Source organism: Xiphias gladius, chromosome 11 (genome assembly GCF_016859285.1).
Source record: "Xiphias gladius isolate SHS-SW01 ecotype Sanya breed wild chromosome 11, ASM1685928v1, whole genome shotgun sequence".
NCBI lineage: Eukaryota > Metazoa > Chordata > Actinopteri > Istiophoriformes > Xiphiidae > Xiphias > Xiphias gladius.
The window spans coordinates 9360137-9838057 of NC_053410.1; the positions used below are offsets into that span (position 1 = coordinate 9360137).

Here is a 477921-nt window from a genome sequence, read left to right on the forward strand (position 1 = left end):
TAGGGACTTACAGGAGTAACATAACAAGAGAAAGTGCTTGATGGCGCACAGCAAAAAAAAAAAAAAAAAAAAATCCCTGGCCGCTCAGACTTGTATCAGGCAGTTTCTTATCTTAGATATTATTATCTCAGAGGTATGTTAGGTCCCCAGCCCTCCGAGGTGCCTGCCTGTAACTTATCCTGCCATGTTTAACTACCGGAACACATTTATTTTCACAGTAGATAGTAGATAATAGGGTACGGCACGGTTCCAGTTTTTCTTCAGTGGAAGATTATTTCTGTCTACTATAGCTATTTTCCAAAAAAAAGTGCTGCAGTGATTTAGCGTTGGGCTTCTGTAAATTCGGGGAGTCACAGGACACAAATTTTTTTTTAAGACTAATAGTAAAAAAAATCGATGCGGCAGAGGTATCCTGACCTTTTTTATCCCTATGGATCTAGCTCCAAAAACACAGGCCGCCGCACTTAACATAATGCAAGCAGAGACGACTCAGGACTTGACGAATCTCCTCTCGGACCCAGTGACCCTGCTAAATGTCAGTTACAAAGCTGTTTAGCCCACTTCCGGGTGGGATGACGGGACAGCGACTGAGTAAGGAAGTAAGGAAGTGAGCTATTTGCTCCACAGATGCCTTTCTCATAAGTGTCTGCAAACAGTTCATCTTTTGTAAGTATCTCTTGTCCCCCCCTCATACTGTAACATACTGGGTGACACGTTTACTCGTTGTAAGTGACGCTGTTCAGAAAACCCGTTGTGGCAGCCCTGACGCTGTGAGGCCCGTCGGTCGTTGCAGCTGCCTACGGCAATGAAGTAATGGCAGACAGATCGAGAAGAAGGTCCTTTTCACGGAGCGGGCGTTAGTCTAAATTCTGGTGCCTGTGCCGGGGGGGGGGGCTAGTTCAGCGCCAACGGCACGGTTAACCGGTTTTTATTGCTTCGCCGGTGACTACGTGCCACAGGCCCTGCCTGCTTTGAACTGATGAGGTGTTAGGCTAATTGCCAGCGAAGCCAGGTTAGCAGCTTGTCGATCGCCTTCTTACTGAGTGAAAAGTCAATTTTATGTTAAATTTTTTTTTTGCAAAAAACTCTCATTTAATTGAGAAAGGCTATCTGTCTGCAATACTCACGTTTCACACCTTTACTTTGCTTCTCTTTCCTTGACCTTTTTTTTGCACTATTTCTTCCATCTCGCTCTCTCTCTCTCTCTGACTGTCTCTCTCTCTCTCTCTCTGACTCTCTGTCTCTGACTCTCTCTCTCTCTCTCTGACTCTCTCTCTCTCTCTGACTCTATCTCTCTCTCTCTCTCTCTGACTCTCTCTCTCTCTCTCTGACTCTCTGTCTCTGACTCTCTCTCTCTCTCTCTGACTCTCTCTCTCTCTGACTCTCTCTCTCTCTCTCTCTCTCTCTGACTCTCTCTCTCTCTCTCTCTCTGTCTCTGACTCTCTCTCTCTCTCTCTCTCTGACTCTCTCTCTCTCTGACTCTCTCTCTCTCTCTCTCTCTCTGTCTCTGACTCTCTCTCTCTCTCTCCCCCCCCCACTTTTCTCTCTCACGTCCTTTCCTCTCTCCTATGTATTCCCCTTCTCACTTGGCCCCGGCCGGAGATCTGTGTGATCAACGGCCCCCGTGAAGCATTTGAGGGCATGCCGGCCCAACTAGCAGAGACCCCTGTGGCTTCTGGAAAAGAAACCAAAGCATCAGCAGCACAAGCGTCTAAACGGAGTTTGAAGATTTTTTTTTTTCCCCCTGATCTAATGGTCTATGTGATGCTGCTTCCCCCGGAGGCTGGCGTTCGGCTGGGCGCAGCACTTGAGAGCACGGGGAGACGGCAAGGCGAACGGGGCTTTCGATAATGAAGCCGCGTTGGGCATGGCAGGGTTTTAGTTGTATTGCATGTTAGCAGTGGCAGTATCTCCCAGATGTGAACACCCTTACTCACAGATATTTCCCAAACACGGAGAGAAAGCTTGCTCACTAAAGGTGTACGTGAGTGGACAGAAAATAGCTGTGTCAGACAGTTGGCACACCAATTGGCAGATTGATTTATTTATTTTTGTCATTTGTTAGTTTTGTGGCAAGTAAAACAGATCCGAAAGATTTTCTCTTTGCCTTATCTTGCATAATTGAGTCTCCGAGTAATTCGCAAGGAATTAGTATTAATCCCCCTCCGTGGCAGGGTGCCCTGTGAGGCTGTAGCGCCAGGGGGGGGGGGACACAGAGACTCGCTGGGGAGAGCAAGCCAAGATGCGCCTCACGTAAAAGATTCAGCTTCATAGGGAAGTCGGCTAAACGGTGATTTGCAAGCTTTGACTTAAGAGTCCTCGAGAGCCTGGGCCTCGCGAGGGGGAGGCGTGATAAAGCGGAACGTCACACCATTCCTCCAGATCCAGGGCGTCGTCAGGTTACGTTCACACACTGGACTGTTTGAGAGCAGCTCCGAAAAAAAAAAAACAGCAGCGGAAAGTCTAAGTTTCCACGTGACAGGGAAACATGCGTGCTATGAAATGTAGGCTACGGATTTTGTCGAGGTTATCACCTGAAGTAGAGCCGATTTTGTGAACACTACACTCCCGCAATATTCCGCTAGCACTTTGCACTATGGTCTGCAGAGGCAACAAGAATTTCTGGAGGATTTGCTGAATCCTTTCAAAGTAAAATATGCAAATGAAATGATACAGGCCTGTGGGCTTGGGCCACAAAAAGTCGTTTTTCTTTTTTTCATATCAGTTGATAAATCTTTTTAGGCAACACTATTTAGCCCTTCTAAGCAGTATATAAACACTTACTAAATTGTTTATGACACTTTAATGTAGTTGTACTCAGATATAAGGGCATTTCTAAGTATTTATTAATAATTTTTGTCAACAATTATAAATTGTTCCCGGAAAGCATCCATAACTTAGTTAATGAAGGTTTGAAGTCCTTACAGTTAGTCACTGTTTACACACATTTGCAAATCATTATCAGGCTGTTTTAAACTGTTTATAGATGTGTTTAAAACTTACTAAGACATATTGAGCTTTAAGGTTCACTCTTGACCGGGAATAGTTTTATGACAAAGGAGTTTGAGTCAGGGTCACTTTAAGATACTTTAATGAGGTACTTACAAATAAATATATCAATGAAGAACTATACTTCAGATTTCATATATGAAAATGTGCGAGTGTGTTATGTCTTCAGTCATTCATTAACTGTTAATACACCAGTTAAAGATGCTTTCGCAGGAAGAACGACAGTAGTCGACAAATTTCACATCTTGCAGACACAGATCAACCTTATCATTCATTTGAAGTTGTGTCCCTGGCCACCTGAAGAATGTAAGTCCAACATTCACTCTCTCTCAGCTTTGTTTTGGTCCCCCAACAACTCCGGAGGGAAATATCTGGCTATTTAGCCGCTAAATGCTTCACCGTTGTTCACAGCACAGTCAATAAATTTATCCGTCTGCCGTTTGGTACCGAGCAGGAATTGTACTGTTGGATTTTACAGTGATTTAGCTGAACACAGCCCGCATGCAACGGCTAAAAATGAGGTTGCTGAGAGAGGAGAGAGTGGACCGAAAACAGTAAAGTTGCAGTTGGACAGTTAAAACAGCGAGTTGAAGGGTGCTCGAAAGAGGAGGAACTACAGAGTCGGGTGATAATTCTCAGTGGATTCACATACGTGTAGTTACGTGATCCATCGTTAATAAAAAGATATATTGATTATAGCTGCTTGATACATGTCCACATATGTATGTTTGTATAAAACCACATTATAGTGTGTCACAATGTGTTATAACAATTTTTTTATATAATGCTTTCACATGCTAAACAGAGTGGGGTAAAATAAAGTTTTATGGGTTTGCAAATAACTTGCATGGATAATGATGGACTAATGGTAAATGCAGAGGTACACCGAGAGAATACAACGGCTGGTTGCCAATCATTTGTAATTTCTTAATGTTATGAAAAACAGGCAAGGCTCTCCTTTGGAAATACAGGAAGACAACAATACTCCTGATATGCCTCTTTTTCTGATACAAAGGTAGAAAAAGCAATCAGAAGGTGGGAAATAAGGTAAAAAAAAAAAACCTCAAACTTCTAAAATTTAAAAATAATAAAATAAATAACAACAGTTTAGTCCCCCAGGGGTGAGGAAAAGTTTGTGGTTATGCTTTTAACAAAGGCGAGCATTGATCTGGGAGTGTTTTTTCTCCTCTGTCGCTAAGTGGAATGTGTTTTGCATTTTATTTTGCCTGAATGGATTCGCTGCTGGACTGCTTAGGATTTTCTTAACACACTCAACTGAACTAACCTGCAAAGAGCTTTTACTCCGAGAAACTTTTTCTTACAGGACCTCGCTTTTAGATTTTGGATTTCCTTTTAAGCTGGTGACACTTTCACACAAGCAGTTAATTCCCTGTGGGAGTGTTGACAGTTTAGAGCAAGGCAAAATTGCAGGCCGGTATCTCTCAAGTGTCGTCTTCGGCTTCTTGCCTTACTGATTACAACTTCCTGCCGCATGAAAACAATAGAACTCACTCTGATTTCTACAGTATGTGAGTATTTCAAAAGCCAGTCGTTATTGCCCCATTTCGAGTCCTGCAAACAATTTTTATTTCTTTGCAATCACACATAGAAACTTGTATAAAATAAAAGATTGGTATGTTCACCGGAGCCTGAATGAAGAGTGAGGAGAAATGAACAACCTCTAGGCATGTTACACTCCTCAGTTCAGCATTATTACCTTCTGTATCTTCAGGTAACTCATTTTCCAGTCTTTGCTGCATGGTCAGGAGCACATTTTGCAGAGATTTGAAATTCAATGTTTGAGGGAGAGAGCTCTCCCAACATCAAAATTAAAGCACAGGTTCCTTATAAGTAGGAATGACTCATGTTTATTTTTTGACCGCAGGCAGCTGTAATTCATATCTGTAAAGATGACTGGATTTCCTCACGCCTACAAATGAAAGATTCAAGATGTTAATCTGTGATGTAATTTACAGTTACCAAGAGACAAAATCAGGAATATCCTCAATTCATGAAATAATACAGTCGCTGTTTTTTTTTTTTTTTGGAGGTCTATGTTTTAACACCCAACTATTTATATTTTCAAGCCACGGTAGTATAAACAAATGGCACAACATGTGTACTTACAGAAGCTCGCCATTACGGTAAAAACAAATTTTTCTGAGTCCATTTTTACCGTGTTTTAACTTGATTTTGAATATGAGACATTTTGTTTGCAGCGATAGTACTGACGACAGAGCATGTTCAGTCATCTAAAGCAACATAATCATGCGTTTTTAGGGTTATTTGAGCGCAATTGTCTTTTTGGACAGTTTGCGTCGAAAGTCAACAATCATGCAGGGAGAAATCTATCATAAGCACAGCCTGTATATGATAGAGCATAGCAGAAGCAGAGATGCCAGTTTGTCCCCCAGCAGCAGCACCTTAATAGATCATGAGAAGACACGCAGTGTTTGAGTAAAATGAGTCTCTGTCACTGTCTTGGTCTCATTGTAGCATTGCTGTAACTGTCAGTATCACTGGTTCTCTCAAAGCTAAATTCACGGCTAAATTCAACAATTTCGCAGTTTCTTTCTACAAGTTCTTGAATGTCATTCCAGGGAATGTGGGAAGACGCTTTCTGAAGTAAATGTAGACAAGAAAATTTTTAGGGAAAGCGTGAAAAAAGTAAAGTACATCGCATCACAAATTCGTGGCATGTGGTACTTTCTTCTCGGCTGTCTTCCTCCGTGGTGGGGAGAGATGATTAAAATAATGTTCACAGTAAACCAAAAAATGTAAGAGCTGCTGCGGATGGTTGAGGAGAAGACTGACATTTTGGATGAGTGAAAGTACAAACTTGGCGAGAAACTTGTTATTTCCAGTTTGTTCACTGTTCTGACCACACTTCATCGGTATCACAAGTATCTTATCAAGTATAAGTGGCAAATCCAACCGTAGTAAATGTGCTGATTTCTGTGCTCTTTTGATACTCCACCACACACACAAATAAATATGGACCAAAAACAGGCACCAGCTTAAACAAGATCCGAGGGTTGGCTTCTTCTTGAATGTTTGTAATGCATAGTGCAGTAGATACTAGACTAACAATTTGCTTGTGACTTCTGTCCAACCAGAGACATAAAAAAACATTTCTCTCACACAGAGGCAGACTGAAAATATGCAGTCAAGAGTCTACAAGCTAACAGCTCTGTGAGACTGTGCACAGCTTTGAGCTGAATGCAAACTTTGACATGCTAACATGCTCACAACCTCAACAATAACATGCTGATGTCAAGCAGGTATAATGTTTACATTGTTGCCATCTTTTATTAGCATGTTAGTATGCTTACATTTGCTATTTAGCACCAAAGGCAGTGTACAACTTAGGCTGATGGGGAGTGTCATTATGTCATTGGTAATGGTACTGGAGGAAAAGTTATAGCAATTCCTCCTGAGAATAGAAATCCACTGTCAAGATATTCAATTCACGCAAATCCACAACTGTGAACTTCATGGTGACACCAGAGGAAAAGTCAGGGAATCGTCAGAGTCTTTGGAATAAATTGTCAAGGAGTGAGAAATTTCTGTAGAAAACTTCATGGCAATACATCCACTAGTTGTTGAAATATTTCAGACTGGACCAAAGCGGTGGACGGGCTGAAAGACCAACACTGCCGTCCGTCGAGCCATGCTAAAAAAAAAAAGTTTTTTTCTGGTCAAAGCCAATAGTTTAGAAGTGACCTTTATGCTTGCTGGCCTGCATGCCATCATCAGCTGATGAACGATCATATGAAATAACCACGGCCTGGTCAACTGGTCAAAACATTTGAATGATGAAGAGTCCACTCTCTGAACACATATCACATGGTTTTTATGATGCAGAGCAGCAGGCTTAGAAACAAATGTGCGAGGAAAATATGACAAATGCTGAGGGCTGAAGCCCATTTGTTTTTGTTTGCTGCTGTGCATATCACAGGTACGGAGTGATGGATAACCAAACGACTTCAGCGGTGTCATGTACTGTCCTATCTTGTGAAACTGCAATGCACGCGTGTTCTTTTCTACCACATTTACATTCTTTTTATGTGTTCTTTAACAAATGACATTAATAAGAAGCCTGGCAAACTGGATGTGACTACCATTTCAGCTTGGAGAGTTTCTGTTCACCTTAGAGCAAGAAATTAACATGGAAAATATTAACTTGCTCTGCTCCACTGTTATGACACTCCATACAGATGACAGCTCTGTGGATATTGAACTTTCGAATTAAATGTAATAATTGATGTGAATTGGGACTGAGCCTTAAGACCTCGAGGGGCAAAAGGAATGACAAATAAGTCTATCATATCTATCCATAAAAATACCGGAAAAAAACGTTACCTTCGGTGAGCCAGGAGGTCATTAGTGTGGAGGCAAACATAAATATGTAACCGAAACTCTCATTTATTCCCTTCACACAATGAATATCCAGCAGGAGGTCTGTTCTGCTTGTGAAGGTAGCCCTATCCATCTGTCTTCAGAGTGTTTCCATTATTGATCAACTCCGGGCAACATAATCATTGCTGACACCCACTTCTGCCGTACCTTTTTTAAGAGTCGAGGTGAGTCTGCCAGCCATGAAAACCATTTAAAGTGAGGTTGCCAGTGTTAAAGTGGCTTTGTTGTTCTTAATCCGTGCGTGACTAAAAACATTTGCATGGTAAATCTAGAACAACAATGTGTGCCTCCTTTGCTCTCCCTAAGCTCCTGCTTGTGTTGGGTGAGCCTGGTAGACTTTGCAAAGTTCATTTAGAGTTTCTGTATCTCTGCTCTGACCATCCTGTCTAGGCAGAGCTACACCTGAACCAAAAAAAAAAATCTGTCCTGAAGAGGAAGTAATGCACCAGGAAAAGAATGCATATCCATTTTTTTTTAACCTCATAGCTCTCTTCTGTCTCTCTACCTCTGCTTTCCTCTTTCTGACTCCCTTACCCACTCTTATTCATTTTCACAATCACACTGTCCGCAGTGGTTCCAATCTCTTTTCTCATATTCTGTGCTTGCTCAGACTCTGACAGCTCACAGACAGAAAAAGCATTGCCATAGGCTGCTGAAACGAGAACCCATCTAACATGTTGGGCAGAGAAAATGGCTGCTAACACTTGCTTTTGCACATACACATATACGCTATTATTACCTACTGCACATGCGTTTACCCATCGCCCTTTTTATGTGAGCTGCTTTTGTTATGTGTGTCATTTCTGTTTTTCCTTTGTTTTCATATGAACGCACCGTGTCTCCAATTGTGCACGGTTCAGTATAGGTGTTTCTGTATCTCATCGCTTATTTGTTGTAGCCATGGAAGCAGCGACAGCGTTAATGTAAGATGAATCCTCCTGTATGTTCCTCTGACTGACCTCCCCGACCTGTCATTCACGTGTGTGGTTTATGAAGCCTTTTTTCAGTGTTCATGAAGTCAGATGGAGCTGGACAGAGAGGACAAACATGTCGCACATGTGACCCAGATCCACGTTACCCTCCTGCCATCCTTTAAGCTCTCCACACGCACATTGTCTCATGTACTATTAATGCTCTCATCTCTTTTAATTACCCTCTCCATTACAGCTTCAGCTCAGCAATCAGCCAGGGGGACCATGTGCCTCTGGGGATCACCCGGTGCGGCTTCCTGCGGGGACGCTGCAACTAATTTCAGGCCCGCCAGGCTGCTCGGTTGTTGGGGCACAACGTTGATGACTGCGCACTGTGCATGGACTCACACTGTGGCGAGGGTTCAGGGACAGCGATAATGACAGCGACGCTGTTGAACAATGGACGGTTCTGTGAGCCTTGCAAATCAGATTTCAAAGATTCCGCCTTGGCGTGAAGGGCAAAAAGTGATTTGTATTTTGAATACGGGGGTAACACCTGCAGAGGATATGCATGAGTCCTCCGGTTCAGTGCAGCAGTCGATTCATTATGCTTTTTAACGAGGCAGAAACAGAATGTACGCCGCGCTACGTGAAAGCACTAATCAAACAAGTAATTTTATTAAGGTTGCCTCAGGAATATCATAATCAAGCCCCGCGAATTAAAAAAAAATTAGATCAGATTTACTCCACTCAAATGTGAGCACTGATGGACTGATGGAATAGAGATTTACATCTTTGCAAAGCTTTTCAGGGTGTTCAAAACACTTTGCAGGTTTAACTTCCCTACAAAACCAATGTGGAGGCCAGCCTCAATCAATAGACCCCCATGCATTCTTGATGTAGCAGACTGCATAAACATTTCCTCTGAGAGACACTCTTTTTTTCTTTAAAGGCGTTTTTCAGGATGTGGTGCTGAACCGCCCTAAAGATAGGTATGTAACACAGTCTGCAGTTTGATGGAACTGCAGACAGATTGCAGTTAACAATATACCAAGGATAGCAGAAGGTTTACCATATAGCAGAAGGATTGGTCATTGTTATTATAAGGTGCAAGACTCGGGAACAGAGCAGATAAGAATAAAATGAGGTTTATTTGGTTAAAATTCAAAGCAAAGTTCAACATCAGGCAGACAGTCAACAAAGGCAGGCAAATCCATAAAGGGAACAGACAAGCAGGCAAACAAGAACGGAAGCTGGACCACTATGGCTAGAGTGGCAAAATAGAAAATCTGGCAAGGGACAAGTGTTTGTGAGCAGGAATATGTACGAGAGAGTTGGTGAGGGAATTGGGAGCAGGTGAGTTGAATGGCTGAGCACTGCTCGTGAAAAGGCAGGGAACGGCCGATCTTGAAATGAAAGGAAACTTTAGAAGCTGAGAGGAATGGAAAAGGGACAGAAAAGAGAGAACAACAGTGGACATTTCTAGCCGACAGAATCGTACATTTTCAAAATCAGACTAAACCAAACACCTCTTTTAGGAATAAAAAAAGGGAATAATCTCGATATCCGCAATGGTTTCCTCTTGCCTGCAGGTGTGACTATGAGTGTGAATGGTTCTCTGTCTGTATGTGTCAGTCCTGTAATGAAACGGCCACCTGTCCAGGGCGAACCCCGCTTCTCACCCTGTGCGAGTGGAGATTAGAGTCCAACCCACCGTCACTCGATACAGGATGAATGGGTGTGGATAATACATGGAGGGCTGGATGGTTGAATTAACCAACCTGGCACAGCAGACATTTATTGAACAGTGTTTTTATCGATACAAGACAGCGCTGCACATATTGACACATGACATAATATAAATATGCTTAAATCCATCTTGGGTCTGACTTTCATATTAATGTAACCCTCAGTGTACCTCAAAGCAGCATTAAATTATTACTTTTTTTACCTCTTGGAGAAGCAGAACAAGCTGTAAACACAACACTATCATATCATCACCTTGTAAAGTCAATACGCCAAACATGTTAACATACAGTTGACTATTTACACATTCAGCAGACGTGGAGCAGCATTAGCATTCATTTGGAGTAGTGTACAATAGATTTTCAGAGCTTCTTCACAGAAGAAGGCTGCCTTACAGATGCCGCCTGTAAAACCAAAACCACGAGTTGAAAGACCCTAAAACAGAACTGTAGACTTGGATGTTAATTCTCTCTGCCACTGCAAGCAGCATGTTTCGCTTTACACATAGTCATTCGATCGATATTTCACATTGCTTATTGTAGCTTTAAGGCCTCAATTTGTCATCTCAACCTGAAGCAGTAAGATATAAAACATTTTGCTGGTTCATGAATAAATGCCGTCTATGATTTGGATGTCTAAAGTAGATAAGATTGTGACTTCCTTATTCTGCACATACAAATTCTATTTTTGTGCGTCATCAAATAAAGTAAGGCATCATGCTGAGTTTTCACTGAATGCATCATTACTTTTTGGTCACCTCACCATTACTAAGCATTTATGTGTCCCCTCAGCAGTGCATCACCCTACCAAAACTGACAGATTAGTTCCTGATTGGTTTGTCTTTGTTGTGACAACTGTTTACTTTGTTGTAAAGTTTTACCAAACCTCTCTTGTAGAGCTCAGTACTTATCAACAACTCACCACTATCAAGTTGGATTGTTGGATTTGACTGTGTGATTGTTATTTTTGGCTACATGCCTTTTTTTCTCTCATGTTTATGATTTAATTTTAAACCTCTCCTTCATTTCCTTTTCATCCCACCTTCTTGCTCGCTCTCTGTCTCCCCCTGCTTTATTGGCGTGCTGTCACTTAGTATGTCGATCACAAAACCACTCAGTGAGTCTGGGCCTCACCTGAAGTCATTGCGCACTAAGGCCAAAACTCTCAGGGTCTCTGAAATATATTGTGCTCGCAGAAAAAAAAATCCAGATGCCGTCAGTGATTGAAAAAAAATAAAATCAGCTTTCATGTCGATGCTTCATAAGCAGTGATGATAATTTCCACCCTGCGGTAAACTGGGATTTGACTGAGGAGAGAGAGAGAGAGAGAGAAAAAAACCCCCATGTACTTCATGCTGAAGTGGAGAATCAGGTTTCGGGGGTCATGCATTGATTAAGAAGCCTTAGGATGTTCAATCAAACACACCAACTCAACTCTGATGAAATTATCATGAAATTGACCTGGATATGTGGGATGCTTTGAACCCGTGATAGCATAGTTAAACACAAGCACTCACCTCACTGCTTTGTGAACCCCGACTTTTTTTTTTAGATAAATTAGGGGTTAAACTGTCCTGCTTATGTTTCAGTAGAACAATAAAGATGACCAAAGGTCATGAAACGGTATTGAAAATAATTTTAATTTTGTGGTCTGTCCATAATCTAAGCTTAATTGCCGTCTACTACTGTACTATTGACTACTTATTAATACATTTTGAAGATATTGACGCATTGTATCCATTATTTTGTTAATTATGTGGTATAACAGTTACAGCTCTTACGAGGCTTTGAGATCTCTCCTGAGGCTAAGACTCATTGTGGTTGTTGTTGTCGAACGCTACCAAAATAATCACTTTTATTAAAATAATGAGCCATTCAAATTGTATGACCAGTGTAGCAGTAGATACCCTTTCATCTTAGAAAACCCTTACTAAAATAAAATTAAACTTCTCAAAATTTGTAAAATAATTGGGGTCAAATGATATTCTAGGAGTGGACAGTTAATTGTTTACAACAGCAGAGGTTATCTTTTAATGCAGTGAGTACTAGAGCTGCAACAATTAGTTGATTAATTTATCGGTCGATTGACAGAAAATTATTTGGCAACTATTTTAATAACCGAGTAATCGTTTTAGTCATTTTTTAAGAAAAAAATGCCAAAAATGTTCTGGATTCAGCTTCTCAGATGTGAGGATTTGATGCTTTTCTTTGTCTTAAATGATTATAATCTGATTATCTTTGACTTTTAGTCTCTTGGTTGGACAAAACAAGAAATTTGAAGAAGTAGGCTTGGAATGTGGGAAATTATCGCTGGCAGTGTCTACTATTTTCTGATCAAAAAAGTAATCAGCCAATTAATCGATAATGAAAATAATCATTAGCTGCAGCCCCAGTGAGTACTAGCTGCTGTGTAACCATGAGTTCCTTACAGAGTGTGCCTGTCTCTATAAGAGTGTTGTATTATGGGTTGTTTGTTGCTTTAATGTGGCTAGGCTAGCAATTTTTCTGTCCATAAGTTTACAGTGTGTGTCTGCTGGAGTAAGTGAGCCAAAAAATACTTCTTTACCATCTCTTAACCATGGAAATGTCCATGTTAGAGGATGTTAAAAGACATGCTTAAAAGGCTAATAGTCAGAGAAAATCTGGTGTAAAGGTGGGACTAACACTACCTCCACAAGCAAACTCGGATTTGTATTTTGTAAACATTATGTCTAACTTTTACAAGACAAGAGACTTGAACAAATTAGCAATAGCTAGGTGAAAGTATCCTGAATAAACAAGCGGTCACCCTAAACACTGTTGGCTGAAAGCTTTCAAAAAACAAAACAAAAGACAAACTGCTGACTACCCTAGTTAATAATGCATAGTTAAAATGGAAGTAGTAGAAAATTCATAGAAAATCCCCAAACAAACCCTTTTCTAAGAGCTTGAATGTGTGAATAAATGACTTAAAGACAGAATGGAGGCTCAATTATATCCTCACTCCAGAACAAGTGTGGACAAACTACGCAAAGGTGAGATTTATACTTTATCCATTATTAGTGTTTTATTGAGCAAACAAACAAACGAAAAAAAAAACAAAAGAGCTGAATCCACGAATCAATACTGATTTTCGGAGAAAAAAAGATCAATTTTTGCCTGTTTAATTTTGATTTATTTCCTGTGTTTTTATTCAATTCTGTCAGTACATTTAGACTTTTTGCACATTCACACAGGTGTTTGGCCGATTGGACTTCTGCTCGGGTTAAATGCAAACACCTATGTGGTCATACCATGGATGTGCCATGGCTTTTAAAGACAGCAAATGTGGAACTTCATGTGTGCTTAACTTGCTTCATTCAAAGTGTTTCTTATCTTTAAAAAGTCTCCATCCAAAAGGGAAGGGGCATCATGTGCAACATGTGGCCGAGGTGTTTCATGCAGGTACTCTCCCTACCAGTCAGAGCTCATCTGTTGAACCGAGATTCAAACTATCCAAAGGTTACACATCTTTATCTGTCACTTGGACAGCACTGCAACTGCAGTGTTGCTGGCGCCAACAGAGTGTCTTAGCTGCATTGACTAAACTCACTCTGCAGTTTTTCTCAACAGAGTGTTTCCTCAAACACTGGTTTTGATGTGGCCGGCTAGGTGGTCTCTAGCTTGTCTCCCAACATCCCTGGGAACCCACTTACCAACACTCCCATGCATGATTTGCAAGTATGATGTGGAGAAGGCCTACACTGCCTGTGTGAATTTCAAATTGGTACAAACAGAAACAACCTTATTTCAGTCTCACATTGTATTACAAATACATTTTTAGCCATGGCTGACAGGCGAGAGGGTACAGCATGTTGCTCTAATACTGTGCTGTGTTGCTGCTAATGTTGAATACACATTAGGGGCAAGCACGAAGAAGAAGCAGCCAGCCGTGTCTTCCACTAAAACGTCTGTTTCTTTTACTTCTCATTCCAAGGCACTGTGGCTTCGCCCCTCCACTCTCACTGTCAGATCCCCAGCTCCCAAAGTGGAAGAGGCACAGCAATCTCTGGGCTCATTGACTGCGGGGGCCTTTGGGGCTTTGTGGTAAAAGTCTTGGCACGTATTAGCTCTGCAGAGCTGGCTGACCCAGACTGGTCCCTGGCCACATAACCACCGTCTCATGCCTACTCAAAGGGCTCCTGTGTTGGAATGTGTCGGCACGGAGCCTTGTCCCTCTGGAACATCATCCGTGGGATATGCAGAGCTGGCAGGTTGACAGGCAGGTACGTAGGCACAAGGTGGCTGGAACGTGGCCCTGCTGCCTTCTCGGCTCACGCTGAAGAGGTCTGTGTGTGGGGTTTTATTCCCCTCCATCATTCCCTCAATGCAGGTTCACTGTTGAATATGTGCAAATTTCTCAGTCAAATCTCCTTTTGTGCAAATCTATCCATGTACAAATCTACATGTACTTCTGGTTTCTTTCTGTGCGTCTGCCCCACTCCACTTCTCCTCATATCTCTCTGACTCCCTCCCTGGATGCTATTCCTTTGACTCTCTGGTTGCTGTTGCGTTATAATTAATTGATCAATTCCCAGTCTTCCTGTCATCTTCCGCTGTTTTTACCTTCCGTCTTCCCCCTCTTCCTACCTCTCTCCTTTATTTACTTCCTCTCTCCTCATTCCCCAATCAGCCCCCTCCTCCACACTTCCCCCACTATCCTCTGTCTCATCCTGTCTCCTACTCGCAGTGTTGTGCTGTTTCCCCACCTAATTAGAAATCCCCTGTAGGTTTTGGTTACAAAGCAGAATATTTACTGTGAGCAGTTCAGTCATGGGTTTCTGGGTCATGTAAGGCAAAAGAGAGACTGATCAGCCTGAAGACTGGGGCTTAACATGACTAATTCATTACTAAATAACACATTAGTGTGTGAATAAATTACTCCTCTTAGTAATAAAGTAGTGTAATGCCTTATTGTTTCATTTTTTGTGATCATATTAAAAATATTGGACTAGTGAAATGGACTTGCCTTACAAATAGAATTTCAACATTACTATTCCGCGATGTTTAATTTTATTGCTGTTTCATTGACCACTGAATACCGTTTTGATATAAAACTTCATATGCAAATGCAGGTGTGAACTGTTACCTAGCAACAGTTGCTGTAAGTGGGTGAAGACAGCGCCGGGAGGACAGACACTGGAGCTAGGAAATTTAAGAATGGCAGGTGAGATTGGATGCTTCCAGTTGTGGAGCGATACCCTTTATTTCCAACTGGCGTTCGAGAAAGAAAGGAATTTCAGCAGGAAGTTGTACAATGTAAGTTATTTCCAGTCAGAAGCACGTGTCCTGATTTCTCGTGGTGGTTCTCAGACATGAACTCTGTTATATTGCATACTTAATATTCATTTAATTGATTTATGTCTCAGTTTGAGACAATTTTTGACGGTTTTTGTTTCGTACAAGGCTGACTTTCCACTTCCTGAGAGGGTTATTTTCATTTTGATACATATTTCAGGGTCTGCGCCTCAAACTTTATTCTTTACTTTGGAAACAACAGTTCTTAATCAGCAAGTGGAGTTTGCACAGTTTGCATGGAATTGTAGATGTTCAAATTTTTCATTGTTTCTGAGCACTTTAAGGACTTTTCGTCCAGCCCTGAAGTAAATGCTCTGAGCAAAACCTTTTTTCTCTTTGTCAATGACTTCTTGACCAAGTTGGCTTAAAAGTTTTCTTGTGGGTTTTAGACAACACTGTTTTTCCCTTTGTAAGGAAAGGCATTTTCTTTATATAGCACGTTCTAGACGTAGTGCTTTACAAACTGCATAATAGAATAATTAAGACAGGAAGAAAACTTGATTCAGCTTGATGTAATTCAACTGAGTATTCACATTAGATGCAAACCTCGTAACCAAGTTGTTTTGATTGATAAGACTCAATTATGTACATATTGACTATGTATTCATGTACATGTTCTCAAGTGATCACTATCCCTCTGTCGAGGGAAACGCACAAACTCATTGCATACATACCGATGAGAGTGCAGCAAATAACAATAAATTGTTATTGAAAATCATTAATGCTGGCCTCTCGCACCCAGCGAGAGTTCCTCTGCTGGCATTCCTCATTCCTCATTACTTGCAGTGTTTAATCAGATGAGCGACAGCTGCCAGAGGTTTTAGCACAGCAAATTTGATTGACACAAATGGAAAGAAACACTCATCTTCCCGAAAGGGGATCGGAGTGTGTCATGAACGCCGAGTGATGCAGTGAAAGGATTCCCAGTGAAGGACTGGGGTGACTTTACAGGAACCGCTTCAGGAGCAGCAACTCAAAGTAAATGGAAGTAAAAGCAACTCATTTTCATGACATGCGTGTCGTCTAGCATGTCTGTCATACCTGAAAATAACCTTTAGTCTTTGGATTTCTTTTGGATTTTTATTTGGCCTGTGTGTCATCGTAGCAACTTACTGAATATAAGAAATAAAGACAGAGCTCAGAGCAACACTTAGGTAGTGTCCTCACATGGATTTCGTGTACTGTTGGATGCTGACAGGCGGTGATGACTGGATACCTCTCCACTGATGACCTATTTTAATTAAAAATAAGTTTATTGTTGTTGGGGGCCATGGTAGGGAGTGATGAGGAATAATGCAGCACAGGTAGAATGTGTTCAAGTTCAGTTCAAGGTAATTACCACAAAAACAACCTTTAATAAAAGTTACATAAGTATTATTAAGCTTTTTTTGTAAAAGCATATAATTAACTTGTTGCTCCTAGAATATTTTCCCAAAGTCCAAAGCTTCAAATTGTCTATCTTGTCTGACCAACGGCCCAAAAGCATCAAATCCTCACATTTAAGAAGCCGTGAATCTTTGGCATTTTTGATTGATAAATGACTGGTGATTTATCAAAGCCGGTGACCATTTTCTGTCGATCCGCCATCAGTTCATCGCCTGAAGCAGGATTTATGGTTAATACGTGGTGGGAGCCCCACTGTAGGATTTAAAGTTCAGCATTGGCATCAGCAGAAGGTTTGCAGTGGCGATGTCTTTGATAGATGTGCGTTACTTAAAAGGAGAGGATGCCTGCTTCGTGTGCTCTTCTAGCAGCATCACAAACTTGCTGACCAAGAGGATCAGTCACAGGCCTTGCAGTCCTTACCTAGTATCTCTGTAGCCACTACTACTTTGTAGCTTCTCTGTACTTGATGTGGACGTACAAATGAAGTTGTAAGGCCAGGGTAGGCTTGAAACAAAGTAGTCTGTATAAAGTGCTGCCACGTAAAGGTTGTGTTCATAAAAGTGTTTATACCCGTTCCAAATAGCCCCACTTGAAGGCAGCGGGAAAAGCTTGCCAAGTTGGGAAGGATGAGACGTGATAACTGTACAGATGGGCACATTCTTTCCTCAAAGGCAGTCATGGTGTTCGACTCCTTTGTACAAAACAAAAAGTGACAGAAGTCGTTTTATGGAAAATGCAAAAAGGGGTCTTGAGAGGGTTCAAATCCTGCATAGTTTCTCACATCCCCTCACCTGGTCAGTCGCTGCACCAAGTGATTGGCTTACTAACGCTCTAAATGTTTCAGTAATAATAAACCCTTTTCACTTTGAACACAGTATCTGTCACAGTGTATTCGAATTTCTCCAATGGTCTTGTTGTGTCCCCTGATGCAGCATGCGTAGTATTTGGTTTTTTTTGCAGAGGGTCTTGCAAATGTGATTTATTCTGGATATACGAGAGACACCCCTCCTTTCACATCTGTATTGAGAGCGCTGGCATTGTGTTTGGTGTGTAGTAGTGTATAGATTTTTTAAATTTGTTCCCTGCCAATACACGCTGCCTTTCTTTCACAATCCATTGCCATTTATCATGTCAGTACAAAAACTGCCATGCTGACTAAAAGAAAAAAAGGAGGAATATTGAAAGTAAGATGAAAAGATCCTGTCATTTCCTATACATCCTACACATCCTATACATCCTATACATCCTGTACATCCCTGAATGTATCTGATTATACACAGCACGCATTCTTTTCTATGGGCTTTCACCTCTCAACACAATGGGCTGTTCTGTTCTGTGCGCTGAAAAACAAGTATTTAACTGATTTCAATATCCATGTGTTAATGCCGTGAACATTCGCACAGGACTTTCTTTCACACATGAATACGTGCCCATAGAAAACAGAGCACGCTTTCTTTAGGGCAGTCAGACCTGAGGGATAGGTGTGTCATGTCAGATTTATACCTTGTCTTTCAGGGATGGGAGGGTGTTTTTATGCTCTTCACCAAAACCCACAGCAGACTATCTAGTGAATAATGCAGTGCCTTAGTGGGAATACAGCCTTGAGCATTTTTTCCCTTGCAGTATGAGTACCTAGGGAATTTGCATATCAACCAGTTATTTTCATGTGGGTTGTGAGTAATAATACAAATTGGGGTACTCCAGTGTGCTTTCTTTTTTATATATTAAGCAAATTATTCTTACAATGCAGAAATGAATAGTGATGGCAAAGTGAGACATTCGAGGAGACATGTTTCAGCAGCTGGAACGCAGGCGCCCAGAGACGAACATCAGTCAGGGCAAGAGAGCTCTTAGCCCTGTGTAAAAGGCATCAGCCCTGTCATAAATGCTTCAATCAGAAGTCCCACAATGAGAGACTGGATTCAAACCAAAGGACCTTGAAGTCCTCTCCTCTCTTGTGTACTGGCCAGCTGTATCTGAGCCTGCATCCTCCTGTTCTGATGAAGTGAAGAACATGCCTTCAGCGCTTCCTCAGAATTCAGAGGAGATTTCCGCTGAGTAGCTCGACCTCACAGCCTAATCACCAGATCTAAAACTCCAGCAGAGCTCCAGGCTGCATGGAGAGGCATAAAACCCCCTGCTGCAGTTGCTTCCCCTGGCCCCACATGCCAGGACACAATTAATTCATGCTTCTAGCAGCCTTGGACCGTCCCAATAGTACAACTCTCATCCACTGCGCTTATTCTCTGTCCGTATTTGCATAATATCAGTTTGGTTTGTAATAGCCTATTGGGCAACACAGTCTGCAAGTTTGCATAAATGAGAGGAAAAAAAAGCATATGCCTATTTCAAGTGATGTTTATGGTCAAAGCACACAGCCACAACGTCTGCTATTATAGTGAAAGAGATGAGGGAACAAATGCTTAAATAGGCCAAGTGTAGACTTTCACTGAACTTTGTGCACAGGAAGTGTCTGCATGCAAAGCTTTCTCTAACAGAGAGACAGACCTCTGATGGCATGTCTCTGGGGAGAATCATGTGTCTGTGTGTGTGGAGGAAGGGGAGGGCGCTGATGAATTTAATCACAGATAGGCAAACTGGCTGTGGGCTGAGTGAGTGAGTAAGTGGAAAAAGCTCTCTGCCTTTCCCTGGATGGATAATCATACACTCCTGCCGCACTCCTCCTCCGCTGGCTGCTTCTGAGGAGCACTCGAGGAAAAGCGAGGAAGTCACAGTCAGAGAAACAGAAAGATAGACAGACAGGAAGACAGAGATGAAGAGAAATAGAGCAAAAATGATGAGATGGGAAGAAACGGTGCAGGGAAGATTAGGTGGGGGGGCTCGCCACATCTAGAAAGCAATCCCTAGGCAGGCACTTACAGTGGCCCCAGAATCTGTATTAACAATCCTTGTAGGGATGAGTACTGATAGGATCATAGTAAATCAAATGACTAAATATAAATCAGCAGCTCTCTTCAAACGTAATTCATACCAATAGGAGACAGACAAGAGGAAGTGGGACAAAAAGAGACATGTTTGATTCTCAATACTCAATTTTCCTTCTCCTTTTTAAAAGCCAGAAATCGAGCATTTGTGCGCCAAGTCAAGTGAGTGGAGGTGTGGATGGTGTGCGTGGATCATGATATAACCGATCCGCCTCAGGACTCTCCTCGCAGGCAGAATAATAAAGCGAGTGGTATGTGACTAATGTGTGCTCCAATGCAGAGCACATTTACAGACATTACCTTGGGACGGTGTGTGTTTCTGCTATTGTTGACAACCTAAAGGCAGAAACCTTTGTCCACTTGTCCCCTCCTCCACGAGGAGGTCAGGGATCAACTGGCTTCAGAGAATCATCCCTACAGCTTGGAGAAATTCAGTTTGTTGTGCCCAGACACTTTGGATTTGTAGTGTTTACTCACATTTCTTTACTCACTAGGTCACTGGTTTCCAACCTTTGTCGTCTGTCATACCCTCACAACCCCATCAACAGCGGAAAACATATGAAATATGTTGCCACTAAACATTTTACTGAGAGACGCGTGCAGAGACATTAAATAACAACATATCCTTATTATGTTAATAGAAAAGTCTATCCAGTCAGCATTACATTTCTTTCAAAACCTATCTGCTGTTGGAAATTAGATTATTATAAGATGAATTTCTAACAGATGGTAATATGGCATGATGTTGTGCTCTTTATCAATACGCTTAAAATTAACAATCATTCTCATTATCAATTGATCTACAGATTATTTGCTTGAATTGATCGGTTAGACTATGTAATGTCAAAAAATTGTAAAAAAAAAATCCACAATTTCTCGGAGCCCAATTTACTTTTGGCGCAATGTAAATCTTTACAAATATTCAGTATCGAAGAAAAGCAGCAAATCCTCACATTTTACAAACTGGGACTGTGATGAAGGTTTGGCATTTCCTCTTGAAGAATGACTAATATGAAGTTGCAGATTAATTTTATTTCAAATGAGTAACTGGTTAATGGAATGGTTGTTGAGGACAACTGACTCAGGTTTGTGGGAGGTGCGTTATGATTAAAAACAGAGTTTCTATTTTATCAGATTAGATGAGCTGCTTCACAGTCTTTCCAGGTCTCCCCTGGCAACTGCAGAAGTACCCACTGGTGTACAAGTACCCCCCAGTTAGGAATCACTGCACTAGGTCACCCTCTGATCCACTTTACCTCTCACTGTTTGCCTGTAGGTGTGCTATTGCATTGTTGCAGTTGTTTGACCTCAAAGTTGAATGAGTATTTGTAACTTTTCCATTATGCTGTAGGATAAGCTCCCTCAAATCCTCCTTATATGTTTGACAGTGGACTCTAATATCCTAATCAAACATTTGTAGCAGCTCACTAATGCAGTTACAGAAAGATCAGATGAAGGCTTTGCTTGCATATTCTAATTATGTAAATAAGAACAGTATGGTGGTGCATTTTAATATGAGAGTTTGCCTGTGCTAGTTCAATTACTCCAATGTATGCACTGGCAATATACTGTATGATGAATAAATTAATTCAAAGCATTCATAAAATATAATTTTTTTATTTTAAAGACTTATTGATTGAAATTTTTAAATTATTAAAAAAAATAAAAATTAAAAAACCTTTTTTGTTTAAATTTTGCTGAAAGACGATCAACATTATAGTCCAGACAAAATGTGCACAAATCAGTACATCGCTACATGTTTTACCAAAATTCACCTACAGGTTTGTTTCCTGTTGTTTAGAGTTTAACATTTCATTGTATCTTAATTTTCAGAAAACAATGGTATTTGGTAAGGTTTCACATGATGGAATCAGTTGTTCAGCAGTGTGTGTGTGTGTGTTTGTGCTACTAACAAATTACACTTGAATACCAAAGTCCTACATTCAAGGTCACAAATTAAGAAAAAAAGTTGTTCAAAGCTGTTTTCTGCTTTCTGAGTTATGTGGCAAACTGCTGCTTGTAAACCCGATTTGTGGAATCTTTTGAACTGTCAAAACAAAAATAAAAATAGGGTCCTGTTGGAGATCAGAAGGTAAAAACTTATATTTTCACAGACTGAAAATATGAATTAATGAAACGCAACACATAAAAGTAGGTCTGTGGGAGACTAAGGTGTCAAGAGAAGAAAAATGTAGAAGACATAAAGTTCATCAAAATAAAACTCCAGATATTATGATAATGTCTTTGTAATGTTTTTTGTAATAAGCAGACTATTTCATACCAATACATTTTAAAAATATATGTAAAACAAGATTTATGAAACACATCTAATGTTTTATCTTGCTTCAGTGAGATGCAATGTCTGTAACCATGCTACCGGCATGGTTGGCAACATCCGTCTGTGGCCCAGACCGAAATATCTCTTTAACTATTTGACGGATTGTCCTTAAATTTTTGTGCAGACATTCATGGTTCCAATAAAAGTCCTGACTTTGTAATCCCCTGGCTTTTCACCTTGTACCACCATGAGGTTGAACGTTTTCCTTTTAGCGAAGTGTCTCCAGTTATGGGATGTATTGCTATGATATGGGGTACAGCATACCTATGTAGTAGTATGTCAGTATGCGGATATCAATACAGGCCCTAGACTCTTTTTTTCTTGTTACAGTTTGCATCACTACAAAATATGAGTGAAGAAACTAGAGGGCCTCCAAACATATTTTGGCTTTCAAGGTTAAGACGCTGCCCAGATTACAACTCTGCAATGGCCTTTAACTCCCCACACCTCTGTCGCCAATTAGCAACAGTGGAACGCTACATGTAACCGTGCTACCGCTGCACCAACAGGGGCAACTGTGTGACATTGCCTGAGTTGCCTCCAGAGTCACTGTATCACACCCTGCTGAGCTTCCTTTAGTGAGGAATACTGTTAGACATAGAACCCCGCAACCTCTCCTACACACACACACACACACACACACACACACACACACACACACACACACACACACACACACACACACACACACACAGCAAAGCCTTCACTGTTTTATTCAGTGCACATTTCTGTCCCCTGGCACCTCTTTTGTCAAATCCTCCTGTTGTGCTCTTTGAAGATCTCATTTCTAACCAGGAGTGATGATGATGTTAATAATAACCCATGTAGGGTTATCATAACCCTGAATAGAGTACTTCGGGCCACAGACTCCCTCTCCTGCTGTGCTATTTCGTTGGTGTTTTTAAGCAATTTGCTACTGGGACTTGGCAAGGCAGCACACTGGAGAAGACAGGCGACAAAATGGGCATAATGACCGGCCTTAGGGGGAGACAGAGACAAAAGAGTGGCAAAGCTAGTTTTAACCTGATCAACAGCGAGGCCACATCTGCGGACAACGAGGTGACTTGCAGACTGATTGAAAGATAAATATTACTAAACAACTTCTGTCCCAAGTGAAACTGGACTTTGTAGACAAAAAAAAAAAAAGGGGGGGGGGGTATTGCTTAGTGGAGATAAGGACAGTATCTTGGTGCAGATGGTGTAGTCACCTCTGTACTAATTTGATTACAGTTGGAAATACTGCAGCCATCCCCTACACACCCACACCCTCAGGTTTATTGCTCTGCACCATCATGGCCTTTTTGATAAACTACTTATTTAAACTAACTGAAACTTAATGCTGAACCAAGTTGTAACCGTAGCTCTAAATCTAACCATAACCTCCCAGATAATTCAGAATTAACCTGCAAAGACAAACAAACACAAGTGTTCCCGCTTTGGAGGCTTTTCCCTCGCTGACTTATTGTTGTGCGGTCCCCCCGGTTCTCATAAAGATAGAAGTAAAAGAACACACACTCACTCACACACACACACACGCACACACACACGCTCACACATGCTCGCTCACAGATGCACATCTATACAGAGACACATGCTATATAAGTCCAGGTAAATCTGTTTTATTGTGCTATTATTCTGCTCTTGCTTTTTGCACCTTCTAACCCATCTGGGAAATCTATATGACACATACATGCAATTAAATCTTTCTGGCATTTATATGCTTGAAAGCACGCCGATATGTACTGGACATGCAGATAAATATGCAACTGCTTTCAGGTAATAAGTTGCTATTGGAAATGGTCTGCTGTGCAAACATAAAGGGAGGCGATTACTACAATTTCTCTATACTGCTTGAGCTCAAAATAAAGGTTAAGGTACCATAGATGAAGTGACTGAATGGCTTTCACTTTGGTCAGTTAGTGATGTTTTCAACACGTACTCCCACACTCCAAAACAAATGGGCACGTACAGTAAATATACAGCAGTACCTGGAAGAAGATGCAACGGATGTACTCACACGTTTATGCATAAATAAATATGAATAAATAAATGCGTGATTGCATAATGTATTCACATGTAGACAGACATTCTGACAGACAAACGGCACGCATGCACACACTATGTATTATGTGCATTCACTCACTAATCTATGCACACAATGCTCCACACACACACACCACACACACACACACACACACACACACACACACACACACACACACGTGCCTGTGCAGAAAAATCCGAGAGTGGAGATAAGATGTGACAGTGTGGCCTCTGGATTCAAAGCATCAGCTTAAAAGGCCAAAGGCAGCAGATTGCAGTGAGCGATGACAGGGAGGAACAGGGCATCATAGCCACACACTTCTTCTTCTCACAGTTCCATCTACCTGCACTTTTAACTTCACACGTCCACTTGTTTAACCCATAAATAACCAGTGGCGATACAGTCATTTTCACTTCTGTCTATTATAAGGGTTTTTTGTAGAGATGCACAAAAGAAGGTGTAGATCTTCTAATTAGATGAAGTCGGAGTATCTGGTGGAAGGATGAGAGCAAGATTAAAGAGTCTGCAGCCAAAACAGCAGCTCCCTGAGGCTGTAATGTTCAAAACGCGTCAGAATTCGATTGTGGGAAGGATGAAGGATGGAGACTTCATTGTAATATCAAAAATGCAAAAATGTGAAGTTTGGCCCAAGGAAGACACCGGGAAGGCCAGAATTGTTACTGGAATCAAAAGAGTTAGTCATCTGTAAGGCTGCTTGATACACTTGCTTTTAAGTACGCGTTCAGTCCGGTGGTCGTGCACGTCCTCGGGAACGAACGCTACGCGTCTGTGAGATGCAACTCAGCACATTACTGTTGTGAGCAGCATGAGAAAGTAAGGTCGGCAGCAAAGTTGAATCACCACAACAACGGTGGAAAGTTTTGTCCACCTGACATATAGTATCATCTACGATGTCGCTGCTGCCGCTTTCTCCGTCGTGATCTCAACACCAACAATTGTAACCTCCTTGAGTCTTGCCCTGGTTTCTGTTCACATGGCGCATAGGCAGAAGTTCACAGGGAATATATTACGTTTTGGCCAGGGACGATTGGGCCCAAATCTGCCCCCGAGTGGTTATACCTTTTCAATCCTCCAGATACAAAGTATCAGCTCAACATGTTGGCGCTTGGCTTGGCTAAAATAAGATGAGACTGATTTCAAGCATAACTTCAGTCTCAGCTGAATGTAAATATCAGCATGTTAACTTATTATTGTATGTTCTGCTGATATTGTATAGATGTGACCTTTAGCATATTACCATGTTAACATGCTGACTATGAAGATGTTAATATGTTTGTTAAACAGGCACCCTCCCAGTTTTACATATCAAGATCAGTCTACTCAGCTGGTGAAAAAAGTTAGAAAATGTCTTCTGTCTCTCCACATCACATCTGGATCATCGTGTCGTATGATTTGAGAAAGCGTGTTTTTGAAAGGAAAGCTTGTGTTGGAGCTGGGCACAAAAGTGCTCCCCACGAAAGACGCAATTAAAAGGACACTTTAACCTCCTGGAAAAAGGTGAATCGTAACCTCATCCTTTAAAATCCTCCACATAGGGGCTTTAACAATTTAAAGAAACAGCAGATAAGAGAGCAGTTATTTCTACACTATAAGCTACACTTTCCAATAACCTCTTTTATTTTGTCCTGAAAGACCCATAGATACTGAGTTAGTGGATATTTATTATCCCAAGGCTGCCGTTCACAATAATGTGACCAAATAAACTAACTGGCATCTGAACAATATGTTCCGGTCCTGCAAAATATACTGTAAGCCCAGTGCAGATGGGAATAGCTAATGGGACCTCTTTGTTGAACAAAGGGGGAAAATGAAGGTTATTGGCTCTAACTCCTGTCTTTAGTTATAGTAGCAATAAATATAACCTAAGCAGATATATTACATGAGCAAGAGTAGCTCAATAACTCTGGCTGGCCTCTGGAGGGGCATTGTCTTAGCCAGGACTTGCTTGAGGCTCTGTATCAGGCATAGGAAAAGGGAAACATATCCACAGTCTGGCACCCATCATTAGACTCCCCCACACCGCTTTCCCTGTGGCAGCGTACATCTGGCAGAGATGGATAACATTTTCTAGATTATGCTGGTGTTCAGATCAAGGATCAATTATTCAAATAAACATTGTTTTCTCATTAAAACATTGAGAGTGCTGCACTTTGACAAACTGCTAAAATAGATTTAGATTTTAACTCACCATTAAATGGATTAAGGTAAAACTTGACCAATGCTACATTTTTGAGGTCGATACAGATATTTTACAGTTCTAGAAAAGACAGTACATTTAATTATTGCTAGCTCGCAACGGCAAATACATTTTGAGACAAATGTAATGCCATCCAGATTGCATTTTTAATCAATATAAGATAAGATATAAGATAATTCAAATTGTTCACTTTGTATAATCAACCAAATACTCACTGCCAATGTATTTTGTTTGTTTTCCTACAATATCTTGCAATTAAAGCAGAGATAAAACTTTTTTCAGCTTGTGTTTAGGCACTCACTGCACTTGAGGTTATGTAAAGATCATGGTTTTAGTTTAATATTGAGAAAATCCCTTGAGAGTGACTTGATGTATGAGACACAACATGTATACTTCATTAACCAATTAACCACTTCCTTTCCCTAACTTGGAAGCTGCTGTTGTCAAATGACAATGTGAAAGGAGTCTCTTGATCAGTGTTTCCAGCTCTCAACTTTACAGCGTTGGTTCAATCTCACCACTATCAGAGCAACAGGTCTGGTTGCAGCAGGCAGCAGTTTTCAGCCAAAATTCTCTAAAATCCCACCGTAGACTACCAGCTCGACAGCGAACAGCATACAGGCACAGTTAACAACTAGCTGGTGAAGACTGTGAAGCGGATCGATATAGAAGCTAAAGTGCCAGATATTTTTCCTCAGGAGACCAAATAACAGAGCTAAGAGAGACTGAATATATGACCTATATTTGTTGGGTGGCCAGAAACACTACTCAAAGGTAATGTTGGTCCATAACTGCAGGATGTGTAAATGAGCACATAAATGAGGGACACAGATACATCTGTCGTCTGTGACAGTAACCAGTAGAAGGTTGTAACCATTGGGCTCTGGACATCACAGCAATCTCTGCTATGTTGATTCATCGCTGTATTTGACCTGACAGAAAATAATTGTTCATTACCTCGTCCTCAAAGACGGATGTGAAAAGATCTTAACTCTGCAGCGAGCTTTTCTTCACGGATGAGTGTGTCAGAGAAGCCGTAAATTCACACTGTCACAGGAAAGAGTGACGTGCTACGTTGGGTGAGTGCTTTATCAATAACTTTTGGGTTCATATCATTACCTAAACAGAGATCACAAAACATGTAACTTTTCTAGCTCTGGTAGTTTTTCTACTCAACAGGAAGTAAAACATTTTGCATGGCGTTGTAGACATGATGTATTAATAGATGATTCTCAGTCATCTATTAATAGTACTCTGAGCACTGTGTCAGTCAGTTTGTTGGCTTTGCTATTTTTAAACTCGTTTTCAAACAGAAAAGTGTAGCAGAGATGATATTGGGTCTACTTGGATGAGTTTAAGTTCAAACTGAAAATAGATCTGAATTAAAGATTATCTTTTCCTCTCTCTCTCTCTCTCTCTCTCTCCCACACTCACACACACACACACAAACGCTTAAACAGAAAGATAAACAACAGATTATGGATGTAAAATCAATAAACCTGCAACCTAATCTGTTCACTGGTCACACACATGATCGTGAAACATAAACGGAGGTAGTTTTCAATTATTTATTTTTTTAGAAAAGTCTTTTAGTTTGTGTTTTATATTTGAAAAAATTGATGTGTCGATAATTTAATGACCCTGGTATTATACACTGCAAAAGAATTCACTGTCTCAATGAAATACTTTTTATTGGACACTACATTTCAGCCTGACAGAAAATCCATAGGATATTAGTCTTTATGTGGCGCGGCAACCTAAAATATTTAACTGTGCATTTATATGATTGTGTAAAAGTCTTTTAAACGCAGAACGCATTAATCCACAAAGTGACTCACTCACCCTAAGTTTTACTTGACTTGACTTGAATGTTGACGTGTAGCTGAGCTTACAACAGGCCATTTAATGAGCCTGTTGTAAGCCCCCCTTCCCTCCAGCGAGTAACAGTAAGCATTTGTGGCTGTAATTAATTCCAGTGTTCTCAGATTACACTGCGCCCTTTTTGAATACATGCGTCAGTAATTTGGTGCACGCTCCCCCTCCCTCTTCTTCATCGCCGTGGATGTTGTCGTGGAGACTGGTTGCGACGGTTCAACCATCCAGTAGACCCCCATTAGAAAAAAAAGCCATGCCTAAGCCATGTCATATTGTGCAGGGCAAAAGCACAACATCCTGCTGGGAACTGAGTAAAAATATCTGTACAATCTGTACAAATGCCATCATAAATAAACTCTGAAATGCATGCAAATGCCTGATGTACTGTATAATAGAAAGGGAGAAGGTTAATTAATAGTCCATGAATCGGCTTAATAAAATAAAATATGTGTGAAGCCTGCTGGACTTGTGTTAGCAGCAGTGATAGTAGATGTAGATATAGGTTTGTTATGTGAATGAAATTGGGGAGATAAATTTATGACGTGGGGATGAAATTACTTCTTGTTTATGTTTTGATCCTGCACCAAGCTTCATTTAACAGAGCCCGGGAAGGGGCATGGAGGAGAAAAAAAATCGAAGGTTAAATGAAAAAATACTTATGTGACATCTCGAGTAACTTTTGCGAAATCTCACAAAAGTTTTTCAGTTAGGTCAGTGTACTTAATCCGGCACCATGCAAATAACAACGGAACGGACACACCCGTGGGAGAGGTTCTTAGAATTTTATTTTGAGATTGGCCTCAAAAATAGAGACATAAAGTAGTTTTTTTCAGTAGGCACGGTTTTCACATAAGTGAGAGACATCTGAAGTGAATACTTAGCACAAGGGGACACTCGTCACAAAGTGTACTCTGACCTGGGGGAACTCATTAGCAACCAACTGCAGTACTCTGGACAGCTTCACGGGTACCAGTGGATATATGCTAAATGCGGAGATCAGGAGCTACGTGGGGTTGGTGTTGAAGGAGCTGGATCCCAGAGGAGTGTCTTTAAGTCAAGCAAGACGTCTGAGACGACGGACCTACTTCTCATAGGGGCATAACTTCATCTGGCACCTGGACTCACATGATAAACTGAAGCCACATGGCATTTGTGTCAGTGGAAGTATTGACGGTTTTTTCAAGTAAGCTAATCTGGTTTAAGGCCTACACAACAAGCAGTGGCCCAAAGTTGATCCGAGGGTATTACATAGAAGCAGTGCAGTGTGTAGGGGGCTGCCCTAAACACTGACAACACTAGAGTTGTGAGAGGCAATCTTGGAAATGAAAATGGCTGTGTCAGAGGCTTGGAGGGAGCCAGCAACGCCAATCAAAGAACTGAATATTGGGTTTTCTTCGCAGCCAGTGCGTGGAGTTCTAGCTATCCTCGTTCGCAGGGATCAGAGACAACGGGTTCTCGGATGGCGGGTTTCTGGACAAATCGACCGACAGTTTTGTTGCATGGGACTCATCTAGGTGAGTTAATGAATTATGATGTTTTCATGTGTGTGTGTGCCTGGGTATGTGAGTGACAGAGGAGGGGTGGAGACAGAACGAACAGAGGAAGAGAGACAGAGGGAGGGGGGCTGAGTGAGGGAAGAGAGAGAGAGAGCCACAGAGAGGAAGAGGGGGCAGAGAGCAATACAGAGGGAGAGGAAGGGAGGGGGAGAGAAACACAGAGGAGTGGAGGGGGAGAGAGGGAAGGCAGAGAGAGAGAGAGACAAAGGAGGGCAGGGGGTGCTGCAGTGAAATAAAAACTATGCGTGAATGCTATGATTTAGTGCTCTATTTAAGGTGATGTGTATGTACAGTTCTTTCTAAATATATCTGTATATTCTTATTAACAGGATGAGCTGGACGACACTGCACAAGTTTGGAACGCACCCACCATCAGGCCAACGAAAAACTGGAATGTCCCCAGGAGTCGGCCCAGTGCGATTCCATCGTGGTTCCAGCTCCTGAATGTGAATATTTTCTCAGTTTTTCTCAGTCTTTTCTGATAGTAGAATATCTTTGGGTTTTGAACCATTGATTAAACAAAACAAACAGAAACATGGATGATATCTGTTGGGCTCTGGGAACTTCTGATAAGCAATTTTCGTTGCAGCCCTATTCAAAACCCAATTACTTAGGAACAAACATGCTGCCTTGGTTACTGAATTCATCTGGAACTGACATAGAATCTCAAAGTAAACTTATGTAAGCTGTTTGAATGTTTTGTAGTTTCTGCCAGTCCTGTTGAGGTTTTATGAACCTGTGAGATGACACAAATACTACTTAGTTGACATCGCTCCTCATTTTTGTGAGCATGTGATGGCATGTGTCTTAGAATTGGGACAAAAAAGTCATCTCTGTGAAAAATTAGCAAGATTTCTACAACTTCTAGAACCAGATAGTACAAACACCAAGTGACATATACTTTACAGAAAAGCACAGTGAAGATATCTGTGCATAAACAACCTTTGTCACCCAGCGCTGTAATATCAGAGAGGGGTAGATAATAACAGCACATAAGAGCATGATCTTTTTATTAACAGTGTGGAAATATTTTTATTAATAAGAACTTTGGATTGTTATCCAGTGTAAAAATCCTGGCCTGCAACCTTGATCAAATTTAAAATTTGCCCAATCAATTTGGTTTGTTAATTATTTAAGACCAACTGAGAACTTTAAATTATTAAAAAATTCCACATTATCTCTGGGTCACTTCATGGTAAAGTGCACACACATTCTATTTCTAAAAATAACCTGTGATGGCATCAAGTTATAAAGTGGTGCTGAGATAGGAAAGTGGTAAATGACAGTAATATGTTGGAAATATAACATATACATTCTGAAGTCCAATTGAACGTATTGGGGCTTATAGTTAAAACAGGTAGGATCTCACAAATGTATCGTCAACATTAACTTTAAAAAAGTATTTTTTCCCTGAATAATCAAAAAGGAGTGACTCTTTAACACCTTAACATCAACAATTAACAATTCTACCTGTGATGGACAACTGTAAAATTTGTTATTAGCCACAAAAACACACATTAACCTCAGCCTCGAAGCTGGGTTAGGTTTGAACCAACAAACGAGAGCTGTAGTCATTTTCAAAGCATATTAAAAAATAAACTCATCCTTGTGAAAGCTGTGGTGTTGCACTATTGCACCAACAGAAAATGGAATGCAGACTGCTCACCACAAGGTGCAGTGCATCAGATGTTTCAACGACAAAACAAACGACGAAAACAAACAAAATGATGCACATTTGTAGTACGCCTGATAACGACTGCTCTCAAGTTCAAAAGGATGTCCATTTAAAGTAGCTGCTGGACAGGATGTTGTCAAACTCAGTGCGAAATTCAGGGCAACAACTGTGAATATACGGTACTTCCAGGGTGGCTCCACAGGTATGAGCAACTGGCTTCCTGTTGAGCCCAGTTTCAGCGTTAAATCACCCCATAATTCTGTCAAAACATAAGACAGAAGAACCGGTGAAGAAATGCAGGATCTATTCAGCTTTGGTTTGATCAGCATTTTTTCACATAACATTGGAGATGGTTAAAGGTTGTCTGTTCTCTCTGAGACAGCTTTGCTGTTTTTTCAAACAGTTGCAACACTCTTCTGCCTGTGGCCTTCTTTGACTCATTAGAGACAACACACTTTCCTTGTCTGACAATTTCAGCTGTACAAGCACCATGGGTGTGGAGAAGAATGGCTTTATGAGCCATTGTTTTGATGGCAGGCTCAGTGTTGTTCTATGGAGGTAGGAAATGGGAACCCATCCTTGAAAAAAGTCCTTCTCAACAGCTGATCTCCCAACAGGAGGGAGGTAGTTGGTTTTTTTTAAGGTTTTATAAATCCCTTTATTAAACCATTACCAGGAGAAACCAGATCATTGAAAAATTAGGTCATCAGAATATCTACATCAACTGAGTCAAGTCCAACAATGCCGGCTAAAATGAAAGCCTTTGATAGCCTCACCAGCGTGAGACCATAATTTAGTAATCTTTTCACCCAGATCCGTCCAACTGCTTGCCATTCAACCTCACAGTAATTTTGCCTCAGCCTTGGAACTCACTGTTTTTCCACTTCACACTGTTTCAAGTAATTGCTCCCAGAATGCAGTGTAAACCTCCCTTGACACTCTAGTATCATCAATGGCGTTTTCATTTACAAAGTCCATCTTAAGTTTCATATTCATTATACCCCTGTGCATAAATACAGCCAACAGAGCTTTAACAACCTTGATCCTGCGAATTGATGCATGTCGTGGGCTCTCTGGATTTCCTGAGTTGCCAGCTGAGGTTGATGGGAAAAGTTGCCTGCTTGAGTGTAAAGGCAAATCTTATGGTAAGAAATTCAGTCCACTGTCCTACTAGAATAAGGAAAAAAAAAAAACATACACATAACGGAAACTAGAATGGCACTCAGAGAGCGCAGACTTCCGCCAAGGCCAATGTCAAAGAAACATAAACCAGACTTCAGAGAAAAAAACTCAAATTCGTAGTAAATGATCTGGATCTGCCCCAAAATTTAATGGGTTCTTCCCTGGCCCTTGCCCCATCCCTCCACCAAGTTCAGTGCAAAATCAAGCTCAGTACTTTTTGCGTAATCCTGCTGACAAATAAACAAACATAACCTCCTTGGCGGAGGGAAAAGATTGTTAAATATGAATCAATTGGATCCCATGTTTCCCATAATGTAGCCTAAAGGTATCTCTTCATGAGACCATCTTTCAAACTCCACAATTCCATTTCATAATAAAGGCTCTCTATTCAAAATTTGTTGTCTCCAAATCCCAAACCAAGTTAACTCTGACGACTTCAGTCTGTCATCATCTGAGTTACGTTTTCAGACCTGACAGAGCTGCTCCAGGTCCTCGTAGGACATTATACAAAGATTTTTACAGGCTGAGTACTGGAGTACCAGATGACTAACTTTTATGTGCAGAACTATGGGAGTTCCCCTTTAAAAGATCACAATGACATGCCTTGGTTAGGTAATCCATCACATCGAATAAATGAGGAATATAATCATATAAAATTTCTTGTAATAATGCAGCAAAAAGCATAGACTGCTTTGAAATGTGTTAAAGAGTGGTGTATTCAGGGTTTTCCTGGATGTTCTTTTTTTTCTCCTTGCCTTGCATCTAAAGTCAGTGACTATAGTTTCTGTCAGGTGGTGTTAAATTCAGATTACCACTATATCAAATTCAAGTGAATGGTGTTTCAAAATAGCGGTATTGGTCTATTTAAAATCAACAGCAGTATTGGTTTTCTGTACCTCCGTTCTGAGTTTGCCCCTGTGAGCGTCCATGTCGAATATCATGAGAGCCGTAATGTACATTTGGCAGCCTCTACCAGTGCATCATCCATAATCAGCCATTACCTATGAAAGAGTATTCCTCCCCAAATTGGCACTCTAACCGGCAGTGTCATAAAAAGCAGCTTTGACGCAGTAATTGTGACCTGATGTTCACTGTGCCGAGTTGCCTCAGCGAAGTATGCCACTGCAACTAGACTTTCATACTAAACCAAAATCTTAGCATTTCACAGAAAACTGTAGGCGGTTATGTTAAGTAAATACTATCTGTGTTTAATTGGTTAAAATGCACCACATCACTGATGGGCTCCATAATACATTGCCTTGAAGGATAGGTTCACATTTTTTTCTTATCAGCGTTAAAGCAATACTCATATTTGCTCTGAAACGACTGTTGGTGGCTGTCATTGCTCCTCATGTCCATGTCTGTTGTAAAGGATCTTCCTATGGCAACCCCAAACTCACCTTCAAAAGTCAGCATTAGAAAAATCTATTGGAATATTCCAAAGTAACAGTTTTTTAGAATAAAATTCATGAATGCATTTCATTGGGTTTTCATGAACAGAGATTATTTACTGAGCTGCAGTGGAGGAATAGTGACAGAGAGAGGAAATTCTGAATTAAAATGAATTTGGAAGATAACATTTTGATTTGATTAACTTAAACTGCTGACTCCTCATATTAGCTTTAGCTGAACTTCACTATACATTTTTCCACAAAACTATAACTGGATTTTGTCTGCCATCTCATAGCGTACATTTGACTTGCATTAGGAACAAATCTCTTCACAGCGAGTACGAATAGTTACAGTTACCAAAAAATGTACGTTTAAATATGGGCACGTGAATATCTTTTGAAGACTGATTTGAAAAACTGTGACCCAACTGTTTAACCTGACCTACATATTTTTAGACATGAAGCTCTACTGACAACTGAAAATAGCTTTTTAATACCATCTTCAAAAAAATGGTAAGCTAAATACTGTAGCTCCAATATAACATATCTTTACAATTATGGAGACTCATACAGTAGTTTAAACAATGTGTACAGGGTTCGTTGCAGTGACACATTCGGCCTGGCACTCTGAAGGATCAGTTAAGCATGCGGCATTAACAGACGCTTTGAACCTGCAAGCCTAAGATGTGTTGGCAGACTGTAATTTATAAGTCTTTCTAAACAAGTCTTCTGCAGCAGCCTATTTTCTATTTAAAACCAGAATTACTTGCGAGATTAGATTTTGAGAAATGGAAAAGAAGAAAAACCCATACATTTCAGAGACAGACCGACAGTTTATAAAGTCACAAATCAGTGTTTATTAAAACGGCTCCAAAATCCCATGAATAAAGTCAAAAGGACTCTTTTATAAGAGTTGTGCATGACTTTGCTATAGCACTATACACTAGAAATGGAAGTTAATTTTATTTATTTTGATAAAGCTATGTTGATATAGAAAGGAAGAATTGTGTAGTTGTGAGAGCCAACATGTCTGGCTTAAGAGGGTAAAATGATATCTTACAGTGGAATTCCACAGGTTTTCATCTTGATTGATTATTTGCCATTTAAAAGGTTCTAAAGGAGCATATGCAATGACATGTTAATCAACTACTGCAATATGAAGCTATAAATAAACAAGGGGTGAAGTAATATTACAGTAAGTACAGTACGTGCTTCACAGCACTGTAGGCTAATTCATTCATATGCCCACAGAATAAAGGGGGAACATTTGCCATAAATCATATAGAACATGGTTAGCTCTTTTCAAAGTAGGAATGCACAATTGAGTTTTGAATTCATAGAATCAAATTTACTGACCAAAGTACTTGTATGTACTTTATTGAATTGAATTTATTGAATTTGGCAGTACAGTTTTGGCTGGACTGCACCATCGAGGCCACACCTAGAGGGGTGAATGTCCAGGACTGATTACGTGATAGTCTGTGATTCACTGTAACAGTTTCTAATACGTCATTGGGGGCCGTTTACAGGCAGTGTTGCCAACTTAACGCCTTTGTTGCTCGATTTACCGGGTTTAACTCCAGGTGTAGAGAGGATTTATTGTTTGAAATGATATAATCATTATTCAGAAATCACCAAATGCAATTGTCTGTTAGTTTTGTGTGGATCCCTGCTCATATTGGAATTGATGGTAATGAGAAGGTGGATAAAGCAGCAAAAAGGGCTTTGAAGAGTGGTAGTAGTCACATTAACGCAAACATTAGTAAGTTAGAAGCTAAATTGGTGAGAAGGGACTAATAATAATGAATGAAACAAAGAGAGTAAAGGAAGTTACCATATTAACCACTTTTGACGGACATAAAAGACACTCACAACAACATCTATAACCCTAACATAGTATGGTTGTTGGACTAGGTTAGCTTAGAGCGGCAAAGCGATGAGCACTAATATTAGCTACAGCTAGTGTAACATTTATGCTAGCTCCAGCATGGAGGCTCTGTGTTGTTAATGTTAGTTCCTGAACAATAATTTTTCTGCCCACCTTGTCTCTTTCCAAGTGCATGACGTCCTCTTTTGGGACCTCTCTTGACTGACTTAAGTTTTACAACTTTTGTGAGATCTCACAAAAGTGTCTTCAGTTTCTTCTCGCAACTGATTTTTTTTGCCCACCCAAGGCAGCTGAAACAAGTTGTGAACACAACATTGACATATAATCTTTTAAACTAATATGATGAACTAGTTAGAAAACAGTTGCTTTTTTAGTCATTCAGCAGTTACGGAGCAACATTATTATTCATTTGGAGTTTTGTTTCTGGCCACCTGGGAATCCTGAGACTCTCTTTTAGCGCTTCTTTTTATTCTCCAAATCCTTAGGAAAATATCTTGGTCTTTAGCTGCTACACGCTCCACTATGTTCACCGGCTAGTCTCTAACTGTGTCTGCCGTTTGGTTCTGCTCAGGTAGTGTACAGTGGGTTTTTAGAACTTTTTCCACTGAATACAGCTGCCTGCTGCAGCCAAAAACAATGCCATGAGAGTGGAGAGAGTGAACCAACACAGTAAAGTTGCTGGCTGGACAACACATTTCGGCCGGAATTCAGGAAGGATTGCCATGCTGTCAGAGTGCTGAAATCACTGACGTGATTTTAATATTAAAGATAATCAGTTAAATAGTCTAAGTTGAAATACCCTGTCAGAACAATGCTTAAAACTAGAAAATACGCTGAACCCTTAATTTTATTAATTTACAACAAATGCTCCTTTTTTATGCACTGTGGGAAAATAGAGATAACACATTGAACAGTTGGGTTTAAAGAAGTCCAGACTTGTCATCATTACAGACCAATAGTGTGGGTGTGGATGGGTGTTTACACAGCCTGAGCTGAGGTGAAGGCTGAGGTTGACCTGGGGTCCCCTTGTTCAGCCTGATAACAATCATATCAAACTGTTTTGTCTAAATTCCCCATTTGGCCAGCTTGCTTCTTACTGGCAATCTTTCTTATTGCGCATGATCTCCCTCAGCAGTTTGTTCTAGTTTTCTCCCAGTCTACCAAAATGTAGAAAATTACCACTTGTCAAATATTTGCCACTAAGACCAAGTCTTGTGGGATTTCTGTGAAATAATTACATACTTCAGTCTAAAGTGTTTTACCATGAGAGCAGTGTCAAGTGTCTTTTATGGACTTTAATTATGTGTTACATGTGTAAATACTATATGTTTAAGGTAGACGCATAGTTGAAATGCTGAGAATGAAACATAGCTTATTATCTCTTGTGGGGGTGTTGTGTGCACAATTTCTCCGACTGATGAAGACCAAGCCCATCGTATTTGATCTGAGGATAGACTTTGTAGTATAAAAAGCCTCGGGCATCACTTTTAAGAAGAACAGTTCTCCTACTCTCTTTCTTTCCATATCTATCTAACACACACACACACACACACACACACACACACACACACACACACACACACGCATATATATATAAATTTTTTTTCCTTCCATGAAGGACCATTCTTCAAAGGTTCAGAGTTTATTACAGACAGTGTTTGATCGCATTTTGATCTACCTCATGAAAATAGGATAAGGGAACACATAATTTTCACTTCATTTGCTTTGACTGCAGAAGTTAAAAGCTTCAACAAGTCAACAGGAGACAAAAGTAAGTTTATTTCATATTTCCACCACAGAGCAGTAATGCAGTGATGGTTTCTAATCTGAGAGAGTGCTTTGATAAATATGGTAAGACTGTCAGTCGGCTGGCTTTGGCATGATTGCCGGGGTGATGCAAACCTACCACATGTTTCTGGGTTTAATTAAGTGTTTTACCAGGGAGAATGTCTCTTCATTACAGTGACTGAATGGCAGCCAATAATGACTGGATAAATAAGAGAAGCCTAAAATTTCTTTGCTATGTGGCTGGGGTTGAGAGTCTTCATACTTACAGATGTTAAAAATGAATTCGCTTAAGAAAGGATGATAATAATTCATGCAGTAGTTTAAGGGATTTATGCAGTTTTCAAACTAGGTAGCCAATAAGGTAGCTCATTTGCATTTTCTAACAGTGAATGCATCAGTAAATGCCTCAGGGTCCTCCTTCTTCCTGCGGCAGATTCAGTCTCCTCTGCCCTAGCAATCACAGCGAGGTACATCGGTATCCATGAGGACTACCTTGTACTACTATACAGGTGGATATGCTTACAGTATACTGCAGAGGTACAGCGACCATTATAGTCACACAAATCAAAGGGGCATTAAACGATTTTACTATTGATTTTTCACTGGGTGGGGTTCTTCAGCCTCTAAAATATCCAAGGCGACCACGGGCCTAACATCGGTTGATTAATTCAGTTAGCTATCTAAACAAAGGAAAATCAAACCTATCACAAAACATGAATGTCGATATTTTTTTGTAAAAAGCCCAAATATCGTACAATGCCAACGTTTTGAAAATTCTACTCTTTTTTTTTTTTTTTTTACAATATCTGTGCATAGCAGCTACAGTATGGTTACGGTTTGGGACAGATCTTCATTGTGACAAATAAACTAAAGTTAGGCAACTAAAACACTGGTTGATGAGAAACTGTATTCATTAAATATAAAGTTGGGAAAGCGTGGGGCGAGAGGGTTTCTGAAGTAAATTGACCATCTGACAAGCACTTCTGTTGAAGCATACTGGCCTCTTGACACACTACACGCTCAACCACCACCCACATTGTTTTACACCCTCACTTTCCACCTCACCACACAGAGGGCACACTATTCCTTGCACTGGCACTGAACTGAAAAGTGCATTGAGCATTCTGTTTTGAGCACTGAAGTCATGCTTACATCAGTGGATCAACATCAGCTGCTTTATTCATCCTTCACCATTGGCCTTTTTTTCTCTGAGGACATTTTGACACAGTAATAAAAAAAAAAACGGTGGCTGAATTCCGTTCGACTTCAAGTTCAGTATCCTGGTATTGCGCGTGCTGGCTCACTGGGACACTTGAACAAGACGGTGAAATTTTTAATTCTACTAGTAACTCCTGCGCTTTGCCTACTATGACAAGTCGAAATGACTGAGGTGAAAAGGGCCTGTCAGTGGCTCATTCATAAGCTGAAACTTAAGTATACAAAAGTGGGGGTTGTCTTATATTTCAGGACAAAACAATTGCTTGTCATTACAACAGATACCCTTTTTGCACGGAGAGAGTACCAGTTTAACTACAGTCTTTTACATAGTGTTGCATTATGGGTTATTTGTAACCTTATTATGTTGCTAGGCTAGTGAGTGTTTTTGAGTCCATCTGTAGTGAGTCTTTCAGAGTTAATCAGCCCTAAAAGTGTTTCGTTAGTCCAATTTAACCCGCAGGAGTTTCTGAAGGCTGGTGTAATGTGTTCTGCTGCCAAAGAGGAAATAAATTAATTACGAGTGAAAAAAACCAACGTCTTTACTGCAGAAATAAACCAGGGAGAAAATCTGATTCTGAATCACGTCTGTCACAGATGATGAGCTCAAAAGGACAGTCAAAAAAATTTTAACCGTCAAAGAAAATCATTTTTGTGAGGATTGAGAGTGAGAGAGGAAGCAACTCGCTACAGTAACTCGGTCAGCTGATTAGTGGCCACTAGGAAAGTGACATCTACAGATGTCCAACCAAACAAAAATTTTGGTCAGCAGCCAAATGCTGTTACATCGTCAGATGGCTATGCAGTTTAAACCCATTCGCTATAAGTCTAGTTTTACCATTGTTACCCCACACAAAAATGTGAAAGGTTACTTCAGGACACAGCGCTCACTTCATCAGTGAGCGTGTATTTGTTTCGCTCCTCTTATCGCTAATGTCTGAGTAACTGTGAAAAACAACGACCTGCGTTGTGTTTCTGAAGTATTGTAATGATAATGGTCAAAAATTATGGGGAAAAGACCGGACCGAAAAATTATGTGGAAAGAGACCCCCAGCTCCCCGGCAAACCAGAGTTGCTGAGCCCCTCCAGAAACCAGGGGAAATCCCTGCTTAATCTGCTGTTTGCCGCTGCAGCTCCCTTCACCACCCCAGCCTCCTTCTTATGTGCTGTGCATTTGGTAGTGTTGATTTAACTCAGATCAAATGTTCACGTTTGTGTTTGTCAAAGGGGGACTCCACCAACTTTACACATCAAAGTATGCTTACAGGTCTTGGGGAGTACTACCACATGTTTGAAAAACATATAAAGCGTTTCATGGCTCCAGAGGGACCTGCATGAAATCTGATAAATTGCCTCAAGTAAGTCAGCCTCGGCTAGGGCTAAAGACTACCAATTTGAAAATGACAAAAAATCAGGGGATGTTTAGTTTTTAAGGAGTGAGCTTACCAGACCTCTGTAGCCTAATCCGCATCTCTGCCCGAGGCTACTGGCTCGAGGCTACATTTGCCACTGTTACCATAATGCACCTAGAAACCTCGCCTGAACTGTCAAATGTCAAGTTGCATTGTGGGTAATGTAGGCACTAGGTCTTGACGAAGAAGAAGAACGCATGGAATAAAAAAACATGATATTTCAGTTTCTGCTGTGTCAATTTTAATCCTTTTTTTTTTTTTTTAAATGCCCATTGTGAGTCCAACAATGTTACAGTTTTGGAGTGGAATGCTAAAGTTACAGAGTTCTCTTTTATGGGAAGATTAGTTCTCCCAGCCAAAACCTCATTGCCTCTCATTGCAGAGCCTTTTCTTCTGCCATTGACTTTGGAAATGTCTCTGACTGAAACCTGAAACATCTTCACCCTATAGTTCCTTGTCCCTCTTCAGAGATTTACATTTTGACAACGCCACACCAGCGTTCACTCTTTGTTTCTGTTGTCCCTGGTCTCCAAACTTCGTCTTCCTTCTCATTTTAGGATCCAGGGTTTCAGTCTAACCTGTTTTGTGTGCTGGTATAGTATAACCTTTTTTTCTAAATTGAACTCGCCGGCAACTAACACTACAGGCCAAGCACCAAAGTGTTTTTTTTTTTGTCCTAAACTGGTTAGCTCTGTTGTCTTACATCAATAAGGTCCTGGGTCATGAAAGGTGTTTTCAAATTCATACAGCATTTTGGAACAAGATTTTTTTTCAGTAGTCAATACCAACTTAATGTGGATGGAAGGGCAAACTGTACAGTACGCTAAGACCAAGTCTTGTGGGATGTTAAATAATTAGATATTTCAATATAATGTGTTTTATCATGAGAGCAGTGTAAAGTGTCTGTTATGGACTTTAATTATTTGTTACATGTGAAATTACTGCATGTTTAAAGTAGATAAATACAGTTTGAGACGAGTCTGAGACCACTCTTTCCATGACCTCAGACTTCTGGACCCCACTCAAGATGAAATGCAAAATATGTACAAATATACCTTATTATCTCTTGTGGGGGTCTTGTGAGCACAATTTCTCTGACTGAATAAGACCTAACCCATTGTATTTGATCGGAGGATAGACTTTTTTAGTGTAAAAATCCTCGGGCATCACTCTTAAGAAGAAGAGTTCTCCCAGTCTCTTTCTTTCCATATCTATCTCACGCACACACACACAAACACACACACACACACACACATATATATACGTATATAGATGTATATACATATGTATATATTTCCTCCCATGAAGGACCATTCTTCTGATGTTCAGAGTTTATTACAGACATTGTTTGATCACATTTTGATCTGCCTCATGAAAATAGGATAAGGGAACACATAACTTTTCACTTCATTTGGTTTAACTGCAGAATGTAAAAGCTTCAAACAGTCCACAGGAGACATAGGTAAGTTTATTTCATATATCCGCTACAGAGCCTATATTTTTATTGAGGTTTAAAGTTGTAAAATACTAAAGTTTATAAGTAAACTATTAACTTGTTTATATATTTAATATCGCCAGGCATTATCAGGGAATCCCAGAATGTTTGATTACGGATCGTTAATCTGCGGTGAAGCAAATGCATTGCTAAAATTGCATGTGAAACCTTTTAACCTTTGGACAATTTATTCCCTTTGCAGTAATGACTCGTAATCTAGAGAGTGTCCTTTAATAAACACGTAAGACTGTCAGTCGGCTGGCTTTGGCCTGATTGCCGGGGTGATGCAAACCTAACAAACACCACATGTTTCTGTGTTTAATTAAGTGTTTTACCAGGGAAAATGTCTCTTCATTACAATGACTGAATGACAGCCAATAATGACTGGATAAATAGGAGAGAGGTGTGAAATTTCTTTACCATGTGGGTGGGGGTGAGTGTTTTCACACTTACAGACATTATAAATTAATGCACTTGTTGATAATTCGTGCAGTAGTATAACGTTTTATGGAGTTATTAATACTGGACAGCCAATAAGGTAGCTAATTTGCATTTGCTAACAGTAAATGCATTAGTGAATGCCTTAGGGTCCTCCTTCAAAGGTGAAAAAATGGAAAAAAAAATCATTGAAGGCCATCACTGTCCTTCACCCATACCCCCTCCTGCCACAGGTTCAGTCTCCTCTGCCCTGGCAAACACATTGAGGTACCATCAGTATCCATGAGAACTCAGACATGTTGATATGCATACCGTAAACTGCACAGGTACAGCAATAATTATAGTCACACAAATCCACCGCTCGGTTGGGGGCCTTTCTGTGTGGAGTTTTCATGTTCTCTTGTGTCTGTATGGGTTCACCCACACGCTTCAGTTTCCATCCACAGTCCACCCAAGACATTCAGGTTAGGTGAATTCGTGACTAGAGATTGCCCATAGGTGTAAATGTGAGAGTGAACGTTTGTCTGCCTATATATGTGAGTGTGAGAAAAGACCCGGTTTTGCCCTCTCAACCAGTGTGTGCTGGGAGATGCTGCAGCCCTTTAAGCACTTATAGATAATAGATGGATGGATGATCTAAGTCTCTCAATCAGCACGGACTCTGTAAACAACAGCCACTTTAGCTCGTGAGCACAAGACTCCTGTACTTCTACTGCAAGTATGTGTCTTAACATGGGCGTTGACATGATGGTCAAATATCATATATCTCTTATTTGAGACATACATACGTACACAAGACAAAACACACAGTCATGCAGGCCTGCAAGTCTGTCCAACCAGCCGAAGACCAGGGTGCTGGGCCCAGGGCTGCGCAGCAGAGATAGCAGGGCTCACACACACACACATGCAGACAAACAAACAAAGGCATACATACAGATCCCACAGCATGGTTGTCCTCAGTTGAGTCCCTGACTGAACTTGAATGTTCGACTGGACTGAGGTTAAAGTGCGATTTTTTTTTTTTCCCTTTCCCCGGTAAAGACAGCTCAGCCTGTATTTGTGCACATAACAGAGACATAAAGTGAAAAATGCAAAAACAGATTAAACTCGCTAAGGTGTGGCATCCGACGAAAATTTCTGGAGGGACTTTTTCCTCAGTGGCGGTCAAACGTTTTCTGTCATACTGTCCTCTGGAAGCGTCATACTTTTTGTTAGCCATTATCATCAGCATCAGCTGTAAAAATCAGCAAAAGAATATTATTTATTGATAAAAAATTATCATGAATGATGCAAGTCAAACTCTGCCTGAACTGCCAGAATTTTTAGACTTAAAAGACATAAGGCTCTCTCCATTGACCATAACCATAAGAGGAAGATAGATTTCATCGTACTTTCTTGACTTCAGTTTTGAAAAACATGTTCACTTGTCTTCCTTTTCTTACCTGACAAAATTCTGTCCATTGTACTTAACATTTCATGTCTAAAAAACGGTCTTGGTGACCTAAATTTTTGATCACCTTGCTGCTGTGAAAACACTCTTACTTCTTTATTTTTCCCCACATGAAGTAGATTCATTCAACTTTAGCTCTGCATTCACCCCAGAACCACTAATTCAGATACAGTGACTACACCTGTGAGTCTCACAGTGATATAGGGACATTTAATCACAATAAGCACTTGTCACCAATCTATGAATCTTCAAAATTGGCTCCATCTTTATTGTCAGCCGAGCAGCTCCAGATTTTGTATCTTGTGGGATTTGATTAAAATAAACTAGTGCCCATGTTACCCAGTGCAACAATGTAATTTACTGATTTTTTTTTTTTTTTTTTTTTGACTACAAAATAACTAAGCTATATCAGGCTTTGGCTTTCCAGGTAAAAATTGTAAGAAGGATCAATTTATTTTTGGTTTCGGTCTCTCTATGGAATTTGTTGACAGTGAGAAAAACATTTTAATTCTGACTGAGCTGGACTGATGGATGCTAAATCTGTTTTGGATTTCCACTTAAACCATGAAATAGATATGGAAGATACAACACGGTATTCCAACTGAGACAGTGGACCCACTGAAGAACGGTTAAATACTGTAGGCTATACAGAATTTCTATAATGCATTATTGATCCCTCCAAGATATGTACAGTATGTACACGTGATGTTGTCGACTGTGCTGCTTCAGTGTCATGCAGCACTACTGATGACTAGCCAGCGATCCATTTTTATTTAATGTTTTATTGCTATTATATATCAAAGTTATATTTTTACATATTTGTAGTGATCTCAGGGGAAGGGAGAGCAAACTGAAGCTTAGCTTGGCTGTGAAAATGTCCCCCCAGTGAAAGGCAGATCTTATTTCTCCCCCATGATTCAATGACAGTGAAAGGTTTGCGCTCTGTTCATAGCCTTTAATCTCCGCTCCCAAGACAGATATCAAGCAGCAGATGGTGAAATCAAAATGAAAACACCGCTCATTTCATCCACTGACTTCACATTTTGCCACAAGTCTGATATTCAAGCAAGCATGTCATGAACTGCGCAGCATCAGTTGAATCCCTGTTCTCTGCAGAGACATTTTGGAAACATCGCAGCGTGACGCTTGTGCACATTTCCAGCGTGTTCAAAGGGTGTTTTCCGTCACCTCAGGGGGCAATGTGTAAGACTTTGCCAACTGTCGAATTCATAATCCAAAAAAATAGGTGGCAGCATATTACCAGAAAATTGGGGTGTCCACCCCTATCATAAGAAACAAGGAAGTGCACTCTGTGGTCCTTCCTCCCCCCATTCCTTTCCCCTGTGCCATAGTCGGACTGGCTATCGGGAAGCTGCCTCGGTGGGCCAGTGGACCATCAAAAAATCCATAAAGTTTTTACCGGCCCTCTCTGTGTGCCCGTCATTCGGGGTGCACATGAGCGTGTGCTGCGTGCCTGTTCCAGGCACTGTGGCTCACTGGCCGATCACAAACAAGTTTTAACCCTCACCCTGACGTCGAGCTAACGTTGAATAAATCTAACCTCAGCATAGGGTAGCTGCTGACATGTTGCCAAACCTACATATAGAGAGGATATAGTGCTGGCAGGATCAGAGGATGAGCCATAAGAGGTCGAGGAGCGCAAGGGAGAGCAGGTAGAGCAGCAGCGTGAAGAGCTGAGCTTGAGGAAAGAGTGGAAGAATGTCACTGAAAGAGGACATGGCTGCAATACAGGTTTATGGCCTACTTGCAGATACCACCACCTCCTCCTCTCATGTCGGACTGAGGGCAGAGGGGACGCTACAGTGTCTCACTATTGCCTCTTTTGGGTACAAAGTGGTATTGTGAGACAGGACGGGGCTTGCTGGTGTGGCTGGTGTACTCTAGTATGCCAACTTTAGTAGATATCAATGCAACGCAATACATAGACGTCTTTGACATAACGTCAAAGCTGTTATGTCTTCAAATTCTGTTGATAATCTTAGTTCATTTTCGGAATGTTTTAAAACTAAAATACTTACATAATGACCCTTAAGCTAGTGGACACAGTTTTTGGCAATGTCTTTTCAGAATACAGAGTGAGGTATGTAAGTCCTAGGGAGATGTTTTCTTCTCAACCTTTCACCATAAATGACTGCTGTCATCTTTACTCCTGCATGACCTCTTTTCTCGCTGCCTCAGCAGAATCCGCTGACTTTGCATTTGTCATTGCCTCTGGGCCGTGCCCTCCAGAGTCGCAGGCTCCAGTCAAAATGTGAATGAGGGATTGATGTTTAGCTGTTGACTCAGAGGTGAGCCCCTAGACTCCTTTCACCCCAGCAAGTCATGTTGCTTTCACCTCATTGCTGTTATCTGGCATTACTCTATCGATTTCTTACCTTCATGTAATTGTAAGGACCTCAGCGATTCAGTGGTATACTACGAGCATGGCAAACGCAGCTTCACACACAGCGAAACTGAGGATCATTAAGGTTGATATTGGAAGTGTGTTTTGAGAACTGATTTGAAACTAATTTTCTCTTTTCCTCTTTCTCTCCTTACTCCCACTTCCTTGGTTTTAACTCATGAAGAAAGTCCCAATCACTCAGTTTTAATCTAAACTCGATTCTTCTAAAAAATGTTTGTGTGAGGCATTTGTTTGTCTGTTTGCTTGAATAATATAAAATCATCTCAATTACACCTCATTACAATATATTTAAGCAATGTTTACTGTAACAGAGTGGTCTTATCACATTTATTTCCAACAACAACAACAACAATAATGATAATACAACTGTTGCTGATATGCAGGTCAACTTTAAAAAGATTACAAGTAAACATTAACAGATGTCTTTCCAATCACTGCCTTAATAATAGACATAATGGGTCAGATCCTAAGAGATACATATGAGCAAGTCAGGATATACTCATTAATTGCCTGCTGAAATTTGTTATAAGTGTTACATTTCGTATGAATATCCAATAGTTTTAGACTCATTCAAATAAATGTATTGAAGATAAAAATTCATTACATCATCATCTGCTTTCGACATGAAAAGGAAAGCGATAAGAGCTAAGGGAGAAATAATACTTCCTGTCAATTTTGCAGAATGACACTTTCCAACCTGTGAATAATGTGCAATCATGTGCAGTCTTATCAAAGATTGGATTTATTTTAGGAACATCAAACATTGTGTTAAGAAAATTAGTGGTCAATTAAAGTATATATTACAAATGACAGATTATTCAGTTTTTGAAGGTTGCTAGGTTCAGGTGAATACAAGTTCAGGAGAAGGCATAGCAAGCATGCAATGAGAAGGTACATATAAAACATGCACAGCACCACACGTCTAATATTTACTCTTGCGACACACTGGTCAAAGACTGCAGGAAATTTAGTGATGAACACTGATAGAAAATACGTAAGATGAATGTGTATTGATTGTTTCGCTTCTACATTAAAAGAGATTGCTTCTGGACGAACAGAGGTACGCACAGCAGATCGTTTGCTCCATTAGACAAGTCGTACAGCAGCAGTTATTGAAACATGAGCGTATTGCTTATTTTAGCCTTTGTAACTCAGATAGGGATGAAAAGGTTAACTGCATATATACCAAGACAGTATCGAGACTGTGGCAGATGGTGAAGGTTGTGTGTTTGTGGGTGTGGGTGTGTGGTTGTGACTGGTAAGGTTACTGTGTGCTTTTGCAATTTCTGCCAGTTTCTGCACATAATAGCGCTAACAGTATGACTAATCAGTGATGACAGAAACCAGATAGTTGGGAGTTGGGCGTGTGTAAGCCAATTTCTGTGTCCATTCTTTTCTCAACCCTAAAACATATAAAAAGTGCATAATTAAAAACTAATATTGAGTTAATAATTCATGAACTACCACAAGGTTATTCATACTTTTATTAGCCATTTAATTAGCAGTCCAACACTTAAGTCCAGACTTAAATATCACAGCCGCTATTGGATGGATTGATTTGAAATTTTATACAGACATTCATGGTGTCAAGAGGATGAATCCTACTGACATTGGTGATTCCCCTGAGTTTTCTTCTAGAGCCACCATGAGGTTGACATTTGTGGTTTTTTTAAGTTTCATGTCTCAACAACTATTTGATGGATTGTTTTGAAATCTGGTACACCCGTTCTGGCCCCTCTCAGGATGAATTGAAATCCCTTGGTCATCCCTTGACTTTTCATCTAGCGTCATCAAAATGTTATTTTGTCCGGGAACTAAATGGGAAGGTGGGGAATAAAGGGACAACAATCTTGGAATTTAAACAATTTTTTTTTCTTACGTATCAGGTAACTATTCTGTACGGGATACAGAAAGACAATTACTGAGCAAAAAAGCTGGCATGTGGGAGGAAAGTATTTTTAACTACTGGGTACCTAATATTACCATAATAATATTTAGTTAATATTGCAGTCATTGCATGAGCGTGAGCATCATTGAGAGCCACACACTGGTGCTAAAGGAGCGTCCACCATCGGCGTTTTCTCAGGCTTCTGGAGGCCAAATGCCAGACTGTTTCTCAGTAACTGTCTCAGAAACTGTCAAAAAGTTTCAAGGGTCTGCAAGTGTAATTATACAGGGATTAACAGTGTGCAATCTTGTGGAAATTATGTACTAGTACTGTAAGACGTGTATGTGTCTGTACATATGTATGCAGACAGACATGTTAATGAGGATATGGCCATTCCATATGGCTTTTTGTGTGTGTGTATTCATGCATTTGTGTATGATGGGGGTGCATGTGCATGATGGGTTGACGGTAGCAGAATAATTTCTTGCCCTCTGCATAACCTCTAAAGCCATGAAATCCCGCTTTATGATGACATATCAGGGGCTGTTGGGGGTTGGGGGTGTCAGTGGTTATGGTTTGTTGTGGCCTGAAGTCTTCTAGAGAAAGTCAGCGTACAGTAGCTGTCTCCTCTAAGGACTGAAACAGCAATGGGTTGTGCAGAATATACATGAGTTCTCTAATAATCTGTCGTGCCTGTTGTTAGCAGGGCGAGGCCGTGCTTATCTCCTCCATGTTTGCTGCCCACAAGACACCTGGTACCCGATTTGTTACTGCCAGGATGGCCTTGACAAGGGAAGTGGGATTTTAAATGGATGTAGCATTAATCATGGGGTCTGACAGCACTTTATGTTGTCATTTCTGTGGGTTTTTTTTTCTAATTTGCCATGCAGAGCGAAATCTCCCTCTGGAAAATTACAAATGCAGCACACATTGTATCTATCTGCAGTGAATGGACTTATCTTAATGTGGTATAAGTCTGGTAGATGCTGAAACCGTGGATTTTAAATGTCTGTAAAACTTTACAGGATGTATAATCTGCTTAGTGATCTCCCTCCAATCAGGGCTCAATGTAAAACTTCTAGTCAGAATGATCTTGGGGATAATGTCTCAAGTTGTAGAATGACAAATCTCCTCAACACTGTAATTTCTAAAGGTTTATGAAGTATGGAATATTGAATGTAATGATTTAACGTATCTAAATAAAGAGAGGTCGTTAAATGCCAAACTAGCTTGTAAACGGTTATTGGCCAGCGATGGGAATGTTGTAAAGAAAGCCTCTGTCACAGGTAATGTGTTGCTACTTAACATCTCGGTGTTGTCACTAAGTGGTGATACTTGTAATTAATAAGGTAAGTTGTATTCGAAAAATGTCACCTTTAAAGGCCTCTCTAAGTGGTCCTAAGCATGTTGCAGGAAATTTTCTGAGAATAATTGACTTTTCTGTTTAGGGCTGGTCTGTTAGACACCAGCCCTTTGGGTCTTTCCTCTAATGTCCCGTCATTCAAGAGCTCTAAAAACACCAGACACGCTCGGCTGCACTGAATGATCACTTCTAAAGGAAAAATCAATGAGCTTTGTCTCGTTTGTCACTTCTTCTCCGTCCGCCTCACACTTACCACGGCATCCTCTCCCCCTCTCCCCATTTACCTCTTTCTCGTCTAATGGAGTGATGATTTGGAAAGTATTATGAGGCTCAAAATCGTCTCAGTGAGCTGCACATGACTGTGTAGCCAGCTCTTTGATGGATATCCCTGTTCTGATTGCCTGAGCTCAGGCCATATAAAGAATCTCTAAGCTGTGCCCCTTAAGAGTCTGAGAGACTGATGCTGAGATCAGGCTGTCTGGCTACTGCGGGGGATCAGCAACTGGATAATGAAACTCTCCTGCACACAGACGTGCATGCTCACAAGAAAGCACTGGCTTTTCGGAAAGATACACACAGACGCAGACACAACTGTTCCATGACTGATCAGCTTTTCTCTCTCAATTGCCAGGTCTGGAAGTGGCGACGGTAGTTGTGCTGTGCTGGAGGGGAGAGTGAAATAGTGAAATAGGAGCGAGTGAGAAGGAGTAATTTTACCGCTGGTTTATCAAAAACCTCCACAGTCAATCTCACCAGCCTCATCACTGCATGGAGAAACTCCTCTCTATCAGTTCCCGCTTCATCTTCTTTCTAATGGGCTGCTGGATTTCATGTGTTGTGGCCACAATTTTACAGAACATCTGTTATACCGTACATGGTGTCATCTTGATACTGCTTTATTTTGCTTAAAAAGGAATTCTTAGAAAACATCTAATGCTGGATTTTTACATTTTCACTATGTGCAAATGAGTTCTGTAGTAAGCAAATAATGTCAAGCCAGAGGTTTTTAGGCATTTTAGTCATTGAGAAAATAACATTTTCTAATTACTGGAACTCATTGCACAGTTCATCAGTGAATAAATTCAGAGCCAAAAATGTTACTCATTTGAGATAATGGCACAAAGGGCAACTGTTATATTAGATTTTATTTCGGATCAATGTGCTTGAAACTGATCTCATCTCACACAAATTTAAAATCTAGATGAAAAGTGAGATTTTGTTATATTTGACTTACTTCACGCAGTTGCATTAAGCCAGAGATACTGCACAGAGATTTTCTCTTAATTAAATATCACGCTTTCATGCAAGTTCAAATATGCAGCATGTCAGAATGTAGTGGTCATGCTAATTGCTTTCGCGCCATTCACTTGGGGAGCTCGTCTCGGCTACCTCACAGCAGCTCAGCAGAGTGGCTGTTAGCTGTCTGAACACAGAATATTATGATTGCTGAAAAGGTAGCTCATTTGCATTATATCCAAGGGGGGGGGGGGGCAAAGAGCACTGGTTGAAAGCAAACACACTCCCACCCACACAGCAACACTCACACACGCAAACCACCCCATGCCACACCTACATCTACAACAAATTGAGCAATCACAGAAAATGAATTGGCATTCTTGTTAGTTATCTGTACTTTTGGACCTCTTCAAACTCTCTTTTTTTTTTTCAGCAAGACTTAACAACTCCACTCGCAGCTGGGTAGTGACAGACAAGAGTTTGTCCTTTTTCTTTGCTGTTGTAGTGGCTCAGAGGGTATTTTTCTTTGTCTTCAGAAATCAGACAAAGAACCGCAACCAGGCTTCAATCGTACTGTAAATCATTTAGCACACTGATGCACACCAGCTGTTTGAGGAATCAACTTTTTGCCAGCTTTTACTTACTTTACTTTTACCGGTACAGACCAGTGCAAACTTCGATGCAAGTCCATCAGAATTAATTGGAACAACTCCTCTCATGTACACTATAGACTATTCAACAGATTTTTTCAGGCATTTATTGTGGTGTTTTGACTTTTTGCCTGTTCACAAGCTTTCATTTAAAAGGTTCACACAATCCATATATATCTAAAAAGGAAGCATTAGATAATGGGTAACATCCTGAAGTCCTAAAAGTTGCCATGAAGAACACAAAGATGCTTTGTGGCACCGTAGACATCACTAAATCATGTCTACCCTTTACAATCCATTCATCCATCCATTTTTTGGCGCTTATCCAGGACCAGTTGACAGTGGCAGGAGGCTGAGCAAGGTAGCCCAGACGTCCCTCTCTCTAGCATCACCCTTCATCTCCTCCTCTTCTCCATATCCTTTTTTTTGACGCGAAGGAGCAGCAGCTCTGCTCCAGGCTCCCTTCAGCTGTTTGAGCTACCCTTTCTCTAAGGTTGAGCCCAGCCATCCTATAGAGGAAACACATTTCGGCCACCTGTATCTGCAGTCTCGTTCATTTGGCCACTATCCAAAGCTAGTGGCCGTAGCTAAGGGTCGGAACATACAATGACTGTTAAACTGAGAGATATACCCAGAGATACGTACTTGAACTCCTTCGCTTAGGGCAAAAACTCCCTCCCAACTTGGATGCAGCACTCCATCATTTTCTGGCAGAGAACCATGGCCTCAGAACTGGAAGTGCTGACTCTGATCCAGACTCCAAACAGCCACAGCCCATGCTGGAGGTCACAGCCTGAAGAACAACATTATCCGCAAAGAGCAGAGAACTGATTCTGAGGTGTTCAAAATGGACAGTTTCCTCTCCCCAGCTGCGCCTTGAGGTCCTGTCCATGAAAATCACAAACAGGATCGGAGACAAAGGGGTGACCCTGGAAGAGCCCAACACCCACTGAAAACATTCTTTACTTCCTGCAATACAATACAGACACATTTCTCACTCCGGTTTTATACAATGACGTCCCTCTAGACACATCAGGGGACACGGTTTTGAGCCTTCTCAAAATGATGATGATGATAATGATTACAGAGTCCACTGTCTGTAGACTGGGCAAGTATGTTTTTGCAATATCCGGTTTAATTAGAATTGAATTAAATGAACATAGAAGACATTTTAAAGATAAAATACGTCTTACATAACGTATATTCCGCATGTTTTTTGCCTTTGTGTATGTGAAGATTACATGCTAGTCATGTTGTGTTTGGTCTGAATGTTTGTGGAAACCTTGAGATTAGATGTGGAATTTTCAGGAAGGAATTTTCAAGTTCCTTTCAGTTTTCATTGTTTAACCCCTTCGGGTGGTTAAAACCTTTCAACTGTAACATCAAAAATTACTGAAATTGGAGTCAGAGGGTTGCCACATGCAATGGTATAAGCAAACTAGCCTACATTTAGTTGTCATAAAAACCACCTTTAACCCTCAGTGTACCAGTTAAACAGAACAAGGTGTGTACGTCTGCACGTTCAAGATTCTTCCAGCAATTTACCTGTTTTTTATTATGGGAGACGGTCACTGTCTGGAACGTGTGTGTGTGCATGTGAAACTGCCCGGGTTCAGACTGGTGCCTTCTCTCACATGCACACACAAGCAAAATCTGAACCAGCTGGGGTCAGTTCTAGAGAATAAACTCAGAAGCGTTGAAGCACTGAAGCACGACATGACAGTACTGAGCTGGTTAAAGATGCTGCAACCCTCTCTCTCTCTCTCTCTCTCTCTCTCTCTCCCTCCTACACACACACACACACACACACACACACACACACACACACACACACACACACACACAACCTGTTACCATCCCAAACAGAAATGCAGGTGGAGGCTCTCAAACAGCAACAAGTAAGGGTTAAAAACTTGGCGAGGGGTTGGGAAAGAAAGACCCTTCGGACCATTTCTCTTGCTGCTTAGCAACATCCACACATACACACCACTTTCTTCAAACTACTAAATAATGAAATAACGCTGCCTTGCTGAGATATTTTGCACACAAATAAATAACTGCATTTAGCAAGAATTCATATTAGGTATAATCTAGAGACTAATGATTACAGTGTCCAGTTTACATTGAAATATGATGAATAAATCTTTCAGTCAGTTGTTTCAGGAGCCTTTGGGTTAGGCTTAGACTAATTCTGCCTTTTCAAACTAAATTGAAAACCCATTTATGTTGTTGTTTATGTGCCACTGCGTGGTTTAAATTGAATTCTCAGATCTCATCAAAGTATTTCCTCAGCATGATGATCAAACAGTTGTCACAGCACAGTTAAACCGTGCTTTAAACAAATTTAATCGACAACACAGAAGCCTTTTAGATTCAAATATTCCCCCAGGCAAAAGTGTAAATGAAAAATCCACGAGCCTGCACACACACAAGCACATACATTTTTCCTGACCATACACACACAATTTCCCTTTCACATTCATTATGAATTAATGCTGCTATCTGTCGGCAAGACGTTGGATGCCTGCATCTAAGGTAAAGGTTATCCTCCCACAAAAAGCCTGGGGCAGGCCTAAAACACAAGACATCCACGGTCACACACAATGTTTATATCGGTTTTATTAAGAGCTATATATTAACAATCGTGCCCATATCTCTGCTTTTCTGCACGCAGACCATTGTCTGGAAAGTGTGTCATGACAAACTGATCGAGAGACAGGTTAAGCAATTAGGATGTGTTATTGCCAATAATGCCAACTTGTCATACAGAATACTGCTCAGCCTGTGAGCAAGATAATAAGAGCTATATACATACACAAGTCTTGCACTACAAGTGCTTACGGGTCTTTATTATTTGAGTTTTTTTGGGGTTTTTTTGTTTTTGTTTTTGTTTTTAAGAATAAGACATATGTAAGTGCTAGCATGGGGTGTCTGGGTTTTCAACCTGCAGCGGAAGATTGGCACTGATTCTGCTGTCAGTAGTGTTCCTCTACTGCAAGGCCATAACAAATTAGAGTCTGGACTGAGATGAGTGACCACAGAATTCTCAGAGTGACCGTGTATTCAGTTGCCCAAAGACAGAGTCGTGCTGTGGTTGGGCTGGAGTCTAGTGTGATCATGGCCTGGAGGGAGAAATGAACATTTCTCTTCACTGCCCTGCGGGCCAGCACCGGAGTCTTTAATTGGATGCAAGCTGCAACATGGAGCCAGAGTAGTGAGTAGAGGATGAGAATGATGTGGAAAAATGTGGTCTTAGCCCCAGGCGGGGAACATTATTCTGGACTGCCCACACAGGTTTGGTGGCAGGGGCTTTTGTGAGGAGGGAGTTGCAGTCGAACAAGGGGGAGAGGACAAGCATCTGGACTGGCACCTGAGCCATTTCTGTAGTGAGGGAGGGACTTATCCTCCTGATGTTGCACAAGAGGAATTTACCGGAGCAGGGTACTGCTGCCATGTTTGCTGAGAACAACAGCAATAGAGAATGACAGGGCTCAGATGAATGGTCTTTCCCCTGAGGGAATACAAGCTCAGTACTGCCCAGGTTGAGCTTTGTGATGTCATCAGGGTTTCGGGTTTTCTCAACTTGTGCATGGAGACCACAAATTTAAAACCGAAATCCTGCATAAGAGGGGGTGTGAAGTTTGAAGAACATGGGCATTTACCAGGCAGGGAGAGTCTATTGAAAGATGCTGTTAAGTAGTAGTGTGGGAAGTGTTGGATCTACTGTAGCATTTTCAGGACTATATATTATGGACTTGTAGTCTTTGTAGTCTTTGTAGTCCTTGAGGTCCAGGTCAAGGAGATTGTTGTCCAAAGCAAATGCCCAAAATCTACATGCTGTAGGTTTACATTCAAGCGACAAAGCCTTCTACACTTACTTCACAGAAAAGTAAGCCTGTTCTGTAAAGTAAGTATTTTCTGAAGGGAACAAACCACTAAGTCCGCAATGACAAACATTGAATTTTGTTGTTTAGTGTTGGGAACTGCTTTGATTTTGACTTCTCTTTTTTGATCAGCGTTTGTAAGTTTCCCGACTTTATGGAAGTGCATTACTAAACTTCTGGAATGCCCATTTAAATGTGTCACGGCCAAAGCAGCTCTACCCGCCAGTGCTCTCGTTCTCTCATTCACTGATACTCATGATCAAAGAAGACAGAAGATAATTGTACCAGATGAAAGGAGCGAGCGCAGGGCTACTGTACTGTACTGAATCTCCTCTGAGAGAATGGTCACTCCTGTCTGCAGCGGAGCCTCTTTCATTCTTAATGACAGCTGCATCAGGTAATATACATTTATTGGACTATTCATGACTTTGTCGTTACTTTTAAGTCTTAGCAGTTATATTTAAAATGATCTAAGGCCTCCCTGAGCGGGATAATGTCCTATTCCAATCATGTTTGTGTCACTGAATGGATCGCTTGGCAACTTGTCATCAAATGCAGTGTGACAGTTAACGTAATAGGCCCACCACACTAGACTATATCATCTGCCAATTAATTAATCCAATACAGCCTGGCTAGGCTGTATTGAATCCCATTCTAATTAATCAGATGTCACCAGGATAGTCTGTCACTTACACCAAATTTGAGGAATAATTACCCAAATAGAAACCAGTATCATAACTGCAGGGTTTTTTTTAAAAATAATATCTGTTTTTAAATAGGGAAATGAAGCATGTTCCTGCACATTTTTAGTATAGAACTGAAAGATTTATAGGGGTGTTAATAAATCTTGGCTGTGAGCGATAACCAGCTGCAGAGGGACATTTCTGCATCTGAACTCTGGTAACTGAGTTTCAAGATGAGCTTCCCAAGTAGTGGAGTGGAAAGCATAAATTTCGACACCACTGCAGGGAAATTCAATTTGTGTTTCATAACACTAACGTTTATTGTGTTAGTTTTTGTCACTAGGCCCAAGGCTTTAACTTCTTAAAAGTAGGCTTGGGGGCCAAAGGGTAGGGAGGATCCCCCCCCCCCCGGAGTTAAAAAGGACCAGGAAGTGAGCTGAATACTAAGACTTTTGTCATCTCTACCTCTCATGCACAGTGTGAGACAGAGAGAAAGATCTTTCAATCAGGTCTGTGAAAGTGGCAGTGAGAGGACTAGAAAGGAAAAGAGTGAGATTGGGACAGCATGAGAGAGAGTGAAAATGGAGAGGGGAAAACGGCATAGAGAGACCAATAGACTCTTTGTTAGTTCTCTACACAGGGCCAACTTTACAAAGCGCTGAATCCTTGACTTCATTATAAATAGATTAAAAACTGTGAGCTTGTTTGGGACTGTGCTGTCTGTCTGGTTTTCCTCTCTCCTTTTGCACTGTAATATCTGTGTAATAATTCATGTTTTGTACACATTGACAATGAACAGAAGTACAGGCTATCATCTATGGAGCTTGCCTCTTCACCTCCTCTGTGTGGAATTACCTGCAATATAGTGAATTGTAAATGATGATATTTTATATGTACATCTGCTAAACCTCAGCCTGCTGCTGTAAAAGCCATTTGCATGTTGCCTGTAGATTCTTTTGTTTTGCATAATGGCCACAGAAATGGAAAACTTTCATAAGCATTTTGTCTGCAAACGTTATTTTGAGATTTTTTTCTATGATACTAGCTCCAAAATGTGGATAATTGGAATAATAGATGTTTACCAAGCAGCAGCAGCAGAGCTTTTTACTTGTGTGTTCTCTGGTTACCTTTGGTAGTTTTTTTTTAATACTAAATTTAATAATGAATCAGAGTTACCTGCTCTCGAAAACTGAAATACTCAAAGGATTTTGTTTTTGCCCTCATTTGCAAAGCATATCTCTTTGCAGGTAGATTTCTAAGTGGGCTTCCTCTAATTGGCTCCCCTTTAAACAACCTCATTCACTAATGACTGTCTTGCAGGCACAGCTGGAGTGAAATGTACTGTAGCTGACACTGGCACTGGATTCAATAGCGCTGCTGAGGGCACCCGAAACAAATGGCTGAACAGTAGCTATTATGTGTATAAATTGTAAACATCTCTGCAGGCAAAATTACTGTTTGGAAGATTCTGCTAATTCTGGATAATAAGGAAGCTGTGTTGGCTACAACAGCAAGGTTTTAATTTCATTCTAAATTCATGTGCAGATTTTCCAGATGAATACCATTATTTAAAACAACAGGAACTTTCAAATTCTTGGAACTGTAGGTGGCTTAGTTTTTTTTTAATATGGTGAGATATTTGGTCAGACAGATAAACGGACAGACGGGCGGGCAGATAGGTAAACATACCGTCTATTTCATGTATGCCCCAACCCCCTCCCCCAGCCTAGTATAAACAATGAATTGTGGACATAAAAATCAGAAAACATTGACCACATCTGATATCTGTGCCCGTCCTCTTTTAGTTTTAAGAGTAAAGAGAAACCACAATTCAATCCCAGTTGGATACTGACATGATGATGAGGCATATGGCTAGGCAGCAGGGAAAAAAAGGAAAAATAATGGAATAGAACAAAATTAATCAAGCAAGAACAACTTCTTTTGCATTTTTTCAAACCACAATTGGTCATAAAACCTGTAGGATGTGTAGTGCATATATTTTGTTTTCAAAACTCCTTTTTCCAACATTTGTTCATTGTGGGAACAGAATAGAGTGAGATATAAATATAAATCTATACTGTATGAGCCGTGGAAAGGTTCGGACACAATCTGGCTCTGAAAAAAGAGGTCTTTCCCAGACTAACATAAACTATAGGTCACATCCATAACTGGCCTTGACTCCGTGTGGAGCTACTACATTACAGAAGCAGCACCATATCATAACAAGCCTGCCATCCACGAGCAAGACCAGGTTTCAAGGTTGCATACCTGAATAGGACTGAATACAGAGTTATGTCTCTGGCCGGCGAACTTCCAAAACCTCTGAGCTGGCAGCTGTCAAACTTCTTTGCTCCAGGGTGACCCAGATAGACCTCCATAGACCTACATTCCCTACTGTTTCAGAGCTTCTGTCCATATATGCTTTTTTCCCCATATATGTAAACATATATATATTTATTACCTAGTACATATTTCACCAAGGTTCAGTATGGTGTGATGTTGAAATATATAATGATGCGGGCAGTCAACAATTCACTCATTGAAATTCAGTCTGTGATGGAGGTTGTGCTTACTCTCCCATAACATGATTAATCTATAATGTTACCTCAGGCTGTGTATTTGGAAGAGAGAGTCTTGCTTATTCACCTCTAGTACTGCAGAAACTGATTGCTATTCCCTGCACATTGCTTCTAGACATGAATGGATTTTCAACTTGTCTGAGATTTAACCCTTGTCCAAATTGCTGCAGGGGTTTAGTATAACTATAACCAGGACCACAATGGTATGGACGGGGCCATCGGCACGACGACGGACTCTTCAGTCAAATCATAATATTAAAGCGTCATCTCTTGCTATTCTGCAGCGAATTTAGCAAACCAGCCACTTTATGCTAACACACTTGTATCATTGTGGAGCACCAGCGCTGCTCTCAGTGCTTTCTTCAGTGGTAATACTAAGTAACATACTGTATGTATGCCAACAACTGCTGCAGTAGCTGGCCTAATTATGATGACTTACAGTACATTTGACTGCATGCTGTTGGCTCTGTCAAGTTCTTTCTGTAGACCAGGGATATGTTAAGCTAAAGGCTAATGAAGTAATTAAATCAGACTTATTCTATATAACATCACTTGTTATCAAATCAAGGCTCTGTGTGCAAGGATACAGGCAAGCACTATAGCCACTGTTAACAATTACCCATTGCTGTGTAAGAATTACTGTGTTTAAATGGAAAATTATTGAATACGTTTTCTTCTCTCGGAGTCAAAAGCAGATGCAGTTAATATACAGTACAATATCACAGTACGACTAATCAATGAAGACAAAGACCAGCTACACAAGAGCTAGGCATGTGTACCACACTGCAAACAGAAATCATTTCACAGGCAGCGGTGTGCACTGCCCCAAGCCATGCATAAGAAAATAATCTGAGATTAAACTGATAGATGGAACTCATCAGAGATGGAACTGAGGACCCAGAAAACGAAGACGATATTCTATAGAAACAATTTATCATGGCGAGACTTGTGCCATGGGCTTTTGGCTAAAAAAGCGTATTTTTTGAGAGGAAGGAAAAATGAGTTTATCAAAGAGTAGGCCATTAGTAAAAGGTCACTGTGTAGCAGTTATACTTATCTATTCATGCTTAACTGCAGTTTTTTTTTTTTTTTTCTTTTTTTTTTTTTTCCTTTGGCTTTTTATACCACTGCATGTGACAGCCCCTCTTCATCTAAATTCATTTTTTGGCCTTGTTCCAAAAAGGAGGAGAAAAAACTCCTGTCTTCCCTTTTCACTTCATCGCTCATAGCCATAAACATTATGACTCAGGTTTGTGTGACAGTGAAATTTCACCTTCATTGCTGAGAGCAGGCGTGACCTACCCGCCAATGTCTCGGTGACTGTTTGCAGCCCTTATGAGACTAACTTATGTTGACACCCATGGAGGTTCATGAGGCGCACTCCACAACTGGAGCTGACGGAACAAAACACTGACAGGTGGCCATGATTGTTAAAAATTGGAGTTAATAATTAAGGCCCATTTTTGGACCAAAAACAGAGCGGGTGTGAATCAACTGCATAAGGAACCCCAAAAATAAGTGATTATCCATTGGATTGCGTAGTTTCCATGGAAAGGTATTCTCACTATCATATTAAATCTACTTACCAATGCATGGAACTTGCCTACTCACAGCACAAAACACACAACGCTATTCATTCAAATATCTCAATAATACCTCTCTATATGCAGAGAATAAATATTATAGGACATGCATTATTTTCAACATGTTTGTCTCATATATGGTAATGGCTATCGTAGGATAATATAGCAAGAATGACCACTTATACTTACATATTCCCACTTCATGTAGCTTATGCTTGTTCTATCACAGCCAACCTGTGAACCAGAAGCAAAACTGTCACTCAATACCGCATGTATTTCACATATTGAACCATACAATACCAATATTGTGATTAGTGTCACATACAATGTATAGTCTGTTTTGTTATGAATCGCATCGATTTTGAACACACAAATGTATTTCTTTTTAAATTATTGGATATATTAAGTGCATAAAACACATTGTTCGGCTTCTTTGCAGCTTATAGATGTTAGTCAAATGGGACAGATTTTTATTATTCTTATGCAGATTTTGTACAAGTTGCACAACACGTGTTACTCCCCCAAACAGACGAAGAAGAAGAAGAGGAGGAGGAGGAGAGGGAGAGGGAGAGACAGGGAGGAATGTCAGAGGTGCATCATGTGCAGTTATAATAACATAAAGAAAACACAAAGAATGAAGCAGTTTTAAGACCTGTGTGAAATGGCAGTTAAGCCACCAGTTAAAATGAATAATTTATTGATGAGATCTCAGCAACATATTGCTTCATCGCTCAAAGAAATTAAGAGATTTATTCTTCTGCTGGGATGTGATGAATTTTTTATGCTATTTTGAATGTCTGTACGCTTAGCACCCAAATCTCAAGGCTAATATCTCTGTTTTCATCCTCTTGGAATGGGCCTAGATTGATCTACTGTGTTAAGGGAGCTGTAATTGGGATCAAAGGACAATAATTCTTATAGTATGTTCCTTTTCTTCAGTTGCCAGACTATTGCTATATATAAACTCTGATACGTGGCACTGATATGTTGGCTGGCGTTTACCAAATATTCAGACCTAAGCTATAGATCTACTGTCGTGTTCCACTTTTTAGATATCACAGTGTTTTTGGTACACAGTTTGTTCTTAAAAGCAGTGTGCTGTAAACACCCTCCTCAGCTCCCCCTTTGGCCTGTTTTTATGTAAATGACACAGAGATTGATGGGGCAATCTGGGCTCGACATCACAAAAGAAACACATCAAAAGAAAAAGAATATGCATCGTTATGAAAAAAAAAAAAAAAAAGATGGAGATGTTTTGCGCAACCACAGCTGCAGTACCCACAGGTGGCCGGTAGGGGTAGTGTGTGATTTACAGCAACTTTGGAGGTTTGGATGTTCACTCCTCGGCCGCAACGAAAACCAGATGGTTACCATGATACAGAACATGACTTTGACATGAAAGTGATATGGATTTATTTCGTGTTGTACAAGTGGGCTGCAGGGTGGGTAAATCGTTATTTTCCTGGTGACGGATCTCTACCGAGATTTATAGAACCAAACAAATAAACAAACAGAGAGATATTCAGTGGGCAGTGAGATGGCTGACTCGGTTTGCTCTACAGGTGCTTTTTTTTCTTTTTTTTTTTTCTTATGCATTTTAGTGAAGGAGCTGTCCACTGCCGGTGGGTGCTGAAAGTTTGTGATCTGCGCCTCTGACAGACTTAACCAAACAATTAAGAGATATTTCCGTTTTTATTGCAGTCACGAGAAATATCCTTTAATTGTAAGATTATGCCGATCTAGAAACCCCCTCTCTTGCACGACTTTTTCCTCTTCTTCTTCTTCTTCTTCTTCTTCGTCTTCTTCTTCTTTACAGCTCTCCACATGTCAGGCATTGCTCAAGCATTGTGAGATATGGAACTGGGACCCAATGAGAATTACTGGCATGTTCACGGGAAAAAAGAAAAAAAAAAAAAAAAAAAAAAAGCCTGTCCTTAAAATTAGCCAACACCGTAACGTAATCCCGCGATAAAAAACAACGAGGGCGTCGATTTTGCTAAAGGAACAATCAATAAGGATGTGGCAAAACACTGAGCTACTTTGTGTTTGTTCAGCAAAAGGCTCCTCCGTTAACTCCGGTCCAGCTGTTCCTCCGGCGTGGCTCCTGTCACGTCCCTGTCCCTCATCCGTCAGCCCTCGCCGAGGAGCATGGCGCGTGCAAAATCCTTCTCTCTGCCCACACCAGCCGAGGTCCGTCGCTACCGAGGCGCGCCGAGAATGTGTCTCGGTCTCCCTGCCCTCTCACACCTTCCCTGAGAACGCCAACTTCCCCAAAAAGTACACACCGCCGTCGAGTTCTCACCTCTCGAGCCGGTCTCGTGTGTCGGCTTTTGACTTGCGAGCGCTTTGGCGCGCACGTGTCCTTCTGGCCAGTGTGGCACAAAAGGCTGACAGAGTTTACGCTTCGCCTGTCGTAACCTCCGGTCATACGTTTCAGCTAGTACCGGCTCTCCAAGCGTCTTCCCCCGGCCGGTCCAAATCATTTCTACCCGGCGTGTCGGGACAGCAGCCGAGTCGTGAAGTCTCTGCAGTCACGTGATCGAGACAGTACTGAAGAGTGCGGGTTTTTTTTTTTCCCTTCTTCCCATCCCTCGGAGTGTGTATGTGAGCGTCTCTCCGTGTGTAGTTAGAGGGGTGTCCCTCCTCCGCAGTTTTTTTTTTTTTGCTGCTTGCCATGCTTTAGACGCAGGAGCGCAGGGAGAGAGGCGAGAGTGAGAGAGGTACCGCCGGTCTCTCTCACCGGGGCTACCTGTCTCTTCAGTTTTTACCTCGGGTCCCCGTCGGTTCCTCCTCGTCTTTTTTTTGAGCCCACCTTCCCGTGGCCGGCTTGTTTTTGTTGGTTTTAAAAAAATAATAATAATAATAAAACGAGAGAAAAGAAAAAGAAAAGAAAAGGGAAAAAAAACAGTGGTGATTTCTTTCATGTGGGTTTGGTCTGCCAGAAGGAGGACCGGGGTTCTGTTTTGCACTGGGTTTTGATCATCTTCTTTTTTTTTTTTTTTTTTTTTTTTTTCTTCCTTCCTTGTGGTGCTCCATTTGGACGGTATAGGACGGCGGAGCAGAGCTTGGATGAGCCGCCGCGCTGAAATCCCGAGATGGAGTTGCTGCTGATCTGCCTTTCCCTGTGGATATTGCAATGCAATTCGGCCAGGGCGGACTCCATCATACATATCGGTAAGCGTCCGACGACACCGCATGCCGTTCGGGTGAGACGGGTGTCGAGGCAGGGCGTGCGGGAATAAAGCCCAGCCAGCGCAGACTGCGTTGATCACAGAATTTCGGTGGGAGGGCGGGATAAACAGTCGATTCCGCTCGCATCCCGTGTTTAAGCGACACCTCGACACTCAAGCGAGTTGAAAAGTTGCCGTTTTGTGAATGCCACTGCACTCTGACCTTTATTGCCAGGGCTGTTTTCTTATCTTTACCACTAGTTATGCATTAGCATATATATATATATATTTTTGCAGACATTCACTTTTCGACGGCAGATCACTGCATTCATGTGGGCTTCAGGTCGAAACCTGACCACTGTCGGCCCGTCAACCGCATTTCGATATTCCCCGAACCGCGGATCACAGTGAGCCCGAATGAGGCTGAGGCTTTTTTTTTCTTCTTCCTTCCTTGTGGTGCTCCATTTGGACGGTATAGGACGGCGGAGCAGAGCTTGGATGAGCCGCCGCGCTGAAATCCCGAGATGGAGTTGCTGCTGATCTGCCTTTCCCTGTGGATATTGCAATGCAATTCGGCCAGGGCGGACTCCATCATACATATCGGTAAGCGTCCGACGACACCGCATGCCGTTCGGGTGAGACGGGTGTCGAGGCAGGGCGTGCGGGAATAAAGCCCAGCCAGCGCAGACTGCGTTGATCACAGAATTTCGGTGGGAGGGCGGGATAAACAGTCGATTCCGCTCGCATCCCGTGTTTAAGCGACACCTCGACACTCAAGCGAGTTGAAAAGTTGCCGTTTTGTGAATGCCACTGCACTCTGACCTTTATTGCCAGGGCTGTTTTCTTATCTTTACCACTAGTTATGCATTAGCATATATATATATATATTTTTTGCAGACATTCACTTTTCGACGGCAGATCACTGCATTCATGTGGGCTTCAGGTCGAAACCTGACCACTGTCGGCCCGTCAACCGCATTTCGATATTCCCCGAACCGCGGATCACAGTGAGCCCGAATGAGGCTGAGGCTTTTTTTTTTTTTCTGACCAAGCTACCGCTTGTCTGCGCCCGACAAGCCTCAACTTTCACCGGAACGTGACTGCAATGTCAATAACAGGACAGAGGGAATGTCAGTGGACTTTCGTTTTAGAGATGCAAAACGCATAGAGCCTCTTTGTACCCAAACTTCAAACCAGAGCTGCCGTTTTGTTTTTTTTCAGAGATCGGGGAGGCTTTAAACTCATCGTGACATTCGGGTGGTTCTGCTCTGGTGTTTGTCCTTAAACATCGCACTACATTTCATTTTCTTCTTTTTGAAATACACACTTGACCTCCCCTCTCCACACGCACATACACTGAATAATTGCCCGGTTTGTTGTCCTTTCTCATGCACGCACAGTCTCGGAGCCACTTACAACGAGTGGCTTTGTAATCTCGAATAAAAATGTCAATGTCACTGTGAGCAAATCTCGTCTCGGTGCTCCTCTGTTGCTGCTGTTGCTGATGCTGCTGCTGCTGCTGATGCTGCTCACAGTTTACTGCAACAGTCTGGCGAGCAGCAGGTGCTCAGTCACTGGCTTAATACAGCGGTGGGACTCCATCCAGATAATATTGGCCGAGGCCCCCGCATAGCGTTTGGGCACCCCAGTTATACTTCTGGTTTCCCTGAAACCCCTTCCCGTGATATATGTGCGCCTCCCAATAGCAGCCGATGCCATTTTGATAAACAGAGGAAGAAAGCGAGAGGGGGGGAGACAGTTGAGCATCAGTGTGCCACCCACACAAGGCCTAAAATGCTTCTTGGTTATGATGGCATTGATCTAGTGGACGTGACAGCCATTTATTTTCCGAGTTTGGCTACTCAATGCGTCAAACGATGCCGTGTTTACGAGGCCCTGTCGCTCTCCATGGTGCTGAAATCTTCCCGGGGCGCGCTGGAGACGCACATGTTGCACAACTTCAAGGTTAAATAAACCACAACACGAAACGACTACATGCCACGTACAAACTTTCACTTATCCATCACCGTGGCATGTTCTGGACAATCGCAGTGAAAAGCTACTATATAGTCTGTAACAGCGATGGTCCAACAATGAGGGTGCAGCTCATTCACTTCTCCTCCACCTCAGACTCTACTGTGCTATCACACTTCACTCGCTCGAGTTCTTCTAACTCTCCAAAAAACATGTGATTGTTGTATTCAACAGGTGCCATATTCGAGGAAAACGCTGTGAGAGATGACGAGATTTTCCAACTTGCCATCTCCGACCTGAGTCTGAACGACGACATTCTGCAGAGCGAGAAAATCACCCACTCTGTGAAACTTATCGAGCCTAACAACCCTTTCCAGGCTGTGCAGGAAGGTTAGTGCGATTCCCCTGGATCATTTCTGCAATAAACTGCTGGTGTTGCTCATTCACATGTTGATCAGTCACTGCCGTGGCCAGTGGAGCAGGCTATGGTGATGATCTTTGTGTCTCTGTGAGTGAGGAAAATGGCTGTGTGTGTGTCTGTGTCTGTGTGTGTGTGTGCGTCGCCACCTGCAAAGCGCTGTGCCAAATCAAGGTGTCTTCTATGCTTAAAAAGCTAGGTGGAAGCATTGCGTTAGAGCACAGCAGCTAAGGATAACATGCTATGTGAGGGAAAAAATAATTTGAAGATGATCAAATGTAATTCCAGCACCGATGCTCTACTCATGTAATCGCAGGAGAGAAAAAAATATTTCTGGCTTGTATGTCTCTTTGAAGGATGAGCACCGCAATCTTGTTCATGCACATTTCTCAGCCTTCAGCGTTTTCCTTGAAATGTTTTGTCTGCCTCATTTGGATTCCCCATAATTGTCTGTACACACCTCCACGAAACAGCCAGGAAATCAGCAATGAAATTATTTTAGTCAAGGTTATTTCTCTCAGTCATTGAAAGGTGGACCCATACACTGTTGACTGCAAAAGTGATTAAAGATTCTTCTGCTAAAATGAATCATTAAGGGTTTAACAGGTTCCTAGGGACCTTCAAAGGCTCTTTATATCCCCTGCACTTAGTTACCATATTGTGCTTTCGTCCCAGGTTGAACAAAGGCCTTGATGACTCGTTGCTATTCATAGTAGCCCTGACAGGCACAGAAAGATTATAACATGTCCTGCCTTTTGCTATAATTAGCCCCTGTTATTTAGCCGTGGTGCTTAACAGTGTCACAGATATCTAGTATTCCAATTCACACTGCTTTTGTGAACTTAAATCCTGATGAGGTTCACGTGAAGCTGGCAGGTTCTTTAAATAGACTGAAGTACACAGAAGAGATATCCCAGCTTGCTGCTGCAGTGATAAGATAAAAAAACGTATTACACACATGTGTGACTTGGCTAATTTATCATTTGCTGTTGTTTGAGATGCAAAAGTGTAGTAATTAAACAGACTCGCCAGCAGATCATTTGCCATTTGTGCAGTACTCTAATTAGTTCAGTAGTATAGTCAAAGATGGAGTCATACTTTCCCAATGTAGACCTACGCAGCGTGGAGAATGTACACACTGAACTCACTTTATATATCTAAGTTGTTTTCTTTTGACGATCCCCTACACAATACACTTTTAGTAACACAATTTCATGTCTGTACAAAGCTTAAGGGCATACAGAAGTTGTTGATGATGCTGTAAAAAGAAAAAAATTGTGAAAATGTGAAGAGACTTTGTCACTGCAGCGCTTGTTATTACATACGGAATAAGATTCAGAGCTTATTTCTTACGATTTAACTGCCTTTTGTTGGTCTTGAGTGGGTGTCAATTAACATGCTTAATTATTGTTTATGGTTTGGCTCCTGACGGTAGAATATTCTCAGAGGTGGGCGATTAGGGGGCATTCAGTTTCTGGGGACAGTGGGGAATAATGTGCAGTCAAGGGCGTGAGGATCGATGGGTGACCCCGGATTCGTGCACAAGACACAAGGCAGGGTGGCGAGTGTTAAGTGACAACTTGGTTAAGCTGACCTTTTGCTTTGCTCTTTTGTTCACTGCCATCCCACTGTGAGTGGCAGTCAGGACCTTGCCATTACATGGCAAAGAGGGAGGGGAGCAGAGGGTGGGCACAAACACGGAGGGGATGGCGGCGAGTGAGTGGAATGAGGATGAGATGATAGCAGAGGAGGGTGAGAAGGTTGGGAAGAGCAACGGGGATAAGAATAACCAAGAGTACCAGCAAAGGTGGGGAAAAATGAAAAAAAAGAAGAAAGAGAGTTATGATCAAGACCTGAATAAACATGAGTGGATAAAAGAAGTGCAGGAGGTGAGTGAAAGGAGTAGTTGCAACGTCATGTTTGTCCCTATTTGGCTGGCACTGTCCTTGCACTGGTGGAACATATATTAACAAGGATGCCACACAGACACCGTGCACACAGAAAACCTCAACTATTCAGTCTTCCCATCCTCTTATTGTTTAAAGATGACAGCTCAAGGCTGGCTGGATATACCGCCTGATCACACAACTGGCAGATGCTGCCCTATTTATAGGCTGGAACAACTGGAGAGATTGAATAGGGCGATTTCAACACCGGGAGCGAAAACTCAGAAGAATATCTATCTCTCGCATACAGATGTCTGTCATGAGAATTATGGTTTTTGGATGCCATCAACTTGTGATACAATCGCAGGAACAAAACAAAACAAAAAATGTTGTCAGTGCAACCCCCCCCCCCTTTTCCCCTTCACTCCTTAGACTTTATACAGATCAAGGTGAGGCACTGGAAAGACTGATAAAAGGGGCAAAATCCTCTTTTTATTTAAATTGTATATAATTCCTTGGAAGGGAAGGTTGACGTGACTCCAATGACTTGGCTACATGCACACGTTCTGCCATTCTGATCAATTTTAACATCAGGTGTGGTGCACTGCCATATCATAAATAGTAAGCTACCACTACACACTTTACATCTTGGACAATGCAATTCCAATGTCTCCATCCTGAATGTCTCAAGAATAGAATATATCTGATAAATGATAAAAATAAACCAGGCTGTGGTGACTTTTAAAAGATAAGGAAATCCATTTTAACTGGTTTCTCACACATCCTGAGATTTGAACCCCTGATTTCCTTCCCACCTTCACTTAAAAATAGAAATGTGTCCTCTAGGACTGATAAGTATACATAAAAAACAAAGCTCCATCACCTTTTATGTCTCGCATTTTATTCAGAGGAAATGGCAGAAAGGGGACAGCAAAGCTGCCACCTTGCTGTTTGATTATGTGACTCCAAACCTATGCATATTTCAAGAAAACTTTTCCCTGTAAGGTGGATTTTTTTTTCTTGCTGGAATTGCTCAAGAGGACATGAGCACAAACCTCTTCAGACATATTATCAAATGTGAGGAGGCCCCTATTGCACCAGCAGTGACTTACTCCATCCCTCAGAGCAGGGGCGAGGGAATATGAACCATATAGTGTTTGTGCAACTTTTGGGATTTTTCCTGCCATCCAAGCATTGAAGGGATAGACCAAATAATTTAAACACCTCATAAAAAGTGACACTAATGCACCATAAGACAACTAACAGAGAGCCGAAAAGGTCAAATTGCCATTGCTCCAGGTGCATGGACAAACACAGCAAGTTAAAACAAGAATTTGCATCCATACTGGCAGCTCTGTGAGGCTGTACTTTGGCACAGCAATGTTTTGAGCTAAATGTCAACATGCTAATATTTTAACAGTGACAATGCTAACAAGCTGATGTTTAGCAGGTATAATGTTTACCATGTTTATCAACTTAGTTTAGCATGTTAGCATTTTAACACTTGCTGATTAGCACTAAACACGAAGTGTTGATGACGGGAATGTTGTTATTTTTGCAGGTATTTGGTCAAAGTATTGGGCGTGAATTTAAACCATAATCTGACGATTATGCTAGATGAAAAGTCAGAGAATCAACAAAGTCATTAGAATTTATCGTCTCGGAATCTCGAATATCTTTTATTTCACTGCAATCAACCCAAAGGTTGTCAAGATATTTCACACAAATCAAAAGTTTTTGAGGAATATCAGTGTGGACCAAATAACATGGCTAAAAACAGGACAACAGTCATCACAACCTGTGACAAACATAGATAAACTAAAAAGACAAATATAAATCCCAATCTCAAACTAATCTATATTGATATGTTGGACATAAACAGTAAATAGGGGTTTACAATCTCTGCTAATTGGCTTCCAATCTACCTTCCGCTATAGCAGGGATTTTAAAGTACTTTTTTATGAGGTGTCGATATTATTTTGTCAAAATCCTGCGGGTTCCCAATGCATTTTAAAGCAAACATTTAGAACAAATCAGGTAGAAAACACAGCCATCTGGCCACAGTTAGCGGAAGCAGTTTCCTGTACCATAATGTGCAGTAATTTGTTGAGTGTTCTGTCCCACTGAGTCCTCTTCATACACCGCACCACAAGTGACCCCCCATTTTCATCTAACCCCTGCCAAGGTAACATCAAGGAGAATTAAATTCTTTGCCCTTTCTGTCCCTTTAAGCTAACAGACTTTGAGTAAATTGCATTGCAATTCTTTTTTTGTCTTTTTCCTTTGCTCAAACTATAATGACAAAAGTCAAAATATTGGTTCCTTTGAAGTGTTGGCATGGGTAATGTATAATCCTCCATCTGATCCTCTGCTTATGACAACTCATTACTTGCGGTGCTCTAAACGTGATGGAATGCAGCCCTTTCACTATTATTGTCCCCATGAATTTAATAATGCTGCATAAATCTTGGTAATGGATTTGTTTGTGTTTTTATGTCTTTTTTTCCAGCTCTACACAGAGGAAGGATGATCAGGCCATTTTACCGACCCCTGTTAATTACCCAGCGGTTGTTTTAATCTGTCATGAGTTCCTCAGTGGGCTGTATAAAGGCCTGCTGGTACCTTAATCAGCTAAGTGATGTTGCGGCAGAATTATACATTTTACCATTTAATCCCTCCACAATGTGAGGCCAACTACTCAGCATCAGTGTAGGGTTAACCTATAGTTGGTTGCTTGAGTTTGCACAGTAGTGCACAAAATCTACACAGGTGGTCCAGTTCATGGTAAAAGAAAAAAAAAGGTTTAATTACTATTTAGAAGAGCAATAGATTAGAAAGGCAGAGTATTACTCATTTCAGCCATTTTAAAATAATAATAATAATAATAAACCAGTGATTCCCAAGTAGGAGAGCTACTTCTGCAGATGCCAGAGGACACCTGGAGAGATTGTGAAATGCCTCATCCTGTTTGAAAAAATAAAAAAGATGATATGGTTAAAAAATATACAGTACTGTGCAGACGTTATAGGCACAATAATTAAAGTGAGGATGCTTTCAAAAATGATGCCCTGAATAGTTTTTATTTTTCACTTAACTTCATACAAAGTGCAGTAAACAGAAAAAATCTAAATCAAATCAATATTTGGTGTGACCACTCTTTTTCTCTAAAACAGCACCAATGCTCAGCGGTACACTTGTGCACAGTTTTCCAAGGTACTTGGCAGGTAGGTTGTTCCAGGAAAACTTGGAGAGCTTGCCTCAGTTCTGTCATGGATTTAGGCTGTTTCAGTGTCTTCTGTCTCTTCATGTAATCCCAGACTGACTCCAAGATGTTGAGATCAGGGCTCTGTGGGGGCCACACCATGTGCTGCAGGACTCCTTGTTCTTTTTGTTACTGAAAATAGTTCTTTATTACTCTGACTGTAAATTTGGGGACACTGTCCCACTGAATGAATGAATTTGGAACTGATCAGATATCTCCCAGATGGTGTTGCTGGGTGGACATTGTAGGCTAAAGTGCCTACAATGTTTGCACAGTACTGTATATGCATAGTATACATCCTCATATGTGTGTTTAAGAGGAAATGAACACACAAATGGAACTGCAAACCCTTGTGAAGCTGATCTTCAATTTTGCTCAGCGTCACATCAACCAAAAAACTGTTTCAGGCTGACTCCCCAGGACTGACAAAGACCTAAAAACTAATTAGCATGCAAGGAGAAAAAAAACAAAACAAAACACAAAAAAAAACATGGAAAAGTGATGCAAAATGGTTGAAACTTCGGGCTTCTGCCATTCCAAGCGGTACAGTAGCAGCACAAATGCAAACTTGGCCTAACCAAATAAACAACTGCAGGATCACTAGGTATTCTGCCACAAGCAGTTGGTTTCAGGTTAACATTTTGTTGATAGTAGCAACCACTACTGGGGCAGTGTCCAGGCAAATATTGAGGGGAATCTTTTATCTTCTCTCCAGATTCTCTTATTGGAACATTATCTTCAGGTGATTGTAGATTTGTGATTTAGTAGAATTTAGTTTTTCTGTGATCAGCTTACTGCTAACCAAGCTAGCCACTTTATTAGCTGTCTGCTGATGTATTGCTATATTGCTGAATTAAGCTAATGTTGGGATAACTGTTTTACTACTTTCTATGAGAATTTGTTGTTGATCTTTCACTGGTGACAATTTGTGTCTTCCTGACATGACACAAACAGTAACTAACGTGACAGCTAGTGGCCGACGCTTTTGTGAATCCAGTTACCATGTTAGTGTATGAACTACTTTTTACAATACCTTTGGTCTAATCCTCCTTTATGGAGTCTCATTGCTTTCTGATTTGCAATTACTATCATTGAATTTGTTGTTAAATACTGTTAAACACACTAAAAACGTCAAAGGAAATCCAGTGTTAAGTGGTGTACAGGTACTTGGGCTCATCTAATAGGGCTGTGAGGATACGTCAGGTTTATAAGGTTGGGAAGCACTGTAATAACCAATAAATACAAATAAATCATAACCTGCCCACCAATTAAAGCTATATACACACACACTGAACAATTCCCCTTTGGTATTGCTAGTGCTTTGTCTTATCTTCTAAATCCAAAATAAAGCAGATAGGATTTTGTTCACATTTTGGTTATGAATGCTGAGACACACACCCACTTGAAATGGATGTCCTGTCTCCTGATACTGACCTGACAAGTTGTAGCTTGAAGTCCTGCCATCCTGCTGGGTTTGAGGTTATGATAAAACAGCGAGAGATCCCCGCAGTGCAACTGAGCTCGTGTGGACTTTGCATAATTGAGGGCAGTTTCTGCATTAGTTGTTTAACGGTGCAATGAACAATGGTTGATTAACAGTGTATCAGAGATCTTGGATGTGTTGAGGCTTTATTTGATGTTTCGATGCAACTGCCCTGTTATGTGTGTTATGGATATTATCACAGTATGTTCAATTCTGTGATGTTTTGTTCCTTGCTTTCTGCACCCATTCTTTCCTCTGTCTGCTTCCATACAACTCATTTTATCTCCTGGAAGAGATTTCAAAGGCAAAATACTACTTCTCTTTGTTACACAGCTCCTTTTTTTTGTGACATTACGCCTGTTATGGAACTGACAGTGCAGTTCTGTGGATTATATAAACCTCTACTTGCTCTTCTGTACCTGTGCCATTCACACCATACAGTGTGGATGGCATAGGGGATGCCCTATGGGACTTGTAGTCTTCTGTGGGCTTTTAGACACACTGAAGAATATGTATTCTGCAGGCTTTTCTTCAGAAAAGCTAGAGTCAGCAATGTCTGGCAACTGCTGGCCAACACATGCCACAGAGGGAGCAGAGACAGAGAGCAGAATATAGTAGGGGAGAGAGAGAGAGAGAGGTTAAGGCTGTTAAATGCTGGATTTGCTTAGCAAGCCTACAGGTTTTGTCCTCTGTGCTGTACAGGAACAGCCGGTCAGTATTCCTCTCCTGCAGTGGGATACCTCTTTGTCACATAGTCTCGACATCTGTACAAGATGTCTCTTTTGGCAGTTCTCAGACTACTCTCGAAAGGAGCACAGGGACATTTCCGAGTATCCATTTATTTAAAAAAAACAAACAAAAAAACCCCTGAAAACTTTCAGTGTTATTTCGGAGTCAGAAGCCTTGGTCTGCCGATTAACTTCAAGAAAAACGTCTGCCACGTCTGATCTATATTCAAAAGGAATTATCGTCAGCATGCCAAATGTCACCATGAGCGTGGATTTTAGTAATCTTTTAATTTGAATAAACAGGGCCAGCCTTGTTGTGAGGCATGGAAAGAAGTTCCACAAGCAAATAAAGATATAAAATTGAGAAAGCAATCCACTGCTTTGATGGCTGTAGTCTTTCAAGGGATTATTTACAGATTTTTAAGGAAACAAGAAAGTTATGTTTGGTCTTTAATGTAAACAGTATTGCGCTAATTAGAGACGGTTGGAGTCACACTGGATCTTTGTGCGTTTATGTATTCATCACATTCACACACACCATGCTGCCACACTGGCGTAATGTGTGTGCGGGATTCCTAAATTTGGCATCAGAGAATATTATTTGGGTCATTTAGCACTGTCAGACAATGACATCAAACTAGCAGGCAACCAAACTTATCCTGACCTGGTTCTGTAATCGTTATTTGAAGACATCAAGCACATGTATTGATTTTCCGATATGACATCAGCATCTGATGCCCGATGGATGGCTAAAAGAGGAAAAAATTTATCAGAACACCTGCATGCATGCCACACATAACTCATCGAGCTGCCTGTTATACCTACACATGAACACACAACATATGTTTTCCCTATCACAGGTCTCCTTGCCGCATGTCTTATTCATGTTCCTGTCTTGTCTGGTGTGACAGATTTATAACGAGCTGTAGAGAACACTGTGACAGATGTTAGTGCTTTGCCACGACCCCAAACAGCCCCCAACCACCGCTGGGGATTGGCCATCAATACTACTCTACCTGTTAGAGAGAGACTGAGTGAGACTGAGACACACACGCGGAGGGAGAGAGAGAGAGAGAGAGAGAGAGAGAGAGAGAGAGAGAGAGCGAGAGAGAGAGAGAGAAAGAGAGGTTGCCCAGAGATGTTCTGTCCAATCAGATTGATTCTGATGAGGCCCTCGGCGTTGTAATAAATCGCAGTCCCACGTTACTAGCATCATTTCTCTTTGTACGCACTGTTATGATTCAACTTTATTGAGCTGCCTAAAGTGTACTGAGATGGCAGGGATGTGGATTGTTGTGGAGGTAGAGTGGGAGTATGAATGGTAGGAGAGGATTTGTTTGTCTCTGCATCATGGCATGAATATTTGCCTTTATGTGTGTGGTTGCATGCTGTGATGTATGCGAGCGTTTGTGGTAGTTTTATAGAGGCTGTGTTTGTGGATTTCTTTGAAAAGTGGTGCTGTGGTTTGGTGAGAGGTGGTGTTGGTCATGATAATAGTTTGGAGATGGGAGGGTGTAACTCCCTCTTTCACTCACTTCTGTTGCTGACTAGCTCAGAGGGAAGTGTGTATAATTTACTACCCGCCACCTGCACCATTGGCGGCAAGAAGACTTCATTCCAGGATGGAAGACAAGGAAAATCAGCCCCCAAGTAAATCCTATTAGAGGCTAAACAGGAGTCAGCCAAAGAAATGCTGTGCGGCAATCTCCGACTTCACACTCTTTTCAGAGAGGGGGGAGTGAGGCGAAGGGGTGAGGGGTGGAATAGGAGTCTTACTGAGAGTGAAGGGTGAAGCAGAGTGAACTGGGGAGCAGGTATGATGACAAGAGAGAAAGTGGGGTGATGTTGATGGCAGAAGGCAAGGGGTAAGATAATGCGGGGAGACAAGGAGCAGAGGCTGTGAAATCTTGGGCCTTACGGAAGACAAGAGGGGCCAAGTCTTTTGAAACTGCAGATTGGGCTCACTAGCCTCATTGATGAAGAGATGCCAAAATGTATTTGGGAGCCATTGTTTGCATTACTGCCCACAGACAGGGATGCCGAGTGAGACCATCTGTCACAAGAATCCCTCCTCGGTCTTCCTCGCTGTGTTTCTGACTCTCTGTCTCTCTCTCTCACTGCCATGGGTCCTCCACCATGCCCAGGCAACATGGATTTTATCCAGAGATGAAGCTAAGCTAGTGTGTAAGCTCTCTCTGAGTGAAATCAAAACCCAGCTTAAACCTCATGACTGAAAGCCTAAAAGAGTGTAGACGGTGAAACATACAGGCATCACTGAAAACTGGGTCGAATATGCATACTAATATAAATGTACCTCAAACAGTTTGGCTGATGAAAAAGTCTTTTACTTTATTCTACAGTAAAAATCATCACAAGCCATTGCGTGATTACTCTTGATACACTGATTTATCTTTGACTCGTTTCTGTGCTCATTCATCAACTGTTATCCCTTTTAACAGTAATCGATGCAACACATCACAGCTGAGAGACAGCTGTTACTCTCTTTCACATGGGGTGTTTAACATGTTAATGTCACTAAATGGAGAAATGCATTTCTGCAACCAATTGGAAGGAGGAGAAAAAAAAAAAAACACCACAACACTAACAGTGAGTCTGTCTTATTCACAGATCGTCTCACCTGAGGATAAAGAGCTAAGTCTAAGATAAATAATATATTTTTTTATTGTTATTGATTCTAAATTGCACTGAGTAAGAATTTAAGTATAAGCAGGCCACCATTTGTCATGTTTTCTAATCCACCGCATTACTGCATCGAGGCAAATCATTCTGGGAGCACTCGTGGGATTTGTAGGCCTAATTTCTGTTATACTAACCCATTACAAGTACATGAGTTCTCTGTAGGTCATATCAAAGAAAGTTGTCATGGCTGGTTTTTAATGATCTCTAGAACAAGCTTTTGAAATCCTGTGCCACAGGATTCTTTGAATCCCTCTTTTTCCCTTAGTTATCTCAATATAAAGAGGTTCTAATTAGGTGGCCTCATTCAACAGAAACACCCAACACCTCACCTACATGACCAACATACCCAAACAAAGAGTAAGAAGCACTGTTTGATGTTATTTGTAAAGCCGTCTTTCTGCAATAGCTAGGGGCTGAAATTGTTAGTGACCAACTGATGACGAGCATCTTTCTCTACAGAAATGGTTCCCAAACTCTGAAAAACCATGGCGTCCATTCGTAGTGATCTTTGCCCAAATGTACATACACATGTGTACTTAACTGTAGGTTAAAAATCACACCATTAAATGTGAATATTGCAAATGACTGGTCTGCGGTCCATTGCGATGGCCCCTCCTGCTGTCAGCTGAAGCCACAAAGGCACTCCACAGTGTACTGACATAGTAGCACTGACCTAGTGCGACCAAGACTCTTATGTTCCTTGACAGTGTCATTTCATAGCCATGAGGTGACAATAAAAGTACTTAACTGTGATCCTCTTCAGTTAAACGTGCGACTCGACAGATAGTTCATGGCAATCCATCCAATATTTGTTGAGATATTTCACTAAAAACCTCAATTTTTAACCTCTGTTCCACTAGAGAAATGTCAGGGGATCTCCAAAATAATTAGGGTTCATCCTGTGAGCAACATGCATATCTGCACAAAATGTCAGACGAATATTGCCATCCATACAGCCACACCGCTAGTATGTGTAATAGATACCGCTAGTAAGATTAATAGATAACAAATAAATAGAGGTTAGAAATATAGTTCTCAAAGTATCTATCCAGTTTAAAACGGGCAGATGTTTGATTGGTAGTTTTGTGTATTTTGTGGGAAGGAAAGTGTGCCCACAAAATACTCAGTGAAAGAGGTGATAAAGAGAGCGCTGTTAATGTACTGTTTGCGACTTCAAGCCTTTCAAACCCAAGACAACGTGAATGATTCATTATTTCACTTGGCCAAGACAGGGCAGGGTCATCGTCGCGCATTATCATGTCACTCTGAGACATACAGCCATTTTGTTTGCCTCAGACATGTTTCCAAAGCATTTTGCAGCTACAGTTTTCTGCTGTCACTTCAATCACTGCATGTTTACTTTTCTTGCAAAGGACTGAAAAGCGCATTAGTACTGTGTAAATAATTACAGTGTACATGTCATGTCTTTTACCTGTCATGCAGGTTTGGCACATCTTTGTGTGCCTTGCCGTGAATGTTGACACGCTGTATTTCGTCTGTTTTTGTGTGTTACTGTGCTTCTTAAAATCTGCAACACCACTGCTGTGACCCAGGTTTAACTCTCAGTAGTCATACTTCCAGCTTGGTGCCGTGCTCCGGCAAACATTTGCTCCAATGGTTTAGAAGTCAGGATAGACACACACAGAGTTATAGCAAATCTGAAAAACTTAATCTGCCCCCTTCTTTTTTTTCTTTTGGAGTTGTTTCAGGGGTCATCTTCTTTGTTATGAGCACAAGGATGGAGAGTCAGTAAGAGGAGCAGCTTTGTATTTAACTGGTTTTTAGCCATGACACTTTGTACAGACGTTTATGGTCAGCAGAAAATGAATCATAATGACATTTATGATCCCCAGAGTCACCACGAGGTTGATATTTTTGGTTTTAAGTGAAATGTCTCCACAACTTTTGGATGGATTGTCATGAAATTTTGACACTCATGCCTCCCAAAGGATGAACTGTAATAACTTTGGTGTCTTTTCATCTAGTGCCACCATCTGGTCAACATTTCAGTTTGTCCAGTACTTTTGTTTATGACTAGATACCTGCAAAACTAACTACATTAAGATCAGCCTCAGTCGTACTTTGTGTGTAGTGATAGTGATAATTAACACGTGTTACCATGCTTTAACACTAAACTAAGATGGCAAGCATCGGTAACATTACACCTGCTTAACATCAGCATGTTAGCATTGTCATTGTGAGCACGTTAGGATTTAACTCGAAGCACCACAGCCTCACAGGGACATTAGCATGGCTGTAGACGCTTAGTCCTGTTTGGAACCAAATAACTGGTTTAAATTGTATGTGGTAGACAGTAAATGGTAGATATTATTACAAAACTAGATGTTGTTCCCAACTGACTTTTGTGACAAAGCCATGCCACAAGGTTTTCATACCAGTTCTGTTGAAGTATCGTCTTTGAAAGACCATAGCAAATTTGGCTTTGTTTCGAAAATTCAAACTTTATCAACTGTTTCATTGTCTCTACCCACACTTAATTTAAACTAAAATTGATCATGGTTGTCCTCAGGACCGATCCTGCTAGACTTGTAGATAACTGACCCCGTGCTGGTCTAAACTAAACTCAATGATAGATACCATGCAGAGCAAAGAGCTTTCTTGAGAATGTCCACAGAGGGGATCCAGTCATCAGAAGCGGGCAACTTTAAGTGATTGGCTGCTCAGGGTTAGTGATCCGGATAACTGCATACATTTAATATATACACTCAGGATGTGAAGGCACATGACAAGTGGCTTTAAATATCATAAGCATATGCTGAAACTCCCACATTAGGGAATTACATAATGCATTTTCTCATCTAGATGAATTCCGTGTATATATTTGAGCCTTCACAGTGTCCCAATTTTCTGTATGGTTCCTGGAAACGTGTAATATACCAAGCGTCATGCCTCCGGATAATTTTTTGCATAAATCAACCTTTAAACGATCAGTTGGATCATATCTTCTGTTCAAACAGCAGCAGATTTTTCCTTTGCAAATATTCGAATGCAGTCAGATTGCAGATAACAGAACAGAGCGCAATAACATTTTCACACTAGAAACAGCAACACCCACCCACTAACTTCCAAACGATGATGTGGTTGGCCCTTAGGTATGGTGCACGTAGTAACAGGTTGTCTAAGACTCCATCCAGGTAGAAATTGGATAAAGGTACACACACTCTTACACACACAGCAAAACAAATAACCAACCCACCCCTGGGCAAAAATAAGATTGGCTCCAGTGATTTTCAGCCACTTACGGCCTTAGTTATCAGTGCCTTCACCACTGGCACAGAAGCAGATACTGTGTCCTGGGCAACAACAGAAAAAAAAATAATGAAATGCTTAGAAGAGTTACATTTTCATAAGGTCATACACAGGGAACACAACAAAAACTTTCAGTATGTAGAGGCTTAACTTTTCTATAAAAGAGCAGTATCACAATCAGAAAAAGATGCCTCAAAAGCGCCATGACAATATACAAAAGAGATGAGTAGGAAGAGAAGAGAAGCAGATCGCCTCGAGGGGAGAAGGAGAGGAGGAGCGGTGGAGGAGGATGTGGCAGCATTTCAGATCATCTCTCCATCTTTCCCTTTTCTCTTGGACAGCAGGAGGATGTCTGTCAAGGCAATGTCATCATTTCTGGCAGTTCCAGCTTCCTCCTAGCAACACCCTGGCAGGCTGTGCACCCAGGAAGAGAGGCTGGAAAAATGAAGCATCTCCCCACTGAATAGTTGTCCCTCACTGACTCACCACATGGCCACTCACTGACATAACAAAGAATCCTTTTAACAGCACAAAAATGGAAATTCTGGATACAATCAAATGCACATTCGTAGTGTGTGTCCTTTTGTCAGAGCCTTGTATGTGGTTAGTGAAAGTTCACTGAGTGTGTGTGTGTGTGTGTGTGTGTGTGTGTGTATGTAGAGGATGAGGATGTGAATGTAAAAGAAACTTGCTTGTTCATTATTCTTGCTGTGGCATGTTAATGAAGTGCAATTCTTCAAAACCCGCATAACAAGATGTCAAGATAACACTATGCTGTATGGTCATGATTCACCTTAAACCATGTGTCTTATTCCAGTTTGCATTTGAAGGGAGGAATCGAATGCCTTGATCCAGTCCATGGGTTGATATGGCAACGGCTCCCTTCTTGAGAGAGCAAATTTTCCCTGTCCACCTGTTGACGAGGGAGAAACAGACTGAGAGACGTGAGAACTGAAATGGTTTGCGCTTGCTAGCAGGATAAAAATCAAGCCACATGCCGGAGCGTGACAGTGGCCTTATCGTTAAAAATATCTGTCATAGGAGCAATGATTTTTTTTTTTTCCCTCTTGATAACTCAGTAACCACATGATAAAATCAGTCTCTTGAGAGAGATGTTTGGAGCATTTTTTTTTTTTTCACTGATGCCCACTCAAGAGGGAATTCCTATTATGTTAGTGATGATGGATGTGTGCCGAGCAGTGCCCTCTCTTCCTTCAAATTAGCCACTCTCTTTTCACGGATGCCTGATATAATGTGATTCTGTGTAGTGTATAACACAGAGATGGTATCAGGGATTAGCGTCAGGAATATTCAGCTTCATTCGGTGTCATGAAAAAGAAAGCGAGCGAGCAGTAATGACCACGTTCTATTGTTTTCCCCTCTGAGCCCAGAGGAGAGAAAATACATCAGCCTGAAAGTCAAAGTTGGTGGTTGAGGCTGCTGGGATTTTCCTTCACTTTTGTTGGTTCTCTGTGATAAACGGTGATGAAATCGTTGCAATGTGCCTATGTGCTGTCTTTCCATTTCGATATTTCAAGGGCTGGCCGCCATTGGTTTTGTTTTTCATTTGTTTTGCATGAAATATCTGTTGAGGCCACACATCTGTTTTAGTTTTCTGGTCAGTTAAGTGGAATTAAGTACTTAAGCTAAATTTGCTGGTAGTTTCTGCGCTTTGTATGAACAACATTAATGTGATTTAACCAGGATCAGAGTTGACATTAACCACACTAGCCAATAGTCTTTTCCCCTCTGAACCCACTTTCCAAATTCAACACATTATCCGCGTTTAATAGTTCTCAGGCAAGATTGTGATAATTTGTTGTTTGGCTCTGTTTGCTTTACCTTCAGAGAACACTGAGACAAGCTCCTCCCACTACTTTAAGTGCATTTGGAAGGGATTTTCATTTTCATTCTTTTTTTAGGTTGAAAATCCCTGCCTGGAATCAAGACCAACTGTTAAGGAGCTAATAGCAGCTTTTGTTATGAGCCAGATCAGGATCATACCACTGTTTGTGTTCATTAATGTGTTTGCAAATCTTAATACATATACCTGGCTGTATGTGTTGGTTTGGGCATGTATGCTTTGCAGAGGATCAGTGTCATCCCCCGCAGTGAGGAACAGACGCACAGCTATTAGGATTTTGCCTTAAACAGTGTAAATCTCAGATTATGTGTTCCTCTATCAGAGAGCAAGGTCTCCAAAGACTTTTGGAATGTATCTTCAGTAATCTCAATAGCCCTGTAATGCCTTTAAGTCCTCAAATTTCAGTGCACTCAATGCCATTTTAGCTTTTGCTGTCCCTTTAAACTAACCCATTCCATAGCTGATCTCACCCTTTCTAATCCAACACAGCCTATCTCAGCTTTTTTACGGCTCCTTAATGTCTCCCTTTTGCAGTATTTCTGACTGTATGTGCAGCAGGAACAGAGTTTATCCTACTGCTGTGCTGCTGAAGGAAGGAAAAGGCTTTAAAAACTTTGTACCTGCTGCTCTCAGCAGAAATGGATTACACTTGGCACTGGTTTTGGTGAGGATCAATGATGGACTTTAAATAGGAAGAATAAAAATACAGTACCAGGGATGCGTTTGTTTCCTTTGATGCTTTCTTAACCCTGGACAAGCTGCGCAAAGCTGATTATTGATCAGGGTTGATTATTACTTGCCCACAGACCTCAATCTGAAGAGGGGTGTGTACTTAATATAAACTGACCTCAATAAATGTGGGGCTGGGAGAAATATAGCTCAATAAATAACAGAATGTGCAATGTTTGCTTTGGATACATGCCACAATTTTACATAAACGTCTATATTATGGTTTTTCAATTTTGGAGCACATTTATTACTATTAGGGCTGGACAGTAATTTACTTTTATCAACAGTCGAGTTTTAGGGGAATCATATGATGATCTTTTCATCTTTTCATGTTATCATTCCACAGATTTCTGTTGTCCAAATTAATGATTCGTAGTAAGCTATCCTTTTTTATCACTAGCCCTATGATGATGATACAGTAGCATATTTAGCTACTTTATTGATTCTTGTACTCGCAACGGTGAAGCAGTGGTGTTTTGTTAGGCTGTGACACAACCTTATAAAACATAAGCAGACATACAACCGGGTCAGTTCTTTTGGATTCATCTTCTTTTGGTTGGCGATGGAAACTGCAGCATTTCTGACAGGAACAATCCACTTTCATTTGGGGTCTATGTCCACCACACTCGGAATTAAGCCACAAAATGTGGTTTAGTTTGATTGTTAGCGCAGCTGCAAACTAAGCCCATGTTGTTTGTTTCTACAATCCGAGGCCACGTCTTCAGGTCTTCCTCCCATCCCTCTGTTGTAGAAGGCAGACATATGACCACATTATCATATTTATGGTGTGACATGCTGTTTTCCCACATCATATATTTACCAAAAGCTCTAAAAAAAAAAAGAGGACATCTGTAGCATAACACTAACTCTTGCAGATGCTGGTTCAGTGAAGGAATAACCAGAAGTCTTACGCATAAATCAAATAAGGTATTATGGCACTGGGAATAAATTGGATAATAAAAAAGTAACAAAATTCGGCAGTAAAGTTTTTCTTTTACATTTTGAAATGTTCGGTCTCATGTAATGCATTGCTGTGGAACATAGCTCGTTGCTTTGAACAACAGTTTGATTTTTGCATTTTGCCATAAACAACAAACAAAATGCATTGTTTTTAACTGCCCTCCAGAGTGACAAATATAGGCATTTTTGATCTGGCGGAAATGTTAATTAATGTTGTGATAATGATTACAGTCTGGTCCTAATTTCCACTGACAGTTGAACAAACATGCGCTTTTTCAACAAACTGCTCTTTCAATGTTGCAATTAGATAAATTCATTCATGCTGCTGGACAGTAAGGCTTAAAAATGGATATATCTTTTTTATACCGTAACAAACAGTTACCATACAGTATGTTTCTGTGTGGGCGAGAGTTACCATATATTTGTGTGTGGGTCTGATAATCCGGCAGATACTACCTGTCTTATTTTTAGCCAAAATGCTAAAAGACATATAAGCAGCCAGTGCTGAGTGAAAGAGGTCCACTTTCATCTACTTTCTCTGCCTGAGGATTGTATCTTATGAGCTTACTCTTTGGACCTTGAGGCTACCACTGACTCTCTAATGATGTGTGCATTTGCTCTTTGTAGAGAGAGTAGGTTAAGACGCAGGTCTCTGTACACAGAGGTCCAACGGAGCCTCTAGGGGAGTTGGTGCCTAGAGGGAATAAAGATCTGCTCATCTTTCCCTGCCGCCGTTTCATCCTCATCAGGATGTGGCATCAATTCTGGGCTCATTCCTGAACTCATCATAGGCTCACAGTGTAACGATCCTGTGATTAAGTCTGCTCAGCAGTGTTTGAGCAACAGTGTTTGACCATGCTGTCTGAATTGATGATTCCCTCGTAAGTTCCCCGTGAGGATCGAGCTTCTAAATGACCTCACCTCCCTCCCCTAAAGGCTGTAATGATCAAAGAAAGAGAAGCCTTTTTATCCACTCAGCAGAAATCATTGGAGTCCAAAGTTCAGGCCACACAATTAATAAAGAACCTTTGAAGTTCCCTTTTACTACATATAGCATACGTCAGGATGAGATTCTAGACTACTATCTACATGATTTCACAGTACATGCCAGGTATTGTAACAGAGTAGAAAACATTCACATTGGATAGGACTGTGCTGCAATTAAGTGCTTTTTAGGAAACCATTATTATTACTGTAATAGTAATTAATTAAGCTTTACAGCTGCCACTGTGATCTTTAAAAAGAGGGTTTAAAGTCAGTAACTTTTATTTGCTGTAGTTACAGTGTTTCTGTTCGTAGACCATCAGGTAAGATTCATTTCATAAGGCTAGTGGATGCATCATCATCATATATCCTTAGATCTTTATTCTTTGAACCCATCAACGTATGTATATATCAATACAGTAACTTTGCTGTCTTGTGTCTGTATTTTTTCCTGTATACTTGTTCTTGGGTTGCAGTGTGGAAGTACATTGAAGGCTTCTCCAACAAGAGTCAAATTAACTGTGTTTGTGAACATACTTGGCAAATAACGTTCATTCTGAGGTAGAAAAAAAAACAACAACAAAAAAAGGCTCCTCCATTCACATTGATGCACAGCATCTTGCCGCATCCAATCATCACATTCAGTCAATGGAAATACAGCCTATTTGGTATTTACCTCACATGCGCCATTCAAATGACAGGATATAACCTGATGAATGTGAACACCGTTGACCCTGCTGAGAACAGAGAGAGATTGTGTTTCACTTTTCTCGTTGCTGATTTTTTCATGTTTATTTTGCCCATGTTAAGTCTCAAGAGGCAATCTCATTATAGACTAAATGTTAAGATCCAGTTCTAGTTGTTTTCTCATTTCTTTTGTATATCTCTCTCTCTCGTTTGCACTCTTTTCTTCTATCTTTGTTTCTGCATTTTCTATCATGATGTAACGCCGTACTCATATGGATTAGTCCTGCAGTCGATTTTCCCAGAGGTTTGCTGGAAATGCTAAAGCCTTTCAGAGGTCTTACCTGGATACTAGCTCTGCCTGTATCAGAGAGATCACAAAATTGAGTTGAATGCTAATTAATTTCACACTGTTTTACTCTGTGCATGAACTGCCTCTGCTTCATGGGATCCTGCCAGTTTTCGCTCTGTCTGTTGCGGATATACAGGCTGCGTAAGTACCTAAAACCCCGTCTGCTTATGAGTAAAAATAAAGTCCTGGTGTTGTGCCATAAGCTTTTCTGATGTGATTAGGCCTTCATTAAGTGATATATACACCCGGAATTGCACAGTTTATGCCAAACAAATCTGTTCACTTTACCAATCCCAGCTCCTGTATATGTTTGCCACATAGACAAACACACATACACGTGCAGTAACTTAAATACACACGCTTTTACACACATTCAAATGCTTTTAAAGTACTGAATACATTGTACGAGTTTTCATAGAGCAGTTTAACAAGGCTTCACCCTCCAACTTGGCCCCTCTCCTGTATTCATTATTGTGTTGTTTGAAGCCAAGCTAATATTTGCCCAGGGTTATTAACCTCATTGTAACATTCATGAGGTCTCAACCTTGCCATGTTTGTTCCAGTTTGCAGCCCCTTAGCAGACTTTGAAGGTGTATAATCACACAGAAAAAAAAGAATGAATTTGTACAGAAAACAAAATAAAGCAAACAACATTTTTTTTTACAGACTTATTGTGATTGTTGTGAGATAATCCAATCTAGCTCACACACGGGTTAAAAAATCTGATTGTTCTTGGAGAAATGTAGCCAAAGGGTAAAACTGTGTCCTTTAGGGTGGGAAATGAGTTGTGATTTATCTACAGATCATGCAGCCATTTGGTATGGGCTATTATCCTGCATATGATTATCATTATTCTCTTTTGCCGGTTAATCATGGCAATCTTCCAGGGTGTGTTGGCAAGGTGATCACATTTAATCTAGCTGTGTAAAGACCACTCCACAGAGGTTGTTTTATCACTTAGGAGAGGAGGCTTGCATTATCCAAAAGAAAAACAAGCTGGAGAAGAGGCTTATTTGTCACAGGCTGATTAGACCTCTCTCTGGCACTGCTCTTTGCTCCAACAGGAGGTCTTCAAGGGCACAGTCAGACACATAAGGGCCCTAAAAAGCACAGAACCACTGTTTATTTCTACTTATAAGCAGGCAGACTGAAAATCCTCCACCACTTACTGATGCCTTTATTTCCTTTATTGTTACATATTCAAAATAGAAGAACAGCACGCAACCTCTCGAAGTACACAATAGTGTTGTATCAGTATTATTTTGTCACCATTAACTAAGGTATTCATTTGAGATGAATAATTATTTTTGTAGATGTTTTTGAATGAACAACTTGGAGGGAGAAGACAAAATTATACAATGAACAGCACAGTGGGTGTCAAAACAATAGGAGCAGAACAAATGACGAGCAAGAATGTAAGGAAACATCCATTCTTACTCACATATTTATGGATTGTACAGAGCTGTCAACACAGTCATGTTGTTCATTCACAATGAGAAAATCAAAACTATTGTCATGGCACAGCCTTTTATGAAGGTTTTATAGAAACATGACCCCATAGATTTCCTTTGTTTTATAACGGATATGGAGAAATGTGACAATGTATGATTCAATGCTCGCGTTCATACGTTTGTGTGTGTGTTTTTTCAGATTAGCTCGCAATGAGGGATTGAAGCATGGTCGCACAATAAAACAGGATAAATTACCAGGTTGCATACTGCATAATAAGGCCCCTCTGTCTTCTTTTCCCAGGGGGGCCAGACGCTTGTATAGTCCATTGAATATATCATACGTTACGTCTTTGCCCTGAAGCAATCACAAACTCAGCCTCGCTAATTACTCCTCACCCTTCTCCCATATCATCAGCCAACAGGTAGTGGTGGAAGTTGCCACTGCCCCAATTCTTCCCAGTCTCTTCTACAAAGTGGCTTTTTGGAGACTGAGCAGTGGCAAAGGTAGCGAGGAAACCACTCTTTCTCTAGAGGTCTCTGGTTGATGCCCTCGTGATAGCAGACATCTGCAGCTCTTCTGCTAAAGCTAAACCTTGCACCGGTCAACAAGTTTCTGCAAGTTCTACCAGAGCTGGACTGTAGGCTGATGGGCACACAAACACTCCAACTTGGAGGATTTATTAAGTATCATCTAATAATTATTCAAAGATCCTGTTCACATAACAAGTTCCTAAAGCATTTGGCTTACAGTCTGTAACATGAGATAAAGCAAATATTGGGAAACCCTCATGACATATGTGGAAGATTTGGCCATTGCAGCAAAATAATAAATGAGAACAAAACAATTTAGAAACATGCACCTTGCAATTTAAACACTAGAATATTTCAGTCAACTCATGTGAAGGTTATTGTAATATGAAATTGATCAACAACAAGCATTTTGGATTTATTGTTGCTGTCTTTTGGCTGCTCCCATTAGTGGTGGCCACAGCAGATCATCATCCGCATGTGTACTTTGGCATAGGTTTTGCGCCAGATGCCCTTCCTGATGAGACCTGGCTTTCGAATCACCAACCCAGGAATCAGTTGCCACCCTTCTCTACCACCTGAACCACGGCCCCCCCCTGTAAGATGCGATTTGGACTAATGGAAATAAATAGACAAAATTATTTCGAATAATAACAATAATTAATTATTATTGCTTACAGCCCTAGTAAAGAGTTGATATTTGGCATCTAGGCTGTGACCTACATAACCATACATTGACCTCTGCAGAGAATGGGGAATGGCGATAATAACCTGCCCCTGGGGGAAATTTGGATTTTGGAGGATACGGGTCAATGCCGGGGTGGATGAGGGAGCTTATGAAATCCTTTATGCAGCATCTCCAGGAGCGCTTTCAGATGAGCAGTGAAGCAGCAGGCATGGCAGAGCTAAAGAATGAGCAGAGCGCTGAGGTCCTAAATACACTGCACTATTGCAACTGGTGAGCTAGATGCACTGTATGTTGCAGTGAGTAGAGCATGTTTAGTTATAGCATTAGACTCAATCTTATCTGCCTGACCTGCCTCATAAGCTTCTCAGCACGTATGTGAACTAGACTAGTATGTGAACACGCGAATGTCTTGTTAAACGGTGTAGGTAAGGAGTTCAGGTAACAAAATGATATCATAATGGTAGATTTCTGGAAAATGCTTAGCAGTCCCACTAACGAGTAATCCTCTCTACATTCCCAGACGGTTTCATTTAAATAACCTTATGAGGCCCAAAGTGGTAAAATTATCTATTATTTCACTAGAAAGGCAAATATTTAAGAAAAGTCCAAAGAACAAATACAGATTTTTTCTTCTTTCCTACCAGATTAATATTCTTACACCCCCCTCAGATCTATCTCGTGGTCCTTGTGGAGGGGCCAGAGCCCTTGGCTGGCAAACATTTCAATGTAAAACTGTAAATAAAGAATTTAAAACTAGCTCCACCTCAACCAGTTACTGTACCGGTGAAACAGTAAAATACTGCTTACACTTTGATGCATCAGTATTAACAGTCTAATCATGTTATACATAATAATCAGTCTTACAGGTCATTTGTTTGCAGGAAGTGCTTTAACAGTACTTTAAGTACATTTTGCTGCTAACAAAATTATTTTATAATGCATTGCTGTATTGTTAGTTTGACTTAACTAAATAATCTGATTACTTCTCCCACCGCTGGTATTTATTATCACTTCATCTTTTTCATAATTTGTCATTTAATCAACACAGGAATTTATCATTACAGAGCAAACTGTAGTGCCTGGTAGGATAGAAAGCAACAGTTGGACATTAATAAATGTAAAGGTGAGGGTTTGATCGCATGAGGGCATGACAGCACAGTAAAACAAAACAAAATGATAAGTGGCGTGAACGGTGGAGAGATCATGGAACATAATTCTCACCGTGTATCAAGCAGTGAGGAAGGCAGGGCAGTAGCTTTGATCCTTGGTGTGATGGGCACTCAGGCGAGTTTGAGTATACGGTGGGCTGGTAGTAGGTGGTAAGAGAGAGAGTTGACCAGGGGATTCCTTTGCCAGAAGTTGATGTTTCGCTCATTTGCTGTGCCCTGATTCTGCCCCACTGTTTTCATCCCACTCCCCAAGTCATGCTGTTTTTCTGCAGTTTGTCTCACAGTAGGTGTTCTTTCCAGCATTAATTCTGCTAGTCAGCTCCTTCTACCTTTCCCCAGCAGACCACTTCTTCCTATTAAGAAGAAGTGGGCTTTTATTTTTGGGTTAAATGTTCACATAACAGCTAACCATTTTCATTCACACATTTAATGTAAATGTACTTTCTACACAAAAATTAACATTCAGTAGTCCATTGCCCTTTGGAGGAGTGCTTATACTCATGTAGAGCCATACACCGGTCAGCCACATCATGAAAATCAATTACCGGTTTTCATGTTGTGGCTGAATGGTGTGTGTGTATGTAAGTACACACACACACACACACACACACACACACACACACACACACACACACACATACACATACAATTTTTGTTTTGTACAATTTAAGGGGTGAAAAAAGGAAAGGAGCAACATACAGTAGTTCAGGCACCCCAAGAGATTTGAGTTCTCAGATAACCTTAACCTACTTTAACATTAATCAGCTTGTTAGGGCTATGGCTTGTTCACAATCATCATACGGAAAGGCCAAGTGATGCAAATTTCAAAGCTTTATAAATACTCCGACTCCCCAAACCTGGTCCCAACAATCAGCAGCCATGGACTCCTCTAAGCAGCTGCCTAGCACTCTGAAAATTAAAATAATTGATGCCCATAAAGCAGGAGAAGGCTATAAGAAGATAGTAAAGTGTTTTCAGGAAGCTGTTTCCTCAGTGCATAATGTAATTAAGAAATGGCAGTTAACAGGAACGGTGGAGGTCAAGTTGAGGTCTGGAAGACCATGAAAACTTTCCGAGAGAACTGCTTGTAGGATTTCTAGAAAGGTAAATCAAAACAAATATGTATGTGTATTTATGTATGTATGTATGTATGCATATGGACACATAGATAGATAGATAGATAGATAGTTTGGTTGGTTTAAGAGTAATTCACACAGCCTTTTACCTCTAAAAGTAGCTCTCTACCTTTAACTTGATGACAGGTGAGTTAATCAGGATTCAGTCAGCTCACCAGCAGATCAAAGCAATCCAGTAACACCAGAGGTGATGGTTTGTACAACTCTCCACTACTGTGACTGTGTGGAAAAATAGCCAATAGTTCAGACCCCAGTTGGTTTGACAGTTCATTAAGTGTACACGAAATAATCACCAATGTAGGCTAATTAAATAAATAAATAAATCAGATTTCATGGCCATCCCTTGATTACCTGGTTAAACTGACATTATATGTAGAATTATCTCATCAAAGGACAGTTTGACAACAGTTGCTTAATCAACTGGAAAAAATATCACTGTATCAAGGTGGTCTTTGATGCCAGATACAGTCAATAACTTAATTTGTTACATGTATAAAATCTTTGAAACAGTTGATTGAATATCCAAATGATTTTAAATCCACCCAGCAACCTATCTGTAATTAGTAATCTGGTCAAAATCAATTTAATTTGATTCCATTTGAGCCCTAAATTCCTCTATATGGATAAACAGTTTTTTCTACAATCACTGGCAAAGTCAATCTCTCCACCAATCAATGTAGACGAGTAAGTTCATTCATGAACATGATGAATTCCGTAGTGAAATACTTGCACCCCGCCCCTTTTCCTACTCAAGAGCTCTTTCAGTAAATGTTGGTCTCAGCAGATTTGTGAAAACTCCTGATGGTAAGATATCCTTGAGTATGGAATCAGGTTGCTGCATGAAATAATCAGTGTCTTTGTTTTCCATTTCACATATTGAATTAAACTTGACTAAGAGGAGCTGAACATGTGGTTTAAGTCTCCAGGGGCTACCATGAAAGCGCTAGGATATTGTGAATTGTCAGACTAGTACTGTGTGTATACCATAAAAGCTGTGATTTCACAAAATCTTAGTTTATGCATAGGTGGCAGGTGCTTTAAAAGCCCTGAAGAGATAAGAGCTGGTAGAGCAGGGACAACAGCTATGTGGCCACACGTGTCAAAGCCATTAGTCGGCTTATCACCTCTGCACTCCTGTGATTAGCCTAGTCGCTCCTCCACCATCTCCTCTGAAAACCTTCAAAAACACTTCTAGCCATGTACTCTGCTCAAGTTTGTTGCTTACTATCTGTTCTTCCCTGAGAGTGGTCTAAGAGTGAAAGCTGCAAAAGGTTGCTGGTTAGATAGTGGGAGTCGTTTGGCACCATGTGGGCCGAAGAACTTACTCGAGGGGAAATTTTGAACTTAAATGGGATGTAAAGATGTGATGGTAGATGTAGGCTGGAGGTGATCCGACTCCACTTACTGATGCTTTGGTTCTAATCGTCGATGCTGGTTGGAGAGTGACGGTTCACGTGGGTTGCACATGGACCATTTCTGTCTTACATGGGTCTGCTTAGACTGGTTCATAGAACCATAGTCTGGTTCATAGAGTTTATTGAGGCTCTCCAGCTGTGCCTGTTCACTTTGTTACAACATGTACAAACAGTTAAAATAGGGTAAGGCAAGGAAAGGGAAAGGTTATCATTTGCTCTTTTTCTCTCTCACACACACATATATAGATTATGCATGAATACATAAAGTATTTGTACAATATCCATGTTCATATAATGACCTTCCCTTTGCACATTGAACATGCAACTTGTGGTGGAAATTCTGTAAAGACTCTGGGCACAGACACAAATAAAGCACAGGCACTGATGGATTTGAATATTAATGTGATTATTATTGATCAGTAATAGAAGACAGCAACTTACACAGTCTCTCCTAACAGAAAGCAAACCTAATATTTTATAGTTTTCTAGAGAACAAAGAAACTCATTCTGGCTGGTCAGTACATATCAATATATATGTTCCATCCAATGGTCAATTTTCCAAACATACATTCACATGCATATGTATAGGAAATAGGAAACCAAGAGCCCAACAACTTAACTTTGTTAATCAACAGTAGTCCAGTACAGTATTACCATCTTTGGTCATGAAGGGACTGAATCCTTGCTCTTCTGTTTACACTACATGTTGCATAAGACACAGACTATCTGCTTGAGCTTTAAGTTGAATTCTTCTTTAAAAATTATATTTAAATGATAAACCCACTTACTTTTCTCATTTTCTATCACAAACTAGCTGCCCCCTATCAGCTGATAGGGGACAGATAATTTTAGTTACATTCAGCTTAGAGAGACAACATGAGCAGGTGAAAAAAGACAATCTATGGTAGCTATTTGTCAGGCCGTGTCTGCTGTTATATAGCGTAGAGGTCATGTACTCATCACTCTACTGAGATTTCATTATATTATTTATATGTTTGTTATTGTACACGATAACGATAAAGAATAACTGCTAATGATGCATCTCATATACACATGCTCAATTTTAAAAAATACTGAGGAAACTAATATCATAATGAACAGGCCGTGGCAGGCAGGCCATGAATAACAGATATGGATTATAATGAAAATTGTACATTTAGATACATCTGGCCCCAAGTGCATATGCTGGGATGCTGAGCAGATACGATAATGAGTGATTGTGTATAGTAAGCATTTGTGTGCATGCCAAAGATTCACTTAAATTTGTGCATACATCTTTGCGTGTGTGTCTGTGATGGACATCTGCTTCAGTCTACCGTATGTGTATGTGTATGTGTATGTGTGTGTTGCTGACCGCGTGTTTATGTCCCTAAATAAGGTACTGACCACTTTAAAGCGCGGGACTGTGAATGAGCAATTGGCTCCTCCCCGGACACCGTGATCAGGCAGGCTGTTTGCTCTTCAGAAATTAAAAACGCCGCAGTCCCCTTTGCCCATTTCTTCGTCAGCTCCACCCTGTTCACTGGAGTTCGCTGTGACATAAGCTGAAAGCAGCCGAGATCTGAGGAGCTGGCAGGCCATTGCACATCCCTCGCTTTATCTCTGTATTGATCACTTTGCTGCATGAAACCCCTAATCATCTAGATGGCTGGATTTATTGGGATTAACCTGATGACAGCCAATCTTAGCAGTGCACAGGCAGGAATGTGGACATTCACACACACAGATGCATGTGCACACATAGACATACACCTTCTGCTGCAAGTGCAGCAGCACAAAGGACAGCGCCTTTCACGGCACGTATCCATATAAATTTCAGTTTCATTTTAGCTTCTCTCTACTGGGACATTAGAACAGAGCTGGAGGTAGAGGTTCTCGTAGGTGGATATCGTTACCTTTGGGCAGAGCTGAGCTAGCTGTTTCCCTTTGTTTCCAGTCATTATGCTAAGCTATGTTAACTGTGTCCTGGCTCCACAGTAACATCAGTAACATTAAAGGGCCTGAGCCCTCACAGAGGGGTTTTCAGTTATTCCGCTTCATCAGCTCGATGAAGGTAGGGGGAGCTATGATAAGAATTACGTGAGGTCACCTAAGTCTGTATTAATAATAATGATAAAGGTGTAATTTGTCCCGCTCTGACAGGTGGAACAAAGCTGACAGGAGAGTGAGGGCGATGTCAATCAGTCACAGTCCTGGGAAGGAGTCTAAGCCAACATAAGTGAAAACACCTTTGTGGGTTCAGCATGGGTGTGCAGGGCCTTTATCTGAAATTTCCATAGTTACTCAACACATTTAATCAACAGATTGTTTAAATATAACACTTCTTCTCTAAAGTTTGATGTTTAACCATCTGATTTTTCATCTGTGGTTAGGGGAAACAAGATGAACTCCATATCAGAGAACATTGATACGAAACATTTTTTTTATCCCGTTTTTGTTGCCAGTGTCTAAGACTGAAGCTGTTTTTCCTGTTTAAGGGCTTTTTACAAGGCTGGCGTTCAGGTCACAGGTTCCGTGAGTGACTCATTAAAAGGTTAAAGTGATGGAAATTGGAAATTTTTAGAGAAAATGCCATGGGGGCTACATGAATTGTTTTCCCTGTAGGAAAGTTCCAAGGAGTTGTGTCATGCTGATCCCAATCTCCGAAGGAAAGTGCCAAAATGGGATTAAAAATGTTTCCATACGGAAAACACACACACACACACACACACACACACACACACACACACACACACACACACACACACACACACACACACACACACACAGAGGATGTTGTACTACGTCACAAATGTCGGAGATGATGATGATGATGATGATGATGGCGATGGTCACAAATGGTTACGGTGGTGGTGACAGAATGATCATTGTTTTGTTTGTCTACATTGCTTTTATCTGCTGTATTTGCTGTTCAACAACAGAATTTATTTTTAAATTTTTCGAGCTGTTATTGAATCATAGCTTTAAGGTTATGATCCTGCAGATATTCTCACTGTCATAAACCATGTGTTTTACTGCATATTATTTTGTTGTGTGCTTATTGTTTTATATTGTATTGCTTACGCCTATTGCTTTGCATTCTTCTTGCGCACTTTTGTCTAAATAAAATACCATCCAGGGACAGATCAAGCTAAAGCAGACACAAATAATTCAACACTTAATATGTACGCCAGCACAAATGTTATAGGCCACTCCAGTGGAAGAATGATCCATCAGTTGAATCCTTGTTCATTTATAATGTTTGTTACTGCAAAGCTATTGTAACTTAGTGGGGAAATAATGAGTCATGCGTTAATAGCATCCAACACCATGCAGACATTTATTAAAATTAAAGCACAGAAATGAACCAAAATATTGAGCTAACAGTTTTAGGAATTATCTGTCTATCTATCTATCTATCTATCTATCTATCTATCTATCTATCTATCTATCTATCTATCTATCTATCTATCTATACTCTACTACTGTTTCTGTCTTTCTTCCCCCCATTCCTCTCTGTCTTTTCCTTCATCCTTTCTGTCTCTTCTTCAACCAACTTCTCTTGAGCTGTCTGCTTCTGTCTGGCACAGAGTCAAGCCTTTAGGTACTGCATCACCCACAGTCAGTGTGGGTGGGGGGCTGAGATCAATCACTGTGCTTCTAATGCAGTGCTTTGAGGTTGATACAGTCCATAGGGAAATCATGTGATGCACTATTTATACAATAGTTACCTGTAGCTGGTGTTCTCAGCCATCATTTTATGTAACCTATCTCTTATGATAACTTTTATGGCCGGTATAGTATTATTTTTATCAGACATTATGCACTCAACTCAGCCACAGAAATAAAAGCCAGAGTTTTAAATGTGTTTATTATTATCTGTTGATGGCCAATGGTTCTAAAGCAGCAGGGGGTAGCTCTTAAAAAAACTAACATGCCATAAGTCAATATCTGTCTTGTGTTTATTCCTGATGTCTGGGCAACTCCCTTGGATTCACCGCAGATGACATTTATCTTAGTTCTGACCTTTCTCAAGATGGCCGGTGAATCAGATCATTACACCTTAAATCTCTGGCTCCTCCACACTGATAAATTACTCACTCAAAATGAAATTGTCATCCTCCCCAATGCCCCTGTGTTTCTTTTGCATAAGACTGTCAAAGAAACTGAATGAGACACGCCATATGCTGTTCCTCAGGGATTTCCGGCCTAAGAGTAATAAGGCAGTCTAACCAGGAGAAATGAATGGTGTTCTCTTGCGGAGGGAGGACGTTATCTGGCCTTTCAGACTGTTTTCACTCATGATGGAACTGGGAGATTTAGTATGTTTGGTGTTCCCATCTTACGTATGCCAGGCCCACATTGCCTATAGGCCCCTCTGGCAGGATGAACTTCTAACCTGCCAATTATACAGAGGGTTGGGTAGAAGCCTGTCTATTCTCTATAGATTTCCTGCTGCTGTGTGGGGCTTAGATTGATCACATCCAGCAGTTACTTGGAAACGGAAGCTGGAACAGAGATGCTGACAGGCAGACAGCATTTAACAAACAAACATGCACACCTATACAAATACCCCGGCATGCACGAACACAAACACAACCACAACCACAGTGTAAGTCCACTTCTCCTCACATAGCCATGATTAATCCTGTATCTTTTTGCCCCACCCTCAATCCGGCGAACCATTAATTCCTACTGCCCCTCAGGCATCCCTTCGAATGACAGCCCCAACCTTGTCATGCTCTGCAGGTATCTACAAATGGCTTGTGTTTAGAGAAGATATGTCTTAGAGTGACTATCATCTGTGCACTGGTCCATTGACCGTATGCATGTATGGGCTGCATATGTGTTGATAATCCTAACTGTTTTGCAATTATGCTGTTATACACACAGTAAAAGGCAGGGCATCCAGATCATTTTAATCCAATGCATCACGAGCATGAGTATCATTAAGTCATTGAGCTTTCATTACCATGTGCGAATGTTGCAGTTTTTCTTAATTGCTGAAGCATCTTTCTGAAAAACGCTGTTGCAGTTCTCAAAATATTATGCACAATATCCACATCATTTTATACTGTGTAGAACATCACTTTATTTTTGCTGCAAATAGCCATAATGCACTGAAAGCATTTAACTATTAGTGATTACTCATCTACACGGGGAAGACAGTAAAATAGGCAAACAAAACGTTAGTGGACTCAAATGATACTTTAAAGTCTTGACTTCAAAATTGGGATCAAATTTTTTTTGCAGAGATAAACTGATTGAGGAACTGATTTAGTTGGATGACATCCATCAGAACATTTCAGAACATTGTTTTCTCAAAATGTCTACTTTCACAAGTTTCCCACTGTCAGTGTTCACCTTTCATCTCCTTTCAAAGTAGCCGCCTTACACTATCAGTAATGTACAATATAACACAAATAAATGACAGGTGATATAATATTGTACAGTAACAACAACACTGAGACTCATGTCAGATATTGTAGAAATGCATGCCTCATTTCTAAAATTTCTACGGCATGCCTCTTTTTAGGAGCGCTCCATTTGGCATCGGTGGCATTTAGTAAAGGATGAAAATTCAGCATAACATCTTGAGCACGTTTACTTATGTGTTTGTATGGGCCTGTGTTTCCAGATTACAAATTTGTTGAGCAAGCTGAGGCTCACCTGCACATACTTCCTTTCTCAAGGTGGCTTTAACCAAAGTAGTTACCACCTCTTTGGCAGTGTGTTAGTCTAGATTTGTTTCCCCTTTGAAGTCAGTTGAGTTTCTTGCTATCCCCCTTAGCCTAACATGGCTTCTCCCTGCATCAGCCTGCATCTAATGAAAAGGCTAAGCTGTAGTGGATAAGACCGCAGCTACACCCAGCTGAGCTCCCTCTGACACAGACACGGAGAGAGAAAACAGAGGGAGAAGTTTAATCACCCTCTCCAAAGTCCTTTCTCTTTTATTCAGTCTGGTATGACTAATGTGGGATGCAGGTGGGCAGTTATGCTGAGTCACATCTACATTAGGAACATGGAAAAAACAAACAAAAATGATTTCAAATAAATAGATTTATTTTAAATGTTGTGAAATGAAAAACATACCAAGTGATCAAAACAACAAAATATTTCATACCTTAACTGCCTAATTAAAACAGAGCTGATTTATAACTAGACCTCAGAATTGAAGTTGATGTTAATTATGCAATTTGAAACTGAAACGTTTGTTAATGGTTTACGTAAATGACGAGCCTTGACAGTAATATGCAAATTCAGTAAGGGTTGGGTTTAAAGGTTAATGAAAGAAAAAGAAGTATTTAATTCTTGATGGTAGCACCTGACTTGGCTCCATGAAATCAACTGTTCCTGCATTTCTGTTCTAGTAATTTGATTCTTTGACATCAAGATCAATGAAGCCAATCAGTAAAGGGGAGAGGTTTTAATGACACAGGCTTACTAACCGGTCACAAACTCTCCTCAGCAAACGAGAGGGCCCTCACTTTAGTCAGTCTGAGGTGGAGATTATTTCCAAATGATACAGTCTTGGTGACGGACAGATGGACCAATATACCAGGCTATACTTGCTCCTCATTGCAGTTAAAAATGGTTTTAAAAATTGCAAGAATACTACTTCTCTGTTGGAGAGAGACTGCTGAGAGACAGATACTCTGCTATAACATAGCAGATAGGTATTTAAAAAAAATCATGCTACTCTTCCCTACAAACAATATCATGTAACAGTATTGTTCTACTCCTTTTATTTTTTGAGATATTTGAGTTCTACATCACAACCGTGCCATCAGATTGAACTTTATACAGTTTTGACAAGGTGACTTTTGGCTTATGTAGCATATGAGCTTATGTCTTAAGTTACCAAAATAAATAAAATATCTAATACCAGAAAATACATATTTTTCACGGAGCAGATCAACAAAAAATTATATGTCAGCAGGTCCTGTGATTTTGTAATTGCTTTTAGGGTTCTGCTGTTGGAGACTGTGTGTGTGTGTGTCTCTGCGTGTGTGTGTGTATGTGTGTGTGTGTGTGTGTGTGTGTGTGTGTGTGTGTGTGTGTGTGTGCGTGCGTGCATTACAGAGCAACAAACTGGAGGTACAGTGAATTGGGTGACAGTGACAACAAATATTCATCATAATCATTCATTTTTAATGAAATCAAAGAAAAATAAGGCTGAAATTGAAACCAGATTTATTTGTTGAGATACATTTTTTGACATACTGGCAGCTTATTGCAGGACATAAATAAATCAAATATCCATAAAAGAGTTTGATAACAAAGAAAAATGTTGATCAAAAGACACACTCAACTAGCAAAAACAATACTATTTCCTTTTTTGCATGAAAAAAAGGAAATAGTATTTAATTGAATGAATTGTCAGGAATGTCCATATACTGTTGAGACATACATTTTCAAAGCCTTCATAAATCCTGTCCATTTAATACACTTTCATTTGTTTTCTCCAAAAGCCCAAGAAGAAATTAATTTGAAAAACAGAAATGTTTGACTAATTAAACTAATGAAGGGTCCATATTTAAGAACCGACTGCAACAAAAGTCCGTACACCCTTGATTAGTGAGATTTCATTCTTTTCATTTTTCCTTTTTTTATATTTTGCATGTCCACCTTAATTTTGATGACAGATTTGCTCTTCCTGGGCATGGATATACCAGTCTTGAATCTGTGGAGAGATTTTCTGCCGTTCTTTACAAATGATTCTTTTCAGCTGCTCTTTGCTGGAGGACTTTTGTTGCTCTACCTTCCACTTTAAAATACTCTAAAGGTGTTTTATTGGATTCAGATTTGGGATACATACTTGGCCGGTTATACTTTTCACATCTTTGTTTTCTTAAAACTCTTGTGACATTTTTGCAGTATGTTTGGGATCATTGAAATGTGGGAGAATTTCTTTCTCGCCAATCTTTTTGTGTACAAAGTGTTGTACAAGTGTACAAACTTGAAACTTCATAGTGCCATCTATAAATATAATCTCCCCTTTACTTTTTGCACTCATGCAGCCCCATATCAGAACACTCAAACCCCCATGTATCATGGTCGGCACTATTCCGTAAATGTGGTCGTGCTGGCCAGGTCAACACTACCCATGCAGGACCCCATCTGATCCAAACAAATATATTTTGATTTCATTTGACCAAAGAATGTGCTGCCAATATTGATCAGGCCTCTTTCATGTTCTTTGGCAAAGTTTAATCTTGCAGTTTTGGGAAAAATTATTTTCTTCTTGGATGCCATCTATAGAGGTTAACTTCATGCAATGTCTTTCTCACTGTCCGATCAGTTACTGAAACACCAATTTCCAAAGATGATCCTTGTGCCGAGTCAGAAGCACTTACGTGTCCAATGCTAGGTTGCGTAAATAGTGAATTGTTCGTGGTTCTGTTATTGGTAGTGTGGCTTTTTCTAAACCTCCTAACCACTTCTGAAACTGTGTTTCAGCTTATGTTGGATACGTAACCTTTTTCATGCAATTAGACTTAACTGGAAATTACAGGTGCAATCACAGGCAAACTGAGTTTTGTGGCAGTGGTCACAGGTTTACTCACTTTAGTTGCATTGAGTTTGTACTTTGGGGCTCATATTTTCAATGTAGTCTATCTAAGTTGTTTGTTTTTCATCATACATAAGATGAAATACCAAACACTGCAACTTAAAAATAATAAAATTATTTAATAATGGTAGAAAGTTGAATAATTTAACATTTTAGTGATACTTACCAGGAGTGTACTCAGTTTTGTTGTATTCTGTAGTTCTGCTTAGTGTCCTCCACTGAATATATGCATCTAAGGCAGTCCTCAGCTCTGTTTTGCTGGGGCAGCGCTGATTTGCCAGGGAGTAGGACTGGGCGTGTAGCAGCTGCCTCTGCGTTTCATTGACCTACACCTGTAATTACAGTGTGACAATATCAGCTGTCCTCTCACGTAAATGTCGTCCCGGAGTGAGCAAATTTTAATCGAAACAGAAGCCCTTGCCTGATCTGACACAGAGGTTATGAATGCTGATGGGATGGGTGGGGAATATATCCACTTCTTTTTATGCTCCTATCGCTGAAAAAATGGAGATATGTCTGCATTGAAACACTATTTATGTGGATTGTGACCAAACCAAATTTTCAAAATAATCCCAGGAATATCGTGTTATTCCTGCATTTACAGGTGGTGCAAAGCTAACAGCTTATTTACTAGGATGTCACTTTACACAGAAATCCAGAAGCTTCTGCACATTATTGTGAATGGTAAGCTACAGTATTGAATGTGTCGACAGTATAAATAAAATGCTTTCATGCTGCTACATGTGGCCAAGCTCTCAAAGTGAGATGTGGAAAACAAATTGCTTGCCAAAATTGCATAGGAAGGCTCGATGTAATACATCAAATGGGATGTCATGGCAAAATATACACTTAGAGGCATTTACAACATGTAGATATATCACACTGGGAGATATTTTTCATTGACATAGTCTCATAATATAAAATGGCAAAAATGTTAATAAAGAAATTTGACAGTCCAGAAAAAAGCAAAACAAGCCCTCACTTGTGAAGTTCAGCCAGTGATCTTTTTCCTGTATAGGTAGAGTACATCTTCCAATGATATTCCAGCTGCTGTAAATAGATGTAACAATGAGTAGTTGTTTATGCCTGGAAACCTTCACCCCCTACATGATGTACAGTAACTGACAATTTTTTTCATCTACATTAGCTCCCAGGAAAATGAAGTCCAAAACAAGACAATGTGTTATGTAGCTTGCTTGTCTGACCAACATTTCGTACAGTTATCACAAGCTACAGAGAGAATACAGTAAAATAAATATACTCTAGTGTCTGCTGAATCCATCGAAGACAAGTATTTTATGTCTCGGTTCTCTCTCGTCTCTTTCTTATTTTTTTTAAGCTTGTTCACAGATTTTTTTGTAGAGATTCTCATGCATATCAATGGTATCACCATTTGAAATGTTGGATCAACAGAGTATCCGTCATTGTTTGAATTTGCCTCAGCAAATGTCACCTATCTCACTGTGCATCCTTGCGCAAAGAGCACGGGGCTTAGTTATAGAATAGTTGGAGCCCCAAATTCTTCTCTGGTCCTTTGTGTGTGAGTTTGTGTAAGTGAGCTCTGACTAATCTTGGTTGTGAGGTAACATTGTAGGCTGTAGGAATCAAAGCACAATGATAAAAAAAAATCTACCCAACAAGGAAATCACAGCTTCCACTATCTCAAAAACAACCTTCATCCCCAGATGCTCCACTGAATACATTGAAATGCTTCTACTAATATAACTGTAGGACATCTGATGCACTCAGGGAAGAAGGTGCTGAATGTAAAATGAGAAAAATATCAGCTATTGTATGGGAGCCATCACAGGAACTGATTAACTTAAATACGGAAGCATTAGTTACAGCTGCAGCCATGCTCAGTGTGTGATGGAAATCTTCATCCCTCAGACAGCGTATGCTTATTGATAATGTACCATCATGCTTCAGTGCTTCCCACAGAAACACCCAATTAATTCCTCAAACCAGCTCCACGGCATCTTGAACACTGCATTTCCTCAATACGTTCTAATCTATTGCTGCTGTAACCTGTTGTGTCCTTACATTTCAGCAAAAATAGCCAGTCAGTTACACTGTGTATGGATGTTGGTAATATCAGCTATCTATTCTGTGTACAGAAATGCAGGGCAGAGAAGGAAAAAAATATCAGTGACATCAGGCACCTCGGACTCCATCTTTTATATCTCTACATCCAAACCTCACTTCCATTATTGTTAGATCCTTTCATTTCTCTCTCTTTTCCTCTCTCTGTCTCTCTCCCTTCATCACTCCATTATCAGTCTCTCCTTCCACTTTACTTCCAGGGAAGCATGGCCTCACCTGGGGCTGTGATACACAAGGCACAGTCATAAACGGCTGCAGAGTGAGGAGGGAACTCAGTAATGGTCAAGTGGTTAGCTAGAGAAAATGCAGCAGTGTGTGTCGACTGCCAAAGGGGCCAGTGAAGGTCTTATTGGCTGATTTCACTCAAGCCTGACCTTTCTCATGAGGGAGCGGGGACAACCAAGTGTCTGCTAACCAACTAACATACCTAAGCCCCAAGACCCACAAACACCATCCAGAGAAGGAAAGAGTCACATAAAACATCGGTCACATAAAAAGTGTCTCATGCTGGGCTAATTCGGGCAAATCCACACATCTGTGTGTCCTCCCAGATACTGTATCTGTTGCTTATACAAACACTGCACAAGTTCTGGATACTAAGTTGCAGCGCATTTTGCACAATCCGAATTTCACATGTCTCATCCATTTTTGGGAATTATCCCAGTTTATCTGCCAATTTAAAAAGCCATATTCACTGTGTCCTGCAGTCCTTCTATGACACATGGTGTTGACAGATGCTTTTTCTCACCTCATGCGCCCCCACCAACCAGTACGAGTCAGTAGTTCGGTGACAAGGATGAGAACCCCTCGGTGGTTTCTGGGAATAGAAACCCGTGTCTTGGCAGTGGTGGATAGGAGCTTTAACCCTGCACCACCCACATGCCCCTTAAAGCCATTTCTGATTGATCTGCCTCAGTCAGACTTGTTGTCCAGTACAACCTGTTTACAGGGTGACACCAACAGGTCTTTGAACCTTGGTAATAAAGTCGGTTTTTTGTTGTGCCTTCCAACATGTCCCATATGTCCATCCTCAAATATCTCATTGGAGCTTCCACTTCTATGTTTAAGACTATTAGAGCTTGATGTTATGCAAAAAACAATCACCAGTCTTTAAGTGACACACTTTATACAATCGATCATCAAATGACAGTCTCCAGGCATTCATCAATCCAGACTCCTGGGGTTGCACTGGAGAGACTCTGGCTGTGAGCTAACTACCTACACTGTGTGTGTGGAGTTTGCCTCCGTGGGTTGACAGCTCAGCCTCAGCGTCTGACTGATCTCATAACTTACCAAGAACTTCAGTTTGTTGTTTTTTGTAATATATCAGAGTTATCAAGGTAAATATTTGCCACTCGGACAGATCTGTATCTGCACCAGTTTGTGCTTGCCAGTCTGAAGTCGCAGCCACTTGAACCTTTGCATTGACCTTATATGGAATCACCCTACGTTCTCTTCATGTCCAGTATGAACACAACTTCATACGTTTGTCTGGCAGTGATACATCATCATCGTCAGTGGCCATATGTCACCTAAACAACTGATCAGTGCAATTGCTTTCTTCTGAAGAAGATAGTCTAGGTAAAATATGTGTAGAGTAGGTTTCCACATATTTTTCATGATTAATGAGTAAAAGCTTACAAATAAGTGAGTGCATGCCTTGTACATTCACACACAACTTTTATACATTAAATATGTGCATAAAAGTATTAAGACAATAGTGTAAATACACAGACACTTCCACACACACCATCTCCCATGTATATTGTATAAAGTCTCAGTGGCGCTACTGTAAGTTAAACATGTAGGATATTAGCTGTAAAGTAAAAGCTCAGTGATGATTTGTAAAATGAAATGATGAGAGCTAGACAGACAAACGAAGAGAAAGAGAGAAGAGAGAACCACGGAGGCATGAAAAATGTGGGATTCAATTCCTCTCCCATAACAAGACTCAGCCTCTGCCTAATGCAGTTTGCTGAACCACCTCTCTCCTATGAACTCTCTGTAAGAGGAGGATGGAGGTGTCTATTGTGTACATGGCTTTAAATAGAATAATGACAGGTGGAGGTCTTTTGTTGTATATGTGTTTTTGTCTGTGTAATAGTGTGATATTCTGATAATAAGGTCTTTTTTCATATACACTTACTGTAGGAAAGTTAACATGGAGCTGCATCCGTGGTCCTCGTTCTTTTTCTCCTTTTTCCATTTTCCTTTCCTTTTTTGTTTCCGTTCCCTTTTCCTTCTCTTCTCTTCTCTTCTCTTCTCTTCTCTTCTCTTCTCTTCTCTTCTCTTCTCTTCCCTTCTCTCCCCTTCTCTTCTCTTCTCTACTCTACTCTTCTCTTCCCTCTGCTTTCAGTCACAGCTTTGGCTCCTGTTGAAGACAGATAACAGGAACTTGAGGTTTATATTTGCTTTATTGAGCGTTAGATTCACAAGTGTGTGTTCAGCGTTGATGGATGTTCCTTATGAGCTGTGCCCATTGTGAGTGGGAATGAGTCTCTGTGTGCATGTGTGTCTAAACAAGAGTTTGTGTGTGTGCATGTGTGTGATGTAATGTGTGTAGGGTGTTAAAAGTGATCTGCATGCAGTGTAGAAAGCTGAGGGTGAAAGAAAATAAAGGCAACTGGGAATATGTTAGTGTTTGCTATACGTAGGCAAATGGGTTCACACAGTATGCAAATATAGTATATGAAAGACAGAAAACTGGCTTGACTGTGAGGGTTGTGTAACACGAAGATAACAATAACACCATGCTGCAAAAATCAAATTACTCTTTTATCCCATTTCACTCTTCTCACCAAAGTGTCACCGGGCTTGTCATTTTCATCTCATAGCAGCTCAGTTTTCTGAGGTTAGATAATAGATCATTTTCCATCTAATTTCTCCTTACAGCATGATATTAACGGAGGTTGCCTTTTACCAGATATTCCTCCTTTCATTTCAGATTTCACTCCCCCCCTCGAGGAGCTTTGCCAGGGAATTATTATTGAATTGGGAGGAAGCTATTCAATGATTTTGTTTTTTCTCTTTGACCTTTTTCTGTAAGCAGTAAATGTCTTCCAATATACTGACCATACCATTCCTCTCCATCACCAAAATGAAGCCTTAATTAAACCATCTATTTCCCTTTGAGTTTAATTTGAAAATTTCTCTTACCATTGTGGCTGATCTGACATTGTAAGTCATGTGCAGTCGGCCATACCACAAATCATGACTGCCATCTGCTTAGACATGCCTGTGTGTTATAGTGGCTCTCCAGAGAGGGTACCCTCACTCTGCGTGGCATTGGTCCTTAGTGGTGATGTGTAAGCGCCTATACGGTGATAAAATATGTAGGCCATATTCGATAACATAAGATCAACAAGTAAAGAGCATGGGCGAGTCTGTTCAGGGCTACACATAATTTGCACACTTCATGTAACACCTAGAGAACAGCTAAATATACAGTACGTAATAAGGATGCATAAATAGCAGCGGTGGAAGAATTACTCATATCCTTTACTTAAGTAAAAGTACTAATACCACAATGTACAAATAGTCCATTACAAGTAAAAGTCCTGCATTTAAAAATACAACTTAAGTAAAAGTGCATAATGTTATCAGGAAAATAAACTTAAAGTTTCAAAACTAAAATAAGACATTCTGAAGAAAACCCAGGTCCCCTCCAAAGGGTCACAAGATAAATCTTGGTGGTCCTGAGATGATTCCTGGGGCAGGAAAGAGGAAAAAGTGAATAAATTCAGCTACAATAATCTGTATTCATTTTTGGACTATTCTCTAGTCTTTGCTCTTTTTAGTAAATATTGGATCATTTCACTTCTTTTGGCCCCAATAGTTTTTTTTAATTAAAACACCTGAGAAGTGTAGAAGGCGAATCTTTGTCTGGTGGAACTGCTAATAACTCACCGACATATGAACTCACAGACTCTGATTTCTTTGTAAGGGGTCCCAAGCCACGACTGGTTGGGAACGAAAAAAAGTAAAAAGTAAAGTATAAAGTAGTTGGAAGTACTCAAGTAAACTTGATCACTAAATTTGTACTTAAATACAGTATTGAGTAAATGTATTTAGTCAGTTTCTTCAACTGACAAAGACCATTTGTTTGGTAGATTCAGTGACTGACAATGTACAAGAAAATCCTTGAATAAGATAAGATCAGATAAGATGAGATAAATAGGGAGTGACAAACAAAAGGACTTGTTCCATGCTCTCACTGGCACCGCTGGCAAAATGTCCTAAGCCATAAGTTTAGCTCCATCCATATTTAATTAGCAGTCTCTTTTGTGCTTTTAGGCCCTTGTTAGATGTGTGAGGCACTAAACTCCAAGGGCGCTGCTCACCCCCAGTCACTTTGGATGAGCCTGTGCAAGTGTGAAGCGCTGGAGATAAACACTGCACTGGGGAAAACGAGACAAAAGAGAAAAGCACACAAATACTTTTTGATTGGAGCTGACACACACTTTGTGTCACTCCTCTACTCTGTGTCACCACGAATTGTAGGCTGTAAATCCAATTGTTCTTCTAACAGTGTTTTTCTAAATTTGTGTTTGATGATACTTTGTTGCCTGCATGCGTTTTTGGAGAGGGTGTGTGTGTGTGTGTGTGTGTGTGTGTGTGTGTGTGTGTGTGTGTGTGTGTGTGTGTGTGTGTGTGTGTGTGTGTGTGTGTGTGTGTGTATGTTTGTGTTTGTGTAGATGTTCAGTAATGTTGGCAAGAAGAGAGAGAAATGACAAGACAATGGATCAAAAGATGTAGAGGCCATTGTAATCCAACTTTGTGAATCTGTTTCAGTCTCTGGTGATTTTCTCAGGGCTAATCTGTTAATAATTACCGTGACAGAGATGCTAAGATCTCAAAGGACCACACACAAACACATTTCCCTTCCTCCTCCGCCTCTAATTTCTGTATTGCTTACATGCAGGCATAGACGCATACTGTAAAGTAACGCATGCACACACAAACTCAAATGCACAAACACCGCACCCCAAGTGTGTTACAGCCTCCTGCTTTCAACTTTTAAATCCCTTTCATTTCCTCCTTATCTGCTGGTAATACAGAAAGGTCAAAGGGCACCTGCCGCTGTTAATACTGCTGCTGTTTCTATTTATAAAGAGATGGCATCACTGATCAGTGTTGGGTGATGCAGTACCAATTGCTAATCACGATCCTAAATTTCTGATGACGTTACTCTGTTCAGTTTATTATAGGATTATTTGTACTTTGTCATTTTTTTCTAAGTCATACAAACCCTTACCTGTCATTGGTATCCTGGTGAGATTTTGACTATGAGCCTAAGACAAATTCAATGATACATTGACAAGCTGGTGCTATTGGTCACCATTCAAACACTGAGTGCAAGGACACTTTCTGAATTGAGAGATTGTGACACGTTCGCTGCTTTTGCCAGTTTCCACTCTGCTCTTCTCCATTGGTAATCAATTGTTAGAGCCCTGCTCACTCGCTAGCAGGGCTAACCATGTCCTCTATGTTTGTTTTCCTCAAACCTGGTGCAAAACTCATGATCTTAAAAATACAATGAAGTCGGTGAATCATTGTTTTTTTTTGTTTTTGTTTTTGTCTCAGTGTTTTTTGCGATAAGTATCATAGCTTCTGTTGTTTTACATTACCCAGTGATAACTTTCTTGGGAAATCCCTGGACTAACCTCCAAATAAACAAGTATGGGCTGCCATGCTAAGACTATTAGATTGACAGCAAATTAAAGACCTCCAGTCACAGAGAGTGACCTTGGCTACTGAGATATTAATAGGTAAAATACAGTATATGGACACAGCAAACATATTCCATGAGGATAAAAAAACATATAATGTCAAAACATAGTAACATCATTCACTAAAGCCAACCAGAGAGAAAAGTCCAGCAGTTCACGACCCACATTTGAATTATTCCTCTGGCTTTTTGAGAGCTTTTTATCTTTGAAAGTCAGCGCCAATGTTCACTCTATGTTTGGGCCAGAGACAGATGCTTTCCATTTTAAGCACACCGGCCATCTTTTTCCATGAAGTTTATGTTGATGCTTTGAAATGGTGTGATCCCCTTTTCTCTGTTTTTCTTTCTTCTTTTCTTTTTTCATTTTAGTTTTTACTCTGCTAATTGGTGATGATAAAACAACTAACGTCTTCTACTTACTCCTGATTAATCACTGTGGTTACACTGAATACGAACAAATTACGAAACATATTTCATTGTATTGCATTTTATACAATTATGTCCACTTAAGCATAGATAATTATACATTTTATTTGCACATATTACCATAGCAACATATAGTTGTTTCAAGGTTGCGTTAGGTTAATGGCACACGCACAGAGTGGTAGTTTTGTCCTGCAATATACCACAATAAGCTCACACATTTGTACTGGATGCTACACATGCAGAGTGAGAGACAATAAACAGGGGATATGAAGAAGAAGTAAGAGTTCAAACAACTAAAAGTGTTTTAGCAAGAAAAGCATGAAGGCCAGCGCCAGAATCTGAAGAAACTTCACCATGTCCTGCACGCCAGCCTGTACTCACCACACGAGATGTTGCTAGGGTTACACAACAGGGATTTGCCACCCACTGATGCCGTCTAAATATTTTCTTTCCTTAAGTGCCACCTTTTATGCCGTGATCCTTCAAGTATAAATAAAAACAGAGTGGAGCTGTTTCCGATGCATAGCGTCCGAAGTGGGCACTGCGACAAAGCGTCATTTGGCCATGGCAGTGCCCTTTTCCCCTTTTCCATGGAACAGACTCTCCGAACCGCATAGAAACCACTCAATGTCCACCCAAGCCGGATTCAAGTGGATACAGGTGAAGTTTGTTATTGTAACATGCACAGACGTTGGCATGCAGCCCAATCTCATCTGATAAACAGGATGGAAGTAAGAGGTCACAGTAATCCCCTTTTCTTCACCAAATGTACCCCAACAATTTACCTCTTTAATAATTCATAAGACTTTTATCTCACAAACTGAATGTAATGCTGGCCACTGTTATGGAGAATTCATTTTACTTTCTAGGATAACTCACCTCTCAATCTCCTAAAAGCATGTCCATAATTTTGTTTTCTATCACTTAAAAGTCATGGCTGTTTGAACAACCACTTGAACATTTCAGAGGTTAATTACTGTAACGCTGTCTTCCTCTCTCTCTCTCTCTCTCTCTGTGAAATAAATAAATATAGCCAAGAACCACACTTTTCCAAGTATTTCAGTGGCTCGCATGTGGTTTATCCTTACTACATGTAATGTATTTCCTTTAATGTGACAATTATACCCAATATTGTAATGAAAACAGAAGATGGCTAATTGCTATTATGTATCCAATTTGTGAGTCAAGATTGTTCACTTGTTTTGATCTTTTTCTTTCGATTCCTCCGATTTTAGTCTGAGAAATGGCTGCAGCAGTCGAAAACTCCAAACTGTAACTAAACCAAATCTCCGTGGACTTGTGGAGGGAAACCTGCGAAAGTTGCAGGGAATGCATTTTTGGCCCTATGGACAGGCATCTACCGTTAATACACTGACGGCAGTGATCCATTTTGTGGCTCGTTTCTCAGGGAGGGAAGAAAAGTTCTGCTTTTGTTTTCAATACACTTGATCTGCCAAATTACAAGTAGACTAGAAATTTCACTCTTTTGATGAGACATTTACAATAGTTGTTTTGGTTTTATCTCTCTATTTTTATATTAAGGTCATAATAGCATTTGGTCAAACAAAAGTGGTCGGCACTCACTGATAATAGATGCGATGTCATGTTCCAACTTAGATAATAAATAATCTTGAGCAGAACGACCATGAAATTTAAACCATGTATGAGAGCAGTGTTGCACTTCGTAGTGTGGTAGTGTAACATTCACACTGCTAGAATAATGACCTCTACAACACAATACATACAGTAACTTTCTATTGTGTGACTTTGCCAAGTGGACGATCGGAGTGGAACTGAGGTGAACAATGACAAGTGGCGTGTCCGGCCGGAGATCACACCTTAACAGGAAACGTGTTTGAGGATTTATCAGTCGCACAGGCTTCAACTGACGTGACTGGTGTAGCAAGTCTTTTTAGAGAGACATCAGGCATAGCAACGCCATCCTCACCCTCCACCTACTGCTCTCTGACTTTCTTCTGGACCTCTTGCTCTGTCCCACTCATCTCTCATCTCTTCCTCTCTCTAAGCTGGCAATATTTGCTGGTAAACTTCCTACCAGCATAATGTCTATCCATAACACACAGGCTGATCCATTTGGCTGAAAAAGTTAATTTATCAAGAGCAACCTCTACATATATTTTCCGTAAAAGCCTCTTTTTTACATGACTGAATGGAAAATGTGATCCAAATAATGGAGTTTCCAGGTTACTAATGGTGAGTAAAATTATATTTTTTAATGTGGTCCTGCTCTAAAATAGACTGCACCTCCTGCTGTCTTTACTGTTTATACACAGAAATATAATAAGGACGATAGTTTACACTTTGGACATTTTTTGTGCATGAGGAAATGGAATTCACTAAATGAGTAAATGAACCAGTTTGAAGGTACAGGATAGACATTTCCTTATTAATGGACTCAGCTCCCCCAGCTGATTGCTCAGGAAAATGAAGTCAGCTTGAGTCAATTTTATTTATTTATAGCCAAATCATAAATTTGCCTCAAATGGCTGTACAATCGGAACGATAAAACATCCTCTAGTCTTAGACTGTCAGTGTGGATAATGAAGGGTGCCCCCGCAATGGATGTGAATGTTGAGCCGAAGCTTTATTCATCTAAAATAACGTTATATTACTCTGTGACAAAGTGGATGATATCACTATCTTATGGCTGGCCCTTGGAAAGCTCGTTATTTTTAATTAGCCCAACCTTGTCCATTATCACTAGCTTTACAGAGTCTGCATGTGTTTCAACAGCCGCTTGTGCTGCCAATGACATTTAGCACTTCCTACCCCAGTGGCTGTCCCCTGTTTGAGTTGCCCCATCACCACAGGTCTGCAGCGTCTGTTGCTGCAGCAAAGCTCTGCTCTTAACTTTTGGAGTGTTTGATTTTTAATCCCTTCATAGGTGCAACCAATGTCCATTTTTAGCACCTTTATTACCCCACACAGTATGAGAAAGCCTGATTGATGTGCGTGAATGTGAGTGTTTGGTGTGATTGGCATTAAGCTTCCTTCACCACAGAAACTCTTCTGTGGTCCATTTGGGCCTGACAGATGCTGATTGGGTTCAAGTGCTCCTTGACTGCAGATGCCATTTGAAGATTGTTTTCATCCCCCCTTGAAACACAGGGACAGATAAGAAAAAAGACTTTTTTTTCTCTGGGGATTCAAAACGTTCCCTATGAAACAGACACAAATACATGTACACGGCACAACTTTTCCGCTTACGTTTTCACCTTCTTTCTTGTTCCTTCTGCCAGACAGGTATGCATGCGCACACGCACCTAGAGAGAAAATACTGTGAATTGTATTTGTTTGTTCCAAGCCAATTCACTTCAAAAAAGAAAAAGATGTGGAGAGCGATTGGTCCAGAAAACCCCCTCTAACCCCCCAGTCTTCCACCACTCCTCCATGCCATCTTATCTTCCCTATACAGCATGCTAATCAAACGCAGCCGCACCCTGCTATCTCTCAGTACAATCAGCAGCTTTGTCTAAGTCCTTGCCCTGAATGTCTTAAAAGCATCACCTTTTAAATTAGTGCAGGTGTTGCGTTGGCTTTCAACCCCATGTAACACACATCAAAAGATGAACAAAACTGCCCTGACAGTCATGAAAGTGACATAACAAATCCTTTTTCAAGGTGTAGGAATGGTGACCTTTATGCTGAACAGATTGCTTCCTGTCGAGTTTTTATCTCCATGTACGACGTGCCTCTGTCAAGGGTATTCAGTGAGCTGAAAATGTAATTGTAATAGAAATCACATGCTATAAGCTTCTTCTACATTGGGATGTTTCATAAAGAAGGCTCAGAAAGAGAGTGATTGAGTGATTCCGAGAAGCCAGGGGCTCTTAATGTACAATAAGTAAAACTTACATTTTTGGAGAGAAAACTGAAGAAAGAAATATCCACGGCTACTGAGCAGTACATGTGGAGTAATATGAATTTTCTCTGTATCATAAGTGCTGAAAATTAACATACATGTGTAAAATGCAACATGACATTAAGCTGTAAAAATCAAATAAGTGCCCAGTCAGATAATGTATTTTAGATCAAGATAATAAGATAATTAATATTCTCTGTAGACTAAAGTTCTTTATCAGTTGGGTTACAGTATACTACTTTCCAATTGACATAACTGTTATAACATCTTTCAGCTTGGCACTTTAGTAATTTCAATGAAGGCATATTTGGTTGTATGTTTCTTTTATTTAATTTCTTAACATTTCAAATGATGCTACACTTTCAGTTAGTGTACCCAAGTAGCCTAAAGCAAATTTCCCCCAGTGCACTTAAAACCAAATACAGTATGTGCACATACTTTATGTTAAAAAAAGAGATGAGCTCTCAGTTTAACATAAGCTTGACTTATGTTCACACAGCATCAGTAGAGGGAAACTACTGGGGAGGAGCTTTAAGGGAAACCACAATGTAGCAGAAGTTAAGCCCGAAAAGTAGTCATACCAGGCTTGTCTGGAGGATTAAGTTTCCATGGGTATGACAGATAGATGAGCCTTTTTTAAACCTGCATTATAATCCATAAAATGAGCCTGATTTACAGAAGTTAGCCTGGGTTAAATGGTAATCTTGTTGCACAAAGCACTGGTCTGTCTTGGTTTTCAGTAAATCCTGAGTGAAGTGAAGATAATAGAAGTTATTTGTCTTTTAGTGAAGCCCAATGAAAGCCCACACTTTAGCCCACACTATAGCTGCTACTTGCGATCACACTGTAAAAGCAAATAAATGTTGTTCCACTTTAAATCCATCTCAATGCCTGGTTCTTTTGAACACTGCTATCTTTTGAAGAAGCACCACTTCCCTCTTCTTGTGTAGACCGTAATAGAAAACTTTACACCCTCTACAACTTTGAAACCCTGCAAAGTACTGAGAGTAGATGCTCGTCAAAGGGGAGCAGACTACTCATGATACTCTCGGGATTTGTGGATGAACACAGAACAAGCCGTTGGCAGGTGCTGGAGCACAGTGTGCACATCACACTAGTAATATTACTAAAATCTGATTTTTTTTTTCGGGCAACTCTCAGCATTTCCTTCCACTGAAGACTCAAAGCAATAAAAATCTCCACAGGTGGGTATGCGGTGATGGTGGATAACACACACCGGTTCGGTGGAAAAGAGACATCTAACTACTGTGCAACTTGAATTAACAGCGTTTTGAGGGGATTTGAAAGTAGCCACTTTCACAACAGCGGCTTTTCGTGCCGTATGAGTCTATGATAATGCAGACTTTTTGTGGGTTTACAGGCAGCAAAGCCTGATAATGGCTGAGATGTAAGGAGTGGGTTGTTGAGGGATTTGCTGACTGGGTTTCAGAACTTCTGTCCCTTCAGGAGTCAGGTAGTCATGATGAATTGATTTCTTATCAGCAGCCTCCAACATTTTCTCCTTGCTCTCTCTGTGTATTTCTATCTTGTCTCTCCGTTTTCTGTGTTTCTCTGGTTTTCCATTGTTAATATGCACATCTTGAATTTCCTTTATCTCATTGTCTCATTCTATTTTCTTCGTCCATCCCTTTCTACAGTATGTCTTGTGTTTCTTTGCCACCCTCTAGCTCTCATCTGTCTCTCAGTTTCTTCGCTGCCATCATAACCAGTTATTTATGCTTCTTACTTTTGCACTCCATTATCCCATCATTCCTCCTTACAGGCCCATCTCTGCCTTTCCCGCCTCTTTTATCTTCCCTTTCTCTTTGTAATAACCCCCTGGACATCAGCTGCCTCTTATGGCTATCGTTCTCCATTTCTCGCTCTAGCTTTATTTTATTTACTTATTTTTTTTGTTTTTTTTTGTGTCCACCCATGCCCTATCCGGCCATTAATAAGGATTTATACTACTGCTGGGAGCAGGCAGGAGGAGGGCACAGGAGATACCTGCAAGAAGTAGAGAGAAGTGTAAGAGGAAATCAGAGTGACCATCAGATGAAGTGCAAGAATGTTAGGATGAATAGTAAACACGAGAGAGCTCCAAAGGCTGGACTAATTGAATTCCGCTCTTCCCTCTGAGTTGGGTTAGCAGCAGCATTCATAAGGAAAATATGACTGAGATGTAAAGAAAACAGGAAAAAAAGAAAGAGAATTGGGAGAATAGCAAGAGAGCAAGTTTGAGAAGGTCCAAGAGACTGGATAACAAACATAAGAGACAAGAAGAGAGAGAGAGATAGCTCCTCTGGCCAGACTAATTGAATTCCGATTTTCCCTCTGAGATTGGTTAGTAGCAGCAGGCAGGCAGACAGGCTGCCCCCAGCATGGATCAGCTCTGTCCAACCAATCACACTAATACAGTGTTTATGTCCAATCCAGTGCAGCCCGGTCAATAGCTCCTTCTCAAGTGCAAGGCCAAGAGGGGGTTTACTGGGTCCAGAGCCAACTTAAAAAATGATACATGATTGAAAAGCACTACAGTATATGGCGGCTGACGCTACAGTCCAACCTGCAAATCATCTTCTTTGAAAGCGAGGTGTGGGGGGAATTACAGGTTTATTCATTTTTTGTGTGAGAATACTTAAATATCAAGCAGTGGTTAGGTTCAGCACTGTACACCACGGCGAGAGTGTGAAATGTGATATCAAGGCCAATATTGGTACTGCTTTCTCTCTGGAGGCGGTGGCCAAAAGGAATCCAATTTGGGGAAAACCTACACTAAACCAATTTTCTTCATCCTTGAAGGATAACGCTGGTGAGATTCTAAATTTTTCTTATTGTCAACAAATCCCACGAAAAGACCAACACTGAGTTGATCATACCAACAGTTAATACCTGTGTAGCCAAAGCCTATTCCTCAGTGCCTTATAGCTCCACTGTTGTCCAGAAACCATAACAGTCATATGAATGAGCCACACTGCTGCACTGCCTGATGTGTTTCTTTATACCCATAAACATGGACACTGGAGTCTATTCTGAGTCGATGCTGCCCACACTGTCCTCACCACCTCACCAAATGTGTGTATTTATTTGGGACTGAAAATAGTGCCAAACAAATGCTCTATTTACTCCTGTTTTTATGAAATAGCTGAGCATTTTTTTAAATTAAACTACAGGCACATATGTGGCCCGTATTTAGAGAATTACGTCTTCCGTAGGAATCCCAGGGCTCAGAACAGGAACACACCTCTGTAGAGAAGTTGGAAAGTATTGAAACACATTTGTTGACACTGAGTAAAATATAGAAATGCAGCTTTTAAATACTAGTAATTTAGTCAAGATGAAACTTGCACATGTACAGTGTTAACTAATCATTTTCTGTGTCTAAGTGTGTGCAAGTTGGCCTGCATGTGTGTTCACGTGTGTTTGCGTCTCCATAATTGCAAATTTGTATTTGTGAGTTTGTGTCTGGCGTCTTGGCTGCCTGTGTGCCTCCAGCTGTGTCGTAAAGCATGGGGTTGGCTCTCTCTGTGCTCATTATTCGCCTCTCTCTCCCCAGTCTCCTCTATCTCCCTTGATGCTCTACGTCACTACCCATCACCACACAGCCTTTATGAATATTTAACCAGTCCTCAAGCTCCTCTGCTCTCTTTTCATGCTCCTCCTTTTATTCCGTTGCCTCCTCTTATCCTCTGTCATACCTTTTTGTCGCTGCTGCGCACATTTGTCTGTCTCTGTCTTTCCTTGAAACTCCTGTAAGTCGTTCCTTCCTCTCTCTCTCTTTATCTCTTACCATCTGTGTCTCTCCTTATCTCAGTTTTAGGACATCATTTGCTGTTTCCTACAGTGGGGGAGGAAGATACAGCTACACACCCTGGCACTTAACGCCCAATCGTTGTTTCTTATTTAATCTGTTCCGCTTTATTGAATGTAATTATTTCTAAATTATTAACTCAGAGTTTGGAAGGGGGTCTCAGGAGGTGTGTCTGTGTGTGTGTGTGTGTGTGTATGTGTGTGTGTGTCTGTGGGGGGGGGGGGGGGGCAGAAGGACATATGTTGTGAGATGGGGTAGGAGGGCCACTGGAAGAAATATAGTGGGGATCGTAGCTTTTTGTTTTGGAGCCAGGCAGAGTAAATAGCCTGGTATGCACACTCATCAGTCTTTGATGCCATTACTGCAGCATGCCTGCAAATGCATGCTTCACTCCCACCCGCCAGCTCTCCTCAACTTCAAACATACCAATCACAATCGCAATATTTACTGGAATATTTACACTTGGGTGTGTGCGTGTTCCTGAGAGAGAGAAAAAGTGGATTTGCATTTTTTGGAAATATCATACCACGTGTCTGAGTAGCTACAGGTGCCAAATCAGTCTATTTTTCAGGGTCTCTCCATGTGTGTGTGTACGTTTGCGCTCGTGTGCGCGCGCGCGGTTTGTATGGGATAGGTGTGTGTTTTCTGCATGACAGTTGTAAAGGAGCAGCAGGTACTGTTTATTTCACATTGCTGTACCTCAAAAAGAGCTATTCATTAGAGTGCCAGAAGGCACTGAAAGCATAGCTGTAATGATGTCTAATAGACTGTCAGCTCTTTATATGAAAATGCAACTGGTGGAGAAAAGAAAAAACTAGAATAATGGCCTTTTTAAATGCCGCAGTACCCCTCCAATCACAGTGGAAATACTCACCAAGACTTGCATCAAGCATACATAAAACAGAGAAATGGAGCTGTATAAATGCAAACACACGCTTGTAGGCACTTGTCTCTGCATGGCAAACAACACAACTATCTCTGAAATGAGTGTTTCAGATTTCAACACATTACAAATCAACAAATTAAGTTTTTGTGAGATGGGTGGTTGGTTCATCTTGGATATGTTTTTTTTTTTCCACTCAGGTCCTCATAAGCACAGAGGTGAGTGATAGGTGACGAGCAGCGGACGTGTTGGTCAGACAAGACATCTGAGGATGTCGCCTTGGTCTGTGGGAAATCACAACAGGCATTTTAAAAAAAATATATATATATAAATATATACAAAATGTTCTGGCATCTTGTAGACAAAATGATTTATCAAAAATAATAAGCAGATTAATTGATAATTAAAATAGTCATTAGTTGCAGCCCTTCTTGGAACAACAGACCAAGTACCTTGAAAAACAGTGTGCAAGTGTACCCAGGAGATTTAGTGCTGTTTTAAAGGCAAAGAGTGGTCACATCAAGTACTGATTTAATTTAGGTTTTTTTGTGTTTATTGCGCTTTGTGTATGGTTAATTGATAAGTAAAAACTATTCATGGTCTTATCTTTTGAAAGCCTCCTCACTTTATAGCATTTCTTCCCACCTTTTCACACTTGCTTTACCCTACCTCTTATTTATCGCACCGCCCGGTGAAGTTTTGTGCGTTAAGTTTGCTTTTGATCGTATTCAGTTACGCGACCCCCGTCGTGGTGTCCGTAGCTTCATGGCTTCATCGTGTGGAAACGGTCTGTTTGTTGAATGACGCGAGTTTGTGTTGATCCGTTTTTAAGGCTTCGTGAGGAAGGTAGTTGTTTCTGTTCGACACCCTGTGCATTCCCTCCATGGAAATGGCTTCTTTTTTTAAATTTTTTTTTTGTTTGATATTTTATCGCGCCATTTTCACCAAGCGGAACCACGTTCTTGGCGTTGACTGCAGTGGTGTTGGTCCGATGTGGATTCGAGGCGTGAGGGGGCAGGGGCTCCAGGTGCACTCCAGGTGCGCTCCAGGTCTAGCTAATTCTGGTAATGAGGTGGTTTGTGATTGGTTCGCACGTGGGCGAGAGAAGGAGCAGGGATACTTTGAGCTTACTGGACAGGATGGCGAAGCGTGACGGAACTCGCTGTAAAATGTTTAAGTTTGAGAAGATGATAGATGTTTTTTTTATGGTTTTGCAATAATTTAAATTACTACTTAAGTCTACACTTGGTTAAGGAGGGATGGCATTAAAAAGAGAAGGATTTGGCTTGCGGTGTTTTTTCTTTTTTTTAATCAAAATAGATCAGTTCATGTCTTGATGACGAGAATCGATTATCAAATTGTGTAACTTTGTAAAGAGTCATTAAATACTAACGGAAGTGTTTAATTGGCTAAGTAGAATATATAAAGTTGTTGTAGCCCTATAACCGTAGTCGCCTTTATCCTCCTTACACTGCTCGCATATGTCAGATCTCAGTTGGGATGAATGTAAAGTAATGGTCAGTTTACAGTCTTTAACCTCAGCACAGTTTAAGAGAACACATACCACTTTGCGGAAGAGAAAAACCAGTGTGTCCTCTTTACCGGGGCAACTATCTCTATGAAAGCCTCAGTATAGTACAATGCAGTGAGTTTGTCTGTGAGAGTTTAATTTTACAGCACAATACACATATAAAAAACATTAATTATTAGCAGAAAGATCTGAGGCAGCCGGCTGACCGTACAGCGAGGACGTAGTGAGACTTACAGTCAGGGTGCTGCACAAATCAAGTGTTGACACTCACCCAGTGCAGCAAAGCTTGTGTACCATTAGCTGAGAAGGCGAGAGCTGGTTGTATATAAAAAGCTTTGCAACCGCTAACATGGCTCAGATTTCCCTGCTTGCTGACCTTCTTGTTGTTGTCTAAATGTAGTTTAGTTTGTGTTTTTGAGTGTAAATTAATATGAAGAAGCTGAACGTGATAGAACGGACAGATTGAAAATGAGAAGAAATATTTGTTGCTACACCATCTAATGGTGAGCTGTTCTCTTTAATGATTCCGCCATACTGCTTGACAGACTTAAATTCTAAAATGATATATGCATGCAAAGGTTTGCAGCCACTTACTTGAATTATCATACCCCCCCCACACACACACACACATTAATGCAAACTGATTAGGTGGAATTGATGGCCTGTCAAGAGGACAGAAGAAAATCAGGTTTATGGCTTGTCAGTGCATGATGTTTTTGTGTCTGTTGGATGATCCCAGCAGGTTGTTTACACACTTCTGTTTGTGCTGAGGCACAGTGTGAAAGAGTACCAGTACCTGGGAGAGTTTCAGACAGGTTGAAGGGCAGATGAGGTACAGGAGGTGGGAGATTATAGGCGCCAAGTCAACTGTGTGTGTGGTTTACATTCCGGAGCAGGAAGCAGAGAGGTCAGTGTCTCTGGGTGAAATTAACTAGCTAATGAGTGTAGTGTTTATCTTATCTTTCTCTCTCCTTCTTATGAAGTAAACAATGAAATGTAGGTATTGATGCTTTTTCTGGAGGAAATTACTGGTGTTTGTGTCAGTGCATACATATCTAAGAGGATTGCTGACATGCATACACACACATTATAAAAACAGCACATACACTACACAAATCAAGCTCACTAACCTGAAAACTTTGTGTACAGAACATGTCTTCGTACAGTAAATGAATATGAATATTGTGAATTTTAATTTATTTTTCTGTGTCTTATTTAAATCTACAGGGAAGGAGTTGGGGCATGGGGGGCTTCACTCTCCCCTTGTATTGAACTGTTGGGCAGCTACATAATGCTCCTCTGTTACTGTAGATTCTTTGTAGATTCTAAAATTGATGAACAGATTCTTCTCGGATATGAATAACTTAGTTGCGATGATCTTTGTTGTATTTGTTATTTTGTCAGCAAACACTGATTTATCTTCATCTGTAGTTGTGGTACGAGGTAGACATATTTGTAAATAAATACATATGAGAAACCTAGTGAGAATCAGTAAATTTCCCCCCTTTGGATGATAACCCCCTTGTGAGAACTCGGTGTCTCCACAAAACCCTATCCATAATGGGTTGTTATGAAGCTGAAGATCATTTTTCACCTGGGATGACAAAGTAGGGATTTCTCAAAAGCTCGGTGTGATTGCTCAGTGTGACTTGGCTATCGCATTTCATAAGAAACCGAGGCTTAAAATCAGTTTAGAGCTGTACTATCCAAAGGACTCGAGATGGGAGAACCTATTAAACCAAGGAGGTTTGAGGAATGATGAGTCACTTATGATAGTGCTCAGTTGAAAGGGGAACACTTAGGATGTTTAGTGTGTTTTGCTGTGAACTTACACTGTTAGACGATACAGCCTCCTGAGGGCTCTGTGTTTGCAGATATATCCACCGGCAAGCTAGAGTAAACTTAAAGACCCCATGGCACACAGTGTACCTCTTTCATGCAGTTTCCTCTCTGACCATCGCTGCTTTTAATCTCCATGCTTGATGAAAAATAAAATTCAGGAACATGTAGTTAATCACCACTGCAGGTCCAACGTGTACTCCTCTCGCCAAGCCTGCTTATTGACTCAGCCAGCACCAACAATCAGCCTACTAAGCTTTTAATCTAAAACACAATTACCAACTATGACTCGATGGTTCCAGGCAATAATGTTTTATGTTACTCCATGGGAACAGCTGCTATAGCCCTAATTTGCACAATCCATTGGTCAGTTAGGCCAATAAACTGAAAGGCTGGACAAATATTTATTTTCCTATCAATTATTTGTGCATGTAAACATATGAAAAAAGCACTCCTTTTAGAAGCAGCACTATTATGATTATGCACTATAAAAACACAATCATCATAGATAATAGACATTATACAATCAATTGCCAGTGAACAATATAATGCCATACAATTGTAGTTCACAACAGAATGGTTTTAGTTTGAACTGTCATTCACAATTACAATGATCTTGTAATCAGCAATAGTAACTAAACAAATACTGATGCTTGTGTTTGGGAAAGAACCCCACAAAAAACAAACAAACAAAAAAAACCCATCATAAGAGTGTGAATTATAATTTCACTGTGTTTTTATCACTCCAGTGGGGTTTGTACTTGTTGCTGCAATGACAGGAGTGTTTATAGAGGTCCCTAGGTCTGTTATCATCTGTGCAAAGTTGCAGAGCAGATTGGAAGTTAGATACAGGTACCTCCTCAATCCTCCCTGCATTTTACTCTCTTATCTTTATGGAACTGGCCCCTACCTCATCTGTCTTTACATTGTTTTGTTCAGAGTGAGACCTCATCATATAGTGGCTGTTCAAGCATTTGCACTGGGGACAAAAGGAACATGGTTGGCAGAATGCATCTCTATCTCTATTAATCTGGCGAGCCCCTCTAGACACAGAAACCTATCACAGTGCAGCGGAAAATAACATGAAATTTATAGCATATGAATATATGTGTGTGAATGTGTTTGTATGCGTGTGTATCATATCTTCAGAGAAGGCACAATCCAAGAACATAATTTAATACACTAAAATTTACATCATGTTTAAAAAAAAACTACTACTACTACTACTACTAAAATGAACTGCCTGTTTTAGCAACATCTTCAGGGAAATTTGATAAGGTCCTGCCCTTTTTAGATTTACTGACTAGACCATTTGAATGGGGTTAGTGAGGTTTCCAACATGTTTTATCTTGAGAAAATAAAACATAGCAGCTTTCTCACAGACAACAATTGTACAGTTCTTTTTTTTTGAATATTTTAACAGCCATTTTCTTTCAGACCTCAGTGTTGATTTCCCTTTGCTCAATATTGATCACATATATGCCTTTCACACGATATTTAGCTAGTTGACTGACTGTTCTGTTTTTTTCTTAAAGCATCAAAAGAAAAGAAAAACATTTGTTACACTTGATTTCAAAGCCACATTCAGACTGCTGGTTAAAGTGGCCCAATTCATTTTGTTGTTATCATTATTTTCTTTATATTTCTAATTTTTGGTCAGACAAGACTGCAGATGTCATGGGCCCGGAGAGATTGTGATGGGCAATTTTTACTATTTACTATTACCGACTAATCAAGATAATACTTGGTAGATTATTTGAGAATGAAAATAAATGAAATTTGAACCCCCTTCAGTAATAAATGTAATCTTTGGAATCAGATTATGATTTAAGTTTAGCTGTAGACCATTACAGCTATTAAAAATCACACCAGCAGTTAACTAAACGGACATGGAAATGGATGGCAGAGCATACAGATTGGGCGGCCATAGCACCCTCAAATTTCGCTACATTTTACTAAAAAATTTGACATTTTTTCGCCTTTACTACCGAAGCACGTATTACTTATGATTACTTATGGCAGGAATACACTCATCAATGTTGGAAAAGGACGTGCAGGGATTGGATTAAATGCAGCAGACCTTCAGACTATCTCTGCCCTCATTATCCTCCGATCAGCCAGCCAGAGCAGCTGGACCAAGTGTCACCGCAAGCGCTGCGATCAACCCAGAACGAGAGGGAAGAGAGCCGGGATAAAAGTCAAGCTAAGTCAGCTTGGACCTAAACCTGTTCCTCTACCCAACCTATTTCTGGCTGATGTCTGGTCAGGGGAAAATGGAATGAAGGAGGTGGGACTCAGGCTCACTCAGCAACAGGAGATGGGAGACTGTTGTGCCCACATCGCTGCAGAGACCTGGCTCTGTTGTAACATCCTGGATCGAGCTGTTGCGCTCGATTGGCGGACTATGTTCTGCGCTGACGAAACACAGGACTCTGGTGGGACGAAGGGAGGCAGACTCTGTGTCTACATCGATGATGCTCGGGGCTCAAATGTAGTCAAGGCGGATGGACAGTGTTTACCAGATGATCTTTTTATTGTTAAGATGTTCACCATATTATCTGCCCGGAGAATTCCCCAGCGTGTTTGTTACTGCTGTTTACATTCCCTGAGATGCAAATAAAAAACAAAACACTACAAGAATTTTTTTGAGGTCATCAGTAGTCACATGAGTGGTATTTATCTTTATTATTATTATTATTATTATTATTATTATTTTATTTTATTTTTTGTTTTATTTTGTGAGTAACATAGAGGAACTACATCTGTAATTTTGTTATACAATCTTGTGTTGTATAATGATAATTAAATTGAATCTTGAATCTAAAGTAGAAGTGGAGTAGAAGCCTTTTCTAACCATTTTAATGCCCTATAGTTCTGAACAGTCTATTGTAGCATGAATAATAGTTTCCATCGAAGCAATGTGATGGTGCATACAGTGGAAGCTATTGTACAGTATGTTTCCAAATGGCACAATCTAACAGTAAGAAATCAACAAATTAACAATTTAAATACACACTTTGCAGTCTTTGTAGGTTCACTGAGGTTGTTGTGGGGTGTAGAACCATAGTTGTTAAAGCTCAACAAGAACAAAGTTATTTTTGACAGTTCGATAAACATGAGTAGGAGCCTAATTTACTCCCAGTTGATAATAACAACTGTGTTGTGTATTTGTACAGCTCTTACCTAGAAACAGCCTTACTTTGCTTAAAAGTAAGGCATTTAAAACAAAACATAGAATGGCACTCAGTCAATGCATATTTCCACCAAGGCCAAACAATCCTACATGTCTGTCTAGCTCTTAATAGAGAGAAATACAAGGAAAAATGAAGTAGTTTGATAACAGAAATTATTAATTTGTCATTAAACATAGCAAGTACAACAGATGTGGATTATTATCTGGACCTGGACCAAATTGAACAAATTCATACATCTCAATAGCATTAATTTATCATACTTTTCACATCAACATCCCTACATTATTTCCTGAGAAACTGGAAATGTTGAAAAATTCCCTATTTCAAAATGTTAAGGAAAGTGATAAATAATTCCTAGATCCACCCCTTTAACTGGATCTGCACCAAACTTCAAAGGTTTCTTCCCTGGCCCGTGCCCCATTCCCTCCACCAAGTTTGGTGCTTATCGCTTCAGCACTTTCTGCTTTATCCTGCTGACAAATAAAGAAACAAACCAACAAACAGACACAGGTGAAAACACGACCTCCTTGGCAGAGGTTATAAAAAATGCTGAAGGAAAATGGCACCCACCCCTTTGTACAAGGAATATCTCGCATGGATACCTCAAACGGATAACTCAAACAACACTTGGAATAAGGAAGAGCCAGGGACAATAAAGGATGCAGCCTAACTGCAGTCACAACCTGAAACAAAAAGCAACGCAGGCACGCACACACACAAATCTTTGTGTGTGTGTGTGGCAACAAATCTTTCTGAAAGGCACACTGTTTTCTCTCCTTGAGACGTTGGGCAGCTGTTTGGGGTTATTTGGGGAAGACAGAGCCATTCTGATAAAAGTGAAGCAGCATTGCTGTAGTAGCCAAGGTCAAAGGAGGTGGCTGTTTTCGCCTGCCATAGGTCTGGGTCTGCCAGAATCCATGGGCATAGCCAGATAACAGTGGCTCCAGACCAGGATGCACTGGTGTTTTACTAAAGGCTACATGCAACGTGATCTGAACTAACACGGGTAAAAACATTTCCCTGTTTACAGAATAGCGAACCAATGGACTAACTCCACATACTGTGGAGGCATTGAGCTTAACCATTTCTGGGCGTAAAGTATTTGCAGCATAATCTGTAAAGGTTAAAAGACTGTGCACAGGGGACCGAACTTCAGAATGGAGACAGCATCATGCGCCTAAACTTTTATTGATAATTTCTCCATTCTCCTTGGGCAAGCCTCAATAAGTATTTTCAGCATAAGACATCTTGGGCTCCTGAACACTTTCTTCACTGACGAGTTGACCAATAATCAGCAAAATCTCCACAACACACACACACACACACACACACACACACACAAGTCCTTCACTTACTCCCACCTTGAATATCAGACTAACACCAGCATCAGTATGAAGGTGCACATGCACCAAGACAAAATTATAGAATCTAGACCGGTGACTACAAGTATTGTTATAGGTTTCAAATTCTTTAAGAGTAAGTACAAAACAGCTGTTCAACAATATGTCCACAGGTTTGGGTCCATACAAATTGATACTAATATAAAAGTAAGAAAATAAAATGGAAAAAGAAGCTGTCTGTTTGTCATATATACAAGTGATGTAAATTATACTTTAGCCTTCATATCAACATATTCAGACAGTTGGAAATATCCCTATTGGTCCAAAGTAATCTAACAAGAACACTGGAAAGACTAGATTCTAAAGTGGAAACTCCAAACAAGTTCTGAAAACAGTGTATCATGAACATGCTGTAGTATGAATTTTTTATCACCAAAGCCTATCAAGAGAACGTTCTGCCTCTCTCAATTAGGAGAAGACACAATCTTGGAAAATAACAATAAAAATGTCCATTATCCTGTCGAAAAAATGTATTAATACATGATGAGACAGGCAGCGAGGAGAATAGACTAGAGTATATGTACCTGTAGAGATAAAAGGAAAACTGTCATTTTCAACAGTGATCTGATGTGCTATCGCTATTTATCTCCTATCATATTTGCAGGTACATATTTTTTCCTCATTGTAGTGAAAGAACTGCTGAATTAATCAAAGATAGTGGAGATAGAATCGCTGACTTTTTGAATACAGTAATCACAGATAAATGGCCGTAGCAGGCAATAGGTGTAGTGCGTAGGCTATTTGATACTGGCACATCATCTGGTAAAGGCAGCGGTTAGAATCTGAGCACTCCAATTCAGGCTCAACGCCAAAAAATGACTTCTGACATTGAATCAACAAAACATTGAGCTTCACAGATGTATAAAATGTAATTTAACAAATATAGTACTTCTTAAAAAGAATAATGGATTGCATCTTGTTGTAGAATAATTCATGCTATTGTGTCTGCCTTCTGTAAATCCCATTAAATGTCCTTCTAATTTGACTTTTAAGGGTTACTGTGACAAATGGCTACTTTAAAGACGATTGTAGAAATCTACCCTCATTCTCAATGTATGAGTCAATTTGCCTTATGCCAATATTGCAATTTCTCTACATTGTGGAAAACACTTGCTGCTGTCTATTAATAGATAAATCTGTGAAGACTTATTTGAAGCCTTTGCTTTTGAGACTAAGCATTACAATTAACGTTCATAAGGTGATTTAGGCCATTTGGGCTGAAGCCTTTTTGCCCATGATGAGTCAGTGAGTTTCAGCTTAGCCCCAGAGGGCTGTTGCTTTGAGCCCTAATGAAGAGCAGTATGTCACTGGCCATATGGCAGGAGTCGTGGTGTTAGTACAGCCGCTCAGTGCCAGCTGAGTGTTAAGATGGCAACTGTGTGTTTGTGCATGTGTGTTTGTGTGTGTGTCTGTATACTCCCATCTATATGTACAGTATTTGCACACATGCAACAATAATTTTGCTACAGTGCCTGCATGTGCACTGTTTGTGTACAGTCTAAGTGTGCTCATGAGTGTGTATTTGTGGGTGGCAGTGGGTTGCACCATGTGCCAACAAGCCTGGCTTGAGAAACATAACAGACGGCCCGGTTTTTCATCAGTGCGGGTCAGTGGCCGAAAGAAAGGCCTGAGAGGACCTGCTGGGTAGACAGACTGTCAGCCACATCAAGTAGACAAATGGGACTGTCCAGGGCCTGGGGGCATCCAGCAAGGTCAAGGGTCATTAGCAGCACATAAATGCACATGACAATAGTCAGTGGCTCTGACAGGAGCAGCCCTTGTCAATATGTTTGTATTTCTTTATATAGGTAGTAGGGCTGAAATGAACGATTATTTCATTATCGATTAGTCTGCAAATTAATTTCTTGTTTAATCTGTTGGTCTATAAAATGTCAGGGAAAAAAAGAGATGTTTAGTTTTTGTTCTGTGGGTGAAAGTTGTCTGATCATTAAAAAAAACAAACAAAAAAAACAAAAACAAACTTGCTTTTAGAATATGCAGAAGAATTCATCTTCATTCCTTTTTAGTAGGTAGTAAGTTTAGTAGTGGGTTTAGTAGGCTTGAGGTAGTCTCCAGCCAAGAGTAGTTGCATTACTTCCTGCAAAGTCATCAGTGTTAAATTTACACCAATGAGCAAAAACATTATGACCACTCACAGATGAAATGAATAACATGAAGTAATCTTGTAACAACATGTCAAGGTCTGGGATATAGCCTATTAGAACATAAGGGAACAGCCGGTTCTTGTAGTCAACATGTTGGACACGGGAAAAACGGTCAGGTGTAAAGATCTGAGTGACTTTGAAAAGGGCCAAATCATTATGGCCATATGACTGGTTTGGAGCGTCTCCAAAACAGCAAGGCTTAGGAGGTGCTCCCCATCAGCAGTGGTGGGTAACTACAGACAGATGTCCAAGGAGGGACAAACCATGAACTGGCGAAAGGGTGTTGGGGGATGTCTAGGAACAAGTCCAATCACTGGCAGCTCCACCTCCCAACTTACAGGACTTCAAGACTTAAAGGATCTGCTGCTAATGTCTTGTTGCCAGATACCAGAGGGCACCTTCAGAGGTCTTGTAGAGTCCACGTCTCAGTGGGTTGGAGCTGTTTTTGCGGCACCCGAAGGACCAACAGCAAATCAGGCAGGTGGTTATAATGTTTTGTCTCATTAGGGTAAAAGTAAGACAATAAAATGGAGAATCTGTCTCACTGTTATATACTCAAGTGATGCATATTATACTTTAGCCTCTGTGCTCTAATCCAGGCATAGCCTGGGTGTATGCAAGACGTAACAAACAGACTGTGATGCCCTCTACCTGTCTCTCCCCTCCACCTTCTATTACTCTCTCTATCATTTTCTCTTCAGTGCTGCGATTCAGCTCACAGTTTGATTCACAGTCGCTTATCATGCATACATCATCCCGGCAAGATGTGTCTTCATCAGGGAGAACACACTTACAAGCATAAACACACACAAACGGACAACAATAGCAACAGACACATTTATCTTTAAACACCTTTTGAGATTTGAGGACGGGTGCGAACGTACTGCAGTAAATTAGTACAAAACTGAGTAGAACTAATTAGACACTGTTTTGCAGAGGGAGGTTGGAAGGGAAAGAGCGTGAGGGATGAGACGTGTTAAACAGATGATCTATACGCAGGGTGCTTCGCAGTGATAACCCCCACTGAGGGAAATTATTGCAGTAAACAGAAGCTTGCATCTCATAAATGCATCTGCATTCATTTGACTTGACGGCAGGCCTCAGAGTACCATCTTTGGCAGGAGGCAATATCTCTCTCAGCAAGAATAGCATTGACTGCCGTCCATAGTAAAACTGAGAAAAATGAGCGTCGAGAAGAGAAGAAAGAGGTGAGACAGGGCATGCCATCTGGTGTGAAGCCAGATAGGAGCAGCACCTCCATGAACTCAGTGTCCACATCCATTAATTTGTCCAAAATGCTGTGTCACCTACAATACAGCTGTAGAGAAACCGAGGGAAGAAATGACCCTAACGTTGATGCCGGGCTCCCAGTAATTATGATCTGTCCTGTGAGAGTAATTCCTCTTTATGTTCCTTTCTTCTCTGCTCAAGGATAGAGTAGCTAACCATTTGCTGAGGTCTAAAGTTGGTTTCCTATCGAGTGCTTCTCTGTTGTTAGTCTTTAAAGTTGGGGTATTGATCATACACAGTGTATGTATTATCAACAATTCACCTGCCATTATGGCAAATCGGCCTTGAGGGTACAATAGATGATAGGTCACTGCATACCACTGAAGTTAGCTGGTAATGTTAGAGGTGGTTATTTGTGTGTTTAATATATTTATCTTACAATCTGTTATTGAGTGTCCTTGTTTCATCATTAATCATCGTGCCTATTTGTATAGCAAAATAAGAAATGAGTAGATGCGAATATATGTTTTAGATATATTCACAACAGAGCAATGTTATCAAGCACCAAGGGATTACTATGGCAACCACAAATGATTACCTGTTAACCATGATTAACAACAGACTTACATTTGACTTAAATAGACATGCAATGAAAGAAAGTAAACAATGCCCTTTCTTGCCTGCGGAAACCCCATTAAGGCGCACTACCGCTTCTGTTCTATAGAGCTTAAATTGAGTATATTACCACGTCTACATATAGATTGTTTGCTAGCAGAGCAACCTGGGCTTCAGGGTAAAGAGTGATCACACAAATATGAAAGTGGTAATATGATAGTTGGAGCACAGTTTTGTAGTTGCAGGGGATTAACAAACACACCATTATATGTTTGGAGTTAAAATCCCTCTCGCTAGTCTCTGGTTTAGTTCTGTCATCCACAGTAAACTGCCCATGACAGTGGTGATGAAAGTGATGCTATGGATAATACTTGCAAAGAGAAAAGGATTATGAAGCAAAATGTCTTATTACAGTGTAAAGTGTGTTATCTTGAGTGAACCATCATTCTTTGTACCTGAGCTTGGACCTCACCATGAGCTGCGCACTTACGGGCCATTGCTTTCAGTCTAACGTTTATTCACAGTATTCATCCATCCATTAGCTATACTGCTTATCCTTATTCTACGTGACTGACGTTGGGCGAGAGGCGGGGTACACCCGGGACAGGTTGCCAGTCTATCACAGAGCTGACATACAGAGACAAACAACCATTCACGCTCATATTCACACCTATGGGCAAGTCACCAATTAACCTGCATGCCTTTGGACTGTGGGAGGAAGCCGGAATAACCCGGAGGAAACCCACGCAGGCACGGGGAGAAGATGTAAACCCGGCCGAACTGGACCGAACCCAGAAGCTTCTTGCTGTGAGGCGATAGCACTAACCACCGCAGCTTTTGCTGTCTTACCTTGAGAGAATATGAAAGGGAGAGTCAAATCTTAGCGTACAGAAGTTACTATTTTGGTCATTCACAACAGTACATCACTTTAAGTAACATAATACATTATTTATGACCAAACTAAGCAATATAGTTTAATAGCTCTAAGGTATTATAACAGGGCATTGAGAAAGAATGGTGTGTTAGTAGTCAAAATCTAAGCCAAAATGATATTAGTTACATATTTTTTTATAATGTTTGTCTCTTACAGTTAGCAAACAGAATAATCATAATAAGATTTCTCCTTTCTGCTTGTTGCAGTTAAACACATTACAAAAATTGCTAGAGGCATTTAACACACAGCCTGATTTAACTGGCTCCCTCAGATTACAATGTGTATTTATTCTACTTTGCAAGTCTTTATAATATTTTCAGTGTTATTGAAGCTGTATAGTTTAGTATCAAACAGCAAAATAAGCAAAAAGCCCAGATTAACCCTGACACTTAAAGATTGAAGCTGACATTTCTTCATTACTTTACAAGTTATTCATAAGTTTGACTGAATTACATATATTTAGATTAGTGCAATACCATATGTATCCAGTTAATGACATCATCATTATTTTTTGCATGACTCAGACTGTATTAGCTACTTCACTAAAGCTTGGACATTTCTTTTGAAAACTGTTTAATCTGTCTTTAGTCTGTAAATTATCAAAGCTCTCTATATAAATGCATCCCTGAGCATCAGCTGATATGGTATACTACGCTGCATAGAAAAACAACGCAGCAACGCAGATTACTAACAATACCATAACTGCCCATGTCATCCCAAAAATTTTCCTGACTCGGTCCTTTTTTTTTACTCCCCAGGGGAATGTTGAAATTTTGATTGAATCAAACTCTAATTAAATGATCACAGAAAGATCCTCAGGGGGGCTTTTATAAATATTAACATTCATTCATATTTACTACACAGTGCAGGAAGTGTTCATGGCCTTACCTCATGGTTTTAAGACCCAAGCATATTTAGGAAATTAGTCTTGGGAATTGCTCTTGCAGAAAATGAGCTGTTGGTGGACTCCATTTGAAATTCATCCTTTGCAGATGTGCCTGTAAAAGCTTTAATCTTTGTATTTATTTGCCTGTAATTTTATATACTGACCACTAACGATCTATCGTAGCATTTTAAAGCCTCCACGTTACTGCCAAGTACTTCAATTTTTCTGCTTTTTTACTCTGTTTTAGTTGTTTATACTGACTATACTGACTTATTTAACCGGGTACTGGATGCAGGGTACAATAAATTGTGGCTACTTTTAAGCTTTTAGACTAAGCCTAAATCAGGTTTTAAAACTATGGAGCCCAAATGGTCGAACACAAACAGAAAGATGCCAGTGCTTGCTTATTAGCAACAGCACACAGAAAAGCTCATGGTATGATAATCATTTTTACTACAGCGCTTGTGGAAATCCGTATTTTATTTTCCAACATTACTGATATTAACAAAACTTTTTACAGCGTAAGACTTTAGATTTAGCCGTTATATAATTTATAATTCTTGTTAATTTATGTGAAATAGTGAGTGCATTTGGAATTTCTTTAGGTTAAATTTAACACCAAGGTTTCATCTCTGAAGAATTTGTCATACCTTATATAAACACACTTGACAGCCTGTAGCCATAATCTAATCTTTAATTATACATTTTCATTGTAAATCCTATTTCTTTTGTAAAGCTCTCCTTGAAACTGTAGCGTATGATCCTAGTGACACACTGAAAAATGGAATAGAAAAATTAATATCCAAAGATCTCACAAGCTGACACATTCAAGCAACCTTTCACAGTGAAGCTTCAAAAAGTTTAATTTCGAACTACTGCGAGGAGTACTCTGACAGTCAGCAAGATTGTTAAAAATGAGCAAAAGCAGATGTGTGGGGAACCATCTGTCCCAAAGAGATTCACTCCTCCCACCTCTGAACATAAACATATGTACGAAGAGCAAAGAAGGTCTTCCTAAGTATCTTTACCCTATTAACAAACAGCTGTCCTGCAGTGGAGGCACTGAGAGCCCATACACTAAACTATTAGAAAAGATAAATTCATCCTGAAACTATGATACCACAGTTCAGAGTCCATGATAATCGTGAAGTGAATTTTAAAACTTGTAGCCGAAACATACTGCTATAATTCAGTAAAATAAAAGCAGACCTACCATGATAATGACTCATAATTTCCAGTGAAAGTAGGTATGATGGCTCAGTTAACCATTAATTCAGTAGTATCACAACAATTACAGACTATAGCAGAAAACTAAAGATAAGCATCTGTGTAATTTTTACTTCTTTTTTTTAAAATCACTACTAGTGCCTTTAATTCTAAACCCACTGATATATTTGCCACAAGCTATTCCTGTCTCTGCAAGTTAGCTTTATTTAACAGAGGTCATGGTTTCCCATTGTTTAAAAAAAACCCATCATAAACAGTCTGCATAGGCATACTGCTGCCTTGACTAACCTAATACATCATTTTAAATGAGATGATTATGGTAATTTTTTTCTAACATGACTTGCAGATATATCAAAACAAAATCAACTATGCTTGAATTGAATATGAGAAGATAATTGTCTCTGCATAGACTTTGCCCACCACTCTGTTAAGTTTTGTTTTGCAGCTTAACTGCCACCAGAGGACTGTAACGGTGTGCTCTAATGGAAAAAGTGGACATTTTCACATTAAAAGTGGTAATGAGATGCAAAGCACAATCATGTCAGGAGAAATAATCACAACTGTCAAGACTTATTGTGATATTGTTGCATTGTGGTGGTAATAAATAGGTAATTGGGTTTGAAGAGAGGGATTGTTTGAATATGAATAGTGTCTGGCATTAGACTTTATTATGAAAATTATTTCAGGTGTGGCTGCTGAGCTTCCTTTGTTCAGGTAGGATATTCATCGTGTACATGCACTGCATGCTGTGTGTGCTCAAATGTGTCCAAGGGCAAGTGACGGGGCTAAATGTTTTGTGGTACTTTATTCTACATGATTGACAGTCTTTTTAAACTGGCTAATGCAAAGGGGACTGTACGGTGCAGTCTGGGAGTGGAACAATACACTTAGATTGGGACATTGTGTATGTATGTTTATGAACATTTTCTGTGTATATGCGATCTTTATATATTTATTTTATTTTATTTTTTGTGTACATGTATTTGTGTGTATGTGATTGTGTTCGCATTCTTGTGAATGTGCAGAGATGCATATTTTTTGCATCTATGCAGGTGGCTCCATGTGTGTGTTTGAGATTAATCTATTGGTGGGAAATTCAATCAGGCCCTGCTGTTGAATCCACCCTGTGAAGATCCATCAGCAAAGCGGGGGACATTTACACAGCAGCAGTGAGGGGACATTCTTTACAGAACAGACAAAGGGGAGGAGGAACATGCTGGCACTCTGGACTCATTTCAGAAGCTCCCATTTGTGTAGGTGTGGTGCCATGAGTGGAGAGAGCAAAAAAAAAAAAAAAAAAGACAAAGTTAACAAAAACAGTGAAAGTCAAAGTAGATCCATGTGAAATAATGCATGTCATTTATTCATAGTGTTTCCCAGCTTTTGTCATGCTTTGGTCCTGGCAAATTAAATAGACCTCCCATGTGCTGTCATGTGGCATTTTCTCCTCGAGTGTCTGGTGTTTTCTTTCGCCTCATCTTCTGCTCTCCCATCTGTGGGAATTGGATAGTCCAGTAAAGAAAGAAAGAGGTTAAGGTAGAAGCAGTCATGAGAGCTATAATTCTATCACTCTTCACGAAGCTGAATTGATTATTGAATTAAGCTTCATATTATCTCAGATACTTCTCTGCTATCGATTAAGTTTGCTCGGCATAATAGAACTCACTCAACCAACAAAACAGTTTATGGGCAGGATATCCAATCCTTCTGTGCTTGCAATCAACTCAATTTGAGCAGAAATATGTCACTGATGCGAGAAAGTGATGAAGAAATTTTGTTTTGTCTTAATTTCAACTAACGGAGTATTGTTTCATTTCATTTATGTGTGCGCAGTTCAGAGACACTATTATTTTGCCCAACTACGGTGTATATAGCCCACATTTAAACATTGGAACATGTTTTTGTAAGTCTAAAACAAAAAACTTTCTTGACAAGATGATACTGTCACAACTGTGATTCAGTATTGAGATCATGTTTTACAGACTCTGTTCAAAGCATCAGTACCACAAACAAGTTAAGTATTTATCGTTCTTCACTCTGCCTCACAGTGCTTTACTTTTCTTTATTTTTCTTTACTTCTTAAGATACACAACAAAGCTCCTTAGTTTTTCCTGGGCAAGTCCCAGGCACTAATTAGCTTGCTTGTCAAGTGGACGCAACTAGATGAACAAGCATCTACTTCCAAATGAAATGGAAGTGTAGCCATGGATATATCTCTATGAAATTAACATCTCAGCCAATCAGTCTGCCCTGCCTTTTTGTGACTGCTGGGATAGGCTGCACTCCACTGAGAGATAGCCCGCCGGGTTTCATGCTAGCCGGAATACAAGAGCCACAATTAAATCCCTGTGTCACTGCCATTAATGATGCTAATCTATTCATCTATCTGGAGATCTTCCGGCCTTGTCTCATTGAGGGTTAGTCACTGCTTTGATCAGGCTGAGATACTGAGGGCTCTGCACATGAAGACAGCATAAGTCAAAAGGCTTTGCAAAGGGATGTTGCTGTTAGATTGGGTAAGCATATCTAAACAGTAAAAGAAATATAATAGAATGAACTTTGGATATCATTTTACTTTAGGCCACCGTGCTATGGAACAGTTTAGGATGCATTAAATTATTGTCTTTCTAAAAGGAGCAGAGTCACTTTTAGTACTTATTTCTCAGAAAATAGTATGATTTTTTTTCCCAGCCAATTTTAAGAAATGGAAACAAATCCAAAGATTCAGTCACGGCATCTAATGCCCTGAGTGGAATCCAGCTTGTGGTTATGTAAATGTATCCTTCCTCTGCTATAGGATTATTCAAATGAGGTTGTCGAAGACCTTTCTTCCTTTGTCTAAGCTATTGTACGAGTCAGGGAGAAAAATAATAGAATTAAAAGTGTAGGGATCATGAAGCTATCAAGCAGACAGTATCATACCATTCTAGCATGTACTGTCAATCAATATGTGGGAGGCAGGCACAACTGAGCTGAGAGGTGGAAATAGGTGAAGTGAAACTCTATGAAACCATGAGTAGCACCTGGGTCCCATTTATGTCCCTGCACCCGTCTCCTCGTGTTTTCTTTCAGTAGGTGGTGAACTCTGGGGAAGAAACGCTGGAGCAGAGAGAGACTGAGAAAGGCAAAGAGACAGACATAGGGAAGATGATGTGGAGTAGGTACCACTTGTATTGTTGGACTTCCACTTACCTCTTTCCACCTCCTTATGAATGCTCAACTCGGTCTGAGTTTGGGCCAGTTTTACAAAACATCGTTGCCAGGCATGACAGACGCAACTTAATTGCATTTGCTTTAATTTGCCTCTACTGAAAGCGGTGTCATTTTGCTCTCCAACCTGTTGTTGGTAGATGTCATAAAAAGACAGCACATCTCAGTCACAGTGCCTTCTAGGTGCTCTGGACAGCCCGCAAAGTCTCTACCTGCCTAGGGAAACTCCATTCCTCTCCCAGGTGAGACACAAGGCTTTGAGTAACAGTCTGACAACACTTTGATTAAGGAACCTGTTTAATCAGGGATCTCCAAATAAAGGAAGAGGTGAAGAGAGGCATTGTGGATTGGCCATCAGTAGCTAAAGAAAGCTGGCAGAAAAATAAATGTAAACTGGAAAAGTTTTCACTGTAAACTGGTGGTGCAGATACATGCGTCTTGTTGCAGAGACCCATTTTAAATTTGCGAACATATTTACGTTGACATATTTGACTCTAGTGGGCATTTCAGTTGTTTAGCTTCATGATGTAGACTGGTATCATATTAAATACAGTCAGTTTCCATGTTATTAGGAACACCTAGATGGAACTAATGTAGTCTAATACAACAGCCTCACATTAAATTCTACCATCAAAATTGTAATTTTGGTTTTGGTTGAAACTGTTTTGGAGAGGTGTTGTTTCAAATGTGTGGTCATTTTTGAGGGAGCAGTTTTTGGTGCTGTTTAAATTATATTGTTATACATGGAATTGTTTCTTGTATTTTGATTATCCTATTTTGGATAGGCAGGGTGCATATATAGATTTTTTTTGTTAATATGCACGTGTAAAAAGTATTACTATTATGAAGCAAACACCAATGGAACATGAATGTTGATTAATTAACAGTTTATTATGTTGCTGAGAGTGTTGGGATGATGTCTCAGGGCTGATAGCAGGGCTAGTTGTTCGTACCGCCCCCCCCCTGCTAATGTGCTACAAGCTCCCCTCCTGTGAGGCAGCTAAAAGTGTTTATCAGATTGGCAGTCACATATTTTCAAAGAGTCAGTTCTCACACAGAGGCAGGATGAGTGTTGAAATCATGTTTTTGGAACATTACATGCTGTCTCTATATTTATTTATTTCTCCCTATTTATGTCTTTACTTCTGTCTCTCAGTACAGTGGTCATAATGAGTTGTTCTCTAACTGATTATTTTCTGTGAGGGCTGATATCTTTTACACTGGTAATACTGTGGTAAGTATGTCCAACAACTGTGAGGTTTAAATCAACTGGTAACATGTGTAGTCTATGATAATGTTGAATCTTATAATGAATGTTATAGTTACACCTGGTATTATGTGCATTCTTTTTTTCTCTATTGGGATCAGATCATGTTTTTGCACACACAATAGAAAGTAGGCTGGAGGAGGGGAGATGGTATTGTCAGGAACAACAATAATGTCAGGCGTGGGGTCGTTATACATGACACTGAACCGACTGCATTTACAGCATTTTTCATTTGACATTTAAAGGGGCGTCTTTTTATAACTCTTTAAGGAGGCATCAAATAATGACAAGTAATTGTTGCAGTCTTTGTATTAGCCAGCTTTACAGCTGCTGTGTGTCCTGCGATGCATGATGTTACTTTTTAATTGCCTCTGGAAATACAAATGCACTGGGAAGATTTCGTCTACACCTGGTTGAGAGTCAGTTGGAATGTACGCTGCATCTGGTCACATTTCAATTATAATCGGTGCTGTTTGTGTTTACACTTTGCATTTTTTCTTCTCTTAAATGGGAAACATTTTTTTTCTTTGCTCATCAGTTTTTGACAGTCAATTTCTCTGTTAAGGCTTTATAGTTCTCTTCATTAGACAGCCTAAAACAGAGGCAGTTTTCCTTTTGAGTTATCTAAGTAAGTGTCCATTGAAGGTCAAAGCACCATTTCATCTTATCCTTCCTCTGCAGCCTTTCTTCAGAGCACAAGGCTGCTTGTCATTGCTGAACCAGGCTCACTGAGTAGAATGGAGCCACTGCGTACCGGAATGTGCATTCACCTGTATGCATGTGTGTGCATTTGAGGTTTATATACATGCCAAGGTCAGTCTGACTCCCATGTGTGCAGGGGTCAGTCCAGGGTTGAGGTTCGTCTTTAATGCCCCATCACAGTGGGTTGTGCTCAACTCACATGGTCCAAAGTCACAATTTTCCCTGTGATTGCTGAATGCCCTGCAGATGTTTCGACATTAGCTATTGAATATATTCATATCGTGCCTCCTATTCATGCTGTTTCCTCTGATATTCACAAGCTCACTCACGAGATTTTTTGAGACCGCAATTGTGCAGACATATCAGTGCAGCTCTTAATGGTGGTGGCACAGATTATGATTACTTCATCTACTCTAAAACATTTATCACATTACATAAACCCGAGGTGGCTTAATACCATGTCAGTTTGAAAGAAAAACTCCATTTTGTTCATTCATGCAAAAACAAAGACAATAAGAGGGAAATTAAGTACAGATTTTCTCCCGAACTCCATTATTCTGAAAGAAAGAAATGCTGCCCCTGAAGACCATGTCATCATTGCTTGGTGAACAGGAGATTGGCAGCCTTTCTCAATTATTTTAAAATTATCTGCAGGAGAAGTGACAGCAATAGCATTAGAAGAAATTATAATAAAAATACTTATATTTTCCCAGAGGAGCACTTCGTAACGTTTTTTTATTATTATTTTTTTTTTAAGAAACGCTATTTAACGACGTGACCCCACTTATTATCTTCGCCAAGGAGGTTATGTAATCAACCATGTGAGCTTTTTAAGCTTCAAAGGTAAAAACTGTTTTTATATTATATGTGGTACACAAATTTTAAGCTTTTTATTTCCTTTAAGCTTGTCAACCACATAACACATGGAATCAAACAGAAAGCACAACAGCTTTGCAATTGTGTCCTGCCTCCAGAATGATGTGAACAAATATTGAAAAGCATGATAATCAATTCTCATTCTTATTCTTTAATTTGCATGACAACCCAGCTAGGCAAGTCTTGAGGAGTTTTTGAAGGTACAAAGTGCCTGGAAGAGCACAAGCACTATTTATTTCCCTGGATGTGGAGGGGATTTTTAACTGCTTTTAGATGTCAACCCATTAGCCTACAGAGCTGTGACACTGGAGATCTCATGGCACATTCCCAGGAATGTAGTGCTGGTTGCCACATGCACTCCCACATATCTCTGTGTGACAGCCTACGTAAAATTTGCAACATGCAGCTTCTTCAGCTCCATGTGTATGCACACCATATGCTACCTGCTGAAGTGTCATTGATGAGACAGAGATATGGGCAAGTTGCTGGTGGCCAGAACTAGACTTGCAGGGAGGTGGCATGTTTTTAGTTTTCTTGGATAACCTTGCAGGCAGTGAATGAACTGAAACCTTGATTGCAGAGTGTGTAGAGTGATGTGATAATGCACTGCACATGCCAGTATTCTCACGGTAAAAGTAGGAAGGTTGTTCACTTCAGAGTTCCTCTTAGAAGGAAATTGTTTATGTTGTTTATAGTTAATGTTGGCTGAATGTTATGAAATAAGACGGAGACATGGAGAATTATTACCTCTGCCAAAGTTATGTTTTCACCCTTGTCTGTTGGTTTGTTTGTTGATTTGTTTATTTGTCAGCTGGATTACACAAAAAGCACTGAACTGATTTGCACAACACTTGGTTGAGGAATGGGGCATTGGTCAGGGAAGAACCCATTAAATTTTAACTCATTAAATTTGGATGCGGTCCCAGTCAAAGGGGTGAACCAGGGATTTTTTTGTCCCTTTCCCTTAACATTGCAAGACAGCACTACTGTACTGACGTATTTTCAATTTGTGGCCAGCTGCATCCCAACAAGATTGCAGGATTTCTCCATCAGCTATGTCACAGCATGGCAGTCAGCCAAAACTGAAGGGAATCTGCTCCTTTATTTCCCTTGTTCATTTGCTTGTTCATGCCCTTTTCCCCTCTGTTCTGGGCTAATCTGGCCTGACAGAGTGGGTGTAACATTACATAAACCCTAGAGCCATCCTGCCGCTTGCTAATTAACTCTGCTCATCAACCATTGCTGTTTGTAGAGCTGCATATATAAAACACTGTATAGTAAGCCCATGGGGATCTGTTCATTGTGTAGACAGTGAGGGGACTTTACATGGATCAACACTGGATCAACATTCATAGTTACTTCATTCATACTTGGATATATTGTAACATAAAACTGTCACAGGTTGCTACTATTTACTTACCTATTATTGTGAATGACAGTGAGGCGGTACAGTAAATGCACCATTTTAAATTTAATTTTGTATTCCAATATGCTCATATTTGCACTGTGGTGTCTCTCTTTGGCAGTCGAGCTTCAAACAGCTGTATTTCTTCAGCGTAGAGCTCTACCTCCTTCCAGAGGGGTTTGAGTAGGTGGATTATGAGAGCAAGAAAACAAACTTCAAAACAGCCCTTCCTGTCACAGACTTTTCCCTCACCCTGTACCTCCTGCTGTTTTAGAATCCATTTACATTAGAAACAAAAAAAAAGAAAAAAAAAACACATTCAACCCCATGGCACTGCAGTGAGGAGTTGTTTAATAGCTGATGAACAGTGCTATTGTTGTCCACCAACTTCTTCGTTAAAGAGAATATTCACAGCAGTGCCAGTAGATTTTGATAACCTGGAGCAGCATCTCAGAAGCACATCATAATTAGTGAGAGGACTGTGGAGGTGTTAGTTTGCTGTAATTTGCATGTGTTTTGTAGGGCCAGGTGGCTCACTGGTAGTACTCACACCAAGGAAGTCCTGGGTTTCAACCTTTGCCTCGGTACATTTTTGGAGGATTAATGAGCAGAGCTGCAATGATTGTTTCACTAATTGATTAGCTGATCGACAGAAAATTAATCAACTAATGCAACTATTTTGATAATTTACTAATTGTTTTTCACAAAAATCACAAAAAATGTATAGTTCCAGATTCCCAAATGTGAGCTGCCTTTCTTGGACTTATGTTGTAATAAATTGAATATCATTGGGTTGTGGACTGTTGATTGGACAGAACAAGACATTTCCTTGGGCTCAAGGATATTGTGATGGGCATTTTCTACTGTTATCTAATCTTTTATAGACCAAATGATAAATTGAATAATCGAGAAAGTAGTCACTATATTAGTCTACAACAAAATTAATAATTAGTTGCAGTTCTATTCCACATTCCACAAAAGGAAAACTCCAAGTTGCCCATGGATACGTGTTTTCTGTCAGCACATTTATGCACTGTTATTTGTGATCACTGTGATTAGCCAGATTAAGGTTCACATGGTTAACCATATTTTCCAACCAGATTTTAGTCCAGGATGTTCCAGGTAGGGAAAGGTATTTGGTGTGTAGTTTTTGTCATGTCATTGGGTGAATTTATGTTATTTATTAGTTGTAACATTAAGACTTTTTGATGTTGTCCCCAAGTCCTATTCATCTGAACTGTTTGTGTTCAGAACGAACACCATTGGTGTCTGTCACTTCTTGGCCTTCCTACCACATGCCTAAAATCCCCCAAAATGATCTGACTAAAGACTGCTGAACAATTGCTTAGCCAGGTAAATTAATTTTATTAAGTTTACTCCAAATTCGATTTTCATTCAGCTACAACTACTCAATGGACGGCTTTAACCAGAAGTTGTGAAATGTGATCAAAACACCGCCTCATGGCTTTTATAACATCATCATTAGCATTTGAACACACCGTTTGTATATGTATGCCTGGGATGTTACCTCCTTTTTGCCCGAAATGCTTGCTATGCTTGGTGAGCTGATTCACAGTGATGACAACAACCTCATTAAACAAGGCATTGCAAAAGCCCCAGCAACACAGCCACAGCTCCATAGAACAGACAGCAGTGAACATGTGCTTGCACTGTATGGGCTGAGTCAGCACAGTGACTGCAGTGAGTGTTAGCTGCTGTCTTAGTGCTTCAGCTGACGTTGCTCCTCAGGTAAAAAGTGGCGAAAGCTGCCATGCCTGTGTGTCCATCTCCTCGGAAACACTCAGGGAGAGAGTGACTCAAACAGCTGCAACTTGACCCGCACAGACAGCTACCCACAGGCTCAATCTCTCTCCTTCACACATTGGCAGATTCTAAGGGACTACTATCTGCGGTAAACACTGGTATATGGTCAAAGGTTTCATGTCAAGTTTTCATTCTGTTGTGACAGTAATGCCTCATAAAGGTCAGAGAGATAGAATTACAGCTATTAGTATTCTTGTCTTTCATGTTTGGCTGTGCTTTAGTAAAAAAGAAAAAATATATATATTTGAAAGATTTTTAAAACAGTTGCAGACAGGTGACAGCTGGGAGTTTCCCTGGAATAGATGGTAAAAGAAATCACCCATGCAATTAGGTATTTCAGTGTGTCACAAAAGTTTTGTCACAGTACTTAATAAATAACAGTGGACTGGAGGGAACTTTCTGTATAGTAAGTTCATCCATTGTTTTTGAGAAGTGAGGAGTAGGGTTTGTGAACGTTGTGATCTTGCCTGGAACATGGAACAGCTTTTTTAAAGTAAGAGGAACCATATTACTAAAGCTTTAAAGCTATTAAAGCTTCCAACATGGGAGATGAGGCAGCTTATAAATAATGAGCTGTGTGAAATTTAAAATGTTGAATATACTGTATGTTCTTTCACATTTATTGCCTCCGGTTTCTGCTTTTGGCTGCATGTATCCAGGGTATTTGGTTCAATACAGTTCATACTATTATGACCAGTAAGAAAGAGCAGATCACTGAGTAAAGGGTGACCTAAAGATTGTAAATAAAGAATAAAAATAGCAGTATCTTCGAGGAACCCAAGGGCATTAAAGATTGCCTCATGCTTCCTTAATAAAAACTAATTCAGACAATATTGTTCACTTTAAAAGTTGACATATGGTAGAGTTGACATTAATGTGCCAGTGTGTGTGGCATCAGTAAAAAACAAAACAAAAGAAGATAGTGCACAGTTTGTAGTCTACTGTACAGATGTTACACATTATCTCATCATGATATGCCTTCAGTAGCTGTGTTTACTCTATGCTGACATCGTAATTTCCATCATAATTTGATTAAGGCAATAATGCAAGTAGGACAGAGCCCACAGAACCACCATACTCTGATTATGATAATATGATTAAGCTCAAAAGTTAAGAATCATTTTCACAGTAACATGGAGTATTTCGATTGCAATCACATCAGTCAAGATATGTATACAATTTAGTGACAATTTTGGAAAGGTGTAACTTTTGCATTTTTCCCCAGCTAGTCATGACTTAACTTTTTCCAAGTTAACCATACTATACTATTATCTAAAGACCAAACAATTTGCCAACCACTCAGAACAGATTACTCACACATACTAGAAAGTATCACAAATTTGGAAGCGTAAATTGACCATTCCTACAATTGTCAGAGTAAGATAGCAGTTACCTCCAGTATACCTCGAGATAACCCATCCAACATAAACAAAAGAAGATATCATTTACAGGCACAGTTTACAGATCACCAAAATTGTCAGCATCCTAGCATTTGTCAATCATTTGTCAGTTCTTGTCAGTTGGCACAAAGAAATGAACCCTGCTCCAACCTTGGATTTATCCACAACTACACTGCAGCCAAAAAAAAAAACATGAAAGGCTCCATTTTAGACATTCAAAAAAGAGGCCCAGAGGACAATCTCATCTCTGGTAACCCTGAGCACCCATCTGACAGTCCCAAGACACTGATCAAAGACTTGATAAAAAGCCGAGCTCAAACTCCCACTGGACACTGTCAACCAAATCATTTTCTAGCTACATTCAGTCTTGGATCAGGTTTGAACACATCACCCAAACCCATCATTGCCAGGTTCAGCCACTTCAAACACAACGTACTATTCAAAGGGAAACAAGAGAAAATGGAAGGCACAGACTCAACGCCAAATGCCCACATTAAATCAGGGAATCACGCAAAGTGCACACAAAAAGCATATGTAGAAGTCTGACAGTGGACAAAATTTACACTGTAGGACAGATTTACTGTGATTCCAGCACTCCTCCTCTTTCAGAACCATGCCACCTAATCAATAGCGGCAGCTGTCTTCATCTGCATAATACTATGACTTAAACTGCTTGTTTGAACCTTTTCAACCTCCCTCTACAAAAAAAAATCGTTCATACTCTTTGATTACAATAATAAATCTGGAAAATGTCTTGCAAATTGCTCTCAACAGCAGAAAGAAAGAAAGAAAGAAAGACAAATCCTTTCACTTCTAAGATCTCGGCAGAGATGACTTTCCACTCATCAGACAACATAACAAACAATGAACTAGACCTGGATGATATTATCGCTATTCCTAAAATCTAGTGCCTAGATGGGTTTTCTTTTTTTTCCTTTTTTGTTTCCCCCCATAACCACACTCAATCACAGTGAATGTAAGAACGATTTTTGACTGAGGAAAAGAAAAAAATAAGAATGTCCACTTGGCTTATGACTCAGTATTATTGTTGCCACAAGTTTTTGATATAACAACTTGTTGTGTCTTGATGGCTCTACTTAATTCTCAAATAACAGATAAAATCTGTGTACAAACACACCTGCAAACACTTGGTAGTGTTATAAAGAAACATACCGCCCTTTACCATCTTCCTTATGTACTCCCCCGTTCAGAATAATGAAACTTGATCTTCCCAGGCATGATTGTGCTGACTCTTGTCATGTTGACAGGGGCCATTGCGGATTGGCATTGGGGAGATGGGTCCGCACACAATCCTTCGCAAGATAACCCAAATTAAGATAAATGAGCATAATCTTGGAAACCTGCATTGGACAGGCTCCCGACCCAAGGGCCAAAGTGCTGTTTAACAAGCTGGACTTGTTTGGTTCAACCCCTACCCAAGAGTGGAGGACTAGCCAAATAGGGACAAGTACAAGCACTTACTGAAAGGGGTTGCAAGGGAAGAGAAAAATGCTAACCCTGACAGTCCTGCGCTGTGTCCTCCAGTGCTGCTGGGAGTATTCATGTAAACTGCTTCATCAGACTGATGCCTTAACTGCAGAATCAAACCACCTTGAAAATGTATATGTAGGCAATGAATGCAGCTTTGTGCTAGGCAATGTTTAAATAGTTACATAGTATTTCTATAGGGAAAGACCAAGTCTTTGAATAATGACTGACATTGCTCTGGTTACTGTAATTGGATAAGTCTTGTTCTAATACTTCTCCTAGGTGTAATTGTGCTTCTTGATTAATCTTTACCAAATGCTCAATTAATACAGGGGGCACCCTATAGAGATTACAGCCTATAATCATTCATACATAATGGTTTAACTGATGTTTTCTTGATTATAAAAATAATTTTAGCACCAATAAAATTTCACATTTCTTCTAAACCATATTAAAAGTTTGTTAGGTTTCAGTCAGATGTAACTCATTTATCCTGCTCTCACCCATGGACTATTTAGATTTGCAGCTCACATAACATTTAGCATGCTGGTGAAAAAAAGTGGGGGATGATCTACAGTGAAGCCCCCGCTGACACATCTATAAATTGTCAGGTCGTGTCAACAAATGTTTCAGAGTGAATCTATGTTCTCAGTTCCTCAGAACTAAAAGGAAAATCCTTCATTCAAGATTCACCATGTTGCACCACTTGTAGTGGAGCAAAGCTAAGCCACTGTCTGTAACTGTGTCCCTGAAGTGCAAAACATGACTGTATTCGTACATGTGAGAGGATGCGCAACAGAAGTTGTCTGAAAGGGTCTTTTATCCCTGTTATTTTGTCTTGTCAACTATTGCCATTTACAGCATGTTCATTTTACATTAGTATGATTATTTGTCATATTATTATGATACAATGCAGTGTCCACAGGCTGTAGAATGTGAATCCCACTGGTCTGTTTTAGAGCTACAAGAGGTTAGACTCTTCTAGGGCTTTATCAGACTCTCCTTTTGCGCAGCAGCAATAAGGCTGAAAATGACCTGCTTGATACATTTCCACTATCTATTGATGGTAGGCTGCAATTTGAAGAGATAAAAGACAAAAGAAAGGTAATTGGCAGTCGCATACATCAGGTATTCACAGCTGCCTAAATGTGTTGCTTCTATCAGCCAGGTCTAACATATACATACACTGGCATTTCTTCAGCCAAGAGCCCCTGTGATCAGTTTATTAGTCCTTCAAAGACTTCCTGCTTGCAGTCATCTGAAAACATACTCAGATGATTACACATAACAGCCGGATGATTGCAAACAGGAAGGCAGACACCTGTGAATCTGATGGCACTTGTATCTGTTTAGATCGCATTTGTCTATTTATATCTATACATTTGATATATAGTTTGATCTCCACTCTCATTATTGTTGCCCCTTGTTTTTGGTCTTTTCTCCTTTTGAAGAAATCCAGTGGCTGGATGCAAAGTTTAAAAGTCATTTGGGGGAAATAAACGAAGAAGTAGATAAAGGCAGGTTGAAAGAAATTAGATATAATGTGAATTGTATCATGTCCTCTTGAATATCAGAAGGTGGCATTTCCCTTTTGACCTTCACCGTAAGTACATTTTAAATTTGGGTTGCCCTTTACTTTTATGTATAACAGGTCAACTTCCAATACATATTTTATTCTACTATAGTAGAATACTCTGTCATTTTTTCCAGACCTGTTGAATTGTGCAGTGTCCCAACCTGGTATCTGAAATGGCATTTTCCTGCAAGGCTTTTCCGGCAGTTAGTGTAAAGTAAAGCTGTGGGATGGATTTGCCTTTTGAATTTCTTGACTGGATTGCTTTTTTTCCCCTGAATGCCAAGTCTGCTAGCCCGTATGGTATATGAATCTCACTGAGAGGAAAATTCAATAACTTTATTCATACCCAGTGGGGAAATTAAGTTGAGTACAGAGACAAATCAACATAGCCTAATACTTATAGACTGCACAGTATTAGAGTTCAGTCTGCCATGATTCTTACTTAACCTTTGCTGCAACCCCTCAACAAATGTCTCCTACCACCAAAACCTGTCCCTCTTACAGATCTTACAGATCATATCAGGAAGTGTTGTTATCCCCATTTTCCACACATCTAGTTACATGTTGCCACCATCGAGTATTATATGTGACCATCCCATTGTGGCTTGAATTAGTGGATGTCTAGAGGGGATTTTGTTGCTTTATTGCTGCTCATAAATGTAGAGAAAGGCAAGACAGAAGAACATTTTTCTCACTATTTTCCTTTGTTTCCTGTTCTTTGTCTGTGGTACTGTATATACCTCTATTTCAATGTGGTTGCATTCAGTGTAGACAATATTGTAAAGTAGCATCGTTGCAGTAGGCCTAGGTGGCCTGTTTCTTCTGCGCTGATGTGTGTTGAATTTGTGTCACTTTGATTATGATGAAGGAGGCACCACAGATGAGCAAGCAGCCCACAATTACAAACATCTAATAATAGCTGTCCTTGGGTGATGTTTTGTCCCCCTGTGGTCCCATGCTATCCATTTAAATGAGCACATTGCATTGATTGATTCTGACTATGATCACATACTTTACCCAAAAACTGCTGTCCATACAAAGTCCTAATAGCAATAGTGTCCCAAGTACCCTAGCAGTGTGACCATTTCTACTAAGCATGTTTTATACGGTTTAAATGTAGCATTTCCTATATTGTCACCATTAGTCATTTCACAGAGTAATGTAAATATGCAGTATATTTACCCTGTATTTCGGATTTCAACCTAAGCCTTACATTGTGTGTGTCATCTGATGTTCTGTGATAAGTTTGCTTTATTCTGCAGGGCTTTTGAAAGTCTTTAGAAGTGTCTCCACTCTGTTTAAACCAGTGTAGAAAGATTGATGTTTTTGCAGTAATGATCACACTGAGGTTGGAGCAGAGGTTCAGAGGTTGAAGCAGTCACAGAACACAAACAGACTGAAATGCTGACAGGCACTAGGAACCACACAATGCCTACGCTTATACTCATGCACAAACACAGATGCTCACACGTTATTAGCACATAATTGCGCGGTAATTGTGATTAATCAGGTATGCATTTAGAAGTGCGAACATGTACACCTGTGTGTGCGTGTGCATGTTTATGTGTGTATGTATTTGTGCACGTGTGTGTGTGTGTGTGTGTGTGTGTGTGTGTGTTGCTTCATTTCCTCAGGCTAGACAGCCAATAGGGAAGGTCACAGTCAAGGTGTTTAGAAGGGCCAGAAGAGAAGGCTAAAAGGGACTGGATCTGGGGCACGCAGGGCCTAACTGAACGCTGCAATGACAGGGCCAGTGAGGAGAGAAGAGAGCAAGGAGCTCTCGTTTACTCTCAGGCCAGCCATTTTAAAAGCAGTGTGATCGGACTTGCTGACAAGGGCAAACCGAATAGTCTGGCCCAAATAGGCAGTGCATCTTATCACCACTCTGAGGGAAGGGATGAGAAAGAGACAGAGAAAGGGGAACGAATCCAGGGTGTAATTGTGCTTCTTGATTAATCTTTACCAAATTAATACAGGGGGCACCCTATAGAGATTACAGCCTATAATCATTCATACATAATGGTTTAACTGATGTTTTCTTGATTATAAAACTAATTCTAGAGAGAGGGGAATGAATCCAGTTGAGGCCATTTTAAAAAAAATTATCCACAGAAGGAAATTTGGCTTTCCAAAGGTGTCTACAATGAAAGCACCCAACAAATTATGCACTAAACAAACATAAAGCACATCGATTAAAACAGTAGCTCCAAAGAGGTCAATACCTTAAAGGTACATTAGCAGTATTGTTCACATTTCGACCAATAGTAATGTGAAAGAGCTGTGTACTTATCCAATTGAGAATCAGTACCCCACTTCGCAGCTCTGTGCAACTCTCAGCTGTTTTAAGGTTGCTGTCTGTTTTGACAGAACAAACTGACCAAAAAAACACTCAGCCCACAAGCTCATACAGTCCCACTGTATGCTACCTACCCGAGTGGAGAAATTAACATAAATTAGTGACTTTGGAATATAATCCAACACTGTTGGTGGACTAAACTTGTCTCTGACTCCCTTCTTCCACACTGTCTGTAGTTACCTGTTGTTTCAGAGGAGAGACCTGCTGTCGTTTTTGATATTTGCTCTAGTTTACTGCTTTTGTGAGACATGCTACTTACTGGTCGTAATAGCATTAAAGAGTAGGCAAAACAGTGGTGTACTCCTTTAATACAGTTCAGACAAGGTATGGTGCAAAACAGAGGCAAGCAAGATGCATCACTTCATGCGTAAAATAAAGCAATATAATTGCACTTTCAATGAGGGGAGCACCTCGTTATTTACTCATATCCTCTTGAGTTATTCAAAGTGAAGCAGCAAACAGGGGTCATGCCAGCTGAGGCTGCACGATTTACTTTGATGTGTGCCTCATTCCAAATATATTCTGCATCTAAAGGCATAGGCCTACCTGTCATTTATTAAAGTGGCAATAGACAAAAGTTTTTGCTTTAACTTACCATTATGAAGTAAATGTTGATTGCACGATGTAATGGCCATAGAATAATGACACCAATGGAATTTAGATTGGTTCCCTATAAGCCTTGCTTTCACTATGCATTTCTCTCTGCTATTGCAAACCAAAGTAAAAGAGCTTTGAGAAGCTTTTGGTTATCATTAGTCTATTGCTACTTTAAACAGGTGCACTGGAATGGAAATGCCATTTACCTGCCATCTTTAGAAACTTGCAAATAATAATCGGTGAAGGCCCCCCTTTTATGCATATTCATTTGAATGATCGCTCTGTAGAAAAAGTTCAACACAAATTTACACTGTGCTTTAATGCACTGAACAGAAATCTAGCCCTATGTATGTAACTATGGCAGTCAGAAATGCTTTCTACAGAGTTTAGTGTGTTGGAGCTGAGTCAACACATTGACCTTACAGGGTATTTTTACTAATCTTTCAACTCACCATTGGTTTCACCACTCAAGCTCAGGTTGCCAGACCAGGCTGCAGTACCTGTTCACAGTACCTGCAGGTTCAATTAAATCAAAGTAATCAAAGAGTTCTCTTTGGAAAAGCAAATTCAGCTTTATTGTTCAGAGCAAACCTCTGCTTCAAAGCATTGATTTCCATTAACAGAAGTTTAATTTTCCTTTATTTGATTAGTTATGGAATGTTCTGGGTTTCTAAAAGGCTGTACCTTGTTCTTAATTTTCAGGTAATAGCCAATACATGTCATCACAAAATCATCAATGGCATTTGTAGTTTTTCTTGCAAAATCGTTCAGAAAACTTGTTCAGTGTCTGTATTATGCCAGTCATAAAAAGTACAAAATGGCCCACAATGCGGTTTAAAGGCTTGAACTAATTCCATATCTAACACAAGCTTTTCTTAGTCATCTTAATACTTTATTGTGTACAAGGCTGGAGAAAACTCTGTGTGTTTGTTCCTTTTACAGTAGAGTGGGAGAAGCAGAAAAAGTGAGAGACTGTTAAACAAATTAAGCTGTGTTAATTTCTTCACTTCACTGTACCTCAATTAGAGTATTTGGACTAATGGTGTAATAATAATTCATTTATTTGGTTGATGGCACATATAAGAAAAGGTTTGTCACACATATAGACATGGACAGAATTTAAATATTGTGTGAAGGTGGCCAGAAGACAAAAATTGTTCTAAAGCCGTTACGTTTTAAAAGCATGGCCCTTAAACTATGAAGGCTCCTCAGTTCCCCTCTGAATGCAGGACTGCAAGGCTGTGTAAAATCAGTTAAAAAAAAACCCTGTAAATCTTCTCGCTTATCATTCTGTAAAGTTAATTTTCTGAGACAATAAGCCTGAAGCATTTTAGCTCACTGTGGAGTGCCTAGGATTCAGATTTCTTCAAGGATATCTACACTCTCTGGCCTAGTAAAATGTATGCTGAATTGTTTCATCATGTGCAGACACCACTTAGCCAAGGTCCATGTTTCTTGGCCATTCACTGAACAAATATGCAATAGTCAACATAGATCTTTTTCATGGTAAATAGGAAATAATAATCTTGAAATATTCATCTGGTCTTTCTTCACAAGGAAGTTGCATAGGGAGTACAACACAGACCTGCAGAAATCACAGGAAGACTCTCATTTTAGCTGAAAACACAAATTAGTCTAAGCCAACATAAATGAAAATCATAGCTATGGCTGACCCTGAGGTGAATGGTTAAGTGAGGGTTTTCACAAAAGTTGTCTGGCAGTATGAGATTATGCTGAGTTTTTCTTTTCTTTTTTTTGAGTTCCACCTAGGTGTCCATGCCAATTATAATCAAGGCCTGGGGATAGCATGTGCCATTATGGCCCACATCAGTCCAGACTCTGTGATTAATGACTGTTCAAATATGGACGTGAGAACAATGACATTGATAGATGTCACCTTTCCAATGATGCTTTTAACTCACTCCTAAATGGATTTGGTACGGTGCATGACTAACTGTGTGTCTCTGTTTTCTCTCCCTCTTTCTCTCTTTCTCTCCTTAACCTGTCTGTTTCTTTTTCACTCTTGCTTCTGAATTAATGCTGCCATTCCTCTGCACCAGGTAAGATAAGTTTTTAATGTTTTCCGCACAAATTCACACACTCAGTATGAAACCGCAGTCAACATGGTCTAAAAAGAAAAGCATCAGTTTGTCAGCACTACTGCAGAAAAAGACATCATGTACATACTTTTGGACCTTTGGCTCCAGCTGGGCTGAAAAAATCCACACACTCATCACAACAGCACTGTTGTCTTCCTTGCTAATGTGGCTTTGAATTCATTGGCTCAATTTGTCATAATCCCACACTAAGCCACGACACTGGGGGGCTCAAGGCTCTGCCCATATGTGCAAATAATTACATTTTTTGAATGCCTAAAATGCAGTGCTGGTTGTTTCTCTGTTTATAATGAGATGCACAGCCTTAGAGCAGGAGGGGATTGGAAAACAGATGCCTCTGTACCTTTATAGAGATTTGAAAACACACGAACATGAGTGAACGTTGGCTGGTCTCCTTGGGTTTACCCACTATGGTAAAGCAGGCAGCTGCCTATCTGCTTTTGATTTTGGACCACATGTCATGCAGTTCAGTAAGACCCAAATGAGTAAGAAAAAAAAATAAGGCACAAAGGATTTCTGATCCAATACACAGACTATAGACTAATTTGTAGACTCTTTGCACAAGGTCATCAAGAAGTGGATGTATTTCACTTGATCACACAGCAGCAGTTTACTCCAGTTGGGACAGAGTTTGAGCCCATATTATGAGGAACATATTCAGGGGTAAAAGTGTTCATGTTACTCCTCATTACTGATTAAGGGCTCACTGATCGAGCCATGGACTCTTAATTGAGATGGCAAAGCTAGAAGGACTCCTGAATCTTGCTTAAGCTAACAAACATTTAGAGATAGTGGGTAAGAAGGAAATGAGGTGACTGACGGAGATGGGGCAGTAAGCAGGGTAATGTGGAGGGTAGAAGAATCGGAGAGGGATTAGATAAAGTGGTATTTACTGGAGGGGATACTGACCAGGGAGAGAAACACGGATTGTGGGAGCTAAGCTTTTGGAGTGTGCATGAATCAAATATAAAAATGATAGAGAGAGCCTGAAATAGGAAGGGATAGATCAGGACTAGAGCGAAGAGCACGACAGCGAGGTGGAGGGAGGTTTGGGGAGCAGATAGAGAGATAGGAGCTAGTGGAGTGTGAAGACTGTGGATTTCTCTATCAGTATTCTGTCTCTGTGACTGAGCTCAACGGGCTTCAAGCAGCCATGTTTTCTGTTCTGCTCAATCTCTCTTATACATACACGTGCATACACACATGCACATAAGTATGCAGACAAACACAAATTGAATCATATACACCACCCCCCTATGGGCTGCACACATCCTCAAAACACAAGGTGAATACACACTTTGTCCTTTCTTTTCCTCAGAGTTCAACACCACAATATAAATTCTCTAACTACTTTCTTTACCCATTGTATGTAAACCAGAACTTCACCTTGGTGAAATGTTCATGGATTATGCCAAAGCATGGGGGCTAGCGGATATCATAAATAATCTCATGGATGAAGACATAGTGCTGGCTGTTTGGGCCTCATGGATTATAATGGAAATCGGTTTTTGTGTTAGCGTGGATGATATTGTGAAAGTCTTCACCATATGGCCCCATTGTACCTAACTTTTCAGAATACCTAGGATCAGAAATGGAAATCATGTCAAAAATTCTCAATTTGTTTCATGTTTTCTTTTGCAGCAAAAGAGGAATATAGACAGAGGATCTGGCTACAGCACTTTTGATTTGAGTTTGATTAATGTGGTAGTAATACCAAACATTTATAATTAATGTTGAACAATTTGGAGTTGGAGTTTATTACTGTAAGTAAATCTCTAAAAAAAGTCTCTTCAAGTGATAAAATGTTTTGGGAAATATTCAATAAGGAGTTGAGTATACTTTGGTCAAACATGATTTACAGTCTTGTTCCCTGATCCAATTAACTTAAATATTATGTGATCCTTTTTGTACATATTGTTTGTCATATGTTCAGAAATCCATAGTTGTTCATTAAAGCCCTTCTGTTGCAGTGCCCATTTTTAAGACTTAGGTCTTGGTGAGGAACTTGTGCATGTTTAGTTGTTTATAAGAGTGAGTGTTGTGAGAACAGCATCCATCTGCTTCACAAAACTCCTCCACCTGATTCTCTTCAACTTATGCTCAAACTGTTTGGTCGATATGCTCAGTCCGACCACATACTCATTGGTCGGATAATTGCTGGTTTTTCTTGCATAAGGAGAAAAGCGCTACATCAATAGCCTTCCAAGATTAATCCATTATTTAGAGTGACAGCGGGAGAGACAGGCTACCTGTGAAAACGGGGGAGTGTTATGAAAACATCCCCCCGTTATCACAACGTTAAACACGTATTTAAGGTGTTTTGAGCATTTACTCAGAGTTGGCCCCAAACAAATTTACACAATGTCAAAGAAGTCGTTGATGTGGCTGCATTTTGGTTTAAAATGGATGACCAAATAGCTGAGTGTAAACTTTGCAAACAGCAGTTTGCGTATCAAAGCTCAACAAAAAACATGGCATATCATCTAAAAGCGGTAGGCTAACTTGTCTGCGTAAGGATGCTGTCAACTTTTGTGATTAACACTTGAGACTTGAGTGTATATTCCTCAATAGTTATTGTGCTGGGATCACCAGTTGATATGAGTCTGTTCTTGGACACCATATGAATATTGATACATATCTATCAAATAAGATATGAGAGACGGCAGTTATGATGGATATTTTTTATTATCTCCCACCAGTTCCCCTTTATACAGTGAGTATTATTCTGGCCCTGAGTTGAGTGTACAATTGGTTCTAACACCAGTGCCTTGTTTTTTAAGAGAATCCCTGTCTGTAAGCTTCTGGGTCAGCATATAGAAAATTTGCACAAAGTGCGAAAGTGCTCAATGAAGACAATCAGATTTGATTGTTTAAGTTAAGTCAGTTCATTTATAGCTTGCATTTAAAAACAGCAAAGATTGACCAAAGATGGCGTACAATTAGATAATTAAAATGAAAATAACTCTATAAATTTGTAAATAGTTGTAATAGACAAATAAAAGCAATTATTATTATTAAACAATTAACATAAAGAGTTTACACGTGAAGTGAAATGGAATGACTGGAAAAGCAGGAGCACCTCAAAATCTACTTACTGCTGAAATAGTTTATACATTTTTATTGTACTTGCTTGAGGACTGCTCAAGCTGTTGGTTGATAGCCTCTAGACCACGCCTACAGGAGCACTAGAGTTTTTTTGTATGCCTCCATATCAGATTGATTTGAAGGCACAGATTATTGGCCTGAGTTTGCCTGAAAAGAACTCAGAATTATGTCGTTGCAGGGAAAGAAGACGAAGAAAAGCTAAACATAACATTGAGGTGCTTGTACTCAGCCTCGCTAATCCTTTACACATCTCACGGCTGTTACCAATAGCTCTGCCATAACAATCCATCAGTGGCAGAATCTGGAACAAGCAACCCCATACCCTGGCATACCTACATTCGAAAACCACCTTGCTAGGAACAATGTATTAATACTGGGTAGGGCCTCCCTTTGCTCTCACAACAGCCTCTGTTCTTTATGGCTAGGATTACAGAAGATGTTGGAAACTTTCCCTATGAGATTCTGGTCCATGTTGACATAATTGCATCCCATATTTTCTGCAAATTGTCAGCTGCACGTTCATGCTGCCAGTCTCCCGTTCTATTTCATCCCAAAGGTGTTCTACTGGACTCAAATCTGGTGACTGGGGAGGTAACTGAAGCACAGTGAACTCATTGTCATGTTCGTTAAACCTGTTGGGGATAACTTTTGCTTTGTGACATTGTGCATTCTCATGCTGGAGGTAGCCATGAGAAGATGGTAAATTGTGGCCATGGAGGGATGCACATGCTCAGCAACACTACACAGAAAGGCTGTGTCATTCAAACCATGAATGATTGGTTGTAAGGGGCCCAAAGGGTGCAAAGAATATATATCCCCACACCTTTACACTACCACCGGCAGCCTGGACTGTTGACACAAGGCAGGGTGGGTCCATGGATTCATGCTGTTGACGCCAAATTATAAAACCCTACCATCTGCGTGCCTCTGCAGAAACCTCGATTCTCCAGACCAGGCTAAATTTTTCCAGTCTTTCACTGTGCAGTTTCTGTGAGCTTGATTTCTGTTCTGGGCTGACAGGAGTTGAGCCTGACATGGTCTTCTGCTGTTGTAGCCCATCTGCCTCACGGTTCGACGTGTTTTGCATTCGGAGATGCTTTTCTGCTCACCACAGTTGTAAAGAGTGGTTATCCAAGTTACCTTAGCCTTTCTGTCAGCTCCAACCTGTCATTCTCAGCCCATTCTCCTCTGTCCTCTCTCATTAACAAGGCATATCCGTACGAAGAGCTGCAATTCACTGGGATGTTTTTTGTTTCTCATACTATTCTGAGTAAACTCTATGAAACTGCTGTGTGTCCCAGGAGATTGGCAGTTTCAATACTTAAACCATCCCGTCTGGCACCAACAATCATGCCACGGTCAAAGTCACTGAGATCACATTTTTCCCCATTCTGATGTTTAACTTGAAAATAAACTGAAGCTCCTAACCTGTATCTGTATTATTTTATGCATTGTACTGCTGCTACATGATTGGCTGATTGGCTAATTGCATTAATAAGCATCTGTATAGGTGTTCCTAATGAAGTGTTTGATGAGTGTACATGCCAGATCGTTTTTAAACAAGCTGTAAAGTTGATTTAGTAAAATAACATTTTGAAAACACATCAAAATCACATCGAAATCCTTGAAATCCACTTGATTTATATGAATGGAATGTGGATTTAGTATATTGTCGTTTGTATGTAGGTGTACTTTGCTGTGTTTTAATTTTCTTTGCTAAATTAAAGCTTAGTGTAAAAGGAATGATAGGAAGAAGAGATAAAAAGACAGAGGTTTCCTGATCATGCTTCTTATTATTCCACAAATTAACCAAAGACCTAATGCACCCCAATTTGTAACAAAAAGGAGATGCTAGAAATATGAATACCCACTGACCCACCTTTGAACCTACGTTTGACATATCTCACACTCCATCAACTTCTACTACTAGTTAACTGGAGTGTGAAAGTTCCTGGCCTATCCATGGTTATTTACATGATTGTTACTTTGACATATCAGTGTGTGTTAATAAAATCAGGTGTGTTAGTCAATGACCTACCAATATGTTCACTCATTCAAAGCAGATCTTAGGGGGAATGAAACAGAATATAAGCGTTTAGATAGAGCCATTTCGATTTTGCCATGCGTGTAAATGACCTCTCCCTCTCTGTTTCTTACTCTCTCTCGTGCTCTTGCCTTTTTTCTCACTTTCTATTTTTCTTAATGCCAAATTTAATGAAAACTCCTGACATTACTGGGTAAAATTTATGTAATTAGAATATTTTACACATTCAACTTAGTCTTTGCACATCCAAATGAATTAATTTGTTGTGAATGGTTAATAGAAATCAAAATCAGCCATAAACAGCTTGATGTTAGCCTAATGTTAAATGAAATATATATTTTTTAATTTTACTTTTGCAACACAGTTTTACTAAATATTGTAAACGCACAACCAATGTTATCCTTTCCATATAATTTCTATTACACACTTCAGTGCTGCATAGATTTGATTCCTTGTTTGTACATCCTGATTTCATTTCCATCCATCACACCAGATTTAACCTCTTGCGAGGATGCATTTTAGAGGCAGTAACATATTTCCCAGAGAGTTCTCTGTTTGGCTTTGTGGAGGACAGTGTATGATTGCTGAGCCTGCAGCCTCTGGTGGCCTTATTGCAGTCATAGGAGTCATAGGTCTGTCGAGTTATTTGCCCTGGTATGGGTTTGGGCCAAATCTAACGGCAGTTCCTTACTGTAACAGCCATCCATGGCAGAGGTTGTCACATGCTTTGATGATTAATTTCTTACTCATAACCCTCCCCTCATGAGACCAAGCCAAAATGTTTTCACAGGTCAGAGGAGAGAGTAAAAGAACGTAATGGATTCCTGCTTGATCTCCAAATAGCCTCCTTCTATTATGAACAAAACAACTAGAGTGAGAAAGAAAATGAATGAAGAAAAAATAGTCACTGATATTGAAGAAGTAGATTATCTGGTCTGGTGTAGGTTGTTATTAAGTTGGAGAATAGAGTATTTTTCATGAAACACAAATCTTTATCTGGTTTCCTATTATCTCTTGTCATTTGCCTTCTTAGAGGTTATTCTGTTCCTGTTTTACAAACTCTCTATATTTTGTAGGGGACATTTAATTTAATTATTACCTATATAATATCTTTTCTTTTTCTTATACAATATTTAGGATCTTTTTATACACTGACAGAGAAATAAATAGGAACACATCTAAACTACTAAACAGGCAGACTGCATTCCCAGCTGCAGCAGTAGGTTGCATGTAAATATTCATGGTGTCGATTTTGTTTCTGACACCCGTCCTGTCTCGGGAAGTGAGGCATGGAGAAGGGGGTGTTGCTAGCTTGCTGCTGTCTTACCCTCGCTGATGATGGTTTAATGAACATCAGGCAGCAAACTGTCTGTATATGAGTTTTTGTATGCATGTTTTCTTGTTTACCGAACCCCCTGTGTAGTCCAGGGTGACAGTTTTTGAAGCAGCCTACCACTGCCCCTTTCTACGCACTTCATTTGAAGAGATCCCTTGTCTCATTTAAAAAGCAGGAGGGTCAATTAGCACAGCATGATCCAGCCCTGTCACCGCAAAGCTAGCTGGACACATCTGATGGCTAGGCGTGGAGATGTACAGATATTTGAGTGTATGTGTACAAACAGGAAGGACTGTTTTCACTCTTCAGCGGCTCCTTGTTATGTTTGAGGTGTTTACAAAATACCTGACTGACTCATAATACAGCTTTTTGCTTTGGAAGATAATGCAGAATTCAGAAATGGCTGTTGACTTTGGCAAATTAGGGCGCTTTTTCACTCTGACCTACACAAGATGGACATGTGACTAATCTTCTGACATGTAGCTAGTTAAACTTTCTCCTTGGCTGGATTGGTTTTTTAATGGTGGTGTACAGTTTGTCTATAGGGAAGGCCTTATTGCTAAACCAGACTACCAAGAGTTTGGCATGTGTAAGTTGCCCGCCTTGTGGCTCACTATCTCCGGGCTTTGAATAAAACCAAATTCATACTGGCGACGCCGGATGGTGGGAGAAGTATATTTTTGTTTTTGTTTTGACTCTTTGACTTTATATTTCTCTACTGTCAATCATGTCTGTAAATTGGTGGTTTAAAGCACATTTTTCAGTTTCTCTTTTTGTGTCGTCACTTTGTCAGTGCCTTTGTCAGTGTTGACATTAAAGTTCTCTTTTTTTATGTCAGACTAAATCACAACATTAACAGTACATGTTGTCGACTGAACATAGTTAATTTTCCAGATGTCAGTGTGATGCCACAAACATTGAGCACTACTCTCAAGGACCCAAGACGGTAACTCATAAACTGACAGTCCAGTGGCGCTGTTTACAGTTGATTTAAAAAAAAAAAAAAAAAAAAGTGTCTTTCTGCATGTTACAATAATAATAATAAACTGACTGAATCATTGAGTGGATGAGCCATATATATAAGACATGTAGATTTTATTGTAATTTTATTTTTTTTATATAATACGAAAATAAACAATAAAATGTCTTTATTATTGTTATTTCAGTCTGACTGTGTGATGATGTCCTTTTCTGCTGTTGATTTTTAAATGTTTTTTATTTTATTTTTTTCAATGAAACCCTGAAATGGCATCAGTGACTTTTTTGATTCTGAACATTTAATGCAACCTCACTTTACTTTGACATAAGCCATCGACATCAACCTCCTTCATCCTCCGTACATGAGTACTTACTCGGAGAAGCTGAGCCCCACAATACAGCTCATTCTTTCAATTGCTGTGGGGTTCTCTCTGATGTGCAGTATGTGCCTGACATGTAGATTATGGCAATAAAACAAGAAAACAGAGTACTCTTCTAAAAGCTCACTCAGCCTCCCTTCCTCCCCACCTGTCTTAAATATACAGCATTGCTTGCCTTACTAAGTGAAAATGCCTTTATCATGGGTCTGCAGGTCTGCCCCAGCAGTTAAATTTGGATCAAATATCTCAGTAAGAGCTGGTTTCAAGTTGTTGACAGTGTTTAATGGAGATTTTCTGCATCACTTTACCCTCATCGCACATGTTCTGACCTTTTTAATCCATACACATTTAGTTTAGTCAACCTGTGTTTTCTGTGTCCTCAGAGGCCTTTCTTCTTTTGTGTAATGAATAGCATGAAGAGTTGCTGTATGCAACTGCTGGTTGGAAAATCCATCATTTGAAAAACCATCAGTCTGAAACAATCAACTTTTGCAGACGGTCTTTTTTGTTACTGAGGCTGAAACATTGGCAGAAAATAACTGCATCATTATTACCATATCCGCTAATTCTTTTTTGCCAAAGTCTCGCAATAACAAACATTTAACTTCAAACAATTCAATTTAATCATTGATGGCAAAAGCAACACGGTCAGGGATTAAAAGCCGTTAATGAATTTCTTTTAAGGTTATTAATTTTCCTTCCTCTCAAACATTTTTAGAATTGTTCTTTGCTACTTTGCTCATTCCCAAAATATAAAATATACTGAAATTATACACTGGTAATGACAACAATATTTGATAAGGGTGGAACAAAAAATTGTTTCTAATCTTTTTTCTTTTTTTTTCACTTCGGATAGTCTTGGTCACTTTTCTTCTTCCCAGTGTTTGCGTTACTCTGAATGTGAGATGCCACAATCAGCTGTTGCCTCCTTTTCAGCGCCTCGTCATTGGCTTTCCCCAAGGAGGCTGAATTCTGTGAAACCTCAAAACACCCTCAAGCCTTTCTTTTTTTTTTTGAAATGGGTACTGCTATCCATGGGTTGGGCTATCCAAGGGCACTCACAGTGAAGAGATTTGTCAGTTACAAGAGCAGAACAATATCCAAAGGTTTTCAAATACACCGGTCAGTTCTCCTCTATTCTTAGTGTCTTGTCATTGAGGATCTTGCTTACTACCCTGGTCCACTGTCAAGGAGATGGCCTCTCACCCTCCTTTTTTCTTCAGCAGCTGAGTGGTGCCCTACCTTCCCTTGCTGAGTTACTGAATAGTTTTTCGTTAACTCTTTCATGCTATCCAAAAGTCGCCTTCCAAACTCAGAAGTTGTGGCTAACACTGCTGGAGCTTTCCAAAGCCAGTGGTAACTCTTCATTGTCAGGGATTACCCCAACAATGAAGATTGGAAAACCTCCCTTGTCTTTCTTAATAATGTTGTCAAGCAGCAGGTTTTTGATTTGATGCCATGGCAAGAACTGACCACCTTAAAGCCACAGATTCTTGCTGCTGTACTGATGAAAGTTTTGACTATGACCCATCGCAACTGCATTACCAAAACCTCCAGATAAATTAGACCAAACAGCAGATTGTGAGCAAATGATAGCTCAGCCTTTTTTTTCTTTTTTTTTTTTTCCCCAGTTACATATCCTAAACATCTGGCAACAGGACTGACAAAACCGTTGTGCATTTTTCAAGGAAAGCAGCTAATTTCACCGCTGCCACAGATATTTTCTGAGCCAGTTAGCCTGAAACTTGTCATCGGACTGCTGCTTCACTTTAGTAACGTTACCTTTCTGAGGGTGTTGAGGATTATCGTTAACATTGACATCACTTGCACTGCCATTTGTGCTAGTTCTTGCGGGGCTCTGGTGTTTTTCATAAGTTCATATCACTGAAACCTGTCTGTACGTGCTAGCGAGAGATGCTGTATCACTAGAAGGGGCTTCTAGTCCCGTTCTTTGGCCTTGTACAGAGAGAGAGAGAGAGAGAGAGCACGCCAAGTGTTTTGTCCAGGGCGGAAGTTGATCCAGGTGATGCAGCGCTTCTGGTTAGTTGGCCAACAAACCGCACCGGTGCAAACGTAGGCTGGACATTGTTAGACATCACTGTAAATATGTGTGGGAATTTCCTACATGATCTATGAAATTATGACCATTACCTGCGATCCCGCACTGAAATTATGACCTGCAAAATTCATGCCTGCATGGGTTCAGGATTAGGCCCTGATGTCCCTATTCAGAGCAAGGTTGATCTTCCTCTTGTTGGATCAGTCAAAGGGATCTTTTTGAGTCTTGGTTTTGTATCAGGAATCCAGGCTCCTGTGTGATCGTTCTACTACAGTAAAGCGCCCGTTGGACATTATTAACATAACAGGGGACGGCGGGGAGTAAGATATTCACTGTGCTCCTCATAATTCCACCCATCATTACAGACGACATTTTAACCATTGAAAAATTACAGGATGTGGTCCCTAGTGGTAGGATGTGATCCCCTATAAGACATGGACACTTAGCAGGACTAGCCAAAAGAGAATACCAGTAAGTACCTGTAGCTGACACTACAACAGCCCATTTGATGAGCTCTTGCTCTCCTGATGGATTTAATTTTTTCCCTTGTAGAACTGGTTTCCAAACAGGCCTATATGTTGGTGTTTACATGTTACTGTCAATTAGATAAGCTAAAAACAATCTTGACTCCCTACATTTTCACACAGAAGTCAAATTTTACACTGAGTTGATTTAGAAAAACAAAAGAAAAGAAAAGAAAAAAAAATTGTAGAAGAAAAAGCATCTCTTCTGCAGAAAAAACTAAGAGATTCACTTTCAGCTACAAGAACGTCACTCTGGAACGCAATTCAAATTACATGAGGACTAACAAGGTCATATAAACACAGGAAAATAAAACAGAGAATGGGGGCATTGAGATGGGGGTACAGCCTATCCCAGAATGCACTGGGAGAAGAAAACAACTCGGACAGACCACTGGGTCATCACAGGGCATTCTTTTGGTTGAAAAAAACCCCAAAGAAAAATACTAAAAAATGGGCAAAAATCACATCTAATAAATTAGAGATATAGCCCATAAAAATGAATTTGCTCATATGTAGGCCTATAAACAAATGAATAAATAAACTGTATCTTATGCCAACATATAAAATAATAGACCTGGTTTTGTTGAGAGCAGTAACTAACAGAATAAACTGGCTTCTGTATACAAACGAAAATGGCCACAAAATGTGCAATAGTCACATCAAATAAATTACAGCCATAGTTCATAAAAAAACAACATCAGGGATAGAGAATAAAAGTCAAAATTTGTCTAACCTACCTGGAGCTTTGACATGGGCCTCCTACTGCTCAATCCACTTTAGGTTGTGTGACAGGAAAACAAATGTGTCCAGACGCTTGGCTTCTTCAACAGATTGCTAGCTTAGTTGTAACTTGTAAGCCTGTCACTTGGTCACATGTCACTGTCCCAGTGTCAGTGCTGGTAATGTTAAATGAGAGCTGTGATGCACAAAACCATCACTAAGATTAAATATCTTTGTCTGAGGATAACTAATAACAGTTAATGATGATGCATAATGAATATGTTGGATTACGGTTTCTTATTTCATGAGCTATTTGGAATTTTTGTGGTAATGCATTTATAATAAAAAAAAAAAAAAAATGAAGCGTTTGACATATACTGATTTGGATGCCAATCACCGTGGCAACAAAGAAGCTTTGACGCCTTGAGGCATTCTGGTAAGCCCTATCAGCAGCACAACTTGAACAAAGTGACATTAAGAAACTAGACAGAGGACTGTGATACTTCAAGGTGACTGTTAGGTGAGGTGAATGGAAATGTAACTTTGCCACAGGTAGTGATCCTGAGTATAAACTTGCACCTCAAGAAATTCTCGCCCCTGTTTAAATGCACTTAAATAACTTAACTTTTCCTTGTCTTTCACACTGTGCAGTGAACACAGGCCTGTGCTGGCAAGTTGCTATGGGTTTACTCTTCACTGCTTCTGGTGGGCAGCCCTCCACATGCAGGATTTTTCACAAACAAGGCTGACGCTGCCTCAACACGCGTCTGTTCATCTTTGCTAATTAAGTCGGACAACATGTTAATCACAGTTATACTGACTATCAATCACACAGGCAGATCATGAAACTGGAAGGCACATGGAAAGACACATGATGAATATTCAGTTCTGGGTGTCTCTTGCTTGGTCGTATTATTTGTGCCTGTATCCACTGGCTGTGTTGTATGCAGTTACGCGTTGTACGTATTAGTGCTGTGAGAAATATTGCCATATTATGAAATAGTTGCACACTTGGTTTTCCTGGTTGCTCTTTTGAGATTGGATACAGATAAGGTATAAAAGGATTGCCGTTTTTGTATGCTTATAGGTTTGACATCACAATAATGAAATTCTAGAAATTATGACATTCCTAGTTCTGTAAATTAGAACCAAAAATATAAGGGACTGTTGAATACTGTACATTACACTGTGCTGTCACAGAGTTAGACTGCTGTCTACAAGGTTTATCTGTGCCCCAACCCATTTTAGGCCCATCCTTAACCCTTCAGATAAACCTTCTTATTTAACCTTATTTATTGACAATTTCCTCCTTTTTTCTGGGTGAAAGTATCCTCTGTACTTGAGTAATGGTCACTGGTAAAAGAGGCAACTGTCAAATAGTCCTTTTTGATTTTTATCTCAAAGCAGTACACAGTGCATAGACAAAGAATCTGTCAGACAAAATAAAGGACACATTCATCTCTGTGTTCAAAGTGGTGAAAGCGCCAAGATCTGCTTTTGTAATAAGAAAATAAAAGTTTTAAAGTCCACCTCATCCTTTTCAAACAACTGAAAGGACTATAAAAAAATCCTGTTTTTATTTGTTGTTGAAGTAGCTGTTCTTTGCCCTGAGGAATATTTTTATTTTCACTACAATCTATTCGGCTTTGCAAAAGGGTGTTATTGATATGATTACTGTAGCTTTTCTGGGATACCCTCCTCACATTTATCAAAGTGGTCTCTTTTATGCAGTACTAATAAGTGTGGAGTAAAAATAAGTGTAACCCAAAGATTTATCTGATTGTAAAAATGGACTCCCTTAGCTTTTATGCTCTAAATATCTCTAACAAACCTGCTATGTGTGGTTTCACCTGTTTCTCCACGCATTCTAAATATTGTTCAAAAATCTTCTCAGGTTTCATCCAAAAGACATAATAATAAGGAAATTTACATATTGTTGATATAACCTCAATTTCACATATTTACATTAACTTTCCTGTAAAGTAACTTCATTAAGTTTACTAGACCCTATTGCATCATTACCATCAGTGTACCAAGCATCTAAATCTAGACATGATTATGTAAATTAGGTGTAAGATTTTCTTTGTCCAATGGATTAACTACATTGAATTTAATATTAGATAGAAATAAAATATTAGGGCATCCTTAGTTACAGCCCTTTTTTTGCAAGATCGACACCAAGTTCTCTTAAGAGTTCAAATCTTTCTAAAACTCAACTCCTTCTCAGAAACTACATTACTTTTTCTGTGATTAGTTGTCATTTACAATTGACAATAACATCACCTGGATTCATGTAATCTGTGATCTATTAGTAAATAATAGCGAGTCTACTGATATTTGAATATGATTAGGAAAAATGTTAAGGTTCAATAAAAAAAATAAAAAAAGATAATGCTGACTACTAAAATTAAATGTAGCACAAACCCAAAAAGCAAGTGTTCAAGGGAAATGTTTATACGACAACCAACCATTTAGCGCTGATAGAACAATCCACCACCACCACATAGACCTCCCAATCCTTAGTTTTAGTTGCACTATACGTATGAATGCACTTTACTTTCTGCATTGGTGGTCAATGTTGCACTATATGTTGCACAGAATAGTTGCATATAAGTGAAATATCCAAGAAGAGTTGAAGTGGGGTCAAATGGACTTGATTGTAGATACTCGAAGACGTTTCACCTCTCATCCAAGCGGCTTCTTCAGTTCTTACTGGCTGGTTGGGAGTCCCAGGTATTTAACCTCTGTGGCGTTGTTATCTAGGCCATTGATGTCACTTGGTTTGTTAGTGCTGCTGGCTGTTGTAGCCATGACCTGGACGACTGAGAATCTTCACCGAAATAAGTGAAATATGTTGGAGAGGTGATGGAGAGGTGTGGTGATGTTGCATTAGATTGCATTATTGTATAGAGATTTCTGTTTGTCTTTTGACTGAGTGCCTATCACCTCTGATTAGTGCTTATATTCAGGATTCAGCTCTTGTGCTACTCAGTCCTGTTGCACGATGTTTTTCTCCCTTTGTCAACAGAGATGTGTGATGTTTTGCCTGTTTGCCCAGTAAACACAGTCTCAGAGTACAGTACAGCCCTAATGGTTCAGTTGGCTCAGAGCTTCAACAGTGTGGAGGAGCACAGCTCTGATGTGAAAGCACAGAAGTTATGCATTTTCCATGAAGCATTACAGAAAAGCTGCAGGTGCTTTTCTCTCTGAACTACTGCACATCCTCTCATCACAACTGTTGTGCTTCTTCCAGTATAGAAAGTTAGTGGAAGAGGCTGCAAAGAGAATACCTGTCAACAGTTGGTGCATCCTTTGGAGTACAGGATGGCTGGTTTTGTCTTTGATAGGCACATGCAAACCTGCATAAACATGTGGCAATATGGAGACATGGACAAAATCAATCAGGTACAACAGCAAAAGGGATTTACTGTTGGTTTTGACAGCATTCACCTGAAGTAGTTTAATGATTTCTTCCATGACGTTTGTAAACCAAAGGTTTCTCCTCCTTTAATGGTCATACTGTGTACTTCATCTATAGTATGGTACAAGGTACTGTTCCTAATGGGATTATATATTTTTTAGTTATCACATTTAACACCTGCATACTTTTCAGATTAAGTACGGAATACTTGAGTAAAGTCCTACTGAACACTAGACAAGGATGAAAGTGTCAGTGTGCATCAGTACTTCTAGACAGTAAGAGGTTGCTCTTGTTATTCATACCAGTGTACTCAATCTGGATGTAGGTGGTATAGGTGAATTAGCTGGTAAAATTAAGGAGCAAAGGTATGTGACTGCAGTTGGTCCTATGCTCTACAATTACCAGAGACTTGCAGAAAATCATCCAACTAATAACATATATATGATTCAGCCAATATCAGTTATTTGATAGCTAAAGAATGCTAGTTTTGCTTGTATATTTTAGAACAGCAGTCATTCATTTACCATCCATGTGTGTTGTTTTTGTGTCAGCACCTTTCTTGGCTGCCAAGTTGGAACAGGCCAAGCCGCTCACTCTGTGTTATTACCCGTTTTACTATTGAGGTTGGATACTGTCTAACCAATGTATGGCAGCTGAAAAAAACTCTGACACAAACTCATTTGTTCATTTTTGTATATAAACGAGATGTTATCTGAAGAAGAACATTATTAGTACATGGCAGGCAGGGGAGGGGGCTAGAAAAATATAAATAAATACAGTTAAGAGAACTATAAATATGTCTGTAAGCTGCAACGAGTTTCATAGGATATATAGCGTCAGTTTCCGTCAGACATCAGACCTCACGGTGTACTCCAGCAGAAATTGAGAGAAGGGATAATTACTTCTATCCAATGGTGCTAAAAGGGGGCCATTATCACCATGTCACAGAAAGAGGGCATGCAGGAAGTCAAGTGTCCTCCCTACGTTATTTCTTCGGTCTCTAAGTCTTGCTTTCATTTTTATGCCACTTCCTTTTCTTCCATCTAAGCAGCGATCTATCTTGCCAAATCAGCTCAAGGTCAACCCATCAACTCAGTGCAGAGAGACAAAAGGGAGGGAGACACAGAACAGTAAGAGAAACAGAAATAGGGAGAGAGATTGTTTTTCTTTCTTCCTCAGTTCAAAGATATATACACATGCAGGAGAGTGCAATGGGCCCAAAAAGTGATAATATTAACACAGAGATAAAAGAGGTGAATCTGCATTGAAACAACAAGACAATGACATCAACTGGGACTCTGATGACACTTATTCTTTGTATCTTTGAAAGTGAGATCAGCATGATACCACATCATGGATAGATGCTTCCTTTTTGGTCTGAGTGGTACGAGATGGACCCTCACTAATGTTGCTTCATCTTTCAAATTTGACCACAGGCCATCTGATACTCCCACTCCCTTCACTTCTCCTCTCAGTGGGTCAATGAGGGCAGGTCACTGTTGTGACCTCACTATAGGACAGGTCCATACCATCAATCAAACCTAAAGTGCCTATGAGAGGCCTTTAATATTTTACTAATTAAGATTGCTGAGTGCTCAACCATCATTCACTCCCGCTAAAGTGGGTTGGGTTCACTGGAAAGTGTTAAGTGACATTGATTGCCCTACTGTAGTGTACAGTCCATGATGGGTTTCAGGAGATGTGCCCTTCTTCTTGCCTGCCCTGCTGTGGTTGATAAGAAGATACATTGTAGTCTGCTGAATATGTAATGGACGTAGTTTGTTTCCAATCTCCTCCCATTTGACTCTGACCTTTGCCCTTACAGTACAGCAAGGATGGATAGTGTCCTTTTGCTGGTCACTTCTGAAGCAGCATTATTTCCATTATCCATTGGGTAATTGATTTTGAATAGCCTCAGTTGATACTCACGGTTTTTCTCTGGGGCTGTTAATTTTGAATTCGCCAAGTCCTGTGTTTGCGTCACAGCACAATCCAGTCTCCTCTGTGGTGAGTAAGCACTTTCTAATGCTGAAGCCTCCCTTGGAAAGAGTAGAAATGTGATCACCCATTGAAAGCACTAAGCCAGCTTGGCTCAGCTAAGCACGGCCTTTTTTTCAGAGGATCTGCAGTTCACACACTCTCCAGTTTTTTGCGCTCCAATCCTCGGCTTAGTTTTCACATCTCAGCATTGACACAAATAATAGGACAAGCCAAGATAATGCAGATTTTTAGCCAGATGTGGAGTCGGCTGAGGCAAGTGGATGACAAACCAGCGATATGCATAATTAAGAGTGACTCCATATTCATGATATTTCAGACTGAAGGGGAAACAAAGGCTTATTTCAGTGTCCAGCCGTCTTTGTGTTTTACTTCTTCTGTTAAGGCTGGCTGAATTTCAACTGTCAATTCAAAAAGTATGTCAAACTCATGCTGATTACTCATAGCTTGCAGCAGAGTAAAGCCATTTATGTGTCTAATTATTAAGACAACTTAGAGTCTGGCAGCTGCAAACGATCGCTAGTGCATGATTCTGAAATTCTAATAACTGATCTTGCCTTTAGAATATCAAACTTGAAGTAATGATTACTGATGTCTATATCAGATATCATATCAACTCTCTGACTGTTTTCAGCCAAAACATTACACACAACAAGGCGAGGAGATTTGTGTTTGTGTGTGGGGTGCGGGGGGGGATTATTTAACATACAGTACATGTATATTAATTAGTATTGGTCGGTTGCTTGTGGTGTTGGTTCATATCATCATTATTATTATATTTTATCTCATTCCCTCCCCTGCACATAGTGTCGGTTCGGCCCAGTCGACCCACTCCATACTCCAGTACAGTACATGACTCTGATGTTTTACCTAGAACCCCAGTCATCAGATCTGAATGCAAAAGAACACCTTTGGGATGTGGCAGAACTGCAGATTTGCATCATGAATGTGCAGCTGACAAAAATCTTCGGAAATGATGCGGTGCAATAATGTCAACATGGACCAGAATCTCAAAGAAATGTTTCTAACATCTTGTGGAATCCAGGCCACGAAGAACTGAGGCTGTTTGGACAGGAAAGGGAGGACCCACCCAGTATTAGTATGCTGTTGCTAATAAAGTGCTTGACTGGAATAAGTGTGCATGACTACTCATTTAGTTTGGTACATAACATAAAATGTATTCCATGGCCTATATCATTGGGCAGTGAAAGTAATAAAAATACATGCTTTCCATTCAGAACAACCTAAGGGATTATACATTTACTCATCATGTTTTCCGTTCATATTTCTAAAAAAGCCTATTTGCAAAAAAATCTCTATGTGTAAGAACAATTGTTTTTCAGTTAATAGGAGACACAATAAGAATATTTGAATGGGCTTTTTAGCTGTGGATTAATGAAGGGGTCTATTCCTGGCAAGCCCGGCAGCAGAACCACTGGATTTACTTTATGTCCCCTGAGCACTGTTGCAGAGGATTTGTATCAATGATACAAGTCTGTCAGCATGTTTGTGCAGTTTAGGAGGGAAAAAAATTAAAAAGGTGGATCATTATTTCTCTGAATTCAAAAATAGAAAAATAGGTATAGGAGAAATTGTTCATCACTTCTTTTCAAGCACAGAAGACTAATTAAAACAGAGTCATTGGAAGGAGTTGATATCTGTAATAAGTAGAACTTTGATTCTCCTCTAATGTCTCTATCTTTGTAATTGGAATTGCAGATAACCACCAGGCTCCTGTTTCCTTATTGGCCTGGATAACTGGCTATAGAGGGTTGAGCGGGCTGACAGAGAGAGAGAAGATAGTAAAGAAAGAGAGTTGAGATGAAAATGTAAAAAATGGAGATTAATTGTCTGTTGTCCTAAGATTGGCTATCAGCTTCCAGCTCCTGTTGCGCATTTTTACGAGGGGGAGATGAAAAGGAGGCCTTTGTGTCCCACATTCCCCTGCTGATGAAAATTAGGTCCAAAAGAAAAAGATGCGGATACACACAGTGAGAGTCAGATAGAGAAGGATGGAGGCTTACCGTAGAGAACCATGAGAAAGTGAAGCAAATCTGAAACAAAGCTGGAGTGATGGAAATTAAAAGGATTAGAAAATGGACAAGATAAAAGACAGGGGTTTTATAACTACGCTCTCTACATTAGTCAGTCCCCACTTGACCTGTTCAGTGAACAAGAAAAAAGTATTTTCTAATCATACTATTAGTTTTTGGATGATAGTTTGTAAACCTTCACCACTAATCCTTTTTAGCCAAATGCAAATACACCTTTTGCTGTTTTCAATTACTGTAATCCTGCTGGTGAAGGGGTATGTGGGGATAATGCAGTGTCTGATATTTGACATTCCGTTGGAGGTTTTCTTTCATTGTGTAATGTTGAAATTACTATTGAAATGACAGAAATACTTGAGTTAGAACCAGGTTACAAAACCATGCCGTCCCTCTTAAGTCCTGTTCGGATTAATCCCCACTAAGTGCACCGGTCCAATCAGCCTGTCTAGTTTTTAGTGTTACTCAAATATTTCCTGGACAGCTCTCATTCAAGTATACGCAGGGAGAGCACTCTCATGTTTTTATATCACATTTCGGTTTTTTTCCACCCTAAAGCCATAGATATCTTTCTTTCTGGACTGATCGTTTATCTAAATAAAACCAGATTTGCTTTAGTTATAAATGTAATATTACAGATCAGGTGGCTACTTGAACCATTTGTCTTACCTCTGCGTTGACAAGAGAGAGAGACTTGTAATGATTCCTGAAGGCGACATGCATTAACACATTGGAGATCCCTTAATGTTCTTGCTACTGTCTCTCCTTGAGGGCATTATTCAAATGAAGTCATCAAGAGACGAGAGGAATTGGTGATAGATAGATTTGTCCCCTCAGAAAGAAATGCAGTGTGATGCAACATGTGTGTGTGCGTGTCTGTGTGCATTAATTTGTGAATGTGGGCTATTTTCCTTTTCATTCTCTTATCATTTAATGTTCCAGGCAAATTTAGCACTGAATCTTCAAGCCTACTGCCACCATAGAAACACCTCAAGAATGCCTCATCTCCAAATCCCTTCACACATGCATGCACAGCCATAATTGAATTCCTCCTATTTTTCAGAGTAATCGGCAAGAGGCCCTCACCTCTGGCTATTTTTATGTTCGTGTCGCTGCCATTCAAAGTTTGAATGACAATGGCATTCTGATGAGGTGCCTTTATGACCACCCCCCACCACACACACACACACACACACACACACAGACACAGAGTTTACTTCCAAGTATGAATCTTTAGGCCCTGTAATAGCATTGTAAACCGCTGTCCGATTCAACCTTCAGAAACAATCTTAATTCTTTTTTTTGTTTACTAAATTGCAATACTCCGATTAAAGGTTGGCGATTAATACTTCCTGTATTTTGAGTGTTATTTTAATAACTGCTGAGAATTTCAGACTCATTTGTGAGGGAGGAGCTGAATAGTGATAAAGTAGTAAGTGTCTTTTACATGGAATCCTTTTCATTGATTTTGAGAAAGACAGCAGTAGTTCCCTTTTTGCTAATAGCCTGCTGATGTGTGTAATCAGGGACTGAGTGACCTTTACAAGAGACACCCTACTTCCTTCCCCCCTACACAGCTACAGCTCCCCACATACACACACACCCACACACACACACACACACACACACACACACACACACACACACACACACACACACACACACACACACACACACACACACACACACACACACACACACACACAAGACAAGGTCTATTAATCTGGTGAGTTAGCACGCAATCACCAGTCCATATGCCATTTTACCTGTCATCTTCAAGTGAAATTGACAGGTAATAGGGCACGAATTATTCCGTTCTATTCAATTTCAGAGCCATCATTTTAATGGAACATTTTATCTGTGATCAGAACAAAAACATTAAAGTATCATAAGTACGTCGTAATCTTGTACATTTTCATCCCTCTTCCGAGACAAACCCGCTGACAGAGAGAAAGTGAGACTCGCAGGACTCATAAAACTTTGGAGAATCACAAGCTTTGTACCAAAAGTCAAGAAATCAATTTCAATCTTTTAATAAATCAGCATCGCATTGTGAATATGGCTCATGCTCGCAGGTCATCTGAATCAGTGTGCAGGGTGTGTAACTGTGTGATCTGATCAGACTGTAATTGTATTGAAATGAAATAACCTCACCTAATTCTAGTTGGCTAGGGCTTTTACAGCCGAGTGAATATTCACAATGACTTAGTCCCAGAGTAAAACTGCTTAATGAAAGTGTGAATGGCTTTCACACATTGAGTCTTGCTTCATGCAGAATTAACTGAATGTCCATGAGCTTGCTTGAAAAAAGGCAAATGGCCCCTTGTGTCAATCTTGCTAAACGGTGGACATTCTTATGCTCATTTGTGCCTCTGTAACATTTTTCCTTAATGCTTTAATAATTAACTCAACTTTGATACCTCCGACATTATTATTAGAATGTAGTGCTTCAATTAGAGCAGGTTCTGCACTTTGAAAGAGCTACTTTCCAGGTGCACACAGCCAATTCAGTAAGAAAATCATCTGCTTGGGGCTACATTTTGTGGAGTTTTGGTGAAAATACAGGTTTAAATCTGTATTTTTCTGTAGTAGCTGGAGTGGAGTGGAGTTGTGGAGTTTAGTACTCCTACAAAAGAACATGCTGTAGAATGTTTTTATATATAACTTTTTTCTTGTTAATAGCAAGCTTCTTATGAACATTAAGGGGACAACCTGTCTATTTTTTTTTAAAACTTTTGTTAGGGTTGTTACTTTTGTACACTTTCTCTTAGAAATGTTTGCGTCTGTTTACTTGACTCGCAGCTGACTCCTGTGTGTCAGATAACCTCATGGCTCAGCTCAGTAACAAAGTTTGTTCTCACTTGTTGGTTATTTCAAATGGCTTCTGCCTGCAGCTGCAAAGACACTTCATGTGTGAACTTCTGTGCTCCCTTAAAGAACAAAACTGACTTTGAATTAAGTCTCGCTCTGTCTGTATTCTTTTGAGTTAGAGCCTCTTTTGCACCCATACGATCCCTTTGCTTCGCCACTTTGTGTCCATAGTTGTTTCTTTTAGGGATGTGCCTAACGACTAATTTTCCTAAAAAGAAATTTAAATTTAGATTATTCGACTAATCGGGGCAGACGGTAAAGAGGCTGACAGGGACAAGACTGTTTTTTTTTTTTGACAGCCCACCAGCCCACTGATGCAGGGAGATTTCTCCTGGTGCTCCCAGTGCCCAGTCTGACTATGACAGACGGGTCCATTGGCAATGTGTGAGTGAGTGAGCGAGTTAGTCAGTGAGTCAGAGAGACTGCCAATTAATTCTGACACAGCCTACATAAAACCTTATTTTCATTTTCCTGATCAAATTCTGCACCAATGTGCTGGGTTTATGGGTTTACGAGATTTAATCTGTCCCACATTTCATCTTGCTGGTTTACAACATCCGGGCATTTTGGGGGGGCGCGGAGGGCGCGGGGGGGGGGGGGGGGCGTCTGCCGTCTGCTGGGGCTGCAGCCCCGGCTAGTGGTGGGCAGCTGCGTAACAGCTTAGATGCAACAGTTACCCGGCGTTGTACATTAATAAAATATTAATAACGAGTTTAACCAACTAGTACTTGTGGTGGAGACTAGCGAAGGCAGCAACGTTTAATCGTTTAGTTGACTAATCATGCCCATCCCTAGTTTCTGTATAGTTAGAACCATATCTGCGCAATTGCATGCATACACGCACACACATACAAATCTACATATGAACACATTACTGGGCTCTGTCACTGCCTTCCTTGCCTGGATGGCTGTGTAATTGAGTTTTGGGTATGCAGGCTGGCACTTCCTCCTTGTGTGCAGGCTCCCCTCATTACAGAAGCCTAATTGGGATTAGTGCAGCATTTTGTTCTGGCATTGTTAACGAGGCCTGTGGTCAATGCCAATATCTGGCTCGGTCTTCTCCCCAATTCCACGACAAGGAGCCCTTTGTGTGTGCGTGTACGCGTGCGTGCGTTTGTGCGTGCGTGTGTGTGTGTGTGTCTGTGGACACTGGACATTGGTGTAGGCCAGGGAATCTTGTGGAAGTCAACGTGTGCCAGTACAGAGGTCTCCCCACAGAATGGAGCAATAGCACTACGCAATCATACAATATGTAAACGCCATCATAATAGTTTAAAAAATCTTTACAAACAAAAATCCGTTGTGCATAATGGCAAGGATGCAAGCGAGCAGATTATACCAGTATAATCATCACAACCAGTGTAAGTTCATACCAATATAATCCTGCCCGGTTGATAGCTAACACTTAAAGGGGGGTAGATTACTGAATAAGAAAATCAGCCTGAAAAAGATGGAGGCCGGACATGAGGCTGGAGGAAAGTGCTGTCTGTTTCACACAGCGAAATGACAGAGGCTCATGTAGCCTAGTAACTAAACTGATCACAAAAGATGAGATGCCATCAGAACATGGCTGAGGTGGGAATGTGTTCACTTGCTTCCTCCATCATACTCATCCCCAATCTTGGGGAAAGCGCTGCATGTCCTCTCTTCACTTGTCATTTTAATAAAAGGCCTGTCATGTTTGGAACATTGCTTTACTTAGCCTACTTAACTTGGTTGTCTTTTCTTAACCTGAACAGATAATAGAAAGTTCAAAATATTTAATTGACCTTGTCATGCATGAATGTAAGATGTCACAGATTGAATGAATTACTTCCTTGTTAATTCTTATTGAAGAATGTTCATTCAGGAAAGGATATCCATCATTCTATTAGTTTCTAATCTATAGCGTAGAACCCCATGTATACATTAAGGCATGCACTGTAATGAAAGAAATGGCTTTTTCACCTACTAAGTAAGTACTATAGACTCTTCTTAATGAGCTCGTGTCCAGTGTTTCCCTTTGCTCTTACTTTAGGGCAACATAGGTTCATTTTATCAATCCTTTCACCCAGCCATCAGTCCAATCCTATAACCACCAGCGGAATTACAGTGGTGTGGGTCTCGTCGCTGCCAATCCATCAAGGTGAAAGTGAACTTTTTTTTTTTTTTTCTTCTATTGCCTGTCTGTATGCCCCCTGTGCATGGATGGATGGCTGGATAGAGCAGGTGGAGCTTGTTTTTGCATTACTCAGATCTGTCACTGCAGGAGGATTGTTGCTTTCCAGCTAAAACTCCACGGTTGACACAAATCGTTGCTGAAAGAAGATATTCACTGTCAAAATAAACTTAATCTGTACATTTTATGAGATCATGGCTTTTTCTCTAAAAGATGAGCATTTATATTTTCGTTAAACAACGGTTTATACAGAGAGAATGAACATGGCTGAGGGATCAAATGTAGAATTTGCAAGATCTGGAGGAATCAGGTGCAGATATTTGCACATAGACAATAGAAGCAGACAAAATATTTGGGCTAGCGTACTGTGCATGCTGAAGTCCTCAAACGAGCAAACAAAAGTAAACATGGCACTGCTCAGTTGGATATGTGGCCTCTCAGCCAAATCGCTAACACACACACGCACGCACGCACGCGCGCGCGCACATGCATACATACACACTGGCAAGCAGCAGATTTTGTGTCAAGCTGAAACTATTAAAGAATAAACAAATCTGTTAAGATAATGGAGCTTGACAGACAACAATTCTGTCAATAACTCCTTGTCAATTATAACCACTTGGATCATTTATTGGATTTCTGAAGATGATTAGGATGTTCCTAGCTCCACTGTTACCCCTGAGTTATGTCTTCTGGGCAGAGATCAGCAGTAGTTAGCCGTTTGAGGATTTGATGAGGATCAATTTGAAAAACAATTTGAACGGATCAAACACTTTTTTTTTTAATTGCAAGTGACAGTCCAGCCTGCTGACATCTGTCATCTGCAAGAAATAGGCACAGCAAGGTGTGGAAATGAGCAAAAGCACAAAGATTAAAAGAAAGTGTAATCTCTTCAGTACTTTCTCTTTATGAATTTCTAATTCTGTCTACACTGATCTTTTGATGAGGCTTTGTGTTTGGGTGTTATCAGTTCTAGTTTTTACAGTTTTCATCCTCGGCAAAAAAGACAGGGATTTTTTTTCCCCCTGTCTTTCTCCTTTTTATTTCTGAAAATGACACACTGAGAGCTTACCTTTCTCTGCACCTCCACGACTTGTCAGCCTGAGCCAAGCAAGGTTTTTAAAGCTCACTGATGAGAGAATGAAAACCCTTGAACCTACTCATTACTGAAGAATCTCACCAACCAGGGCAGTCATCAAAGAGTTCTCCAAATTGACTCCTTAATACCTCTGAATCAACACCAGCACTTCCTAGCTTACTCCATCAAAATATTTACATCACCTTGAAATAAGACGAGAACTCCCTCTGCAGATCTGCAGATGTGTTGATGGTCATGTGGTACTTGACTGATATGAAAGTGCCAGTCAGATTTCCCATTAATCCTGTAATCTTGTTGGAACTCTATTTATTTTCATATTTTCCTTATAAAATGCCTGTGTGATGTTTTTGGCTTTTCATTTACGTGTGTATATGATATCTAGACTGGGTTTCATGGAAATGTCCCAAAAGTGTCACTTAAGATAGAATAATTGCAGATAAGTTAAAAACCACTTCTGTTGTGTACTCTGGGAAGTTTGAGCACTTCTCTGCTGAAGAGCTATTTACAGCACAGTTACTCTGGCATGAATTCTGAAATAACTGAATTTGTCATCAAGAAGACAACGTAGCATCACAGTTGTCAGTCGGTGCATTTTTGTTACAAAGCACATGGATAAACATTTTGCTGTTAAAGGACAGATTTCAAAGCTCTTATATGCACATAATTTTCCAGCATTTCATTGTGCAAACTCACAGTGTTTTCATTGATTCCTACATGCAGTATATAAAACCAAACTGAGTACACTCCACGGTTTTATTTTTAAGAGTTTCGTCTGTGTTTGGCCAAAGCCCAAGAAAAATGAACCCAATTAATTTGAAAAACAGAAATTATAGAATTACAGGAACTATAATGAGAGGACCATATTAAAGAAACAACTGCAACAAAAGTCAGTACACCCTTCATTAGTGAGATCTCATCCATTCCCCCCCCTTTTTTTTATATTTTGTATGTTCACCTTATTATTGATGACAGATCTGCTCCTCCTGGGCATGGAGGATACCAGTCTTGCACAAATCTGTGGAGAGATGTTCTGCCATTGTTCACAGAAGATTCTTTTCAGCTGCTCTATAGGTGTTTTATTGGTTTCGAGTTAGGGGACATACTTGGCCAGGTCAAAGTTTTCACTTTTTTCTTTTCTTAAAATTCGTGCATGATTTTTGCAGTGTGTTTGTGATCATTGACATTGGAAAATTTGTCTTGTGCCAAGCGTTTTTGAGATTGGGAGTCGTTTTTTCATTCATGCCATCTATAAATGTCATCTCCCCTCCACCTTTTGCACTTATGTAGCCCCATATAGGCACACCCCCACCCCTTGTTTTAACCATGTACCCTCTTCTGATGGTCTTGTAGCCTCTCCCATCTTTTTGAAGTTTCACAATTCGGTTTCTTACTTTTTCAGGCAGTTCCTTAGCATGTGGCACCATGTTGCATTAGACACAACCCAGGCCAAAACTGAGGAAGCTGTGGTGTTCACAGGTTATTCTGTAATCTTGTTCATGCCATTAGCTTTAACTGGAAATCACAGGTGTAATCACTTTTGTTGTAGTGATCAAAGGTGTGTACTTTGGGGCCCTTATTTTCAGTGAAATCTCTCTAACCTGTTTATATTGCTGGATTATATTACTGTTTACAATTATATTATATTATAAATGCCTTTACATTTCAACTTTAAAAATAATACAATCATTGTAAGATGGTACAGTTTTGGAACGTTTAACATTTTAGGGATATTTACCAGTGTACTCAGCTTTGTTTTATACTTTTACTAGTCGCACAGGATGGTAACACAGAGACTACAAAATGTTTGACAATGTTCTCATTCAACAATTTCATATTCAGACCGCCATGAGAGTCAAACTCACGTGTTAGAACAGAACAGCACCATTTGGGAGACCATTGCATGGGGGATTTTGTGGTGAACATTTCAGGTTTCTGAATCGCTTACACAAGTAACATTGCTCATTTCAAGCAGGCGGACAATATGAAAATGGTTTTGTAGTTGTTTTGTAAGAGATTATTCAGGTACACCAGGGGACAGATATTATTCAGCTGGGCTACCTGTGACTCAGCGTAGTATTTGAAGAGGATAACATCAAAGAGGAATTTTAGGTGACTTTGTATTTGAAGTTTTAATCTTTCCAGTACATCGTGTTAAGGGTGGTGCTGTAACTCTAGGTCTGAGCAGTTTTGTGATGTTAGCACATGTAGGTGTACTATGAGAATGATTAACATGATTTTGTCATTCTAGTAAAAGTGAATATAGTTTACATATTTACCTTAATCATACATAATTTTAAAATATCAGGTTATTGCTTATTTGTGATGAGCCAGTTACTTTGGCTATAATGGGCTTCGTAGTGGTGTGTTCAACGACATTGCCAGACAAAATTAAAACTAAGTTCTGGCCCATGGTGTTGATTTGTATTTACTTTACATGTTTTTCTCTTCTACATACAGGGATAAGGATTACCTTACACTATAAATTGGGTAAATACAACACTACTACAAACTATGGCCTTAAGAACACTCCATCAGCCTCAACAAAAAATATTCAAGCATATATTGCCAGGTTATTATACCAGTGCAGTAATGCAATGCATCATGTTGTACAGTCGTATGGGAGGATGATGAGGGATATGGATGAAAGGATTTACAGATACTTGAGTGTTCGGGGCACGAATGTGCATGGATTGTAACAAGTTGTCAGTATTGAGTTATGGCTAATTGTGGCACTGATGAATAAAGCTCATGTACTTCTTTACAGTCACTAAAATCGCTGATTAATATTAAGTAACCGAAAAAAATTCCCTCTTGTAAATCTGACAACAGACTGAGTAGCCTACTGTATGTGTACTTTTATACTTGTACATAGACATGCATTTAAAGGAAGAGTTAGACATTTTTGGAAATATTCTTATTTGCTTTTCTGCCAAGAGTTAGATGAGAAGATTGATACCAGTCTCGTTATCTGTCCATTGAATACGAAGCTAGAGCATGGAGACAGTTAGCTTAGCTTACAGTAAAGACAGGAAATGGGGAAACAGCTTGCCTGCCCCGTCAAAACGTCAAGGTGCCAAAACCAAAGCGTCAAAATCACAACTTGTTGTTTTACAGGGAGTTGCATGCTGGAACATAATTGTTTTTACATTTCAGTTTTTGTACGGATTAAACAAACAAGATATAGTGTGTTAGTGAGCTTTATAAATGCTTGTAGTCTGATTTGTTTTTATTTTGTGATTTTTAACCTTTATATAAAGCCAGACTAGCTCCCCCTCCTTATGGTATGTTAAGTTAACAGTCTCTTGGCTGTAGCTTCATATTAAAGGACAAATATGAGTGTGATATCGATGTTTTCATCTACTCTCAGCAAAGTAAATACATACATTTCCCAAAATGTCAAACTATTCCTCTAATCTTTCATCTGAATTGAGTGTAATACATCAGGCCCCTGTAAATAGTACGTACTATATAATACTAATAATGACACAAATTATATGATACATTCTCTTCTTTAGTTGATGAAAGTTTTTTTTTTTTCTTTTTTTTTTTGGTTCAGGACCCATTAGAAAATGACGACTATAAGAAGCTCCAGCAGATTGATGTGCTCTGAATGGGTGTAAGCATTCCTTCTGCAAGTGCACTACTCAAGATCCCATTAGGTTTTCTTGGGCCAGAGTCCTGAAGCATTTGTTTTGACCTAGAAAATTAAAATGTCTGTTCTTATCAATGCTCTTTGGGCTAGAGGGGAGGAGAGAGATGTTGCTGTCTGTCCTTGTCAGGTTGCCATCACTTGAGTATCCACAAACCTGCTGTTAGACAAAAGGGTATTTCTGCCCTTAGTGTGTGTGTGTGTGTGTGTGTGTGTGTGTGTGTGTGTGTGTGTGTTTGTGTGAGTGAATGAGTTGAGAGAGGGAGAGGACATTGTTTATGATGGAAAATCCCTTTTCTGTGCAAGTAAAAGCTTGGTTTTTCTTACAACTGTCATAAAATAATAATTAAATAATGAAAATCTGGACATTTCCTATTTTCAGCAACACATTAAAGACTAGGGACAACACTTAAAGATGTTTTTCGGGCATGAGATCTTTCTCTGAAGAGGCGACTTCTGTGTAATATTTTAGTTTCAATATATGCTGGCACACACTGCATTATTTTTAGATCTATTCTTGTGTTTTGCTCACTTGCGTGCACTTCTGCTGCCAGCAAACTGGCTGCCATTGTGCAAGCGACTCCTCCCAACATTTTGTGTGTGGTTCAGCTGATGTACTGTATGTTTGGGACAGCAGCAGGGTTCCTAATGAGGATGCATGGCCGTCGATGCAGACTGCCATGCAGCTGCCCCGCTGCAGAAATGCATATGATTTAAGTTCTCAGTATCTTTCTCTTGTTACCCCCAGTTCCCTCTGCCACCTCTCTGCAGAGTCTCACTTGTTTTCTAGACTTTTCTGTCCATCCATCTGTCCTTCCTCTTCTGGGTCTTGATTCTTTCACCTTGGTTTAGTCTCACTTTTTCCTCTCTCTCTCTCTCACATACACACACACACACACACACACACACACACACACACACACACACACACACACACACACACACACACACACACACACACACACACACACAGAAAAGTGTGACATTCCCCCATTGTTAGCATGTTCCTTGGTAGTCTGTGCATTTGGGTTGAAACGGTGTCAGGGGGTGGTCAAAGGAAAATCATACATGTTACATATTAATGGGTCGGCTACTGCTGTCTTCACCACCACTGCTCGGCTCAGAAAAGCAACACTTACTTGTTCGTCATCTATCTCTTCCATTCAGCTTATTCCATTTCTCTTTTTTCCACATCCTTTATCACATCATTTCATCTTTTCCTTTCACATACCAGCCATCTGTTGTGGAAGGAGATCTCCCTCGCTACTTCAGTCTCATTTCCACTATCCGTCATTTTATTTTTTTATTTCTCTGGTCTGTCAGCCCAAACCTGTCTCCTCGCTCCTTAGCATTGCACTCTAACTAACTTCCTGGTTTGGTACTATTGCTCTCCCACTCATCCTTGCTCTCTTGCTCTCGTTCTTTCTTTATGTGTCTCACAGGATCGATTTAACAAAATGCAGAGCTCTGCTATTACCCTACAGGGACAGGCATTTGACAGATCCAGTTCCTAGCAGCATGAGCCAGCAAACACAATGGGGCATGGATGAAGGTAGATAGTCACTGACAGCTAACAAATAAGCCCACGGGACTCAACAGGATAAGATAACCAAGTTCTACACACATTAAACGCCTGATCTCCACACTGATAGTGAATGAACCGTAGTGGCAGTGAATGAAACAGATATGAGCCAGAGAAAGGCAGCTGATGTGTGCAATTAAGGATGACCAGATGTACATGGAATATTTCCTGACACAAATCAAAAGTGTTTTTTTTAATATATATATATATTTAGACAGTCCTTTTTTTACTGCATTGGCATTCAACAAGAGAACTGATTCTGAGCCCGCCAGAAGAAAGCCTAGAGCAATCACTTTTTGGAACAGACAGGCGAAATGTGAGTTAAGAAGTAAAATGAAACCTTAGGCAACAGATGAGGATTTGGAATAAACCTAAATGTAAATCTCAGAAGGCCTACACTAGATATATGCAAACAGGACATGAACAGTTGAAAAACATAAGCAGCAGACACAGGGTGAAAAGATAACTTTCCTGTACTTTAATGAATTTAGAGGTATTGTGGATGTTGCTGGATCAGAGCATTGCATTGTGTGTACACCAGCATTTAGGTAAAGTACAAATATTCTGTTTTATATAAATGTTTTTTTCCTTCCGTTTTCAGAGAAAATTCCAATCTTTTGCAAATATTGTCAAAACCCAAAAGATTCAGCTAAAAGTAACTTCACTGTTAAATCTTTTATTCACTACTATTATCCATGAAAGCATTTCATTTGTCTTTTTATTCCCTACAGAATATATGGCTTAAGCAAATAGCGGAGATGAAATGACATTGCAGTCTTAAACAGTTGCTAGGTACAGAGAGGTAGATTTAATTTAGCAGTAATCAGCCACATTTTTGCTGCTAAATTTCCTAGACAGGTAATACCATCAGGTGTCAGATTTCAGAGCTGGCTTTTACTCCTTATCCTTTAACACAGATGGGCTGTGGTGGTTATTGAAGAAGGTTGTCTCTCCCTCAAAGGGAGCTTTAATTTTCACTCATCAGTCATGGTTGAGAGGTACACCAACAGGTGCTCAGCAAGAAGGGGTCTGGATGGAAATGGGCAGTCTGGGTGAAATTGCTGACAGGCATGGTCTACGCAATCATTCGCTATCCATTGATGCTGCGGATAGAGCCCTGATCTTGCTCAGTGTGTAATCAGCCCCTTTCTAACCCACTCTGCCACCTCCACCATGGCATCAAGAGCTAATGTGTTGTTTTATCTACTTTCAGATGTAGCAGATGACAAGTTCAAAGCTGAGAAATGGCAGTATTGTATTCATATACACAGGTGCAATAAATTACACTACATTTTTTTACACCGGGGATATTGTGCCAAATAAGAATGAGATGTGTTCCTGGGGTTCGTAGAGTCTTGCAATTCTGTTGAGAGTTTAGTTCTCGGGTGAAATGCATTACCTGCTGCATAAGCTGTACAATATGCCACTGGGGGTTTGAGGCTACTTAACCATTCAAAGGGTTAAGTAGGTGAGGCAGGAGCCTTGTCAAGGTCTCGCACTGCCTGCAGGAAGTTCTTAGTAGAGCAGGAGTGTGGGATTTGCCAATTAGCAACACAGGCCCCATATAAAGACTTTGCTAGAGGCTCGCAAATTTAATAAAGTGAACAGACAAGTAGGCGAAGGAGAATAAGCAGGAGGGCATCTGCTTATTAGCTGTTATAATGGGTCTGAAGAATGGGTTTTTTTGTGGGCATAATCCAGGTGATCTTTACACTTATACTTGTTAGCATCTGAATTCTGTAGTAGACAGATCAGTAGCCAGGTGAATTAAAGGTAAAATCATATTCTCTATGAAAGCACAGGTGCATCTACAGTACAGTACCATTGAAATACAGTATGAAGGGATATTCAAAAGCAGCTTTACCAACAACAATAACACATTTGTGGATCAAATCTTATTATCAATATCAAAACATCATGTTGGGAATCAACATGATTCTTACCCTTAAAGCAATGAGCCAGACTGGTTTTTGAATTTTAGATCTACTAATACAGGTTTCATATCTCTAATGATCAATAACTTCTCAAAGAAAATGGGTTAATTGTTTAAATTGAAGAAGACACAGAGCAGCAGAAATTGCTGAATTTTTGAATTTCCGTGAAAATCTAGGACAATGAATTGTTTGACATTTTTGGAAATTTGCTTATTTTCCTTCTACAGAGAGAATGACGAGACACCACTCTTATATCTCTGAAGCTACAGCCAGGTGATGGTTAGCTTAGTTTATGCATAAAGACTCAGAACAGGGAGAAACAGCTTTGATCTGTCAAAGATAAATCTGGAGTTTTTTGTTTTTTTTTGGTCAGAAGCAGGGAATCCAGAAAGTGACTGCACCCGGCAAAGAAATTGTCCTGCATGTAACCCCCAATAAAACCACAACTTTGCCAATTTTACCATTTCAGTTTTTGTACCCCCAAAATAAAGCAAGTAAATCTGTTTCTCAAAATGTTGACCTTTTACTCTAATGATGTAGTTTTCATTTATATGATTATACGTAACAAGAGCTTGAAAAAAATATATGATAATCATATGAGCTGTCATCTCCCATGAGAATGGACAAATAAAGTAGCTGATCTTGGGCTGCGTGGTTCACTCTGCTCTCACGTCCTCCTCAGGGCTTAACAACTGCAGAGCCATTGGGAAACCGAATGCTTGCCTACTTGTTGCACTCATTTTAGAGGGGGAGAGATGGAGAAAAAAGAGGGAGAGAGAGAAAAAGAGAGAGAACCAAGGAGCAAAATGGACTCTGAGATGAGGCCAAGGCCTGGAGGGTTAAGTATAGTCAGAGATAGCATAAGTAAGAGATGATGTGAGTGGTAGAGCTCCTGGGGAGATTAAGAGAGGGGCAGTGAAAAATTGGGTAAAAGAGAGGCAATAAAAGAAAGGATAGACATTTGCAAAGCAACAGCTGTCTGGTTAGAGCTAAAATAGTGTGTGTTGGAGATCTGAATGGACTCAGAACCAAGAGAAATATATCCCATATCTTCTGACAGACTCTTGTTTACTGGATTTATTTAAATAACTGAATTTAAAAATTGAATTAGCTTGTAATGTATTTGTTTTATTTGAAATTTTTACTCATATGGGACAGTATATATAAAATATGTTAAATCAGCCTACCTTGTTTGATTCAATGCTTCATATCTTTAAATTTTCAACATTTAAAAGCAGGTGTTGCAAATGGGGTGGTCATCTCATAGGCATGTCTTATATTAGGGCCAATAAGGTAAGCCTTGAGAAATGTAAAATCAAGAAGTCCTGCAGGGATAGTGTATTATTCAAGCTACTCACTACTTCTACCTATGTAGATTTAGAGAGTCTCTGTGGTACTGTCTGCATACATTTAATTATATGCAGGCAGAGAATCATGAGGCTGACTAGAGACCTTGATTAATTCCCAGTTAGGCCTTGAATACTGTAATGATACCGCTGTGTGCTCAGGTGATACAGCTCCTATATGGGGGACAGCGGATGTAGCAATGGATAGCATTTACAAGTTTTCCAAGTATGTTTGCAGATCTGATTATCGATGATTAATCTGCTACACTGCATTGTGGGTAGAAACTACTGAAGCACTGCAAACAATTGCGACTGTAGATCAAATTGTAACAGGAATAAATGAGGGACAGGAATGCTCTCTAGAGAGAAGATAGGTGGGAATGCAGGCAAACAGACAAAAAGATTGGGGTTTAGAAACATCACACGCAGAACTGTTTAAGATCTGAGAGACCGAGACAAGACAGCAGGAGTCATCTGACAGATGGCAGCTCGGGTCTGCTGGGTCATTCAGATCGGTGATCACTGAAGCACAGTACAGAAGAGAGTGATTCAGCAGTAGGCCACCTGTGTCTAATACCAAATAAAGAACAAAATTGTACCACATGGGGGGAAGAGGTTGATAATTACAAACATAACTGGTACATAAATTATTAGTCATTAAAATTTAGCAGTAAAACAAATATGTGCAAATATGCCCCTATTACATACCCCTTTTATGATGGAACTTAGTTTTGTTTGGTTTCAGTTTCAATCAGTGTTTATCTGAGTTCACTTTTTAATGTTAATGCCAGACAGTTAACCTAGCCTAACCTAACCAGTTAATCAAGGACTTATCCCCTATTTTCCATAGTTTTTTCATTGCCCAGTGTCTCTGTGTACCGTGATCCCTGTTACTGTAAACCCCACTGGTTTTCCCAAAAGCAAGAAGAGTTAACGGGAGAGTTTAATACAAATGTGGATTCATGTAGTCTCCCCATCAGTGGCCCCCTAAACCTGAAAAATGTCACTTTGCCCACCAACTAGAAACTGGAATTCTTAGGTGATGAGAAGATGCAAAATCAAAGACTTTTCAGACAAAACTCAGTGGCTATATAACGCTTGACATTTGACAAATCTTGAAATAAAGGCTAAATTACACAGGACATACAATCGAAATTCTAACTTTTGAGAAAACCGAAATGCAAGATTTGCCATGGGACAGAGCATGTCATTGCACCAAAAACTGCAGCCTACGTATGTTAAGGAAAGTATTACTATTGGGAAAAAACAGCTGATCAAATGTAACTGCAGACTTTCAATGGCATTGAAACAGGAGTAGTTTCTCTCAAAGGGCAACATTAAAATATAAAATCCAGTTAAAAACAAAAGACACTCTTCCCTGGTTTTGCTACTGCTAGTGCCTCTGTCAGTCTGCTGCAAGGAAATTTCTTTGTAATATATATCTAGCAGTTAAACTGCTCTCATTAACTGCATTACATTATATTCTCCTCACTTATCTTAACGGACAGTATTGGGGGAAATCTCATGGGGACTACAGTGTGCATTGCTGTCTGCCTTAGTGTTTGTCATACTACCAAAAGTTTCAAACCTATTATAAAGAGTTTTTTTAGGAGCTCTGTTCATACGTTGGGTTTTACAGACATAATGCGATGCTAACAAATCACAGAGGCTTAATTTAGACTGACAGGTGATCGTAAATATCCAGTCAAACTTCACTTTTAAAGCATCTGACATAGCTACAGTCAGGTGCTGACCTTAACCCAGTGACCAGAACCAAGCTACCAGAAACACCACTTGTGACGTTTCTGCCAGTAGACACAACACTCTCTGTCACACATGGCAAAAGCGAAAACACCTGGGGCGATATTAAATAAATCTAATTGCTGTAGGAGCCAGTGGAATGATTGGTGTATGGGAGAATGGCTGGTTTGTGATTTTAATCTAAACAGAAACCCTGTGGCTGAGGAGACAAGAGAGCAGCCTTGCAGGACCAGGTATTAGCTCACCCCATACTGACACTTCAAATTGATGTTATCAACATGGTAATAGACCTACTTTTGCCAGCTCCCTTCATGCGTTATCGGGGATGACAGCTTACTTAGGGACTATATAAACTAAATCATATTTCCACTAGATTCTCTGTCTGCTCACATTTACCTCAGTATCTACAAGCAGATGGCCTGGCCTGTGTGTCTTCCATGCTGCCTGTTGAATTGGCACACCGAAAAATATGTGCCATTGTGTCCCTTTGAGCCATACCCAGAGATGCATGTAGTGCATTAAGGTTTATCTCGGATTAGATGACACTTTATTGATACCCTTGGAGATGGTCTTGTTACAGCAGCAACATAACGAGATTTAACAGAGACTACATCAAACAGGGCGCAAGCACACTGATATAATAATTAATAAGATGCAATGTTGCATGATTAAATTTTGTCCGGAGCTGATACTAGTTCAATTTGTAATGTTCATATTCATTTTTTTAACCGAACCATTGTTGATACCTACCACATGGTATTGTCAACTTTCCCAATGTTAATGATTGACTACAGTATGAGTGGAGTTCTGTAGTAAAAGCAATGTTAGTTCTATATTGTCAGACCTATTGATTTGCTGTCCAAACACAACAATGATCCCATTTTATAAAGCTCCAGAATGGAGATCCCATATGAGCTATACATTCTTCTCTGTTCATAGAATCGTGGTAATTAAAGGGACTGCATTTATTACACTGAGATATGGTGTACGAAGAGATGTCAAACACTGCATTCCCTTTTGTTCAAGGTGCAGAGAATGTGAAAACCTTTGCAGCAAATAATACTGTACGTACAAGACATACAGACAAGTGGCAAGTCAGTGAAAAAAAACTGAATTAATACAAGAAACAACAAATGCAGATTTGCCACTCAATGGTATGATGGGTATTAAAATGATGTAAATTTGTATGCAATAACCTGTACAACCATCAGATCTCAATGAAATTGAACCCATACATACAATATATAAGTGTCGTCTATTCAAGAGTTTAGTCATTTCAATAGTTGACATTATCAATTAGAATGTATTCAAAGAAAAGTTGGGACAGAAGGATTATTTCAGAGGTTGTGGCACTATCATGTACTGTAGGAATATAAATTAAAATAATATTGTCACATTTGACAAAAACATCATCCTCTCACAAAAATCCCATCTGCATCCATGTGTAAGTAGGCTGTGGTAGTGTTACTACGGCTGTGGTGTCTATTCAAATATACTGTCAAGTAATACTTGTGGTAATTTTAGGCATCGATCAACCTGACTTTTCTCATAACGTAAGAAGTGCAACATTGAAAAACAATTCCCATAATTACCTTCTGCATCCCATGACATTTAAAAATAGCACAGAAATGTTGATCTCAGTTTTTTGTTTTTTAGTTTTGTTAAAGTTAGTGTACCACCCTGCTACCACCCCCAGCCATTGTGCATATGCTGGCAAACACGCACCCAACTACAAGCATACAAATATGGTTTGTATGCTAACATCATGAATGGGCCTGTTACCAGGGAAACGGTTGTCAAGTGGTTGCCAGCCACCCACATGTTATAGACATGGAAGTATACACACCAATGTAAAGTTGAAGAGGACAAATATAGAAGATCTGTGCTTTGGAAGCCGATCCAACCAGGAGTGGTAAAAGACAATAAGTGACTGGATTGAATGCAGGCCTTTACCTGTAGAGGATACATCAGTGTCAGCCCCTACAGGAGGGCAAAGCTCTCTTTCATTTCATGCATGAGGGACCTCTCTTCCGCATTTTTTTGTTTCTCTGCTCACTACCCATCTCCCAAAAGAGGAAATTGAACACAACAAAGAACAAAGAGAAGGGCGGACGATGAGGAAATTGGATCCTAATTCACGAAATGATTAGTGGTTTTCTATTTGGTATTTGAGACAATAAGAACGCCTCGAATCAAACAGTTGCTTGGGCTATATCCGAAGGTAACATTTCTTGTTAGTTTTACGTAGTTTTGGTGCCTCCCACATGCCAAATTTATCACGGCATTAGTGATATTACAACAAAAAATGACATGTAACTCTCAATTCATTCACATTTATTGTGCCTTTTGGCAAATATATCATCTTCTAGATCAAACATCTATAACTCAGTTAGCATGCTCATCTACTTTGTTTGAAGTTTTTGTAAATTAGGTTCAGGAAACAGCCCATACCAGTAAGAATAGATCATTGAAAAAAAATACTAGTACTGGTTAAAGCTATTTTTTTTTTTTAATTATTTTTTTGTAATATGGTCCAAAATGTATCTTAATGAGGTCAAGACGTGAACGCGCCTCTGCTCTGCCACTCCTGCACCGAGGCTTCAAGGTAGTGTTAGCTGCTGAAAGACATCACTATAGCTGACTCACAGACCAGCAAGCTCCCAGTTCCTGCAGTAGCTGAGACGGCGCACGTGACGGGGATGTAGGTGAAGTGCTGGGCGGAGCATAACGGAGCATGGAGAGGGAGGGGTGGGAGGAGTGGAGTCTTATTCTAGCACTAGCTTGATTACCATAACTTTAATCTCGTAGCTTTAAATGACTTTTAGATTGATATTTAGCACTGTGAAGGATGATGCTATCTATGTATGAGTGCTGGATAAACTGGATAGAGTAAAAAAGCACACTAATTGTAGATAAATTGTTACGTTACCTACTGTATTTTTTTCATGCAAATAAAATTTCAAATCATTAGAGTCAGGGATATCATGGATATGCTTGAACGCTCATACACACTCAAAGACCTATTCACAAAAACATGTTTTGGCACACATCTGTAGATATTTAACGAATTCAGGAATGTGTGTTGTTGGTTGCACAATGCACATTGCGTCACCTTGGCATTTATCTACAGATGCTCATTTTGGACCTTGAAATCCTGGGGTGTTTTTTTTTTTTTTTTGCTCATTGAGAAAGAGTGTGGTGCCTTAATGGACCTGATAATGGGGATCTGTCTTGTGACAGCCATTACTGCCCGAGTTTAATGTGCACTCTCAAGGTAGTATGTTGACATTTTCAGCTTGGCACATCCAAAGCTTGGCTCGTCACGCATGCTGCTCCTATGTGCCCAGCGTCCCAAGGATAATGAGCTAATTTGTTTTTCAGCAGGACAGTGCTAACATTAAGAAGAGAGCAGGTTGCTTGGGAAAAGTCAGTTCTTCTTCAAAAGAAAGAACCATCAGCTTTATGTGATGGAGAATTGTTCTGAATGACACATTTTCAATCTTAAACCCAGTTTGATTTCAGTTATTTGGGCTTTAGCTCTCGATTCGGATCTTGAAAGCACAGGCTCATTATTTAGTTAAGGTAATATGTGCAAGATGGCAGTAAAATCATAACAGCCTTTTACAATCAAACGCCTAACATGTTTGTTAGACAGTGAGAAGCAAAAACGGACTATCTGTTTTCATATCATTTTACAAAACATTTAAAATACTTGGGCTTTACTGTAAAAAAAACGTCTAGATTTATGAATATTTTCCTTTTTAAAATAGGATCTAGTTATTGACAAGTTAAAGACAGACATTCCTAATTATAGAGTATGCACTGTGAATAGCAAATGGATAGATAAGCTGCTGGCTGTTGATCTTATTAAAACCTTTTTTTCTTGTACAACCAGTGCATGTAAATTTCAGATAATAACAAAAGCTTGTTGAAACCTGGAAGATTCTGGTGCTCTGAATTAAAAACTTTACTGACAACAGGAACTGAATATTGATTGTAATTTTTTTCCAGAGTGAAGAAGAGAGAATCTTTGCATCATCTGCATTAATATACTGGCCAGTGCACCGTTTACTTAAATAATTCCAAATGATTTATATAAGCTGACCCCCTCAGGAGAAAACCATTTCTTAGAATGGAGAACAGGCTGAATAAATAGTCTTCCATCTGCCTCACTGCTGTTTGTTTACTTTTGCCCACACCATTACCTCATCTAAAGACCTTACTAGTGTTAATTGAAATTTCAGGAATGTTTACCTCTTTTAAAATGTGGTGACTGCCTGTACAGGTCACATCACTCATGAAGAAAAAATAAAAATGATAACAATCAACTGAGCAGATTCATAGTGTGAAGGCTGACACTTAATCACACACTTGTGATATCAGCTTTCATCGTAGCCTTTGCATTTTTAAAATCAGATAGCTGACAGCACCTCTTCAGGTCTTTTGTTTTACTGATTTACTCTATATTTACTTAAATGTGATTTATACATTTTAAAGATGTAAAATATGGTATAGCTGCCTACCTTGTTTTATTTAAAGTATTTTTTTTTTTCGAGAAATCAAGTAGGGTTCTATTTACGATTGGGACTGTCTAGTTGTCTTTTATATAGGTCAATAGTAAATAGGCCAATTGTTTTTACGTGTTTTTTTTTTTCATTTTTTCTTTTGTTTTATTAGCACTAGAGGGTAGTAAAACTATTTCAGGGTATATAATTCTTATGGCTAACATGATTGCAAACATTTGCCTTATGTCACAATGCAACAGACCGAAACAGAACATGCAATACTGGCGTGTCGTTACGGTCACCACACCACAGTTTCTCACCACATGTTGACACATGTCCAGTATTCCCTTATGCTCGGCCCTGGTTTTGTCCCTCAACTCTTCTGAATGTATGGGATCTTTAGCTTGCCACATACCAACCTACTCATCAGATAAAACACCTATATATTATGCATTATACAGTGTTTTACATTTGTTGGGTCGTTGAAAACAAGAGCAGCTCAATTGTATGAGTTGGCAAACTAAAATTATAAGGTTAAGGTTGCTGAAAGCTGCACAGTTGCAGACTCTGGTTGGCAGTAGGACTGAAACAATTCCTCTAAGAACACAAGTCATTTTAATATTAAAAATCATTAAAAATCAAATTTTGTCTCCAACCTTTGCAAGGCTGAAATAACGGAAGCACATCCACATGTCACATCTGGATACTATATCTAAAGCGCCTGTCAGTACTTTGGTTCTATGCAGTGTTACCCTTGGGTGGCCTACAAGGAAGTTCCTTACTCTCCAGTACCAGTGCCAGAAGCTACATTACACAGGTCCTGTGCCTTGGCATTGCATTGATATATTGCTGAACTCAGCAGACTGAATCAGCAACAGAAGATCAATCCATCAAGCTGATTTAAAACTTATGAAAATGGCTGTTCCTTACTATTAGTCGGGTTAATGGTAGTGGTGGATCTAGGATAGTTACTCTGCAAAATAGGTGAACATCTATCTGATATCAGGCTTGCATATGAACACATGTCCGGCTTGGTTCAAGCTGTAGGAACAGGTGGCTCTGGTCGTGTGTGCCAACATGAGCCTCAGCTGGTTAGTGTTTGCAGTATAATGGCCAACATACTGTAGAGGCTACAGTCTGACTTCCAACAATGCAGCGGATCACCAGTGGACATTGGACATTGCTATATGCAATGTCCTTGCAGTGGAGGATAGCACTGGTACTTTCTAAGCAGCTAAGACAGTTTCTCTACAGTGAAGTGACTAAAACTTAAATTTAAATTTAAGTGGAAAAAAAGGGATATAAGTGATGCAAAGACGGTCTTGTGTGTCGCGCACATTGTGGTTTTTTTAAAATTAATTTTTTTTTTTTTTTTTTTTTTTGGTGAAGCCCCAGTCGAGACAGTACTGAAATTTACTGAGAAGTTTTTCTCAGTAAATAACCCAATATCACTGTGACATGGGGTTATTTACTGAGAAAAACTTAACTTTGAGAGAATGTGCAGGGGAATGCCCAGTAAATTCACAATGATCACTGAACTGGGGCTTGTGTGGTGGTGACTGATGTACAGACAGTTCCAGTGCTGCAGATTGTCAAAACATTACTAGACATCCTGAAGTAAATACATTTCTATATAGTTTTACTTTTATGCCTAACAAGCAATGTTCCTTGTCCCTGTGGTTTTATGTTGCCATTGTTTGATTGTAGTATGTATGGTTTACTGTATTATGTTTTATGTCTCTTTCCCTTCTCTCTCAACAAAGTTCCAGCAGAAAGTATTGTCGTCCTCCTTCAAAATATCTAACTTTTCTCTTGCTAAATCAAGACATCACTCAGCTTAACTTAGCCTTTGGTTTCTCTGGTAAAAATGCACACAGCTGCCAAAATATAAACAAACAATTGCGTGACAATTTCTGCCTGCCAGTACTTAGTCACATGACACTTTTTCACTTTAGTACAAGTGAGTTGTAGCCCTCTGAAGTGTGTTCTATCCACTTTGAACCAACAACCAGCTGTGGCCCCACTCTGACAGTGGTAGCCTCTTCTTGACATCCCAATACCAATGAGTCACGTCTTAAGAAAGATGTTAAAGCCACATCGCAGTGTAGCATCTTCTGAGTCAACGTATAAAGTGAACTCAGGGTTACCAAAAGAAATTAAAAACTTGTATCTGATAGATGCCAGAGGAAAACTATAAATCACTCAGACATTCAGGGGTTATACTCCCTCAACTACCCCTTTACTCTGTTATCACATAAACTACATGTTAGCTCTGTCAGGGAAATGATAGAATAAGAGGCTTTGCAGGATAGTTGGGAATTCATACTGGCTCTACATTACATTTTCCATTTGGCTCTGATTTTCATGCAAAAGGCATAAGCTTGCTCTATGATAACTTTTTATCAGAAGCCGTTGATTTTTTTTTTTTTTTTTTGGTGACTTGGTTTCATTTTAAGTCCTCTAATGAGCTGCCAGATGACTTGACCACTGACATTGAATTGTGGATTTTTTAAAATCTGCTTGTGGTAGGAACAAGATCTTATAAAAGATTATTAAAATCATTTTATTTAATCTGCCAAAACTGTATTCTCCTTCTACAACTGTGGCACAAAGGAAGAGAGCATCCCTCACTGAACTCAAGGTAATTCATTATTTATTAAGGATGGGAATCTATTGGCCTTAATACAAATTGTCTGAACCATCTGAATCCTCTGAGTTTTTTAAATCCTTTTATTGATGCCCGCATGGTTTCCTGACAGTTGCCCATTGCAAAGCAATAACATCAAACTTGTGCGTCTAAGCCACTGGAAACTTGCAATGAACGGTTCATGGCGTAAGTAACAGTCCAAAGCGAGCCTTCATTTCATGAAGAAATGTGACAACAGGGCTAGTTGATAAAATTGCTCGGTTTCAACTGAGGTAAATCTTGCATTACAACGTCTTATTTCACTCTTTTCAAACTAATTTTTGGCCACACACATGTCTGAGTTGTGTGCTCTGCAGTAACTGAGTGGGGGCTAGAGGCTTCTCTGTGCACAGCCTAACTAGTGTCTACCAATAGCCTGCATGTGAGGCATTTATTAAACGTCGCCAAGTTGTAGCTTCTACCGATAGTCTCCATGTGAGGCGTACAGGGGACATCTGTAAATTGTAGCTCCAGCAAATAACCTGTGTAACACTCTCCCCCTCTCAGCTGCATGAGTCTCTGCATGCACTTTGGTCACACGCCAAATCACCCACCGCCACGAGTAAATTCACAACAAGAACAACTCCATTTTTCCAGCTGTCACTGAAATTTACATAATTCAGTGTCTCAGTTAGAACAAATAAACAATTGGAGATTTTAAAAACAAAGAATCATGGAATCTTCTGTGATTGTGTTGCACTAGTAGAGTGCCTTGCTTTTTACCTTCTCTCTGGATGATTCCAAACCTGGGGTTTAAGTCTCAAGGCTGTGCTGGTCTTTCAGCATTTGAAGCCACCGTCTAGTTCTTTTCTTCTAATGTTTTGGGTCATAATCTTGCTGTAGGATGAACCCCTGACCTACCACTCTGTATTCCTTTTTTACTTACTTTTACTCGCCAGCAATATACAGTATTACCCTGCATTACAGTATTGTCCTAATAATGCATCAGACGGTGTAGTAACACAGACGGAAGGGTTGTAAGTCATCAACAAATGTTGTGGCACCTGTGGGAATTGTTTGCACCAACTTTCAAGGCTTCATTTGCTTCCGCTGCTGTAGGAAAGATGTAAGTTAACCAAAATTTCAAAAATTTAAATTTCAAAAATTGGAAAAATAGGGTTGAGTAGTATATGTGGACAGGAAAAAAGAGAATAGAAGCCTACAGACAAAGAAAGATAAGAGATAATAACAGAGCAGATGACACATTACCAATAGAAAGCATGAGATGTTTCTTAATTACAGCAGACAAGCAAACACCCAGCCTGTCCCTGTCTCACTGGTGAATGAGTCATTATTATCCTCTGACAATGCTAACCAATCTTTCTCAATAACACCATCAAAATCAGTCATCACAAAACCCAAAAGTGCATTTGCCATGTAAAAACTATGGTCCAGAACCACCTGTTTCAACACTCAGCACAGTGCTGCCAGTGGAGCACCTTGTCCCAACAGGCACTGCTGCATGCCAATTGTAAGAGGGCTAATCAGCCCAGTTCAAGTAAAAACAAAAAGGAAAAACCAAACAAACACATCATTGCATATGCAAAGGACCATGTTATGCACATAAGACTGATGATATTTGCCCTGGAATGAAAAGTAGTTGTGCTAACTTGATGAGAGAACAAGTGACAGTCGAACACACACTGGCAATGGACAAAGGGAGTGGAGAGATAACAGGGAAACACACAGGTGGAGATTCATTTAAATGGCTTAATATAAATACAATTCAAGAATAATATTTGTATCCTTGTTTGAACAGAAACATAAGGACCATCTTAGATGTAAAACCATAATCCTTTATGTTATAGGCTGAGACTCCTAACTCATGTCTGCTCTGTGAAGTACACAAAAGCTCAGCGCTTCAGGGAAAAAGGTTAAGTCACTACCAATTGTTCAAGAGTTGAAACTGATGCCACAAGACATGGCAGCTAGCTGTATCACATGTTGGTGTTGTTGTTTATATAATTGTCTGATGGCATAGGTTTCAGTGTCAGAATAGCCGTAGTGACTCAACACTTTCTGAGAACTGTGGATTGGGTGTATCTCCACAGTGTAACAATTAATTTCTGTTTTTGCTTGATGTTCTTGGTGTTGGTGGTGTTGGTTTGTATGTGTGTGTGTGTGTGTGTGTGTGTGTGTGTGTGTGTGTGTGTGTGTGTGTGTGTGTGTGTGTGTGTGTGTGTGTGTGTGTACGTGTGTTTGTGTGTGTGTGCGTGTGTGTTTGTTTGTTTGTTTTTATAAAAAAATTGTTTACTAAATGTATAAGGAGTAGAATCTGTACTATTAGGTCATGCTCTCCCCCCAGACTGCAGAGATTTAGACTGCAAGCCTTTTTCTGTCACGTCCCTCGGGTACCAGCAGTCGAAAAATATCCCCAAGCATAAATTTCACAGGGCACAGAAGCTATCTTCTTTTGTCAGCTCTGATGTCAGAACTAATAAGAACCAGCTCTCAAAAGTATATTTAACATAGGGACCCAGGCGAGGAGACATGAAAGCCCCACGGAACAAACTGGGTCTCATTGTCAAACTACAATTTTGATGTTCAATATGCAATATATTTTTTGATTGATTGCAGCTTCTGCAGCAAATAACACAAAGCAGCAGCTGTAACACAAAGTCTCAGACAAAAAGAGGGACGGAAATCCGCAACACACTGTCTACACCTTTGCAAGCTACAAAGCTTTTACTGTAAATCACTGTTATATACAATGGTTCATTAGATTTCACACAGAAGAAAGCAGCCAGTTCCTTTGTGAGCAACTAAGGCCAGTCTGTCCACGGTGCAGGTCAGATAACATTATACATCTCTGTAATGGGTTCTTTTATACACACACAGTGAGAATTTATGTTATTAAAGTACATTAAGTGTTAAAAAGGCCATGCAAGACTGCTTTCAATGCATTGACTTGGATGTTTTTCTCAGGCCAAATAGTGAGGAAATAGATGGACAGGAAGACTGACTGAGTACATAAACTTCTGTGTGGACACCTCTGCCCCGGTCAAAACTGTCCGATGTTTTTCAAACAACAAGCCCTGGGTTACCTAGGCCATCAAATTACAGCTGGCCAAAAAGAAGAGGTTCTTTTATTCGTTCCTAAGGGGCAGGGAACAGGGAGGAAGGAAAAAGGGTCCGGAAACAGCTGTCAGTGAATATCAGAGAAGGATATGACGCCTAAAGGAGGCTGGAGCAGAAGCTGCGTCAGAATGACACCAGGGAGGTCTGGAGAGGCATGAGGACCATCACTGGTTACAAGCCAAACATTAGGATGGTAGATGGGAACATTGACAGAGCCAACCAGCCAGCTAGTTCGGTTCTTCAGTAGATTCGACATGCAGCCTCCCCTTCACCATTTTGATCATTAGCCACCCAGCAACAATGACACCTCCAACCCAATGACCATCTCTGCTGATCAGGTCAGGAGGTTGCTGAGAAGACTTTGCCCGGCAAAAGCAGCTGGTCCCGATGCTCAAGGATGCTCAAGCCCAAGGATGCTCAAGGCCTATGGCCCCCAGCTGTGTGTCGTACTCCAGCACCTCTTTAACCTCAGCTTACATCTGGAGATGGTCCCTGTGTTGTGGAAAACATCTGTCTGGTTCCTGTACGGAAGAAGGCCTGTCCCAGTGCCTGAGTGACTACAGGCCGGTAGTGTTGACCTCATGAAGGCTTTCGAAAGAATGGTCCTGGATTCCCGTTGGCCTTTGGTCAAGCCTTCATTGGACTCCTTCCAGTTCGCCTACCAACTGGATGTCAGAGTGGACAATGCCATCATATACCTGCTCGGGGTGTGGCCAGAATCATGTTCTTTGATTTCTCCAGTGCCTTTAACGCCTGCCCTGCTGGGGAAGAAGATAACTGCTATGCAGGTTGATGCCTCATATTTGTTCTGCAACACTGTCACCATCACAGAGAATTATTCAAAGCTTGGTGGAGCCATCTTAGCCATCTCAGAAATTCATAAAGTGCTTAAGTCAACAATAAGTGGCTATGCTGTGAGAGTCAAGAGTCATTGACTTTTGAGTTCTTGCTCTAGGGGAAAAGTTGATTTGATTTTGGAGATCAGAGAATAGAAATGTTGATGTTAGTTCAGTTGCACTATTAAGATCATTAAAAATAGATCGTGTTGGATCAATCAATTTTGTATGTGTAACATTCATTATTCACATATTTATCAATTGAGAATCACCACCAGTTTTTTAATGCCTATTCGCCAGTGACACCTGTGGCCTGAAACTAATGATTATTTTCATTATCGATTAATATGATGATTATTTCCTCAATTAATTGTATGTGCCATAAAATGTCAGAAAATAATGGAAAAAATGCCCTCAAGATTTCCTAAAGCCCAATCTGATGTATTTTTAAGTGCTTGCTTTGTCCAACCAACAGTCCCAAACTCGGGTTGTCTATCTGTCTGTCTGTGGACGTGATATCTCAGGAACACCTTGAGGGAATTTCTTCAATTTTGGCCTTCACTTGGACTCATGGGTGAACGATTTAAATTTTGGTGGTCAAAGGTCTAATTCACTGTGACCCCATGTCCGAACCTTTCTTGTGAACAACATATATCAGGAACACCTGGAGGGAATTTCATTACATCTGGCACAAATGTCCACTTGGACTCAAGGATGAACTGATCAGAATTTGGTTATCAAAGCTCAAACGTTATGGTCACTGTGTCCTCACAAAACACTTTTTTGGCCATAAGTCAATAATTCATAAAATAATTATTACAAAATTTCACACAAATGTCTAATAGGATAAAATGATGACGTGAGGATATTTTATATCCAAAAGGTCGAAGGCCAGCTTCACTGTGAAATCATTATGTTCTACACAAACACTTTTCTGGCAATTATTCAATGCCATAACTCAGGAACAGAAGGGGAGAATTTGACCATATTTCACAGTTGGTCGGATACTGAATTGTTGACACTAATCTTGGATACCCACCTTCAAAATACACTTGAAACATTTATTAAATTCCTTCAAAGTCCTCATTACATACAGTATATTATGAGTCCGGACAGACATTTATGTAAACTGCAACTTGACTGGATGGCAGAGGCACACAACCGCAAGGCAGGAGATATAGTTTTTCTAAATATCTTGCTTCTGTCAGATCTATCCAAGTGTCTACAACATACAGGGGTATATACAGTAACATGAACAATGTGGTGCAATACCATTTTACATTTTTACATCAATGTAATTCTTAGGGATTTCTTCCCTTTATTAACCAGATGACAGTATGGAGTTGACAAGAAATGATGGGAGAGAGATGCCATGCTACAAATGTCCACAGCTGGACATAAACCAGGGATGCTGCTATTACATTGTCAGCATCTTAACCCCAAGGCAAATAGGATGCCTCTGTATTGTCTTTACAATCCAAAAGACCAGCAATGAATACAACCTTTGAGAGGCTTAAAAGGTTACATTTTTGTTGAGACTGTTTAAGTATTACCATAGCAGCTTATTTCAGAGACTGTAGGACATGGTGGTTTTGTATTGAATTGCAATATATTGTGAGGTGTTCCTGACCACGCCTGTGGACAAAACAGAACATTCAAATTTGACAAAAATAATACTGTAGGGCTAGCACACTGGGTTGTGCTGCACTGTACATGTCTTGTTGTTTTTGTATAGAAACAGCAACTACTGCGCTAAGTCTATATCTACCTGTGAGTTGTCTGCAAGGAGTAATTTACAGTGGTGAAATACTCCATCACAGTTCAGATGACATGGGCAGTCTTAGCATCAATAGTATTGGTGGGGATATACACCCTTATCTTAGTTTTACAGCAGGAGTGCAAGCATGGGGAAAGGGCCATGGATGTTTATCTACCAAAAAGATGAGAGCATGAAGAGATTGAGTTAGTGAGTGAGAGAGAATGATGGAAAGAAAATTCATTTTTACTGGAGGTGCAATGTTGCCTTACACTTAAAAAAAAAATGCATTACGTGCCAATTTTTCCTTGCTGAATACGTAAAACCCATCAACGACTAATTTAGCAGTTGGGTATCTCAATCTTAGCATTTCATGATGTAATCAGTAAATTGTGCTGAAAAAAAGGAGGAACATAATACAGCATCGATACACTGACAGTCCACATAGGTATGTATGTAAATATATGGTAGATTCTTATTTTCTTTGAATTGTATTCTTAGCTCTAACATTGGAACAGTTTAAGTACAAAGTCAACAGTATATCAAATATTCGCTTTGCAGTAGTTTCTTTGTGGGAAAGGTTAAAATCATGTTTAATCGATGATTAGAATAAGTAGTTTCCCTAAACTGTTTTGATTTGATCCCCTCTAATTTAATTTATGAGGTATAACATATTCTTTGTCATAATTTCAAATTTAGATTGATAAGTATGTGCTTATCCTAAAAATAACGAGATAACACAGTCAGATTAAAACAAAATATATTTTTGTGTGCCTCTGAAACTTCACGTGATTAACACAAAACAGACATTTCAGTCCAAAGCACATATTACAAGCTGTCTCAATTAGATCAGATTTACACCATTGTGATTTCAAAGTAGAGTGTTGTTGACAACATTGGAGAATTTATCCAAAAGAATTTATGCAGTACTCACTATGGCACTGGTGTGATGGTTCATCTTATCCCTTAATTCTACACTGGTAAAATGAGGGCAGGATACTGATGACATCCCTTTTTCATGGGAAAACAGATTGTGTGGCAAGAACTTGTAATGTGTTCTTTTCAGCCTGGCGTCTTGGTGATAATTCTCCCTACACCATAACTGTACTGGTCTGATGAGGTGAGGACAGGCATCTTTTTGCTGTTCAGACCTAATCTGCATGGCAGATGTACTTTCTAACAGTTTCAATTATAAGTGTGGGGACATGAAAATTACTGCTTACTCTCTCAGCCCCTTTGCTGATTTGGTTACTGAATTTGGTGACAAATTTGCAAAATTGCATGATGTCAAGGTGATGGTATTTGTATCAGGGTTTTAAGTGCAGTGTTGAATAGACGTGTTTAAAGATTAATTCACCAGTACTGAGTTCAGCATCCATCAATGAACCATACCATTACTGAGAAGAAATTGGGTGTTTCTCCACAATGGGGGTGATACATTAGTAAATCTCTGTTTTCTAAAGACAGCAGCCGCTGCTTGCATCTCCCTGTTGTAACTCCTTTCAATTACAGTAGACTTGTTGACTCTTTTAAAGTCCTTCCATCCATCCATTTCCATCCATAGACACAGCCTATTCATTAATTGAAATTAGTCCAAATACATAGAATTATAATAAATCATTGGTTGTAGGATGCTTCATATGCGTTATCCTAGCAAAGTTTTTCATTTGAGGTGTATGTATAAGACTGCTGTTACATGCTGACATTAGATGTCAGATAGCTAGCATGAAATGAGTGATAGCCCCTGTCCACTTCGGGGGGAACATTTAAGTGTCATTATTCTACCATTATCATCCGTGCCAATGACTGTGGAGCCCTCCTCCCTCCTGTCAGTGGGCTGTCTGCTGTATAATGGGCCCAGGGTGTCCGTTAGGAAGCCAAAATGGCTGCAGTCGCACTCTAGCCACAGTATACTAAAAATGGCTGAGGGGCGGGGAGTATCAATCTACGTATCAGAAAGAGGAAAAAAAAAAAAAGGAGTTTTCTTGTATGAACCACTGCTCTTTCCGTACAAATTAAGGTAAAGATTTTCTTGCAATGGTAGATGGTGGGACAAGTGAAATAAATGATAAATGTGTTGCTTCAGTAATTTTGGATACACTAAAAATAAAGGCTGACAATCATTTCACAATTAATTTGATCTTGATATATTTTAGGGCTTCAGCTATTGATTATATTGCTGTAATGTTGGCATGGCTTGGCTTTTACATCAATATAAATGCCAAGCCATGTGAAGTCTATAGTCTGTAGGCTGCATTTGAGAAAACCCGTTAACAGGGAACCAGCTCTTAGGAACAAAAGAGCACGCACACACACAAACATTAACACACTTCCTTCTCTGGAGAAGCAAATTGTCTTTCTTACACTCTCCTGAGAAATCATTCAAAAAGCTGCAAATATTCCCTGTACTTCTCTTGCACTCTTTTCCTTGTTGCTTCTCATTCTGCACTCCTTCTTGTTCTACTTCAACTACAACAACTAAAGTGCATCTCCCTCTGCCTGACTGTCTGACATTCCTACTTTCCCTGCTCCTCCTCAGTTATTTAGTTGACCCGTACTCATGATTTACAGTGCCTTAATGTAGTCCTGTGCTTGCAGTCAGCAGATGAAATTGTCATTTGTCACATTAATAGTCCTCCCCCTCTGCCATACATTCACACGCACATTCACACACATACCAGCCTTTTCCACTAATGCCTTCTCTCTGCAACCACTATCCTTTTCCTTCTCCTCCCCCTTCACACCCCCTCTGATATCATTTTGAATTTAACTTCATGGTATCTTACCTGTATATGTTTATGATATGCTCATATTGTGCAGTCCCTGTGCTTCTTATAGTGCTCAATAGCAAGAGTTTGTATGATATTATATGGTCTTAGACTGCAGTGCTGTTGGTTTGTTCTAAATTCTGCATTGGCATTGAAGTAGATTATATAATTATGTGGTATGAAATGCAGCAAGAGAACATTTAATTGCTGTTTTGTCAATATGCTTAGCTGTTTATGCTGAAATTATAAGAGTCCTGCTGTGTGAGAAAAACCGACTGGAATTCAAAAGGAAGGAATTTTGTTGTTACCAGTCTCATGTCACATGCCTAATTAGACTTTAGATTGTAACCCGGTAAGTGATGATTTTGTAGCACATAACAGATGTTAAAATTAAACGTGAATATCATTTTATTTTCCTCATTTAAACTGTTTTTGTTTTTTTTGGATTTACAACAGTTTCTCTTTCCTGCTAATTGCCTATGTCTGTGTCGTGCATCTTGTAACCTGAGGAGGATGTAAATATGTAAGGTTAAATAATCAACAATTATGAATGTGTATTTTTGCTCTAAGAAACACGAGAACAAAATATGTGGTTTCAACTCAGAAAGTAATATTGGTTTAAAATACATTTTGTATCTTGTAAAAATTTCCTGATTTGATGCACAGTCAGTTTTAGTCTGTCTTAAAACTAACGGTGTGAAATTAGGATCGCTATCTGTTTTCTGCAAATGAATTTTTGAAAGCACCTGAAAACCTCTTTTATTTAAACTCTTTTATTTGACTTAGTTAAAACAAAAAGGCTTATGAACTGTATTTTATCTTCACACTACACCTAACTCTATTAAAGATAGAACTATGAAATTATTTTTGCAAATAAAATTTGATTAAGATGTGTTATATAGTACAACTGTACAGTGATAGAAAAATAAACTCAGCTATGCTTAGTATACACTAAAAATATTGTCATTGAGGTTGAATGAGTCATCTTTTTAGGTTACTCATCAACTGTCAGATACTTTGAACAGCTAAACAACAAATAACTAATAGTACAGATCACTACAACCTCAAGTCTATCTATTGTTATTAAACATTTACCACCACTGAGACAGAAAAGCTTTTCTCGTCAATGTCGGATGTATTAATAATGTCAAAGATAGCGTTTTCATCTTTTAAAAGATATTTGGCATTTTGTCCCAGCGGACATGCTGACCTACCTTAAGAGGATCTATAACCCGATGTTGCCCAAATTACATGTGTAAACAAAAATGTAGGGACCTCAAGACCCAACATAGACGCTACAAGCACGTGTCTGCAGTCTTAATCTGTGCTGGTTTACAGATTTTCACCATGTGTACATGAAAGAGAGAGAGAGAGTGATGGGTGTGTGGGACAGCATTTGGTTTAGACTCTTGAGAGGCATCATTTTGCATCTAACCTTTTGTATCCAGCTAGACTATTCTTGATTTTTTTATTTAGGACAGATTCTGCCCGCCTTTGTTCTGTGTAATTTTTTCTTTTCTTCTTTCAAAGCAACACTGACTCTGACACTGACTCCTGCAGCACTCTGAATAATCTGCTGTTTTCAATTGACGGTTACCTTTAGCAGGCATTTTTGCTTTAATCAGCTGTCTCTTTTTGTCTGGGGACAAGGATTAGAGGATGCCCCCAAATGAATCTCTCATCTACACATTATAATACAACTTCAGTACCAACCCCCTCCTGTCTGTGATCTGTTCTCAACTGCAGAGGCTCAGAAGTAATCCTAAGTAGGATACACAAAGAACCATCTTGAATTTCTAAGCCAGTTGAACATACTTTCTTCAATAATGTGCAGTACTCTTAAAACCTGAAAGATGATTTTTGAAATTTAAATCTTGTTGAAATTGATTATAGTTTAGAATAAATCTTAAAGCATATCTAACCATGTTTTATCATGTTTATCTCATTCTTTCTCCTCCTCTTCTTTCCCGACCCCATTTTTTCTCCACGTGTCTGCTTTTTCTTATTTTTCTTGGCCTTGCATCCCTTTATATACTTCTGTGTCATTCAACCTTATTTCCTTCCTGTAATCCTTGTAACCACCCCTCTTTCTCTACCAACCTGCATTCTTTCCCCTACGCCTTTCGATTCATCTACCTTCTCTCTGTTTTTTCTTTCCTCTGTCCAGCATGTGAGTTGATGAATCAAGGGATCCTCGCTCTGGTCACATCCACGGGCTGTGCAGCCGCAAGTGCCCTGCAGTCTCTGACAGATGCAATGCACATCCCCCATCTCTTCATCCAGAGAAACGGGGATGGTTCACCCCGCACCGCCTGCCAGCTTAACCCAAGCCCAGACGGAGAGAGCTACACGTTGGCTGCCCGTCCACCTGTTCGAATCAATGACGTCCTGCTCACCCTCGTCTCCGAACTACACTGGCAGAAGTTCATCATCTTTTATGAGAGCGACTATGGTGAGTTACAGCAAATGAGAGCAGTAATATATTCTATAAACATGACATTTCTGTGTAAGATGATCTCAACTCTTTCATTTAAATGTAAATGCGCCAAAACCATCTGTAGTGTCAGAGGGGAGATCAGGCTGAAGCTGCTGAAATAAAGCCGTATTAACACTAAGAATTCATATGCTAAAAAGAAAACACCGAGTTGAAACTAAGATGAAAGAACATCACCCCTCCCAAACCGACACATACACATAAACAAAAACATCCAGTATATGTAGACTGCTAAAAAAATAAATCAAAGTTCAAAATTGTGTGGGAAAAACAAGATCTCTTTGCCACATTCACCATTAGTAGTATCCTCGTGAAGAGACATGTATGAGCCTAATTGGCTTATTTGTGGCGTTAGAAGAATAAGGGTGTGTCCCAACAGTACTTTATTTATCCTCTGATTTTTTAAATTTGTGTTTCATTATTCTCACCATGACGTCCCTGCGGACTAGACCTCTCTTGATCCACACTTGGCAAAGGCAAAGGACTGTGGAGTGAGGAGTTACTGGCAAGGAAGTAAGAGGGCAAAAAGATGAAGACACTATATTGCTGCATTGGCACTCCTCAGATGAAACTTTACCACTGCTGGCCAATATTTTTACTACTTGGAAGAGTGAGATCTAGAAGGCAATGTAAATCTATTTTATTTTTTCAGTACAGTGGAAGCAAGAGTTGATATTAAGTATAGTAAAGCAAAGTCCTTAAGGGAATACAGGCACCCCCAACCCCCATACAAGCTGCCACCCCACAGTTAGTCTGTCTGACTAGGGCACACGATAAATCCCGCGGCTTGGGAGTAGTGACGTCATGTCACATGACCAACCAGCGCATACATCATGATTGCATGTGCTGCGGAGGCAATCCGCATCACACTCCCCGAGTCATGGCAGAGCTGGTGACTCCGACTAAAAACATCCATTGGTAGAAAGTAACAAAGGACATATACTCCAGTACAATTTTTGGCTGGAGCGTAACACCTGGGCTAGCCCTATAAACGTGAATGTCCGAGACTGACTGACTGACTGTCTTATTAACCGTCTCGATAACTTTCGTTTTTTCTCACTAGGTGTTTGTCTGACTAACCGCCTTGCTTTCAGGTGTCTCTTTCAGACTAGCCGTTTGACTGGCTGTCTTGTTATCTAATGATCCATCTGCATTTTAAGGAATTTTCGAGCCGCTTTTCCCTAGTGCAATGCAGTTCCATTCACTGAATCATATCCTAACAGGAACTTTTAACCAGAGTCATTATAAGGTAGGAGACAGACCGCTTTAAGAATCCTGAAGGTGGCAGTTGTATGACACATCCGTCCCTCCCCCCAAAAAGCCAATTGTCTGCAATATAACAGCCAAAATGGGGAACCAATCAAGCCAATTGTATTGTTGCACTGACATGAAGGCACAGTTGAAGTTCATGGCAGTTAGCTTGCGAGTGAAAGCTAACTTTTTAGTCAGCTGTCAAAATTTGTGCTGGATCCACTTTATTTATTCAAATATCAGACGTAAACCTTTAAATTTCCTCAAGTGCTCTGGTAGGATGACCTGATGGGGCCATGTCGTAGCACTCTGGATTGAGCCGCAAAAGAAGTTGGAGTCATGAAACCTCGTGCATACGTAGTAGAAGTATAACCTGTGGGGAAAGAAGTGTTTTTAACCTTATTTTTGGGAAAAGTCACCAAATTTTTTAAGTGGTTTTAGATTTGACCGTTGATTCTATATATGTTTTTATGTCCCGGTGACCAATTGAAAGGGCAGTTTTGGCCCTCTCCTCATTCATTCAGATATGAGCCTGATCTTGTTAGCCCGAAATAACTGCCCGGGGCCGTTGCCAAGATGGATGCAGAGTTGCAAGACTTGCCTAAAAGGACTTTAGTAGAACATCTCATGCCAACATGGTGCACTAACGAATGAAGGCCAAGTTTATCAAGGCAGTGTTGGTGAGGAATAATGAATGGGAATACTTGCTCTGACAAAATAGCCTTTTTTTGAGTCTGCTAAATGAGGTGCTACAAAGTCGGCGCAATTGACATTTGTGCTTGTGTTACATTGTTTAACTCTGCAATCGTTTAATTAAGGAATGTAGCGGTTAATTAGGATCCTCATCACAGAACAGTCAAAATACCCCTGGTGCCTGCCTTACAGCAGTACTACAGTGACCCACAACACGTCCTAGAGAGAAGAGTACTGTCTGCAAATCTGTGTTGGCACTGACTGAATGATGAATTTACAACTTGTCTGAGTAAGGAGAAGCAGCTGCTGGAGTTCACTCAGTTTTACTCAGATTTTGTACTTGTGTGTTTGTGGCAATGAGTAATTTAACACATGTAAGCAGTGTTTACTTTCTGCTTATTTGAATGAGTTGTATTTACTTTCCCAAACTGCAGGGGGTATTGTTTGAAATTTTTCAGTGCTAGTGCTGATTCAATATAGGAGTTTCAAAAATAATACTCGTTTTTGATGCTTTAAAAAGTAACTATGTTTTTTCTAAAAATCCCAAATTGTTGTCAAAACACAAGCAGTCATACGAGGACTTTAACACTTTAAAATTTGCAAAATTTGTATTGAAATGAGGAAATAAGGAACTGATCAAAGAATAAAGCAGATTACACATCTGACATTGGATTCCAGCTTTTGGTATTTATGAGACTTGGTTTAATGAACATATTTCAGTCAGTACCAAAAAACACCCACACCTGGAGCTTTCAGTTGGTCTGGTTGACTGATGATGATGCTGGAGACTATCCTGTGGATTTGCTCAGGTACCAAAGTCTGTACACCTAAAAGAATCTAAAGGTGTTGTACCTTAACATGTGCAATAACATTACCAGATGGAGTCAGTCGATTAAAGTGTGTGCGTATTCACACGGTCCGAAGGAGAAATCTAATCAAAGTAAATGAAAAACACTCTGGAGAAAAAGTATAGTCTTTAACTCTAAGAGGTTGGACCACTGTAACTGATTTTTCTCAGGGTTCTCAAAGAAATACTTTCCCTCAGCTGCAGCTTCTTCAACGAATCACAGCAATTCTCAGGTTTCTACAATAGCTTCTAGTGCGTCATACAGTAGAATTTAAATTACTTCTGATTGTCTATAAATGTCTCAGTAGTTTAGTTCCAAAAATACCATACATCTCTGGGCTTTTGCTGGTCCTCTGGTAGTGGTAGTGGTTTTAACCAAAAACAAAGAAGTGGCTTTTCATTACTATCCTACACATACACTCTGACTACCTTTCAAACCTTTCAAAACAAATCTGTTCCCCACTGCCTTCAACAAAATCATAAGCATCCACCTTGTGACTAAGCCCTGAACTCTAGCAGCTTTTTTAAAGATCTAAACATCTGTATACATTGTTTTAATTTTTCTTTTAAATGTCTTCTGCGCCTCTCTGTTTTAGGTCTTTTGCATTACATAAAACACTTTGAATTGCCTTTAAAGTCCCCATAAAAATGTCCCCTTGCTTCAGAGCACTGACAGTTATTTGTTAATCATTTTCTGCTATAATATCACCCACTAGTATGTAATGTCGCCCAGCGTCTGCTGATAGTTCCCAGAATTACAACCACACTTGGTGAAGGCGAGGAAGAAAGGGTGAAAATAATTGTACGTTTCAGCAGACAACTTTGATACATTACACTTAATTTATTCAGCCAGAGGGCTATCATACTGCTTGATAAAATTTGATTCAGATTCTTATCTGAAAATGTTTGAGCACATTGTTGAAAACAATTTCAATAAACTTAAGATATTGAGTTGAATCGGCTTTTTAGTCACACAGACAATCATTACAGACAGATTTGCTTTCCTTTTACATTTTCTCAATTTAAAGCATCACTTCCTCATTTGACATGAAGAACTTCCAGCTACAGCTGTTGGAGCCATTTTGTATCATAGTCAGTACAAAGACAATATGTGAGGTTCCTCCCAGTGACCTGATTAAATTATAACTGTATGGGGGTAGGGACTGAATTCAATATTAGCCTTCGTCATGGTTGGAATTGTTTTAATTACTACGAAAAGAAACAACCATGACTTACCTGCGCATGTATTAAAGAAACAGCAAGTTTCTATCATGTCTGTTTTGTTTTGTTTTTAAACTACAACAAAAGAGATTCTCTTGAGACTTTTATCTCTCTGTGGATGCTGGGAAGTCTGTTAATATGCTAGTTTTGTTTCTTTAAAAACATTTAATGAGTTGTGTGAACTCTCAGCAGTTCATTCATTTAACTCCTCATTTTAAGTCAAAAGACCTCGTGTTAGAACAAGTCGTGTTTGTAAGTTCTAAAGTGGTCTGAAAATGAAAACTAGACATTCTAAGTGGAATTAACCTGGAATTAACAAAACTTAAATATTTACATTAAGTTAACGATCAATTGATTCCACTAAATTCCTGTATGATGTTTCACAGTGTACTCATCTTTGTTTGTGCTTCTCCGACCAACTCCCATTTTCCATCATTGCGAAAAACTTCATGAGCACAGAGTTTGGAACATCACATCGCTTTCAACAGATACTGTCAGATCGGTGATAATCAAACAGGGGAAATTAGATTATGTAACATCACTCACAGAGCAGGAGCTCGGATCAGGGTCTCATTGTGATCTTGCCAAGGCCTTGTTATCTTCTCTCTTCAGCTCTCTATGTTTAGCACGAAAAGGGCAGGAAGTGACATGCCCTTCACAAGGAAAGATCCTTTCATAATATTTTTCATATTCTTGAGCCATCTCTTATGATTGTAGTACAAAAGTTTTTGTTGTTTGCCAGGGCTGAAACTAATGATTATTTTCACTATCAATTAATATGATAATTATTTCGTCAATTACTTGTGTGTGACAAAAAATGTCGGAAAATTAAGGGTAAAAATGCCGTCAAGATTTCCTAAAGCCCAATCTGATGAATTTCAAGTGCTCGCTTTGTCCAACCAACAGTCCCAAACCCGGGTTGTCTGTCTGTCTGTGAACGTGATATCTCAGGAACACCTTGAGAGAATTTCTTCAAATTTAGCACAAATGTTCACTTGGTCTCAAGCATGGACTGATTAGATTTTGGTGATCAAAGTTCAAAGGTCAAGTTCACTTTGACCTCATATCCATCCCATTCCTTTGAATGCGATATATCAGGAATGCCTGGAGGGAATTTAACTACAACAAGCAAAAGCATCCACTTGGACTCAAGGATGAACTGATTAGAAATTTGACTGAATAGAAATTGGTGGTCCAAGGTTACTGTGGCCTCACAAAATATGTTTTGGCCATAACTCAAGAATTCATACGCTAATAATGGCAAAATTTCACACAAATGTCTAATAGGATAAAATGCTGAAGTGATCGGAAGGGGAGATTGTGACCATATGTCACATTTAGTCAGATACTGAATTGGTGACACTAATCTTGGATGCCCACCTTGAAACTGCGGTGCTTGTATAGCTCTTCTGTGCTGCCGGGTTGAAGATGTGTGTGAAGCATCTACATTTTAGAATTTGTAGCACCTGTGCAACCATGTTTGACATCATATTTGAAGCATTGTCTCCTCTCATGGTTACAACTTTGTGTTCTATCAGAAGCAGCTTTATTGGCCAAGCATGTTAACACATACAAGGAATTTGACTCTGTTTTTTGTTTCTATCAATGATCTTACACAGTAATGCAGTAGACATGCAGAAGAACAAGTGCAACAAAGCTTAACAAAACTAAGTCATATTAGTTTAATTACATATTCCCATATCATATATATAGCGGGGAGGTGATCACAAGTGGTCAGTCAACCCTCATGTGCAGACACATGTTAATGACAGGTGTGTTGTGACATATTTAGAGCTGTCCACTTGTGATCGGATCACCCAAGATGCATGTTAATGCCAGCTCTGAACAGGACCTTTTTCTTCAGTCTTAATTACATTTTCTGATTGACTGTGACTATGACAAGGCACAAGAGCATCGGAGCATTCAGTCTGTGTATATCCATCCAATGTAATGTAAAATATAGCTGACTGTTGAAAGATGTGAGTTTTTGATCCTTTCAGAGGTCAGAAAGATTATCTCATTCAATTTAAAAAAAAAATCTGATACTAAAAACTTATACCAAAACGAACAGACTGTCTGGATGAACACTTTGTACATCAAATGTCCTTTTTCAAATTTGTTAGAAGCCTGATTGCTATACCAAGGCCGTCTTTGTCAAACATGTAAAGTGGAAGTGAACTGTGGGTGATGGACTTCTGGATGAGGTGTGATAAGGCGGTGTTTGGCAGGACTACTATGTCATCAATTTGCTGACGGAGCATTAGTCTACGAAAGCAGATGTTAGACAGGATAGAGCACTTGCACGTAGCCCCAGGCATTGCACTGTAGCCCTATGCACAAAGAATGATCCTAAACATGATTATATTACACTCATCTAAACAATTATTTTTATAATCCATCATATCTCGTTAATCCTTAGTTTTTAGATGGTGAGGGCAGCACTAGGCTCTTCACTAGTAGAGTACATGGTGAGTTTTGTGTTTCATTACAGCTTAAACAGCTGGCTTCCCTGACCTCAGGGGCAAAGTGTAGCTCAGTGTAATGAAGTGTGTGAGGGAAGCCAATTCATTCCAGTCTCCACCAATGCATCAGTTGCATAAAAAGCACATTATGTAAACAACTTCTAAAGCTTCACCTCTTCTGGTTCCATTTATCATTGTACATTTTCAGCACATAATTTGATTCTCTGTTGTGAGAGAGCGTGTTCCATAATTTCTTTCACGAGTAACAGAAATAACGATATTCTTACACTGCTGGAATCAGAATGGCATTCTGCTTCAACTGCAAAACATCCCAATTTGCCTTCTCCTTTTGTGCCTTTAGCAAATAAAAAAAGAACAAAATTATGATCATCCTGTAACAGCACTTTGCTAACCAAAAGACCCTTCACACCTTCTAAGCTTCAGCTTTTTCCAGCTCTTTGCTCTTTCTTTCTTTTGTCCTTTTTTGTTTTTTTCTCTCTTCCCTTTCTTTTTCATCAGCAACAGTTTTTTTTATAGCCAATATTGTGTTACTTCCTTCCGAACTATCCTACATTTGCTGATTTGAGCCATGTTCTCTGACAGCGCTGAAGGGTAGTCTAATGCCTCAGCTTTTTATTTGAAAAGGAAAAAATTGACCCAGTGCATGGTAAGGTCTTATAAGTTCATGTCTCCCACTGAAAAACAAACTCTCGCTTTGCTGTCAAGGACCATGCAGCCCCTTGTGCATTGTGGGTATTGTGGTAGTGCTCGAATATCAAATGAAAATTTGATACACAAACAACTGTTCACCGTTGTGTTTTGGTTGCATTTAAATTACATTGACTGAATCCAAAGTTGTGCGTTGAGTTCCTGCGCTGAATCACTAGATGTGGTTTTATTCCAGTTCATTTTACATTTGACCGTGACTAGACACAACCCAGGTTCATGCTTTCTTCACTGCTTGATTTTTAAACCAACCATGTCTTTAAATAGACACCATTCAGCAGAATGGCAGCAAATTGAATAAGTCAGTCATGCCGTGCTTTGTTTTAAATCTAACACAACATGTTTGTCTATCTGACGCACACCTGCTCAAACAGCAAGCTACTGAAAAGAACTTGAATACAAGATGAGAGTCACCTCTCGGTGTTCAGACCTTAGATAACCATTATCTTGAATATGGAAAATTTAAATAGTCTTTACCATCACCTCCAAACCAGTAAGATTGTTTTTGAACCAGTTTTTCCAAAGCTGTCTGTTCTGTTCTAGCTCTGCTCACATAAATGCCGTTGAAGGTGCGCTCATGCCATACTCAAAATACTGCACATGTAAAAGGAAGCCAGCTATTGATAGTGGGGCAGGATGGACAGTGGGTAGAGAATCTGCAAACAAAAGCTCCTGTAAAATTGCCTTGTCATTTTATCATAAGAAGGAGAGCATAAAAGGTGACTGAGGCACGATTATAGGAAAGAGGGATCGATTTTCTTGAACATCAGTAGGCTCCTTGGCAGGTCTCTCTGAGTTAACCTGCACTTAGTAATGTCTGTGGAGCAGTTACATCTGTCTCAGGCCTCCCTGTAGTGATTGGCTCTCTGTTAGAGAGAGAGCACTAGGCTGGGATTAGGTGTGAGATTGATTAAACTGCTTTTGGTTCCTGATGTAGAAAGTGCATTTATACCCACACGCAGAGCGAACATAGACACAAAAAGGATATCTCCTGCAGAGTTGGTAGCTAGTCTGTAATGTGTAATGTGAGGGCTTGGGTTAGTGACAGTTCTGAGAAAATGAAGCAAGCCTTGTGAGAGCAGTGAAGACGCTTATTGAGACGCTTTTGTGTAATGACATACGCTTTCATATGCCTCTTATTGTGTTACTCTATTCCATCTCAGTTAATCCTACATTTAGGCCATGAGGTCTGTAACACTGCCAACATACTACACGATTTTAGCCCTCAAATTGGACTCGCCAACAGTTTTCGGAGATCACTGAGAAAAGCCCCAGATCAGAGGCAAATTGGCTTTCGATCATTGTTTACAAACTGTTCAAAGACACAATCTGAGAGACTCGCTGATGCATCGCAGACGCCCCGAAAAATATCTAACGGGATAAATATGTGGAGCAGTTGGTAAGTCTAAATATAGTAGTGTGAAAAGTGTTGAAGTGTTGTGAGTGGCAATGGTGACAAGCTACAGCCAATGAGAGTGCAAGACACAGGGTGAGGGGAAACCTCGGGGAGGAGTTGTACAACATCAACAAGCATTGCTAAAAGAAAATCCATTCTCTCATCCATATTCTTTTCTTTTTTTTTTTCTTTTTTTTTTTCACTGTAAACCAGCGCACAAAAAACCCCGGATCGCTCATTTCTTGCGCACATCCATTTTGAAAAAAAACAGAGTCAGAGTGAGTGAGCATTCCTCCTGGGGAGAGAGCTTGTAATTTTTGACCCCCGCCGCTGATCAGTCATGTAGTGTGCAAACCACAACAATTTCAAGATTCACGATTACAAGACAACAAGTTGCGTTGTGAAGGGTACAGCAATCTGACAATGTTGAAAGTCATGTAGCGTGTACATGTCATAATTTTCACAGATAAAATTTCGCAGGGAGTGAACATTCAGATGACCTTCAGGTAATCGACATTTTCAATAAGAAGAGAGAGAAAAGATCAAAAACAAAGTAAAATAGAGAAGGAAAGGTGTTCAAAGGAAGAGAAACTGTAACAATATTTGTATCTTTTTTTTGCAGTATATGCAGTATACTCATGCCAGTCAGGGTTTTACACCTGATAGTTGTCAGTATTAAATCTCAACTGGAAAGATTCACCAGGAACCATTGAGAAAATGTTAATCTCTGTGGTAGTAGGAAATTATAGGAAGTAGGAAATATGCAGATATTGTATATGGATGTAGCACTATTATTCTACTTGTCAACAAAGGTTTATTACCAGTTAGAAATGAAGAAATAAATCCTGCATGACCAAACAGAAGCACTCAACCTTTTTGAGAGAGAATAAAATAATTGTTAAGACCCAATTTGCATAGTTCTGTGTTGATGCTCAACAATCGGGTGACAAAAAGTAGACGTTCCACAAAAGGTCTCAGTTATATTTTCTGTTATTTTAACCCTAAATCTGACCACATTTTAAATTTAAAAAAAAAACGTATTTACAAAAAACTTACCATTACACTCTTGTGCGGGGCTGATTTTTTTTTTTTCTTTTTCCTATTTTTATTGATTCCTGATTCTACATTGTTTCTAGTTTTTGATTATTACATTTTTACAATTCCAATTGTTACATTCTGGTCTAACTGGCTCCCTTCTAAACACATAGTATTGTACCATCCCAAAAGCTTGCCTGCCAAATTTGAGTGGGGCAATCGATTTTATTCCCCTCTCATACTAAAATGTGCAAGCCAAAAATACAATCACTGTGCAGTACCTTTGAGAGCATTCACCAGGCCCAGACTGAGATATTCAATCCTGGACTGTAACTCAAGCCCTACACTCTCTGCACATTCAGACCAGACTGCTTATATTGGAACCAATTTGTTGACGGGGCTTTCCTTCAGATTATATACTCTATGACCAACAGTCGTGTGACGTGATATATTCATGCCTACCAAAAGTGTAATAGTAAAAAACTGCTTTCCACAACTTGGACCACAATGATAACAGATGCAGAACTCCTGTGTCCTAACCAAGCTCAGGACAAAATTGTGGGGCTTAGTAGTGATTTTTCACTTTCAATAGACTCACCCTTGTAAAGCAGAAAAACCTTATATTTCCTTACCTGCAAAGTTGAGCAAAATAGCAGGGAGATCATGCTCATTTGAAAAGATTTACCTCAATAAAAACACCAGATAAGGTTAGTGATAGTCACTACCTCGCCAAAATATCCACTTCTTGGCGGATAGCAGTCGAGGAACCCGATGTGGTCGTCTGCTTTTGTTACCAATCTTCCTTAAGGATCAACGCATTGTGCATTCTGAGTTGCATTTCTGGAGTGCTTATTTGAGTTACCGTAGCCTTTGTGTCAGCTCCAACCAATCTGGCCATTCTCCTCTCACCTCTCTCATCAGCAAGGTGTTTCTGTCGCAGGACTGCCGCTCACTGAATATTTTTTGTTTTTCTCTACATTCTGAATAAACAATAGAGACTGTTGTGCATGAAAATCCCAGGAGATCAGCAGTTTCTGATACTCAAACAAGCCCGTGCGGCACCAACAATCATGCCATGGTCAAAGTCACTGTGATCACATTTTTCCCCCCTTCTGATGTTTGATATGAACATTAACTGAAGCTCCTGACCTGTATCTGTATCGCTGTATGCATTGCACTGCTGCCACATGATTGGCTGATTGGATAAATGCATGAATAAGCAGGTGTAGAAGTGTTCCTAATAAAGTGCTCAGTGAGTGTAAACAATACAGTTTTAGCTATGCTCCACGACAAGTTTAATGTTGAAAACAGGCCTCCAAAGAGCCTGAATTGTGTCAGATAAACAGTTTTTGTAGCAGTGCATGATATATATATATATGTTTAGCATCCCTGTAAATTGTGTGTTTCGTTTTGAATTTTAACTCTGCCCTAACTTGCCTTTCACATCCCTAGAGGCATTTCAGTCAATGTTGTGACAGACTACTGTTCACACACTGTCACGGTTTTTGGTATGGTGTAAGAACTTCAGTTTTTGTTCACCTTGTGTTTCTCTTCTGCAAGGCGTTGGTTTTGCTTGTCTCCGCAGCCCAGTTTGTAATTTATAATGTGCATGCGTACATGCATACAGACGAACAGAGTATGAGAGTAACAGAGTAACAAAGAGTATGTATGTGCCAACATCCTCATCTACATGCCCCAAAACAGCACCCTGTGCTCTGCTCACATATAAGAAGGAACTAAATATGATTTGTAGATAAAACGTCATTAATTCATTTACATGTATAGAAAAAAATATGTATGTGTGCATTCTCTGATTATTGACTGAATGGGTCATTTGCTGTCTCTGCTTTAGCCCACAGATCTTTTCTCAAGTTCTCTAAAATGCTGCTGCATTGCTTCCAGAGTCTGTCTTGTCGCTTTTGGATAGGTCTCATTATTTGCATTTTTCAATTAAAAATTGGTTTTTATTTTTAAAAACAGGTAATTAAAAACAACATTAAAAAAATCTTTAATGTAAGAATCTGACTGAAAAGGAAATTTCATAAACACCATTTGAGGCACAAATCCTCAGTGGTTCAGCTTTTCATTTTTGTTACTTAGAGAGATTTTGTTGCATAATCAGCAACTAATTTGTCTTTTTCCCTCATTTTTCTCTATACTTTTGTCATGAGAAGCATCTCCTCTTGCCAAGAGGTGTTAATTGGATTGATTAATGCCTTCTTGTAGCAGAAAACAAAATTCAGACTTTTGTATGCATATGGCCATAACATCTGACTGAAATTTTGCTTGAACAAATCTCCTTTTTAAAAAGAAACTCAGATTTTTATTTATTTATTCATTTCGGAGAGTGGATATAAGATGATATTACAAACGTTAGTCTTACTTTGAACTCCCCCGCTTTTGCAGGAGCTTCGAGCAGCAGTCATGATTGACAAATTTACTGCTGTATAGATATGATGTATGGCTCTCATTTCCAAGCTGTAAGATATATTGGACATATTTTGTTGCCCTTTTATTCAGAGCATTAATCCAGTTACTCTTACAAGTACTTTGTTAACATAGAGTAGATATCTACAGTCAGTAAAAAGTGGGTGGATTGAAACTGAAGCAGTAATTTCATTCTTTCTGCTTTCTCTCTCTGTTGCTTTAATTGTTCTTAAGGCAGTGCATAACCCATTCACTACCTGATGAGATCGCCAAAAAAAAAACCTGTGTTGTATATAATTAACAGATGTTATTGTTATAAGAATAACAGTGATTGCTTAACAGATTAATCTCAATTTTGGGTAAACACATGCTAGTAGCGTAGCCATTTCTCAGGATTTTCTGCTTGGCAACACAGCTTGACAGCTCAGTAAAAACCTCTGAGCCCTTTTATCATGATATGCTCATTTCTGCATTTCTCCAATCTGAGAGGGAGTCCCACTTTACTTACAACTCGAGTAAGATAGAGCTGAAAAGGATGTAGGAGCAACTTCATGGGGTATTCTCAGTCTCCCTTGATCTATCTTTCCTGTCCTCTCAAACAGATACATACTGTTCAGCAAAAGATAGGTTAGGGACAGAAAGAATGAGTAGTGAGCTAGTTGTCAGAGTTGGAGCCGGATACTGATGCAGGGGGCAGAAAAGGGTTAAGTTTTGATATCTAAATCTTTCAGAATCAGATTTGTGTAAAGAAATGATGCTCGGGTAAACATGTCCAGAAATCGGACCTTTTAATTCCACGTTAATCCTCTTTTCTGCAGCCCTGTCCATGGCTGACACAGTTGCCCCGTGGAAAAGCCTACTACGGTTTTGGAATCCCAGCTTTGAAGTCCGGTGTTTCTATTGGGATCCTAGAGTAGTTATCACATGGTTGCTTTCCCTCTGCTCTTCGTGGGATTAAAAACTCTTGTTTGTTTGTAAAAGTATATTTCCCCTATTTCCCGTTTGAGAGATAGAGTAGAGGTTTTTCACCAAACAGCTACATTATGTTACTGGTCAGAATTGTTTGTTTTTTTTTTTTTTTTTGGTCAATTCCCCCGATCTCTTGTTGCGTTAGTCCAGCCTGAAGTGGATGAGTAATTTAAAAAAGAAAGTCTTCAACTCCCCAGTTTGTTAGTTCGTGTACATGAGTTAGTAATTTGTTTGGTTACTGAAACAACACAAATTTGCGGAAGGTTTACCCTTTTATACCCTCTGGGTTTCATATAACAGAGATGGTTCAGACTGAAGAACAGAAAACAATATTAAATCAGATTCTATGTTTAGTCGAAAATCAATATCAGCAGATGTTACTGCAGGGGAATATTGTGTATACAAAGTACTGTAGCCAAAATTAATTGCAATGGTCTAGTCATGGGACAGGAGGGAAGGAACCGTGATTAATTTACAAATTGTGTTTGTGCTCTAACAAAAGGAGGAATTACTTTGAGGTTGAGCTTTTGTCCCATTGTATTCAAAGTAACATCACCGAGGGTAACGATTTCAATTTAGAGACAAAAGTAAAGACGTGCGTGAAAGTGTGTGTTTGGAAAGGAAAGAGAGGAAAGAGTTTTCAAAGAGTAATCTCAGTATGAGTTTGGCGAGGCTTCAAAATGATGAATGATTTAATTTCATGTTTTGTTCTGCCCTTTGAACATTTTTATTCTGAAGAGAATCCAGTGGCATCTGTGAGTATTTATTTTACCCAAAACATAAATTGCAATACAACACTGGCAGGAAAAATCGAACAATGCATCTAATTCTTTATGATTTGCTTCATATGGTACTTAGTCATATTGCTACTTCAGTTTGCCCCAAGTTGTAGTCTTAGAAACAAGGGTGATGTACCAATATGTTGCTTCACTGCTCAGACTGGGTCCGGGGTTTTTCTATTAGCACAATTTCCAGTTTAGGCTTCTGAGCAACTAAGATCTATGCACCATACAACATACTTTATGTATATATGAGCCAGTTTGCCTTTCTATGTCTCTGTATATTATCTACTACTGTTATTTCAGTAGTAAAGCATTAGAGCACTCAAAGACTCATCAAATCTCCAGAGATGCAACAGGGGAAAACCCTCCCAACCACACACACACCCACACACACACACACACACACACACAGACCCTTGTGGATGCAGAATGAGGTCTGTCACTGGTGATTTTGCCAAACCTCTCTCTAACAATGCAGCATGACTTGGCACATGCTGGGCCGCTGCTCCTACTGTGACTGCTTGGATTGGTGTGCTTATTGTGAGCCCTCTGCTGCACATTACCTTTGATTTGTGTGTGCTTCGCAGGCTTCTGTTAAGTGGTCTCCTGTATAGTGAACACACACACACACACACACACACACACACACACACACACACACACACACACACACACACACACACACACAGATCTCTGGGGAAAGCAACACCTGTCTGCAGTTTTATATCCTGTAAACCCCAGGAAGCATAAAGACAGAAGTACTTGTTGTGTTTTATCATGCTTTAGATCCAGAGCAAAGAACAAAACCTGCCTTGAAGCCCCTGGAGCGAAGCCTGAAAATATAGAGTGCATGTGCATATGTTGGAAATACAGGCTGTTTACCCACTATTCTGATTAAATGGTCCAGAAATAAAGTACTGTATAACCTTGCCCTTGCCTAAAATGTTATTTCTACTCAGTCTCTGTCTGTTTGTGTTTGTGTCTCCCCCCGTAACCCATCTTCTGTCACTGTTTCTCCTCCTTCAGACATCCGGGGTTTGCAAACCTTTATGGACCAGGCTTCTCGGCTGGGTCTGGATGTGTCCCTGCAGAGGGTGGACCGCAATGTCAGCCGCGTCTTTACTGACCTCTTCAACACGATGCGCACTGAGGAGCTCAACCGGTATCGGGACACTTTACGGCGGGCTGTGCTGCTAATGAGCCCTCGAGGTGCACAGGTGTTCATCCACCAGGTAGGCTACATTGCTGAGACTTTCCCTCATCAAGGATCGGCAACACAAGCGGGGAGACGGTCAAAAAGCCAGATAGAAAACAAGCATTTATTCAATAAAGATGATCACCCACGAACAGAAAGACGTCTCCTGGCACCCTTAATATGACAGCTGATCAAACATTTCATTGCCTCAACCGTAGTTAATGAAAAACATGACAAAATACTGGAGTAATCGGAGATAAATTGCTTAGTTTTCACAGGGAACTTGCCACTACCATAGTAGTGACCTTTCTCTTGTTAAAACTGATGAAATAAGATGCAATTGCTTGTCTGCGCCCTTGTGGAGCTCTGACAAAACCCAAAGCAGATGGCACAGATCAGACTGAGATGTGTTTTGCCTTCAATATTGACTTGGCCCAAGGAAAACCACATTCCTAGCACGAATTTTCTGCATCAAATGTTACATATATATCTTTGGACAGAAGAAACAGTATTTCTACAGGAAAACATTAATTCAGTCTTCACTACACTCCAAGTGAAGGGAGTTTATTTACTGTTCTGATCAGCAGCATTGCATATAACCCCAGGCAAAGTTCAAAAAAAGTCAAAGTCAGCTGTGTGGCGCCACAGAGAATTTGCATCTCTCTAAGCTCATGCTGTTCTAACTTGGAAGCTTTTACTAACCTTTCCTCTATTTGCTCCTTCCACATTATTTTACTAATTGTAGCAGCTGAAATCAGAGTAACGTATTGGAGTTTATTGGCAAGGACAGTGAAATGCTGATGAAACACTGAGGATTTTCCAACTCAAATGAAAAATGTATAATTATATATTGTAATTAAAATTACAAAGCGTCTGTGATGTGTCAGCATTTGATGAAAGTGAGATCCACAAATTTCATATTATTTGAATCAGCAGAAAGAGCCTGGATTTGTACAGAAAATTCACTTGAATATATACACTAGAAGGCAGTGCAGCGTGTCAAAAGATTGGGTATCTTATGATAAATGAACTGTAAAATATTGTCCATTTAGAGTTGCAAGACGTAGCATTTCTCATTTTAAACTTTATTTTGTATTTTCAGCAAAAAGTCCACATTCTAAATTGGTACTTTAAAGAAACAAACGTTTTATTTAGCCCAAGGTTTCATTTTTGTGCTTTATTGTCATTATGAGTTTGCTCTTTCCCAGGATACTAAGAAGGTATTTTCTCTTGGTGGAAAACCTTTTCACATTTCCCTTAATGTCACTTGCCATTTAAAAAAAAAAAAAAAAAAAAAGGCGAAACTTAAGCTCTGAGTTGTGATATTTTTATAGACCACATTAAGCATACGTATCCGTCTTACGTAGCAATGGACTGAAATACGGTAATTTGAATCTACACCGTTGAAGGAAAAGCAGAGAATTAAAAGATGGGGTATCTTATCATATTTAAAATAACTTAAATGTCCATTTGGACAAAACATTTATTTGTGTTTCTCATTTTAGCATATGAATTGAATATTCTTCAAAAAGCCCTGACTCTAAATTGGTACTTTAAAGAAACAGATGTTTTAATGGGGCCAAGTTTTCATTTTTGCTTCATTTTCATTACGAGTTTTCTCTTTCCCAGGATACTGAAAAGGTATTTTCTCTTGGTGGAAAACCTTTTCACATTTTCCTTAATGTCGCTTGCCATGAAAGAAAGACTAAACTCTGAGTTGTGACATTTCCGTAGGCTACAATGAATATACTTATCCTTCTGCTTTGAGCCAAAGTTTAATTTTTTTTTTTTTTCATTTGGATTTGCTTGGTCCCAGGACACTGAGAAGGTATTTTCTCTTGGTGGAAAGCCTTTCAATATTTCCGTTCCTTTTTCATTTAATTTTGGACCATTATAATGAAAATATTTATAAACACAGGTTGTTCTTTTTTTTCATAGTAACTCAGACATTAGCTAGAACAACAGAGAAACTAATATGCTCACTGACAAGCAAACGCTGTGTCCTGAAATAATCCTTCACGTTTCGTGAGTGTCTGCACTGTGCACCATTCAAATTGACATTGGTAAAACTATACTTAAGATGAATGGATTTGACCTGCAATTTTGTCAACCTCCCATCGCTATCTGACAATGTAAAAGTGTTTGGCTGCTTGCCAAAATCTTTGTTGGATGTCTGTACGCAGGTCACTTTATCAATTGGTGTAGCCACTAGTCAGCTGACTTAGTTACTGAGATTCAGTTCGTCTCTCTCTCTCTCTCTCTCTCAGAATCATTTTTTTGACAGTTTTCAGACTTTTTTTTTTACCTCATCATCTGCGACAGGTGTAATTCATGGCTGACAGTATTTCTCCTTGGTTGATTTTTTACAGTGAAGATGTCAGGAGATGTTAGGAATTCTTTTTGTCACAAATCTTTTTCCTATGTGGCAGCGAAAACACGTTACACCGGCCTTTAGAAACTCCTCCTGGTTAATCTGGGCAAAGCAAAAACTTTTAGGGCTGACTAACTCTGAAAGATTCACTCTAGACGGACTTGAAAACACTTGCTAGCCTAGTAATATTAAGGTTACAAACAACCCAAAATGCACCACTATCTCCATTCAAAAAGAATATTTGACGTAATGAACATGTAATTGTTTCGTCCTCAAACATAAGACGACCCCCAATTTTTCAAGGATAATTTCAATAGGGTACCTTTTCTCTCCAGAATGGTAGAGAACTCTCAGCATACTTTTTTCTGTTCATTCATCTTACGGGCTGCAGAAAAACGCGTAGGAGCTGTGCCTAAGTCATAGAATGGTAGGGAAAACTCTGGATATGCTTTTGTGTCTCAAAAATGTTATGCTTTTTTTCCGTTTATCTATGTGTGCCCCAAATTTTTTGCACTGACAAATTTAATCTTTCTATAAAATACCATAGAAAAGAGCCTTAACCAACAGTAACACAAAAACCTAGTTCCAGTTAGCTTCGTTCAGATGCTCTATTATTAATCTAGAAGTGAAGCACTTGTAGACAAATAAATCAGTGCAGAGGCTGTGAATACACCAAGGCTATCAAGTTTCATTAATGATATACTGCTTTGGTCTTTTTACTGTACTCCAGTGAATTTGGTTGTAGTGCGCACACACAGACACACACCCATAGACTGTGGTAGATATCTTTACTTCTCATAACATTTCATTTAATCTCATCAATTATATTCTTTATCATTTCGTATACAATTAACATGAGGCATCTTGGGGACTAAGAAATAAGCACGGCTTCACATTCAGCACAGACCCCAAATGCCCCTGTGAATATGCTAATACATTAGAAGTGGTGGAGATTTTTTAATGCACCAAAGCTTCATTAATACTTTGGTAACTGTTGTCACACAGCGTTCCCCCTCCCCACCAGAGGTACTGTGGGAGAAAATGTAAATATGCTCTTATCTGAATGGAAAATGATGATGATGATGCCTTAGAGAGTTAAGTACTCCTGAACTCTCTCAGCATGAGAGAAAAGAAGTGAAGTTGCCATCGTGACTGCCAGATGAAAAATTGATCACAGATGGCAAATCTTATTTTCATGATTGTAATATCAGTGTTAAGAAATGTGGTTGATTACTGGGATTAATGCTTTTGGTTGTCTCAAACATTTTTTGCAAAGCATGACAAAATGCATTAAGGCAGTTTTAAGGCAATGCATTAAGTATTGTTACTGAAACTATGTGAAGTTGATTGTATTATTGAACATATCTACAAAGAGACACAAAACAACCACAAAGAGATGCAAAATTACTACAAAGAAACAAAAAAAAGCTGCAAACAGGTGTAAAATTATCTCAAAGAGATGCAAAACAGCTATATGGAAATGCGGAACAATAACAACGAGAAGCAAAATGACCACAGAGAGATGTAAAATGACCACAGAGAGACTCTAAATAACAGAGATTCTAAACCACTATAAAGAGATGCAAAATGACAAGACAAAGATCCAAAGCAACTAAAAAGAGACCAAAATGACCATGAAGAGATGTAGAAAGTCTACAATGATGAAAAAAAGCTGCAAAGAGATACAAAACAACTACAAAGAGATTCAAAATGACTAAAAAAGAGATGCAAATTGACTGCAGACAGACATAAAATGACAACAGTCTGGGTATCTTGCTCCTGTGTATGGCGTCAGGGCATCTTTCACATGTGTGTGCCCAGATGTCCAATTTCTTGTAATCTCTCTACGCTATTTATTCCTCTACAGGGTCAGATGGGGTTGACGGAAAAATATCCCAATATGATTTGGGCAGATAAAAAAGAGTCACCTTTCTCAGGCCGACAGTTCATCAAAGGACTAATTTAGCTGGGTTCTCTGATCAGAGTCATTTCTCATACATTGAACAAGATGCATATGTCATTGACATTTTCTGTGGTTTTATGCTGAAAATTCTGAGCTCTTGTTTTCTCCCAACCGGACAGTTGCCATCTAATCTCTTATTCACTTTGGCCAGAAGAGGATGTAGCATCTTCTGTCAGCTTCAGTGCGGCCCCGTTCCTGACACCCAACTACTCTTTGTCTCTTCATGATAGGGGACCTTCACTTGAGTCACGCAGAGTCTTTTAGAGGATCATAAAGTGGAATTTTAAGGTTTCAAGTGTCCCATTTCTATGTCCTTGGGTTGTATAAGTAAGCATTTGCTCAATCACTTAGATGAAATGATGCACGTTTAGGTACAACAAATTGACACAATTTATGAGTTACCAAAGTCACTCTCCAATTAACTGTCAGTCGGTGCAGCTCCAAGCTATATATCTTGAAGACACCCAAATTAGATTTTTGGCTCTCTAGGTTCTTGCTTTTGGAGATAGTATTTCATTTTCACCAACACTGATTAAAATGCTTTAAGACATTGGAATACTGAACTGAATGTGAATTCTGACAATGAATAGTAAAGTATGTCTTAATAGTAAGACTAACGCGTGTTAACATTAAGTATATAATACAAGTACAGTGCATCTGGTAAGTATTCAGACCCCTTCACTTTTTTCACATTTTGTTATGTTGCAGCCTTATGCTAAAGACGGACCTTCTGTCTAGTAGGACAACCATCACTGCAGCACTCCACAGATCTGGGTCTTATGACAGAGTGGGCAGACGGAAGCCTCCCCTCAGTGAAAGAAACATGAAAGCCTGCTTGGAGCTTGCAAAAAAAGAACTTAAAAGACTGTGAGGAACAAGATTCTGTGGTCTGATGAAACCAAGATTGAACTTTTTTGGTCTCATTTCTTTTTGGTGTCATGTCTGGAGGAAACCAGATATGACACAGGATCTCTGGAGCTCAGCCAGAGTGACCACTGGGTTCTTGGTCACCTCTTTTACCAAGGCCCTTCTCCACTGATTGCTCAGTTTGGTAAGACACCCAGCTCTAGGAAAAGTCCTGGTCGAAGAATTATGGAGGCCACTGTGCTCTTGCGAATCTTCAGTGCAGCAGAATTATTTTGTAGCCTTCCCCAGATCTTTGCCTCTACACAATCCTGTGTCTGAGCTCTGCAGGTATTTCCTTTGACCTCATGACTTGGTTTTTGCTCTGACATGCATCGTCAGCTGTGAGACCTTATATAAATAGGTGTCTGCCTTTCCAAATCATGTCCAATCGAGTGAATTTACCACAGGTGGACTCCAATCGAGTTGTAGAAACATCTCAAAGATGATCAAGAGAAATGGGAGGGACCAGAGCAAAATTTCAAGTGTCATAGTAAAGGGTCTGAATACTTATGTCAATGTGATATTTTAGTTTTTCCATTTTAATAAATTTTCAAAAATTTCTAGAATTCTGTTTTCACTTTGTCTTTATGGGCTATTTAGTGTGGATCGATAAGGGGAACTTTTTTAAAAAATTTTTTTTAATTATAGCATAAGGCTGTAATATAACAAAATACGAAAAAAGTGAAGGGGTCTGAATACTTTCCAAATGCACTGTATATATTTAAAGTGTACTATTAGTAGTAAGCCAGCATTCAAGCTTTTTCAGGTTCCAGTTGTGGATTAAGTCTCATAGGCTTGGGAGTATTTAAGTCTGCATCAGCTTTCGTTGTGTAATATAAGTTAAATATTTGCTAATTCTCTCTTGCATCCGCTCTCACTATGCAAGCGGGACGGCGTCCTCCTAAAGGTGTTGATGTGAGGGGAAACGTCAGTCGGCATGCCAGCTCTGCAAGCCAGTTGATAGATGGGGCAGAGAGTGAGGTGAGGTCTGCCTCCCGTGGGGCAGCTACACCAAGCTACAAGAGTGACAAGCACTGCTGCCTGCTGCCAGCGAACATGAGATGGGAGAAAGAGACGCTCCACAGCGTGGCAGGAGGATAGAGAGAGAGAGACAGAAACGGAGAGAGACCACAACTATGAGGGACATAAAGGCAGAGAGAGAAATAAAGGGTGGGGAGAAGGATGTACAGAAGAAAGGTCAAACATGAGAAAGAGATGGAGAGCTTAAAGGGGCTCCTCCAGCATATTAAAGCACCTCTGTATGAAACCGTAATGGGTGGAATTTAATGGAAGAAAGGGTAGTGAAGAGAGACAAAAGATATGAGTGCTGAGACTGGACCTGAGTATGGTAGCTCAGAGGTAGTTCTTATTTAAGAAAGGAGGATTTTAAAGCCAGTGGAAAAAGATGGCTTTTGTGTTCAGAAATAGTTAAGGAATGGATTTTGACAGTGGTAAGCATTTTAATCTGTAGCCTGTGAAAGTGTGGGTGCTGCCCGGGTTGAACTTCTTATGTGGGAAAGTTTATCATACCTTTCTGCCACAGTGACAGCTGAAATGAATTCAGCTGGAGGGAGATACAGTTTGTTTTTCAAAAAGAAAAAAAAAAAAAACTCGGCATAGATTATATTTTACCTTGTCATCACCTCTCCTCTTAAACTTGAATGAAAAGTCACCTTCAGTCGACTGCAAGATCATCTGATGACATTTTAAAAAACTGATATATAATTATCACATCTTAATTTGTTAAGGCCATTCAAGTGTTGCTAATTAAAATGCGTTATTACTCATATTATTAGTCATATTTTGACAATATTTCAAAAGTGTTTCTCTTACTTTCTTTTAAACAATGGACTGTGATATTTGCCAGCCAATCTTGGTGCAGAATGCCCTGCTTATTTTTGAGGTATGTTTACGCAGGAATGAAAAATTGTCAGAACTGCAGTCTCAAATGTGGTGGATCTACTATATTATACACCACCTATCCTTAAGAGTAAAACTATCATTACTCAGCTTCACAAAACCTCAGATTGAAATATATGTATCCTGAATCTGTCACTAGATGATGGAAATTATACTTTTTCTGTATACTCGGTTTTCCATCCTGAATAAAAGCAATTTTGAAAGCAGACATTCCCCGTAGTGTCACCTGGGCTCCATTTGAACTGCCAAAGGATTCAAGACGCGCAGTAGTGTCACCTGCTAGACTGGTGGTAGTGGATTACTGTATCGTCCTCCTGCCTTCTTTTAAGTTTTAGCTGGTGACCTTGAAAAATTTTGGTTTTTCATTAATGTAGAATTTTATGGACCATCTAAGCTAACTGGAACACCCAGATCAACATCCAAATATTTATTTCAGAGGGAAGGAGGCAATATGAATGCCTTCACTAAGCAAACATTCTGGAGCTGTTTGTGTAACTCCTCCGGCAAACCCGTGGCACGAAACATACTTTTACTTGCTTGCCCTGTCCCAGAATAATATCAGTAAGAGTTCAGAAAATCTGGTTTGATGTTGAAAATGATTTATTTCAGTAGATAATTTCTTCCGTCTTTCTCTTTTGTCCACTCGCTTTTTAAAATGTCCTCTTGAAAAGAATTTGCACGTAACAGTGAAACGGTGACTTTGCTTTTCCTATTTTCTGAACAACAACAAAAGCACAGAGCGACTTTCAGAACATGTCTGTGAACCCATTCGACTGCATGGCAAATGAGGTTGTGATGTAGAAAACGGATTCACTTGAGACCATGAATCGCTTATTAAAAATGGACCCTTGTGCCGCTTGAGTGTGAGATGTAATAAACACATTTGCCCTTGCAAGGAATTTTGTTTTGATGCCAAGGACTCTTCCGTCTTAATGTCACAACTGCTTGTGGATGGCGATTTAAAAGCGGCCTGAGTTGACATGCTATTGTGGGGTGCTATGGAAAAAGACAGTGATGATGGCTTTCCTTGCTTGGGGGTTTCAGTGCTCTTCACATGACAGCTTGTGGGGCACAACACACATACACACACACACACACACACACACACACACACACACACACACACACACACACACACACACACACACACACACGTATACGCGTGCAAATCTCACACACACTTTAACCCACGTATTTCTGACATGAAAGCCATAGATCCCTCTTGGGAGTAAGCTGTATTTTGTAACATTTTTGACTTTCCAATGGTTTTTTCATAGTCAGAGTGTCGCACGTTGAAAACATTATGAAAGAAAAAGGAGTATTTTAAGATTGTGTCCCCTTTAATGTAATGGTGACAGGGTACATAAAAATATTCCAATTAGACTGCAGATATACAAAAGTGGCAGAATTACAGTAAAAAAAAAATCATTTACTCAGTCTTATCTGCAATGTTTCAATCCAAATGATACTCTTTCTTATATCTGCAGCACTTTAACTTGTTATCAAACTGCGGAAAGGTCCAAAACCACTTTCAATCTACAGCACCTCTCAGCAGTAATAGGTAATATCCCCTGTGTCTATACTGTCTTAATTTCCTGTGCCCTGTACTTTTTCTTTTGCTTACCTTTTTCAATTCCCCCCCCCCACTTTTATTGATGCTTTAGTTTTTGACAGCATTTCTTCTTATTCTTCTACGGGAGACACACAACTTACTAAGATATGATATAATATGAAAACAATGGTCATCAGTGAGGCCTCTTAGCTGTACTCATTTTACCTAGTCTGGGGTTTTTTTTTTGGTTTTTATTTCCCCTCACATTTTTCCGAATATTCCAACATGCAGCACAGTTGTTTCTTGGCAACTGGACTTTGCCGCTCCCTCAGACAAAATAAAGCTGGCCATGACCTGGAAGTTTTTATCCCAGCATGACTCATTAACCTGACACAGAGTGCATGGTGTTGATGCAGGGAAGCGTAGTGCTGGCACAAACAACAGCCTTTGCGTTCATAAACGCACACAGAATGATGCCCAAACACATGCACACCTTCACTGCATTACCCCTCATTCCTCCCCTAGATCCATCACTGCCCGTTTTGTCTACCCCCCCCCCCCCCCCCCCCAGTGCTAACGAGTGAGGCCGGGTATAATTAAAAAGCTCCAAAAGTACTTCTCAGCCTGATTTTTTTTTCCTTTTTTTTTTTATAACATGATAGAAAATCACACTTGCAGCCACCCAGAAGATTGAATTAGGCTAGGTAGCAAAATAGAAATGAAGACCATGGTGTGTGACTGGTCAGGTGGCATCATTGGAATGGGAGGCTGGGAGAGTTTATAGATGTGACAAATAAAGCCACACTTTGGAAATGGCCAGTACTTAGTAGGGAGGTGCGGGTAAAGTTTTAAACAGAGGGCACATTATGAGAGCCTATTTGGAATCGAGATTGTCTGTACTGTATAAACAGACAATGGTTGTGGTCTGGGAACGTAATCATGTTTGCTATTTTATTTGATTTTCTTACCATATGAATGTCATTCCTAGATTATGTAAAATTGATATATATTGTTTTGGCTACCAAAGGACAGTAGATACAAATTAGCTTTGGCCAGAAACTCTAAATGCAATGCATGTGTGCCTATGCAAGCTACACTCCCTGTTTTTTTTGTTGTTGTTTTTTTATAGTACCCAAAAGTATCCCCAAATACCCAAATTTCCAGATTTTTATCCATAGTAGCTCCAATTTTCCTCTATAATGAGCCAAGTGTTTTTACCATGGAGCATGGAGAAACTGTAGCGCAAACATAGAAAATCGCTTTGTGTGATGGATCAAACCAAAATTTAAACCGTGGACTAGGTTGATGTCTTGAAACTCAACTGTCAACTGTGAGCTAGGAAGAACTTTGGGGATTTAAGGTTTGTATTTGATTTTGAAAGATAAAACAAACTCTTTCAGGGGGTATTCTAGGGATTAAGTATCGCAAATCCGTAAAGCTGGGGAGACTCGTTAGAAACCGATTATAAAAATATCGGTGCAGCAGCAGCCAAGCTATCCTGAATTTTAGTCACTAGTATGGGTAGAGCTCCGAACTGGTTACTACACTTGCCATGATTCAGTTCAATTGCATCTTTTGTTTTACCATCCCTGTCTCATAAATGGCCACGTCATTCAAACTCCACACCCCCCCGTTTGTAACAAAGGCTTTCTGTTATAAATTTGGATTTTCAAACCCAAACTTGGCTACAACATCAAGGTTATTTTCTCAGACTTTACAAAGCTCCACTAGTCTTAGAGGAAATCATACAACTGTTTTCGCAGGCTGAGTACTCCACTCTATGACACACACATACACACACACTAGAAGTACTTCTAAAATCATGTTCATGATGTGTATAGTGGGACACTGGTTACTGGAATGGAGTCGTCAGACCACTGTAACCTCAATGATCATTTGTTGAAGGCCAGAGGTGAAGAGGTGTGTGGAGTTTATCTCGCTTACTGTCCGCTGGCGTTGCTCCCTCCTGGCTTGACGCTCCCACCTCTGGACCCCTGTCCTCTCCCTCTGACCCTCACTGCTGCTCCTCTATTCCATTTTCCTCCCAATAACAGCATTTGACAAATTGAGCCTGCCAGAAAACGATCTATCATTGTCCCACATCTCATCCTCCTCTGCCCTCTGTTCCCTCCTCTTCTCTCTCTGTCTCTCCTTCCCCTTCTGTCCCTGTTACAGGACATTCCCTCTTTTCCTCTTTGTTTTTTCCCCATCTTAATGGTTTCATGTTTCTCTCCACATGGGCACTTCATCTTTCTGCCCTTGCCTCTTCTTCTTTTGTCTCCTCTCTTATTGCACTGTACACAATCGTCTATGTCTCTATTTCTCTTTCTGTTCATTTGTTCTTACCCTCTCTCCAGACTTGTTTTTGTTTTTTTAATATTCACTATTTGTTCTGTCATCTCTCAGGTCGTGTTACAAAAAGAAACATTAAGGTATAGATTCATTCCCCATAATAAGCCAAGTTTTATTACCATGGAGCATGGAGAAACTGTAGTGCACACAGAGAACACATTAATTGCCTTGCATGATAAGTAAATACTAAATTTTGACAAGTAGAGAATAGAACGCTCCCCCTCAGTCCATGATCAATTAAGGGTACCTTCTGGGAACTTGTGAGAAACTCACCAACACTCTTTGGCCGTGAGTTTGAAATGATTTATTCCGGATGTGTTTGCCCTTGTATACAATAGGTTACCTCCAAGAGCACAGCATTTTGTAACAAAGTATTTTATTCCAACAAAATCTAAACAAAACCACCTCTTCAAGTACATATTTCACAGGAGGGCAGAATAATCAAGAGAAATGGTTGTATATCCAAACTCTGGTATTAAAATTGAAACCGGGTAGTTGGCAAGCTCTTTACTTGATGGATCGTTATTACTTGCACAAGTATGAATCATCTGCTGAAGTTAAAGAGCTTTTCATAAATAATTTTCCTTTTCATAAGTAATGCTGGAGAATTAAAACTGTGGTGTTATTTGAGGTGATGGCTTATCCCTTCACATTAATCAATGTCAGGAGACTTTTTAAAATGTTAGAAAAGGCCTTCAAATGGTAAATAACTTGAGCATTGTGTTACTGATGATGTTGGTGGTGATGGTAAAGGTGATTATCATGATGAGGAAAGTGATGAAACAACAATATTGCCCCCACAATTGATAGCTTCCTAGCCTGATCACTCTAAACTTGTCCTCTATGCCTCTGCTCAGTAAGAGAAGGAAATATTTAATGCAGTCAGGTGTATAGAGCAAAAACTCTTGTCAGTTTATATATTTCAGAAGCAGCTCACAAAACACATTCTTTTCTTGACTGAGGGTAATAAACTTTGATTGATATTTGCGGTTATGAGTCATGCTTAGCACTATTGAAACAGTAAACCTCTTGGGTAGTTTTTATTTCTTCGGGGGGGGTGGTTAATCTCATAAAAGGCACCCAGCGAAGTCTACCCCATTTATCTGGTGACCTATAAAGTTGTACCTAAGTGTCAGAAGCAGAATAGCAGAGATGCTCCCTCATAGCCTGTTGTTCAGTTTTTGTCTCAGTAAGCTGGCCAACAGTAGGATTGGAGCACAACGTTCAGCTGGTTAGAAGTGCACTTAAATATGTCTAATACTTATTATTTTTTATGTTGTAGAGGCATTTTAGCCATTTTTAAGTTTTTGCAAAACACTTGTGTAGTTCATATTCTTGTTCAATTGGAATAGTCAAAACACAGTTACTTTGTCTGTATACGTTAATAGCTTTATCACTCTGTACATTTGTCTCCCTGCAGCATAATATGAGATGCAATTATACCAAAACCCTACAATATTGTTGGAAAGTTCTGTCTCTGTGAAATTGTTGCTGTGGGCTCAGGGTTATTGCCCAGTTCCCAAGTGGCAGACTCCAAATACAGTAAGAGTTATAAGGGTAATTGCAAAGGCAACCACTTGGAAAACAAGTACTGCACTGGTACCCAGCACAAAGCCTATCACAGTCCAAAAGCTCTGGAGAAAATGTTCAATTAAAGTAAAGCCCCAGTGGAAAGAATATAAATACCTGAATGCCAGTTCAGGTGTCCTTTTATCCTTTTCTTACCTGTTTTACTTGCTTACTTTTTCCTTTCCTTATTTTGCTCTTACGGAGATATGTATGAGTCAGTGTTCAACATGTGCACATGCATATTCATCTGTTTCCTTTGATGTCTCATTCACAGGTCTGTGTTAACACCCGCATTTGAAAGATATGGCCATATACAGCATCACATTTATGCATAACTATTGTAAGTGAAGATATGCAGGTGGCGTTACTCGATAAGGGACTATAATCTGTTTTTAGAAAGTGCAATTTCTAAAAGCTAGATTTGCCAAAAAATACCCACTTGCAAAAATAATTTTATGTTGATATTTTTCAGTATCTTTCTCATGTATCAGTCAGTTAATGTCTTTGTGAAATTACTAGAACAGCTTGATATTGCAGCAGTTTCTGATTTGTTTGTTTGCCTTAGGTTTGTTGGTTATGAAGAAATTCACGAATTATAACAAGAAACTATTCTTATTTAGTCTTATTTTGAGACAGCATTCACAGTGAGCAGTTTACAGTAACATGTCAACTATTAAATTCTAACAACCTACAAAGGAATATCGATTCCCACATATCCATAATCAAGGGTATTGGGAATTCTGTCCCTCTCGTTCGACGAACAAGAGACAAGAGTTTATCACATGAGACTGTGTGAGTTTCATAGGGCTGTGAGTGCTTCTACAATTGCATTAGCGGAATTACTATGCATTGGTACCGTTGAATGAAATCCTTAACTGATTTTGGTGTAAAAATTCATATGCAAAGATCACTATTGAGAGAATCACTGTAAATGCTAATGTGTATATGAGTACAGAGGGACGCATTTGGAATTCTGATTTCACACCCTACCAAGAATGTTGTTTGATTCATTGTGCCAGCACTTTTATTTACATTTAATTTAAGCATAGTTTAGAGCTGGAGTATTTGGAACATTGTCAATTTAAATCTGGACCATGTTAGAAACCTGTTACATAAAACTGTGAATCCCTGTTTTTTGTGCTTTTAGTTTAAGGGTGATCCCTACAGCTTTTACCTTAAGTGCTCTCACTTCCTCTCTCTATCTCCATGTTTTACAGCTCCTAATAAACAATTTTCTATGCATGCATACAGCCACGCATCAGCAGGCATGCAGGCTCACATACTGGCATAACATGACAGATCTCTCTGGTGCTATATTGTACTGTGGGTGTTGCTATGATTTTAGCCCAAGCCGATATAGAAACTAAAGAGTTCGGAGGTCTCCTAGACTTGCTGGAAAATAGGCATTTGCTCACTCATTACAGTCATAATAAGGACACCCCGACAGAGAACTAAATGTGATCATAGTTACAACAGAGAGGTGGCAAAAAGTAATTGTTATCCAAAACTACACAGACTAATTGGCATTTAAAAACTGCCAAATAAAGGTAAAGCTCTTTTAGCCATTTCCGCTTTTCAGAAGAGTTTTCATGTACCTGCTGCATTCAACTGAAATCTCCAGTGCATTGGATTATAAAGATCTTGATGAGTTTGAATTCTTCTGTATGTTACCCATTTTCTTTGTGTGTCTGTCTTTCTTTCTTTCCATTCATTTTATTTTTTATCTCTTCGTTAAATTCGCTTGGCAGCTCAATGGTGTAGCTCAATGGCAAAATTGAATCTGACCAATTTTGTTCCTTAGTGTCCTATAGACTGCCTCTGACACACAGTGGCTCATAAAGCTGCTAGAATTGGACAGTGTTGGTGTTATTGTCCCAATATTATCTATTGTGAAGTTCATCTAGGTTCATGTCCAGATAAAAAAAGTCTGTCAGGGTACCTGTATTTTCTACCTATCTATATTAAATTGTATAGATCAGGTTAGTCCCTGATCAGGTTAGTAAATTTGTTAAATTTACAACCTACACTGGCTTTAACACCCATCTAATGTTGAGAAACAATATCTAACCTTTCACTGTCATAGTGTTTCATTAAACATCTTCGTAAGTGGCACTTGAGACTTTTCTATTACAGCTGATCCCCCAAGAGGTTAACATAATGCTTGTTTTCATATTGCTCGATGAGGATCATTTTGAACAATTTTAGTGTAAAGGCTGAAATACATGTTGCCAGAAAGAAAAAAAAATTAAAGGAAGAAAAGAACACATTAAGGGAATGGAGTGGGGCATTAAACAGGATGCGACGCAAATATTGAAAGATCCTGCAGATACATATTAATCACAATTTATAACGTGCTCCCCCAGCTTAGAGAGGGCCGGTGAAGCGTGCCTCTAAGCCTGATGAGAGCTGCCTCAGAGGGGAAGGCTTATAGTAGCGCTGTGACGCTTCAGGGTGTGTGGCAGGAGGGATAGATGGATGAAGAGGAGGTAGTCCGCTGTCCAGGATGCCCTGTAGAAGCTCCTCCAGATTCTTCTTTCAAACAGGCTTTTTCAGACCTCCATTCAAAAAGCAGTAATTGCATCATTTTTCAAGCCCCTTGCCTCTGTCTGATTGAGGGGCTGGCTCCATTAATCAAACTAATGGAGAAGTAAGTGATTTCAAAATATAGGCTTTGATCATGCACCCTTTATCCTCTCCCACAACTCCGCCTTCTCCGCAGCTTTGGGAACCCCTCTCCTCCCAACCCTCCCATAAATTTCTTTTTCTCACAGCACTCCGTGTGTACTGAACTCCATACTGTATGGAAAGGGTTGCATTAGTGAAAAATGTATTTTCATACTAGGCCTTTTAGGTTAATGTTAATGTACGTAAGAGCTTTACTTTGCACATTCTAGTGCTGTGGCCCCATCGCTTGATCAGAGTGGATTTCCAGTATAGCAGAGCCACCAACACTGCATATATTAGGTTATAAGAAGTGGTCACTCTAAAATCATTGTGGCCTTTTAACGGGCAGTATGTCCCAAAGAGTCACAGTTCAGACACATTTATTGGTCTTGATGAGACAGATTAAATTACATTGCTTCTCAGGTGTATTGAAAAGCATGTGCCAGCTATAAAGCAGCGTAAGTATTACTTGGGGCCACTACCAGGGCATGCCGGCAAATTACAGACCTCCCAAGCAACGTAAACCGCTGCTCAGAGAGAAACTCCGTGTCTTTGATGCAACCACAGTGGTCTGGGGGGAACACAAAAAAGCATGCACAAACGCTTAATTTACAGCACATTTGCCAATTTATTGTCTGTAGAACTGCAGCCTATTCAGACTTTGCTCTAATTGCCCCAGAGTGTTGTTTACTGAGAAATAATGCCCATAAAGCCTCTATAAGAGTACTTGTGTCCCTGATCAAATATATACATGCCAGCATACATGCTCTCCTCAGCCCATTGTTGCATACACAATGCTGATTAAACAAACCGTACCAGAAGCGTTTCAGAAAACAAATAATATATCTCGTAGTAAAATCTCTCACCATTGTTTGGGTGATGTAGTTGGCAGAGTGCTATTGCTGCCACCTCTTCTCTCCCTTTCTCTGCAGCCTCCCTGGTTGTCAGTGCTGTTTGGAATTAGCATTATGTCAAAACTTAAACTTTCACACTCCCACTCTTCACAACACCTCTTCTTTCCCATGGTGTTCTGAGAAGACATGTCTCACCCTATGCAGAAATAATTAGGATGAGATTCATGTTCATCTTTGGTCCAGCTAACCTCCCACAGTTACCTCTCTTGCTCCCTCTCTTATTTCTTTTTTATTTGCCTACCCACTTATCTTGCTTACTTGTGCCTAATCAGGCAGAGTTTGGTGCATAGATCCTGTCTATTTACTGTGACCTGTAATACTCAGCAGCATTTAGAAGTCCTCGATTTCTCAGAATAGGGGAACAGCATCAATACAGATCCATCGGACATATTGCAGTAATTAATAAAAGAGCTCTATTTAGTGATGGTTTTTAGGAGAAAACAAAGTGTGAACACCAAGTACCTGGCGTACCTGTTTGTCATTTGTTATGGCCTCTGCTCTTGTATCGCCATCTTTCCTTTTTACTCTCCGCCTGTGTTCTCAGGCTTTTCACTTCAAAATATCCCTTTTTACGCCACGTAAGATTAGAGGCAGTGGGAGCTTTTATATTGGAAGAAAGCCTGTCACAAGCCAAAATGTTTCAACGCACCTTTTATTCGGTGGACATCTGGCAATTTTCTTTAACCTTTATATACTTAGAGTTGGTTTGAGCTTGAATGGTCTTTTCTTTAGGAGCTCCTTGCCTCTTACTCACGCAGATCTACAGCTGCCCAGTGCACCTACAGTCTCATACCACCAGTCACTGAGCACTACTGTAGTTGCCTTGCTTAATGGAACATAAGACTCCAGCACTTTGTCAGCTGCACATTCATGCTTCGAATATCCTGTTCTCCCACATTCCAAAGGTGTTCTATTGGTTTCAGATCTGTACCTGGTGACACGTGGCCCCAGTCACCAGGTACACTGAAATCATTGTCACGTTCATGAAACCAGTTTGAGATGACTCTTGCTTTGTGACATGCTGCACTGTCATGCTGGAAGCCATTAGAAGATGGTTAATTCCGGCCATAAAGGGATGCACACGGTCAGCAACAATACTCAGATAGGCTGACGCATTCAAATGGTGATTGATTGGTATTAAAGGGGGCAAAGTGTACCAAGAAAATATTCCTCACACCATTACACGCCCACTACCAGCTTGACTGTTGACACAAGGCAGGTTGGTTCCCTGGATTCATGCTGTTGACGCCAGATTCTGACCCTACCATCTGCGTGCTTCAGCAGAAATCCAGATTCATCAGAACAGGCTACGTTTTCCACTCTTCCACTGTGTAATTTTCGGGAGCCTGTGGCTGCAGCCTTTTAGTCCGCTGTTCTCCTATGACATCTCTCATCAAAAAGGTGTTTCCGTCCGCACAACTGCAGCTCGCTGGATTTTTTTTTTTTTTTCATGTAATATGCATGGCAGTTAAGCATAACAATATAATCACGCTTTTTTCAACACTTTGTTGTTCATTCTGATCCAAAAATGTGCCTTTTCAAAATTTGCCTATCAAATACACCATTGAAATACTGATTTTTAGAAGCATTTCATCTTTGTTCCTTTTTAAGAATTTGCGGTACTTCTTGTCCATATAGGCTCCATATCCTTAAGGCAGGGCACTGCAGTTAAGTGCACAGACCACCCAGCATTTCAAAAAAGAAAGTTTAAATTAAAAGGACCAAGAAATAGTGAAAAAAAACATTAAGAGATATGGATGGATGATGTGCCGTAGAACACTGTTTTTCCTCATCAAATCCCAACTAAGCTGTGATATCTTAGTACTGCTTTTTTTTTTTTTTTTAGGTTTCTCAAATCACCTTTGTTTTCACTCTCCTCTCCTTACAGCCTTCTGTGAGTAGTGACTTTGTTGCAGTTTCCACAGTACGAGCGTGTGATCGAATACCCTTGAGTGGAGATTATAGCAGTGTGTCTTTCGTCGTCTGCGAATATGTGTCTGGGTATTCTTACCTGGTAGGCAGAGCTTCCTTAGAGGCAATGTGAGAACTAACAACTCCACAGCACATGAGAGGAGTGTGAGGCTTTGGCAGCCATAGGCGTCATGTAAGGACACCGCACTGTAGTGATTATAGCGCTCTTTAGTGAGAGCACTCTATAACTATACTGTACTGCTCCACAAGGACCCTTGTTCAACCGACCTAGCATGTAATCAAAGAGGTTTATTTCTGGCTACATGAAACGGAGTAAGCTTCCAACTAATTGGCCTTTATATGGAACAAAACAGATCAAAGTGTCACTTGCCTCTATCTACTCAAGACCCTCTACACAAAACTGTTTTAAGAAATTTGAATAAGAGTGATTTCTGTTTGTGTTGCTTTTTTTTTAATAAAGAGCTACTTTTCCTGCCCTGAATGAACATTTCGTAAAGGGACAGCTTAATTATTTAAATGTTTCCAAATAAAAATCACTTACCTCTCTCTTAAGATGTGTTTTTCGGTTGTGAAGTTCAGTGTGAAAGGAAAGTCATGTGATTCATTATTCGAAGCTAATGGCCTTGGAATGGAACATAGTCCTTTTATGGAAAACAATTATTGTTTTTTGCTCACCTGGACTCACTCGACGAATGCTAGGTCACGGTGGAATGCATAATTCAGTTGCATTTGGATAGTATTCTTTTGCTTATCTATTATCTTTGCTTGAGTCCAGTCCCATGCATTAAAGAGTTTAAGTTTTATATGATTTTACTTGTCAACCTTGTTTTGAGTGTCGCAACTTACAGGTCTTGCCAGGCGTCCTTGTTCCAGGTTGTCAGCCAGTGTGTTCTCTAGAGCAATGATGTCTATCTCTTCAGTCTGGATCATTCATGACTAATAATACCAAAGAGCAACAAAGATCTGCTTCAGTCCTGTGGAAATTCAATGAAAAATTAAACAAAAAAATGTCAGGGAAGTTGGGAAAGATCCCAATCATGTCAGCATGTTGCCAAAAACTGTTTGTTTTCACGAACATAAATGTTCTGTGTAATATTGTCCTCTCCTTTTACACTGAGTTAAAATATCCTCTTTATATAATGCTACATTTGTGCACTTTCCAATTCACGTGAATGGGAAAGTTTCTGACTTTTTCAGACTTTTGGACCCCACTGTATGTAAATGTAAATATAATATTGTGTCTAAGTGTGTTACTCTTTACGGTACATTGACCATATATCTGCTAGTCCTTTTGTTGTGAACTTTTCTTCTCTGGTATTCTCGGTTATTACATCAATCAGCTGTGCAATAAAAATTCAACTGCAAATATCATCAAAGATCCACAACATAGATTTCCCCCAGGTGCAGAGGTTTCGTTTATCTTCAGTGCTTCCCCAAGGGCATCCTCTAGAAATTCAAAGTAATTCATCTTCTGCTAAGATATATTGTTCAAGACTTGCTGATTATGAACTTGAATATTTTGGAGACGCATATGTCCGCCTGGGCTTGAGAATCCTTTATACAACAGAGTTTAACTATGGACTAAAGTGTAATCAATCAGTCCACTTAGTTGTAAAGAACGTTTGGTACTGATCATATTATGTAAGACACTGCAGATTCATTTCGTATTTGCTGTGACAAGAGAATGACAAATGGTAAGCAAGTGTTTTTAAAGTAATATTTGATGTTTCTATAGTGTTAAAGACCTGTATCATGATGGCTGTTTTCGAAAAGGAGGAATTATGATGGCTGCATTATGCAAAAGAAGTAAAAACTATTTGAGTAATAATAGCACTAACAAGTAGGTTAATTAAATGTAGGCAAAGAACGTAAAGCTTTTAGTAATAATAAATATTTTAAAGACTTGGTTGTAGAGAAGGAATTATTAATAACAGGATCCAGTTCAAGTTCATTGGTTTGTTTCACCTCCTCTCATTACAAGACTGTCTCAAAGTACTTGTGGTGTGGTGGGTTGAATCCATGCTCAGGTCATGTCCATTGCACTGTACAAAAGTAAGAACTGCTTCAAAACCCTCGCCCTGAAGTTTCTTACAGCCTTACTGAATTCCTGCACTCGGGAAGTTCTTCAACCTGCTCTGGTATTCATAAAATGTCACACATAGTTTTAATCCTGTTAGTGACTGTCAGAAATTCCCCTCACAACATTACGGCTCACAATACACAAAGCAGTCCACAGAAGGAACATGGCAGAGGGACTTCTAAAGAGTAACTTCCATACTTTGAGATTCCAACAGTACAGAAATTATTGTAGCACCTGTTACTAAGATATCTAGTTGTTTTTAGGGGAAAAAATGTTTTCTTTATTCATGTGACAACCACTTTGGCTATTAGAGAAAGTAATTTGGCAATACAAACATCTGTTCAATAATTTGGCAAACACTGCATAATCCAAGACTGTAGCACATTAGTGTTGGTTTTTGCTGTGGCCTGCGTCTGTTCTAGCTCAAAGATGAGGACTGAGCAGATGTTATAGTTATGGTACTCTATTTCAATAAGTTGTACGATTGCAAAAACATTTGTAATCACTGCAGAACACTGTTGTTGAAATGCACCTTGTGTGCATTTATAAATAATAAACAATACATACAAACACTTTATTGCAGCCACGGGTACGGTGCTGAGGTTCCTCTGGTTTTAGTTCATATTACGAGGTTATTGTGCCAACCGTTGAGTCTCCTAGTGGACACATTAGCTGTTCCACTCATAGCTACAGCATAAGCCTGTGGGACGCTAACTACATGCAGAGAGGAGCTAGCAGCCTTAGTACCACGGCAGATGGGGTTTCTGATTTGTTTTTAATGTGTCACACATGTGCCATCTTCTTGGGAGGGCCACCTGGTCTTGAATACTGAGAGTGGAAGGTCAGAAGAGATTGGTTCAGGTGTTGGATTATCACTAAGGACTGCAGATTAGTAGCGTGACTGATATTTCTTCTGGCTTCATCAGTTGCTGTATGTTTTGAGCATCAAGCATTGGGTGATAGTGAGATGGTGGTGATGAATCCGGACTCCAACCCATATACTGTATATATGGAGTAAATTGCAATAATTACATGCCCACTTCTATATCTGTACCAGTCTAGAGGTATACTGATGGCAGGCAGCACCTTTGTATTCCATGCTGTGCCGATGGAGCAGATTAAGTGGTCTGAAGGTTTGTTTCCACAGCAACAGTGGGAAAGCTGGGTTCAGAGGGACTATTGTGAATCTTTTATGACAGACCTCATTACTCCCTCCTGGCTTCTGTGTGAGATCCTTACACTGAAAGAGCGCAGAAGGTGTGACAGCTACGAAAACCTTTTTATTGTCCACCCTCTTCAAATTAGAACCAAATACTGAGACACAGTGAAAGCGCCCACTTCGAACCGACAGAAACCTTTGGTTGCTATGCACCCAGAGCTCACCTTAAAACTATGATGCATTGCCTCAAATAGGGATGAGTCTCTTGTCATTGAACATGCACAAGGAGCAAGAGCAAGAGTAAGAAAAGGAGCAGAGTGTGTGAGCGAGAGGGATGGGGGTGAAAAAAAAAAAAAAAAAGCGACAACTGCATTCTGAAAGACGACAAAAAGACAAAAATGACAATCAGTGCATGAATATACTCAACAATACTGTACATGATAGATGGATGGGCAGACAGATAGATGTTAGGGGTGTCTATCTTTCCCCATCAGACAATTGGTAATGTATCTAGCTACACAATCCACAGTCTGATACCCTAACTGCTAACCCTAAGACGATAAGGATGAACTAACGATACAATACACTGTTGTATAAGGTTTAGATTTTTGTTTTTAATTTTTACTTTTTATAAAACAATTTGAAATGTGACTAAATGTTAAATAAATATATAAATAATATCCTCAGTTGCTATTTCATATCAGAATCAGAAATGCCCCAGAGAGAATTATGACTTTTGTCACACAAACAATAGTAAACACAAGATCATTTTTAAGCGAGTTCAGTTTCAGTTCTCAAATGCTGATGAGCATTGTTTACCTCAGTACCAGGGTCACTGTCATCCTTCTGAATTTAGTATTTTCATTAATGCTGTTTGGGCTCATGTCTTTGTAAATAAAACAGCACAGGGCCTCGGGTACCCGGAGGAGTTGGGACCAGTTAGAATTAGAATTACAACTAACACATTTGTCCTGTTGACTGCCCCTGCTGGTAAATGCTGAGTTCAGATGTTTGAAGCGCCACCAGCATATTTCATTATACAGATGTGCATTTTGAGCAGTGTTGTACACGATGGTCTGACCTGTCTTATTGTGTGTGTGAGAATGTTGTGGATGTCCTCTAGCAGGTATGTGATTCGAAATATCAGTTAAATCGATTAATCTTACATCCCTAGCAGATATAGATTCAGATGCAGTAGATGGGTAGGTAGATAGGTAGAGATCCATACAGATACACTGAGTGATTAAGATTGAAAGAATGAAACTAGTGATACAATTTTGATGAGCAAATCCTGCATATCAATGTTGATTTTTAAGGCAATCAAAAACTGCGAGTAGCTATTATTCAGTGAAACGCAAACACACTGAGTGAACAAATACATGTTTATTTTTTCCAGCTGGGAGGAGAGGTGCTTATTCTTTCCAGATGCTGATACTATAGATACTTGATTTGAAAACATTTGCTGTACTTATAAGATCTGTACAATGTAATGTTAGCAAATGTCCACCATAAGCAAGGCATTCTGTCATTTTCTTTATACAGTAGTTGTGATGTAAAGATGTACTGTACTGCATACGTAAGAGGGAAACAGCTAATTATCACAAACAATCATTTTAATTAGCAATTCAAGAACAGTTTGGCTTGACTTGAATCTTACTGCTGCTTTATTCACAGTGTAATTCAATACAGTTAAACGGCACCACAAACAGCAGCCACAAAAATGACCGTAAAGTTGAATCAACACCTCTCTAAAACTGTTTCACCAAAACCTGAACATTACAATCAAGGATTTATTGCAGGACTGTTGTAGTAGATTGCATTAGTTTTAGCAAGGTGTACCTAATAAACTGGCAACTGAGTGTGTAATCCAAATTGTCTTTACTTTCAAGTCTTTAAACATGATTTTTTAACTGTAACAAATAATTGTATTGAATGAGTTTACACTGAGCTCTCTCATCTTTTCACATTCAGGAGATTCATCCTCAGCCGTCTGAGGCTTGCCCAAACCTCCCCCTACCTATTTTCACATCCTTCTAACCACAATTCCTCTCAATCCCTTTTCGGCTGTCATGGTTTTAAATTGGACTTGGCATTCTCTGGCTACCTTTGTGGCATTGTGGCTGTATAAGAACATGCCTCGGGTACTTTGCTTCTCTGATTAGAGATCTTACTGTCACCAGACTGTGGCTTTACAGAATATTCCTCAGATGTCACTCCAGACTCTTGTCTGTGCCTCCTTCTCCAAAACCACATTTCTCTCCAGAGCTTCATTGTTACATCATCTCCTGTAGTGAATGGAATGAGAGAAAAAACACAAAGGCGAAATTACTCTGGCGGGATGTCGATAATATTTAAGGTCTCAAATGGATTTTTAGGCTTTAGTGTAATAAATTTGAAGCAAAGGGAAAAAAACCCTTGCCTAGTTCAACTGAAATAGGACTACGTGCGATTATGAAATGGATGACCAGGTAAAAAAATGTAGGAATTGTTACTGAGACACAAGGGCCTTTGTATTTAACAGCTGCAAGTTTTGAATCCTAAGGCGCAACTTCCCTAAGTACTGTAAGCACAGTAGGTTTTGTGATTTCTGAGCTCTCAGCAACCAGGCTCTTTTCAATGAAAATATTGTTTCATATTTTAAATGACGAACTACCCGAACTGTGTGCCACTTGTAAAAAGAGGGGAAACAAAAGAAATATGAATGTGAAGTCTCAATTTACGGTTCTGTTATATAGAGTATATATCAAATTCCAATCCAATTCAAGACAGTGGTCCGTCTCATCTTTGCTTTCTTAGATTGATGTTGGAGAAAATAGCAAAGATGACTAACAACGAATGACCCCACGGTGATCACCGATATAAATTCAGCAGAGCTTTCAGTCTGTCATAGCAGCTCTCAAACATTCAAGTGTGTCAGCAGTAATGTGTTTGTCACATTCATACGGCAGGGAGGTTAAATAGCAGCTCACAAACAGCATTTAGCTTAACAAAGCTTTATCTCTAGAACGTCTAACGTTGTCAGTGTTTGGTTGTGCTGTGAACTGGTGCTGAACCTCTCAAGTGGTGGGTTCTGTTGTGCCCAAGGCTTCAACAAAACATTGCAACGCAGCTACATTAACTAACCCACACGACAGTACTTTGACTTTGTTTTTACCATTATAGCATCTGACAGATTTTGTCTGGAAAATGAATGCAGTGCAGGGAGCTGTCATCTCTCTTGAATGTCAGGGTTGCTCTTCAAGACAGGCAATAGTTCTCATTGTCAGATTTTATTTAGGACCAGCGGGACATTATCATAATTTGAATTAATGGATTACTCACACATGGACGGATTTTGCTGATATTTTTCCATCATACAGATTACAGAAAGCCCTTAATGATCTTTTGCTTTTAACTTAAAGGTTTTCAATGAATTGCTGTGCCTATGATGTCGTAGCTTGACAGGCCGTGTTTTAATGAAAGAATGTGTCAAGGTATTTATCTTGTCAAATCAAACAGTCCTGTTGTGTTATTCAGGGATGGTTCAAGTGCTAATGTAATCATCCATGTGAAATAATTTGCCTTGCACCTTCTGCAAAAGGATGATATTTTTCCACGGTACATTAAGAGATGGAAACTATAACTGAAATAGTAAAACACTAAGAAAATAAAGCTTCCATACTATTATGTTATTGAAAACATTTTTAATTTAACTAAAATAACAATAACTATAAATATATATATGTGTGTGTGTGTGTGTGTGTATACATATATATGTGCGTGTGTGTGTGTGTGTGTGTGTGTATATATATATATATATATATATATAAATATATGTGTGTGTATATATGTGTATATACTTGTGTATGTATATATGTATGTATGTATATGTATATAAAAATCTTGCTTTGTTGCACACCTGCAAACAAAATGTTTTTTCTCTACCTTTAACGCATTTGAAAACCCGCTTGCAGTATAATAAATGCCTATATATTAGATAAATAACAATATTAACTGCAGCACCAACACTGGTAGTGGCGGTGGCAGTGTGTAAGTTAATGGTCTAATCCTTGATGGATTTACAGCATGATCAACATTTTTCATTGTAGGCTCTTCTAGTTAGGTGTGCACAGTGGACAATGTGGATCACATGGACCATGTGCATTCTGAGGATTGGAATGGAAAAGTGCTGTACTGTTACCAAATGTGAGTTATGTCTGTATCGACAAATTCGAAACGTGGCAGTTTTTTTGCGTACTCATCTGGACACTCTTGCAATGGTATGGCCTGCGTGCATTTTGATGAGATTAATCTGGAAATGAAAGGAGCATTAAAATCAAATCATGACTCCAAGGTTAGAATATCAATTAGTTAGAATATCGATTAGTCTGTGGTGCTGTGCTCTGCACCAGCTGTTATTGATGAGCATGGTGTTTTTTAGTAAAAAATTAACAGGGATCTGTCAGTTATATGTCGTTGTTATATCTTATCAGTCTTCATTGCTTCATGTGAAAGGGATTCATTTGGACATTAATAATAGCAATGTGCAGCAGAGATGTTAAATGCATGACAGATGTCAAATGTGTGCAGTCGTGTGACAGTACGAGGAACTCAATAATGAAATGGACAGTTTACGCTAATTCCAAGGGGGGTATTTTCACCTGTACTGAGAGGTTTTGAGGTCATTTAGTGAATTTACATAAATTGTAGTGACAAGGTTATGCTTTCTGCCGTAACTGGATTTCTTAAACATCATAAGAAACCTGGTTTCTGAGGTCGAGAAACTTGATCTTCTTCTGGAAGAAAAGCTTTTTAATTTATTTTGCAACCTGGTGTAACCCCGTTTATACATTTACCTGATAAAGACTTCAGGCAGTGATAGCGTCGCTGTGACAGCAGGGCAGCACGTTAAAAATGAAGATTACACAAAAAGGTGCGTCCTTGTATGCAGATAATTCCATTTAATGCCTGACTAAAACCAAAATGTTCACAATGCAGCCATTCTGTGTCTAAATAAGGTTTTCTACCTTTGAATACTTTGTAAAAATTTAGACACAGTCGTGTTGTGTGAAAAAGCTGTGCACTCACTACAAGCTTGTTCTCTCAGTAAATAAGTATAGTTCCAAAATAATACCAAGGTTGGTGACCGCATTTAATTTATTTAACATAACTAATTTTTATAGCTGTGATACGAGAAACTGTTGGCCCATTTTAAATAGCCTTAACACCACACTACACAACTTACTTGTAATTAATTGATCACATTAGTGATCTTTGTTCTTAATAGTTGTGCCACAGAAGCTGACAGGTCACAGATTTATATTCAACACTAGCAACTATTTCTGTGGGCTCCAAACTTTCTATGTCACTGTCCACATGTATTTTATGAGGTAAGGTGAAAGGAGTATGGCTAATGAAGTCCCATATCAGTAGGGATAATATGTGTGTCTCGGCTCCTAACTTCAATTTCACATCCAGTGTAAGAATATTCAGTTTGTATCTAGTAGATGTCCTCAACATAGCATTATTCATAATGGGTGGTTTGTCCAGTATGCTCCAGGCAGTGTGATTTTGCATTTCACTGTGTTTTTTTTCCCCTCTGACCCGTCAGTCCACCCCCTCTGTGATCCAGGATGCCTTGATTTACAAATGAAGCTCCAGAGAAACCTGACTTGGACCTTTGTAAGAGCTAAATGAATTAGATACAGGGTTCTTAAAATTTTCTAAATTGTCTCTCTGTGTCTCCTCTTTCTTTCTCTTTTTATTTATCGCTTCAGGCTGTGGAAACCAACCTGGCATCCAAGGACAGTCACTGGGTCTATGCCAATGAGGTGAGGCCAAACACAAACACATTTATGCACCTTGCACCTGAGTGAATTTAGACCTCATTGTCAGTTTGCCTCTGTCAACACAGAGTCTCATATGCTGCCAAGGCACGCACAAACACATGCAAAAGCTATTGGGCTGTACACTTTCATATTCAATTTGATTAGCAGCACATCATCTGCTTTTATTTTATCCTGGCTGCCAAGGGGACTGGGCCTTTATTTGATATTGTATGATTGCCTTGCCTTTAACTTTTGTTAAAGTTAAAATGTTAGTATGTCTTCTGCCCCTCTGTACCAGTGCTGTGTGTGTCTGACGTTGACCTAAATGGTCTTCCAAAGTGGCTGTAACGGCACAAAATTCAGGTGCACTTTATGAATACAAAACAGTGGACTGCTGCATTTCCATTTGATTCAAAGTGATTCAGAGATAAGGGGTAGTCATAGGATTGGCCCAGTACTAAAAGCATTGGATGAAAGATTAGATGAAAGGTTGCTCCCAGTTGATTTACCTCAAATATTAGCATTGCTGTGCCTAATGGGAGCTCTCGCTCTAACACACACATATAACATCAATGTCCATGTATTTTAATGAAATATCACCACCTCACTTGTAAGATCTGAACGTGTGCTCACCATCCAAAACATGCCACATATTGATCCAAAATCCATGGAGCTTGATTAATGTATGTTCCCCAGATAGCCATGTTGTGTAGGCAACACCCTCAGAAGTATTAAGATACTCTAGTAATTGGGGAAAAGCAGAATTGGCTACTGTGTGGCAAATTAACTCTTGGTACAGAAGTCGAAAAGACAAATTGGCCACGGTACACATTAGACTTTAACTAGCACATAGGAAATAATTGTCATATATGTTTCGGTCAGGAATTCACCGTGCAGCACGTCAGTATATTTCAGTAGCTTAAACATTGATTTACAAAAGTTAATGATGCACAACGTTTAGAAAACCTCCTGCTATTTGGCAGCCTAAATTACCTCATTTTAGACAATAATGTGTTTTCATAAAATAATGACCTTGTGTTTTTTAAATCATTTTGCACAATGCTTTTCAGCATATACATATCTGAAGCATTGATTTACCACAGTTAATGAGACCTTGAGTTCTTTGAAACTTTTTCTGTGTCTGGCGGACTAAGTCATATTATCTTGTTGATATATCTCCAAAAGAGACATTTGTAGTCTAAAACAAGATGATAGGATAGAGACTGTAATTCTTAATTTGAAACAGTATTCACGTACAAACTCATGCATGCCTCTCAGTCAATTACCACGGACTTCCACCAAGACATTAGCTTTAATTGCATCAGACTCTGGGAAAGTATGAGCTAATGGCATGTTAATTTCTATGGCACTCCCTTAATGGTTGATGTGATGTCGTTTACTGTGGAGTTATCGCTCCCTGGAACACATTCGAAGGGAATAAATGTGTGTTTCTATGAACTATGTAATATATCCCTATTCTCTTTTCTCTTTCTCTCTATCGTTTTGTCAATATATAACCCCCCCCTCCTCTTTTTAAAGATAGTGATCCTTCCTATCTTTTCTCCTCTCTCTTCTCTTACTCAGCCTTTCATTTCATCACCCGAGATAAACTGCCCATGAAGCTGACAATCACCTTGAAATAAGAATAACACAGACTTGTTGAAAAGGCTAACATGAAAATTCAATTACCACTCATGCCGACCTATTTTTCTCACAGATATTAGTCTCCAGACTCTTGTCATGTACAGAAGAAAATAACATGAAACCTAACTAGTCCACCATCTTCTTAAATCCTGGCACTCCTAAAATTACTGAGGGCACAGAGAGTGTGCACAAGGTTTTTTTTTTTTTTTTTTTTTTTAATTCATTCAAACACGAGAGGACATATAAACACAGTGATCATCAGAATGAGATTCTTGGACTTGTAGATTTGTAGTATGCCTGCAGGCAGTAGCTCCTATTCAGCTCCCTGGTCATGACTGAGTTGTGACATTCATTTTAACCAGACGATCTTGAGGCTCACTGTCGCCAGCCCACCCCCATCAGCTCCCCGGGCTCCTGTCAGCCTTTACACCCCTCACAGTGAAAGCGAGGTCTTACATTTAATTCAAGTCTCACAACAAGCAGTTATGCTAATCTGCCACCAGCAACATGTGGCTCGATGAATGTATCTGTCAAGCTAGAATTGTGATAAGAGCACAGAGTGAGATGGATGGAGACAGAAAATGATGATGACGACTGAGTATGACCACAAGTCGAAAAACAATAAGGTACAACGGACTTACTGATAGAAAATAATGAATGAAACAGATACTATGTCCTGATAATGCTTTTTATTCAGGGGTCTCATAAGCATTACACTTCATGCAGTAACTTTAACAATACATTAGTAGGTTAAAGGCTGCAGATCACGTAGTGATGCATTCCATTGGGGATTTGTGAGAGATGGATTACAAAGAATGGATGAAAATGATGCAACAGAGCCTGACATATCCTGACCTCTAGCCCCTAGTGTGGGTCAAAATCCAAAAAAACAAATTTTTTCCCATAACGCACCTCAGTAGCATTTTTCATTAAACCTTTCCTGACTGGTGTCTGCCCATATTTTTCAAACTTGACATCCCAAATTTGCAATGAAGGCTTTCTGTTGTAAATGTATAAATCCAAGCCCAAACTGAAATGACTGAAGTGATGTCACTAAACAGTGCTCCCTCCAGAGCCACAAACAGTACGTATAAAACTGTCACGTGTTCAATCGGTGGAGTCCCCCTGTAATGGAAAAAAAGTTTGAGTGTAACACAATAAACTTTCTCTCAACATAGCTTCTCTTCAGTTGCAAACATTTAATCCAAAGGAGTGAGTTTGAATGGCGCACACAGTTCATAAGCCCTAAAGGTATGAAACTTATTCAACACACAACTGAACAATATCATCTTTAGGAAAAAGGGAATTGGAAGTGTAAGAAGTATGGAAGGACCTGATGTGAGTAAAAAGGCGCAGGGATGACAGACAGGTGTGTGTCTCCCTAAACCACCACTAAACCAGGGTGCTGCCGCTGCTAGAGCACAAAAGGTTTTCTGCATCTGATACTGTCTAGTGGACTCAGATGGATTGCACATCCAGGGAGGATTTCTTGTTTTTTTCCCTCTAAGGCAGGACGTTGACACTTCAGAATGTTTGATGGATTAGGTTGCTGTGCCTGTTGTGACAGACAGAGTCGAGGAGGACAGTCGAGATATGACTGATGTCTTGGGTAACTGCCCATCAAGCAACGGAGATGGAAACCCTATTCTACTAATGCAATCTCCACCACTGTGGGACAGGAAGGTGAATTACTGAAGAGGCCACTTACGAGATAAAGACATTTTTCAATTAGCTTATTCCTTATTCAAAAAGTGTACAACATTGTATTTATCAAAACACTGGATTTGCCGTTATGGTCCTTTGTACCACTAACCACAACGAGTATCCATCCAGAAACCCAATTCAGATGTCAAAAAATGATGCACTAACCTGCAAATGGCGACTACAGGAGACATCCGTCGTCACAGTCATAAATCCAAAGGAGTCCAGACAGTAACCACGTTATCTAAATGTTACAACAGTTAAAGTCATTTAAAGTCATTGAGGTTATTAAGTGGGCATTTCAAGTTACACACAGCATGTTTCATTAAATAGAACCCCTGCACCTCCAGGCTGAAATTTAAGTTCCATCATAGCAATAAAACCCTCAACAACAACAAATGTTGTTATGCAATGCGCTTACAGTTAGACCTGTTCCTGCAGTACTTGGTCAGTTCTACGTTGGTCTCATAAACAATGAGCTGTGTAATTCGATGGCTTGCACAGTTGCCATCTGAACTTTAAAATGAATGCAAACAGTTTTTTAGCCAATCTAATCTTAAGTGATAACACAGTTATAATGCTGTCCCCTTTCAGTCCGAGTCGCCGTTTTCTGCTAGATTGGTGAATTTCTGCCTCAAAACAACCCCACATGCACTACACTGGTTGAAATGGTGCACGTAAAGTTATGTTGATGCCGATCAGGTGGTGTAGTGCAATTTGGCATGAAATTGCATTGCATTTTTAGCTGCTCAGACTACATGTTGTTGGAAATGGTCCTTCCTTTGTTTTGGTTTCATTTGAAGTCTTTCCTTTTCAGGAAGTCATGAACTGTGAGCAGACAGACTATTGCTTTGCTTACTGTATATTAAGTTGTAGAGTTACTATGTGCATGAAAACATGCATAGTTTTGATTAACTGAATCGAACAGTTAATTAATATATTATAGGAAACTGCCAAATATGATTGAAACACATTTCATCAAACTACATGCCACTGTACTTGTTGCCTATTTTCACAAAATGACCTCAGGTCATTGCAAACAGAGGGGAACTGATACTGCTTTCTTCCTACTAACTGAAATATGTTCATTCTTCTTCAGCCTCTTTACTTCCACCGCTGCTAATAAAAACCACAAAAAAATACACATGGTCACACCCATTGGTACGTGACCCACGTGTTGCACCAGTGATTTGCATTTTCAATTTCATTTTTAAAGAAAATCAAAAGCCATATACTTATGGTGTGCCATATTTGACAGTTATGCACCCAGCATTGGATATTTAATAATACAATAACTAATTTGATCTCCTAGGGAAGTAACATGCAGTAGTGCCCCAAAATCAACTGTCATGATTTTACTTTACTAATCAGTCTTTACCTACAGTGGTTGATACCATTATTAGTGAAGCCCAATAAAACCCTAGTTTAGTCATGTGATTGGCATAACATACCAATCTGAGGCTTAAACAATCACCAAAAAAGTGACTGAGAAGCCACTGCTAATCCAAGTCTGCAATTGCATAGCAACCTGAATCACAAAGAACTGTTATCCATGATATTTTCCCTTTATACTAATCATTTTCATAAAATATCAAATCTTAGTCGGATCCAACACTTGCACAGTGTTATTTTACTACTGCAGTTTTTAGCATGTAAATTTTAATGCAAGACAAAAGGAAATGTAATTGCATTTTATAGTGCTATTAAAGAAAAACTTCTACATGCTGTAACTAGGTCAATTTAGTCAGGTACATGTAATAGTATTACTTTTTTGTAGGCACCTTTATCAAAATGTGCTCTACTGTGATTGCATATTAATAGACTTTTCAAAATATACAATGAAATTAAATTCTCAATTGAGGGGGTTTATGTGCTTAAAATTACACCTCAGATAATATAGGTCAGACTTTCACAAATCAGCAAAGGTTTATGCCCTGTGTTATTTGATGTTTTGTTTTGTTTTTGTTTTTTCCATTGCAAAGGGACAATAGGCAACCAGTTTATTTGGTTCCATCACCATATAGCTTGATAAATAAATTAATAAACTAATCTTGAGTTTATTTTCTGCCTACTAATTACATTTTTCCCAACAATGCACTGAAAGCACATAAAAAAGACATGTATAAAGCATGTCTGTAGGCAAGAACAACTCAAATTGATGTCGTGCACAGTGCTTTGTTCTTCCTCCCTGACTCACATTAGTTCTCAATTTAGGTGCCTGCAGCTTCAAAAACCTTAGTTTCTAATTAAATCCCTGTCATGATTACGGGTAAATTTTTTATTTATATCTAGTGAAAGATTAATAGCATTGACTGAGCAGCACAAAGAGGATAATTTAGCCTATCTGTCAACTTAACTTGATGTGATTAATGTATTTTGGTCGTGGGCTGTCATTGAAACATGGCCATGCTGTATTCACTTTTTCAGAAATTTGAGTTGGTTACCTCCAAGAAGCTAAATACCTGAACTGATTGTGTGACAATTTTAGATTTTTTAAAGCAGATTAGGATGTTATATACTGATGTCAGTAATAATATTGTGATGTGACGTGTTATCACAACCACATACAGTACACCATCTGGATTAATAATGTTTCTCTAGTGATTCTAGTGCTTTTAAAATCCTAATATATATATTATACTATATATATATATATATATATATACTATAAATACTAGTGGTTCACACTAATGATAATTCTTCCATGTCTACTGTACAAGTGAAATATATCATAGTGGTGTCCAAATTGTGACTTAATGGTCTGTACTTTCTCCTCAAACAGAAGTTAAAAGGCATGCATTTCATGTGCCATGTCCCATTGGTCAGTGTCACTGCTGGGTCAGGTTAAGACACAAATGTCATCCATGATGGTGACAGAACACTTGGACTGGGTGGCACAGGAAGTTATTAACTTGGACTTGAGGATTCGGATCTATGAACCATGCAGCATAATTCATCTGATTAATGTGTCATGGCAACTCATGAATATTCATACTTTCCACCTGACTGACTGTGAAGAGTCAGAAAAGAGTCAGAGGTTAAAACTAGATGAGCTAGAATCACCTGAGCAGAGTTTTACTCATGCTGTACACAGATGAAGAATCTGTATTTTCAATTCACTTTGCCCACCATAAAGTGGTTTTGCACCAATAATATAAATATGTATATGACATGAGATATGTACATGAGAAAAAAGCAAAAAACAAATGGAAGTTAAACCCTGTTTTGGACAAATAATGTGAAAAAAGCAAGACTGACTTTCAACTGGAATGAGGTAAATACATACAAAGGAAGACTAAGTGAGAATGATGGCAAGATAAGAGATTGAAAACCACATAATGGGATGAAAGGAGCAAGGCACTATACAAAGACAGAAGCCAGGAGAAATTACCAGTGAGGGAGGAAAGAGACCTACAGTAACATCAGAGAGGTCGATGCAAAAGGGAAAGATCAAAATGTCTGATTAGGAAAACAGATAGAGAGCACGGATTCAGGCATGTGTGGTGAAGGATTATATCAACCCAGAGCTGCTTAAATTTTGACCTGACAGAAACCCAACAGCTTTATTGTCAGATAGTATATGAACCCAGCATTTCCCAAGAGACTCATTGTCTGCCTCAGCATTGACCATTGTCCTACTCTGGAGACCAGCAGGGAACTCGCTGTCTCATGAATATTGATCCATCCCTTCACAGGGCAGATCTCCACTAACCTTCCACTCATGCATTGCCCCACTCAAGAGGGCCAAGGGTCTCTTGCACTATTATTGTGAGGATATACTTGAAATGTTCATTGATTTGTCAGTCTAATGTGAATAACATTTGGGCAAGTTTCCTATAAGTTAGTTTCCTGCATAAAATTTGACTTATAAAAATAACAATTCATTATTTTTTTCCTTTGTCTTTCGACCTAAAAACATAGACTCAGTTGATTCAAGTGATTAAATAAACGAATGCTGGGACAGAAATTAGGTGTGAATTAAGCTTTGGATGATTACTGTTAATGTGCACTGGGGTTGTGTCCTACAAACATCAACAGAAAAATGAAATTCTTAAAATCAAATTGAGCATACAAGTTTCTTTTTAAACCCTAGCCTCTATCAGTTGTCCCCATTTTACTTGTTGGAATTTTCCTCACTTTACCTCAGTTTGTCTCGTAACTGATTGCTCTGTAGTTGCCCTGCGTCATCTGATATTTTAATCGCTAAAGAAGCAGGCACAGCCAACGCAGACCCCCTCAGAGGTTTTGTTTCTTATCCAAATTTCCACTTAGAAAACTGTTTTCCAAAAAAAGATTCATGGTTTGTGTTATGATTCCTCACGGCACGAAAATCACAATCTGATTAAAAGTGCTACTACACTTTAGACCTAAAGAAAAGCCACTTGTTAAACTAAACTGCTGTCTTCATCTTCAGGAGGTGAGTGATGCAGACATCATGGAGCTGGTTCACAGCTCTCTGGGGAGGATGACTATCATTCGTCAGATCTTCCCCTTGTGGAGGGACACCAACGTTCGCTGTATGAGGAATAATCATCGCATCTCCTCCCTGCTCTGTGACCCACAGGAAGGTTATCTGCAGTCCCTGGAGGTAAAAAAAAAAAAAAAAACTTAAAGATTTACTAGTTGGAAGCTCTTGAATTATTGTGACTCAGATCATATTGGTCCATCATGGCTGCATAATCCTCTCATTTTATCCAAAGAAATCTTAAGAATTATTTTTAATGGACTGAATAAAGATAAGCACCAAAATACACATGGTGATTTGCAGTCATGAGATATGTGTGCAAGATATTTTTCATTCAAGTAATTGTAGTAATTTATGAAGAACAAACACACACAACTAAAATGCCAAAAAATGCCTCCTTCAATCCATCTGATTTGGCACCAAAAACAACTTACATATTTCTTGGTCCCTGGCCTAACCTTCTACCAAATTATATTCAAAACGTTATATTGAAAATAACAAGTGGATGCACAAATTAATAGGATCAAACATCTTTCAGAGATGTTAGTAATTTATTGTGTCATGCACATACAAGTGCCCAGCACACTTGGACTTAAGAGACACCAAAAATACCTTTGCATTGGGAAAATATGTGTCAGATACAAACACACCTTCTTAAATATTTCACATTACATTTCAAACAAATACCTTTGTCTTTCATCCCAAGCTCTACAAATAAAATCCGCCACAAAAAGGTTTCCCTTCCTAAAAAAAAACAACTCAAGTATAATTATTAATTATAATTATCTACTAGAAGAACTCATCAGAAATAAAGGACATTATGAAAAGTGTAGCCCCTTAAATCATCATAGACTGAGCAATAAAAAAGAGGTAATAGTTAACAGTTTATATCGTGGCATACAGTAATGCAAAATGCCCTGTGTACAGACAAAGGAAAAAACAGACTGATGTTTTAGTACAAAGTATTTCATAATTAGAAGTTATACTCCACCAAACAGTCACCTGCTGTATGCTTGAATGATGTAAAAGGTCATTTCCTCATTGATACAGAAAAGTCTGAATTCACTCAGTCACAATGGAGTCCAATGGTGACAATTTCTCAGGAATCAGGAAAAAGTATCAAAATGGAAAAAGTATTAAAACATCATAAGGAAATTCTCAAATCACTCCACATTCTCCATTGTCCATACAAATACTTGGTATGTTTAGTAATAGATTCACCAAAATAAGCTACTGTCAGTGGAGATTTTTGCTTTAAGGAGGGTGAATGCACAACATGGAAGCAGAATTACGAATGAGGCTGTATTGAGTATTTGACTAGTTGCAAGGTTGTGTTTTCTCTTTCTTATTTTCTATCCCTTTTGCTGCAAGTATTTATGGGACATCGACTTTAGCGCCTCAGGAACAGCCAGCATGTTTCATCCACTTTATCCAGCAGCCAGCAGGAGGGACACTTGTTATCAACCAGAGTGACGGAACTATAAAATAAGCATGGTGTGGTCTGTTTTCATTTTGTGTACAGTACAAGTACTAAAAGGGGCTATGGGTGTGATTCCTGCTTGATCAAACACTTCACAGCATACAGTATGCATGCAGCCACGGTATAAGTCGCTATAGACAAAAATATGCCAAGTGCCACATGAAACAAATATTAACTGATTATGAAGGCAACTGAATTAAACTCACGAGATAAGGTAATTATAAGGGACATGAATGCCCATGAATACAAATAACTGGTGCTCAGGTTGACTGGGGAATAAATGGCAGAACAGAGGAAAATATTGTTTTAAAGTAAATAAAAGCTTGCTTTTATGAAAGTGCAAATCTACTTAAAACTGTGAATATACCCAAATTGTAACAACACCAATTTGTTAATTAAGTACTGAGATACCAGAAGCTTAACCAAGTGCTTCCATAGTGGAAAGCACTGTACGCCCCCAAAACGGATTATGCTATCTATCATTTGTGTTAAGGATTTTCCAACCAGGTGGTAAATTCACCATGACAATGAGGGTCAATACAGAACATATGCCCATCAGTTACATCACAGTTTAGTTATCTCACTAGCACAGCGTCATTCCCTTCTTCGGGTCTTTGTAGTAACCTCGCTTTCTCTGCCACTTACAACTTTCTATGGAGAGCTAAGAGCGCCTCCTTACACCTCGTAGACCTTTCTTTTGTTCAATTCATCAAAAGTGCAATGGCTGTGTTCCCCATATCTCTATTGAAATGATCACATTGCTTTTTATCCATACTCCAGACAGATGGCAAAACCATGTGGTCTGGGCACTCACAGTTCTCATTAATTCATAATGAAAGTGGGTTAAATATCGGGTAATGGAAGTTAAAGCATTCATCAGAATAGTTACTGAGGAGACTGCGGTGCTTTCCTGTACTATTTCCTCTCACAACCCATCAGCTGTGGTTTAACCACAGAAATAACCTCAACATAGCTTTGGAGTGAGTGACCTTGAGGCAAGTAAACTTGACTTGTATGATGTCATACCACTTTGAGGCTTGGACTGAAGTCTAGACGTGTCATGAACTGAATGCCTGAAATGGCAGCTAGTATTACTTCCATGGATCTTCTTCTGGAGGATTTGATTTGACCTGACCCAGAGGACCTATCAAATCCACCATCACACCAAGACAGGAGGCAGTAGACATGATTCCTTAGAGGGTGCACTGCAGTTGGAGGGAGACAGTTGAGCTGATGGCCGATCTGAAATTTAGTAAGACAAGGACGATGATTGAACCAGTGATAATTTTTGTTTCTCTCTCTGTTGATAGTAACTTACACCATGATACTCTATCATTACATTTGCTTTTTGCTAGTGTTGTATCACGCTTTTCATTTTGTATATCATCAGTGCACTCACATGATTGTTTAGCACATCAACCCCAGTTTCCTGCAAGTGTAAACACATGGACAGTCAGAGCTAAATTGCTACTGACTTCCATGTATCATTCCTCAATGCTGTTGCAATGAAAAGGCAGCCATGACAGTGTAGACAAAAGAAAAAACTGCTCACAAGTTGTTCCCATGCTTTCCATTCTCTCTCCAAGTGAGGGGAAAAGCTTTTATTCCCTACTGAGATGTTTTTCCACCATCCAGCCTCACAGAATCAAACAAGACTGAAAGACAACTGCTTTTGTGTCACTGTTTCATTCATTCAGGTTCACCATGGAGTTTTGCGACGTTTCTTGGAGCCCTAAAACCTAATATTTGTTTTCTTTGTTGTACCCAACAACAATTGAGTTTGTATACTGTTCTGTGTTGCAGAGCACAATATGCCAACAAAATCCAAGAATGCATTTAATAAAATTGGCTGACTTTTTACCCCAACAGGTGTCCAACCTCTACCTGTATGACAGTGTTTTGATGCTGGCCAACGCCTTCTACAGGAAACTGGAGGACAGGAAGTGGCACAGTATGGCCAGCCTTAACTGCATGAGGAAGTCCACCAAGCCATGGAATGGAGGGTGGTCCATGCTGGACACCATCCAAAAGGTACTTGAGTTTGAAGTTAACATTTTTTCTAGCTTAACAAAGCTTATACTTTGTATTTACTATTTTGTAAGAAATGATGAACGATAGCTTCTGCAAGATTCTATCATTGATGATTATATTAGTAGTTCCTTGCAAAAAATGCACATCCATGGTCTTATGAGAAGCATAAGTATAAAGGTGGTTTATATAGTCAAAACACTACTTAGGAAAATCCACTGAACTATAATCTCTTGTGGAAACTCTCATCAGACTCAAATTCAGTCATTTTTAAAATACCTTCAAGGAAACTGATTATTAAATGTGATCTCCAGGTTTGGCCTCAGGATGGATTTGTGGCAGTTTCTGGGCTTTGATCTCACCATGCTTGTGTAACCCTCTCAGTTCTGTTATTGAAATAAGGCTGCATATACTAGGAAGTGGCTTGATTTCATCCATTTCAATCTGATAATGGAATTTTCCATTGTTGCAGACAGTCACGCTGGTTTAATCTCAACTGTGACATACGGTGACCATACAGTACACGAAGAAAAAAAAAAAAAGAATTTTCTCATCATATTGTTGTGTTGGTGCCATTCAAATGGAACTGGAAAATAACTTAAATCGATCTGATTCCTGTTAGTTTATATTTCTTTCCAAAATGCACCACAATTTTTTCATAAAAGGTTTCTTTTACCACAGCAACAAAACACCATTTGTCTGAAATTATTTAACTTCTCTTTGTACTATACTATACTGTACTATACCCACAAGCCTTGTTGAATGACACACATAAATCACCCTTTAAATGGTGCATTTATGGGATGATTTGCATAAATCATATGGTATGATTGATGGTGAACCAAAGTGAAAACGTCCCCTGATGATTATATACATTAAAATGTCACAATGGAGTAAAATGCAACCAAAATCCCAGCTCAGGTTTATTAGTTCAATTTTCTTACCAAACATAGTATGCTTTATAAATACTAATCAGCAGAAAGTTAGTTAAAACATTGCAAACACTTAATTTTACTAAATTGTAATCAGAATCAGATAAACTTGCTTGAGTAATGAAACATATAATGTGCAAAGGAGTTTATTATATGTACTAATTAATGCCTGCAGGCTTTCTTTTTTTCTTTCCTACACCTAAAGATCAGAAAAAGAGAGTAAATAAAGACAGACAGTAAATAATGTCTGCTTGTTGTTGCTACAGGGACGGATTAGTGGACTGACAGGACTGATGGACTTTCGTGCTGAAGGCTCTAATTCCCATGTTCAGTTTGAGATTCTTGGAACCAGTTACAGTGAGACATTTGGGAAAGATGTGAAACGGGTGAGTCCGGAGTATTTTACATGCATTTGTCTGCTGATGTCCAGATGTTTTATGCCGAATTTTACAGTGTGGCAAATAGATAAACGCAGTACAACAATACTATAAAAATGATGAAGTATGTGCAAATACATTCAGTAATAGCGGTTTATGTTTTTTCTCCATCTAGCTGCTATTTATTAGCTTTATGTCTCCTGCAGCAGGGTTCCCCAACTTTCTCATTTCACAAAGCAACTTTGCTATGTTGCAGTTATATACTGTATGTGTTAGACGACAGACCACTCAACTAGAGCATCTGTATAGAAGTCAATTTCAGAAGCTTTTTATTGGTAAACAAGTTTTTGCGTGAACTTACATAACTGTCCATTCTGTAGGTGTTGAGGGAACAGCAGGTACTGTGATACCGCTGATACCACCTTTTTTTAGGCAGTGTCGCGATGTGACCACTTACTGTGTGAGGAGAGAAACACAAGTGAAATTAAACTGTTTCTCATTATCTCAAGCCTCCCCGCAAACGTTTTTAAGTTTAGGTGCTAACTTCCAGTCCTTGAGAACTGGTGTCCTGCAGGTTTTTGTTCCTCTCTTTATATTTCATTTTCGACACCTTTTGTCAAGTACATACAGTACATGCCAGGTGTGCCTCATTTACTGCCAGCGAGGAACAAAGACCTGCAGTACACTTGTCCTCGGGGGATCAGAATTGACTACTACTTCTATTAGAAATCCTGGGGGTCCAGTGGAGTGCCTGATAGGAACCAATACTGTACAGAGGGCTTGAAACTGTCTGTTGTTTTTGTTTGAGCTATTTTTTCCATAGACAGCTTGTTCGCAGTCGTAATCCTCAGGATCCAAAGCCCTGCTGTTTTTTTTTTTGGGGGGGGGGTTTGTGGATGTCAGGTGAATGCAATTACCTTACTGGTAGAATAGACAATCAGCTGTGCTCTGATCCCTGAGAACCGAGGTCACAGGGTTTAACATTTGTCAGTGAGGTGTCAGGTATGAGGGTGCCCTCTACTGGAGCTCCTGAATCAACCAGATCTCTCTGCTTTAATCCTCCATTTCACCGCATCACCCATCTTGGCTTGTAAGGTGTCATCTGAGACTGAGTTCAAATAGATCAGATGTGTGCTTCTTGCTACTAACTGTACACAAACAATTTGAGGTGGTATATTACGGGGTTTTTTTTAGAAACAAAACACACCACTTCCTCTTTACATTTGCATGTTTATCTGTGGTTATGCGTTGAGCACAGACATTTTCATGTTTTACCAATAATGAGCAGGCAGTGTGAGCTGACCATCAACTCTTTGCCGAGAAACCTGTCCAATCTTTGACTGTTGTAGAGCCAACATGAGAGATTGAGAGCAGTATTTGCGCGCTCCTCTCTGAGCTGCAATTTGTTTATCGCTGTGGATGTCCTGATTCAGTCAGGGACTTCGTGCAGAATGAAGAGAAATTGAGCTTCTTGGCAATCTTTGTGGCGCAGGACTGACCAGAAGTGGTAATGAAGATTTAATCACCACTCAGGCTTACTGAATTCATGAAGCCAATTCATCATAATGTGGCCCTTAGCATTAGCTAGGAGGAGACACACTATGTGTTTACACACACACGCACACAGAAACAGACACATACACATTCATGTCCACCAGCGGAGTTGGACATTTATGCGCAGCATCATTCACATAAACAGCGGGGCCCCAAAGCGCAGTCACACACAAACATGTATTGTATACACTAAGAGCATGCAGCCAGACGCACACAGGCCAGGACGCACACTGATGTGGGCGCTTGTGTCTCCAAATCATTAGAGGCAAAAGGGGACTGCATTCAGCGCTGTTGTTCATTACCTGGCATGTCTATCCATGTGTCTGCCCACTACTTGGCAGAACCATTTACTAGGAGAAAACAGACACAAATTCATGTACCTCTCCTGTCTGTTTCCCTATAATAGACTGTTTATATATACATTCAGCATGTTCCTTGCCCCATGTTGTGTAAAACTGGTGTGTACCACAAATAAATGCCACACCATTACATCGTTTCCTCTGCGATGTAATGTAAAGTCATGTTTCTGTGTTTTGTTTTGTTTTTCCGAGTTGAATCGAACTGTGATTGCATGTCCTTCTCCCACCCCCTGACCCACATTCACCCCTCAGAGCCACCCTTATTTTGTCCCTTCCTCCTCTCTTTTGTCTTTTCCTCATCTCATCACCCATCTTCCTCATCCTCTGCTCTCTTTCCTCCCTCTCCATCATCGTTTATCTGCATTCAGTCCATTTTCTCCCCAGCCTGATGGCTCTTAGATGAGGCGTCTCTCTGGTTAGAAACTGTAATGAAGACTGAAATACTATTTCCTGGATGGCTACTGTGAGTTTTCTCCACCATCCGGCGATGCTGCAGAGTGATCGATGCTGCTGTTGTTGTTTTGGTTTCCCAGTTTGCTCTTATTGATGTGTCAGCTCGTCTTCATAGAGAAAAGTCAGTTCATTTGAATGTAATTGTTCCTCCTAGCCAAGCATCTTGCGTGCATCCTGCAGTAGTTATCTCTAAATGTGTCCACAGTAACAGCGCTGGCATTATTGTATTATTCAAAATCACATTTCTTCTATTTTAGAGCAAAAAAAAAATTACCCTAATACCGTATGTCAGCTTGATATTGTGAATAGTCTCTGAAAGGGCACCTCCAAATTCTCCTCATTCAATTTTCTGGTCACAAAGTGCATCAAAATACGTTTTTCATAAAAGTATAATATACAGCCTACAGTACCACTCATATGCCATATGATGGCATTTCTAAATAGCCTAACCTGTGCTGGAAATAATATATGGTATGGCTGCCTGAGACAGGTGACTTTGCCGTAAGCCTTGGAAATAGAGGAAGTGAAAAACCTCAGTTTTAAAAGTGAAAGGAAATTTTTTACTTTTGTGGTGACTCAGTCAGCTACCATGCTCTGTCAGTAAGATGTTTTAAAGTTAAATGAGTCTGGAATTTTTGTTGGCCATTACGTGCATCTTCGTATTCCCTCCCAGGCAGTCAAAATGGCTTTGTCATCAGCACCCCAAATCTGGCAGATTTAAAGAATAAGCTTGCCAGGTTTAAAAAAAATATCACTGCAGAATCAGAACAAGTTCATTGATCCACCTCTAGTTGCCAGCATTGGCCCGAGGCTATGCCAAGTGCTGCTAACGGGAGCCAATTCGTGTCCTAAATCAGACCAAGTGCATACCCTCCAAAACCAAGCCAAATCTGGCAGCCTTTGTTCTGACCAGAGCCAGCTCACATTTGGTTGTCTGGTGCTAGAACAGAGACAAGTGTGCTGAAACGTGGTCACAATCAGCCTGACTCTTGTCACTGGTGTTGGGTGATAGGACACAGTTTTCTTATTGGCCATCATCACCCCTTCAACCTCTGAAAGCTACTATATCCATCAGTGGGGTGGTCACATGAGCTCCATATGTCACACTGCATGTTGTGTCTACAAAACTGCAGTCGTTGATAGCTGGTGTGTTCATCCTATTCCTCAACCCTATTTCTCACTGGCTCATGAAGCAGAAATGTTATTAAATAGTCTTTAAAGGGCAATTCTCTCTTGCCAACAATAGATCTGCAGGGAGTTGATAGGGCTGTTGATACAATGATTAATTTGCCAGGCATTGAGATGTCTAGCTTTTAGAAACTCACTTTCTGGCTCCTACAGTGTTTTGAAACCTCCCCTACCTGCTTGGATTTTCACCTTCAGGAAGATAAATAACAGCACTATGAGCCAGAAACTAGCATTTCACAAACCAAAACAGCACACAAGAGAGCAATATAATCATTACTGTATTTCACAAATTTGCACCGTAATATAGTATTTGTGCATTTCCACTAATTACTTTTGCTGGATTTGTCCTCTCATTAGGTAATTACCCATCTCTAAAGTGATAATTACATTTTGATATTTAATTATATCACAAGCCACTGTTAGCAGTGCCAGACACCTGCTGATAATGCAGTTCCTCAGTCAACAATCAACATCAATAAATTAATTACTTATAGCTCCTTTAACCATATTCAATTTAGCAGAACACAATATTAGACTGGTCAAGTGATTTTGTCACATAAATAAATCACAGCAACATTAAAATTTTATAACATGGTTATACTGTAATATGTTAAACTGTAAATGTGTGCAAATTGCTTTTTCTCACAAGAGTCTGCTTAAAAGGAAAGCATTAATCTGGCAGTACCCACTTATGGTTGTTCCTACGTCCACACTGGCAAAAGTAAATCCTTTTGAGAGTCCCAAATAATGGGATGAAAAGTGGATATTTCTCCACATCCCTTAAATTATTCTCGCTCATGTGCTCCAACCTGTCATAACAATGCCAAACAAATGTTACCAACCTTATGGCCAGTGAGTTCATATAAATGTACAACATAACAAACAGTACCTGCTCCTTGATGAGTAGAAAAAAAAAAAACATTTTCAGTTCATAGGTGGATACAATGAGAACTGGCAAGTTTGAATCTTTCATATACTCATTTATAGACTCTGCAACAATATTTTTGAATTCTACACTGTATGCAGTTAGCCAACACATCTTTCTGTTTTTCTTGATCTCTTGCATGCCATCTTTTTGAAGCAACACAACAATTTACTCTGAAACATACAGGAAGATAGAGGATAACTCTGCCTGCATATATAATGAACTGATCCAGCAACTGATACAGATATTGTGCCTAGTAATTTCTTCAAGGTAACACATTGTATTCAAACTTATATATAGGGAATGTGTATAATAAACAAATTCATGATTCAAGGCAAACAGGAAAAAAATGGGATCATTGACAACTTTCATTTTCTCACTAGAGTTTTTCTTTCATTTTCTGAGTGATTTCAATTCGATATAGGAATGAACTCACTTCATCCTGTGATTTCTTTTTCTCATGTTTCTTTTCCTTTTTGCTCGTTTCTTTTCCCACTCATCTCAGTTTTTAGCGTTTTTATTCTTTTACTCTGTCTACTATAATGCTATCAATCATGCCTCATGTTTCTTGATAGAGATAGAGTATTACAATGGTGCCATGCCTGCCAAGCTCATCTCTAGTATATTAGGACAGAAAAGATGTCTCCTGTCTTGACTAATTTTATTTATTTTCCACCATGTTCCTGGTGATTAGAGCAAAAACCACTGGCACCATTCCAGGCTGGAACATACAGTTAGGTCCATAAGTATTTGGACAGTGACACAATTTTGGTAAATTTGCCTCTGTATATCATCACAATGGATTTGAAATGAAGCCATCAAGATGTGATTGTAGTGTAAACTTTCAGCTTTAATTCAAGTGGTTTAACACAAATATCTCATTAACCATTTAGGAATTACAGCTACTTAAGCACAGTCCCTCATTTTCAGAGGCTCAAAAGTAATTGGAGAAACTAACATAATTACAAATTTAAGGATTATTTTTAATACTTGGATGAAAATCCTTTGCAGTCATTCACTGGCTGAAGTTTAGACCCCATTGACATCACCAAATCATCAGTCACATCATCAATAAAGACCACTGACCCAATTCCATTGGCAGCCATACATGCCCATGCAATAACACTGTCTCCACCATGTTTAACAGATGATGTGGTATGAGCTGATGATGAGCTGTTCCTTTCCTTCTCCATAATCTTCTCTTCCCATCATTCTGGTATGAGTTAATCCTGGTTTCATCTGTCCAAAGAATCTTGTTCCAGAACTAGGCAGGCTTTTTTTTAGTCTTATCTGTCCTTTCTGTTCTTGAGCGTTACCAGTGGTTTGAACCTTGTGGTAAACCGTCTGTATTTACATTCCTGAAGGCGTCTCTTGATTGTAGACTTGACAAGACAATGATACACCCACCTCCTCGAGAGTGTTCTTGACCTGGCTAGATGTTGTGAAGTTCAACACTTGGAATCAACTCCAGACCTTTTTTCTGCTTAATTTGCCATGAAGTAACGAGGGAACAGGCCACACCTGGCCATAGTCCAATTACTTTTGAGCCTCTGAAAATGAGAGACTATGTATAAAAGTGGCTGTAACTCCTAAACAGTTAATGCATATTTTTGTTAAACCCCTTGAATTGAAGCTGAAAGTCTACGCTTCAATCACATCCTGATGCCTTCATTTCAAATCCATTGTGGTGGTGTACAGAGGCAAAATTATGAAAATTTTATCACTGTCCAAATACTTACAGACCTAACTGTATGTCCTTTATCCAGTTATACAGACACAATATAATCACCTGGATGTACACCTTCACATGCGTAGTTATTAAAGACATGTATACAGTACATTTAGTAATCATTACAGTGGATTCTGGGACATATGCAGAGACACACCTGACACAAGACATAAGCTGTAAATAAGGCAGGAAGCTACAATGCCACATATATATTCAACACACTTACACAGACAAGCTTCTTGTCAATCCAATTAATGTGGCAGACAAAGCAGTGTGGGTCAATAAGAAGCTCGGCAGCATGATGGGCTTGTCAATATGTAAGCACCTGATGGACTGAACTAGCAGAAGAAAATGAAAAGCAGGATAGCTGCAACTAGCTCAAAATATAGTTCCACGTCTATAATGATGCAGTTTAAATGGTTCCATGAAAGGGAACTGAATGCTTTCTAAGATTTATAGGAGATACTGTAATTGAGACAGTTGTGGCACTCGCTATGAATCCAGGGCTAGTTGACTTCCATCCCTTTGTTGTTTTCAAACGGTCATTGGCATTTAAAAAAAAAGAACAAAAAGAGGCGACTGGCTCGCCGCTTTTATTAACAGCCACCCTGGTCACATTACCGTAAAGGAACATTTCAGCAATCCAGACATTAAACTGTTAGCCAAGGGGCTTCTTCTATACTACATACCCAGGGAGTTCTCTCTCTCACTCACACACACACTCTCTCACACACACACACACACACACACACACACACACACACACACACACACACACGCTTGCATTTGTACATTTTCCTATTCACTTACTGTGTATTTGTTATTTCTATTTTGTAGTAGTTTTTACTTTTCTACTTATTTACTTCCTCTTTCCTAAGTGCTAATGCGCAATTGTAACAGAGCAATTTCCCTGCAGCGATCAATAAGTCAGCCCCATTACAGATGAAGGTATTAGGTATTAAGCATCATAACCATTAGCTAAATAGCGGCCCTGTTATTGTCTTTTTAAACAGGGTACTGCAAAATCTTGTTAGCACAATATTCTTCATTCTACTGGAGATACAGAAGGAAACGACTGAATGCTTTGATCTCATTTAGAGTAGGTACACTCTTGGTGATTGATTGCTGTACATATTTATAGGAAGACCAACGCTTAAATCCTCAATGCGCTTAAACCTCAAAGAAAGAAGCAGGAAACATACTAGAAAAGAATTTTTTAAGAGATTTTTAGCGTCAAACAACAAAAGTTTTTCTTTCATGTATTGTTAAGCATATTTTTATATAAGTCCTTTCTCTGTAGATATGTGTCATTTCACCGTCATGTCCTTGAGAATCTCAAATTGCATTGAGTTTCCCTTATTTGTCTGTATAATTTGTTCACATTTGATAGTAAAGCTATTGTTCATTCACAAATGACATCTTCAAAGCTGGTAATCACAGACCACAGTGTGTCTAGTCAGGTGTTACTCCTTCACATGCAGGTGGTGCGGCTTTGCTGCATTTATTGTTTGTGACCTTCCCAGTGGCATGTTGGTGTGCAAAGCTCTGAGAAGTAGAGGTATTCCTCTTTAGTGTTCTTCAGTTTACAGAGCAGAGATTGCTCAGTGTTTTTCACTGAGGACAAAGCTGATCATGGAGAAAATAGCGGTGAAGCAGGCAGAGCAGACTGATATTTGCCCCAAACACACTTGGGCACACACAAACTCACACTGGCCGGATAGAGCCGCGTACATCCAGATACACAGATGAACAAGTAGACAAGCTATTACAATTAGATTGTGCAATTCTTGTCTATAGAATTGTACTCATTACCCACATATGTCTCAAAATTGACTGTCAGTTCAACAATCTCATTTTATGTTTTTCTGTGGAAAGTGCAGTGCAGCAATAGCCCAGCTTTAAGGTGCACAAAGGCAAGTGAATACATACTAGATAAATCTTTATTATATTTACTACGAACTGCTCCATGAACAACTGATCTCCATATCGGCGAAATGCACACAGTGCTTAGATAAAGACCCTGAGGAGGCTCATTTCATGAGTGACATCCTGCTTGGAGAGAAAACTGTTTATATACACCCACACAAGCTGGCAGGTTATAAACATGATTCACTATCGGTCTGCAGTGAAGCTATACATAGCAATGCAGTGTAACTCTTCAAACTGAGTATTTTGAGGATCACACGCATAGCAGTTGGTTTTTAAAGAACAAACGGTTTATCTGATAATGAAATAATACTCAAGTTTTAGCAAGCCGCTTTCATTGCCAAACAAGCTTGTTTCATTCACAATTGAAAGCCTTCGTTGCTGTGTATCTTTAGTAATTGTTGTTTTCTCCTGATTGGATGTATGTTCATTTGTAATTTCAAGGTTGCCTTTACAAATTGTGCAAGTGACAGAGATTTATGTTTGTTCATTTTTGTGTTTCCCATCAATCTCAACTGTAGCCAATTGGAAAATCACAATTAAAAAAAACATAAAACACAACAACATCAGGGCAATACATTCAGTTTTCTTTTCTAATATTTTCAGGCCCAAACTCAACTTCATATGTGCAGTCAGGTAAAACAGGAAAGGACTGTCAATATTTTATGAAGCTAGAGTTCGAAGTTAAGTGCAGGACTTTTGACGAAATCTTGAAGCTTAAAAATATCTCTACTCCTGTTCACAGTTTTTGATATGTGGTACCTTTTTCTACTTAATGTTGAATGGAATATCCAGAGCCATCTTCTCGAGGGCCAACAGTCTTTCAGCATTTTGTATAATCCTGCCCTGACTGATGAAAGTGAGTCATACAAGCTGCCTATTGAGATTCAGCAGGATGTAAATGTGCCAAAATGAGACGTGTCCACTTTCTCCTGCAACAGTTTGAACTCAAGCTGTGACAGCAATAACACAGTGTGAGAGCCTCACAAATATAACATGCTTACAAATAGTTTAACAAAGTTTTCAAAAGCATTTAATAAATTAGTGTTTTAAAATGTATGCTGTTATGTTTCCTGAACTGAATCTAATAGAAATGGGAGGTAGCATATCAAACGTTATCGTGATACATCTTGTTAATCGGAAGACCCCAATGATCCAAAATGAAAAGCCAGGACAAAATATGCATAAAATTATTTGGACATTTTAAATGGACTAATTTAACAAAACAAAACAAAACAAAAAAGTACATACTTGTAAAAGCTTACTGCTTTTTAATGACATCTCTCTTTGTTGTGGAGTACAGTGTGTTTCTGCGGGAAAGGTATCTTGTTGAGGCTCCTGCCGTTGGGACCTGTGTGCTGGAGACTCAGGTGTGCTGAGGCCAGAAAGGCCCTGTTGTTTAGCCTTGGGCCACCATTCTTGTCCTGTCAGTTCAAATCTCAAAGACCACTCCAAATGATGTGTCAGATCCTTGAGAATCCTTGTCCAGCTAGCAGCACTGATTAAAAATTTAACAAACATCAGCTTTGCAAGCTGAGACATAGCTCAAAACGTTGACAGTGTGGAATGAGAGTTTTAAAGATGATGGATAGTTTAGATTCAAGGAACAAACTTAAACTGATGTGTAACATGACTGAAATTCTGTGTGATTATCACTATGAACTGACTCACAAAATGGCAAATAGGACGATTATTTAAATTGTAGCTCACCCACTTTGTTATCCTGCTGTGCAGTATTCATTTATTAATTCTATTAGTGGTAGACATTTTAATGAGGCGTTTGGCCTCTTTGTCTTTGAGAGACCCGCACTGTTTTTTCCGCTTCTTTGTCTCTTTTTCTCATCCATCTGATTTTTCTTTTTCTCTATTAGCTGGCATCTTGGGACTCCATTCGTGGTTTGAATGGTAGTCTAAAGGAGAATCGGATAGAGAGTGGTATGCAGGGAGTGACGCTCAAGATTGTAACATTACTGGTAAGTTGTGGGAGTACACTGAATCTATTAGCACTTGACCTGTGTAGGCAAATATCTGAGTAAGAAAACAAACGTCACAGTATACTGGCAAACAAGTCAACACATTTGTGAGGTTGTTCTAGACACCCACGGATTAGGCAATTGTGTCTCTATGAAATACACTCAAACATACTAATGTGAACCATCCTAATGAAAGAAAACCTTTTTTTACGTACTGATACAATTGTTTTCATTAATACTATTTATTTTTTTTTGAAAGCTGGTGTTAATGACACTCAACATTTCCTGATTTCCAGATGATTTACAATAAAACAATGAGGTTGCATTAAAGGTGGACAACAGTAAGAGCATATTAATATGTAAAAACAAGCAGAGCATGCAACATAAAGGCTTCTTACTAGAATATGATTAAATGTACTTACGAAAAAAGGTAATCAACAAATAAAGCCATGTCTATAAAAGTACCATCTTAGAAATGCCTGGTTTTGACCTTATTTGAGGTAAATAAAGATGCTGATCACTGTTTGAGAATTGACAGTAACATAAAAAAAATCCCCGATGAAGATAAAATCCTAGGTTCTACCTGGTTTAGTGAGCTGTTATCACTGCTGGATGTGGAGCCAACAAGAACAACACAGGATCTTGGAGAAGTTGACTTTTTGTAATCTACTTTACACTGTTTGGTCATATTCACTGACATTTTCTCTCTTGGAAAATGGAATATTAGGTCCTCTTCTCCATCTTGTCCTATGAATCTAAAGTACCAGAAGGCTGAGAAAAATTGATTTCTACACTGCAGCAGTATGAACTAACTTCACCAATTCCAGCAGCAAAGTCTCTTCCCTCCTCCTTTCCATCTCACTCTTTTCCGCCCACTTTCAATGTTTTTCCTCTTCTTCACACGTGATTTACCTCCAACATATTTAGTCACATAAGTTCTGCTCAGCTCTCTCCTTGGCAGTGTCACTTAATCAAGTCATTTGCCCCTGCCCAATTTAACACTTCCCCCCTCTTCTCTGTCACTCTCACCCTGTCTTCTTCAGCTCTTTTTACTCCTCCTTCACCCATTTAATTCTGCCCTGACACTTTCAACACATAAAGAAGAACCTTGAATGGGTGCAATAAATTTAAAATGGCCATTTCCCCGTTGATGAACCATAGCAGTTGCCATGGTGCCATGTGTTACAGGTCAACAGTTGCTGAGGAACCTGTTTTATTAAGATGAAGTTTAACTTAGATCACCATCGAAGCTCTTCATAAAGGTGTCGCCCCAAAGTTCTTAAGATGACTGAATGTGTACTCTCCTTGGTTGCCAATCTGGCCCCAAGGACATTATGGCGCATTCTGATAAATAACATGCCTGTGATTGAATACACACATACGCTACTCTTTTCTGAGTTTGAGGATAGATCTTGGCCTTAAAGACAAAATCTGCGCACATTTCACATTTCTCAGCATTATCATTATGTCAGTGATGTACTTTGTGCTCTATCCAATTGTACAATATTCATTCAAAACAGGAAGAACCTTTTGTGATGGTGGCGGAAAACATTTTGGGCCAACCCAAGAGGTACAAGGGTTTCTCGATTGATGTCCTCGATGCCCTTGCTAAGATCCTGGGCTTCAAGTATGACATCTACCAAGTTGGAGATGGGAAGTACGGCTCAGCACTGCCTAATGGATCCTGGAATGGCATGATTGGAGAACTCATTGGCAAGGTTAGTGTATCCAGATTTCAGTCCAAATCATTTTTCTGGGATCCAAGCCACATTGTCTTGTTTTGAAATGGGAGCCCAATTATGAGGGTCAGTAGAGTTGAAAAGATCAGAACAACATTGTGCAGCCAACAGCTCATATCTGCAAATCCATTTTCTCCCATGGGTGACATCACAGATTAATTAAAGTGGGTCTGATTTCTGTTTGTTGGGAGGGAAACTGACAAAGTTTGAGAACTTCACAAAGGTTGTTATGGGATATAATGATAATGGGATTTCAGTCCTTTTGATACATGTAAATTTACATGTTTTTCATTACAGAATGGCAAAATAAATGAAATTTCTCTATTTATATACTTGATTTGAGAGCTACAATATTTACCTCATAAAGACTATTAAATTCATGTTTCTGTTGAGAATTTCTAATTTTTTATTACTGTAAGGCACTTGCACTCTTACCCTACAGCCTTTATACTGTTGTTATCATATGGAGCTGTGTGATTGAACAATGTAGTTTTAACACAATAGTCCCAATGTGAGGGATACAATACAATGACTGTAGGAAACTCATGTTTATTGTGTAAAAGAAACACACTTGAAACTCAAAACAACAGATGAATTATGTCACCTCAGACAAACCATATTACATCTATTGATGACTGATGACCATATTGACCATATAATGTTGTCAAAGATGCACAAACCAACCACAACTCCTAAATAGTGAGAAAACATCAACCAATTCATGTTGATCAAATATGCTAGATTCTCTTTCACTGTCTAACAACATATAAGAAATGTTCAGAAATGTTTTTAAGTTAATAAAATTGAAATATGTGACTTTCCATCCACAGCGAGCTGACTTGGCCATATCAGCCATCACCATCACCCCCGAACGCGAGAGTGTGGTGGATTTCAGCAAGCGCTACCTGGACTATTCAGTGGGAATCCTGATGCGCAAGTCGGAGGAGAAGATCAACATTTTTTCTTTACTGGCACCATTTGACCTGGCAGTGTGGGCGTGCATTGCCGCAGCCATCCCTGTAGTAGGCATCATGATCTTCCTGCTCAGGCGCATCCAGGCAGTTCGCTGCCAGAGCAGCACAGGAGGTCATCCACAACCTTCTGTCTCCACTTCACTTCAGAGCGCCATCTGGATTGTCTATGGTGCTTTTGTGCAACAAGGTGGGTGATATAGTTTTAATCTGGCCACAACAATATGCAAGGAGAGCAGTAAGAAATCATGTATTTGTCAAATACTGGATGGCCAAGGCTTGGCAGGTTTTCTTTCCTCCAAACCATGCACCAAACTGTTTCTAATTAACACTTCTCTGTGTGAAGGTGTGTTTTAACTGATAACTGAAGTCAGTGGCATTATTTGATGAATGAAAATCAGTCTGCTCTTGGCCTTCGGGGGGCACATTGCCAACCAACAGCCATGCAGTTCTTAAATGCAAAACCCTAAATCTAAACAGAAGAGGACGAGAACAAAAGAGAAATAAGAACAGTGAACACTACTTCAAGGGATTAATGACAGAAGATTTAAATAAAAATTACAATTAATTAATATGCACATGTGGATGTCAATATACAACAAATGCTGATTCAGTAGTGAGTCAGTTTGAGGCGCAATGCCCACCCAAGCATTTTCTAAAGGTGCCCTTGTCAAAGAGAACATGCCATCTTTAGACCTGGTGGATATCCAGGTATGTCCAGTCTGTATAAATGTCTACTTCAGCAACTGATGTTAAAGCCTGAAATGCATCTATCGAAGTCTGGCACACTGCCTATAAGCCTTTTTAACCCAACACCCACTATATTTCAAGAGCAGCTAGATTCCACTTCTTTTCTCTGCCTTTCCTTTTTCTCCTCATTTCTGGCTCATGTTCCAACATTGCCACTTTTTTCCTTCCAGTCAAGTGGATTGCATTTTTTCTCGGGATTACATAGGTCACTTTGAAAGGGATCTGACTGCTGATGCATAGTGTGCGATTGTCAGAGAGCATAAACTTGGCAACCGGATCCCCCCTATGATTTCCTAATGATATGCCAACACTTGGCTGGGTTTTGTTGTACGTTCAGTACAGATTAAACTATCCACCCACAGACGCACTGACTTCCTTTTTCAAAATGGGACTGCCCTTCTTTTGTTCCATACGGAGGTCAGGGAGAGGTAGGAAATAATCTGGAACTGTCCACGAGAACTGATGAAAATAATAAATTTATTTCAAAGATGAAAGTGACTGCACCACAGTGGATCTTTGCAGTAGGGTAAGATCCAGTAAAATTTCAAGATTTCCCATTTGATGACCTTAAGAAATGAGTCAAAGCCACATGTAATAAAAATGACTGATGCTGGAGTTCTATGCATCTGACAAGGCCTTCGTTTGTTTTCCCAAGCTGTCCTAAGGGTGCAGCTGTGTTGATTGTGATACTTTCAGACAAATATGTTTCATACATTTCACACTCCTGAATCTTTCAAGAGACATTTCTACAGTTTAACTTTTCAAAATTAGAATGTGTGCTGACATTTTTCTCCTGCACCTCATAAGCTGTTTTTGGATATTTGGAGAGAGAGTAAATATGACAGAGAAAAAGTTGAAGATAGCGAAGTTAATGTGACAAACCAGTCTTTTCCCTTCAAAGAAAACAAGGGGAAGCAAGGATTAAATATATGAAGGAAAGAACGTTAAAAAGGCAGGTGGAGGAATGTGAATTAATGATTACTACACTCTTTGAAAAAAATTGGATTGGGATGTGTAATAGAAAACTAAGTGTGCAAGTAACATTTCCGCGCAGACTGTTTTGAATACACTAAGCCCTTGGGAAAATAAGTGATGAAAACATACTGTAATTACAGAAAATCATCATATGCATACAGTCAGCTGCTCCAATGTCTCATGCAAATATGAGTATTATTTTTAAAGTGAGAAATTACAAATCTTAGCAGCTTTAAACCCAATGTGGTGAAATTACATTAACCACTTATAATACCATTCCATTTAACATTTTTAGAATAATTATTTTTTTTATTTCCAAAGACAAATTTTCAAACCGAGGAAAAAGCAGGGGTGAAGGAAACATCATTCAAAGTCATCACTCAATTGGTTTTATTATTGTTACAAACATGAGGAAAGACACTGGCATCCTTTTTAATTATAATTTATAACTATATTGTACCAGAATAATCAATTAACTCACCAAACACAAAAAATGGTAGTGTCTGTTTTCTTATAGAATTTCCCAATCTCAGGAAATAAGGAAGGAAATAATCCGGTATTTTGAAACATAAGGTATTAAGATTTTTTTAAAAACTAAGCCTTTATTTTCTTGGTTCTCTTATAATATAAAATCTAATTGAAACAATAAAATCAGGCTACAAGACCTTGATAATGAAACCATTCCTACACATTTTGGCAGCCCTACAATTTACCCACTTCCTCATCACGTATTACATATAAAAAAGTGTAGCTGGGATTGTAGTTTGTATTACTTTTTTAGTATTGACACTTAATTAGAGATGAGAGATAGTTGTGTTGGATCCTGTGTGGTGATAGGTAATGTGAAGCTGTACAGTACATTGTGAAGATGGTGAGGATGTGTGCCTCTGTGTGCAGTCTTAAAACCTATGCGTTTATACCTGCACCTCCACAGGCAGTGACTCCATCCTGGGATCGGTGGCTCTGCGTATTGTCATGGGCAGCTGGTGGCTCTTCACCCTCATTGTGTGTTCATCCTACACAGCAAACCTGGCTGCTTACCTCACCGTGTCACGCATGGACAATGCTGTCAGGTAACACACAATAACTTCAGTTAACTTTTTTTTTTTTTTTTTTTTTTTTAAATTGCATTTGTTTGAATGTCGAACGCGGAGAAGTTACACTTACAGCAATAATTTCTTTCTTTATGATTCTTACTGTGGGAATAGTACATTTTGTAAACAAAATACACTTAAATCTTGTGTTTGTGTAATGTGAAAAAAAAGTATATATTTTATTTTTTTATTTATTTTTTCCACAATTACTGAAGTAACTGACCCGCTTAAATATACTAAATGGGACAAAACCTGTCCTTAGAAATACTGGTGCATTGTCTCAAATGAAACATTAACAACCTGGAACACTTCTCATGGACAATTTAAACAAATGATCAAAATCCATACAGCAGAAACAGATGTATTGTCTGTTTAATTCCACACGTTTTTCTTCCTTGTTAAAACCTGGCGCCTACATTACCCACAATGCAACCCGACCGGCAAAAGTTCAGTCAGGAGATTTGGGTGTATTATGCTAGTAGCGGCTAATGTAGCCTCAAGCCGCAAGGCTCGAGCAGAGATAAGGAGTGGGCTATAGAGGTCTGGTGAGCTCGCTCTTGTCTAACTCCATATCACCAGATTTTCTTTATTTTCAAACTCGTAGTCTGCCAAAACCAACGCTGACTCATGTGACATAACTTGAGGCAGATTCATCAGATTTTGGGCAACACCCTCCTGAGCCAGACTAGACTATAGACTTTGATGTAAAGCTTTAAAACTTCTGCATGTTTTCATGTAATCATTTTGTGCTACTGCCTTGAATGTCTGTGTGTGTGCCTTTTGTGGTCAGTCTGTATTATAGTATGGTATTTGTTTTGCGGAAACAAACGTAGGCTTTTTTTTGATGTTGTACACAGTGTGGAGCGTTTTCTTGAGATAGCATACATTATACTTTAAATATTATAACTACAGGAACGAGTGCTTTAGCTCAGGCTGAAGATTCGTCTTCGTAAATCTCTCATTAGCTGCACATGGTACTGAGCGTTTGGTCTGATTGCTTTTCTTTAATTTTTGACCTGCTGCCTCACAATTAGCCTGTCCTCAGTCCAAATGTTATTTGTCAGTGAATCCAATTCGGTGTGCTGTGTCTCCCCAAAGAATGGGCAGAGAGGCATTTGATTACATTGGGTCTGTCTGCTGTTGAACAAATAGTCACATGTGGACATGCGAGGAGAGGGAGCGAATGCTAAGCAGCACACAACTCACCTGTGAAGAGACCTTGTCTGACTATGTGTGTGTTTGTGTTTGGATTGGCAATTACTGGAACATTAAACTTTCTTGTAGTACATTTGGTACAGTTTAGTGAATTGAATCAACCTAACTGCAACTCACTGCATTTTGGAGTTAGAGGATAGGGGAAAGTACACTGTGGCCAAATCTTAAACACAGGCTCAGCATGTCTGTATCTGTTGTTGTCAGTAATAACTACTTTATAAAACTTGCGGCTTATGTGGGATTCACTTCTTGGCTAATCTAAATTAATTGTGCAGACAATCTAAACATAATTTAAGCAATAAATCCTGAGACATACAGTATATTCTGTGGGTGATAAACTTTGAAACCCTAAAAATCCATTTTCCTCTAACAAAGAAAAAGTGTGAGAAGAGTACAGCCTGAAATACAAAGTTTATTTATTTTTTAATAGCCTACGTATAGTTTCCCTATTTACGAGAAGAAGAGCAAATCATTGCAATCCCAAAATATGTTTATTGGTTTCTTTAACCAGTATTTCAAGTTTAGGTAGGAAAGAACTTTCCTTTTGTATTCCATTGCTTTCCTGACTCACGTAATACACTTCCCAGCAGCAGTGCATTCATTTAACTCTACTGCTTCATTTCCCAATTACATAATCTGTGTGAGTAAATACTCTACTAAATGTAAACCTTGCTGTGAACTCATTTGTGCACCATCTTTTGTGACCCTGACTGTAATTTGCTAGTAGGGTTAGTACATCTCTCACCTAACGTCTAAACCAAGGCAGAAACCACAAAAAAAAGAAATTTCCCTTTTGGAAGGATTAGAAATTATTTTCCTAAAAAACTGGAACTAAATTTTTTACGCCTGGGGTCACATCTGTCCTCAGGTGTAAACTCCAGAATGGGAGTTATTTGACTTAATTAAGAAAAATTGGCCCCGTATATTTGTTTTAAGCTTGCTCGTGGTTCTCATACCTGCTGACTTGATGTTTCAATAAACTGAAAGACAGTGGATCCTACCATAAATCATGATAAAACCAGGCATCTCTCTGGCACACCAATGATTGATTTTCTATTATCAAATCAGTGTTTGTCAAAAAAGAAAACACAGCTGTAATTCACCACATAAATCACAGGGTGAGTTAGGGTTGTGTTTTCATTATTGTATAATCACCTGAAACTAAGAATCGTGTTTTCGTTAGTTTAGGATGAGCCCTTAATATTTACACAGGGAGCAGGTCCTTTTCCATGGAGCTCACCATGTTGCACCGCCGGGTTTCTACAGTTCTGTCTCAGAATGGACAAACCAAACACTGGCTCTAGAGAGGGCGTTTGGCGTTTTTACAATACTTGAAGGCGGCCGCAGGTTCTTCTACACGCCTGGAAAGGCAGGGGTGCGAGGAGGAGTATTCAGTTGGTTGCATTCTGCGAACTCACTGCTAGATACCCATTAAATCCTACACAATGTTCCTTTAAAATACATTAATGGTTAGCTATTGTACCCCTAGTTCTATGAACACAAATTAAGCCTTTTAAGATCTGATTTATACTTGGCGTATTGGCTTTCTTTCAGAGAGGAAGAGCCTGATGCCTTTGCATCATTTTCACTCAGGAAAAATGGAAATTTTGCTTGTTTCTCTCTCAACAGGAATTCACCTCCTTTGAGGAAGGAAATCGCTTTTGCGCCATCATAGGACCACTCGAGGATAGATGGCACGGGAAATTTACACACTAAATTTGGTCTTTTGTGTAGGGCCATTGCTGCCTTTCTCGTTGTCCTGGGAAACATAGGATGGCTTAGAAGAGGAAGGGTTGCAACTCCTGTGGGGAGTGTGTGTAAAACACCATCATGGAGAAAACAGTCAGGGGACAGGTTACAGAGTTGGAATTGAGCTCTTTTAGTAAGCTTTATTTTTGTGGTTTGGGCAGAATGGCTGAGCTGTCTAAACCAGGGGCCAATTGACTTCGAAAAGATGTATTGCTGTATTTAAATAGGCAGTTTGAAAGTTGCCTCACTGATCAGTTCTAGGCTCCTTTTTTTTTTTGTACCCCTCTTTGCTCTACCAGGCAATATCGTCTATAAGTGTAATGTACCTTTCTATGCAAAGGACACCGACGACGATAACCAAGCTTTTGATTACACCTTGTGACCAAAGCTCTACTAATACTGTGAAGTGACTCATAGAAAAGGCTGGATATCTCCAAATATCATCTAAATCTTCAAAATCTGAAATTTCTTCCCTGTTCTAGAAATGTTTGTCATAAAAGCAACGGCAGGTTGTCCTCCAGCATAAATCTAATGTCCAAACCATGGAAGTTTCTGCCGGATATGATTTGATTTAAAAAAAAAAAAAAAAAGATAGACAGACTAAGGTACAGTCAAGCTCCCTTTATCTGAAAAAAATCAAAAGTTGTTTTTATGATTCTTGGAGAAATCAACATTCTGTCTTCTACAAGTCAGTTCAGCACACTGGTATACTGCCAAAAAACAGTAGTTAGGATTTTTTGCAAGTGCCAAAAGAGATTATATACACTCCTTTTATAGTCTGTATGTGTGCATGTTTCCCACTGACTGTGCTATTGTGTGTTGCCTGTGTGTGTCTGTGTCTCTCTAAATGTGTGTCTGCATGATACGTCAGTTTGGTGTAATGGGAACCATTATCAACTTTGTCTGAGGTACAATGGTTACTTAAGTCAACATTTGTATATTAGAAATTTTCTTCAAACACTACGTGGCTTTTTCCTGTTTGGTCTGCTCTCTCTTCATATAAGCCTATACGAAACGCCTGCAGCGTGGGACACAGAGGTGAAATTGTTTCCTACCGCACTGCAATATAAAACTATTTGTAGGTGCTTCTTGTGTGAGAGAGCAAGAGAGAGAGAAAGTCAGATTAGTTTCTTCAACTTTATTTGTCCTCCAGGATACGACACAGATGAATTCTAATTGAGTGAACTGTTTGGCTGAACTCTCTTGTTTTTGTTTTTAATGTTCCTTTATAAATGTAAAATTAACCATAGCAGTAACAAAGCTAAATACAACCATGACCAACTGTGCAGCCAGCAATTTAGTGCCTTGGATTCCAACTGGACCCCTTCGAGGAAATTAGTGGCATGCACATATAAGAGAAGAATGTCTTTTTACATGCATGTCTCTGTAGTGCCGCATAAAAGAGAAGGAGAAAGAAAATTGGTTTGTGTGTGGGGCTGTTACTGTGCTTCTTTCAGTCTTTGTTCAGCCATTATTGCTAATGAACAGAGGGCTAAGCTGAACCTCTCTGTATTGATTGCGAATTGAAGTGTATGTTGCATTACATTGAGAAAAAAAAAAACCCAACAAGGAAAAGCATGTAAAAAAAAAAAAACAAAAACAAAAAAAACTCTTATGACTGTGAAAACATGATTAAATATGAAGATGTTTGTCTTGTGTACAAGACAATAAAAGGCTTGACTTCTCATCCACTCAGTTTGTCAACACAAGAATGACTGCATATCAATTCACAAGAGGTGCAGCAAGAGGGGGACTGCATTAGAAAAGAGTACCTTCAGTCAGTCTGCATTCTCTGTTAAAGCTGCACTAGAATTGAAAACCCCATCCCAGCAACCATTAGAGAACTGGATAGATACGGTTTCTTTAGAGCTCACTTAAAGAAATGGTTAATAAGTACTCAGTTCTGCTAGCACCAAAACTCAATTGCACTTTATTGTCCTCATGTACCTGCATGCTTGTCTATCTTGTGGGTTTGCTTTTATTATGTCAGACGGATCTACTGTATGTCTTTTATTATTGTGCTAGCTTTGGATGTCAGTGCTTCTGCTTTGCATGTTTCAGTTGGCGTCTAACAATACAGCACTAGGTATTTATATTTATATTAACATGAATCCCTCTCATTGTATTGTTTTGCATGTCTTATATTATGAGACCGTGCTGCAACTAAATTGTACCTGACAATGTTGTCCTGAATGATGTTTTCATAATCTTAATATTCTCCTCTCTTTTTATTATTGCTCTGCCTGCTTATAAATGATCTCCATAATTTTGAAATTTCAATCTTAAATTCTTTTTTTTAGGGTGACTCTAAAATCTGTCCAGGGATTACAGATAAAAAATTGACTCTTGACTAGCTCTGGTGCATTTACAGCAATGTTTATTAATGTGCACTGTCCCTATTAAATAAACAAATAAATAAATGGGTGACAGATGTCCTCAGTACATATACAGTGTCTTTCAAATAGATACTGCCTGATAATACCACTTGTGAGTATTTTCATATTTTTTCTTATAGTTATTCTAGTTACTCCAGCTGGTGGATTTAAATATTTCTAGAGTTGATTTATCTCAAATCTATAGTTCCACAGTGCAATGTAGGTCACAATGCTTGTGTGGTTACATAAAAGAAAGCTGTTAAAATGGCACATTTTACTCGGTGCAGTAAGGCTTGCGGTTTAATCTGACAGAATTACCATGAAATATCTAATCAGTTGTTTGTGTCTCTCTCGCTTGCTTTTTCCCCCCCAACAACCACTGCTACACCATATAGGCTTCAAATTAAATGGTTGAATCAGTCCAACATCATCATCTTGAGATAAGCTATTTCACTTTCTCTCTTTTTAGGAAATTGCAGAGAAAACAGTCTTAGTTAAGTAAACATTCCGGGGCTTGTCTACTATGTTGACTTTCTAAAGAAAGGTGACGAATGCACAGAAGCAGCATTTCAAACATATCAATCCAATTATACAATATGATGCTGTACAAAACTGGCGATTATCTTTACATATAAAATACAGCTGCTGTGAGGAGCCTCTTTTCTTTATTGCCCATACAGCATCTGCATAATAGGCATTTTAATCAGGAGAGACTCTATTAGGGGTTTATTGCCCAATCATGGGGTAGAACCCCATAATAAGTGAAAAACTTCACCTCCCCAACCTGGTCATCATTACTCTGGTCGCAGTCGTGACGCTAGGAGTGTTGGGGAAAGTGGTGATCTGCGAAAGCATTGGCATCGACATCAGAAGCAGCAGGCAGCACGCTACAGGTGCAGATAATTTGGCTGATAAAAAGCACGGTGTGCATAAGAGAGGGAGGTGGTAGCTTTAGGCTTATTGATTTGATGGAGTGAACCGGGAGGTATTTAAAGCTTGAGTTTTGTATAGAGGGAAAATCTGTATGTGGAAGGATATAAGCCAAGAGGCTGAGGTGGGGTCATGAATGAAAGTGTAGGAGTAGTGTTTCTTAAGTTAGTGATTTCTTGCATCATGTTTGTAAAAAAAAAAAAAAAAAGGACTGCTTTTTCGGCAGCAAACGTACAACAGGCCATGCATGTGAAAAATTAACAGTTTGAGACAGTAACACACTATTTACTGCATCATAAAAAGATTATACTGTAAAATTAACGGCGCAGGATGTGAAATTTTATGAAACACCAGTACCTGATACCCCCCTCAAACAGATTCTTTACCAAAAAATTTGTGCAAGAAAAATAATAAGTTAATTGTTTGAAGAAGTCATATGTAAACAGTTGCAGATCAAGCCTATATATTAATAATGAATCATTATACACAATTAAAATGTTGATTATTCATTTAAGACTCAATACTTACTATTTTGTATCTATATATAGCTCACATTAACAAAGTGGGGAAAAAAGCAAAACTTAATTCAGCCTTTAATATCCTCTGTAGATGAATTGACAGTGTTTTTTGGTTTCGCATAATTAAAATTCCACAAGTCATATTTCCTGATGGCAATCATATCAATATAGTTCTCCACATGAGACAAACTCAAAGGTTCTCCTGTAAAGGCTGTGTCGAAGAAAAAAAAATATGTTTCCGCTTGAATTTCTTCTCGTATCCAGTTTTTTCAAAAACAGTTTTCTATCAAATCTGTTGAACTAACTGGCTCATGTGACCCTGACTGTAGGTCATTCCAGGACCTGTCCAGGCAGGTGGATCTGGTTTATGGGACAGTGAGGGAATCGGCCGTGTACGAGTATTTCCGAGTCAAAGGCACCAACCCTTTGGAGCAGGACAGCACATTCGCGGAGCTCTGGAAGACCATAAACAAGAATAACGGCTTTATGAACTCTGTCTCCAGCCCATCAGAGGGAATAAAGAAGGTGATTATTTATTTTGGTCTTTGTGAATAGCATTTTATTAAAGCCCTTTAACCTCATGTTGCCTTTTGTTATATTTCTGTTGGGTTCTTTTCAAGAAGCTATTCCTAGGGAAACCAATCAAAAACTATATAATGACATTTGGCTAACACTATCTATGCAATATTAAAAGTCAGATATAATCAAATCAGTAGTTTCTGTAGGGTTAACTATTTAACACATCGTTACTACGAAACATAATCTCAGCCTTGATAATTAACTATAGATTTTTACTGTCACACTATCAGGTACGAACAAACTTAAAAATTGGTTCAGTAATTTCCATCACTGACTGACGGACGGCATGTGAGAAAAGTGATATTTTCAATATAGTGAATAGTGAGGGTTTTTAATTACTACCACGAACTCTTGTGCTGCTAAATTAACTTCTAATTCATTCTCTCTCGTCTCCTCCTTAACCACAAGCACACACAGACACACTTAGAAAGTGCACATTGAAGAATAATCCATAATTAAACAAATTGCACTGGAGTCTAGATATATACACTTTAACAGCATTAAACTGCTTTTATTATTTGAGCAGCCAACTGCATCCAGTGCAGTCATGCCAGTTGCATTGATACATACATCAATGGAGAACCATCCTCTCAGTTTTAAACATATTTATTTAGTCACAGTTACTGAATTAATACTACTACTACTACAATGTTCTTTATAGCTAACAAACAAACTGCTGCATGATCCTCATTATGACTTGAGTTTTACAGTTGGATGAGAATGTGATTCCTTCAGTATGTGTTTATTTATTAAAGGTGAATGAATTTGAGAGCCCTCTGCAGTCCTAATGAGATGTGAGGTGAAAAGGCCGTTAAGCTGTATTTGCTGAGAGCATAGTGTTACGCTGGAGGGGGGAAAAAAAGCCAGAAAGATGCTTACAAACACATTAAAAAAAATAAAAATAAATAAATAAATAAAAAAGCTGGTGTCGTTCTAAATATCCTCCACAGTCTGCACTTGAGGGCTACAGCACATGATTGTGTCTCTGGAAATATGCTACATGCAGAGGAATGCAAAGCTAGAAAAAACAGGGATCTAACTATTTTCATAATCTTTGTTAAGATATCTAATACTCTAATGAGTGGGCAAAATGTTTATGCTAATTTCTGTGCAAATATTTTGCATGCTGAATGAGCTCTGTTTGTTATACTCATTGCGTTTTCACAGGGAGAAGTCTGTGCTACTCTCCCATCAACACAGGGACATGGGTTCAAGGTGTAAAAAATGCAAAGAAAAAAAAAAAAAGGCCTTCTGCTAACTTGAAGAATAACAGTTACAGGAAAACGGCATGTTGACAATGTCTTCAGTCTGTTCTGTAGTATGTCATTGTTTACAACAAGATGCTGGGGTGGGACATGGCCAGGGAAAACTTAACAAATGAGCAGATTTAACCATGAAATCCAAGTAATAAGAAAAGGGATTTTTTATAAATACATTAAAATTGTTTAAATTTGTTTGTATTTGTGCTCTGTATATAGTTGTAAAATGAAGAGTTTTTACTTGTCAGTACGCCACAATCTTTCTGTCTGATAATGGAAAGAAAATCGAAAAGGTCCAGCTCATTAAAGGAGGTTTCTAAGTTAAGCTAGTGTCACACTGCTTTAAACAAGTCCTCATGTAGTTATGTCTGAGTGTCTCTCTCTCTCTCTCACGGGAACTTTCCAAATTTCCAGGCAAAGCGAGAGTCATATGCCTTTGTGTGGGACATGGCGGTGGTAGAGTACGCTGCTCTGACGGACGACGACTGCACGCTGACTGTATCAGGAAACAGCATGAGCACCAGAGGCTATGGCATGGCCCTGCAGCATGGCAGTCCTTATAGAGACCTCTTCTCTCAGAAGTATGAATATATACACAAAATGTATACTATGTAGTGATCTATATTAAATCGCAAAGCATTCATTTGATCTTAACAGTGTTGGTAGCAACCAACCTGTAAACTGTTTTAAAGGAAATCTAGGGGGTGTTAGACCTTAGCTCCAGGCATCGGGTCTGTTAGATATAAGGCTGGACACACAGCGACATTACTAAAATTAGGTCCAACTGGGAATACGATTCAAATGGCCAGACAATCAGACAGGTTGTACACAACTGACAGCTTGGCCAGATTTTCAAACCAAAAGTGAGCGCACCTGTAATGGCACTAATAATCTCTCTTTGCTCAGGTAAACCTTGAGTGCACACAACTACGGCAAGTATAGTAGGTCAAAGGTGAACCAGAGAGAGCATCTTTATAGTGTGATGGATGATTACAAAGAAATGTTTGAGTCATAATTTTACCAAACAAGTTTAACCAACCTGGAGGATTGTTAACGTGTGTGATTTCCTGAATGCTTGTCACTTTTGCCTTGCTGGACCTATTTTTAGCGTTTTGACCATATTTCCAGATCTCGGTAATTACTGTGGTGAGCACAATGTTATCATAACCAATAGAATAGATGGCCAGAGCTGTGGAAATATAAACCAAGTTGTACTAAACCAGCGTGTTTGTGTGGTTAGAGTTTCAGCATTTGCAGCCTGAACACTTCTCTGTACAGTGTCTCTTGAAGATGCAGACTGAGAAGTACATATTTTATATTCACAGTCCATACTTTTTGCCGATTGTTTTAGGTTAATTTGTTTTTTCCCCAGACAGAAATCTTTTCGGTGCAGTTTTTCCAAGAGTGATATTAGTGAATTTCGAATCAGGACAGCAAGCTTTCTCCTCCATGTAAAATATAAATTCATAACAAACACCATCTGAAATTGGAGGAACGATCACTCTGTAAGCTACAAACCGTGTCTTGGTGAAAGATCTTAAATACATCACTTGGAGGAACAGAAATGGTGAATATTTGAAGACGTCTGGGGTTGTGATGTTTCATTAGTGTAAATGTGTATAAAGGATTTAATGTCAAAAGCTTTAGCAGCTGTGTGTACATATGTCTGAGTGAATGTGCAGGTTTGTACACAAACACATATGTGCCAGTCATTGTTGAAGAGGTTGAATAATGATTGTGCAGAAAGCTAACCGCTCCGATGGGACAGATTCACTGTCTCGCATGTTTGTACCCAGCCATCGTCATTCTCCACCAGAACATCCATCCATTCCTCTCAGCTCTCTGTAAGCTAACTAATGGACTGACTGCAGTATTTGATCTTTTTTGTTTCCACACTTATACAGTTTGATATGAAACCAATTAATCTTGCTGTGATTGTTATTCTTTTGCCTTGTATACATAGAACTTGTCTTTTAGCTCTTGCTAGCATTTATAAATTGTCCCAAACTGCTGCTGTGCAAACTGCAGTGTTTGATAGCATTTTACCCACTATGGGTCTCAAACGAGCTATCAACCAATTCTAATACAGTACACTAACTGTTTTTTATTAGTTTTATGTCATGATCTACAAAGTATTATCATGTAATTATAGTCATCCAAAGCGCTCTTACATTGATTTTCCAATTGTCTTTCATGTTTGTCTATGAAAATGATCTAATTTTCCATTCTCTGCTCCGCTTTCTTTGTAATTTGATTAGCGGGCTTTTAACATAAGCTACTACTGTGTTTAAAAGAACTACTTAGTCTCTCTCGTCCACAGGATTTTGGAGCTTCAAGAAAAAGGTGATCTCGACATCCTGAAGCAAAAATGGTGGCCGAAGAAAGGCCGCTGTGACCTGCAGAGCCATGCCGACACCCAGCCAGAGGGACGCGCGCTGCGTCTCCACAGCTTTGCCGGCGTGTTCTGCATCCTGGCTGCCGGGCTGCTGTTGGCCCTCCTGGTGGCTGCACTGGAGACCTGGTGGAATAGCAACCACTGCCGGAGAGAGCAGCCCAAAGAGGTGACCACTGACAACTCATCGGGCCAGGGCCCAGGCCCAAGCCTGCTAACCCAGAACCGGGCCATGGTGGCCACCACGGGTCCCCCTGCCCCTCCAAGGCCCCGGTCGAGACCCAGACCCCCGGGCCCCCCGGTCCTGCCCAGAGATGCCACTGCCACACTCTACTTTATGGATCCAGCAGGCGCTGACGCCAGCCCCGATTTAGTAGAGCTGCAGTACACCCAGTTATAATAGGTGTGCCCCTAATGATAGTCCAGACATCATGTGATCAATCTACTCATTCTTTCTCATGTTGGGAGAGAGGTTGGGGTGCTGTGATAGGGACTTCTGAGGCTTCTCTCTCAAACACGCTTACTGTGATTCTCTCTCATACTGACGTATAAAAACATCGATTGTTTTTGAGTCCAAAATGGCGGGAATCACAGTCACTGATGCTCATGTGAGAGAACCGCAGCTGGAATGATAACAGTAAAATTAACGTTGAATTGCAAATTCAAAACCACATACTGAAATTGTACTTCTGAGCCGATAAGTGCTTCAGTTGTACAATAGCTCTCTTTAGCAAATCCATTCAAGTCTTAATGCTTTAGAGCTCTGACTTCATCTTGCTGCTGTCGACTGGGCAGCCCCTCTGCATGAGGCGTCCAGACAACTAAGGCTTGACATGGATCCCTAAACTAAAGTGTGAGCAAAAGCAGATAGTAAAGAATATGAGCCTTGACCTGCCTGTTTGACTTGATAATGCACCAATCCAAGACCCAGTCCTGTCCTGATTTAAAAATAAATAAATAAATAAATATATCACAGTAAATCAAACTCCACCAATGCTGGTTTTTGGTGCAGACAAGAGTTTGAGTTACTGCTGTTTATCTATTTCAGTCTTTGTGTACAGCTGCTCTCATAATAACCACATATTGCTGTCATGTGAGAGTCACAACATCACTGTCCCATTATTTATAGAACGTAAGTAGTGTTAGTTGTTTGAGTATAATCAGTTTTGTGTTTTGAGCTCCATTATTGTTATGTTTGTAGACATGTTTTAGCAATTTTCTTCCCACAACATGTTTTAAGCGTTAAACCCTAACCTTCTTCAGGTTTGAAATGTGACTGTAAAAGATTCTTAGTTTTCTTGGTTAGTTTAATGCAAAATTGACAGGTTTTTGCAGCAGAAAAAAATATCCAAAGCTAAACAGAAATTTGTCAAAACACCGCAGGGTCATCTGCTCATTGATAGAGGGAAAATACCATAACATTTTCTGGTTCAAGCTTCTCAAATGTGACAACTGGCTCCCCTTTCCCAGTTTTACATCAAAGTGAATTGAATATCTTTTGAGTTTAAGCATTTTGTCTGACAAAACAAGCAAATTCAAAGACATCCTCTTGGGCTCTGTGAAATTTTGATGGCCATTTTTCACTGTTTTCTATTATTTAAGACTAAATGATTAGGGGGGTTTTTTTGCTCAGTATGTTTATTTTAAAAATTTAGAATTGTAAGACTACTCAACAGTCATGAAGTCATGCTGATCACAGCTGCCGTTCTTCACTCTAAAAACTGTTTACCTTTCAAGCCTGCAGGAAGGAGTGTTTACTATTCAAAAGATTTGGGTGGAGTATCGCTTTAAATTGTTCTAAGCATCATTGGAACCATGACAGCACAAACATACAGTATGTGGACATTATGACAGCCACTTAAAAAAAAAAAAAAAACCTACTGTAAACCTGGACACATCAGCCATATAAAAGGAATAGTTCAACTTTTTGTGAAATATCCTGATTTGCTTTCTTGCTGAGAGTTAGATGACAAGATCGATACCACTCTCATATCTGTCCATTAAATGACAAGCCACAGCCAGGAGATTATTTGCTCAGCTCAGCATAAAGACCCAAAATGGGGAAACAGCTGGCCTGGCTCTGTCCTAAGTTCATTTGTGGGAGTCATTGTTTGATTATTTCTTGATACCCAGGACTTCTGTGGACTATCTCTGCTGGTTGCCTGGCAATCTCACAGTGACGACAAGACTAACTGTGCCCGCATGTTAATCACCATGAAACAGTTAAAATTAGTAACTCCCTCTAGTAACTCCCACAAATTGTAGTTAAGCAAATTCCTGTGAAACAGACGTTCTGGTCGGTGAATTTACCCGTGCGCTTTGGCTGCCATCGCTATAGAGAAAAAGACATTTACAGGCGTGAATTAAAAATGCTTTATAATCAGATTAGTTTTCACAACAGCAACATCTTTCATTACTGCCCACCAATAGCAATTACATGTAACCGAATACTACAATGCACCAAGGGAGATGTAGTACAAACAATGTACAGGATCACCTTTTGGCTTTGTTTAAAAAAAAAAAAAAAAGAAAAAAAGACCCAGATATTTTCTATCACAGTTACTCATCCATTGTACTGATGATTTAACCAGGAAAGTTTCATGCCCTTCCAAGCCAAGGTTCCGTTGTCAGTTGCCTAACAGTTCCTTCCACTTTGCAATTTTATTATCACACGGGCATGAGAGTGGTATAGATCTCATCTAATTCTCAGAGAGAAAGCAAAAAGAGTATCTTTCAAAATGCCGAACCATTCTTTTCATTGCCTAAGTAGTACTTAATTGTAATTATATGTCAATGTCTGGATTCACAGGGGACCATTTTGGTTATGTATCGTTGTCTATGATCTCCAGCAGGTGACTAAGGATTACGGTCTGGAAAGGGTTTCTGGTCCATTGACATATAATGACATAACAAGCACTTCACCAGAAGGGAGGCGGGACATATGGACAGACATAGAGAGAGACTGGGAGGAGGCCAAGGGTCTTGACACAGGTCAGGAGAGGCCACACGTACCATACGGGATGGTCATTGGCTGTGTCCGGGCGAAGGGGCGGGGCATGGGGCCGGGCAGTGGTAGCTTGTAGTTGCTTCATCTGTCATCTCACCCCATGGTCTTTCCAGTTATTTGCCTTTTTGTTTTGTTTTTTCTGTCTTCAGTGTGGCTCGACTTATTGTAAGTGGGTGCATGATGATAAAATATTGCTGTTTGGAGGGGAGGGTGCAGCCAAAAGTGAGCATGGTAACATTTGTTGGAAAATGTGTGTCTGATAAACAATCATAGGCTCTTTATTTGGCCTCTCTCTCTCCTCTCCCATATTTTATTTGTGGGAGACAAAGGAATATTTTGAAAGATTTGTCAATATCATTTATATTCCTTCAATTAACTGACATTAACTACTTCGTCTTCATCCAATTATAACAATTGGATCTGTGTGTCCATTGGCGCCTGTCTTGTTAACAGCTGATGCTCTTCATGCAAGAGTCACCTCCTGCAGATGTGTGGTCACCTAATTATGGAGAAAATTTACACACTTCCGCATGAAGAGACATCTTCATTTAAAGTTCTTTTCAGAAGTGGAGACATTACCTTTTTACAACCCCATATTTAAGATTTAGTGTTTTAAGATAATGTCTCTCCCGATGTCTACTGCTTGAAAAATTCCAGTATATTATTTATATATATATATATTCGGGTTTCCTAAATGAAGGAGAAATAAGCCGGTGTGTTATTTCAGCATCTTTCAAACTCACATGAATATTACTAGATGTGTTTTAGACTTTCTCTAACCGATAAACTAGACTGCATTGCATGTACTGAAGATAGCTGGTCATGATGGTGATGATGAAACAACCCTTGTAACCTGTCTTTTTCAATCTTCTTTCACTCTCTATCCCCATCCCATTCTTTCTTTAACCTCTTAACCCCTTTCACTGCGCATTCATTTTCACTCTTATTCTTTATCACACTTGTTAATTACATTCATGCTCTCCCTTCCATTACAACCTCTATCCACCATCCTTTCTGCTGGCTTCTTTTATTCCATACACATTCTCCGTGGCTTTTATTGCTTTTCATCTATCTTTAGGACAAAGAGGTGAACCTGGAACAGGTCCACCAGCGTTTAAACAGCCTCCTGGACGAGGACTTGGCCCACAAGCAGCTGCCAGGCCAGTCTATCGAGATCTCTGCCCTGGACATTGGCAGCATGCAGCCCAGCCAGTCCCTGGAGGCCTTGTCTGCTCGGGACTACCAAGCCCATCGAGGGCCGCGGCCACTCTCTGTGACCACCTTCCTCCAGGAGGGTCATGGGGCAGGAAGGACACTGGGTGCAGCCACTGGCAGGACCTTGCCCTTGCCCCTCAGCAGTGCCACCATGCCCTCTATCCGCTGCAAACACAGGGCACCCAACGGGGGCCTCTTCCGGCAGAGCCCAGTCAAGACACCCATGCCAATGTCCTACCAACCAGTGCCAGGAGGACCCATCCCAGAAGCCAGTGAGCCCAGCCACGGGACATCCATCTGAGCACGCTCAACATTCACAGACACTCAAGCTCAAACAAAATAGTGGAGAGCTAAACAGAGTGCTAACAGTGTGAAGAGATATAAATAAACACTAAAAAAGGATTTTTATTACCAGTGATGAAGAATCAGTGGGACGACAAGATAATGAGACTTTAAATGTACATATTTGTAAGTACAAAGAGAGAGAGAAGCAACATTAAAAAGTGTATTTTGAATATTCTCAACAGTTGAGTTTAAAAAACATAAAAGTATTAAAAAAATAAATAAATAAAAAAAAGACTGTTTGAATGGCTTTGTAAATTTTGTTCTAAATGAATAAAGGTGACAATTCTTTGTGGTTGTTTTCTAAGTGCCAAGTTCAAAGATGTTTTCTTTCAGATTAACATTAACTGAATGTACTGTAAGAGTTCGTGGTAAAAAAGACATTTCACACTTCAAAGACATTGGAAGAATTGATTTGTTTCATATGAAAAAAATAAAAAGTATGATACAAAAACACAGACGTGTGCTCGAAAACATGTTTAGAATATCAGTGTCATGCTGTCAGTTTGTATCTGTGACTCTGGGATCACTCATGAAAATGATATTTCAGGAGGGAAATTAAAGCCTTAAATTTCTATCACGTTTTCCAGCCGTACAGTTTAGGGCTGAACAATTCATCAAAATATTACCGAAAACGCAGTATGGCCGAGTGCAATATCCATATCGCAGGAGCTGCAATTTCTAGATAAAGGTAAAATGTGTCACAACATACCATTAAAAAATGAAGCACTGTGGTGCTACAGAGATGACCTGACCTACAAATCACATTCTCCAAACATAAGGGAACATGCTTGTTTGACACAGACCCCACCAAACATCACATCATCTATAAATTTTTTAAGCGAAAATTAAATGCAAAAATGACCATTCCCACTAAAATCGTGACTCATTGCAATATCATTAATTGCAATATGATTTTTTTTTTCGTCCAGACCTACTACAATCAGCAAAATAAATTAGTGCTCATTATTATCAGTTTTTATGCTTGTCTTCGAAAAAAGGTCTTAATTGATGAGTTGATATTCTATATATTTTAAAATAATATCATGCAATGTAATGCAACCACTGTACGTTAATCTTTTCTTTTTTATTTACAGAGACTTGGTTGCATTATCAGTTCAGATAGTTCACAGCATTTTCCCTCTTCAGTTTCTATTGATGGGTACAAAATGTTAAAATCAGTTTAAAAATGGTGCAGATTTTTGATGAAAATCTTTGAAAACAAAAAATAATAAGCACTTAAATGAATATTTTTGCAAAGAAAGGGTTAGCTCTTTGTCAGATATTTGCTTTGTTTGTCCATATATCTACCTAGGTTTTAATGTGAAGTAGGAAGGATTTCATCCTTACCAGTTCCAGATAAAAACTGACTGGGGAAAATTAGAATAACACCCAAAAACAACAATATTTACCATTTTACCCATGTTTAATCTATTTGATACCATCTGATCATTCAATTTGACTCCCAGTTTTGCCCTTAAGGGCCACACTCGTGGTCCACCTTGGAACGAGTATCAGCGCACACAGAAAAAAGGAAACAGAAAACGGTAAATGCGCTGATCGATGATAATTGCTCACATTGGGGCCGACTCATAACCCACCTTCACACCACCAGCAGCCCAAGCGGACACGCACATGAATAAACTGGGCCCCGATGCCAGCCCCAGCACAAGGGGCCCCACAAAGACATGACAGTTGGGAAAGCAAACGACAGCCTTTGTCGGGGACGTAGCTGGTCTATGTCATCACGTTTGTGTGGGTCACAAAGCACAAAATGGGTTTTCTTAGCCACTATGTCGAGTCAGGCCTGGTGAACAGTATATCAAATTAACGACACTGTGAATCTCTTACCAACCTTGATGTACACTCATTGCAATTTTCATACATAGCCTGAATATCATATAATTAAACTGAGAAAAGCAACAATAACCAGTGACATCAAACAACCAACTAGCTTGAAGTCCAATCCAGATTACCAGAATCTGAAACCAACTAATTAATCCATTCAAACAAATATGACAGCAAGAGGAAATATTATAGTCTCATGTAACAAAACAGTTATATTTATAACTATCCGGTTTTGACAATACAGTGAAATAAAGCTATAATTATTAAGCTAAATTAAAATTAAGAGGAAAGTGTTGATTGATTGTATAAGTCATTTTTATATGTAAAAATGTGAAAACATAAGATAGTTCCAGCTTATAAATTTTGCGTATTTGCTGCCATTTTTATCTTATCGTGATGGAGTTTTGGACCATTGCCTGGGCAAAGCAAGCAATTTGAAAATGTCACCTTGGGCTTTAGGAAACTGCAATTGTGAAAAATTGTGTTTTTTTATAGGACTCCCTGCAGCCACTTCTACAATCTCCTGCTGATTGCCCTGGCCCCCGGCCTCGTGTGCACATAGAGTTTACAGCTGATTCCTGTTTATAAGCTACCAGATCTTTGTTCAGACCCACTGTACAGATTGCCACCGGAGATAACTGATCAAAAAAAGCCACTTCTGGCTAGTGATCTGTCACTTCGAACTCAAACCCCAACGTCCTGTCAGCCAAGCAAACCAGGCACTCTTAAAGACCTACTGAATGAAATGTCAAAGTGGAGGACTGAAAATTGCATCCTGAACTATTTTTCTGGTTAATGCATATTTCAACTACATTTCTTTTCGCTGTCACTTCTTGCCGAGTTTATTAGAGACACATTCGTCAGTTGTGTCCCTCATAAACTCGGTGCAGACAGCGTGCAGTAACAACCTTTTCTTTCGCATAATTTATTTTTCCTACACACCTGTCTACCAGGTGAACATGAGACAACACTTAGGTTGACTGCCCATACAGGAATGCTGCAAGTGGATAAAAATAATCACCACATGCAGACCCCGGAGGGATCATTTTGTTTTTCGGTCAACAATCAGAATGGGCGATACAACTAAATCTGTGTAAAAGCTACAGTTACTGCTACTGTAGGGATAAGAAAAGTTATTGCTTAGCAGAGTAAGGTCTCAAGACAAGGCCCGTATGTTAGCCCTTAACTTAGCAACTACACTTTTACATAGAAGTAAATCAATTGCATGATAAAGGCGTGAGAGACTAAAAGCTAGTAATGTTCGATTTTGCTTAGTCTTTTCATATTGCACAGTTTTTTTTTTTTTCCATATTTTTATATTCCACTTTAGCAGATTTGTAAGACAATATTAGGAGCTTGGCCTGTTTTCACCACAAAACAGCCACAAAAACTTTCATCCTTACTACTAACAACCACAACAACTTGAACATCTTTTCACTGACAGCTGAAATGATGAGCTAATGCAGTGGTTTTATAATAACAACAGGTACTTACTAGAGCTGCAGTGATTAGTCATTTAATCAGATGAATAAAATAAAAACAATTGGCAACTAGTTTTTGAGTCATTTTTCAAGCAAAAATGCCAAACATTTAATGAGTCCAGGTTTTCAATTGTGAGAATTCCCAGCTTGTCTTGGTCTAACGTTATTGAAAATCTTATAATTTGGGTTTTTGGACTGTTGGTCAGACAAAACAAGACATTTATTGATGTCACTAGGATACTGTGACATCATTCACTGTTTTCGTATGTTTTTTAAACGATTAATCAATTAATCAAGAAAATAATGGGCAGATTAATCAGTAGTAAAAATAATCACTAGCTACAGTCCTAGTACTAACTTAAGACAAAAATAAATAAGACATCTTTCAATGTACTACAAAGACACAATAAATTTATAGTCTTGTTAGTGACTGCTACAGATGCAAAAATTTGCTTCGTGGTTTCCTGACATGAAGTTTTGAGAAAACCTGTTTTCTGTAAAAACACATGTATTTCAGGGTTATAGGTTGCACCTGCAAGCTGAGAAGAGATTCCTACAGGTTCAAGAAGGAAACTGTTTCACCACAACAACCATTGCAAGGAAAAACAAGTGTTGCAATCATCAACAGTGCCATGACTGCATGAGTCAGCAATCCATTAGTCAGGGGGGGAATTTCTGTTGGTAACGTCGGCCTCCTCTACTACACTTGGAGTCACCATCTGCTTGTTTTCACCAGGAGGAAACAATTAAAGTTCCTGGAGGAGTCTCTACTGCGGCGACATGACATCTCATTGCAAACACTGTCAAACTGTGTTGACTGGTAGGGCACCCGGCCTGGTTCACGTGATGGTGGGAGAGTGTTTGTTCACGTTTTCATAGAACAACAACTACGGTGGCTTCACTTGACTACACTGTGCCGCTAAAGTGGAAAACAAAAACAAAGTAAGGTCTTTAAAAGCACTTCCCTCAAGTCTGAGCATGTGCATGCACTACAGCATACTCAAACTAGGAGATCTGTCTGTGCTCATATGTGTGTTGAGATTGTTGATTTGCCCTCGTCACCTTCCTGTCCGGGGGTCCTGCCTGCCAGTCTTGGACATGGTGCTGAGACGAGCTGTAAAGTCTCAAGGGCTGTGCTCAAAGGAACCACTGACCTTGTTCTGAGAGCTGAGCTGAGTCCTGTCAGGGACGTACTTCCTGTTTTTGCCTAAAACAAAGAGTCTACTGCCACAACTTTATGTCAAGAATCATCATATAACATGGCCTTTTTCACCTCCACATCAGACGCATCACACACAGAAGCTCTGCCTCACTTTGCACGCTTTAAAAAAATCCAGTTCTCCAGAGGAGCTACTGAGATTACTTTCATCTGACGAGACTGCGAAGAGTTCAGAGTCCATTTTAAAACATTGCTTAATGCAGAATAAAATGAATACAAGTGTAAGTAAAATATCTTAATGTAGAAATATTGATATTGTACTGTGCGTGGAAAAATATTCCCCTAATGGGCTTATACCACTTGTAAAACCAAAATCTCCATCAGTTTTTCACATGGCACATTATCATAGGAACAGGGTCTTTGTAATTACACAATTGTACCATACATGAGCCGCATGAATAGTCTGTATAATTAGCTCGTGTGGGCAGTGTGAGGCAATCTGCTGTAAAATAACTTCTATTCTCCCTGTGGGGAGATCACTGACCGTCTGCCCAGACTGCCTCTGCAGCCTAATTATCCATTCATTGAGCCATCACACCTTAAACTGCACGCAGGGTTTTTGCTTTCTTGTCCAGAGGGAAGCTCTTTGCCTTTTTTGCCCTCAAAACTTTAGACTTTAATGACATTAACTTGAATTGTTTCCATATTTAGTACTTGGCATAAGAATAACCTCTAAGCATTTCTTTATTTGAGGACAAATAAACATCTGTATGGCATTGTTCAAAACGCACTGTAATAAATAGACGAGTCAAGATTTTTTTATACTATTGAAATCATTTTAAATGTAGTCTCTCAGCCTTCCATAAAGGCAGAGTATCTCTTTGGTGATTGAGAGATTTTTAAAGGCCCATCTGTTACCTCCAAAGCCACTTATAGATAACATAACAATTTATTAGATCAAAAGGTGTTGAAATCATAAATTCAGCCTCATGGTGGCGCTAGAGGAAGGGTTAAGGAATCACCGAAGTCAATAGTATTCAACCTCTGGGCACCATGAATGTGTGTTATAAATTTCATGGCAATCCATCAGGTTTTCATGAGTAGAATAAAGTCAACCGTTTCCTGCATAAGACAAAAACAAATCACAAAGTAATGATAAAATGAAGTAGGATAGAAAACAACTTTATTTGGAAAAGGGACGTTTATGCGTTGCTCCTTTGAGACTAAAAGAAACCAAGCATTCTGCCTTAGACAATGGTGAAAAGAAAACTGCTTTTCATTCCTCGCATTATAGTGAGAAACACTGTGGCTTGAAAATGTTGAATTTTTCATGAAGCAAAGGGGCCTCTGCTGTGAGTGTACAGGTGTTACACAATGTTATTTCATATTGGTAAAGCTGCATAAGTGCTTGACTGTTAAATTATGTATTCTTCACTCCTTAGTAAACTATTTGGTGGTCCACCTACAGTAAAGGCTTCTTGATCAGCCTACCTGCATAAAAATATCAAAACTTTGTAAACATTTTCTTTCCATTAGTGCTGTGGAAAGAATATGAAAAGTTTTTTTTTCTCAAATGTGGAAGATTACCCTTTTCTAGTGTGGCAAATAGATTTGACTTTGGCATAATGTCTGCATTTAAAAACAGCTTACCAGCTTGGTCAGAAAGTCATCTTACAGAAAGAAAAATATTCAACAAGTGGGAGTAAAGTGAACAGAACTGTGGTTACCTGTATATGTGACAACATGCTATAACGCTGACCGACACGGCAGGTGCAAATTCTTTCTGCATAATAAATACAGCTGACGAGGTTATCTAATGTCCATGAATCAACTTAAATCAAATGGTGTATTGTTGAAGACTTGTGTTTATGCGTTTTCGGCCTACAGTGCAGCTGCAGCCACTCGCCAGTAAACAGCATTTAGCCGCATTAGCTGATGTATGGAGCTGAGGGGTTAAAGGACATGGCTGACATTATTTTCATCTTTTTATAATTATGAAGAAATCCCCTGAAGAGAACATAACTCACAATGAATTCACCCTGCTGGCTACTACTTTCTGAGCAACCAAAGCCTGATATACTATAGATTGTTCCTCTGAGTCAGACTTCCACTGTTCCACTGTCCAAAAACACCTTCCCCCATCCCTGAAAACATCTTGTTTCTCTACAACACTAAATATTCAAGTCTAAATATGCAACAATCAAAGTTAAAGGGTAAATACCCTCAAGTTAATGCTCAAAATCTCAGGTAATCTGTGTCCTCAGGAAGTATGTGGTTTGACTGACAGTGTGGGCAACATAGGATAAAAACCCAGCAACTGCTGTCACATGATTCATGTTTCTTGATTCTGATTGGTGCACAGAAATATTTGACACCACCTATTTTCAAACTGAGCCCTGACCACCAGTGAGAAAAGTAATGAGAAAAACCCAAATGCAGAAATTTCATCTTGACATAAACAAAACCAAACTTTTGGTTTTCCCACTGCTGATAGCAAGAAGCAGACTGAGAATATGTATCTATTTAACACTGTAGCATTCACTAATATATTGATGACATGGGCGGTGTATAGTTATTCCCGAAATGGAGCTGAGATGATTAGTTGATTAATTAAGTCAATCAACCGAAGAATTATTCAGCAACTACTTGATAAAAAATTACTGTTATTGTGACACAAAATTTGATTACAGCTTCTGACATATGAGGATTTGGTGCTTTTTCTTGTCTTACATTATAGTAAAGTGAATATCTTTGGATTAATCTTAAGCTCTAGGAAATTTTACAGGTGTTTTTAACTTTTTTATGTTTTAGAGAAGAAACCATTAAGTCATTAATCAAATGAATAGCTTCATGTCAGGCACAGGTCACTGAGCATTCTCAAGGACATACTTTCGTGTTTACACTGCATTATTAGTTTGATGAGCTTTCCTGCTTATCTTAATAAAGGAATGTTACCCAAATGCAGCGGTATAGCACATTTATTGTTGCTAATAATTTTTGGACAATAATGGGGAAAAAAAAAAAAAATTGATATCTGTAATACAGAGGAGTACACTATATCAGGCTCTGGCTACACAGGCAATACTAGTTAATATGATTGATAATTTGTTGGTTTGGGTCTTTTCATTAGATTTGTTGATAACATTAAAATAAAGATATAAAAATAACTTTATTCTTTAAATAGACTGCTCTGTTATGTGAAAAGGAGACAAGACGACCAGTTGGAGAGCGGTGCTGGATGTGCTTGAGCTTTTATGTTAAGCAGTTACTTTTATGTTCCTGGTATTTTATGGGAGATTATGGGGCAGGTATTTAGCATAAGTTCTACACATGCATGTACATATAGTTTCTGTATTTTACTTTCAGATCTGTGTTTGTTCAGTGTTTCGCCTGGCTACAAGACAAATTGTCTTTTTGGGACAATAAGATTACAAATGAAGTTGATCGGGGCTTGGTCAAGGTCCTTTGTCTTGAGCTCTGTTATTGTGAGGTACTATTCATAGTTTTTTCATGAATTAGTTATGTGGGGCTGGTTTCCACTACCGTCCCTTCTCCAGTGTTTACATGCCTACAAATAGCATCTGTCCACGGACAACCTCATGAACCTCGTGAAAACGAAATCAGATTTCAACAACTACCTTATTAACAAGAGTTCAGGTTCGTTTCACCCAGCGAGCCCAATTACCAGGGTTCATATGATTATTACATGGCTTAAGTGACCAGGACGTGAGCACAACACAACACGCAGTAAAAATCACTGCATGAAGTAAACATGAACTGATTCTATTCAGTTCACATATGAACTTGTGAGTTGAGTTGCCTGCATTTTCGACTCGTTGTACAACAGCTTCTTAAACAAATCCAAATGATGTTTCTCACATTAAGTCTACATTTAACTATTAAAAATATCAAAGTTATCAGTCGTAATACGATCACTGCAAAGCCTTGTGAATTCCTTGGGCTCCAAGTTTAACCACAACAGTTGGTCCCTCTGTAGTTTTCTCCCTCATCACAGTGCTTTTTTAGCGCTGCTAAAATCTCTGAAAAATAAGATGAAATTTAACTCTGGGTTTGGTATGGCTTCTCTTTGTGCAGTGTAATTACACAACATGTGTCTTCCATTGTCGAAACAAGTACCCTGTGGAGTCTTTGACCACTTGCAGCACCATGGCGCAATGTATTTAAGAGTGGGAACTTGTTTTGTTGTCCTCGTGCACAAAGACACCCCACACAGGTGACACGATACATATTCTTGTCAATTTCACACTCATCCACAGGCGCCGGTAACATGCCAAGAAATGCAGCAATAAGCCAACAGAGGAAGGGAACAAGAAGACAACAAAAAAAACAATCATCTTTACAAATGTTTTATGAGGATGGGGAAACATTGGACACATTTGTTAGAGTAACACTGTGTTTTCTCGAAACTTTGTCTACAAGAAAACTCCACAGGGAACTAGTGACACTACATCAGCAGTCAGTACTAATGCATTTACATGCAGGCTCAAGATTGGTGTGTTTTCTGCTTCCCAGTATAGTGGCTGTGAAATGCTGAAAAGGACCGTGACTTCCACCACTACTCGGTAGTATGAGGTAGTTTAACCGCTACCATCCCTGGACTGATTATTGGGACTATGAACTATAGGGAACTTTGATCAATTCTATTCTTAGTTAACTGTAGCCACAACAAAATTACTGGTGATATTGTGTTATTCTTGTGGCGAGTGGCATGCCAAACAACAAAGTGGCTCCTGGCAGGTCAGTACTGCAGGGGGGCTCTGTTCCTCACCCTCTGTACATCATAAAGCCATCAGTCACCTGTGCATTGCTTATAATGGGATTAATTAGGATGAGGTAATGACTTTGTTGTGAAGCCAAAACAATGCCCTCAGAGCTCAATAGGGTGAATTAGCGATGAACTATGATTACGTCAACAGAAACTGCTTTTGAAAACAGAAGGGTCCCTTGTTTCTGTGGGACTTTGTTGTTTTGGCAGCCTTGTACTGTTGTACTTGAGACTTTAGTTCTTTTTGTACCGACTCTGTTGTCTTTGAGCTTGGGTGAACACCAACACTGTACTATATCCATCCCTAATATTATTCTCATTAAATCATTTATGCCACGTTTCTCCAGACATCACATGAAGAGCTCTCAAGCTGAGCTGTGTAGCATCCACCTTAATCCACACTTAGGTCAAATGAATGTGCCACATCCATTTTTCTGCCTTCACGTTACTGGAAAACAGATTAATATTTATTATGAGGCCCAATATACAGTATGTGAAATTGCCGGGCCCTACCTGAGTAGAGCAGTATTAGCTGCGTGATAAACAACTTCTCACTATTTGATAAATAATCCAGGAGAAACACAGCATCCCAACCGAGCTATGAAATTTTTATGCCCTCAGCTTCCCTCTCACTGAATATCAGACATGACTTTGGGAGCTGGCAGAATCTCAATATTTCTCTATATTTTTCCATCTGTTTTCTCCCTCACTATTTCCGTCTCTTCCAATGTGCCTAAAATGACTCCTCCTCTCTGGCTAGTTTTGTGTTCAATGTTTGTATTTAAAGATACATTTTCTTCTCCCATGCTTGGGAAAAACGTTCTCCTCAGCTTGCCAACAGGTTGTTGTGCACCCACACAGTGTAGGTTCCTGCTATATTACTCCTCCTGCAGCCAGCCAGTTAACGAAGATTCTATTTCTAAAGCATGTGTCTCAAGTGCAGAGGAAGGAGTAGAGTTAACTGTCCGAAAAAATAAAAAAAAATAAAAAACACACACACTGTTCTTGGAGGATATCTAATAAGCATGTGATTGAGACTGTTGTCTATTTTGGGATTTTTTTGGACTGGCAGCTTGTGTAACCATCTGGTCAAAGTAAAAATAAAACACCTCAGAGATCCATCACTTTGCTGTACCAATAGTATTCATGATACACATTCTTTCATATTGTACTGTAACAGTCAGTGAATCTTAATCAGCTGCAGTCGTCATGTTGGGGAGTGAATTTCACTCTCCACTAGAGCCGCTACTATTAGTCGATTAATTGCTTAGTTGATTGACAGGAAATTAATCTGCAGCCATTTTTAACTGATTAATCATTAATTATCCTCCAATTGCAGGTTCTGAGATGTGAAGATTTGTTGCTTTTTTTTGTTTTATTTTATTTTAAACTGAATATTTTTGCTAAGATGTGTAACTTTTTAATATCACAATTTTGCAGGAAGCACAGCTAGTGATGATAAGCAAAGAGAAGTCATAACAACAACAACAACAAAGGGTGGCAAAAAATGACAAAGAATGAAGAAAAGCTAAAATAACAGCAAAGCCATTCAAACCACTGATGAACAATGGCACTGCGTTCATCACTGCACACCATTGCACTGGTGGTCTCCCCCTATTGTGGAGATTTTTTTTGTGGAGTACCCAGACAATTTTGTATGCATATTCACTTTAACTAGACGGCTGGTAAATACGGTGTTTTTTAGGCTGATTGTGTGCATGAGTGTCTTCATGTGCCTGTCAAATCCTACTCATTTTTTGTCAGTCTCTGAGTAGTTGACGGATCGCATTTTGAACAAATATTTTACTTAAATTTTATTCAAAAATGTTTGCAGATGTTTTCAGCACCCTCTGTACTGCTTTTCTTTTGCAATAGGTCATTTCAACCACTAAAACCCGTCATTGTGAGAGAGGGGCCCTATCATCCACTCAGAACAAAAACCATTATTATCTAGCCAAAACATGCTCTACCAAAAAGTTTGTGTACGTGCTCTGTTAGGGGAGTATTCTTCCCAACAACAACAGTAAACTTTAGAAGAATGTTTAAATGAGTTAGTTTGAGCCACATAAACATGACAGTTTTTTGCTGATGAGAAGTTCCAGTTCTTTGTAACAGGCTATCTAGGCAAGTTTTCGCTTTCCTTTGAACCTGTGCTTAGGACAGACTGGGGCCAAGTCCCTGGCCTTTGTGTGTCCCAGTTACTGCGGCCTCAGGCTACATGCATTTCAAAGTAGTAAGCTCATCCTGTTACACGCCAAGTTGCTGTTGGGTCAGTAAATGCAGTATAACTTCTACAGCAGAAACCCCAACCATTCAGCAAATGTACACAATCATCAAGCATAAATGCAATAAAACTAAAATGCTGTTAAAACTACTGAACTACTTACTTACAAATACCTACAAGTGGCGCGATAAAGTACAGTATAACAACAATTTGTGCTAATTGTCTGAACAATTACACCACAGGAGAATAAAATATAATGAGAAACAGTACAGCAAGTGGACCACCACTTACTTTGTGATCCTTCCCATATGCTTAGAAGCCAAATTTGCTGTTAAAAAAAATCAGCTAATAATGTTTTTTTTTTTTTATAAGTGGATACTTTTTGTGTTGCAACTCACTTTTTTATTTTTTTATTTTTCCTGAACACTGTAAATCTGGTTATTTAAATTTCAGAAAAACCATCCAGTCATGAACATAAAACAAAAGTTGTAAGCCTACCATTTTTGTTTTGCAATTTTCTTAATCTCTCCACCACCTCGCATTAGAATAATGCCTGTTATATGCCTATAATATGAATTTGAATATATAGTTTAAATATACTGACATTATTGCTCCCAATTTAGATCAAGATGAATCCACCTGGTACATAAGAAAATGTAGTTTTGTGTGTTTAATTTGTTTGAACTGACTTAAAAACACCATTAAAATGTTCAAAGGTTTGTATTCTGCTCTCAGATGAGTAGAAATATACGAGAGATAGTTGCCAACAACTTGAAGAGAATGTGACATGTAATCCACAAAATGGATGTATCCCTGCTCTAGACAGCAGGAACTGTGGATACAGAGGTGTTCTTACCAGTTTAAATGTTTTAGCCACACTAGCAGCGTGAAAATACTTTGGTCTAGAATGAAATATCTCAGCAACTATTGGAAGAATTGACGTAACATTTGTACGTACATTCACAGTGCAAGTGTTACAATTATGCAACAGATTTCAGTTCTTTAATGGCGCTCGGGTAGAAACTATTCAGGAGTCTAGAAGTGTGTGTCTTAATAGACCTACAGGGCCTTCCAAAGGGCAGCAGAGTGAAGAGGTGGTGGCCTGGTCGAGATGAGTCCTTAATGATGTTTGTGGCCCATCGCAGACATCAGGCTCTGTACATGTCCTCTAGTTAAGCTAGTTGAGTATTTGTGGTTTTCTGTCCTGATTTGATGACTCTCTGAAGAGCCTTCTTGTCAGCCACAGAGCAGCTGGCATACCACATCGAATTGCCATAGGTGAGTATGGTTTCCACGGAGCAGCGATAAAAGGACACCAACAGCTGCCTGGACAGGTTAGCTTTCCTGCGTCCTTAAGAAGTAGAGCTGCTTCTGTGGCTTCTTCACCAGGGAGGCTGTGTGAACAGACCCTTTGGAGGTCCTTGGAAACGTGTATGCCAAGGAATTTAAAGCTAGTCACTCTCTCCACTTTGTCTCCTCAGATATGTAGAGGAGTCAGTTCTTCTTTCTGCTTCCTGAAGCTGATGATCAGTGCCTTTGTTTTGGAGGTGTTGAGCGTCAGGTTGTTGATGGAACCCCATTCTGACAGTTTGCAGACCTCATCCCTATAGGCAGAATAGTCGCCATTGTGTTTCAATCCTACCACAGCTGTATCATCTGCAAACTTAATGATGGTATTGGTGCTGTGGATTAGTGTGCACTCTTGGGTATAGAGGGAGTAGAGAAGAGGGCTCAGCGGGCAGCCCTGTGGAGCTCCAGTGCTAAGTGTCAGGATCGGAGGGTGATGGGTCCCAAGCCTAACGGTCTGCGGTCTGTTTATTAAGAAATCCTTGATCCATCTGCATGTGTAATGACTGACCCTGGAAATCCGTCTATACCGGTGGCTTTACTTGGAATGACACTGCAGAATACTCTTCTGATATAATTTGTACCAACACTAAGTGCCAGGCTTATAGTAGTTGGTAGCGGTGCTGTCCCGTTCTCACTTAACTTAAAACGGGCGAAGAAGTGGTTGAATTCTTAAGCTATCAAGTCGCTACTGCTGGGGGTTGGGTCTTCGCTGCCTTTGTAGTTTGTGAAGTGTTGAATGCCTTGCCATGTTCCCCAGGGGTCCCAATCGCTGAAATGATCTTAATTTGTCTGGGAGGGTAGAGAATCTATATCTTTCCTTAATGTTGCTATAAACATAGTCCAATGTGTTTTGCCCTCTCATGGGACATGTCACATGTTGGTGGGAGAAGTTTTCAGATTTCAAGTGTGGTCAAGGTCTCCCGCTACAATAAAAATCCCATAAAGGTGAGTAGACTGTAGTTTGCCGACGGCTGTTAGCAGGGTGCCTAGCGCTATCTTGGTGCTTGCACTTGATGGAATGTACACCGCCACGACAATGACCAAGAACTCCTACTGTTATGTACTCTAAATCTGGCAAGTAATGCCTGTCTATGATGGTTACATTTGTGTACCAACTATTGTTAGAGTAAACGCACAGGCCCCCTGCTCTGCTCTTAGCCGAGTCTTTGTTCCTGTCGGCATGGTGTGCTGTGGGGCTTGCTGACACAAAATCTTCATCAGGAATCCCCCATATGAAGACAATTTTTAGTTATTATTGTAATTGAGCAGTCCTGCGCGGATTTCTGTGCCTCCATTTTGTTGCCGAGCGATCTGGTGTTGGTAATGTAGATGCTGGGCAGCGCAGGCTCGTGGGCAGCATTCTTTTTAGCCTGGTCTGTACTCCACCCCGGCAGCCCTGCTTCTGCTTCCTTTATCTACATCTCCTCCTACGTCTCACGCCCGGTATAGTAGTCCAGGGAGACCCTGCTGCACATGTAGTCTCCTTCAGGATGTGTTCTTGTTGACAGTTCCTGATGAAATCTAAGTCACTGCTTAAAATTCTGACCTTTAAAAGGTCTTCCCAATTATATGTCGGGGTCACTAGTGTTATGATTTGGTTCAGGCATTCATGTCCTCCTAAGTATGCCTTGTGGATGACTATCAAGATCCCTTTACTTTTCATCTAGCAAATGCATCAGGTCAAAATTTTGTATTTATCCAACAAATATTTGTTTATGACTAAATATCTGCAAAAATAACAACTTTCCCATCAGCCTCAGAAGTACTGTGTTCAGTGCTTTAGTACTGTGCTCTCAGCAGTCACTCTTCACTAGGAGTGGAGAGTCAGAGTCCAAAATGTTCAAATCCAAATACCTTAAAATCCCTTAAATCCTAATGGGAATTGGTTCAGAATAAAATATTCTCAGTGATTTGTAATTTTGGTATAAAGCCAAATGCTTTCTGTAATTTGCTACACCGCTTAATCTGAAAACATTCTGCTGCTCTAAAATCAAATACAGGCATGATTTACTCATACAGAACAGAAACTTATCATACAAACAATTTTTAAGAAAAGAAAATATGTTCCTATGCAAGTTAGTGTGATATCATCTGGCAACTTCTGGTGACTTTTTGGGGAGTATTTATTTTCCTGCAGAACACAGTTGGTATTTCCACTTAGTTAGTGCCATAAGTATTTGGACCGTGACACTATTTTTCGTAATTTTGCCTCTGCACACCACCACAACGGACTTGAAATGAAGACATCAAGATATGATTGAAGTGTGGACTTTTAGCTTTAATTCAAGGGGTTTAACAAAAATATCAGATTAACTGCTTAGGATTCACAGCCATTTTTACACATAGTCCCTCATTTTCAGAGGCTGAAAAGTAATTGGACAAACTAACATAATTATAATAATAAGGATTATTTTAATACTTGGATGAAAATCCTTTGCAGTCAATGACTGCCTGAAGTCTGTACCCAGGGACATCACCAAACGCTGAGTCTCCTACCTGCTTTGCAGGTCTTTACTGCAACCGCCATCAGTTGCTGCTCGTTTGTGGGTCTTTCTGCCCTCAGTCTTGTCTTCAGGAAGTGAAAAGCATGCTCAGTTGGGTGGAAGTCTAGTGACTGACTTGCCATGTAAGAATATTCTATTTCTTTGCCTTGAGAAGCTCTTGGGTTGCTTTCACAGTATGTTCATTATCCATCTGTACTGTGAGGCACCGTCCTTCCAGGCCTTTTGGTGTTGCTGAGCTTGCCAGTGCATTCCTTCTTTTCAGGAATGTACCAAATTGTTGATTCGGCCACTCCTAAAGTTTGTGCAATCTCTGATAGGTTTATATTGTTTTTTCAGCCTGATGATGGCCTCCTTCATTTGCATTGACACCCCTTTGGATCATATACTGAGAGTTCCCATGAACAGCTACCAAATGCAAATTCAACACTTGGAATCAGCTCCAGAGCTTTTATCTGCTTAATTTGTCATGAAATAACGAGGGAACAGGCCACACCAGGCCATGAAACTCATCAACTGTGAATTGTCCAATTACATTTTAGGCTCTGAAAATGAGGGACTATGTATAAAAATGGCTTAATGGCATATTTTTGTTAAACCCCTTGAATTAAAGCTGATGGTCTACACTTCAATCACATCTTGATGCTTTCATTTCAAATCCATTATGGTGGTGTACAGAGGCAAAATTATGAAAATGGTGTCACTTTCCAAATACTTATGGACCTAACTGTATAAAGCTGTGGCAACAAGTAAAACTAAGGTTACTTCTTTCACACTTTGTTTCATTTCACTCCAAAAAACTGCATTTTCCATGTTACACACACTACTGAACGGCAGAAAGTTAGATAACAGTTAAGAGTTTAAACAAGATCACAAATTTTCACAACCTCAGGGTATCATGAGAATAAAAATGTAGGCATTTTTTTGTTTCAAGCTTTACAACAATACATTTTTTATGTTCGCCAGATCACAGTTGGCTGTCAAATACTGTACATATTTGTTTCTTTTCCACATCAGCTCACCATATCTGACAGAAACTCTGAGCCGTGACGACAATCCCACAGCCATGTGCACAATTATGAACCAGCTGCTGTTCACCGAGAGGCAGCCAAAGCACTAGGCACAGAGTAAGCAGGCTTAGACATCCACAGCTCAAAGGAGAAAAAAAAAAAAAATGCAACTACCGATTAGAGTCTGCCTGTTGGGGAAGGAATAAATAAAATATCTGCACAAGCATCACAAGAATGACCCTAGATTCTAAAAAATCTCTATACGATTAGATTTGTATTAGAAACTGTGTGAAACAATGATATCATGTTTCGCACTGGCTGAGTTTTTACTTGTTTTACGATGACAAGACTGTAGGACTCAACATTACATTAAATGACTAGTTGATGTGGATTGTTTAACTGAATGAGTCACACAAAGAGTGCAGCGATTGATGTCCTTGTTTGTTCAGAAGAGATATTGAAAGCATGAGGAGACATTTGCCAAAGGCTGAGTCATCTGATTTTAACTAATGTTTATGCCAAAGATACAGTTACAGATATTCACAACGTATGAATCCATTGCATTTGTCATCCTGCTTTTGCACAATATCTTTATACTTGTTATGAATATTCATCACAGTTAGTAAGTTTACATGCATTTACATATTAGTAATCAGTTTAGTGTCAGCTCTCTGCAGTAAAATGATTTCTTAAACGTCATATAAACGAGAAAGCGTATTGGGGTGAGGGTTTGGAAAAATGCTGGTTAAAACAGCCGTTTTCTGCTGGAGAAAGCTGATTTCTTGGGCATGTGTACACTTAACCAGGTCTGTAGTGGGGTTTTAGTGCTAGAGTGCATGACAGAGATTGCAGCACTGCAAGGGGATGAAAGAAGATTACTACATGTAGTCGTGCATTCTGGTATTCAAACTATTTAAATCCATTAAGTCCAAAAAAAGATTGAAAACTAACAGCAAGGCTGGGTTCAGAAAGACAAAAGTATTAAAACTGCATGAAAAAAGTGGCCCTTCATTAATTTCAATGGGGATGTAGGATGAACCAAAGTTGAATTTGGCTTAACGTTTGGTGAAATGCAATGCAACATCACCAGGTGCAAATTCCTGGTAGAATACTTTGTAACAGCATATTTCTGCCGTTTTATTTTTGTTTTGTTCTACAATTTATGGCAGATTTTAGCCTTCACCAAAAGTTATAGTTGAGACAGACAGTAAGTGAGAGGCATGGAGTGAGAGAGGGGTACAAACCAGGGGCATAGCGACTACACAAGTACATTTCTTAACCACTGGACTACTTGGACACCCACGTTTTTTTTTTTGTTTTTTTGTTTTTTTGTTTTACTGTTTTACCTCACTAGCTCAAGAAATGATTTCTGTCATTATGACCTTCCAGAGTTATAAAATCTCATCTCTGTAAGACTCCAAAAGTTTCCAATAGGATTTAGGTCAGAACTCATTGCTGGCCAGTTTAAAACAGTCCATCTTTTCCTTTTCAACCATTCCTTTGTGCTGCTGGATGTGTTCTTCGGGTCACAAATCCAAGACCTTCGCCTCAAGCCTTGTTTCTGATACTGTGCAACACATTTCACTCTAAAAATGCCTTGGTAATATTCTGATTTCATCATTCCTTTAATACATTCAATGCCTCCAGTACCACAGGCAGCAAAGCAGCCCCACAGCATGATAGAACTTCCATTATGTTTTACTGTAGACAGGGTGTTCTTTTCCTTATGGGCTTCATTTCAGCACTTATAAACAAACTGATGCACTGCATTACCAACCACGTCTACTTTGGTTTCATCTGTCCATAGAGTCTGTCTCTTAATCTTGCCTTTTTGTGCCGTTCTTTCAGTCGTTCGGCCCTCCTTGGCCTTCGCCCAAGGAGCCCTTCTTGGTTTAGTGTGCGGCATATGGTACAGGCTGAAACCATCACTCCAGATTCCTCCAGGTCAGACTGAAGCTCTTTCAATGTGCTGTGTGTTATTTTTTCCACAATCCACACCAACCTTCACAGACTTCTCTCGTTGAATTTCTTCTTAGCACCACGTCCTGGAAGCGTCTTAACAGTTTGAAGACTGTGAAACTTCTGGATAACATTACGAACTGTTGAAAAAGGGATTTCAAGAGCCTTTGGAATTGTTATGTTTTTTGATAATAGCATTGCCGATGCACTCAGACAGCCCTCGTCTTCGTTATTGTGAAAAAGAAACTGGAAACAATCAGCCCCTTTTTATGCACTAAAAACCTCATTCATTGGTTAATCCAAGCCATGTGAACACTGAAAATTAAGCACAAGTGAAGCTTATGTTTTCTTTTTTATTTGAGGAACTAATTTAAATTAATCAAAAGGGTGCCAATAACAATCTTGTCAAGCGCACATTTTATGTCTGTACTTTTTATTTCACTCTATGAAAACATTTTTTTTGCTGTTGTTCAGTAACTTTGGACTTTTTTATTAAAGATTCTGATGATACAAAATTGGTTAATTTGCATATATCTCTGAAGATATTCTAAACTCTGTACTTAAATTTGAGGGGTGGCAATAACTTCAACCAGGACTATATTACTCAAACCGGCCTCCTTGGATCATATGTTATTCTCTCACCAATACCTGAAGACGTTTCTATTACATGAAGTCAGAAGCAATATTCGTCTGTTAGAGTCTGTATCCCATCTGATTAATTGTGTTTGGGAGATAGAAGTTCTACAAATAATTGGTACGCTCTGGGTAGCACTGTTAGGCCTTGTAGGGCAAACTGCTGTATGTTGATGCTGAGTAATGATGTTAGGAAGTTGACTGAGTAGCTTGATTGTTAGTCTCAAAAGTCTGGCAGAATTGGTCAGTCTGTTAGAAGCACAAAACAGAAATTTCTTTCTGGCGAGAATCAAATGACAAAACACAAATATGGACACACCTTCCCCTTACAAAAACAGGCAAAGACATAGTTTGTAACAGACACACACACGCGCACACACACACACACACACACACACACACACACACACAGACTCAAAATACATGCAACACCTTTCACATGAAGTCCTCCATTCTTACTGTCCCAAGTTCAAGTTGTCTGGATTCTAATGCTTCTTATGCTGACAGTTTTGGTGAGTCAGCCTGCACTCTACGAAGCAGAGAAGAGTTGAAAAGCTGTATGTGTGTGTGTGTGTATGTTGAGTGTGTGGATATATGTTGAGTGTGTGTGTGTTGAGTGTGTGTGTGTGTGTGTTGTAGCTGGTGGAGGGGGTGGGAAGTGTTGTGCTCAATTCCAAGTGACATTACTTCCATAGCGGCACGCAACTTGTGTCAGCAGGGTAGAACTAAACTGTCGCAAGCTTCAGTAGCTGCTCCAGCAATTGAATTCAAAGTGGAGTTAAGGTGAATTATGGGTGTCAAACTGAGTTTATTATTACAAAGGCGGTTTGCTTATTTAAATGGAGGCTCAGTAATTAAAATTTAAATCTGCTTTTAACATCCTGTGTTCACAGGTCAAACACAGGGCACTGTTGGCAGTAAGGCTTCTTTTGTTTACCTTTTTTACGAGCAAGAAAGACAAGAAAGACTTATGGAGAAATAAAATGTCAAAAATAAAAATAATTTTCATTAGTTCATTTAATAATATATAGTCCATTGTTCACTGATATATTCTATTATCCAGTAAAATTCAGATTTTTTTTCTCCCAAAATCCTCCCTTATTCGCAATATAGATAAAACGTAACAGCATTTCTAGTAAGGTCACACACACTGAGAACTGTCATTCAAGGAATTCCACCATGAAGAAGCTGCCTTTAGTACCTAAGTTGGAAAAGCAAAATCTTTAACTGATCACTCAAAAGACAAGAACACACTTGTATTTGATCTGTCAAAAATGTTTCAGGTGTCTGAAAAGAAAAAAAAAAAAAACTTTGTAAAACTATTTGATTCTTGAAACTCTGTATGATAGCATCCTGTGGCATTTTCATGTAAACAAACACAGTTGTGTTTTCATTCAGTGCTTCTCTGCAAAAAGCATTGTGAATGTGAATTGGACACGTTGAGTGCAATTTTATCATGCATATTTCAAAAACAGGACTGTTTAGGTTCATGTTTAATGTCAACTGAGAGGACACCTTTCGCTGGTGAACTGCTACTTGTCTTGGCACGTTACTGCCGCAAACTGTCAATCAGTGGAATAGCAAGAAACCATCAGCGGGAACGTGTATCCTATCACCTAGAAAGAAATCAATTAATTGATTAACAGAAAAACAATCTGCAACAACAGGCATGACTGATTAGTTGTTGAAGTCATTTTTCAGCAAAATTGCTAAAAACAAAAAATTTGCTGGTTCAATTTTTTTTTTTTTTTTTATGTGAATATTTGCTGATTTGCTGAGGCTAAGTAGGCTAAGTATTTAATAGTAAATAGAAAGTAACTGAAATTTCTTTGGGTTTTGGGTCCGACAAAACAAACAATTTCAAGAAGGGTAATTGTGATATTTTATAGTCAAAACGATTAACTGATTAATCAACGATAAAAGGCAGATTATGATCTTTAGCTGCAGCCCTCGCATCACTTGCATCCATGTGCAGCTGCAAGTACAGCACGACACAAACAAATCGGGGAGCCACTCAACAAAACATTGCTCTTCAGCGCCACTAGTGGTCAGGAGCTCAACAGGGTTCTGTAATTAAATATGCATGAATTCGGACGCACATGCACAGAGTTAGTTAAGTACATTGAAGAAGTAGAACTGAACACATAAACCTAAAAATAGTCTCTATGTTGTTTGGCAACATATACATAAAATGTCATTTGTGCCTTCGCTATGCACCTGTTCTAAATGAATATTAGTACCCAAATGATCAGTTAACTAATTAGTCAATTTGATCAACAGAAAATCCATCGCTAACTGCTTTAATAATCACATAATGGTTTTAAGACACTTATTAAACAAACATTTACTGGTTCTCAAATGTGAATATTTGCTGCTTATCTGGGTCATATCTTTGGGTTTTGAACTGCTGGTTGGACGAAACAAGCAATCTGAAGACATCCTCGTCAAATCTGGGAACTTGTGATGGGCAGCTTTATTACATCTTATAGACTAAACAAATCAAAAAAAATTCTAAAACAACAAGGAAAATAATCATTAGCAGCAGCCCTTATGATAGATTTTAGAACACACGTCTGAACAATTTCACTCACTGTGATGTTGATGATGAACATTTTCGCTACAAGATTAAAGCCAGTTACCAGCTGTAATGTTGTGGCTGATAGGTGTATACTGTATCTTCATTTATATTCTTTGAATATTCACAATCATTACAAGAGTTTTTAGTCACACTAGTTTAAATTCTAGAGAAGTAAATCTGTTTGACTTCTGACAGCTTAAATTTGGCATTTAAATGATCTCTTCTTGGCCCAAAAAAAATGTAATTTGGCATGGCGTTGTGCTAGACTCAATGAATTCACTAATTAAGTAATTGCACACAGTTCATAAAAAGCCTGCAGAGAGTTCTGTCACAGCAAACTGACGAGGGCTACCTGCCAAACATCTGTGATTCGGCCCCCCCGTGGTATTTATAAAGACGTTGAAATGGTTTTGAAGGCCTTAGCATCTTTGCAAGTTTGGACCTCCTCCTCCGGTTCTGTTCCCTCCCGCTCAAGCAGAGAAACGCAGGATGTCAGGTGAGAACGGTCAAGGTGTCATCTCACTCACTCGCTCGCTCACACACCTACTGACCAGTTTGTACACAGTGCGCTGTCACTGTGCCCACGGCAGGACAGATGTCCCTTCATATGGACAAAGCCAGAGAGAAGAGACAGCTTACATCTCATTAGCAAATTACTAAATCGGTTCATCAGCATCCACACCACGGAGCAGCCTCTGGCTGATCCTCCCACTCCTCTTCAACAGCTTTCATCCTGTTTCAGAAATCTTTGTCCTAGTGCTTCTTTAAAAAAAAAAAAACATAAAACTGAATCCAAGTGACAGGACCTTTCTGCTTACATACTGAAAAAGGTCCTCTCTTATTATGACCGGTGTCCTCATTTTTTCCCTACGTGCACGTTGCTCTCTCTCTTTGCATTTTTGTAAAACTGACTCCATAGAGTGCTTCAGTTTATACTTTACAAACAGAAAACACAGCAGACGTTTTAGGTCTTACCTCTTTATTCTTGATTCTGTGCTAAATGCAACAATCTGTAGCACAGATGCCAAAAATAGTTAATGTTATCATGCCTTTAACATGCATGTGAATGTGTTTTGACTGTAAAAGTTGGTTTTCTGTATTCCTCAGCAGGTTCGCAACACACTTGCCCCTGTATGTATATGTGTGTGTGTGTGTGTGTGTGTGTGTGTGTGTGTGTGTGTGTGTGTGTGTGTGTGTGTGTGTGTGTGTGTGTGTGTGTGTATGTATGTATGTATGTATGTATGTATGTATGTATGTATGTATGTATGTATGTATATATATATATATATATATATATATATATATATATATATATATATATATATATATATATCTATATATATATATATATATATATATATATATATATATATATATATATATATATATATATATATATATATATATATATATATATATATATATATAAAAAAAACATATCTTGTTTATTACTGTTTCGGTGAAAAATAAACAAATGAAAAGTTAAAATCATATCATATACAATATATAACCGCAGAGCTCTGTTCAATGTCTAAATGTGAAATTATTTATATTAGACCAAAGTACTTATTTTGCCATTAATGGATTAAGAATACAGAGAGAGTTACTTTTCCGATTAGACTGACATTTCACTTGAAATTGCTTTCAAGAGGTCTTTTTTTCCCCCATTATCTCAGTGCCGTTTCCCAATCTGAAATAATGAGCACATGATCCGAAAAAGGACAAAATTCATAAATAAAGCCCTTGAGCTTAGCACAAACAAACTCGATGTCAAAAAACATGAAAACAAGCTTAAAAATACTGAAAATAAGCTGAGCTCATAATGGTATTTGTGCTTATTTTCAGGCTGTAGAGAATCGACAGCAAACAGAACACTCAAGTCAACACATTAAGTGAAAAAAAGCTGTTTTCTAAATATGGCACTTCTAATAAAGCATGTATGAGTAACAATGGTCTAATCATGACCCTTTGTGCATGAACTCACATAAGGAGATGCACTCGTACACTCGCCATTTAGGCATATTTACTTGTAAAAAGTGAGCCAATTTGGTAGGTAATTAACAACTCTCTATACATGTCATCAGCCATTTAAATCTCTGCAGCATGTAATTTTCTGTCTGTGATTTACTGGAGCTCATAATGGCATACATAATTTTCATCAGGGATGCAAATCAAGAACTGTTGCTCCACCATTCGTTGGGTCAGCCATGCGCACAGGGCAAGGTTCCGGTACACAAAATGTGATTTAAATTTGATTAATTTCTTTCACTGATTTACATTTTGATTCTGTTTCCACAGATTATCTTTCAACTCATGAAATGACAACAGGAGAGGCACCCCAGAGCCGAAGTTGTTCCCATAGAAACTGCTCTCGACATTTCTTTTTCCAGTGTCACAAAGTCAAGTCACAAACAACTAGTGAAAGTCTAGCTGCCAACCAAATGAGAAGGAAGGAATCTGAATAAGTCAGGGTTACGTCAGGGTGTAAGGCTGCTGCTGAGACACGCAAGGGTCACTCATGCTTGAATAAAAAGCTATTTATTATGTCAGACCTCTGAATGACTTGGATGTCACTGTCTTTTAGTATGTCTATACCCCTGGACTCTAAATAGCAAATTGAGCATGATTATTTTTTTACAGGTTTTCTAATCTACAATACCTTTAAAGAAAAGACACACTGGTGTGAGGCTTTGTGAGCAAAGAAAACCCCTCATGACATTCCCTCCGTGCAGATTCCTGAGTGACTCTGATCAATGTGAGATGTTTATCTTCAGTGTCCAATCAAAGCGGGACATCAATTCCTTCTCCACATCAATGTGGCTGTGGCAGCTCCAATAGCCCTCTCCTTTTAACCAATCTGCCAGGAAAATCTAACGTGTCTCATCCTGTCAAAGAACGTCTCCCAAGAGAAACGGTCCTCTTGTGGCATGGATTGCCATTTATCCAGGGCCGTTTTTGGGTATTAGCGAGCTAGGTGCCACCAGCGCCAAGGTGACATCTTCAAATGTCTTTTTTTTTCCTGACCATCAGCCCAAAGTCCAGAAGATATGCCATTTGCTCTCATGTATGACAAAGAAAAACATCAAATCCTCTCATCTGAGAAGCTACAAATGGCAAATATTTGGGTAAATCTAGCCAATTGACTAAAACAATTATTTGATTATTGAAATAGTTCCTGATTAATTTTCTGCCAATCAGCTAATTGATTTTCTTTGTATTTCAAAAATTGTTTGGGATCTATTTCAGTGACATTTTGCAGGCTGAAACACTTTCAAAGTGTTAGTGTGTTTAAAACGTCAGTCCACCGTTGATTTAGTATTTCTTCATTTCTATAAGATAGACTCACAATGGATAGTTTTAAAAAAATAAAAAATAAAAAAAACATATAAGTCGATGCAGAAGAACCAGAGATATTGTGTTTTTTATTAAATGCATTCTTCTTCCTTGTCAAAACCTGGTGTCTACATTACCCACAGGGCAACTCAACCATCAACAGTACAGTCGTTGATCCGGGGAGTTATGCTAATAGAAAACCATCAAAGGAAAGCAGCAAGTTTCTTTTTTTAATTTTGAGCTATTCAGATGTAATTCACATATCTAAAGTGCATTACTATCGGCACTTACTTTAAGTAAATAAATGAAAGTTATGTATGGAATAAATTCAAAAATTAAAAAAAAAAAAAATTGGACCAAATGACAACCATAATAATAATGCATGCACCTCAATAAAAAAAAACGGAATCCATTTCAATGAATAATGATCAATCCAATCGGGGACATCGCTGGTTGTCAGCCCAGAGGCACCAAAATGACCAGAAACGGCCCTGCATTTGTCCTTCGCCCCTATCAAAAGTGGTTTTAAAGAAACTATTTCATTTTAAACTGCTGTCTTTTATCACACTCATGTTACAACATCTGAGCTCTTCTGCTGCTGAAATCCAGTTTCGTCTAACATGTCTTTGCTGTTGCGCCCAATGGCACATTTTAGAATTTGAAAAATAACTAACCAGTTTCACATTACACAAAATATAATTAAAATATAATTGCTTTTTGATTCATTCAAGATTCAACATTTTCTTAAGGATTGCATTTGCCTCTATTTTGAGGAGCTGCTAGTCCAAGGTTTTCAGCAGTTATGACTAATTTCTTTAACTGTCTAAAAGCAATTGAAACAACTGTAGATTAGGGTGCTTTTGAGCTCACATTTAATGTGAAATCATTGGTCTCCCAATGTTTTGGCAACCGAGATGCATTTCCTGAAATAAGCACTTTACTCAAAGGGCATAATTAACAGTAAACAGTAAAAAAATAAATAAAAAAAATAAAAAAATAGCGATTTTTTTTTTTTTTTTAAAAGCGCAGGGTCATCCGTTAACCTGTCTCTACTTTTACCTTAAACATGCAACGTGGCGAACATTCACATTGCAGATTATTGGTAACATGAATCATGTAATTCTACCTGGCAATCGTCTAGACAAAGAATGAAATGATCGTCACATTAAAAACTGTACCCTCCGGAGCTTTAAAATTCTCTAAAATGTTGTCTCATAGTATTGTGACCCACTATGCAGTGTCTGATGTCTTATAAACCTTCAAACTAATGGATCTATTTTTAAATCTGGACTTCGTGTTTTGGTTTTCTCAGTCTACCTGCAGCCACCACCAGCAACGTGAAGGCTTATTGGTTTGTTTTTTTTGTTTTTTGTTTTCTGTTTTTTTTAATAAATGCAGTGAGAGCTGATAGTTATGGTTTTGATAAAGTCGGGGCAGGGAAACCTAGCAAATTAGAATTCCCACTGTAACTGCTGTACATTAATGATGTAACCTGTAATGGTCAAATTATCTATGCTTTTAGGTACACTATCACAGGTGGGAAACACCTGTGATCATTAATTTGTTTTTAAGTGCTGAAAAAGAGCACATCTGTGATCACCCAGCTCTGTCTACTTTTTCATTTATTGTTTTTTTTTTTTTTTTTTTTTTTTTAAACTGTTTGGGTTAAATATGGTATGAACAAGTGTGCAGAAGCCCACACACACACACACACACACACACACACACACACACACACACACACACACACACACACACACACACACACACACACACACACAGAGTCTCAGCTCTTATTGTGTAGTTTGGGTCCCAAAAGGCCTCTTTACGTTAAAATTGTTGCCATTTATACGAGGTCTGTCTTAAAACACTTTATATTCTTCCTCCTGTACCAATCTGCAATGGTACAAATAAATGTTGGTTCTAAACGCTTACTGAGAGAGATAAGATGAACAGCCATGCATCTTAATACACTTTACTGAAAAGTTCTCTGCTACAACTTGGCAACACTCTCCACTAAATTACATTTGAATACCAAGCAGCCAAACAAGACTGTATTCTCCACTGAATAGATTATGCTAGCTGATAAAATAGAGTCAGAGCTAAGATCACCCTCAACTAAACTGAGTATTAATGAGGTATACAGTATATTAGGTCACTGCTATCAATGTACCATGACACTATACAGAATCTGTACTTTTTGCCATCTCCGTAGAAATCTCTCCTTTTCCCTTAACAAGTACCTCCATTGCGCAGTCTTCCAGAAGCCTCCCTCACGCTTCAAACGCCGTTTGTGGAGTTAATGGATTTTAGCCAATCTTAGACGAGTGACGAATTTGTGGGCAGTGGCAGTCTGGCAGGAGCGAGATAATCATCTGTCTTCTGACAAACAGATGTTTGCAAATTTTGTGTGGATGAATTCACAAATACACGCACAAACGTGACAACATAGTAGCAGAGCTACCCCTGACAAATTAAAGACCAATCACAGTGAGTACAGAGCCATTTCTGTGATGTGTGGCAGTGGTGAAAACACAGAAACCACCGTGCCATGGTGATGGTGAAACCATGATAGTTACTGTTAAATTGAAGGATTTGATGAAATTATCTAACTGTGATTTAAAGTAGCATTTGCAATATTTCTAAAAATCAATCTCTAGGCCTGTAGCTGTGGTCTACATTCAGTAGCTTTAAGCAAGATATGTATGTTTGTACAATTGATCTTGTTCTACATGAACAGAATCAGAAAATTATGCGGTTGTTTTTACTCCCCATGGTTCAAACCAATCGGAGAAGTCAACTTCTAAGTTAACCTATTTTCATTATTAAAATGACCAGTTTTAATAATGCATAAAACTAAAGTAAGTCAAGGAAGGAAGGAAGGATGTATGGTTAAATGATTAGATGGATAGATAACTGCTGAAACTGACATGAAGCGATCACCTGGATAATTAAATCAGTGTATGACCCACCACTCTGTTTTTGAACTGCAAAAAGACAAAGTGCACTGGCTTTTTTCCCCCCAAATATCAAAGTTACACTGAGTGGGGTGTCCGTCTTTAGCCGAGCATAAACAGTACAGCCAGGCTTTCTGTTTTGCTGACTCACACATATAGCATTTGTTAGCTACTGCTGAGTAAATCTGCCAGACAGTTGTTAAAACTGACGATTACAGACTAAAACTTTTGCCTCCTACTGTTTATTAAGACACTGTTTATGGAAGTTATAAAAAACACAGCTCTTGCAATTTAAAAAAAAATAAATTAAATTTAAAATCACTTATTCAAACTGCATTTTCATTTGAAAAACAACTGCTTATTCAGCCATAGATAATTTATATTCTGTGATGCCTAGAGGGTAAAGAGAATGCTGCATGCCCCCTGAACCTGATAACTGTGATATTATGTATTTCATAGGTATTTCACGGTTTTGCGTTGTGGCTTTTAATAATTACCTGGTTTCTTCTACAACATTGAAAGCAACAGTTTCTAAATGTGCTGAAATATTGGTGGCATTATTGTCATATCAGTTTATTTTTCTTTCTGCGGTTCATCACTTGAAAAGAAACAAACTGTCCAACAACACAAAGTCATGCTGACCCCAGAAAACTCCTGTTGAATTTGACTGAAATGGTTTTAGACGGCTCAGCGTGATCTCATACTGTGATGCTGTAAGTAACTGCCCTCTTTGCGTGCACCTTTGACCTCAAACATAAAACTGCGATGGATGCGTTAAAGTGCTTTAGACATGTATTTTCACTTTTGACTTTAAAAAGGTGGATGGAATCACTTAAATGATATCTGCACAATGATGGTACGGTGAATAAATACAGCAGCATATTATGATTTATATTTTTGGCCTTGTAAACAATTTTATAAGAAGGCTGCTGTTAGATTGGCTCTTCTGTCCCACAGCATTTGGAGTTAGTGGATGATTTCTCTGGACAGTAGTGGGTGTTGCAAACTTTGAAGGAAATCGTTTCTGGCAGTTACAGAAGCAAACTGAGTGCAAATTTGCACTCAGGCCAACACTTTGAACTCAGGGGTTCATTTGTTTAATTGAAGGTACTGTATGCAATGAAATACTATATGTACAACCAACATAGGCAAAGATAATTGATGGGTTATGTCACCGAGTCATGTCATTCATTCCAGCAGATAATAGTGTTCTTTAATTTACACTGGTAGCCATCTTTTGTTTTTAAAAAAATGGCATATCTGAACACAAACTTGCAATTATGCACAATGATATAACCTCCCCAGCTGCAAAACACTTTATTGAATTAAATCAAACAATTAAAATACACTACCATAAATAAGGTATTCCAACAACAATTTGGCATCATCCTAAAATTAAACACTTTCCAGAATCACCTTTTTTCAAGGAACCTCAATACTTCCTACTCATTCCTTTATATGACAGTGTGATTAAAAAAAAACAAAAACAAATTTAAAAACAAAAACATTTTTTTGTAGAAAAACAAATTTATATTCATCCAGTAACATCAAGAAGTCTCTCATTATGATATCAGTACCAAAACCCAGGTATTGTATCTGCACTAACAAAAAAAAAAAAAAAAAAGTTATGATACCCCACCCAGGTCTAAAGGCCGCCTTGTCTAGAAAATCCTGAAGAGATCCTCCTGGCTGCTCATAATTGTTGCTGACCGCTCACTGCTCTGAAAAAACACTCTCTGAAATCGTTTAAATGCAGAAGGCAATGTTCCAACTGGAACTAATAAAATTAATTGATAAGGCACGGACACACTAGGATGGGACAAGTTATTACTGTATGTCCATATCAATATAACCAATCTTACCCTGCTTACTGCTGAAATATCAGCGATGTCAGGAACTTTGTTTTTCCACATTATGACTACCAAAAGCGTGCCGCAGGTCAGCAGCCTGTATCGTAGTTGTAGCTCAAGGAACATCTTTAAGGACATTGCTTGACTGTTAAACTTTTTCAAATTGTACTGATATGTGAAAGCAATAGTAGAGGAAAGTGTGAGCGTCACAGGCATGTAAATCAGCTAAGAGTGAAAAGAGATGATTGTTGCAGTGTTTTCCAGTCAGACTGCTGTGTGTGTGTGTGTGTGTGTGTGTGTGTGTGTGTGTGTGTGTGTGGCACAAACAGCAGATGGAGAGAGAAAAGACAACAGGGAATTGAGCATAAAGCACTGTTACTGTTACTGTTGCTACAAACTTCATAATGTCTTATATCATCACTTCACATATTGGAACAGTTATCCAGAGGAAGGAGAGGAGGAACTGATCGTTATAAAGATGGCAACATCACTGAGGTCCAACCACCTTCAGACAGTTGGCACTCTGTGGCCACAGCTGGCCTTCTGAGCCTCAACAGTAATGTTTGCTCACTAATGTTCTGTTACAGCTCACACCTAAATAACTGTTGTCCTATAGTTGATCTACAATAACTCTTGTTAATGTCTGCCTTACTCCAGTAACACAATCAGGAAAATTTTAACAATTTTAAACTCTCCATTAAACTATAGCTGGGAATTTTGATTTTGAGTAATTTTTTTTGTTTTTTTTTAAAGAAACAGAATTGCGGTTGCAATGCTCCACATTGTTCTGTCAGCATGTGCAGGTAGGGGAAGGTGAGTGTTATTGTAATATATATGTCTTTGAAGTGTTTCTCTCAAAGTAAAAGTTCTTTCAGAAGTGTTATTCTAGATAGTTTCAAAGAACAAAACATGAACCTTATTAACTCTTTTATATATATGGTTCGAAAGGCCGGTCAACAAAAGGAAGAAGATGCATTATATATCAAAGCCAAAAAAAATGAAACGCTGAAAAGGAACTTTGTGAATATTAAATGATGCAGAATTACCATTTGTGAGGGTGGGTGCTTTTTGTTAATTCTGTTCTTTAAGCAAATAAAATAGATTTTATTTTCAAGTTGGATAACAAGAGTCAATCATTTTTTACAGTATTAAATAATTAACAGTCCAAAAATACACAACCCCCCCACACACACATTTACATAAACATGGCATTAAATGTGTGTTTGTTTGTGTTTGTCCATTCGATTCCATATTAATTCCATTCAATTTCCTCCAGTTGTTTTTGAACACTCTCTCAGACTAAATATTTTCAGGTTTTCTTTCAATATATTCATGAATTCCTTTGGGGCTCTTTGCAGAATGATAGCACTTTTAATGATGCAGGTCTCACATGTTCTTAAAATCTATGGAGTGACTCTCTTAACTCTTCCTACATTGCCATCAGTTTTTGTGTTTCCCTCTGTTTGAGATTACACAGGCCTCTCTAGGAGGAGGGGAGCTGCAGCCCTGCTGTGACCGATACTTAACCTCTAAAACTCTATTACAACGTACATGAAACAACATACAGACGAGTGGAATACCGTATTCTTCAAGATGGGATTAAAAGAAAAGGGTATCCAACACCACTGTCAGTCGGACAGATCCAAGGGGGGGAAATGTCCCACTATAATGTGTGTCCAAACACATAACTTCACAGCCACCCATCCCTGACCCTAGCAGGCTTCTCCCCCGGACATTTCAAAGCCCTCCTCCCTCTGATCGTCTCTCTCCTCTACTCTTCTACAAACAAAGAAACTCTCTTCAAAAGAAACATCTCTGCTCCTAAAATGCTTCGATGCCGTCCCCTTATTACTTCTTTATTGTTTAAATTGGTTACTTTGTATTCTGAACTATATTTGAGATTTGCTATCATATATAACTAAATTCCTCAAGTTGTATGCATGATCATGTATTAATATCTCAACAACCACTAGAGTTAAACGTGATGTTTGGTCTCATTGAAATCCCCTGAGCATTGGGACCTTTACTCACTGTAGTTATTTGGTAACAAAATACGGTTGTTTTGGAAACATGTCTTACACATAAGACAATTAGAAATGTGGCCTCTGACCTCTACTGGACAATGTGCCCGGATGCGATTTGAACATTAACAGGCGAGAAGAGCACGTCCGTGGATTGGTTATTAACTGAATTTCTCTCTCAAACTTCCCATATAAAAGATCATCACTGGAAAGGAACTTTGGATTTCCTTTGTTACTGGTGCGAGGTGTGCCAATGTCCCTGAATTACCCGACCAACTTCCCTTCTCCCGACGCCACCTTGGCTGCAGCCATTTCACAGACAAAAGTAGTAATCACTGTGTGAATTCAGAAATTACAACTGGCTTCTCTATCCAAACCTGATTCTACATTTATCACCACTTTCACTAGCTGCATCCAATGAAGGTCACCTCACTTGTTTTATTTACCTGTTGCATACCAAACATGTGCTGCCTTCATATATTCATTCACAGTAGCATCATTGCATGTGCGATTAGAATTTTGTTGTGCTATTGCTGTGTCATTAACTGTTAATTATTACTCTTAAAATAAAAGAGTAATAAATGTTTTACGTATAAAAGTTGTTGCCTGTTTTCCTTAACTTACTTTCAGTCACTTTAGATTTACAAATCTTGTTGCTTGTTCTTAGTTCAAGTAAAATTCTTTCCAAAAGTTAATTTGTGCATTATAGACACTCTTGACTGATCACTTAGACAAATGGTTTTATCAGTGTTATAATCTCTGAGTCAGCTAAATTAAAGTGGTTCTGCATAATAATTTGGATTAACACTATGTGTGTTAACACTGCCATTTAAGGCACCTACATCAATTACTGTCGTTTTCTGTTTCTTGGCCAATTACTACATTCAGTTGCTTGGTCAGTTCTTGTTCATCCGATTGTTTTTGCCTCTCATGCTATGCATTGTGGATTACATTGTTTGTGAAATGTATATACTACTGAGCAAACCTATGAAGTCACAAATTTTCCTTTGGTGTAGGCTAACTTCCCAAGTACAGTATATTATTATCTCCAATATCCATAGCAAATAAACAGAACATCATGGGAACTGTAGTTCCAAAACTTAAAGCAAGATTACTCTCCCAAACACCCAAAACCCCAGATCTGTACTATATGGCTATATACACATTTGGTCTGACTGTTTTTCATGCTTCAGCCCCAAACAGTTTGGGGAAGACATTTTCCTGTTTCAACATCACAATGCCCCCGTGAACAATGCCAGGCCCGTAAAAAAATGGTTGTCTCAGTTGGATTTGGAAAAACCTGACCGGCGTGTACGAAGCCCTGACTTTAACTCCATTGAAGCTCTGGGATGAACTGGAACACCGATTCAAATGTGATCAACATCAGTGAGGTCAGGCACTGACTTATCCAGAATAGTGCAGACTGTTATAGCTGCATATTAATGCCCATGGGTTTGGAATGAAATGTCCACCAACCACATATGGCTGCAATTTTCAGGTGTCCACATACTTTGGGCCATGTAGTGCATAATCATCTCATTTTCTACTCCAGTTGTGGCTCAACATCTCACATCTCACCAGATTTTCTCTCATCATTGTCATTCACTCATTCACTATTCCCATGTCGATGTGGAGGGGTTTAACTCACACTCGGCAAGATGTTCCCGAACAATGTCCTCCCAGCTTGGATGTGTTCAGGGTATTCTCCTCCATCCAATGCACGGAAGTGGAAAGCTTTGTGCACTGTGAGGAGCTGAATAATGCAAAGATACAAATTCAAAGACTCTTCACCAGCCTCAGAGAGGTGGTCAGGGACACGAACACCATCCAGAATTAAACATTTTGGCCTGTGAGAGTATATATCTATGTATCCCTCCTTTTATTGTGGCGATTTCCTAATATGTGAGTTTAGTATAAAAGTTCTGTTTTACTTACAAAGCGGGAGCGAACAGCAAATACTCCAATTAATTAACCACACAGCATAAAAACAGTCAGACTCACAGTTTACAATTTACTAATCTTGGCCTATGAGTTTTGACTGACATTGAATGAAAAAAAAAAAAAAAAGGCGAAAACTCAACATTTCCTCAAAACAACCATTTATTTTAAGTAACAAGAACCAAACGCCCCAAAAACTATATCTGCTACCACAACAGCACTAGTAAACAATGATAAAAATGGCAGCTTTTTAAGCATTGTGACAATTTTCAAGTTCTTTCAATGCCTACAGGTCTTGCAGACCTTGCGCCAGTCAGTTAAAGATCATTTGTGCAGTTGTGAGATTTTCTGTTAATCCAGGATGTGTCATGGGTCTGGTCTTGAAATCTTCATGACACTCTCCCTCTGAGTTTTGTCTAGATATTGACAAACATTCCTGTTCAGCTTAGTGGATCTGATGCCTCATAGAATTTTACATACTGTGGAGAAGAAGTTGGATGGTGCTGGTCCCTTGTAGAGTCGTTTATGATCAGTGTTGTGATGCCTTGTCTTAACCAGTCAGAATGGGAGGCTGCTGTTTGTAATGTATTAATCTGTTTTGCTAAGTATTCACACTGTAAATGTTAGTGGTGGGGAATAAGATCTTCCATACTGATTGTTTTTAAATATTATGATATCAGTTTATAGATAAAATAACCTGATGAGAAGGTCTGGGGGTTTTTTGGGGGGCTATAACAGTGTACTAAAACAAAAGAAGTCTACAGCCAAGCAAGAAGGTATAATGTTTTCCTTGTTTGGCATTTTAGTTGAGCAATGTTAGCATGTTAACATTTGGAAATTAGCCTTAAAACACAAAGTACAACCAAGGCTGATGGGAAGGTCATTACTCTTTACAGGTATTTGGTCATAAAGCAAAGTATTGGACAGTGACCAACCGACCAACACACTGACAGATTGACGTTGTCATCCCTGGAGCCATGACCTTTCCCTTTAATGCCTCGGATTGTGTGCAACCACTAACAGACTACAATACCGTATTGTTATGCTGCCCGTTTCCTCCTTCTGCAATCCTCCTCTGGAGATTGTAGTGATCTGCTGTCAGGTCTTTGAGTGTGTCAGCGTTATGTAATGGCTGCACTTCCGATATCCACCTTTGATACTCTTCAGGTTTAGCTCTTTGTGGGTCAGCTCTTTTTAATGTTACAATACTGTAACTGGGAGTAAACTTCAGATGGCTTTCCACACAACGATAAAATCCAGAGTAAGGAGTATGGCATTGATGCCAAGGTCATCCCGCATTCCTCTCTTGGTTCACATTTACTTCCAGCGTCACCTTTTGTAGTAGCCCACTGACATCTATTTAGAACACCACCAATCTCAATGTATTAGAATAACCTTCTTCTGACTAGGTTTTAAACATTGGGTAACTAGCTGTCTGAAGCGATATGGAATCATAAGATATGACTCTTTGTTCTTGTCTCTTTTATACTTGCAGTAGTCTGGCGAGTATAGTTTAAGCCTAACCTCAGACTCAGAGTTGCCAAGAGGCACTTTCTGTGTGTATACGTTAAGTGATCATGAAGGGGCAGCACAAATACAACTAAAAGCCATTATGTATATTAAATGTGATTACATTTACCATTTTAAATTTCATTAAATACACCATGGCATATCATTAGGTTTTCATTTGCGTAGGCTATGATGACTTAAAGTAATACCTAAACTTTGGATTAGCTTCGGCTATGAACCATGTCGGATGTTAATTAGGTAATGTATATGGTACACACATGTTGAATGGGTTCTGCTTCATCTTGCCAATGATTTCAGCTCATTGTTATGATGACACACTGGGTAGTGTGGTAATTTTTATAGAAACTGTGTGATCCTCTCAAGCTCAGTGTCTACCTGACACCATGTGCAATCATTTTATATTATATTTAGTGCTGAAACTAATGAGTATTTTCATTATTGATTTATATATAAATTAGTCTATTGATTATTTCTATAATCAATTAGTCTATAATGTATGAGAAACTATAGACCATCTTGCGATGGGATCACACCAGCCATGATGTCTATCAACATGTTGACACTCCGACCCACGAACACTCAGTAGTCATTACTACATTATTACAAGAATACTAACTAGACGGACGGGAGGAAGGATGGACGGCCAAACGGCCTCTGTTGTTGTTCCCACTACAGTAGGTGTCTCCAGGACCACATTTTGCCATGACTGACACACACACACACACACACACACACACACACACACACACACGGTATTGTTTTCACACGGTGAAAAACAGTACCTGCTACGCTGTCTCAGCCGGTAAAAATGCCTGTGAAAATTAACCAGGCCAAAGTTTGCACCTTCCAATTACTTGTTCTCTCAAGCCAACCTTTTCAAATCCACATATATTTAATTTGCAATCATATAAATCGCAGAAAATCCAAATAATTGCCAATTATTTTTTCCATGGATCAAGAAACAAATTAATCAACTAATGGTTTCAGTCCTGTTTCTGCTCCTCAATCAGCTAATTGTTTCAGCCCTTTTAGGTTTCTTTCATTTAGTGGCTGAACCATTTTCTAGATATGCCTGTGTGCAGCTGAAGAATTTTCAGAACTGTCACCATCACCCCTGCCACTGCAATAAAGCTGGTGCCAGAACTGATTTAGGCCTGTACAGAAATATGTAACCTTGTTTTGATGCTTCTCCACAGGAACACATTGAAAGACCTTTAAGGAGTTGTCCCTTATTTGACAGTACTCTCTGACACACGTGACTTTAGCATTAATGATTAAAATGAATGAAAATTGGAACAGAGTGGAGGGCTAATCAGGGGAATGGAAAGGCTGTCCATAGCATTCTGCTCTGCTACCCTCTGGTCAACTGAATTAGAAGGAAGAAAACAAACACACAAACACACACACGGCTCTCTATTGACTGGCAAGCATCACCATGGCAACACTCAGTCTTCTTTCCAGTTTTCTCTCTTTTTGTATCCGAAGATAAAAATCTTTAGTGACCACTTTCATTAACCTGGTCTTATTATTTGTGTTTTTTCAGTGCAGACCATTTTAATTGCAGCTTCAAATGAGGTCCCTTTTCACTTGATTTGTTGCTTGCTCAGTGCTTTCATTTGTTTTTAATTCTTTCAAAATGTACCCACAGTAAATCTTCCAGCTGCTAGCAGTGCAAAGTACAGTATGGTTGATACATTCCTAGTGAAACTTAAGATAACAGACACAAAAACACAAAAAAAACCAAAAGCTGATAATAAATGTATATCCCTGCAATGTACAAAATACATTTATACCAAGTGTATGATATAGCAGTGCTCTTTACGATCTTTAGTTAATGAAACTGAGATGGATGCTGCAAAATACATTAGCAGATGTTGGCAAATAATAGAAACAGCAGGGTTTGTTTTTTTTTTAAATAAAAGTATCTGGCTTTTGGGGGTATCTTCTCAGTGAAAGATAAAAGTTAAGATACGAGTATGAAAAAATGTGAGGGCACAGATAAAACAGAACAGCAGCTTTTCATAAAACATCCTTTTCCCCCCTCAGGAGTCTCATAAGCAGTAAAGACTGTTTACAGCTTTTGATCATTAAAAGGCTGGCGTTGGTAACATTTTTAAATACGGTTAACTGATGAGTGCAGGGAGTAAGATCTAAAAGAACTGAGACAAAAACAGTTTTTAGAGAAAAGACAGAAACAAAGGGGAGTTCAGACAGTTGACAGAGTATGAGAGAAAAAGACAGAAGAGGTTGGTGATATCCTGGTCTAATGCATCCCTCGAGTTTCTCATTATCACTTAATAGGTAGGTTTTACTCAGGAATCGAGCTTCATTTGTCTGTATAATGAACTAGAAGCAAAACTGCTGAATTAACACATACTTTCTATTGATTAGCAGAGCACATAAGTCCCCTACACAAAAACAAATATCCTGAACTGCATTTGTTACAGCATCAACCATATGGAAAATTTCTCAGCTGTTTTCTATTCTCACAGGCCATTTTGCTGATTGAAGCACCCCCCCCACCCCTCAGGTAAATGTCCACCATCTCAGGGGTGATGTGCAGACACTCAAATAAAAAGATAATATAAAGGCCAGCTGCTAGTACAGTTGTATGGAAATGTTTGGGCAAACTACATATTTCCTTTTTTTTTCCATTTCAACAATACATGTAATTTGCCCAGGTGTGCCCAAATTTTTGCATACAGCTGTACATACTGAATTTATCAAGACAACAACAGGTAAACATTTTTACTTTGCACCAACAGAAATTTAAAACAGAAACAGATCAGAAAACAAGGAGGCCTCTTACTAAAACATGATAAATATACAGGGGAATAAACACAGGGAAATCTGAAATAACGGGCTGTCTTTAACAAAGAAATATCAAGTAAAGGCCTTGTTCTCACTCTGCAACTGAGGTAACTAATCTGAGAATCTGTGGTAGGCATGTGCCTGCAACACAGGTCATCTGACTGACATGCTTTGGACTCCTCTTAAAACGCCAGTTGAAAATAGCTTTTGAATATTGCCCATCTAAAAAGCCTTGGTGGCCTCTGATGGCTTATGGAAAGATCTGATGTCAGTAGATGCCAGTTGCGTTGTTAGAGCCCCGAGGTTCACAGTAATTTCCCTTGGCAAACATATGCAGGTCTCACTTCCCGCTTTTTGGGTAGCACTCCACCTCACTGTCCACCGAAACGGCAGAAGATTACTAAAGAACGTGGTCTGTCTGACAAGGTTGACAGCTTACACACTCCACCTCAGATCTGCCTCCTATTTCCCAGTCACCTGAGAATATATGCACTAGCTGCTGTGTTAAACATATGTTTTATATGCAATACCAGTGCAGTTTTAGAGCAATTCGCATTTAGAGAGATGTCAGGCAGAGAGTGCCCAGAAGGGATGTCTTGTGTATGCAGCAGATTCAATTAGATGAGCACATACTGTATTCTCTTTAGAATGGCGGGCTAGATTGCACAGAGCACTGTCAGCAAGATAAAGGATTGGCCGTTGTGCATGTTTAGGATTTCTGATCATCACCTTTGCTCCAATGGGAAATCCTGCTGCAAAAACACTCCGTGCTGGCAGGTGCATATAGATATTAAATGTATATAGTCTGACATTCAGCAGGAATAAAAGTGTTGGTGAGTGGTGGCAGAAAAAAGGCTTTACTCATGAGCATCTATTAAACAGTAGTGCTGAGAACATCGCATACAATGGTTTCAGGGGGGTGACAGCAGTTATTCAGTCTTTGATGAAGTAACGCTGGGAGAAATTACTTTTTGAATTTCAGACATACAGCAATGATTTAAAGAAAAATGTTTATTGATTCATGTGTCTGGATTAAAATAAGTGGAACTTGAGTATTATTTAAAGTATTATTTTAAATGTTTGATATCAACATTGAGAGAGAATGGAAAATTTTTGGCACCTGCTCTGGTATCCCTTTGAAAATCGGATTCAGTATCAAGTAACAAGGAACATTTGTCATAGTGCTTTAAGATATTCACTAATGAATATGGTTAAATCAAAACACTATACTACAAAAGCAACAATTATTCTAGCTTAAAAGTTAAATAATTCCTAGGATTACTTCATTTAAAAGTCTTAATTATTTCACACAATATAACTAGACTCCTCCTTGGTGACATTATTTCCATGGACATCAGATGAAACCATTGGCACAGCTAGTGAAAGATACATCTGAGGAGACAATCAGCCTTAGAATGACCTCTTACAATTAAGAAATAAAACATGGGAGGATACGGAGCAGTGATGTTAAGAAAACCAATTGTATTCATTTGCTGCCATGTCCCATGAAACGGCCCAATCTTACAGTAGGTTGTTAAATTTTTCCCTGTATGAGGATCTGTTATCACAACTACCGTTGGATTTCCATTTTGATTTGGTTCACATCAAAATGGGTGTTGAGTTTTGTAAAGCTATGAAATGTTACAGCAGCAGGTGCTATGATTGATGCCTTACTACACAATTTAGAGTTCAGCTCGCAAAAGGATAGCAGAAATGCCTGGACGAGGACTAGGCAAATACCATTTGCAGAGCAAGAATGCAAAAGAAAAAAATCTTCACTTTCTTTAGCGATACCATCAGTATCACTGGAATCTGTTACTGTCTTTTTATGCCTGGCAGAGTTGATGCAAAGTGTGGACACTATTCACTACTAGACAGTCAGATTTAGTATGGAAATGTCGAAAAGGTATATATCTGCATATTGACAGAGCCGAAAATCATTAGAGATTAACTGATGACCTTTTGATTATGGTAACTCATGTGCCTGAGCCTGTGATTTGAGCCCTTTTAGCCTGTGAATGATATTAATTGACTTTGCATTATATCCTCTCAATTCAAATTCTGATGGTGTTCACTCCTGCTGCACACACTTTTTGTTTGGCCCATTGCAGGTTAGACTTCACTGACCTCTATATTTGTGTCTACAGTGTACAAGTCTTAAGTGGTTTCTATTAATGTGGAAAATCATAAAAGTTACTGCAATAATGTTCATACCAATTAATCACAGCATGGTGCTCTATCTTCTCTATTACCACATTATGAAGAGTTTAATCAGGACTGTGGTTTGATCAGGTTTGATTGATAATGACCAACCAGCCCACTAACTATCATCAGGTTGTGATTCACCTTTCTAAAGGATTCTGATTGGTACATAAAAGGAATGATATCAACTTTTTCTAACTGAGTTTTCACCACTTCAAACCTGTGAGAGGAAAAACAGAAATCTCAAATGATACATAACCAAAACAGTTCCAACTTTGTCAAAAATATATAGCAAGAAGCAGACACAGTAGGTTTTCAGGGTCTTTAACTTCATAGAAATAAAAAGTCTAAATTTCACATGCTGTTCTGATGTTTTCATTTAAGTCGCAAATGAGAAATTAATTGCAAAGATTCAATTTTGAAAAATGCCCAGGGATGCAACCTGCCCTTGTCTGAGTACATTTTCTGCTTTTTGTATCTTAAAACGTGATTCATTTGATACAGTATAAACCCTAAACAAATTTCTTTAAAATGGCTCTTTGGAGAAAGGAGAGAAAAGAAGAGACAGGGTGTAAAAGCAAACACATAGTGGAACTAAAGGCAGCCCTCAAAGCACTGACTGTTTTAGCAACGTCTTGTTTGCCATGTTTTGGAATGGTATTGTGAGAACAGTCAGCATTTGGTAATTAAAAACAACGCACACCTGTAGGCTTTGCAGAGAAATTCAAGAAAATTAGTCTTTTAATCTGCAGGTTGACACTGTCTTTGTTTTGTTGTGAATTCAGTAAAGCTTTAAGTAAAGAGGCCACAATTTTGCAATTCACACAGGACAGTAACTTCCATTCAAAGCCCATAATGTGTCTATAGCTTACTACAAGGATGTCATCTTTTACACTATTTATTTCATCACGTTATATAATTCTGGGCCTTTAGTAAGGTGTATTTTCATGGAAAACGTTTGCTGTTAGGAGTGGATTATTGATTTACACTGGACAGTGCAATCTCTATAGTGCTGCAGGTCAGTGGGGATCATCAGGTCAAAAAAAATAAAAAAAAATAAACATATGTAATGGAGTTTGTCTCAGCCACGAGGGCAACTCATCCATTACCATTAACACAACTCCTCTTTCCCTGCTTTTGAATATGAAACAAGCAGCCCTTGGGACACTGTGACAACAAAGTACCCTGTCACTTTTAAAGATAAATACAGAATAATTGTAAGAATGGTGAGAATAAAGTAGATACAGTAGAAGTCTGTGCACATCTGTTTTTCTATATATTTTTTGATGCATGTTTCAGACCATTCTTTCTTGTATATAGAGTAGAAAAAATGAGCATAATTGTGATGCCTTAATCAGTTAGCTTCCACATCAGCAAGTCTGATAAACTAACATACAAAGAAGTGTGATTGTGTAGAAGATACAGGACAATGGCAAAGAAGGAAAAACTTGGTGACCTGAAAACCACAAAACACTTTGTCTGTTAGTGTGATCACATGGACACTGAACGAGCAGCTGTTCTTAATGGGAGGTCGGTATTTGGGCAGATAAACATGTTGCTTTTTGCACCATGGCAACTCAAATCTTTGGACAAATTGCTTTCAAAAAAACACAATTTTCTCACTATAAGCCAAGGTGTTTTCAAAAACGTCCTTTCGTAAAAAGAAGGAAAAAAACATCTAAAAGCCATCATTGAAAACTAACCAATAAACACTACAAGTTGCATTATTTGATGTCAGCGGTTCTTCTTGCCTTACAGTTCAGGCTGTCTACCTATGTTCCCCTGACTTGCATCCTTTCCAACTTTCTGCTGAAACCTTACAATTGCTTTGTACTGATGTTTGTTCTCACATCATGTATTTTCTGCAATTCACGGTTCAATCCTCTCTTAGCAGCTCTGGTCTCTTCTTACTGTGTTAATTGCATCCTTGAATCTTGCCTCCTGTGTGTCCGTGAAGTCCTTCTAGGTCTTCCTGCTACAGAGGAAGTTAGTGGTCTGGGTCCTACCAGTACTTGGCAGCACCTGGAAGTTGCTCAACATCTTTCTCTGATCCAGATTCTTCATATGTTTGGCCTCTGAATCCTCTGGTTTGGATTGTATGTTTGCCCTCTTTTTTTTAGTAATATTGTCCTCTGTTTCTCAATAGTTATTACTGTCCTCTCTGCAAAATCTACTGCATGTCTCCTCCTCATGCGATTTGTGATGATTTAAACGGCAAGAATCATCAAAAACCCTTTTTTCTCAAGCAAATAACAATAATGAAAATGGACTAAAATAACTAAAACTAAATTCCTTCTCAGTAATGACAATGGACAAAATGAAAAACCTATGACTGAATCATGTTTTTCCCTAAGATCATCAACCTCCAATCATATTTCTTCACTCATTGTTACAATTGCCAAATTTGTGACCTTTTCATTGGCAATTTTCCTCACCCAGTGACTGACATTTGCTCGCGATGGATTAACTATCATCATTAAAAATTCACTGGTGCCAAAAACGAAGTCAGCGTACTGAATCCTCCGGTTTGGACTGAAACCATGCCATAAGCCTTCCGACATTTGGCTTAAATTTCGCATACATTACAGAACAAATAGACTACAGGGGCAACTTCATCTAAAGCAAGTTGTGAGCACCACCCAGAAGGAGGCCTGTGTAAAGAGCCTACTGTACAAAGCAAGAACTATTGTAAGCATGTTTAGAAACTCCTCCAAATTTACAGAGAAGACGAAGGAAGTATGTGGTTTTTCCTCAGTAACTGCCCAACCAGATGGTCTAACACTATCAACATGGATACCCGCTTCTTTCAGGTCATAGAAACGCTCTGAATAGGCTAACCAAGAAGCCTGAAGCCATCTCTCCATATCAGCAAGTTGGGAAACCTAGACACTCTCAAAGAGCTCCTCTGCCTTTTGCATAGCATACAAAATGAAACAGAGTTTGTCCCTGTCCTCCGTGGTCCCTGTTTTGTTTCACCTCACGAGGCACCTGTCAGATTTCTGTGGGAGTGTAAGATTCAGCTATGTGTCTGAGATTCTGCCAGTTTCTGAACACAGAGGAACACAATTCTCTATACTCAGAAGCTGCATGTTTCCTTGATCTTAGAGTGGCAGTGAAAACAAGTTACATCTGCCAAGAACATTTTGTTTTCACCCGTGTCAGTTTGTTTGTTTGTTTGTCAGGATGATTACGCAAAAAGTCCTGATGCAATTTGCAACAAACTTGGTGGAGGGATAGGGCATTGGCCAGGGAAGAACCCAATACATTTTGGTGTGGATCGGGTAAAAAGGGGCGGATCAAGGATTTTTTTTTTTAAATCACTTTCCTTAACATTGCCAGATAAGGCATTTTTCAACATTTTTGCCAAAATTTGTCTTTGGTTTAGGTATGAGCTCTGCTGGTCGCCATTCAAGTTGATAATAGAGAAATGACAGCACAGTTGAGTGCCTCAACTGCTCAGCAATAAATCCTAGACAAGTCAGTCAGTCACATACACAGCTGTTATTTAAGTGTCAGTAAAATTAACAGAAATTACCAAATCAAGTCCCAAAAAAATTATTTCTCACAATTTGTGCTTGCCTGCCATCAAATAAATGAATGCTGCACATATATTGCAGTCTGGGGACTTGGGTTTAACATTCAGTTAAGTGTAAGGGCTGCAAACTTTGATCCAGATCTATGGGTCACTGAAAAAAATGGAAAACAGTCCCTGCAGTTGCAACACCGCACAGCACAAATGCAATTTACAAAGATAATGGTTTACCACGCGAAATTTTTAGTAATTTTTGAAACAATGGGTCCTTGATTTCAGACAGAATTAGATAAAAGCAGCTTTTCATTTGTAACTGGCAACCGACGACTTTTGTCGGCTGAAATGACAATTATGTCTGGCAGATTTTATCAGCTGCAGCTAGTTAAATCAGGGCCTTTAAAATCCTAACTGATTTTGAATTTGGGTTGCATCATGCATATAAGGAGAAACTTCACAGATGTTATTCTCTCCAATCTCATGCACGTCCTACAAGATTTGAAAATGATGGCACATCAAAACACACACACGACAGGACATTAAGATTATCATGGCAGAGCGAGCAGTTAGGGAGCAATGCACCACTACGACCAGCGTGGTTCGTGTATTCTTCAGCGAGAACTAGAGGTGAGATCTTAACTGTTAGTTATACATGCAGTCGTGTCCACGCTTCCATCTCGGCTGTCCAATGCACCCATACAGTAGCTGGTTGTTGTTTTGCGGTTGCCATTTCAAGAGTCCTCTCATTCACTTCCATCTCCTTTTAGACTTGTCTCTCTCATTGGCTATTGTGAAAGTACTCCTCATCATCCAGATTTTAACTCCTAAATATCAAACCTGATTGATATTATCTGGGCAGCCTCGATGAGTCTGCAAGCAGTAAACCCATCACATTACCAAAAACTGTGGGCAGAACATCGGTACAGACCAAAGTTCCAGACCAGATTTCTCCTCCGACTTTCGGGAGGGGTGGATCAGGGATAAATCGGCCCACAACTCCTGTAGTCTGAACTCGGCTTTACAAATTAATTAATGTTTCCAGCTGACTCCTTTTAACATACTTAATCTTGTAAAAGGCTCCTACATTTGCCCTTAATTGCTACATACATGATTTTGTGCTAAAAGACTGAGGCTAAAGCTACATGTCCCAAACAAAAAGTCACCATCCTGTTGCTGATCCATCTAGAAGACATAGAAATAAAGAAACAGCATTGTTCTCATATCACAGTGTAGAACTAGGTATTGGCTGTTATGTCACTCTAACACAACCCTGTTTGCCTGCTGACCAATATGTTTGTATTTATACATACTATGTTTTCATTTAGATAGACAACATTAAGAAAGAAAAGGCTTTTAGGATGAAGACTAACCAATGTGTTTGGCAAATCTTACACTATCTTGAATAACATTAAGTGGGGTTACTGGAGTGAAAACTTCCCCAAATCTGATAAAGAGCAGGACAGAGCTGATAATGTTAGCCTCGATCTTGATCAAAATCCTGAACCAAATTCAACACAGTGAGGACATACTAAACAGTGGATGTGCTTGTTGTGAACAGGGCTTTTTTTAAAACATAAACTCTAACCTCACAACTAATGTAACCTGTTCAGTTAATGGTGTATTCCTTGGCCTTGGAAGTAACGACTGGCTTCCACTATGACTGGTTGGGGGAGGGGTTTAGCAAACAGTCACTTTAGAAACTGTGCATTAACCCTAATTGGGAATTGGGTAACAAATCTGTTCTGCACACAGGAGATTAATTAAACATTTATACCTTAAATACAACACAGTCTTCCTTACAACACGAAGAAAAACAATCTGGCAGAATTAGAAAAATCAGCAACACTTGATCTTTTGCTACTCTCGTCTTCACAGACTGCAGAACACACGACTCCTGGGATTTTCAAGTCCACAAAGGCTAACTCTTGTTAAATTACCCCCTTACAACCATTTGGAAATCACAATGTGTGAAGCTCTCCACTGATGAAGCTAGAAATGTGCATATCCTACACGCTTCACTTGGCATTCTGAGCATCACTTTGACTGCCAAAGTACTGTTCCCTAAAACTATCACATTACCTCGCTGGTAATATAAAAGCAATATTTTGGTTATAATTACCCAGTACTCTTGCAAGACTAATTATCTGAGCCAGTATTCAATGCCCGGCCCAAAGTTAAACTCCCTTGATTGAGCGATTTTGCAACAACTGCACATTATTTCCAGGGTCTGCAGCAAAATTGTCTCTTCTGGGTATCAGTAATTTTGTCAGGATGCTGGGTTCTATGTTACAGTGACTCCCAAATTTTTCCTTTGAAGTGGAATGTGAAGCTGTTGCTTTCCGGCTCCCCTGCCAATACTCCTCTCCATCTCAATCTCTTATTGTCTCTCTGTTCTTCATCTTCCCCCTCGTTCCCTCTCTTCACAGATCGATATGTTAGAAATATTGCTCACTAGGGCTCTGCTCCACATCTGTCCCTCTATTTAAGTTTGGGTGGCCAACAGCAGCCGTGTTTGCAGTCCCTGCGGGTATGGCCGGCCCGGGGCAAAGTGGTATAACGACTACCTCATTAAAATTTAAATTGGCACTAGTTGAAATTTGGGGCATCACCTTCAAAATATCACCTTGGGAAAAATGGCAAACCGTATTAATCAAGTGTTATAATCAGAAGTAGTAAACTCTGGAAACAGGTTGTTTCTAATACGTTTATTTCTCCACTCCTCAACCTCTGAGCTGAAGACTGAAAACCCTGAATTCATGAAATCTATCAAAGATGTTGACATGATTGGGTTGACGGAAACATGGTATTTAAACAATTTGCTCGTTCACTGTTCTCCAGGACATAATTAAGTTGTGGTGCCCGCTATAAAATTAAAAAAAAAAAAACATACGCAGAACATAGGGAGGGATTTTGGTTAGGTATAAAAGATCTGTCTTCCGTCAGATCTCACCAGTAAAACTGGGTAAATCACATCTTAGCATTAAGATCAAGCCCTTGGCATAAATGATAGGGTTCTATACCTCTGTGCTATTTATATACCCCCAGTAGATTCTCTTTAGTATATAGAAGAAATTTATGAAACTCTGTTTTTTTCTAACTGGAGATCTGAATGGGAGAAAAGGAACTGATGTCAAACCCACAAGGCAACAACCATGTGTTTGGTCAATCTACCCTGTTTACCACACCTACCATCACCCATCGAAACAACCTTGACTCCAAAATAAATCAAAGTGGCAGAGAGGTAATGCATCTCTGTTCGGGCCTTAGGCCTATACATAGGTAATGGTAAGTTCAGACAGGGCTCTTTAGGGAGATTCACATAACTCCTCAGCTCTTGGATCTAGTGTAGTAGGCTACAACATGGGCCCCTCCACTATCAGTGCATTCACTGTCAGACAGCAATCCCCCCTTTCAGACTATGACCAAATAAATGTGTTCTTTAAAGTCTCAGGTCAAATGAGTGACCAAAAAAAAAGAGCCCCGTAAGCTGTATAAATTGAATCCTACTTACAGATGGGGCCCAGACGGTGGAGATAAATTCATCATGGCCTTAAAGTCACCTGATCTGATGAATGTCATATCAATATATGACCAAAATCAATATGTCCCTACCAGAGATGTTGTAAACAAGGCCACTGATGATATCAATATGATATCAGAAAAGACCTGATAAAAATATCAAATGAAAAGCACCACCAACCAAATAACCCAGCATTACAGATCAGGTACAATGAAATTTTAAATAAATATAGAAGTACAATTAGGAACAGATAACAAGATTATATCTACATGAAACTTGAAGATATTGAGAATACCATTAAACAAAATCAGTTCTGGGATATGGGGAATAACTTCAACACAAAGCACCCATAAGCATTACCCACCAAAAGTGGTGACATCTGGAGAACACATTTTGAAAATCTGTACAAAGACATACCAATAGATCAAATTAATTCAGAACAATATATTACAAAAGAAACCCCCTTGACTTCCCAATTACTGTGGGAAGAATTGATCACACAGATTAAATCCCTCTGGCCTAGGAAAGCCTGTGGTCCAGACAGCATTAAAAATGAAATGCTCAAATACAGCACCCCAGAGAGGCAGGATGCGGTGTTGGAGTTGTTCAATATCATGTTACAGTCAGGATATTTTCCTGAAATCTGGTCCAAAAGGGTTCATTTCCCCCATTTAGAAGAGTGGGGACAAAAAAAACCTGGGTAACTACCATAGCATCTGTGTTAGCAGCTGTCACGGTAAATTATTATGTAGTATTCTTAACAAAAAAAAAAACAAAAAAAAACAAAACAAAAAAAAAATACATTTCCTTAATAATCTTGAGTAAAAATGAAATTGGCTTCCTCAAGAAACACTGCTCCACCAACCATGTATATACCCTTACATTTTAATTAAAAAACATGTACACCAAACAAATATAAAAATAAAATAGTACGACATAGGTGTGATGTTGAAATTGGAGACAAACAAACTGAAAAAAAAAAAACAAAACAAAACAAAACAAAAAAAAACTCTTCAACCAGAGGTGTTAAGGGTTGCAATTTTAAAATCTGACATTATTTAATGTGTATATAAATGAACTTGCTGTTCAGTTTGCTCAGTGTGCTGCTACTGGCCTCTCCCTCCTAGATGAAGAGGGGAAATCTCTTTTTTATGCTGATGACCTTGTTCTGCTATCACCTACTGAACATGGACTACAGCAACAGCTGGTTGTAGCAGAAAAATGATGCCATAACTGGGCCCTGGCAGTAAATGTGAACAATCCATTTTTTATTTTTTTTTTCCAAAAACACCCTAGATGTCAGGAAAACAAATACTAGTTCACCATAAATAAATCAAATCATTGAACTATGAGCTATACCCATCTTGGTATAACCATAACAGCATCAGGAAGTTTCAACATGGCAGTGAATGCACTGAAACAAAAAGTTCTAAAAGCTCTAAATGCAATTAAGAGAAAAATTTTATAAATTCCAAATTCTTGAACGACATTATATTCTATTAAAATCTGTCTTAAAATAATTGATAATATTTAATGTTATCCTGCCCATTGCACTATATGGTAGTGAAGCCTGGGGTCCACTCCGTCATTGTTGCTATACCTGTTGTGATAAACACCCAACAGAATCTCTACATTCAGAATTCTACAGATACATTTTACACGTACAAAGAAAATAACCAACAATGCCTGTCGAGCAGAATTAGGCAGACGCCCACTGATAATTAACATTCAAAAGAGCACTTAAAAATTTTTTAAGCACCTCAAATCCAGCCCCCTAAACACCTTCCACTCCAAAGCCCTTCAAACTCAAGAGCTGAGCCCAGAGAAGAGTCCCCTATGTCAGTCGGTGCTGAGACTAACTGCCCCCCTCTTGAACACACTCTGACCCGTCTCGCAATGACATTGCTTTCCAAACACCAATCAGACTAAACCAAATTATAAACACAATGTAAAGAAACCTATTTGAAAAGACTGGAAAGAAGAAACTAAAAGCCAAAGTAGATTAGAATGTCATCAGTCCCTAAACAGAGATTATGAACTGGCAGACTCTCTCTTAACTGTCAGAGATAGAAAGCAGAGGCAGATCCTAACCAAGTATACGCTCAGTGACCACAATCTGCCAATCGAACAAGGAAGACACAAAAAGTCATGGCAACTGAAAGAAAACAGAACATGTGGTCACTGCTCGACAGGGGAGGTTGAGACTGAGATAAACTTCCTCCTAAATTGTAAATCATTCAACGAAATAGGAAAAGGAAGATTTACTTTAACCAATCCAGTTCTGTAATTCCAAATTTCAAATGAACTAAATGACATCTCAAAATTAAAAATAATCATAGGATTGGTTTTAATTTTACCTCATTTTATATTTTTTCAATCTATTAATTTATCTATTTATTTATTTCATTTATGGGTTTTTTTTTGCCATACTATTCGAACTCATATAATGGATCTGTGTGTTTTGGTGTTTTTTCTGTTATTGTGTACTTGGTTAAATAGAATTGAATTGTTGGAAAATTGAATTGTGAGAGTGAGAGGGAGACTGCCGATCGTTATATGTTTAATTCTGATGACTACCCTTTGTGAAATTTATTTCAATGCGTTGAAATCAAGCATCAGTCTCTGTAATTAAATTGAAATTTGCTTGAAGTGTAATAAATGCTTGAAAGTGTAGTCAATATCATGTGAACGCCAATCTATCTACATAAAAAGTTGACTGGGTAACCTAATGCAAGTATGGTGTGTCAGCATTTCATTAATATATACATTAAATCTTTTTTTAAAAGTTGTGGAATATTTTGGAAAGTGACTTCTTACCAACAGAGCAAAAGCCAGTTTCTCAGATTAACCTTGTTGATGTTTCTTTTGAATTTCTCTTTTTATTGAAGGAAGGACATTTATTAAATGAATTAATTACTGAACAATTTTACCAATTGCTCAATTTAATTAATCACTTTATGAATTTATAAGTGGAGCAGCACCCTTTGGGTTCCTCCCACTGTTGGTGTTAGACTGCAGCATGAATAATAAATGAATCTGCAAATGTTTTGATGAACCATTTGTCATTTGAGTCATTTTTAAAGCAAAAATCCCACACATTTCCTGATCCTGGCCTCTCAAAGGTGAAGATTTGCTTTTCATTGCCTTATATGACGGCATACTGAATATCTTTGGGCTTTGTTAGTTGGACAAAACCATTAATATGAATATGTTACCTTGGGCCCTTTGAATTTTTCATAGACATTCTTTGGGCTCTGCCTGCATTTTATTGACAAAATCATTAATTGAGGGTTGAGAAAATAATCGGCAACTTAATCAACAATGAAAATGATCACGGCTAATTAGTTGATTAATCAGTTAATCGATTGACAACATTATTTGCTCACATTACTGTTGAGCTGTTTAGCCCCAGAGGTTTAGTTGAGCTGATACATTCTCTTTTCACTGTACATTTTATTGTCCCTTCCGTCGCGACAAATAATTAAAAAAAAAATAAAAAAAGACTTTCCAGACTGGAAGACATCATTTAATGCACATGCGGCCACTACATTGCTCCTTTTGCCCTTTGTGGGAAAGGATGCGTTGAAAGTTAGGGAGAAGTCATTCCTGGCCTGTGCTGTTAAATATTTTAGTGAGTGAACTTCGCTTCGTCTCTCTGCATCAGTTCACAGCGCCCCTGTTCCTTTCACACACTCGCACATACAGAACAGACACAAACAGGCAAACACATTCATGAGGACAAGCTGTATTAAAGAGCTGGAGTCGACAGGTAACTTTTTTTTTTTTTTTTTTTTTGCGCGCTGCCCACTGCTATAACACCAGCTACAGCAACTTCACAGAGAGGCACGCAAGCCAGAGTTACAGTTAGACCCTGAGGAAAGAGGACAGTCACAATGAAAGGGAGTGGACAACCAATGAATTCATCCACCGTGTAATGATGATACAATGAGACAAAAGGAGTACAAGTGTCCGCAAGGGAAGACAAAGAGAACGCTTTTAATTTTCACGCTGTCAAAAGCAACTACACGTAGAATTTACTGCTAACAATTTTTTTTAGTAGGTAGATAATTCTTTTCTAAAAAGTTTCTATGTCTGCAACTAACAAATATTTTCATTATCAATTAATTTGATGATTTATGTCAATAATTTAGTTTATAGAATGGAAAACTAAAAAATTGCTTAATTTGTCCAGTAAACAGCCGAAGATCCAAAGATACTCAAACTTAAAGGGCAGCAACTAACAATTATTTTCATTATCAATTAGTCTGCCGCTCATTTTCTCCTTTGATCAACCATTTTGGTCTATAAAATGGCAGAAAACACTGAAAACCCAAACATATTCATTTTTCTACTAACACAGATAATTCACAGATTCCAGCTCCACAAACGTAAATATTTCATGGTTTCCTTAGTAGTTGGCATTTGAGCTTAAAAAAATAAAAATAAAAAAATAAAAAATGACAATATTTAACAAAGATTGTCAGAGCTGTTGTTCTGTAATTATCTCTCGACTGACTAATCGATTGATCAACTAATAGTTTCAGCTCTACAAATTAAAAATGATATCAAAAAAAAAATGCAGCAAATCCTCAATTTAAAAGCCACAGAAAATGCTTACTTGGGGAGAAATTATCAAAATTGTTGATCAACTCTCTGTTGATTGAGTATTTGTCCCATTAGTCAGTCAATCATGCTCCTGCAGTTAATAAATCACATCCAGTGATGCACAAAATAGCTGTTAAGAGCAACGCATAGGATAATTTGCGCTGCAACAGTTTAATTTTACTGCTATGCTATCAACATTGATTGAAAACGATATACTGAGCTAAACAGTCTACATTCACAGGCTTGAATAAAAAAAAAAAAAAAAATTTAAAAAACCTCTAACCCACTCATGTATACACAAGGTCTCAAAACAAGTATAAGAGTAAAAGTGAGAGAAAAAGTTGGATCATTGTACTTTACTCTGAAAAATACAACTTAACGAGTAATATGAAAAAAGGGTTGTTCAGTGTTTTTTCTAACATCAACAGGTCATTTACAACTAGTCGCTTAATTATTTTGCAAAACCTGGTTTCTAGCAAACAAGACTAGAGTCTGCAGCCATGCTAGTGGTTCTATGAGGTACTTCTGTACTTAGACACACATGTGCAGTGAGCTAAATGCTAACATATCTTAGATTAGTGTGTCAAATTGCTAACAGTTGCTAATTAACAATAAACATGAACTACAGTTGAGGATGTTGGGAATGTTATTAGCTTTGTGGCTATTTCAGTTATAAACAAATATATTGGTACAAAAAAAAAAAAAAAAAAATCTGACCTGATGATGGCACTAGATGCAATGTTGAGAGATCAAAGAAGTAGTCTGCATTAATCCTGTTCAGGACCTGAATATGCATACCAAGTTCATGGCAATCCTCCAATAGCTGTTGAGATACTTTACTTAAAACCAAAAGAAATTAACTTAATGAGGAGAAGTCAGGGGATCACCAAAGCCAGTATTTTTCTTTCTCTTGGGACAATGATTGCCTGTACAACATCACATGGCAATCGATTTAATAGTTGTTGAGACACTTCAGGTCGTGACCAAAGTGGTGGACTGACCCAAATTACCATCCAGCGAGCCATGTTGTGAGACTGGCAAAAAAAAAAAAAAAAATCTGTAATGAAACCTGATTTACACAAACCCATACACTCATGCATAAAGGATTAGGGCTGCAATTTAGGTGAAATTAAGAATTAGTTCATTATTTTCATTGCAGATTAATGTGACAATTATTTTCTCAATTAATGGGGTAATTGTTTGTTACATAGAATGTGGAAATTCCAATTGCAATTTAAAATACCTTGTTTTGTTTGATCAACGGTCCAAAACTCAAAGATATTCTACAATGATATGACAACAGAAAAATGCACCAAATCTTCACGTTAAAGTGACTTCACCCCAACTCTGCGCCTACCTCCACCAACTCTGCACTTTTGAAAATTACAAAAAATTGGGCAAGGGGCTGAGAGAGGGGGGGCGTGGATGTGTGAGGAAGGAGTTGCTCAGTGACCACAAGGCACCTATGCTAAGGGGGGCTCTTTGGAGGTTGAGGTCTTTTCCCCTCCAGAATCCCTTGAAGCAGACATTAATGTGGTGGAGGACCATGGTGGTCCTGAGCCATATAAATTTGAGCAGTTGGCCAGAGCTCCCCAAGTCAAGCAGATAGTTAGAATAGCACTCTCGTGAAAAATGCTGATTTCAAATGTACGTAACAGTGGACTGCCAATCGAGGGACCTTTTGCCATCTGCAACCACTGCCGAGCCATATGAGGTTCTGAAGGGGAAAGAATGGAGTCTGGTTGTCAACACTGGCCGTGCAAGGTTCAGGATGATTTAAAAACAGTAGATAGCGTGTTGAGCCATTTTCAACCCATGAAATGCAGATTTTTACAACTCTGGTAAGAAATGTCAATATCGACACCAGCATTGATGTGTTTCATCACAGTACAGTCATATCATTTTTTTACAGCTCAAAAAACACGTTAAAGTGTTAAGTACCTGTTTCAAGAAACTGGGACCAGAGAATGTCTGACAATTCTGGTTGGAAAATGACTTGAGCGATTAATCAATGGTTACAGATCAATAATCTGCCAATCAACTAACAGATTTATCGGCTAATAATTTCAATTCACCATGTGACCACAAAAGATATTTAGTTAATGTCATACACTACTTCTGCTGCACTCAAATGGGAGTATCATCTACGCCACTGCAAGGTTTGCAGGCCTCGTCACTTCACAGGGTAAAAAAGAGGGAGTGACAGACATAAAGAAAGAGGAGAGAAAGAAAAAGACTGATGGAGAGACACAGGTGTTGACTCATTTTGACCCGTACGGCAGGGGTCATATCAACAAGTCGCGGTGGCTGAGTGAGTCCTCTGTCACTCGACATGCAGAAGAGGAAGATGTTGAGATCTCTTAAACAGACTTGATAGGGAATTCCTCCGCTGCCTGATGGAGTTGACACATTTCTACCTCTGTGCCATTTCTGTGAGGGCACTTTACGCCAAGCGTCAGTCTACATCAGTGGATACCGCTTTGGCCAAAAAGGCCCCACCACAACCTGTCCAATGTGTCCCAGACCATTGCTGGGTAATTGACAAGAATGTGTTAGGCCAAGGCCAATGTGACAACTGAAAAAGTTTGACTCAAACCCTAAATAGGCTATCTGAGGTGAAACAGTAACCAGGAGCAACTGAATATTAGAAATTCAGTTGGAGACTTCCCCTGGAACCAATTTCAGCTTTTTGTACCCAGGATTGAATTCTAAATTTTGCATTCATTGAAAAGCTAGGAAAATTCCAATACTCTTGATCATTATGGACTGTTATAGAAGAAATGCATTCAGCTGACAAGTGACTACATTTACTGTGGTGTTTGTGACATCTGTCTGACACAGCAGAGGATATCTAGCTGTACTCTAAAGCTTGGCCTTCAAGCCACGAGCTTTTTCTGAGTTCAGAATAATTGATATCTGGATGTGATGTATGACTTTTCTAAAACTAATCCATCAGAAAAAGGTCATCCACTGGAGTACACAAGGAGGAAAAATATGCCATCATCTCTTGCCTTGGACCACAGCGGTGGCTAGGTGTTTTTGCCATTCGTATCTTGTAACCCAGAAAAAAAAAAAGATTTCCTTTTGTTGTTGCTGCTGCCTTCAACTGAAACTTAACCTCGGAAAACCCTTGATACAAAGTGTTGCTGTCCGCCCGGCCAGCTTCAAAGCTTGTAAATCATAATCTTCAAAAACAGCTATTCATTGATTTCATTATGGGATATTTAACTGAATTAATGTTTCCTTAGCCATCACTCTCGAAGCATTGTCAAAACATTAACGGCCCTAATGCTATGTTCACTGCCACAATATTATCCAATTGTTAAGAATGAAGATGAGCAGTAGGAGACTCTTAAAGCACTCAGTCCAGGCAAGTTCTCTCTCTCCTTTTAAAAAGACAATTTCATACACTTTCTGCATGCCTGAAGAAATATATTCAAAAAGTCTTTGCTAAAGGATGTATGAACTATTAGAGTCTCAGTGTTCCACTTATTCAGGCAATTGAAGTGAGAGTTATTTTCTTCGCTGGAGTCTCCCTCTCCATCTCACGGTGTTATGTGTTGGCCTCCAGGAAGGCAGTGTTTCATTACAGCCAAGGCCAGGTTTAGCATGTTTGGAATGGCTCACAATCGATCTGCTTGGCCCTGGGAGATCACTGTCCGATCCTTTGCAATAGACGGTTGCAGTTAGGAGCTGAGTGTTTGCTCCTGCCAGGTAATGAGGGTAGCTTTGATGAAGCCTAACCCCGTCCCTTTCCACTAGGAATCTGTGTGAAAACCCTTTGATCTCGAGAACCTTTTTATTTTTTGCACGTTGTTTTTGTAACTCGTTCATTTTTTCCCTTCTCCATGTCTGCAACTCATATATTTTTAGTGCAGATGCTGATTTATAAGTAAATGTCAACTGCGAATCAGGTACTGCAACCTACGTAAGAAAAAGAAACCTAGTCGTCTATATACATGACCATAAAATAATAAGGTTCTATGAGATGTTTCGATTATCAGATACCTTCAGGAGACTCGGAGCATTAACACTTTGTCAATAAGACCAAAAGATAATACAGTTTTTCACGGTAAAGCTATTCTTCAACCAACACCCCAAGAATCTGTATCACATCTCCTGTCAAACAATATACTGATGTATCTGAAAAATGGAGGCGCTTGACAGATGTGTACTGGCAAGAAAACAGTCTGTGATTGTGTCTGTCTATCACGCGACACCTTGTTTCCTGGGCTCGCTCAGGAGAATATGGGAGAGCTATAGAGTCAGTGTCGAAGTGCGTTAGTGTGTGCCGGGGCTGACACGACTTTGTCTCTGAATATTAGACAAGTCTATTCAGTGTTCTGAGACAGAAGAGGATTGTACCATGGCATCTCGCGCTAAGCAGGCAGGGAGGGAGGGTGTAAATCACAAAATTTCTGTGCGCAACACGAAGGTCTTCAATTTCTGAGCCTTTTTTGAGTGCCACTCCTTTTTGGGCAGATCCTCCTCCGTGAGCCTCGACGCTTGAGATAAAACACATACACTTAATGTGAGCTATGGGCTAAGTCTCTGCAGAGCTTTAAGTATAGGTCTCCACAGAGTCCCCGGTTGTTAGAGGGTCTCAAAGGCAGCAGATGTGTTCCCAGACCCCATTTAGCCAGACACAGGGAGCTGATCAATGCAGGAGAGGAAAGGCACCGGGGAAGTGATGGAGATACCTGCCACTGCAGCAGCACTAGCTGATCTGTTACTGACAGATACTCTCCCTGGGACATGAATCTCCTCCCGTTCCCTCCAACTGAGGTAGGGCAGACGAAGAAAGAAAAACAGAGGGGGATGTCCAAAAAGGATATAGCATGCAGAAAAAGTAAAAGTGTTTGAAGACATGTCCCTCTTTATCCAAAGTTTCAAGGTCGGCTTTATCTTTTCAGTGTAATGTGGATGAAAAGACTCCAGGGCTAGATAATCTCTAATAAACAGCTTTTCTCCTTAGAGAGAGACATTAAAAGGGACGTAAAATGAGGGAAAGTCATAAACTGAGCAGCCCAGATTTCATTTTCTTTACAGATACAACATACAGTTTGTGGCTACATGTGGGTTGCCCTTGTCATTCTCTTCTTTTGAATCACAAGAAGCATCCAATAACATTTGAAATGTGGCTACAGTAATAATAAATCTTCAACTTCTTGCTTGTATCATTGTATTTTTTAAAATGTCCCCCCCCCTTTTTTTTTTTTCAAAAATCCTCCTGGTGGATTGGAAATGGTTTCCTTTTTTATTGCTGTCTCTTCTTTTCCTGTTTATTGATCATCATCATGTTGTACCCAGTTGAATGGATGTTAGATATTTCTGCTGCGAAATAAAAAGCACAAACTTTTTTTTTTGGGCTAAAACACCAAGAAGCTAAACACAAAAAGTGAAAAACATGTCATTGAAGGACAGACCTTATACCAAACACTGACCATGGGTAAAGGTATATTGTCATTTTTGACTAGTGAGAGACAAGCTGGATTTGTTTCCACCTCAACTGTTATTGCATGAATTGAAACCTTTACAGTTTCCAAAGCTGAGGGCTTGGCCTGTGACCCTGCATGCGCATACGTACATTAATCCCTCCTCACCTGTCTATACCTCATTTCAGAGAGGTTAAGGTATCAGACAGCATGTATCAGCAGTGTGGGAAGAGTAACAACAAAAGACAGACTAGGTAAGTCTTCACTGATGGCATGGGGCCAGCTGGGCCACTGTCCTTGAGGAAATGCATATAGTCTATCGTTTTTCAGCCTGTGATCAGCCAATATTTTCCCATCTGCTCGGCCGCTGGCCGAGTGTGCTTCCTGTGACTAATCAGACTGGACTGGGCTACGTCGAATTAGAAGCAAAAGCAAAACGGCTCCTGTGCAAAGAGAATGTTTCTTTGTGTTAAAGCTGATTGTAGAATTTGTAGGATTAATCAGAGTTTTAAAACAACTTCTCAGCAAGGAAGATCAAGCTGATGTACTTAAAAAAAAAGAAAAAAAGGTGCCAACAGATAGGAAAAGCCTACTCTTTACCTTTGACAGCAACACCTAATCTTTGTCAGCGATGCAGTCAGTAAAGCAGGCTGCTGACATCCCTCTGTCAAGGTTGACATAGTATATTGAGAAAAATCGATAAAGGAGACTTCCCAACTGTACAGGTGTTTTCATCTCACAGTACTGATGGTCATGGTTTTCCTTCAAAATGCTAGATTAATCATAAAACATAAAATTATAATAATTTTTTACATTCTTTTGTTGAAATGTATCAATACCACAGATTTCATTATTTCAAAATTACTTCAGATTTTTTTCATGTTTGCCCGCTGGCCAGTGAAAATATGCTCAAGGCCAATTTTAATGGTAGAACATGGTTATCGATGATTCAAATGCCTCCAAATAGTTCCATTTTACCCATCAAATCATTTCACTCAACAAGTTTATCCCTCTCACATCTGTGCTGGAACAATTAGTCATTTAATCAATTAGTCAGTCGAGTGCAGAGACAGACAATCAAAGCCCCGTATCAAGGAAGAAGCTCAAACACTCATGGGTTCCAGCTGCTGGTGAGATTTTCCTGCTTATCCCCGTTTTATGTTATTGTAAACTGATTACCTTTAGGTTTTAGGCAGACAATTGGAAAAGTCACCTCAGGCTCTAGAAGCTTATGAAGGGTAAATTTTCAACATTTATAGACATTTTATGGTCTAAATAATGAATCAAATAATTGAAAAAATAAATAGTTGTCAGACTAATTAATAATGAAAATGCCCAACTGCAGTGCTAACTGATATGCTTTCTTTGTTTTTCAGTCTTACATTTTGTAGACCCTTTTATCGAGAAAATACTTCAAACTATAGAAATAAGAAGAACTGGTCATTCTTTCAAAGTGCCTACATTTTGAAACAATACACTAATGTAGCAACCCCAGACAAAATCTTGCCCCTCATCACTGAATAAAAAACACCTTGCAACAAGCCCGAGACACGAGGACTTGTCTAGGATGTGACTGGCGCTGAGAGCGGGAAGGCAACAGTTAAATGTTGACTACAAAATAAGCGTAAACATGAGTCCACAGCCGTCAAAGCTGAACATAGCAGCGCGTTTAACTATATGCCAACATCTGCATGTTAACATGCTGTTATTAAGCGGGTGTAATGTTTACCATGTTCACCGTCGCCGTTTTGCTTGTGAGCACTAAAAACAAAGTACAGCTGAGGCTGATGTGAACGTCATTAGTTTTTACAAAGTGCTTGACAAATTAAAGTTCCGACCTGATGTTTGTGCTAGATGAAAAGTTAAGGTCTCATTTAAGTTACCACAGTACATTTTGAGAGAAACATGTACGTCTATACAAAATTACAAGACAGTTCATTAAACAGTTGCTGAGATCAGTGTATTTTCTGACGTTTTATAGACCAAACAATGGGGGGGAAATCCTCAGATTAATCGATAATGAGCCCTAGCTGATTTGATGCCTTCATTTGCATCAGATCAGGGGGAGAAAGTTATTTTTTTTAAAAACAAAAAAGACATTTTAGGCTGCTAGTTTTAGCTAAAAATACACACAACAGTACTAAGATGAAGCTCAGAATGGCCTGACAGCAATAAGAATTCATTCACTTTTGCCAGCGCCGCCATTAGTGTCCTCGCTGATGTGATCATAAAAAACCAAGTGCGGAGACATTACCTCCAGAGCACAAAAGGACACTAATGCTTATGAGTCCTGCCAAAACCAGAATAGATTTCCATTCACCACTTCTCTTATCAAAAGACTACAGTGAACATCCTGACTTTATTTTGTTCACATATTTCCTCATCTTGAAATGGATAATCTAAACTATTCATAAACTAGTCCAGAGGACTCATGCTCCATAGTCTCCCACACAGACCGACAGCTTCATAAAACTGAAATTTGTTTCAATGTCACCAAATGTCAAAATCTTTGAAAGAACATTAAGGAAGAGCCTCCCTCCAAAAAAAAAAAAATACATTTCTAAAAGAGCAAGGCACTCATCTCTTCTTAAACTAAACTAATTACTCACAGCTTCAGGCACTTAACATTAGAAAGCAGGCCGGCTGTGCTCTGCATTGAAAATGGACTGAAAATCTATATGGAGGTGGATTCTGAATCTCCCCAAAATTAATTCACATCATTCAGGCAAACAATGTTATGCTGTATTAAACTATGCAATGGACTGAAGACTCATTTAATTACTTTTTTCCCCCACAGCATCTGGACAAGACTCGTATAGCGATACTTTCATATCAGCCTGTTCTCTGGCATAATTATGCTAACTCTGCTTTTAGCTAGCCTTTTTAGGTGTGCTGCATGTCTGCATGTGAAGCGCTAACAGGCTGATTGCGACCTGTGTGCGCTTCCCCGTCTGTGGGTGGCTGTGTGGCTGAGTTTATATTATCCTCAAAATAGAAAAGACAAGGTTTAGGTTCACAAACGCAAGTTTCAAGCTTGAGATTAAAAAAGACTAACTTTCACTATGATAATTGTTTTTAAATTTTCCAAAAAAAAAAAAAAAAAAAATATTTCTTTAAAAAAAAAAAAAAAAACGACTTTTGCAGATTTCAAACACTTTAGGAATTGAAGACATATAAGAAAGCAAAAGCAAAATAGTGGAGCTTTAGAAGGTAGGATATTTGGCCACTTTCCATGCAGTTTACTATTGTAAAAGCTGATTTAAGCACTAAAACATTTAGTTAATAGCTGATTAGATGACTGACAAAAATCGATTAATCGTTTTAGTAATTTTTCAAAGCAAGACTGCCGAATATCTGTTGGTCAGACAAAACAAGCAAAGCAAATTAAGCAGCAACTATTGTGATAACTGACAATTGCAATGTGATAATTAACTTTTATTGTGGCCAAAATGTCAGACATTCTCTGGATCCAGTTTCTCAATTGTTGAGGATGTTCTCCTTTTCTCCGTTTTTTCATAACTTTAAATTGCTTATCTTGGGGTTTTGGACTGTCGGTCGCTATTTTCTAACATTTTATAGACCAAACAATTAAAATCGAGAAAATAATAATTAGTTGCTGCCTTGAATGATTTGATGCCCTTGTTTGCATGTCATCATTTAACCAACCATCTTCATTTATCACCTTTATTTAAGACAGAATCTAGTAATTATTAAAAAAATCTAAATTGCTGCTATGCAAATTTATTTAAAGCTCAAGGTAAGCTTACTGTGCAGGAGAGCCTTCACTGTGCCGATGCCATTACTATTCAATAATCATTAATCTCTTGTAATGAAACACATTTGCTCATTTAATTATTTTTTTCGTAGTGACTGTATTTTGAACGCGTGTGGGCACTTAGTCTGGTGTGCATGCTGTGAGATCTGGCCCGGTGCCGAGGAAGTGATGAATATCCATCAGAGGTTGGTGATAAATTAGCAATGAACACATCCATCGAGACAACCAGACCGATGGTCCAGTGTAAGCCAGCTCTAGCTGCAGAGGAAAAGAGCTTTATTTTGTAGTAGAGGCACTCTCACTCTGTAGAAATGTGGCCTCTTTGGAAGGTATAGTGTTGGTTTAACCCAACATTCATCTCAGACGCACTCAAACCTACAATGGCATTGTTTAATGCTCCTAGCTTCCTGACAAACTCTTTGCAACTGAAGGCCAATGGAGCAGTGGCTGCATTATGACACTGCTTTTCTTGCTTGCTTTCTCTTTTTCAGTTGTTTTTCTTCATACCTGCCTATTTTTATTCAGTCTAAAAAGGAAGAGATCTTGACAGACAAGCTGGAATTTTGCTTAACTGACTTTTTAAAAGACAAAGCACATTATTTGCGTACTGACAATCAACTAAAACCTGGGGTCTAAAGCAATGCAACCGGCTGCTTCAGGACGTCATCTTATCTTGCCGACAAGTCCTGAAAGTTTTATTATCCTTTTAATTCTAAAAAAAATTGGTGAATGAAAATTGTTCTAATTCATCTTGAGCCCCTGTGTTATGATGCAAAAATTTGTCAAAACTTTTCTTGCATCTTGTAAAACAGAAGCAACTCTATGCCCTTTAAAACTCTGTTTCTATCAAGAACCAGTGTTGCAGAGAAGGAGGTTTTGGCTGGTTCCCTGTCTGCTATGTCTGATTTCATTTGTTGCACACAGTCCTCCAGCCATCTGTTTTTGGGTTAAAGACCTATCAAAAAAAAAAAAAAAAGAAGTAATACAACTTAAAATTTTGACTTTTTTCCTTTTTAGTAATCTCTGAGCAAAACATTACTGGCTATCATATGTTTTTAACCACGATTTAATGAAGACACCCTCTAAAATGTCATTCAGTGTAAAAACACTTTACATACAAAAAAAAGCAAAAAGCAACAATACTTAGATCACATATTAAAAGACTCTGTTAAAAAAGGATCTCAATGCAGACCCCAAATACTAATTAATTGTAATTTTAAATCTTTATCCTTCCAACCACCACGTTTTACCCATTTGTCAGCAAGACGTTTTTGTGAGGAATTGAAATTCATTTAAAATATGATTAAATTTAGTTTGATCACACAGTCTTTTATATATTGTAATAAGTACAGGTCAGAATAAGTATATTGTTTCATTTTTGCATAGATATATCGTTATAAGAAATCACCACGATTTGTTACTCTCAATGACATTTTTTCAAAAAAGGGATACCGGACTGCCATTGTCATTGTTCCTATTATTGCAATGTCTAGAGTATTGGTCTGGATCCTTAAGTTTGTTTTAACAACATTCCTGAGTAAATGACAGCAGAAGCAGATGTTAAAAAAAGAATAAGGCAACCTGAACAATTAGCATGATAAAGCCCTTCATAATGAACACTGGTACGTAAATATAGTGTAAGAACTTACAGATGGTGTAACCGACTAGCAGAACAGTCTTTTACATAAAATCATGTTCTATAAAAACACACACACACACACACACACACACACACACACACACACTAGCCTTGACGATTGTGAAACAAACAGTGGTGGTAATATACCTGTATAAACAATATCTTTCATTTCATTAAAAACTGAAAACTTTATGAACACACACACACACACACACACACACACACACACACACACACACACACACACACAAAAGCCTTGACAAATGTAAAATGTTTGGAATATTTTAAATGTTTTCTTTGATTTCCCCACCATTATGTCGCTTCTTTTCAGCTGCAGCATCTGATAAATTCTTGATTGCTGGCTGATCAGGATTTGCACCCACGGCAGCTTGCTTTCTTCTCTGATAGCTGAAATGCAGATTTGATGCAATTACAGACACGAACATAATAGTATTGACGTGGATATACTGTAAAATCTGTTATTAATTATGAGTACTTTCCGTTTGTCAACATAAAAGAAATGCTATCAGGATGGGTATTTTGGATGGAGAATCTCCTCAATGGCCTCTTGAAACTATGACATAGCTACTGGGTCCGCATTTATTTCTTGTCTGTGCCTTGCAACTCTTTGTTCGAGGGCAGCTAGAAAAAAAAGCAATAAAATATTAATGTAAATATAGTTTAAAACATTTGCCAGTACTAAACATCCCTTATTTTCTAGTTTCCATTTTCAACAGCCACAACAAACACGTCACAGAAAAGTACTTTATATCTTAAAGCAGCTATAATGGGTATTGTCATATCAACAGTAGATCTCAGGCCTACTCTTGACAAAGAGGTCACTCGTTGTGGCCCACAGATAGTTATCACCCAACTCTCCAGGTCCCCTCAGCTTTATGAAGCACTACAGTGTCTTTCAGCTCACTGTTTTGGTTTTCCCTCCGTTTTCCGTGAAAAGGCTCTAAGACGCAACCATACGCAAACTTTCCATCACCAAACAGAAAGACAAAGTTAACGACCAGCTGGTGAACAAATAGTGGAGCATTTACCAGATGAAGAGCCAGATATTTCCCCGGAAATAACTGAACAAAAAACTAAAAATGAGAGTGAAAATTGGACTTATATTCATCAGGTGGGAAAAAAAAAAAAAAAAAAAAAACACACACTACTCCAACTGAATGACAATGTCGGTCCATATATGTTGGAACTGTTTGCTAACAAGTTAGCCACATGAAATTGAAGGTAATAATAGCTTGTTTTTGCTGCACCCAAGTGGCCAGAAATCAGTTATTGCAGGTTTACTGTAAGTAACCTAATCAAACGTACAATAATTTATACAAATGATGTCTTATGTTAATTTGAAGGCCAATCAGCAGCTTTTGTCATAAAAAAGAATGGAGGATAAAAAAAAAAATTTAAAAAAAATTAGGATAAAAAAGGTCTCTTTGATCCAACAGGTAACCAAAAGGGCGGGGGACAATTAACAGCTCAAGAGAGGCCATGTGCAGGTGCATAACTCAAATATAATTAATTAAAATAAGATCAAATAAAAATTACGACAACAAAACAAAACATCCTGCACCAGAAAGAGGAGAGCAGGCTCCAGTCATTAACAGGGATGTGATGATGTCTATATACTGTAGATACAGCACGTTGACAAATACAGCTCACAAACACGTCAACTAATATGATCGACCTCTGTAGCAGTTTTATAATTATTTCAAAATTTTCATTTTTCATTACGTGTTGGCTGTTATGGTGCTCCCTGCATTAGATAAAGTCTTGATGCACTGACCTAGATTGCATGTCACCTCACAATCTCTCTCCTTGTGTCTGGTCAGCTCTCTATTGTCTTCTATTCCATAAATGTAAAACGGTCTCAAATTTGAAAAGAAAAGGGAAAAAAAAAAAAAAAATTTAAGTTTCTAAGTTCCTGGTCTTAAACTTTTCTAATTACATTTAAACTTCAGAAACAGGTACAAAGCAAAAATCTTAATGTGTAGAGAACTTAGCCTTGGCACAAGGATCCAAATATTGTGTGTTCACAAGGACATTTTTTCCTCATTTTTTTTTTTTTTTTTTTTTTTTTAAATTTGCCATCTTGCAAAGCCAACAAAAACCATTGCCAGCAGGCAATCTGAAATGGTAGATGGGTGGTCTGTAGGTCATTAAAAGGTAATCACCACTATATCGCTCAAACGGATCACGACAGCCATGTCTAACAATGAGCATCTGTGTGTAAATTAAAGCATCAGAGTGAGAGGGTCCTGTCCCTGAGGAACTAGAAGTCAAACAGCTGTTAGGGGATCCAATTATGGCCACGTTCTTCCGCCATCCCACAGTGCACACTCAAATGTTGTAAGTCCCCACCGCCCCCACAAAAAAAAAAAAAAAAAAACCTTCCCTCTACACTCAAGTGAAGCCGACTCGCCTGCAGCGTTATCGCCGGAGGAAGAGAACGAGGCTGGCATTTTTCTCCTTCAAGAGAAGTGGCCAGGTACCCTGCTGGCAGAAAGTCTCTGCCTGTAAATATTATGAAAGTCAAGTACAAAAAGGCCTTCTGTGCCTTTGTCACTGCTTAACCGTATAAGAAACTCCCTTGCACATTTTCACAGCAGGTCCAAGACTCTACGTAACAGTGACAGAAAGGTTAATGTACTGAAAATACAAACTAATCCTTAGTTAAAAGATTAGCTGGCACACAACATTTTTTTATCCATCTCTGTAAGACAGAGCACATTGATCAACAACTCAGTGGAGTAGATTTAAAAACTCAAGACTCAAATGTGTACTACGTAATTGCAGTAACCCCCGTTAAAACTGGCTGAGAGTACCAGCTGTCAGCTTTGGCCTCAGCAAAAGATGTTCTGCAACACAATCGAGTACAGAATGAAACTAGTCCCTACATTAACCCTGCTACAACACAGCAGGGTAAAAATAAATAAATAAATAAATCACATACTGTACAATCACCATTAACAGTGTCCTGTTTACCTTTTATGCACCGCTCACCACACAACTGTGCACAGTCACAGAACCGAAGACCCGAAACTTTTTAAAAGCACCCACTGCAAAATATACTGCTGCAACAAGCTTATCAGCCACTCACCATGACAGTCAGGTTTTATATAGCAGATTCACCTTGTCTCAAACAAACAAAGACCATATACAATATTAGCTTGACAATATTCCACGTTTGGCAGCAACTCTCAATAACTTATATGCATTATATTTACAACATTTGGAAATTATTGCTGTCTGGTTAGAGCAGACTACACACGGTCACACGCAACACAAGTAGCAGCTTTATCAGATCACAGGCTAAAAGAGATAATCTACTAGACAGGTCTACCTGTCAAACTGAGATATGGGATTATTTGCCCCAAAGCAAATTTACACTTAAAAAAAAAACAAACTTTATTGTTAAACTGGAACATATTAAAGATTGAAGACCGAATTGAAGAAAGTGGAAGCTTTGTTTTCCACTTAGAGAAGTCTAAACTCTGTTTATGGGAGAAAATGAGGTACTAAACCAGTAATGTTAGCTTGTGAAGCCCACATAATGAGGGCTGACAGCAGATAAGCAACATGCCTTAATGACAAACAGGGCTGTTTACTGTCACCCATATCTGATCCTGTTAAAAAAAAAAAAAAACGTTTTTATTTTGAGTTTTACTTTGTTTCCAGTGGGAGGGTTTCCACATTCAGCCTTATATCTATCTCAAAAACAGCCCTATTCCTCTAAAAAGCCCACACTCTTGCTAAGCATTCTGTGATGGTTTGAAATGTATTTTTATATAAAGTGTTGATGTTTGGCATTTAAGCCCATGACCTCTGTGAAAAACAAAATCGGTGCGAATCATTTGTTATCATTTATGCTTTGTTTGATCATTTCTTCACTTTGAACAATTGTGTACTTTTAGAACAAAGTACTCTATCGATGTGCAGTGGACTGTGGGTAACTGAGGAATGTGAAAACATTGTGCCAGTGTTTTCCAGATGTTCTCGAGAGGCCACGTTCCTACGAGATGAGTACATGTGACTATAGCATGCACGGCTCATGCATGGCTTGTGGAGCCAGTTGGTCAATATTAAATTTTTTGGGGGGCAAGTGGCAAATCATGTCCATTTCTTTGCCTCTAAGACAATTCTAAATTATGCCTGGTCTATTTGTTCAAAGAGATTTCTCCTTGGTTTCAAGGCTCCAAGGTACCTTGTTATTTATATTGTGTACAATATACTTGTAATATACTTATTTCTCTTCAACCCATCAGTGTCTTGTGCGTTAATTGGATGTCCACAGTGTTTCAACTTTCTGTGACGACTCGTTACTGACAAATTTACACCAAGTCCAGCCCAACGGAAAGACAATAATATCCCCGCCAGAACCACATCAGATACGGAGTCCAACACCAGCTACTGTATCAAGCGGAAACTACTATGTGTAGGTCATTCAAAAGCTACCATGTGGCCATTCCACTGTAACTTATTTTATAAAGGGAGACCATTAGGACTCAGAAGGGATTGAAAAATACAGAACATCTAACACCAGTTACAGCAGCATATTATACTCACAAAGACCGTCTGAAGCAGTGATAAGAGGGAAATGAACATATAGTGCAGCGCAGCAGTAAATGGTAATCAGCAGCTCGACGGAAGAAATTTAATTATGAAATGAAGAACGGCAACGCATGCTGTGAAATAAAGCCCAATGATTTAAGTAAATATATTTTTGCTAATTTTTAGCTGCATATGAAGTTTGTGGATCAAATATGTACGTGACCACTGATTTTACACATGACAAAAGCCATGCTGAGTTTGCCATGAGGCCAATATTGCAAGGAAATATAGATATAAAGGGGAGGGAGAGAAGTACCAGTAGCCCCCATGCATAATATCAAAATGTACTGTACCTGTCTAGGCCTTTCTGAATCCCTCTTTTTTTCCCCACTGGTTGCCATGGTGAATAGTAGTAGTAGGAGCTCCATTGATGGATGGCTTTTTGTAGCCATCTATTTCAACTCGGATCAGCTGTTCTGGGACGGAAAACTCAGTTCTCCCATGTCAAGGTTCATCAACTCAGAGTTCGGGATCCGGCTCAGAATAGACTCCAGAAATCCCAGAGGGCAGCCCACAACACTCATAATACTCAAATGGCAAGTACGCATTTCACCGCTATGTAAATTAACCACATTAAAAAAACACAAAAAAAAAAAAAAACAACAACACACACACACACACACACACACAGAAATGCACATGCTAACACAAAGCTAAAGGAAAACGCCAGCAGAGCCAGCGGAGGCCAAGAGTTCATCAACGAGCGGAGCGGTACAACAGCCAGCAGCCCCACAGCAAACAACAAAGCCAAGCTATCAACCCGCCATTCGGCACGTAGGTTAGGGCAGCATAGAGAAACTCACCTCGGTGAAGTGGAAAAATCGGACTCTGCGAGCTCCCCATCTGCGGACACCATAGGACAGGAAACTCAGCTTCCAGCCTCAGGTGACTCTCGGGAGACGCACGACCGCCACGATTAAGGGCTAACTCCACAAAGCCTCCTGAGTCCACAGACGAGCTCGTTTATAATCCAACGCATGGACAAGCAGCAGCAAGTGTCCGCGGCGGTGTTGGCGCCATACGTGGCAGAGGCAACAAAGTGGGCAGAGAAGTTTAATTAGGCCGCCATTTTAAAAAAAATAAATAAATAAATAAGTCCCAGCCAGTGGAGAAGGTCACGTCTCCATTCCTCCCATCTCATTGGTTAATCGATCAATTAGCCTAACTGGTTGCTTCCCACATCCGGTATATATCTCGGTCTGGAAATGATTTGTTTCTAATTATTTAATTTGGTTTTTTTTTTATTTTTTTTAATTTTATTTAATTCTCTCTCCGTGCTCTTTATTTCCCGCTTCCTCCGTGTGTGTTTTTGTGTTGGGTGGAGGTCAAGTCCAAGTGCAGCTTTCCTTGTCATTTCCACACATATGGATGACATACGTAAAGGGAAACAAAGTGTCGTTCCTCGTCGACCACAGCACAACATGTAGTAGACTTTATGGACCAATGCAAAAATAATAAGAATAATGATAATAGTAATAATAATTGTAGATTGAAACTAAAAACTGTTCACTCAAAAATAATATGTAAAAACAAAACACAGTCTTAAAGGTAAGATGACCACTCTTAGACTAGCAGCTTGCTCATTTGACAAGATGTTTGTTGGGTCGGCCTGGGTGTTATAGTTGATGGGGGTGGACTTGGGGTGTTGACCTTGGTGTGCAAGTTGTTGAGGATCCTCAAAGCCTGACGGACGAAGCTGTTGCAGCCTGGTAGAGGAGGCCCTGATGCTCCAGTGTCAGCATAGCTAAAGCAGGGGAGTATTCGCCTTTGTTGTTGGTTTGTGTGCCCCTTTTTTGTTTTGTTATTTGGAAACGGAGGAGAGAGACAGACGGGGAAAGCAACGGAAGTTCCTAGCCTGAATCGAAACCAGGGATTTGGCGATGACATGTTCAGTGCCTTAAATCTCTAGGCCACCCCAGGACATCTTTCATTTTAGCAGAGGCTTAAAAAGGCCTTAAAGGGCTTCCAAAAGATACTAAATATGTCAGGTTGAATTTGGAGGAAATGTGTATAAAATTATGCAATAATCATCTACAATATTCTTATTTCACTGAAGGGTGCAAACATAAAAATCAAGTAGTTTTAGGTTTGAATATTTGACTCAGTGTTAGCACCATAAAGCTTCAATGAAGAGCTTGAATGAGCAGATACAGAATATACTGTAAATGTGATAGATAATCTGTTAGATAGTGTGGAAAAAGATGATTTTAGGGCAAAATGAAAAGGGAAAACTGAGGTAAACCACCCTGCTTTTAGAAGTGCTCAGAGTTAGCATTTGTTTAATTGAGGAGCACCAGGTGTACAATTTTATATATTCTTTATGTAACACAAGCAGCATGTGCATGCTCCTCGATATCGCCCATAGAACGACTCTATTGAACCTGTGTTTTCTGAGTAACAACCTGCAGCGCTTTAAAATTACAACAGTGAAAATCTTCAACATACATTTGACAGTTTATGACAAAAGAGTGCGGCTTCCTTTCAAGAGAAAACCTTCTGCACTCCCTCTCCTACGTTTCCAAGTTAATGACAGTGTCACGCCACTCCTTGCACTTGGCAGGCTGTTACCCACCTGTCGTCTCTGAAGCGTGTAACCTCATTAGTTAGTGGACTATACGCAAGGTGTACAGAGCCTGTATGATTTGTAATGAATAGAAATGAGTAATGCTACTCAGTTTAATTTATTTGACAAGAAGGGGAAATGCCTCTGCTTCAAGGCATTTTCTGTCAAGGATAACACAATAAATGCATATTAAGTCTGTCTCCTTCTCCCACTTTCAAACTTCATATCTCATATTTTCTCAAAATGAAGGTGTCCATATTCATTGTGGATACCTACAACCCTCATATTTCATTACACCCGGGCTCGTTGAAGTCGTCAGAGAAGCCACTGATGGGCCTGAATTCCCTCATTTCTCCTGTAGCACCTGAAATTACAGCACGCTTCTGGTTTGCTGTAATTTCAGCAAACGTCAGAAAAGTTTGCTGAAATTAGAAGAGTTGGTAAAATGAAAAAAAAAAAAACCCACAAGGACTCTACAGAGAAAAAGTTACCAATTTATTCTGAAAGTAGCAAAACATCAGACAAAATCATGTTTGTTTCACAATCATACTTTATTTCAAAAGAAATACAACCAGTAGATGGTGAAAACCAGGAAGACAAACTGAGAATGACGTTTCTCTTTGATCTTGTACTGACATCGGCAGCTTTATGTTTGTGTGTTTAAGTGTTGTTAGGGTCTGTGATCCAGATCAATGAACAGCACTGACTCTCAAAGTAGTACCTCTCACTGTAGGACCAGCGTTTTCACCCGTGACCTCTCACTGAGGTGCAGAGCACCATCCTCTGCACTGATGTTCAACATTTTGACTCTGACCAACAGGTAAACATTTAAGGTAAACATACCTGGAGGTTATTGGTCTAACATGCAGGCAGTTTTGATGGAAACAACATATTAAAGAAAGATAATGAAAGGTACCAGAGCTCCAACATTACCGTCTAACTGACTTTACAGAGTTAGCATTTGTTCTACTGTCTGACTTCCTAGAAAAGTATGATTAGCTCCGCAAACAGAGGCAAATGAGGAAAGAATAAAGAATATTAGAAATCAAAGAAGGTACTGTAAAACCAAATGAAGTATAAGTACTTTCTAAATCCAGTCTAATATTCATTCAGCATTAACAACTAATTTTATTTAAAGTGCTTCAGATTACAATTTTTATAGATCACAATTTTCTTAAAAGGTCACTAAAAAATATAGTGGAGCGTTCCCTCATCTTTTTTCTTCAAACAATATTGCACAATGTTCTGAAGACAGTGCTCAACAGCTGAAAGCAGCTGACACTGGAGATTATGTTGTGATAAATACAGTGACCTATGTACAGCTACACTACAGTATGTGCTTTATCTGCTAACACTTTAAACCTCTAGGTGGAAATTCAGCTATGATGAAAATGACAACTGTAACACTTGAGCGGTGGAGTGGAAACTGCTGTTAAGGTGCATCCGTGGAATACTCGTGTCTGTTGCTGCTTGGACAACAAACAAACTAGACCACAAGTCAAGTAGAGGAGTAGATTTACTCCAAAAATACACAAAAGGCACATCAGCAGTTTCAAGCTTCGGATTTTACTTTAACTTTAACCATCATCAGGATCATAAGAAACAACTGCTCGTAATGATGGTTTTAAACCTGCATTAACAGATTTTTTAGGCAAAAGCTATAAACACTGCCTTTTAATTAACTTATGAAGCTGATATTCAAACATGTCAGCAAACAGTAGCTTGAAGTATTTACTCTTTCAGCAGATATGGTACGTATGAGAATTACCATTCATTTGCAGTCATGTTTATGTCCACCCAACAAATATACATCGAATATTTGTTTTTCTGTTTTACTCTCTACCAACTCCCCGGGGGAAATATCTGGCTCTTTAGCTGCTAAATGATCCAGCATGTTCACCAGCTAGCCACTGATTTTATTTGTCTCTCTGCAGCATGGTGCTGGGCAGGTAGTGTACACTGGGTTTACCAGAGCTTTTTTGCTGAAAAAAAAACTAAAAAAATGAGCTAAAGGCTCCACAGAGCTGAGGCAGACTGTAGAGTTGGGTTTGTCATTACAATTGACTCCTTTTACATACAAATAGTCATTTGTTCCATTGTTAATATAAAAAATATTGCATATAGCAGCTTTATAGTAAAACCAAAAGCATGAAACTGCAAATATGCCTTTTTTTTAAGCTGTAACTGTACTTAATGTTCTAAATATCAGTGGATTTCTTTCTTAGTAGTCAAGTAATGTATCTTAGTTGATGTGCATTTTCATTGTATTGCAAGAAAAACATCTTCATAGATAGATAATGTGTACTAAGTGCCAAAATGCAGTTCTGTGCCATTCAGAGTAATCATATGAAACAACATGGCCCCTTTGGTAACTTTTTTCCTGTCGTGTAGCGCAGCTTAATAATTAGTACGTTTTCTCACAAAATAAAGTGTATCAACAGCCTGTGTTAGAATTGATCCAAATTGGCGCAGAGAGCCCAGTTGTGGTTTTGTTACAGAATACCTAGCAAGACTGATTGGCTTGACTGCTAAACTGAGCAGGGACATTGATTTCGAGGGACAGAAGGATGGCATCGCCCTGCTTTCCCTGGCAAGGGTTTGCCTTTGGCCTGTGGGCAGACACAACTCTGTCTCTCTCGCTCTTCTCACACACACACACACACACACACACACACACACACACACACACACACACACACACACACACACACACACACACACACACACATTCACATACTCTTCCAAGAATGAAACGCTGGCAGCCAGAGGTGTCTGGAGATGCACACACAGCAGGCAACATTGATTTTCTGTTTGGCATTACTAAGCAGTGAGTGACACAGCTGAGGGGATTGGGCTGTTCTCTGGACAACAGTACACACAAACAAACTATGCTATGTATTCTGTCCCCCTCTCCTCTCTTATACACACTTTCACAGACAGACAAGAATTCACAAGCAGAAAAGACTGCCAGAAACATCTTATCTTGATCATTGCACCTTCACTGGATCATCACTACATCTCTTAATCTTGTCTCGTTCCTGCTGCTCCATCTTATTGTCTCTCACTGTGCGTCTTTCTCATCCCCTGTATGTATCTTTCTGTCTCCGTTTCTGTTTTCATTAAAAGAAATTAGTTTTTCTTGGCTTCACAGAGTGGTGTTGAATGCTTGGATGGTTTGGCACAAGGTTGAGCCATCCAACAGGTAAACATGTTTATCAGCCACATGGATCCAAACTCAGAGACACAAACACACACAAGCCGCTGAATATTTCCAGGGTAATCTAGAGACAGCCATCTTTTTTTGGATACAGCGGACAGATGGATCAACATGTACTTAGACAGCTTATTTTGGGAGAGCTACCAAAACAACACTAATACACTTTTATGCGCTTTGGTATAGAATTCAAAGTGTGTGTGTATGTTGCTGCGCTTGTGCGGCTTCTGGAAAGTGTGAACTGATGTGTGTGCTCCCTCTGAGTTTGTGTCTCTTTGAGTTTCGCCGTAGTTCCTGTAGATGCGTGTCTATGTAGTGTATGAGTGTTATATTTGTGTGTGTGTGTGTGTGTGTGTCTCTCTCTCTCTCTGTCTCTGATTCACTCTGTCTATATAGGGTGCATTATTGGATGCAGTAGACCGGACAGTGCCAGAGGCGTACACCAAGTGGTCACGCGGCATGACAGAGAAGAGAGCAGAGTTGCTGTCAGAAGGCCTTTTTAACACACTGATGCTCTCTGTTAGAGGACATTTCGGGAGCGTTTGACTGCAAAAGGGCTCCGCAAAGGAGAGATAAACACAATTCTCCAAAACTCCCAGAGAAACATCTCTAAAGCCCCGAAGGCTCCCTACCTGAAATACCGTGCTAATATCTTTGATGTTCCCAAAGACATGTGCAAGAGAGTGAGAGGAGAAGAGAGACAGGTAGAAAAACGACAAAAGCTCTGAAAACTCAAACATACACACACACACACACACACAAACACATTCACCAGGCAGCAGCTTCACAGGTCTAATGAATACCTGTTAGCTGATATTTCCATGTGTGGGTCATTGAAGGAGACAGTTGGAGGAGGTCATGTATGCACTGCCAAAACGTCCCTCTTAACAAGTATTTAATTGACTCCAAAATTCTCCTCTCTTAAATCAAATGTCACTTTTCCCACCTGAATTTGACTTGTTTAATATTCTTGCATCAAATCGTGATGTCGAAAAAAAGAGGGAGCCAATGTAACTAATTTTAAAAGTTCTCAGCACTTTTGAAACAAAGTTATTTGGACTTGAAACAAGTGATATTTCCTCACGGATTTTTTTGTGTAGCAATTGTCTTTTAAAGGACAATAATACCCAGTAAGATATTAAATTAGCTCTGTTGCATGCTGTCCTGCTCTCTCATCATATTCCCCGGTACTCTTCACTGTTGTCTATCTAAAAATGCACAAAGTAACCCTGAAATGACAGATACTTCAGAGTGTTAGAGTACTTTGTGTGTTTGTGCATAGGCATGAGTGAGCCTACTTCTCACCCGAGCTCACTTAAGTCTGTGAGTGCTGTATTACACTGCTCTTTTCCACAACATTATGAGAGCAAATTACTTACTTGAGTACTGTTTCTCCTAATGATATCTCCGTCACCAGCATGATACTGTTTTTTAAAGGCCATCTGAGTTGCATTTACACAGAAGGTGGGAGACCCCTTTTGCTGATATGTGCAGGGTTCAAGGTTTTACTTAAGATGTAAGTGTAGCGAGCTGAACCAGAAGCAAAAATGCACCTAAAGTGCGGAGCTGCTTTCCTCTTTGTCCCTTAACTCCCCTCTCTGTTTCTCATCTCTCTATCTCAGCAACAAACACAAACACATATTTTCATTGTGGAAGTGACAGCTCCATAGAGCTTTGACGAATTTGTTTTTCAGCCTCTAGACCCTATTACACTTCTACTGTTGTTTTATTCTTTTTTTTTCCTTTCTCACTTCGCATTTTTCCCTCCATCTTCCCCTGGGCCTTCTATTACACAGCAAAGGTCACATTCATGTCACCTCAGCGTTTAAAACCAAATGCACCTGTGTGTGAGGGCACAGCTGTGTGAGGACAAGTGAACTTAGATTTTAAAATGGGGTAATAGCCAGGGGGTATTACAAAAGAAAGCAAAAGGCTGACTTCTCTGAATGTTAATACTTGTTTTTTCTTTTTTGCATCAGCAGCATTCATGAACATGTGTAAAGCGAGTAAACTGGACATGAATTCTTCCATAACTAAACTGTCATATACCACTGTGGACTGTTGTGAAGATAAGATCCTGCTCTATACTATACTTCGCGTCATCAGTCAGGCTGGACAGGCAGTCCCTGAATGGTCCATGTGGGTTAATGAGCTCACTGTATGTTCCTCTGACACCCAAAAGGGAAAACAGTCACACTGTTACTATGGCTAGGGGGAGAAGGGGATGAATATCAATGTCAGAGTGATTCCAGTTTTAAGTTTTGATGGGTGGATTTAAGTTCCTCAGGGAATCTTTGGCTTGGGGAGGCAAGATCGACTCAAAGGGATCAGGATCTTGGCTGAAGCAGGGTCATTGAGTGTCCCCTGTTCAAGCTCCTTCAGGCTGGAGTTTGTGCTCCGCAGATCCCTGCGAGGGTCTGATGCTCTGCCGGACTGAAGCATTGAAGCGTGACGTAGACTTGGAGCCTGCACCTGGGGTCCAGCGTTAAAGCAGGGAAGGCCTCTAGACGGAGGGGGCAGCTGCTTGGTCCAGTTAGCCAGAGGCCCTAAGGAAGACCCCAGCTTCAGAGAGGCAAAGCCACTGGTGCCCCCTGGCTTGAGTGCAGGGAGAGACACACGCTTGTGAGGGCGAGGAGGCTGCAGTGTGCGAGGGCAAGTCGAACCAGTAGATTTAGGAGTGCCAGAGATCTGCAGTATCACGGCGGGGGCTCTCCACTCATGCTGCGCTGCAGACTGAGCCGCTGATGTCGGACTGTCTCTATCAGTTGCTCCCTGTGGAGCCCCAGAACCCAGGCAGTGTAGGTGGGTGCTGAGGAGATGACTCAGCTTGTCGGGGTCAGTCGGGCCGGACACATCTGCCATTAGGCCTTCAAGAGGACGGTCAGCATATATATGGGTTCCTGCCTCTGATCTACTCCTTGTGAGGTCACTGTGGCCCACGGTGGGGGGAGTTTTTATTATTCTTCCCTGGTGGAGGTGCTCGTTGAGACAGGGGCTGAAAGGCTGTAGTAGTTGAGACTGCAGAAAGGAGGAAAGATACATCAATACAACAAAAAAAGTGGGTATAAAAGAGTCACGGAGCAGTCAGTGTATAATAAGGTACGACTCAGTTGTTTTTATCATTTTCCATAAATGGCTGGTTGTAAAAATCCCCCCCTTCTTTGGCGCACTTTGATCCCCATGGAATCCAGGCTTTTAAATATTTTGCAGCTGTGAAGGAAACTCTGAATCAAAAAGCGGACTGAAAATTCTGCCTCTCTGACTTGTTTATTTACTCTTTACTATCACAGCCTGCTTCCACTGCCAGTCGCTGAACTATCCTAGACTGGGAGAGGCAAAGTCACACATGAAGCCCTGATTCAGCACTTTAAAACAAGCAGAGAAGACTAACGTTGCCCTGTGAGTGCCTGGAATCCACTGAAGTCTTTGAGTCATTTTGTGATCGCTGCCGCAGAGGTGCTTCAAAACATTCAAACTGAGCTATGATGCCTGCTGCTTGTGTGAGAACATGCTGAGCAGTTAACCGCACGAAATTTAGACCAACCACAGTGTTGTCCCCACTAGGGTGTACTCAGAGTACTGTGTGCTCATAAAATCATGAACACCTGCACAATCCAATGCAATCCGTAACAGCACTACAACAATTACTATTTTAGTGAAGCTTATCGTGTTCCATATTTGTTGTGTTAGAGAGATGCTAATTATCCAGTACAACCACATAGAGTTAGCATTTGCTTCAACACTCCTGTATCGAATTGGTTTAGACATGAGTTATTTCCACAGCTCCACTTTAAAAAAAAATGTTCCTTGTACAAGAGCAACCGCTATATTCCCAGAGAATGTATAGTGTCATAAAACAACTTTAACCTTTTTACACCCAACTACAAGTACAGAGTTGCTCAGATCAGAAAAAAGGCAATTTGAACTTTGAATATCTTATTCAGTACATGAGTAGATTTTCTGAAGCTTATGACCTCAGCACCTATAAAAAGACTTAATGTTATTTGTTATGTTAGCCTACATAGTTTGAGACTGATTCTAAGGCATACTGATGGCATCACTGTCGGTTTTTACCATCAGAAATCGGAGGACTGGCCTTTTTCTATCGATGTCTTTTCTCCTTAAATCTTTCTAAACCATTTAAAGCTACTAAAAAGCACGAACTTGGTTCTATAAGAAACATACCCACTGTGAAAGTAAAAGGATCTCAGAGGATGCTAATATACAGTATCCTGTAGCTGTGCAGGTCAGGCAGCTCTGCCTGCTTGTACCATCTGTCATTTGCATTGTGAGTGGGAGTAGATGTCCGAGGCCACAGCTCCATCTCCTGGTCCCCTGCCACAATGCGTCCACTATCCGGTTGTAAAACCCCAGTCTACTTCTCAGTGTCAGCTTAATGCTGTAAGTTTTTCAAGCAAGGAAATTGTGTTTTTAGATTTCAAAGTTTATAATTTGAAAACTCCTATATAAAGAATGTTTTTGTTGCTTCTTACAATAGCTCTGATTAGTTTATCCACTCTAACCATGAGTATGTTATTAAATCTTTTTTTTTTTTTTAGCTTTGATGTACCTCTCGTTCCTTCATGATTCAGTCTGAGAGAGTGAGTACCTCCTACTGACTCCCCCAGCTTGAAACTAAATGCAAAAATTACAGTTTTATGTCACCAAAGAAAATCATCAAAATTAATCCGACATCATCAAAAAGTTGAATGACATTATTAATATGATCTTAATTCCTGTTTTGTTCCTGTCTCATTCTCACCAGAACAAAAGACACTGAAACCTTACAGATACAGTTCATGGTAAAAATATTGACTCATGTCTACTGTCATAAAAAAAAAAAAAAAATTGAAAATACGTGACACTTTTAATTTTGAGGTTTGCGATGAGTACATATATTTATAGCTGGCCCAGCTGGAAAAAGCCTCTGTCAGTGATAGCTACATGCAGTATCTATTGGGTCAACAGTCAATAATTATTTGCATCTACAGCTGTCTGCTATAGACACTAATAATGAGCAACAATCATTTTGAGATCTTCACTGCCAAGAGGTAAATATTTCTGTCTAATGATAGCTCACTTTAACAGAATATCGCTAGTCAAACCAAGAAACGCGCCAATCCGAGGCACCTGGGAGATGTCAGGGCCCACCATAACCAGTCTCATCTGCAGCATCTCTCAACATGAAAAAACAGCACGTGATTAGAAAAGCACCATGCAAGAATATGAATAAGATGATAATGAGATGTAAATATTCCCCTTTATGTCTGCCAGAAGACAATGGGACTGTAGCGTATAAGCAGATGAGAGTGGCAATATGGCGGCACTCCATTTCAAAGCTAGATTAGACTTTATCATTTATTATCATTTAATGTAGGCGTCTGTGAAAATGGCAATTTGGATTGGGTTTGAAATTAAGCTGTGGAAAGAGTACGACAGCAGAGGATGCGAGATTACTGAGATTTGTCTTTTACTTGCTGTGCCTAGCTGCCTTTGATAGTGGAGTTACAATGAAGGTGATCACTCAGGAGAGCAGCCATATGCATTCACGTCCAGTATCACAAGGTTATTCTTAAACGTTATTCCTTTCAACACAGTTTATCCAAATCTTTCAAGGTGAAGATCAGGTATAATTAAGCACATGTTCAGTGAATAAAATATAGTAAAACAAATCCACAGAGATAGATTTGCCAATGCATGCATAACAGTTCCTATATATATAATTTGATAGGATGGAACAATGAAAAAGACACCAATGTAAAAGAGAGAATAACTACAACACAATAACAACACATAACTGTTTTCAAAATCAAAAATTAAAAAAAAATATATCAAAACTAAAACAGTATCTTTGTGACCCCAAACTCTCATTCATTAAGACGAGCAGGCCAACGCTCCAAGAAGACATACACAAAGTCAAAACTGAAAAACCCAACGTAAAGCATGCAAACGCAGATGTGGAAGCGTATGCTTCTGTCATGCCACATGACACCAAACCACAGCCCAGCGTGCAGGAGTTGGGGTCGGTGGGGGCAGAATGTTGACTTCATGTTAAAGAAAGAATTACTGTACCACGCTGTGTCAGTGAAGTACTGCACTAGGTGCTCCACTCCTTGCCATAGGCATTATGTGTGGGGAGGCAAAGGCAGAAGAAGAACAAAGGAGATTCATTTTCAGATCTTTGAGTGACTGTGCACAGAGATGAGATGAAGAGAGAAAAGGGTTAAAAGACAGGGTTGGAAGGTGGAGAGGGTTGCAGGAGAAAGAGAAGGAGAGAAAATGAGGGCGCACACAGATGTAAGACAGACACTTGTTGGGTTTAAGAAATTTTAAATCCAGAATTAACACACACCCCATGCGTGCAAGAAAAGGTCACATGTTAGCTCAACAAACAAACCAATTTAATCCAAAATATAATTGCCGCTACCGCCATTCAATGGGACCTGTGTGAAGAGCGCAATTTCTTCTCTCATTCCAGAGCCGCCAATTTTTTATTTTCTATTCTAAAGACTTTTATTACTGGCAAGAACTCTTTGCTGGCTTGTTTCCAGTCAGAGCTCCCAGTGGGGGCGTCAGATGATTAGTGGTTAAGCGAAATACACTTGTTTTCCCACCATCCATTGTTTCTCATCTTATATCTAAATATGACTGCATACCAGCTACAGTATGTTTCAGTATCATTACCTCTTTCCTTCTCCTCTTTTCCTCCCACTGTATAGGCCTTCTTTTGATACTATGTGTTTTGCTTAATTAGACCATGTTATTTACTGCTAGCAGAAAATGCACTTTCACTGAATGCCGGTTTGTACTCACATATTTGTCAAAATAGTCTATAAAAACAAGTGCACTTGATATTTAAATAACCTGAGATACTAAAAAAATACACCTGTGCCACTTTTTTTCACCTTTCCTCTCAATACAATACAAAGCTGAGCCCCACTGGGATAGATCAAAGAAGCACAGCGTGGGTTCTTCTTTTTCTCTCTTTATTTTTTGCTCTTCACCCTGTCACATATGTGCATTTTCTGAAGTCTATTTACTGACTCTCATTCTCTTTACTTGACTCCCCTAATTGCCACCTCCTCAGCACAGCACACAAAAGCTTTGTTCTGGGATAGGTGAAGTTGTTGTGAGTGCGGGTCCATCTTTCTTAATGAAGTCAAACTGTTAAAGTCTACTGAAAAAAGTTGCAAAATTATTTTTATATCCTCAGCACCTAAGCATCATCATGGTCATGATGATCAAGAACAGAAGTTACATCCTCTGATAGGGGGACTATTATATCACTTATTCCCATTTTATATTGACACTATCACTACTGCAAATTATGGTGGGTATATGTTTTTTGAATTAATGTGTACAAACACTGGAGGGGGTACGGTGAGGGTTAGAAATGCAGGCTTCTGCAGGTTTGACAAAGTCGACAAAGTTATCCTCTTTCTGGCTGAAGACAGCTAATAAAGGGGAACTGAAGTTTCAGTGGGCAGCATAGGAAAAGGACACCAGAAAATTAATTGTTAGGGACAAGAAGTCAGACTACTTTCCATGTTACTAATCTTGTTCCAAATTAATCTAAAAGTAAACATACAGCACAAGTGCTCCTGTAATTGCACAGTGAAAAACGACTGCCACTAACTGGAACAAAGATATTTCAATAGTTTAGAGGGATTTAACTGGATATACAGTTAATCTTTTTCAGACTATTCACAGACCCCTGTATATGTTGTGTTATAAACAGATGGAGAAGAGGTAGCGAAAGATGTTAGTGACTCACTCTGTCTGCGCTGGGGCATACTGGTACGGGTCAAGCCCTGGTGCTGTGCCTGCCACGGGGACAGCATGGGGGTGGGCAGCACACCCTATGCAGAGAAAAACACAAAGGACAAAAGGCATGACGTACCAGAGCACACACAGAAGCAAGCTCACATAGAAAAAAAAAAAAAAAAAAAAAAAAAAAACCCACACTCACAAGCGTAAATAAATTGTTAATGAGTATGGTTATCCCAGTTAATACAGCTCACAAAAACATATACAGGCAGACAGGCACATATATACTGACACACAATGCATCAATCCTTTAGGTTTGTTGCAAAGTGCTGCACACTGCCTTCAAAACACAAATGTTATGAAGAGGTTAAAATAAAATGACACTGAGAAATGTTCAACACATTAACACACACGCATACGGCCACATAAAATAGTACTGTATAAACTTGTAAGTTCTCCACCACTTCACATTAGGTTGTTGTTAATAGGAAATTGGTGAGTATCCAAACACAAACATGAACATGAAGAAAAATATTGCTGTCCACACCTTCTGCCATTATAATGAGTATATTTGCTAATTTAGAGTTTCTAAAACCTATGAGATTTTTTTCCTACTTTGTTTGAAACGTTATTATTATACTAGTATACTCATTATCCTATAAAACATCTGCTTCCTGAAGACTTCCAATCGTCTTTATGGTGTTTCTCCCTGGGCCACGGTGGAAACTCGTTTTTCCCTCTACTGTACAATTGTTATATTTTTCAAATAAATATCTAGCCAGAACAATTACTAACCATCCCTGGTGCCTAGTCTACAATCCATTGTAGAGCACTCCATCTTAACAAAACAGCAAAAAACAAAGTGATACTGGAAAGGTAAACACTTTGCACAGGTGAGTCAACCAAACCAAAAACACTGCCAGACAACTTTTCTACCCATCACTTTGAAAGCTGCCAAGACAAGTTTTATAAGCTGAGAAAGGAAGTGTGGGGATTTTTCATTAAACTGTGACACCATCACTAGTTCAGTTAATTTGATGTATGTCCACCGAATATGCTGTACATGTTTCTCTGACTTTCTTTAGTACATTGGTCTTGGTTTACCCAGTAAGACAAGATTTGCTAGGATGATAGATTTCCACTTACAGCATAATTAATTACAAAAAGTGGCAAATCCATGGGTGTTTATCCACTCTGTAGGGTAAAGACATTATTTAACTCAAGCACAATGCGACAGCTGGAATCACTGTTTGTGTGGCTCACTGTGACTGTTCTACATAAATTGTATATTTCAACCCACTTTCATACCACATCTGCTGTCTATATGCTCTACTTTCTCATTTTGTCAGATTAGCCTTTTTTGTGTTGAAACATTTGGTTTGACCAGCACGTGTAATTCTGCATACAAACATGTGCCTGAAAGAATACAAGCCCCTTTCTTTATACAACACCTATCTTCAAGGTTAAGCCATTTAAGGATCCCTGGCCCCCATTGGGAGAATAAAAGCGAAGGGGCAGCAGGGCCATCAAGTTAAGCAGGCAGACAGACTAAAACCTTATAAACAGCTACTCCTTTCCTCAGCTGTGGAGAGGACCACCTCTCAAATTCAATTCTAGTATAGTAAAGAGAGGCACTGAATCTGTGAGAAGGAAGAAGAAAAAGATACAGATAAAAGACCAGAAGGGGAAAGCTGCAACTTTCCAGCACGTCCAGCCCACACTATTTTAGAGCCCTCCTAGTGCAACTGCTGGAGGGGTGAGGAATGAGTTCCCCATGTCTGCTCTCATCTATGTCCTTCCTTGAACATCAACAACTGATGTTGTATGTCAGCAGGAGGTCTCGGCAGAAGCCTCCCGTCGAGTCTTCTTTTGCAGGGAGGAAAACCTTCAGCAATGAGAACAAGAGGGTATGTTGGAGGGCTCTTGAATGATCCTGAAAGTGTCTGGAAGCTTTATTAGACCTCCACAGGAGCTTATCCTGTCAGTTTTTTACAGTTTTCCATCGCTGTAAAGACACTCCAATGAAGGACCAACGCAGCTTCACAGGGGCAGAGAGACAGAAATTGGGAAAAATATAAAAGCTTTTCATCAATTTGATCAAAACTTCTTTCATTTCTCGCCCACCCGCACAGAGACCCTGGGCTCGATGCCTGGTAGTGGTACTTCCTGCAACGGTTCTCTCAACTAACAAAACTGTTCACGAGTGGAAAGCAGGCGAAGGTTCTCTTCCTTGTTGCTGCACTCACAACTCCCCCGGTTGGCCGGGCCTGCACAGCAGGGATGGCCTAAACCACCTACAATTTACACCTTCCTGGTGAAGTACAAGAGGTGGTGGAGGTAGTACACAGTAGTAGAGTTAAGTAGAGAAGAGTCAAAAGAACTGCATTGGAATTTGGCAGTCCAAATCTGAAGAAAAAAAATGCACAAATCTTTGAGATAAATAAAATATATGTTTTATCTCTTAACAAGCAGAATCCAGTTCAATCTGTGAGCATTTTTAAGATCCCAATGTCATTGTCACAATATGCGTGTTTGTGTTTATCACAAAAGAGCATTCAGGACAGATCAGTGATTTTAAAAAAAGAGAGAATAACCTTACATTACCGTATGCCTCCCTCTGTAAATCTGGTTTGTTATCAGTTTAGACTAATCTACCTTTTTGACTGTGAAAAGTCCATGGAGTTACAATTCAGATGAGACCAGGATCATGTGGGTAACCAAAAGGGTTCAAGAACAGTGACATGAGTGTGACATTTTTTAAGGGCTTAAAAAAAGCTGGCTTCATGCTATGGCAAAAGAGCTTGAAAGACATTTAGCTCAGAATGTGAAAAAAAAAAAAAAAAAAAACAGAACAATAACAAATAATAAACAAAATAAAGCAGTTGTGTTTGAAATATAATTCTCAACATAAATAACTACCATATCAAAAGTCGTAGTAGTGGTATGTTCACTTGAGGTCCTGAGAGTGAAACGCACCCTCAGGATTTGTTAAGTTACCTCATTTTTGCAGGGTCCCAAAAGCAGATGGTGAAACTTGGTGAAGTAGGACAAGAAATTCAAATTCATGTAGAAGTTGTTCTTTGTGATCTTACAACCTTTTGATCAAATAAAAACAGTATTTAGAAGAAAAGCATAATGCTGTGTCCCTAAAACAGCCTCTCTCTGCTTGAATCCTCTAATCCACTACACAGAGCTTCTCTTGGTTGCCTATAGCTAAAACCTCATGTGTGACACAATGTCTTACTTCACTGAGTTTGGCAATTAAATCCTCACTTGTCCAAGATGACTCTGCTTTATGAATGTGTTTTAATGAGTGTACGAGTATAAGTAATTGTGTGTGTGTGTGTGTGTGTGTGTGTGTGTGCGCGCACTTTTGTGATGGTCTGTCTGTGATGCAAGGGGGCAGACAAGACAGGGTGTGGGGGAAGAGGTGACGTCAGGATCTGAGAGGGGGAAACTATTTCTTTCAACCTACAGCTTTAACACTGATCTGTAACCCTGTTCAATCCTCCTGTCTCTCACTTTCCTGTCCTCTCTCCCTCTCTCTCTCTCTCTCTCCGTGACTGCAAACTGATTTAATTACACCTGAGATAAAAAGGAGAGAGGTAATGTCAAAGAACAAATGACAGAGACAAAAATACAGGGAAACAAAGACGTTGCTGAAGCAAGACAGAAAGAAAGAAAATAATAGAGTGAGAGAGAAGGAGCAATAAAAAGACATAAAGGGAGGTGTGAGAAGAGAAGAAGAGATGAAGAAGAGGATGTTTAAAAAGGCAGAGAGGGAGTGGGAGCGTAGTTGTAATTATCCTCTCTGTCTGCCACTGATGAAACACTACCTATTGTGTTGCCATTGTTTCAGTGCTGCTGCTCATGTGCGTGTTTGTTTATCTGGGTTATTAACAAGGTCGGCTCCCCAGTCCCAAGTCTGCTGAACTCATTGATCCGTCATACTGAGTTTGCCCCACTTGAGTACAAGAGATAAACTACATGTGTCACATCCCACTCACACACACACACAAACATATGCAGACAATCAGGGTCTTTCTCACACACACATACACACAAACACACACATAGATTAAAAACACAAACACAAGGCTGCATAGTCTTCTATTGTGCTACATCTGAAATGACTAAAATCTACTAAAATCTAAAAAATTAGCAATACTGCTTATGTTTTATTTTTTGCGAAAGGCAGAGGAGGCACAGAAAACATTTCTGCTGCTTCAAGAGGATTATTTTTCCACAAGTGACATTTTGTTAGTTTCTTATGTCACAATACATGTGCGTCTTGCCACAACAACTGTGTCCAATATTTGTTCTGCATTTTTTTGTATTTCTGCACATTGCACATTGACAGTCAGATACTCATACCATATTATGAAACATTTTTTTTCCTGAGCATGCTTTTGGACTCAAAATTGGATTGTGAGCAGATTAAAAAGCCAAGCTGCCGGAGCTGGTGCCCAGAGCAGTTGGTTAGGATATGTTGCCAAGGCCTTCACACAAACTTTGAAGAAGTTAGGAGATGAGCACATCCCTGGTCTCCACAAACAGTTAGATTGTTTAAAGCAGCCTGCAAACAGAAGCCTACAATGTTTTGGTTCCTAAAAAAAAAATTATGGGAATGAACGGCTCTTTTGAGGAGAGTATATCAACTGCTTGAAGATGCTGCATGAATAATGACTTCTACACCAGAAAGTAAATGTCCTTAAATACACATATCAGAGGGACATAGGCCAATGAAATTACTCATTTATTTTACTATTTATGTGAATTCAAAACACAGCGGGATTTTTCCTAAAATCCATGTTCCAGTTGTTGGAAGGACACAAGGGTGTACAATTGACCCTCTGAGCTAGTGATAAAGCAAACTGATATCAGCATTAAAACTAAAAAAAGATTGTACTTTCTGGCCTTCGACATCAAAATTATTATTCGCTGATCCTTCCAGCTTAGCTCTCAAAAAAAATATCTGAAGGCAAGAGCTACTCCAGTGCTCTGATACGGCTGAACTTTCATTGTCAGAGGATAACAAAATCAACAGAAGAGAGCAAGAGGGAAAAAAACAGTGAAGTGTCACATTATGAATCTGTGTGTATGCTGTACATGTGTGTTGGAAAGGGAGTACTGAAAAGTGAAATAAAGACAGTCAGACTCAATGAATGTGTGAGCGGGGGGGATATCTTTTTAAGAAATGGCAAGGGTTAGCTTGTCTCTCCGAAGCCAGAGAGGAAAAACTAAAATAAGCACACTGAAAGGTTGTTTGACAAATACGACAGGTAAAAGTGAAGCACTGTAGGAGGAACACTGTGAACTCAATTTTGCTGAAGGTGCTAAACCTGTCAGGGTGATGGCAAGAGCCTTGATACCAACTAAAAGTAATAAAGACTGAGAAAGAAACATCCACGTCTCTCTGTCATTTGTTTACTCTGTGCTCTCTTTTCTTGTTACCTTTTCAAAAAACAGAGCAAAACTCACAGCTAACCTTTTCGAGGGACCGCAGGCTCTGAAAAGTTAAATGTCACTAACATAATGTGTTAGTCCCCACAACGCTGCAAAACACAGTGCAGGAAGTAGTCTCCGCTCTAGTGACGCCATAGTAATGCAGATTAAAGGAAGAGAAAAGGGAGGATGGTGGCAAACAAAGAAATGTCTAAAAACCAGACCGTTCAGAAGAACAGAGAGAAAAGCACAAACTCAATCCTGCTGTGTTTTGTGTTTAAGTCTCTTATTATACACCAGATACTCCAGGTCACAGATGTTCCCACCATGGAGATGATTCCCACCAAGTACAGCCAGCCCTGCTTTGATAGTTGCCATAGCAACTGTTAAACCAAATGCTCTTGTGGTAAGCAGGGACCTGCTGTAGTTATTGAGCTTGCTTGTTTTGTCCTTTGTTTTTTCCTCTGTAGCTTATGTGTAGTACATTAAAATATACTTTTGACTGAATATTTCCACCAGTGTTCGGCACCCTACTGGCTGGGCCACATTTCTATTATTTATTATTACAAATAAATAAATAAATAAAGATTACACTGGAAATCTCTTTTGGTATAATTTTTTAAAATTCTATTCTTTTCTTTATTTAATTTCCTTATACTGTTTAAGACTGCCTCTTTGTGTGTGAGTGTGTGTGTCACCCTTAGCTAAAAGCAGGTCAATTAGGGGAGTGTTTACTAGGCACCCTGCCTCTTGGCACTCCTGCTATTGAATCAATACTTGGCTGCCACACAGCATGCTATTGTGGCACGATACTTAACACTAATGAACACCTATTAATCAATCTTTCATCTTTCTCTCTCTCTTTGTCTGCTTCCTTCCTCCTATGAATCTCTCTCTCTTTTCCTCCCACCCTCCTACTGTACATCTTCTCTTTCTTCATCACTCAAACATTAACACCAGCCTCACAACTCCCTGTTCAATGTGAGACCTGGGTTTTAAGAGTGTGAGACCGAGTGACAAGCCCATTGACAACCTAATAAACTGTATTCTATAAAGAGGGCAGGATGTAGTCATCTAACAATTCAGTTGGAGAGAGGCAGCAGAGAAAAAGGAAACAGAATGGCTGAAATTACAGCGCATCCAGAAAGGATTCAGACCGCTTCACTTTTGTCACATTTTGTTATGTTGCAGCCTTATGCTAAAATCGTTTAAATTAATTTTTCCCCTCATCAATCTACACTCAGTACCCCATAATGACAAAGTGAAAATTTATTAAAAAGGAAAAACTGAAATATTACATTAAAATAAGTATTCAGACCCTTTACTCATTACTTAGTTGAAGCGCCTCTGGCAGCGATTACAGCCTTTAGTCTTCTTGGGTATGACACGGCTAACTTTCCACAGCTGAATTTGGGGATTTTCTGCCTTTCTTTTCTGTAGATCCTCTCCATCTCTGTCAGGCTGGATGGGGACCGTCAGTGGACAGCCATCTCAGGTCTCTCCAAAGATGTTAGATTGGTTTCAGGTAAGGGCTCCGGCTCGGCCACTCAAAGAAACTCACAGAGCTGTCCCTAAGCCACTCCTGCGTTGTCTTGGCTGTGTGATTAGGGTCATTGTCCTGTTGGAAGGTGAACCTTCAGCCCAGTCTTAGGTCCTGAGCGCTCTTTTTTTAAAGATATGTCTTTACATTGGTCCGTTCAGGTTTCCCTCAACCCTGACCAGTCTCCCTGTCCCTGCCTCTGAAAAACATCCCCACAACATGATGCTGCCACCGCCATGCTTCTCCATTGGATGGAATTGGGCAGATGACGGGCGGTACCTGGTTACCTCCAGACATAATGTTTAAAATTGAGGCCAAACAGTTAAATCTTTGTTTCATCAGACCAGAGAATCTTGTGTTAGAGTCCTTTAGGTGCTTTTTTGGCACTCCAAGCGGGTTTCATGCGTCTTTCACTGGGGAGAGGCTTCTGCCAGACGACTCTATCATAAAGCACACATCGGTGGAGGTATTGCACTGATGGCTGTCCTTCTCGTAGTGTCTCCCATCTCCACACAGGATCCCTGGAACTCAGCCAGAGTGACCATCTGGTTCTTGGTCACCTCTCTTAACAAGGCCCTTCTCCTCTGATTGTTCAGTTTGTTAAGGCACCCAGCTCTGGGAATAATACTGGTTGTTCCAAACTTCTTCCATTGATGAATTATGGAGGTCACTTTGCTCTTGGGAATCTTCAATGAAGCAGGAATTTTTTGTAGCCTTCCTCAGATCTGTTCCTCAACACAATCCTGTGTCTGAGCTCTGCAGGTATTTCCTTTGACCTAATGACTTGGTTTTTGCTCTGACATGCATCGTCAGCTGTGAGACCTTTTATAAACAGGTGTCTGCCTTTCCAAATCATGTCCAATCGAGTGAATTTACCACAGGTGGACTCCAATCAAGTTGTAGAAACATCTCAAAGATGATAAAGGGAAATGGGATGGACCTGAGCAAAATTTCAAGTGTCATAGCAAAGGGTCTGAATACTTATGTCAATGTGATATTTTAGTATTTCCTTTTTAATCATTTGCAAAAACTTCTAGAATTCTCTTTTCGCTTTGTTATCATGGAGTGTTGAGCGTAGATTGATGAGGGAAACAATGAATTTAAACTTTTTAGCATAAGACTGCAACATAACCAAATTTGAGTGAAGTGAAGAGGTCTGAATACTTTCAGGATGCACTGTAAGTGGAGCGACTCAGCAACATACTGCACATGTGCACTTGGTCCCCAGCTTATCCTGATGCGAATGTTAAGCTATGATGTGCACTGCTGCACCAGGCAAGTGCTGATAAATAGTAACATCTTGATAATTGCTGAAATAAAGTGAACCATACACATTTTATGCTTGACCAGTATCAGATTTTAGAAATCGTGCTTTGCAGAACAAAGGTTGAAAGAGTGCACTCTCCACAGGTGCTGTTATCGGTGCTACAAATTGTCAGACTCACAGCATGGCTGGGTGGTCTCCAATATGTCTGGGTGGCCTTGTCATAGTGATGCTGCATCCGTTTGTCCATCTGTCTGTCGCTCTGTCGTAGTGAAGAGGGAGCCCTCTGGTGGTGGCACTGACACCTGACCTGACGTCCTTGAGCAGGCTGCAGGGGCAAGAATGAATGAATGAATCAAAGAAAGCTTATCACACAACAACAGAATATTTTATCATTTATTTTATTTTTAACTTGGGCCAATTCAGTTCTATATCCACTATAATGCGAGTTAAAACCTGCACTCTTTGTTGGGTTTAATATCTCGCATTTAGCATAACCAGTTGTCCAAGTGTACAACCTAAGCAGAATACATAGCAGGGAAACCACCCACATGATTGTCTTAGGTAATAAAAACTTAAGTCAGTTACAATCACCAGGACAAAAAAAAAAATCACAATATCTTCATTTCAAAAAAGAATCCATAATTCCAAGCAGGAGAAATGGAATATCATGTCCTCTTTCTCCACTTTTCAGATATGGTCGAATGTGGAAGAAAACTGAGAGACAGCAGATTATCACACAGTTTTGACTCGAGTTTGCAGGCATGATGGCCAAATCAAGGAAAATGAAGCCCAGGATGTTAAAGGCCAGAATTACCTTTACACGGTAATTTAAAGATCCTGCAGTAAATTAAACTCACTGACATTTACTCTAAGCACATGTTCACTCAATATAACCTCCTTAAACATATTTTTTTTAATATGTTTCCTGACAAACCACGTTTGACTACCTGATGTAATACATGTGACTAGTATTTTTTAAACTCAAACTCAAGCCAATAGTGAATTCGAATATCAGAGCAAATAATCATGTGCTTTCAATCATTTTGTAAGCTTCTTAGTAAGAATTTGGTACAAAATGTCACATCTTCTCTCTTAACCGTGAATAAATTGCAGCACAACATGTACTTGGCTGCAAAGACTGGCAGAATCCAAACAGAAATTGCTAGTTTTTCCCAGCTTTGGTGAAAACTTCAGTGCAGTTAAAACAGGAAGAGCGTATAATCATAAGCAGTCTGCCTCAGCAGTGGTGGAAGCAGCATCCAAAACTCCATTCTGTCAAGTCGGACCGAGAAATCAGCTTTTTATCTTTGATAGATCCACTTTTCTCTTTCCCATTATTTCATTTTCTCTCCCCTTCTCTCCCCTTCTCTCCTCTCAGCCCTCCAAACACACACACACACACACACACACACACACACACACACACACACACACACACACACACACACACACACACACACACACACACACACACACACACACACACACACACACACACACACACACTATATACTGCAATAGACTTTCTCCCTGCCACACACAGCTCTTCTTTTGTTTTCTCATTACTCCATTATGTTCAGTTCAGTCAACTGTTCACCCCTTCTGTCTCTCATCAGTTTCTCTGCAAAAAAAACTTCACATTTCCTTGTTTACCTGACTCTTTACCAACAGTACTATTATCTTTTAAACAATTTCAAGGACAAACAGCAGGTCCAGTAGCCTTTCCCTTCGACTTCAAGATATTATAGGAACTAGACGACTGCCAATCTTCACAGACTCTGTTACTACCAAAAATTAACGGTTTGTCAGCACATTAAACTAATCCAAGTCTTATGTGTTTGTTTTTTGCCTTCGTCGTTTTTCAGTCCTGTACTGCAGGGACATCAGAGGCCATGATAACACAAACAGAATACCTTTTTCAGCATTCCTTATAACCTAACTTCAGGTTCCCACATAGCGCAGAGTCAGCAGAGTAAATATCTCTGTTTCCCTCTCACCTTCTCTCTTATTCTCCTAACATCTTTACTCCTCCAGCCTCTACACTCATTAATGTCAGGCACAGATCCGAAAATATGTCCTAGTTTTTTCTCACTCCCCTCGATTGTTGGGGGTGAGGGTGCAACAATATAGTACTGGACTGGACCTGGACCTTCTGTGGGTTGGTGCTAATTCTAATTGGAGGGATAGTATGCAGCAGGGAGGCTGGCGGAGAGGCGTTGCTTTGACATTTTGGTATTTCTCAGTACAGCGGGGATTTGAATTATGTCAGCCAGACATGCCGCTGTTTGGCTAACAAGGGAGCCTGGTCAAGACACTAATGAATGTTAGGGTGAAGATAGAGCCAGCTAAAAGCGGAACAGAACGGATGCGGGCAGTCGTAACTGTGCAAATACGCGCACTAGAGTGCATGTAGGAGTCCAGCAACATACCCTGCAGAAAACTGAACTCCAACTTACGATGAAGGGCACTACAGTGTGTTCTAACTGACCGCTAGAAAGCTGAACGGTGGATCTGGACATGTATTGCTTGTATCCACTATGTTTTTATCAGTCCCGCTCTTTCTTCAATTGACCTACAAAGCAGAGAGTGATTACGTTTATAGAAAAAAATTTCTCCCGTCCTTGTTCTTTCTATTCCTTCTTTTCACGCTTTTTCTTTGTAAGATCTGATAAACCTGGATTGGTATGAACAAAATTGAATGGAAGGCAGTAGTTATGCTCAGACATGCTTAACTATCTTATATCTGTGAAGAGAACTGGTGCCGAGGAGATGAACTATCAGTAGAGAAGCCGCATACTTGCAGCACCTGAAAGCTATGTGAAAGCAATCAGCAAACACAAGCTGTGGATTTCGTACAGCCCTGTTTGTGAATGCTCCAAGAACACACACCTAGATCCTTCAATGTTCAACTGAAGATGAGCCTGTATTGATTGTCTAAATGTTGCACTGGCATTCACAGTGTATGAGCCTTGATCCTTTACTTTCCTTCAGTGATGAGAGTCACCATAGTTATGACTATTTTGAGAGATACTTCCCAGTTCGTATGGAATGTTCCTCTAAATATATACTACATTTCCAACCTGTGCATCATATCATAAAAGAGAATGACGCTATTTGCTCTGCACTTGAGCTCAATGAAAACAGCCCTTAAGAGCAAATATCCAATAGAAAGCTATACTTAGTACCTTTAAAACAACAAACAAGAGACTTCAACAGCAGAAATAACTCTCATACATACACACACAAAAAAGACGAAATTTTTAGTGCATCTTCCCAAACACATGGCAGGGGTACAATGTATTTATGGAACCGAATGGTTACACTGCAAGTATATTTCCCCCATATAGTATACAATCCCCTTTTCAGACTTTTCACTTTATTAGTCCTGTTCACACCAACTCACCATTTGTTCCCGCTGATGTTGTTGTTGTAGCTGTTGACACTGCAGTGTGAGCTGAGCAATGGTCTTGTCTCGACTCCTCAGCTCCTCTCTGAGCACCTGCACTTCCCTAATCAGCTCTTCCAACTGAAAACACACACACACACATACAGTCTACTTTAGGCGTAGCCGATGACTTCAGTTGGAATATGGGGAAAAATAAAAAAAAATATACATACAGCATATCTAATCACTCAACCACTGTAAAGCTAAGGTAAAGTTACTTACCTGTGATGCAGTGGTATTGTCTTCAATCTCCTCAGGAGCATCTGCTGGAGAGTCTGTGTCCTCAAGCTGGAAACAAACAAAACACATAAACATGCACAAGAATGGGCAAACACACAGAGACAGAGTACACAGTGAGCTGGATCAATGAGAAATGCCTTAGGCATGCAGCAAGAGCAATATTTCACTACGGTGGAATAATTTTACTCTTTAGCACATATAGTGTGTTGACCCTGAAGTGTCAACCACCAATGTTAGATACCTGAGGCAGAGTTGCTGAGTATGTTTTTGAACATACAATACATTTGTTTCATCTAACCCAAAAAATACCCTCACTTTAAAGGAAACTTGCTGCACTTCCCAAAGTAGGTTTAGATTTCCTCTTGTGTAAACAGAATATTCAGTGCAACACTCTAATTACATTCTTTGATTATTTTCCCAAATAGTTTAAATAAGTATGTACTCAATAAAATGTCAAAAATGGTGAAAAGACCATGGTTATATCAGGTTATGTCTTGAAATTGTATATTTTATCTGGCCAAGAGTTCAAAATGACATGAAATGGAAAAATCGTCATGTTGGAAAAGTGTTTTTTGTTTTTTTCAGTTTTCACTTATTATAAGACTCATTAAATTGTCATTTTGTGGAACATTATCAAATTGTTGTTAATAAATATTTTGTCAGTCAACTACCCAAAACTCACTACATTCCACCTGCTTCTCATTCAGGTTACGTAGGCTCATCCAGTTTGAACCAGCATGCATAAGACAGAGTTGTGCTGGATGTCTGACTGTTAGCACAATAAAGCCAAGATCTACTGGGATTCAGCAGAGCTGGAGGCTCATTTTAAAGTCGCTGTCTTGAGTTCCACATCATAATGAAAAAAACACTATTAAGAACAGAGTTACTAATGGGCCAAAAGACATATTTTCCCTCTTGCGGCTATACAGCCAAAGTGTTCGACTAATTGCAGTGAGGACAATGAGCACATCCGAAGGAGACATTTGATTTAAATGTAAATGAAAATATCACTTTTTATGCTGTAGAGGGTAAATTGAGTCAAGACATTCAACGTAATTTCTTTTTACGGAATGTGCAGTGTGCTTGTACGTCTGTGCATTTCTGCGATTGCCTAGATGGGGTTATGTGTTTTTTAGGAGTGTGTTCATTTTTTATGCAACTACACATTTCTATGGCTGACATGTTTTATTTCTCTCTTCTCCTTCCCTGTCACCTGTCTCCTTCCCTCTAAATGGATTTCTCCTACTGACAGAGATGGATCTATTCAGTGATCAGTTTCCCACAAGCACTGATACATAAATGCAAACAAAGCACAAATGCACAAATTTCTGAATACTGTACACACAAAGAGAAGGAAGCGCTGAGCATCTAATAAAAAAGCTGCTGTCAGACTGATACAGTACATTTAAAACCACTAGAGACTTCCCTATCTCTTTACCTATAAATATCTGTCTTAACATTTTCCTTTGTTTACTTTAGATACAGTATCTCTGTACAGTGCAGCAACACTGTGTGATGCAGGGATTTATTAAACCAATGTAATCAAACATTTAAAAGCTTTTAAATGCCAAAAGTATTAAAAGTATCAAATTAAGACTTAAAACTAGCTTAGTTCAGTTCTGTCAGCAAATACTTATCGATGCTGAACACCTGAGAACAGTGATGCAGTACACTCCTGGCAAACCTTAGAAGATTAATCAAACTAACCCTCTAGCAAACTAATACAAAGCAGCAGCTGAGATCATATAATAATAATAATAATATTTTGGTCTTATAATTATAAGACCAAAATAAAAGCCTAGATTGGTGTCATGATCTGCATGTGATTGGTGTTTATGCGTACTAACACATATATGTGTTTGTTCTGAGTGTGTTTTCGCATGTACCTACCTACAATATTGTGAATACTGTTTATACTGAATGTGTTGCTGTCCTGTAGTACTGTATTTGTAAGGGTGTGCATGTTTGGGCACATGCAAGCATACATGTTTGTGTTTATTCATATCATTTTGCAGACGTGGTTCGAACCTGTAGTAATGTTTTGAGCCTAAGCAGCTGGTTCTTGAGCGAGCTACAATCTTGAGTCATGTGTTCGAGTGTGAGTTCATCCAGCATCGCCATGTAGCCATGCTGCCTGCCTTCAGAAGGGACGGGCCGTGAAGGAATCCTTGAAGACTTGAGTCCATCATAGTGCTGGAAGACACGGGCCCTGAGAAAAAGACAAATAGCCAGAGAGAGAAACCGTCACAGAGAGTCAGACAGACAGAAAAACTGAATGATGCTGGATTGATAGTGTTTTTCTTTTTCTACTTCTACTTTTTACTTATTTTCTGACAGCATTTTTTAATCTTTCAAGCCTAACCAACCTGCTATCATTGTGGAAGCGATCTGGTCCACTCCAGCGGTGGTGTTTATGCCGCTGCCCCTGCCGACCGGCCCTCTCGGAGCGCTCAATGTGGGACATCCTGTCAACGTCTATATAGCAAGAATTTAAAGCAGAGTGAGCCAGAGTAAATAAACTTGAGTGCATGACTGAAACAGAAAGGATGCAAGCTAGAGATAAACAAGCATATGCACTGTGCTAACTAACCTGAAATTTATAAATCCAGTGTTATGACTTGAAGATTCAGTAAAGCATCTAAAGTAACTTTGTTGAAGTGAAACTAGTACGTGTTTGCGGTTGAAGATGATCAGTATTATGCAAAGGTTGGAATTTGTTTTTCTCTCTGTTTCTCAACCTGTTTCTTTCACTACCGCTCTAAGGTACACACACAAACAAACAAAATGCATGACTATGAGTCAATTTTTCATACCTTTTGGTAATGAATACTGCTGTGTATATTTCAAATACTCTATTCTAGAATATCTGCATTCAAATCATGACCTGATCTATCTTATTCTCTCCACTATCAAAGGCAAACACACGCTCACACACACAGTGACAGGCTATTTCATTTTCAAGGAGGTAAAAGGACAAGGTATTGGCAACACTCAATAGCATATAGCTGTGAAATGAACCATGACCACAACAAAATTGACAACTAACAGAGTGCAACCCCGAGGAAATCAAAAGGACCCTTGACTTTCTATATGCCAGACAGTCTTTGGACAAAGACAAAGGGGGTAAAGAGAAAGAGAAAAAGAGAGCAAAAGAAATACTGGCAGATTGAAAGACCCAATTCAAGGAATTCGGCAATTGTGGTTGCAATACTTTACCCCGAGTGTCACCACATAGCACAGGAGCAGAAAGCCTGTTTCATACTAAACTGTTTCATTCCAGGAAATACCTCCTTTTCAGCTCAGAAAAAGTCCTCTAAAAAGTGGGAAACATATTCCAACTGGAAAAGAAAAATCCATGAAGACAGAGAAACTCAGACGGAGAGTGGAGAGAAATGACTTGTCCAGTCAGCTGGTGAGCAGTTAAAGGGCCAGGGAGAGAAAGTCAACCCAGCTCCCACACTGCCTGGTTCTGTGTTTGTTGACAGCCTTGTTTTTCTGGGAACTCCCTAGGAACTGGAGCAGGGGAGAGAGGACTGTGGTGGTGGTGGAGAGAGCAGCTGAGGTGACTGGTTTATGTCCAAAGCTAGGAAGTCACCAGCTGAGGCAGACAAGGGAGAAAGGCTGGGGCCTCTCTGCCATCAAGGGACCTGACAGCTGGATGAAAATACTACATTAGTTCCCTTCTACTCTCCTTTTTTTTTTTTATTCTTTTTACTCCTTTTCTACCCTTCCCCTCTTCCTGTTTTGTGACAGAGTAAGGGTGTCTTTAGGAGGGAGGAAACACCCTTCCGTATCCCACGTCTCGGGGCCTGCCCTGTGGGCTGGGTCTAACTGGACTCTTCGGTCCGTCTCTCTTTCACACTACGTCTCGTGACACTAGCTCTAGCCATGACACAGAGAGCTATAAATATGGTCACTTCCCAAAAAGGAGTAGGAAGGGGCACCACTTCAATTCACATTCCTCTGGAGTGAACATTCCTCTCCCTCTCTCAAAAACCAGGACATCACTGTTTACAAACTGAAGAATGATATCAGGAGTATAAAGCTAACTCAGTAATGTATGCCCAGTTGCAAGTTTATTAGTTCCATCTAGGTAAAAATAATTGGAGTCTAATACAAAAGGCTTGCAATAAATCCTCCCTTCATGAAGGTTGCATTGCTCAGTTTTTGCTGAAGCTGTTTTAGAGAGATGATTCAACTTTATGGTCATCTTGGAGGCTGTAGTTAATATCAGCGATGGTACACTAAATATGAGAAACACCTCTCAGTGCAAGAGAATACAGTTCAACCGCATCACAATCTGCAGCCTCCAAAAGGGACATAAAGTTGTATCAACACCACTCTAACACTCTCAACAAAATCTGATCATTACACCTTTAGGAAGGTAGAATTTACTGCGGGGCTATTGCATTAGCATGCATTAGTTTTAGCAATGTGTACCTAATACACTGGCAACTGTGTGTATACTGTATGTGCACGGGTGCGTGTGCTTGTGGCCATCCGTAAGCTTGTACGTGCACGTGTATGGTCTACATATATGGTCTGTGCATTGTATTTTGTGGTGCTGAAGGGAACCTTGTTTGTACACACCAAGCCTGTCATTCCACATTCAACTAGTGCAATAAATACATAATCCATGAATGGTACTTTGAGAGGACTGGCTTCAGGACTGGCAAGGGAAAATTCACTTCCTAGAAGTCATTATAATTCATGACAAGTGAGGTCAATATTCCTCGACCCTTCTTTCCCTCTCCCTTCCTCCTCTCATATACAGAATGTGATACACACTAACTGATGAATCCATAATAAAGTTATCAAAACCTTTATCACATGGTAATAATGTGACCTGATTACCTTAAACATTAACAAAGAAGCTATTTTACTCAATTTTAATGAGATTGGTGCTTGATTACATTTACAACGTGAAAATGGGTGACAGAAAAAACGACTTCAATAGATACAATATCAAGATGGGAGTGGTTGTAATGTGTGAACCGTAAGCTATTAAAGTAATGATGCTAATGCCATAGTGCTGTTGTCAAGCCAATCAAATGAAAACGCTGTTCCTACTAAGCCTGTAAATGCACTGTTGTTGTGCTGGTACCACACGCAAGTGTGTGTGCATCGGTTTACATAAACGAGGCAGACAGCTGGCTAAATACTTCTCCAAGTCAGCTGCTAAGCTGTCATTCAAAGCCAGTTCTGTGGCAGTAGTGAAGTTGTAATTTAATAGTTCTTTAGCAACAAAATACAGAAAGAGTAACAGCACATAATAGACAAGAAGGTGTCCATTAAAAAATGTAATGAATGTAGCAGAGGCAAATCTTCTAACAAGGCAAGGCAGGATTCAATTTATTCAAGCCATTGGATGCCATAGAAGGATACTGCTGAAAATAGAAAGCTCAAACCTTGGTAATGTATTAATTTACAATTATGATCAGAACAGCTTGCTGGAGGTGTCCACTTATACAAAAATAATGGCAAACCTCCAGCCAATGAAACTGCAGCATTTGTCATGACCATAGAATAACCTCACAAATTAAAATCCTGTGCAGGATAACTGCAACTACATAAAGTGTTGTGAGTCGATGTGTGTGTCTGTGTGCGTGCGTGTGTGCTGACCAGGCAAGCCATCCTCTGGGAGGTCCACATCTAGCATGAGGTCATCATCATCCAACTCTCCAGTTCCCCGAGGGTCCAGGTTGTTCAGGATATCCTGAGAACCACAAAAAGCGCAGGTAACGTTCACTTCATTGCATCAGATAATATCATAGGCACAGTATGAGCGCATTAAAGTCATTCTATTATTTTGCATCTGGGCAAACGTGTTTGCTCTTCTAGGAGAGAAATATCTAAACATCAGGGGGCCACATACACGTAACGTGTAACGCTGTGTGGATTCAGCTTTTTTTTTTTTTTTTTTTTAAAAAGACACACAGCGTACAAATATACAGAGGCAGTCTTTGCCTTTTTTGTGTGATCGGTTTGAACTTACGAGGATGTACATCAACCTAATTCCATCACCTCCAATTAGCCAGAAATGGATGTTCACATACCCCTGGTAAATCTTGTTTTGACATAAATCAGGATCTTTCTGTCCTTGGTCCGGCATTAGCCATGTCTTTTAACAGCACCACTGCAGCTTTTTGTTGCTACACACCAGCATATTTTATGAGATATAAAAACCTTTTTTAAAATTTGTTAAATTTTAGCACATCAAGGTGTAATTTATGCTTTGATATATAGTAATCCTATTCATTCTTTACTGTGCAATTTGAGTGGCTACATAAATATACAGGAATAGGACACAATAGCAGGGACGACCCTACAATATAATGTAAAGTCTAATCATTCCATGAATACTGCCCTATTATATGGAACAGAGAGACATGCAACACTTTATATAATGAACGGTGTTTTTATTTGAATTATGATATTTTTACATTCATTTTTCATTTTATTTATTATTTATTTTAATTCCATGTTCTTTACTATTTTCCTAATTAACAACGACAATTTAAGAACCACTGTCAATGACTTTTTCTATGTTACTGTGTCAGACGATTCTCTCACATCAACAGCACAACAGGAGGAAGACAATCTTATTCTCTAAATCAAGCCACGGGAAAAAAAAAAAAAAAAAAAACAGGCTTCTGGAAAAATATCACTCAATTATTAATGATAATACAGAACGCTTTGAAAACCCAACAAAAACAGTTCTCAAAACAGCCTCAGAATATGCAGTTAGTCTGACTGCTGCACTGCTGTCTACAGAATAATTCAAAGCATACCCAAAAGCAAAGGAATGAATCAATAGTTCAAAGCTTTATTTTTCAAGGCAATTTAGTGCGTCGTGAAACTAAATTGACAGGGCTTTGACTAGAAGACACAAGCATAAAATTACCCATTATTGAAAATCTCATGTGTTGCATGATAATTGACTAGCACTCAATGTTTCAGGCTTAATGAAGAAGGAATAATGAAGGAATTAGAATAAACAGCACATACTTCTGCAGTATTCCAAATACCATCAACCAACTTGGGTGACTTGGGTGTAATCTCTGTTGCTGGAAGAGTCCATGAACAAATCAACCTGCCTCTCTCACTTCCTGTGTCCTTAGATTTCTGTCTCCGTTTTCTCCTCCACCCTGTTACTCTCATGTCTCAAACCTCCCACCTTCTGAATAAAACAATTTCAAAATAAATATTAAATAAAGCAATATATCATGATACTTTTATTTAACCAGAGTAGTTCCTCTGGTGGAGTGATGCTCTCTTTTTCAGGAACAGCCTGTTCAACACTGACACATTTCTGGTTAAGTGTTAGCAATATACATCAAAATTGGTTTATACGTACATCCTTCCATGGCTCCAGACATTTTAACTCTGGAACTTCTCAGCTGTCCGTGTGTGTGTGTGTGTGTGTGTGTGTGTGTGTGTGTGTGTGTGTGTGTGTGTGTGTGTGTGTGTGTGTGTGTGTGTGTGTGTGTGTGTGTGTGTGTGTGTGTGTGTGTGTGTGTGTGTGTGTGTTAAAAAGACTTCACCAGCCAAACAACAAAACTAGCAAAACAGCAGCAGCTGCAAGTCCTCCATTAGTGTCCACACTATATTCGTCGAGCCACAGCACTGATGTGCGCTGTGAGGTGTTTGACAAAACTCATAGCTCCGTACAAAATTACACACTTAGGTGTGTAAGTGAAAACACAACTCTAAAAGAAGCCTGTGGGTCAAACTCCAAGCCATAAAGCATAAGCAATCACCGTCACACAGAGAGCCGCAGTGGTTAAAATGAAATCGTAGCATTTCTGTCAGAAGGATAGCACTGAAACAGCCTCCACCACAGATACCTTGTTAGACTCTATGTGCATTATTACCCATAATTTATCACAGCTTTCTATACAGTTGTCCAAAAGGCAGCAAATAAATGTATGGTTTCTTCAGTTACAGATACAGACAGAGTGATGTATCATAAATGATTGCTCACAACATACTGCAGAATCACAAGTAACATGATACCATTGCTACTGTGGGAAATGTATTAGTGATAGTAATGTATTGTGAGGAACACTGAGATTTCATCCCTATTTTCTATGTTACATTCTTCTCAGTATGTCCCAAGCAACTTACATTTTTTTCCCCACATACTATGCACACATCAGGAGTATGTGTTACAGTGTCCTGCTCAAGTTCACTGTCAACACATGGACATGAGGAGCCAGGGATTGAACCACCATCCCTGTGATGAATGGCCATCCTGCTCCACCACCCTCACTACAGCTACCCTGTATACCTGTATAGTTACAGTACTGCATTGTACCCTGTGGAGTATTAATTCTATAAAATTAACACCGAACCACTCAGGGTTCAGTGATTATTTCTGTCTTTTCTTTATTTTAGCAACATTCACAACTTACTCTCTTTCTCTGTCCCTCCTTATTCATTGACTGTCCTTGTTACAGCTCCAGACGGAATTACTTTTCACACTGGCAGGACACAACAGCTTGGAGCACTGAAAGATCTGGATCATCTCTCAGTAGGGGAATGAGTGAGTGAGTGAGTGAGTGAGTGAGTGAGTGAGTGAGTGAGTGAGTGAGTGAGTGAGTGAGTGAGTGAGTGAGTGAGTGAGTGAGTGAGTGTGTGTGTGTGTGTGTGTGTGTGTGTGTGTGTGGGGTGAAAAGGGTCATGGAGGATGAGAGACACGTACATATGCTTGTAGGATGAGCTTAGATTAATTACTGAAATTACATAACAACAACGTTCTGTAGGGACATTCAGTGTGTCCTGTGCATTTACATGATATTTTGCTCTGTGTATGTGTTGCTGTGCAAGATGTTGAACCAATACCTGCTACAACACGTGAATGTTTTTTTCTGTGATCCTGCACTCTGACCTCTTCCTTGGAGGGAGAGAGAACAACAATTCTACTACACAACCATTGTATCATATTCTTACTGAGATGAGTATGAGAATTGTTAATGTTCGTTCTATCATCAAGAGTGTAAGATGATTTTGTTTATTAATGAATTCCAGGAATTGCACAAGTTGTGGACCCTCGAATTAGACTGAGTGCAACAACTATTATGACCTATCATTAAAATGCAACTGAAAAGTAGCTTTGAGCCAATTCAATTGTAGCTGCTGTATTTGTTCTAGGGGTATAATGATATGACTTGTAGCAATATATGAATTTCTATCTATGGTATCTTAGATACCAAGAGATACTCCATCAGTCCAGACCCTTTGGCATGAGCAACATTCAGAGTCCGACTGGAAGGTCTTCCAACGTAACATCAGCTGAATCTTCAAACAAACACAGCTGGATCAAACACTGATTAAAACTTCAAATTCACTGGGAAAGTTTTGAGGCTGAACTTCTCTCACTTTGACGGTTTACCCTCAAATGACCTGGGCGTCTGCACGACAGACTCACAAAGTTAAATAAAAGATCATTACAAAAGCTTAATTCTACCCATTGCTTTCTTCGGGAGTATCTTTTTGGGATCTCTGGACTTTGGGTATTCGTGGCTTGAATATAAATTTGCATCACAGAACACAATCAGGCAAAACGGCAAAATAGGCAGCTCATTTTCGGTTCAATCAATCAACTTTAAAAAAAAACACACACACACACAAACTTCAGCTTTAGATAAGAGTATAAAATCAATAAGTGCCAGGGAGAAGTTTTAAGACTGACCGTACTTGTTCTTCTCAGACATCTCTGTCTTTCTCTTCTCTTTCGTTTCACATAAAATAAGTCGCTGCTTTCAACCCATCCATTAGTTTCTAATGAAATTTCAATTGAGTTGCTCTGTCAGAGAAGGGGGTTGAAATCAAACACGAAACATCTTTTTCCAGGATCATTAGTTTTGTGAAGGTCAAATACTTTCCAAAATAATGTCCAAAGAATTGCTCAAATGCTATATTTTAAAAAATGCAGGTTCGTTACATTGAGCTACTATCTATGTGCACCGCTACTATGGCTGTGTGTGTGTGTGTGTGTGTAGACAATAGATTATGTATCTCTTGTAAACATTAGAACCCTAACTTAACAGTATAATTCTCTATACTCTATATTTTGGGAATTGCCAGTGGTTTTGAAGGAGGATATGCCCTTTTACCCCAATCATTTCTGCGCGTCATTGTAATACATTTACCTGACTCATTTGCAGCTCTTGAACCAATTCACTTTTTCAACAAAAGTCAATTGCTGAATATAACCATTGTAAGACTTGTAAAATGAGGGATAATCTTAATCTAGTACAACCACGATAAAAAGCCTTATTGGTCTTATTGGCGAAGATAATTAGGTGTAATTAGATGAATGTATGTGTGGCGAGAGCCCAAACATCCGAAGAATGACAACAAAGTATGGGTTCATAAAGAAAAGTACAGAATACCAGAAAATCTCAATTAAAGCAAACATATTACTTTTTATATAGATTCTTTAATGTATTCTCTTCTTTCAGTTCTTTCACCTTTGGCTTTAATAGGCATCCTGTCAGTGAAGAGTCAGGGTCCATAAGGAAAGGCTTGTTATAGATAACAGTAAAATGATAAACTGCAAACTGTCAGATTTCGCTGCTATTCAAATACTAGCAAGGTCTCACAAATTTAAACAAATTAAGACCAGTTCAAAATAATCACCTGCACTACTGGGTAATCTCTCACATGGCAAATTTGTCAAGTTGTGTCTTTCTAAAGCATTATTTCAATTGGTGGTAACACCTTATTTTAAGTCCTCCCTATTTATAACACACTATTATGTAGTCATAAGCAGGTAACTACATTATCAGATAACTATACAATTATAACTTCTATATGAAGATATATTTTATATCATTAGAACTGTATTTTACTGTATTGTCATTCGTGATCTGTTTATACACCTGCCTCCACTTTTGAGTGCCCACAGGAGGAGTTATAGTGTTTGAAAAATACATTCATAAACACATACGCTCCCTTACTGTATGTTATAAATCATTTTAAAAATGTGTTTATACTGTTATACTTCTGTTTCTTAATAACAGAAAAACTTTTATGAATCACTTTATTATTTCCTGTCAATTGTACTTTGCTGACTGTTCAGTTACGGATAATGAAATTCAACACTTGGAGATGTTTCACAGTAAAAGCCTTTCAAGAAAGGGAATGGATTATGCCCCCTGAGCAGCTGGATGGCTGTTACTGTGAAACTAATGGGGGACATTTGTGTCTTACTAAAATATGATAAAGTATACTTTCAAAGCTGGGGAAATTAGGAATAAGAGCTAGTCTCTAATTATAACCCATCTCAAATAATACCCCATCTCTTAGGTTGAGGTGAATGAAAGTCGCGGCCCTACAATTTAGAGTAGAAATGAAGTAAAGGGTCATAATTGCACTACTCGTTTTAGATTATTTTATTATTATGCTAAAATTTTAAACTTTGATTATTTTATCCTGAGCATTTGATAAGGAAACAGAGCTTTGCTACACATGGCAGTATCCTTTCTACAAACAGTTTGTTTCTGTTGGGTTAAGCTCTGCACAGTCAAATATTCAGAGAAAGAAACAGAGGCAGTGCGAAGGAGGCATGCTAAGCGATTCTTTCATTAATTGTTTAATGAGTAATGGCAGCTGCAGAGAAGAGCAAAGAGAACCCTCAAATCAGCGGTATGTTTTTCCCAGGTTTATCTTTCCCGTTACATTTGGTGCTCAAGATGTACTATATTCTGCCACAGTGTACTATATTCTGTACCTGTTTAAGCAGCCACCTGCGCACTGACATGATTGTCTTAGTCATACAAACCAACCTTGGAAATTAAAACAGACTATTTAATAAACACTCAACATTAATATCAGCTTGACTGTCTTTTGAGAGAAAGAGGTAATGGGATTTTTATGCTTGATGCATTTATTGTTCTTTACAATTAATGCTTTTTTCTTATCTGTGGGAAAAGATAAAAAAGGAAAGAAGTGAGAGAGAACAAAAACACAACACTAAAAGGGAAAAGCTGTAGAGAGTTACTGTATGGCAATGATTTAGGTCTCATAGTTAAAAAACTAAACTCCGATGAAATAATAAGTTTTGTATTACAAAAGCATATTTTGCTCAAATCTGATTAAAATTTTAAAACACAATACATAGTTCTCCATCCCTCCTATCAAACTTTCTTTTTCATTCCATCTATATGTTGTATTTGGATGTGTAGTGAACTAAATATTCTCTCTAGAAAGATGAGTTGGTTTAGCTTTCCCACAAGCCTAGGCAAAACGGACAGAGCTGGAACTACTACAAATCATGAGGAAAAAAACAGACCAAATATCCAAGAAAGACTGGATACTGAATTACATCACCACAATTGAATACATCATGGGGTGCATGAAATGTAAATGAGACTAGAGCAAGTTGAACTGGAAATGAAAGGGAGAGAGAGTCAGGAAAATGAGACATCTGAAAGTGCTTCAAATGTCAGTGCTGGCTACATGGGCAATACATGAATCTACGCTACGCTACGCTATAGTACCTTCTGAAAGCTTTCTATATCACTAATACTAACATAATGTAGTATAATGAAATGCAGACTTTTGCTTAGCAATGTCATTTACACTGCAGTCCGTAAGTATTTGGACAGTGGCCCATTATCTACTGTGTTGGCTCAATATTGCAGCTCACTGGATCTGAAATAAAACAATGACTATAAGGTAGGGGTATAATGCATTTATATGAGAGCACATGTATTATGCATTAGAAACTTTCCTTGAAAAGTTTTTTGACATAGTTCAAAACAAAATATCTCTCCCTGGACAAAAAAGTACAAAGTTAAACCTTCCTTCGTTTTTTCTAACCCTTTTTTACACAGTTAGTGGCTCACTCTAGGACTTTAATCGATGTTTTAGAATATGAATTTTTGTAAATTCAATCTAAAAGGAAACTGTATTTTGAGACTACGCTCAGAAAGTTATAATGTTCGCATTTCATTCTGCTCTAAAACATTTAAGTAAGACAAATGCCCTGTGTGGACAGTAACTATTATGTCCAACCATGGCACTGCCATTAAAATCTACACTGATCTGCCACAACATTAAAACCAGTAACTGTGGCTGATCAGTGTATAGTCAATAAAGTGATTACTCACCAACAACCCAATCTTGTCAGTAAAAGCTGTTCTGCTTTTTTCTTGCCAATCTGCTGATATGTTACTGCCTTTATCTACCTCAGGGGCTCAGTAAGCAGCCATTTCTAGATTTTCAATATGTGAGGGCCAGTTGAGGGACAAGGTGGTTATAAAAAGCAGTGGTGTGATGATCTGCAGTAAAATTTCAGGTCACGATTGTGGCTGGAAACTAAATCATGTCATGACTGATACTGAATATATCTAGGCTATAATTTTGATAATGACTCAGACCAGTGTTATTACAAGCAAAAACCAGTGTCTTGTGTGTGTGCGATGTTCTCTGAGGAAAACACTAAATGCACAAACAGAGGTACACACAAAACCATGGTTTACCTTAAAGGGCTGCAGTTGCCATTCTAAAATCAAGTCAAGCAAACGCAGGTGAGCTATAAGCCTCATTAATGCAAAGCATAGCCGGTTCACTGGCAGCATGTTTCGTAAATGGCTGAGCACTCTGCAGGCAAGAGGCTTAAGCATCCCCCTCATTCAAACACTAATGAAATGACCTGTCTCAACCTGGCTCCACAAAAGCCTAAAATAAGAGGCAAAATAAATAAATTAGGGATAAGAAGCAGCGGAACCCCCGGGAACTTGGTTGAAAAACAGGGAGAGAACAGAAGGAGGCATAAGAACTTAGAGAATTATACACTAAGAAGGAAAAGGTAAACATTTAGGCATTTTGCATTCAAGGTCTCATGATGTGAGGAGGGATGTTGGGTATTAACTTCAAGGGAAATACATTTACTCTAAGGAGAAAAACTCCAAAATACATGGTTAATGAAATCATCAGAACTTAAGTTCCCAAGGAATCAGCTTCAACCTAAAACTTACTACGGTATAAAATTTATTTTGGCTAACTTAAGAGAATTCTCAAAGTTTCTTATACTTTTAAATGGCACCACAAAGTTTGAGTTCATGCAAAGATGAAACCTTGAAGACAGTAATGTAATATAACAACCGTGCAATACATTCTATATGGATTGCAAGGTTGTTTGAATGTTAATAGTGAGTCTGGTAGAGATAAGTTGGTAATGGAAATTTATGAGGCCATAGTTTGCAATGTTGTAATCAATATTATTATACTAAGGTGTCCCAGATATGTGGTAACGCCTGTAATGAAGGGCAAAGACAGTGGGATGACAGAATATTAGCTATACTTAACAGGCTGATATAATCCAATAACACAACAAAAACTATAGCCACACCATGAAATTCATCCTTCTCACACAGTTTCAACAAAAAAAGTTCAATGTATTGCAGAGGTATTATATTGAACAGGTGTTCTATTATTGTGTCCACCCCCATATAAGTAGCAGAAGGCATCAGCATGTAAACTCCTACTAATTCAACTTCAGCTCTTGTCTTTATCCCATGCATTTATGATTGCTTGTGAGTTGCCTGACAAAATAAAACAAGTAATCTCAAGTAGTCCAAAAAATTTAAACTGTTTAAACATAAATAGCACCCAGATCTACTGATGCTGTTGCACTGCATGATAAATTGCACCGAGGCTGGGGAAAAATTAACAGTTAGTGTGAGAAGTGGCCCTCCATTTCACAACGCCAATTTTGTGAAGCTTGTACTGTACTGCGCTGCATGGTGCATGATGGGAATCTTATTATGAGCTCAGGTAGCCCACTCCTTGATTTTGCACAGAGGCATATAAATGCAGATAGAGCCATATATAGCCAGAAAAATACTGGGACACACAAACCAGGAGCAGGAACAAGCACACCTACAGTGTGTTGTATTAAGGATGCACAGTGCCTCCAAGTGGACTGAGCACGCTACTGCAGTGTGGCTGGGAGCTGAATATCTTATCCATTTTCTCATAGCAGCAAGAAACAACAATAGCAAGTTTCAGTTACATTTATGCTATAAACACCAGTTGCATTCTTTCCAAAGTGGAGGTTTTTTTTTAATTTTTATCTTTTTTTTAGAGCCATGATTGAATGCTTTGACTTTTTATATGTCATTAAGATTGGGCCTAATTACCCTGCATTTCTTTTTCTACAGCATCTAATTCAGACCAAAAGGCTTTTCTTTCTGAGACAAGACCAAGAAAGAAGCAAACTCCTGCGGCAAAGTGCACTTCATTCAACTACTAACAAACTGTGATACACATTGGTAGATGAAAGACCACATAGAATTTATGCAGGATAAGCCCCAGGAATTACTAATCACTTTGGAAACATATACTGCTTTGTGACAGGATTATATTCACGGTTTTTTTTCTCCTCATTGGGAGGAACTATTTACTCAGTGAACAAGGGAAGAATGAGTGAGAGAGAGACACAAACAGATGGAAAGGAAAAATGCAGAAAGGGGTGGGATAGAGAGAGCTCAGTGCACCCAATTACAGTAATGGGGCCCATTTCCTCTAATCAAACAGCTCAGTTGAATATCTCAAAGGGAGATTCCCCATAGAGCTGATCTCCACACATCAGCAATTAGTCACTAAGTCTCTCTCTCTCTCTCTCGGTTTCTCTCTCTGTTTCTACCCTTTTCCTCTTTATGTCTTTTTTCTGTCTAGCACCCACTCACTCAACAGCTACCATCAGACCTTCGACTCTCTTAGAGCAAGGACTAGTACCATTCCCTTTTCTGTCTAGAGATTTGTACCTAACTAAGAGATGTCATTGCCTCTCAGTATAGCTCTACTCCCATTGAGCTATACTGAGAGGAGTGACAAGACCATCAAGATTACTTTGCTAGTCACTCAACATACATGAGTAGATTTTCTCTTCACATGTTTCATAGAAAGCTTACACACAAGCTGCAAACATGCATGCGGTCATTTCTCCACAGTGGTGGTGGGTTTTGTTGCATTGGCCAAGGGTGGGAATAATGGCTGCCAGTGATGCAATAACAGCCTTCAGTCACACTCACAGGGGAAACACATCCTCCAGCTAAACACAAACTAGTAACCCTGTGGCTTTTTTATTCTGGTAGAACAGAACTGAATTGGATTTTCACTTTAGATCTCTCCAATCCAACTTCTATACAGGCTTTTTGCGCCATTATTTTCATTTCAAAATTACTGCACATGATATTAACATGTACAATAATAATAGCCTAATCTACTGTGGAAGTGCAGGCAATTCGTGTGAAGAGCATCTCGTACTACTGATCTTTTTGTGATCCTGTATGGCACAATTAGTAGAATGCACTTCTTCAAGGACTGATTCAAATTCTCTAATCAGTATTTGACTGGTCTATATATTGATGTAATTCTATAAACATTTAAACAGCATTTGTTTTGTTGTATGTTGTACACATGTACAGTACAGTATGTAGATTTAGGGGGGGCACAAGATGGCAAAATACACAAGCTGTGGTCTGAGTCAGTCTATCCAGGTGCTATTATGGAATTTCAATAAGACTTTGCCTTTTCAAAAGTCAAACAAATCTCCCACATGATGACATTTCAACTAATCTACTACACAGACATGGACACACATACACACACACAAACACACACACACTCCTTGAGACATGCTGAATGAATCTTAATCAGATACATATGGCTAAAGCATGTGTGCCTGTACTGACAGCAGCAGTGAACACGTACAAATAGAACATACACACAGCACACAGACACACACACACACTTGTCTCTCCTCCTTTTCGTAATGATTTGGTAGTTGCTATAAATCCATTATTTTAAAGATAAACACAATACATTTTCAGCAACTTGAAGTTTGTGTCAGCATCACATGGTAAAAGTAGTAAACACACAAAGCTTATTATATGATTTCTAATCCAGGTCATTTTAAGCTCTTTATTGCATTCCTGAGATCAAGTGCCATGGTACAGGAATACAGAGAGCCAAAGCAAGGCCAGCGATGCTGTTAAAACACAGTCGGTGGCCAGGTCAGCATTCCTCTCAGGGAGAGAGAGATGTTGGCATGAAACTGGTGGTGAAAGCTGGCAGAAAACTCTAGACAATTTTGTTTTCCTTCTCAGCCTTTGTTCTGCCCATTTAATCCCAAATTATAAAATGAAGGAGGAATTATTGAAAAGTGAAACTGATTAATGGACCAAGACAAGTACAGTGTGTCATGCTAAGAAGACCTCAAGTTGTAACCAGGAGACTAACCTAAAGCCTACAAGCAGAGCATATGTCCTTGGTAATGGCCTCCAAATATATTAGATTAGTAAAGTCAACCCCCTATTGTGCTATATTATTTTTCATTATTGAGTGTTCTCTTTCTTTATGTCAAAATGCAGTGCGATGCATTCGTACCTACTTTCCAAACATACCAATTCTTTCCGATTGGTAGCTACACACTGACACTGTTAATGCACATGGCATGTAACTTGGATGCATTAACTCTAAAAAAAGTTGAGAACTTCTAATGAAACAATTACTAATCAAGGTTCAACTAATCAACTAATCAAGCGTGTTAAATCACATAACACATTTAACAGTGGGTTTATTACACCCATGATATCTATAGACTACAAACACACCGTATGTATGCCCACAGGAATGTTATAAGTTTCCCCACAAGTATTATGGGGATTTTCTGTTAAATACATGCAATGTAATTCAGGATTAAGTATATTTTGATTTTAAAAATATATATTATTGACCTTCAAGTTGTGTGGCAGTGGCATTTAAAGGTCTTTTGACTGTGCATTTGATGGTTGAAGTCTACTGTCTTTAATACCCATGGTAATGTTAGGAGAAGTCCATTTGTATAATGTGCATGAGGTCACTCTTAAGGTTTCACAACCTTTACATTTCTTCCGAACCTCTCTCCCCCTTAAAAATCTACTCCACTTCTCAATGAACCCAAAAGAATATTTATCAATGTTAACACTTATTTTTCATTAAAAAAAAAAAAAAACATTCTTTCAGACTCCAAATTGAATAAGCTAGTATCATATTTAGTTTATATCAGTGTGTTTGGTTGAGGAATTTTATTGAATTGATGTTTACTCCTTTTCTTCTAGTTTTCTTTTCTCTGAAAGCCAAACCAGAATTGTGAAAACTTGGGACTAATCACAAAATTGTTTTTTAAAAAGACCAGATTTTAGAATTGACAAAAGCTAACTAAGCTAACTAATTAATTGTACACATTTTTGTCAAAAGCTGGAAACTGGGACTCACCATGCTGTTGAGCTCTGAATCATCATAGCTGTCTAATGGATGAGTCCCAGGCCCCCCAATGGGCTCAAGACCCTCCTCATCCCACATGTAAGTTCCACCAGAGCTGTTGGAGGGCGACAGCTCCACAGATGAAGCCTGGGGGACATCACCTCGCTCTGGAGACAACACCAGTGGTCCCTGGGAGTCCTGCATTGGGCTTTCTTCCTTATTTCCTGCAGAAGATATATAAACTCAGGGCTGAACAACTGGCATAAATGTAACATAAAAATTTAGTTGAATTTACTTTCAATTCACTTTATTTACCTGCCAGATCTATAGTGTCCCAGTCAATGGTCTCATTGAGAAAGCTGTGAAGGCAGGTTTGGGTAGTGCCCCCAGTTTTCCTGTTGTCAGGCATAATCCCATCACTGAGAACATCTCCCACACTGTCAAAGTCATCTAAAAACTCCTCACTGGTTTCACCTCTGTCTAGAGATGAGGCAGATGATAGGGACATGTCCTCCAGAGTCTCGCCTGCTGCCTGGCCAAAGCTGTGCCTGAGCACACCACTTCCGCTTCCTTTTCCTCCTCCATCTCCAGAGTTTCCATCATCATCACTTTGAGAGTCTGCTTTTTCAGCCTCACCAGTCGGCTCAATGTCTATTGCTATGCCTAACAGCTCTCCACACTCAGGGGCAGCTGAAGATCTTATATCCCCCTTGACCCTACCTGGAAAAAGAGGTTTCTGCTGCCTGGCCTGCCCAGGTCGAGCCAGCCTGTGGCCCAAAGACCCCCCATTGCTGCCCAATGACTTGGTCAGCACACAACTGGGAAGCAGAGGCTTCTTTAGAGTACTGGGGGTAGTGGGTGCTGGAGGGATTGAAGCAGTAGGCAAAGAGGAGGCAGCTGGAGGAGTTCTGCTGTACTGAAGTCCTCCAAGTCCTCCACCTAGACCTCCTGAACCTCCCAGGCTGCCATTCAGGGCTCCAAGTCCTAAACCCAATCTTCCATTGCTCAGCTGAGGGGGTTTGAGGAAAGTACTCCGAGGAGGCCGGAGCTGAGTGTTGGCCAGGGGCTTGGCTAGCTCCACAGCCCGGTTAAAGGAGAAGGACCGTGTCATAGGCTGGCTTGTGGGGGAGGGAATCTGTTTGAAGTGAGTGAAGCTATTTGAACGCACCATGTTGTCCAGTGCCAAGGTCTTCAGGCTGTCACTGGACTGGGACAGGCTGTCTTGAGAGCTGCTTCTGGGAGAGCTGGAGCCTAACCTTGGCCGAACAAGGCGGGAATCTGACCCTGTTCGAGGAGGAATGCTGGACTCATTATGGCCCATTTTAGTACCTCCATTCAGTGGGCTTTGGCCTAGCTTGGTCCCTACTTTGGGACTCATCTTCGAGCATTGCTTAGGGATGGCCTTGGGGCTAGAGACGGCAACCATCAAAGTACCTGACCTCCGTATCTTAGGCGTCCCTGGAGACCCATTCTTTATCTCCTTTACCAATGGGGGAAGCTGTGTCTGAGCCTTGTCTTCATCTCCGTCCCCAGGGCTGGTGGATGTGGTGGGGCTAGAGAGGGTCAGCCCCTCATCTCTCTTCCATTTTAGGGTAAAAGGAGAGGCACGGATAACACCATTTGGGCGTGTTCCTGGGGGAGTGGTCTTGCCATCCTGGGTAGTGGTGGTTGACTGGGTTGAACCATTGGACAAGGGGCTAGCGCCAACAGCTGAGGAGCGTCCACCGAATTTAGGCAGTCTGGATACCATGGTGGACCTGATCAGTGCTTTTTCTTCCATTAGATGCCGACAAAGGCATGGAGGAGCATAGAATCACACACAACTGGGGAAAGAATAAACAGAAAGAACGAATAAGAGATGATTAGATTTAAGTGTACATGATTTGAATCGGGGGCACGGACAAGCAACTTTATAGGCTGATTCAGTCCTTTAAAGTCATTAATGCTAACAACTGCCACATTGTGTACCTTTTCTAAAACTAGCTAAAGTTGGAGATGTCAAATAAAACAACTCAAACCAGTATCGTGTCTTACCATTGTCAAACTCTGTCCAGAACAGTTATCCAGCCTTCACTTTATGTTTAAATACAATGGCAAAATTTCTGAATCACTCTTTACAATAAAATAGTTTATTGGACTGTATGTATCATTTTCATAACTACTGTTACTGTTTGTCCAAACTCCGCTGTGCTGTCCTACTGTACTGTACATTCTCTAATCCTTTTTCTACATGACACTAATACTAACCTTTGAGTGGTTAATATACTGTAGTACAGTGATTTTTTTTCCTGTCAGCAATATCAAAAAACACTAATATGGAAATTCCTTTTACAGGTTATGTGAGAGCTAAAGTGTGTGTGTAAGAACGCATGTCCTCATCATTAATGATATTAAGATTATCTGAAATGGAAAAAGGTAATATTAACATTAATACTAAGGGTCGTTTCTGTCCACCTGTTGTAGTGGTAACATGTCGGTCTCCTTTTCAAAGATTGTTGACTGTGAGGAGCATCAGGGATTAATCTGGCAGGCTTAGAGGGTGACTTGTGACTTTGTCACGTGAAGTCTGTCTTGATGCTTTCACATGACTACATGTGTGACATGAAGGCTAAATGGGTCTCTGTCTTTATGCAACTGGTACATGACTTAATAGCTACAAATTTCAAATCAGTCATGCTAAACCTGATGTAAGTACTTTTGACTCTATTCAGAACAAACAGCAAAAACTTACAAAACTAAATCTAGTGCAGCAAACAGAATTGTGCACTTGTTATCATGGCCGGCTCCTGGCAGAGGCAACATAGGCGGTTGCCTAGGGTGCAGAATGTCAGTTGGGCGCCGCAAGAATGCAACTAACATAATTTTATTAAGCATGGTGACAGTAACAACATTATCAACAAAAACAGTCTTTTATTTACAATAATAAATGGCTAGAGCCAGCCCTACTTGTTACGATCTGTTTTAATCTGTTTAAAATCCATAATACACACATTAGCCCCTTATATTAAAGGATAAATTAAAGGAACAAACAGAACATTATTAATTAGAAGTTAATAGAGTAATGAGCTTTAATGTTTTCAAATGAGATTTTCTGTTTTTTTTTTTTTTAAAGGTTTCTCTCATGAAATAACCTGTAGCTGGCTACGGGTTTGGAGGATATGGCGCCAACACGCCTGGCCAACAAAAGAATGGGCAAATGGACAGACAACGCCTGGGGGGAAAGGGGAAACCAGTACTGGGAAAGTGGCCAGAATACTTTGAATAGTGAATGGAGGATGTACACCGTGTAAAGCCAATGAAGGGAGAACACAGGGCCGTTTCCTTTCACTCATTGTTAGATTCATTTAATTCCAATCAGCCATGTGACAAGTGTACATGTGTCAGTGGTGCACCTGCGTGTTACATCCATCTGGCTAGTACTGGAAGATTATGAATATGAAGTTGTTAAGATCCAGATGGCTGGTGCAGTAAGCAGAAAGTAAACCCATCTGCATGAGGAGGCAAAGCAGTTACTAAAAACTAACCCATTGTTGCATCAAATAATATTAATATTCACGGCTACTAATTAACTTTTAAGAAATGCCTGCTGTATTGTTGCTCCACAGTAGATCAAGCACTTACATCCATATGAGTGGATCCTTTGACAAACTAACATAAAGGCACAAAAGCAGATACTGGAGCAATAATCTAATCCACTCAATTTTTGAAGGGTTGGGGGAGGGGTATTGTGTTATAATGTGGGTCCTTCTATTCTAGAGGAAAAAAACCCGTACCATGCTGCCCCACATTCCCATGCACAGACACACGTGTCTACAATCAAAGAAACACACTCACCACTCTCCATGTCTGGCCATGCCACCATCCTAATCTGCTTCATAAACACACATGGGTATACACACAAAAACACACAGTTACAGGCACACAAAATCAGGTCAGCATGTGCAAGCAGGGCAACCAAATCCTCTTTGCACCAGGGACGGGGTGGTCACTGTGTGTTTCTATGTGTTCAATGGGTAGCAATTAGATTAGAGGTTTTCGCTACTGTCAATAGCCCCAGGTCCTCTCATGTTTCATTCATATCCAGAGTGACATATTACTAGTACATAGCAGCAAATCGACACACTGCTGTGGCAAATGTTCATTCATCTGGGTCATCTCACTCATCACTGAGCCACTGGAAGATCTCTGTCCACGAAGCAAATGTAATTATTTGACAGGAAATAATGAGAGAAATACGCATGGCCCACTGATTTAACAATGACCTTTTCTACATTTAATGATTTCATCTCAGTGGACTCTACAGCAAAACATGGTGCCGTGGTAAACTGGTTGAGAACCACTGTATTGCACCAAAAACGGTAAATTTTTTCTAGTGGGAAATCAGTAGGACCTGCTAATGTCACATCATCACAGGTCAGGTCTAGAGCTGGGTATAGTCTTTAATCGATTTTTCAATATTGGTGCCCATTCAATACTAAGTGTTGGTACCAATGCCAAAACAATCTTGTTTATATTACCTTACATTGCTGAGTAGAAACACATTTTCCTACAAAAATGTACTTTAACAAAAAGGCCATGTGCATCAGTGTATAATTATTCTTAATGTAACAGTTTGCTTAACACTTTTCCACAAAATGATTAATTGAATCAGTAAATATCTTGTCAAAGTATTAGAAATTATGATATATAATCTGTTATTCTTTGCCAAATGACAGGTTCTGTTACTAAATGCTACAGACACAGTATGGTTGATACCCAGCCCTATTTCCAATACTAGTACAAAGATACTGATCAGCATCTAAACAAGTCAAACAAATAAACAAGATCTTCATTGACTGACACATATTCAGAGGTAGGGCAGTAACCCGTGCAGGCCATCTGTCAAACACTCATATCTGAACGCCTGCCCCTCCCCCCAGAGTATAGTACGGTAAATAAATATCCCAGAGCTCCACTAACATCACGTACAAAGCCTGCAATATACTCAGCACTGCACAGGAAAGAAAATATGAAACCCTGATAGTGTGAAGGGGCTGAATAATGTAAAGAAAACACTAAAGGAAGACACAGTCTGACTTCCCACTAAAGTGAGGATTATGATAATACTTCTATAAAATGACAACATAATTTTACACGGAGAACAAACATGTAAACTGCCATGACAGGAGAAATCCTCTAACAAGCCTTATTGCTCTTGGTCTCATTTTAACCTGGTTCAACATGGAGGTCTAAGGAGAGAGTTTAGATAAATAAGTTTATTTTACCTTTCTGGTCTTAATTCTTCACTGCACTGAGAATTGGTCAACAGCAAAAAAGGAGTTTTACTTCAATGTCCCAAAACCTCATTATTTTCTCGATTTTGTCTGTGATATGGAACAGATTAACAGCCAAGATTTACATATATTATCATCCAATGCAAGAGTAAACACTATGCGGGAGAGGGAGTGAAAAGGATACGAGGAGAAGAGAAAATGGACACAGAGACAGACAGATATTATTAAATGGAGTTCGAATGGGAGAGACAGAGAGACACGACTCTGGGCAGACTTTTCCCACAGAGAGATCTTCTGCTAGACCTGCAGCTCAGCATCTCAGCAGCAATTCCTGTGTTTGAAATGAGCAGGAAAGTGAGATGAAATCTTTTCTTACTCTCTGTCATAAATGGAATGGGAGCTTTCTGTCTCTCTGCCAGTGAGGCTTTTTTGCCTTACTTCATTTCTGACTCAGAGGACAGCCAGACAGAAAGCACTTGGCAGAGATGGAGGAAGGCTGAAAAAAAAAAAAAAAAAAAAAAAAAAATCAGATCTGCAAGAGTAAGGTCGTTCATTACTCTTGTGGCAAAGCTTTCACTTTTGAACCGCACATGTACACACACTACAGAGATGCATTCTTCAGGAGTAACAGGATGGATGCAGATAGGATGCGACAGCCTGAGGGCTATGATCTATTGGGTCACTGGGGCTACGCATGAATGGAGGTGCTCTACTACACACAGTAAATCCCCTATCCTGCTGTTTATCCCCACAGCCGGTCTGTCCCTATCTCCCAATGCTCATACATCCCTATCATTACAAAGCCACAGCACTATCTCTCAACATCACAGCATGTCTGGCTACATCCATCTTTCCTCTTTCCTTCAATTTTGAAAGATTAAAGAGGGGAGCTTATATTTGAATTTATTCAGACTGTGGAATCCCCAGAGAAGGATATGGCAAAAGGGAGGTCACGGAGGATATGAATTTCATGGTATTCATATACATTTCTGTATTTCCTTTTACAGTGCCTTCACATGCAAAAGTCAACAATTTTTTCAATGTCAATTTTTTCAATATTTTAGAAAGAATAGAGTATACAACATCCAAAAGTAGAAAAAACAAAAAATCTTAACAATAAATTAGCACTATGAATCTATCACTTGTAGTTTTTTATACCAGCTGTTGATGAGTTGCATACTGTGTTTTACTAATATACATTTTCCTAAATATTTTTCCAAAGCTTTTAGTGCAGTTTGAAAGTCAACTATCTCGTAGAGTTGGTCAAAGTAATCGTGTGTTAGCTACTGTTATAAGACTTCAGTTTAAAAGAACAGTTAGAGATGAATTTTTATTTCAGTAAAGGTCAAGATTTCCTTCCATCATTATCATTTTTAAACTGATTATGAGACTAGATGCATCAGGATTTGCATGATTTACCAACTCCTACAACTACTTTCTGAGGACAAAGACATAGCATCAATATTGTTAGGTTGAAAGCAACTATAAGATGAAAGGGCTGAAAGCAACAAATAGATAGAAATACATTTTATTTAGGACTGTCCCTTTGTTCAACAAACAAAAAAAAATCATTATGCGATTAGAAGAATCTGAAAGATGCTATAATCACAAAAGATCCACACAGAGGGGCTTTAACTATTTTCTTCACAGTGGTAGCTTTGCTGAGGCTTAACCTTTTCCTGTGTAGAGCAGTATGTAGCTTATGGTTACATTTTCTGCATTGCTTCCTAAACACAATAACAGTGTAACATGTGTTTGTAACTGCAGGAGTAAAATAATGCCGTGAAAAAAAGAAGCCTCCGCCAGACCGAACAAGCAAAGCACTCTGTCTTCTGAATAAAAATTTTGAAATTTATTGAGCAATTCAAGTCCGCAGGGATTGTGGAGTGAGCGAGAAAAGATGAAATCTCTCTTCTGGCACTTGTTCGTTCTTGGCATGACTTGGAAGGCAGCTGCAACGAAGAAGTCCTCTGTACCTCCCTCTTTCTTTCTAAATCTTTCTGTCTATCTTACTAAATATGTCTTTCATAGTGCAGAACCAATCAGTTACAATGATCAATAGTTATATAACCCCCTATAACCCATGTCTGAAGAGCCTACTATTTCATCCAGCTGGCTCTGCTGTACGACACCAAGACATTTGTTTTAAAGGCAGTGGACCGCCTCAAACACACACATAACCAAATAACCACTATCAAAAACCAGTTTCACTCTTGTCTCAGTCAGTAAAGGCTCTAAACAAATCTAAGGGCTTGTGATAACCAACCTCCATGCAGATCCAGTATTAAAAATAAAATATGTAGGCCTGACAGTCCAATGTGGAAATGACTTTCTTACCTCCTACCGAGTCTCAACTAAACTGCAGCCTCATTTACATATATTGACAGAGTCCAGTGTCTCAGTGGCGTAATAGTAGGCCAGTCATCTGGATAGGGAGGCACTGGCCCATATCGCTCCCTGAAGAGATTAACAGAGTGCCATTAGAGCAGGCTAATAGAATGAGACAGGGATGAAAGAAACACTGACACTGGGCTAATGTGTATTGAGCGTAAGCAATACTATGCTGAGCTAAACTGATGCTAAAAGATGATAATCCACTGAGACAGCATAGTGGTTTTGGTAATGGTGTATACTAACCATGGTAGATCAAATGACAACAGAGGAAACAGTGAGTAAATATAAGGTGTGCCAACCTTCTACATTAATAACAGACACAGACAACATCACAGAGATCCATCTTTTAGTGGGATTCACGATTTTTTGCTTGTATAAAAAGTACATTACAACATGTTACCTTAACTCAGTGCACTAAAGTTGATTGGTCCAATCTTTTCCATCCCCAAGTCAGTCACTGAGATAAGATCTTCACCAAGTAGCCAAGTCACTCTGCACTTTGTTTCCTCCATCATCTAAACTGAAAGTAAGGCAGCAGCCAAAAGAACAGGAAGAGAGTCTTCAGAGGTCGATCTGTCTGCCGCATGGCTCTCTCTCCTTGCATGTGTGCCTGTGTGTATGTGAAATGCAACGTGTATGGTGTGCGCTGGTGGGCGTGAGGGTGAGGAGAACGGATCCTTCGAGGGTGCCGTTGATATTTGAAAGGGCATCTTTCAGGAGCCCCACCCACCTCCTCTTGGGTGAGGAGAGGCGAAATTATGTTTTTGGGAAAATACACCAAAGGAAGAAAAGAAAGACATTACAAAGACTAATTTCCGGTACAAAATAGATTATTTGCAGCAGGAAAAGTCTGATCATTTGGTACAATGGTACAAAGTCTAGAAACTAAAACCACATAATCCTGCCGACACAAGAAAATTTATCTACAAGCTTAGGTTGCAATTTTCAGTGTGCAAACTGCTGCCCTATAATGTCATGGGATCCCCAGAGGTGATAATAAAGGAAGACAGATCCTGCCTAGGCCTCAGCTGCACATGAAAAGTGACTCCAATGAAGAGCAATTTGTTGTGGTTCTCTTAAAGATTCAGTGTGAATTCAATTTCCCCATTCTCATTTCATGCTTGACAGCATACTGGTTCCACTCAGTCAACCGTTTCCTCTAAGTGCCAGCAGTAAAACCATACAAACACTGCCATAACCTCGGTATCTCCTGTTTTTAAGAGTCTTTGATGTAACACGCCTTGATAATCACAGCATGGGGTCTAGACCAATCCACACTGCATTAGCAACAGAATTAAAGGCTAAAACGCAGGGTTCCTAAAGACTAATTAAGCTTTTATATTTTTTCATGTAATGCTTCTATCAAGTGCTTCAATCAAAATCAGCTGTTCTACATCTACGTCATTATATTGATGTTTTTAAAAGTAGATCCTTTGGAGAGCTAATTCTAGACTGAAAAAATTTTCTACCATATGACCTTGAATAGTGGAAAGAAATACATTTTTTGTGGTTCTACAGTAATTTAGGAGACAGAACCGAGACAACAACAAAAAAGACCCTGAACCAAAATCAGTCATACTATTGATTATTCACGAGACAGAAATACCTTTAAAAAGTCTTCATCATCCGCCTAGACTCATAAGAACAATGATGCTGCACTCTTTCTGAGTTATGATGCTGAGCGGTAGACGTCTTGGTAGGTTGGTACTTATATAAATCTAATTACCTTCACTGTTATAGCAGCCCAGATGTCCACACTCCCATCACCATAATCACATTTCTCCTTACACCATGCTTTATCCACGGTTTTAAGCGTATGCATGTATGTGTACAGCATGCTTAGACAGACATGTCACTTTCTTTTCCCTCATATATGAACTTCATTTGAACCACACCGTGAGAAGACTGCAGTGCCCCTTTAAAATTATCATTTGTTAACTAGCTCAGTCATATGGCAATGTACATTCCATTACCCAAAACAAGAGGGCCGACCTTTTTGTAATAAAATCCATTATTTGTTTTTTTAATCAATTTGTGTAGGAATCGCACTGCAATGGTTTATTTTGGAGCTAAATCAGAGCAAGCAGTGTTTTTAGCTGCAAATACATCCACTTTCTATATAAGCAAAAAAATCCATGCTTACAGACTGGTGAAAAAGACATTGATAGAATAGCAACTGAAGTCAAACTAACATTTTAATCTGCATAAGACTTTTTTCCTACAGGGCAAAAAGATGATTTAAACAAGTCTTTAGCTTATTAATGTGTTATAGCTGGACTTCCCATTGGTGTATTGTTTCTTATGAACAGGGCTTAGAAGCTATATAAAGTAGTATTGGTGTGTTGGTCGATGAAACCACAAAAGCAGGGTGAAAGTGGCTGAGAACTGCATGGCCCTTAAAAAGTGGGCTGCTGGTTCTCAGTGGGATCAGAAGTTCATAGCTCAAAGTACAAGTAGACATTTTACATTATTGGGAATAATTTGATCCAAAGTAAATATAAAAATATAAATGCATTGCTTACTGTGGCTTCACTTGAAAACAATTACAACAACAAAGGTCAAAAACACTAGCTTGCTTCCAAGCAGCAAGGCTCATCCCACTGTAAATCATTTGCAGTCATTCATCAAGCAAAAATGGCACAAATAAACTGGTTTCCTCTTCACTAAAGTGACAATTTGCAGCATGTTTTTTTCCAGATTTTTATCACTGTAAATTGATTAATTTGAGTTATTTAATATCTTGTTTGGACAAAAATAGAAAATGTGAAAAACATCACCCTGACATCTATTAAGTGCAACATATTATCAATAATTAAAGCAATCAAAAGTTGCAGTACAACAATCACGATTACAGTATCAAATCAGATATTTTTTGGCGAGCAGCATGATCCGACCTTAGCTAAATAAGAGTGTATGCATGTGTAACATGACCACAAAGTACTCCATCCGGTCACTGGCCTAGTGGGTGTGTGAGATCATTCTACTAAATCTTCATCTGTAGCACAGAATTTATTGCAAAACATCAGATAAATTTCACTTGGTAAGCTGGAGAAACCTCAAATTTGAAATGCAGCACACTAGAAGTAAGTTACGTTGTTGTGAAAGCATATTTTTGGATCTGTTATTAGGATTGCACTGTTAAGTGTCTGTGTGATGTCAGACATGTTATGAAAATAGTCTGCATCAAAGCTTTAATGAAAATAGCTTCATGAGGACATGAACACTAAACGAACCACGGCACGACAATATTTTTATGAAGCATAATATCACATTTAACTTAAGATTCACCTTTTCAATCATAAAAAGTACAAAAAAGTATAAGATTAAGCACTGCTATCATAGCCCTTCAGGTGAAACATAAATACTTTATAAGCATGTTTTCTGATAAACACAACCAAACACACACAAACATATACACAGTGACCAGGACCTGGGGTCACATGGCCATTTCAGCTGCAGTCTGCCTTCACCCAGGCTTTTCTTGATACCAGAACAATGACATAACTTTCTCTGCTGTATCGAAGGCTTCTCTTCCCACATACATGTGAGTTCATTTGAAACATCTCCAGCTTACCCTCTGCGCTGGTAATGGACATTTGTTTTGATGTAACCTGTGTTAGCTCTGACTCATCCCTTATCTCACTTCTCATGACACATGCCTGTCGTGAGAGGTGAGAGATTGTTCACTCTACCTGAATTAACCTAATATGAAATGAACCCTGAATAAGACACACACCATAAATAGTAAGCTTTTAATCATGTTCCTGGTGGATTTATCCTCTGTGAATGGACAATACACTGCTATTAGGTCAACTTCCTCTGTGCCCAACTTCCCTCTTTTCCTGTACCTCCTTCCTTTCCATTCACTCTATCAGGCTGTCTCTCTTTAAAAAAATGCTTCCCCCCCATCTCTACTATTTTCTTAGGCAGCACATTCTTGTACAGAAGCTAGCAAACAGTCTAACATGAAGCCAGGGAGAACAAAGAATCCTTACATCAAATCAGGCCATAGTTGGTGGTTAATGTTCATGCCTTTGTGTCCAGTTTTTCACACAGTTTAGAGCTATTAGGTCAACTGATGAGACTAGAAGGGAACCTATCCAAGAGTGGCTGCGACAACGGTGAAAACCTTTCCATTAGCCTCAGACGCCCTCTGAGATAAACTGACTGAAAACACATTGGTGGTGGCTGCTGTACCCCTGCTGTCTAAATTGCTGTCAAAACAGAAAGCCACGATAACACAATGAAATCCATTATGCGGTGATGTTAGATGATGCTGCAGTTAAGCCTGCCATGCAAACACAGCAATTTGAATATCAACTTCATGTCTGTGCAAGTCACTGCATAGACTGACATTTGGGACAGCATTTGTTTTTGCAAGGACATAAGTAATGAGTCAAATGACACTAGTCTCACAACACCTCAGCCATCAGATCCAGAGCTTCAACTTTACAGGTGTGTCGCAAGAAATTCCCTATGTAAAATAATACTATGTACCAAGTGAACGGTTTCCTGGGTGAAAAGGAAGTGTAGGAGCGGCAACCATCGGCTGACCCGTTCAGGACCAAAAAGAGGTGATGTGCCAAGTGAAACTGTTGCAGTAACAAGAGCACAAACACACTCAGATACCTTTTATTACCAGGGCCCTGGAAACAAGCCATCATGCCTGAGAAAAACACCTATTTTGAATAGATGCATGCAAATTGAAGCAGGTCACATATGGTAATTGAGAATGACTTAGTAGTGTTTGTGCATTTAAGTTGAAAGCAAACTTTCACACACGACACAGTCTCCAGCACATTCATTGTCCAATCTCTGATCCTAAGGACATAAAGACTCTATAATATCACATGACTCAAATCCTTGAGGGATTATTGACTGAGACTTAAAGGTTTTAAGGAGAGTGTGCGTGTGACCTGGTGCGGTTCAAGCTCAATGCAGTTACACTACCCGAAGCTAAAGAAACACAGAGTAACTGCACGAAACAGCGACATAGCCTAAGTACTGTATATCTGTCACATTAATAGATATGAGCCACAATGACAGCTGACATGCTGGCAAGTAGAGACACCTGATGAGGCATATACTGAGTATGCCACGCTTCTGCTCTCCATGTAGGAATAGCATGCAGTTCAAACATCATATAAAGTACAGTCAACAGAAAGATAATGACAGCAATGATAGGAAATTAATTTGTGACTCAAGTGCTAGTGTTTATCTGCTTAATGTAAATAAAAAAAATCATCATTTTCTCTCATTCATTTCTACTTAAAAGGTCCTGCACACTCACGCAGGTCTTTACACTTACGGCTAATAAGGCATCTGCTCGGGTAGATATTCAGCGGAGCTGGAAGATGGAAGATGTCCATCATACACAGTCTGTGTACATGCCCACACAGGTCGGAGAGAGGACTAATCACCCAAAGTGAAAACACCTATGTGGGTGTACCACGGGTATGTACAAGCTTTTGATTATTTCGACTGAGCTGCTTCAGTGTCAGGGTCCTTGTATTGTGCATGCTGGCTCACAGTCAAACTGTCATTGCTAGAACTGAGCCATCTGTGTTTTCCTTGCTAGGGCCAGTCAAAATGTCTGCGGTGAAACAGTTTTCTGACATTTCAGCAACTGCTCATTGTATCCCGACAATAAATTCTGTCATCAAGCCAATAATGCCACAAATCTGCTGCTACCACCCTGCACAGCCTTCATAATGACACCTGTGTAAACACACTATTTGGAGCAAAAGTACAGAGGGGCTCTTACACTGACAAAAACACTCCCATGGACCCAACTCATTCCGTATAATATGATTGCTCTCTTAAAGTAAAGAATAGAAAACATCAGCTGTATACACCCTAAAATCTGATATTATAGAAGAGTTAAAAATTGTGCCTCATATCACACCGCAAATAAGGGAATTGTAAATGGATCACTCGATAAAATTTTGAAGCAAAAAGTTTAATGTTTCAAGTCAAAGGACTTTCTCTCACACATCACCTTCCACACGTTGGTGCAGGGCTTGCCAGAGAGAAATTTGCTTTTTTGCCCAACTGTCTGCAACCATGTCATCTTTACCATCTTTCATTCTTCTTTTTTTTTTTTTTTTTAAATCACTGCTTTTAAAATTTTTCCGTTACATCAGGTTACATCTTCAGTTGTTTTCAGATGTACTTTCCTCACCCAAATGCACTATAAACAGTCACCTGGTCAAAGGTGCCACAGTCATCCCACAGACACATGAGAATCAATGGTGAAGTAAAATATGAATTATGTAACATGCAAAGAGTACTCCTATACTCCAAGGGCATTTCCTGATTTCCTGAAGGGCATTTTTGCCCCAAGCGCCTGTCAATTTCTCGCCCCGTGTCAGTGTATCTGAGATCCTGTGTCTACACTCTACTACACACTGAGCTATTAAAAGCCTGTAAACATCTGTGGTCTTACCGAGGGAACGACCTCACTGATAAGCGCGGCTAAGTTTAGCCCTAATGATAGATGAGAGAGAAGAGGGCATAGAGGATCAGAGGAAAGTCAAAGTCAAATCAAGTCGCTAGGCTCTGAGCACAACGCCACAGCACACACGTGAAAACATGCACAGAACTGTAACCACATTGTGTTATCCTGCATGACCTCATCTCTGGGCTTTTTAAGTACTCAGCAGTTAGATCCCTCACTATAGTCTTTAGGGTCAGAAAAAAAAAATACAGGAAAGAACAAGAATCAGTGAGAGATACACCGTGTCTTTTTTTGTTCTACTAAATGAAATCTGAAAAAAAAACAACTATATACAGTGAATACAACTCCTACAGTGGGAAGGATGAGTGCAAACCGCTCATGTTGGACAGTCTCAAGAGGTATTCATCACTCGCCTTGCTCTACACTGACTCCCTCAGTCTGGGTTGTCTGGCATTGTCCTACAAATGACTCAACACTTCTTTGTGCTGTTAATAGTCCCTTTCAGCCACACACAAGCACACTTTAAAATTTTATCTGTTTGGCCTCAAGGCTGCAATTCATGGGCGCTACTTGGAATGAATACTATGTACAGGGCAATGCGTATAATGTGTATATTCACGCATAGCTAGGTTACAAAGAACACTGACGCTGACAGTTAGGGCACACACAGTCTGGAAAAATCTTTACATATTGAGCTGCAGTTTTGGGGGGGGGGGGGTCTTTAGCGGGCAGGTGCACAGTGGAGACATTCAGCTGTTGTTGGGGGGAATCCGACTGTAAACACACCCTCAGCCAAGGTGGCGCTCCAGGACCCTTGCCAACAGGTGCCCGAGGAACACACACATAGATTTATGTGTGTGTGTGTGTGTGTGTGTGTAAATGCAACCGCACCCAAACACTGGGATAGCAGAGGAGTGTCCATCTCTCTTACACCAAGGGCAATCAGTCATGCCTTATCCTAATGTGTACTGGCGCGCTGATGCCATGGCGCTTTGCACTGTCTGGGCTGTAATGGATCATAGCCTAAAACGGTACACACACACACACACACACACACACGCACACGCACGCAGAGTTACGAACTTGACTGGCAGCAACCTCAGCTGTGTTATAGAGCTATGAACGTGTGAGGCAGCACTGCATGGTATAAAAACCCCGGGTTGAATGTGAATTCCCCGTCTGCTGGGTCTAACTTTATGACTCGAGTGGAGCATGAGGGCGCGTGAGCCATCTTTAGTTACCCTTTAATCCAGACATGTGCATGAGGAACCAACATCCCAGTGGTGTATCTCAGGCAAGGCTGAGTTCACTTCAGGTATTAGACCACTGAGCCACACGGGGATACTGTGTGACATGGCGAGACACTTGCCAAGCTGCAATGCATTTTATCACTTACCTTCATCTATACTGTGAGATCACTGTTGCACAGCTGCTGTTATGTAATTAGTAACTTTGTATAGTGGCTTATTACGTAAAGGCCCGGCCTTCATCATTCATGGTACAGTGGGTCTTTCAGGGTGTGTTATGACTGTTGGGGGTGGGGGGGCCTGGGGGTGTTGTGACGTTAGAAAACATGGTTTTTTCTTCTGCTTCAGTGGGCATCAAAAGCTCGTTCGGGGCAGATAGTCTTATTTATACTTCATTATACTCTCAGGATACTATGGGGGAAAAAAAGATATGTGGGGCTACCTTATTCTGTAGCCACACACATGCCCAGTCAGAAAGAGATTTAATAGAGGCCAGTGTTGCTGACACAGTTCAACTGTTTTCATCCTTGTTCCTCACCATTCTTATAACAGGGCTAATGTGACCTGCTACGTGTGCAATAGGACAACACTTACCAGAATCACGCCGCTAAAAGCACGTCTGTGGCCTCAACGGTGGGGCAGCGAGGGGTCCACTCGTCCGTTGTCTTGTAAAATAGCGGCATGTTGTAAAGCGGAGGCAGCGTCAGTTTAAGTCCCTCGCTCTCGGGTTAACTCTCGCACGCTGTGGACACTGAGGCGCGCTGGAGAAGTTGTAGCTAGCCCATAGCCGGGAGTCAGCACGCAAGTTCGGTGAAAAGCCCCGGGCTTCTGAGGTCAAACATCGGCTCCGCTCTTCGCCGGGTCCCGGACACTTAGGACGAGCCGACCCGAAAGTAGACATGCAAAGGCCGGGGAATTTTTTTTTTCGCTTCTCCGCGAAGTGTTTCCAGTTTGAATAGCTCTCCCGGCGGCGACCGTACCACCGAGCCGTTGGTTACGCACCGCCACAGGGTCAACACCGACCAACCGACGGTGCCGCGGGTTGTCGACTAAAAAAAAAAAAAAAAAAAAAAAGACGGTTCGTAACGCGACGAGCGAACGTAGCCACGGGTCCGGCAACGTACGAGACTTGGAAATCCTCATACAGAAAACAAAAACCTTCACTTGTCAACACACCGTCCACGGAAGAACGCCACACGGCACAGACTGACTTCCCAGGCCGGTTTATCACTCCGACCCCCCCCCGCCTCCTCTCGCGTCCAGCTGGGCGGAGCGTAGAGATGTCACCTGGGTCTCAAAGAGTCACATTAATCTCGTTAATCTCGTTAATCTCGTTAATCTCTATTTGCCTACATCTGTGTACTGTGTTTGGATGTTGGATGTTGGATGTTGTCCGCATGATTAGTATCATTTCATTTAGTTTTTCTGAGTTTTCACTATGGGTATGGAGTTATTGTTATTAACTTAATGTTTAGTTTTAACCAGTGGTAGAAAGTTGGGTGCCTCTTTCTGATCAGGCAACATCTATAAAGGGTTTATAAATTATAAAGTTTATAAACCACAGGCCCAGGGCCCCTGGTCTTCACCTACAAAATATCCCAGAAAGAGACACAAAACGACCAAAATGAGTCACAAAACAAGCACGAAGGGATGCCAAACGATCACACAGATGTAAAAACGACCAACAGGAGAGACTAAACTACAAAGAGAGGCAAATGATGTAAAACCACCACAAAGGGACTCAACACATCTTCAGAGCAATGCAAATTGAGCACAGAGAGAAACGAAACATCTGCAGAGACACAAAATGTCCACAAAGAGATGCACAAAACAACCACAAGCAGATGGAAAACAACCAGGAAGAGAAACAATACAACTACAAAGATATGCTAAATTACCATTAAAAAAACACAAAATGCCTTAAAAGAGACACAAAACAACCACAGACAAAACAGCTGTGTGGTTTGTGGTAGTTTTGTGTCTCTTTCAGCCTGACCGCCTTGCTCCTGCAGTACGTAGGAGCTGGAGGGATTTTACATGTCTGTCCCCAGGGGCCCGTTTTGTCATAATCCGTCCATGATCTATGGCTTTTTTAATGGTTAATAAATCATCTACTAATGCTAGTTTACCGATCAATAATAAGCCATTGATAAGAGCAACTTTTGTGTTGCCAAGTTACGGAAAATCTTCCTCCAATAGGACTCTATACTTGTCTTTCAAGCTAGCTGATTTAATTCATTAGGGAGACCCCTCAAATGGACTGTTTGACCACTTCTGAAAAAGGGATACAGGGCATCTGGACCACAATCCATTTACAAACTGCAATTTGCAAAGCCAAAGCTGTACCCAAAGCTGGCCTCCTGGAAAAAAATGTTCTTGGCCTCTACTGAGCCCCTGTTTGTGGTCATTTCTACACAAGTAAATATTTATCTAAATTAGTAGGGTAAGTAAAGCAATCAAGGCAGGTGATAAAGCAGGATTTGCCTTGAGGCTGATATTTTTATCATATTTGGAAAGTTTGTAAGATGTTTTTTTTTTTTTTGCAATCAGGCAGATTTTCACAAACCATCCAATGTACACTGACTATGGGTCCTTCAGGGCCCATAAGGGTCAGTGGCCCTGAGGCAGTTGCTCGCTCCGCACAGTTGGCAGTCCAGCCTTGTCTAAGTTACCCTAAATCACAACAAACAGAGCTTTAACAAACAGAATAAGAACCAGAAAAACTTTAATGATCCCCTCGGGGAAATAGTTTTGGTGCAACTGCTCAATACTCAGTTAGGAAAAATGAGTAAATAAGTAGAAAAGTCAAAACTATTACAAAACTACTATAAAATAGTGATAGTAGTAAATACACAGTAAGTGAAAAGAAAAACGTGCAAATGCAACTGTACAAAAGTAATGTGCGAGGTATAATCCCAGTATGGGTACATTTTGTGATTTCACCTGTGGGCCTACTGTATTTGTAGTAGCCATGCAGTGAAACTGTTATTGGCCTCCATAACCACTAGAGAGCAGCCTTTTCCATATTATTGCCTTTGACAGTTCATATTTTCAGAGGTGTCCTACTACTACATTCATTTATTCTCCTCTCTTTGGGTGTGTGTTTGTTTGCGTATGTGTGTGTCTGAAATAAAAAGAGACATGAATGTAAGAACGAATATGTTCTCTCTGGCTTGTAAATCTGTGGACAAGTGCCAACTTCAATGAAAACCACCCCACTTCCCAAAAAAACTCATCCTCTTTCTCTCTCAGTAGGTACAGCTCTCCTGTACCCCCCCCCCGCATATTCCATCTCAACTGTCTTAAACTAACACCTCAGATACCTGTGCACTCAGCTGCAATCAACAGGGAGCTAATGTGAGGGGAAGAGAGAGGAGGGGTTAGATAAGACAAAAATTTAAAAATAGATGGCTCAAATGAAATAAAAAAGTGCAGACTGCTGAAGGGGGCTGAAAAGAAGAATACACCCTCACAGGAGCCCGTGAGGCAGAGAGAAAAGGGTATCTGGAGACAAGGCAAGAGGGAGAACGAGGGAATAACAACAGAGCAAAGGAGTGACAGAGGCTTTGGTAAGATGTTTTTTTGGTTTTTTTTCAAGCAGACAGGGGGATAGAAAAAGGACTTGTCAGACTGCAACAATTTCGTCAACTGAAAGTGGAATGTCCTCTCTATGTAATTCAACCCTCTGTTTCCTCTGTGGTGAAAAATTATTTTTTTCCTGAGACTCAATGAGGCACATTGTTTCCTGCTACATTATGGGAATGACTGGAAATAGAGTAATAGTTGGTAAATGACACCACAGAAGAAAAGAAAGAAAAATGAAGAAAAAAATGCATCTATTAACGGAGCTCGATTACTGTAAAATGATAGTCCTTCAGCACCATTTCAAATGTAATTGATATCAAGAAATGTAAAGGTAGAGGGATGATGCTGCTAGAAAGAGATACAAAGAGGTATGATTTTTCTTTTTCAGTCTCGTATACTGTAAGCTCCACAGAGACAGCAACACAAATCTGATTGCGAGATCAGAGTGATTTAGCCCAGTGTTTTCCTCCTGCAGGAAATTCTGTCAGTTTCTTCTTGCAGGCCACTGGATCTCTCAGCCATGAACCTGAGCTTGACCTTTGCCTCGTTTCTGCTCCTCAGTCTTCACTCTTGTACAGCCATGGTGAGTCCAAATTTGTGGCTTCTGCCTAAACTCGACAGTCCACCAAAAGACTTGTGCTCTCATATTTGGATGTGGATACGAGAACAATAATGCTGAATATGCATTATAACTACAAATTAGTGGGGTACAAATCTTAATAAAGGATAATTATATTATTGTTTTATGACCTGAGAAAATTTCCAATACCAGGGTTGCAACTTTAAACAAATGGATCACATGGATATTTTGTAGAATATTTAGTTCACGCAATCTCCACTCACCCGTTTTGTGCTACAGTGATCGGGACTGCTTTGTAATAGACGTCAAATGGTAATTCCTGTACTGAGAAAGTGTTGCTCCAGTATTTTGGGTCAGCAGTGCAGCTGTTTCCCATCTGATCTGGGAAGAATTTGGGGGCAGATGTGGACCTGGCGCAGACTACAAAGTTTCTGGAAATAATAGTTTGGGCTTGGGGTGTGTGAGGGGAGATGGTTGTGATATAGAACACATACCATTTTCTCTGTGGTGAAATGTTGAGATTTTTTGATGATTTGGATTAGAGGTAAATAATAACCCCCCTCACCTGTGATGCATCACACTGATGGATGGATCACACTTAGTGGAAACATGGAAACATATGATCCTTTTATCCTCTGCCTAGAACATGATAGGGAATTTTAAGAAATCTGTGTCCATGTGTGCCTGCATGGGCAGCGAGGGTGCACTATATATAGTAAAATTACACATAGCTATATATACGCATACACAACTCATCCACCTCTATGTCGCAGCAAAATAATAGCCACTCACGGTATTCCATGACATAACCCCCTGCTTCTATCTCTGTGGAGATCAAAAGGCTCAAGCCCCCAACCTCAGAACTTCTGAATAGTCCTATTACTCAGATGCCTTTCAGCTTGTCTACCGTGACCTGCCAAAGGTGGTCCAAACTTTTCCTTTGGACAGGACTTAAAGTAAGGAGTAAAAAGCTGTAAAGAAAAGTCAAACAGTCCTTAACTAAATAGCCTAAAAATTCTAGAGGACTGCTTGGAAGTCCCGAGGTTCAGTTTTTATGAGACTCATTGAATTTTGAAGACCAACACCCAAACGAACACTTAAAGACTCTAAGTTGTACAGTTCAGAAGTGTCTGACCAACTGGCTCGGGGTCTTAGAGGACTGTTTTGAACCTTGGAGCTTTTGGGTTCAAGCTTCCGTTAACCTGGTGAATTTTGAAGTCCGACTTCAAAGGATGGACACAAAAAGTCTGAGAAACACTGCTCAAATGGCTCAAGGAGTCAAAGCAGTATTGAGAAATTTTTAGGTCAAGGGTATGATCACTGTGACGCTCACTAAATTTTGAGTTCCAAAGGAAAGAGTCCAGAGCTCCCAGAAATTAAGTTCAGCTGTGCTCGGTCAAATAGCTCAGGAGGGCCACTCTTAAGTTTTGAAATCTCGGATTTGAAATTTAGGGTTCAATCCTCAGGGGCTGCACTTTTTGATGTCCAACACCTAAAATAACCAAGTAAAACTCAAAGGCTCTAACACATATTGGTCAAGTGTCTTTTACAATTAGCTCAGTGTTAGAGAAATGGCTAGAAGTGAGTTTTATCCTTATTAGGCTCACTGAAGTTTAAAGTCCCACACCCAAAGACTCAAACACAGCTTGAAAGTGTCTGAACAAATGCCTCAGGGTGTTAGAAAACTGCTCTTGAGTTTTGAGGTTGTGGGTTCATTCCTTGTTGGATTCTAAAGTCCAACACATGGTTGAAAGACTTAAGGACTCTAAGAAATGGACCTCAAGTATCTTTGACCAAATAACTCAGTCTGGCACTGCTTGGAAGTTCTGAGGATGCAGGTTTTATACTTATCAGTGAATTTCTAAGTCCAATATCCATGTGTGCCATGGATATCAACCATGAGTGACTGAGGTTTTACTGACACATGAAGTTGCAACTAAAAATGTTGGAAGATTTTTGCAACTATAATAAAATACTAGTACTAAAGTAGCCACTACTGTGTACGTCACTACATTAATAGCAGCTAATATACATTGCATAAACCTTTTTTTTTTTATGAATTACATACTTTAATTGTTTTCTTAGTTAGAGCGCAACACTACATAAGCAATATTAGTCTTGTATACATTATAGTGCTAATAGAGAGCAACAAGTATACATTTTCAGAATATTTGTCAAAGCAGCATGTCTAAATGTTAAAAACAATATAGTTAAATTATCCATTTTTGACGGACATCAGGAAAGCCTTTGTATGTATTCATGTCCCAGTCTCTGTCCACCGCTGACAGTTCCACTGCCGCCTGTTGAGATCCCTCAGTTTGATAGGTAGACATTGGTTGCAAGTCCGCTGCTGACAATTTTTCAGAAGAAATTTACAAAAGCAGTTTTTCACTTATATTATGATAAAAGACCTTAAATAAAGATTTTGCATTTCTTTTTTGTTTTTTTCAAAATGACTAGATATAGTGGTTCACTTTTGGTCGGCGTAGCGTAACAGTCCACTATTGGTACAGTAGAAATGCATGTGTGTGTGTTTGTGTGTGTCAGGGAGGCAGAGCCCAGCACAGACAGAGACAAGCTGAGGAGAGCCTGAGACCATATATTGGCAGAGTAGAGCCAGGTAAGACTTTAATGTACAGTACGGTATAGGACTTTTCTAACTGCACGTCAGTTATAGAGTATATCTCTTATATACAGATAAAGTTCTAAAAGTAAAAGTTTCAATCTTCCAATGGTCCCAGGTCCAGAAAAAGCATCATGGGCTGCAGAAAAACATTTTTTTTTCCACATCAAGCGATGAAAAATATGTTTAAATTGTTTTAACTGATGTATAGCTCCACCATAAGTCTCCACCCAAAACTAGCAGGGACAGTCCTGAGTCAAACAAGTGCAAGGCAAGTGCACATTGTTTTTTTTCAAACAACAGTAACCTTCATTCTATTTAAATATGATGAGTGCTGCCAAAAATATTTTAAATTAACATGTATAATGAAAAGACATAAGCAGATAAGGATATATACAATTATTATACCTATATGAATTCACAATTTAAGACATTTTGACTGAAAATAAAATGGGATACTTAGCGACTTAACACAAGGAACCCAGTCTCATCTTACAGTTTACAAGGAGAGAGAATTTGATTATAACACATGTTTGAACCAGTAAGTAACAATTCAAATGAAATGCATTGATCCCTAACTTATTCTGTGCTGAAGATAGGATCAGTAATCTATAAAAAACAAATTCAAAGATCTGTCTCTTACTCTGTGCACATCTTTCTATTTTGGGAAACATATGGGCACAAAATGGCCAAGAATTGAACATATAGCAGTGATTAAAAGTCAGGTGATCAAATCATTCACTTTCTTACCATCATTCATGTACTTAACTGTTTCCTGATCCAAATGACTATTTTTACCATCCATCACCCTATGACATTTCTTTACCTGAAATAGACCATTATTACAACGGGCACCTTTAATCAGCACTTGAAGCTGAACAAGTGGCCTGAAATCAGGGAAAGAAAACACAGATGTAAAAGTAGCAAACTCAGCAAAAACTAGCAAAATTATGCGGTAACAAGGTTGTTTCTTCTTGTTTCAGAAAAGCTTTGTGAGTTGCTGAAATGCAGTAGTCCAGTGGGATCTTGGTGCCAGGTAGTTCAGGAAAGTAGAGTCCTGGTCCCCAAATGTGTTTGTCTTCAGTCCTGTCCACGGTAAACACCTCATGGCATATAAACCTACCGACAGTCTATTTGGGATTTTGATCATTTTTATGTTTTTGACCAGCAAATGTGCTCAAATGTCTGCCCACGTTTTATCTTTATGTAATCATTCACTGCCTTTGGAATTGTAAATGAAACTCATTTAAAAGTGAAAAAAGGACGTACGGTTTGGGATGAAATAATGAACAAGAGCAGTTTATTTAGTCCAGCTGTGCACACAGCATGATCCATCCTCACTTATAGTTTTGCATGTGGGCACTGGCTCATGCAATCAGGCAGAGGGCACCAGTGTGCAGTGTTTTGGGAAAAACCTATGGGAATGAGTGTTTGCTGCATAAAGAAGCCTGCAGAAAGAGAAGACGCATTGGACTGGCTCACACAGGACCCTGTCTGGGTAAACACACAGAATTAAATATAACACACACATTTCCAGTGTGCACTCCAGTCTTCCAAACTAGCTCTGTTATGTCTCTTGATCAGTGCCCAAGGCTAAATGCACTGAGGAGGAATTAGGCCAGTTTCCATATCGTCTCCTGGACTGGTTTCTGCTCCTGAGTCGCATGGGGGAGTCCTACGCACCTGCTGCCCCGCCCCAGAGCTGCCTCAGCCACACCCAGAGGACACAACTAGCAAAGGTAGATGAAACGTCAGGCATGAGGTGAGCCTAAGCACCAGACTGACATACACCAAAAGTCTGCATTCAGGCGGAGTAGAGGATTGTAGAGTAGTAAACATGATTTATGATCTACGATGACCTAAGCTTATGATGATGCAAATGAAATCAATACCCATAACATCATGTTATGCTAAAGAAACTATAGAGAGAATATAAACATACCAAGGGATCACTTTCACTCCCACTGCAATTTAACACTGAACGTCAAGTTGTTTTTTCAATCCATGGAGCACACCAGACACCGTCATCAAGCACGATGACGGTGTCTGGTGTGCTCCATGGATTGTCTGGAGAGAAATCAATGTTAACAACTTACTGTAAGTGGCAAGTTCTTGTGTTGCTCGCGCTGTGGTCATCCACAGAAATCAGACAGCGGCTCTCAAGAACACCATGTATAGATAGGAGTTTTTCAATAATCACTAAATTATTCAATAAGATGGTGAATGGAGGGATAACTTAATATCCTCCCGCCAGCCACTGCGACCTCTCAGCATCAAGTAAAAATAAAATATAAAACAAAGGTCATGCATTATTTTGATGAAATGAGAAATGATATACAGTATTTTGGAATAAAACTATTTTTGCAGTACTTGATACATATCTTTTGTCTACTAATAATATTAACTCTGGCATGGGTAAAATTAGAAATTTGTGTTGTAAAACACGAAACTAAGAATCCACAGCCATGCTAACATAATCACAATGGCAATACTAACACGCTGATGTTTAGCAGATATTATGTTTACTATGTTCGCTATCTTAGTTTTGTGTATTAGCACGCTAACATTTGCTAATTAGCACTAAACACAAAGTATAGTTGAGTTTTGTAGGTATTTGGTCATAAACCAAAATATTGGACAAATTAAATTCTTTTACCTGATGATGATGGCACTAGACGAAAAATTAAGGTATCCCCAAAGTTATTACAATTCATCCTGTATGTAGGGAGCAGGAGTGTCTATATCAAATTTCATGACAATCCATCCAGTAATTGTCAAGACATTTAGCTCAAAACGTGAAATGTCGACCTCATAGTGGTGATAAAGGAAAACTCAGTTGATCACCAAAGTCATTGGGACTCGTGGTCTCCACTAGTTGTGGATCAAAATGGTTGAGTGACCATCACTGCCATGCGTAGAGCATGGCCACTAGCATAGCTAACAATTCATGTTTGTTTTGTTTCTTGCAATAGAAATTAAAGAAACAATGCAAACAAAGCAAACAATGATGAGTTGAACAAGTTGAATCTTCTCCACCATTACTTTTATCTCTCTTCCTCTCTCTCCATAGCAAAGATTTACCCTACTGGACAAGAACAAAGATGGCAAGTTGAGCCACAGGGACCTGAGGAAGCTGCGTTACAAGAGGAGGCCACTGGAGCACTGTGCGAAACCATTCTTTCAGTCAGTCCCACCACGAGCACCTAATGCTAAAGGGCTGCTTCCAAGACTTTAGCTGTTGGATAACAGTAGGAAACGATACTGCTGACTAATTTAGTTGACTCAAATATGAATGACTTCAGCATTTTCAAGTGTTGCTCAATAAGGTCATAACATGATCACCTCAGGTTACACAAAGGCTCACAATTTGAACCCTCTGTCTCTTGCAATAGGTTATTTTTCAGCTAATTATCAAAACACCAAGGGTTAAAAATGTCACACCGTGATGCATCGCGCTCCCGCTCTCTAACCAAGTTGCACCTCCCACCATGCTGTTCTCTCTGCGTGCCATCTATTCATTCATCCGCCACGCCAATCCCTGCTTCCTGTGTCCCCCTCCCCTCCCATCTCATGACCCCACCATCTCTCCATCATGTACTCCTCCTCCATGTTGAAGCAGATCTTTTCCCCCCTCTGTGCTTCCTCTCATCTTTCCTCCAAATAGAGTTATCCTCAGCCTCCCTCGCTGTCAATCCCTCTTTCGTTCTCTCTCTTCTCTAATTCTTTTATTCTTCCGTCTCTCCCCCTTTCTACCGTTCCCTCTCCCACCCAACCTCCCATTTCTCTGTCAGTCTGCAGTGACAGGTTTTGTTGGAGCTGGGCTGGCCGTGTCAATGTCAAGCCCTTCGCAGCAATGATAATGTTTATTACCCACTGTGGCTCCCGCTGCTGGATTAACACAAATTGAAGGAGTACCCCTCAGAGATAATGCTGCAGGGTGAAATGAAAGACAATGGCTGTTGAGGAACCCCAATGCAGTTGTTCCTATACGTATGGATATGTCTTTATACCATCTCTTTGTGTATCTATACAAATCTGTCATTTTTTGCTTGCAAGGTTGTGTGCACATGAAACGAGTGGATGGGTTCATGAGAGTATGAGTGAATGCATCTCTTTCTGCTATTGCTCTCTTGTCTGCCAGTGCCATATTGTGAGGTCACCGTGTGTTATACTGTACTGTGTTTGCAGGTCATGTGACCATAACATGAGCAGGAAGGTGACCCTGCGAGAGTGGACGACCTTTCTGGTGGATCGCTCTGAGGCCTGGTTCTACCATTTCCTGTGTTAGTTACAATTTTTGCCCAATCTTGCAGTAATTCCACATGGTCGCAGATAGAGGTTGATAGAGGTTATAGATTACACAATCGAAAGCCCAGATTAAAAGGAGTCTTAGTGACAAGAGGAGACTGGATTTGTTGCAGTTGAAAAAGAGTAAAGATTCTCAACCATCTTAACGAGACACTTTACAACACCTGTTCTTCCATAATCATTCCATACATTTTCCTTCAAAATGAAAAATGAAAACTTTTACCGACTTCAGTGAAAATTAACCCAGAGGACATTATTAGGGTTATTTTCTCAGACCTTAGAAAGCTCCCACAGAAGATAGTAAATTGTGCTGTGCTGACAGTCATAGTAGTACTCCTTGTGATGAGTAAAATGATCTGGGCTGGGTGGGTCATCCTTGGTATCCTGGATGTTCAGATCGAGATTGCTTATTTTGAACTTTAGTGTCTGATTGGTCAAACTGAGGCACTAATATTCAAGATAAGAAATTAAGATCAAGCGCATTTTTTGACATGACTTGAATTTTCAGTACCAAATTGAGTTTACTGAATTTGAACAACTTGAATTTGAAAAGATTTAATGTAGCTTATGAATACTGGGGACTTGAATTTTCTATCTGAATTTGTGAACCCTAAAAATATAAGTAAATATAGTTGTTGAAATTGCACAACTGAACTGAAATTTACTATTTAAATAAAAAAAGCGAAAGAGGGGAATTCAGACTGCAATAAATTCAGATAGATAGTTTTCCATGTAAAATATTATAAATTATAAATTAAATTGTATTTAAATTCCAACATTAATTATTCAGTAGTGATTTGATTTCACAATTAGATATTCAGTTTTGTATAAGATTCCAGTCTTTATGGCCATGATTTGCTTCCATAGAGTACCCTTTTCATATTATTGAGATTTTTTGTTGTCCAAAGATCATTACCTACAAGACACATTTCAGAGTTTTTGTTTTCGATCATTTTTGAAAATTCCTTCAAAAACATGCTTTTTACAAGTCAGTAAAGCCAATTGTCTATGGTACTTTTAATTTTTCTCCCTTATATCACAGGCGAACCAATTTTGTTTTTGTTTTGCCTTGTTTTGTCCACAGCGATGAGAATGGGTTCCCGCAAGCTGTGTCCCACAATCCAAGAGAACAACATTGGACATGAGAAAAGGGCCATAAACCCCTGCTTCTGGATTGTGCTTTAAAGAACTTGCTGAAGACATCATCACTGTTACCTGATTTAAAAGCTACAGGATGGCATCGCTACACATTGGTCAGTCATCTGTTTCACTGCATATTGCAACTCGTAATATAGAGATTTATCGTGTCATCAAATCAAAGTCTGCTGGTTGCCTGTGCATTCATGTGTGTACTCAAATGGGACAAATAAAAGTCTGGACCGACTGACAGCCAGCCGTGTTAATTACTTTAGCTGACATTTGCGCATTTGTGTTGTAAAAGAGCGGAGACAATAGGCAATATCAAGTCCCAATTTATATGGCATGTTTTGAATAACCAATTAAAGGGGGGGGTGGCAGCAGTGAAGACAGACAGTGTGATGTAAAGTGAATGTCAAACTAGAGGGAAGTAAAGATAAGGGGAAAAGAAGCGCCTAGTATGAGATGACGTGACCAGAGAAGAGACAAAGAGATAATAAAGGGGGTGAAGGGGAGAAGTAGAGGAAAGTGTCATAATGTACTGGAGGAGAACGAGGGAGGGAAGGAGTGAAGCAAAGTGACTGAAGGAAGCAGAGAGAGGTACAAAATGTGTTTGTGAAAGATGGGAGGAGGTAATGCACTGTAAATGGGAGTTGAGAGTAATGGAGTAATGCATAAAAAATGGATCAGAAATGAGGGAAAGACTGAGAACGGTGAGCGAGAGGGGGGAGGGATGGCGAAGGAAGCATGGAGTAACTGCAGAGAAGAGGAAATGCAAGAAAAAAGGTTTTGATGCTGCGAAACATTTCCTTTACAGCCTCCTCTGTAAATAGCATCACGGGGTATAATACCGAATATCTGGAACACTTGACCTTTGTCAAGGTCAAAAAAAACTTGCATAATGCAAGCTTTTTGACTTTTTGTATGTATGTACCATCTATAATACATGATGCTCTAAAAACCTCTTGTTGCATCTTGTTTGTTTGCTTCCGTTTTGTGTGTGAATTTGCGTGCAGCCGTGCTTCTGTTGGTGCTACAACATCAATAGGAGGATGTGTGTGTGGCCTGGGGTGGGTTCTTTGGTATGACTGATTTCTCTGGACTAATTAGTCTTTGAATTTACCAAGCCTGAAGGATTGGAGCGGGGAGCGGGGGGGGGTGGAAAGGAGATGAAGAAAGGGTGAGAGATTTCAGTACTCTATGAGAGATGCAGACTCAGTGCAGAGGTGAGGCAAACAAGGACTGAGGACTGCCTCCTCTCCATGTTGTGCGAAAACAAAGCGCATCGTCATCAATATCAAAACAAGTTGCTTTCATTCCATCAGATTTTCACTCAAAACTTTTGATTGAGCGAAGGGAACCAGTGGTGGGCTGCAGTTTGCCTTAGCATACGGAGAGAAAAACAAGTGTAAACTTGGGGGGGGGGGGGCAGACATGAAGAAAGAACAAAACCGAGAGATTAACTGTACTAAACTGAAATGAAAGTGTATTTGCTAATGATGATTGACCTGTAGAATGGCTAGCCGTTGGTCCTGTCTCTCCAAATACAAAGTCCACCCCCACCCCCCACTGCGTCCATCAAAGTACATCTCTCCTCAATCACTCCCTTCTTCCCAAGAGACTATTCCCTTAATCCGGGAAAAAAATAAGTTGTCGGGGCCACCCCTGGAGGTCTGGCAAAGCCTACACACCACCTCCTCCTCACCGCTGTTTCTTCCTTTGTGTTTCTTCATATAGCCCCCACCACTGTGTTAATAGATTCCCTCTCATTACCTCTGGACCACCGTCTCCACCTCCTTCCATCCCCCCATCCAAACACAGAGAGGGCAGCTGTGGATTGATCCACCTAATACTACTTTTCCTTCCCATCACACACACACGCACACACACACTCCGTTCACCTCCGTTCCTACTGTCCTCACCCCTCCTGTCACACCCCATTTGGATATTAGAGGAGAGAGATATCTGTGTGCCACCCGCCTCTCTAACCTTGTCCTCTCCCCTCCTCCTCCTTTGGGTACTGATCAGTGATCTGATCTGTGATGGCTTGCTTGCGTCTCTCTCTCTCTCCCTCTCTCACACATTTACACACACTCCCGAGGGACTCTGACAGCACGGGAGCAGATGGGCGGCTTGTGATGACATGTTGTTAAAAATAAAGATTCCTGTTAACCCGTTGTCAGCTAGCACATCCTCCCTCCCTCCCTCATGTCCCCCCATTTCATCTCATCTCACTATTGCTTTTTCTCACTATCAGGCCCTCTTTCTCTCTTTGCTGTCCATGCAGGCTATATCTCGGTAAAAAAGCCAGCTAACTGTGTCCCTTAAAGCACGCAGCCCAAGACACCCCGACCCCAGAACATGATATTTAATACATGGTTGTCATAAAGACGGCCCCCTGCATTATGCATGGCTTGTAAGCACACATCAATAATAGATGCAAAGGCCGGTTTTGCAGTTTCTTTCCATGCTGTTATTCCAAATGAAATTTTTTCTCTCACTTTCTGTCGCTTTCTCTGCGGATGGAGTTTGTCCGGTGACTGTGTGTCGATAAATTTTTAAAAGGCAACACAAAGAGGGTATGGGTGGGTGGGCTGTGGGATCAAAAGACATATTCAGCCCAGTCATGATGGAGGGGAAGCGGAGCGAGGATGTGTGCGTGTGAGCGCATTGCGAGCAAGTGTCAATCAAGCCTGTACATCAATTCCAGGTCTGACCAATGTCCAGAGTCTTAGAAAAACAGACTACGACGTGATTTTCAGATTTAATCCCCCTCCCCCCAAAAAAAAGCAGCATAAAAACTGTCAGAACGCAGCTCATACACAAAGTTGTATGTGCAGTAATCTCTCTCAGGTTAATCCCCATCCTGTCTTCAAAAGCAGCCGCCGTATCGTGCTCTGCCAGATTGCCGACTTTCAGAACTTCTTAGCGACTGTAAAGTGGGCCAGTGAATGGAGAGGGATACAGAGAGGAAGACTGGTGGCTTTGAAAGAGAGTCCAGCCGCAGCAAAGGGTCCCCACTCGAAAAAAAGACCAGTTGTGGTCACTGAAGTGATCCATTTTTTAGTAATGCTCTCGTGCAAGATTTTTAATTCTTCTTTGAAGTGATGTTGCAGGCAGAGATAGGCAGACAGAGACAGAGATGAAGGCAGAGAGGGCGTCTCTCAGATTTTAGCCTGTGGTCAGACAATATTCCCTCTGGGTGGAGTGGGTCCCATTCAGAGCGACCTCAATAGCCCCACACTGAAGTACCTGGTGAATGAGTGAGAAAAGGCCCCACCACAGAATGGAACAGGGGGAGTTAGCACCCAGTGTGGCGGGCCTCCTCTTTTCCTTATGATATTGATTAAAGAGCCGAGGAGAGAGAGCGCCGTCCATGAGGCCCGCCATTGTGTGGAGATGAGAGGGCTGGGTGGGGTTGGAGAGGCACTGATATGAATGCACCCCGAGTCCTCTGAGATCTACCCTTGACCCATAGAGGGAGGACATAAAGCCTGGACATAAAGTATGGCTGTTCTCTATACAGACTGTATAAATAGTCTACACTGCGCCCCGATGCTCTGTCACATGCAACGGAGCAGTTTTTTAATTTCAACTCCATGGGCTGTTTGATTTACCCTGGATCAAGTACTAGCTACAAAGCATAGCTGCCTAAATGCAACAATTTCCCCTAACGGCAGCGAGACTGAAATCAAGGATATAAAAATCCAGATGAAAACGTTTGCAGAGACTGAGGAGATTTAATGTAAGGGGGAATAGTTTGACCATTTAGGAAATAAACTTATTTTCCTTTTTGATGAGAGTTACAGTCGTGTCCATACGGTAAATATGAAACTATAGATCGTTAGCTTAGCTTAGCACAAAGACTAGAAACAGGGGGAAACTGCCAGCCTGGCTCCATCACTTCCTGCCAAGATATAGTCGGGCGCACAACCTCCATTAAAACCAAAACTTGTTGTTTTTACACTTTGGTTTTTGTACAGATTAAACAACAGGGAGTTAAGAAGTAAGTTAACTTAAGAGGTGCTGGTAAACAGATTTTTTTTTACCTTTGGCCAGGCTAGCTGACTCCCCCTGCTTAAAGTCTTTGTGATATACTAAGCTAACCATCTCTTGGCTCCAGCTTCTTATTTACCATGAGAATGGAATTGATGTAAAACTTGGCAAGAAAGTGAATAAACATATTTCCCAAATTGTCAAACTATTCCTTTATAAAACATGAATGTGTTTACCATTAGATATTAAGATAGTTGCTGAACTATTTGAAGGAAGGGAATTTAACAATCCCTTTCACTATGATGAAATTAACCTTGTTTGCAAGAGGGTAAAATAGGAATTAAAAGAGGAAATATGTTTTCTAGTTGATTGTTAAATTATGTATAGTTATATTTAAGTTTGTAACTAGAAATAGCAACTAACTAAACATGTTTATGCACTTTTGCTGTTGTCTGACCTTTCCAGTAACTGAGAAGTTAAATATCTGTAAAAGATGTGCATTTATTTAATTACTGCTTTATACACTTAAGTATGTTTGTTTTTTTTTAATGTTGAAGCTAGAAGACCTGAACCCCAAAGCCAAACTGAACCTCACACTTAAAACTACACTGATATTTTCTTAATTTGAATCCACCCAAAACCCCAAAATCCAAAGAATCTCCAAAGGGATGAGTTATCCACATTTGATAGCTAAAGTGGCACACATATTGGGATTTTAAAGGGTAAATAATATCTAAAACCTGTACCATAAAACCTATACATATGAGCTCTGTGTAGCAAAATACAAAATAGATATGATAGCGTAACACAAATTAGGCTTAATGAAAAAAGGAAGTATACTGTGTATCCTCTTTTTCTTTCTTTTGAATGTTATATGTAGAGAAAAAGCACATACAATTTTCTCATTCTATTAATGTTATGGAAGAAATAACGGTCAAAAATTGTGAAAAGTCCAGTTTTACTATTTTTATTTAACATGGTACAGTTCTTAATTTGTTTTAAAGACAGCAAGCAAACTCCAATCCATTGAGTGGCTGGAAGGCCATTTTTCCATCTAAGCGCGTTCATTTAGAGGCAGTCCAAGCACCTGATTGAGCAAGCGATAAGGGCACAAAGACATAGTAACCTCTAACATGCTGTCTGAAGCCGTCTCTCAATACAGATGTTATCAGAGCAGCTAGAGAATCGTTAATGTATCTAACTTTTACATCACCTTCCCTCAACGCTGTTCTTGACAACACATGCTCTCTCTCTCTCTCTCTCTCTCTCTCTCTCTCTATCCTCATCACCACCCCCATTCAGAAACCTCACCGTCAGCCCCCTCACACTCACCCACTTGCTCCCTCGCTCTCAGATTGCACATACAGATACACAAACGCACACAATCACACATGAGCCCATTTGAATTGCAAGTGAGCTCTGTTCACCACCAGATGAGGTAAACAGAGGGAACAAGTGAAAAGAACAGGAGGTGGAGTGACATAGGTAAAACGAGAGGAGAAGAGGGGATACAGGCTGACCGGATGACATTCACACAGTGTTTAGCAGGACAAGCCTCCGGGTGTGAAGGACCGAGAGACGGGGAGGAAGAGTGAGGAGAGTGCCCGGGGAGCTTTGCACTGCCCCAGGGCACGTAGGAGCTGGGACAGCCCTTAAGGGACACCTGAGCCCTGAAGAGACACCTCCTGAAGTAGGGAGCGAGCAGCACCCCATGGGAGACGGAGTCAGTGGAACACCCGACAACAACCTGCTGTCGCTCCTCCTCTCTTCGCAACCGGCTCTCATCCCCCTCTCCTCCTCCTCCTCCTCCATCCTCACTCCCTCTCTCATTTGATCCCGTCCCTCACTCCCTGCACCGGAGAGGGAGAGCCTGCACTGAGAGAAGGTAAGGGGGATGCATGCTTGCTTGTTGTTGTCCTTGCAGAGCATGTGTGTGTGTGTGTGTGTGTGTGTGTGTGAGTGTGTGTACGTGAGCATCTCAAATTTCAGCTGTATGTGTAAGTCAACAACTTGTTTCTTTGGATCAGTCCCTTTTGCGTTAGAGTTCGTGTGGTCTCTGGAGGGTTATTAAAAAGCTGAGACAGAGACAGGGCACTTTTCATTTGTTGCAGGATGCTTTTCATCTTGACAGCGTCACATTTTTGCCTGTTCATCTGTTATCTTTGTATTTTATTTCTCACTGTGCTTGTCTTTTCTCTCTGATAACCAATAATTGTCTTGTCCTTTGAGGAAAAAGAAAAAGTATGACTGTGGAGTGGGGCAGTGATCACAGAGAAAGAGCAGACATAAAGTACGCATCAAGAAAGGGCATGATACTGCATGAAAGTGTGTGAGAGAGAAATACACCAGACAAGGTGAATGAGAGATGCAGGCACAAAGGGACAATGAAAGTACAACAGGAGAAGGGTTAATGTATTCGAATATATATGCAGCGAAAATCAGCCGTAAAATCCTGTCAAGTTCCATGGTCTTTGCATGTTACCCGCCGTCATCTCATCCACCCCCACCACCACCACCCTGAACCAGAGGCCAGTTCTCTGCCCATAGTAGTTTCGGGGGACAACGGATCCTGCAGGGACCACCCCATGCCATTTAATCTGTCCCTGCCCACAGATAACAGAAGGCAGATGGTCCTGCCGGAGCACAGGGAGATAGAAGATAGCTAATACAATGTGCGGAGACACAGCACTCAACCTGTCCCCTCTGAAACGGAGCCTGCATCAACTTCTAAATAAGGGGGCCGAATGAAGTGAAAAGCAGACAGAAAAGGAAGGGGCAGAGGGAGAGAGAAAGAGAACTAGAGCAGGGTTGGAGTATCCTAAATTAATACCCAAACAGTATCCGGAATAAATGCAGTCAGTTGACCGTGTGGGATAAACATGAAAGACATAGGAAACTCATCTAAAAGAAAAAAAGAGCTGAACAGAGAGAGTGGGAGCATCAAAGTCATGAGCTTATGTGTTTAAAGGGAGTGTGTATTTATTTATTGAGGGTGGTAGTTAAGTTCACTAAGCTCCCTCTCTCTGTAAGACCAAGCCTTTTTGCCTTATGAAAATTCTATTGGCCATAATTTGCTGAAGAGCTGTATGCATATTTTATCAGCGAGTGTGTTTTGAAGAAACAAGGGCGCCAAGCTTTTTTGCTTCTTCATCTTTATCAAGTTTGAATGAGAGGGAGCGCGAGAGGCGCTGTGAAGTTGTGCTGCTTTCCGGTAATATGCGACACATTAGAGCCCATTCGACATGGGGGCTAACGTAAACACATAAACGTGTCTGACAGGAACAAATTCATCGCAGCCTTTTTTGTGGCGATTTTTTTTCTTGATTCCAGCCCTCTCTTATCCAGTTGCACTTTCTCCTCTTTTCCGCTCTCTGTCTCCTTCCCTCTAATTACTCTAGGATCCAACATCCTCCTCTTCTTGCTCTCCATTTCCACAGCCCTCCCTTCCTCTCCTCCCTCCCTCCCATTTCAATCTGCCTCTCTCCCATTGCATGTCTCTCAGTTAAAGCTTTATGGGTCGTTCACTCCCCTCTTTCTCTGCAAGGATAATGAGCAGGCGCCTCTGTGCGACTTTGTAGCTGTGTGACAGTTTGTGAGTTTGGATCTCAGAGCGTCCCGGGGCCCAAAAGACTCAGATGTACCTTCTGTAGCCGCCTCCATGGTTCCACTGTGATTGTCATCTGATCTATAGGGCACAGCACTGACATAATACACCTTGTTAGAGGAAAGCGGGGAGTGAAATTTGTGAAGACTGCGTGACTTTGAACAAATGCGTTTTCTCTGGGGAGAAAGAAGAACACTGAGACCAGTAATCATTCTATCTACTATCATTAAATCACAACCACACACACAATCACACACCCATATATAAACTTACACAAGAAAAAAATACAGTAAACACTAACAGACTGTGACAGATGTAAAATAAAGGACAGGATAAAGGGGAGATTCAGAGAAATCTGATGAAAGTTCCTTTTGTTAGGCATTGCATTTATGTATGCTGATTAGAGTTCACTGCATCAGAGCACCTCCAGGTGTTGTTTGTGTACCTCTCTCCACATCAGTATGGCGTCATTTTCTCCTGATAAAATAGTGCTAATACCCATGATGAAAGATATTTGGAGAACAGACCCATTTGAACTCCCCAACTAAAAATAGAAAATGTAGATGTAAAGGCATCGACTTCAGAGTGATATTAGCAACCCACTTCACACTTTGAAAAGTGGTGCGATGGGTGATTTTTTACAGTGAGTGTCAAGCTGTGCTACACACACATCCCAGAGTAATATAGCTTGGCAATTCCTTTTCCCCTGCATGAATAATTCTGTCTGAATAGGATAGGATGTTTCTTCATATCAATGAATCATCAGCCGCTACAGCTCTTTAGTGTCTGCGTGAATGGTACTGTAGAAATTTAAATAAGTGAGTTTGAGTGCATTACTGTGTGCGTGCGTGTGCGTGTGTGTGTGTGTGTGTGTGTGTGTGTGTGTGTGTGTGTGTGTGTGTGCGCTGCTGATGGGCTCTGATTGATGTTCTTGACCTTTCCACCATGCGTCCACAGAGCCTGGGAGACATTCCAAGACGTGGTGACCGAGGAAAGTCAAAGAGTGAAAGCGACAGAACGCAGGAACCCGCGATGGAACTAATGTCCCTGTCCTGGTGTCTCAGTGCAGCTCTGGCACTGCTTTGTGGCTCATCGTGGCCCCAGGTGCACTCAGCTCTGGCGCCTGAGAATGAGGTGCCGCTGCGCCACACTACATGGTTACTAGAAGGAAAGATCACCTCTATAACCCTCCCCAAAGGACGAACTCGCAGGTATGGTTCCAGACAAGACACATTCATGTGGTCCGGGGGCTGGTTTACATTAGGGCCACAGATTAGGATTATTTATTATTATTTTCAAATATTGATTAATCTGTTGATTATTTTCTCGAGAAATTCGTTAATTGTCTAGTTCCCCACTAGGAAGAAGAAGAAAAAAAAACACAATAACCCGAGTCACATGTAAGACGTGTCTTTGATGTGCTGTGATCAGTGGTGGGGAAAGTACTTGGACCTTTTACTTAAGAAAAAGTAGCAGTACTACACTGTAGAAATACATGCATTCGAATTTTCACTTAAGTATATGTAAAAAAGTAATAGCATCAAGATATATTTAAAGTACGAACGGTAAAAGTGCTCGTGCTGGCCCATTTGTGAATAATGTATAATTATGATGCATTACCATGTACATCACTGTAATGTTGCTCCTAGTAAAGGTGCGTCTAATTCGGACTACTTTCTATATGGCTGGGCAGCTCGTGAATTTTACCACAGGGATAAATAAAGTCTTCTTAAGCATTAACATGTACATCGTAATTTATTTGTCGTTGATTATATTTTGAATTATTAATCTGAATCTGCAAATGAACTATCATCAACAATCCGACTCCCTCCCATTGCATCTCAGTTCAAGCTTTATGGGTCGTTCACTCCCCTCGTTCTGTGCAAGGATAATGAGCGGGCGCCTCTGTGCGACTGGATCTCAGAGCGTCCCGGGGCCCAAAGGACTCAGATGTACCTTCTGTAGCCGCCTCCATGGTTCCACTGTGATTGTCATCTGATCTATAGGGCACAGCACTGACAAAATACACCTTGTTAAAGGAAAGCGGGGAGTGAATTTGTGAAAACTGCGTGACTTTGAACAAATGCATTTTCTCTGGGGAGACCGAAGAAGACCGAGACCTCCGATCATTCTGTCTACTATCATTAAATCACAACCACACACACAATCACACACTCGTGAATCTGCAAAGTAACTAGTAAATAAAGTTATCAAATAAATGTAATGGATTGGAAAAGTACAATATTTGCTTCTGAAATGTGTTGGAGTAGGAGTATAATGTAGCAGATATTGTGCACCAGCAAGGCCCTTTAGCAAATGTACATAGTTACTTTCCACTACTAGCTGTGACTGGCAGCATGAAAGCCATTTAGCAAACGAGCAGTTGTTGAAATGTCCAGCTTTTGACAATACAAGTGGTAGTAAATGAATATTTAACCAAACATACTAAAAGACAGAGCCAAACTTGAATATGGACAATGCAATTGTATCTCATATGAGAACAAACTGTAACAATATTCAATTATATATAACAATATAACAATGTTAAATAACATCCAGATTAAAATCCATTCAAATGAACACAACGGGAACATGAGGGGTGACAGGGTACTCGAGCTCATCTGACTGGCCTGTGGGAGTACGACAGATAAAAAAAAGGTTCCAATCTAGTCTATGTAACGTCAGAAAAGAGTGACTAATACTTATCACAATATACCTGAGCCCAAGGGCTTCAACTGGTTTGTTTTGTCTGACCAGCAGCCCCAAAGTCAAAGAACCCACAGTAACCCACAATGACATAAAACAGAGAAAATCAGCAGAGCTTCATATGTGAGAGGCAGCAAAAATCATCCCAACAGAAAATTCTTGAAACAGCTTGTTTTTTTCTTTTGAAACAAGCTGAATTCTTGTGCTAAAGTAAATCGGTTTTTAAGACCCAACGCCCCAGTAAATGACTGTAAGAGAAAAAAGTAAAGATTTTCCCTCATTTGCAGTTCACCGAAGACCCGTGAATAAATTTTGAGGCCTGCTCATCAGATGTGCCCTTGTTCCCACTCCAGTAAGGAGTTACCAGCCATCCTCCGACCACCTTTGTGCAGACAGTGGCTGATTCCAGCACCACTGTAGAGAGAGTGAGAGGGAAGTGGAGCCCAGTTGGCCTGAACCCTACACGAGAGTGCCAGTGCTTGCTTTCTGAAACTGGGAGCTGAAAATTGCAAAATGCATCTCCCTGTGTGCTGCAGTCTGTCAACCAGTGCAGTCACGCAGAACCGCACGGCAAATAATGGAGGGAAAACACTGATTCAGAAATTAATCACTCTATTAAATAAGCCGCAAAGCGTCCTTGAGAATGATGGTGTTGCACATCTGTTTGGAACCAACCACCATCTGCACAGAATCATGAATAATGGTGTTTGTATGGAAGGAGAACAAATATTTATTAACAAATAACCACACACTTACTTAATTTTCATGAAGGGTAATTAAGTGAAGAAATTACATTTTACACAACAGTTTGGATCAGAGGAGACAGACTTCTTCTATTCAGGCATCTTCATGGTTGTAGACAGCTTAACACTGAGTTAAAAGTTAAGCTAACGGTGATTATATGAGCCTGATCACACCACGGTAAGGGACATAATAGTCTCTATGCTAAGCACGATCCCAGATAGTTACAGCAACCAGGCAGATGTCCATCTGAAACTGTCAATGCAGCCTTATCATCTGACTCCCAGGTCACCTCTCACGGTGTGCGATCAAAGGACTGATCAGCGTGTAGGCAAATGGAAAGACAGCATTTGGCAAATGTTTGAGAAAAAGCTGCAGCGTTGAAATTGCCAGGCTTCAGGAGAGAAAAATTATAACCAGCCCAGCGTATCGGTCAAATCATCCAACAAAATGAAAGAATGTTGCACAGTATGCACCGGAAGATATCTTGTCTCTCTCATCCATCACCTTGCAGCTGAATGGAAAGAGGATGTTATCTTTTTGACATTCCCTCTGATGAATCAAGCAACTTCTTGCGGTTATCTCTGGTGTTTCTTCCCAGGCTATACTTCGTGCTGAAGAAGAAGGCTCTGGCGATGTCGGTGACCGTCAGCCCCTGTGACCTCCCCATCGAATGGACCCTGGCTGCCCGCACCCTGAAGGACAAACCCCTCAAGAGCCTGCAGTGTGAGTGGACAGTAAGACCACAACCTGCACCTACAGATACCCGCTTTGCCCTGACGATCATCACTACATCTGTCTAAGCCAAGACGATCAATTAGATATTATCGTCACCATATCACAGACAGGGAATTAGAGGAGGGCAAACACTCTAATCTGACTTAACTTTGTATTTGTAGAAGAGAGTTAAGTTTTTGGAACAGCTTTATGACCACAAGTTGGAGTACATGTCATAGTGAGAATGATAGATCTGTACAAAGACAAAAAAGAAAACATTTTTTGATAGTTTTTGCATGATTTTTTTGTCTTTTGATGTTTGCAGCCCGGAGGTAATAGCTTTAATTTACCTTTACTGTTTCATCACATTTATAGACCGATAAACTAACTAGCTCACCGCAGAGGCCTGCGTATTTTGAAAAGCAATTGTCTCCGAATTTCGTAATCACAAATTCTCCGGCAGATAAGACAGACATTATTTTTAGCCTACATCTTCTTATCAGCACGTTCCAAGCATGGAAAAAAGCTATGTATTTTTCTAAATACCACCCACTATCTCTGACAAGGACAGAGAGAGTGAGTGTTATCATATCTGGTTATCACATTGTCACACATTTTCTATGAGGATTTGGATTTTAAAATCTCATAAAACACACACACACATAAAGCTAAAATCCCTTCCGACTCTTGATTCAAGCATTGAATAAACAATCAAATAAAACTGTGCTTAGTCTGCAATATTTTGGGCTTAGCAAACCCAACTAATCAAATAAAATTAGAGGATAAATCATACACCAGCACAGCAAAATGACGTAATGGCTTTAAACTAAAGTCAGGGCAATAAAGTAAAGCTCAAAGTAAACCAAAGTAATCAAATTTCTAAAGTACAAGGAGCAGATGTGTGGATAAGAAAATATGTCCTGGAGGTTTTCGTGAGCCCTTTTTCAGGTTAACTAAACAATTTCCTCTACATGGTAAAATAACATTAGGAAGTTAGAAAAATGACACATGAATCATTCAGACCCTGAGCTCATGGGTCCCCATTGCCAGCCTAAATTATTCACTTTGATTCGGTAACATTTGGTCTCATTTGAGGAGCAATTCCTCATCATGGGGAGAGACTAACAGTGAAGACGCGTGGTGACATCTTTTGTTTTTTGTGTGTGTTTATTTGCCAGTTGCATCATTCGAGTGAAGAGTGTATACTTCAGAATGAAAACACTTTAGGTATGAATGGAAATACTGGCGACCATTTTTGAAGTGCCAATTGACATTTTATTTATTTAACTGTTCATTCACTAGCCGCTCAGCCGCTCAGTATTTTCATTAGAGCCAGTTTTGTTGTGCTCGGTAATTCGTTGTTTGTTTAAGTACTTTATGCAATGAGTAGTGCTTATGTGTCCTGCAGCCCCCAAAGTCCAAAAAAGAGAAATACAGTTCCCTGTACACATGTAGGATACTGCTCTACATTAGAGAATACTGTGACACAACCACACAGTAGGTTTGTGGCGTTAACTACGGTTAAAGATTTTACTCCCTGTGCTCAGTGCAAAACTCGGGTGTTAAATGTAAATGTACAAGCAGATGTTGTTTTGGTGCAGAAACGCTTCCCTTCCCAAAGATCATGTTGCACTCAAATAATGTGGCCAGTATTTTTTTCTCTGGATGAAGCTTCCGTTTCTGTAGTTACTAGTGATTATTGCTGCTCACCAAATCCAATTACTTTCTTTGTCTTAATCCTAAACTGTTATTCCTACTGTTAGAAACATAAAAAGTATCACTTCCTGTGCACCTCAGGATTCTCTGGAAAGGCTGTCCAGACACAAGGAATAGCTTTTTACACTTTGCTGCCTGAGTCAGGAGGGAATTCGGGGGGAGCTAGCGGGGGGAAACAGCTAGTATGGCTCAGTCCGGTGTTAAAAAAACTATACATTTATATGCGGATTTAACAGCTAATACAATTTGAAGGAAACGTAACTGCGACTGGATTTTTTACTGCCACGAAGTGTTTTTTGTGCCTAAACCTAACCACAGACGGGACCCTGGATGCAAACTCCAGTCTCTGGTGTGACAGTCGTACACTTCGTACGCCCGCCACGCACCCCAAGAACCTCCCGGTGACTCTGCTGCTGTTAATAAATGTAGCACCACAACATGATTGGGAAAACAGTTTAGTAGTATATCAAGGTCATTTCTAGGAGACACAGTTGTAGTTACTTGCTATAACTATTTCTTGGCAGGGCGCAGTGACTTCCTGGAGTGTCCACTGGTGGCCTGTTAACCTCGTGGTAACGACAAGGATCCAGAAGTTTATGCTAAACTAAACTAATCACCTCCTGGTACTGTCTTCATAGTCAGCGCAAGGACATATGTGTGGTGTGGATCTTCTCATCTAACTCTCGGAAAGAAAGTTGATTCGTTTTTTTTCCAAAATGTCAAACTGTTCCTTTAAGTCCAGCAATTAAGAGCCTGGTGTAGTATGAGTCACTCTATATCATTCTTTTGTTATATTATTAAAGATCCCATGCATAGTGGGTGGCATGAACATGCATCATTCTGCACAGTGCAGGTCAAACATTCAAGTGAAGGAACAATGAAGAAAACACATTTTTGAGCAGTGGGACTTTGATCAGTTATATGTTTATAAATGTATGTTCTCAAATTATTATTTTTTTTTCCTCACAGGGAGCACCAAAAAGAGCATTCCCGAGGTGTGGTGGCGTGGTCCTGGGACTGAGGAGAAAATACACAGCTTCACCGGCAATGCAGTGGACACCTACAGGGGTCCCTCCTATCCACAGGCCTCCATCTACATCCTAAGGCTGCGCTCCAAACAGCAGAGCACCAGAGCTGCAGTATACCTCCATGAAGGCCCGGGGCCCTCGGGCACCTTCCCGCTGCTCCCAGCCGACCCTCGGGTTCACACATTAGGTGTAGGTATGACCAGCGTCACCCTCAGCTGGGCGCCCAGCGCCTCCATAGCCAGCCTTCCGCACAAACAGAAAAGTTACGATTATTGTGTCCTCGTCAACTCTCAGCAAAACTACCCCAGCCTCTGCGCTGCCCGAGAGAGCATGAGGAAAGAGAAAGACCAGAAACAAGAAAAGAAGGAGAGGAGGAGGAGAGTGACGGTGTGGCCAATTTTGAAAGAGTGGTGGTGGCAGCAGTGGGACACTTATCCTGAGCCCCAGAGTCCAACTTCTTCCCTCACTGATGAGCATGCTGATCTCCAGTGTGTGTGTCAGGGGACAGAGAGCGTCTGCACCATCTCCGAGCTCCTGCCTGACACCCAGTATTACTTTGACGTCTTTGTGATGGACAGGCTGAACGGGACCAGCAGGGCATACAAGGGGACATTTGCTCGGACACACGAGGAGGCTCGGCCGGCGATCACCACGCTAAGAGAAGGGGAGCTGAGGTGGGTGACCTTCCACGACAGAGGCTCTGACTCGGAGCAGTTCTTCAGCTTCCGTCCTCGGGGCTGGCAGCAGAGTGGTCTCCTCACCTTGCAGAGCTGCGGTGCGGGTGAGAAGGTCAAGGTCGCTGTGTCCAGTGAAGGTCAGGTTCTGACCTCCCAGGCTGTGGGGGGAGATTTAGTGCACATTTGGCTCCAGGGAAGTCCTTCCTATCTCATCCACTTACAGAGAGAAGGAACTGCCACAAGCCATATAACTGCTGGTAAAGATCTAGCTCTACCAGGAGGTCTGACGGCTTCAGTCAAAATGCAGACCTCCTCCGCCTACCACCGCAGAGGGGTCCCATCTCTGCCCCCCACCTTGCAGATAAAATCCTTCAACCGGTTGCGTGGCTGCAACAGTGTCACCCTGGCCTGGATGGGCACGGAGGAAAGAAGCCTGTACTGCGTGTACAGCAGAAAGCTGGGTAACCGCGAAGCAGAGGCTGGGGGAGTAACTGCGCCCTGTCTGGGGCCGGAGTCCCGCTCTGACACCGAAAGGGTTCTCTGCAAGTATTTCCAGGAGCTGAATCCTCGGCGGGCCGTCACTACAGCTGTGATCGGGGGCCTGGAGCCAGGGATGGCCTATGTGTTTGATGTCTATCTAATGAGACGCTGGGGGATCCCTATCAAGTATGCCAGCAAGATGGTGAAGACCAGAAAGGAATGCTGAGCTGCCGCCCCCTGCAGGAGGTTTTTAAACTGTCCCAGTTTAGGGGGAAATGCCATGGACATGTAAAGACTGTAAAGACTGACCATGAAAATGAAGCCATTTGACTGTTGTGGAGAGACTGTTACCATGACAAGGTAATCTTCCTTGAGGAGCAATGGTGACGTTCAAACTCCACTTGCACTATCCATGCAAGTGGATGGAAAGCATATGAGAAGGATCTGCACACCAGCAAAAGTTCATAACATTTACTATACAACCCTCGTGCTTTTGTCATTTTGTTTTTCATTGTTGATCATGATAATGATGTGCCAGTTGTCCGAGTGTTTATTCTGTGTCCGAGTACAAAGGACAGAGGCTGAGGTTTGTGATGACAGAAAGTCAATAGAAAAACAACAACAGAGACTGTGCCAAACATGCAACGGAAACAGATGGGGCAATAATTGGATAACATCTGAGACAGGGGGGCTTGCAGTGTATATCTCCATTGCTGCATATTGTACAGGCTTATAAACACAGATGGGTGCAATCTACAGATGCTTAATTCAAAGTCAGTGTGTATCGTTGTGTTCTGCTTTCGCATGAAGCAGTGAAAAATACTTAGTGACTTGCCTCATTGTCTTTGGTGTATTCTTGTGCTGCTTTGAACGCACCAATAAATACTAGGGTATCGGTATGTTCTCGACTCAGTGATGCATGTATGTAAACTGGACTGTCAAATTTGATTTTTTTTGCTACAAAATTGTTGTCAACTTTTACTGTAATAGATGGGGCCTTGTGAAGTTCAGCGCCATACTAATCAGGCTGACATATTACTGGGTATTTTAAATATTGTTTCAGATAGAATGAGCGTGGCTTGTAGTAGCCCTGCCTTGTCCGATTATTATCGTCCTTAAAGAAAAATCTGTCTCTTAGCTGAGAAGTAATCACTTATTTATACTCACCAAGAAGCAACTAACATAAAACTGATCAAATATTATTTGCTGATTATAATCACAGTGTGAGGTGTAAAAATGTAAAAATCTATTCACTTAAATTCAGTTAATCATAGGTTTAGGATTAATATTACAGAATGTGAGTTTAAAATAGAGTCAGGATTAGGTTTATAGTAAAATAAATTTTAATTTAATGAATAAGTATCGATTAATAATCAGAATTGGCACTATCAGAGTTTAGAGGCATGCTTGTATTTATGTGGGGCTTTTTTGAACTTTTATCAACGGACAAATCATAATTAGTAACTCCATGAAATTAACAACATATAGAGTACAACGTATTGGCAGCACAATGAAGACATATACAGGTATATTCAGATAAATGATATCGCAAAGAAGATAGGAAAATAATAAAAGAGATATGGAGAACGGTTGCAGAACTATTTATTAATTTGATTATTTTTCCAGTGACCAAATTCTTTCTGTTACAGTAAAGCTTTTAAAGATTTATAAATAATCTTTATCCCCCCCCAAATACGTTATTAATTAAAACAAAGTTCCATTTCATTACAATCCAAGTATTAAACATTATAAATGGAATTTACAATCAAGTTTTATGAAAGGAAAAACAAAATATAAAAGGACAAGGACAATGACACTAAAAACTAAAATGGACTGAAACAAACTAAAATAAAATAAATAAATGCAATAAGATACAATAAAGGCAAATCGAATTCTAAGGGTTTTCAAGAGTGTATTTTTACTAATTGATTGTGCATATACTCTTTTTGTTGTGACCTTTAGAGTTTATAAAATATGTAAAATCTCGAAGGAAAAGAGAAAATATTGTTGTTGTTTTTTTAAGAATAACGAAATTTGGAAATAAAACTATTCCCATTACAATCATCACATTTACAGTAGAAGAGATCTCTGGGTCTTTACATTCAAAATATAGGAAAAAAAAAATCTGTCGTAATAAGTCCTCTCTGCATGTTCTGACGAGTTCGGCACTGGGAACCAATAGGAGGGCGCTTTCGGTTGTTACGTAAGCACGTCTCTGTACGTACGGATGTGAGTAGCAGACCAGCGCGCCAAACTGACGTCCAACAAAGGGAAGGCAAAACAAAACATAGGAGTTCTGCATATTTGACCTTTGTATTCGGCAGTGGAAAGTCGTTTAGGCGCTTGGGAGTAAATACTTTACCGGTCAAAACTCGGATTAACGTGCTCGGTCGAACCAGAGAGCTGTCGGGATGGGTTTGCTCGAGCGTTGCCAGGAGCTCTTCAAGACCTCGAACCTGTACGAGGTGCTGGGCATCAACAACGAGGCAACCGAGGCAGAGATCCGGAGGAGCTACTACAAAGTGTCGCTCAAAGTCCATCCAGACCGGGCTCCTGAAGACCCGCTGGCCACAGAGAAATTTCAGGTGAGCTGTAAGACGGCACAGGCACAGGAACAGGAACAGGCACACACACACATGCATAACGGAATACCAGTAAAAGTACCAGTAAACATACTCCATTACAGGTGAAAGTCCTGCATTCAGATCCTACTTAAGTAAAAAGTACAGAAGTATTCTCAGCAGTGTACCTAAAGTATCACAAGCAAGAGTACTCGTTCTGCAGCAAAATGGCCCCTGTCACTGATATATTACTCTGTGTGACACGTTAGATTGACAATACTGATGCATCAGTTAATCGTGCAGCATTTTACTGTTGTAGCCGGGGATAGTTTTAAGTACTTTACAGTCAGGTAGTTTAGTCCAGTTTAGGTTCCCAACCTAGGGGTCTGGCCCCTCCATAGGATCACAAGATGAACCCGAGTGGTCCTGACGTGATTAATAATACAAGGTTATACACTTAACTGAGGGTGGAATTGTTGTGACAGTAGATTGTCCTGCGGGTTCAGTGTGGGTTTTTTGTTTTGTTTTTTTTTTTTCTTTTTTCCTTTTTTCAGTCAGCACCATCAGACCTGCAGCAAACACTGTGATCGCTGCCAGGTACAGCAGCTAGGAAGCTCATCAGCTCAATATCCAACATCAGCAAGGGCTGCAGATGTGTGTCGGACAGAGTCTGACCCGAGTCCTTTGCCCCTCCAGGTGTTGGGGAAGCTGTACGCGGTGCTGAGCGATAAGGAGCAGAGGGCTGTTTATGATGAGCAGGGAGTGGTGGATGAAGAGTCTGACGTCCTGAGTCAAGACCGCTGCTGGGAGGACTACTGGAGACTGCTCTTCCCTAAGGTATGGGAGCACAGGATGGGTTCTTTTATCAAAGTGAGTGAGTCTCAGTCACGTGCATTCTTGTATTTGCTGTTGCTGTTGGTGGTGATGATGTGTGATGATGTGACACCTGGAGCGACTCGTGAATTTTATGTTAGAAGATATACAGCAAGTGGGGACCAAGGTTATTGTGTCACTGCATGATAAAACAAATGTGAAATGTAACCAGGCATAATGGTGGATTAATGCAATCATAATAAATTGCTAGTCGTGTAATTGTTCTAGTGTCTTAAAATTGCACATTAACATCATTTTATAACCTTGACCAGCAACTGTCACACATCTACGTGCCGTGATAACCTGCTCTGCATCCATCTCCTAGATTACAGTGCAGGACATCCTTGAATTTGAGAAGAAATATAAGGGCTCAGATGAGGAGCGGCATGATGTGATCCAGCTGTACGTGCAGCACCAGGGAGATATGGACGCCATCACGGCCTCGGCTCTGTGCTGCTCCCAAGAAGACGAGCCCAGGCTCTGCAGCATCATCCAGGCTGCCATCCAGAGTGGAGAAGTCACAGCATTCCCAGCGTTTACTCGGGAGACTGAAAAGAAGAAGAGGGCTCGTAGGAAGAGGGTGAGACATATGTTGGGGTGAAAGCCACAAAATCCACACAGCTAGTATTGTATTTTATTTTTTTCTCTAGATTTTTCTGTCGTGATTATTGGATGGCCAAAAGAGGCCCCCAAAACCTTACCACTTTTCAGCTTATAATGATCAGTGATATGTTAATTTAAGATAACTGTATTGATTCGTGTTTTGCACCTTACTCTGTACTTATGCAGGTACTTGCTAATTGATTCAAACGTAAATATAACATGAGACTGCGACAGTGAGATATACATATATACCTGCAAAAGTGAGGCATATGCTCACAGACAGTATCTACACATACAGCACCAGGCTCTACTATCTCACAACTTTTGTCCGGTCCCAGTAATGTGATGGCATTTGACCTTCCAGGCTGACAGGGAGCGACAGGAAGCAGAAGAAATGCAGAAAGAGATGGGGCTCGGTGATCAGGACGATAGTCTTGCGATGATGCTCAAGGTAACAAATGCGTACGCACATGTATGTAAATGGCAGGGGGTCTTTTGTTTGGTTTGTTTGTTTTTTTTTTTCTCAGTAACCTTCCCTTGTTTCTTATTTTCCAGCAAAGACAGAAGTCCAGAGAGCAGAATTTTAACAGTTTCCTGTCTGACCTGGAAGCAAAATACTCCAAAAAAAGTGGGAAATCTCAAAGCGGACAAAGAAGAAAAAAGTGAAAAACGTACAGGCTCTGGTTATAGCAGATAAAATGTATGTAAATCGCAGCAGATACCTTCATTTTTTGGATTAATAGGAGATATCGATTACATGTATGTGAAGCTGCCTAACAGCTCCTTTCTGGATGCCTCCACGTAAAACTGTCCTTTATTTGGCCTCAGTAGCTTTTCATTCAACTCTTACCAAAATGTAAATGCATCTCCTATTCCTTTTCATTTATGTATTCTTTGTCATTCTTCATAAACACAAATAAATTCATATTTATCTACATAATTTGTATACAGCTTTTTATTCTTTTGTATAAAATAAAATCAAAGAAAAAGCATTGAAGAAAAACTGATTTTTCAAGCTTTGTCACCTTTTGTAGCATGGTTGGCGGATATATTATTTCAATAATGAATGAAGGGAAAACTACCCTTTTTTTTTTTTTTTTTGCAGTAACCCTGATGTTACCTGTCAAAGCAACCTCACTTGGTTTTACTCTGGTAATAAGGATACATTTAAATCAAATACAGTATTTTGTACAGACATATTTACAAACAGTTTCCTGTAACTGCCTCTTGCATTCCTACATTATCTTGAGGTGTAGTCTTAAAAGGATGTGGGCTGCAGAGATGTCCTGTCAGTGCTTATACATCCACCCTATTACCTCTTCTGATTTATGATTTGAAATGGAAAGAAAGGCAACCAAAAACTTTCAAGGTGGCGTCTCTTGTTCTCTTTCCTGTGTGCAATGATATGAAATTAAGAGGCTCTGGGTAGATTTTTTTTTTTGTGTCCTTATAAAAGATACAGTACCAAACTCTCTGATGTAGCATCAGAGAGGGAAAAAAAGTGCTTTTTATCCTCTCTGTCCCTGTTTGGATGGATGTGTTATTCCCTGTATAGTCATTTAACAGTATAACAACACACCGCAGAGGATAATATACAGTACGTTCACGTATAAATAGATATAAACACAGTCAGATCATACATACATCGTACCAATGTCTACACATACGGCTCACACTGTACACGAAGATGGAGTTACTGTTGACAGTTATTTGTGTTTGGCAGCCACATAAGCTGATTTCTGAAATACAAAAATAGGCCTCTAACAAAAACCTCACGAAAGCAGCATACTATGAAAAAATTATGCTACTTGAGTAAGACAAAAAAATGTTTAGTGGGCACAGATGCTGCAGAGTGTTGCACTTTGTTGTGCTGTATAAAATTGAATGGCTGAAGGGTCTGGAGGTCAGAAGCAAACTACAAGCCGGGTCTGCTGGCTCTGGATGAGATGCCTCCACGGGTGTAAGACCGAGGTGGGACTGACACAGGCACTGGTGGAGCTATGGGAAAGAGAATTTAAAAAAAAAATCTCAATTTAATGAACACATTAATAGTTTATCTGAGGCCTAAGTCTGGAAGGATTTCATCAGCCGCTTTAATCTACTGACCTGGGACAGGGGCTTGTGGGTCTGGCTCCTCTTCGTCTTTGATGGGCGAGTGCCCCAAGGGGTGGTGGGAAAACGAGTCCAAGAAAGATGAGCTGCTGATGCCAAGACTGACGCCGGTCACACCGATTCCAAGAGAGTCTGGTGGAATGAACGCATAAATAAATGCTTTGAGAGGGTTATCTAAAAGTACAGAAGTGGATGAATGGTTAAAATAGCTAAAAGGAACAGATCAACATTTAAACTAATAAACTAAAAATGGATGGATAAGCAGTTGAAATAAGCCAAAATTAACAGATAAATACTTTAAATATTTAGCTAAAAGTAATGTCTGAGTTAATGTCTGAAATTGTGAAAAATAATGGATAAACATCTGAAACACTAATAGATACATTTATTGAAATAGCTATTAGTAATGGAAAAGCAGTTGAATAAGTAGCTAAAAGGAATGGAGCAACCTAAACACTGACAGTTCAAATGCATCAAACCCACTTTACAACATCCCCTAATATATCCACTTTTATACTATAATATCGAGTTTAAAGTCAGTTTAGATTAGCACAATTTGAATGTGAGGGGTGGTGTTGGTGAAGCAGTACTTGAGTTGATCAGACAGGGCTGTGGGAGTACGTTTCATTTTTTTTTTATTCAACTATTCAAGTTGGATTTCTGACCTGTGCCCACAGAGGCTCTGCCTGGCCGCCCCTGCCCAATGTTGTCCAATACTGTGAAGGAACGACGATACGGAGTGTCCGACTGAAAGGAAAGCCAAGGGTCAATCGTACTGTCATGCGTACTGATCATACGGCTCATAACATTAACCACTCCAGCTAACAACATGGAATTTTAAAAGCCCAATTGATAATATAGACCTAAACCTGATGGTTGGAAAAATAAAAATAGCACGACAGTTTCTTTACATAACACAAAATGTAATCATTACTGCCCCGTCAGTGATGGCATGCTGTCTGTACATGTTGTATTGTTTGATGATAAAGAGCATCTCACCCTGTATGTGTGAGTGGTGTTGGGGCGAGAGAAGATGTCCAGCAGGTGGTGACGATCCCTTGGTATTGAACTGCCACCTTCGTCATTTATAGCACTGTGGGCGCGGCTGGATGGGCCTTTCTGACGCTGCATGGATGGAAAAAATGGACAAATACACAGGTCTTATAAAGTTGGTCATAGGTGTGTTTTACTGCATTCAAAAATTGACCAGCACAATTAATAAATGCAAATGTACAATTGTTTTTTTAGGCTGTACACTTATACTTTTTAAATTTTGGGGGTACTGGTAGATCTATCATTGTCAACACAGTTATGTTTCAGTGGTGCTATACCTGTGCAGGTTTGGACTGCTGCCCTGAGTGAGATGTATCTGGGTCCCCGCTGCTGATGGGGGGAAGGAGTGTGTTTCTGCTCAGAGGCAACAGTGGAGACGTCAGGCGGTCACTGGCCGTGGGTCTGTGGAAGAAGACACAAGTAAATAAAGTACATAAAAACAAGTATAAATAGATTTGTCTATGCCGTATCTATGTTGCTAACATATACTTATTTCTGAAGCCATAACTGTGGGAAATATGTAAAACTTCACAGCGTGGGTGTAAGGATGAAAATCAGAGTTAAAAATCTACTTTGTTAGATACTTTTGGATAATAAAGAACAGTTGTGATTTGTAGATAATTGTTTGTTTTTTCACCACAATGCTATAAAGAGGTTAAAAGTTATCTAATCCCGTGACAGGACTGTGATATTAAAAGGACTAGATTAACATTTTGGAAAATGTGTTTATCTGATTTTCTAACTGAAAGTTAGAAGAAAAGATCGAAAACACTTTTATATCTGTCTTTGTCAAGTTGAGTTCCCGCTGGTTGCCTGGCAACTTCACAGTGGTGGCAGTAAAGTAAAGGTAAAAGAAAAATTCAGTTTTCTCATTTTTCTCGGGAGGAAAGCGAACAAGCATATTTATTAAAATATCAAACTGTGAAACATACCATAAGATATTAAGATAGTGTATCTCCTGAATTTTGCAGAAAAACTGACCTTACACAATTATTCTTTTGCCTGCGGTTCATGACAAGTTCATCTGTTACGTTGGTATCACAACTGAAACCTCTGTCATCTCCCATTATTCTACCAGACAGAGCCATAAGGCACATGTTGAAAGGGATTATTTTTTCAAAGTAATCTCTCTCTGCCTCTGCACAGCTCCAGAGGGAGGGGGGGGGGGAGTATAAAGCGAAATAGGAGTTTGGGTGGGGTTGGTGGGGTTCCTGTGATGCTGAAACTCACAGACGTGTCCCGCGGACGACCTCATCCATGGATCCCACTGTGCTGGACTGACTCAGGCTGGGAACCAGTGGCAGGAGAGTCCGGGGAGGAGGGTTTCTGCGTCGAGCTGAGTGTGCCGGGCGGGACAGCGAAGAAGAGCTCTGTTCCAGGGTTCGGCGAGGGCGAGGTTTGCTGGAGGGGACGACGCTGGAGCCTGGTCTGTGGGATGCCCGTTCTTCTGGCTCCCTGTTTGGGAATGACAGAGTGAAACACAAATGATGAAAGGTGCATTTCACCTGCTGCCACCTGGCTGTGTACTCTGCCAAACAAGGTGTTAAAATCAGGGACAAAAACGTGGTATGCGTGAGGCTATGCCCATCTCTTTTTGGGAATATTGAGAATGTAGAAATGTGTGGTGGACGTGTCATTGTTTACGCTTTTATTTTTCCATACAGGCACCGGTGCTCATTGGTTAGAAAAAGTAAAATTTGTCCATACTGGTTTCTATCCAGCACACCCAGGTTCCTCTGCTGCAGGGGGATGCTGTGGATCACGATGAGGTCGTTCAGGTTGTGCTGGGTGGGCCCTGCTCCAACTGGGACCCGTCCAGCCTGGGGAATGGTGTGAGATGAGGGGCAGAAAGTAATGAGACAGAAGGAAGGTGGGGGGTGAAGGAGAGGGATGAAAGGCAAACGATGCCAAAAGGCGGGAATGATTAAAGGGTCAAGGACAGAGAGAAGTAAGAGGAGAGAAGAGACATAGGAAGACAGGCAGGTCAGATATTTAAGAATTTATCTTATGACGACCATTGGCCATATGGTTAGTTATTTCCATATGTACAATACAGTATGCTGTAATCTCCAACAAATTGTTTAATTATCATGCAGTTATGTCAGGAGGACCTCATATCTGCTATGCCACCAACTGAAAATAACATTCACAACACTTCAAATGCAACAAAAGTAAAAACTAGCAAAATAAAGCATTCCAACATTCTCATTGTGAAAGAGAAGGAAGCTCTAAAGACAATCAAAGTAGTTCATGTTGAAAAATAAGTTGCAGTTAATTAAAAGGATAAATGGTGGTGATGCTTTTGTGTTAATCAACAGGCACAAGCACATTTATTCTAGAGGTTAAGATACTGAGCCGCTGTGGACAGCATGCACACAACACGCCACCATTTTGGCTCTAAGTAAGGGAGTTACATACAGTGGACGGCCTTTTCTGCTTTTTGGATTTCCGTCTGGACTTGTGCTTTGAGCCCCTTGACTTTGAGTTCTTCAAGGGGAAAAAAAAAAGGCGTGACCAAAGGTAGAGAGTGGATATAAAAGGAAGGAGGGGAAAATAGGTACAAAACAATAAGGCGAAATAAAGACAGAAATAAAAACAAAAGAGATAGAACAAAAAGGAATGGACAAAAGGAAAGGGAAAGAAAGGACAACAGAAAAAAGATACAAAGGTACATGGAACACATTGGAAAGGTGAAGGGCAGAAAGTAAAGAGGAAAGGAAAGAAAACAGTGACACAAGTTAATGAATTGGAAGCATTGAAAGACTGAAAGAGCAAAAGGTAGGCGTGAAAAACAAGTGACAATCAGGTGTGGACTGTGGAACAAAAAGCCCTCAAAGTTAGGGATGCTGAGCAAATGTTATATGCTCTTCTCAGGGCTAAAATGATCACCTTGAAGGTCAGTTTGAGTAAGACATCTCTTCTACTACAAACGTTTAAAATCAGGATGGATTAAACCTGGAGACAATCACTTTTTGTACTGATCTGCACTGGTACTCTATTTAACACTATGTGTCAACTTAGTTTAATATTCTATTTTAATCATTTTCTTTTCATCTTATATATTGCAGCCATTATTAAAGTGATGAAAACTCAACTTTTCCTGAAATGTGCTGTTGTCATTGTCTGTAATATATATAAAAGGTCACAACTTCATCATTATTTAATATGTTTCATCGTATCTGTTAAAAGCCCAAACAGATTAATTTTTAAAAAGAAAAAAAACAATTTTGAATTGACCTCCAGAACTGCTGACAGTGATGATATGGAAATGGGGCACCCAGGGTACTCCCCCAGACACACCCTGGTGCCTCTCAGCCCCCCTCAGACCACTGACCTGGAACTGCAGGCCAGCTGTGAGCGGGGGAACCCTGCTCTGGCTAAGTTTGGGCAGCATCGTGGGCAGCGTGGAGAGCAGCATGAAGGGATTCTTGGAGTCCTGCTGCACGGGGCTCAAGTTTCCAGGAATCTTTTCATCATCTGCCAACCACACATGTACAATCACGTCCAAATACAGTACATAAGAATGAACATTTGTTAATGTCAGTTAGGTCCAATGCATGCAAAATAGATAAATTCTGTTGTACTTGAGGTACAGCATTCCCAGTGGCGTTGAACTAGCTCTTTCATCCAGCCAACCAGCTGCTGCCACACATCATCAAACAGCAAGTCAAGAACAGCTTGACGGCGACACCGGTAAGGCGAGACAGGGGGTAGAGAGTGATGCCTCCGACCTGACTCTGAACAATCCTGCTCCCACTCGTCTTCCCTGTTGACGACAGATATAGTAAATCATTATAACCAAACTGAACAATACACGGATGGCAGATGAGCTTTAGATTTAGTTTCTGGAAAAAAGAACAATCCAGTGTAGCGTGAGGAAAGTGAGTGACTCACAAGTCCCTGCTATCAAAAGCCAGGTATTCCTCCATCAGACCCTCCACTTCAATCACTCTCGGCCTATAATGACTGCTGAAGTCATCGGAGGTGCCAGGAGGCCCGTGCAGCTCTGTCGAGGAGGACTTGATCAGCTCCGCTCTCCTGCCCTGCACGTTCAACCTGTCCGCCGACACAACAGCCCGCATAGATTAGCACCTTAATATGTACACATAACATTGTATGCTCACGGACACAAGCCCACACATGATGTATGTCTTTATTGAATAACGATTAAACTAGAATCCAGGTGACAACCACAGGCTGAAATGCAGAAGGAAAATCCTGGAACAAACCGTTACAGTATTTGCATGCATACACAAGCTCACACTAACACAGTTCATCGTGACATTAACAAAGTGGCTGCCACATACAACATTTCTTTTTCCGTTAACTCCACTAGGGAAACTCAGTTTTGAGTAGTCAGACAGTGGCACTGCCTTGTTACAACCAGTCTACCATTAAAGTTGGCAGCCCTAGCAAACTACTTATCTCAGCTATGCATCATGATTTTGCCCCACAAACTTGATTAACAAACCAGAGAATCTAGGTCACAAAACTGCAGTCAGCCAGGACTCCTCTATAATTGATGCACCAGCACCAGTCATCTGGACAGCAAGCCAACAAGCCACCCATATATAGAGGGGTATAATACTTCTTACAAATTTCTTTAAATAATAAAGCAACATAAACTAGCTCTTATAAACCAAAGTTTCAAACACACTTTGTAGATGGGTCCAAAAGTATTATCTGTTGGCAGAATTTGCTTGTATCAGTAGGTGACAGGGAATAAATTTGGCCCTAAGATGTTTTCAAGTAATGAAATTCCAATGAACGATTGATTTATATATAATTCACATCAGTATACAGAATGATGTGTCTTACACAAAATACATCCTGCCTTTGTATCTCCTTAAACAGAGGTTTCTCATGACAATCAAATTATATTTTTAGACCCAACCTCAATTAGGCAGTACTATAGGTTTTAAAAATGAAGGGAAATGTACCTTGACCTTATGCCAGTCAGCGCAGTTAAGACTTACTCTGTGCCACCCTTATCCGTCTCATGGGACTTCACACTGCTCTCTTTGCTTGCTGATGGGCTGCTGGCAGAGCTGCCTTTCCCTGAAGTAGCGTACCACTGGAAGCCCTCATCACTGGGATACACCAGCTGAGTCCCCAGGATCCTTAGTGACACACATACAATCAACAAATAAGTAAAATAATTATGTTTTCATGCAACAGTGGAATGTTTTTTTTTCCTGTTAGCCTCCAAATTCAGCTTTGATCTTTGATCCCACTGTTGCCCTGTTTTACTAAAAGGTCACAGGATTGGTAGTAACAATAGATAACATACCGAAGATGTGGGAAACGTGTGGCCCACTGCTGACATTCGTCCTGCAGCCCCTGGAGTATCCCGCCTCCAATGCCTTTCCCCTCATACAGCTCTTTGTCGATCTCCTCAAACATTTGCTGCACCTGTCGTGACGCAGCCTTGTCGAACTCCTGTGGGACAGAAAACAGAGAGACAGAAACACAGGAAAGAGAGCCAGTAATTCCTCTGTTCTCATACACCAGCTCTATGATTGAAAGCTGCCACTTTTCAGTCTGTTCATCAATTTCGGGCAACACATTGCCACTTTTTTTTCATTTTTTTTTTTTTTTTTTTAAATCTCACAGCAAGCTTCAGTGTAATACTGTAATTAGCTCCTACGCCCCCCTGGGATGTGTGTATGGGTTTGTTGACAAGCAGGATTGTTCATATGCTATTACAAAAGAAACAAAATAGAGACATAGAGAAAGAGATGAGTTAAGAATGAGTTAGTTTGTGTAACAGAGTTTTTTTTTTCTCAGAGGCAGCTTGAGGACAACAAACTATAAATAAATCATTGAGTCCTGGAAAAGTTTTGTAGGACCAGCTGAGGCTAGAAAGCACAGCATAATAACAAAAGTATACCCAGTGGAATCAGGCCTTGTTATACAAAGAAGTAGCAGACAATCAAGGCATCTACCATATGATAAAGTGGCTGGTTGTGTGTTGTTCATGAAAGTATGTTTGTGGAGTCTTTCCATCTTTTCAACAGAATAACAAAGAGGACAGAAAAATGCTACAGGACAAACTATGTTGTTTGTTTGTGTGTGTGTGTGTGTGTGTGTGTGTGTGTGTGTGTGTGTGCGCGCGCGTGTGTGTGCTTATGCTCAAGAACGTTTCTTGTGTGAAAGAGAGAGCCAGGCTGGCATCATTATTTCACATTAAGATTGTTTTCTCAGGAGTAGACTTACATCGTAGCCCCAGGAGAAAACAGAGCTCCTCTCTGTGGATATGCCAGTGCCTGTGAAGCTTTGGATACCTGACCAGGACTGGTTGGAGTCTACTGAGATGACAGTGCAACAGTCAGAGTGGCCTGAGGCAGCAGACGTCTCTGAGCTACATAGACAGAACAAGAAGGTTGTGAGGTTTATGCACAGTTGAGAAGTAATGTTTCACCACGTTTCATGTCGGGGGTATAGTTCACAATCTGTTCCCAACGCTCCCACTTCTTACATTAACCTATCACCTGTTTCACTCATACCCAGTGGTTTTAACAAGTATATTCAAACACCTTGACTCTCTATGTCATAATATAAACCAGGTTTCTGTTATGCAGCTGAGGAAATCTTACTGGTGGTGGTTGCTGACATAATCATGGGCAAGGTTTCAAAGTGGAAAATAAAGGGCAAACGTCAAAGTTATTGAATATTCTAACAGTCGGCCTCATAATTTATTCTTTTAATTGCTCGTCTGAAGCAGGCAATGTGATATCATTTAATCCACTGCTTCTTGGTTTCTCCTTTCACATAGCAAGAGCCTTGAGAATAAATTGTCCACTCAAGATGGTGTAACATTACAAAAAGCTCAGGCAAGAGCATCTGTGTATACTAGTTTCAAGTAGTTTCATCTTGGCCTTACTCTGGCATTGCAAATGTTTGTGTCCCTGCAGAACGACCCAGGCCTGTCCGTCTGCATAACGACCAGGACTCGGTTACCTGTTGTGAGCGGAAACAGCTTCCTGGAGGTCATGGAGGTAGCGCTGAGGGGTTTGGTTATCGTCTGCTTCCTCTGGGAGAGGGTGGTGGTCTAGGCTGCTTCGGGACAACCCACGACTGCACAAGAGACAGATCAAAAACCTTAATCAGAAAATTGAGTGCATAGTCCCAGTTTGGGGAAGACATTAGTGACGTATTAATGTCAGTGATGGCCTTATAGTCGCAATAACATGACACAACATCATGAAAGTATGATGCAGAGTTTTGCAGGGTTCACCAAGTGAAATTTAAGACTTTGTAAGACATGTTTAATACCAAATAGAATGCAATTGAATAACTTTTTCAATGTCATACTGCCCATAGTATGAAAGACATTAATGATGGCAATTTGGCATTTTTGGCAGTATTTCCCAGCAGTATATAACAATAAGTCCTACTAAGATCATTCATAAATCATTAAATATGACCTGGACATGGATAAGCAGGAGAAATTGGATGGATGAATGGAGGGATTCATTAACCAATTATAAAACTAATTAGTCCACAATAATCTTATTAAAGTCCACATATAAATGTTACATCAGAGGTCATGTCAGAGGTCTGTAATGAAAGTACTGAGAATTGTACTGAGGCCTTTTGTGAAAACTGTAACCAATCCTTTTTAAAGACTTTTCAAGACCTGCAGATACCCTGGATAGTGGTGGGCAAGTCAGTCACTCATCTCATTTTCCCCAGTGCAGAATAATATTAGTCAGCCTCTGAGAGTTGGAAGAAAGACTCGGATCCAGCTCATTTGAGAGCTGTGACCTTTCATATTTTGTACTCACATTTCAAGTTTGTGTGATACAGGTCTTCTGTTGTATCGTGAAATCATCCTACTTTGTCTCCGTTTTATAGGCTCAAGCCCTCGTCTCTCATTCTTGCCTCCACTTCCAGGACTCGCTGGGAAGAGTTTGGAGGGAAGGCTGACATTTCCTCTAGTCCGCAGATAAACACGCTTAGTGCAAGGAGGCTGGACAGGGCTCTGTCTACAGATGTTAACGCTGTTTATTAAATTATGACAGCTAGTGTTAGGAGGAAGCTACGTCAAAAAACTCACTTGCTAACGTTACATGGACGGACAAATAAAACATCAACAATGCACGAACAGCAGTATATAATTTCTCAAAACACATTTCCACTGAGATTAATTTTGCTACACTAAATTAGCATCGTGTGTGGTGCTGAAGTATCCTACAGATTAGGTTTTTATCTTAAAAATAATGACTGTTTAACGTTAGCGGAGCTAGCAACCGTCACCGTCAGAGGACTTTCTTTGCTAATGTCAGCAGCGCCAACAACAATAACACGGCTGTCATGGATACGCAGCTTCGTTCTCCCGTGGTCTCACGGGAAATAGATTTCGTACTACCACAAAATAACCGTTAAACCATCAGCTGTAAAACTACAACTCCCAGCATTCATTGCGACACGGTGATTGCGTTTCTGAAAGGTATCCGCTTGTCGCTGGTGGGTAAAACTCAAAATGAGCATTATGTAATAAATTAATTTTATTTTTATTATATCCATAAGCGGTATGTTTTTTTCAGACGTGAATTGGGTGTAATGTAGGTTATTTTATCCGCAGAACAGCGGAAATTGGTTAATACAAAGCGCAGGAACTGTTATTTGTCGCACGATTTGGGTAGTCGAGGAGAATTCGCAGTAGGACCTAAACAGTGACAGATGGCATGATAGCGCCGTACGTAGAGATGAGAAAAGTTTAGGTTTTTTCTCGCATTGAGGCCTCACATAGACATAACATTTGAAAATTAAAAACAAACCAAGGTAAGATTGACTGACACTACCATCAGAAAATCTTGGATATAAGTCCCTAACTATCACCTGGTCGACTGAGCCTCTGGTAACTTAAACTAATACTTCACTGATAGTTTTCTCTAATTGAGTCTAGAGACATAATACAAGGATAGACCAAAATGCCGACCTTACATATATGTATGTATATCACGGGCCTGCTGTCTTTTTATCAGTTCTCTTACTACAATGGACGCCTTGCAGAGGAGAGTGATTCAGGAGGACGTAGTCCAGTACAAACTCTTCTTGATCCAGCCAGACGGTTCATCTTCACAGCAAACTGAGGACCATCTCTCACGACTTGTAGAGGAGATTTTGGCAAAGGTTGCCCCACTCTTGATCCAGTACATCTGGCAGCATCAGTCCTTCAACCTCATCTATCATCCTGAGAAAGGTATAGTTTTGTCAGCAGCCCAGAGATGAATTGATTCAAATATTGGCGGAGCTCCTGGTAATGTTACCCACTCTAAAGACTGATATATGTTCTTTTTATTGACAGGAGGTGTCCCTGCTCACATTGGTGGTAGCACTCAGTTTGGGGACAATGTGGAGGATGAGTGGTTTATCGTTTACCTCCTGCAGCAAATCACAGAGGCTTTCCCAGAGCTCGCAGCCAGGTGTGATAGAAAGTGCTCTGAGTTTATATTTTTTTAAACAAAAGATGATTGATTTGATTGCCATATTACAGTGCTTAAACATGGCTCCCTTTCAGCGGTTTGACAGTCATGCGCTTCTCTCTCATTTCATGTTTGTGTGTGCAGAGTTGAGGACAACGATGGGGAGTTTCTTCTGATTGAAGCGGCAGATTTTCTTCCCAAGTGGCTGAATCCAGACACCAGTGAACTCAGGGTGAGATGTCCTGATGAGCTTGCAGATATGATGGTGACGTTGTTGATGGTGGTCATGGATTTGTTTATGTTTTATCACAATTCTACATCGACATGTCTGTCTAAAGGACCATTCTAGAGGGCTTGCATGTGTTAACCCCATAAATTCGAATCACATAATACTTCAGTTTTCTACAGACTGTTTCCCTGAGCATACCATTTGTAAAATGATATCCCACCTTCCAGGCAACTTTTGGTTTCAGTTCATCTGAGTAAGCTATGGTTATTGAATGTACCTGAAATATATGTGAAATAGGTAATCCATTACTGTGTGCATTCCAGTTTTGACCTGGGGCTATTGTCACAACATTGAAAGACAATTTAACTTCCAAGAGTAAAAAAAAAAAAACTTTTCATGCAAGCAACAATCAATGTCACCTCACTGATTTAACAACACTTATTTTTTGGTATCATTAAAGGGTCCATAACACCATGACTCCAACACCTAGATAATGTAACTTTGACAAAAAATAATCTCAATGAATCTTCTATTTTAATAAGAACATTTGTGGGTAGTGGAGTAAAACATGAAAAACACCAGTGTGGCCCTTTTTAAATATCTTCTTCTCGACATTGTCTGTATTTACTGTAAGTGTAACCCTTCATTGTTCCACTCAATCTCTTTTGCAGGTCTTCCTCTATAAGGGAGAATTACATATCCTGCCCTGCCCCTCCAAGTCCAGTCCAGTGGGCATCTCAAAGGATGTGGTACCCACTGTGGCACAAGCTCTTGCACTGCTCTCCACCCACCCAGACGCATGTCGGGCAAGTCCCAAGATTTGTTCAGCCCTGAGGAAACGACTACAGGGGTGAGAGGATGTCTTTTCACAATAAAAGTCTACTTTTGATACACAAATCTGGTGCAAATTCATTGACATTAACATTAGTCATTGACACAGCTTCAGTGTAACCTGCTGTAAAGAGAAGTCACAACATCAGCTGCCGGTGGTCATATAAGCTCTGTATTTTTACACGTAATAGGAAAAAAGCAAAATGTCAGAATGCAGGGTTTCAAGGTGCAACATCAGTGTTGGAAGCTCAGATTCACTGCAACCTGGATAAAACACTTGCAGATCCACAAGAATGTCTTAACACCCTTGTAAATATTGTATGTAAGAGGAAGATTTGTATGTAAAAGTATCTGACTGGTATAGCATGTCCAGGGCTCCAGGTTACGACCATTTTTCAGAGTGTGCAATTAAAAATTTCACGTGGTCACATTTGTGCGATTGTATGATGATCATTAGGCTGTTTTGGTGCCCCCCAGCATGGGTACTGCATTAGCCATTGTGGTTGAAAGAAGTACTCAGTCTCAGTCTGTTCCTACCTGCACTCTGATGAAATGCGAAAAAAACAATCTATTTAGCTGTTGCCGTCTTCCAAAGATGAAGTGGCCTATAGCTGATCATTTTGAAAAAGAAACTGAGGAGAGAGAGGAGGCTGGTGGAGAGGGAGAGCCAAGGAGAGGTCCCGATTCAGACACTAATCATAATGAGAACGCAGGCTGCAGAGAGACACAGACTTAGTCAGTGAAGAAGAAAGAGTTCTACTTTCAACTACAATGGCTAACGCAGAACCCATGGTTGCGAGGGAAATGCTATGCTTTGTGTGTATTGTAGGCAATGTGGCCCGTCTGTCGCAGGCAACTCTAAACTTGTTACCAGGTCAACACAGTCTAAGCTTGAAACTTTGAAGTTGCACAACAACAGTGAGAAACACAAAACCCTGCAGGCACTGATGCATCACCCAAAACACAGAGCCCCTCCCCACTTCTTTTCAGAGGTTAGATGAGAGTAATCGATCAATAGAGGAGGATGAAATGGTCATCGAGTTCAAGTCTGCCTATAACATAGCGGAAGAGGAACTCCCGTTCACAAAAAAGAGGTTGTGACCAAATCTTGTGCTGGTGCGAGCAACTGAGAAAGTTGGTAGCTCCAATGCTACCAGTGGAAAAGTTAGTCTGGAGCCCCGAAATCGATCTCTACTTTCCACTTAGGTACCCAGAGAAGATTACAACAGGCCTCCACCGTGCCCACTGCTTCATACCTGCGGGTATTGCCAAGGTGTTGGCACAGCGACCAGACCTGGTCGCCCCTGCAGTGTCAGCTTTCTATCTGCGGGATCCAGTAGACCTGCAGGCGTGTCGAAGCTTCAAGACCTTTCCTCCTGATACAAGAGTCCTTACCTCGGTAAACACACTTAAAGATTCATGATTGTAGCAGTGCAGGCAAAGAGAAGAGGCTGACCTCCTCTAAAGGAAGCATTTTTATTTCAAAAATATTGCTTCAGTGTTGTGTTTATTTCATGTACTGTAATCACTGTGTATTAGTTTTTCATATGTACTGTGTGTCTCAGCTGTTGTGAAATGACTTCAAAACCTTTTGCAAACCATAACCTTGTACTTCTGTCTATATTTCCAGGTGACATTCACCCGTTGCCTGTACGCCCAGCTGCAGCAGCAACAGTTCAACACAGACCGGAGGAGCGGCTTCACCCTGCCTCCTCGCTCTCATCCCCAGTACAAAGCCCATGAGCTCGGCATGAAACTGGTGAACCACCTTTAGATCATTCTGATCTGTCTGTTAGATTAATAAAATTATGCTTTTGTTATGCATGAAGTACGATGCAAGGCAGCCTGTAATGAGGAGTTTTTACTCTTGTTATTTATTTTAATATCTGTCTCCGCCTGTGTGTGACCCTGCCCGAAGGCACATGGCTTTGAGATCCTGTGCTCTAAGTGCAGGCTGCCGTCATCAGAGCCCGATGCCCCCGTCAGTTGCAACCCTCAGTGGAAACGCTTCATGGACAGTCTGAAAAGGAACGGCTACTTCCAGGTAAGTCAAACAGTTTGAATGATGACGTCGGGTGTGCTGAAAGTAAGAGTTAGCGACACCTGGAATGTTAGGTTAAACATAAAAGCCCAGATTGTTGAAAATACAATATACACAGAATTTCTCCACTGTAGAAAATTAAAATTTTTAATTTTATTGTTGTCAAACTCAGGGAGAACTGGAAGGTTCTGCCCGTAGCAGAGAACTGAAAAGATCTGCAGAGAACTTCTTCAAACAGTCTGTCGCCTCAAAATCGAGGTATGGACTGTGGTTTCACACGTGTGTGTGTCTCTGTGTGTGTAACTATGAGTTCTGTGGGATTATGCATGTCTGTAACATCCAGTTGTGTTTGTCTGAATATAGATATTGTGTGTGTTGTCAGTGCTTTGTCCCCGGGTGAGGAGGTTCTCCAGCTGCTGCACAGCTGCAATTCCTTCAGCTTGGAGGAGCTGAAGAAACAAGAGTCACAGCTCCCCCAAGAGGACAGTGAGTGAAAATGCATGTTTTTACTATGAAACACTCAGTATTATCAGACTTGAAAGGCATTTGTGAAAAGTTTGCAGATTCGTCCTTTAAGAGCACCTCAGATGTTTGTTTGATGTCATTTTGAATTTTTTTCAGTTACAGTAAAAGGGGGTCGAATGATGACCAGTCTTGACAGCAGAAATGTCTGAACTTAGAGACTTAACAATTCCTGCATCAAAATTATGACAAATGTTTGTGTTTACATTGTTAATATTATCTGTACATAGAAGAGGTTTGACATTCGGAAATGGCAGCATTGTTAATCACACCCTGTGGATGATTTTGGAGATTGTGGATCTCACTTGAGTGTAATTTACTTAGTTCAACTTGGTCGTCCTTCACATGTCCTAATGCTGAGTAACGTCTGTCTGAGGAAATTACTTATTAAAAAGTATGTATTCCAAGGTTTAGATGACTTTGCTAGAAAGTCGACATTGCCTTTGCCTGTCTCTGCCACCTGGGATTTTCTGCTTCCTGCCAATTCCTTTCAGTTTCTGTTCCTCTGCTACGCATCCTCCATTCTCTACCCTTCTCTCTTTCAAACATTTCCCATAATGAATTTTCTTTGTGTCGGTCTCCAGGTGACAGCTGGCTGGATATCACAGCTCAGGATTTGGAGCGTATGTTGCAAGAGAGGAGTGGGGGGGGGGCTGCTGATGGCAGCCAAAACTCTAGTTCCTGCAAACAGGCGCAGCATGTCAGGGGTGCAGAGGAGAGGAGAAAGGAGACAGAGGACGCGGAGGAGGAAGAGGAGGCCGGTTACAGCCTGGTAGCAGTCAGTCAGGGGATGAAGAACTTCCTCAGTGCCATGTCATCACATGAGGGTGCTGAACTGCCCTGGTGAGACAGACTGACTGGCTATCTGGCCAGTACACCTGACCGATTTTGACAATATTTAGTTAGGATCATCAAAGGCACATTTGGGCCAATGAACAAAATGGTTTTCGATCTAGATCCAGCTAATTTATTCAGATGTGCGTTGCCCCACCAAGAGGCTTTCTTTGCAGATTTCCCATTGTTTTTCTTTTTATTCCAGGATCAGCTCAAATCAGCCTTTTAGTTTTGAGCCTGACTCTATGGCCAAGGCACTGGATAGACTGCTAGGTATGTGGAAGTTATGAAAGATGTGTAACAGTAAAAAATAACTTGCAGAAACCTGCCATATCTTCCTCTGCTGAATCTGTTTGTCTTTCATTTCTATAGGAAGTAAAGAGGAAGAGCTAGACTCAGATGATCTAGACGATGATGACGATGATGACGATGAGGAGGAGGAGGAGGAGGAAGAGGAGGAAGAGAAAGAAGAGGGCTCCTCTGGTCATGTAGACATGAACGGGAAAGAAACTTTGGATACTCTGAGAAGATACATGGACCAAATGGATCAGGAGCTGATGAGCACTAATATAGGAAAAAGCTTCAATCAAACTGTAAGATTAATTTTCACAAAACTGCACTAAAAATAAGTGAAATAATGCCATTTCGTTCTGAATGTAGAAACAGTTTGTTTTACTATATTTGTCCTTTCTGTAGAAGGCGGACTTGGACAGTGGCTCCGCTCATCTCTCTGCCACAGGCAGTCTACCAAGGGAGGGAGGGGTTGAAGAGACAGAGGAGGAGATCCAGCCACTTGATGTGGACTTTAACCTGGTCACAAACCTGCTGGAGTCCCTCAGCTGCCAGGACGGGCTGGCCGGACCGGCCTCCAACCTGCTGCAGAGCCTGGGCTTACACCTACCACCCAACTCTGATTCCTCGTAACGAACAAGAAGTAACTAATGACTGAGCCAGTGTTTGGCAGGCCTCCCTTCAGAATGAAATGCGATAAATAAAACCCAGCAAGGAGCAGCGTCTAAAGCTGTTAGCGGAATCCCCCTCATTACGTCGACAGTACTTCTGTTGCTGAAGCACTCATTGAGGTTAAAGGTGTCCTGTGGAGTTTTCATTGTAACTAAATCTGGCTTTGTTTACATTCATTCATTGTGCTTCACTGTAAAGCTCTGTGCTTTAAGACTAGCAGACACACCGAAGAGTGTTCCTATTACACATTTGCAAAAAATCTTTTTAAATGTTTTGAAACCTGCTTTACAGTTAATATTAAATGTGCACAAGTACAAAAAAGGCAAGGAAGCTCATATGTGTGCAAAAAATACATTTAGTTGGACAAAATAACATTAATTAAAAATACATGTAACACACCAAAATAACAACATAATTATTTACAGGATTTTACAAGATTTTATATCCAGATGATAGCTTTCTGTCTTGTCTGTATTAGTTAGCAAATTACTCCATAAATGTAAAACATAACAAACTGATATCCCATCGATTATCTATGCTGGGGTCCTGTTTATGGCAGTGTAAAAAGAAATGGATTTATCTTCACTTTTGGTTGCATCCAGATGTCCATGTCTGTGTTGCTACGAATCTTAATGACAAGTTTTGTTTGTTTTTCAGTTACTTATTCGTGGAAACCAGGTCTCTCTGACAGTCTTGTCTTTTGATCTAAAGACTCAGTACGTTTTTGACATCCGTGTTTGTTTCAGTAAACTCAGAGTAAAATATTCTCTGGCAAATTATGATGTACCATTTTATCAAGTTTACAGTGGATTTTTAATACATGCTGCTAATGTTGGGATGGATGTATTGATGGTGGTGTTTAACAGCACTTACATTTTGTTGTCAGAAACAATAAATATTTTTGCAGATAAACCTATTTTAGTGTCATTTCAGTTTATTAAATATATTCAGATTCTCTTTGGTGCACCATCAACTCGGCTCAACATGATCCACATTATTTTTCTAAGCGTTTGAAATGATGAAATGTTTACCGCTGTTTTTAAATGTAATAATATACAGTACATATTTGAAAAAGTTGAATATTCATAGCTTATTCTTAAATCAAGACATAATTTAGCTTCTGATGATAACTTACAGTAGACGCAAAGAAATCGGTGTCAGCACCATTTAACTCTTTCCTCATCATGTCCCCTTCTCATCCGACATACCTTAGCAGTCAAATTAATTCAAGGGAAACTTGCTCTGGTTAAAAATTCATTTAGACAAGGATCTGGGTTTAAATATTTGTAACGCTTTTAGGCAAATGTAATAAAGTGGGTTCAACTGTCTGTGTCCAGTACAAACGACCTGGACCTCAGTGTTATCCCTTCTCCTCTGAAAAAAAGCTGTCAGAGTCATTCAAGGGCAACTTCCACAGAGCTCTGGTTGAAATCTAATTCAGTGAACCATGGGAGTTTACATCTCATGAAAACTGTTAAGTAAATTCTGTCACGTATACAATAGGGTCTGAAAGTCTGTGTTCACTATCAAGAGTTATCATTTTAATTGGATAACGTATAGAATTATTGTCTGATAAACACAGTTCTCAAATGTACTCAGTTTTTCATGAATATACATTAGAAAAAAAGGTGCTTAATGTTATTTGTTACAGTAACACCTTCAGCTCTAAAAGAAAATTTATATTGTTTGACCCATGCTGTTTCTTTGTACTTGTTCCATTGTAAAAGAGCTAGTTTTGAGACTGCTCCTGTCCCATTAAAGCCACGCTCTGGCTAAAACTAACGTTCTTTACCCAGCTGGAAGAGTGCAATCTTTGTTTAGGTGGCGTGGTCTGAAAATGTTTTGGTTACACTGTGTCCTGTCCTGTACAGACGCTGGTGCCCAGTTACTTTACTCCTCCAGCATTAAGATAATAACTGGTCTTTCTCGTTTAGAGTTTTGGACCCAAGTGTCAATCATTAGCTTGATATATGTTTGTAATATGCTGTCATGGTCACTAAATGCGTGCTGCTTCTCTGCTGACATTCTGTATTTTCTCTTAGCTGAAAATGCTATGTATGGGACTCAGTAGCACAGCTCACGAGACCGTGAAAGGAAGAAAGTCGAAAGGTACCTTGTTATTCTCCATAGAATTTAAAAAAAAACACTGTCGTCAATGATGTGGATTGCATGTCTCACTGGTACAGTCCTTTCAAGTGAAACTCCAGAAGCTGGAAGAACGGCTGCACCACCTGCCTTGCTGAGTGGAGCAGTGCAGCAGAAAGAGGTGAGACACACAGAGCTGATATACCAACTAGGAAGTTCAATACCATCCCCAGTAGGAGAAGAGCAAGCAGGTATCCATGGAAGAGCAGGCTGTGCCAGCTGCCCTGACTCAACAACTGCCAGGGACTGTCCGGGTGCAACAGCCACAGGAGGCCCAGCACCCAGCTCTGGTTGACCAGCTGGGTGTAGTAGATGTCAAAAACGGACGCTTGGGCATCAGGGGAGCGGCAGCGCTCAGCCTCAGACACTTTAGCCAGCCAGGTCAGAGAGAGACTGTGGAGGACCAAGGCCAGAGGTGCGTACATGTACTCCAGAGGTTCAACACCAGACAGACCCTTGGAGGCTGCAGAGAGAGAGAGGAGATTCAGTAGAGGTTCATTTGTTCTGAGGTGAAGAACCATCAATTTCACCTCTAAAGAAAGCATAAAGGTTTACCTGTGATGACGATAGATGTTCCACTCAGGATGGAAATCACACCAGACATGTGGATGGATGGCATCAATGCCAGCTTCAGGGCCAAACTAAAGCCAACCGTTAACAGGGGCAGCAGAAGTAGCGTGAGGGGGAAGAGGCCGGCATACGAGCTGCTGGCTTTGGCCCACATGGCCAACACAGCATGGATGCTGTTACAGATAGCAGGCACCAGCACCCTCTCACCCAGGGACCTGGAGTAATGCTTCAGAGGCACCAGACCCAGGACATGGAGGAGATTAAGGACTAACAAGGAGATCAGAACCTGGGAAATGTGGATAATGGATAACCTGGATAATTTCATTGTAACGAGTTACAGTATACATAAAAAGTGTGAAAGAGAAAAGCTCTGATGATTCTAACAAACAAAATATACTAGTTGCTACAACCTATGTGGATAATGGAACTCAGTTCAGATGGTAAAAAGCGTTAAGCATAGCAACATCTGTATCTCTCAGTGAAATGCAGATTTCTCTAGAGCCACCATAACGTGTACAATTTATACAAAAAGAATATTTGACACTGGTTTTGAATTCCTGACATATATGCAAATGATGCAAACCAATAATGTGCTGATTCTGTGCCTACTCATCTATTTTGCTGAAATGATTAGTCAATTAAACTGATTAGTCAAACCATATAAATGGAATTGAAGTAATAATTCAATTATTTATGTAATTTATCAAGCAAATATGCTTTTTTTTGTTATTTTAGCATAAGGCTGCAACATAACAAAATGTGAAAAAAGTGAAGGGTCACAGCATTTAAACCGGTAGCTGGTTTTAATGTTGTGGCTGATCGGTGTAGTTTCATAGTTCCATCCTTTAAACGGGTCATATTTACATGTCAGTCTTTTGATCTGCCATTTGGTTAAACATCTATCATGCACAAGTGTTATCGCCACTGAGCCCCTTCTGTCACTCCCAACCACCACATGCCTTGTCCTTCAAAATTAACTGTAATGATTAACAACAATCCATTTAAAAAATTAAATTTTTTTTAAATGGATTGTCAATGAGCCTTCTCTGTTCTACACCAACACATTACTAATATTAGTAGTTGTAGCAGTATTAGTACCGCTTTTTTAAATTCAGTGTTTTTCACACAAATGTACCTACAGTATGTATATATGGTATCACAGTGCTGCATGTTGTATAAATTTTGCATAGTTGATAAATGTAACTGCAGCATGAGTAAATGCCCTGCTGTCAGGACCCACACTCCGTGTAAACAAAACAGCAGGTAAGCCATAGTGTGCATTGGTGTCACACTTGCGGGTGGAAAGCAAAGAATTGTATTTAGAATTGTTTGATTTTGCGCAAAGAGGAAATTGTCCATAGTAACAAGCCAGGGAGCAGGCACCAACCTGGGCAAAGCAGAGAGCCACAGCGTACGGGTAATGATACTGAGGGATGAAGATGCAAGCCACGAAGTTTCGGAGTTTGTCCGCCAGGCTGTATAGCACAACGACCGCCAGGCAGAGTGTGGGAACCAGGGGCTTCAGTGCCTGATTAGAGGAAAGACTCTTCACCGCCGAGTCACACCATCCCCTCCTCCGCCTCCCTGAAGTGCAAACAGGAGCAGACATGAATCACACAATACCAGTGAAATGTACGTGTTTGTATAATTTTCCACATTACACAGCTGTGAATGTAGTTGAGTGAGAAGAGAAAAGACGTTGAAATAACAAAAGGCCAGGAACCACACTGAGAGAAGAACTGTTTTGTTTTTTTCCACAGAAAAATTCAATACCAACTTGGCCTTGGCTAATGTTTAATGACCCATTTTTGCTGAGCTTAATGTTTTATAATGCTCAACAACTGGGGAAGGCTGCGTTGCCTTGCTGATAGATAACCTTTTGAAAACTGCACTCAGGAATGACAGGTTTACATATCTGTAATAGATTTAACAGCAATCTACTGTATACATGTGTGTATCCAGATAGACTTTGGCTATATAAATACAGTTATTTTCTAATTCTTCTTGTTCCCAGAGTAACACAGATAATATAGAACTTGTGAAAGCTGGGAAGGATAGCTTTTACCTGAAAGACATGCTGTCATTCTGTGCAGAGGATGCCGCTGGGAAGCAAGGATTTGTTGTCTGGAGCCAGTGTGGGGAGAAAAGAAATTCAAGTGACTATAACAACATGGATCAGTAAGTCAATCAATATGTCCTCCCACCAACAACGGAGAGGTTTAACCAGTAGCTGTCATATATTGCTACGCTATACGCTATTTACAGGTTAACTCTCAAATATTTTGACATAAATGTGATTTAATTTGTACTCCTGCAATTAAATTATTAACATGAAATTAAAATATCTATTATATTGTTTTCGTTTTCTTTATTTTACTCTGTTTTATTGATGGCTGAGTCTGTTTTTGCCAAGCTGCAAGCAAAATTTCTCATGCTTAACTAAATCTGGTTATTTATGAGTCAGGAAATTTAGGATAGTGTTTTAAAAAAAAATCACTATCTACATAAAATAATCTTATGTGAACAGAATATTGGAGATCTTTATTGAAATTTACACAAATTAAAGAGGTGTAGGCCGACGATTATAGTTATATGGGTAAACTGAAAGTCTTATTTTTTAAAATTAAGTTGAAGACTTTTCCACAAAAAAACACAAATATTTAAAACCTGCAATGGCTTGTAGACTCACTATGTTCTGCTTACATGAATTCTCGTGATAATAATGGCGGAAAAGCCACATAGTGTAGGTCTATCTATTATTAGGCTAAAAGTGGGAAATGTGCGTGCTGCTTAAAAAATAAATACAGCTATTTAGTGAAAAAAACAACAATACATGTTTAAAAATGTGTTTAATTGCGCACTTTTTATGGATAGGAGCGAGAAAGCGAGAGAAATATAAATCTCACTCACCATATGGAATTCCTCATGAAGTCATATTTCATCTTCTAACTCCGATCATTCCCTCCGAGTGGCTGTCGATGCCATTCATTCCTACCTCTACTAATAATATTACAGTTGGAATAATATTAATGACTCACCTTCTTAACAAATGTCTCCCTCCCTACCATTCTGCTGAGGGTGCCTCTGTCAGCCTGCTCTCTGTGCAGCAGTCATTCGCCCCATTTGTTTTCCAACTGTGTCCAGATGGACTTTGGTCTTGGGCTGTTTATCTTCCCATAATTAAATAAGCAACCTAGGCATGACAATTAGTTAAAGTCACTTTGTCCTAAGATACAGAGAAACAGAGCAGACATCTGTGGAATCCATTAAGATGTCTGTTTGCTGACACATTTTATTACACACGATGTGTGACACTGAGAGATAGAGGCCACTGTCAGCCACATGAGAGGAATGGGGCCCACTATGTTATCGTGTTATATATCTAAAATTGATTATAGATTTTTAACTTTATTGATATACCTTCTCCTCAGGAGAGAGTAAACCCTGGCTCTGTTTCTTTCCAGCTTTAACACCTGTTTGTGACATTCCTGATAGTCCGTCCCCAGCTTTACTCCCCCCCCCCCCTTTCCGGATCCTTCCTAGCTGCGTAGGCCACCATGGCATCATGGAGTTCATCAGCCACACGGCTTCACGAGTGAGGGTCTGTTTGAGTAAACAGATTCGTCAGACTGAGAGGATGGAGATCAGTGTACTATGGAGCTCAGGCAAACACAGTAGCGCCCCGACTAATCCAGAATACTATAGCAACAGGCCTGTAAGCTTCTGAGGGCTTTCAGTCATGGCTCTGTGTGTCATTTAGGCTGGTTGAACAAAACACCAACAAGTGATATATGAGTGATATACTGTGATATACTGTGTGTACATATTCTTCACTGGCCTTTCACAAAGTGTAGACTAGGTTGTTTCAATAAAATCACTCAGGAGCACAACAGAGGACAGTCATTCTCTGTTTTGACATTTGCAGCCCCACGGCCCTCTTCTCTTACTCCCAAGCTTTGGAGTTAATTCTTAGGAATAGCAATAATCAAAAAAATAAAATATGACAACAAGCATTTTGGAAAACACAGTTTTCCAAAATAAGGGGTGGAGAGGCTGTGACTGAGGGAAGGTGAAGAATAAGTGATGTGAAGGTGGAGGGGAGATGATGACATGGCTGAGAGTGACAGTTTTGTCTTATAGTAAATGTACCCTGGTATGTGGACTTCTATTTATCCTCACGCATTTCTTCTTCCTGTCTGTCCAAATGCCCTAATCTCTGTATGGTTTTAAGATCAACTTGAAATCATGTCCTTTTTGGGTGAAGTAGGACGTCACCTGTCACAGCCAGCTACCGTTTAGCCTCTAGAGCACTTAACCATTACTGTGTTTCCAAGACCACCGGCTAAATTAAGGGCAAGGCTGAAGCAGGACTGAGCAAGAATCACAGCAACAACAAATAGTGCATAGTGGTTTTTTTCAAATCGTTTTACCTCATTTATTCCTGTTGGTATTTTTTTGAGAGAATATTTTTCAATGTTTTTAACATTATTTATGTGTATTTGGTGTAGCGTGTTCTTCTAATGAAGGGCTGGTGGGAACAGCTGATGCATCTGCCGAATGACTTAAACGAGATGGGTGTAGTTCTGTCCAGGTAAGGAGCTCTGCTGGTTTTTTTTTTTTTCTTTGTAAAAATCTAAAACAGTGCATTGTTAAATCATCATAAAGTGGCTTTGTGTTTAGTCTAATATGATCATTATATTTATAATCTGTTTTGAGATGACACTTCCCTGTGTGTATACGCCTCTGCTTATGTGTCAGAGTAAACAGTTGTAGAGTGGCCTCCAGAGAGCCTGTCCACACATTCCAGACAGTGAGCAGCATCTCTGACAGAGAAGTCAATAGTGCAGCCAGTGACCACTCCTCCATCATACCTAACCGGAACAAAGGTAAAGGGTGCATTTTTACCTCTAGCTCTCTCTGTTTTTACACACAAAAAATGTACGCACAAACAACTGCACACATGCAGGCTGAACTCTTTGTATTTCCTCTGCCCGCAAGCAGCGTGTGAGCCGGAGGAGCCGCTAGTTCCTGCTATTCCTGAAACGGCTTGCGTAGAACGAGGCTATATCACCCCACAGCAAGTATACAACCTGCTGAACGCAGAGGAGGGCCAGCCCGCCTTGTATGACCCATACTATATTCTCATCCTGGACTGTCGCAGCGCAGAGAGGTGGGTGCGGCACGGATACGCCAGCGCTCCTAAGATGCAGAAGCTCTGTCATATATAAAGATACTGTACCTAAGAGTAGACACAATAAGGGCTACACCTGTACAGTGAAGTGCAATCCACCACAGCCACAATCTGGCTTCAAAAGTTACCAGCTTTGAAGCAAAACATCTGTTTCAACAAAAACTGAACATTATAAACTTCACAAAGATAGCATTTATTGCAGGACTTTGTACAAGATTTCAGTACTCTGTATAGGAGTTGCTTTGTTTGGCTAAACATGCACACATACTGGAAAGTTTCTTTACTTTTTAGCCATGAGGGGACCTCAAAATGATGCAGGTACATAGTTACCTGAGGCACAGTTTTAGGGACACTTTACCTATTTTAAAGGATAGGTTTGGTGACCTTCAATATTTCTGTTATTGTCAACAAATCCCATGAAAATATGAAAACCAACAATGAACTGATCCTACCAACAAATATTGTGTATCAAAAGCCCGATATGCTACAACTTGTTCCTTTTTGCCATATGGCTCCATTGTTGTCCAAAAACTATTAAAAACCCATCAGTGAGTCACACTGTTACACTTCCTGACATATTCTTTCACAATGATGGGTGCTGTAGTTTATTGAAAATCGTGCATTTTGTTAGGGAATGAAAACAGTCCCTAACAAATGTGCTACTGACGAGTCTTTTCATGAACCTTGTGGAATCAATGTGTGTGCTAGGTACAAGGAGAGCCACGTAGTGACAGCGCGGGCCGCTGTGACGGTGATCCACCCTGAACTGGGCTGTCTAATCAGCTGTATAGAGCTGCAGAAGTATTCTATCATACTGCTGTATGCAGAAGAAGGATGCAGCCCAGGTCAGCAACCCGCATTCACGTACTCTCAACAGACATGCACACACGGAGAAAAACATACTGGGCAACACGAGTTATCACTAATCCAGCATGACCATGTTTTTAACTGTGCTAGCGGCATGGCTCTGTGGATGAGAATGTCAGTCTGTTGGTCAGTCAGTTCACTGCTTTGGTCCAGACTGAAATATTTCAGCAACTGTTAGATGGATGGCCGTGAAAAATTTTCTACAGACATTCATGATCCAAAGAGGATTCATCCTCTTTGGATCATGAATACTTTTGCTCAAGCAGGTGGACGTTTTGGGCTTTTACTGAATTGTCTTGACAACAATTGGGTAGATTGCCATGAAATTTGGTGCAGCCATTCATGTCCTCCTCAAGACAAGTTGTAACACCTCCGGTGATCCTTTAACATTTCATCTAGCGCCACCATCCAGTTCAAAACTAAAATTTGCCCAGTAATTTGGTTTATGACCAAATGCCTGCCAAACTGATGACATTTCCATCGGCCTCGGCTGTAATTTGTGTTTAATTAGCAAATGTTTACACATTGACACAGCAAACTAAGATGGTTAGCATGGTAAACATTGTATCTGCTTAGCATGAGCATGTTAGCATGTTGATATTAGCATTCTGCTCAAGGTGGCACTGTGCCTTCAGTGCGGCCTCACAGCACCACTAACATGGTTATAGATCTGTCCTGTTTAAATCTACCTGGCTGTCTGACTGTACTGTACTGATTTATTCTCTGTTCTGTCACTGTGATTGTTTCTGTACAAATTTCAGTGGGAAGTGTGAAGGCCAGGGCAGACTCCCCAGACCTCCAGCGCTGTTTCTTCCAGCTCAGTGCTCTGGGAATGGACCCTGTCATCCTGCTGGGGGGTTTCTTGGCTTTCCATTCCCTCTACCCTTTCCTGTGCATGCCACGTATGGTCTTGCTTGAACCTGAGCGGCTCAACCTCACAATCTACCCCTCAGAGGTCCTGGAAGGAGCTCTCTACCAGGGCTCTGCCTCCCAGGCCTCTGACTACCGCATCATCAAGAATCTACACATCACACACGTGGTGAATGCCACTGCCAACTGCCCTGACGCTTTCCCCAACACGTTGTGCTACCTGCGGCTGCGTCTGAGCGATGATGCCCAGCAGGACCTGGTGGAGGCGCTGCCGCTGGCTTCCAGGTTCATTAACACAGCGCTGCAGGCCGAGCCAGCCGGCCGCGTTCTGGTCCACTGTAGCATGGGCAGGAGCCGCAGCTCAGCACTAACACTGGCCTTTCTCATGGAGCACCAGCGCTGGTCACTGCTTCACGCCCTGCGCTGGTTGAAGGAGAGGAGGGCATGCACGGCACCCAACATGAACTTCCTGCGTCAGCTGCTGACCTATGAGGAGCAGCTGTTTGGGAGCAGACTCACCTCCCTAGATGACATCCGCCGATGACTGGAGCAGGGAGTAAGAATGGGACTGGAAAGGAGGATACGCTGGATGGTTTTTTTTTTCTTTTTCTAAAGTTCACATTGAGAGAAAGTGTGAAATAAGATGACACTGAGCAAGCAGAGGTAGATTTTGTACTGCAAGAAATACTCTCAAAAACTGGATTAGGAGTATTTTCCCCATGACTTCGACAATAACCTTGCTTCACCATCAAGCCCCACACAGTGTTCCTTGCGCAATGCCTCAATAACAGTAATCATACAGATGTTTAATTTTGTGACCTCTGTATGATTCAGTATAATATAATCCCTGTTCTGACATTTTGCTTGGCGATAGTTGATAGAAAATATACATTAATAACGTGTATTAATTACGTTTTACGTTAGAAAGGTTTCTTTTTTTTTCAAGTTTTATTCCATGACCCGATGATATTCTGATACCGAGTCACGCAGTCTGTTCAACAGTAGGTTTTGCAAATACCCAGTGTTTAACAGGTATATACATTCTGTAGTGTTTACATAGGAGTTTTAGCTGGTTGAGATATGTACATCTGGAAATATTCCAGTCAGTTTAATAGCTAGCTACTCTCTCTCTCTCTCACACACACACACACACACACACACACACACAGACACACACGCATTTGGCTCCACCCTGCTGAACTCTGCATGCAGCAGGAATTCCCTCCCTCCAGTCACACTTTCTGGTTAGGAGGAAGGAATTTTCTGGAATGTGGGAGAAATGGGAAGAGAAAAGACTGTAGAGGGACGATTATTTAATTTTTTTTTTTTTTTTTTTAAACTGCAAACCTCACAAACCACCAGTTTGAACGGTGCTATTGACTTTGAGTTACACATGCCTTGTCAATGAAAATGTATAGTGGTATTTAATTCAGAGAAAAAGAAAAAAAGCACCTCTTGAGTTTTGAGTTACAGTTTTTCAACACGTGGCACAATTGTGGCGATATGTGGTACACACGCACACACACTTCTTTCTTTCTTTCTTTCTTTCTTTTCGCATCAATGCGCATCCGTGGCTGCGCCCCTCCACGGGTCAAGACAACTATGGACACCTCCCCATGCAATTTACAAACTGCGGCCCCTAAAATCTAGTACCGGGAGTCTCTATTCACGTGAGAATCTGCACGTAGCTTTCAGACTCAGCCCCGCAGAGATCCAGCCCTAACCGGCAGATGGCCAACAGTGCAACGAAACATCACAGATAGGACGAACCACCTCTCTCACCCCGCGTTCATCCCCTCGCCGTTAACTCAACCGAGTCCGTTTGAGCTGGGACCTCAGGAGGACCAAAACGACCGGGGGACACATCTCCGCTAACTCGCAGGATGCGCTCGTTTGGGTAAGTATCGACTCCCGAAGCAGATACGATGACAAAAGCTCGCAGCTTTCGGGTAGTTATCGTGTCAACCGTACAGTTATGGACTGCACTTTTTCCACGGAATTTTCTGTTTACAGCAGCGACCGCTAAACACTACCGACTTCTATTTTGCCTCCATTAATATTAAGGTTGGGTGAGCTAGCTAGCTGAAAACTAGCTAAACTCCGATTAAACTTTGGTATTTGCGATGGTTCTCGGCTGCGGCAAACGATACGATAGGCTTGACCTGATAAAGACGAATTAAGATGAGCAACATTCAGTTAGAGCAAGGCGAAAATAGCGAGAAAAGTAAAGGAAGTCTGGGTTTTGCCCACGAAACTAGCGTTAATGTTATGGTATTCCAGTGCAATGCAACGTGGGATGCTGCTGCCTTCACCCGGCTCTAACTGTGTTGGATGCATTCATTTAACAGCATAGACGGACCCATTTGTTAATAGCCAGCATTTTGTACATCAACAGTCATACGGTCTACCATATTAAACACTGCAGTGAGGGGATAAAAGCTAATATATGGAATATATTTGCAGGCTCCCTCAAAAAACTAGTTTGGGAGTAAACGAGCAAGCAACACTAGCCGCCTTCCAGAAACGAAAAGCCTCCCTGCCGTGAGTCAGTTCGCAGGGATTACTGACGGGTTATTGCAGGTAAAGTATTTCAGTCAGACTCCATAGAGCAGTGTGCAGTCCTCACATGAGTTTCCCCGGTCGGGGAGGGGCGAGGACGTGGCAGTCCTCTTCCATTCACATCCT

The 477921-nt window shown here is 39.8% G+C and overlaps 9 protein-coding genes and 2 long non-coding RNA genes across 19 annotated transcripts in view; 6 read left to right on the forward strand and 5 right to left on the reverse strand.

Annotated features, from left to right (window-relative positions):
- Positions 1 to 63656: 63656 nt before the first annotated feature.
- Positions 63657 to 289373, forward strand: grid1a (glutamate receptor, ionotropic, delta 1a). The gene is made up of 16 exons (XM_040139593.1): positions 63657 to 63760; positions 65366 to 65521; positions 202872 to 203156; positions 218034 to 218239; positions 245341 to 245394; positions 253151 to 253324; positions 256551 to 256712; positions 257908 to 258027; positions 268024 to 268125; positions 269646 to 269843; positions 270695 to 271029; positions 273499 to 273633; positions 280771 to 280966; positions 282694 to 282860; positions 284600 to 284840; positions 288757 to 289373. Exons 1-16 carry the CDS (start codon positions 63682 to 63684, stop codon positions 289192 to 289194), a joined length of 3048 nt encoding a protein of 1015 aa, XP_039995527.1. The 5' UTR covers positions 63657 to 63681; the 3' UTR covers positions 289195 to 289373.
- On the reverse strand, positions 247710 to 357772 carry LOC120796587. Of its 2 annotated transcripts, XR_005708394.1 has the most exons (4): positions 357333 to 357772; positions 352220 to 352317; positions 248905 to 248980; positions 247710 to 248160 (listed from the first exon to the last, which is right to left on the reverse strand). It is a non-coding gene; the product is annotated as an uncharacterized LOC120796587 (long non-coding RNA). The 2 variants fall into 2 exon arrangements; XR_005708393.1 differs by lacking the exons at positions 247710 to 248160; positions 248905 to 248980 and adding an exon at positions 350537 to 351225 and having other exon boundaries at positions 357333 to 357733.
- LOC120796588 lies at positions 252268 to 254304 on the reverse strand. The gene is made up of 2 exons (XR_005708395.1): positions 254204 to 254304; positions 252268 to 253318 (listed from the first exon to the last, which is right to left on the reverse strand). It is a non-coding gene; the product is annotated as an uncharacterized LOC120796588 (long non-coding RNA).
- A 7351-nt stretch (positions 357773 to 365123) lies between the features above and the next one.
- ccser2a (coiled-coil serine-rich protein 2a) lies at positions 365124 to 416692 on the reverse strand. 2 transcript variants are annotated; one of them, XM_040138887.1, is made up of 11 exons: positions 416237 to 416692; positions 400587 to 402094; positions 400284 to 400495; positions 387633 to 387726; positions 384377 to 384485; positions 384039 to 384219; positions 381993 to 382058; positions 381729 to 381851; positions 378504 to 378650; positions 370081 to 370165; positions 365124 to 365324 (listed from the first exon to the last, which is right to left on the reverse strand). In XM_040138887.1, the coding sequence occupies exons 2-11, from the start codon at positions 402049 to 402051 to the stop codon at positions 365233 to 365235; spliced, it is 2574 nt and encodes an 857-aa protein (XP_039994821.1). In that variant the 5' UTR covers positions 402052 to 402094; positions 416237 to 416692; the 3' UTR covers positions 365124 to 365232. The 2 variants fall into 2 exon arrangements, with proteins under 2 accessions (XP_039994821.1, XP_039994822.1); XM_040138888.1 differs by lacking the exon at positions 416237 to 416692 and adding an exon at positions 415327 to 415399.
- A 3055-nt stretch (positions 416693 to 419747) lies between these two features.
- On the forward strand, positions 419748 to 427923 carry LOC120796674 (SPARC-like protein 1). The gene is made up of 8 exons (XM_040139714.1): positions 419748 to 419810; positions 422355 to 422427; positions 423414 to 423525; positions 423810 to 423928; positions 424015 to 424169; positions 425501 to 425613; positions 426619 to 426713; positions 427823 to 427923. Exons 1-8 carry the CDS (start codon positions 419748 to 419750, stop codon positions 427921 to 427923), a joined length of 831 nt encoding a protein of 276 aa, XP_039995648.1.
- Positions 427924 to 436507: 8584 nt separating this feature from the next.
- ndnfl (neuron-derived neurotrophic factor, like) lies at positions 436508 to 443766 on the forward strand. The gene is made up of 3 exons (XM_040140019.1): positions 436508 to 436686; positions 439524 to 439648; positions 442325 to 443766. The coding sequence occupies exons 1-3, from the start codon at positions 436508 to 436510 to the stop codon at positions 443764 to 443766; spliced, it is 1746 nt and encodes a 581-aa protein (XP_039995953.1).
- Positions 443767 to 445736: 1970 nt separating this feature from the next.
- On the forward strand, positions 445737 to 448514 carry LOC120796850 (dnaJ homolog subfamily C member 9-like). Its single transcript, XM_040139977.1, has 5 exons — positions 445737 to 446125; positions 446798 to 446938; positions 447300 to 447554; positions 447942 to 448028; positions 448133 to 448514. The coding sequence occupies exons 1-5, from the start codon at positions 445952 to 445954 to the stop codon at positions 448241 to 448243; spliced, it is 768 nt and encodes a 255-aa protein (XP_039995911.1). The 5' UTR covers positions 445737 to 445951; the 3' UTR covers positions 448244 to 448514.
- Positions 448515 to 448544: 30 nt separating this feature from the next.
- fam149b1 (family with sequence similarity 149 member B1) lies at positions 448545 to 458775 on the reverse strand. 2 transcript variants are annotated; one of them, XM_040139976.1, is made up of 16 exons: positions 458530 to 458775; positions 457703 to 457819; positions 456959 to 457103; positions 456033 to 456181; positions 455719 to 455862; positions 454637 to 454798; positions 454327 to 454508; positions 454077 to 454219; positions 453161 to 453229; positions 452450 to 452562; positions 451973 to 452197; positions 451021 to 451144; positions 450689 to 450814; positions 450355 to 450436; positions 449684 to 449821; positions 448545 to 449575 (listed from the first exon to the last, which is right to left on the reverse strand). In XM_040139976.1, the coding sequence occupies exons 1-16, from the start codon at positions 458574 to 458576 to the stop codon at positions 449493 to 449495; spliced, it is 2049 nt and encodes a 682-aa protein (XP_039995910.1). In that variant the 5' UTR covers positions 458577 to 458775; the 3' UTR covers positions 448545 to 449492. The 2 variants fall into 2 exon arrangements, with proteins under 2 accessions (XP_039995910.1, XP_039995909.1); XM_040139975.1 differs by lacking the exon at positions 453161 to 453229 and having other exon boundaries at positions 448546 to 449575; positions 458530 to 458666.
- Positions 458776 to 459157: 382 nt separating this feature from the next.
- On the forward strand, positions 459158 to 466509 carry ecd (ecdysoneless homolog (Drosophila)). 3 transcript variants are annotated; one of them, XM_040139828.1, is made up of 14 exons: positions 459158 to 459211; positions 459733 to 459950; positions 460056 to 460173; positions 460318 to 460405; positions 461074 to 461252; positions 462440 to 462632; positions 462864 to 462992; positions 463152 to 463277; positions 463447 to 463532; positions 463657 to 463760; positions 464381 to 464639; positions 464836 to 464903; positions 465003 to 465223; positions 465327 to 466509. In XM_040139828.1, the coding sequence occupies exons 2-14, from the start codon at positions 459746 to 459748 to the stop codon at positions 465552 to 465554; spliced, it is 2004 nt and encodes a 667-aa protein (XP_039995762.1). In that variant the 5' UTR covers positions 459158 to 459211; positions 459733 to 459745; the 3' UTR covers positions 465555 to 466509. The 3 variants fall into 3 exon arrangements, with proteins under 3 accessions (XP_039995762.1, XP_039995761.1, XP_039995760.1); XM_040139827.1 differs by lacking the exon at positions 459158 to 459211 and adding an exon at positions 459317 to 459605; XM_040139826.1 differs by lacking the exon at positions 459158 to 459211 and adding an exon at positions 459320 to 459529.
- On the reverse strand, positions 466456 to 471428 carry si:ch211-248a14.8. 3 transcript variants are annotated; one of them, XM_040139830.1, is made up of 5 exons: positions 471347 to 471428; positions 470374 to 470432; positions 469696 to 469892; positions 468294 to 468594; positions 466456 to 468201 (listed from the first exon to the last, which is right to left on the reverse strand). In XM_040139830.1, exons 2-5 carry the CDS (start codon positions 470390 to 470392, stop codon positions 467768 to 467770), a joined length of 951 nt encoding a protein of 316 aa, XP_039995764.1. In that variant the 5' UTR covers positions 470393 to 470432; positions 471347 to 471428; the 3' UTR covers positions 466456 to 467767. The 3 variants fall into 3 exon arrangements, with proteins under 3 accessions (XP_039995764.1, XP_039995763.1, XP_039995765.1); XM_040139829.1 differs by having other exon boundaries at positions 471219 to 471418; XM_040139831.1 differs by lacking the exon at positions 471347 to 471428 and having other exon boundaries at positions 470374 to 471173.
- A 5348-nt stretch (positions 471429 to 476776) lies between these two features.
- p4ha1b (prolyl 4-hydroxylase, alpha polypeptide I b) overlaps positions 476777 to 477921 on the forward strand; it is a 16506-nt gene continuing 15361 nt past the window's right edge. The window contains exon 1 of one of the 2 annotated variants that reach the window (XM_040139219.1): positions 476777 to 477133. In XM_040139219.1, coding sequence (XP_039995153.1) covers positions 477120 to 477133 — 14 coding nt within the window. In that variant the 5' untranslated portion in view covers positions 476777 to 477119. The remainder of the gene's footprint in view (positions 477134 to 477921) is intronic. The other variant, XM_040139217.1, reaches the window with a different exon arrangement.

Excerpts from the sequence above, each read along its gene's own strand:
- grid1a (XM_040139593.1), top strand. The coding sequence starts at position 63,682 with ATGGAGTTGCTGCTGATCTGCCTTTCCCTGTGGATATTGCAATGCAAT. Across the intron at positions 253,325-256,550 it reads GTTATCTGCAGTCCCTGGAG|GTGTCCAACCTCTACCTGTA; the intron begins GTAAAAAAAAAA and ends TTACCCCAACAG. Across the intron at positions 258,028-268,023 it reads TTGGGAAAGATGTGAAACGG|CTGGCATCTTGGGACTCCAT; the intron begins GTGAGTCCGGAG and ends TTTCTCTATTAG.
- ccser2a (XM_040138887.1), bottom strand. The coding sequence starts at position 402,051 with ATGGAAGAAAAAGCACTGATCAGGTCCACCATGGTATCCAGACTGCCT. Across the intron at positions 382,059-384,038 it reads GGCTCAAAACATTACTACAG|CTTGAGGACACAGACTCTCC; the intron begins GTTCGAACCACG and ends GTTTGTTTCCAG. Across the intron at positions 381,852-381,992 it reads ACAATACCACTGCATCACAG|TTGGAAGAGCTGATTAGGGA; the intron begins GTAAGTAACTTT and ends GTGTGTTTTCAG.
- LOC120796674 (XM_040139714.1), top strand. The coding sequence starts at position 419,748 with ATGAACCTGAGCTTGACCTTTGCCTCGTTTCTGCTCCTCAGTCTTCAC. Across the intron at positions 424,170-425,500 it reads AGAGGACACAACTAGCAAAG|CAAAGATTTACCCTACTGGA; the intron begins GTAGATGAAACG and ends CTCTCTCCATAG. Across the intron at positions 426,714-427,822 it reads CTGGTTCTACCATTTCCTGT|CGATGAGAATGGGTTCCCGC; the intron begins GTTAGTTACAAT and ends TTTTGTCCACAG.
- ndnfl (XM_040140019.1), top strand. The coding sequence starts at position 436,508 with ATGGAACTAATGTCCCTGTCCTGGTGTCTCAGTGCAGCTCTGGCACTG. Across the intron at positions 436,687-439,523 it reads CCCAAAGGACGAACTCGCAG|GCTATACTTCGTGCTGAAGA; the intron begins GTATGGTTCCAG and ends GTTTCTTCCCAG. Across the intron at positions 439,649-442,324 it reads ACCCCTCAAGAGCCTGCAGT|GGAGCACCAAAAAGAGCATT; the intron begins GTGAGTGGACAG and ends TTTTCCTCACAG.
- LOC120796850 (XM_040139977.1), top strand. The coding sequence starts at position 445,952 with ATGGGTTTGCTCGAGCGTTGCCAGGAGCTCTTCAAGACCTCGAACCTG. Across the intron at positions 446,939-447,299 it reads GGAGACTGCTCTTCCCTAAG|ATTACAGTGCAGGACATCCT; the intron begins GTATGGGAGCAC and ends TCCATCTCCTAG. Across the intron at positions 448,029-448,132 it reads GTCTTGCGATGATGCTCAAG|CAAAGACAGAAGTCCAGAGA; the intron begins GTAACAAATGCG and ends CTTATTTTCCAG.
- fam149b1 (XM_040139976.1), bottom strand. The coding sequence starts at position 458,576 with ATGATTTCACGATACAACAGAAGACCTGTATCACACAAACTTGAAAT. Across the intron at positions 452,563-453,160 it reads AGCAGAAAAGGCCGTCCACT|GCTGGACGGGTCCCAGTTGG; the intron begins GTATGTAACTCC and ends ACCATTCCCCAG. Across the intron at positions 452,198-452,449 it reads GGTGTGCTGGATAGAAACCA|GGAGCCAGAAGAACGGGCAT; the intron begins GTATGGACAAAT and ends ATTCCCAAACAG.
- ecd (XM_040139828.1), top strand. The coding sequence starts at position 459,746 with ATGGACGCCTTGCAGAGGAGAGTGATTCAGGAGGACGTAGTCCAGTAC. Across the intron at positions 463,761-464,380 it reads ACAGCTCCCCCAAGAGGACA|GTGACAGCTGGCTGGATATC; the intron begins GTGAGTGAAAAT and ends GTCGGTCTCCAG. Across the intron at positions 464,904-465,002 it reads GGCACTGGATAGACTGCTAG|GAAGTAAAGAGGAAGAGCTA; the intron begins GTATGTGGAAGT and ends TCATTTCTATAG.
- si:ch211-248a14.8 (XM_040139830.1), bottom strand. Across the intron at positions 468,595-469,695 it reads TGGCTCTCTGCTTTGCCCAG|GTTCTGATCTCCTTGTTAGT; the intron begins GTTGGTGCCTGC and ends CACATTTCCCAG. Across the intron at positions 468,202-468,293 it reads AACATCTATCGTCATCACAG|CCTCCAAGGGTCTGTCTGGT; the intron begins GTAAACCTTTAT and ends CTCTCTCTGCAG.